Raw genomic sequence first — 437,678 nt, 5'->3', positions numbered from 1 at the left:
TCAGTAATACCCCTTATAACCTAAATATAATTCACTAAAAGAGTATCATTAAGCATTTAGTAAGATTAATCAGGCATCATAGAGGGAAACCTGTAATTTTAGTTTTACTTTTTTATAAAATGGGAAAGATTCTTTTAATGGACAGAGTTTTGGTAAACATACATACATATACACATACATTTTGGCTTCTTATTTTATTTTTGTGACATCTGTCATGAATACAAGTGTGAGTTCAGCAGTAGTTTTATATATATATATATATATATATATATATATATATATATATATATATATATATATATATACTTTTTAAATTTTCTCTACATATATTTGTTATGAAGACTCAAGACATAAAGTCAGCTCTCAAATGTCCTTATTTGTTTTAAAATTCTCACCAAATAACTGAGCTACAACAGGACCGTGATTTTACTGATAAGTGCATAAGTGCTGTGCTGACCCTATATCTTCACTGATTTTTGTGGCATCTTGAGAAAGTAGGACAATTGGTTATTTGCTTATTTGGAAGGCTTCAATGTCAGTCAAGTGTTTGTGCACTAATGCCAGATCTCAGATGGAAGCTAAAATATGTAAATTATTATTATTATTATTATTATTTGCACAGAGGTGTAATGAACATACTTGAAGTATAACAGAGCAACAGTGAAGTACACATGGAACTTGTGAAGTACACATGGCACTTGTCAACAAGATTATTATATTTTCCAATAATATTAGCAAGATTATACTTGAACACCACCCCAATGGCATTTTGATCCTATGATATTACCAGGCACATGTGTGGATTTTGTAATGCTAGCCACAAGGGGAGAAAGAGGATGTGTGTGTTTGGGGTGGGGGGGGGGGGGGTTGATTTGCAGCTCCACAATATATCCTCCAGCACTTATTTTCATTCATATTTCATATTTCTTTCATATTTCAAGTCCTTGTGAAGAAAACATGTGTTGCAGTTTTCTGTGGAACACCTTGAATATTGTGACATGTTGGACCAGGCATCAAGTAAATGAGAAGCAAGTGGTACAGAACAACTCAGGGAATGTCACGGTTGGTTCCTGTTAACCCCTCTTGGTTTCAGGTGCTTACATGATCTTTATGACATACAGTGATTCCTATACACTTACAACAAGCTTTAATATAAATGTCACATAGCTACAGTGTTCAGTATTGCCTGAACTAGTGCTTGTATGAATGAGAACAAATTGGACCATGTCACAGATCTGTAGTGCTTGTCACTGTCATTTTATGTGGGAATATAGAGGAACAGAGGGTCAGAAGAGCACAATATTACATTTATTGTATATTCACTGTTTATCCTGTTTCAGTGCCTCCCCATCTCAATGGTCATTCAAGCTGACTAGTCTTGCTTGTGTTAGAATCAGAGTAAGCACTAAATTACTCTTAACTTGAATCACTTGATCTAGTTCCTACTCACCTACTCAAAGAATCGTTGTTCATTAGCATAGAACCTATCCAATTCTTACTATTATGCTTATTAACTCTCTCGTCTAACTTGTCTCTTGGCCTGTGTTATATTTCCAAATCTTTAAAACTTGCTTTTAAACCATTTATTTTTAAAGTCATTAAACCACTAATTAAAAACCTAATCTTAATTTCCATGAGCTTTCCAATTACAGGCCCTTTCAAATCTGCCCTGTATTTCCAAAGTATTAGAAAAAGTAGTTTTATCACAATTATGCACCTATTTGCAGACAAATCATGTCCATAATTTTTTTTTGGATTTAGACCACATCAGAGCACTGAAACCTCACTAACAAAGGTAGTTAATCATATTTTGATATGCTCTGATAAAATATGCATCTCTTTTCTTGTACATTTAAATCAATACCATAGGCCACAACATTTTACTGCGTATGCTGGAAAAACTCATGGACATTTCATGGTTTAAATCCTATTTGACAGATCATTGTGAATTTGTCCTTATACATAATGAATGTGCTTATCATACAAAAGTAAAATATGGTGTCCCATAAGGGTCAGTCCTGGGTCCATTATTATTCTCATTATATAAGCAACCATTTGGCTCATTCATTCATAAGCATGGCATTATTATGCCTCCATTGTTATGTGAATGATATTTAATTGCCAAAATAAATCAGGATTGAGTACAGGAAATAAAAAAAAAATGGATGGTACCTATTTCCTTCTGAATTTCGATATGACTAAGGTGCTATTGTGTGGACCCAAGGATGTACAGAATGCGGTAGCCAGAATCCTTACAAGAGCTACAACGTTTGGCCATTGTTAGTCTTAGCAGTATTAGTCCTGTTGTTTCAGCTATGCGATCGCTCCCAGTATGGTATAACCTGTGAAAGATACTGCGTTCTGAAAATGCTGGGATTCCTTTGGTTCCTAGAATTAGTAAGATTACAACCAGAGGCACAACTTTCTCCTATAAAGCCCCTCAGTTATAGAGTAACCTTCCATATTTAATTTGGGACTAAGACACACTCCCATCTAGATTAAATTTAGGTTAAATAATTACTTATTTACTCAGGCTTTTAGTTAGCTTCTGGTATATAAAGGTGCAGAGTCTGAGGCCTAAGGATCATAGAGTTTTCTGGTATTCTGAGGTGCCTCAGAGAGCTCTCAGGACTGTGGTTACCATCTGACCCTAACCCTTTTATTTATGCTGCTACGGATAGACCTGTCGGATCTGCATACTGATCACTGGCACATGTTTACTGTATATGGACTGTTCGTGCATTGTTCATCTTTCCAGACCTAATGACATCTTTCTGTTTTATCTGCTTGTTACTGCAGAGTTGATGGCAACACTGAATTAGACCTGCTCATCAGTGATGAAAAATTTGAGATATTGCCAGAAAATGTCCCGGTGATGCTAGCAGATAAACTGATGTTGCCATAGTCATTCACCAACCCCATTTATTCCAATGGATCAGCTGCTGAAACAGCTCACTCACCCTTAATTCATGGGAGGAGCTGATACATATACTGAACTAACTACATGGGCTATATATTTCTAATGCAATATTGCATGAACTGTTTATAAACTGGGCCACCCAAGGAAGGGTTCTGTCTTGAATCTCAGTCCTCCCAAGGTTTCTTCCTTGGCAAAGACCCCAGTCTTCCATGAGTAAAATACAATTACACTCTGAGTTCCACATCAACCATTTTTCTTCCAAATATTGCTATATTAGTCTATACCAAAGATATTTCATCTCAGTACACTGAAAATAAATGTATCTGTCACCCTCTTTTTAAACAACAAACTGGGCTTTCAAATTTCAAAAGCTGAATAAATGTGTAAATTACCATTTCCCTGGGGTGTTTGGAAAACTATATCAGCATAACATTATTGTTTATTGCAGTTTACATAAAATTAGGAAAAGTCATGAAGTATCAAGCTGATTAAAAAAGGTAGAGGATATTTTGTAAGCTGTAAAAGATACTCTGATATTTCAGTGATCCCCAACATAACATAAAGATTAATTCTGCTCAGGGAATTTTTCCTTGCCACTGTTGAGACTGGCTTGATGATTAGGCATCTGGACCCAAAGATTTGTAAAGCTGCTTTGTGACAAGGAGTGTTATAAAAAGTGACACATGAATACATTTGAGTTTGAAGATAATACAGATAGTGGTTGTGAATGGGAGTCAACAGTCAGGTTCAACATAAGCTTTTTTACCAACAGCAACAGCCAAAAATAAATAAAGTTTTCAGAGATACAAGCAAAAAGATTTGCTCATAACGCCGCTCTTGTGCATTACAAGGACACAGAGAAGAAGTGAGTTAGAATATATTACTTCTTGCAGTGACAGACCACACCAAGGCAAGCCTGAGAGGGAGGAGTTTGAGCATGTGGATGGCACACACAGAGCATCAAACCAGAGGGTTGTCCCCTTGATGGGAGAAGCTCTGTTTGTTAGGGGCCCTTTATTCTATGAGCTTCAGTGGACAGATGTGTACAAAATGTAAGCTTGCAAAAATCTAATGGACAGTAGGGGACAGCAAGCTTTAAATCCACAGTTTTCCTTACTGTTCAGCAAGGCTGCAAATGAGACTTTAGCACCATGACATCATAATGTCTGATGACAGCTTCCTGTGGTCTCATAAAAGCAACTTCCAGAGTACCGAATTGATAACAGGCACAGGTGAGGACTCAAAAGCACATGCTGGAGTTTGAAGAGGCTACACCAGCACCTGCAAGTAGGGTGCACAGTCAAACTGAGTTATCGTAGGTAGGCTGGTGTGCTATTTAGAGTAGGAACGGTGGGTAGTTTTGCAGGGGCTTAGTTCGGCTCCACAGGTTTTTTTCCGAGAACATGGACAAAAACTAGCACTATGTCAATGTCAGATTCTTTTCAGGTGGTGAAATTGCTAAAGCTTTGTGAAACTACAGAAAATACAGATGCTACATTGTTTTACCACTTCAGGCAGGCAATCAGTGCTTGGTGACTAAGCAATTCCTTCTGCTTTTTGTGTAACCTTACAATGACTTATTAATGTCACTGAGGCTTGTGAATTATTGAAGTTATGTTTGAAGGATCTCCAAATCTACAGCAGAACTAATGAAATATTACCCTTTAAGCATTTTCCTAATACTGTAACTACAGAAGGTTAACTGGAAGCTGGCATCAAAGCATACAAAGGAAATAAAAAATTTAGAAAGCAATGACTCAAACACATAGCCAACATTGATCAAAGTTTTGTAGTATAAATGGATTCCAGGATTTATAAAATATTGTGTGTTGTGAGTTCTACAATAAACGTTTAGGATCATAGTTTAAGATCTTGATTTAATAGGGTATTTATTTAAAAGGGCTGATTAAAGCACAGTAACCATTTAAGAACTATACTCAGTTATGTCATCAAAAGGGAAACTAGAGAAAGACTTCTTAAAAATAATCATCCAAATTTTTGTTAATATGGTACCAACAGGACATTTTTTAAGTTTTTAAGATGTCAAAAAGCACAGCGCAGAAAAAGATTTGATCCTCAAAAAAAAAATTTTTTTTAATTGTAAAATCTCCTCATTCTTTCCAGATTGCTAGCTTTGAAAAATAATGTAGTTGTGTTTCCTGTAATACCTCCTGATTTTTTTCATCTGCTCTGCTAGATGTCACAGATGATTCAGGTAATTAAGATTAAATAATCACTAATGAATGAGGTCATCAATGTAACCTAGTAATTAGGAATGATCACTAAATGTTAAGTGCACAGTGGTATTTTCATCATATCAATATCTTATTCTTTTATTAATACACACACTATGAGTCATTTGTAATCAGCAGGGTCTCTGCAGTAGGCAAACTGGACAATAATTGCATCACACTCAGAACATTATAGACATCGTGCCACTGATCGATGAATTGAGCAACCCATAAAAGTATGCACATTGCAGATGTAATGCCGAATACCTGCTGGAAAATATATTGGGTAACGACAGCACCGAAACAAGACACCAAGGACTGTGGAGTATTGCACCATGCAGATTTTTTTAAATTACAGCAAGAGTGACAAGTCTAAAACATTACTGTTTCTCTTAGGTGGCTTTTCCAATTTATAAAAAGACACACTGTCGTCCATCACTGTAATATGTTTCCCCTGAGCAGAGCAATATTTTTGAGAGAAGCAAATATTCGTGTGTGAAAGCAGGCTTCCCATTTGGCACCAATATTTGAGTAATGAACAAAGAGGATTGAATGTACCCACTAATTATATAGGGAATGAAGAGCTAGCCAAATCCCCAGTCAGGGCCCCCTGATCACTGTGCACGAACACGAATTAGCAGCCACACTGCCACCTCAAATTAGCTGAAGCACAAAAGAGAAATGTAGGACAGCATTTGTTGCAATCAGGCGAGGGATCACAGCGATTTCTTGAGGATCTTTTTCTGATGCCATGACCCTGGGATTTATAGGTGATGTAAATTTCTTATAGTTGTCAGTCCACAATCCCTGGTGAGATGAAATCATAACTTTATGGTGTATGCTTATATAATTTAGGTAATAAAATTAGCATGAGTGAAAACAAGTTTTCTTTTCACTTTCCCCAAGTTTGATTTCTTATTCAGGTAGTCAGCTGAACAAGGTACAGTTAAATTTCCCAAAATATTAAGTGAACAATGTTGGCCTACCATAATGCTAGTTTAATTCAGCCTCAGGTTGTTGCACAATGATTCACTGACACCAGAACATTGTCCAGCCAGCGCTGCTCCAGTATTTTTCCCTGAGCTGATGAGTGCACGACGCTTGGAGCAGAGCCTTAATTAAATTGCTCCCTGAGGCATGATGGAGCTGCAATCGAGTTTCAGGGCCATGTAAACCACATCGGGTGCCTGCCTCCGCCTGCCCGAACTCCATGCCCCATCACTTGTACACATTCAACATTTTTTTCTCTCTCTGACACACAGGAACTAAAAGAGTTTATTTCTTCTTTTTAATATAGAAACACAATGTTCAAAGCCTGAGTCTGACGTCTGGGATGCGCTCTTGCTTCACTGAATGAGAAACAGGTGTTGCCATCCTCCTGAGACAACAGGGAGCCTTCATGCAAATGCGCCGTCTGGGGGAAGTTATTCATCTGCTTATCAAATTTTCGTTCATTAGCAGACAAAAATTTCTGTTTTTTTCCTCCTTGAAAAGTTCACATCAACCTTCTGCTTTAAACAATGCAATGATATAACCATGCTTCACTATAAAACATTTCTGCTTGAATTCTGCGCAGTGCCTTTCAGTCCCTAGAAAGACCATAATGATGGAATTGTACTAGTCAATCACTAGGTTCTGACCAGAGCACAGCAGAATGTCAGTGTGCTTTGCCTCATGGAAATAAAGTTACCCACTTGAGCTGTAATATCAAAACTTTCTCGCCACTTTGCAGTCTGTAGTGCTGAACTCAGTCAGTCTTTTCCAAAAATGGTCATCTGCTTTTAAAAAGGTTTGTGAAACATTTTACTTAAATAATGCTACTAACAGTTCTGACATATATTAGGACACTTTTTTGCCACTTTAATGATGAATGTTTTGCCTGAGGCACTGGTTCAAGATTTCAACTTTAACCGTCTTCATCCCAGTTATTTCATTAGCCTTTATTGTAAGATTGAGATAATGAACCTCAAACCTTTGTCAAAACAACAGGAGATGCTTCAAGACAACAAAGCATGGCATGTGGGTGTTTTAATTGTGGTCCCTGGTGATAACATTATTGACCAAAGGCCCCAACTCATCATGACCCATTAATAAAATTCTAATTTAAATTCTGTGGTTCCAGACTTCAGATGGAATTGTGCTGACAGAGATTATGAAAGAAAATTTTACTGAGATAAGAACTCCTTAAAGTCTCAGCTACTAAAAGCAGTGCCATTCAAGTAAAGATTGGCTGAAAACTGAAATCAATAAGTTGTGCATCATTCCTCTATAGGCATGAATCAACATGCATGAAAATGTTACATTGTATTGTTACATTATTTTATATGAAATTCTCATGCACGTATTTCTAATCCCTGTCTTAAACGAAACTTGTCAAACAAAACATTTGTGGTATTATAACAGTAATATTCAAAACAGACATCTGCTTGTTCTATGTGCTTGAAAATCTGCTTAATTTATGCAAACCAACACAAACATATCCTATTCAATCAGAATATATGGGTCTTGGTGACAAGATGTCTCATATGGATCAAAGGAAATGTGAAAAATAGTATGGATTATGGAGTACTCAACATCCTTTGTCATCACTGTCTCTAGCCAGCAGAAGCATTAGTTCTGGCCCAATTTCAGCTACTCTGGCCTGTCTTGATGCACTGAAACCATGTGGGTAGATACCAAATCAGAAACAGGAAAATAGCAGGCAGCAGTCTTAGTTTTTAACATCGTTATTGCTTATTACTGAGCTTTCAAACTGGAAAACAAAACGAACCTTTCATTTTATGCTGTAGTCCAAGAAATTCCAAAATCAACCCATTAGTTGGAACAATGCAGGGGAGAACGGGCTAACAGAGTGACGCGAGCATGGCTGTATCTTGGATGCAATCAGGCTTGGATAGAGGGTTAATTGGGTTTTGGTGGGAGAAATGCCGTCTTACATGGGTATGCAGTCCAAGAAACTTGATCAAAGTCGTAGAAACCTTTTAAAGTAACACTTTGTCCAAAAATGCTAATGCTGCTACAATTGCTAGTGGGGACCTCTTAACATAATCTCGTTTGCACAGACATTTCTTGTTACACCCATGAAAGCTGCACACTTATTCAATTTCACGCTTTTTCATTTCCATTTAAAATAAAGTGCCATAGTTTCCAAAATAGAATGGCATGTAAAAAGGGCTTTTGTAACAGAGATTTCATCAAGAGAATAAAAATCATAAGAACAAACATGTGGAGCACACAACAGACTAAAAAATAGTCACATCAAATACACATGATTAAGAAGTAAAAATAAAAAGTGTATGACAGGCCAAAGACCCATTTCTCAGAGTTTGCCAAAATATATTGTTCTTCAGAAAGAGGCTTTTCCCTTGTTTACATATGCCAAGCAGAAATGGGAATATAGATACTTCGCTAGGACAGTTTACACCACTTTGATTGCTCCAGAAAAGCAGCACTGTAATAATGTGTACATGCATATGGGAGTGCCATCTGTTCTGAGGAAGATTTTTGGATTTTCGTCATGAGAGCACATTCTGGGTGAAAACCATAGGCCAGGCATTTGACAGCAAACGCAATCAAATCTCACACTGGGCTAAACGGCTGAAGGGCAGGAACAGATGTCAACTCAAGGGCGCCACATTGAGACATCGGCCCTGCACTGCCTTACCTGGCTAAACCTAATCGTAAGTCATAGTTCTACTTCCAGAGCAGCAGAATGAGTAAAAAAGGAAGCTTGAAAGAAGGGGTGGGGGGCTATATAAGCTAACCAGGGTGAAGAGAGGTTTTAAAAAACTCGTTCCCTCACACCATTCATTTACACTTAAATGAGAGGCGAACAGAGCACGGCACTTCTCCATCGATCACGTCCACCCTTCTCTGAAGAGTCCATGTCAAAATAAACAACAGTCTGACATTCCGAGGCTTTTGGTAACAAATGTGCTAGCACTGAATTACAGGCCCACAGTGGGCTTACCCTCAGAGGATTGCTTCACTGAGGAATGGCCCTTCAGTTTAATCCCAACTTTTATGGTTCTAGATCAAGAGAATGCTCTTGTAGGCCACTTTAGTCTGCAAAATGTCTTTCATACCAATGAAGCAGCAAAGTCTTAATTGCTCATGCTGGCCACAAGGAGGTGTGTTCATGTCAGCCAACAAGCTACTGATAAGTAGACTGCAAATTCAGCTCGTTTCTCTGTGTGGGCTTTAAGTGCGTTTAATGCAATGTGCTCTTAGTACTTTCTACAACACCTTCACTTTCTCAGCCACAGAGAGTTTAAAATGCAAAATAAAAACCTCCCATTTTAGTAATCCAGATGATTTATTCATGAGCCAAGCTCTTAGTGGTTCAGATGCTGCAGACGTGTGAGAACTTGCCCCAGTGTGTGACTGGAGGTCACAATATTAGCCGCATACTACCAAAGGCTCTTCACAAGATAGTATAGAAAATATTTATTTGTAAATGTAAACTTAACACACCAGATGATTAAAACAAACAGAAGTGGAGGAAGAGGGTGAGCAGTATAAAATGTTAGGAGATTTTTTTTTATATGAGCACAATACACTAAAGGAGAAAAATTCCCAAACTATTAAAGTTGCTTTTTGACTTTCTCTCCATCAAAGACTCAGGGGATCACATTATTTTTTGCATGTACAAAAAAATGGTCAAAACACACACAATAAAACTGAAAATGTAAGCTTAATCACAACAGATTTACAAATCCAATATCTAAATTAATTTCAAGGCAATTTGCAAAATGTGTCAAAGACCACAATGCAGGATGATACACTTCATCCTTTGCAGGATTGCACAAACAACAAAACACTTGTTACAAATCATTACTTTCAAAAACGGTTATGTCTTAATACATTTATGCAAAGGTTGACACAAAGATGAAATATTCAAATCTTGTACAGACATACACATGAACTGCATGGTCAAAATTAGGTTAGAAAATGGACAATGATTAAAAGAAAAAATTTTTTAGTACTGTATGCTTAAAATATGCAGCCTTTAAGTATTTTTTAAAAAGCTCCTTTAGTCCTTCAATGAAAAAAACATAACTAAGAAACATCCCCTAACGTGCAGGCATGTTACGAGTGGCTACAAGCGTCTACAAATAAGAACACGGTCTCTGCCAAACACATTCACAGACTTTACGCTTGGCTTGTACATGACCTATAACGCTGACAGAACTGCAGGAAGGCATTGGCTGCATGAAGAGAGAGCTCCTGGATGGAGGTCGATTTACTGGGACCTCAAGGTCCATGTGAGCACACATACATAGGGGCTAAATTCACGAAAGCACTTTTGCTGGATCGGTCACATTATTATTATTTTTATACAACATAAACATTTGGACATTAAAAATGCCTTTCATGGTGTGAATGGCTGTAAATAACAGGGTTTGGTTTGGCCCCAAGGAGGAGAAAGTTCTGGCTTTGTCCATTGTGTCCTTTTGCTCAAGTGGCCTTGAGCTCAGTGCTTCCATTAGCACTGTTCCACCTTGTCATTGGTGCAACTCATCCTGCCATTGCTTGCTTATTTCCTGCAGTAGAGTGCTTAGGATGCAGTGACGGCATGAGGACACTGCTCAGCTGCTGAAAAGGACAAGCAATGACACTAAACTGTCAAGCCAAGAGAAGTTGCCAGAGCACAATCACAGGCCGATTTGAACAATACGCCACGAACGACTACACAAAATGTTTGACAGAAAGCAGCAATGGAAATGAGGAAGCATGCTGTGGTTGAGACCATCTGACAGCAAGAGCAACACGCTCCATGTGGGGCGGCTGAGGGTGGTACTGTAACTCCACAGGTGCTGCGCTGTCTGCTGGTGAACATGGTGCTACAGCACTTAGCTACAGTAGCCAAACAATTAGTTTGCTGCTCTGACAAGTGATAGCACCTCGTCCTAACAGGCTTGGAGGAATACTGTCAGATTCTGTACACAGTGGTTTTTTTTTCTTCTCACGTGCAGATAAGGCCTAAGAAGGTGGGGTAAAGGTGGATGTGGTGTGGTGGGGTGGGGTTTAAATGCATTGCACCGAGTCCATGATGGCTACAGTTTAAACAGGCACGAAATCTTTAAAAAAAAAGAAAGAAAATCTGCACAAGAGCTGTTTGCCTGTACACTACAAGTTGCATCGATCTAGTAAAGTGAATTCAGTCTACAGGCTTCAGCTACAGCTTAAATTCAATTGCAGTTTGCACTGTCACGCTTGATGTTCTTGCTTGCTAGCTGTTGGGAAAAAAAAGTCCAAATAACAAATTACAAAGCCAAATAAAATTCCAGCATGTGGTCTTTGTTCTCCTAGGTCATAGTGTTAATCGTAACTTAGAAATAATGAGAACAATTTACCAGTGCTACTGCAAGTGGTCAGTGGTAATGCTGTTGTTAGAATAGCTTTAAAGCTAGAGCTATTATGATTATAATAGCTCATAACCAGGGCTCCTCAAATTCAGATTCTTAGTACCGTGTACAACTTTGTATTTAAAATTATGGTTAAGTTTCCCTCTAAATTGGTACTCTGCTTTTTCTATACAATTTTGCATGATTTTTCTGGTCTTTTAATATGTTCCTACCATTCCCTCCTAATTATGTGACCCACTGAATTCAGACTGAAAGGGAACTTCAGGTTCATGCAAATGGTTGCCCTTCAACACAGCCGAGATAAACTTAAAAGCGGGATTGCAAACACATCTAAAATAATGCAGACCCAATGTAACATTCTTCTGTTGTTTGGAGGGTTAACCATCTGATTCAAAGCTGCTACTGATTGATGATGATATTCCTTTTGGTGTAGCTTGTCCTTTAACTGAAAGTTTTCCTGCTTTGTCCACAGCCACAGGTAGCGAACAATGAAAGATTCAATACCTCCAGACCATAGCCTAGTGCAGTCTACATACTACACACTGTAGGAACACTCATATTTGTGCTAATGAGCAAGGGATGTCCAATAAACATGCAATATCGCACCAGGAGAGGGCACTGGTTCCATCCTGAAGATACTAGCAACTCTCTTGTTAAAGACAGTGCACACGACCCACTGCACTTACATAAGCTGCATTGGTGATCAGTATGTAAAGGGATTGGGATGATTGTTCTGGCCTTGGCCTGGTTACTTGTTTGTGCAAAACGATAGGGAGTGGGTGGGCCAAAGTGGCCTAAGTGCTCGGATCTTTCCAGACAAAGCATTGGTGTTCCGCTGGTCATGACAGCTGCCATTCAGGGTAGAAAAACTTGATGAGGTGGGTCTTGGCCCACTTGGCGAAAACGGCCTTCTCCGTTATGAAACGATGACCGCCGTAGGGGGCACTCTCATGCAGGAGGTATTCGGCACATTCATCACGGCTCCCGGCTTCATAGTAGTGGTACGGCACCTTCCTGTAACCTTCCGACCTGGAGGTGGTGATTGTGGAGGGAGAGGGGATGATGCAAAGAGAAACAGAAAATATTTTGCATCAGTACATAATGATTCCTTCCTCATTTTAAGGTCAAACTCTGTGTTTTACTGTTAAATTATTCTGCATTAGACCCTGACTGCTTTGAACGGGCAGGGCGGATATGCTGTCCTGCCGAGTCGCAGCACCTCCAGATGCTTATTTGGCTCTCCCATACCTCGGCAGGCATGCCAAGTCCAGTCCTGCAGTGTAACAAATGAATTCAATTTCACCACCCCCCACTCCATCTCACGGCACCTGTTGAATTTCAATTATGGAGAAACCAGTGGGGTCAATTGCCACGATGGCTCAGCACATCATGTTAAAACGGATTCTTTCCTGCTGCACCGTCTTGCATCGAAATGATCGTGCTTTGGCTGACAGCTTGCCCACTGATTCAACCTATGCTGGTTGCTGAGATTTGCTATAAAATGTCTCATTGTTTTGGTGCAGCCATTAACAACAGAGAGGATAATGGCTATTTAAAGGAATGCAAAGCAAACCATCTCTTTCTTTGATTACCAGCACTGTTTACACCCCCCTGAATATAGAACCCAGGTAGAGATTTTCAGAGATTTTGATGTTGAACAGAATTCACAGGGCAGGTTATGGCAGGTTGTGGTAAATGAGTAAATGCAGTAGAGGGGAATGAGATCAGTAAAAATAACTCCCCAACATCAGCCAACAAGGGAAAACATTATGAGCACATTAAGGGCCAAAGAGATAGAAAATAAGCACATATCTTGCTTTATAAAGAATTATTGCCTCATTATTTTTCCAAATGAAGTCATCCGCTGCTGTGTGGAACTGTTTTGACATTCTAATTACACAGTAAGCCAGCAACTAAAAACACTTGGTACAGCAGCTTGGTTAAGTGTCTCTAACTTCACTAGCTCAAGGCTAGTGACTGTGTCCATGGTTTCTTTTTCAATACAATATATTCCCGGCCCTGTTCTGGGGTTTTCATGGTTAAGGTAAAGAGATGGATAAAGGAAACTTATGTTATATCAGTGTAAAAGCGTTTGTGAGTCACAGCGAAGAGAAGTAGGCTTTACCTGCAGTAAGTGTTGTTGATCATTCCATACACCCTGATCTCCTTGCATACGTCCATGGCCAGAATGAGTGTGAACCAGCCGGTGCTCAGGTATGACCCTGACTGGATCCTGTCAACAAAGAAATCCAAGTCAGCTACGTTTGGAAGGCCCTGATTCTTAGAGCCCACTCGTGGTGAGCCACACTCAGTGGAGCGAGAATGGTTCAGGACATGTCAGGACGGTTCAGGACATTTTAGGATAGCATGCATGAAGCTCAATGCCCAACCCGTCAAAGTGTCACTGGGTGTCAGTGGTGGCCGTGTGATTGCAAGTGCCCGGACTTTTATTGCAGAGGTTAACAGCAGCATAGAGGGCACTCTGAGACACACAACAACCTTAGTAAACATAGGTTGTAAGAAGCTGACAGAAACCGAGAGGCGTTCTGGTAAAATATAACTGATATAGACCCACACATGCTTTACATTTGCATGAAGAGTCACCAGTCCTTTTCTGCAATGTTTCAATGTGAACAGCTTGCCCATTTTTAGAAGTGATTGCATCTGAAAGTTTTCTTTCTTTCTTTACAAAGGCAGTGGTCACGAGCAACAGTCCTATGCAGCAGTTATAATGATGAGCTGATAACGATCTCTCTGAAACAAAACATGCTTCGTCTGACCAGCCTGAGAGCCCTTCAGCAAGTGAGAGCAACTGACACAGACACAAGCAGAACACCCTCCGCCTCTTTCCCAGGAAATAAACAGTATCTGAGAAATGAACTCTTGACAATTGGAGCAGCACACAAAGTAAACAGCGTACCACGCATGACGCTCGCCTCCACGGCTTCACCTGCCGGGCCCTTAGTGGCTGGGCATGCATCCCGTCGGAGCCTCTTGTACTCTTATTCCCCACGCAACCTTGAGCGTGTGCGCTCGCCACTCTGCATCCCCATGCCCAAGTTGCCAGTTATCCAGGCAGACTGGCGCTTGTGTGCCCGTTTTGTGGCAGCGACGGGGACCACGGCGAAATCCATTTTGCGCTGGCTTTGTGCAGAGTGGAGCAGACTGGCTTTAAAGCTCACACGTTAAATCCGTCCCTCCTCCCCTACTTGCAGCTGCAGCCACTCTGGCTCACTAAATTGCTGTCGGGGAGGAGTTGCGGAGGCATTGTTCAGTGTTAAAGTGCTGTGCGATTTGCCTGAGGGAACACAATACCGTTTTAATGACCGATCCTCCTGCAGCCGCGATGGTTTCAAAGCATTGATTTTAGAGCAAAGGGAAAAAGAGGCTGAACCTCGACCCGGCTGTATCTCAGGAAATGGCTCATTTTCTTCTGTTTCACCACAAAGCAGCTTTAGCTTAACCTGTGTGACATCTCGGTCATTTGATATATTTAAGTCTCAACATACTGGGCGGAGAGCACATTTTGCTTAATTTAATCATGTGACCACACAAACATCAGTGGATGAAATATTACATACTGGCAGGAAGTGGGAGATTCCTGTCAATGACCATGTGATTCAAATCTGCATCTCAGTGACAAGGTTTACTTAAGCACTTGCCAATTAGTATACTTTTAATGGGAACATCGTCTCACGGATGCCATTTGACGACTACAGTAGAAACGGAAATTCATCACTGCTAAGCTTAATAGGCATGACTAACAGAACTTTTACGATTTCTTGCTGAAGGCATAAAACAGCCCCCCTGTGGGACGGACATGCTATAGTGTTCGAGCCTGGGGAAATGGTTCTACTCGCTACCACTCTTAAGCGGGCCAAACCAATTTATTTTAATGATGCTGCAAAGTGTGGCCATTATTACCTGACACATTAGAGCGGGTGAAGTGCTCCTCCCAGCTACAGTTGTGTTTACTCCCATTCCGGTGAAATCTATTAATAACCCACAGGGCGATCGGCAGCCACCGGTCACTGGCGGGCCATTTATTACTGTAGCAACTCTGTTCTTCACTGGAGATCCAGCCAGGTCAGCAGAGTCCCATTCACTGAAGCCCATCGGCTAATTGCTAATGGCACTGTTTTTCTTTTCCCAAGTTTCCTGTCAGCTCGCTGTATAAGCGCAGTGGCTCAGGCCAGCTGAGAACAAGGCTCTCATAACTTGTCATAGTCTTCAACAGGAGAATTAGCACAACCATGCCACAAACTATCTTTTTTGCTGTATTTTTACATTGTTCTTGGGATTTGGTGCGTTTTGACCAAGTGAAATGTGTACAGTATTAATAACTTTAAAATGTGTCAGGTGCACTCTATTTACCAATTGGAAGAAGTAACTATGAAATACTGCAATGCTGACAGAAATATGTCCATCAAAAAGTTATAGAATTATATAACAATAATTATATAATACATTTATATAAAATTATCTAAATTATATAATAGTTATTATTCAAGTTATGCAATGGTAAAGGGTAAGGCTGAGTCTTAAGTCTTCTCTGCAGACTCCCTGAAATTCATATTAAAGCCAATGAAATTTTTCTCATTCTCTAGAATAAAAGAAAAACAATGTGATATTAGTTTGAAATCAATTCTATGACTGAAGCATTTCTGACTATCTTCCAGCCACAGTCAAAGGGCCTTTCTCCATCCAGAGGCCAGCATGTTCTTCTGACAAGCCTCACAGCATGGATGGAGTGCCAACCACAAGCTCAGCCCCTGTGCTGAAGAGGATGGGATGAAACGAAATGCCCAAGAAGGGGTAATCAAGAGAAGGTAGAGACATGTCAGTCTCCTGCTCGTTTGGATTCCTTGCAGCATGCTTCCTGGGCACAAATATTCATTAATCTGCAAAGAGCCAAAGCCTTATGTCATGATCTTTATCAACTCCGACTGACAGCGTGTCACGGATTTTACCTGTCTCCCTTTCATGGTAGGAAATAAACTTCCCAGCATTGGCATGGTCTTTGTTGTAACCAAGAGGCTTATACGCTTTGGCACCAGGAGATGGATTTGCAAAGAAGATATGTATCATACAGTGATCCGGATTTTGGCTGACATTTAGGTTTGATACTGAGTTTAACGGAGGTGAAAACTGAAAATACCATTGCTTAGTCTTAACTTCCCAGCCCCCCCATCACTTATGCCCACTGAGCTGCCAAGCTTTTGTGTCAGTTATTTCAGTGGACTAAAGCCTTGTAGAAAGAAGAATAATTAGGTCCAAACTATCAGAATCGGCATCACTCTTCCTCTTCATTTTGCTAATTGAGTTCATATTTTTGTATTTGACTGAATATCTGAACAAGAAAAATGGCACATGGAAAAAAGCTTTCACACAAAAAGTTTCCTTGGCCATATGCACAACTAATTTTCAAGGCCACAGAAATGTTCTCATTTGTTATTTTATTATTTTATCATCTTTTCATATACTGTTAAAATGCATGAAAAGGAATGTGGAGAGTTTGGCTCTGAAAACTAAAACAACTGGTGCACGGACTACATGAAAATAGTCAAGGTCAGGTCAGGGCTATGGGCTGTTTTAGCACTTCTAGGTTTTATTATAAAAGGAGACAAAAGACCTTTACTATTTCCACTCCTGATAAGGTGAAAGACATAGCTCCATTCACTGTCAAGCTAGGAGTGTTAGATGGTTTGCATGGTTTGAATTCAGAATATCTGCCTATTACTGACACTCAAAAAATACTGCCTTAATGAAAAAATACTGTGCAAACATTTGAATGAAATATCATTGAAAAAATAAGAAAAATATCAAATATTACCAAGAAATCAAATAAGGTTTTACAAAAAAAGGAAATCTTTTGGAAGTATTCACTTAGAAACAAAGATTCAAGTAGAAGAAATGGGAACATGAATCAGACCTCTTTAGTTGTGTAAAGCCAATAATTTATACCAAAGCAAAAAGCACATTGTTCCAACTAATATTTAATACCCAGTGGTTCAAGATCAGTAGCAGGTAAAAAATTGGATGTTGGATGTCATTGAGGACTGCCAAAGATTAAAAATAAATAAATAAAGAGGGGGAGGAAATCGCACAAAATCCAAAATCACTTCAACATCTGGGATTCTGTTCACACATCTCCTAAGTAGTGCCTCCCTAAAGGGTATCAACTTACCGCAAATACCAATAGCATACAAAAAATGGAACCATATGAGTGTCTCGTTGCCTGGCTACATGGGCTTCCCTCTTTTTCTCATTCCACTATTCTCTGCTCGTATGGCGCTCATGCACTGAAGGTCTTTCATCCTCTTGAGGTGTTGATTTACCAGAACTGCAGAAAGAATGCAAAACTGTCAAATAGCCTCCGAGGTTAATAAGAGGTCCCAGCTGCCAAAGACTGAACCAGGTTTACACTCATCCAGCTGTAATTATTGCACCAGCTAAAAATGAAACAATAGATTTTCTAAGAACACAAACATTGAATTATGCACCAGATAGGTACTTCAATGCAGCTGAGAATATATGTATAAAATCTCTTTTTTTAATGCGGAATGATCAGTGTGGCTCAAAGCCAGGACATAAACACACCTCACAACTCGTCTGAAACTGTTCAGACCGAAACCGTTAAAAAAAACTAAAACAAAGTTGCTGCAATCCTGAATCTAAATCCCAGTGCAACACTTGGCATGTAGTACATAATCAAAGGCAAAGTGAATGACAATCCTGTTTGCATGCCATGGTATTTTTAAAATATTTTTATCCATGGAAACTGAAAGGAATACTATTCTCTGCCTTGTGTTTGTATTTGAAATACCATACAAAGAAGAAAATGACAGGCTGTGCAGTGAGAATGAGCTCTGTGGTAAATATGAACTGGGATAAGAATATATTCAACTCAAACAAGATGATCCAGTCTGATACCAAAACATAGCACTTCCACCTTAAAAAAAGCACTTAAACCTTACATCTACAACAGACGTCACATCACTTTAGTGCAGGATTATAAAAGGAAAAAGGAGAGGAGTACCCTGTTATTGAGGTGTAATACAATTTAGAGCCTTAATTCATAAAATAAATGGCATGCATAAAAGATATGCTTAAGTAAGGACATTACACTGCAAACGAGCATGACCATTCGCAAAAGAAATGAAGCATAGCCAGGCAGTTACCCAAGTTTTTTACAATCTTGGCAAAAAAATTAATTTGATTTTAAATCAGTGTGCACTAGAAAAGGCATGTCCCATACACCATTACACTGACTTTTCACAACAGACAGGACAATCCACCTTTTACCTGTGCAATTCTCTGAGGCAGCTAATTACCTAGTTCAGCTGTTTCTGAATGGAGTTTGCAGGTGCGATGGATGCAAGGTAGTCAGTCATCTGCAGCCAAGCCCTGCCAAACCTCAAGGCTCCGATCAGTACTACCCCACAATGGATGTTTTTTAAAACCGAACTTTGTTTGTATTCTCTGATCAGAGGCTGGTACAGTTTACAGTTGAACATTTATATCTCCACATTTAATCATGGTGAAATCCTTATTTCTATCATAAATGCGTAATAATTACATTTTGAGCAATATACACTCACAAGCCTAATAAAGTGGCCAGTGAGTGCAGGTACAAGTTAGGTGTTTTGAATGAAGTATGTGGTAAGTGTAGCCTTTTCAGCTGATCTAAGGACAGCTTTCCCAGTTTCTGATATAACCATCAAGCCATTGGAAACCTTTGAAAACTGATCTAAAAGCTGTGCTTATTTCTGTTGCGATATCTAACTCTTCCTTTGCTCCAAACGGATATTAAATACTTTACAGTTCCATAGACATCAGCTGCCTTTTTATGTTAGCTCATTATAAACGCTTAGAATCTTCTCCAAAGAATGTATGTCTCGGATTGAAGAATGTTCTCAGAAGCGAAAGCAAGAGGTGAATTCATTACTCAAGCAGACGGCACCTGGGCTCCTTTCTGTGGGCAGCCGCATTAGTAGTCACAGTCAACGAAGGTACCTGTCTCTCTGGGCACCATTTTAACCAATGGGAACCATGGCAGGCGTCGCATTCGGGCCGCATTTCAGTGGTATTATATGTTCTAACTTCAAGTAAGCTGCATGATGTTTGTTTACTCACAGTGGCCCAGTAGCTTGTCAGGTAGCTTGACAGACTGCATCCTGAAATAGCAGCAGCTACCTTTCTGCTCTCGATCCTGCCGTGGTAACTGATCGAGACCGACTAACACGGCTAGCTAGCCGGCGAGTTACATGCTCTGCCTGTCAGGTTGCGTTTACATTAGTTAGCTAAATTGAACTGCAAAATTCTGCACGATAAATACACAAATAAAACATTTAATCAAAGCAATAAGGAAATTTTAGAAACAGAACAGGCACTTAGAGTAAGCATGTTTTTCAAATTTTCATGGTTTCTCATGCGGTGAACAGAATAAAGGCATTACCCTTGCCGAGAAAGATACACATGACGCTGCCTTCAAACTTTTGCCAAAATAAGGTACCTAAGAAGACAGTTGTTTCATGCTCCTTTTCGACGGCCTTTATCTCGGGAGCACGAAAACGCTGCCTAGAAAAGATGCCTGTGTAAGCGGCTGCTTTCTGAATCGAGCGCGTCGTGTGTGGCTCAGCGAGCAATCCTGTCTGTATTCACTCTTTCTGAGTTTGTTTTTTTTTATACTTGGCTCCTTATGGTGTTCGGCAGAGCTCCATTTGGAACCCTCCACGTCTGCGCACACTGTGTATTTAGGCAGATTAATTTCAGCCAAACAGTCAGTTGATCTAATTACACCTAATCACATTTGTCATATTATATTAAATGACATGCAGGTGCAATCCTCTCTGGTGTGGGCAGTGGGCCTGGTTAAATTAGTCATGAAGGAAGTCTTCTGAACAGGCCACCCTTTGGGCAAAAGCCACTGCTGTGCACTGAAAGCCTTAAGTGACTGTCTCAAGCATCTTTCACATAGCATCTTAAAAGACCTCTAGAATTAAGGCATTGTTTATTTTAATGTTCCAGTTTGTTTCAAAGTAAGGCATAGCATCAAGGCAAAAGTAAGTTTGTTTGAGGACTAACCTTAACCCCAACTCCACCCTCATGCCTGGCTGTTACGGAGCTTATGTCTTGTAAAACAGAAATGAGCAAGCCAACTGAAATATAATTTTGAGTTATATTCCCATTATGTAACATACACGTTTGACATCTAATTACTATGTAAAGTAATCAGTCTTTTTATGAGAACCCATATAATTAAAACACGCCATTGTTAAGTGGTAATTACAATGTTATACACATGCAGCTAACATGTAATAACTTGTAATAAAGTAACTAGTAGAGAAACCGTTACCTGACAGAGAGACAGAGCCCTGGCTATCAATAGCGATATCTACAGTGACTTAACACTTTCTTGGGATGTGGCAGCCGAGAGGGTCAGCTGGGCTGGTGGAACCGCATGGTAATGTGACAACATGATTTAAGACCGCTGTCCACTGCTATCTGCACACAGTTTACTGTGCTGCCCCCCCCCCCCCCCCCCCCCACACACACACGCACGCACATGCGGCTTAAGATGCTTTTCTTGGCCTGTCCTCAATGGTACAGGGGAAAAAGAGGATGTATAGCCTCAACAGGAGAAGGAGGGGAAAAAAGGAAAAGGGGCTCAGGGTGAGACAGATGAATGAAAGGAAAGAAAACAGACAGGTGGAGCACAGCAGAGGCAGTGATACAGAAGCAAAGGAAGCTGCTAAACTGACACAGAAGCAGGAGGCAGACAGAGGGTGACGGACTAAATTACTCGTGTAAACTGCTCACCATTTTACAAGGAACCCCACCATGTTCGCAGATTCCGATGTGTAAAACCAGCAACAGTCAGTTCATCAGGGACCCTTTCAGAAATCTGATTAGGCACAGCGCGCCCCGCATCGAGTCAGGCGCTGGTTAAATCGGCGCTACTGCCGTTCGCCTCGTTTGGCACACGGAGCAATGACGGTAATTAAAGTTGTCTGCAGTTTATCGCATCACCAGATGGGCACGCGGATTAGATCTCAGCCTCGGCTGCTCTCACAGAAACAGACTTGCAGGCAGACATGGGACGACATCATAACGAGGGAGTAACGTATGGCAACCATGCCCCCACATGGAGTTACACTCTCCACATTCACTGTGCCTGAGTTCCAATGTCAGGCCATGTTTCAGAAAATTTGAGCTGGCACAAAGATGACAAGGAGATGCTATGGATGACACAATGGCCTAACAATCGCATGATTGTAAATTCATATAGTAGTTATTTACACAAACCTATAAAGAAAGGAAACCTATAAAGCTGTTAGGGTTAAGGCTTGGTATAAATGTAGTCATCACAGATTCCATATGGTCCTTCAAGAGGATTGCTATAAACCGTGTGTTGTCTGGTAACCATTTCATAGACTATGCATCATGTATTTTTCAGGCACATCTCTTTCCTCTTAGATATTGAACCTAATAACTGAATTAATTAGATATTGACTAGCCATGGGTTTCTGTTTCATTTAACTGTTTCATTCACACTTACTCCACCTGTCTGCAAGGCTATTCTCTGTATTTCACATGGACCCATGTAGGTCTGTCAAGCTTTCCCCCTTCGGCTTAATGCCATGTGGTTTTGCTTGTTTTCCTTCTGTTCTAGTCTCCGATCTGATCTTTTGTTGTGTATATTTCTTATGAGGCTAGCTGCAGTTGGGGAAAAAAACTGAGCTTGTGGCAAGAGGTTTTGGTCAGAACAAACCTCATAATCTTACCAGAGAGAAGTGTTTTGAAGATGTCATATCCATGGTGTGTGGGGTCAGTCAATATAAATGCAAAGTCAATTTGACTTTGTACCTCTTTTGTACTGTATTTGTACCTCTTGTCATCCTGTTTTGTTTGTCAATTATTTTTCAAACCTCCTGTTAATTCTATGTTTGGCTTTCATGTTTCTGGATATAACTTAGTTCCATTTTGCTTTGGTTTTGTTATGTTCTTGGTGTGATTGTTATCTTCTGAATTTGTTTGTTTGACACCCAGCTGCCCAACCTTGGAATGAAATAAGTTTTATGTTTGTGCATTTGCCCCTGAAAAATGCCGTTGAGCTCAATGTTTGCATCCTGCCTCACCTCAAAGCATGCTACAATGTCACACCGCCAGCCTTTCAGAGGCGACCTTGGGCCAAGGTACATTCTCCATAAAGTCTAACCAGGCTAAACAAAGTGGGCCACAGGCTTCTCTTCCTAGTTTAACCCCTCGTCATACATATCCTAGCACCACCACATCCAGTCAGGTTACAATTGTCTGACGCAGAGAAAAACAGGCACTCTCTGTCCATTCTGCTGCAGATCCACAATGATGGGCCACACCAGGGCCCACCAGATGGAAACAGAGAACATGCCAAATGCTCAGTCAGCCTTCACAGCACTGACATGACTCCCAAACTTTGATCAGCTAACTGCCGGATTCAGGAGGAGAGCAGAAATACAATGTGATGAAGCAAAGCCAGTGTCTGGACTCACAGTCATTTTAAATACATTTCAAAGGTCAAGTAATTAAAGACCAAATGATGTGAGGATGACCAGTGATCTCTTTTTTGGGACTTTGACATTGCATGATTTTTCATGTTTCTCACATGGGACTGGTCAGGGATGTAACACCCATCTTGAATCTGTTCTAAGCCATCATCCAGGACTGGCTTTGATATCTGACATATTTTTCACTGTAAGCCCTTCATTAAAATAAAAAGCAGCAACAGCTATTATATTGTTTAAACCTTTATACTGGTTTTTAAATTTTCTATTACTTCAAGTTAGGTTTATGTGCAACTTATGCCACAGATTCAAGAGAAATGAGTTAGAGAAGGGTCACACCATTGCATCTAATTAGTAATTGGTAATCTGAGTCTGTTGTGGTTTGTATGGAGCCATATCATGGATGATGCCCCAAATTCAGAAGGGTGCTGCGATTAGACACTGATTACAATGATCTGAACGTGAATACTGCACTGTTCTAGCCTGAAATGCAATGATGTGCACTGTGCTTTGTTTTCACACATTTCACAGCAGCGCAGTGGAATGCTATATAGTTGTGAGCTGATTGCTCTTCAAAGTGGTTTGCATTCAGTTCTGACAGAAATTCAGCATTTTATTCATTAAACACAATACACTGGGCTTATGTATCGTTTTCTGTTAAGAGATTAAGCAATGTTAAATCAATGCAATGGATCTTTTGCTTTTAATTTTGGTTTTCCACATGTCACTTCTTAAATGCAGTCTCTTGTGTGCATTGTATTTCAATGTGGCATATATATTTGACATGGAAAGCAATACAGTTGTACCTCAGTTACATTTCAAGATGGATTGCATTCAATTCTCACATAAATTCAGCATTGTTTTTTATGCAATGCTTTCTAAATGCATTCTGTAACTTTTCATTCTGGTACTTTCTGCACATTGCTATTGAAATGTAATGTTGTAGGTGCATTGCATTTCATGTTTTTCCACTGTTGTGACTGCATTTCAATTCGGCACGATTTCTTCTCCATGGAAGACATGTCTGTCCTTAAGCAAAAATCACTGGAATGCCAGCAGTCAATCAATTCTAAACAGCCGTAAAACAGCCGTAAAACAGCGTTCAAATAATTACTAAAAATTAATTACTAAAACTGATTTCTAAATGGCTGATTTCTAGAGATTCTCACAATGAATTCCTCCAGAATTGTTGTAGAATGTGACATTTACCTTTTTTTCTAGAAATTAGCACGCAATTGTAGGTTGGCTCTGAGCCAAAAAAGCCCCTGCCTCATCCCATCACTTCCAGAACTGCTCCCAGCAAACACACAGCCTGGCCGACAGGTGCAATTTGGTGTGACTTCAACATGACAGGTGGAACGCGTCCTCTCTCACTCAGCTGGAGGAGGCTTAAATTCCTCCTCTGACTGCACCTCTTTCAAGCATTGCCGCGGAGAGCGCCTTTCGGAAGACAGAGCCTGGTGACAGAGCGACACCGATGAGTTATTCCATCCAGAGCACCACGAACAATGCACACAGAAGGAGCATACACGTTCCACCAGGTAACATATAAAACTAGATTTATACGTGTAGGACGAGTTGATCGCTTTATCTTTGCTGCCAAAAATGAGTCTCTCTTATACTTCCATAACCCTGCTCATGTTTAAGACATCTATCCATACAAACACACACCTCAAATATATTTACAACTAAAGCTGTATGCCGTCATTTCAGGTTATATCAAAGGCATTTGCTCTGCTGACAGCTCATCACTGCATGCTCCCGTCACGGACAGTGACTTTAAGTGCAGCAGAACCTAAAATGGGCTTCAAAGGAGAGGCTTTGCCGCCAACTGGTCGCCCACACACCAGCCTATTCTATTAAAGCTGATTTATCACCAACATTACACACACATCTGCTCTTGGGCAGGCGTGTGCACATACCCACCCACCCACACACACCCACACACACACACACCCATAAACTGTCTCGTCAAACTAGAGTAAATGCCAACGTCCCTGGCAGAATAAACTGCTACACACTGCGGCCAGTGCTGCTCTCTGCGTGTTTTATTTTCATGGGAGAAGCTGATGTTGGATAAGGATTAATCACTTCTGCTTCTTTAAGCATACCCGTTATCTGGGCTGTAGCGCAGCCAGGCCTATTATTTATTATCTTTTAAAGCAACACCTATTGTTCTCTTTGGAAATCAGTGAAGTAAGCCAGGCCTTGCTGAGAAATTGGACCATATTTTGACCAGTTTGACATGCTCGGAGGTGTCACGCCATGTCCTGATGTGCACTGGGGGGGGGGGGGGGGCACATGCGCTAATGTCTTTGCCATACATACACAAGGCTCATTAGCACACAGCTAGTGTGCCCCAGAGCTCAGATAACCTTGAGCCTTTATCGATTCTGAGCGACTATATGTGATGAGAGCACAGGAGAGCTTCTTGGGCCGCTATGCTGGAGATTTGAGGCGCTCGCCGCTACAAAGGCGGAGCAAGGGACTCGGAGTCCGAAACAGAGGGAAGACGAGTAGCTCTTCGGAATTAGTAATGATGACAAGCCCACTATGCTCAGATGGATGATAGCAGACACGATGTTTCTAACCTCCTCCATCAGAAATCCGACTTTCACGGTTAGAAGGACCGTGTCAAACGCAACGGCAATGCTCTAGCATGTCCAGTAGAGGGTGACAGAGGGCATGAACTGCATACTAATAAGGTACCAAAGTCAGTTCCATTTCATCTTTCAGATTCAAATGTTTTGCATGTGGAAAATACACATAACTAGTAAAATAGTGTGTGTTGTCATGTCATGTCCTCTGACAACCAACAAAGCCATGACCCAGGAGACAGTGGATTTCTCAGGGACAAATCTGTGAGAAAAGTATAACCTTTCTTCTTCTAATTTTCTCTCTCTCACCTGTCCTTGCCCGTCTCTTTCTTGAACATCGTGTCGCAGTAGTTCATGCGCTCCTCCGTGGTGATGTAGATGCGGGCGTGCGGGTAGTTCTCGGCCGCCTGCCGCAGCATGTTGTAGACGACGCCCTTGCCGTCGCCACGCATGTTGCGGAGAGGACCCCACACCACATACGCCGTCTCGTTGCCGCGGCGGCCGAAGAAGTGCTGCGGCTTCTGCACCAGCAGCGGCACGCTGGTGTGCGAGACCACGCGCAGGTCCGTGCGGCTGCCCACATCGCGCTCGAAGCCGCGTATCGGCGCATTATTCATGCGCCACACGCAGGAGGCGTGGTCGATCTCGGGTGCTGCCTCCCGGCCCAAAATCTGGCCTGAGCTGGACACCACACTGCACACGTCACACTGCAGCTTCAGAGGCTTAGGGGCAGAGGGACAGAGAGAGTTGGAAAGAAAGGCAGAAGAGAGAAAGAGACAGGTGGGAATACTAAGATCATTTTCATAAAATGGCTGAAAATTCATACAAATTACCCAACACACACACGTGTGTGTGTGTGTGTGTGTGTGTGTGTGTGTGTGAATTTTAAATAGACTTTGCCCTTATTATCAAGCAAGTACAGCATTACCATTTCTGTGAACATTTCAGTGGTTGTATTTAATCAAACATGAGCTATTAAGAAGCACTTTCAATCACGTGATACAATTACATATTTGACAGTAATACCTACCAGTGTGATACAGGATTCTTTAAAAACAAAAGATAATACACATTTTCTTTGCTACTTTAGTACAATTACTTTTCAGTATTACTTACATTTGTCATACATTAGTGCCCAAACTGTCTCTCTCTCTCACTCACACACACACACACACACACACACACACACACACACACACACACACACACACACACACACACATACACACATACATAGATACTTTATCAAAAGCCTTGGTGACAGCATTTTGTTTTGCAAGACCCAAAGACAGCTGTGTTATCAGCTTGGACATGACTTGCCGGATTTTGAAAGAATCTTAAACAATTAGCTTGCTAAGCTCCACTAAAGAAAAGAAAATCCCCCACAAAAGAAAAAAGGAAACCCCCAGAAGCCATCTCTTCCAAACAGACACTGAGGCTAATTGGCAGCAGTGAGATGCCTGAACGCCCACATTCTGTGTTAGCAACACAATGAGCTTATGCTAACTGAGCCTTAGTATCATACCTATAACACTGCTCTCTGGATTGAAGCAACCAATGTAGCAAACAGGCACTGAATGCCAGCAGAAAAGCCCTGCTTCCAAATGACTGTTTGTCAGTGCCGCTTGGCTAACCAGTATAACTTGGTTACACACTACCACCAATGAAGCATAATAGAGGCTATCAATATCACAGCCTGCAAATAGATAATAAGTCTTCTCTGTTACACCTCCCCTGTGTCACTTGCTTTAATGCAAATAGCCTTGAATTTGGATAGGTCATGTGAGATACAAAAACATTGCTAGTTGTACAATGAATACATTAATTGTTTTCTTTTTTACAACTTTACACAATCTACGGTGGTATTCGGCTTTACAGAACCGACTAACATGCTTTTTTGTTCCACTGCTCAATGTGACCATTGGAAGTCCACCTCTCAGTTTGTAAACTCTTGATGTCACTGACCCCATGGAGAATTTCTTAACATGATCTTCAGGGCAGGCAGCGAACGAGACAGCACTTGCTTTTAAGCTCCTCACAACAAGCTACTTGGACCTCCAGCCGTCCTGTGGAGAGAGGCGGGTCAGAGGAGAGAGGCGGGCCAGAGGATAGAGGTGAACCAGAGGACAGGCAGATATAGCACTGCAGCCTTGGGAAACCGTTAGCGCCTGCATTAACACATGCTGAGTCCCAGTCTAATCTTCACAGCTCTCTGCACATATTGATCAGCCAGGGCCTGCCTAGACCTCATCATGCCTCCTACATCATCTCGGAGACTGTATGTGTCTGAGTTTGACCTGCCACTAAAAACATCTACTGAATGACAGTAAAGCTCTGATATATTAGGAGATATAAAGGAATATACTGATGTTGTAGGAATATACAGCTGTTGTAAAAGTAGTGTTGTAAAAATAGTGTCGTGATGATAATTCTCTGATGGAACTACCCTGTGGCTGCAAAACAAGACAAGGGGAGAGAACGAAGAGACGGGTGGGAGAACAAAGAACAGCCCCAAGCCACAATCTGCTATTTATGAAAAGTAAAAAAAATCTCAAACAGATATAGAAGGACCTGGTGGAATGTTGTCAGAGTTGAGATATCAGATTTCATATTGAGATTTCAGAGCATGAAGAACAGATGCAAGGAAAAGAAAAGATCATTTTAGAGTTTTAAATGGATAATATTACATGTTTCTTTGCAAATGCTGTAATCAAAAACCCTCCTACAGTAACTTATGGTGGGGTATTTGCAAAACTGAGACTTATAAAAGACTTATAAAAATAGCAACACATGCATATGCTATTAAAAATATCTGATGCAAAACCACTTTACTATATTGTGCATTTAATGCATAGAATTCAAGGAAAGCTTTCAACTGTTTATGCCCAAAACCATCATCATAAAAATACAAACAAACTCCAAATCCGCTTAAAAGATTCTCATCAACAGAGACGTATAAGAATTCCCTTCTATCTGTGGAAGCTTGTCCATTGTCCCCTCCTTGAACAGAGCGTGAATGGATGCTCAGGGGAGAGTTCCAAGGATATGATGCCAGGGCAGTCCATCTCTTCTGTACGCCAGGCAGCTGAAGACCTGGCACATGGCACATGGCACAATGCTGCTCAAGCCTCAAATCTGGACTATTTTGATCTAAAGCTTCAGATACCCCACTTGCCACGCACAAAGAATTGAATTTAATGAGACAAAAGAATGGGATATCCATGCATGGCTAAATACATTGAGTCCTCTATCTGTCCTTTTATCTCGCCCCTGTACACACACACACACGCGCACACACACACAAACACACACACACACACACACACACACACACACACACACATACACAACAGGGAAGGGAAATGTATGAAAATAGTGGTCTAGCCTTGTGCTAGTCAGATGGGAACTGAAGGTTTTTACAGAGATGATGCTACTGAGTGAGATGGACTCTTTGAAGATAAGATTTGCCTGGGCATGTGGCATGCACATGCAGTTTCTGTTTTTCTGCCTCTCACAGGGTGTACACACACCACACACACCTCACACACAGCATCCTTTTGGAACTAAAATTTGTACCTCTGGTGTTTTATCTTTCTCTTTATCACTGCTCTATATTCAGTACACAAGCACACACACACACATACACACACAGTCTCTCACACACATTCACACACGTTCCCTCCCCTAGAAGACCACAGTAACGCTACATCATGAAATCATCTTCAATGCACCAGAGATGATCATCATTAATTTACAACCATTGGGGCTGCACTTCACCTTGAGAATCTTTATGCTAATAAAAACCATTATCCACGAACTGGGAGCGATTAGTACATTTGTTCTTAGTGAAGAGGTCTACTTAAGAGGACCTGCTTCACAGGTTTGCCCAGCCCAATGTTAACATCAGTTCATCTTTCATGCAGTAATAGACCATTCGCGAGTGCAAACCACACCTTTCTGTTATGTTCATAGTATTGCTAAGGACTGCACAAGAGAGATAGGGTTCCAGCTCTGAGAACTTGGTCTGGGGTTTTGGATGGATTCTGTGTGCAGTGGAAGCCTGGATCCCTTGCTTAAGGAACAACCATTTCACTAGAGAAGACATTAGGAGGGTGGGGTGCTTGAAAAAAAACTGGAAGACTAAGGACTGGAGGATGGTGTCTTGAAAGCCCTTTCATATACAAAATCTGGAATGCTGGAATCAGGTTATTCTGTCTAACACATTCAGATCAACATTTGTTTTGCAACTTATTGCAATTTGTGACTAATTTATTATGTCTATAAAGTTTGTAGGCTGATGTTATGATAAACCTGAATTCATGTTCAGGAAATCAGAAAAAAAAATTGGACAATAAACTGGAGGGATGCACAAAAGAACAAAAAGCATCTGGATTCAGAACATGGAGGTGCTATCAAAGGTTAGAAGTTGAAAATGTAAACACCATCCTCTTACCTTGCAATATAGTGGCTTTAGTTTACATTTATTTAGTGTACCCGTTACACTGCTGGAAAGTTTATTAAGTCTCGTCTTCGCAATCTGCCAAATCAGCATTTCAACTCTGGCTCCCGTTCACCCCAACCCCATCCCGGAAAACAGCCAGAAACACTTATGGGTTATATGACAGGTGCGAAAGGGGTTTAGAGCACAGTGGGAAATATCATTCTGTGCTGAAAGCATAAAGTAATGAGGTTTATTTTAATATTGTGGCACAGGACTGTCATTAAGAAATTATGACATATATTTTAGAGAGCAAAGAAGTCCATGACATAAAAGGCAAGACCTGTATGGAATATTTAAAAAATTAAAAAAATAAAAATTTTAAAAGATGGGATTTTGATGTAATAATAGACTGCAATAAAAATATTTATTACACCGACAGATATTTACTATTTAAAAAATATTTACTATACTGTCTATATTATAATAGTTATCTGTTCATATCGACCATAACATCACTTAGTTGACTTAATTAACTAATATCATCTAATTTTTATCTTGCCTTTAGACAGTGGTGCTTCAGTTCTCAATGCAGTTATGCATCATTTCTATGTCAATTCAACTTTGGATTCATTTTCAAAGAAATACTGTCAGTATAAACACACAAGGCACCAGAGAGAATCGCTTCACTCCAGACATTAAGAGTTGGCCAGTGCTCTACATCAAACATATCTACTGCTCGGCACCAGGCCTAACTGAACAAACCAAAGCACCCACTATAAATAATACATAAGACTGAAGTTCCTGGCATGTGAGTGGCGAATCAGAACCATGTTCAAAACCCTTCAACAGTTTCTCAAGCAAGTCTGGTGGCTTACGGCACAGTATATCACTCACATGCACGTAGCTGTGGCCAGCGACTGGCAGAAGACCAGAAGGCTTCCACAACGCTGACTGTTGCAGACTGCTACTCAGACGTGGTGTGAGCGATTACTCACTCCATGAATGCTCGCACCGTGAGTTCTGCGAATGACACCCCTCCTGTTACTTGCTTTAGGCTCCAGTACGTGGAAGGTTAGGTTACTTTTTGGACTTCAAGGCCAGAGATGTGTACTTACCTTGTTTGTCTATCATGTTTATAAAAACAAACCAATAATATAACCAGATGATAGTTCTGATGTTTCAGATACAACAATTTAGAAACATCTTAATAAACTGTACATTAGGGTTTTGTCATAATGTAAATATATTTAAAGCAAAATAAAAATAAAAGGTTTCCATTTTGCTAGCTTATTTATCCATGGCTTTAATACTTTAGTTTGTCTTCTTTTCAGTATCTAGCCCATAGGAATGTGAAGTCCTAAAAATTATATATGACACCAAAACCATAATTCCAGGCCTATCTCCATTTCTGTAATTTGTTCAACAAACATGCCAAACTGCATCAGAATTGCTAAGATCTAACCATTATAGTGCTGTTTCTCCATCTAGGTAGACATTAATTGCTGAAACAATATTCATGATATTTAACTTTAAAAAAGGTTAATCAGGGTACACTAATAGGGCCACTTTTAATTTTCATGTCTTACTCTAGATCCACAGCCAGAAACAAGTATGATGACACCTTATAGCTCTTCTCTTCTAGCAAGAACAATGTTTAATACAATTTAACCAAACATGAGGAATTTTACCACAACATAGGATCAAAACAGCCATACCTTTGGGGATTCTGCATAATGGAGCAAATATGTTTTATTATGAAAATGTGGGAGGTATTTAAGTCAATCTAGCAAAACACTTGGTTAGCACTGTGCTGTGTTTCATAACACGTTGGCTACAATGTGTAATCAAATACAAACTTCATGTCACTTAAGATTGGTTTCCCACACACACATTAAGCCTCTTCCTAAACTAGCAATGATTTCATGAAGAATTTCCATTGGCAATATTATTCAGTACAAGTACAGGACTCATGCGTGCCTGAAAAGAGATTCTTAATTATTACGATTAATTTTATAATCCCTTAGGCCACCTTTCACATAATTTCACATAATTTAAACAGAATTTAAAGTAGATCTGCTTTTCACATGTACAATGCGTTAGCTGTAGAAGCTAACACATGCTCTACAAGGTCTCATAAACTGATTTAACCCCTTTACTGCTTCTTTATATCCAGGTGCTCAGCTGTGTGATTTGGAATGAAGGCAGGTGTGCTCAAAATCAGGATAATTCTCAGTGGATCAGGTGCTGTTGTGATCAAACCTGGGAAAGACTACACAGCAGCACTTCAGAAAAACATGAACAGGGAACATAAGACAAGGCACTTTTGTATGAAATAATGCAAGATGCAGCAAATGATGTATCATTTACAGTAAATGAAAGATATGAAAGAAAAAAGGCCTGAAATATCTTGGTGAACAGTTATTCTGTACATATCTCTCTCTCACTCTCTCTCTCCTTCTCTCTCTCACACACACACATGCACACACACAAACTCTCATGATTTAAATAATTAAATTCCCAGACATCCAATACTCTTTAGATTGTTTTTTCATTTTGATACTGATCATATTCTTCCTATAGCTCTATAGCTGTGATACTGAAATCCAAATAAATGCTTTAGAAAGTTCAAAGGTAAAAAAAAAATGGACGTGAGTAAAAACTAACAATCCAGAGAAAACTGCAAATAACCTGCGAAATAACACCTTACATCCTTGTCAGGACATAGAATTGAATAGGAAATTTAAAGGTACACCAAGGATACATTCCAGTAAAACTGAAATCCTTAAATTGTCAGAAATATGAAAATGATGTAGAAGTGTGAAAATATGGAAAATGTATTTCTTTTCCACAAAAAATAAATAAATATTTGAAGCAACTTCTGATTACAATGTCATGCATACCGTGTGGGAAGATATGAATCTAATAACAAAGCAGTAATATGGAACTTATCAGCAAAATATGGCTGTGTATACACAGCAACAAATGAGAAAAAATAAAGAAATAAAACCAAAATTTCTTACAGTAAACTATCGTTGTACCTCAGACATTATTACAGTGGTGTGAAAAACTGTTTGCCCCTTTCCTGATAGCTTATTTCTTTGCATGTTTGTCACACTTAAATGTTTCAGATCATCAAACAAATGTTAATATTAGACAAAGATAACACAAGTAAACACAAAATGCAGTTTTTCAAGGAAGGTTTTTATTATTAAGGGAAAAGAAAATCCAAACCTACATGGCCCTTAATGAAAAATCGGATTCAATCGGATTCAGGTCAGGACTTTGACTAGGCCACCCCAAAGTCTTCATTTTGTTTTTCTTAAGCCATTCAGAGGTGGAGTTGCAGGTGTGTTTGGATCATTGTCCTGCTGCAGAACCCAAGTGCGCTTCAACTTGAGGTCACAAACAGATGGCCGGACATTCTCCTTCAGGATTTTTTGGTAGACAGCAGAATTCCTGGTTCCATTTACCACAGCAAGTCTTCCAGGTCCTGAAACGGCAAAACAGCCCCAGACCATCACACTACCACCACAATATTTTGCTGTTAGTATGATGTTCCTTTTCTGAAATGCTGTGTTACTTTTACACCAGATGTAATGGGACATACACCTTCCAAAAAATGCAACTTTTGTCTCATCAATCCACAGAGTATTTTCCCAAAAGTCTTGGGGATCATCAAAATGTTTTCTGGCAAAACTGAGACGAGCCTTTATGTTCTTTTTGCTCAGCAGTGGTTTTCGTCTCGGAACTCTTCCATGCAGGCCATTTTTGCCCAGTCTCTTTCTTATGGCGGAGTCATGAACACTGACCTTAACTGAGGCAAGTGAGGCCTGCAGTTCTTTGGATGTTGTTGTGGGGTGTTTTGTGACGTCTTGGATGAGTTGTCGCTGCGCTCTTGGGAGAATTTTGGTCAGCCAGCCACTCCTGGGAAGGTTCACCACTGTTCCATGTTTTTGCCATTTGTGGATAATGGCTCTCACTGTGGTTCACTGGAGTACCAAAGCTTTATAAATGGCTTTATAACCTTTTCCAGACTGATAGATCTCAATTACTTTGTATCTCATTTGTTCCTGAATTTCTTTGGATCGCAGCATGGTGTCTAGCTTTTGAGGATCTTTTGGTCTACTTCACTTTGTAAGGCAGGTCCTATTTAAGTGATTTCTTGATTGAGAACAGGTGTGGCAGTAATCAGGCCTGGGTGTGGCTAGAGAAATTGAATTCAGCTTTCCAAAGATGTGATAGACCACAGTTATTTTATGTTTTAACAGGGGGGGCAATCACTTTTTCACACAGGGCCATATAGGTTTGGATTTTTTTTCCCTTTAATAATAAAAACCTTCATTTAAAAACTACATTTTGTGTTTACTTGTGTTATATTTGTCTAATATTTACATTTGTTTGATGATCTGAAACATTTAAGTGTGACAAATATGCAAAAAAATAAGATATCAGGAAAGGGGCAAACACTTTTTCACACCACTGTATATCTGTCTAGACCAAATAGACAAACTAGAAAAAATCTCACCATTTGACCAAAATGAGTTAATAAGGTATATGCATGAAAGTAAGACTATTCATCCTATAGCTCTTAATTGGAGTTCATTTCTTTTTTTACATAGTTAATTTACTCACAGCAGCTGGTCTAAGTGTGAGTAACATAAATGTGAAAGTGCAGTTAAATAATCATCTAAGCACAAATTCTTCTGCTTTAAGTACAGTAATGGATATAAAGTATTTCCCAATGAAATCAACATCACTATCAATGTACAAATGCAAAAACGGTTTATTTACCAAATGTTTTTTCCCAAGCATGTTAAGGAGATGACATTTAGAGAAAACTTAAAATTTTTGCCTAGTCTGGAATTTCTCCTTAGCAATGACATCCTGTTCCTGGTGCACTATTCACCAGGCAAACCTGGAAATTTCTAGGGTTGGTCCGTCTGCAGCCAGTTAATCACAAATGACCAAGTACAACTAGACCACCACATCAGGAGAAAGCACAAACCACCATCAGCCTGATACTGAACCAAAACCTAGTTCTACCATGCACATCAACGGAAGGATTTGAGGCATTCATCCAGGATGGACTGTCAGGTACAGACTGGTGATCTGACAGCAACTACTGATGAAGCAAACACCTGTGCTCATAGAGCTCTTAGATGCTCTTAGAGCTCCATCATGTTTGAAAGGCAGGCGATGGCATTGTTACCACTGTTGACGTATGTCTGACCTCTTTTACTGGCACAAGGCCAAATGTCAATCATCTCCAAACCACCCCACCCCCCCACTCCCAAAACAAAGCTGTGATGAGCCGGAGCACACGCCAGTCTTATGGCAGAAGAACCTTCATGTCACGTGGCTCTTCCAAATTTGGCAGTCAGTGTTGTGGCTGTTGTTGACTGCTGGGCACCCGGAAGTGAGACACGGCATGGTCATGACCCCTGCCCGTCTCACTGGGATCAGTCAAGTCATACATAGTTACTCAAGATCTAGGCATTATATGCATGAATCAAATGATACTGCGTCATCTACTGTCATCTACCGCAGCAAAAAAAAAAGCAGTAACCTTGATTAAACTCAGTTTAGACTCATCATCATTATAATCATGACCATCAATATCCTCAAATCTGTTTCAAGCAGTTTGTCCCTTAATAAACCACTCAGTCAGTCTGCCTTAAGACAAGGCAATAAAGTGTTGATCTATTTTGTCCATGGGAAAAGTGCTACACTACTCCTGGCGATAATTTACAGGGAAGCAGTAACATTGCCAATGCTGCTATGAATCAAAGGTCTGTCTCAGACATCCACCCCAATGCCCTTAACCATGCAAGTCCCAGCCTTGGAAGCTATCCATACAACGACAGGGGTCTAACCTTTCCTCGAGGTTTGCCATTAATACTCTCTTGTGAGTAACATGATAGGTAAGGGGGTTCAAACAGTAATAAACTATAATGATGCATGTTAATATTGTGAGAGGTAGACCTCTAGGCAAAAGATCTAGCTATAGAGATTACTGAATTCCACCAGTTAAGCAAATAGCCCATTCTAGGGGTTATATCAGTACAGAAACATTCATTAGCATACAGACACATCCTACAGGTTCAACACTGTTGGCCTCACAGGCTACAGACTTCCAAGTGAAGCACAGAGGCCTTTCAGACAGAGACAAGTGTGAGGGAGCAGACGCACTGAGATTCCATAATTTAAACAGGGTAGAATATATTGGTGAAGTGAACAAGTGGAAATGAACTTGTGGCCACTGGCTATCAAACACAGCGCCGACTGCTCTTTACAGTGTCGGCCTAAGTCTTATGAGGGTGGGGTCTGGACATAGCTCTCACCTCCTGCTTGGGAACGCTGACATAGCCGGGGTGCCCGGCCTGGAAGGCTTCATGAGGCTGTTGGGAGAAGGACCACCAACCAGAGATGCCCTGGCCCAGCAAGGTCAGCAGCTGGAAACAAGGCTTCTCTGAGAATTTCACCACCACCACGAAGAGGAACACCGCCACAACTAGGCCGCTCGCGATCACTAACCGCTTCTGCACAAGAAGGAGAGAGAAAAGTGGAGGGGGTCAACTCTGATGCCCTCACAACTCATAGCTGCAGGAGCTGTAATGGGAAAACTGGAGGATAGGAAAACGTATGGTTGCAGATCAAAATACCACATTCAAATACGAACATATAACATATGCAAATAAGAAGTAAGTGAAATAAAGGAAATAGCAGAATAAACGGCAATGACAGTGTCAGTGACTTCTCCCTAAAGGTACAGGTTATTAACTCCTATGATACATATACAATGACTGCTCCCTAAAGGTACAGGTTATTAACTCCTATGATACATATACAATGACTGCTCCATAAGGGTACAGGTTATTAACTCCTATGATACATATACAATGACTGCTCCATAAAGGTACAGGTTATTAACTCCTATGATACATATACAATGACTGCTCCCTAAAGGTACAGGTTATTAACTCCTATGATACATATACAATGACTGCTCCCTAAAGGTACAGGTTATTAACTCCTATGATACATATACAATGACTGCTCCCTAAAGGTACAGGTTATTAACTCCTATGATACATATACAATGACTGCTCCCTAAAGGTACAGGTTATTAACTCCTATGATACATATACAATGACTGCTCCATAAAGGTACAGGTTATTAACTCCTATGATACATATACAGTGTAACACAGAATGCCTTTTACCCTATCGAAATGGGCTACAAACATGAGCCACTGGGGATGAAGTCAATTTGGCAGGCAGGCTGTTGCCTTGGCCGTAGCAGCCATGGGATGAGAAGCACAAGCCATTACATACTGAAGTCAAATAACGCGTTTGGGTCAAGGAGTGAGGAACTAAACAAGAACAAGGACAGCTTTCTAGACTGCCTCCTACAACGCCTGAAACACCACCGGGCCTGATGAATACAATCTCCTCATTATGGCTCTGGTTTACAGCCCTTCAGCCTCGTCTGATATGTCATTCACTGTTCCCACTTTCCAAAAAAAATTAAAAACATTTAAGCAGTTTCTTGCTAGAACTTTTAAAAAATTATTTTGTTTTCTTCTGTTTTCTTTACATGCTAGAAGGAAAAATGTGCTGCCTATGTTTAGATAATAGGACCGTGTGAATAAAAATACTGTTGCTACATATTGCAGTATGCCTATACTATATTAAAACATTGATGTGACAGATTATACAGATTAAAAATTGGTCTGCGTTACTCAAACCGATACTATTAACATTTGTGCGATAATGCTAACACTAATGCTAAATATATCATTAACCCCACAGAAGACTCATTTGCATATTGCTGCCCTCTGTGATGTCAGTAGTGCAAAGGTCAACAGTATGACATCTATTAAGAATACGCAAAGTCCTACTAAATAATAGTCTGGGGTATACTAGCCTAAAGCACAGTCAATGTACACACTTACACATTTTGCCTGGTATTGCATTGTTGAAGGCTGATGGCCCCCATTATTCAAACTCACCTGAGTTTGAACTATTTTGAACTGTGGTATTCTTTTTTTCAGGCAAGAAAGTATGTAGGCTTGTGAGCCACGAAACAGTATTACGATACTTCAAACATCTACTAAGTCTGTGTCTGTGTCAAGAAATTTACATTTAATTGGCATGATAAGAATGTGAGAAAAACACTTCAGAGACTTTGGAGATTACATTTTTAACTGATAACAGTAGTTGTGCTGTGGCCAGGATTTAGAAATGTCTCGTTTGGGGATCAGTATTAGCTGATCTTAAATTCCTCTTTCCACAGCAAACCCAAATCTTGCACAATAAATCTTACTTTTGGGGCCTTTTCATGGACCTTTTCATGCAAAACATTGCCAACACTACAAGATGAAACGCAACTGAAGGATAAGCTAATAATACACCACTATTATGATATTGCAATCACATTTCACAGTAATACAACAACAGTTAGTCACCCCTTTTTTAGTGTGGATGAACTCAGTTTCAAACGCTATTTTGTAGGCAACAGCAGCATCTGGACGTGTTGAATGGGAATCATGTTTTAAGGCCAGATATTCCCTTCAACCAACCCCACCCCTGCCCCCGCCCCCCTCAAAAAACCCAAAACAATCAGAGCCTACTGCCATAAATCCAACCATCTTCATTAATCTCACCAGGTAATTATTGTTCACACTGTCAACACTGAAGGACCTAAAGGGTAATGCTTCATTCCACTGAGAGACCACTGTTTCATTATAGACACCATTTTCTGCGGCACTGAAACAAAAGAAATGAGCCGAAAGCCTGGCCGTTGGTGCAACAGGGGCGGGGTCAGAGACGCATAGGGGCTTTGAAGTCGTTTGATGGCCTGTTATTTGCCATGGCGAATGGAGTGGCTCTCTGTGAAGCCATCCACACAAGAGGGGGCTCAGATCTCCCACATCAAACATCTCAGCGAAGGTTCGAGGAGCCCCTTCCCAGGAAGACATCAAACACCCCTTACTGACACCCAGAAGGAAAGAAAATGGCCATTTTGAGTTCACACTCAAATATTTTACATTGAGTTACATCACTCATTTGTAGATACTTTGAGGAAGAAAAACTTTTGCCCAAAATCTCAGGAAGGATGAAGATAGTTATCTTTCTGTTTAAAAGGTACTCATGTCTACAAGACACTGCTTTTTTAATTGCTAGGTTATATGGCATACAATGATGCTGTAAGCAATTGGCCCTTTAATGATGCAATGACTCACACTTCAGTGCAGTGCAAACAGTGGATTGTGGGCAACTCCCTTGAGATGTTGTTAAGCCTGTCAGGGTAGTTACTGTATGATACCATAAAAAGAGAGCAATGGAGAGAGAGGAAATGAGAAAAATAGAGTGATTAAGGAAGAATAAGAACAAGAGACAGAACAAGCGAGGCAGAGAACAGGGAGAGAGTGACAGAATGAGGGAGAGTGAGGGAGCGATGGAGGCAAAGAGGAGGAGAGGCAGAAGACATGAGGAAGAGAGAGAGAGGGAGGGAGAGAAACAGAGAGGAATAGAACAAGCAAGAGTGTGAACATCCATCTGACCCATGCTGTCACTCTGATTTCTTGTCATGGCATGGAGGCTGTGGTGGGGGCACGAGAGAAAAAAATCCTATGGCTTCGATTTCAATCTGAAGCCACAAATCATGGCAAAATGGAGTGTGAAATCTGGGGGTAATTCGAGGGCTTGCAGGGGGAGGGGAGTCCACAGGCGGATGACATACGACTTGCCTCATCATCCCACTATCAATCGGGATAATCATCGCGCAGGGCTCACGTTCCGCATAATTTCACCCATTACCGGCCTTTCAGACAGAGAGGGATTAGAATGAGGGAGAGCGGGCAAGGGAGGGGGAGTGAAGGAGAGAAAGTGAGGAAGAGAGGAAAACAGTGCCCCTGCAGGGCTTTAGCACGCCATGGCGTTAACACAGTAGTGTAGCAACGTAGTATTTAGCATTTAGCCTCCTCCCTTGTGTCCCCATTAATCCTCACTTTATACACCTCTCTCTCGAGGGCTCACTTGAAATCACTCCCTACTGACAAATTCAAAAACTGCTTAGAAATACCTGGATTTCAACGTCTGCCTGTTACTGTTCGGTTTGGAATCTGTAAGTCTGTAGTAGACTGTTTGCTGTGTATTTGGATATAGTCCTGTTGACCACACTCCTGCCTGCTGTCCATTTCATGCTGTTCATTGCATTGTAGTGTTAGGATCATCTTAATTGACAGAGAGTGTGTCAGGTGTGATATTCACACTACCATTTTCAAGATCTTTGCATTACCATGCTTTGGGGAAACTTAGCCCTGATCTGTTTCCACTGTTTGTTTTGATGAACAGCTCAACATTCACCTGCATCCTCTCTCTTCCAAGTCAGACACCAAGTTACACGAGTTGCTATTTATAAGTATCATTCAGATATTTTTTGAAATCATGTCCTTTCAGTAACATATTGTCCTTTCAGTAATTTGGGCTAGGACACTTTTAACAGAGTGAAACCGAGATTGCAGACTGAAACTAGCAAAACTGAATCCCCTCTGACAAAAAGGGCTTTCTACAGCCCTTAGTACAGAATGTAATGTGCACTTTCTGTGTGAAACTCATATACTTTCCTCTTCACTCCATGACTCTAAAGACTCTATAAAAAGGTTCCAAGGTTCCTCTCGAGGCAAGAGACAGCTCAATTGGATAGGTTCGGTGACTCTTCATGAAGTTTTTCTTTTTCATGACTAGGCCTGACAGGGAGTTTTATAGCAATGAGGAGCAAAGGCTCTCTGGCAGTGTAATGGCTAACAGAGCCCTCTCAAATAACACAACTCTGAGCTAAAGCTTTGGGATGTGATGGGGTGGAGAAGAGGACCAGGGAGGAGGATCAGGCTATTCCTAGACTTTCTTGTAACCTCATTTAAGCAGCTATTGATCTCAACTCAACGCCTGAACACCAGGCATCATTGACATCCTCTGCAGTGGGCTGGCAGCATGCTGGCAGCTGGTTCTCTCTCTCTCTCTCTCTCTCTCTCTCTCTCTCTCTCTCTCTCTCTCTCTCTCTCCCTGTGTGTGTGTGTGTGTGTGTGTGTGTGTGTGTGTGTGTGTGTGTGTGTGTGTGTATGTGTGTGTGCGTGCAACTGGATATATGGAAGGACAGACACATTTGTGAGAAAGGTAAGTCAGAGTTATAGGGTGAGGGCAGGCTAATGGCTTACCGGATGTCCAACCCGATTAATGAAATGACTTGGAATTGTCATGGTTGCATTACATCAGAGCTGATAATATATTCAGAAGCTTCAAGTAGCATTTCTTTTTTTTAAAAAGGAAAAAAGTTCCTGCTACGTTTTGACTGCGACCTTTCCTGGACATGAATTAGTCTTGGAATAGAGAGAGAAAGGCCTAAAACCTTGCATGTATATGTCTAAGCCTAAATGGCCCAAACACTGCCGGTGCAGCTACATTATAGAAACAATGAAATGCTGAATAAAGCGTCTAGCCTCATATCCTGTAAGCTTATTTCCATTTCTACTCCTTATCACTGGATGTTATCTTGACCTTGGGAGATTCCCCAAACACATTGTCATTTAGGAAAAAAAGATTAAGAGACAGATTTATGTTAAAATTGTGCGAGGAATGATTCAGACAGTTAATTCAAATGTTAAGCATAATGCCATCTTGTGAGAAAATGTTACCAGGTAGCTCTCTGATGCCCTGGCAACGGTGAAAATTACATTTGCAATGCAAAAGCGCTTGCACCTTGCCACTCACTTCTCCCACTCATGGTCGAATGAGCTGTTAAGATCCAATTTCAATTAATCAGGGATTCAAGAAATATTTACTGAGCTCTTCTGCTCTCCCCTTTCCCTGCTAATTTCTGACCGTGGAAACTTGTTAACCCCTGTAGGAATTGAGACAGGAGGAAAAACATAAACAAAAACTCATCTTTTGATGAAATGGATTTCATCATATTACTTCATTCCTAAGCTCATGGCTCACACAAACCTGACAGAACGTTGTTTTTTTTTGTTTGTTTGTTTGTCTGTTTGTTTTTTAAAGGTAACGCCATCAAGAGACAGAGCCAAACATTCTGGGACTGAACAACATGTCCAACGACAATTTAAGGAACCCCCTGGTGTGATTCCAGAATATTCTTTGTCTTTATTTGACAGACACAAAGAAGGTATTGATAATTCACCTGATGAATAACTGTTATGGAGAACACCGGGGAAGTAAATGTACATAGAGATAAAGAAACTGAGAACAAGTTATTAATAGCTTTCAAACATTCTCAATAATTAAAATGTCAAAATCAGCTTCATATCACAAGAGTCCTTTTAATGAAGGCAAGTGTCTAGAAGCAAAAGCAAGCATACAAGAAGTACATTTGCTGAGAAGCCACAATGATGTTTATTAATTGTAGGTACATACTGTGCAGTGCAGTGCTATCACCAGGGTCACTGCCCAGATTACTAAGGATTTTCTCAGGATTAAAATTTACATTTTCGGCATTTGCAAGCTCCTTTTAGGCAGAGTGATTTAAAGGAGTAAAAAGTAATTTTTTTCAGCGATTCTACTTCACATTATGAAACTGACGCCTACAAATACAAAGCAATTCGATTCTATATGTCGTGTGAGCTACACTTTATAGAAACAAATGTAAGAATAATAAATAATTACTTTCACAAATATTGTTTACTACTTATTGGTGGTAAAAATTATGTATTTCTCCTTTAACTATATTTATCAGTATGTGTGCTTCCTGGGCATGGAACCTTTGATCTTGGCGATGCCAGCACCTTGCTTCGTCTGCTCTAACAGGTGAGTCACAGGAATTACAGAAAAGGACAGGCCGAGAAACAGGCAGGCACAGCAGGACAAGAGAATCAAAGTGCTGGGCCAAGGTATCTTGGCATTGGCCTGTAAAATATGTAGAGAACACCACTGAGGTGTGCAGCCATTCTCCTAATGAACTCCTGCTGAAAATCTGATCCGCGTTCTTGAAATCTGAAATCTTGTAATCCATGCAGAGGCAACTTCAGAGAACCAGAGAAAGCACTGCAGCTAGGCTATGGAAACAAGCCAACTGAGCTGGATGCCTATCCATAACAAATCAGGGTAATTTACAGTTATTATTCATAATTTCATTGTCTGAATATTCATATAAACTGTATATTTCTAATTACTCAAATAGTATATTTTAAATTCCTAACCTATATATTTTGCTCACCTGAATCTGCAACAAAATAAAACTGATTACTGATGAACTGAAAACACTGACTAATCTTGGTACAATACCTTTTTAATAGCTGTTTAAGTATTTACTCTATATTAAAATTAATATATGTGATCCTATTGTAATGAATGCGTTTCCAGCCATTGTTGTTTTTTGAAAGATGTATAATGAAATAATGACGCCTTTAACCTGTGAGAGTGCTATACCAGAAATCTCCAGCAGAGGGCCAACCCGCTCTCTCCACACTCTACTCACATATGCGTAGAAAGTGGCAGTCACCAGAGAGCCCATTAAGCTCTCATCACGCCTCATGATGAATGAAGCTTCTCCCCCACCCTCCTGACTGAAAGCAAACAGTCTCGAAAAACTGTGAGACTTCAGATAGTGACACTCATGAGTTTAAGAGCTAACCAGCACCTGAACATGAGACCAAAGCATTGGTCACTGAGTAAACACCATCCAGTCAATTACCAATCAAATGGACAGAAAGAAAACAAAGAAGCAAGTAGCTGGTGGCACTTAGTAAGTATGCCATTTCATCTGTTTGATACTAGCTACACCTTCAAACCTATATTATGAAGCACAGACACTTTAAAGCTAGACTACTCTAACTGATTATACAGTTCTTGCTATCTCCTGACAGAACTTAGCTACCAAAGGTATCCACCCTCTCCCACGCACTCCATCCAGACCTTTCTCCAAAGTACAGGCAGGCAAGCCGATGTCTTGTAAAAAAAATTCTGGATTGGTTAACATAGCCAGAACAAAGTTTTAGTTACTGACAGAGTAATTATGTTTGCCCAACTATTTTATTGATAGCTATCGGGTCACTACCCAACTCATAAAATAAAATGCTTACAGCAGCTTTAAAATGTAGTACTTGAGATATGCTCATGTGTTTCTTTTTGGGCTTATGTATCTCAACATTCCTTGGTAGGCCTCAGGTCACTATAAATTAACTACTAGCCCATACCAAATCTATCCAAAGGCTAGTTAAAGGACCCCTTAGGGATTAGCATTCACAAAGCGATGGCATTACTAAAATAACTTTTAATGCACTTTAGAGTAAAATACAAATTGAAATGGTCACCTTGAGTCCGGTGAACACCTGTACATTGTGAATGATTTCTTAAAAACAAGACACTGAAAATGAAAACTTCTTTTTACAAGAACTGGCAGTGGAATGGGTCATGCTGTGGCTCACTTGTATCTCATATCAAGCACACATTAATCCATAAATACTGGAGCTGAAGATTTAAGATTTGTGTAGCAAAATGTCCGAGCCAGCATATGTGCCATTTAAACCACAAGTGGCTGTAGAGCCAGATGTAGGATAAGAGATACACCACTGAAACAGTCTCTTGTGGGTTGAAAATGAAAGTTCATGACATAAATCCTTTAGGCTTTAAAGAACAAGAAAAGCTGTGGGAGAAAAAATAGTTGTTTCTGCTGAATAGTGTATGCATTAAATAAGGCTATAACAAGGCTGGGGAAGCGCTAAGGCTAGCAACACACCAAATGACACACCAATGCCAACTGCGAGCGGCTGAGAATCACCTTCTGTCAGCTCACTGTCACCACTTGTCAGCCGTGTGTATTTACACTCAACAAACAGCTGATGAACAACACACATATATATTCTGAGCTTGCACAAAAGAAAATAACTCAAAAGAAAACTGCTGCTTCCGAAAGGTGCAGGCTGATTATAATGAATATACTGAGTTCTGAGTGACTCCCTCCTCTTCTTGAGCTCCTTCCTTCCATAAAATTGTATATGGCAAAGTCAAGGTCATGACAAATGTTCCACCTGTTCTCTCTACTTTTCATATTACAAAATATAATGTTAGCCTAGCACAATGTCTCTGTATATCAATGCACAATGTGACAAAAGAAATTAAGAAATTAAAGTGCTTTCTCCTAACTAATCAAATTCTCCTGTGTCAAATACATGTATTGTTTCACAGAGGATGCTAAAAATTGTGTCAATTAAGGATTGGAGAACGAATAAGCTCCATGGGTGACTAGCAAAACCACTTAGCTCCTCTGTCAGACTGAACCCTTAAAACAGCTAATCTTTTGTTATTTTTGGCAAAAATAACACATGCCACCCATAGTGATACATTACACCTGCTTGACTGTATATAATCATGGAGATCTGGGAATCTTCTACCATACACTAGCTCAGTCACAGCCCACTGCCATTATCCAAGCTTTTTTTTTCTATTGGTGGCAGATAACCAAACCTGGAGATATAGCACGTATGACTCTGAACTAGCTAATGTGAGATGTGACCAAGTAATGATGGGTGGGCCCATCCCCCAGGAATTGAGTGCAAGACCCTCTGTGCTGTTGTATACTCCACATTCTTACAAACTCACAATCCTGAATCCCACTGAATCCAATACTTGTACAATGAAATTAACAGTGCTAATATTCACATCTGAAAACTGTGATGAGGACCAGCACTGACAAGGACTAACTAGAGCCACTGGTGTCTTGCATTGTATGAGAATTTAATACAACAACTTCTGAATTTTTTTCTGGCTACATAAACTGATTAATGTGAACTCTCTTGGCATCTATTAATTTAAACTTTACAAACAGTACAAAATTAACATGAAACACAAGTTCCATTTTTCACAATACTCAAGCCTCTGTCATAAAGTGATCACTGGTTTCAAGTTACACCAGCTATCTGAGAAGGTTGCAAGAATCTACCAGTCCTTTTCCTCTGTTCCCACTCCTCACACCAGTATTCACACCCGTGCATCTAACTCTCTGCCTTGTTTTTCTCTTCTCTCCACAGACAAGATCCTTCAACCCCTGAAACCTAGCACTTTGTCTTCTTGCATGCTGGATCCCATTCCTTCCACTCTGTTCTGGTTTCAAGAGCTATGATTCCATTAATCTCTAACATCATCAACAACTATGCACCGCACATACCAGCACATTCCAAAGAAACTGTCCCTTACTTCTACTTCTACCCCTATTTTACACACTTTAGTATTTGACCATGCCTGATGGTCAGATTTATCATCTATCCTAATCTGGGGCGGGGGGTCCCTTCCCTCCCAGAACAGTGAGAAGGCTCAAGGCTGACCAGGCAGCTCTTCCTGTGCTAGATGGGTTTTAGACACACTTACACTAATCAAACCCTAGAAACCCAGAATAGACTTCCATTACTTACTTAATCTTATTACTTATTTTGTCCTTATTACTTATTTTGTTCCTGTTGTAGTGTCTGATGTCAAACAGAGGAGGATGGGCCTCCCCTTTGAGTCTTGGAGAAGCTTCATGCTCCGAGCCACTAAACTGTCATCTGTTCTAATTCTTCTGGATCTTTTGGCAGCCTTTTGACACAGTAATCCACAACATCCTCCTCTCAATTCTCTCCAAACCTCTGAATCATTGGCTCTGTATGGAAATTGTTCTAGACTTGGAGATGGTTTCTCCTACCATTGCTGTGCTGATGATACTCAACTAATCCAGTTATTTCTCAGTACCTTTGGCTGACATCACTTCATGGATTTGCTTGCCAATATAAGATCAACCCAAACCAGACTAAACTTCTGTACATTCCAGGAACTCCTGATCCTTGACATGACTCCACTGCTTCCTTTGAGAACTCCCTGGACACTCCATGCAAAGCTGCACACAGCCTTGGGATGACCAGTTATCATTCTTTACTCATATTTCAAAGTTGACCTGGTCATGCAGATTTCTCCTATATAACTTGTTAAGGAGTCGACCCTTTCTCTATCAGGAAGTTACATAGGTTCTTGTTCAGTCTCTTGTCATCTTAATCTAATGCAACTCGCTACTTGCTGGTCCTCCTCTACAGGTCATCATGCCTCTACAACTGATCCAGAATGCAGCAGCATGGCTGGTCTTCAACTGTCCAAATTTCATTACAATTACTCCACCACTGCCGTTCCCTTCACTGATTTTTCAGTAGATGCTCACATCAGATTTAAAACACCAATGCTTTCATACAAAGCCAAGAATGCTACTGATGCTTGCCTACAAAGCATGTCTACAACACCAAGAAAGTAACTCAAGTACTTCAAATCTCAAGTATAGCTAGGCTTGATACATCATGCTTCAGGACTCATAGAAGACAAGCATCAAGATTCTTTTCTGTCCTTACTCACAAATGGAACATACTTCTACTGTCTGTCTGAACAGCAGAGTCCCGTATTGCACTACAATTTACTGATTGAACCCTCTGAGGACTTACTGTGTTTGGTATTGCATAAGAGCATTGGATAAGAGCATCTGCTAAATGACGTAATGGAAAATGTAAGTATATCTATCTATATCAATGTGATTAGATGTGTAAAATCAGGTGACTTTATGGCAAATTAGTACAGAGCAACTCCATTACTTTTCTGATGCGAATGAGCATGGATATGGAACTGTTGCTGTGAGCAGTGACCATATGTTAAGAAACAAACTACAAACGTTCAACATTCTGGACTTGACAGCAAAACCTTCTTAAACATCTCTGAAATGACAAGCTTTGTTTCAAGACCTTTGCTGTGAAAAGCTGGATCCAGTATTTATAGCTATCTATACAAACCTTATACATAAGGTCTGACAGCAGCAACCACACATGATCTCAAACCAAGGTATTTCAGGTGACAAACGTTCCCTGACCACCAGGACAAGCACCACTTCTATAGACCAGCCAACAAACCTTGAACCCTTGACTCCTAACCACCTGTTTTTGCTGAAGAAGCAACCAATACTGCCACCATATATGCTTCAGAAGCATAATCTGTATGCAAGCCAGAGACTAAGCCATGGACTAAGATTAAGAAAAATCTGGTCATTGAAGATGTCAAACTCATAGATGACTCACATAACAAAGTTTGCACACACTCATCTATGATTGTTTGCTTCTGAAGTGCAGATCTAAGGATTTTTCTTACAGACTTTGTCTGTCTTTCCCATATACCTCCAACATGAGACATCCTCTGTTGAACAACCTTTGTATTTTTGCATGAGGCATTCTCAGTTTTCTCTTGATTTTACTGTTTAGCTTTATGTAGTTCGTGCTGAGCACCAACAAGATTAGTGCCATTGTCTGATTGCATAGTGGAGACCTGCCCTCTTCTACACACAAAACAGTACACTGCATTCAAATAAGACTCTACATGCAATAGGGCTGGGTACTGAAACCTTGTTCCACTTTGGAACGGGTTCCAAAATTCCAAGTACCTATTAAAAAAACATAAATTTTGGATTTCACTTATTGGTTCCTAGAAACACATTTTCATTCATACATGCTTCAAGTACACATCCATGTTTACTGCAAAAATATGTCTATAAGGACGCAGCTATCTGCCAGGACCTGTGAATGTAGTGTAACATATCATCATGTAGTTTGATAGGCTTCACTATAGCTTTCACAGAAACTGGACATCACCATGAAATTCATGGCTTGTAGGACGAATCATTCAAGTTATGTAAAACAAAAATGGTCTTATTTAATGCATCATGATAACGATAAACCAAGATAAACACAACTGAAAAACTTGTCACATTCTGCCTCATTTGTGAGATTGGTGTTAAAATACTGAGTCTTACTTTACTTTGGAAATGTTGGACTCTTCTTGGCAAAGGTAATAGTCAAATGAGCTACTTTACTTAGTTACTTTACTTTATTGTCATGTTGCCAACACAAGTGCCCAGAAATAATGAAATGTTTAGGCATCACTTCCTGTACATAACACTATCACATACAAAAACATCAATCCCTACGCAAAGCCAACATACATAAATCAACCAGCATTCATCCCTATTTACTTTTTATCTTTCTAATAACATGGGGATAAAAACTCTTTCTAAACCTTGTAGTTCTAAAATAGTGACCTCTTTCCTGATTGTACAAGAGAAAACCTAAAAGTTTGTCAGGATATTTTATGCTCTGATCAAAGAGTGTGTGGCCCGAGTGGTGGCCCGAGTGCTGCAGGGCGAGGGGCAGGACGTACAGACTCCAACGTCTGGCATGTACATTTATTAACATTTAACATATAACACTAACGACACTCACAAGAATCGCACACGATAAAAACAAACAAGAAACGATCAACATTAAATACGAACGATAAACACGTATACATGTTACACGAATGAACATAATGTTTAACATCACCATTGAACATTTACACACCACATTGAACATTGACATAGGCTAACATTGACACGTTACAGTAACAATGACCAACGACACTGCATTCCCTGACATGGGTTTACATACACACAAACAAACGAGGTGCAGGTGTGTGCAGGCGTGGCCACAAACAATGGTCCTCCTACTGCACGTAGCTGGCCAAACCATGTGCCTTGCGGGAGGTGAGCGTTCTGTGACAATAAATGCTGTCTAACTGTGAAAATTGTGAAGTAGTCCTTATTTCAGCTGTACGTATAGTTCTGTATTTCATAACTGTACATTAATAATCCATAGTAGTCATCTAATGTGTAATTATTGGCTCTATGCTTCATTTGTGTTTAAATAATTGCCAGTCTACCTGCCTGCCAATTAGGGGCTCAAAAATAAGAGCCAAATTCATTATAGATTTTTGGTTAATATAGTGCTGTTTCCTTTTACTAGAATTGTACCAATTACCCAAGTTTATGTATACTTGGCAATAGCTTATGTGTCTTTGTCTTGCCCCAGTTGTCAATCATCCAAAGAACCACCAGTCACACTTCACAACCACTCCTCCATTCCCAATCACCTTTTTATTAGTAATCACCTGTACCTGTTCCTCATTCCATGTACTTCTATTTAAGTCCCACAGGTGCCCATCTTTGCCTCTACAGACATCTTCTCAAGCTGTTACTTGTCTGTGGTTGATGCTGTTTATCCATGTGTTTGCTGTTGGTGCCTCTATTAATTCCTTTTGCCCTGCTTTTGGACTTTTCATTAAAATCTGCTCTTTGTTACACTGACTCACATCTCGCTCTGTGCATGCAACAATGCTTAAAGCATTTTGTTTAGGTATGAATGTACATGTGCTGTACAAAAAAAAAAAGTTTTTTTGTTTTTTTGTTTTGTTGGAAGAGCAGCAATGTGGACAGCAAGTTGAACAAACAATAAGCTTTTGACCATTAGCCAAATCCATGAATTGCTGCTTGAGCTGTCTAGTCCGGCTGAATCAAATGGTGCTACTGTGAGCATTATTCTTGATGTAGTAGAAGACTTTGAATGAAAAGAAAAACATGATTATTCCAGCCGTTTTTGTGAGTTCCTTCATTGCTGCTAGACTGTATTTGGAGTTTTGCTGCACTCGAAGAATAAAAGTTGCTTGATGGAACCTTAAGGACACTGATGACACATTGCTCTCAAAGATACAGAAAAGCAATCGGATTCTGAAATTTGTGGCACGCTAATGCTAATTATTAGCATGGAATGCTAATTAGAAGGATTCCATTTCCTGTGCATTCCCTTTCCTGTGGCAAAGACTCCAATTCGGAATTTATTTTTATCCCAGGGGACTCCAAAGCAAACAGCCATGACATGCACGTAACTGTCCATAGTTTACCATCCATCAGACTTTTAGCCCTTGGGCCAGTGGTTAAGACCACATGCATAACCCATGAGATTTTTGCTGAGAGTCTGAGATGCATTTTATTAATATGTCTGTGATCAAACCAAAAACATTACAGGGTGTGACTCATAAATTAAGAGAAAGATTGCAGACATACTCCCTGAATTGTGGCACAGTGAATTTGGAGGAAACTGATGAAGTGGGTTGCCTGGGCCTACCAGGGGAACAATTTATATTCTTCTCCCTAGAATCAGGCCTTCATACGTGGCCAGGGCATAGCTATACATTTGACTTGATATTCTGTTTATGTTTAGCAGTCTGGCTGTACATACCTCCCAAGCATAGTTTTACACAACTGTAATATAGCAGAACATGCCATATAATAATAATGTAATAGAATCGTGGCAAGGGTGTAGAGCACTATGTATATTTTCACTATGTGAAAAAATTACAAAAAATACTGAAACATTTCAATAGAAAGCTGTTAGAAATGAACAAGATAATCACAGAGGCCAGAATTCATGTGACTACACAAAAAGGCCTCCTTTTGGGAAAACGGCATTATGTTTATCACCAATTACCCATTTGCTCAAATAAGAGCCTTTATGAACATGGGTCATAGCTGACAATAGTTGCTGTAATTTGCAGACTTCACTGTCGGTTCAGCCCTTTTGTGGACAGTCTGTTAGGGCTAAGGCCATTCATCTCCCTCTTCCACGTTCAGTTACATCAGATTGCAAAGCACTCCAAATACGATGCAGGCTAAGAAGCAGCTGACAGGGAGAAAATTACAGACCGCACTGAGTAATGGTAGCATCTGCCTTCCTGCTCTGGGCACACACCGTTCTAACCCACTGATCTAAGACCAGTGTCAAGAGTGGAAATTCTGGCCTGCTGCTCCCCCTCAGCCTGATTTATAATTTACCTCCAGCCAGTCAGAATCTCTAACCCACTGTCCATTGTGCTCGCAGAAGTTCTGCAAATGCAAACTTTTCTGTTGGAAAATTTACCCAAGGCAAATGGCTTCAGTCAACAAAAACACATAGGTTATTCTTCAGTCCATCATATATCATTTTGACAGCTCTCAGGTAATTTATCTCTTAAGTGATAAATAGATTATCTCTGAAATGTATTTTAATAATATATACACTATGCACTACAATGAAAAGTTGCATGAAGTTCGAAAAGGACATCACATGTTTTATGGGTGGACCGACTTTTAATGATGAAACCCTGTAACCTGGAAACTGTGAAGAACACATTCTACACAGTACCAAAAAACACTGCCCTCATAAACACAAACTGACATGTCACTGGGCATCCCCACATAGGTCTAAACTCTAGTCAATATTACATCCTATCAGTGTTCATGTGCATGCAGTTTCAATTTTTTTTAATTAATTAATTAAAACTTTTTTAACAGACAGCAGAACTCTGACTGAAATTTTGAACCCACCTAGTCAAAAAATTGTCATAATCTCCCCTGCATGGTAGCTTTTCAGGTGGTCTGAAAGACTGCAGTTTCCAACAGTGATACCTTTCATGGTATTCACTGCAGTTACCTCTGCAGATTGCTCTCAATTTTCATCACCCCAGGCTTGGACAGGAAGCCATCATGGACATTTCTTCCTAATGACTCTCTGTAGTACCTTCCTAAACTGTACTTTGTCATTAGTTGTTTTTTTGGTTTTTTTTTAGCCAGAGCATGTTGGCCAAAAGCAACCTTCACCACACAGTATTAAAGTACCTAAATGTAAAACCTGACTTGTGTCTTTTAGGAAACAGTTGTCTGTGGTTGATACTGTTTATCCATTTGTTTGCTGTTGGTGCCTCTATTAATTCCTTTTGCCCTGCTTTTGGACTTTTCATTAAAATCTGCTCTTTGTTACACTGACTCACATCTCGCTCTGTGCAAGCAACATGTTAAAGCATTTTGTTTAGGTATGAATGTACATGTGCTGTACAAAAAAAGTTGTTTTTTTTTGTTGTTGTTGGAAGAGCAGCAATTTGGACAGCAAGTTGGACAAACAATAAGCTTTTGACCATTAGCCAAATCTGTGAACTGCTGCTTGAGCTGTCTAGTCCGGCTGAATCAAATGATGCTACAGTGAGCATTATTCTTGATGAAGTAGAAGACTTTGAATTAATGAAAAACATGATTATTCCAGTCGTTTTTGTGAGTACCTTCATTGCTGCTAGATTGTATTTGGAGTTTTCCTTCACACAAAGAATAAAAGTTGCTTGATGGAACCTTAAGGACACTGATGACACATTGCTGTCAAAGCTACAGAAAAGCAATATGATTCTGTAATTTTAGGAAACAATTCTTTGCCTTACAGACCAATTCATGTACTGTGAAATACATTTTTGTGATCTTGCTTCACCATCATCTAAATTATTAACAAAGGTTAACTTTTAACAGTCATCTCCAGCTCTAACTATTAACTAACTAATCCTTCCCCCATCACAAAACACCACCAAGGGTGAAAGCTAGCATGTGCTTCCTCCAACCCACAGGTAGCCAGTCAGCACATCTTTTCAAACTGCTACCAACACAACGTCACAGGACAACTCACTGGATGGACTGAAAGAGTGCACCAGCCCTGCCACTCCAACAAGCAGACTCCCAGATTGGATGGCACGGCACTGAGGGAGGAGCCATCCCTCCCACCTGGAATGCAAGGCCAATTATGGCCAGGAGATTGAGCCTATCAAGGCATCTGGCATCACCGAAGATCACCTTTTATTTTTTATCTGTCAAACCAATGCGAAAGCTGTGACAGGCCGCATTGAAAGTGAAAGGTGAAAGGTGAAAGAACACAACTTCTGGAATTAAGCATTCGGGAGACGAAGCATGAACGGACATGATTTCATTATCTAAGGGCCAGGTGTGAAAAGCCCAGGGGAGCTGCTGTGGCACTGTCTGCACAAGGTTAACACAATTACATGGATATGATTTCCAGTGCAGAGAGCAAGTTCAAGCAGAGGTCACAGCCAGACCACCAGGCTGAGCTTTTGTGCAGTGATTTTGTTTGCTTTATGACTGTTATTTCAGTCATATAGCACAATCAACTGTCAAGTTACAATGCATCAACATAAAACTATAGAATGGAAATTATGCATTAAAAATATTGAAATCACATCAGTGACTTATTTACATGAGAATATCTGCATTAGAGGTCTTAATTACGTCCTTTGCTGGATCAATGGCATGTATTAGCATGGAGATAATTCCACAATGGACTGACTGGTCATTTAAAAGGGATATATTAAGAGCAATTTTTTCACAATATGCACTGTGTGGTTATATTTGAAAGGTCCCACATAGGATTAGTACAGAAAAAGGCACATATTTGAACACACACACACACACACACAGTTGTCTGCAACCCTTCTCTCCCTAGCTTTCACACATTTCCCCTTAATCTACTTACCCACAGTCACACCGCTACCAACTCAAGTAAGATTACATGAAAAATTAAATGTCATTCTCATTCAAGCCATCTAATTTCTCCAACCAGCTCTCAAACAATGCAGGGTTATTAGAGGAACCAGTGTTCTTATTAGCATGCAGTACTAATACTATCCTAAAGCAGTCTGGACCACTGTGATGGACAATATGACGGGGTCTCTCACACTGACTCTGGATGCCTTTTAAACCTTTTTTGTAAGTGAACTGACAAAGAAAAGTTGTGATAGCTTGCCTTGTAAAGTAACACTTTTTTTTAAGTTAGGAACAGTGAAAAAAAGCTGACAAGTAAGATATCTTACTCAATTTTTCATTGTGTCACCAATTCCATAACAAATGTAGATTATAAATTCAGATTATTCTTCTGAAGTGGAAATTTGAACAAAAAGATCCTAGACAACTTAATTTACATATATTTACATAAATATGTGCCACAGTCTCATAAAAATCATAAGAATTCAAATTCACATGACCTATGTCATATGACAAAAGCCAGGGGTTTGTTTGACAGGTGTAACTTTTCTTATTCTGTTCATTCATAGAAAATGCAACACATTCACTGTTATTTCTTTGAATTCTGTATGAGATCAACCAAACATTTTGGACTGAGACCTGCTGAGTTTCCCCATGCCATCTTTAAATGCTTTTACTCTGATAGCAGATAAAGTTTCAAATATCACCATAGACCGAGAATTGTCTCCTGGAGAGACACTCTTCTCTGAAGTTTAGAATCAACCTTTGAGGACACTGAGGACACTGACTGCATGAATATGGTGTTAGATTTGCCTTGGGACCAAACTCTGCAAGAAAGTATGTCTCGATGAGGGATAGAGAACAATGACATATACATTAGCATTAAAATTTGCAGCAACTTGGTTTGAAGAAACTAACTTGGTTTGAAAACTCAGTTATACCACTATGAACCAAAGTCTTATAGTTCTTTCTCAGCTTTCCCCAACAGAAGTTGGTGTTTTGGTTCTGATTCCTGATATCTGATTGTTTAGATGCTTTTTAAGATACGTCATGTGAATAAATTCCCTGTACTGTTACAGTGTTGTTACAGAGATAAATCACATTACAGAAAGTTATGTTTAGCAGCTATTCTATTCATTTATAAGGATATAACTTACTACTTCTTGGTAGCAGTTTGTCATCAAATGTATTAGTCCTAAAGTCTTTACAATATTAAACAGTGTAACTCTGTAGTGATTTTGTACACATTAATAACACATTTTAATAACATCTATGAAGGTCATGGTTACAAAAACATTTGAGTTTTATCCTAGATAAAGGTAACAAAAATGGAATTATACAAATTTAACTATCAAAATGAGGTTTTAATAGAATTAAAATATACTGTGAGCATTCTGATGCAATAACTAAAAATGTTATGTTCTGAAAGTACAAAAGCTCAGTCTCCCACCCTAGACGGTACCCAGTCAGACCCCACAGATCACACACACCTTCACTTCCTCAGTCCCAATCATCTATTTATTGAATCGTCTCTATTATCTGTCCATTGTTTATCTCCACAGTTTCCTGACTCCAGTGCTTTGCACTGATGGTCCTTAGCCTTCCCATTAGATGTCACCAGGCCTGCTCCTATCATATCTGCTGGGAATTGCCTTTGCTTTGTGGTCTTTTTGTCTACAAATTATCTCTGAGCTTGCCACTCGTGCCTCACTCCTGACTTACAAATGTCGCACTCAGTTGTTTGTGAATAGCCTTATGAACTATGTCAAGTTCAGAAATAAATGCTTCCCTGTTACTTATGATTATTGATAAAATTATCAAAATAACCACAGTAAATGAATTTTAATAATTACAGCTACATACTGTAAGAGGAGCATGTAATAGATAGTTGCTAAACTCAAAATTCAAAATGAGAGAGCCGTCTATAACAGGTGTTTTCAGCTCTACTCCTTGGGAGCCACTGCCACTGATCCAACTCACTGAGTTACTGATCAAGACCTGGATCAGATTGATTAGGGTACTGAAGAACACCACACAACTGGAGCTGAAAGCCCCTGATCTGGAGATTCATCATCAATTCCAGACATCTGTGTGGTTTTGGCTGCTTTTAAGACAAGTCTCCAACTTCATCTGAAAACCCACGTCGGTAAGCCCTACATGCCAGTCTGATTAGAACAAAGCACGGCAAAACGCAAAGTGTTAGCGTGACAGAGATCTTATGATTGTGCTTGCTTTATTTCTTGGGCATTTCCTACTAAGTAAAAATATGTTTGAACCTTGAAAATACTTTTTACTTTTGATTTAGAATTAGATCAAAATAATTAACATTATGTTTATAGTTTTAAGCTTTCATGTTATTTTTAAATACATTTATGACTATATTAAGTAATATTGTATCAGTATTATATATTAATATATCATACATTTGAACATATTATTACCAGAATTATGGGCTTGACAAACCACCAGTTCAGGACAGGCAGAATCTTACTTTTTTTTTAAAAGGCAAAAATGTTCCACAAATAGAAGCATGTACAAAAATAAAATTCCAAACTACTTTGCCTGGGACTGTGTTAGAGAAGGTGGCCAAGAAGTCTCTCCCTGGGGTGTGTGTGAAAAAGGGCAGGCAAAAAGTTAGCCAAGAAATCTTTCACGATGAGGAGTGGTGGGGTGGGGTGGTGGATCTGTGGATTGTGGCAAACAGTCATGGACTGGAATCACTGGAAAAAAACTTGCTGAATCCTCCTAGAAAGTACCACCACTGTTACCATAGTCCAGCTACATGCAAACTTCACTATAAACTGCAGCAACAGCAATAATATCCAAAGGACCTGAAGGAGATACGAGATTGACCTAAGTTCAAAGAAATGTACTGGGTAAAGACCCAAGACTTGTGGGCTCAAGTCCAAAGAATGGCCTCGATGTGTAGGTCTGGTCCTGGAAAAACACAGGCACAATGCTATCATCTCACAGCTGTCGTCTTCTAAACTGATGCCATTAATTCCAAGTTCCAGGGCTGAAGTGATAGCCATGTAATTTGGCTGGGTGGATTTTCATGAGTAAAAACAAGAAACTATCACTGGGACAGAGGATTCTGAGCATCACATGAAGGTCACATTACCATCATAAGACCACCATGCTTTCTCCCAAGCAAAACAACATGGTTAAAACCTCAAGTCTAACATATCACAAGCAAAATGAAAAAGCATGTAAAATTAAAATGGAATGTATACTAATGTATACAGAGAATGAGATATTATTTACAGTAATATCAGTGGAAGAGCTACATTCACTGCCATTTTAGTTCTGATGAATGTTACAGAAACACTGTTTGATAAGCGATCTGCATCACTCTTCCCCTGACTTCTGTCTAACTGCTGCGTGCTAGACTACTGTGATGTCCCTGCCCTGAATTACCAGGGCAGATAGACAACAGAGTGTCCTTTCAGATCCAAGAACAGCTGTTAATCACACAGGCCTAACGACTACTCTATGCTATTTATAGATATGAACTGAGCAAGACAGATACACAAGGACATAGCGAACGGTGAGTCTTCTTTTGTGAAGCATGATACGCATGCCCTCTCCTCCGAAAACATCATGGTTCATAGGACATGAACAAACACAGGCCATATGTCATGTTAAACTAGAAGTAGAAAATTGCGCGTAACGAATAGGGCGACTTGTTCCTCTCTTTGTACTGGACCACAACAAGCACCAAACGAGTTAATAGGTAGATGTATTCAGGTTGGCATTTTCCTAAGGTTGTGGACACATCTGTCCACAACCTCAGGCACCACTAACCCCAGTAACTAAATGGGACAACACTGTCCAAATATAACCAAGAACAGTCTTAATGTACATATGTTTAGGTACAGGAAGTGAATCGTTTATTTTAATGCTAAGAATGGCTGTAAATGTTCTCACTAAAACAGAAAGTGAAATCGGGGCACACTCCATCTTTCCTTAGTAACCCATATTCAAATGTCGTCGGGGCTACCGGTATCTGTCTCCTGATAAAAATTTAATAAGACGGTAAATCAAGAAGACGCCATGACTTCCAAACAAAGGCTACATTCAGTGTGTATTTGTGTGTACTCCAACTACAGAGGAAAAACCACCCAAAGATCCTCGACGCTCATATTTCAAATTAAGCACAACTGCCAATAACAGTTGTTTGGTGAGGGTAAACTTACTTAGAACTTGGGGCGAATCTGTACCCGATTGTTCTCGTGAAGTTTCACGGATCAGTTGATCCTAATTAAATGAGATCTGTTTTCCACATTGTCAGAAGGAAACTGCTGAGCGCAACACCCCCCCCCCCCCCCTTCCCCAAATTCGAGTACAGATCTGCGGGAGATCTAGGCCATAGACAGGTATGTTTGCTATCAGAATCTATTTGAAACAGCAGAGTGTTATGCTCATTGCGCTCTAACAGGCACATAAAATGTTCAAAGTCAGCGCAAGACATCATGTCGTATTTGCACTGAGCGTATGCGGCAGCCGCTTTCTCAAAGATCTTATGATAGATTGTACTCAGCAAATCACAAGAAGGCTGAGCATATGGATACAAAGCCTCGGCGATCCGTGGGACATTGTGGAAGAAAGGCTCTTTCAAATATTTCAAAGAAGGTTTTGATTACTGAGTTATATAGTAGGATAACAGAAAACGATGGGACCGTTTAGCAAAGGACAAAAACCTCTGTTGATGGACTTACCTTACATATCCAGGCCATCGTAAACGTGAATGTATAGCTTACAGTACCCCAATGTCTGTCTACGGACGAAAACACAGACAGTCTGTGGTGTTTATTCGCTTATGCATGTGCGCTACGAAGGTCCGACGACACGGAGAAAGCGAGGCATTTTCCTCAATATTGTAGCGTCCCGTTATTCCTTCCCCTTTTCCAAAGAGCCTCGGTTGACGTTCACTCCTACTGGCTGATACCTTCGGCAGTACCGCCTCTCGCGTCACGTCACCGTATGAATCTTGATTCTAGAGCGATTCTAGAGTGTTGCATGGCCCATGCACAGATGGTATGACTGAACTTTGTAATAAATTTGTAAACTGCTGTAAATTCTAGGGTATGCTCCCAAATGAACCTACTCAGATATCTCGGCTTCTTTATATATTGTTTCAAACTTACATCCAGTTTTTTTATTAAACAGTAAGCAGACTCACTAAATGTATAGAAAGAATTATAGGAAATGTATAGAAAACTACGCAGACTAACTAAATTTATAGAAAGAATTATAGAAAAATTATAGAAAACGAGCTTATGGAAAATAAGTGTTGCTTTGATTAATGTTGCTTTGATTGCCTTTGTGCAGGCCTGATTTAATTGATCCCCATTTAATTTCACTGTGAATTTGTGTACCAATTCCCTATTTAGGTAAGTCCAGCTATCAAATAAACCTGGACCTTGCTTTGCAAAACTCTTCACAAATAATGGTAAGATGATCAATGCATCTGTTCTCTATTACCAGTATAGTGAACTATAGGTTAAATTGCAGTGGAGGGTCAGTGGAGGATCATTTTGGTTGTGTTTGAGATGACCTCACATGTGCAGAAATATGTAAAATTTCATGCAAGGTATGGTTTAGTAAATCTTAAGCGAAGAGTAACAATCTTTATATTGTTCAGCAAAAACATTTTGAATTATGTTGTTTTGTACCTCTATAAACACTAAAGTATGTACTGTATTGAACACTGAGGGCAGCAACCACACCCCTGTCTCAAACCCAGGTCAGGGAGCACATCTCAGCACTTACCACAATCCATGTGTCCCTCACATGTCCACTCTTCAACCAAGGTCACACCTTTGCCCTCACCAGGGGCTCACATTGGGCATCACACCAAGCATGCTGAGGAAAGGTGCAAAGAAGCAAGCATGGCAGCTCAACTCTGGCTCTTAGTGTAGGCAAATTTCACACTGTGTCATGTTTGTGCTGTAGGATCCATGTTTTGTGAGTCTGCAATACAAACACACCATAATGTGAAATGAAAACCAAACACAGTAATCCAACACATGAGGTTAGTACATTTTATTACAATAAATGCAATTCGTTCTTTCAAACATAAATCAAACTTCTAAAATTACATCTTTCTGGGAAAGGCCAATTTAGTTTTTGGTCTGCTCTAATGTCGTTGCTTCCACATGTCATATATATTTAAACAACAATTGTCTAATTTGATTGAATAGATAAAACACTAGTTTCATTCTAAACAGTTTTCTATATTTGTACAAAGAAATAAAAAATTGAGTGATCTTGAGATTATTGAAGGACTCCCAAACATTAGCCTTCAGCACAGCTGTTTCTGTAATGTTGGCGACCATATTAGAGCAATGTGGGAATGCTCAAATACTGTTCTGATATTAATGATGCTAACTTGAGGCCAGTGTAAAGGGAAGTCAATAATTTTCTCTTCAAAGACAGTAGGCCTCTGTAAAACCACACAGCATTAGCCATGTTCAAAGAGTTTGAAATGGATTAAAATATATATAGTTTTCTAATTTTTATATAGTTTATATATCATTTTTGTGCGTATAATTTGTGCTGAAGGATAATGTTTGGGAGTCTTCAATTCAAACACAGTGGAAAATGTAGTGGAAACTGAATGGTGAAAATGTTGTATTGAGAAAATACAGCTTTAATAATGTTGAATCCTACATAACAACATAGAGAATTCAAGACTCATTTGTAGGGAATAGGGTGTACTCCAGTTCAGAAAAGAAAGAGAAGACAAGAGCCAAGCATTAATCTTGAAGTAGGATAATACAAAGCATCAGACAGAGGGATCCTGTGGGAATAAACAGGAAACGGTGAAATGGGTTACAGGTGTGTGCAATGATTAGTAAGAGGGTGACTGGAACAAGGGAAGTGATTGGGAGCTGTGACTGGAGGAGAAGCATGCGTGTGCTTGTTTTGGTATCACCTGGGGCATGACAATGCGTTAACTTTAATGTATGCACTAAACCTTCATCCATACTGTCACGGTTAGTCCCTCCCAGCTTCCATGTTCCATGGTTTCCCAGTCTTGTGTGTTTTGGTTCCATCCCGCAGTTTCCTTTTCCACACTTGTTCCTTGTTTCTAGTCTTGATTAAGTTAATGTATTTAAAGCCTGTCTTGTTCCCATTGTCCTTGCTGTTCATTGGCTGTTTGAATGACTGATTGTCTGTTTGGATGTCTTTGAAAACCTGTGTCTGTCTGTATGGATGTAGGTTTGTACTCCATGTATTTTTGTTTATCCTAGCCTTCGTCTTTCTTAGCTTCTGAGTTTTTCCTAGTCTCTGTTATAGCCTGCTTCCCCTGTTTGCCTTTGTGTGATTTGGTTTGTTTATCATGTATCCCCGTACTCTACGCATTGGCTCGATGACCCTGGTCCGTTATAATGATTCTGAATCTGGATTTGCCCCAAATAAATCTCGCTCTTCTCCGTACTTGCGTCCGCCTACTTACCGCTTACCGTTACACATACATCCTTGGTCAAGGCAAGTGAAGCAATGGTAGATGAACACAACCACAGAAAACTCTTACAACCTGAATACAACATTTTGCATAACATTTCATTTTAAAGGTTGATTGAATAGGAAGACTCCTTAGTGAAATCTGTATAAACATCTGCTAATCAGAACACTCACAAATAAATTGCCTAAAATATAGTAATATGATAAGCTACCATACAAAATAAAAGACCTGTGTGAGTCTATTTATGTGAAGTAGAGGAGTCTCATTACTTCAGTAAAGGTAATCCCTATTAGAAGACTTTTCTGTCTCACTTTCTGACACTTCTAAAGTGTTGCATAAACTATTAGAGGTTCAACAGGAGGAAAACTATATGGGTGTAATAAAGTTCCACAAGTTCTCAAGAGGATTTGGCTCTGGTAACAAGACAATGAGAAAGTCCCAGTTGACCTCTGGCCCACTGACAGAAACCTGGGTTCAGGTAGTTTACAGACCACAATGCCAGTCTTCATGGGCTTAGAGCTCGATTCTGAATGACTGTGACCTTTTGAGGTTAGTAATTCCGACGTTCTAAAACCACTACAATGCCTTTCCAGACATGCATGCTCCCTAGGTATGCCTCCAAGTTACTTCTGAAAGTTTCGGCTTTGCTCGTGACCTTTACACCCTGCTGTCTTTTCAGGTGGATTTGGCAGAAAACCAATTTGCTTATACTCCTAGGATAGGGCAACACTCATTCTGAGAGTAATTCACCATTAATTGCATAGAACACAGGGTAATTCAGTTCAATTCATATGTTCGTATGTTTACGTACAGCTCAGAAGCTTCCTCTGAGCCCCGGAGAAGGAGGTGTTTATTTAGAGGGGTTCATAAGAATAACTGACAGTGTGACATAGATCAGGGTGTGTTTGCACATTGTAATGTCCTAGGATATGTCAAACAACATGGCTATGAGATGAGTACTTTCCTCAACCAAGTGAAGTAACACCTAGAAAGCATGCATCTGTAACTGAAACTTCAACAGAGCACTAGGAATACACAGCTTTTTCCTGATTTTACAAAGATGAAAAATGTGTGTGGCTGTTCCATTTTTTTGGTAGAAAGAAACAAATAAAGAGAAAAAAAGGTTATCCAACACTGACAGTCTAGAAATACTTAAGCTGTCAAAGTAAAGGATGTGTTTTACAGGAAATAAAACACATGGGGTAAAAACAGCAGTCAAGCCTTCTCTTATTTGTACCACATATTTCTGATGACCAGTATTTAATTCAGCTGTATGAAGCAGCTGTGAGAATGCACAATGTGGTTTGATAACTGAGCCTTTGATTCGCAGATGTGAATAAAACAGCACTGGATTCTGAATGCAGGGTCACTGCAGCATCTCTGATAGTAACCTCCTTAAAGCATCCAGCATCTGGAGCAATGATAAAGAGGGGAACATTTAATTGCATAAGGATTACGAGACTGTCCTCTTTTGAAGCATCAGCAGACTGACAAGCACTGGAGCATGGTTTAACAGAGAGGCAGCATTTCTTGGAAAACATGGAACAGTCCAGTGCTATCAGTTACATCATAAGAAAGTACTGAAGTACTAAAATATAGCAAAAGACTTAGCTCAAGCTTCTTTCAGGGGACCGCTTCCAGATACAAAGCATTGTTGTCTGTAAATAATTAGATTCTTCTATATGAAAAAAAACACAGAAATCAGAATTTCTAAATATCAGTATATCAAAACATGGAATGAATTGTGTCAAATCCTAGATAACTGTGGTTCCCAAAGATACACTATAAAACCTAAAATGACATTTTAATAAAAATATGGTAATACAACTGAAACAATCCTAAATACTTTGGAGTCACTTAAGCTAACACTAACACTAACAATGAATAAACTGTCGTATAATAATTAACATTCTTAGTAAAAGTATTTTTGTGCATATACTTGAGCAAAGGTGAATTTATTTGAACATATTATGTAAACTATTTTTTCTGAAAATCCTTTCTGGGCTATTACAAAACAAAACAAAAAACCATAGTAACAAGTAACGGGGTTGACTTATGTTATGCAAGATTTTGTGTTACTCAGATAGTTATCCCATGTTATTAAAACACAGCACACAACATTTAAGGAAGAGTGCCTTGAAAACTTGTGAGAAACTAATATTAAGCAAAATCTCTGCCTAGACATTTAAATTGAGGTCTAGGTATTGTAATCATTTAGTCATTAATTGAAATGCATGCATTTTGTTCTGACATTGCTGTGTGCAGTACATAACTATAGTGCTGAACGGTGATTTTCTGGAAGTGGTTTTTTTTTTTTAGGTACCCATTCATCTGTACTCTTTTGCAGTTTACTAAGTAAAACTATGTACCAAAATGACAATTTGATTTGCTTACATTAGACTACATTACATTACATTATATTAGATTAAATTAGAACAATGACTGCACTGAGCTCTGTATTGAAAAACAGGTCTTTTAGTCTCCATCATATGTTTGTATGACACATACTTGTTACCTCGCAGCTAATATGAAATTATAGAATTCCAGCTATGTGGCAGGGGTGGAAAAATACACTAGATACATTAAACAAATTGCCACCTACCTACTAGCTGGAAAATATCATATTTTAAAGAGAGGGCCTGTATCTTTAACTGTGCCGCCATACAGCTGTCCTGTTGGTGTCACTTATTTGTATATTGGAGCGGAGTTATCTCCTCCAGTCTAATCTAATCTGTCTTCCTCTAATTACCTTGCTTCAGGCATACCTGAACATATCATCACCAAATTAGTATGATGTAAAAGCTATCTACTACATGAATTACAAGGTGCTCTTTTTAGTTGTAACATTTCTGCAGGTAGATGTTTGGGCTCCATAAAGTAACTCCATAAAGTAATCTCTCTGCAGACTACAGATGGGATGGCCATGTATTTGAGTGTACCTGATGAGTGTGTTTTTGAGTCCACATATGAACTAACCCTAACTGTAATCCTAGCTGTAGAGTAAAATACATGTCTGTGTCTCCTCAGATGGTGATGCTAGCTCGACCCTGAAAGAGAATTCCTGCTTCTCTCCCCTTCGGATCAGCCTGACCACCATGGACCCTCCTGCTGTACCTGACTGGCTTATCTGCACATTACACCTTCTCTCCTAAAAAGATCTAAAACTGTTCTTGATTTCTGTAAAAGTGCTGTACAAATACATTTGAATTGAATTGAAGATGTCTGTTTATGAACTCAAAGAAACAGGCCCACGCATTTCATGCCCAGGACATGCTTACATTTCCATGTATGAACTCACAGACACATCAACTTATATTCTATACATGGACTCAAACACACGCTCACTGGTCTACAGTCTGCAGAGACACTTTGTAGAGTATTCTGGTGAGTGTAAATATAGCATTTTAGGCAGGCTAATATAATTCTCCTTAGGAACTACATTACTTAAATAATAGGCCTATTGCTCTGTAGTTTTAAGTAAAATGGACAATAAATGTAAGTGGACAATAAATGCAGTTAGTACAATTTATTTGATTTATTAAATTTACACAACAGTAAATGTGTTATTAATACTCAGTTGAGGAAAATATTGATGATCAAATGGTTTGAGTTACGTTGGTTTCCTCAAATCACTTGAGTTCACTTTCAATGTACAAACATACATTTTTAAGAATAATTTGTAAGAGCAGAGGATTCACCTGTAGAAGAGACTAGGATCTCCCTGTACATACAGGAGCCCAGAGGTCTTCCTCCTCTCCTTAGTAAGATGATTTGCCCAGGGCACCCCAAAATAAACAGGTCCAGTGAGGGGTGTTATTCCTCCCACTGCCCCATAAATCCAGTGCCCTCATTGTGCCTTTCCTGGCACCTCTGGTTCCTGCTGGTTTGTGTACTAAAGCCAGTCAGTGCACAGAAGCACAGTGACACTGCAAAACTATTCAGCTTCTAAGACAAGAACAGAAGAGTATTCAGTGGCTCCTTCGTGGTAGGCAGAGAGGAGACGAATGCAGACAGATAAAACTCTATGTTTCCACTGCAGTGGATACTTATTACCTCATCAGCAATGTTCAACCAATCGTGCCTAGACACACGACATCATAGAAATTGCATCAGCCGTGCCTGTTTGGGAAAGTATGAAAGTAGGGATCAGTCAGCAGTCTGTTCTGTTTAGTCAGATAACTGCTGAACCACGGGGCAGTGAGGTTGTCCCAGCGTTAGTTTTTCTGCCATAACGCATGCCGACGTGTATGTGTTCGAAGCACACTACTCTGCATTGATCTACCCATGGTTGTGAAACTAAGGGAACCAGCTAGGTTTGAGGAAAGCATGTGAGTGGAATTATGGAGTGGAGACATTTTTGAGATATCCTGCATTTTATTGGCCACCGCTTTTGTGTTGTTGCAACTCAGAACGTATGCTCTGTGCAGCCTTGAAGAAGACTAGACTACAGTACGAAACAGAACTACACAGTTTGCAGTTAGGCACATAAGCAAAGTCCTCTACTTTGTTGAGAGGGCTTACAGTAGAGCACTACCTTTTATTTTTAAACAGCATATTCCTTCTAAATGATTACTTAGAGGGTGATTAGCACACTGAAAATACTGGCAGGTGATTCTTAACTGGAAAAGGGAGCATTGCTGGATCTTAGAGCTTATACAGGTTATTGTTAAAGCTTCACTTGTCTTACAATGTCAGATTCAGCTGACTGACTACAACTGGGGTCTACAACAGCAGACTTTTAAAAGATATATGGCTGTATTTTACTGCCATCTAGTGTCAGTATACAGCACTGCAACGTTAAGAGAAAGATATAGGTTTACTTCTTCAGGCCCCACAGCCTTTGCTGTTGAATAATAAAGATGTAATTTTGTAAGCCTAGCTTAGATATATGAACATAACTACTTTTATTTAACAGCAGAACAGGAAAGTACCAACAGCACTGGGTCCTGTGTCGAACTCAAGGCCTGGAAGGACAGGACCAGTTTTACTTTGTTCTCTGATAGTATTTGACTCAGGTGTTACATCAGAACACTGAAAATGACAGCAAATAATAAGCTTTTCTTTGACATGACAGCTCCTTCCATGTTGAAGATGTTATTTTAGTGAAACCCATGGACATTGCAACAGAACAGACACAGGACACGTGGGAAGGAAAGACGACTAGCATGCTAATGACCAGTTGTGCAGGGTTCAAAAAGAATCTTGAAGCTGAGATGAATTCTCATAAAGCATGACTTTTCAAAATACTTAGCAAAGCAGACTTTCTCTTTAATCAAATATAGTGGCAACCAGTGAAATCAAATACCATTCCAAATCAAGCCTTGAAGACATAGACCTTTCCTTACAGAAATACAATGTTGAGAAATACAAATGTTACTACACTGATCAAATGTATCAATTCTATACAATTTTAATGCTTTTTTTTGTTTATAAATTATGTAAGAAAGATGAAGCCTGTTATAAATCCAGTGTTGATCATCGCATGCAGTCTGTAGACACTCATAATTAATAAGGAATAATTTGAGGATAGGATTCCTAAAAAAACAAATGCATATAATTTTTAAGCTTTAAAGCTCACAGAGACACTCACAGAATATCCTTGAGGGCTGCCCTGCAAAACAGTGCTATGAAGTAAAGTCTTGGCCTACTTATTAAGAATTAAAGCGGCTTAGTGAGTACCATACATTTGCATTAGCTATAATTATCAACCCACCGGAAAAGATGTTACACTACAATAAGAACTTATGCGTGCTGTTTTTGTTTATAACCCCAGCTTCACAAACACCACTCTCCAGTCATGTAATTACTGAACCCTGCCAGTGTCAATACAACATGATTTCTGGCAATATATTTTTTAGTTCTTCCACAGACATTTCAGAATTTGTTCTGTTATGGCCCTTTGAGGTTAAAAACAGCTTTGAACACTCAGAGGATAGAAGCTCTCAAACTGCAATTACTAATCAAGATTATAAAACCTTTGGAATTATCTGGGTTTATCACCAAATACAGGATCAGACTACCAAAATGATGTTTCTTGGGGTTTTTGCCAGGCACATCCAATCCACTTCTAAAATGGAATACCTGAGTGTAATTAATGCAACTGTGCAATTGTTATGTTGATTGGATACTCTAAAATGAATTTGAGCTGTGGGTGGTGCTGTCCTGGCCTTAACCGCCTCCCCTTCCCCTGCACCTGTTGCAGTCCCCCAGGGAGGCTGTGGTTTCCCATAGAGAATACACTGTGCACAAATTGGCTGCCACTTTTCATTGGTGTGTAAAACCTATATATATATATATATATATATATATATATATATATATATATATATATATATATATATATATATATATATATATATATATATATGAAAACCATATGAATGTAAATAATAATAATAATAATAATAATAAGTTGCTTAACTGAAACGACATGAGAGCTTAATAAGCAAATGTATTTCTTGCTCCCATGCACAATATTGCACACCACTGTCCTCAGCAAATATCAGATAATTACTGACCAAAAAAGTCCCATCAGCTCAAAACAGGGGTTGCTACTGTCTATAAATGAGTTGCTCAGCTTTCTCTTGAGGTTCAGCAGAGCAAGGGACCACAAAACACATTTTCATACTGAACATCTCCAAACACACTGAAGCACAATACATTTTCATAAAGTTCTAATTGAAACAAATACAGTGCAAAGGTAAATAACATGATATAAGGATTTATTGAACCAGAATAATGGAATGCTTGTACAAATAATGAGCGAGTCAAAACATATTCCAAACAAGGAAAATAAAGGGACAAATGTGTTTTGATGTCAGCATTCATAAGATACAGAACAGCTTGAAAAAAAGAATTGAAGAGGTGTCGGTCAGTGGGCTTCAAGCGCTGGGAGCATACTGCATTACAAGTCTGTCAAACTCATTCTCCTGTGAGGGGCGTAAGCAAGCGAATTATTAAAATGGCACATCAAGAACACGATAATTACCATTAAGTCAATGGTTATAATCCACTGGGAAAATGGTAATAACATGGAGTGTGCAGGATTACTATTTACCCAGTGGTTGTAATCATGGGCATTATTGAGGTACAACTAGATGCGATCCCTTCCCCTCCCAGCAATGATAACGAATAATTTTCTTCTTTGCAATAATTTCTTTTATGATTTTCAAATATTAAACAAATTTTATAGATTAAATTCTCTCACCTTAACAAGGTAATCCTTAATAAAAGGATGTGACTTGTGGGCATCTTTTAGCTGAGACAAATAACGATTTGTAACCTGTAGAGAGACAGAAGAAAAAGAAGGTGAGAGAGGCTGTTTGTTCACAACAAAAAATTATTCAGGAAAAAAAAAAAGTCCCACAGAGCCAAAAAAGCCTTTATCTATTTAAGATATACACAGCATTACTCACAGACTTCAGCAGACTATCACAAGTGATGTGAGCTCCATGGAGAAAAAACAAGTGCAAACTTACCTCGGGAGGCTTGCCCAGGTGCTGCGTCAACACAATTAAGTTAATGAGTGTTTCAGGGTGGCTGCTGTCCTGTGATGGATGCAAAAGAGCTTCATGAGTGGGATTTAAGAGAATATAAGCACATGTCAGCCTGTTGATGTCTGGCCTCTGTTTATCTGATGTGCAGTTCATCATCATACACAGTAGAATAGAGGTACAGAATACCACAGCTGACCGCCACACCATCAACAGGTGTGGACTAGGATACTGTCAGGCAGCCCAAACGTAGATATGAGCAACTGAGGGTTAAGGGCCTTGCGATTCCCCTGCCCAAACACTCCTGATTCAAATCTGAAGTTCATTACCAGGTTGAGTAGCTGCACAAGAGCAGGGAAATTGTGTGAGGGAAATCACTAAACTATGTCGGACTACGGCCGCCAACGGCCATTAGTGGGCGTCCCTGTGCTTTAAAGCCTCTCACTTTGTCCAGTGCGTCCTGCAGGACAGACTCGGCCTCATCCCATTTGTTCTGGGCCATGTGGCAGGCAGCCTGGCCGTTCAGAAGGATCAGAGTTGGCGAGTACTTGTCAGCCATTTCTTGGAAGATGTAGAAGGCATCCTGCAGTTTCTCTCCACCCTACACATAAAGAAGAACAGGAGAAACAAAAATAAAAGACATCTGAATCTCAAAAAACAATGGCTTTATACAAACTGGGATTGAACAAATTTATGGAGACTATGTGGAAAGCAAAAACAAGAGACTTTAGGTGTTGAGTGTTGAGTAAGTGTGCAAGTCTTGCAGTGTATTCTGTAGGCACAATGATGCTCACAGTGGCGAGGTTGACCCAGGCGGTGGCCAGCTGCGTCAGGGTAGCGTCCTCATCCTGTTCCTGCATCTTTTTCAGCTCTTTCCTATGTAGCCATTAACCCACCCAATACACAATAGCAACGTCAAGCCATATATACAAATGACCAGTTTTACATGACACAATCATAGGGCATAATAAGCTAAATATCAGACTGTTGACTCTAGAGGGTTGGCTCTGACATGCAATACATGCAATTTTACACTGGACTAGGAGGCCATGATTGCGTACCTTGCCATGTCCACTCTGTCCAGCTTGAGAAGAATCTGAACAGTCATTGCCATGCTGAATTACACAAAACGAAACAGCAAACATGTGAAAGACCACAAAACAATGGACGAGCTATGACATTAAATGTTAATGGTGCAAGAGCATGTCAGGTAGGTGTGCACTGACCACTCGAGGCTGTCCCCCTGATGCAGGGCACGCAATGCTGCATCCGTGTTCATCTCGTGTAGATAGATGGAGGCAGCCATCAGCAGGAACGTGGTGTTGGACGCATCCACACTCTTGCTCATCTTCTTGTCCAACTCTGCCACGATTGCATCCCTGCGGAGAGTGTGCCGCGTCACGACCGATCTAACCGCACAGCCGCCCATGAAGTGCATGCACACAGCCTGGCACTCCCCAGAAATCGCACCGAAATGTAATAACTGTGGGGTTAACATTAGCCTGTTTCACAAAGTCTGCCTTTTGTGTTTTGCTGATGTCAGTTGCAATTCCTGTGCACACGATTACAGCTGGATGTTGCTTTCATGTTTTAGTAAACCACAGGCAGTTGGGAAAGTTACTTTTAAAATGTTTTTGACTGCAGATTACACAATACATGCACTTAATTGTAATTTGTAACATATTCCATTAGTTTACTAAAAGTGAGTAAAGTATTGAATTACCTTGGATTAAGAGAAAACATTACGAAGTACATTTAAGGGCAAATATTCTGTAATCTATAGTCGAATACATTTTTAAAAGTAACCTTCCCAACACTGCCCACAGATAACAACAGGATCCTACTTTACCACTTTTCCCAATTAATAATAACAAAACAAAATAGTGAAAGAAAGGTGTCTGCCCAAACAACAGAAAAAGCTCAGTTCCTGATTTATGTCTCCTCCTTTAAAAACAACAACAACAACAAAAAAAAAAAAACAAGCCTAATTCACATCAGTCAGTCAGTTTTGCATGAGGCACAAGTGATGTCTGAAAGCATAAGCAATAAGCCAAGCAGAGTTTCCATCACTTCTGGCAAACAGCCTCGACCCTCTCACATTCACTCCTTTATTTATGGATTGTTCCTATTAAATTAAGCTTTCTATTTTTTAAAAAAACTGACCAAGTGCTCATCTGTTGATTTGGTTTGTTTGATTGATTGGCTGGTTGATTGCTGAGGTGTATAGGCACATGCAAACAGAATAGGGGAAAAAAATCAAGCAATACAATAATCTGTGTCACAGCATCAAGCCCCCAGATGGAACTCCCACGTCAGTCTAGCTAGCATTTAGAGTGCACAGCATTTATGAAAGGGTCACACTGGGTTAGATTTAGGGTGCTGACCTTCTTGCCTCATTGGACAGGTAGTCTGCAAACATCCTGACAGCCTTCAGCTCCTCAGAGGAGCTGGCCTTTATGTCATCCAGCACCACTCCGTATTTTCTCTACAGAGTGAGAACAACAAATGGAACTCTAGTCAGTCTTCCTCTTCCATACCCAAAGTAAGTCTGCCTGCTGAAATTTTCCTTATTTTCGGAACTTTTTCATTAGATCTTAATTAAAATAATGTTTTCCTCTTAACTGGGGACATCCGGTCTGTGGATTTTTTAAAAACACAACTGCAAATGAACTTACTTGAGCAATGTATGCCCTGTACAGGAAAAGGTCCTTCTCCAATTCTTTATCTAGTCCTGATGTCTGTAGTATAAAGTGTTATAGACAGTCGGTCATTAAGACAAAAATAAAATAAAATCACAGAACATTATCTTACAGTATGATCTACATTAACGTTACTTCTTCATGACACTGACAGGGCTAGGCTAGCTAGCGATATGTAAGTTAGCTAGCTATCTTAGCTAGCTGCAATTAGCTTATTACCACTACACAACTTATTCTAACAACGTAATGTAAATTATGTATGCAGTAATAAATTAGATACGGCATTTAGGGTAGCTATGTTAGCTAGGCTAGCAAGCCAATTAATCCAAACAATTGCTGTCCAGCTACAAAAAGGTTAGCAATCCTTCTAGTTAGCCAGCTATATAATCTAAATGAATAACAGCAACGCGTTTCCATAACGTTATCTTGTCATTTCAAAACGCTGCACACTTACCTTCACTTTCTGTGCTTCATTAATACAATGTTGATAACTACCAATGTAAAATGCATTTTTAACATCGAACAACTCATCAACCTCTCCCTGCTGTGACGCCATGTTGATTAAGCGTAAGCTTTTTACGCGTCACTCGGGCCACGTCGTCCAATGTTTCGAAGTGACTCATATTGTGAGCCCTCTAGCGGTAACTTGAAAAAGCGCCTCATATGAACATCCCAATCAAGGGCAAAATCTGAATCAAATCGCAAATCCAAGTACCTATGAATCCTATTCAACCTATGAATCCTACATTTACCTATGTATCTCAGAATTACAAAAACAGGCATGTGTTATTCTTTAGATTTACTTAACGGTCAAATAATTTTTGTAACAACACAGTGAGTCATGCTCATACTGAAAAAATCTTAAATGTCAGTACTTTTTTTTTTACCTAAGAGTAGAAATTTAACATCTAATATTATGTGATTATCCATAACAGTTTTTATTCCTAGCTAATACCAAGGGTTGCCTTCACTATACTAAAATATACTATTTGAATATATAGTACATAATATAATGTGAATGTGTCATCCTCAAATGTGAATACCTGAGAAGTAATAGGGAGAACACACTTTAGTGAACCATCACAGATTGGACAGTGGAATGTTCCAGTTTCTTAATTAGCTTCTTCAAACACAAGTTTAAATCAAAAACAACACAAAGGAAGAATACTGAAACAGATACAAATTCACAGGACATGTTTAGTGTACACATTTATTGGACATCACAGATATGTGGAGAGCCACATTTCCATTTTGGAGATGAGGGTGTAGTTGAGCAGGGCACAGGGCACAGCCCTGACGAAACTGGCACCCATGCCACTGTAAAAACCCAGGAGCCCATGCTTCTCATAGATCTGGACGAGCCCGCGAAGGACACCACTGCATGTCTGTGAGCCTGCCATGAAGGCTGAAAGACAGAGGTTGTTTTAATTGGCTCCTCGAGAGAGAGTTGAAATATAAATACATTTTGTAATTGACCAAGAGTCCTTTGTCTGAAGCACTGACTGTGTGTGTTAATCACTGGTCATGCCCATACCCTTGCTCCACAAGACATGATTTTGTGTCACAGAGTTTATTCATTACCATTCCATTCAATGTCTCTGAAACAACAGTTTCATTCTGAACAGTGTCTTATGTATACTGTATCACACCATGTCCAAAATGGCTTAGGATATTGGTTAGAGTTGTGAGTTGTTGCTAAGGCATACTGGTTAACACCAACAGATTCAGAGTACACAAAAGCTGCCCTCAGAGGGCTGCTTGCATGCTCTGTACCCACTCTAAATAATTGATAATCATTAATATTAAAATTTTTTTCAATGAATATATTATCATATTTTATGATGGCCATTTTATGGTGGCCATTTATTATATCACCCCAGTGTACTTGAACCAGCACCTTGCGCTTGCTGCTGGGTCCTGATGACGGCCAGTGGATAGCTGCTTGCCTGCCCGCACGCAAATGCTAGGAAGCTGAAGAGCAGCAGCTTGGTGTCATGGCAGTTGGCAGGGTCTCTTCTCGCCCAGCTCATTATTGACTGCCGAGAGAAGCGAGAGGGTGGCATGACTAAAAACAGCACTGACACAAGATTCCCGTCAGGAGCTTGAGCACACTTTCTCAATGCAAGTTACAATGTTTTGTAACTTGGACATTTTACATCTTGGAAAATGTAAGTACTATCAAATTGTTGAAAAAAATGTTTCTTTATGTTGGATTTTTTGAATAAGCCTTTTCTAGAGATTGCTTTTACCAATTTCAACCACAAAATATGCAATTCAGTTCCTGCACAGAATCACTCCGTTTGTGTTCACAGACATTAAACTGAGAATTCAAGAATTCAAAGAATTCAACATTTATGAATTTATCAAGAGGTCAGATCATGGAGTCAGACACATGAATGCAAAACAGTGCCCAGTGTTTCCTGAATATGATCCCAAAGGCTGTTCTTACCTGATGAACTGCACACTCCACTCCTGCATAAGGGATCATGCACATGATGCTTGGCTTGAAGCCTCTGTAGAAAGCCCATGGCGACTCACTGTGGCAAATGGAGAGAGCGCATCCCAGAAGACCATGGGGGGCACCGGCCTGCTGCAGGTTCAGCCTGACCTTCAACACCTGCGACCAAGTGGCATCCAAATCTGTCCGCCGAACAGTACGCCAGCAATACCCCCAAGCTCCTTCCCTCTCTAACTTACTCTAATACTGCCAAACTTTGGTCAAAAGTCATTTAAATCACTGAACCATGTAAATCTGTTTTTTTGTTTTTTTAGATCACAACATAGATATAAAGGAATTAAGTCACTGAATACATCAAAACATATACGCAAAACAAGTGACTGCAATGCTGTCAATGTTGCAAAAACACGCCCATGTGCCAAGACGGCTGTTTCCACTGGTATTCATGCAAAGCCATAGAATGCAACTACCAACACTGCCATGCATGGTCAGTCATTACTACCCAGGAAGAGAGGAACGCAAATATGAACATATGAATGTTTAGTGGACTTTTTCAATAAAGGCAGTGGAGTGATCCACTGCTGGGGTTCAGGTTTGAATCCTGCTTGTGACATCTGCCACCCACAATGGTCTGTGTTGGCCTGCACCTTTCCAGGCATCTCATGACAAGAGGAAAAGATCTACTGGCTATAAACTACTTGGGTGGTACCAAAATAAATGATGACACAAACACATTTTACACACACGTAAAAGGGGCAGTGGAGTATTCAGACCTTTCATGTCTCTGTGATACCTCTAGGGGGTAGAATGCAGCATGTGCTACAGCCCCAGAGACACAGCCTAGTCCAAACCGCTGTTCAATGGACAGATAATCCCGCTCACCCAGGACCTGCTTCCTCATCTGTATGATGACAAAGAACAGTGGATAAGGTTGGGGGGAGGGGTCATATGTTTGGGGGGAAGGTTGGGGGTGGGGTTTACACACCTTGGCATAAAGGAAACATTGAAGTGTTGACTGTGGAGTGCCTTTAAGCACATTGACTGCATTTCCTTGCCACATAGACCTGACTCCTCCTGGTTTTAGGTCTCGCAAACCCAAAGACACAGCCTTGGATCCATACACCTAAAGAAGGCAGAATTCCAGACTTGTCTTCAACAACAGAAAACCTTATATTCAACACTATATCTCTTGCCTGTTTAAAGGATTTATAGTGCATTCTACAACCTGACTACTGCCGAATATGCATGTATGTTCAGACAGCTGCTGTGTGAATCACAGCTCAAGGGAAAAAAATCTAACTGCCCTTGCAATACCTGCAGCTGAGTCTTTAAGCGGTCGATTGGTGCAGTCACAGTTCTAGAGATGGCATCAGCCATGCCTGCAGCCAGGAAAAAGTTTCTGCATGCTGACACATCTGTCTCATCATGTGCCATCACTATGGGCACACAGCGACTCTCGCCCACGTCAAACACCTATGCTCAAGAGAAATATGTACATGTGGTGGAATGCACTGAAATGACCTTTCTGAACCCCTATTCATGATGATGTCATGACTTGTAGTGCTGGGGTTCGTAGCTCCAGTCTTGGGAACCCACTGAGCTGTATTCCCTTCCTCCATCCATCAGCTAATTGCTGCATGTGAGAGTTTCGGTTCTTTCTGGCTCAATAATTATGATGGACACTGGGTCCCCAGGACTGAGAAACTGAGAACTTCAGTTGAACATCCTCTTTACATTTGGGTTATTACTATTTCCTTGGATGACCCAGTCTAAACAACTCTACAGATCAACATACGACTGGGTGGTCCAGACCAAAGACTGAGCATTGAACAATGAAAACTCAGTGATGGGCAGGACTGGTCAACAGTAGCATTCCAATCCAACAATTTCCAGAATGTGCAAGGATGCGAGAAGGCTCGTTTCTAAGCAACAACTGCACTGACCAGGTTGTGCTTCCACGAGCACACCAGCTCTCCAATGCTCTCAACTGGGTTGATCACGACATGGTGCAGGAACTCCTCCCAGTCGACCGTCATGGAACTGTCCTCATCCATCCTAACAGCAAGCGGACCCATGAGAAAAGTGAATATACCAGTATGAAATATGAAAGTGAACACAACAGCATGATCAATAACAGCACATCCAAGATCTATACATATATCATGCATGATTGTAACTAAATAGCCAGTAATAAAATTTGTGTTTTTTGTGTTATTTGTGGTTGGCATCTTATATCTCACTTATATTGGACTAAATGCCCAGTGTGTTTCAATGCAGACAATACCTGCCTTAGGGGTATTTTTCTAGCAGAAGTACAATAGGTTTGAAGCTACAGCTGTATCAGTATCAGGCTCTGGCACATGATGCATGCAGTGATAGTGAAATTGAGATTTTCCTTCTATCACTAAATCCAGATTTGACAGCGTCCTGTGAAAAAGGCGCAGCAAGACTTACATCTGGATTATCCTCTCTGCGTTAGATTTAGATATGGCCACACCTAATTCCTTGAACAAATGTATGATATCCTCCTGGTCAATGAATCCTAATCAAAGAGCATATTATTGTGAACAATGCAAAACATTTATGAAACATGCTGTTGCATTACATACATAAATAAATACACACATACACACTGCATACATACTTTAGATACATGGAAACATACTGTCACCTAAAAAGAATCAGGCTACTAAAATCAAATGTCTTATTTTGTTGCGTGTGTGCAAATGACCCCCTAGAACCGTTTCCAACAATTGTCTTTTGACACTGTAGGCCCTGTATGTAGCTGGACGGAATTAATGATTTCATTTAGCAGGACATTTCTGTGAATTGCCCATATAGATTTTGCTGTCTGATTTATTCAGTCAATAAAATAAGAGACTGGTGTTGTTTGATTCAGGTCATGCGGAAAGATTGCGACAGTAGCGTAAATGTTGTCTAAATATAGGCTATCAAATTGGACTCACCGCATTTATTCTTGTCAAGGGCATGGAAGTCTATTTTCCACTTCTTCTCCCTGTCCATCATGTAGCTGAGGAACTCCTGATAATCAAGCCGTCCGTCGTAATTGCGATCATAATTTGTCACGATGATCTGGTACGAAAAAAATATATAATTCTCGCAACAAATTACGTCATTTGATTCTGTTATTCTAATTACGTTGTTATAGCAAAGGAATTTACCTGAGCTTTTTCATCAACAGATACAACACCAACCCTTCTCATCTCATTATGTAATTCTTCAACTGATATAAAACCGTCGTTATTTTTGTCCAGTTTATCAAACAAACAACGAAATTGATCCATGCCGAGAAGCAAATACCAATAGGTTTATGTAAATGTATCACGTCTACAAGCAATAATGGGCAAATTCGTGGCGCTCTTGAAAGATTCTGACTGTATTTATTCCTCCGCGAGTATCGCTGAGTCATGTGAATCTCTCCTCTGCGTCCAGCACTCACGGATGCTCCTTTTTCCCCTACTTGGTACGCTGTCGTTCCACTTATGAACAGCAGGTGGTACAGTGACGTGAGAACGTGTGGCTTTTTTGGTGTGGCTTTTTTTTGCTTTTTTGAGCCGAAATCCAGATGACATGAGACCGTAATTCACAAAAGAAATGAGTAACTGTAAACACCTTCTCAGTACTTACTCAGATTTGATTCCTAAAGACAGCCCAAGATTTGGAAATAGCCTCGGATATCAGCATTTTCAACTTTAGGGTAAGACATGTTCAATTTAGGAAGAGGTCTCTATTAAACTCTATTAAAGAGGAGCTGGTGGTGGTGGTGTTGGGGGGGGGGGGGGGGGGGGGGGGGGGGCTAATTAGTTGGCTCTGTTTGTTCTTTAATATTAAAGAACAAACAGAGCCAACTAATTAGCCCCCCCCCCCCCCCCCCCCCCCCCCCCAACAGCTCCTCTTGCTATAGAACTTTAACTTGCTATAAAGACGATGGGCTCCCCTTCTGAGCCTGTTCCTCTACGGGTTTTTTGCTCTTGTTCTCTTGAGTTTTCCAGGCCACTGTCACATTGGCTTGCTCATTAGGGGCCTGCACCAGGATTCTCTGCATATATCACTTCTGTAAAGCTACTTTGTGAGAATATTTGTTGTAAAAAGCTCTATATGAATACATTTGAATTTGAATTTACTATTTAAAATACATTGTATAGGCATATTGTGCGTTAGATAACTAGTTTTTTTATTTACATGTCCTCCAAGATTGGGGGATGTAGGGTTCTGTCTTTTAATATCACAGATCCCACTAAGCTATTTATAGGAAATGACCTGCAGTAGTCTGCATCTGTGGCAGCTTTGATTCCTACACTCTGACGTAGCCAGCAAGCCATCCAACAGGGTAAACTGACAATGGTACAATTGTGTTTAGACGCACTGTTTTAGGCCAATGCTGGTGAGCAGAGACTACACAGCTACACGCCAAAGTGCTTAAAGATGTTGGCTACTGTGAAACTAAACTGTGTTACAGCCTTCTTACAGTCGTGGAGGCATACAGCACAGGAAACATGGCAGTGATTATGTCTAATTTCCTACATAAAATAATGGTTGTTGGTCTTTCAGGTGAAATAGATCCCAAGTCAGAATGAGCATTTATTGATAGTATGAGATGTTTGTCAGCTCAGCTGCAGGGCTACCAAAACTGTTGCTAAATGTAGGCCTAAACCAAACATTTCCAAATACTTCTTATTTGTTGGTATGGAAAACCTGAGTGTGGTACCATGACTCAGGAGATTCACAGACCAAGAAAAACAAACAAACAAACAAACAAACAAAAAACAGTTCTGTCTCTCTCAGAAAATGACAATTAGACCCCATAGGTTTTCCATCTAGATAACAGATAACATTTGTATCAATAGGTAACAAACACTTGCATCAAGTATAGTCTACAGCATAACAAGTGTGCATGAATGCAAGTCAGATCACATTTCATTTAAAAGATCCCCCGAGTTACATTTCAATAATATATTTCTGTCCATCAATTCTCATGACTTCTGTGGTTTAATTTGGCTTAACTGAATATAGGAAATGACGTGCCTCAACGTTTACTTTCTAGAACGAGCCCACAGATTCCAGTGCGAGGCACTGGTTCGAGGGAGGGCGGAATGGCTATTTAAAGAGTGTACAGGGAGGGAACACGGCACTGAGTAAACGCCGCCAAACAAATAACACCATCGCCATCACCATCGTACCATTATTATTTACAGTGGCAGACATTCGAACCTGGACGAAATACCAGGACTTCAGTCAGTGGTTTGTATACGCAGTATAGCCCGCGATCGAATCCACTGACAGCGACGTCGACATCAGCCACCATCCGGTACGGGACCGCATAAATTGAAATGGGGAAAGATTATTACAAAATCCTGGGGATTTCGAAAGGAGCGGCAGAAGAGGACATTAAAAAAGCATACAGAAAACAGGCTCTAAAATGGCACCCCGATAAAAACAAGGCGCCCAATGCAGGAGAAAAATTCAAGGAGGTCGCCGAGGCATATGAAGTTCTTAGTGATCCAAAGAAACGAGAAATATACGACCAATATGGAGAGGAAGGTATGATCTCACTAGTCATTTTGTGCAGATTGGAAGGAAAAAACTACGACTGAAAATTTGCCATTAATAATATCTAATATTTTTACTGACGCACTGATTTCAGGGATATATTGTGTAGCAGCATTCCGTACCCGCTTTTAATGTATCGTCTACGAATATCTCAAATAATTTAATCTAATGGATAATTAACCATATTCGAGTAAACCCGACGTAATAAGACTCGGCCATGGTTGTGTGGTTAGCCATCTGATCCAATGCTCATTTTACTGGACATTACAGGAGCGCTATAGTCCAATAGTTAGATTACTGCATTAGTGTAATGGGATTTTGCTGAGTAGCCGTGTTACTACAGGTTATTGAAACTGGGGTGTCTCAATTAAACATGTTGTGCGGTTCGATTATGATTCATTTCGGTTAGATTTCTAAGTTAATGCATAAAATGTTTTTAAGAACAGTCAATGCGCACTGTACATCCAATCATCGAGGCGTCTAAAATTGGGGTTGTCATACATGGCGTTCTCCAACCAGTTTTCATAAGGTTTGCTGCGCGTGTAACGGTACAGTAAGTTCTTAAAGAAATAGGCCTACGTGGAGTGCAACAAGCGAGTTTAGGTTGCCACGTTATAAAACGCATTAGACACCTGTGCGAAGCTGTAGGTTTTATTGAACGTATATTGTAGATGTAGACTGGTCTAGTAGGTGGTTCCAAACACAGGTCTAATGTGGTAAATCTTGTGTTGCTCAGGTTTGAAAGGAGGAGGAGGGCCCACAGACGGACAAGGCAGCAACTTCACCTATACCTTCCACGGAGATCCTCACGCGACGTTCGCCACCTTTTTCGGTGGCGCCAACCCTTTCGAAATGTTTTTCGGCCGGAAGGTCAACGGGAGAGATGATGATGACATGGAAGTGGACGGTAGTGATCCTTTTGGTTCTTTTACAAGTTTTAACATTAACGGGTTCCCTCGCGATCGCCACGTAGGTCTCGGAGGTCAATCCCGGAGAAAACAAGACCCAGCGATCCACCACGAGCTGCGCGTATCGTTAGAGGAGGTCTTTCATGGGTGTACCAAGCGCATGAAGATCTCTCGCAAGCGCTTGAATCCAGATGGACGGACCATGAGGACCGAGGACAAAATCCTTACTATTGAGATAAAGCGGGGATGGAAGGAGGGTACCAAAATCACATTTCCACGCGAGGGTGACGAATCACCTGGCACCATTCCAGCGGACATCGTGTTCGTAATCAAGGACAAGCCTCACGCCCACTTTCGACGAGAGGGCTCAGATATCGTGTATCCTGTGCGCGTCAGTTTACGTCAGGTATGGCTCTTAATTGTGCAAGAATTACTAACTGAATCCATTTTAATCATTTTGATTATTACAGCAGTAGACTGTGTATCCCAATGTCACGTCGTGGGCTAAAATGGGGCAGCGTTATAATGTTCTGCACAAAATGATTTCCATATTGATGTGCATTTGATTAAATAAATGAAAAACTGAAGTCCAGGCCTTCTAGTTAGTCTAGCCTTATACAGTAAGGCAGCACTGGCCCATCTCTATTTAGCCAGGGTATCTCTTATGTAATATCTAAAGCAAGGCAGCAAGAGACATGAGTTCAGCGCCAAAAGACAGGCGCACACCCACTTCAGCTGTTCTTGGCTTACGAGTAGCTCCTTGTATGTCAGAATCAATGTAAGGTAAAAGCCAACAAAAAGTGTTTTAAGGTGATTACTGCAGAAAGAAAAGATGAAATAAACTCCTGTTTGCAGATAAAGTAAACAATATCTCACCAGTATCCCACTAAGTAATATTTTGTATTACACAATAGGAAGTTATTAAACCTGTATCTAAGTGAGGTTGTGAATATGTTTATTATGTGAAAGCTCCACGAAGAATAATACAGAATAGCATCATCTAATGTATGCATGCAGTGAGAGGTGCTGGTAACTCAAACTGCAGATGTAATGCTTTGCCCACTTTTTTTGTCCTAGTCTTTGTGTGGCTGCTCAGTTACTGTGTCAACAATAGATGGAAAAACATGCAACATGAAGATCACTGACGTCATCAAACCTGGCATGAGGAAGATCATCGCCGGACAGGGACTGCCCTTCCCTAAGAACCCTGAGCAAAGGGGCGACCTCATAGTGGAATTTGATGTGACCTTTCCAGAGAGTCTGCCATCCACTGCTAAGGACGTCCTGAAACGGCACCTGCCAACTTCATAGAGGGAAGTGGGCTGACGGAAATGGCATTACCATCCAATCATTAGCCCCACCCTCCCTTAGTCACCACCATGGGACAATGCTGACAAATCACCACTATACCCCCATAAAGAATGTGCAATTTCTATTTTTGAACTGTTTAGCATTTTGTTCTATTTTGTTTTGCTTTGCTTTTTTAAATATGTTGCATGCTGTAATAAGGTCATAAAAGTGCAAGTGCAATATTCCTATCAATATTCGTATTGTCTGAAAGTAAATAACAAATTTGATTCCTTTTCAAAGTGGCTGAATTTTCCTTATTCTTCTCTTGAATTGTGTAATTTGGTTAGGAAAATTTGAGCATATGTTTCTCGAACGTCTTGAAAAAAAAAATGTATTAGGCTTCTTTCCTACATTTTAGGGTAGTATGTTTTTCAGCCTTTTTTATTGCAATCCTTTTCTTATTGAAATGAGCTCTCTAAAGAGTGCTTCAAATACTATAGTGAATAGAGTCATAGCTGAGATTCTTTATAATACTAAATCGTGAAACCTGTTGGTAGATTTTATGTCTCCCTGGAAAGAGTTTTAGACATCAGCAGCAATCTCCCGATTCTCATGAACCTAAGAATGAGTAGAATAGCCTTAAACTACGTACACTGTTGATAGTCTGTTTATATTCCTTTTAGATTTTTAAATATGCTTATTATTCCTTAGTGCCATTACAAAATATTGGGACTAAGTATATACGACATAAAGATGTTCTCATTACGAACAGAAAACCAGGAAGCACAGGTATCTATTTTGGATGTCATAAATAGATTTCTGTGTAGAGTCTTCTTTATGTACTATAGCCTTTAATTAGTGTATTGTAGTTAAATCGCGGGGGGATCGAAGCTTTTGCTAGGCGTGAGAAGTTGACGTTCAAAAACTTCAGATTTTAAATGTTAGTATTGCTAATCCACAAGGGGACGCCACATATTTAAGTGCACATTAGCGTGCAGCAATGGTGTTTCCATTTCCAGCGAAATGTCTAAATAATTATGAATAAAAAACCTTAGGTTTCTAATTTATAATTATTTGGATATGATGTGATCACTTAAGTAGAAAAAGGAATGCATAAAACAATAAGTCATACTTGTTATTAGTCTTGAACAACACAAGTTGTGTTTAGTTAATATAAGACAATACCAGAATTGTAAAGCCAAAGAACGCAATGAATTGACAACAGACGTGAAAGTTGGTGGTCATCTAGTTCCTACTAGATGATTAGAATAAAATGTCCTCGAGTTGTGGCTACACGCCTATTATGTAACCAGATTATTTTTACTCAGAATTATTATTTTATTTTATAGAATGTCGTACTCCATTACATGCCTCTCTAACTACCTAGCACATTCTTATTAGATTACGCCTTTTAAAAAACATGAATACCTGATCCAGGTAAATGAGTTTCTGCATGACGTGGATTGCTCATATCGCTCAGGATGCCTGTTTGCGCACTGCGCTTGCGTTCATACAGCTGTGAAACAGTGTTTCCATTGTTTGCGCACAGAGAGCTTGAGAGTTTATAAGTAGATTGGGGAACGAGAGGGTATCTCCTACGCGACTCCTGTTTACCTGTCGAATACAAAGGGTTCCAATTCCGCAATCAACTCTGGAACATTTTCGGAGAAGAAACGCTAAACGACTAAAGGGTAGAACAATCTTTGCAACAGGTCGTTCTCTCAAATGCTCTAGCTGCTCGACTCCCGTGTCTACGTGCCTCACGGATTTTCTGTAGGAGCAAGCATGCCTCTGGGACTGAGGAAAAAGAAAAGCAAGTCGAGAGAAAGCTCCAGTTTGGTGGAGAATGAGGAGGTTGGTGGACTAGCGGCTGGAAGTGCAGGCAAGTCTGCTGTAAACGGCGGCGGACTACCTCCTCCACCTGCTAACCTACGACCGAAACTCGTGTTTCATACACAGCTTGCACACGGTAGTCCCACGGGCAGGATCGAAGGATTCACAAATGTCAAGGAATTGTACATGAAAATAGCGGAAACGTTCAATTTAAATCCATCCGAGGTAAAAAAAAAAAATGTTTGTTTTTTAAAATAATGTTTCAAACACAGAAACAAGAAAGCAATGTGTCATTAAACAAAAACAGCAAATGGCAAGTAGTATTGCGCAAAGCATGAGTAAATGTAGGAAGTGCACTTACAAAGATATGCTTGTAGTATAAGATAAAGATCCCATAAAGGTGCCGACTCTGACAGCGTTATTTCTTGCGACTGAGGTTGTTTTTTTGTTTTTGTTTTTAAGATGCACAGAAAGTAGGCCTAGATTGCATATAATTTTAACTATCCACGGGAATTAAAATATCAAGGTTTTAATAGTCCCAGGAAGGAAATTGTGTTGTATTATTTTGATGACAGTATAAACGCAACAGGTTCCGTATAGGCTAGTTTATTTATGTGATTTTCCACTTGGAAAAACAAGTCACGAACGCACAATGCTTTTACGAAAAAACGAAAAGTTTGAGCTGCCCTTTAATTGTGACATACCGTATTAAGTTAAAGCTTAGAGGATAGGCTACTCTATGCTTTCAATGGTGCTTCCTGGAAACCGGTCTGACGAGTCACCAGACTGATATTCCTGGGTGTGAGGCGTCAAGCGTTTGCTGGTCACATAAAAGAATGACATAGTACCTGTTGGTTATTTATTAACAGGTGGACCGTCAAAGAGGACATACAGCGTATTTCTATTACATTTCAAATTTTATATCTGACATTAATACAGTGACTGAGGTCAGAAGAACTACTGAATCTGCGGAAAGTTTTTCTGTGCGCGATAGGCCCTTGATTTTGAATTGCTTCCGAGTCTCAGTTAGGCAATGTGCAGGAGGGCGGCTTTGCGGTATGATAAGTGGTGGGTTTTGGGTGGGCATGGTCCAAGCACAGGTCCTTGGAGGAAGTCCCTTACGTCCTGTGGAGTGGGAACTGACTAAATTCGTGCTGATAAGATGCTTAGGGTGAGCTGACTATGAGCTCGCCTCTGACAGATGTCAGGGACAAATGGGGGGCTGGGCTGGGCTGGGAGGCTGTCGTTTGGAGTTTCAGGGATCCACAACCCTGGGTGCTGAATCGGATTACTGGAAGAGGCTTTTGACATCACCTATTACAAAAATGTGGGTGAAGGTGAAGTCAGTGATGGTACTTCAGGCCTTTTTATGTGATGTGTCCTTTGGATGAAACAAATATGAATTTGTTGCAGCCTGGTTTTTCTAGTTTGTGCTTCTGCCAAGTCCTTGTACTATCATGATATGCTGATTTTAAACCAAGTCTACTAGTGTTGAAAGTATTGTATCATTGTGTCAGCATACCATATTATTTCCCTTTTACTAACATAGGCAATTTTTCCATATGGTTATCTATTTTCCTTAATCTGTCCCTCTGGTCCCACCATATGCTACGTGCCAGCTATAAGAGGTGTGATAGCTTCTGTTATTTCTGTTATGGAAATGGTGTTTCGTGTTATTATAATTTCATATACTGTTTAGCTGCTAAATGCTGATATTTTAGAGGCTTTATTCTGCTTATTCTGCTTTTAATTGTTGAAGCCTTCTTGACAAACACATACTTTGTAAAACTGTATGCAAAATTAATGTTACAAATAGACTTTTGTTCACTGCTTTGCTGATTGTTTTTCCACAACTACTACTAGAGCATACATGATTTTACTTTGTACTAATATATATATATATATATATATATATATATATATATATATATATATATATATATATATATATATATATAATGCCACGCATAATCTGGCTTTACAACATTGTACAAAGTCTGTTTATAATCACCACCACATGTTTGGTTGTGTGAACTCAGTTAGTGTGGTATCCATCATTAAACAAATGAGAGCCTTGGCTGAATGAGTCTGAATATGCTGGAACTGTGCTTCAGCCATTTCAACACAACATAGCGTGTTAATAATGAGGTATGTATGTATGTATGTATGTATGTATGTATATATATATACATACATACACATTATGCCTTATTATGCCTCATTACTTAGCTGTGTTGTGGATACCACAGTAGTCTTTGTTTTTTTAAATATCTTTTTCATTACCTTCTACCAAAGCCATCAGAGTTTGAAGGTGTGGTGCAGTATTTTTGCTGTTCTCAGGCTTACATTCTTTTGAACTGAGATTGATGTCATTCCTGGAATCTGTTGGACCTACTCCTCCATCTTAGGGGTCAGAGCTCCAAGTGGCCATATCGCCACAGTGATGACCTTGGTGTTAACCTTCTACATTCTTTTTTTTTTTTCTTTTTTTTTTCCTTTCAGTTTCTAAAGTAATTCATATTTTCATATTCATATTCATATGTTACCATCACTTGTGTCTGCAGCTTCTCTTACCACTGCTGTTTGCTATATGATGACTGCTTGGTTTGCCAGTATTTGTTTATCTGTTTGGATCTGGAGGACCCACATCTTGGCCTTGTTGTCCACTGCCACTTCCTGTGGTTCCTCCCATTTGGATTTGAAGGTGTCCTGCTCATATGCCTTGTGCATGTTCCTCTGCAACTTAGTTGTCTCTTAGTGTTTGTTTTACCTTCCAGCATCTTGCATCCTACTACTATGTGCTGGATTGTCTCAGAGGGCCCTTTGCACTGTCCGCATCTGCAGTCTTGTCTATTGTGATACGCCCTTGCTTCCACCACGTAAACCTAGTGATTGATTTTGTGCTGTACCTCAGTCCTGCCTTTTCCATCCATTGGTAGGATGGTCTTATTGCAGCCCCCTCTGCTATCTGTCTGTGGTACATTCCATGGAGGTGCTTATTCTGCCATGGCACCTCCTCTGCTTCCATGGTGATCATGTCCCTCATCTATCTGAAGCACTGCCTCATGAGCTCAACCTTTGGGGCCATTGCTCTGATGTATTCATGGATGTTTCATATCTTACCGCACTTTGTAAGACCCTCCCCCCCTCTTTCCAGCTGGCATACAGCCTTTGCATGTAAGATCTTGGGTGGAGTGCCCCATGCATCGTGTGATGTTTTCCGGTCTTGACACCGGCAGTATTCAGCTCTTCTCTTGGCCAGCTTATTGTGCCTGTTGGGTATCTGATGACTGGCAGAGCCCATGTATTTATGGCTTTGATCTTATTCTTTCCATTCAACTGGCTCTTGATAACCTGCCTTATTCTATGGAGGTACCTGTCATTCTTGTTTCTGGTTCCCATGTGATGGGGAAAAAAAAACTACATGTGGGATCTTTATGTTAAAATTAAAGTGATATTTAAGACCACATATTGGTTGTAAACAAATGAAATTGGCCCAGTGCTTTCTTCTTCTTCTTCTTCTTCTTCTTCTTCTTCTTCTTCTTCTTCTATGCAATTGTGATCTTAAGGAACGTTTTTCATTGTTCTCATTTACTTGCAGCAGAATTGACATCATATTGACAACAAAATAATTTGCACAAGAATGCTGGGGTCAGTGAATCCATTGTGGAGCTTTCAGGGTACACCAGTATGATTACCATGCAAACAAAATAAATCTTATTCATGTAAATATGCTTGCACCATAAGCATACATGTTCAGAACACTTTTATATGTTTGACAACAACAGTGATAAATCCTGGTCAGACAGCTGCATGACGCTGATGTAAGAATCTCAGAAGATTCTCAGTGTGCCTGATGAATTTGATGCTGGTCAGTGTTGTCCCATGTTCATTGTTGAATGGTTATATTACTGCTTATTTGATGCTCACAAATGGTCCTTCCTCTGCTAGTGCTGGACAGTACATTGTAAAGCTGAAGCTCATGCTAACCTGATTTGAAATGACACTTTGAATGTTCTAAATCCTTGATATACATTTGACTGAGCAGCAGCTTTCCTTTCAGATTCTTTCAGAAATACGGTGTATTTCATTATATGTAACTATTATAACACTTCATTATAGCATATCCAACTTCCTGACTGTGTCAACAAGGCTTCAGATCTAGTGAGAATTAATTAGCAAGTAACAACCAGTTATTGTTAAAAATATTGTAGTCATTGTGCCCACACAGTCTAAGCTTTAAATATAAAATGCATTAATATATATAAATATTCAACATCCTCCACGCTTGCCCAAATATTCCAGACAGTTTTAGAATATGCCTTGGCAGACTTTTTTTTTTTAATTATTGCTTATTAATTACAATGGCTTTTATGATTGGACACAGAAAAATATCACTTTAGCCCTCATCACACAGACAGTCCTTCTCAAGGTTAATATAGAAGAATTAATTTACCACACCACAAGTGTGTGCTTGTTCCTATGCACTAGCTGAGTGGAATGTGTTCAAACATGTACTTTTGCCCCACGTTCAACCACAACTGAAACAGGTTTTCAGGCCTAAGTTGGGACTTTGTAACTGCCTTCCAGTGCAAGCAATTTTAAACAGGTTGGCGCCATCAAGGACCCAATTTTTCTCTTTTGACGCAGGCTTTTTAATGCCTGCCTGAGAAGGTTATGTCATAAGCATGAAGGAATATTGCAGTGCGACATTAAAGCCTTCAGAGCTTTTGAATTATTTCACCTGTGGTTGTGCGTGTCTGCACATGGAAGCATTTCACACAAAATGCATCCATATATTGAAATGGCAGGCAAATGTGAACATCAGTACTAACAGTTAAGTAAATGAACAAGACAAAGTTTGCCTCCGAAACATTTTTAGTAGTTATGGGCTCAGCATGAGTTTGTTCACATCAGTAGGCTCATCTTTACCAGGCTAATGATTACTTATGAATTACTGCTGATAAGTGTTTCTGGCTGTTTTTACTCAACAATGACTTACACAAGTCATTTTATAAACTTCTTAGTCAGTCATTTTACAGAATGACCCATCTGCCCCCATCCCACACCCCTGTGTGCACTGCTTTGAAAATGTCAGCATCAGCATTTAACCTGCCTAACTAGGTTACGCTCTAAAGTTTCAAAGCTGCTGTGAACACCAGCCTTGTTCTTTTTTTTTTCTTTCCCTGTCTGCTATTATGCTGTGGTCACTCCTGAGCCTCTGCCTGGCTCATTCTTGCTTTGTTAGTTGTGCAGAATGCTGGAGTCATGTCCCAGAATAGTATCTGGTTCATTGCCAGACAAACAAGCCCAGTCTAATTAAAACCAAAACTGTTGTTATTAAAGCCTTTTTATTCTCTAACCTGTTCTATTTGTATAGAAAGACTGAATCACTTTTCCAGAAGTGATTCACCAAGGAATGGTACATAGTCATTCATTTCTAATATGGAAAGATTATTGTTGTTTTTGTTTGCTTCTATTGTAAATTTTCCATTTAAACTCATAGCTCAGATCTGTTCTGCCACATGCCTTATCTGATCCACTTGTTAGGAATACATATGTCTGGAGATACAGACTTTCTGAGCATTTGTCCATACCCGCTTGACCCCTTGGCCGGCCCGAAGGAGGTGATGGAGCTCTGGGCACATACAGGCTCCCATCACAGGTGGTGCATCAGCACTACAGAATGTAACTGCCATGGAACATCCTGTGTGCTTGATGACGTGCCTGTGAAAGGCGGCATGATGTCAGCCGCAGCCGTGGCAACTGCAATGTGGATGTCTGTGAATCCGCCCACAGGCCATAGTTGGTGTGTGTGTGTGTGTGTGTGTGTGTGTGTATGTATGTGTGTGTGTGTGTGTGTGTGTGTGTGTGTGTGTGTGTGTGTGGGGGTTTTTTTCCCCTTCAGATTTACTTAAAGCAGGCAAAACCGTCTACTCTTCAATCTACCTCCTTTCTAAAACCCTACCCTCTTAATCCAGGCCTTTTTATACTCCCTGGTAACCAGGGGTAACGTGTGTGTGTGTGTGTGTGTGTGTGTGTGTGTGTGTGTGTGTGTGCGAGAGCCAGCAGTACACAAAGGGACGGAAAACAGGCTAGGTTTGTTTGCTCCTGTGCTACTAAAGGTCACTATGGTTAACTTATACAGTCCAATACAGCATTTTTTTATGACCGCAAATTCCCTGTCTGTGTTCAAAGGTCAGACAGAGCAACCCTGGACAGTGTCATAAGGAGTGTTATCAACAAAGGAATGGAACATGGGATCGGTTGCTGAAAATGAGCCAAATTAGCATTGGAAACCTGGGATGCTTTGTTCTTGCTGGATGTGCTGTTTATATTAATAGACAACTGTGGTGCCAGCATGAGCAGAGCAGGAATAAATTACTCCCCCGCCAGAACATTCCCTTCACCGGCTACCTTTAAATCTGGCAACAATTCACTCAGGTTGCCAGGTATCATCTTAGAGCCCCCCGGACCAGGATGTCATGCTGAAAGAGTGAATGCCAAATTTGAGGGAAAATTGGCACCAGTGACAAGGTTATTTTATCAGGTCATTGTACATATGGTGTTCATGAGAAGTCATCTGCCAAACTAAATAAACCAATCACACTGTCCATGCGTATTACCTGTTGATGTTAAGGTGCGGTCATTTTGATCTATTCAAGTAAATAAGAAGTGTGTTGGGCAGCATTTCTATTTGATTCTGTTAGTTAGGCCTGGAACAAATCAGCAGTGTCTGATTAGCTCATAAGAGAGGCTCATCATAATGCTTAGGTGTGTGGATAAAGCTGAAAACCGCCATTTCGATATAAACAAATCACATACTTTCCCTACTGCTCATACCCTTTTCAGAACTCGAATAATACACCCATGTAATTTGGGTTTTTAAGACATTATCTGTACCATCTCTTCCATTGCAAGGTTGCAGTAATACATGATGAATCAAATGGAATAATTCAGATCAGTTCACAGAGATGATGCATAACTTTTTATAACTAATGAATAGTAGATAGTAAACAGCTACTTTTGTTCTGTGTATTGGTACTGTTGAACATTCCCCTGATGTTTCTGGCAGATCTTGTTTTGCACCCTGAACACCCATAAAATTGACATGGACAAACTCCTCGGAGGGCAGATAGGTCTGGAGGATTTCATCTTCGCTCACGTCAAAGGGATTAAAAAGGAGGTGGAGGTTTTTAAGGCTGAAGACGCCCTGGGCCTCACCATTACAGACAACGGGGCTGGTTATGCCTTCATAAAGGTAGGCACCTTTAGGGTATGAGGGGCTTTAGCAGAAATGGCATTCTTCCTAAGCTTCACCTGAAGGCATGGAAATGATCACACGAGCGACGTAACAGATACTGGCTGATGGATGAGAAAGCACCCCATTTCTATACTAATAGGCTGTGTTTAGCGGAAAACACTTCTTTAAATGTCCATCAGCTTCATAACACATGAAGAAAGCCTGTGTCATCATGCAGAAGTAATGAAGACGTGACCGTTCCTATTTAGTTGGGAGGAGCATTAATGGGTGATGGAATTTCACACTGACATGGCGTTGCACTTCTGGAGCAGATTTGGGTTTGTTCATTGACTTGGATCCAAGGTGTAATTGATCTTGTGTGTAAAATTGTGTGTGGAATAAACTGATAACATCTATAAGCAAGTTATCATTTAAAACAAAGTGCTTTTAAATAAATATATATATACATTTTGTTTTTTATGAGTTGCCAAAAGTAAGGGTACTTTCTTTGTTGTGAACCTTGCAAGTGATATGGTAGCAGGTTTGCTGAATACCTGTGTAAGATTTTTGTGCAACTAGGTTTCTCCTATAACTGTAAAGTAGTAGAAAACCTTCAGCATAAGCAGGCATATGGATGTTTTTCAGTGTATGTGCTTTTATATTCAGAGCTTTGAGACTGAGAGTTACTAAGTAAACAGATCAGAATAATGCCAAACACTCATTTTCAAAGTATTTTCATTTGTGCAACATTAATGTTTATGGAGTCTATCAAAATGTACCTCTTAATATATTTAATTTTGATTTGTACTGGTATTGTGTACAGAGCCTGAAATGCTGTGTACATGTTTTATCATGTTTCATTCATAACCTCATATTTACCTGTTTATGTGTGTGTAGCGTATAAAAGAGGGCAGTGTGGTGGACGGTGTCAAGGTGATCTGTGTGGGAGACCACATTGAATGCATTAATGGGACTAAAATAGTGGGGGCACGGCACTACGAAGTGGCTCGAATGCTGAAGGATTTGCCCAAAAATGAGACCTTTACACTCAAGCTGGTGGAGCCCATGAAGGCTTTTGGTGAGTCCTTCCCCACAACTGCACCATCAAACTTCCGCAGAGCTCAGTGGGGCTGAAAAAATAACACTTTGCAATTTATCAGTAGACCGTATAAGCAACAAGACAGCATTGAGGCATATTTTAGGCATATAAGTTTAAACATTTGTAATTAAATAATTTTTTTTCAATTTTAGAGCATGTTATGTCAGGGAGTGTCATAATTTGCATGCTGATCTCAGTAATGCTGTTAAGATTTTAAAACGGTATGAAATGAGATGTGCCTGTTCACCCCACCCACCCCCACAGAGATGCTAGAACCACGGTCAAAAGGAACCAAACCTGCAGGAGAGAGCAAGCTTGGTTATGGCCGAGGAACTCTTAGGCTACGCTCCAAAGGCCCAGCTACCGTGGAGGAAATGGTGAGAACATATGTCTTTTATTTTGCAGAGAACAGTCTGGCATGACCTATGATCAACATAAGGCAGTTTGGCAGTTTGGACTGATCATTTTCATGATTTAATTCTTTCTTCTGCAGCCCACAGCATTTGAGGAAAAAGCAGTGAAAAAGGTGGATGACCTGCTTGAGAGTTACATGGGGATTCGTGACATGGAATTAGGTGACTGACTGTAGCCTACATTAACATCACAGAGGTCGCTATAGGCAAATTTGGAAGCATAGCCAGTAACACTATCGCATGGATTTCCAGTATTTGAAAACTCCCTTTGTCCTCCACAGCGGCCACGATGGTGGAGGTCGGTCGAGACAAGCAGAACCCGGACGAATTTGCTATGGCTCTAGATGAGGCTCTCGGAGACTTCGCTTTCCCTGACGAATTTGTGTTCGATGTGTGGGGGGCCATTGGAGATGCCAAGCAGGGTCGTTTTTAATCCCACTCCTAGTTTCCTCACACCACACACACACACACACACACACACACACACACACACACACACACACACACAGTGAAATAACTTGGCTAGCTAATTGAATCTTGGGAAACTTTTTAGATAACAGCACACAGTGTATAATAAGGAATGTTGCTGTTTCCTATCACTGTGATCTAAAGAAAATACATATCTCATATCTAAGTGTACTTATTTTCCTTGTTCGCACTAGCTTAGGCCACCATCGCCCTGCCCTTTCATATTACACTTATGTGCTAAGGCACTCTTCTGTGGATCAGAGAAGCAAAGCCCAGTGATTCTAACACAGCCATCATATTATGGCATTTTGAAGGATCAAAAAAAAAAAAAAAAAAGTTTAAGTAATAGATAAAATTAAGAATCACTGTAGCTTTTGTGCTTTACTTCATTTTTTTTTTCATAATGTATCCTGAATGTAAGTTGATTTATTGTTTGTTGTAAAATCAGTAACAAGGTCAGACATTGATCAGTTTGTGTTTTGTGTACAAGTCATAGAAACTATAGAATTTATTTTTATTTTTTTGCGAGCCAAGGCCTACACATGGGCAAACTCTGAATATGGTGCAGGACCATGATTTACAAAGCATCAGTGAGTTGGTGTCCATTAATAGTCACTGTTGAATCTTAACAGATAAATGACTAAACTAAAACACTTAGTTAGCATATATGCATTGGGCATTTTTCTTCCTTATTACATTTAAGTCAACATTGTCAAGGGTTTTGTTTGTATGTTTGTTTGTTTTTGCTTGAGAATTTCATTTGTATTTTTGATGTCCTTAGAGTCAAAGCAAATTTCTTTGGAATTTTGTCCCACGAAGGTCTGTAAGAATTTTACCCTGGGGTCTAGATTACTATATCTGCGGTATTTGGAGTCCATACCAAAGTCTGGACTACCTCCATTAATATATCTTGCCTATTTTATACAATATTTATGGCTAAAATCTATATCTTGGCTTAGAAATGTGACGGTGAACTTTAGAAAATTTTACATGGATTTTTTTTTTGTATAGCATACAAAAATATACAGTAATTGTCATTTTATAGATTGACAGATTTATTTTCAATCTTCTAATTTATTTGTTCAATAAAATTCTACTTTTAAGCAGAATTCAAGACAGGACTAGGAATGTCTTTAGTGTCTGGTATGTTTTGTACTGACATTTTATCTTGCAAAGCCCTCATACATCTAAGAGTGGGCCAGCAGTTATCCATCAGGAAGGAAATGTCTGAAAGCAACATACTGGGTGGAAATAGTACCACTAGAAAGCATGTATCCAGCAGTCATGGATCACTGGTCAATTGTATGACCTCTTTGCCATCTTTTAGAACCTTTCAGTAGAAGTGAAGAATCTGCAAGACTAACTGGAGCTGGGGCTAGAGCACCATCTGCTGGACAAAAAGTCTGTTTGGTGGCCTTTTTATCATTAGCAGTGATATTTGTAATAGACATTTGCTATATGTTTATATGTACATACCCAAATAGTTACTGGAGCAGGCTGGACAAATTGTGTGCGAATGTTTGGGCACCCTTGGTCAAATTACTGCTTCTCAAAAGAAAATAAGTCAACATATAACATAATCAAACATAAAGGAATTCAGAAATATTCAGTAAATCCTCAAGCACTAACAAAAAACGCAGAAAGTCAAAATCTTCAGTTTGGATAGCAGTTTGAGAAAAATCACTGCTTGCAAATGCCTTCTGTAGCCAGCTAAGTCTTTCTATTCTCTTCCCCCAATATTCTTTATAGAACGCCTCTACCACTGAGATGTTCTTGGGTTGCCTTGCATGTACAGCTTGTTTAAGGTCTGTCAAGAAATGTTCTGTTCTTAGATAAGGAGAGTGTGGGGGTCATATCAAAAGCTTGTTTGTCTTTGTGGGTAGTCCATTGTGGATTTCGTGGCATTTGTTGGATCTTCATCTTCCTGTAAGAAGCCATCCTCTTTTCAGCTTTAGCCTTTAACAGAGGACTTGACATTTCATTGTAGGATTTGATGCTATTTTGTGGAATCTGATCTTTCCTCCTCCTGTGTGATATTGCCATGCCACTGGATAACACAAACCCAAAACATGATCCACCCACATGCTTTACAGTTGGCAAGTTGTCTTTTTCATGAAATGCTTTTTATCCCTTTTTTTTTCTTTGGTGATTGTCACTAAAGTTCTGTTTTGACTTCATCAGTCTACAGCACTTGTTTTAAATGCTCATCTGGCTTGTCTAATGTCCTGTAGCATACTTGATGCATTTAGTTTTGTGATTAGGTCACAGGTAAGGTTCTCATGACTTCCTCATGTTTGTACAAGCACCACTGCAGTGAAACTGTGACTCTGTTAAACAGTTTTGCAGGATCTTGGCAGACATGGGGGGGGGGGGGGGGAGGGTTCTTTGTCCAAGATTTCATCTTGACCACCTCATTTCTGCCCTTTCTTAATAACATTGCACTGTAAAAACTGCAAGTTGAAAATTCTTTAGCATCTTGCTATGGCCTTCCCCTGCCATAGTGGAGTCCATAGTTGCTGAGTGTTAGCACAAGGTTTTAAAAGTCAAAGAATTTATAAAGCTTCCTACTTGCAACTGGTGACACGCCTTTGAACGGCTTGGCTAATCAAGGCTTGAGAATTAAAAAAACAAAACCAAAAACCTTTTAACATTGGCTGTCCTAAATTTTGAACAAACCCCATTGATTTTTATTTATTTATATTATAGAGAGACAAAGTAACTGCACTAGGACTTAAAATACATTAGGCTGAAAATGTTTGATTAGCTACAGTGGCTGTGTTTACTACTTCTCAATTAAAAACAAACACCACACCCAAAGACAAAGGTGCCCAAACTTTGATGATTCAAACTCAACTTAGGCTGGATGTGAAATGCTACAGTACATATGTAAAGAATTTTAACAATGATCTACTAAAATGGGGTGGGTGGGAAGAAATCAGTTTTACCTGATAGTGTACTCTTTTTTTAACCTTCATTCAGGCTAGTAGAAGACAATTACAAATTTGTTGTTCACTACCTATAGCAGAATGCATTTATTTCCCCCTCAACAATAGATTGCATTCAACTCATGTATTCTGCTATAATGTACTTTTAGGTTTGAGCCACAGAGTAGATAACCTTTACCAAGTACCAACTTTAATTATACACTTGCTTAGTCATTCATTCTCATATATATGTAAAAATACAGTATGGCAAAGACATGTCCACACAGATAATTCCCTTTCTAAACACCAGTTTTTTCCAGTGAGCCTTCACATTTCAATTTATAGGCATCTTCTGTAGTAAAAATCTCAAGTCTTATAAAACCAAAGGTGAACCTATACAGCCTACTGCTGACTAGATTACACAAGTTGACAGGATATATGAAACACTCATTACAATAATCTCACTGTTTTAGGACAGTTAAAGTCAGAAATACAAAATGGCCAATTTCAGGTTTATTTTTAAACTAATCACAACTGGGGGTATATCCAGGATATATAAGGCCTTTTTATGTGACTGGCCAATCTATTGTCATTATGCAGCACAAAATGGAGTTTGGAAGCACGAGATAGCTGTTTTGCCATCTGAAGTGAACTCAGTACCATTTCTTTGTTTTAATGGAATGATGAGTACCTTAAAAAAATACAGTAGGAAGGCAGTGCAAACATGCTGCTCCATACCCAACATTGTAGATGAAGGTACAATAAAGAATACATCCCCAAAATACCAGATCCTATTTCATCATCTTAAAAACAACACGCAATAGCACCCTTAACGAATGGACAGCTGAGTAGTATGCTTTGGTTCATTTTATGTCATGTTACAGACAGCTGAGAGACTTTGCAATACTTTAAAACAGGGAAGTGGATCCAGTGTAAATTCATCCATTTTAGAGGTTACCGTTTTGCTATACTGGACAGGGTAAGCTGAAATGAGTTTATGGTTGGTCAGGCCCCAGTGCAAAGTTGTTTGAAAGTGTTGTAGTGTACTGGCTACAATACTGTCCAGGCTGCCACTGTGCCTCTCTAGAGCTCGTCAGCTGTGTGAGCCTTTCTAAAGGCATCTCCGGTCAGTTTTTCCTGAGCCTCCTTCATGCTGGCAACAACTACAGATGAGAGAGAGAGAGAGAGAGACAGAGACAGACACACACACACAGACAGGGGGGGGGGGGGTAATAGACAGAAAAATAAATAATCACTTTAGATTCCTGTCTACCACCTTGGCCTGACTAACAGTATTTAGGGCTTTGCCATCAGTACCTGGCTTAAACCCATGTGATCCAGGTAACAAGCCAAAAGATAAACAATACAGATGCTGCCTTCTCTGTTTGTCAATCAACATTCATAAACCGAAGAATACAAAATGTTGACAAATTAAGCAGATAAAAAGCTTGGCCAACTCTGAAGGACACCGACCCTCTGATATACTTGAGAAATAAAGTTACCATCATTGTCTTGTAACTATTATGATCCACCCCATCCATATTAAAAACACAATGTTTCTCTTTAAGGGTACTATCAGATATCCTAAAGCTTGGCTAAGAACAGCCAATGCAGACCTTGCACACACTTGTAGAATGTCATTTAACTAGTAGTCATGTGCTAAAAGCTAACACAGAGCCGGACAAATTCAATATCCCCAATCACAGAATATTGTCAAAAAGAAAAAGCCCCAGAATCTCATGAGGATTCCTTGATATTTCTCCAGGGACTGCATTTAGCCAGCAGAATCAAAACAAAACCAAAAGCTTGACAGATTCACAATGTTTACAAAGTACAAAGGAAACAGCACCCAAAGGGCAGCTGTGAAAGCAGAACTTCTAGTTTTAAATTACATATGCCACACACAATGACATTTCAGGAATATAACCCAACAGTGATACAAACAAGTTTGTTTAGACCCATACCATGATCTGCATTACTGTAGAAAAACTTGTAGTTAGGGTTTCCATTCTTGTTTGTAATCTCAGGATGGACTTTACCACTGGGATCTACAAGGGGGAAAACAAAAATCATGTTAGGTCCACACACACACACACACACACACACACACACACACACACACACACACACACACACACACACACACACACACACACACACACACACACACACACACACACACACACACACACACACACACTTCCAGCCTCCATGGATCTTTAGCCTGGAACACCTCAAACACATGACTACTGCTGGTAAACGATCACACCATAATTACATTAGTAAGAGCACAAGTGTGACAATTCCCCAAATTCAAACCTTTTGCTCTTGTGCAATGTGACTTCAAAGGTGTAGTTAGAATGCAAAGTGACTCATAGTACAACAGTGATTACTGATCTTAAGCAACACCTTGCTCCTGCATACTGAAATAATATAAAACAAATACTAAAAAAACCAAACACTGTATTAAATGTGTAATTTCTAGATTAAATAAGTGTGACATTTTATGTATACAAAAAGAAACATTTCTAAAGAAATAAAGTGAGATAGGGTCAGATGTCACTTTTTGATTCAAAAAGACCAATTCAACACACTAACAATAAATGCAATTTGTTGTGAAAATAATGCCATTAAAGAAGAAAAAACACTAAACCATTTCTTTACCAAGAAACAGTATTCGGGGAATATAGCCTCCATCAGGGTTGAAGTCCTCATCTTTTGGCTCCTCTTCATCCTTTAGATAAAATAATACATTTTGAACAAGGAAATGCTAATATGACAATGCACACATACATCACCTATATTTAATCCACCAACTTCATTAACAGAAGTCTGTCTAAGACATAGCTACTCCTTTCCCCACACTGAAACAGAAGCTACTTCTTTCCCCACACTGAAACAGATGCTGTCAGAAGTGTGTTCATAATCTGTTTTGAGATCACAAAGACTCTTTGCAAATCCCAACAGTTTCATTATAGAAATGTACTTTAATTGTGGGATGACACTGTATATGTGGAAAGTTTACTGAGTTCACAGTAAAGCTAATACAACTTGATGTAGTCCTTGACAGCAACAAGGACAGTGTGCTGCTTTTGCAAACTGGAATTTCCTGCACCCAAAAGGGGACAAAGAAAATCTGATAGCCTAGAGAGTACTGTGTGCTGAGATATCAGAAAGGTTTCACCTACTTGGCTCTCACAAAGGACTAGCTAACTGTACATTTCCCAGCCACATTACAGTACAGGTTATTAAAGAGGATTTTTCCATCACTTTCATCCATCAACCCATTTTGAACAACAGAATAATTGTTTATTTTTATATTACTATTATGATAACTTTTTTTTCCTGCATCAATCCAATAACAAAATCCTGCATTTGGATATTGCCGATATTGATACCATTAATTTTTCATTAAAATCTACTGTGGAGCTGTGGTTCAGTTATTTTCTTATTGGGGGTGAAACTTTTTTTTGGCTGTGTGTGAGATGTATTATATATGCTATATTTCACAGACATCATGCATGGATATGACAAATATTAAAGATATTAATATTAAAATAATATTTTAATATAAAAATTACAATACATTACTCAAATATTACAATTTCACACTTCTAAAACCAACACTACAGTTTGTCTGCATCTTTTCCTTATTAATGAATTTATAGGAATTCCACATCATCTTAATTCTGATCGCATAATTCTCCTTCTTGTGAATTTCAGTAGTAAATCACTGCCCTGCCCACAACACATACCACATACACCAGGCACAAGTGACCAGACAGACAGAGGATACCTGTATGGGTGTGTTCACTTGACCTCTGCTTAAAACCAACAGAAATGTAATATGATAACGATCACAAGATAGTTATTCTTTCTAGCCACAAATCTTTTTTTTTTTTAAATATCTATGGAGTGACTTAGCTGAAGCATCTTATTCAAATTTTCCAGCATAACTTAAAACTCAGCAAGCTGATGGATGCTTTTTCCACGTTGTCTGAATATACTAAAGACATAGAATAATTAACTTCATGAATTTAGAGGAGTGTGCTTTACTTGTTATTTTTTTTTATCCTATCCACCTCCATTTCTGAGGTTTCTGTTGCGCTTTCTCCTTTCCCCAACCCTGAACTTCCTTTACATCACAGCCAAACTGTAAACATGGTTTGTTATTTCAGAGGAGCAAGAAGTCATTATGATTCTTCACCATGTTAAGATATCCATCGTACTGACACCTAGTGGACTGGATGTTTCAGAGATTCTGTACCACATCAAATCAAATCAAATTTATATAGCACTTTTTACAACCGATGTCTCAAAGCAGCTTTACAAATGTCCAAGTCCAAGCCCCCAAGTGAGCAAGCCAAGGGTGACAGTGGCAAGGAAAAACTCCCTAGAGCATGAGGAAGAATCCTTGAGAGACCCAAGACTCAAAGGGGGGGTATCCTCCTCTGGCCGGAGTCGGCCTCCATGTTGGGGACCTGCTCTATGGAGCATAAACTGGTTAATTTAATAGCATTGCTGTGCTATTTTCAAGCAGGACTGAACACTGCTATCCAATCCGGCATTTTTTGCTGACATTGACCTGATTCCTATACATGGTCCCAGATTGGTGCCACCTCTATTTAGCATACTTTGTTAGCAGAGGATTCTCTAATGTAACATGAGAAGTAGACTGCATACAAATAGCCTTTAAGGTCCAGTATGGTCTCAGTGAATGAGAACTTTTACCAAAAAAGGCTTCATAGCCTATTAAAGAAAAACACTATAAATAAAGGAAACATTTTATAGTACTACTGATTGCAGTTGCTTTTGCTGTACTGCCATCATAACTTTAAAATCTTGATACATTTTATACAAATGGTCCTCCAGCAAAAGACATGGGATCTTTCTCTCACCATTCTAATTAGCCAATCGTTGACTTCCTGATGATTTCAAATCTCCATGTATATGAACTTTCCAATCAACACACCAGCCCATCTCTCAGATAATTCAAATCAAACTATTCTAATCTACACTATTCCAGCCTATTCTACACAAGTTCCAAGGTAAATCAAACAGTCAAGTGGACTCACTTTCATGATTTGAAGCACTTTTAGCTTGTATTTGTTAAGTGCCACAGAAACAAAGCGGCACATACCTAAATATGTAAATCCATATCTGTATTGGTACATAATCTAGACCAGATCAAATACATTCTGAAAAGGGAAAACTGATTTTACCATGTGTTCACATGCTTTATGTTTGGTTTTGACAATTTTAAAGGCTGCCGTGGCTTCACTTCAGTCTAAAACTGGTGTTGAATCCCCCACCCAACCCCCTAGTGACATTCTTCACAGCACAGTTCCAGCACAAACTTATTTTGTACTATATTCTGTTATCCTCTTTAAAATATTCATGTTGTTTAATATTCAGTAAGGAAAATGTCAACTGCTTTTTGCAGTTGTCAGAGCAATACTATAGGTTACTTTCTGTCCTACTGTGGATAGCCATGTAGGAACAGTAAGATTCGAACAATACTTCAAATTCTTACCTCCAAGTTAACCATGACAAAGTTGTGGGCCAACTCAGATATCTCCTTAGATTCAGCGAACTTGGGCTTAAGAGCTTAAGGGACACAAAGTTAGCAAAACATTCTGATTTTTAAGTTAAATTATGAATAAACATCCCATGCTACTAACACACTGGCATATAATAACAGGTAAAAGGCAGTGATATTTCTGACAAGCACACAATTAGAGGTAGTAACATACCTTTGCAGGCTCCACACCAGGTCTTGTGGATAATGACCATAACAGGTAGTCCACTGCACATGATGAGATATTACGTTACAAAGATCTATTTAAGATCTTTTCAAATCCATCTCTGTAACAAAAGAGCTTACAAAGTAGCTTATATTAATACTTTTTAGCAGGCTAGCTAACTACAGATAATTCGCACCTCGCTTCAGCCTCCTTTTTCCCGTCGTCCAGACTTCTCCAGTGTATATGGTCGCCAAATCCTACGAAAAGACAAGTTAGACAAGCTAGTTAGCTAGCTAACTGTATCAAGTAACTATATCTGCGCTCAATCAAACGTAACAATCAAAGGCGGGCTAACTAGCTAGCTTGCCAATGGAAAATTCTATGCACAAGTTAATAAATTAGCTGGTTAGATACATTTTGATAAACGGTCAAAACTAGCTACTTAGCTAACAAGTTAGATAGATAGCTAGCCACATTAAAATCATGTTGCTTCGCAAAAGTAGCTAGATACAGCATTTGTTCGTTAGCTAGGTATCTGACTTTACTTACTAGCTAGCGTTAGCTTGTTTCTTAGCTAGGTTTAAGTGCTCTTACTAGTAGCAGCAACAATTTAAGAAGGAACCAGTAGAAAAGACTAGCTAGCTATCTTAGCTAACCTAGCTAATCTGTCTAACTTGAAGACGTTATCGCTAGCTATCTTTAGTAGCCTGGTTAACGATATTGTATAAGTTACCCCTTCCATTTCCCTCAGCGGAAACTCCACCGAAATATGATGCGATGAAAACTGGTACAAATGACAGCAATGCGACGCTAAGAAAAGACGACTGCATTTTGATTCAGTCTTAGCATTGATGGGTTAATAACTAGCTTTATTGTCGGAGATGCACTGCGTCGGGTGCCCACACTAACCCAACCTCTGCGAATATACACTCACGCAGAATTACTGAGAATAGTGCGTGGGTAAGTCTGCCAGACGCGCCAATATTATCATCCTTTCACAAGATTTTGAAAAATGACAATCTTATCTAAAACGCTGAGGTGAATTATCTTTTATAAGATTGTTCTAAAAATGAAAAGATTCTAAAGCTATTCTATTTTTTGATGGTAAGAGATCTATAAAGGACCCCCAGATTTTCTTGTATACTTCCTACTAACACTACAGGATTTTCTCAGGAATGCTGTAGGATACAAGCTCATTTAGCCAGTGCCTAGTTCAGATTTCCAATTCACTAATATACATTTTTTGGAAGCTATACCAGCCAGAAATACAAAGAACTTCTTAAACTCAGAAAAACATTTAGGAAGTTCATGTCACCTAACACACCACTGGCATTCAGAAGAAATGTTTGTTATCGAATGTATGTATTCTATGTGCCATTAGATATGTTCAGTGTAGAATGTTAAACCGGATTTGCATGTTTTGTAGAAATCAGCACTGTCAGCATTCTTTCCAAAACTTTCTCCCAATCTGTAGGGTGATGGGTACGATTTAGACCCTTCTCCCATTTTTGTCTGAGTGCTGTTGTGTCATAGCTTGAAGAATTTGCCATAACTGTCATACATCGAAGAGATTATGGACATAGGGGAGGATATCTTCTGGAGTATAGACTCAAATTGGGAATTTTTTGGAAGCATCTGAAATAAAAACTAGAAGCTTTATCTTTCACCCAATGCCGAAGTTGTAAATATTTAACGATATTTTGGTTAGGTATGTAAAATATTTCTGAAATCTGCTTAAAACAAGTAAATTATTTGTTTACATAAAGATCCCCTATGGTCTTTATCCCTTTCTCCACCCAAGAGGTTAAAATACTATCTCTAATACCAACAGGTACAACGGGATTTTAAGAATGAGAAGGTGTCCTAAAAATAATAGATTTCTGTCCAATAAGTATATGAATTTTTTTCCCAGGCATAAAATGTGTTATGTATAAGAGGGTTTTTCAGTTGATCAGTTGGCCAGATGCAGCAGTCAAAATATGGTAGAGCTGAACACAATCCAAACAGTGGAGGTGACACTGGACTTCAGGCAGTGGAAAAATCAGTGGCAACTGTAGAATCCTTCAACTGTATGGATTCTATAATCGAAAAGGACTTGAAGTGACACACCAACATTAACTCCATTGTGATAAAGGTCTAGCATGTATTACCTTCAACAGTTCAGCCTACCCAAAGAGCTGTTGGTTCACTTCTTCCGGAAGTGGGCACAGAAAATCACTGACATGAAGGATCAGCACAGTCACTAAAACGGCATGCTTGATGGAAATACAACAAGTACAATGGGATCAGATTAAAAATTGTATGTTTTGAACAATGTAGAATGTATCTTCAATAGCTGAGGTTTGAGCTCCAGAACCTAAAGAGCAAATAGCTTTGTCATAAAACAATTAATTTATATTGAATTACACTTTCAGCCTGAAGTTTGTAGTTGAGTGTAAAGTTCATTCAATATACCTTACTTCAATTTTGCAGTATAATTGGCAGTACTAAAGCTAAGGTCTGATCTTCAGCCATGAGTTTGTCATTCTTAATTTAAAAATATTTACTTAATTGATTATATATTTATATTGATTGAATTCAAACAGATGTAACATTATTTGTTCTTGGCAACCTCTCTGTCTCTTTCTTTCTCTCTCTCTCTCTCATAAACATAGAAAGACAAATGTACAGTTTTATTTGTCTATATTTTAATAAAATAAAAGATCGTGATGACCTCGGTGAAGGTCTGAATGATGTCTTTGCCAAATGCAGGACTCTTGAAAGTTTCTGTTTAAATTAAAAAGTGCAGTTAACATTTTCAATTCACTTCTGTTTTATCTTGTTATATTGTCTTTGTATTACTCTCCGAAAGAACAAACACTTAGGATTTAGTTGTTGTAAATGCAGCCTATTTTAATTTTATGTGTACAATGCACTATTCAAAACACAGAATGGCTAATAAATATACAAATAAATATGGTTAAATACCAGTAAAATATCATTTAACTCTAATTCACAAAACCTAGAACATTCAGGCCTTTGTATTTGTGGTCAGAATGTGGTTTAGTACTCGATTAGTGGTCGACGCTGGAAGCCCTTGAGGGTTTTGCACAGTTTCAGTCTCCCCTCAAAGGAATTTTCCTGTTCCATGGAAGTCTGGGAAAAACACCAAAACATTCATCTGTGATGTGAGGTTGGGACAAATAAAAGAAAAGTCTACCAAAATGTTTACATCTTCGGTTATAAAGTTCACCTTACCATAGGGTGCGAGTCATCCAGCAATGTGTCATAAAAGCATTTCTATTCACACAAAACAATGTAAATAACTTATTAGGTGATTAGTGGGTTTGCTTCAAATCCATCAGATTGTTTTAATCTGTCAAATTATGCCCTTCAGCACCATATCAGGAAATATATAGCTGCATTACATCAGAAAGCAGTTAAAACCTTTTTCTAACATGTGTTTAAAATGGTGATTTTCAATTTATACCTGCATAAGGTCATCAATGCTCCTAATCACTGACAGGTCCAGGATGTGGTCTGGGTCACTGTAATCTTTAAATGTTGCCCGGTAGTACCTGAGCTCGCCCATAACTCTAAGTAGGCATTTGTCCTACAGAGAATAAATGAAATGAACAGGGTGTCAATACATTCAGAAAATAATAACAAGAAACCTGCTTTTCTTAATATACCATTCAGCATACCTGATCAAAAGTGAAGTCAATGGTGTCTGAGCATTCTGACAGCTGCTGAGAGAAGATAGGCTTTTGTTGAATGGCTTAGGTGCTGCATTAAAATGAACATGGGAAACAAGGCACCCATCTGGTTTTCAAAATAGAGGGCATATCCATAGGCCAATAGTTACATGTTGGGTTGCAGTATGCCACCATACCCACTTTTTGCTACAGCCCTGGCACCAGAGCAACTTTGTCTGTATGGGCTTTCTGCCCTGTCTGGAGTGCATGTTTGTGACCCTTTAAGAGCTATCAAACTGCAGTGCTTGGCATTTAAAATTTATTATTCAGTAAAAGTTATTTCAGTAATAGCACTGTATTAAGATGCGTCGACCGTTCTAAAAATCTTACATATCACAAACAAATACCAACCAATAGACAGACAGGCAACTGTGAATATTTAATAACCAAAGAATTTTCGTCATCATTTGCACAAAATATTCCAGTCATTCCCGTTTGCTGTACTACAGCGCGTGGGGATTAAGTTTAGTCTGTCCCTTAATCTCTTCGTATCTCACCTGTGGCACGCAGACGGATAACGTTCGCGTCTTGAAGTACAGCTCCGCGCTTTGCTCCGTGCAGTTTAGTCCTCTGAACAGGCTGTCCTGTATGCAACAACAGTATATTTCATTTTATTGGGTTATTTTTATGAGCCGTGCACTGGCGATCTGCGCGCAGCCGTGGGACTTGGCGGTACTGAGCTGACGCAGTGCAGAAGAGAGCGACAAAGCGAACAAACCTGAAAGTAACACCAAATAACTCTTCTTGCCTAATGGCTGCAAGTGCATGCATAAATGAGAAGATACAGGAATCTGCCTTATCATGCTCTTAAAAACATGGGAATTAACGTACGTTTCGATTTACGTGGTAGAACTTCAGACATTGTGGCGTTCGGTTTTGCAAGAGCAAGTTTTGTTTAGTTCCTATTTAAAATCTTTCATTCAACCTTTTCACCTTCCTATTTAAACTCAGTTTCATCACTTTTTTTTATACTCTTTTTGGTTACATTTTTAACGATCATATGCAGTCTAAATTATCCAAATTCTACATTGCAAATAGGCCTAATACCTGAACTGTACATCTTGTATTGTGCAAAACAACATAGGTGTATATTTTCGTAGTCTAAACGCAAGTATCGAAATATTTTTCAATATGTGTGTACATGTATCAAAAATGGCATTTCAAAAGTGTGCACAAGAAGTCTAAAAAATAATAAGTTATTGTTATTCATTATAAAATGTCTGAAACCACGTGCTATAAAATGAAGTCAATAGGTTAGTTAGTGTTTTTTATGGGGCATTTGTTAAAGCCAACACGTCATATGGCACTGTCACAAATACCAGTGTGGTCTCTCAGTAAGAAGCACACGCTCCAAGCTTAACCTTGGTAATCTAGGAATTTACAAAAGCGTAGCTTCCTCTTCTCTGTGGTAGTGTGTGACAATTTGTCTTTACATAACCTTTATGCATTAATTGATACTGTAAATATGTTGTCAGTATTTAACATACTGTATCAACTTTAGAAGTCAATACACATTTAGAACTACCATAATCAATATACACTACTGTAATAGTCCTTTAAAAACTTGGGTTGATTAGTTGTTTTCTATTTCTTCTGCAAAAACAATGATAAGCTTAGAGAAACAAAGTTTCTGCAAGTAAATAATTTATTAATCATTTTCTTTAATATTTCTGTACACCAAGATTCCAGTCATCTTGCAACACTTAAACCTGTGAAAAAGCACATATGTCTATTAAATGGGCAAAAAATAAAGCTGATGTTCTTAAAATACTGATTGACAAAATAGCTCACAAAAGTTCAACTCCCACCAAACCTGGCAGTCTCATACAAGGAAGTGTTTTGCTTTTTATTCTACAATACATTCATGTTTTCTTACATGGGGTCTGTCAGCATACCTCATCCTGTTCGATTCTAGTCAAAATCTTCTCTGTGTTATGGGTGGGACAGACAGCTACTTACATCTTACTTTAGCAGATATTCTCTTTATCCTTATTTGATATTGCAGTGTAAGCTTGCTCTAGTTGTTCAGTTAGGCAAAGGAGGTACAGAAGGACCCGCAAACAGGACCAGCTCACTGGCAAACAGATTGCTCTGAGCTGGTGTCTCAGAATTATTAAGCACTCTGCAAAATCAGTAGGTATTTTGGAGGGAATCCAAGACCTACTTTGATAATAATAATCTCATGGACATATCTACACCAGATGGGTCTGTGGTGTCAAAACTTTAGTTTTGCCTGCTGTCTATGGGCCTGCATTGACCTATATAATTCTCCACTTCAGTGTGTGCATGCACAAAAGCTTGTTGGCCTGTTTGTCTGACATACATCCACACAAAGCTTGTAACATGGGTAAACAAAATAAAGATGGGCATACGTCTAGTTAAAACTGACATGAAGAAAAGCTCTGTGCATATGCTACCACGACATATAGGGTTAAGCTCTGCCTCAAGCAGGCCATTGTTGCTGCAAAGGCCTCCAGAGGGTGCCAGGAATAGGAGTCACAGGGAGCATGCTCCTTTTCTTTTGGACTTCTCTGCCAGGTGCCTCTGCTGACTATGTGCATGCCTGGGAATCAAAGGTAAAGACAAAAACAAAATTGACTAAAGAGCTCCCAAAATTGAGCCTTATGTTCATAAACCTATGGTTTAGCCTTATGGTTCATAAACCATAAACCTGGTGAGGTCCTCCACGTCCACCAGCATGGCATCCTGCTCCACATGGAGTTCATCCCTGAGGACCAGCAGCTGCACAAGCTCCTCGTTTAGACCTGCAGCAGGACTGGGTGTCAGGGCCGCAGAGCACACGGACATCCACCAGGCCGACTTTTCCATTAGATTTGCTTTGAGCATTATTAGTTTGGGTCTAGTTTAAGAAGATGCATATGAGCATTTCTTATATATCAAAGATCAAATACAGAACTTAACATGTGCCCAACCCCCCCCCCCCCCCACACACACACACACACACACACGCACAAAAAAATCACAAATAAGAATGTTTGGTGTTTGGATGCATAAGGTCCATTGGCCGAGGCATGACCTCACCTTGTATCTGTGAATGGAGGTCATTAGTGATGACTTGGAGTTGACCCAGGCTCATCTCCCTCAGGTCTATGGGCCTCAGACTCCTCTTCATCAGACTCTCACTGATGTGAGGCAGATGCGGCAGCTGTAACAACAGAGCATTGATGAATTGCTACCGTGCTGGCCAGCTCAGGGGGATAAAATAACAAAAAGTGAGAAATAAACTTAAAATAGACAATAGTCTTTGGCAAACACAGCACTGTGAAGAAATTAATTACTTTGTTCCTTTTTCTCCACTGATAATATGACATCCAAAAGAAGAAGTGTATTTGATGGGTGCGTTGTGTCTTTTTAGTTGTACTGTTGATTTAGAAAGGTAGAGGAGGTGACTTATGGAAAAGCAAAGCAGCAAAGCAGCAAAGCAGCAACCAGAATTTCTCAAAGGTCTCTTGCATACAGAAAGTGCTCCTACTGAGTGACATTGGTAACTGCCAGTCATGTGATGACCTCTGTCTTTTCTGTAACGGCAATGACACAAGACGGGCATCCAAACTTGCCGGGGTTGCCCTTCACTTTCTCATATCTTTGCAGGGCAAGTCCTGGGTGTCATGAGTCGGCTCAGTGACAGCAGCGATAACAGGAGTATGGTACACTAACATAACATGAGGGAGAGTGGAATTTTTACCCTTTATTGAAGAGTTCCAGTGCAATGTGATTGAATGGATTGGCCGTCACTGCAAATTCTCAAGAACTTATATGATTCTGCTGTTTGCAAGGTTAGTGAGAAGGAAAGCTGAGGGGCTGAAGCATTTCTTACAGCTTAATTCAGGAAAAGGGCAGAAAAAGTTCCCCTGCTTGTCTTAATGGTCCCTTATAGAGATTTGCCTTACACAATGAGCCAAACTCCTTCGGGGCAAGAACTCGGTGGGCCTAATTATGTGCATCTAAATTCCTTCAGAGAATATGAAAGTGTTGTAAATATAGCTTGAATTGAACTATAATTGAATATATTATTATTGATCTTATTTATTTTGCAGGAAATATTGCATACTTGGCTAAATTCCTTTCATTAGCCATTAAACATGATGAAAAACTAGGCTGGGAACTTTGTCACAGAGAGAATAGTTAATGTCTATTGGCCTTAGCTCAAAAAGCAGCCCTTAAAAACATAAGGCTCCAAAACATGATATTGGTGTTTTTTTCATTACTGTGAAAAGCAAATCAATTGGAAATACATAGAGTTAATTAAAATTATATCTGAAGCTAAAGACATGCTATTAAAAGTATGAAGAAAGAAATTCTACTAGACACATAAAGGTTTGTATGTGTGTGGGGGAGAGAGCCGGAGAGAGACAGTGAGAAAGACACAGACCAGGTCAGCCACGGGGGACCTGCGGTGTAGCTGGACCTGCCTCTCCACCTCCACCTGCATGCGGGCCATGGGACGAGCGAGGGCAAGCGCCCCACGTGCTTCCTCCTGGAGGCGCCGCTGGAGCCTCCAGAACTCGCCATCTTCCGAGTCCAGGTCCTCTTCACCCGTGTCCCGGTCCGACAACGATGAGCTCTGCTTACTCTGCAGAGAAAAAGGGTTACAAAAAAACACACACACACACACAAAAAAAACCCACCTAGCATGCTCAGCCTGGAATTAAATTCCATACCAAAATTAAAATCCCACAATGCTCAGTAGAGACAGCATAGCTACAGCATAAGGTGTAATATTTAACATACAATGGCACAATGTGCCACAGATTCATGCAAAAAAGTGCAGTAATGCCTTTACCACAGGGGACAAGGGAGTGTCAAGGCTCGTTTCTGTTCTACTGTCTTCCGCATCACTGTCCTTATCACTGCTACTGTCATTCACGAAACACATCTGTAGGTTCACCCCATTCTGAAGCCTAAAACCCAATATGAAAAAAAAAACCCAATAAGAAAAAATAGAGACAAACATGGCCAACATGTTTCATTTAGCATTTAATGTTATGCTTATCCAGTATTCTCTCTGGCATAGTTTGGGTTATTAATGCAGCTTGACATTTATTGGGTTTTAGTGTAGTTCTACATTAATCTTTTAATTGTGAAAAATCAGACTACACATGAGCAGCTTTGACTCAATAATTGAAACAAGATGGTTAAATTGTGGATGAAAAGAGGATTATTCTAGATGTTTTCTTCACAAAGCCCATAACTCCTGCGACAACGGAATCAATGAAAAGTAACTCAAGTAACGTGCTCAAGCAACTTTTAGTCACATGTCCACATATTTGAGAATATGTTGATGTTTTTTAATCGTGGTATAGAAAATTACACCGCTAAATATTGGCAAAAAAAATGGTATTTCCTAGTCTGGTAAAACAAATAATAAAATATTCCAACAAGTAAGCCTCAGCAAAAAAACCCTCTGTTTTGCTCCATGAAATCAGTCTGGTATCACTACCTCACCAGATCCTGTCTGGTATCACTACCTCACCAGATCCAGTCTAGTATCACTACCTCACCAGATCCAGTCTGGTGTCACTACCTCAGTGGATCCATGGTGTTTTATTATACTTTTTATAAACAATTGTACAATCTGTTCATTAAACAATCTCAGAACCAGATCTTCCACAAACAGCATGCCCTCTTGTGGATAAAGTGACAAAGCTCCTGTAAATTCTAAAGCATTGGCTCAGAGATTTTCAAACCACAGACCTCATGGTCCAGGTGCTACAGATTTTCCAACCTCCCTTAATCTAAGAGTCAGATGTGATGACAAAGCAGCCAAGCAGTTACATGAATCATTTAATCATCTACAAGGGATTACAAATCCAGGACCGGATTTGGAATCAAGGTCTGGATTTGAACACCACTGCACTAGCTGATCATATATTCATATTCTCATTTTGACCAGCCTGAGCCTATTACTGCTTATTAATGCAACCAGACCATATAAGAGAGAATGCATAGTCATTCTTTCACACCCAAATTTTCATATGAACATACTGGTCAACAGTAGTGGCTACTGCTTAAGATTATGAATGCAGTAATTTATAATATATATCCCTGCACTTCCAACCAACCTGCGATAATAATGAAGTTCATACGGTAAAGTGAAAATATCAGTCATGTTAATGACATTCCATTAAATGTTACTAAGCATCTCTTCAAAGCATAAATATCTAATCATAACAGATATGCCAGATATGTAGCTCAACACACCATCAAGGAAACACACAGAAGTTCTGAGTAACAGTGCTGGTGAGCCACACACACACTCCCACCCACCGTGAGGGCACGCAGTTTTTACCCATCCTGCTGTAGCCAGTGAAGAGCACGGGCCCGTCGTCATAGAAACTGCCTAGGGCCAGCTTCTGTCTGATAGACTCCCTCTCGTTCCTCTGGGCCTGTGCGTACACGCAAGCATAAAATGCAGTTTATGCTAGCTCAGCCATGAGCCTCACATACCTGTTTAATACTCAATGGTGAAAAAAGAAAATTTTGAAGGTCAGGGGCAGGGGTTTCCACTATTCTCATTTACTAATCTGGGGCTGGGGGGGGGGGGGGGGTATAGCTCTGAGTCTATACAGATATGATGCCTAGGGTCTGTTCAGGGACCCCGCCCCTGTTGACACATCGGATAGCATGACTAATGCTCCATCAAGCTCCATACCATGCCATCCATCTATACAAACACAACTGTTCACCATTCTCAATGATTCATTACCATAGCAACACAAACAGCCTGCTTCAAGCGAGCTGGCAACTAATGGCGTCACTGCGGCCCTTGTCCGTCTCAGAGACGTATAACCCCCATGTCCTCTCCTCTCTCTTCCCCTCTCCTGGGACCACAGCGAAGGTGTGAATGTTTTCAGGTGGATACAGAGCACCCCTCCCGCAACTCCACACCCCCTTCGAAAAAGAAAAAACAGGAAAACAGAAAGGAAGAAAAACAGCTGCCCCCTGCTCTCCTCCACCCTCTGCCTCTGGAGCCACACCCCTCGGCTTTGCCAGTCAAAGGACACTCATATTTTATGTCAGTCCAAGTAAAGATTTTGCATTTTCTTCTGTTTAGGCTTGGATTTAATAAATAGGCATTCGAAAGCGCATGCTTCTGCCCACATCCTGCCATGACACATCATTAGAACAGTCTGTGATGTAACATCAGTTATTTGAGATGGCTTTCTGGAACATTCTGGGAGAGCTTGAACAGCTTGAAATCCTCCCACTCGCTTCTAAGGGCTGGGAGAGAACCAGGTGCTGTTTTACTGCAGGCTGACAAAGCCTTCTGAAGAAAACAATGACCCACAGATTCCGAACAGGACCCAGACAAGCAGAATTACAAGCAAGAATGGTTTCATCTCTTCTCCTTATTTCTTGTATTGCTACTACATTTCAAAAACACCCAGTTTGATCTAAAAAGAAGAAATTTGCCATGACTGTGTAAGCATATATATATATGTGCATTTAGGCATTTTATCAATGCAGATAACAGACCTAGCATAAATCTTTGACACCACTCACAACAAACCCTTTAAAGTTTAAATAAAACCAAGACAGCTAAATATAATAATTTATCCATACACATAAGCCAGTATATTTATGGTTGGGAAAGTGCTCACAGATCACATGCAAAGCTGGCAGACTACCAGAGCCCTCTCACCTGGTAGAGACATTTCTCCTGGTGCACCATCCTTTCAGCGCACGGCAGAGTGCGGCGATGGCAGCAGCACCGACCCCGCCTTCCACTGCAGTGTCTGAGAGGCACCCCAGAGAGGCAGTGCTCTGCATCTGAGCGCATGCACGCGCTCAAGCACACACACACACACAACACACACACACACACACACACACACACACACACACACACACACACACACACACACACACACACACACACACACAAACACCACTGAGGTGGAACAGAGGAGGGAGAGAGAAAGTGGCACAGAGAGAGACAGCGAGAATAATAGAGCGATCCTCGTCACAGGCGTCACATCACATGAGAGGCAGCGAAAGGTACCACAATTATGTGAGAAAAAGACACATGAGGAAGGGAGGGTTCACACATTTATGCAGATTATAGACACTTGCATCATCTTGGTCAGAGCAAATCTAATCCAGTTAAAAATGATTTGCGCATTATGTCTGGTATTATAAACACAACCAAAAGGAAAGTATAGACAGTAATTCAATCAAATACACTTTAGTCAGAGATGCAAGGCTTTGCTGAACACGCGAGCAGAGGCAGGAGTATTCCTATATAATATATAAGGTTTATATATATATATATATATATATATATATATATATATATATATATATATATATATAAAATGTTCACGTCTCTTCAGTTTTTCAGGCCTTTTACATATGGTTTCCTCAAATTGACACTTGTATCATTGATAGTAATATCAAATTAAGTAATAACCAGACAATTCAAACTGTCTTTGGCTCAAATAACACTTTTGTGCTGTTGCAGTGTACCAAGTACTAAACACCCCATTGCCATTTTGTTCTCCACACACCACCAACACTTCAGGACATGAGCAGAATCTGAGGACTGTGCTGCCCTCAAACTGTGCCTGCTCACTGATGTGTGTACAACCAATCACAGTAGCCTTGCTTGTCACCACCTTCACTGCACGACTGAATGATCTTAATTAGTCCTGCATGTACTGTAACTTCCATTGGCCCCCACAAGGAGCTATCATAATTAATATCATATTTAGTGAAGTACATCTGGCAGTCAAGTACATCTAAATGTTTCAAAATGATTCAAAAGTTGAGTGAATTCGGGATCAAAGTGAGCATTCTATTGGCCTGCAACAAGTCCAGAAAATGACGCTACCTTTTGTACTTTTGTCCTTTGATCTGGCTGGCTGCCATGACTCCCTGTGGGCGCTGGTATTACGAGTCCAACAGCTCCCCTGTCAGAGCTCTCGCATATCCATGGATACCATCAACACTGTTCAGGCCACAAAAACACCCGGACAACACTGCGGTGCACTGCCGCAAAAGTTGCTGAGGTCAGTGTGTGTTCAGATCGGCGCGATTGGAGTTCCCCACTTTTACACATGTCGAGTTCTGGACTGAAAAAAAGTCTGGGGGGATCTCGGGCTACTGTGGATTGAATGTCCTCTCATTAGAAAGTGAGTGGAGAGGCTTTAGCCAAAAGAATGTCTCAATTCAGGGATATGAAATAGTGAGGAGAAGCTCTCAGTAAGCAATATGGTTTAAGATGAAAGACAAGAGCAGGACAGTTTGAATTCAGGTAAGTGCTGGAATAGAATGCTAGATTATTTCTGGAGAAATTTTCACATTTGTGGATTTTATAAGAAAAAAATATTCTTCTCTGACACAGTAATTCTACACTGAGCCTTTTGCAGGTTTGCATTTTCTGTGTTCTTCTTGTAGAAAATGTGTTTCTGTTGCTTTAGCTCATGGAACAGGAGAATGTGCAGATGCCGGAGGTGTCTCCAGATCCTGGCCGTGGCCTCCACGGAGTGCTGAGATACAGGAGGGAACTGCAGGACAGAAGAATCCGCCTTCAGGTGGATCCCTCAGTCCCCCTGTACTGAGTAACAGCTCCTGGCAATAATGCTGCTTTTCAAAAGCATTAATGTCAGTTTTTTTCTGTGAGAAATATACAGTGTGAATAACATTAACATATATATCCTAGCCTCAGTCATATAGCGACCTATCAGCGACCTGTGAATTTTGTGGCACTACTGCGAAACCTCCACTTGAACCAGTGCACACAGACTCAGAGGTGGGTTTAAAGAACCCAGGTTAATCACTGGCTATCTTATCAGTGTTGAATAAAACAGGAGTTCTTACTACTGAACATCAAACACTTCTCTCCTGCTTGTAACATCTCAGCTCCATTTCCCTCCATTCTCCAGGACTTCTGCTGTCTACGGTACAGGGAGGTCTTTGAGGAGGTGGTCCAGGAGACAAGGATTGCTCTGAAGCTGTCTGAAGAACAGTCCGGGAGATGTGTGCAAGCAGGTGATGTCTCCAGCAGTGGGGAGGTGGAGCAGGAACTAGGAGCTGGGGAATCTGGGAGCATGGAACAGAGGTCAGTGAGATTCTAACAATTTGTGGGTGTACAATAAGGTCTGGTACATCTGACAGGGTTTTACAATGACCCATTTGCTCTTGGTCTCCCCATGTGTTTGAAAGAAAGATTGCAACAGAAAGAGTTGGAGAGGTACTACCTAGAGGCTGCAGAAAGATTGTCTTCAGAGATTAGTGAGTACATGGTCTTATTCTAGCATTCTGACTTATGCCAGAAACCTATTTAGGAGGCATTATGGAAAACAACCATAAATTACATAAACTCACAAATTACTAATCCTGACGATGTAATTGCATTGTTTCAAATATCAAACAGGGATCATCCTAAAATCGATCTCTTTATCTGAATCTTACTTTAATGTGCTTGACACAAAATATGTATTAACCCTATGGGTTCCTAAACACTTGTTAGTGCACCAATACAACACATTAAGAACAATACTGTATTAATAATCTGTATTTTATTTGATTTAGTTAGATACTTTAGTTTTTAAATGTTAAAAATATGGCAAATGACTATTTTCCACCTCTCTTCAGGCTTGTTCCACACCAACACCATCAGTTTCCGGCTTTCTGGCTCTGTACCCATGGAGGAGAGCCGGGCTACAAAGCAGGACTGCAGCGAAGAGAGGAAGCCAAACCTGTGGAACTGGCACAGCACTTCCGGATCCAGATCAGCTGAATTTGGTCTTTCCCATCATCAGGTGAGTACATGTATCAAATGTCATCACACATGGGGATGATGTTAAAAAAAACAAAACAAATACCAAATGTAATATTTCAACATAAACTAGGTAACTGAATGGTTATGGCCTTCCTTATTATAGAACAATGCAAGGTTCATCCAGAAGTTTTACACAAATGGGAATAAATTTCTCACTGGGCTTCCAGATGGTTCTGCCCAAGTTTTGTATCCTTTCAGAAATCACAGTTCATAAAATCTCAGTTATTTTTAATAGATCATGAGTGCTGAATGCTGAAGATATTCTGGTTAATACATTCTTATTAATAAAAATGATAATCAAATGATCTAAATTATGTCACAAACTTTTTTTTTTACATCAGGGATAGCATCATAGCTATGAGACTAGCATCATTAAATAAACATGATGACATAATTAATGGCATAGTTAATGTCCTCATTTAAATTAGACTGAATAAGCATTATGTACCTCTTCCAATCCAAACAATGTAAAACATTCCAAAAAATTAAGAGAGCATGTATTTTATATGTGAATATTTTCCTTATTCCTTGGTCATGTAGCTATCCCTCAGGAAATTTGGCCATCATCCTTCTCACAAATGAGAAGGATAGTGTCTGTGTTGTTCATGATGATGTCAGCACCTATTGCCCAATCAGAGCCTTGTTCCAGTCCAGTGGCAGAGCCACATGTTACCATGGCAATGGCAGTGTCTGGTAAGGTCAACCAATCAGCTTTATCTTAGCTTGCCAGTGGACTGATTATTGATTGACACTATGAAACAAGAGCACTTGGCAGAAGAGCTAAAGCCCATGCAGTGCTGAAACCATTATTTTTCTCCATGCAGATTGTAATATCCAACATATTACACAGAAATGTATACAAATACCTTTAAATATTACCAGTACGTGAAACAAAGTGAAACAAAGTTATTTGATAAATGTAGCATTTTTCCAATGTTAAAGGCAGATGGAACAGGCTTAACTAGATCACATTTATCAAATAACTTATTTGTTTCACTTACATACTGGTAATATTTTAAGGTTTTGTAATAAAAGGCAGGCATATCCATCTCATTCAGGCTGAGCATGGACACATGGGGGGGGCAGAGTCTGGATGAGGGAGGAACCAGGACTCGTAGGTGGAGCTGGACTGACCACACCCAAACACCCACACCCCTCAAACCTATCTTTCTGTCACTTAACCAAAACGTGGGGGTCAGAGTTCTGGGACGACAGCACATCTTTGTGTCCTTCCTGGCATCAGGACAGCAAACTCGGTTCACTGTTGGTAGCTGCATAAAGGTATGTCTTTAATTTGCGTCTATACCTATTTATGCCTGTAGACAATTCGAGAAGCTGCCTAATATTAAACTATGCCATCCAACTGATTTACCACTGAATATTTTTTTTCAAAATAAAAGGTGAGCTGCTACCTGTTTTAAAAGCAGCTCACCTTTTATTTTCAAAAGAATTTCAGTGGCAAATTAATTTTAATAGTAAAAATTTGTTCAGTCTGGAAATCCACCCTCTAGAAAAACAAGTGTGTTTCTTATTTGAGCGAATACCAGAATACAACACTTTAACATTAGGGCAGAAATAGAGCTGCGCTCATGGCCTGCCTTTCTCCGTAAGCAAACACAGCTGAAGGAGGGAGACTCCCCTTCCCGCAGACCTCCCCTGTGCAAAGAAGAGCTGTTCTTGCTGGCGTGCCGTGTGTACATAAGGCTGGCGCTCATACGGCCCAGCTGGTGCCATCATCGGCCTGCCGACTCCTGGCACCAGCTGGTCAGGCCCCCTCCTGGCCTCCTTGCAGTGGGCCGGAAGCTCCTGAGCCTGAGCCAGAGAGTGCACATGGCGGACGCAGACAGAGCCTTCATCCAGCACTGCCTGCAGGACTGCCAATGAGCTTGTTTTATAAAACTGACCTTTAACCTGTTTAAATGCACTGCTGTACAAGAACCAGATTTAATTAACATCTTATCCACTAATGCGAATATTGCTTGTCATTTATGTATATTGCCACATGCAAATGAGCACATGCTGAATAAGTCTGCTTAGTCTTTTGTTTACTGTAGACTTGTTAGCATTAACTTTCATTGGGACATCACAGACTTATGGTTTACAAACTATTGTTTAGAAGAATGAATTTAACCACTGGTAAATAGCCCTGATGAGATATGTACATGACACACATGAATTAAAACATTTATATACTATAAAGCCCAAATGCTTATTCTGGGTTATTCTTGAAGAGGCACAACAATCCCCAGATTCCTGTAGCTGACATAAATATCACTTTTACCTCTTATAAACAATAATGGTTAGAATATTAAAGGAATAGTTTCCCATATGGACCATTCACCTTAAACTTAGGTTTACACAAACAGCATCCAGTGGATCAGCCACATGGTCTGGATTATCATGCACATGTGATCTACTGCAAAAAGATAAAACTTCACCTGAGACAATCTTATTACAACCAGGCTAAGACTGGCACATTGATAACTTGTTCAGAGCTGTCCACAAACCTTAATAAAACTGATTGTAATTTGAAACAGCAAGAGTACACTACAAAGCTGCATTTGCCTTCATAAGAGAACATGAAGTTCCAGTTTTAGTTTCAGAACTGAAATGAAGAAACAGGACATTTTAAGTAATATTCTGCATTTTAACTACATTTATGGCTATAAAGACAATGTGCTGACACAGCACACACACCCCCCGCCCCTTTACAATAGTCTGCAGTCATGGCCAAGTTGAGAGACTGACTCAAATTTTGGTTTTCAATGTTTACTGCCTGTTTTTTGTCAGATATTTATATGGTATAGTGAAGTACAATTATAAGCATTTCATACATTTTAAAACTTATTGACAAATACATCCAGTTTAAGCAAAGACTAATATTTAATGTTGACCCTTCTTTTTTTAAGACTTCTGCAGTTTGCCTTGGCATGCTGGATATCAGCTTCTAGGCAAAATCATGACTAATGGTAACCCATTCTTTCCTAATCAGTGCTTGGAGTTGATCAGTTTTTGTTTGCCCACCCTCTTTCTGAGGATTGAGCACAGGTTCTCAATGGGATTCCGATCTTGGGAGTTTCCTGGCCATGGACCCAAAATTTCAATGTTTTGTTCACCTACCCACTTGGTTATCACTTTTGCCTTATGACCTTGTGCTCCGTCATGCTTGAAAAAGCATTGTCATCACCAAATTGCTCCTTGATCATTGGGAGAAGTTGCTCTTTGAGGTTTTACCATTCCTTATGCATGGCACTTTGACAAACCTTTGAGCAAACCTATTCCCAAAATTTGTGTCTCAAAACTTTTGGCCATGATTGTATGCACTACACTATTACAAAATTGGACCAAAGTACAAGATATCTCAGATACATCATTGATAGAATTACTTTATTTATTATTTCAGTTAACATGTTCAGATATAGAAAGAAATGTAATTGTTAGGGAGCTCAATAAAGTAACCAACACATTGTCTAATGTTAAATAACCATGATTTGGTCAGCTTAAGTTAAGAAAGGTACTGGATCTATTAATAAACAATGCAATGACAATTCAGCAGTAATTAGAAAAAAAAAAAAACTTTCCTAAACACTCTCAGCCCATTATCGCATATTCTCTCTTGATAAAACAAAGGAGCTGTAAAACCTTAAATGAACCATTATTCCACAGCATTTGGGCTTCAGTAGTAGCAAACGTCCACAGCTGTTGCCATGGACCCCAAGCTCTCATCTGTGGGTGGGGCATCCCCAGGTGGTGTGGCGAGGAGTAAGCAGGACATCTGGTCTACACTAGTAGATCTTCTACTTTCAGCACAAACCTTCATAAACGTCTCCTCACAACCGTAGGAGAGATCCACCTCAAGACTGGAGAAATTAGTAAACGGTTAGACTGAAGAGCATGCAAACAGAAATACACCAAATAATAATTACAACAATGATTCATTTTCATAATGGATGGCAGTTGGCAGGTCCTAAATTATATGCATGTAGATTGTCCAACAGCTGTTCATACATGGAGAGGCCCTAGGCTCCAGACGGTGGGGCAGAGGCAGGGTTAGGAGTGATGGCGCAGAGTTCTGTCCATGGGCACATTCATTTTTATCTCATTCTCCAGGATCTGCACCAGCTGCTGCATTGAGGGCAGGTGGCCTGACTCCAGCTTGGACCAGACTGGAACATCTATCCAGAGTCACAACGCCCAACCGTTAAAATCATATTATTGATGAAAGCTTATATACTTGGTAATGGCAACGATTTGAATCAGACTAGCATATCTGATCTGCCATTTACCTCACTTTATTTACTAGGCAATGGGGGGGGGGGGGGGTAGTCATGAGAGATAACAAAAGGACTAGTATATTACTATACAGAACTAGCTGCATTAAATGGTCTTTAAGAAGGTATGGTTAAAATGTATGCAACTGAGCATACTCCTGCTTTACATTATGCTGTTAGCAAAAATAATCACATTTTGGACAAGCAAAAAGGTCAAAGAAATGAACAAGATTAAGAACATCCCTCAGTAACAGATTTATTTTATAGCTAACTTGTGACATCCATAAATCCTGTTACCCAGACTAAATGTATATTATGTGCTGAATGCGTTTTCCCCATTACTGATTAATGAAAACTAATATTGGACAACGGTCCTTACCATTCAGGGAGATCTCAAAAGCACCCGTAGACATGCACTGGTTTTCAATCATGTTACTGAAGAAGAACACCATCATGCAGGCATATATCTTGAGAAAACAAGGGGCAAGACATGGCAGAATAATTAGAATCCATGACAAAGCTACCAGGCCAGATTCATAAAATTTGACGGTAACCAGGCTATGCTTTGCAAAAACAATGTGCAATACATTATTTCATTTGTATTCATTAAGTTACTATGGGAATAGTCAACTTACTGCTGTGCTAAATTCACCTGCACAATCAAAACCAGTTAAAATTGGCATGCAAATGAAGCAGACTGACCAAAGAGATGAATGACCAATCCCAGATGTGAGACCAGTGGTACGCTGATAACTGCCAGTTACATGAAAAACTAATGAATCTGTAACTTTCACCAAGACTGGAACTGCATGGTGACACAGATGATATCAGTATGTCTAAACCACACCAAAGCAGCAAAACTACATATCTCCTGAGTCTATATCTGTTTACAGTTTCTTTCTCTCCTACAACTACATTTGTATTTCACCTTTCTCTTCGTGTATTCCTACTATTGCAGTTGCAAATTTTTCTGTCATAACCCTCCAGACAGATCAAAAAATGTGTCTTTTAAATAAATGAGAGCGAAGGAGAGATCAGTGGATAGCTCCATACATCATGCCATTGGTAAATACCTAGTGATGCACATTCATGAAAGAAGTTTTTAGCCTCTAGACAAGCATTATCTTCGAGATCACTTATTAAAGCATTAATGACAGGGATAGGTTCAGGCTAGCACTACCACATCAAAGTGAACATTATTTGTCTTGCTTACAGTTAGCAAAACAATTGATTTTAAAGTTGCATTTTGTTTCTAGATAAATGTCTTAAAATCCAAACATCTGACCTGTGAGAAGAATACAAAACCAATAGGCCGCTTAGATCATCAAGATTTGGTCAAATGGCAATGGCACAAATTACACAACATTGAGAGGCAGCTACTGTTCAATCCTTGAAACAACTCCCAGAAAATCTCAGAGGTTCCTAATCCATTGCCACATTTAAATCTGGACTGAAAATATTTATGTCCTCCTGAGCCTTTGATTAAACATATTTTAGATTTTTTAATAATTGTGGATTTCCTTAAACAATGTATTATTTTTATTTTATACTAAAGAATTTCTCTCTTTTGAACTGTTTCATTTACCTTATGCTTTGTAAGTATGGCCTTATTCTTCTTTATTGAAAGCACTTTTAATTACTTCTGTGCATGAAATGTGCTAGCCCACTTAAATAAAACTGCCTTGCTTTAGAACAAGTCCAATAAAGAAACCATATGGAGTTGTCATTGGTTGTAATGTACTGATGCAAACAGACCCCGTGCTCACCTTGTTCTCTTGACTCCAAGCCCAAACACCTGGAGCCTGCATGCCAAAGAGGGCAAAAGGGTCCTTGCCCACAATGATCACACCAATCAGCAGTATTTTGAAAACAGAGAAAAAGAATGCAATGTACCTGGAAAAAAAGAGGCAGGAAGTAAAAAGGTGTAATAATTTAAATGCAAGATTCATCAAAGTGCCCTTCTCACCCTTGCCAGTATAATCACATAACCAACAAAATTACAATGAAATTGACAAAACTACACAAAACCTGTTACAAATCCAAAAAGTGTTATTTCTCTAATTTCTAATTTCTATTCTCATTTCTATCAATACCATTACTGAGTGATTTTAAAAGGAACAAAGGAAAAGGTTCCTTATAGATTTCAACCCAACATCAGGTTGTGAAGGAGACGGGCACTTAGGAAGGTTAAATGGGTGCTCTGGTCCCTATGCCAAGGAGCTGGTCTGGCCATTTACCTCCTATGAGACCCAGGTTCCAGTCCTGGGTAGGGTGGCTGCCTTTAGTCTTCATTACAAAGGTAAACGGGAAAACAAATTCTGGGTAGATCCACTACAAATTACAATAGCTCCTACTTCTGTAGCAATAAACCATTTAAAAAATTGTTTTTGTGCAAACCTATGAGAATTTCTTTTACACCTCACCTGTACACAGGCAAAGGAAGATAGTTCTCCCCCTCTATGCGGATGTCTGGGAATCGCTGGTACAGGGCCTGCGTGTACTCCTCAAACACCCGCTTGTATCCTCAGGATATACTGGAAATGTTGAACATCACACACTACACTTACAGTGACTAACAAGTGAACAGATAAGCAACACAAATGTGATGAGTAATTCATTGTCACATTGATACCAATAACGGGTTATCAATAGAGCTTTTCAGTCAGGACTGAATGGACTGACCTGTAGATTTGCTTTATCATTAGTGGTAATTAAGCAGAGGGCGGTTGCAAAAGGTTTGCCATCAACCAGATCTGCTTAATGCCATGCAAAATATCAGAAATGTAACCAAGCTTAACCAAGTCAGAACATAGGTATGCCTCAACTGTCCACGTTCTTATCTACAGCTTTTTAAATAAAGAAGATCTGGGTTCACAAAGGTTTATGATGAACTGAATATGGCGTAACGCTTGCAAATATCAAAATATACTTTTTTGTATATTCTCCTGGGGAGGATACCTTAGGACCTCGACTATACACAGTAGTTTTATGCTAAGAGCCAGGTGTTTTAAAATGCTAGAAACACTCCTGGTCAATAACATGTTTTTAAAACGCCAATAAAATGTTACTCAGTGCTATTCTTATAACGGTACTCAAAGTTGGGAAAAATACTGAGCACTGGATTTCCTTGAATGTGGAATATGCAACCTGATAAACTGGCTAATCTCGTTAATCGGTTAATATGCAAGGTAGTGGCCAAAACAGCTAGTTTATCTTGCTAACTGTTAACGCGCTATTTTGCACGGTTTCACGTTTTTGGAACTGTCAGATAGTTATATAACATTTAGCTGACTAGCTAGTAGTTATATTTAGCTATTACAAAGGTTCAAATATTAGCTACATAGTTTTCTTGGTTAGCTAACGCTAACTTACTTATTCTACAAACATTAACTTGCTAGCTTTAGGTGAGCTAACCTAGCTAACTAATGCTAGCAAACGTTAAGGGAATAGCCAACCTAAGTAACTTAAACGAAGAACAAATAAGGTATTTGACAGATTTATCTAAATAGTTGAGAACTAAAACACGAATTCAGACAGTTCTGCCAGTCTTTAGTTTTAAAGTTTTAAAGATTAGCTACCAGTGTAATCTATTTTAGTTAGCTAGGTAGCTAGCCTAGCTATGTTAACGACCCAAAGATAATTGAAGGTTGATTTGTCATTTCTTACCAAATCTGGAACTTTAGAAGTGGACCCGTGGCAAACTGCATCTTCATCTTTTTAACTCCGCTGTTATCGCCAGAAGCGCAATACAGAGAGCAAGCCCACAATATTAAAATCGAAATAAGTAACAAACGCATTCTCACGAAGCGTACGGCAAGTTAACCAGCTAGTAGAGGATACAGGAAGTTGAATGAATATTTAAAAGGATAGAATACGCGCGTTATAATTGGTTTTCGATTGGGTGACTGATTTTATGAAACTCACGCGGAGCTGTAACATTAAATAACTACGTATTTAAAATGAATGTATAATGTTCCATTTTTCCAAGAGCATGGAAACCCCTAGCCATGGCAGTAACATATCGTCATGATTGCAATAAAATGCAGATTCCATGTTGGCATGCTTTAAACATAGCATAAACGTAAATTATATTTACAGAGTTAAATCAAATGTCAGAGTCCATGTCCAGCTTGACCTTGCAACCCAAAAAAGCAAAAACAAATCTCAGCAAAAATCCGTTGACACCACACCGCAATCACTGTCTTTTGACTTTTATTTTGAAAAGACGTCACGGTGCAGTATGGCTTATCGACTAGCATGAACTCGTCGATACAGCAGTTAGCTAGCTACACATTTTGAAATGTTATCAAACTTCAAAGCCATTGTGTGGGGATAACTTAAGAATAAAAAAAAATGTAGCTGAGGTTTTAGCGTGTGCACTTTGTGTTTTCTTTAATTTTATTTAAAAAACAGGCGAATGCCGAACGCAGAGACATTACTATGGTTAGCGTTAAGAATACAAAAAGTCAATTTTGTAAACTGAGTTTGGTTGGAGAAAGAGGAGGCACCTACGATCTTCCGGTCGAGGCGGGGTTCAGTTTTGAGTACGTAGACATAAACCGAGATAACTTTCTTCTTCGCTCCCTTGAAAATCTTTCATCCACGATAGTCTAGTTAGCTAGCTAGCTACCTACCTGACGTCGTTTCAAATAAATCTTCTGTTTCGATTTGAACCTTACACATACCCGTAACGATGGTGGCAAAACAAAGGATTCGCATGGCCAACGAGAAGCACAGCAAAAACATCACCCAAAGAGGCAATGTCAAAACATCGGTAAGACTGCGACGACTGAGATTCTGGGTTAAATGAAACGTATTAGAGTTGGCTTTTCCCCCGATGTAAAGTCCAAATAATGTTTGACATAGTTTAGGAAGACAATATTTCGAGAAATTCCGGCGCAAGAAAGCTGATATACATGAAAATCGTAACCTGCTTTCATTTTTAATGTGGTAACGCTGAAACTGCTCTCGTCTTTTTCCTGTTTTCTCTTTCATAGTTTAGCCTATATGAAGACGAGCAGTAGCACGTTCATTAACACAGCAGAGTATTCATGTTGGAGTTTATTATTTCCACAGAAAAATAACAACGATGACAAAGTTTCAGTGGGACCATGGCTCCTGGCACTCTTCATCTTTGTTGTATGCGGTTCAGGTGAGTAAGATCGAGAAAGTAGCCGCCCTCCAAGGTTTGTTTTTTTTTTAATCCGCAGCCACTTGTCACTACATTTCTTTTCATTTCTTGGATGGTATTAACATTAGTCAGCTAAAATTATTTGTTGATATGTCACATCTTATTAAAATCTTAATGAATCTTTATTTTGTAATTTCATAATAATTACGTGCTTTTTTTATATGATGTGAAGTTTAGCTTGTTTTATTTTAAACTAAAATAGATACGTATACAAACGTACATGATATGTAGGTAATATGAGTAGCTAATTTCATTTCAGCACAAAAGGCTACCTAGGCAATATGAAGTATATTAAGTGGGTTATATGTTAAATCCATTAAACATTAGTTTAATAATAATTTTAAAATAGTGGAACCCATGCAAGCCTAATAATTACATTGACACTATAAAAGTATTCTAATTTTGCTGGTTTGTAATATTTACCATTCAAATTAGCCATTCACCTCTAAAGGTGCAGCTGTTAAAAGTATTTCATGATTAAGGGTCAGTTTTTTTTCATTGTGCATGATTTGTGAAGGTTAAGGGAAACTCACTGATATGCATTTAGGAAGCTGAACATTCAAATTTGTCACAGCAGAAACACTTATAAATCTGATGTTTAATGTTTTATTTGTGCAGTTATACAGCATATAAAAACAAATGCAGATGTTGGTGGTAAAACTGATGTTGCCATTTCCCTCTCAACAGATTTAATCCTTTATTTAATTTTTTTTTTTTTGTCAGAAAGTTGTAAATGTTGCAGTTTTATTTGCCTTCATGAACAGTACATTTATAAAAAGTTCTTTAGTAACTGTACACTATTTAAAGAGACCTTGCATTAAAGTGACAGCGAAGATGAGGGCATTTGGCCTGATGGAAAGGTTCACTTAATGGTATGCATACCCCCCCACCCCCCGTACAAACATTATAGTCCTGCAGGTGCATCTGATCTCACAACAGTGTTTTCAATAACAACAGGAATGCCAAGATAGTCATTGATCCCCCATTTCAATTGAGAATATTCAGAATATTTTTTATTTTATTTAGTATTACATTCATTTGTGCTTTTCTATAAGAATGAAGTTTTTTGTCTGTGTGTTCAGTCATGGCTGGTCACTTTGACACTTGCTGTGTGCAAACAATGATGTGGCAGGGCCTGAGTACCGGGATTGCTGCCAACACTGTCAGCAAATTTCTGTCCATTTAGTGTTCCAAAGAGTATTTGCATTGGACATTTGACATTTTGCCCTGTGCTTTCCTTTCTTCTTGTACTCCTGTTCTGTTTGCCCCTGCTTTTTGGCAGACATTTATCTGATCCTAGCAGAGCAGTGAAATAAACAGAAAAGCTACTCTGCTTCCCAAGCTTGGAAAAATGGCTTTTGTTGTGCTGAAGAAGGAGAGTTGGAAAGGAACATAAGCATGTGCTGGAGTAAAGTTCCCGTCCACAGGCCTCTGCTTAAGTGCTTTAACAAGAGGCATTAAATATAGTTGTCATCATTGGTCTTGCAGTGTTTTAGTGGAAGCCGAAAATCACAGTCTTCCAGAATTTTTCTGTCAAGTTGTTCAGAACTAAAATGAAATGATGTAACCAGCTGAATTTCTCCCCCCCCCCCCCATCCTCAGCAATATTCCAGATCATTCAGAGCATCCGAATGGGAATGTAACAAGAAGTGAGGTTCCACTGCCCAATGGTGATTCGGCATTCCAGTGTCCACTTGCTGTTCCTGACTTTGCAACAGAGGAAATCCTGTCGGTACCTTCAGTGGCTTCCATTTAATTTAAATAATTTCTGTTCCTTCTGTCAGAGGTTGACCAATATACAATTCCTCTTTTGTGGCTTATTGTAGTGAGGAAATTTTGAAAGCTGTTAATTGCAATCTGTGATCAGTTGCAATTATTGTGTTAATAGGCTAAATAAGCTAAACCTAGAAATATTGTAAGATATGTGAAGTTTTTTTTTATATTCCTCTGATATAATTTTGCTTTTGCTTTGTTTTTTGTTTTCCTCTAAAAGAAGGGGCTTATGGTATCCCCCAACCTTTTAATTTAATATTTAAACTGACCAAACAATGGACACTTTGCACAAGGTGGAACTTTCAAAAGAAGAAACATACCTGTAAAAACCAACATCATAAAAGATGTAACACCTCTGACTTTCTTGATCACAAATGTATTTTTCTTAATTCCTTCCTGATGCTGTGATGGTTACGGCGTTTCTTATAGCTGTTTCTGAAAAGTGGATTGTCACTGGTTCCAGTGTTTGGGACTCTGTTAAGGGCTTCATCTCATTTTTGCTGCTCAGGCACATATTGCTCTTTGGCGCCCCGCCCCCCCATGGGGGCATTGACATCTACATTCTCAAAATAGACTGATGATTCTTTTGGATCATAGGGACAGCCAAGTTGAAATAAAATGTCACTCAGAACATGTTTTGTTTTTCCTTTTTGCCTTGTAGTGTGTTGAAATGGGACAAGAATAGGCCCCATTGATGTTTCTTTGTGGTATTGGGTAGAGTTTGGGGAAACAAAAAAAAACTAAATATTTACCTAGTGTGCCAAAAGCTGCAACAGACTGAAAAACTGTTGCACTAAAATAATTTTTAACAGTAGTCAGCTTCTTTCAAGTGCCTTCATGAGAAGCCATGATTGCCAAATATCATCTTGACATAACCATGAGTCATGGCCCAAAGAATACAACAGACCTGAAATAAAGATTTCTGGTGTAATGAAATTAATTATATTAGCTCCCAGCTTCATAAAAGCTTTCAAAAATCCTTTGAGCTCCATATTTTGGTGGTGAGGGCTATAAGGGACCAGAGATTCAACAAGTGTAAACAAAGCAAGGGAGACCCGCTTGGAGAATGGAGGAAATGACAAAAGGGGCATCCTGTTTGGCTCTGCTCTGCTTTAGCCGCGGTGAGGTGCAAGTTTCAAAACCCAAAGAAAGACACATCAAGAACCACAGCAGACACTGTGGAAACAAAAGATACATTAAGTTCACCAGAATACTAAACTAAAATAGCTGGAGAGTTTTAAAAACTAAAATAAAAAAGGCAGGTCTGCAGGGAATCAACTGGCAAATGAACTGATCTGAATTGTTTGCTTTAATTCAGTCGTTAGATGAGGTCATTTGGATGTTTTTTAAAATTGTGCAACATCAGCCATTTGTCATGCAGTAAATTCCCTGTCGACCTTAAACCTTTGGTATTTCTTTTACATTTGCTCATATCCTGCATTGAATGGTGGCTTTCAAATGGATCACTACCTCACGTAGTTTCTAAAGCAGTCATTAATTTTTCAAGTTACTTTTAATCTCCATCCTCTATGTCCCATATATTGTTCAATATAGAGCAAATGGTGGCAGGATTTACCAACTGGCTGTTAAAACAGATCTATTTGTCATTAATGCACTCCTAAAACAATTTGCAAGATGTGTGTCATTAAGTGAGGGTTGGTTATATACAGAACTCCGAGAATTTGAGTCTCAACACGGAAAAATAAGTGTGATCGGTGTGCATTGCCAGAGAACCTTGAGTGATATGAAACTTGCAATATATAGCTGGAGTTGCTGAAAGTGGAACAGGCATCAACAGCAGCTCTTAAACAACACTGCATTATCTAGAGTTCATATCTCCCCTCCCCACTTAAGTTAAATACACAGGAACCACTTGGACCTGAAAATGGTGGCAAGAACAATTAAATATTTGTTTTGTTTTGTCAGGAGTAGAATTTTGTGAAGGAACAGTGATCAAACATACAGCTATTTTGTGATCTGGTAAGTACTATAGGATTATTGTATAAGATGTTTAGAAAGTTTCATTCAGTGTTTTTTCTGTGTTGGGTAGAGTTGATGAACAAGTTTACTGAGCCTCCAGCAGCCTGTGTTAAATAACTAGCTAGCTAAACCTGTACAACTGTAAGAGTATGCTAGCTAATTGTTTTGCTACATTCAATGTTTTAGTTAAATGACCACTACTAGTGCTCATTATATGCCATCAATGTCTTTTCATTCAAAATGCAACATTTTCCAGCTTGTAAAGTGTTCCTTTTTTAACTGTATTATGGATAGGCTTAACAATAGGTTAAAGTTCTCATATTCAGTATCAGTGGACCAAACCCGCTAGACCCAAAGGAAATCCACACACGTTGCTGTTTCCTGAAAAAGATTGTCAGGGACCTGTCCCATGCTATACACAGTGGGTTTGTTTCCTTTCCAGAACACTCCAGACTGTACACACCTGCACAGCAAGACTGAGGAAATGTTTATTTGCCATTACTGTCACTAGACATGCCCCATGATACACCAATGCTCCTACCCCCAATACCCTTCCTGCATTTTCATCACCTCCAGCCTGTCTTCCCGATGCACCTGCTATCTGCTCCTGAAAACAAGGACCTCTGTGCAATACACATTGGTCCCATGTTCATATGATGGCTCATATGAACCTTGCACCATGGATATTTACACTGGCACAGCCTTTGCACAATTCTGTATATGTATATCTTAAACACTGTATCCATCTTACTACAGTTGTGTAATACTGTGTTTGTACTCTAGCTACTATTGTCCTAACTGTATTTATATTTTTATAATTGGCTATTTGTACTTATTTATTGTGTATGATTGTACATATCTTACATTTTGTGTACATTCTATTAAATTGCATAGCACTGTATTTGTTTTTTAAGATAGTATTTGTATAGTAATTGTTTTTATTTCATACATTTACCGTGCTGCCATGTGTGCTAGTTTACTGCTAAATTGGTTGTTTGCATAATGGCAATAAAGAATCTTGTTAGTTTAAATCCAAACATCATTACCCATAGCCCCTCTGGCATGAGTCAGGAGGACTAGGATTTATTTAGACCTTCTAACCAGATAAGAGTGAATACCACAAAATGGATGTTTGTTACAAATGGCCAAGGCTGCAGCAATATAAATTGGACTTTGTACAGTCCCAGAGAACACAGAAGAGGAATGTGCCTCAGTTGTAGTCTGTAGCCATTTTCCTCCACATTATGACATGTTTCATGGATCCTTCAACTTACTTAGTGCCCCAATCCCAAGCAGCATTGTTACAGCAAATGAAGAAAGAAATGTACTGCCTGAAAGAGACTAGCATGCCTTGCAAGCCAAATGGAAGCCATGTTATATCAATCCAATAAATCCACATCTTCTCTCTTACAGTTCTTATTATGATTGAGTCTGACTACAGAAAATTAATATAAATGCAAAGAAAGGCCTCAAAGTTGTTTGGCCTTCCATGACCCATCTCAAGATCATAAGGCACAGACAAAAGTCAGCAGTTCATGCTCAGCACCAGCATGAACATTTACCTCAGCCTGTGTCCATGCTTGATCTGCACAGCCTCCTTCTGTGTTCCTGTCTTGTACACAAAAATAGGCCAAGTCTTCAGCCTGTTCCCCCACCAATGCAATATAGTTATGATTGCCAGATTAGGCAACATAATGTTCATCCTCAGGCTACTCTCTTCCCTGGCCTTTATGGTCCCCAGCCATAGTCTGTTTCTCAGTTTAGTTCCCACCAGTCTCAGCTCCAATACAATGCCTTGGCTATTATCCCTGTGCCTCAACCTACTCGTCTTGTGAAATTACTGGAGGTTATATAGCCCCTAACCCTAATGAGTCATAAACACTTCCCATGTAGGAAGTCCTCTCTAGATTTCAAAAATTATGATCCATTTGAGTTTATCATGCTGAAAATGGCTTGGGACAATCAGATCCTTCTGAATCAGAATCTGTAACATGTAACATTCAAATATTACATTCTGTTGGATCACAATTTACTGCCTACCGTCCACTTTATTGCTTTGTCCTATGCCCATGACCACTATCTATGTTGGATGTGAATAGCAGCCCTTAGCCAACAGTATGGTCAGCCCTACCAACTGGCCCTTAAGGAACCTCCATTGTACTCCTCCCTCACGTACACCTTGGAGACACCATGGGCTTTCATTCCTTTGATGGTTGCAAGGAGTTAATGCAGCAATCAACCCTGCATTGAAGGAACAACTGTGCAAACAATAAATCCAGTTTCATTTCAATCAGCCAAATGCTCCTCACTTTAGTGAAACCCAAGAAAGGGAAATTAAGTCCATCAAGGCAGCATTTTATGTTAAATGACCTTTACCATTCACCACCATCCCATCCATCTTGCATCCACGTTGTGCCTATGATGATAAAGAACTGTGTGGATCTTTACATTATATCCCTGAGTGTTTAATCAGACATGCCATGACATTTTTCATTGCCTTAGTCCAGACCCTTCACAGCAGCAACATATCTTATGCACTTAGCAGTCTAAAAATGTTTTTGTTAAATCATATGACATGCATTCTGCCAGATTTTCCGTACTTGGTGGTCAAATGTGGTTTCTACAACAACTAATACAATGGAATGTTTACTGGTTTAAATCCCAATATGGGGGGCATCTTAAAGGTGCATATATGTATACAGTATGCAATAAAACATGCAGAACACAATACATATAGTGATTTTATTGCATGAGCAGGAAATTATACATGAGCAGTGTTACATATTTCCAGGTTAAGACTTATTTGTAGTCTAGGACTACATTTATTATATGTTTGGAAAACTGCCTGATTTCTGCACTCCGATTTGATTTTCATATGATAAAGGCACGAAGCAGAACAATTAGTTGCCATTCAGTTCATTCACTAATAGTGTGTTTCAGGATGCATTTCAAGTAAAGCAGGCACCTTCCTCTGCATGGCAGACAGCAGGCACTGGTCAGACAGCAGCCACTGGTCAGAACAGGGTGGTCTTGTGAAGGTTCACGGCTGTTCCGGAGTCAGTCTTTAGTGGCATCAGCGAAAAGTAAGAATCCCGAGAAGGTGCTGTCATCTTCGCTGCTTGAATAGACGCCATTCCAGTCACGCACTGTCTCGAGCCACACTTGGTCGCCAGTAGACAGCCGGATCAGCGCCATGTTGGAGGCCTGGTCGATGTCCTGACCGTAGAGGGAGTCGCGGGTGCGCAGCTTGCGAATGCCGTTCACCAACAGGGCTGCCCTCAGCGGGCGGTTACGCACAGTGATGTAGTAGGAGAAGACGTAGACGCCTCCATAGGTGCAATTGAACTTGCTGATGTTGGAGTCCCAGTGGCCCTCCTCATTGTAGATAATCTTGTCAAATCTGACGGGTTGACCAGGGGGAGGAAACGATCTGCTGGGGAAGAGACCCACACTGAAGGCTGAGCGCTTCTGAATGAACGGCTCGCCCTTGGAGCCCTTCACCCCCCTTTGGCCCCGGAGGCCTTTCACACCACGGATGCCTTTCATACCGTGCATGCCTCTTTGGCCTGGTGGTCCAGGTTGTCCTTTTGTACCCTGCTGTCCATGTGGACCCTGTGGGCCAAGATCTCCCTTCTCACCCTTAGTGCCTGGAGGCCCGTCTGTGCCATTTATTCCTGGCATGCCTATGTCACCCTTTGGACCTGGTGGTCCGGGTTCACCTTTGTCACCTTTCTCTCCCTTGTCCACAGTAGAAGATTCTCCCATTTCCCCTTTTTCTCCCTTTTCCCCTTTCGTGCCATTGTATCCCCCAGGCCCCATTAAGCCAGGCATGCCTGGTTCACCAGCTTCTCCCTTGGTTCCATTCTGGCCAGGTTCCCCTGTGTCTCCTGGGTCACCTTTCAGTCCTGGAGGACCAATGTCCCCTTTGTCCCCTCTAAGTCCTTGTTCACCTACAGACATAAAAAGAGAATAGTGGCACTCCAAAAAAATGTCATTACTCAGGACAGTCATTCGAGTCAATTTATGAAGTTATGGACATTTAAACCTTTTTTAGCCTTATTACCCTTATTACAGAACCCACCCTTATCTCCTTTTGTCCCTGCAAGACCTGGTACTCCTGGCAACCCCTTCTCACCCATGTCCCCTGAAGAAAAAAAGTTGGCAGTTAAAACATTCATGACTAAATATGGGCTGGGTTGATTAATTATTTGATGAATGAATTATCTGAAGCATAAAGATTTCCTTTTATTGTTACATTATTTACAAACACTAATGACACCGGAGCCAGTATAAAGCCTCAGAGTGGGCAGTAGAGTTAAGATTCCTTTTATGACACGTCATCAAGCAATTTCTTGATATTGCCTTTACTAAGGAGCATAACTTTCTCTTGAGGATAACTTTAATAGTTTCACATGTTCTGCAAAGAAACATTGTTTATTTTGGTTGTTTGCTCATTTATTTGTCTGTCTTCATTAATAAGAGTGCATAACATAGGAAGAGCTTTTATTCTCATTAGCATTAAATATAAATTCATTTATTTTAAGAAATACAATAATCCTATATATTAACTGCACAACAAGACTGCTTCTTTTAGCAACTTTTTATTCACATTCCCTAAAAATATATTAATAATTCTGGAACTTTGTTTTCGAACATCTGTTGCATGGTTTCTCTGAAGATTAATAATATTAATTGAAGCAATTCTTCAGCTCCACATTGACAGATTTATAAAACTAACCTGGCCATATGTCAATTGAAAATTATCCATTGACTTTTTAATGCCATTAAAACAGCGCTGAAAGGTTCCTAGATCCTGATATTTTGTAGTAGGAATCTTGCTCAGGACTAATATTACATTCTAGAAACATGAAAAACCATGAAAAGTGGGAGGGAGTTTACTGACCTTTAGCTCCTGGCGACCCAGGAGCTCCAGGCAGACCTATTTCTCCCATTGGTCCCCGAGGTCCTGTCTCTCCTTTTTGTCCTGAAGCACCTGACATGAGACAATAGAAGAAAAAGGAAAATGAGCATGGGCTGTGCAAAACACAGCAGTTAAGTAGTTAATTATATTCAGAGCATCAACACTCAGACATTCATGCTCTCATCTGGACCAAAAAAGCCCAAAGATTCAATATATGACATAAAATATTTGCTCAGTATCTAATGCTTATATGAACAGTTTTGAGAGTACAGATCTCCTTGACGAATATTTTCCACCTTCATCTTTTATCTTTGCTTCTGTTTTATATCTTTAATTTTCACTGTCTGACCTGTTGACCCCTTCTCTCCGATGGGTCCTGGAGGGCCCCTCTCTGGTGGACAGCACTCACAGAAGTTAAAGAAGCACTCATTGTAGTCCAGTGTGTAGTTCCTTGGGCCCACTCCAGGGGGCAGCATAGCCTCGGTGTGGTAGTCCAAGGAGTATGCCTCGCTAGGGTAGGTGGTACTGTCAGTGGGAGACGAAGAATAAGCATCCATAGGAGACTCAGTTGTCTCCTTGGTGGAGGGGACTGCAGTGATGGTGGTGGTCTGGCGGGCACCCAGACGGGAAGGTAGCGTTTGGTGGGTGCCTTCTCCACCTTGAGGGGGCTTCTTAGTGGCCTTCAACCGAAGTCGATGCGGGTTCATGGAGGCTGACACCTCTGCCACTGCGGCTGCTACCGAGGCCGTCACAAGAATGACCAGTTGGAGAGAACTGGGCATTTTTTTGACAGCAGTGTAAATCAACAGCTTGTAAGCTACAATATGCAACAGGAGATAAAAATGAGAAAATGGACTGTGAAGGTCAATAAAGGTTAAAAACATTACATTTCTGTGACACAGTATACTGGGGTTCAAACACCATCCTTAATTAAAATCTACAAAAAGAATAAATCAGATGACATTCATCCAAACTATCTTAAAGGGATTAAAGACGATCAGAAAATAAATACTGATTTATTGCATCAATGACAAAGTAGAGCCTCACCAGTATATTGTATCGATACCCCCAAAAAATTTATATACACATTAAATATAGAAATGTGTATAGAAAGCCAACACCACATTACACTTTCTGAGGAGTCTGAGAAGAGCTTGGGTGGTCAGCTCAGACCTGATAACAATATATACTGATTACATCCATTGTGCAGTAGAGTATGCCTGCCCAACATGGCATGGAAATCTGAAACAATCTCTGTTAAACCTGTTTGAGAGTGTGCAGAAACGAGCAGAGCATATTCTATTTATCAAATTACCTACCTGACCAGAGAGAATATGGTCACTCTGAAAGGAGTTTACTTTCAGCCTTTTAATCTTTTAGAGAGTAGCTACCACCTTCTGTGGCCTAGACATCTGTCTAGGAACCAGGAACAAAAGCAAATTGAGAAGATTTTGTAAATACTCGCACAATTCAGTTTCACATTTGTGGGTGTTAGGGGCAAAGTTCCCCAACGAAAGTGGAAAAACTGAATATAGTTTTTCTATCCCCCAGCCCCAACTCTTAACTCTTAGTACTGTTGATCATGTTTAAGTATGTAACATCCCAGCAAGCATCTCTGTGTAATTTGTTCTTGTTGTGAAATTATTGTATGGCAACTGGTTATAGGGGAGCTGATAGACATCAAACATATGAAAATACTACTGAATGACAGTGAATTGAATATTTGCTAGTATATTTAATGGCATGTTTATTTCACATAAAACAGCATCAACAGCTGAAGACTGGTAGTAGATGGTGAATATACACATGTATAGTAAGTTTAAGAATAAGAGGTGTAAATTGTAGTCCCTATGGCAGACTCAGGATGTACTGCTACTGTAGCAAAGTCACACTAACATATTAGGTTAGTGGCTCATTTATTCAGATGTCTCCAATACATCGATAAAATAAGTAAAACCAGTAGACATTTGTATTAGTAGCTAACTGAATTAATAAAAGTAGTTTGCTGCTAATTATTACTCATGCAATGGTTGACATGCCAGTCATGAACTAGACGTTAGATGCCCATTTCTAGCACCACAATAGTACTGGGTGACGTTATCTGCTGTAGTTGGGAACATGTTTAGTGTTTATAACTATATCTGAAGCCTACAGTATGACTGTGCCTATGGACATAGAGGCTTTGATCACTACGACGTGGACAAGAAATAGTCATAAGGAGAAGTAAATAAAGTAAAATGTATGTTTATAGGACTGTAATGATACTGACTAAAACCAATATTTCTTTAACCAGTAAAATCTGCCCTTTGCAGATTTGTATATTTTCTCACTACTTTTTCAAACAGACAGTTTGAGTCTAATAGTGTTAATCTCTAAAAAGGAGATTCACTTAAAACTCATTAATAGTGTAAGCTGGAAATTGTGCTCTTACTTACCTTGTTGATGAGCTTGGCTTCTTCTCTCTCCTCCCTAACCTGAGGGAAAGCCACACCACATTTACCACCTTTTAACAGCCTGGGCCTCCTCGTCCCTGTGGGCCCAACCAATAGGAGGGTGCTCAGGTACAGGGCAGGTGGGGTGCACTTGGCATGGGTTTCAAGGTGGGATACCTGAGCAGAAGCTAATGTCACGTTTTTGAGGCAGTATCGAATCATTCTGCCTCATTCTCATGCATCTGCACACCTATTAAACTGTACCACATTAAAGGGAAAACAGTGTACTCATTTACACACACCCACACACACAGCTTACCAGCTATAATGCAGCATACACGCAACTCGCATTTGGCATACCTTTACTGGATTGATTAATATATGCTATGCTGGACTTACTTATTACAAAAATTATCAGTTGAAAAGAAATACAGCCACAAAGGTTTCAAAGAGAAAACTTTACAAAAAACTATTCAAAATGATAAGTCCAAGGTTGAACAAGTCATGGTTTTCCCAAGGATCAAAGGCAATCAGGAACATGGGGGATTTGAGCTCAGTCTCTATGGTATCAACATAAACCACACAAGAGTCAATGGCCACGTATCTTACACCCCTTCAAACACTCCCACCAAGTACTACCATTTCACCAAAACAGCTGTGCTTCAGACACACATTGTACTTTCCAGAAACAGTAAACATGCAAAATTTCCTAAATTAAACCCAGGGTCAAGACTTTGTCAATGTCTAGAGAGACTTGGCCTAAATTCAAAGCTCTCAGAATTCCCAGTGACCTCTCAATTTGGCAGAAGCTCAAAAGGAAGCTGAATAATCAAAGACCAAAGTCATGGCAACCTTCCCGAAGCCTACCTACAGGAAATTCAGCACTCATCACCTTTAGGTTCCTAGGGGGTTCCTGACTAAGAACTGTGGGCTAGGTGGTCATAACATAAACTGTTCTCATGGTTGTGATTAGATACCCCACCACCCTTTTGCTTTACATCTGCCTTCAAACCTAACAGTAAACTATAGGAGATGGTATATGATCAGAAATGCTTGTGTTCAAGACAGGATGCTAAAACTGACTGTGGCCTTGATGCTTGTACAAGGTACCAGTTGTAGGTGTCAGAATGTCATTTATTGCTATTACAAGCAGACTACTAATAATAATATGTACTGGCTGTCTTATTTGTACTGCCAGTATCTATTGACCAGGATGACATATCTTTAGCAGAATCCATACATTTGAATTCACACCGAGGAGACGCCCTATCCTTGTGTTTCAGTGGACACAAGGGCTCTATTTTTGAGATGAAGATGGGGGCTACTGGGGGTGGGGGGGGGGGGCAAAGACTTATGTACTGTTACATGAGCTTCTGATACCCAGCCCCTACAGAGGCCATACATTAACTTCAAGAGGCTCAAGCACCCTGGCTAAATGGCCCAGTCTGACTGCCAACTAAAGAACCTTTACCCAGCTTCACCAACTCTGGCTCCACCATGACAGGCTTCTTGCTTGTCCTGTCCATGTTTTGGCATCAGTGTTCAAATTAGCATATTTTTTTTCTTCGTAATTTTTACTGAATGTACAATGTGATTGACATTTGTTCATGTTAATGGTATATGACAAATAGAATGATTTTAATCCAATAAAATGCTTTATTTGAAGGATTTTTTTTCTTCCCACCTTTGTCATATTTTCAGCATGTGTTTCTTGTTGCATGACAGTACAGGGGGTGGGGAGAGGAGGGTTGTGGGGATGTTTAGAATAGGTCTAAATAATAAGATTAAACTGTCAAATTCAATCAAGTAAGCCTACAAAAAATAAAGTATTACACTGGATTATAGATATTCTCCAGTCTAAATGTAATGCAGTGACCCCCCCCACCCCCCCCCCCATGTTCTACAAAACTTGTGATGACCGCCATTAGGATCAGACAGACTTCATTACTTACTTCAGTCTAGTCAGACTGTACACTAGGCTATTACACTACGTAAAGAAATAGATTGTGCACTGTTGTCCTCATAACTGGAGCATTGCCAGATACAGCCTCTGAGTCCTGAAGTTATAGATGGAAACCGGCACAGCAGGGGTTCAAATGGAAAACTTTAGTACAATTTTATGTTGATAAACAGTGTTTTACCTGCGAAAGTGAACAACAAAATCCCACCATTTAATTAATGCTTAAAAGTCACGAGTCCAGCTGACCTTATCTAAACATTACAGCATTCAGCACTAGACATTTGTTCCACATAACCCACAATTATAATAAAGAATACCCATGTTGTGCAATGTCTTTATTGCATGTTTATTAATTACGTTTACTGGTCTGGCAGCCAGACCAGTAAACGTCCCAGTAATGTTCAAACTATTTACAAAATACACAAAGTGCTCGTTGTAACAAATGGTTATATGCAAAAATGGAAATATTTCACAAACAGACGTCAAGTATCCAAAGGGCAATCCAAATCAGAGACAAACGCAAAACCCTTAACTAAACAAACAAAACGAACGAACATACACAATAGCCAGCTAAGCAAGGTGGACAAACGTCGCTTTCGACACCCTCACCAGTCCCTCTTATGCACGAGCATCCGGGGGTAGTCAGGTGTCACCAATCGGAGCAGTCGGAAGGGTTGTAGGAATACCGGGACTGGAACAGACGGGCTGGCTAGCAAACCTGCTCAACAGAGCAGAACACACAAAAAGAGGCATCTTACAGGGGCCAAAGCAATATACTATTATATTATAGCCTAATACCAGAGACAAAGTAAAAGGCCTGTGTTATAAATCTATAGAACAACTAATACATTTGAATTTGGGTAAATTCTGGAATGCATTAATTAATCATTCTTCCACAATGTCATTGAATTGAACTTCTGCAGTGGCTCTCCTCTTCAAAGTGGAAAGGGATGAGCAGAAATGATGATTTATATATATATATATATATATATATATATATATATATATATATATATATATATATATATATATATATATATATATAAGTAGGCTATCTATCTAGGCTATCAATAAGAAATTTGCAGCTCTTTGTTTAAACCTGCTATGAATAAATGTGTTCTCGTCTTTCAGGTTTTCCCGCAAGCTTGCTGTCAATAAACACCGCATGCGACGGCGTCGCTGTTGGATGTTTTAGAGGGTTTTTGTTAGCTCTTCCGGACCCTGTGTAGACAGATGATCTCATTGTTGTGACCTACAATAGCAAGAGTGCGCTAGTCAGTGTACGTCGGCGAAACCTAAGACTGATGTTTATGGTTTTTCGGGGGAAAATGGATTTATCACTGTTGATGTGTAACGGGAAATCTGTCTTCAACCTATCTATAGGAGTCAAACGCTTGCTGCGGACTGAATAATAGTCTAGTCTGGGTTTCTCATTTTGCAGCTGTTCGCCGGGATGACAGCAGCAACCCTGCTCTGCAAGTCCAAGAAATCTGTAAAGCCAAACGTCCGGTAGTCTGGAGTGCAGAAAGCAGCCTGATTTTCGTCGTGTCATCGATGTGCTGACGTTTGTCTTAAGATAGCCTTAACACAGACCTGTCCGTTCTTCGCCTAATGGAGTAATTTGAAGCCTGTGTTATACTCAACAGCCACCGTCTCCCTTGCGTGTGATGATAGGAGACACAATGACGCTGTTGTCTCTTTTGGGTCGCATCATGCGTTATTTTTTACTCAGGCCAGAGACCTTGTTTCTGTTATGCATAAGCTTGGCACTGTGGAGTTATTTTTTTCACACGGACGAGGTGAAGACCATCGTCAAGTCCAGTCGGGATGCCGTAAAAATGGTTAAGGGTAAAGTGGCGGAGATGATGATGCACGACAGACTTGGGGGTCTGGACGTCCTGGACGCGGAATTCTCCAAGACGTGGGGCTTCAAAAACAGCAATGTAGCAGTATACTCTATCCAGGGCCGGCGCGACCACATGGAGGACCGCTTTGAGGTCCTGACGGATCTTGTTAATAGGAGTCACCCGTCAATATTTGCTATTTTTGACGGACATGGTGGTGAGGTAAGCATGCGTTTTAAACAAGCACAAAAAATATAAAAAAAATATTTTGACATGTTTTGAGACGCTCGAGTTAGCGTTTCTTTGACATTTTTACACAAATAACAAAATTCTATAAACTCAATAGGCACGGGGACATTTGTCTAACTATGATCAATAATATAAAGATGAATAATGTCAGGGGTTAGCCTGTATGCCTTGTTTTGTTTTTTGTTTTTTTGCTTTTTTTTTTTGGCGAATGATCACAGAGCCAGAGTGCACCCAAAGGCGCAAAGGCTTTGTTTAAAAGTGCTAATTTCAAGAGACAATAAATTCGATAGATGCATATCTGCTGTATTCAGTAAATTTCCCTCCCCCAGTCTGCCACTAGCACTTTATAGCCCAGTCCCTATGGGATTACAACAGATGCTCAGTTTTTCTAATTTCATTATGTAGACACCTATATTTTTCTGATGCTAGATAAGTATTGACTTTTGACTAAAAGTTCTAGTTCTAATAATATATGGAATTACGCACTATAATGACTAAAACGTAGACTCAAGCAAAGCAGTAAGTACTCTTCATAATGCTACATTTGGACCCATTAACCAATTTTAAATAAAATCCTTGGTGAATGGTCCTAGCAAGCAAAGATAAGTTTATGGGCTGATATTCATACTTGTTCACTCACACGATTATTGGCTCAATTCAGAGTGCTCAGAACAATTTAGAATGCACCAACATGTACTAGGCAACATGATTCATTGACGATTTGGAGTTTTCTTTAGGTTAGGTCTACTCTGTTTCACATGCTATGAAATACTTTCATCGCCATCACTCTAATTTGGGTAATGTTAGCCTGTATTCTGCAAGGGCTTTTGAAAATTACTGGGCTGTAAATGATGTAGGGCAGATGAGCAGCTGGAGAAGTGTATCTTCGTAAGTGATGGTTAGAGAAAGATGTTTATTGTTTTGCTTGCTCAGTTAGGAGTCTAGATTCACCGCAGGCATGATATTTATTTTCTAGACTTGATTGGTTCTAAAGGCCCAAGGCAAGCAGTAATGAGGCATGATGTGATACTGTGAAAGACACTTTAGAAAGATGATAGAAGGACAGGAGTGTGGATCACTACAAGTGTAAGCATATTTTCTGCCTTGACAAGCTAGAGTAGCTTGGCTCAATGTGTGTTTAACTGATGAATATTTGAGAAATTATTAAGCCTCTCAATGAGTCTTTTCAGGCACCTGCAGCTGGCCGCCGTTCAATCTGCTAGGCTTACACTTTCTCCCAAAGACAGAGAAAAAGCGCTCTGGTTTCCAGCATAAACCACGATCAACACAGGCTCCGAAGCATGCAAGATACTGCACTTTTCACTTTCAATTCAACTACTACAGCCATTTCTTTGTTTCTGCATTGAGCAGGGTGTTTGGCAAGTACCACGAAATGACATTGAGACACCTTGTCTCTTTATTACAGCTGCTTTGAGCAGAAGGATGGATGGTTGGAATGTTATTTAAATAAAAGAAAATGGCACATGGGAGTTTTTTTATTTAGCAATTTAAATGACCATAAATGTCAAACTACCCATTCAAAACCATTTTAGCCCAGTTATCCAGGAGTGTAATATGAAGCTTTTAGGAAAATTTTCCATAATCTTGAGTCTTGTATTTCTTGTGACACCATTTCCACAAATCCTCCTATTCTGTCTCTTAAGTGCTGGGAAAATGTGACTTTGATAAATGGCCTGTTCTTAGTAATGGCTATTACTGGAAATCACAGAACTCTTCCTCTGCAGTTTATCACAGACTTAATATCCAGAAATAGATTTGAGCTATGGCAGGTGGTAACTTGCATAAAGAAAGTCACTGTTTTCATATAAAACAAGTTTCCCTTTGGCTAACTTCAAGCCCATGGCCAGCTAATAATGTCAGCTAAATGTATAGGTTGTGGTAAGATAGAGCTACAGAAACTGTCCTCTCAGGTAAGTAGAAAGAAAAAAAAAAAAAAAAAAAAAAAATCTCAAACATTACATCCTGCAGGCCTGCAAGGGGTTTGGTGTAATTATGTGGGTGAAAACTCATGGGACAAGACCTCTGACTCTAATTACTAAATGTGTTTGTTTAATCAGCCATAGCATTGAGCTTCTGATGTGGTAATGACTTATAATCCCTGTCTGGTCACTCTTGACTTGAATTACGATCCATTAAACTGGAATGCTAAACAAGGAGAAGTGGGCTAGATAAAAATAATATGACTATGGAGTTGAAATGCAACAGATGCAGTGCTTTAGCAAACTGCATGGTACATTGAAGCCTGACAAGAGAGAGAGAGAGAGAGAGAGAGAGAGAGAGAGAGAGAGAGAGAGAGAACTCTGTATATATATATATATATATATATATATATATATATATATATAATGTGTGTGTGTGTGTGTTTTCAGGTCACCATTATGCCCCTCTGCGCTCATGGGTCTTCCAGTCACAGTGATGACCAGACCCTTTTCGTTATTCAGCTTGAAACTGGAAATAAAATGTCATTACATTATTTACATTTTGAAATATAAATGATCACATTTAGCTTATAATTATGTTCACTTGCTAAACAGCCATTCTTGCAAAAATAGTGACTGTGACTGGGAGGGACTTGCCCTTACTTGTATTACAGAGTAATGCATTATTTATGTCCTGCTGCTGTTGAGGGTGGGGTGGGGGGGGGGGGGAAATCACCTTTAAAAAATTCAAACAGTTTACCGGGAATAATCGGTAAATTTATGGAGAGTGTTTTCTCTCAGTGACCTCACTGTAGTGCTCTACCTTCTGTTTACTCAGCAGAAATGTGCAGTATCTTATTTTAAATAATGCACAGGGGAAAAAACACTCTTGCCCAAGCAGCAATTTAAAGCCATGCTATTGGATCCTTTGTTCTTAGGGTACCAATTATGTCCTGTGTTGTTAGAGTACCAATTATATTTGCCTCTCTGATTTCATTATTGTCAAGGCAGGGCTGAGGCATGGAATCAATCGTTGAAATGCACAGTAGAGAGAATAGATATGACAAGTAATGAGTGTGTGCCAAACTGAGTATTCAGTAGTGACTCATGCTGGAGTGTTCATCTCTTTCTCTCGTTCTTTCTTCTTTATTTTTTTCTTTACCTCTTTGCATTTTTTGGCAGCTTCCCTCTGACAAGGGCTTTGAAGTTGTGAGGAATTTAATTAATTATTCCATAAGTCCTAACCTGATGTGAAACTGCAGAGTACGTATTATGTATGGCGCAGATACTAGTGACAATCTCTGTGATGAGTTTTGAATATTGGCATTAGAAATCATCATTCTTGTTATTATTATTATTTGTAATATCAAGCTTGTATCCAACTGCTCTCACTGATTATTCAGAGATTAGGAAAGTCGGCAGCATTTACAGTTTAAAGTGCATTAAAAGTGCTTCCTTTGGGCACCAAGGTCTGTGTTTGTCCAAAAAGGTCTCGTACCTTGAAAAAGACTCTGCCATGCCCCTGGCCCACCCTAGTCCCACCCCGTGGGAGGAAAGATTGATGGCTGTTTCTTCGTGCAGGCAGCTGCTGACTATGCGAAGGCACACTTGCCCGAGAGCCTCAGACAGCAACTGCAATCCTACGAGCGTGAGAAGAAGGACGGCCTCTTCTCCTATGCCTCCATTCTGGAGCAGCGTATTCTGGCCGTGGACCGCGACATGGTGGAAAAGTTCTCTGCCTCACACGAGGAAGCAGGTGTTTTAAAGCATGCACCGGGCAAAAGACTACTTTCCATACACAATGAGTGGTCACTTTATTAGTTACACCTACTTCATGACTACACCTATAAGCTAGCAACCCTTTTGCATTCTATAGCTGTCCTTTATGAATGCATTTGAATACACATATACACACATATATACATCTCAGTGTATGCGCTATTAACAAGTGCATTTACAATATGTATGCATATTAAAATAATCCAGCTAACCCCTGACCTTGGGTCAAAATTAGATGGACAAAAGTTATAACATTTCTTTATATATGAATATTTATGGCCCTTCCCTCCTGGCCTCTGTTTCAAGGTACGACTTGTTTAGTGGCCCTGCTTTCTGATCGTGAGCTGACTGTGGCCAACGTGGGCGACTCTCGTGGTGTCCTGTGCGACAAGGATGGGAATGCTGTGGCTTTGTCTCACGACCACAAGCCCTACCAGCTGAAAGAGCGCAAGAGGATCAAGAGGGCAGGTGAGGGCCTCGGTGCTGCCCTCATCTGGGTGCCTCTGGTAGTACAGCATCCTTTCAGGTTCCCGTTACAAAGAGGTCAGAAATGGCAGTCTTCAATGGATCCATCTCACGCTTAGAGTGAGAAATCAATAGTTTGCAGGCAAATGATAGGATATAAGATGAAGCCATTTGTAATAGGTTAGTTTGTAATAGGTTAATTTGCTACTCCAGGGCACTTTTATAGCTCAGAATGTTGTTTGAAAAGTTGTGTGAAGGGACCCTTCTTCACCCACCAGGGGGCTTCATCAGTTTCAACGGCTCATGGCGTGTTCAGGGCATCCTGGCCATGTCTCGCTCACTTGGTGACTACCCGCTGAAGAACCTCAATGTGGTCATCCCGGACCCAGACATCCTGACCTTCGACCTGGACAAGCTGCAGCCCGAGTTCATGATCCTGGCTTCAGACGGCCTGTGGGATGCCTTCAGCAATGAGGAGGCAGTGCGATTCGTGCGTGAGCGCCTAGATGAGCCCCACTTCGGCGCCAAGAGCATCGTCCTGCAGTCTTTCTACCGTGGCTGCCCCGACAACATCACGGTCATGGTTGTAAAGTTCAAGGGTGCCGCCGGCACCAAGGCTGGACAGTAGGACATCTGGTTCAGAGTCCACTGCCTCACTCTTTCTGCTCAGAAGGAACACCTGGAACTTCAGAGGCCAACAGCACTTTTTTAAAATACACACTTCTTCATGTACGACATGCTGACTAATGTTGGTTTTTGCCAAATAGTGCCAAATGGATACCCAAATGGACACAAAAGCTTTTTTCCATAATGTAGCCCACTGGACTTTGACATGATACTTTACTTGAATGCTTACTTGGAAGAGCATAATTAAGTGCAAATTACTAAGGAATTAAAATGCTCTTATTCTTTAATGGGGAAAGTGTGAGGTATGAATATCAACTGTTGCCTAAATGTTCAATATGGATCTGTATTCATTTCCATTGATACTGCTCACAATCCCCCATGTAAGGGTTATTTAATCCATATTAATTAAAGGAAATAACAACAAAAAATGTTGCTCTGTATATCACACTTGTTGATGGTGGTCAAAGGAGTCTATAAACTGGCCTTGGCCATATTTAATGATAGTTCAATTAGTCCCATAATGAACACAGAGCCCTTTTTGGGGGGGAAGTTTGTGTGCGTGTGTGCGTGCGTGCATGCACACACATATGTGTGATAGTTAATGTTGCCTACATGGAAGTGCAGAAAATGAGATTACCTAAAAGTGTAACTACTGCAGAACACTGGACTCCAGCATTTTATAGCTTGCTTTAATTCTTTATCTAAAACTTTATTTTAGAATTGCACTTTATTAAGTTTATTACAGCAATATATACACTAAAAATGTAAACTCCAGCCTTATTGGCTATTAATCCCAAGAGATATTTCTTAATACCCACTGTAATTAAATTGAACCTAATACAAAAGGCATGAAGTAATGAGTGAGAACCATTTGTTCTTAGAGTGTAGGACCAATTGTGCAAAGTGCTGTAAATCTCCTGTTACAAACTAGTGAAAAACAAAACAAAACATAGGATTAGCTCTACTTATTATAAAAGGGAGAATTATAAATGCACATATAGTATATAATACTGTGCTCAGTCCTGTAGTGACACTGCTGGAAAGCTTCCTTTGTTGCAGTAAAATTGGCCTGTCATTCATAGTGACCACTGGATTTTTTGTTGCTTAATATTTTTCACTCTTGTGGCTACTGCATTGTACACAAAAGCACGTTCGGTGTCAAATCCATTGGTTTTGTTTAAATGCGTAATGTCGTGAGACGCAATAGTGTTGGTAATAGTAGATTATGACAAAAAGGTCTCAGCTGCCTCAGAGTTATTTGACATTTTGGTTCATGTGTTTAGAATGTTCTGTGGGTATGGAACATTGAGGCAACAACCCAAATAAAAATTCCTTTTATTTTCAGATAATAGACAGAGTACCGACATGTACCCTGAGTTTCCATATACATTTTATCTTTGTACACAGATACTTGTCTTGTCGCGTCATGCCTGCTCTAACACACCTGTTTTAAACACAAGGTCTTTGTGGTTAGCTCATGTGCTAGGGTCAATGTGTACTGGAAGCAGGGAAGCATACTAACTAGCATTATCTAAGTTTAGCGGCTGATCTCGTCTTCAGCCTGCTGGAAAGACCGTACAAAGAAGGAGACATTTGTGTGTGTTTGTCGATGGCAGCTGCCTAACCATACACCAGCGTGCTTGTCTGACTCACTCCCTTTGGTGTTGACGCACGTTCGGGTTCTTGGCAGCCAGCGAGTGATGCACATTCAATCATGGCCTGGGTGTCAGGTGGTAGTTCTTAAAATAGCAACAGTATTTTAAAACCAACCATCTGAGTGCGAACTCCTTTACTGCAACTCGCTTTACTCAACTACACCATTGCATCACTCCCGATCCACATTACTGGAAGTGACAGACTTTGACATCACCACCTTTGGTGATTGCTAACAGAGATGTGTATAAAGAGGGTCTCACAAAGGACAACACAGCTACTTAGTCCTGAGGCACGGCTTATAGTCTTGTGAAACCATTAAGGTTATCTTTTTCAGGAATAGAGGAATGGGTCAGTGTAATCCCAAAACATCTGCTGGTGCGCAAGCAGTTTGTACATACGATGGATCATCTAGCAAACCTCAAGAAAAATGCGAGAAATTAAGCCAGCCACTTACACCTCCTTGCAGCATTCAGTTCGCAGGAAACAGGATGCGTAGCATTTCACAGGGGAAGACACTTTCGGGCATCTCTGTGAACAAAAGAGAGCGCCGGATGCACATGAGCGGCAGGAGAAGGAGTGACGACGGTCATGGACTCATTTTTGTTGAAGACCTGATGGGTGGAGTTTGGGTGAAACCTGTGGTAAACACCGGGAAAACGTGAGAATGAACCATCTGCTCTTGGTATCGTGTTGTTCACAGTGGTGGTGCTACCGGCCTTCAGAGCAGCCAAACTACCGGCTCTCTACACAAGAAGACCATTTACGAGAGGAAACAAGAATTGATGGTTGAATGAGTTTTAAGGATGAACAAACTTCTGTGAGACAGTGGGAAAACATCTACATCATTTACTTGGATTTCAATTTGTTGTAATTATTTTTTGAGAAATGTGCCCAATTTGCATTTCTGTATAAGAAAATTCTACTGTCTAAATGCCAGGACAGTTTTTCTTTCTTTCTTCTTTTGAAATCATGAGAACAGAATATTTAAGAAAGTAGGGAATGTGTCCATTATTTAGTACAACCAAATCTGTGTCACACACAAAAATACTGTGATGACATCAGTGACAACAGATGAATGGTTCCTGAAATTTACAAATGCCAAAGATGCCACAATATCTAAAGGACATTTGAATAGTTGCTGACAGCTAAACAGGTGTAATTAGAAATGTGGCAGAAGGTTTTTGTTTTGTTTGTTTTTTTCTTGCTTGAGTACTCAAATATTGAGTGTTATAATACATGAAGAATGTTCAGTTTCATTTTTAAAATGATATATGGTTGAGTTTAATGCTTAGATATGTGATTAGATTATTTGATGCATTAGAACACTAAACGCAGTGGATAATTATGCACCATGTTTCATTTGGGAGTTGCTCTCATACTTTGACCCAAATACCTTATCAGAGAGTTCGTAGTGGGTGAGGACATAATAAATCAGCCAGTAACGACAGACATACTAGGTAAATACTGAACAGAAGAAAAGAGTTTAGATCTCAGTTAAATCACGCAGTGAGTATTTGGGGCATAGACAATGGGTCTGAAAGGGTCCAGAATGCCAGAGGCACGTGTTCTCCTGCTGGGTCTCGATGGTGCTGGTAAATCTACTGTCCTTTTCAAACTCAAATACAATGAAAGTTGCCAGACAGTTCCCACAATCGGCTTCAATGTAGAAATGATTGACGCAAAGCAGAACAAGAGGAAAATTGTGCTGACCATGTGGGACGTAGGCGGGCAGAAGAAAATGCGAGTCCACTGGAGGGACTTTTACCAAGACACGGCCGGGCTCTTGTTCGTTGTGGATTGTTCCGACAGGTGCCGTTTGGATGAGGCCAAACGTGAGCTTGAGCATGCCCTCAGGAATGAGCAGCTCAGGGGACTCCCACTTGTCATCTTCGCCAACAAACAAGATGTTGAGGGAGCTGTAACAGCCACTGAGATCACGGAGAGGTTCATCCTACGGAAGACCTGCAGTGACAGGGACTGGTTTGTTCAGCCATGTTCTGCTGTCAGTGGGGCAGGGCTCCTGGATGGGTTCATAAGAATGGTGCACCTGGTAAAGACGAGCTCCGATGACAACATTAAAGAAACAGTGAAGTATTTAAGATCAAAATCCATGAGGTCAGTGAGGAAATAACATGGTTATGATTACAGTAATGGAACAGATTGGCAAGGGATCTTATGTTTTACTGGAGCTCTTAAACCTAAAGTGTGCTCATTCATAAAGATGAATGACATTCAATTTTGTACACTTCTTATAATGTTTGTGATTAAATTGCAAGAATCTGAGATATTTCATTGCCAACTATTGTGCTGAGCAACATGTTCTATTCAGACCAAGTAGAGACTATTTAAAATATCCCTTTCTAGAATAATAACTTCCACCTAGAGTGAGTCATTTACATCATGTGAGCAATGAATGACCCATATTGCATACCCACAAAAAAGCAATGCACTGGGTACTTTGGAATGACTAATACCCTTTTTCCTGAGGCCCATACAGAACTGGCCTGTTGTGATATTATAAAGAACACCATGCTCCCATTCTCTGTATGGCAAAATAAATTTGTGTAGTGAGCTGAACTAACTGCAGATTTTGTACAAAGAGAAATGCATAACTTCATCTAAATTTGATAAATTCTCAGAAATAAGACAAAAAGAACAAATGAAAATGAGCAGCTTTTAATTTGCATTTCTGTTAAAGATAGCTGGGTAAATAAAAGAAACACCCTTCAAACATTCTCAGGCAACTGTGAATTAGAAGCCATGTCTAGACTTGGTCCCTCTTGGTCAAACAGTGGATTGTTTCAGGTCTCTGCCATCTTTTAGGGCTACTTGAACTGTTGGTGAAAATATTGGCTCCCCTCCAAGTATACATCACAATGGACTTAAAACAAAAGAGGATCCTGGTTATCTGACTGAATATCATATCCAGTGTTAGCTGGTTTTGATTACAACATTACCATAAGTGAGTGATATAAAGCACACAAGGAAATGAAAAAATGGTCTCATTTGAAGTGACCAATCTTGATCAATGACTTGTACCTACTAAATTAGTTACAGGGGCATTTATGAAGTGTACATTGCTTTTCCTCTCAAAATACACATACTACCTCTCAAGGTTAAGGTAACTGATTCTTTTGGATAATTCATATTATCACATGCATAAGAATGCAACTTGCTCTCCCAGACCAAGCCGATCAACTCGTTGACCTCAGTTAGCTTTAGAAAGAGAACACTTACAAAATTATTCCTTTAGGAAGATAAACCGACTCCACCTATTTGAGAGATACATAGCAGACAATAAATAGGATCTCCATTCTACTACATTGTGAACGTGGTGAGGTTCACAGAACTCCTTATTCAAGGCCACTGTCCTTTTGAAGGAGCACATCAATGAATTTTTGGAGAGCAGCTTCTCCTGGTAGACTCAAGTTTGAGATCATCTGAACAACTTTCAGATCTGACTGGACTCACTATGATGAGGTGTAGAACATCAGGGTGGTTAATGTTGGGCTTTATGCCAACTGGCTCAGCAGAGGTTGAAGAAACACCCATTGACTGAACAGCACTTTCCTTGTTTAGTATCTCAAAAAGGGGATCCAAAATGGAGTTTTCAGACCCTGAAATGAGAAATAAGCCTTCAGTTTTAGCTTGATGGTGGAGAGAATTTAATAATGTTAGGATATGCTGAAGCTAAATGGCAAGCTTACTCTCAGCCAAAGGTAGTGGCCAAGAGAAGAGTAAAGAATTATTTTAACTACAGGAAAGATGGCAGAATATTATTAATCATTCACATCAACTTTTTTCTGCAATTATTTCTTATTGGATATGTATGTGTGAATAAAGCTTTACAATTTCCCAGTAAACTTTTAAAACCTTTAAAATTTAAAATGGCAAATAAATACCCAAGGATGGGTCATTACACACAAGTATATTAGAACAAAATGTAATTACTGCTGTCCTTATTCTGCAAGTCACAAAACAAGCTGGTACAAGGATGATGACAGAATAGAATTGGCTTGGCCTGTTGAGGTTTTTTTTGCCATTTAATTAGTCATAATGTTACTTTAAAATAAACATGGTAGCGTTGCAGAAGTACCTTGTACAAGTTTAGATCTGTTGTAGAAGAGGTCTTTCAATATGATATTTAAATTCTGCTCAACAATTTTCCATTCCATCTTCTCAATCACTGGACTCACTGTTGTACCAAGTACTGGGAGTTGATCATGGACAGGTTGATTACCAAATTGTTTTATGTATACTGGTCCAGTGGATACAGCAAACGAGAAGCCTGTTGACCAAGAGGATCCAAAGTGATCTTTCCCCACCCTAAATATAAAAGTATGCTTTAGTTCCTTAGTATAACTTTTCATTTTACTAAAAACAGTAGGATTCTGAACAATCAAAGTCAAATTCAATGCAATTTTGATAAGAAATATACATGAATATACATGAATAGCTGTATACTCTTGCTGAATCTGGTAACTGGATACATATAGATATGACCACACGTTTTATATAGTAGTCTAGAGAATTAAAATCATCTTTTCGGACATTAATAATCTGCACTTTTCATGGAACTGGATACTAATAACTTAAGGGCACCAATTGTCAACAAAATCAAAATGCCATAAATGCCAGAGAGCATTCTGTTCAGTCATTCTACACCAGAACTGTGGACAACAATTATTCAATGGGCAAGAGTTCCATTATGTTAAAACTAACAAAACTACCCCACAATTTCATATTTCAAACATCACTAAAAGGTCTATTTACATACCAAATGACCAACACAAATTAGACTAGGAGGAAAAAAACAAGTAGTTTAGAATGACTGTGTAATTAGATGGTGTAATTAGAATGATGGTGTAATTACCCTACCCTTTTAGCAAGCAACAAAATAAGTTGTTCTAAATGAACTTCTATGTAGACGAAGCTGAGTTATGTTATAGAATTTGGCCCTTGGCAGACTGCTCAAACTCTGCTGAACTGAAGATAACTACCACTCATCAATAAAAGAGCATACTCGATTCTGAAAGTCAGATGCATATGTAACAGGTATGGCTTTTAGATGACAAACAATCTATATATCTGTCCAGGGATTGAACACAGCAGTATTACAAATGGCAAGAATGAAGGCGGTGATGATAAACCATCCCAACTGCTCCCTCACCCACATATGCATAAAAATATGAAGCAATTCAGAAGGGGCCCAAGAAACAAAAGGATGCAGAGCAAGTTGTGTGCATCTCCATGAAAGACGAAGGTTTTGAGGCACATTTGCAGTTTGTTCCCCTGCACCCTGGGCAGGAAACGGGATTTGGAAGCTGAATATACACCTGAAAATACATTTAATTTGGACATTATCATAATCATGCCAGGAGATGGTCACATGTTCAGTTAGATTCAAATAAATATACATGGTGAGGCAAGTAACATATACACATCCATGATGATCTACAAAGATGTGCTTGAGATCATCAACTGCAGATGGGGTCGCAACACAGCTACCCACAAACACTGTCAGTGCCACGTGATTGGCCAAATTGACAGATGCTTCTATGTGAATGGTATCTCCTAACAAGTAGATATAAGAGCTTCTTTTATACTGCCAGTCATCATAAAGCAAAGGACATCATGGTAAAGATATAGCTTTTCATAAGGCAGTTTGTTGAAATACCAGTAACATAGAGGCAAAATGAATGGTGTAATTAGATGAGTTTGACCCAGTTCAGGAGATTAACTGAAATTTAACTTTAAAATGGAGATAAACTGTCAAATGATAAGTATAAATTTGAATTTACATTTGTGAAGTGACTGTTTATAAAAGAAGTTAGCCTGAATGTTGCTATACATTTCACTTCTCATGGTTTATTTTACAAAGAAAATAAAAGGTTGAACCACAACACCAGTCATCAGTGTAAATCAAAGTCCATATCTGCTGCTGATGCAGTGGAGACAAAGGGAACCCAGGTAGGTACCACTGCAGAGATATTTACATTGTACTTCCTAAGGAGAAATAGAAGGGCTCATGCAAGTTAAATAAAACAAACCAATTTCCACTTGTCAAAGCCCAAGATTATATCTGGTTAATAAAATTACCTTATGTACTGGCAGTTAATGGGAATGGCTGCATTCTCCCAAATGACTATGCCATCAGAGGATGGGACAGGCGAGTAGAAGAGGACATTTGTATAATCTAGAGTTTGATCCGTTACCTGGTAGGAATGTAAGATAACATTAAGGTGTAAGGTCAAAGCCCCATCCGTACCTCGAGTACTTTGAACCATAAGTACAGCTTGGCTCAAAATACCGTGCTTCAGGTCTCATGGAAGACAAGTATCGAGACAATTTTCTGTCCTGGCTCCAAGATGGTGGAATGAACTTCCACTTGCTGTTTGGACAGCAGAGTCCCTTGCAGTCTTCAAATGCAGACTGAAGACCAATCTATTCATGGAATATTTAAAGGACAACTGACCCTGCTCCTATATTGACTAACTAAATTAGTACTTATTGTAGGATATTTCTTATTACACTGATGTTGTCTAACAAACTCTAGTACTTATTATTTATTACACTTAGCATTGTTTAAGAGACCTTGTGTATTTTGTACTTCTAGGCATCAGCAGTGATCCCTGTATTTCTACAGTATTCTTGATCAATGATATATTGGACTCTAACCTACTGCACTGGTTAGGATGTACTCTATGAGCAAATGACAAAGCACTTTTGTAAGTTGCTCTGGATAAGAGCATCTGCTAAATGCCATAAATGTAACTGAAATATGTAGTTGTATCCTCTTTCTTAGGAGTTAAAGATAACAAGAACACTAAAAAACTGAGGCAGATTGTAGTACAAAGTTACATAAACCCTGTAGCCAATGGGAAGTGCACTAACAGAGACCTTGGCTCCGCAATCCACCAACTTGCCAATTATCTTGTACCCATTTGCCCAGACACTACAGCCCTGCAACATGGTCCTGAGGCTTAATTACAATTTCTATTACGTCTTCATGGCAACTTACAAAAATTGTCAGGGTGTCTACATTATTTTCCTGATTCTGATAAACTGGATTTAAAGTTTAATTTTGACCATTGCTGAGATTTTAAAGAATTGTCATTTTCTTCTGTAATTTGGTGGAAAACATGCAAAAGGCCATAATGATTTCATAAGGGCAGCAATGCACCTTAATGACTTAACAGACTTCATCTTTATACAGCCTGTGATATCACAAACAATATACTCCTCCCTCCCTAAATGAGCAAAGTCCCACTGCAGTATTTAAAGCACATTTCACTTGGCTCCAACTACTAGATCTATTTGTGTGCCATTGCCTTTTATTGAAATGGTCATTCATTGCCTCACCTGCCACCAACTTGTCCTAGATTTACATTTACATGGTACATGCAGTTTAAAACCTGCTGAGGTGAGGAAGAGTTGGCATTTCTATATCCTTAAGACTATCTATTAAACATGATTGCACTCATGCATTTTGCTGGAAAAACAAGAAAGTTCACAATATACTAAATAGGAACATTTGTGGCAACATGTACTCCTTTTAAAATAAGGCTTTATATAATCTTGTTCAACTAAAAGGCCTTTTAAGCATTCATGAGACACTTGAACATAGTGAAGGAACACATCAGCTACTCCCCCTCCCATCAAGAATGCATTCTCCTCAGATACCCTTTCCATCACTTTAGGTATGCACATTTACACTTCGATGCAAAACGAGGGAACATTAGTGATAATTTAAAATTACATAAACTTTGGGTTTGTGTGAGATGAGAATCAGCACTTTCATTTTCTTGAATCTTCCATTGACTACTACATAACACGGCTATTCAATTACATACAGTAGACGTATATAGTACAGTTTGCTATATTAAAAAGATTACTCAAGTAAACTTGGGGGGGGGGGGGGGAAACAAAGCAGTAATGTATATAAATCAGTGGTTTATTTGTTACAAAAACGCTAGGGCTAACAGGATAGAAACAAGCATTATTTATAAAAAAAAAAAAAAAAAAAAAAAAATCCACACCAAGGCACAATAAATTATTGAGTTCCACTGTTGTGCCACATGAAATACAAAAGTGTTTTGCCCACCAAGCTAGAACAATACTAAACACTTAAGGCAGGCTTGTTAGAGGTCTTAATAAATCTATGAACACTGGACCGTCCAAACCAGATTTATGACAATATGCATAAAAACAAGGTTATTCTACTTTTGTTTATGCATATTTGACATCATATGCACCTGAACTGAGGAATCCAGTGGGAGGACTCCGTATTGGTTTTAACATCAGTGTTAATGAGGTAAGGTTACTGGTTTTCTAGTCAAACAGCTTTGTATTGTCGCTGGTTAATTTACAGGTTATGGCAGTGGTTCATTTTTCCCCCAGCAGAAAGGTCACAGGAACGGGCAAGGGACTGAAAAAGAAGACGTATTTAGCCAAGCTTTTTACTTAGTATAAATCAAATCAGTGATGCTTTCTTTTGGTGCAAGTCTTACCAATTGCGGGGATCCACTGTAGGGTTTCACACAAACGAGCAAAGCTTTTGTGTCCTGAATGGGTTTGTGCTCGAAGACACTCCAGTCAGCAAAGGGTCTTGAAGTGCGTTCTGCATGCAGAACTGCTGAAGTTCTGCTGCCGCTTGAGAGACCTGAAATATATGAAAACTTTTATAGTACAGTTCTAGCATCGGCAGCGGAAACTAGTTAGCTCCCCGTTCCTCATGCTTGTTGAATTAGTTAGCTAGCGCTAGCGACCCAAAAAGCACAAACTAGCTACTCCCTGCGATATAACATTAGGAATCCGTAGCTAGCTACATAAAGTATTACTTCTACATTTTAATGCGTTTGTACGATTTCAGTGGGCGGTTTGTCAGTAACGTTAACTATGTTCTTCTGAGAATGGTAATTTAACATAGCTTCCAAGCATTGCTAGCTACGTTTCTGGGTCGATTAAAATTGCTCAGGTCAGCTACTTTTACTAAATATAGCATCATTTATCCAAGCAAATTAATGTTATGCTCTGCCGCTCACAAGACTGCACAAAACTATTAGTTAGCTAGCTAACGTTAACAGATATGAACTAAACTCCTGCTGGCTAGGTAGCTGAACAACTGGCCCACGCCCTTATTCAAACAACTAGCTACATAAGATAGCTAATTTAGCATCAAACCACGTAACAAGAGGCTCACCTTAACTCTGTTGATATTTGCCTCAAAGCGCAGCTGCTGTACAATTTTCTTCATTGCAACGATGTTAGACGATCCTGACATTATGAAAAAGCCTAAACAGCACAAAAAGCTCAAATAAACGCCTAAGTAAAATGGTTTCCGTTCAATATAAAATTTCGCTTCGGCTGCTGCTACTACGGGAAGCGAGGGGTGGAGTCAAATGATCACGAGTGTTTACTCGACAGCTAATTAGCTGTGTCCCTTATGCCTGTTGGCGAACACCAAAGTTAACGAAATATGGGTACACATTTCTAAATTCCTATTTAGTTCCTAAATTAAATCCAAATTCCTATTTAGGATTACTTTTACATGGGGTGGGGTAACGAAATATTCCCACAAAACATTATTTCCTTATTGCATGAAATTAAGCATTATCTAGGCCTATATATGGTTATTATGAACCAGGAGATTTGGATTTGGTCTAAAAAAAACCTCATTAGCTTGTCTGTAATCTGTAATAGACGTCTTCTATGCAAAATATTGATAAAAAGCCTACAAAGCAGTTTCTTTGGTTTCAAAATGAGCAGGCTACAAACATTTAGTAGCCTAGAATTTACTTAACGCTACAACTGTTATTCCACTGAGAAGGTCATTGACAAGTAAATGATTCCTCGAAAACACATTTTTCAAATTATATGATGCAATGCTTACATTTACGGTATTTAGCAGACGCTTTTATCCTTACTTACTTATACTTACAGCTGTGACTAATTATAATTGAGGGTTAAGGGCCTTTCTCAGGGGCCAGTAGCGGTATCTTGGCAATGGTAGAGTTTAACGTCTTAACTGCTGAGTTGCCCTTGCTAATTTTGGTTCGGATGGGCACCGTAATGTAAAAATCCCCCCGCCTCCCCCCCAAACAACTAATCCCGTCCACATAGAATTTAAGTTTGGATATGTAACAACTGCAATCGTGCGGCACGTTTCACCGTGATATATATATATATATATATATATATATATATATATATATATATATATATATATATATATATGAGCCTATACTTTTTGGCCCATTCACCCAAGCAACTCAAGCTTCTGATTGCGTTAAGACAGTTTTAAAGAAATAGCCCATGTCTATAATAAACACTTACCTCAAGGTAGCTAAACGTACCCCCCCCCAAGACATTTGTTCTCTTGTTTGGGTTATTTCATTATTAATGTCAAAATTGGTTGCGTCGGCCAGCTACGGTATGTTTGCTATGTTTCACGTCATCTTTAGATGTTGATGTTAGACTATGTAAACTTTATGAAAATTGAAGTCTGCTCCAGACTCGGACTGCTATGGCAACACGATGATCCAATACCATTTTAACATAGTGGAAGTGACTGTGTTAAGATTGGGTGACACAACCCTGGTATAAGATTGGAGAACTTTTCCAAACAGTTCACATTAAAAAAACGCTGGCATTTAATTTAAAGTTTTAGCAGATTAAGCACTAAGATAAAAGTCGATTAATTCCTGTTGAAGGTTCGACATTCCCAGCCTGTTTTTATTAGAATCTTAATAGGCTTAATACGAAAAGATGTTTTACTATCCTAATGTACTTAATCACAGAACTGGATGTTTCGCTACAATATGGTAAGTTTTCTTTGAGCTCATTATCAAGAGTAATGTAAACCAAGAGTAAGAGTAAATCAGCTACTGGGTGGAACACAAAAAATGTTATAAATGTTATACATTTATTTTCAAAAACTATTTTCAAAAACTATTCAACTATGTATGCACGATTGCTTTGTAAAACAGCGTATCTATAGCCTTTTAGCATCCGTGTAGGCATAACAATTCTTTTTGAATCGCTGAAGAATGGTGCAGACAAATCAGGCTGCCCGGTGTTTTCTCAGCATCGTGAACAACGCAGATTACTGAGCAGAGTCCCCCGCTTCACATAGATTCTGTTACACAAGGTCAGAGAAAGCATCTTGGCCCAAATGATACATTCTCCCATAAGCGTAACCTATGTGGAGCCACTCTATCCGTCTAGCTAGATCGATACGCTTTAAAATAATATGATGCATTAAAACAGACTGGTAGAGGCAATGATGCTTTGTAGACAGACAGAGCGAATTAGTACACCTGAAAATAGCTGTATGGAGTTCACTATACTGGATGTATTCTGTATTTTATTCAGGCTTGCGGCTACAAAAGGCAGAAAGATTACCCGGAGAGATCTCCTTAGGGTTAACGTTCAGCGCACTTGGTAAGCGCGGATTCGTATTTTCCAGCGATGCGATTCAGTACAATTCAATAATCTACATATATATCAGTCAAATGTTTTGTGGGCCCTTAATATGAACAATGGTTTGCTAATGTTGTTGAAATATCAGTCACATGTTAGAATGTAATGCCTGCCAAAAAATAAATTTAAGTGTTTTTTTTAGTTTTAGTTTTTTAGTCATTTTAGTCTACTAATGAACTGTCTTCGCCAAATATAAAAAATGTCAATTCGAACAGACCAGAGTGATGCTGTATCCCGCTCTTACATTGTGTCGTGTCTTTTCGTCCCAGCCATGACATCGTGGACTATGTGTTGGTGCGAGTTGCGCCTCTCGCTCCGGGGTTGCCACGCCCTCGCTTTTCACTCTACCTATCCTCGCAGCTGCAGTACGGCGTCGTGCTCATCTTCCACAGGCAGTGCCAGCTTCTCTTGGGTGGGTAAGGCTGCGAAATGAATCCCGTAACGTGCACAGGGTGCTGAGGACGACAATAACTGGTTTTAATTTAAAAGTGCCTCTTTAGCACTGCCTGTTACCGTTACACGAAAAAAGAAAAAATGACTCATAAGTCTTTCTTATGTGTTTCACACAATTATCATTATTATAAAAATACTAATATATAATTATGAGTCACAATTATGAGATTAAAAACAAAAAGAAGTAGCATTTAATGAATCTTATTATTAGGATTTAAATATCTGATTTGTTTCCATATGGTGGAAACATGCTTCCATATTGAACTTAATTTGTTTAACCAGCTTGTTCACAGTTCTTCATTCCCAGCTGCAGAGGTCCATAGAACTGCAACATTCATTGTATTCCTTAATTCAAGACCAGCACTAGTCAAGAACAAAATTGAACTAGAATACTCTTTTAGCTTTAGCCCTTTAATAGCCTACTTTTTGTTCTGGGAAAATGTTTTATTATAAATGCAGTCTTAAATTATTTTTTGTTTCATACTTGACAAGTTCAGTTCTATGTATTCTACAATAAAACATCTTTGGCATTTAGTTGGACTTATATTGGACAAATATTGCTATTAATCATTGGCTTCTTTTTGTAATGTTTTGTTGTTGTTTTTTTTGTTTGTTTTTTTAATGAATGTATCCCAGAGGAGATCCAGGGGGCCATTGACAAAATGAACCGCTACCGCAAGCAGGTCCAGATCGACATGCTGCCAGATGAGATCAGGTCAGAGATTATATTGGCTGTGTTTCAGCCGAGTGTCTTTTGATCCTCAGAACGTCTTTTGAGGACACCCACTTATTTTCATGTCCAAAAATCTGGAATAATGACAATGGTATCAATATATAGGAGGCTGACCTCATTCTTCTTTCTTTTTGCTTCTTTCTTCTCTCTCTCTCTCTCTCTCTCTCCCCCTGTCCCTTCCTTCTTCCATTTCTGGAGAAATGACAGCAGGCTAAATTTGTAACTCTCAGTATGGGCATCATGGAATTAAATTCCATGCTTTGTGAAGCAGGGGGGAGAAAGAGTTCAAATACAGGAGAAATACCTTAAGAAATTATTCATTTGTCTCAGGCAAAGTCACCTGGTTCCAGAGGCCCTTGACATTCTGCATGAGTCAGAGAGAGCTAGTGATCCTTTCTTTGGAACAATGGAGTTTGTCCTTCCCAGTCCAACTGACCTGATTCGGGTAATTGTTAGTACACTGGCAACAATGGAGTGGCTTCAACAGCTACCACCTGCCTTCTGCTGGATAAACGTGGTGTTACATCTTAAATTTCTGCTGCTTGAAATTGAACATTCACAATCTTTGGGGAAGACAAAGGTAGTATGTGTGGTGATTGTAATATTTGCCCTCAATACTCTAAAGCTACAATTGACTTATATTCATGAAATCAAATTTATAATGCAATTAATTAGTTAATATTTTAAATATTGGTAGGTGCTATGAATTATTGGAACTTTGCACATGAACTTGTGTGAGATGCCTTTGTTTCAATACTGGTTGTTGATTGTGAATAAGTCATGTACCCACTGGTAGTGCTTCCTGTGTTCCCTTGATTGGCAGCTGGCTCAGAAAATGGAAGCATTTCCACCAGCGCGTCCACCTTCTGTAAGAGATGTGAGCCCACCTTCAGATGGTGAGCAAGGGCATGAAACTGCACCTGATACTAACACACACCTGTCTGCCATGTTAAAACTTGGTCAGGTTAATGACTGGGCATTGTAGCATTATTCAGTGTGAACACTTTCATATGAAAGCTCAGATGGGGCCAGAGGGTCAAAGAGTGGCAGAGAGATCAGAATAACTACAAACAGTAGTAAAGCAATAAAGCAGGGACAAGGATGTCCATTGTGGGCTTAAGCAGTTCTGCCTTCCTGCAGGTATCACTGCTAGTCAGGAATCCATCACTTTGACGGAAAGGGAACCCGTTGTTATGCCGGAGCCGGAGGTATCAATGTTGATCGTTACCCTTGTCACATGGGGGCAGGCCTTAGTTACGGCTCCAGCCAGCTTCGGCTGTCTCTCACTCTCTCCCACATTTTTATGGGCTGTTCTGGTCAGTTTGAAGGGGAGGAGCTGCAGGAGCTTGACATGATTGACATGCTACTGGAGCAACCAGATCACTTCCCTGAGGGTAAGGACAACTCCCCCATTTTGAGAGTGGTCTTCCAAAGTTTTATTGCCAGCTAGCGCTGGGGACGTAGAGTTGCCCACGATATGTTAGGTTTTTGTCCTTTTTACATCCTCGTCTGTAAAAAGAAAGCCTGTTTTACAGGTGATGAGGAACAAGAGCGCCAAGTGGAAGAAGAGCGGCAGCGAGCGAGAGAGCGTGAAAAAGAGAGGGAAATTGAAAAAGAAAGGGAGCGGGAGAAGGAGAGAGAAAGGGAAGTAGCCATTGAGCGAGAGCAGGAGAGAGCAGTGGCAGAAATCGAAGGAACAAGGGAGCTGACAGGATCTACCATCTCCATGGAGCTGTATGTCAGAAAGGGCCTTCCAGAGAGCGAAAGCTGCGATTTCAATTTTCTTTAGTTGTCTACCAAGAACCTGTCAGGTGTACTTTGGGTGCAAGGAACAATAACTCTTCCCTCTCCCAGGGCTCAAGTCACCGAAGTGTCCGGTAGAGATGCTTTGCTTGCGCCTGATGAGGACCTGGGGCTGCCTGTGGAGATGCCAGAGCTGGATGAGAGAGAGAGGACCCCGGGTCCTGAGCCCTTACCCCTTCCACCTATCCCACCCAGCCCAGAAGAAGAGAGGCAGAAGAGGCGGAGAGAGAGTCCCCTGCCAGAGGTTTGGAAACTAGAAGTTCTGTCCAACTTTAAAAGGTGGCAATGTGACAGTCTCTTGTCACTGAGCCTCTACACTGTTCTCTCTCTCTCTTAGCTTGTCCCATCCAGTCCTGAGGCTCCTCTAGAGCGTCGGAGGAGGAGGAGACGGCAACTGGTCTTCATTGATAAAGACACACAGATATCCCAGGAAGCACTGCAGGCACAGTTAAATGACACAAGAACTGAAACCAAGTCTTTGGTAGGATGTGCACTCTTTTCTCTCTCTCACCCTCTCTTGCTTTATCATGCTGTAGGAGAGTAGACACTCGGCAGAGTGACATATCTATATAGCCTCCAAAATAAGACCACTGCAATGAAATCGGAGTCTCTAAGAACATGTTAAATATTGGAGTGTCCAGTGCGCGCGCGCACACACACACACACACACACACACACACACCCCACACACACACAGAGTCATGCCGTTCCTGACTAATCACTACATTAATTATAGTTTTTGTTTTTGTTCTTGCCCCTAAGACACTTCATCAAACGCTACCCCTTTGCTATCTCTTTCACAGGAGGACATTTTGATCAAAGTGCCTTCTCAAGAGAGCAACATTGCTGCAACACTTCTCAGTACCTCATGCATGCGTGAGTGACTCTTTAGACCTCTGTCCTGTCAAGCAAAGTGAACTGTCAAACACAGCACAACTAATCCAAGTTGCTAGTTTCAATAAAGCTCCAATACTTCATGCTCTGGGCCCTCATTCCACCTGAGTTCATGTGCTATGTAAACCAACTTGCAGTCTTTTACAACATTTGGCAGATGTTGTTATCCAGACCAATTTAGCAAAGTATGTGTATTCCCATAGAAATGAAACCCAATCTGAACCCTTCTGGTGCATTGATTCTCCCGAATCTGCATCTCAGGACACATCAGTAAAGTTGCTTTCTCTGTCCTTCCCTCCTACCCCAGGCCTTCCTCCTGACATCCTGGAGCTGTGGAAGCAGAATGCCGTCATCCACCCTCTCCGCCCCCTTCGACCTCTGCCGGAGGCCATCCCGGAGAGGGAGAGGGAAAGAGAGAAGGTGGACGAGGGAGAACCTGAGGAAGAGCTCGTTTTCAAAGAGGTCAGAGGTCACGCCCGTGGCAGGCACTTTCAGGGTCAAATAATAATGATATAACAACAAATATAAGTCAATCAATTATAATAGGTCTTAAGATCTTTCAGTTTATAAATCTTTATAAGTCAGTTTATCACCCTATTCTTATGTCTCATTGATATGATAGTCATAAAAGTCATAATATTTTGATATTGTGAATCAGTGAAGTATATTCATTCATTCATTTATTTCATGGTTTGTTTGTTGGTTTGTTGGTTGGGATCTTGCTTGTACACTTATTGCTCCTTAACTGTGCAGACACCAAGAGAGATGGTGGAGTCAGGCATCTCCCAGTATGATACTCCAGGTCAGATATTAACAGTGCTCCTAATCTGTGAATAATCCCTCATATTGTAGGAGGTGACAGTATGTAGGCATTCAACTGAAGCAGAGACCACAAAAGATTTAAATTGACATTTTGTTCCTATTTATTCTATACAAAGTTTCGCGTTTAAATAGAAGAGCTTCTGCATTCCACTCCTATTCCAGTGTCATCTCTGGGGATATTGGAGACCACGGATCGAGACACGTTGCCCCTGGAGACTTCAGAGACCCAACGGTGAGAGTCAACCAAGAAACAAAGAACTGGAAAAAATATTCCGTTGTCCGTTTCCCCCTTTGCTGGCTGAGCATGGTGCAGCCCGACCACAGACGGGGTCGTCACACCTTTGCACTCATTGCCCATAGGAATTCTCAGCTCTGTGTGTATTTTTGCATGGGTAGATCTCCAGTTCCCATACCCACCTACGGATTGGAGGACATTCCAGAAGAGAGGGTTCCAGAATTGGGGGCTGTTACTGTGGATATTGAGGATACGCTGGGGTACCGTGAATTGAACACATACTAACATAAGAAATAATGTCAAAATCCTTTTGCATCTGAGCATGACCATGTTATGCACTGTGGGTCTAGTGCAGTCTTGGTCCTGCAGTATCCCTGTGCTGTACAGTTTAGTACTTGTCTCTTACATGTCATACAGTTTAGAAACTGTGGCTTAATGAATAACTTAACAGACAGATTAGAATATAACTTTACGTATGAGCACAGTATGTTCTAACAGAAGATGACCTGTCATTCTGAACAGCTCTCTAAAGTCACTCTTCTGTTGAAGGCGTCTGCTGCTCATGGGTGAGCAGGAGGTCACGTTCCACTCTCTGCTGCCCTCTGTGGTGAGCCGCAGGATTGTCGCCCAGGCCTTTTGGAACCTGTTGGGTAAAAAGATCCTCTGGAATGCACCAACACACACACTGTCAAATGGAAATTTGTAATGGCATTTAAGGTGTACAGAAACTTCATAAAATGCTGACAATGTTTGCTGTATTTTATTCAGCTATTTAAAAAGCTAAATATGGTTAATGGTCTTGTTACATTAACAGAGCAAATTGACAAGAACCAGGTGACTGTGCGCCAGGACAAGCCATATGGTGACATCTTTATCTCACAGATTCAGCATCCTCCACCAATTGAAAGACAGCTGGAATGACTTTTTTTCAGATATGTCAGATCCAATGCAATTATTGCTATTATTGTTGGTTCAAACCTTTGTTTGTTAGTGTCTATGAAGAATTGTATCAGCATTATATATGCTGTTAACTGGAGCTGTGTTTTTGACTGATAATAAAGTCTGGACTGAAGCTTCATATTCTGCATCACTTTTTAAATCAAGAAGGCATTTTATATTCATGAAAATGTGTTGGCCTAGAATATTTATTTATTAAAATCAAGCTCTGCTTAGTGTTACATTATCTTATCAAGTTCAAATGTTTGTTTGTTTTTTACATTTACTGAATCCACTAAATATTGTCATTGTTTTAATGATTTACTATGAGTATTTTGTTTGTCCCATGTTGTGATGATTGATGATTTGAACACTTTGCATTGTTTTTGATATTTTACAATTTTACAGTATAATTTTTGTATGAGTCATATATGGTGTTCCTGACATTTAACTTATTAGCTTTAGAATACTGGAGCTTTGTTGAATATTATTTGAATTGAACATCACACTTAGCTGTTATCTACTATTTGTTATTGACCTATTTGATGTGGGTTTTTTTGATAAAATTAATGAGTTACTCTTTCATATTGCAAGTTTTACTAAAGAGTTTGAAATAAATGAATCTGAAAATTTGATGTCAAATTAAGATTATTTTTGTTTTACGCGTTTATTCAGATTGTGATAAAAAATAGATGGTTGCCTTTTATTTAATTACATTTTAGAATTCTTTAAAAGAATTGGAATTCTTTAATCTTATGTACTATTTTGCTGAGGTTGATTGTGGGCTGAAATAAACCTTTTGATTATATTGTCAAAAAATTGCAAAGCACTCTGTAATTTGAACAATAGACTTCCCATGTAGAATTTTTATTTTTTAATTACTTAAAATTCTCACACATTTAAAAAAAGTCTGCCATTTACATAGCTGTGCAGTACAGTATACTGATATCCTCATGTACAATACAACATATTTGGCACAATATATACAATAGGCACTATTTTAACCACAAATTACAGGGTAGTAAGAATTTGTTGCACTACATTTAATATATGAATTTTATTAAATTGAACATAGTTTTATAATTAACATTTTATTTACTTTAAATTCTAAAATGTGAAAACATAGATCAAAAGAAAAATCTATTCATTACTGATATATATTAGTCCTAAAGGATAATAAATTCCTTTGAAAGATTACTTCCAAATAAACTAGAAAATACAGATCAGTCCTCTAGATACTTTAGAGGAAAGTAATTTCAGTTATGCATTCACCAACACCAAAAGGTACAAAAAAGATTTAACTTTAACATTCTCTACTAATGAAAATAACATATTCCTGACATCTCAGTGGCATCTGGTTGATATAGTAGCAATAAAACATCCCAGAGAAGGCAAGGAATTTCACCCACTCAAACTCAGTCTGTTCACTCCACTTCAAGGGACTTTCTAAGGCCCTGTGGCCACCTCGTATATCCCCACATCTCATGACTCTGAAATTATGTCTAGGAAATGTTCTGTTCATGTTTACTTTATGAATGAACCACCTGAGACCAAACAGCTTGTCGTACTTTATAAAACGTAAGACATGATGATGACGGGCCTTTTGGGAAAACCAACCAAAAAAAACCCTTCAGAAAGTGGCTTGTTCATGGCTCAAGGGTGAGTCTTGAACCACTGTTGCTGCAGGCTTCTGACCTGCAAATGTTCAATAACAAAATGGTGGTCCTGAGCATAGCTTCTTAGTATGTGTATCTTGACAATGGTGTATCCTCCAAGAGATCATCCTGTAGGAAAGAAAATCAAACCGTTTAAGACAATTCTGCTTCATAGTACATACATAAACAACACCAGGGGACAGTGGTAGCTCAGTGGTTAAGGTACTTGACTAGGTTGCCAGTTCAAGTCACACCACCAAGTTGCTGCTGTTGGGCCCCTGAGCAGGACCTTAACCCTCAGTTGTTCAAGTTGTATTCAGTCAATTGTAAGTCACTTTGGATAAAAGTAAATGTACTGAATTCTACATTAGTACCATGTTCGTTTACATACCTAGGACATTAAAATAACTAAATGAAATCTACATTGACAAAATCACTCAGTATCATTGCCTACTTAAACAATGCCCATCATTTTAATCTAGCTGTTTTGCAAGCAATCCGTTAGATGCATTTTCAAAATCAAAACTGTCCAAGGACTTCCCCTGGCCATCTGTGTTCTACCCCAGAAGAGCAAAGGAAAAGATCACTAGGCTCACCATGGGCAGGTCCTGAAGGCGATGGAACTCTGGATGCTGGCTTTGCTGGCGAAACCTGAGGAAGAGCATGATGGAGAGCAAAGCAGTGCTGAAGATGAAGATGGAGACCAGCCCAGTAAGGAGCAGGTCAAGCGGGGAAGCAGGAAGTCCCCTGCCCAAGGCTGAAGCATTCGAAAATAAACACAGCAGGGAGTATAGTGTCCAGTCTCAACAGTGAGGAAATAGCTAAGGACAATACTGGAATGAGGTACTAATCAACACTAAGTACTAACTACTAATCACTTTCAGGACTTAAGAAACATTAAACCAAGTCTACATGACCTACTTATTACTTACATACGTATATATTGTGGTGTCAGTTGACCACAATGGTACATCCATTGTAAAATAGTGACTATGTGCCTAAACTAAGGAATACAATCTAAGGTACCCTGCTCTCTCCAGTGTTTGATTAATACTCTGTTCACACATAAGACCAGATTTAAAGCAGATATATCATTAAAGACTACAAACTTCTGTTGTTGACCAAACTCAGGAATAAATACCAAGGCCAATCAACTTTAGTCATCAGCATATTTTTTGCATACCTTCATCCCCCACATCCAGTTCAGAGGGTGTGTCCTGCTTGAAGTTCTCCAAGGGAGCAAGTCCGGTGGTCTCGGGGTTGTCTGTGAGTACAGTCAGAGTAGAAACTAGGCCAGATGGAGTAAATGAAGGAACCAATGGGACCATCTCAGAGGTGGTAATAGTGGCTTGAGCAGAAGAGGTCTGATGTTCTGCACTGGGACTGGAGGATGATATAGTAGAAGCAGGAGTAGTGACAGATCTTCGTGTAACAGTAGTGTCCTTCACTGGGATGAAAGAAAGGCTGGTATCTGAGGAGGTTAGGCACAAACGAGGATGAGGATGGAACAGTTTTTGAAATACGGTATACTGAACAAGACTAAGAAATGAGAAAGAAGCTAGAAGGGGAAATGCAGAAAGGAAAGGTGGAAGAGAAAATGTGAGTAAATACCAAATGTAAACAATAATTATGAGTAACTATTTCGGAACTCCAGAATCTACCCTCATCACCCATTGTTATAAAACCCATACCTTACTCTTACACCAAGTGGCCATCTTACAGATTCATTTTTAAGATGTACAATTGATACAGCCATTGACTATAGAAGACTTTTTGTCAATTTCTAGATGAAACTATTTGTGGCCACTCTCAACACCACCCATTCCTAGTCATTTTATAACCACAGGATGACTGCTAACTGGATTTTACACTGGTGGGTGGACAATTATCACTGACATGGCTTGTGTAGCTTGTGGAGCAGGTAGTGCAATGTGCTAGCAACAATAAGGTCATAGGTTTGTTTCCCCAGAAAGCACACATATTCTTATACTAATATGTAAGAAGCTCTGCATAAGATTGTCTGCTAAATACTTAAAATTTAAATGGATATGCATTAGGACAGGCAGCTGCACGGAGTGAGTGCACAAGGTGTAAGAGTTTTGGTTGAGATTCTACACATATCAATATCTCAGAAAGAAGTAAGAAAGATTTGCCACCCACAAATATCCAGCAAACTGTGGTCCTTTGTTGAGAAAGTGATGGCTAAAGGATGGCAAACACAAACCATGCAGGGAAATGGATGGTTACAAGCTCTAATTGTAAATGTACTAATAATGTGGGTGGAGTATACATGTAATATGGAGTGCAGGTTAGCTTTAGGGAATCATGAACAGCTTGAGACACTTGACCCATAGTAAACTGAGAGAGAGAGAGAGTAATTTGGCCATGCTAAATATAGCCAGGTTCCCAGTCTGCTAATGATAAACACTTCAGTATTTACAAACTACAGCCAAAACACAGCCATGTGCCTGGCCATATAACAATTATTAATGACTAGTAGGTTGGGAAAGCCTCTTGGGTACTGAGTAGAATGTGCAAAACTCTGTTCTTGTGAGACAATATGTTCTTGTTCAGGGTATCATTGTCTTTTTTACAGTAGATCAGATTATTGTATAAAGCCAAATAAATATAGAATCATGCATGCAGTCAGTGCCCTGCGATTGTATAATAATAATAATAATAATAATAATAATAATAATAAATACAATTAGAATGCATTAAAAAACAGAATAAAAATAACTGCTCTGTTTCTCCAGATATGAGCACTAGAATTTTACTGTCAGCAATATTTTCCCCTTCATGAAATATGCTGCTTAGTGTTGAAAGACACTCGAGACCACGTTAAAAACAAGTCCTCTGCCATTCAGTGTTAAAGATTATTAAAACAATTCATTGCTGAGAATTACTTCCATTCTGTTACCTTGCGCTGTGTGTGACTCTGTATTAGGACTGGTAATGCGCCCTGTCAAGGCTGATGGTGTGCTGGCTTGGAGAGAAGCGGTCCAAGTCTCGAGGGTAGCATGTGGGGAGACAGGCTCCGACGGAGGGGAGAGACCTGTGGCTACTGTGTGTGAAGTGTCAGTGTGACGGGGAAAGATGTTCACAGTGGCCAGAGTGGGCTCGGCCTCCACAGCAATATTATTTTGGGTCATGGGGAGGTGATCAGAGATGACCTCATTTAGGGGTGAGCCAGAGGTGGCGTTGGACTCACCTAGATGGAGAAAGCAAATATAATATAATATAATATAATATAAGAGGTGAAATCTCAAAATTTGAGTTTTTGGAATTTCAGTGAACTAGATGAAATAATTGTTTTGTAGAAATGTGCTTTGTCAGCAGTATATATACAGCATTTCATCTTTGTGTACTTTCAGATCAGTGGTTGGTTCTGATTCTAAGCAGGCAGTACAAAGCGCCTGTGACCTTTAGCTGCTTCAGAAGTGCAAAGGGACAAACAAGCCAGAAAGGAAAAATCATCTACGCAACTCTTGTTATAGACACATAAAAAGATTAAATTAAAAAAAAGAACAAGGGCATAGATAGTACTGATAAATATTCAGTGCTAGGTTGTCTTCATTAACACAAACTGAAGTGCATGGCATGAATTGCAAATCAAATCCCAAACTGAAGTTCTCACTTCAAGAAGCTAATTAACAGATTCTGGGGAAGTCCTGAAAAAAGAACAAGACTTACAGAATTGGTATGATTATATAACAAAGGAATTTGGGATTGGGGCCTTAATTTTTAGTAAAAGTCAATGATATTGTGATATACATTGCTAAAAAAATATTTTGAATAGTATACACTGATATGAATTTTAACCGATTTGGAACCATTTATTTACACTTTGATTGCACATCTTTTACAGAATACTTTGAAATCCTTTTTAGTCAAGAAAATGATCGCAGGCATAATTAAGAAACATTCTCTTTCATTCAGGTTTTAATATTCTAATTGCTCCTATTTATGCCCTAAAGTGTGTTTGAATAAAGTCCCTAAAAGAATAAAGTCCACAGTTCCTAATCAGCAATGTGCACATTAATTTATATATATATATATATATATATATATATATATAACAATGCATATAGGCAACAATGCAACAATGCACCCTTTACTAGCCCAAAGCATGTCACTAACGGAGACTGAATGACTGAATCCTTTTTACAATAAATCTTATATGTTGCTGGAGAAAAATACTGATATACACAAACAAATTGTTTAACAAACGAAATAATGTTCCTACCTTTCAGGTTAGGTGCGCTGCTAAGAAACACGATAGTCCATATAACAATATCCATCCTAGTTCCCGTTTTTTGTTTAACAAGAGGACTTGTCACCCCACGTCTTTCTGGCCCTCGGTGATTATGATCTCTTTTCCGTTTCGTTGCTTAACGGTGAACATCATCTCTAAAAATATCCTTAGGGGCTGGGATGCAAAAAGGAGGGCGTGGTTTCCCGGTCGGCGCTACGCAGGCATACAAAGCCTGTTTGCATGTATACGCAAGCTTCTCTTAAGTTTCAGAGACACGACTTCAGAGTGTCGGTAGGCTAGGTAAGGCGACTTTGAATAAACAGTTGCCTTTCAAAATAAATACATGCAAGTAAGGAAGGACGTGATGTGTGATTAGTCTGGACACCATCGATGAACTGTCATGCAGCGCAACTCACGTGCGATGGAATGGGATGGGTTTATGCGTATGACACGTTCCATCTCCCACCCCCTTCTACATACTTTTCCACTCTCCCAACCACACTGCGCACAGATAAAGTCACGTTTAAATTAGTAAGGGAGAAATTATGTAGTCCATTCCGTTAAAAGATATAAAAGTTGTTTTTTTTTTATAACGGTTCAAAATAACAAAGCCGAAGAACATGTCCGCAGACCCGGTGCAGATTTCAGACTCGGCGGAGTTTACGGTGGATGCAGTGGAGAGGGTAGGGTCCGTAAAGTCCATCTGATTTCGAGAATTAAATTACTTACTAGTTTCTTCAGTGCTCGAATCAAAATAAACTGTTTGCTTGCAGAACCTGTCTACAGGTTATGAATAATTTGGTAATAGATTGTTCCAGTGCTTTGGTTCTGTCACTTTTTTTTTCCACTGAGTTTTGTATTTTTTCTTTTCTGTATAACTATTGTAAAAGTTAATGGGCAATTCGATAAGCAAATTTTAGACTATCGCTAAAGGTGAGGAACTTTGCCTTTGTCTGGCTGAAAAAAAAAAAAGAGTATAGGCCTACTTAAAAATGTCCTTTATCTTAAACCTTCAACACTTGTCTGATGCATCGTTGGGATATTTGTTGTCTAAAGCCTAGGTCAACATAGGACACTTAGGGGGTAGAAATGTAACTTGATATCCTCAGTGAGCTATACTCTACTAATAATAACTGGTAGCATGTGCAGAGTTTGGTTTGCATCCCCCCGACTTCCAATTGTATCCTTCACAACTGACATGAAGCATGTGTCTGTAGTGTAGACACAGCATGACTGAAATGTTGAAGTAGATGTCTGGTGTAATCTTGCCCAGGCTCTCCAGCAGCTGTACTACGATCCAGACATGACCCAAAAAAGCATGGCTCAAAAGTGGCTGACACAGGCTCAGGCATCCCGGCAGGCGTGGCACTTCAGCTGGGCACTGTTGAGCCCTGACAAGGTGGGTACTGGGTGTCTGGGCAGTGGGCCACCAGCTAAACCCACTGGGTATGAATCTCCAGCTGCTGACCTGAGCCTGTGTGGGTAGAAAGTTCGGTTCAGCTCCTGTTAGCTCCAGCCCTGCAGGACCACAGGATCATTCATTCCTCAAGATCAGTTTTCAGTGATAACACAGTCATAATATGTCATATTACTTTCCTGACTACTATTAGCTTTTATAACTTTAGCATTTACTTTCCATCATTATGCTGTCCCAGCATGAATATACAACTCCTCACATTTCCACTACACCTGCTTAGGTGCCAGAGATCCAGTTCTTTGGGGCCAGCACACTTCACACTAAGATCACCCTGCATTGGTCCAACCTTACCCCAGAGCAACGCGAGTCCCTCCGCTCCCAGCTCATTGCCCGGGTGATCCAGTTTGCCTGTGGACCCAAGATGGTTCTGACTCGGCTATCTGTGGCCCTGGCGTCTCTGATATTACATGCTCTCCTGGACAGCTGGCCAACTGCTGTCCCGGACCTCTTGCAGGCATTCCAGAGCGGGGACGGGGCGGCAGAGGGTGCTGCTCGGTACCTGGCATTGCTTGAGATAATAGCCGTCCTCCCAGAAGAGCTCCAGAGCAGGAGTCATCCAATGGAGCGGCGGGCCCAGCTTCAAGGTGCCCTGGCCCAGGAGTGGAGCTCTCTGTGCCCTATTCTCCACCAGCTGCTGTACCAGGATGGCTCGGAAGGCCGGGTGAAGGAACAGGTCTTGAGGTGTGTAGCGTCTTGGTTCGCCCTGGATGTGGACATGTGCAAAAGCGAGGACCTGCTGGAGGACTGCTTTGCACTTCTCAAGGAGCCTCAGCTTTTTGACACAGCTGTGGAGACCATTGTGAGTGCCCTGTCACAACCAGATTGCCAAAGGTGCGTACAAGTCAGTTTTTGGGAATGATCTGTTACTGGGGATTTGCTAGTTCAGGTATAATTCAGTGTAATTGCAGTGATGATACCAATTACCATTAGGTTCATTGGAATACTAGAACGTAATTATAAGTGTTATTATAAGTGTGTATGTTTAGGTATGCTGATACTTTGCTGAAGATGATACCCCTGGTGCTGGGTCTCCAAGAGCAACTAAAGAGGGCAGTAGAGGACAGAGACATGGAGACATCTCATGGAATTTGCCGCATTGCGGTGGCATTGGCGGAAACCCACTGCAAGTTAGACACAGAGCCATAGATACTATAACCTATACATAATTACTTAATTGTAGTTATGACATGGTAATAGACATAAAATGGTCATGTAGTATGGCGCTGCATGTATCTGTTTGGAATGTGGATGCTCTCACTCGGTCAGGACTCTGCTGGAGAAGGTGGCGCATTGGCAGGGCTTCCAGGCTCTGGTCAGTATGATTCTCTCTTGCACCAGCATCCCTGGGCACTACCCTGTGGATGAGACCTCCAGCTCTCTCACTCTTACATTCTGGTACACGCTACAGGTATGGAACAATAATTAATAGGGAAATTGTGCCTATACAAATGCCATACAATTTTTGTGTATAATATACTACTAATTACTACTAATTGCTATTTCACTCATACATCCATATGTAAAACAGAATATAAGCTCGAGTCTTGAACTGGTACTAGGTATTAGCTTTCAAAAATAATTGGTATGAATGATTTGGTCTCCTTCAACTTCAGACCTCTCAGACATCAGGCATAGCTATGAGTTCTAAACGTACTTCAAGACCAGTGAAAAGCAATAGGCTAATGTTCATTTCAGGCACAGAGAAAGGTGATCTCTGCATTGCAGGATGACATCTCGTCACTGGAGATGGAGAAGCAGACCCTCTACCTGCGGATTTACAGGCCAGTTTACTTCCAGCTTGTGGATGTCTTGCTGCTTAAGGCTCATTTCCCCAGTGAGCAGGACTACACTTCATGGTCCTCTGACGACAAGGAGCAGTTCAGGACTTACAGGTGAAAATACCACCTGGGTGGTTACCATGTTTGATGAATTCACCTTCTTTTAGAAAATCCTTTGAATTCAACAGTCTTTCAATTCAGGTTATATGGCCACTATTATATACCTTTTACCTTTAGTAGGCATGTTTAGATTTACTAATCCGTTATTGTAGTTGTAAATGATGTTTATTGGGTTACAGAGTTGACATTTCTGATACTCTGATGTACGTGTATGAGCTGCTGGGCCCTGAGCTGCTCCGTAATCTGTATGATAAACTTGGTGCACTGCTGACTGATAAGACGCTCTCCTCCTCATGGCAGGTCAGTGTCTCCCAGCATCTCTTTCTTCCCAGCAAAGAATTAACTCAATGCAGCTGGAGGATTACATATAGCCCAGTCATGCCATGCTGTGCGAGGCCATAGTTTTAGTTAAGATGGCTTTGCTCTGAATGGTCATCTATGGAAATATGTTTTTCAGGAGCAGGTCCCCATCTATGTGATGGTCACATTAATGTCATCTCTGTAACAGGGTCTGCATGCAGTGTAATTGTTGGAATCAAAAATCAACAAAGCTGAAGGCTGCAAATGGAAAAAAAAAAAACACCCTCTATTAATGCAAAATGGATATGCATCATGGAAATGTTGGAAATGTAACAGTAAAATGTTCTCCCCAAACCTATCTCTCTCTCGTGGAGGATATAGAGGCTATGCTGTTTGGCTTTCAATCTGTAGCTGAGACAGTGGACATCAGTTACTCAGATGTCATTCCTGGTCTGATTGGCCTAATCCCGCTAATCACCGCTAACAACGTTCAATTGGCAGAGACCATCATGCTTACCATAGGTACTGCACGTTGATTAAAATAACACAGTAAACATATTGCATATAAACTAAAAAGTTAAAACAAGATAATCAGTTAAGTGACTTAGTTGAGGGGTAGAGTAGAAAGTTGTTTTTCAGTCATAACTTAAATTCAGACTTCACTTTTAGCTAAAGTACTGAACAAGTAAAATATGATTAGCTTTAAAATGCTCTAGTTTTACCTGTGTGTTTTGTGCACACACACTTGTAGGTTCACTGGCGGAGTGGTTGGCGGACCACTCTCTCATGCTGCCTGGTATCCTGCGTGTAGTCCTGCAGGCTCTGTCCAGCGCCGATCTCTCTGTGGCCACTGTCTCCACCCTGAAGAGGCTCTGCCGAGAGTGTCGGCATGACCTCCGCCCCCACGCTGACAACATTCTTGCAGCCTCACAGGTATAAAGCACCATGATTGTCATTTGAGGAACAAGAGTTCACTTTCGACAGACTGACATGTCTACCTGCGGCCTTCTCTATTACAGGATTCTCTCATCAAACGGATCCATAAGGTGAGTTCAACAACCCTCTAAATCATGCTGTATGTCCACAGTGATCAGTAGTTGTTTGTATGACTTGCATTTACACGTGTCAGGGAATGACTTAGAGCTGTGGTTCCTAACTGGGTCTTCAGGAACTCTCGGCCAGTCTGCAGTTTTTTGATATGCAGATCACAGCATTACCCGACCCAACTGAACAACAATGCAGACTGGACAAGTGCAATGAATGACTTGGAACCACTGACTTAGACCTAATGAAATGTTAGTCAGTGCAGAGGTAATGGAAAGGGCTGTGCTGTATACTCCTGCAGAGTACCCAGAGTATGTGGCTCATGCAGGCACTGGGTTACCTGCTCTCTGCCCTGCCAGATGAAGAGGTCCCAGAGAAGCTCCTCCCCCTGCTCTCCCCCTACATCCAGCAGCTGGAGACTCTAACCAATCAGACGGTAACATAATGGACAGACTTTACGTGTTCGATATCAAAATACCTTATGACTGTTCTTATTGTTCCTTTGGATCCAGCCTGATCCTTCCAGTAAGCTGTCTGTTGTGCATGTGCTGGGCCTGCTCTCTGGCCTCTTCTCCACACTGGACCTGAATAAACGAGGCGAAGCGTCAGAGGTGGGTGGAGCCGGACGAACCCAGCCTCGACCCAGCAACCCGGTAGGCCACTCCGAATATCAACACGTACCTTTCACCGCTCATCTCCACAGAGTGATGGATCACTTGATCTAGACAAGCCTCCATTTCCTGAAGTTCTTCGCACACAAAAAGCATTTGGTTTTGTCATTGTACTCGTGGTAACAGATAAAACAGAAAACTGGAGTGGATCATTTTAAGTTAGCTTGTCTTTTCTGAAGTGCTATAACCTATATAAATTCATGTCATACAAGGTGCTCGGCATATACTTTGTTCAGGTCATACACAAGTTGGCAGCTAACCACAAGAAACAGACATAAAATAGCTTTCACTATTAAGGAGGGATTATTATATTGGCCTCAACAATTGCACAGGCAGGCATCTTGAAGAATGTACTGATCTGAGGAGCTAATCCATTATGGTTCCTTTGGTCTGTTCTGTTAGGTTGTAGTTGTGCTGCAGCAGGTTTTTCCCCTCATCCAGACGCTGCTGAGCAAGTGGCTGAAGGAGACTGAGGTGGTGGGGGTAAGTACACAGCTCAGAGTGCACAAGGACTTTTATTCTATTTTCTCTGCTACACAAGACTGCATAATGCATTCCAGTCTGTACATTTGCTACTGAAGTGTGCTATATGTCTCCCAGGCATTAGCCAGAGTCACTCTTCTTTACAGGCTGCGTGTGTCATGTTTGAAAAATCAATGAGGACCCTTGTCTGTGGCTTTGCCCCCCTTGTCACTCAGCTTTGTGAGCTAATTGGTCAGCTGTTCACTGTTTTCCCACAAGCCTCGGTTTTGGACCTCACACGACAGGTTGGATAAGAACATAGCAATTTGTCCTGTCAATTGTGCTACTGTAAATATGCGATAAACATTTAATATGGAATTATAGGCAGTGGTAATTTATTTCATTTTAATTCATTAATGAATTTAATATTGAAGTATTAAATGTTTTCAGTTATGGCAGAATTGAACACGTCATCTTTCTTGATCGTAGTTGGTTCATGTATTTGCTTGTGAGAAGGAACACTTCGCATCAATCACTGCCCTATTGGAACTCATTACAAATGTCACCATGTCTGTTTTTCAGCATGGTAAGGAATCACTGGGTCCTAACACAATCAAAATGTGTTATTTACTGATCTAGCGACAGGCATGTTGTTTTAGAGATTTACGGCCTTTATTTCAGTTGCATTTATATCGACAAGCTGTGTATGATAATGAATGTAAACGGTGTTCCAGGTGCCAGAGACTATCCTGATGTGGTTGATTCGTTTATGCAGCTTCATATACAGGTTTGTTTGTTTGTTTGTTTTTTACTCTAGTATGCACCTGAGACTTACCTCTGAAAAAAAGTAATAATCTAACTTGCATTTTTTAACTGAGATATTAAAAGTCATTAAAATGCATTCTTTCATAAGGAATTATTTGATTCAATTTTACTCTATGGTCCTTTCTTTGCTCTATAAAAAGGCTATTTTGTGTTGCAGGTTTTGAAAAGAAAACCAGACCTATATCTTTCAAAGGGTCTTGATATAAAAGTTGTTTTCTACTGTGGTGAGCATTTGAGTTAACCATTTCTCATTGACCAACACAGTTCAGTTGAATAAAACCGCACCAAATCAAATTTGGTGTCACTGTCTCGGTAGGAATCTTATCGTTCAAATTTCCAGAGGCTCCTACAGTGAAGTCAACATGCATATTATTTGTAAGTCATTTCCTGGGAGACCAGAAATTCCTTTACAATAATAGTCATAGCAATTTTGTTACTTCTTATTTGTGTCTAGTGATGATGTGTGTAATCGTTATCAAATGAGGGGTTGTTTCTGACTTTCTCTTATGTCTTCCATGTGGTTCTGCTCAGACCGAATTGATCTCCCACTGTGAGGACATCCCAGCAGTGAGGGAGGTGCTACAAGAGGATGGCACGCTGCTCCTCCAGACCCTGCTGGAGGTGATAGCATGTTCATTATAGCTATTTATCCTAATGTTCAATAAACGTGTTTTGCTGCATAAAAGGTTTAGGAAGACTCGAAGAGGTTGATCAGCCATTGAACTTGGGAGTTGTACTTGGTCGTTTTCAGTTAATCAATCAGTTTAATGCACTCATCCTAAAACAAAATAGACTACAAACTGGCATTGTCAACATGTTCTAGTTTTTCACATCCTCTGTTTTCACTATGCTTACATAAATGGCATATAGCAGAAAGTGACATAAGGGTATTCTAGAAACTCTGCATTCTTATATTATTGAACAGATAATTGGGCACAGACAGCAATGCAACTGTGATGTGTGTGCAGGCAATCAGTGGCCAGGCCCCGGGTGGCCTGCTGGAACACGTAGCCGAGGTGCTCTTCTCCCTGAGCCGCCGCTGCCCCAGCCTGCTGTTGGCCCAGTTGCGAGAGGCCCTGCTGCCTAATGGCTTCCCCAGCATCCTCCTCAGGCCACAGCAGAAAGATCGCTTCTGCCAGCAGGTCCTCAGGTGAAAGAGTCTCACATAGCACCAGCAGCTAATGTGGACTGCTCACACTAGTCCTAATCCCAGATTGAGTGCATCATGAATTAACGTCTGTGGTAGGGTTTTTTCCTGTGGTATTCAGTGGAGTCAAAATAATCACAAATTAAAAGGTCATTACGATTCTTCAAAACAAACTTGTATCTAATAAGCGTTTTTTAGTTGATAAGGTTAAAGGAATGGGTTTCCTCTGATCTGTGAAAATCTGAGATCTAAAATATCAGACAGCTCATCTCTTTCACATAAAAGATTCTGCTGCACAGAAATGTGTATGAAATAATCCTACAGAAGTAAACATCTTTATTTGTTTATGGTTTATGACTTTGATAATGAAAGTTACTTTAATGTGCTCTCCTGTTAGTTGTATCACGCTGTTTGAACTACTAGTACAGCGTTTCACCAGTGTTATTCTTGAAATTTTAAAAAGGCTTTGACATTTGAACTCCACTTATTCAGATATCATTTTGTTGTTACCAATATCTAAACAAATAAAACAAACTAACAAATGTGACATTTAAATTGTGGAACTGAAATGAATGCTAGAAGGCTATATCTTTATAAAAACAAGCAACGGAATTACTTATTAACAGATCAATCAAACAGATCAGTTAGATTTGCTCACCATTAACACTCCTAATTCCATCACCAGATGTTACTGTTAAATGAATCAAACAGGAGTATAGTCTGATTGCTACTGGCAACCTCACCCATTAGGAGTGACTAATGAAATTTAATGTTCAGTCCAATCTGAGTCACAGCTATATAGTTAATCAAGAAAACAACATACTTGTATTTAATGTAACTTATCCATGCGCTCTCCCAAAGTGGAGGGTTTAAGGTAGTATTAGCAGTGTTTAGCAGCAATCCTGCATATTAGACCACAGATGACTCACGGGTCAATTTATTCACCTCTCTAGGGAACAAGTAAGCAAATGGAGGATGAGGGACATCGTTAAAGAGTTTGCCCTAATGTGCCAAGGCCTACCAGGAACGGAGTTTGCTGCAAGTTATTAAACACATTGGTTGGTGTTCTGTATCTTCTAACATGAGATACTGAACGCACATGGGTGTTTCATTGGTCATTACATCTGTTAGGACAAAAAACCTGTGCAATTTTAAACTTGTTCAAAGAGGATGTGGATCTTTTAAACTAGAGTGGCATGATTTCAGAGTGTAGAGTGTAGCAATACTTTTTTTTAAATTTATGATTGAGTTGTAACAGGAAGCACTATTCTCGTGTGTCAGTAAATTGTAACTGTAATCCTAACAAAGAATAAAAAAAAGCAATAATCAGCATTGCTGTTCATTAAATTTGATCTTTCATATATTCATAAAAACCTTAGCAGGGATACTGCAGTAGTGTGTTTATTTCATATGGTTATCTGTCTGAGAACATGATCTCTTTCATATGCACTTACAAAATATTGAAAATATCAGAATGGGCCATTGCATAATAGCCTTATAATCAAGGACCATTATAACAGACATAGTTAAACCATAAAGCTTATAGTTAAACCATTTATCTTTACATATATAAACACAACGTCCTTTTGGACTTCCACATTATACAATAAGAAATATGGAACATTAATTTAACAGGAACCCATTTGTCGGGTGTGGTTTTTAAATGAAAGACAATGTTTTGGAAGGTGTGGAGAGAGACCAAATCCCCAGCATGAAAAAATGGGGTGAAGTCAGAAGTCAGAAATGTTGGGTCTTTCTATACTAAGTGTGTTCTTTCTGGTGCATGGACAAGTCAAACAGCCTTGTTCTCTGGTGTCCACCGTCATTACCGTATCCGAGTGAACAGGTTCAACACCGATTTGGATTCCTGGAGGGGGGTTGACAACAGCACATGGAAAAGCTAAAGTTAAACCAGCCTGTGTCGGTTTAACTGTGTCAATGAACAATGTAGAACTTTTACAGTCTCTGTATGCAGCTGTTACTCTTAGCTCAAACACTGGTCTTGCTACTTTGTAAGTTCTCTTGCAGATTTTGGCTAGAAAACAGGTTTTGAAATCAAGAAATCTTCAAGCAGGACAGTGACAATCATTTCAAAGCCCAAGTGAGCTAGTATTAGATAATTAGATGAGTGGTTTGTGTGTCGAGTGCGAGGTCATACCTTAGTGCAGCGTGTTTTGCTGAAGACGTTCCAGAACCTCAGCGTTTCGTCTCCTGCTCCTGTCACTATAGCCTCACCGTCGGGCGATACAGCCTGCAGGAGACACATATACGCAATCTTCATTCAGTTGCCTAAAGGTTACCTCGTTTACAGGCACAAATTCCCCAAGGATCTCAGCAGAAAATGGTATACACAAGATCCCATTTCCCATCCCCATTTACCAGTTTAGTTCACTTTACAATTCCACTGGTCCCAGTAAAATAAAGGCAAGTGATGTGGTGGGTTAAAGGATCTCAGAAAGGTTAATAATGAATGGGTTCCTTTAACTCTGATTATATGAGAGTTAAAATCAAGCTTATCCTATGCAAACCACTGAAAACAGGCAGACCAAATCAATATTTGCTTGTATAAAAATTCCAGCTGACATTTATGTTCAAATATGTGAACCAATTAATATTTGCTTTCATAACTTCAGCCAGATAGTGAATGAAGTCAGTCCTCACCAAGTACAGTACCCGATAGGAGTGCCCGGTCAGTTTGGCCACCTGCGTTAGCGAAGGGTATTTCCACACCAGGATCTGATTCTGTGAGTAGCCGTGCGTGCTGACCTGCAAGACACCCATGGAACACAGTGCACATTAGTAAAGCCTTTTGATCTCCACTGCCAAGTTTTTAAAAAGCTGACTGACTTATTTGAGTTTCACTCTCGCCACTTCACTTTTTTTGCAGCTCTGCTGACAAAAGCAAAATGAAATCCGGTAGCAAAATTAGGCCCAAAAGCTTACTTCTTCTGTGGTCGATGTTGTTAATTGATACCTATGTGCTGGCTTTATACTGTCATATTTAGGTAGAAAATAAACAAACGAGGGAAAAAAAAAATAGTGTGTGCATGTGCAAAAGACAGGCTCCCCTGCTCACCAGTTCATTTGCGTGTTTGGACCAGGCCAGGTTGCAGACCTGCGAGCCTGTGTCAGTGCTCTGGAGGGCTTGGCCCGTGAGCGTGTTCCAGAAGCGCAGACAGCGGTCAGCCGTACCCCCTCCAGATGCCAGCAGGCCGTGCTGGTGCGGTGACCAGGCGATGGCCTTCACTGCTGCCAGGTGCTCGCTGTATTGCTGCACAGGCAGCAGGCTGGAACTATTCCACACCAGCAGCTAGGGGGCAGCAGTGACACCAACCCAGTCACACAAGTGGCGGTGGTGGTGATTATACATAGCACAATAGTTACCAAAACCTTCTGGGAAGTAGAATAATACTAATAATAATAATAAAACAGCAAGTGAATGAGGTTCCATATTGGAGAAAAAGTGTGCCGGCATCCGAAGTGCTAATGTGATTCACTTTGCAACAAATTGGTCACAAGTTCTGCAACACTCACATGACCTCGTCCGGAAGCACGCCATTTCCCTTGCAGTGGCCTCACCTTGTTATCGTTCCCTCCAGAGGCAAGGTGCTGGTGGTCAGGTGACCACTTCAAGCCGCACACCTCCTGCCGGTGGCCCTGGAGCCTCCTCTCAGCAGGGGGCGCTGTACGCACATCCCGCTGCAGGATCACCCTGTCCCGGCTGCCTGAGGACAGCTGGTCCCCATTCCACGCAAGTGCCCCTGAGAGTGCAGGGAGGACATTCAGTACCTGTATCCAGTATTCAGTTCCAGCCAGTGTTTCCCCACAATGCCTGCCTAGACCTAACAATAATGCCACACTTTCGGCCTGATCCTAAATAAACCAGCCGAAATGAGAATTACCGCACAGAAAAAAATCAACTAAAATATAACATCAACAACATTCTTGTATAGAGGTCAACTTCATTAATGTTAAGGAGACTCTTTAAAAAGTTAATGTGAAGTCAATCTTGAGAGAAAAGCTCTTGAAGAGAACACCCATGGCTGTCTGGCACGCATACAAACCAACACGGGCCGAGTGGCCCTCCATGCTGGTCAACTTTCTCCCTCCAGCTGCATCCCAAATCTGCACAAAGCCTTTATGGGTTCCGACAGCAACCAAACTCCCCTATAAAGAGCAGGGCTGCAGTTAATACTGCCCTGGAACACAACAAGGTCACATCCTGCAGGACGGACAGTAAGGTCACCAAATGTATTGAGGAGAAACAGAATGGCAGTCTGCATTCACCCTCTCATTCCAGCAGACTGAGGTCACGGAGTCTCCATCTACTGATAAATCACAAAGCCTCGTCACCTGTGAAGAGTCCAGGAACAGAGTAATGAGTTAAGTCCACTGGCACATGGGTAAGAATACAAATAACTGTACATTTTCTCTTTTCTCTTTCCTTCACACACACTCACCCCCCCCCACACACCCACACACCTGGCTGGTACAGGCGCTCCACAGATAAACACAGGCCCCAAGACCAACACTCAGCAGGTTTCCAGCAGACCAATCTACCTATTCACACCACAGAACATGTACACTTCTCAGATTCACAGAATGAAATTATACCTAAAGCATCATTACACACAACAATAAAGACACTCAATGTTATTCTTTTTTTTTTTTCTTTTTTTTTTTTTTACAACTGCATCTATGGTCAATAAACTTTATAAAAATTACAAGAATGATTCAGTGGCATTTGCTTTTCTAAACAGCTGCTACATACTGGAGAAATACACATCATACAGGCAAGGGGAAAGAAAGTGAACAGCAATAGATCCACTTTGGCCATTGCTAACAGTTTGCATCATTCAAACATATGAAAACCCTGCCCACAAACAGCACACAGGCTGAAGCTGCAGGCATTATGCACAGCAGTTACTCTGCAGCACTGCTGCAATCACCTGTAACTGCTTTCCAGATTTACTACTGATGGCATGGATGACATTATTTAAGTCATAATAATATGGTAGACATTAATTTAATACCCCATAACTCTCAGGAATCGCAATTATAACAGAAATGACAATAATATATATGCAAGCCATACAGGACAAACTACTATTAATTATGATTCATGATTATTAAGCTAATATTGTGGGCAGCTTTAAAATATTCCAGAAATCAGAGCAGCACACCAGGTTAAGGTAGAAGTCATCCTGCAGCTCTGGTGCATCCAGCACCTTGAAAGGAATTTTGGAGATCTTTCGTGCTGGCTTTCGTGGTGATCGCAGCAGCTTGTGACTGCAGAGACAGGCAAACAGACACACACAGGCGCACACACACAGAGAAGACACCAGCTGAGACACATATGGTCGTGTGTGTGAGCATGAGCAAATGTGGGGAGAGGAGGGGGTAGCTTTGATGCTGATGACTAATTGCGTATATTGTAGCTTGTAGAATGACAAAAGAAATCCATTTACTGGGGAGAATCAAACAAACTGCAAGCCACCAGATTCCATGTGGAGCCTGACAATGGCGCTGTACCTTTTGTTGCTTAGAGGAGAGAGGGAATATGGGGAGACCTCATTGCCACTGTCGAAAGGCACTCTCTTTGTGTGAATGGTGTACTGAAAGATAGAAAAGAGGACGCAGGTTTATTCATGGTGACCTTCCACTCTGGTGTGGCTAATGTCATAAATAATTATAAGCATGTACGCTTAAAGGAATAGTTTGACCCAAAATGCTAACACGGCTAATAATAAATAGAAACTGGTACACACCAATAGCATACTTTTGACTGCATTAGCAAAATTGTGGCTATAGCTTTTTATTTACCATTAGCCTTTTTTATAAAAACAATACCTCAAATATACTAACTGCTAATTTTACAATAAAGCTAGTAGGGGTAGTTAGGATTATGCTAGAATGATCCTCACTGACTCTTGATGGATGAAGCAGTATTTAAACGTCTGAAGTCCACTAAACAGACAGATCAATTCAAATTTTGTTGAACAGGTGTTATGATCAATCATATAAATGCCAAAACACCTTGCTAAGTCAATACATATGGTGTGTGTGTGTGTGTGTGTGTGTGTGTGTGTGTGGTACCCACCCTGAATAGGCTGTGTGTGTCTTGGGTGAGGATGGCTTGCCTTCGGTCCTCTGTGTGAGGGTCGGGCACTGTCTCGATGCCCGCTCCCAGCAGTTCATTTCGCAGCAGAGCTGCATAGGCCACTGCGTCTGTAGGAACCATTCAAGAGTTAATGACGAGAGCGCAGCTCTACGATCGCGCCTGTCCTATCCAACTTGAAACAGTGTTTGGGAGTTAGAAAGCCAAACTGTTTTAACACTCATTTTGGCTGAGAAAGTTGTGAATTTGTATAAACTTCTAGTGTGTCAGAGCAGCACACAAGGAATTCAGTTCCACTGATGTCACACAGTTGCAAAGCAATGCATATACAAGACTTCAAAACTGATCTAGAGATAATGCTTCAAAAAACAAAAAAAAAAGTTACCCTTTCCAGTATCTGCACTTGCATCCTTTGACCGCTGATTCTGGTTGGGTGACCAGCAGTTTTCCTACACAATCAATCAATAAATAAACAGATAAATAAATAAACAGGGTAACTTTCTGGAGGAAACCCCTAGTTATACATCAATACTGGTGATCAGAGGTAGACATTTAAATTATGAAAGTAAAAGTTCTTAGCACAAGCTTCCTTGATTTTCTAATTAGTGCAAGCCAGCAGGTAAAATTAGTGAAATCAACTCAGTGATGGAAAACCATTTCACTGCGAGTTATACCATGTATGACCATGTACGTGACAAATAAACCAAACCTGAAACTTGAAACTTGAAAATTATCTTGCTCTGCCTGCTGGCTTACACTAAATAGAATGATCAAGAAAGTTTGAGCAAAATGCTGGTGAGAACTTTCTCTTTTGGAACTCGGAATGTCCACCTCTATAGTTGACACAAATAAAGGAAAGTGCCCTACATTGGCATAATGGAAGTTGATGCTCCAGTTGCTTCCAGCGCGAGTGGGTATGAATCTGTCCCCTGACTTAACAGTGACCGGACTGCAGGTAGCATATCCTGACTGGAGTGGTGAAATACAACAATTGTAACAGGTGGACAAGTATAACAATTTTCTTACTATCAGATAGCAAAGGTATGGATGGAATCTAGAACACACTACCTTATCCAGACCTTAGAGACCTTCTAATTCAGCAGAACATATAAGTGTGCTAAGATCTTGGACAGGGCCAAAACTTGGATGGGCTTTCACAAAGCTGACTAGTAAAAATCTAAATTAAACTGAAGATAGCCCCTAGCACTTCCAAGTGCTCTGTCTCCTCACCTTTGTCAGGTGGTCCTCGGGCACGTTCTGGTGATTGATCTGCCTAAGAAGGCGCCTTTCGTACTCCTGGTCCATTGTCCCACAAAGCCAATGCTCTGGCTGTCCCTGTCAGCCTCAGTCTCCACACGCACCTCCCCAAAAGTTGCCCATCCCTGGGCTACAATGAGGCTTAATGAATTCAGTAATGGTTCTCAATAGTCCCACAAATCACTAAAGAATCACGCAAAACAGAAATGAAAGATGTCATCCTATGTCAGTCCCTTGTCATTAAGAAAACAGTCAATATTATTATTTTAGTAAGTTTACAGACATACTACCTCAAAGTGCAAGACGCACTTCAGGCTATTTTTTAAGACGCTGCTGTTGTCTAATTGTACTGGTTTTGGTGTAACGTTTTGCTTCCGCTGATAGTTCCGGTGTACTTGTATACAGTCTACTGAACACACCACTTATCACTCTAGACATATTGAGCGTTAAGCATCATTCCAAAGATAAAAATAAAAGGTAGCATAAGTATGTCTATTGGTTGTATCGAAATCTACAAACGGTTTGGTCAGTTTCAATAATAATGAAGCAATTAACAGTAGCATATAGCTAGTCTAAACGTAGCCTACACTCTAGATATCTGCCTTGGGGAACAATAACGCTAGAGGGGTTAGATACAGCAAATCATTCACCTAACCACCGCTAGCTAGGTTGACGGCATGTCTAACGTTAACAATAGTTAGAAACCTATGTCAGCCTTTGGACTGTTTAGAGAGTTGAAAGAAAAAGTTAAAAGAAAAACTAAAGCAGTTCTGAACCCATGACAAAACTGGCAAGCTAGCTAGCTATCTGGTCAAATTCCAAATGACAGACCGAACACATTAACCAACTTGCTAACCTAACTACCTGGCTTGCTAATCTTAACCTATGATGCTGTACAAGTCAAACCATAGTTTGATCTACCCAGAAGGAATATATGGAGTTGCCATGGAAGCTAACTGGGAATCTTATCCATATCAGCAGCAAAACTAGCGTTAACAATCGCCAGCTAGTCTGCCGTCACCTTGCTAGCTAGTTAGCTATCCATCCATAACATCTCCGTGTAGTTGTCCGTTCACTGTCAGCTGTAAAACGTAACATTATGTGTTCAAGACAGGTAGCAACGATTGACAAAAACAGATAGCAAGTTAGGGTTAGCTGGCTAACGTTACCTGTTTTGCTGTTCATGAAACACACTTATATTACCGTTTATTTTGGGTAAAGTTACCCGATTTTAAAGTCATGCCAGTGTAAAAATCTTCAAGACACATGTGATGATAAGACCGGGAAACAATAGTCCTCCCTTTTAATGAATTCTTCTAGATATGTAGCTTTACTCGCCCAATAGTCGGAGCTAAAGTGATCCAATGTTTACGTTTATATCAAGATGGCGACGAAATCAGCTGCGATGAAAATAAAAATAATAAAACCTCATTTTCCATAGTGCCTGATGGGGGCACTAAATGCCTTAAACAATAAATTGGATATAACTTACAATTCTTAGCCAACAAATACTATCGCAGACAAATTTATGCAGTTTACGTGGGGTCTGTCCACCAGTAACATCATCAATAATTGCCAACAGAGTGTCTAGACAGCTGAAGACGCGGCTTCGGATTCAGTTACATTATGCAATTAGAGCAAATAAACAGTCTGGTAAGGCAATTCTGACTCAAAAAAAGAGAACCTGGAGAAAGTATGCCACAAAAATGGTTGGATGTGATTTCACACCAGTGCATTCTCTGTATATTACGCTCATCAGGAACAGGACTGATTTATCTTGAACTTATATCACCCAGTTCAGTTCATTTTTTCAGCCACTTCTGTCTGGTAGACAATACAGATGCTTACTCATCAAAACCAGCCACTTCTGATGATCTGTTTGCACTATTAAATCTCGCTGTATTACTTTATATGTACTACATGTACACTAAGCTACACAGTATAAATGTATTAGGCTTATTACAGTGACCCATGTTCAGTTATCAGTTACTGGCTTTCTACTGGTTTTCTCATTTGTTCTATTTTAAAAACTATTTGGTGTCAATTTGTGAAATATGCAGTTTTCAGACATATTAAATTGACACTACCTCCCCATAATGTGTTGCCTTCAGGAGGAGGATGCGGGGCTTTCGTGGGTGTCCAGATGGCTCCAGGTGGAACAAAAACTAGAAAGACACTGCATGGGCACACCTAAGGCTAAGGCCTTTCAGGCTATCTGGGACTGCTTCTGGATGTACGACAAGGTGCTGTCTCCTGGGGCACTTTGGTGTAGGCAAGATGCTGAAGCAGTTGCAGCAGAGGTTCTTCAGGCTGGGCTGCCGCACATATGTGGAGATGTATGTGCACCAGTGTGGACCACCCTGCAAAAAATGGACCTCTGCAGTGGATCTTGTGTTCAGCTGCCTGCCAGGGTCAGTGCATGATAGTGTGCCTGGAGCAGGGTATGTTGAGGAACCCTGTGTTCATGTTGTGCACCAGCTTGCCAGAAAGTATCAGAGTGATGTCAGTGCTAATCTTAAATGAGTATATGACTTGTGCAGCCAAGGATAACTAAGGACAGTGGGGCTGTACAACCTGCATCACAGAAAGAGCTGCTGCCTCAAATTTCCGTTGCAATGGGACAGTGTGAGCGGTATTTTGCTGGATTTTGTTGGGGTTATGAGGGTCACTGGGACGTCTGGCCTTTGGGGGGGGGGGGTGCTGTTTGGTGTCGGCTACCAGATTTAAGGAGTGGGCCAAACAGGATCATGGCAAGAACTCCCAGAATGCCATGCATCTTCCGAAAGGACTTTATTTAGTTTGATGTTGTAAATAATCAATTCCTGTATTTGTGCTTGGGTTAATTTAGTCATGTCTTATATAATTTACTTAGTACGCTTGGAGTGTGTTACCTTCACTGTGGAGTGTTTGTGTCTTACTGAACATTCACTCATTTTCCACATATAGTTATTTCCTGTTCTGGTTGTTTTGCTTTGTTTGAGTCTTGTTAAAGCCACAGTAATGAAGTTTTCTTGAACAGAAATGTTTTATCTTTACTCTGGTGGTGAGAGACTGCACCAAAAGCAGTCAGGGTCCTATCGCCACTCTTCGGTGAAAGGTGAAACTCCAAGCTAGGATAACGGACTGAAAAAATCATCAGAGTGGATCGAGGATAAGATGTATGCAACAGGTTTTCTCAAGGGATAATATGATTTTTTTAATTTTATGCAGACACTGAAACAAAATACAAAGCCTTTTCCACATGTGATTATTTTATTGAGACTAAAGCCTACCTTTCGGCAAGAAATTTGTCATACCGCCCAACCCTCTATCACACTACACTACCCAGTAGACTGTTCGTCACCCGGCCAACAGCTCAGCCAATCAGGGACGTTCAATCAGATTGTTGTCACCGGAATATTGAATTCACCTGTGTGTTCAGAGCCTTTTGTATATAAGCCTGTCTCAATCGATCATGCATTGTGAAGTATTGCCTCTAGTTTCTCTAAGCATATTGGACGTTAGTTTCTTTGATTACCTTCCTGCGTAACGTACCCTGATTTTGCAATTCTCGTTGCCGATTTTTGCTTGCCCCTTTTTTGGAATTGCTGCCTGGTTTTGGACGGCTCGTCTGGTTTTGACACGGACTGTTCTATCTCTAGGATTTGGATTCCCCTTACTTTGTTCTTTTGGTTTTGACTCTGGTTTATTCAGCTACCACTGAGTTGAACACTAACAAAGCTCCTGTTTTATATTCACGAGCGTCTGATTCTGCCTGGGCCATCACAAAATTCCACATACAAGTTGTAGCAAATCAAACAGTGAAACTTCCCTGACTATGGATAATATCTATTTATATAAAGCACTTGCTACAGTAACAAGTGCATAATGTTATGCAATTTAGCTAATTTAGTGATATAGTCCTTAAAACGTGTGTGTGCATATGGCATCAGCATGTGAAAAATAACTTATCTGATCTCTTTAATTACAGAGCAGCACCACAGCGCCTTTTCTAGAACACCAAGGCAGTGGGTATTGTAAACATGCTGTCATGTGAGCTATAAGCTTATAAGTCACTATTGTGAAAATCAGAGTTCTAATTCCACATTTTATATAGTTATTAAGTGATTGCAGTTTACTCTGGAAGGATGACATTTATTAATCAGTGAATTCTCACTCATATGATACATTAACTAATGAATGATTTCTTGATTATGATCAAATCAAAGTAGCATTATATCTTGTGTAACTACTATACACTGAAATCACCAGTATATATTGTATAGTCCATATTGTATCCTGTGTTAATATGTATATTCCATATAATTATTTATGTGATTAAGGCTCAATGCTTTCTGTTTATAGGGTATGTGTATAAACCTCTGTTTAGTTCATCACTGCTACAACTGAATTATTACTGGCCAGCTCCAAGGACATCCCTCTTCCTGCCCATGGTGTAATGTCCCTTTGTTACGTTAAACAAAACACCTGAGGACAAGTGTCTCCATCTTCTAAGAAACATATATAATAAGCAGATTTGGGGCTGGTGTTTCTTTCTGGCTGAGCATTAGTTTATATATGATTTGTCTTGAGGTCCATCCTATTTTAAATTCTTCTCACTTTTAATGTACATCAACTTTACTTTTGTTCAACAATAAATTTGTGATCCACTTCAACAATCACCATTTGTACATAGCGATTCAGTCCCGAGAGGGGACTTTCACAAACAACCAACAACAGCAGTCATTTGGGATTCTGCCTAATCATTCTAACACAAGCACCCTTCTCTTATTGTGCAAGATGTGTGTGGATGAGTTCAGGCCTGTCTAACAGAAGATCTAGCTGAGAGCTGAGGAGGTTATTAAGATCTCAGTGTGGATTTAAGGGAAAACAGCACAGCAGGTACTGACAGTGGCCTTTTCTCAAGACAGCAGCTATAAGATTGCTATCAGCTGTTAGGAACCAGGTTGACTGGTTTTTATTGTGAATACTGTCCTATGACCAGTTTAAAACCACATAAATGTAAAAACGAAAAAACACACTGGAACCATCATGCTGATTTCAGTTACCAGAGTCATACCACACTTAGTAGAGATGGCTATTCTTAACATTAAAGGGGGAAGAATATAAACATAAGATCATTTTACTTTGATATTCAGAACATAGTTTACATATCACAAATGTTAAAAAATGTAATTGTTCTATTTTTGATTTTTAATGACAGACATTGAAATTTATGAAGATGAAGAAGTGACTTTATTAGAAACACATGGTAAAATTGTAGCTAACCTCTAGCTTTCCTCAGTGGTCATTTTGTGACCACAAGTCTGCTGTTCAGGGACCACTTTTTTGGTGGTTTTATAACAGATTAAGTACATTTTCAATAAGGTTTATCTGTGGATTCTGTGGTTACACCACCATGTGTATGTCTTAAGAATTAAAGGGAGGAGCTAGAGAGATAACTAAGTGCTTACACCATGGTCTTGCTCATAAGAATGACATTCAAAGTAACAGAGCTCATTTTCACACACTTCATATTCATATGTTTTATGTTTTGAGAAAGAGTGCTTTATAAAACATTCTTTAAAAAAATCTTTCCTCAAACACATTTTTAAGACTTCACACAATATAATGTGTTTTGTTTGTCACACAAGAATGTGTGCGTTGAACCCCTTAGAGATAGCACAAAAGACAGAGCATGTGAAGCCTTGTTGCTAATGCTGAGGGTATTAATTATGCCCATGCGTATTGCTTTGAAGCGATTCACTCTCAAACACACTGGTTCAGGATTATTTGATCTGAAGCCCACAGGTGTGTTTTAATATATGCATTTTGGAACTAAACCCTCTTATCAGAGCCCTTAATGTTGTACCCATGGCAACAACATTGACAGGCTACTGAGAGAGAAAGGCAGGCGGGAGGACGAACAGTGGGGAAAGAAGCAGGGAGGAAGGGCTGAGGAAATTAAATGTATAAATGGCAGCCTTTCTTGTTCAGTGTCTACAGATGGGTGACATTACGATTAGACTTCCTATCAGGTTTGATCTAAACTTCTCATGCTGAAGCAAGGTAGCAAATAGATGGAGGAATTCAGTAAATAAACTGGCAGGGACTAATCAGTTAGAGGAAATGGATAAGAACAAATGGGCAAACACTTCAACAGTAGAGTAAGATTGAAAGTAAGAGTTTAATATCACTGATTTGGCAGGAGGAAGCACGAACAAAAAAAATTTCTTAAACACATGAGATGGGCTCCATTTACCAATAACCTTTTCTCAAAATCACCAATCTCCACCCAAAAAGATTTACACTTATATTTAAAAACAGCTAATATTTTTGTTGTAAACAACTCATGGTTAATTTCCTATTTTTGGGGAAGATGTTATAAGTACCCTAGGGAAAATGTTTAAAAGATAATAGAGCAAAAAAAGCTCTTAAATCATCTAGAGGTCTGCCCAGAGGTACTAGATTAAGGGTAGGCGTTATATTTTTGTTGCCTAATTAGCAAATAATTGGGTCAGAGAAAACACCATTATTTTTCTTTCATTGCTTCTGGTGACTGGAAAATAACAAATTGTGCAAAGTCATCCTAACACAGAATAGTTCGATTCAATCATTCATCTGTTCAGTTCATGTTGTCACACCAGTATCGCGAGATTTCAGTGCCTCTATATAAACTTATGCAACCCAGTCTTTTTGACGCCCTCATCGGTTTTCACCTTCCTGCAGACGACAAAGGAAAGGTATGTTAGTGGTATCCAGTTCTTATTAAACGTATTTAGATTTTAAATATTCGCTTTTTAAAAAGAAGCGCTTTATTTGGCAGTTCGTATTTTGGAAGGTTTTGACAACGTTTAACTTTATTCCAATGCCGCTCTGCTTTATGTAAATTTATTGAAAATTAAAGAAATATTACAACAATTCCATATATACATTTTCACCACTTGTTTTTTGTGTAAGCATATATGCAGAATGAACTTTGAAAGAGAACCAGTTGAAAGAAACGTAAACTTGGAAAGAACTGCAACGAGCTTTCTTCCGTCTGCGCACGCTTACGCTACAGCGTGCTTTATAGACTACTGTACATGATCAAAGACAAGCGGGATGCGAGTTTAAGATTTTCTCTTACTACGAACCTATAGTAGTATTTATTAAAAGTAGAGGTACCATATTGTAAACCTTTGTCTTTTGGTAACTAGAAAGGATGACACCTGTAGATTGTGGCACTTAACACAACAGAAAATTTTATGAAATAGAGGAAATGTTATCAGCACAGTCCGTAACTATAGTTTCATTCAGCAGAGATATTTCTCACCCAAAACTCTGTGGTGATTGAATAGGTTTAAGTCTGTTATTTGTGGATATCCCATTCTGTGCTTTTTATTCTCCATATCAAAACTATATACTGCTTCTTCTCTAAGTTAATACATCCTTTTGATTACGGTTATTTCACAATAAGCTATATATCACTTGTTTCCCCCTTTTAAATGGGACCTCTGTTCCTCTTTCCAGTCTGATCAAAAATGGCAGCTGGTAAAGCACAAATTGGAAAACTTGCCCCTGACTTTACAGCCAAAGCTGTCATGCCTGATGGCCAGTTCAAAGACCTCAAGTTGTCTGACTACAGAGGTATGAGCTCTATAAATGTCCATCTCCACAAGATATCATCTCCAGGATGTTTAAACTCTCCCTCCACCAACTTACTCTGACATAATTTTATGATACATTAACAGTTCAAGAACCCAGAAACCAAACTGCCTTGGATAATAGGCTTACTGATGGCCTGCTTTTGTCTTTAGGAAAGTATGTGGTGCTCTTCTTTTACCCTCTGGATTTCACCTTTGTGTGTCCCACTGAGATCATCGCCTTTAGTGATGCTGCCGAGGAATTCAGGAAGATCGACTGTGAGGTAATTGGTGCCTCTGTTGACTCACACTTCTGCCACCTGGCCTGGTGAGTATTTTAGGTCAGATCATTTGCCCCTTCCTGAGGAGCCAAAACTAAAAAACACCACTATGGAGGCTAGTGATAATTTTACTCTCTCTGTCTGTGTTTCCTAGGATAAACACCCCTCGGAAGCAAGGGGGTTTGGGTCATATGAAGGTCCCTCTAGTGGCGGACACATTGCGTTCCATCTCCACAGACTATGGTGTGCTGAAACAGGATGAGGGCATTGCCTACAGGTATGTAAAGAGGGGTTTTTTCAGAAAAAACAAAACAAAACTGAATTTTTGCTACCTCATACCATTGCCTCATACCAAGAACACTTTGGTGGTATTTTTTGAGTGTTTGTATGTGTTACGCTAACAAAACTTTCAACCTTTCTCAGAGGCCTTTTCATCATTGACGACAAAGGCACGCTGAGGCAAATAACCATCAACGATCTGCCGGTAGGCCGCTCTGTAGATGAGACACTCCGCCTGGTCCAGGCCTTTCAATTCACTGACAAACATGGAGAAGGTATTACAGCAGAGCAGACAATATGAACAGTTTCAAACTTGAGTTAAAGTTTTTTATGTAGTCATCATTACAATAAATTTGACATTTGTCCTGGGTGCAGTGAGGAGTGAGTTGACTTCTTTTTTATTGGTCATGAGGATGTAGTCAGGAGCTGAGAACTTGAGCGTGAGCCATGTGATTACTCAGTCAGAATCCACATTTCTACTGTAATTGTAATAACTTTCAAGTAGTCTGTCTTACTAATGACGAAACTAGAGCTTTCATACTGTTCAAAGGATTGATGTTCTTTTGCTGTCATAATAACATGATGACATCCTCCTGTACTGTTTTCTAGTTTGTCCAGCAGGATGGAAGCCTGGAAAGGACACAATCAAACCTGATGTCCAGAAGAGCAAAGACTTCTTCTCCAAACAGAACTAAACAGACAAGACTGTGGAAAGCAGGTTCAACGCTGGCATTTTGCTCTAGGACATCAGTAACCTGATTAGCACTGTTTGCTAAGCCTGAAACGTGTATAAGTCTTGTAAACTTTGTCGTATGACGCTGTGAGCAGTAGGATGAGGAGGAAATTACAAAACCAAAAATGTGATGTAATGGTCCTCAGAAGATGATCACATTCTTTTGATTTGGTAGCCTACTTTTTAAAATACTTATGTGACAAAACGTTATATGCTTAAAATTGTGTGTTAGTATGTGTGGGTATTTGATTTCACAACAGTAAATATTGTTTGAGCACTTTAATTTACATATTGAAGATTGAAATCTAATCTCAGTCTCTTCACGCATTTTGTAATAAATTCATGTTGAGAATTCATTTGCCTTCTGATGCGCAATTTGTCAATTTTAGAATGTATCGTTCATAATGATCTTTAAATAGCTGAACACAACTAGTAGACCTGTCCTCTATAGTGAAATGTTTTTGCAGTCTTGGAGGGCACTAGCAGGAAAATAACGGTTTCGATAAGTTTTTAAATAACTAACATCAAAACGATATATTTCTATTTAACCAACGAGTTAATACAAGTCTCTTCATGCTGGCATGCGACGGAACACATATCTCCAACCGACTCAATGTTATTTAGGTGTTAACTAGTTAGCTAGCAATCTCAGCAGTTTGTGATAGTTTTAGTATTACAGATAAGTTATCTCATGTGCCAAAGTACTTGATCAAACCGAAGGTTTACGGTTTGACAGAACAATGAGAAATTAAGTTAATGAACATTAATGACGTATTTCATAGGTTATTATCCAGTTAGCTATCTTATAAGTTAGCTACAAGGTTTAACGCAGGTAGGTAACAAGCTAGCTAATGCTGTCTGACTGATTAAAAAAGAGCAAAAATTAAAAAGAACAAAAGTAACATCGGGTACATGGCAACCACACTGAAAAAGCGAGGAAAAGCAAAGCAGGAAACTGCTGAGGTAAGAGAAGTAAATTCAAAACCTGTAGGTTAGCTTTGCTAGTTACCAGACATATGCTAGCTAGCTCGCTAGTTGGCGATCTATCGGCATTCTACTGGCTAATGTAACGTTATCTAACTAGCGGATGAAATGAATGGAAATTATTCGTAGCAAGGACACAACACGTCCGTCATTAATGCAAAATACCAAAGTTGTTTAAGTAACTAATAACAGCGTCTTCTTGTGGTTAATTATGCTGTTGAGGGAATGAGTATGTGAGTGAGTTACAAGCTAGGTCCGTGAGGTGCTTTGCGTCAAAAAAGGGATCGAATCTTTTACGTGACTGCATAGTCTTGAAGCAGTTATCTCTAATAATAATAATACCATTAAAGCTAAGTTTCCCTAAAGCGAACGGAAATGAGCTAACATTGGCTACTGATATTCTAAAACAATTATCTTTGCATCTGGCTAATTTGAATACAAGATAGATAGGTTAATTTGGCAATAAACTGAACAAATTACGCTAAATACCTATCTTAGAACAAAGGTTGCATGATTAATTTCCACAAAAATATTATGATAGGACTTCCTGTAGACCTAAGAAAACAAGTAAATGAAAACTAGGTTTAATCGTGACAAAAAGCCTTATCTACTTAGGAAAAATTCCCAATTTTCCAGAACCTGTCCTCCCTCTGGTCCCAACGTCAATCACCGCTGATCTGTTTGTTCTCTCTCAAGGCCTTAGGGCACTCGTCTCAGAATAAGAAACACAAAGTCAAAGATACTGAGAAGCATGAGCAGTTTTCCTCTTTTCCATAAGAGTGTGTGTGTATAAAGCAGAACCATTAGCATATTTATAAGAGCATTCGCTTATCATTATTTTACATTTTTATCCAAAGCAAATTACAATTACAACTCAAGGCCTTGCTCAGGGGCTCAACAGCAGCAATTTAGCTGCAGTAGGGCTTGAACCTTCTGTTTACTAGTCAAGTACCTTAACCACTGAGCTACCACTAAACATACATGTTAGCAGAACATAAAAGAGCTTAATAATTGATTATTGATATTAATTTCACTTAAAGAGTTGACCCTACAATTTCTTGTCAATTATTATTAGAACTCTGAAGTGTGCCATAATGTTGTTATATTATTTATGACAAAAAGGGATTGGGAAACATTAAGCACATTCATGTTTTAAATGTAACCTTATATGTGATGTTTTCAGTGGGACATCTTATTCCACCAAGAACTGAGAACACAGGAGCAGTCTTTAGTGTTTGTGAAGCGAATGTTGGTCCTTGCCGTGTCCTCTATAACTTACCTTCGAGGAATATTTCCAGAAGATGCATATCGTTCTCGCTACTTAGAAGGTAATAAGTGTGCCTGTGGCTTTTCCTATTAAACATGAAGGGCTGGCTCTTATGCAGTACTTTTTAATTTTTTTTACAATTTTAGATGGTCCTCATATTCTTTGAGGAGTCAGCTTTTTGATCCTGAAAATGTACTGTTATGTCATCTGATCACAGAAGCTACAAATATGAACATTGTGAATTTTTTAATAAAACAATATTTAGATTATTAGCTAACTAAATAAATAATATATTACAAAGTTTACTATCTTGATGTTGCAGATTTATGTATCAAAGTTCTAAGAGAGGATTGTTCAGCTCCAGGAGCCTGCAAAATTGTCAAGTGGTATCTGATTCATTAGTAAATGGCTTAATCATAGCATTCTGAATTAAGGATAAGTTGTTGTTTGGCCTAAGATGATATTGTGTTCTTGCTTTCAAGGATGATGGGTTGTTTTGATGCTTTGGAGAAAAGATATGTAAGTCATGAACCTCATACTTGTTAAATCTTCACTAATAGCATCATTATTAAGTTCACCAATCCTCTGCTGTCTGTTACAGCTGCAAATTGTGCTTATTGGGGTAAGTGTGCAAGAATTCTTTGAAAAAGATGAGTGACTTATGACCGTTTGTTGTGCTGTATATAATTTGTAATCTTTCATAAAATTACACAGGTGCACAGAGACCCAGATGACAGTAATGTAAGTGTTGTGTTCATAAATGTAGTAAAATACTAACAAAAAGTAGATCTAGTCATTCTTAACGTACAGAAGGATTCTATACAATGTACTAAAAGCTGTATACACCACCTGTAGCAAAACATGCAGCACAGCACAAAGTAGCCTTTCTAAATTGTATTTCGTATTCCAGCATGTCATAGAGTCTTATCAGTTTAAGTTCAGATACTCAGAACATGGGCCGCAGATGGACATCCTTCGGTAAGAACTGGCATACAAACAACCTCCTATCACCGAATCATATTGCGAGTCATATTTTTCTTATCCTATTTTCTGACTGACAAAAAATCCCAAAAGAAAATTCTGTTTTACTATTTTGAATAATAACTAAGGTATTCATGTGAATGGCAGGTTTTCAGTGCAATTCATAGTTGTAGTATGTCACCAACCGGGCTGAAACATGCTAGGAGCAGCTGCAGAAGTAGCTTAAAACATTTTAATGGACATTTTCTGCATTCGAATGTGCAGTTTGTTTCTGAATTTGATGAATATTCAAAATTTGCCTGTAGAGACTCTCCAAGTGTCCACTTCTTATTTTCTAGGTAATAAAACCTGTTTGACCAAACCACATTATTCCTTATATATTAATCTTTGGTACATGATAATGTTTAATTTTCACATTAAAATAATAAAAATTCCGACTGATGAAGATGCTTTTGCACTCACAGTGGTTTGTGTTTACTGAACTTACCTTCACTCCTCTCAAGTTTTCATGTCTGAAAAAAATTCAAATAAAATCTAAATTGTGCACATTGTTAATTGTAGGCAACATTACTGATGATAAATTATACTAAATTTATATTGGCAAATACTGTTTAAATATTTAGGCAAAACATTTAAATATTTCCAATAAAGATTTTGAATAAAGCCCAGTGCCTATACATATTGGTCTTTAAGAAATGAGAGTATGGAGATAAGCGTGACCATGGAGGATACAAAGAAGGCCTCAGTTCTGCTGATCAGGAAGCTGTTTCTCCTTATGCAGAATCTAGACACTCTGCCTAACGAGGTCTCCCTCAGCATGAAGCTCTACTACTATGATGATGGTAAAACAAACATCCGCAACATAAACACAGCTGCTGAAAGCGAGATTTATTGTGCAATAAGGCCAAGGTCAGGGTAAACTTTATTATCTTTAGCATCAGGGTTCTCATAAGTCAAGTCAGCACTAAAGCTGCTGAGGTTTCTGATTGAAGTACATGTGCTGGTGGGCCTTTGCACTTACAGCATCAATATTTATCAATTATCAATATCAGTTATGGTCCCCAAATACTTGTACTCTCTGACAACTTCAACAGGTACTAGAACGCTGAGTGTTGAGTGTTTTCAGATCTAGGACAATAGTTTTTATCTCCTGTCATAGAATCAAGCCTGGGACCTAGTCAATATTATCTTATGGTTGAGTAGTTGTAGGATAGTTTCTGAGGCCTACTAAAAGATTTTAATAGATAGATTGATTGATAGATTTTAATAATAGAATTGACAATGATTTCCTCTTTAATCCAGATTTAATCTGAAAGAGTACATACTTCAATCTTGACTTTCAGTGACTGAAATAAATGAACTTTTAACTGACCTTGGATGTGCACTTTGTGACCAATTCCTCTGCCATTTGAAATGCTGCAGTCACCCCACCTCACTACGAGCCCCCTGGCTTTAAGGAGGGAGTGTGTGACAGCCTCTGGTTTGAGGGCACAGCAGTGCACTTCAGAGTGGGAGACCTGCACACGCCCTTCCACGTCCTGAAGATTGGCGTAGCGGTCGAACAGGGCCGCGTGAGCAAGCTTCGGGAGGGCAACCACCTGAGAGAGTCTGTCCAGGACTCATCCCCTCAGAGCTGCAGGCCCACAGCCCTGCACGAGGTGAGGACCCCTGAGCTTGAGAAACAGACATGTTTGATCTGAGAGGTCCAAGGTGAGAGAGTAAGTTTAGCCTTAAGCCTTAAAGTTTAAGGCTGTCAGAATCCACTCCTGGAGGACCAAAGAATTGTAAGAGTTTAGAGTTTACCTTAATTTAACAAACCTACGTCAAACACTTTAGCCAAATAAGCAATTTTAAAGGAAGGAAAGTACCGTGACTCTAGACTGCCATTCCTGTTTTCAGATTGGACCAAAATTTTATTTTTGAAACAGGTGGTGGGACATTGCATGGAGGAGGACCTGCCATCTGAGGATGGTATGTATTTGTTTACTGAATATTTTATTGTTGTTAATGATTTGTAAACATTTGTCTAATCTCTGGTATGACCTTTTGCAGAATCAGCTGCACAGTTCAAGCAGCCCAAGAAAGCCTTGGTTAAGGTAAAAATGATTAAAATAATGTATTTATAAAAAAAATACTTTATATAGTTTTTTAAAATTTTATTTTCAGAGAGAAGGCAACAGACTGTCAAAGAGAAAGAAGAAAGAAATGTAAAACCACCTAATATCAGTTTTTTGTTGTTTGTGTTCATAGTGGATGCACATTTGAGGCATTAGTGTAGTGTTTCTACATTCACATTAAATATTTCAGTAAAATATATTCTTTTATAAATAAGTTTAATACAGAAATTGGTCATACAAAAATGGATTCTATTCTGAATTAAATAGGTTGTTCGGTGACACTTACCTGACCAAAATACTGGCAACAGTGAGAACAGCAGTATTGTAATGTCAAGATCTGAAATGTAAAATTCAGTCTCTTAAATCTGTATATTTTAGTTATATTATTTTATTAAACATACTGTCTGTACATACAACATGCCTTAATAAAATACTTATTTAATCATTTCAACCTCTTTTCTGTCTCTAGCATAACCTTTCATTTTCACTTCTGCAACTAACATTCTAAAATCAGTGTTTGCTTCTGAGGTGAAATGTAAAATATGTTTATTAGACAGTAAGGCACAGCCGAACATTCATATGTGTGAGCAAAGCTTAATACCAAGTTGTGCCAGGAAAATTGTTATTGCCATCCTTGACAATGGCATTTGTCCTGTAACAAAAGTAACACCAAAATGTTACACAGCATATTTAGTTACATGCTTATTATAGATGGGAGAAAATGTTTTGCTTGTGTGTCCTACATTTTTGTCTTTCAAATCTAAAAATTAAAAAACAAATGTACGTTTTTTTTGGCTAATTCCATTAAACCTAGTATGTTTTAAAGATAAATCTCCTAAAATGTAACAAATTTCAACCCACAGTGATTTTAGATATCAAGTCAAGAGTACAAAAAGCACATTAAAATTCCATGCGTCACTGCTAATCCAGTGGTCAATGTTTTAAGTAATTGTGCAACAGCCTGAGGATCGAGAGGAAGTCCACTGCAAAATCAGTTGTCAATGTTGGAATCTCCAAGTCACCTAAGCAACCAGAAGAATGCACTGACCCTGGCATCAACAAACAAATTAATATTGGCTGATTCTCTGGGATAGTCTTAAGACCATACTGGAGAATCCTCAGGTATACATCTACAAACATCAAAGATTTGGACGTTAGAGGAAAGTTTTTGCATGGAATAATGCTTCATGTTTGTCCCTAATGCATTTCCCTGCCTTACACACCAGGAAGAGGAAACTGTTTGTACTTCTCATTTTTCACAACGCAGACATGAGGTTTTTTCCATTTATTTTTTGGTGGTGATTTACTTGATTAAGTATAATTATTCAAGAAAAAAAAAAGTATTTATTCCATATGTTGACCAAAACATGGATGTTTGTGTATACGTGAATATTATTACTACTACTACTACTACTACTACCACCACCACCACCTAATGAGTTACATGGAGACATTTTGTATTTCTTGTGTTGTAATCGGGTCAAAATTAAGGCCTTTCAAAATAAGGCACTGATATTCTCTTGTTCATGTAGGGTCAACTGTACCAAATTCTGAGTTCGCAGGATAGGCTTTGTGCCGAAGCCTGTTAACCTCAAAGAAGATGGCAAACATCTCCAAGCTGGATGTTTCTATGCAGGGGTTAAACTCCTTTTATCTGTGTAGGTCTCTAGTGATGATTCAGAAAAAATTAAGCTGGTTGTGTATGTCTTTTTGCCACAAATTTAAAAGAGACTGTCCACATCTCCCATCTCAACCACTACAGTCTTCAGCTGAGAGTAGAACTCAATTGTCACCTGGCCATTTTCTCTTCCTATACCTGAATAACACCACAAAGAAAAATTGGAAAATTAATAATTTTTCAGTCGTGTCTGAATTCCAATGACATTAACATGTCATTTACAGTTATATTAAAATAAATACACTATGACCACACAAGGCTTTTCAGTTTTACCTCAAATGATCACTGAACAAAGTACACATCACCTCACAGCTATCTGCACATATGCATTTTAAAAAGGGATCATCTGGCATGGAACCTATTCATTACCTATGATGTAGACTAAACTAATCTTAATGATATGTGCATGTTGGTGATGTGCTTAATTGTACTAACAAAAATGTTGGCTGTGATGTGTCTTTGAAAGTGAACCCCAAAACGTTAAGTCAGTAATGTTGAGGTAGTTATATTACCTGAAGCTTTGTACCCTCCAAATGGCACCTCCACAGGGGTGATGTTGTAATTGTTGATGAAACAGGATCCTGCCTGTAGGTTCTCTATAATGCGATGGGCTCTCTGAATGTCTCTAAACAAAGGACAGAGATAGACGGGACACACATGCAGTTTCATTATATCTCATATGTCTATAAACAATCCTCTTGTGCACGATGTCCTCTAATTTTATACAAGACTTTGTGTTTGTGAGCTCTTAAGGCATCATGCCAATTCCCCTAGACCTACCAGTTCATGACATGGATTTTCTTGGAAAAAAAAAGAAGTGAAAACGATTATTAAATTCATGAGACCTTGAAAATCCTATAGCTCTATTCTAAATACTTTTAAAGTTAGACATTTTTTAAGTTTGGCTCTAAATTTAAATACTTTTGCAGTTCTTTGTTTGCATATTGTAAGCCTCACCAATTGCCTATTTTTCCACTGGATTTGGTTGAAATTTATACTTAACATCCAGAAAACTGTAAAGATAATTTGCCACATGTATTCATGTAAATACTGGTTGCTGAATTCTTTACAGTAATCAAATTAATAAACGTAAATAATTTTTACCAAGAGTCTTTAATGTTCTAAAATTTCTCTCTGCTAGTTTTCATTTTCTTGCAACCAAATTTTGTTTCTGTGTAGTATTAATATAGTTCTGTCACATCTAGAAGTTACTTGGTGCTGCATAAAAAACAGATCTTGATAATATCGCTTCAGAGCTGAAAAACCCCATCTTTATTTTGACTGTATATTTTACCAAGAATGACTATTCCAATTTCCTTGAAACATTGTGGGAAAGTGTTTTCACCCAGGAAAATCCATAACATGCACCAGGAGGTCTAGGCAACTTGGCATGGACTGTCCCTTACATTACTCAACCTATAATTAATGAAACTAAATGATTAATGAACAAGCCAATAACAACAAGATGATTATTGCTGTCTGCTGCTGTAGCTGTACACTGAACTAAACGATAAAGATCTTTTAGATGCTGTATCCATCTGCCACCAAACCAAAAAAAAAATTACTGTTTGCACTGTAAACAGTGCAGTGTGCACTGTTAACCTAGCTGTTTAAGATTACATTTTTATATTTGAGACAAACTGTTTTTTTAATCAAATAATTAATCAATCGATGCCTTCATCTTTTCACTACTCATGCAAAAAATAAGTAGTAAAAAACAAAAACAAAAACAAAAAAAACACTTTACTTGGTGAAAACTCCAGCAGCCAGTCCAAAGGTGGTGTCGTTGGACCTCTGAAGCACCTCCTCTTCAGTGTCAAAAGTCAGCACAGACATCACAGGCCCAAAGATTTCCTCTCTGACACATGTCATGTCATCTTTGCAGTTGTCTGGAACCACACCATCAGGGAGATTGACCCAAAAATACTGATGCTTTGCCTTAGTGCTCACAAATACATTAGTTCATACAGCATGATTTTAAACTATAATGAAGTGAGTTTATGAATGAGCCTGCAAAATATTAACCTTTTTTTTCCTGCACATCGGAATTATTCATAACACACACAACTGACAGCATTTTGATTCATCATTTTATAGACTTATTATTATTATTATTAATAATAATAATAATAATTCTTTTACAATATTACTATATCCCTATTTGGTTTACATTTTTGTTCTAATCAAATACATTAGTGTGCAGCCTTGGTCCCAGATCAAATGGGGCCTCATTTATAAACACTACATGACAACATATGCTTGGAAACTGGGCTGTAATTGGCAGTAAATTGGGTGTATATTATGGAAACTTTGACCCATGCATAGATCTAGCTACAACATTTATAGAGAGCAGGAAATTGACACCCTGAGGTAAAGTAGGAAATTACAGTTCTCACACTTAAGTCCTTATTAAATTATGCAGCTCCAAATTTTTTACATAGATTCTACTTATTCACAAAAATGCATTCAAGCCTAAACAGTGTTTTGTCTGATATGTTTCTTGATTTATTTGTTTAGACCAGTTATTCATATTTATTGCTCCAGATAACCATTTGCAGCCTTCAGTTTGTTAATCCCCTCTCTGAATGAAACTGTAACTCTATGAATTGGTAATGGTTGTGGATAATTACAGGCTACAAACAACTGTAAAGCCAGAAAAAAAGTTTGATGGAGTGCAAGCGCTCCCCCCACCCCCGGTTGCAGGTATGCTCTGCCTTTACAAAGAGAGCGGCTTCCTTGCATCAGCTTTTAAATGTGACTACTTTGCCTCCTCCCAAATGTCTACAAGAGTGCACTTTGAGGAACTAAGATCATTGACTACTGCAGCTACATGCCACTCAACATGCATTTACTGGTGATGTTGCTGAGGTCACCAAACAAGTCTGACGCAAGGAAAAAAGAACGTCACAAGAACTTCCACCTCACATGCTGCTTGCTCCACTGCTGTCACCAATCAGCACATTGTGTTAGCACTGTTGGGTGTCACCCAACAATAACTGTGTTCAATCCTCCTCCCAGTGTTGTTTAATGTTAAATGCCATTTAGGTCATGCATTCCTTCTACATGGTAAAATGATGATGATTATATGACTGGGCGACAGGGAGAATAAAGGGATGTGAACCTGTGGCAAATGCTTCTCTGCAGGCCAAGTAGCCAACCAACCAATGTTCCCACACTATTGGAAACAGCAAAGATGTTGGAATTCAGGCCAGGAAATAAAATGCCCTGCCACTGGCATGTCTAATATTGTCTTGAGAGATAAAATACAAGATGGCACTTGCAGTTGAAAAGGTGGAGGTTGTTCTCAATACAGGAACCTCTCATATATGGCAGAGAAAAGGCATATTAGTGCAAACTGTTTAGATATTACTACCAAGCCATGCAGTCACATAACTCCATGCTTAGGTGACAGCCTTTGAGAGATGAAAAAAGATCAGAAAATTCTCCAAACACAATACATATCTTTTTCATGTCACAGACAACATGCATAGTTTTAAAAATGCCTTTCAGTAATCGCTAATCATTTCTAAAATATCCCACTCATTTATGTTCGAAGTGGCATATCATAACGGCTGAAACAAAGCCTTACGTGAACTCACCAAGCACGCAGGGAGTCATGTAATATCCGTGTTTGAGTATGGAGTCCGCTGGCGTGAACAGCTCCCCTCCGCAAAGTACCCTGGCCCCCTGGCGAGGAAAGAAATACAACACTACACACTAACTGATCAGGCTGTTAACTGTGTCCCAACAAATTCAAAACTTTGTAGTACATCGTGTACAGACAAATTTCACTTGCGAGTGTGATCTCTACCTCTTTCTTGGCCTGCTCCACGTAGCCCAGGACTTTGTCCAGGTGCAGCCGGCTGACCAGGGCTCCCATGCGGGTGTCGTCCAACAGAGGGTCTCCGATGCGGATGTCTCTGGTTCTTCTCACCACCTTTTTTAGAAACTGGGGAAGAATCGGCCTGTGGACAAACACCCTGGTTCCGTTACTGCACACCTGCAAATGATTGGGGGGTGGGGGGTGGCACCAAGGCACACGTAACTGACCAAAATATCAGAATAAGAATGGTCAGTAGACATGAGCCAACCTGTTAAAAAAAGTAACCCTAAATGCATTTGGTGTGGGACAGTCTGCATTACAAAGTTACAAAATGCACAAGTGGTGAAAGCATGTTGGACCTCCGACATGAACCCAGCGATAAGTGTTGGGTACGGATGTACACCATCCTAAGCTCAAAGAACCCAAGTACCTGTCCCTGAGACAAGAAGTTGGCCATAAGTGCTCCACGAACTGCATTCTCCAGATCGCAGTCCTCAAAGATGATGAGAGGAGATTTCCCACCGAGCTCCAGCGTCACTGGTTTCACCCCCCTGGCCGCCATCTCCATTATCTGTCGGCATAGGCGGTGCCACTCAACATCCAAAGCCCACATACATAATGCATCCAAGGCCCTATTACGCACAGTATAGTATCATGCACAGTGCTTGGATGAAATCAAATGCTGTCACAGTGCTGCCCCACTGGACCTCTGTATTGATTCACTATAGTTCCTATAGGAGCTCTGAGATCTACCAACAGAAATAGGCTGGTCATATCCACCACCCTAAACAGTCAAATCGCCATGGAGCAAGTCTGATTCCAAGACAAGATCCAATTAACAAAGCTATGAGAATTTTAGGAAAAAGTACTGCATTATAAAATACAAATGTGACTGAATTTTTACCCTGCAAGTTCAAATCAAAACCTATGTAATATGATTCACAGAAAATTCAGAGTAATGAGCCTGTGTACTATAACATTGCAAAACACCATACTGCATTGCAGGTACCACATTTTGTGATTTCATTAATGTCTTTCACAATTAAATATATATATTGAATTTTGGACAAGAAGTGCCGACATTTCACATTGCATAGAAACAAACGGGTAGAAACCTGGAAAGCTCAAATGACAATGCCCTCCCAGAAGTACTGGCACTCACAGATTCCCAACTGGTATGACAGGAAGTGCTGCCATTCTTTGTGTCCCTGTACCTTCTTGCCTGTGGGCACACTCCCCGTGAAGGACACCTTGGCCACTGAGGGGTGGTGACAAAGCAACGTGCCAGTCTCCTCAGCCCCCTGCACCAGGTTTAACAGGCCCTCAGGGGCCCCTGCCTGCCTGTAGGTCTCAGCCAGAAGCACTGCGCTCACCGGGGTCACAGGGGATGGCTTGAACACCATTGAGTTCCCTGGGAAGGAGGTAGGGGGCAGCGCAGATCAGACAAGCTGACTTGCACGGTACTGGAAAAGCATATACGGAGACGGTGACCAGGGCCATGTTTGTCAAAGGATCTTCTAGGATTAGGTCCAACCTTTCTATGCATTGGTATTAAGATTTTGTAAAGAAAACAAACTAAACAAATACAGCTCCTAGATCAGCATTCTTATTAGACTGAAGAATATAAGCCTTTGGTTTAATTACCTCAACCCTAGCTAGCCTAAGCAATTGCTTGCTGTTGTGAAGCTCTTTTCATGGCCAAGCATATAAAAACGTGCAAGGTCGGCTCATCAGCATACCGCAGGCGATAGCCGGTGCAGACTTCCAGGCGGCGATCTGAAATGGGTAGTTCCAGGCTCCGATTCCCACGCACACCCCCAAGGGCTCCCTGCGTGTGTAAGCAAAGGATCCTCCTGATAACTGCACATGCTGCCCTAAAATGGCATAAAACGTTGTAAATATGACAAACGTTTACTACACATGACGATTTCCAGGTTAAGAGCAGACATTGCCCTTTGGCAGCTTAGAACTGGTCTCTGTGACAGATTGTGTACTCCTACTAAGGAGCATGGAGCATGCACACACTCAGATCGAACTTCATTTTGGTTTCAATTTATTAAAGAGTTTTACCTGCCAGGGTAGTAGCCAGTCCTGCAAAATACTCTATGCAGAGCCTGGCTGAGTCCACATCCAGCCGAGCCTCCGTAATAGACTTGCCGTTGTTGATCACCTCCACCTCAGCAATCTCCTCTCTTCTTTTCTGTCCCCGAGGGAATTATTTAGTCAGGCAAATTAGTATGTGATGCAGTGCCCCTCTCATTGTGACACTGATTTGATCTGAACTAACCTACTTCGCATTTCATGCAAAGTAGCTAAACTGGATCAGTTAGCTGTTTGACCACTGCAGTAAGCTTTGGAGAGTTTAAGGAAAGAGACGTTTTGCTGAAAAAAAAAAAACTGCTTCAGGAAGAAAACTTTCAGCAAGACCCTAAAGGGTATTTACTGTTGACAATCACGCCTGTTTAATCACCTCACCAACTCAGTGCCACAGTTATACTCTTCAAGAGATTTCTGAAACGGAAGGCATAACAACATGTGGACTGCCCTTATCGAGACATCCTGAATTTACCTCAATGAGACGTGCTGCCTCGAGCATTATCCTGGCTCGCTCCATGCCTGCCATCTTACTCCACGCTGCGAAAGCGGAGCAGGCACTACGTACCGCCTCGTCAACATGCGCTGCCCCGCAATGCTGCAGCTGGCATAGCACGCGCCCTAGCACGCGCAGACAGACAAAAGCGAAGTCATAGTGCAGCTACGGTGCTTTTTCGCCAAATAGCATTCTGTTGAGACCGAGACAATTGTGGATACACAAGTAAATAAACCAAAGCACGTGATGGTGCAAGAATCAAAGTCCAACTGTGCGATGAGACTAAGATAATTTTACCTGTTGCAGGCTCATAAACTGGCTCCACTTTTTTGGCGTCACTGAGACTGACTCTACTGCCGCACCAGAAGTTGAGAGGATCTTTTATTTGCATGGTCCCTGACGATGCTCTCCTCGTCGGGGGTAGAAAGCACATGCCTCGAAGACATGGAGTTACGAGGGAAGTAAGTGGACCCATCGCTAGTATGGAAACGTGTACTTTGGATACCTAGACACATAAAGAGGATGTATAAAAGGGCCTTTAAACATTTCCTTTAAAACAGTTAAAAATGCCTGAACCATTTGAAATCAGTTTGGAAACTGCAATGAAAGTGTCATTTTGCAAAGGAATAAAACTCGAATGGCTTCATAGCTAACTTTAGCCCATACTGTCATTAGCTTAAGTCAACACATTTCTTAGCTACCTAGCCGTTAGCTATCTTATACGCTATCCGTGAATTTTAAGAGAAATTTGACATAAACGATGCAAAGCAACCCGCAGTATATTCATTTACTTACTCTCCTTTGCAATGAGTAGCCGAACCGGAGTAATATCCCAGAGTACGAAACAACTTTTTACGTTAGCTAATGCAATTCTGTTTTTCCAAAATAAAAGTCTGCATCCATGTCGCTGAGTAATGCTGCCTTCAAGTCGTGTCGGATATATCGTATTTAGGAGATGCACACACACGCCACCACAGCCTCGTATTTACTAGTGAGAAACTCGTTTTTCAATAAGACCCGACTTTCCGAGTTGGGGGGCGTGTCAGTAACAAAACGTCATGGCAGCTACCGGTATGGATGTTGCTCCTACAATAGACAGTAGTAGGTAAAAGTTTCAAGCTTAGGAGCGGTAGTTTTGTATGTTAACTGTACAGTTCAAGCGTGCGTACATTTTGTGCACAAAATAAAACAAAAGTACAAACAAAAACTCAGGGCGTCCATTTTCTCCCGACCGAAAACCACTTGAACGCATACCGTGTCGTAATTACGACCTCCGAACTACTAAGTAGGAATTTCCGAAGCAGAATTGAAGGCGGCATAAGGGCGGAGCAGCTCAAGTCACTGCTTATTGGTCATCATTAAATACGTCATTCAGATTTACTCCGTAAACATATTTTTAAAAAATAGTTTATAGTTTTGTGGTCCACTTTTAAGCAATATAATTAGAGAGCGTTGCATAATCTAATATAAACTTCCATATCTATTGCACATGCGTTCTGATAAACATGAAATTTGAATTTGCAAAACGGTGGAAGATGACTGGAGGAGAGGGGGGCTGTATCCGTTAACGTTACCGGCGCGCCACTGATGTTCAGATTAGTGTGCAAGCATGGCCGGCTACAGTGAAACACGGCTCTGGAACCAAGCGGAGAATGACTCCACGATCAGACAACCTTTTCTTATCGGTGTTTCTGGGGGCACTGCCAGCGGAAAGGTGCGTGCTTCATCGTGTCCGATTGAATGTTTGCGCCCTGGCTACTTTCGCTGATGGCCGTTGTTTCGTGTTTTGAATCGCACATATAGGGTCAAGTCCGACCTCGTGGCTTTTGTGTAAGTTAAACTTTATTTCAGAATATGGGACTAAATTGAGACGTCTATCTAGCTTTAAAGTTGAAACGTATAATTCATTTGTCTTTTCCAACCCACTCTGAGGTTTTTGCTAACTGTACAAATATACAAGGTTGGCTGCTTTACTTGAAACGTATCGGAATTTCCAGCCAAGTAACGGGTAGCTTGCATAGCTAACTAAACTAGCACAGCTATTTAGTTAGCTAAAATAACAGGAAATCTCGCAAATAACAGGACAAGGCAGGCATCATCCTGCACTATCTACCCATCATCTCTCTTGGTCTGGGTAGAACGTCCACGTGGCAAGAATTATTCTCGGGTTTTGCGATTATTTAGCTCGTTAACTAACATTAACCAAATTATTTTTGTTTACGTTGAATCAGACGCTGATATTGTCGTTTTACTTTATTTATGACCTCAACTGCGGTAAGCTGCATCCCTTTAGGTCTTTGAATTGGACCCACGTGTGGATCAGCTAGCTCGTCTGGATCACTTGGCGTGGGTGCGGAATAAGAACCAGAGAAAGCCATATCTGTTGAAGGATCGGCTGTTTTTGCTATGTGAAGTATTTAAAAAGGCTCACACTGTACACAAAGCAGAAAAGGAAACTTGTAGACCTAGAGGGGGACGGGTCACTAAAAGACAAGCGAAACACGAAGACAGTAGAACATTAACACGTTGGAATTGTAAAAGTCGAAAAAACTCAACCAAGACATGCACACAAACCAATTATTCAGCATTGCATTTAAACTAAGTCTGCAGAGAGTCACACGGTGTTCTGGGAGTGCTCCACACTCTCCTTTCGCCTGGTGACCCACTCGCCTAGTCCAGTGGCGGATGCCACAAACTCAATCCCATTCTTTACGTCAAGCTGCCAGGCCAGACAAAATCGTGGGCGAGGGCCCAACGAGGTAAGGTTAAAATCACGGTACTTTTCCGCTATTGTTTGTGCTTTTACATACACTCCGAGACGTGAAACCAGACCCAGTAGCCTACAAAGACGGGTGGTCTTTGCTGGTTTTAAAGTTTTGTTTCCCCTGTCATGTTGTTAAAACTGATGCATCTTACTTCTTGAGAATTTCATTAAGTTTTTGGTTTGCCCCTAATGATCCGAGCTTATTTTGAATTTCATATGCAGGTCTGAAAACAAATAGAGAGAATAAAGGATAAGTAATTTTAATAAACTAGAGGAGTATAAGGATGTATGCTAGACAGTCACAGAATGGATCAACAGATTAGAAATCACAGATATTTGATTTATAGAATTACAAGCAACACTAAAGATGTCATTTCCTTTCCAAATGAGTCTCCAGTTTTGATATCCTTAGTTCCTCTTATATGCTGTTGAAGATGCAGAAGAATTGTAGCCCCTGCAGCCTGCTGCTCCATGTGTTCAAATCCTGCTTTAATCTTGTAAATAGCACACCACATTCCTTTACTTGTTGGTCAGTGACAGTTTTGCCTAAATACCATGACTAATCACTGAATGTTTATCCTTTGCTGTACTTCTACAGTCTTCAGTATGTGCAAAGATTATGGAACTCCTGGGCCAGAATAAGATTGACCATCGCCAGCGTCAAGTAGCTATCCTCAGCCAGGACAGCTTCTACAAAGAGCTCACTCCCGAACAGAAGGCCAAGGCAATTAAGGGACAGTTCAACTTTGATCACCCCGGTAATACAGTAACTGTGTTTGGACGGACTAGTGTAATATTGCAGTATAACCTTATATCATCTTGAAAAACCGATTGGGTTCCTGCAAATTCAGTCCATTAAGCACATGAATCACTGTCATGCTAATAGATTAATTTGATTTCTCAGTACTTTTTTCTTACGTTTGATTTCCCAACACCACCCATCCCCAAGACGCTTTTGACAATGAGCTCATCATGAAGACCCTCTGTGACATTATGCAGGGAGAAAAGGTTCAGATCCCAGTGTATGACTTTGTTACTCATTCCAGGTTGGCCCTGTTGTCATGCTTAATTTGCTTTTAAATTAACATTATGTTGAATTTTGATTTATTGTAGACTTCTGCAGGTTCATACAAATATAGCTAGTACCATGGTTGATCAGATGGGAGAGCTGATGCAAAAGTTGATTTATTTGTTCTTATCCATTGGATAGTTATTTGATACCGTCAAGAAAGACTTGATGATCTTTCCAAAGTAAAAGTCTGACTAGCTTTCTTTCACAGAGCTTTGTGTATCAAACTAATGAGCATAAATTCTCATGACCCTCTGCAGGAAAGACGAATTTGTGACTCTGTACCCAGCAGATGTAGTTCTCTTTGAGGGTATTCTCATATTCTACACGCAGGAGATCCGGGATCTATTCCAGATGAAACTGTTTGTGGACACTGATCCAGACACGCGTCTCTCCCGCAGAGGTAGGAGCATTGTACGTTTATGTTGGGTGGCGGTATCCATTTGACCTCTCCAGCTCCTGTAATCCCTTTCGGTAACATGCCCTGCAGGCTGCATTTTCAAGTGACTGCTAAAAGTTCCCCATTTGCTTGTGTGTTAGTTCTTCGGGACATCAATGAGAGGGGTAGGGAACTGGAGCAAGTTTTGACTCAGTACATCACTTTTGTCAAGCCAGCCTTTGAAGAATTCTGCCTTCCAGTGAGTATCTGACTTTGTTTACCTTTGAACTGGTATGCTAAGCTATTTCTTTGTTTTGCTATCTAAAACTGAGGTAGGTAAAGTGTTTTATATGAACAAGTGCACCATTACATAGTCAAAGCACTCCTATTCAAGTACTGGCAACCCATTGCTTGTGTTCTTCTCAACCAAACTCAAGACATTAGAATTGGGAACAGTATCGGTAGCGACAAGGGGGAAATTGAGTGAGTCACACATTTCTTTATGTTGAGCCTTTCGTTCATAAAATGTGGAAGTTTTAATAGACATAGTTTCTTTTTCACTCATGTAATTTCCATGTGGGCCTGAAAGTAAAGTAAAGCCTTGCCTTTTTCCAGACAAAGAAATATGCTGACGTCATCATCCCACGTGGAGAAGACAATCTTGGTGAGTCTGAGATGAGGGCAAAGGCAACCAGTTTGCCTCGATCTTGGTATGGACACACCGAATAAAGTATATTTGCTTGCTTTGAAAGACTTTAAAATTACACTGCCTCCTGTGGTTTTGGTTAGTTTTTACATCAAAATATTGGACATGAAGTATACTTTGAAAATCCTAAAGGTTGTAAACTTGCCAGTTTTTACTTTGTGTTGCTCATATTTGATACTTGGTGAGAATTACAAAGACCTTTTCCTTGCCTGTTTTTGCAGTGGCAATAAACCTCATTGTGCAGCACATCCAGGACATTCTAAATGGTGGATTCAACAAACGATATAATGACTTTATGAATGAACATGGATCACCCAGACAACAAAGGACATCTGAGTCCAGCAGGCCTCACTGACCCTGCTGGGAACCCTTTCTTGTGGGGAGGGCAGGGCTGGACTGTGTAATGAAACTGAGTGTCCTTTCCTCAAATAGAAGAAAGTATATATGCTAGAGATGAACAGATTTTGTCGTGCTTGTGATTCTGAAGTATGTTGACATTGCTGTTGCTCTTGTGAAAATGATCGTCAGCTTTTACTTGTTTTATTTACCTAGATCAAGGTTTAAAATGCTTTCTGTTTTTTGAAAGTTGTATGATGTGCATAAGTAGTGTTATTGTCCACTCCTTCTGTAACTACTTGTAGAAAATAAATGATTGTTGTTGTATGGCTAAGAATTAAAACACTACCAGTGGTTTAAATTGGGATAACAATTGTTAAAGGGTGTGTGTATGGAAGCATCTTGAAGTTAGAGCTCAGGAAAAATGCATAAATCTTTGGATGGGACTGAGGATTTGGCTGTGCCTTTGTTGTTCTGACAGTCACATTTTAGAGGTACTTTTGTTTTGTAGATTTAGAACTTCGTCTGGGGTCAAAAGCCTACGAAACCTGCAATTTAAGATACCTTTATCTTGCTTTTGATGCCACTAGAGATTTTGGTTTTGACTGTTAAGCCTGAAGCCTTACATTGTGCCAGTGTTTTGCAACCATTTTCCTGATGTGAGCATGAATTTGGGAGTATTTATAAGATGCTGCATTTATTACAGCCTACAAACAGTTTTGTGATGTTGACGCTTCATTGGTCGTGTACCCTAAAGTTAACAATCAAATTAATACTTGGTTAAATGTAAACTGGTATCTGATGTGTATAATGTGTAGTAGGAGACAAATACCTCACAATAACTGTCAGGGTGTTATATTAACATCTTATACATACTGGCTATATGTTATTTCCAGTATATGGTAAAAAGATCATTCTGCAGTATGATTACTTGAATTTTGATTAGTACGTTCAATCTCTGAACTATGTTTTATTCAGAGATTAGATTAAATGTAGATTAAATCTTTTGCCAAAGAATGTAGGTGTGATTTTTAAAATGACTAAAGTACTAAGAAGAAATAAATGGTTTGAAAACTAAATGAATTAAATGTTCCTCCCCTTTTTGTCCCATGCGCAGTGGAACTAGTTTGATGCGTACGAGATCACGGCACACATGGTGTTATACCTTAAGATGAGCATTAGATGGCGTGCTAAAGCGCACACTTATTACGCATATCTATTTCTTGAATAGCATATTTACGCACATGCTCTACGTACCAAAATGGGGGTAGGTTTGCTGTTGTGGCTCTTACATGTGTCTGCTTGCAATGGAGGCCTACAGAATTAATGTACAAGTTACCTTTGTTCCTGTAGAAATTTGGGTTGCAATTTAAAGCAACTTTGGAGAATGTTACCAATGTCAGACCTGACGGGGATGATTTTCGCTGGTATTTAAAGGTAAGTTCAGGCATATTGTTCAACTTGGCTAGCTAGCTAACTAACAAGTTAATGTGTAAATCAAATGTGACTATAGATATCGATGCAACACATTAGTCGTTTTTCTTTGGCGAGTATTCATAATTAGTAGTAGACATTCAATGTTCAGTAAAACATTGTTGTTTTGAGTTACATATGGTAATGTTTAGTTAGTACGATAGCTAACTATCTAGCAATTAGTTAGCTAACCTAGCTACTTGAGTGTGGAGTTGCTGATGCGATTGCATTGTATCAGTGTTGTATCGTATGGAAGTTGTATGCCTCTCAATAAATGGCAAGATGCCCGTTGTTCTAAGTCAGTCATCACTTCATATTCGTGTACTTTACTTTTTTTGTGCAGCTCAAGTGTGGGAATTGCGGTGAAGTCACTGATAAATGGCAATATATCACCTTAATGGTATGATGTAATATTCATTACTATGTAAAATATGTAATATTTTAACATTTCTTTTACATTTTATCTAAAAAAAAACCGAATGCTGAAAAGTGTAACATTTAGGAACGAAGAAATAAGTTTTTTGTTTGGCGGTGTCATGAGTGATTTATTGTATGCCTGTATGCATTACTGATGTAAAGATTTCCTCAGGACAGTATGCCACTCAAAGGAGGTAGAGGCAGTGCTAGCATGGTTCAGAGATGTAAGCTGTGTTCCCGGGAAAACTCAATAGGTAAGCAAATGCTTTTGACTTTGCATTCTTTTAATAAATGCAGAAACGTGGTATAGACTTTGCATAGGTGGATCATGATTAATGCCTGATCCAGGGTTCAAGAATCAAATAGATTTATAGTTTTGGTGATCTCTCACTTTTAATTGGAACTGTAGCAGTTTGCCATAAGCTTGGGGGAAATTGAGCCTCATCACAAAGAGTACATAAACCTTCCTTTCTCAGCTCTGAAATGTCTTTTAAAATCCGTGTAACGTTCTATTTCAAGATCTTAAACTGGATAGATAACTTTTATTCTATAGCAATAAGAATTGATATCATACTAAAATTTAGAGCCACTTTATAGCAGTGATATTACAGTGATGTTATGAATTTTATGCATGAATGAGTCCCTGTGCTGTGCTGCAGTCCAGTCTAGTCAGGGCCTGTGTGTGTGTTTTTCTTTTTGCTGTTTTTAAAAATAAAAATGGACATAAATTAATAAGAATCACTCAGACTATTGAGAGAAATCTTTCCCCATCCATTCCTCCTTGCTCAGCCCCTATGATCCACAATTTTGCTCTGCCATAGCTTCTAGCTACCCCAGTCAAGCAATCAAGAGTACCTGGTACAGTGGTGTTGGGATCTGTGATAGTGGAAATGTGGATTGTTAGGGTTCCTTAGGATTGGATTGTTCTAGAGCTTCTGTGGAAATGTCAAAATTAAGATTAGATATGAAACCCTTTTTTAGAGTTGCATTGTAGATTTTGCACAATAAAAGTGTAGCACAGAATTTCTCCTACAGATATCCTGAGGGACACCATTACACCATATAATGTAAGTCAAACAAAAAAAAATTGTATTTGATACCAAATGAAGTTTCTTGACTACGTCTTTGACTTTATTTTCATTGTACCTGAAGTTGGAGAATAGTGAAAGGTTTAAGACTATGGTCCAGTTTGAGTGTCGAGGTCTAGAGCCAGTGGATTTTCAACCTCAGGTGAGAGATTTTTGAATTTTAAATCAGTAATGAATAAAGGATAAAAGCTCTTGAGACCAGTTGACCTACTGCATGTATTTAGAGGTGTAACCTTTTTCTTACATTTACAGCATTTGGCAGACACTCAACTTACAAAAGTGTGTTGTCATTTTTCATAAATTAGCTTTCGGGGTATATGTATCTGAGTTATCCCTTTGACCTCATCCAATCACAATCCAATCCAAGATCTAGCAGTCCAAGATGTCTTGTGCTATACACTTACACTCCATTTCATCACAGGCTGGATTTGCTGCCAGTGGGGCTGAGACGACCACTCAGTTCTCTGAAATTAATCTTCAAGAGAAGGTAGGAGTTTGCTTTCATTAAAAATGATTCCATGACATTCCATGAGATCATGTAATTATGTAATAATAGCTTTCTTTTCATGTTTCAGGATTGGACTGATTATGATGAAAAGGCCAGTGAGTCCGTAGGGATCTATGAGGTGACACATCAGTTCATCAAGTGTTGAGATATTTGGTGAAGATGACTAGAGGTGAATCAGGAAGAACCCTAAAGGAAGACCATTTATAAATATTTGCTTTTGATATTCTTGCTGATAACCTGGTTGATTAAATGGATGCTTTATGTACCTAGGGCTAGCAACATTCTTTGTGTAGAACTAAAGAGCAGTACCTGATGATTTGCAGAAACAATAAAGCTTGGTAGTAATTTTATTAGTAGTAGTAGTAGTAGCAGTAGTCTTAGTTGTGTGTGTGTGTGTGTGTGTGTGTGTGTGTGTGTGTGTGTGTGTGTGTGAGAGAGAGAGTGAGAACAAAAAATTGTAAACCATTTATAAAATGAATTGCTTCTGGTTTGCGTAAATACTAATGTATTCATCGTTGAACAGGTTTCACTTCCATAAATAAGTCATGTACACTCAGTTATCTTTAAGTCTTTATTATTGCATGAAAATGTGTTTCAAGGACTCACTGAGGTCGGAGAAAGAGCACAGGAACTACGAAATGGGATTTAATTTTGCAGAGGAAAAAAGCCAGTCTTGTGCACGTGCAGACGTCGCCACACACGTCACCTCGCTGTTTAAAGTTTAAAGTGGGCCAAGCGAAGGGTCACCTGTAGTTCGCGTCTGTCGTGCAGGACACGCTGAAGTATGGTATATCACAACATTTTAAAAATGAGTCCCGCAAAGAACAGAGTATTTGTTGTCGGAGTGGGGATGACAAAGGTAAAAAAAAAAAAAAAAAAAAAATGTTATTACTCAGTTTATTAGTAATTGTTAGCTAGCTATTTAACTACTTTGCTGGCTCGTGTAGCTAGCGTTATCTTAGCTAACCTAAATATCTTAGGTTAGCTGAAGAAGCAAATTAAGCCCTTTTATGAGGATGCTGTGTAGCTACAATGTGTATTGGCCATAAAATAACATGGAAAATTAAAAATTAAGATGACCTCCATTGGCTAATGTATGTGTCTTAGCTAAGCTAGCTAGTTAGCTTAGCTGTCAAATAATCGAGTCGTTGCACAGATCTGTCTATAGTTGTTTCACTACAGAAAATAGCTACGATAGCTAGCGTTAACTATCCTCGGTGTCCAGAACAGCATAATATACCAACTAGCTAACTAGCTACCTACTGCGAGGAACAGGCGGATATTTAAGAATAAGGATGAGATTATGTGGAGTTCACTTATACTTTCTTAGGATGTTAGCTAGCCAACTATGGAAAATTATAGTGATCGTACAGCAGTATAAAAAAGTAGAAATTGTTTCGTGGACCTCATCAAGATTAGCATTAATATAATGTTAATAAAATATTGCTCCTGTTATTCATGTAACTTCAACTGAGTACAGAGTTCAAGGCTGTTGTTGCATGATGGTGGGTTATCGATCATAGAGATCTAGATTACACGTGCCATTAATGTCTCAGAAATCAGAGCGACCTCTCGTGTCAAGTTTAGGTGTAGTCTCTGAACTGTTTGAATAAACTGCAATATCTTTCTGTATATTACCAGTTTGATAAGCCAGGGGCAAGAGATGGTGATTATCCAGACATGGCCAAAGAAGCAGGTATACCTTTTCTTTTCTTTATTAGGAATGTTGAAACTGTGGAGGAATAGAAACCTGTACCTTTTCTGACTTGACTTCTCTTGGCATCTCTTTTAGGAGAAAAGGCTTTGGCAGACGCAGGAGTTCCATACTCTGCTGTACAGCAAGCCTGTGTGGGCTATGTATATGGTACCCCATCTCCGTAGCTACCATGCTTCCATCTCTTAATTTTGACACCATTGCTTATTTCTGTTATGCTGTACCACACCACCGAATAGGTTATGTTTCTTTTGCCTGCTTTTCTGAAGGTGACTCCACATGTGGCCAGAGGGCTATTTACCACAGCCTGGGTTTGTCGGGCATTCCTATAATCAACGTCAACAACAACTGTTCCACTGGCTCCACGGCCCTCTTCATGGCCCGCCAGCTCATCCAGGGAGGTATGCTGGCCCACATATTGTCACAAAGATGAGCTTCAGAGAACCTCTTAGAAGTAACATTAAATGTTCCCTTATTGCTTCAAATGCATGCTTCACATGCAGGGGCATTGCTTTGCAGGATTGGCTGAATGCGTGCTTGCCTTGGGCTTTGAGAAGATGGAGAGAGGTTCGTTGTCCTCTAAGGTAGGTCGCACAGCTCCCAACCTCATCAGGAAAGAAGCACAGCAGCATTTCTCTTCCACCATCTCAACACGGCTGTGATCGTGCAGTACATGGACAGGACCAATCCCATGGACAGGCACATGGAAGTGATGCTCAACCGATACGGGATGGTGGCAGCCCCAGCCGCACCTCAGATGTTTGGGAACGCCGGCAGGGAGCACATGGAGAAGTATGGTAAGACATTACAAACTTTCAAGGCAAGGCTTGAATAAAATCTGTTTTGAAGTTACAGCTGCATGAAATTATTTTCTCCAACAGATGGTGCTAAACACTGCTCAACCAATTTCAGTAGTTCTGCTGAATTTAAAATGAGCTATTCCTGACCTAAGAATATTACCTAAGGATTCTTAATTCTTGTGCTTTTTTTCTCAAATAGCCAAAAGCTCTAGAAATACCATTACATGTCACATGGCTACCTGTAGGCATTTGGTAGCAAACTGACATTGTGCATATTGTTTGTTCTAGGCACCAAGCCAGAACACTTTGCCAAAATTGCCTGGAAGAACCATAAGCATTCCACGAACAACCCGTAAGTTCTGTCAGCAAACCGAGGACTGCGTGTGTTGTTCGGAATGTCTGTTATAAACAACTTTGCCTGCTGCTTTATTCCCCCACAAACTTTGCTTTTAGAATCGAATAGATAGAATTATGCTCTAAATCCACATTAAGCCTGTGGTAGATTTGACCTCAAGGCAGTTTGAACAAATTAATCAGCATTTACCATCTGTCTATTAACGGCAAGTGAGCTGGTACTATGCTAGCAGCTGTTGGTAGTTTTGGTTACGGGACTGAGTGTCCTCAAAAGGCAGTAAAGATTAAACTCTTAGATGTTTAGGAACAAATGGCTAATAAGGTACAAAGGAAAGGTAGAAATACCTTGTATCCAATGAGCTATAGTGTGTATGTTGCAGATTTTGTGAAAGCCACAATGTAAACGGATAAATCGCTGCTGCTTAGGTTCCCATGGTTAAACAAAAGGATCTGCCTTTTCTCCGTTGTGTGAGAGCTGGTGATTTAAAAAAAATAAAAAAAATTTAACACTCTTGCCCTGTGCTACCTTTTGACAATAAGCAGAGAGCAGAAGTGGCTTGTTTGATGATCCCCAGTGTTTGTTCCCCCTCTCGCTGTCCCCTTCAGCTATTCTCAGTTTCAGGATGAGTACACTCTGGACCAAGTCATCAAGTCCCGTAAAGTGTTTGAGTTCCTCACAGTTTTACAATGCTGGTAGGTGGCTCGCTTTGTTTGCTCTATGGATTCTGCCTATCTTAGTAAGGATCAACATACATTGGGAACAATAGACTAATAATATTGACATGTTAACAAACCTGTATTAAATATGGTAATAATCCATAGATATAATTGTAAATCTAAAATTGGTGGGGTAGTTCAGAAAGTTTTAACAGGAAAACAAAGATAATGTATGACAGGCGGTAGCATGCCGTGCGTTCAGACAGAAATGCATGCTGATTACTTGAGACTTTTTATTTGTACAAGGAGAGGCCTTTGTGTGTCCGTGCAGGGTGTGTTTGTGCGCTCTAAACTGAACATAGTGTAAAGAACATTCAAGAGTTTTGTGGCCTTGATCTAAAAGCATGTCTCTAGATTGCATCCCTGCATACCTTGCCTTCACGTTTAGAGTGACAACAGCAGTTTCACATAAAATAAAGTGATTTTATTATACTTGATGAACATGAATATCTATTGTCTATGTTGGGAAATGTTTATTAAGCTTTAGTTTTCTAAGTATGCAAGATCGGTACACACACCAGTTGAGACTTGCACCGTAATCACACCATAGAGTGCTAGCTTGGTCTGTGTGTGTGTCGCAGCCCCACGTCAGATGGGGCCGGGGCTGCCGTGCTGGCCAGTGAGGCCTTTGTGAGGAGGAATGGGCTGCAGGCCAAAGCGGTGGAGATCATCGCCCAGGAGATGGTCACTGACCTCGCCAGCACCTTTGACGAGAACAGCTGCATCAAGATGGTGAGCAGGCAAGGGTGGGGCACTCCGATCAGAACCTTCTAAAGCCTGCAGTGTTGAGGGATGTTTGTTGCGTTAGGTCATTGCTGCCATTTATTTCTTTATTGTAAATTTTTTTTTTAATATTGTGGGGTTTGTTTTGATTGTTTTTAGTTTGTAGGTATTTGACTGACTGCAGAGGTGTAACCTGTCTTTGGGAGGATAGGCAGTACCTAAGCTTACAATAGCTAACGAAACAGGCATCCGAGTTAGCCTGAGGAAGCTTTTGAATGTATCTATGAAAACTTTGTATATAAAAGGGTGCATAATCTTGCCAACATTGCGATTAAAACACCAAAGTGTAATAGTTGGTGATAGTTGGTAGTAATAGTGCCTCTTAAAGTACAAGGCAGGAGAAGCAGTGTGTTTGATGAATGACTGTCACTGCAGTACCCATGGAAAGAGAGAGAAAAAAAAAAAACAGGTACTGAGAACTTTGTGTGGATGCTATGTGAAATGCCCTAACCCGTAAGATGAACGTCACATTTTAAAGTTAACTTACTAATACTGAAATGATCCACTACTTCTGTCTTCAACAAAAAAAATTAAGTTACTTAAACAGGAACACACACAGTGTGAAAACTACATGTAAAAGCCTTGCTTTGCTTCACAGGTTGGCTATGACATGAGTTGCGTCGCGGCCAAAAAGTGCTATGAAGCAGCGGGTCTGATGCCCACCGACGTTGATGTCATTGAGCTCCATGATTGCTTCTCTGCCAATGAACTTATCACCTACGAGGCCCTTGGACTGTGCCCTGAGGGTATTTCCGATCGGTTCATCGTTGGATGGCTGTTTCTCCTCTGCCCAGCTGTGTGCCGTTGCAGTATAGGGCTCAGCTTTGAGCTAACTGTTTTGAACCAGTCTGCAGGCATTGTCCAGTGGACCCTTGGGCAAGGCTAATAAAGTACAGCTCAAGGCTTCTGTGTTTAGCCAAAGCACATACTGACATCCTGATCTGTTTTCAGGAAAGGCTGGGGAGCTCATAGACAGGGGAGACAACACGTATGGGGGCAAGTGGGTCATTAACCCTAGTGGAGGGCTCATCTCGAAGGGACACCCCCTCGGAGCTACAGGTACAACTCCCCTAACCCCCCCCCCCCAAACAGGCTTTAAAATTCTCACCCATTCTCAGAATCCAGAAATGCTACCAGCATGGGGAGCCATCCATGTCTCACTGTAACCTTAAATTCAGACTGGGGGCTTTTCACCCTGAGCCCCATATGTTGTGGTGACTGGGAGAATATTAAACTCGCTCTTGTAGTAATAGTAATACACCAGTTATCACTTGGACACTCCTGATCTCCTCTTTCTGGGAGCTGAGATTGGGAAGTCCAAATGTGACTTTTGCCAATCCAATGAGGTTTGTGCCATATGTTTATGCCCATATATTAGTGTTTATTTACATTTCTCTTTTAGCAGTAGTCTTTTCTCATACAATGTATTTTTGAATTTTATAGTTTTATTTAAAGGCTTAAATCATCTCTGCTTGCTGTCTGTTTAGCAATGCATGAAACAGCTTAGGATGTGCCTCCAATGGGCAGTTAGTAATGCATGGAGGCTATTATATTCATTAAAGTGGATAAGATAGTAATGGCTAGGCTGAAGTGACCCCATGCACACTACTGGAGTATGAAAGAGCCTAACCTAAGCCAGTTAGTGTCCTCCTTTCTGTGTTTTATGATTAAATGTAAATAAATGTACATCTTGGCAGCCTATTTCAAAAGAAAACGTTTGTCATGTAAGAGAGAGAAGATGGCATCACTATGGGCTAAGGCATTAAAGTAATAATCCTCATCAATGAGGGTGTTTTTGTTTTTTAGTTTTTTTTGCTGATATTGGTTTATTAGACTGATTCAGTAGAACTCTCTTGCTGAACACTCTGCTTAGAACTTGCCCAGTGACTCCCATTTAAGCTTTCATTTTATGATTAGTTAAATAAGTAGGAGTAAATGCTGTTCTTTTGTACATCATAAATCAGGCCTTGTCTGAGTTGTGAACATTTTCATTTAGAATAAGTGATCAAGCCATAGGGGTATCAAAAATCAAACCAGACTTTACCCAAATGTGACGCACACTGTGATCTGTATTAGACTATATTTACCCATTTGACATGCTGCTTTGCAGTGTAAATCCAGTTTAAGATATTTATCAATAAGGATAATCCCACATGCCTCTAGTCTGATTAAAGATGGCTTTGTTCATTTATTCTGGTCTGCTTAATCATGCTTAGGTATGAGCTGTCCTCTTCACCCAGAGTACTTTGGTCTGGCTTTGATTATCCCTCTTATTTGATTACTTCTGTACTTTAACCTACTTTTGTGGTCCTCTGAACTTTCCCTCTGCAGTTTTTGAACTTGGGGGAATGAACTCTTTCGTGAGTCTTTGAACCTTACTGCATGCTCTGTTTTGATTGGTCAGGCCTGGCACAGTGTGCAGAGCTATGCTGGCAGTTAAGGGGGGAGGCTGGTAAGAGACAGGTCCCTGGGGCAAAGGTTGCCCTGCAACACAATATTGGCCTTGGTGGTGCTGTGGTTGTCACTCTTTACAAGATGGGATTCCCTCAGGAGCCAAGGTGAGCGGTGACTCTCTACTAATAATCTATACTTAAGGAGCATACGACTTCACTGCATTGGCTCACGTAGCTCTATAAACAACTACAGAGAAGAGGTTCAGCATAGTTGCACAGTGTGTGAAATAAAATACTACTTTGTATTTGTACGACCTGAAACATTGGTGTTCTAGATAACTTTTTGAAAGTGTAGTACAGAGCCCTTGGCTGTTTCTAATTCTAATTCATGCTTTGAGGTGAGCAGGTCCTATCTGTTAGAATATCATGTTTCTCAACCAGCTACCACCTGTATCCCTTTCTCAGTATTTTAAGTTATTACAGTGTGTCAGTGCTGCTCCAGGACCTTAGACTACTCTCATAACACACACAGACACGCACGCGTGTATGCATGTCATGTAAACTCTGGGAATGCTACTTTGTGTGTTTCTCAGGTCATGGATAGCTGCTGTACCCACCAGCGCCTCCAGTGGTTTGGAGGGGTTCAAAGTTCATGCAGTTTTCAAGGAGATTGAGAAGAAACTTAAGGAGGTAAAAATGACCAGTCCATGTTCATGCTAGACTAATAGAAAAAGGTTTTCTAACAGAATTCTATTCAGAATTGCTTTTTCAGGTTTTTAGGAAGCTAAGTCTAGGAAGTCTGAGCTGTAATGAAATTAAAATAAGTTTTGTCTAAAATATTCAGTAGTCATGTTGAAAAGCAGAATTTTGTTTTTGCCATGTCATTATTGTCTTCGAGGCATAGTTGCTGGCCATTAACCAGTCCATAGACAAGTAGCGTGTTTGTCACCTGTAAATGACACACTGCACGAACACTTCACCTGCATCAAGTCTTGTCCTGCAAGGTACTAACTGTTTCAGCAGAGCTCAGTGTCTTGCTGTTCCTTCACACAGGAGGGAGAGGTGTATGTAAAGAAAATGGGTGGCGTGTTTGCCTTTAAAGTGAACGCTGGGCCAGGCGGCAGAGAAGGGCTGTGGGTTGTGGACGTAAAGAACGGCAAGGGCTCTGTGGACAACGACGCAGGTGTGTGTGTGCGCGCTTGTTTCCTTCACCCTCCTGTGGGGTGTGCTGGGGGCAGGCAAACAGGATCTGCCCCTTGATTTGTTCGCTGTGCAGGTTTTTCCCATAAGGTTGCATGGGTAAAGAATAGCACAGCATGCATGTGCAAACAGGCAGATTCAACTGATAAAAAGCCCGATCTGCATGCTTAGACAAGTTTGGTGTACATGGATTTAAATGTGAGAGAAAAAAAATTATCCAAAAGAATAAAAAAAAAAAACAATCCAAAAGGATTGGTCCCAACCAGCTGAAGCTACTTGGCATTTGCAGGATGAGTGTAACGAGCAGCAATCAGGAGGTGGATGCACACACTGAGAATACTTACATTTATGGCATTTAGCTGATGCTTTTTTAACCAAAATTGACTTAGTACAAGTTGAGGGTTAAGGGTCTTGCTCAGGGGCCCAACACTGGCAACTTGGCAGTGGTGGGGCTTGAACCAGCAATATTCCAATTACAAGTCAAGTACCTTAACCACTGAGCTACCACTGCCCGGAAGAGTGAGATTGATTAAGGGTAAATCCATAATCGGAGTCGTAGTCACAGTCTATGGTCAATTTAACAACGTGGAGAGTCTGGGAATATATCTTAAACAAACTAAAGCACACAATGACGAACAGGGGTTGCAGGCTATAACAAAGAGGCTATGAATCACACAGAGGATAGGACAAAAGAAGGCTAGATTTAACAATAACCAGCAAAAACACAGGCAACTCCCCTATCTGAACTTCAGTCATCTTGTAAGTGATGTGTATGAAAATCAAATAAATTCCTCTTCCGTCATAACTGAATTTATGGCTTTTTGTGGCTCGTGCTCCACTGGTGTTTCGTGAAGATGTTTGATTGCATCTCATATACATAAAAATGTACTAGTTCAGGGTGCTGTACATAAATCATTCCAAATTATGATGTTTCTCTTGGTTTTTTGGAATGGGGGGGAAATAACACAGCACCTTAACAATCTGGCAGTTTAAAGTCTGCATATGTAAACTTACAGTGTTTGGCAGACCGTCTTGTACATAATTATCAGGATGAGGGTATGTGTGGGATGTGAACCCGTCTAATTGGTGTTGCCAGCATCTTGCTCTACAGGAGCTACATATGTGAAGGCACTCAGCAAGAACTTTCCAAAATGAATAAAGCTTACAAGAGAATTTGAAAGTCTGTAAAATCTGTAGTTTCCTTTTTGCAGTGTTTTATAGCATTGTTAACCCAAGAGGTTCATGTGCTGGAATCAAATCATGGTCTGCCATTTCTCACTTCAGAGAAAAAAGCTGACTGCACAATATCCATGGGAGATGCTGACCTCCTTGACTTGATGACCGGGAAACTGAATCCACAAACGGTGAGTTCTTTAAAACAGATTAACACTTTGATTTGAATTGAATGAATCACAGCCTGAAATTTGTTTGTGTTTCTAACCAGTGTGTGTAAGGCATGTCTCTCATAATCCATGCCACAACAACCCGGCCACAGCCGTAAACACCCCTGTAAATGTGACTTCACGGCAGCTAATGATGCCGTTCACAAATTTAAAGTATAGAGTGTTTGTTAGTGCATGTCTAATATACCCTCTAGCCATCATCAATGAACCTTTGATTCAGGGTTTAACCATAACCAGGGCTGAAAACATTTTGAAACCACAGATAAACCAATAGGTGCACGAATTGGAACAAAAGTGTTTAAGCACTACCCATGACTCGTTTATGACAATGAGAGATGTATACATGCCCTTTTGTCACAAGGGTATTTTTTAATACCTCTTCCTCCTTCTCTACCACACACTTTCTGTCTCCCTGCCCCCTTGTCCAAAGGCCTTTTTCCAAGGCAAGCTAAAGATCAATGGGAATATGGGCATGGCCTTGAAACTGCAGAACCTCCAGCTGACCCCGGGGAAAGCCAAAATGTGAAGAAACAGTGGTGCAGGAGACAATGTCCATAAGACGTTTCAAAAACATCTGCACCAATTAGCAAGCCAACGGTGACAACATTCAGAATTGGCCATATGGAATACATTTTTTGGACTTGATTGTCATTAACCTTGAAACTTCATGGAACTGTAAAAAGAGAGAATTGTAAATGCAAAACAAATGTATTCGTAATATGACAGCACATAATATGACAACACAATTAGTGAAATTATGTTTTGGTTCTTAAATTAATGTTGACTAATGTAAAGACTGCCTATTCTGTATGTTTCAAACATCTTAAATAAAACACTCTTTGTATATGGAAAAATGTTTCTAAAATTCTGAAAAACTAATGCTAGTAAATAAGTCTTAGATATACCAAACCTGGACCAAATACCAGACTCATTAAGGATACATTAAGAAAGACAATGTACAAGTCAATAGCAGCTACCTAAAACATACTCAACATGTACTGCCATAACAGTAAACATTAATAACAGAATGTTAAAATTATGACTTACTGTGTCAAAAAACAACCAGGACATTTCATGTTTCATTTCATTTTTTTCCACCATATAATTGTTTTAGTGTCTCATAGTAATGAGAAATCTTCTCTTAATTATGAATTCTTAGAGATATGGACACACATCAAGTCCTGTTTTCCCACTGGTTGATTCATAATGTGGGTGCACTTTTACAGCATTTAGCAGACACTCTTGTCCAGAGTGACTTATAATGGTGCTTAGATGGAAGAAATGTTTGATACTATTTTAGGCTTGAGTCTAAGGATACCATTAAGCTAGAGATAGAGAGAGGATGTTTCGGACAGGGGCCCTTCATCAGCTGCGTGAGCAAAGTGCTTCTTGAGTGGCTTCTCTGGAAAAAAATGGCCAAACTCTTCTGATGTTACATATAAGAGAAACGTTCATGTCTGGGTCGTATTAATAACATGGGCAGAGAATGATGGCTTGTTTTCCAGGACCACGTCTAGAAGGAACGATAAGGGAGTTGTCAAAGGACAGATCTTGGTGCAGGGAGGAATCAGCAGGAATATGCAATCGTTTCTACATTTGTACGATGCAGTACTGATTCTGAAAGAGAACTTGGCAATTCCATGTGCCCAGTATCAATGTTAGACAATCCACAGTAACCTTTGTACATTGTTTTTTTTTTTTTTGTTAGTAGAAGAAGTTAATGTGAATGCCCAGAATTGCAACTTTTGATGTACTGGTTTTTAAATAACTGCTTGCGCTCTAGTTTGCAGTGAACTTCCTGAATGGTGTAAAGGCATCAAGGCCATCAAGGCTTGCTATTGTTATAGTTTTTGTCCAAGTAAACCCCTCCCCCTTCCTAACATGCTACTAATCATTCCTCCTACTGCTCATCACCATGGCAGCCTGCCAGCTGAGCTGGAGGCAGCTGGCAGACCGGGTGTCCACTAGCTCGGCAACCAGACTGGGTTTCTGAGAAATGGCTGTGTGGAGGAGTAAAAGGATTCTGTGTGGGACTGAATAGCACAGTTGTATTCCACTAGGCGGGTGGTAGTCCATTGTTTTAGGTTCCTGGCAGTTTTAGGTTCATTTCCCCCCCCCCCCAGAAATTAGCTGCACTTTGTGTTTTTGTCATTTGAGTTCCACTTATAAAAAGTCATTTCTACTTACTGTAGTAATGTGTCAATGCTACATGTATGCTTGTTTACAGTAGCTATCAGCACCTTGGTGTGTTTGTATGCATCTGGTTTATTTATCTCTCTGTCAGTCTGTTAGGAGCTTGCCTCCAACACCCTTCCCATCTGCTGTTGTTTATTGGCACTTTTTGTGAGGTGTCATTTCAAATCCAAACAACATTGCATTTCAAGTGTTTACATAAACCAGTGAGAGAACGGTAGTTCATTTTCATATTACATAACAAATTTGACACTCCATATGGCATATCACAAACAAATTATAAGGTGCATTATGTAGTAGGTTTGTTATTAATTTAGCTGCAAAAACATAACTGTCTTAAAAATTCAAATGAAAGGAGTCAGGAATAATTTCTAAATTCTAAAGCTTTTAATGCTGAGAAGTAAAAACCCATAACTGAAAATTTGCAACATATAAAAAGGAAAAAACACACACACACAACCTAGGAAGCCCCTTGTAGAGACCACTGCAAATACATACATAGGAAATTAATCTTATCCAAATTAAAACCAACAAGACATTATTTTACTTTGGTATATACTAAGAATAGTTCAATTGTTTCAAATCATTAAAAAACTAGTGGGTCAGCGTTCTGTTATAGTTACACGAAATGTGACCTGAGGTCAGAGTTAATTAAAGATACTGAAACATAGCGCATTTGTACATGCTAGTCTGAAGGTGGATCATGAGAAGTGTTCCTTCAGGATTACATTTGTAGGACTTATCTGAACCTTTTCCAGATAGGACAAGAGGTCAAATATTTTGCTGAAGTGGCTCAATAACTTGCTCCCAAAAAAAATGTATTTTTATTATTTCAATTTTGCGATACATTTAAATAATACATTTAAATGAGAATATTCTCCATTTACAGCATTTGTCAAGAACTGTTATCCGGTGCAACTTGTATATTTATCAGTATGTTTGCTCCCTAGAACTCAATTACAGAAGATACTTATTACAGAAGAACAGCTTTGCCTGAGTATGTGGCAATGGTACAAGCACACACTGTTCCCTTGTGAATTGATGCATTATTGTGTGTCACTGTGCCCTTTCATTCATATGGTTTTAAGGTTATGCCACTGGCCTGGAGCTTTTCACAGATAGGGCTGAAAAGGGCTTTATCACATCAAAAAGCAATTATCCGGTTATACTGTCCTGTTAAGAGGACAAGCTGTTCTTGTGCAAATTTGCAAATCAGAGGAGCTAACAAAGGAAAGGTTTATAAAAATGCAAAAACAAACAAGCAAACAAAAAAAATCACGTATGAAATGTCCCATTCAACATATTGAAGTTAAACCAAAAACAAATACTGGAGTATGTACACTTTCACCCACAGGAGGCAAGTCATGTATGAGTGGGCTCACAAATGAGGGTTGCAGGTGGGATCTCGGGCTCTTTCCTTTGCTCTCATAGATCCCAAAATCACCATAATGCTCCTGAGAGGTCAGCTGTAGGAACCTGTGATAATCAAACTGATAGCTGAAGATACCAGAGTTCCACTATACTCTGTTCATTCAACAGTCGTCCATCAAGTTCTCTTCGAATCTGTGATGCTCGCACTTATGCTTTTACATACGTATATGCACAGCCATACCCATACAGTACCAGAGCCAATGGTAACACATGCACTGCAGAAGAATTCCCAACACTGACAAACGAACAATAGACAGCTAAACTCTGGCCGACCTGCATTTGCGTTGCAAACGGGCAGGCTGCATGCCAAGCAGAGTCTTCTCAGTGCACTCAGGTCTGTCGGCGTCTAGACATTGGTCTCAAGGCCAGTCATGTCAATGACACAGTGATCATGATCTGTGCGCGCCCTCTTGTGGTGGCGCAGTGGTGGGTGGGAGATTCCCTCCTCCAGCTGTTTGACACGGGCCATGTCTGGGAAGAGACGATCTGGCTTCCTGGAACCTGGTGCAGGAGGCTCAGGGTAGCCGTTGTCCTGGAAGGACCTCGTGTGCTGTATGCTGATCATGGGCTTGGTCTCACAGATGAGGGGAATCTATATGCAATGTCATCATCAGCGGATAATGTGCATTTAAAGAAACAGTGCAGCAAATAAAAAAATTCCTAATTTCCGCTGTTTTCCACTTGTAGTCAGCCATATGCAGTTGATTAGTCCAGGCATGTTTGGTGTCCAGCAGTGTAGGACAGAAAAGTGTTTGCCCTGTCATTGGGAGATTGTGAGTTTGGTGCCTGTGAATGCCACAGCCAAATGTGGCCAAGAGCCTGAGAGAGTAGATTGGCTGTGCACTCAAGGAGGGAGGCGTGAATTACAGTGATACTGGCCAATTGCATGTGTTAGTCCTCAGAATGGGGTGGATAGTGCTACCCTCTATGAGTGTTACTTTTCCCCCTGATGTAGCAAAGAGGCGGTGATTGGATGACTGTTCCTTGGAGGAAGCATGTGACAGCCCTTTCCCTCCCTGCTTGTTAGCTGCTGTGTGACAGATGGGTGTGAGTTGTATATTCCCAACCATGTAATGAGATATTCCCATTCCCACTGGGGAAAAATTCCAGAAACAGAATATGTCCAAAAATATTGTAATCCATTTTAAATAAAACAACTTTGTAAAGTAGCTTTGGTGTCAAGTTCAAAGTGGACCTATTTTGTCATTTTTATAATTTCCAGCTAACCTGTGCAAGTTCACAAAAAGGAACGCTATTCCAGTTGTCCAAGATGGTTGCCCCATAAACTGTTTGCCTATATGGTGTAGTTTTAATCATTTTAATAGATTACAATATGCTGTGTCATAATCCACATCCTCAAGCCATTGTGACATCAATTAAGAACAGAATGCAGGCATGTACTTACAGACAGCTTCCTATACTTAAATGAAACTTTGGACACCAAACTTGTCTTGGCCGAGAGACTACATTGGCTACATCTGAAATGGTAGCTAAAATACCAAACATAATTAACTGTTTTTAGGCAGTGTTGTTTTTTTCTTCTTTCATGGTATTTACATGGGACTCACCTCTTCTCCCTCTTTCACAAAGTCGTTCCTGCATATGTGTGCCATGATGCCAGTGGCCAGGGCATCACCCATAACGTTCACCATTGTCCTGAACCTGTCCCTGGAACACAGTGAGACATATTGTCTGATGGATGCCATATCATGGTCTATTTACCTAATGTCCAGAAACGTTTAGGTTTTTTAATTAATTTTTAGTTTTCTTGTATTTGATTTACCATTTTATTGCATAATGGCCTGGAAACCTTAGTGTCAGACATTGCATGCTATTGCTAGAATGGCAAAGAAAAATTACTGCAATTTCGGGAATGCTTACAAGGCCCAGTCCACTGCGATTATGAGCGTAATGTCATCAGTGGGTAGCCCTACCGAGGTCAATACAATCACCATGGTTACCAGGCCTGCCTGAGGAATGCCTGCCGCACCGATACTGGCTGCTGTGGCTGTGATGCTGGAAAAGAGAGCTTTTAAATTCTATGCAACTCAATATACAAATGATTACAGCTAAACGCTACAGATAGCCAATATTTGTTTGTTTCATTAATCACTACAGAAACTGTGTCATAAACACCAACAAAGCACAGGCTATTAAGATGAATAAATGAGTAATTGAGCTCTCAGACGGCTCTTAGATTAGAGGCTGACTAGGCAAACAAAATGTCCAAAAGTATTTGTCAGCAAAATAAATAAATCCCATTTTATCAAACCACTCCATGATGGTTTTGGTTCATCCTCTTAAAAATCATACGTTTAAGAATCATGCGTCTTTCGGGTTTTAGCCATTCCCCTGATGTCAATACATGGACGGAAAGCTTTCCACCTTACAAATCTAAGTTTCTTCTGCAGACTGATGGCCCACCTATCTAAAGCAGGCCCCACTATCTGACACACCTGATGGTGACAATCTGGCCGAAGTCCAGATCGTAGTTGTTGACCTGGGCAATGAAGATGGCCGCCACGGCCTCGTACAGCGCTGTGCCATCCATGTTAATGGTGGCACCCACGGGCAACACAAAGCGGATGATGCGCCTGTCGATGTGGTTGTTCTCCAACAGGCACTTAAAGGTGATGGGCAGCGTTGCAGAGCTGCAGGAGAATAAAGACAGTGCAGACTGTTTACCCAGGCAAATATTAAATGAGCTATACTAGTTTAGTGCTTCTTTTGGTTCTCTGTATTCTCTTTTAGAAATTAAAGCTACTGTAAGCATTTTTGAAGTTCTTGCTAACTTCACTACCCAAGAAGGCAACATGCTCCTTTCAGCCCCATGCCCTGCATCCAAACCTTTCTACAGTGTGCCTTCTCCAAAATACATGAAAGCTAAGCACTTAGCCTAATCTTCTATGTGGTTTGTTTACACACAAAATAATTGACAGACAGGGCTGCCTCACTGTTGAGAGATTTTCTGACAGCCACAACTTTCTTTTTTCCCCAGAATTACAGAGCCCAGGACACATATTTTTGGTGAGGTAAGAACAGTTTAGGCTAAGTGTTAGAAATAGTGCTTGTGTGTGTGTGTTACCTGGACGAGGTGGCCAGTGAGATGAGCAGGGCCTGCAGAATGCCCCTGATGTAGACGACGGGACTCTTCTTGGTGATGAAGAAGTACATGGTTGGCAGGATGAAGAGGCCATGAAGAATGAGGCCCATCACCACGGTAATGACATAGAAGCCCAGTTTTTTCCCCATCGATGATAAATCATCCATTTCCAAGATCTTCCCGGCCACCAGGAAAACGATCCCAAATGGGAAATACCTGCATATTGGACCAGAAAACACTACCGTTACTGTGCTCATGTATAGCAGGGGTGTGTGATTTTTCCCTACAGCAACACTGCATGACAGTATTCACCTGGTCATCATCAGTAAGACCCACAAAAGTATGAATGTCTTGGAGAACATATGAATTTTAGACATTTCTAAAAAAGTTATTAAATAGATTAGGTATAAAATTCCATTCATTATGGATTAGATTACTTATTTTGAACAGCATGTTACTTACAGAGAGACACGTACCAGATAACAATGGCTACAATTTTCAGCACTGCTTCATTCAGACTCTGGCAGAAGTTGACGAGGGCAGTACCACTGGGTCCCATCCTTCCCAACATGATACCTGTAAGACAGATGAATGGAGCTCCATTAATGGGATTATAGCACCTACATGTTGTCACCTATTCTTTATGTACAAATCCACAATTTACTTTTAGATCAGAACGCACTTCAAAGGCAAATTTCAAGTTGCTTTAAATCTAGGAAAGGAGTGATAAAAGAAGAACGATCTTTCATCACACTACAAAGCAACGTGTAATTTAGCTCAAGACACCACCTGCTTTCCTATGAGATTTTAGCCAGTTTTATTTTAGCATATTCGAGCACATTTGAGTGCTTTTTTCAGGGTTGTGATTCGTGCAGTGCTTGTTTTGATGGATGCTGTCAGGACTACGATCACGGTTCAGGATCCTTTCAGATTTTGGGTCAGTTTAGGTGCTTTATCTTCAAGCTTCCATCATGGTAATCACATTGCAAAATCAGATAGCATCATTCCTACAGAGAGAAACAAAGCAGGGAGCCTTTGGCCCTTGATGCAGAATTCTTATCCATATCCCACATCTGCTGTTGGTTTGCATTGTTTTGTATGTTAAGTGTTTGATTCCCAAGTAACCTTAATCTTGGCAACATGCATACATCTCTAGACCACATTGACAAATTACACTAATGTGGAAGAATACCTATCACAGGGCATAATAAGGAAGTACTCACATAGAGCATGTTCTCTCTGAGAAGCAATTGCTGCTGAAACACCATTTATGACATTTCAGATATATGGATCACGTTTCCCACTACTCAGGCAACCAGGTGTCACACTACATTGCGCAAGTAGCCATGGTTCTTCTTCTGTGAATGACTTCAATTCTTCCCCTTTCTTTTCTTTTTGCTTTTGTGCAATGCTGAACTGCAGACGCATTTCTTGGCTATGCAGATTGCTATCTGTTCTCATAGAAGGAGGTTATAGATTGTTGCCCCAGTATGCTGTGGCTTTCAGTCATATTTGCCTTTCAACATTGAATTTGTTCTCTTTTCAAAGGTTTTTTGTTTGTTTGCACTGACAGCAAGGACCAATACAGATGGAAGCTTGCTGAAGTAAGCTATATGAATCCAGTATTATGCTGTTTTGCTGTATTTTAATTTGCCCCAGTGTTCCTCTTAGACTGAAGGAGCCACACTAGCTCACTTGCTAAAGAGCCAAACAAACTGATCACAGGGTAGCATGATATAGAATTCTGGAGTTATGGAGTTATTTCTTCATTGAGTTAAGTTTTACGTCTTTACATATGTTCTGCTTTTATGTTTACTTTAATGTTACAGCCAACTTTGACACCTTTACATCATGTTATGCTGTTCATTTTAATAAAGGAGTCCAGGAAGTTTTAGTGTTTCAGACAGATTAGCACTCCTCCATAGTACCTCACCTGTTGAAAAGTAGCTTGGACCAGGTTAGCAGGAAACATGTTGCTAATTGAGAAAAAAAGAAAGCAATCTTTCAGTTAAACAAAGCACTTTATGAAGCATACTTCAGATTCACTTTGTGTATATAGAACAATATATTCAGTATTTTCAGCTTGCTGTAAAGTGCCAGTTTCTCTATTGAATCAGCCCATGTTTCACAGCCACCCAAAGACATAATGAAAAAGAATAAGGGGAGATATTGAATTAATTCACATCTAGACTTCTATTTCATCTCAGGAATCATAAAGTGGTTCTTTAAAAGACCAAGGTGAAAATCAGATTCAGTTTCATCTTTGCGATTTATAAGTTAAGACTTGGATTTCAAAATAGTTCTGTAGTTTTAAGCTTTGGAACTAGCATGTCTGGCTGACTGGCTGAATGAATGAAACAGTCAATGAAATCAATAAACCAGTAATGTTTTGTGACACAAATTAGTGGTCCATCTCACACAAGAATATGAGGTACTCTGGTATTTTTTCTGGTCTGTAACTGTAACTGTTTCATAGCTGTTACATAAAACAGAGGGCCCCATTTTTAAAGGGAAATTTAAAGGGGGTTGCTGTTGCTGTATTTGATATTGCTTTTAATGTACACAGAAATCATGTCTTGTTATATACTTCTAGTCAAGTTGTAGTCAAGTGGCTGGTTATAGTCATACATCCGTGTCACTGTTGACAGGTAGTTAGAGGACCATAAGTGTACCCACTGAGTGGAATGTGACAAAGCAGCACAAAGTAAAAGTGCCTGGATTTTATTCTACCATTTTAGAATATTCTGGCCTTATGCATAATACTTTTCCTAATGGAAGGCAGAGTAAATCTCCAGGCCATACATAGCAGTGAGTTGATCGACATCATTCCTGTAAGGCCATATGGCTCAGCTGAGCATTAATTAGGCCCCGGCTTGCATTCCGAGCGCACGCTCCCGCAAGGCGGAGCGAGGCCATTCTTCTCTGCTGTCCCGAGACAAAGATGCATGACTAAGCCACTGCTTCAGATACACACTTTTCACATGACTGACCCCGTGCTCCTTAACCTCTAACTTAGTATCCCCCAGCCAGAAGCTGAATAATCCACTAACATTCAGTACGCAAATGATGAAAGGGGCATATTGTTGCATTTGTCCATGCTGCCTTATTAAAGTGCTGTGCATATTTATGCACCCTAATTGAGGGGCTCTGGATGCTTGATTGTTGCATTCAGTGTGATGGAGGATATTGATTTTTGTGAAATACATTATTTTTTGCACTTAGAGTAGGGGGCGCTCAATGATGCACCATCAACATCCAAACCCTTTGCAACATGCCTTATTCTGATTGTTAATTTGGCTAAATCCGTTTTTTGGGGGGGGGGTTTTGCTTTGTATCTTTATTAAAAGGTGTATTTTTGTTCTAAATGTTTTTTTTTTAATAAAGACAAATTCTGTGCAGTGCGCTTAGGTGACTGCTCAGGGGCCCAGTCTATTAGTGAGTCCCTCTGAAACAGTGATACTGGGACTGGGCCAGCTCTAGGACAAACTCATCCCCTCGGAATGTTCCAGCTGGATCTAATTAGCTGAGTGCGAGTGCAAAGCTCCACTAGGTGTTCAAAACTGTTTTTTTTCCCCTCTACTTCGCACATATGGCTCCAGCATACTCTTCCCTATGAGATCCACAGTAAACTAGCAAAAGCATGCAAAAACACCATTCATGTTAATCCACACTAAGCAGTGTCATGCACACACAACAACAATGAGTGAACTCAGTACTAAGATCTTCTAGACTCAGCTATGTTTTTTCATTTGTCATCTAGGGCAGAATAACAAACCGAATCTGGAAATTCATGGTGGTGTTGAACCCATCTTCCTGCTACTGAAAATGTTTTGTCTTTTAGAAAAGATCTTATAATACTGACAAAACTATAATAATCCTTAAGCATGTCTTTGAGCCATAAAATTATATTGTCATGTGCATTATACTGCAGTGACCTAATAAATAATATGATGCAAAGCATAGCACATGCGACAACGTATGTAAACGTCTCCGACAATGCAATTTGTGTGGTCCATATTCACGTTGGACAGCCAGTTGGATGTTGAGCACCCATTCAGTGTTTCTGCTGTCATAACCAAACAAAGTAAGCCAGCCCAGCAACTAACTTGTAAAACGTCCACTGTTAGCAAAAGCATCCACAGTCACAAAGCACCTTAACCTTTTCTGATGTTTTACCCACAAATGCAAACCAACCAAGCTCATAAAGAAATGCAAAATTATAAATACATTCTATATTGTTTCTGTTTATTTTCTGGGGAAGAGCATTGGTAGGTGGGAGGAGATGAGGAGGGGGCCCTCTACTGGGCCCAAAAATTGGTTCTATACCCCTTTGTCCATATCAGCATAACATAGCACTTCCTGGTCCATACACAGCTGACTAAGCATTTTAAAGTGGAGGGTATCATATGTTACTCTTCCATGTACCTTATGGATGTAATGAACAAATTACATATTTTTAATGTTTTGGTGCATATTCATGGGACTATGCATAAATGGGAGGGGATGTGCTAGCCTTCTTATGCTTGTTATTATGTTATTATGATCCTATGACACATATTATTGATGGGACTATGAGATGTGCTTGCCTTTGCATGCATTAAATTCATTGTCAGAACACTTGCTCATGTCACAGAAAACCGAAAGCAACGTCCCCAGTTCACAAAGCCTTAGTCTCCTCTATTTCATGCATCAACAACATCCTACCCATTTTAAGTGATTTTCACATCCTAAATGGCTATATTATTAATGGTGGCAGACATCACCCTTTTCTGTTGTTACAAAATCCCATGTAAGATATTGGTTAAGGGAGCATTCCTTACCGTATAAGATCCAACAGTGCATCGGCTGAGCTCATGATTGGCTTGCCGCTGTCCTCGGAGTCCTCCTTCTGTGCCGCCCCACCTGGATGGATGGTGATCACCAAGATGATGCCCACCACCACAGCCATGAAGGTGGTCCACAGGTAGTAGGAGATGGTCATGATTCCCAGGCGGCTGGAGCACTTGGAATCCAGTGCTGCCAGGCCGGACATCAAACTAGGGGCACACAGAGAAGAATTACTCTGAATGTTCTCAGAAATTGACTCAGATCTGGTTGGGTTTTTTTCAAACCTTTGCTACAGGGAATGATCTTTTCTTACTGGTTGCATTAACAATTTTACTTGGTAATTATTTTGTAAAATATATATTTATTTATTTATTTACAGGATGGATTTTGAAATCCTAATAAAAGGAACTGAGTACAGTAATGTGACTTCTAAAGAAAGTTCTAATCATCATAATGAGTTATTATCAGAATTTACAAAGGACAGTTTAAGCAAAGGATTTTGAAACTTTCAGTTCTTGTTCTTGTTCTTGGATACTAGCAAACCTTCAGTGTTATACTGAGTTATAGTCATTATACAAACATTGTACAAACTAACAAGACATTTACACAGGCTTTTCAACTCAGTTAACTTCTGCTGTTTTCATACTCTGGACACCCACCTTCATCACCAAGAGGAGTTGTCAATGGACAAGCAAACATTCTGAAATGTTAGGTGTTTTTTAGCACTGTTCTGAATCATTCAGACAGCCATAACAGTTGAGTTCTCTCTCCAAACATCCTCACAGCCATTCAAATAATTTACACAATTATTAAAATTGGTATTCAAACACTCTTAAAATAGAGTAAAATTCTTATTCATTCACCATAACCGAAATCCTGCTGTTTGTCTTAAATGTCAGCTTGTTGTTGACAAGTTCTCACAGAGAAGAGAAATGCATCAAGCCACACAAATATCTTCTTTTCTAGTTTAAGAAGTCAAAAGCTTTCAACTGTATTCAGTTTGTGTGTGAATCCTGTTCCCACGTTTTGCAGAAACCTTGTGGTTTGTGTGCTAAACACTTATCATGTGTAAGGAAATTGGTGACCAAGAAGACATGGACAAACTGCTTCTCAGCTCATCAAAGGAGACAGAGAGAGCATGCTATTCCCCATTTCATAGGAACATAGTCAGTTTCTTTCTTGAGGTCCCCCAGAAGGCATATGGCACAGCTGGCATGCATACATATGAATCTAAATTGGTGTTTACTTTCCATAAAGTAGGATTTAAAAGCAAATTTGACAGTTTCTTTGGCTCTTGTAACCTGAAGCAACCTCTTACTCTTCTAAGCAGCCAAGTTTCTGCAGGTAATGGCTGTGTGAGGCCCTCAGATATTTATTATTAAGTAATTACAGAAGTTGGTAGTTAGAAAACCCACAGCTCTTTTTTCATTCATCACCATCTTATGCATCAGATTAGGATTCATTGAATCAGTAATGTGGAGTGATATAAGGGTTGGATCCAGCAAGGCCACCAACCAAGTTCTGATGCACCTAAACAGCTTGTGTATGTGTAAGAAGTAAATTTTGATAATATACATACTCATCTGCAACAGTCATCTGCTTGAGATGCAAACAGGTTTCTGCTGTTTGCACATTCATCTTTTTGACACAAAGAGTGCATATTCTGTCTAAGACTAGCTGCTGTCATCTAAATCTGGAAGTACATCATGGCTTAACATGCATTTGGAAAAATTACATCTGATCTCTACCAAGACTCTTAACAAAGGTAGATATCCCATGACAGCAAGTGTTGTGAGCTTTACTTTCCAGCCTCAGCAGGAGAAATGAGATGACTGGAGATGACAATTAAGAGTAGCCCAGCCTCTCTCTCTCTCTCTCTCTCTCTCTCTCTCTCTCTCTCTCTCTCTCTCTCTCTCTCTCTCTCTCTCTCTCTCTCTCTCTCTCTCTCTCTCTCTATATATATATATATGTTTTATTGGCAAGATACACTCTACTGCATTTTACTGTAGTTGAAACACCTTTCAACAACCAAGGTGTTACAGTTCAAGATGAACTGTGCACTAGAGTTCAAAGGCATGTAACTCCCAGGTTAAGAACCTAATGAGCACTAAAATTGTGAACTGGCTTTTAACATAATTTTCTCATATTTACAACAGTTTTACCATCTTACAAATAACTGATTAAAATGCGACAAAGAGATATGAGAACATGTTGATCTCCTTTCGTCAGAAAACCAGTACAGACATCTATAATCTGGTCCTGTCTTGCCAGTGAGCAGATGGTGTAGGCAAGGTCACTAATCCCTAAGTATACAGCTTGATTAATACATCCATATTCACCATGAGAAAACTGACCTAGACAAGAGCCAATCCTAGCCTGTGCTGTGTTGTATCTGGGAGTTAGATCACGTTGCTACCCCTGACCCAAATAAAGTCACAAGTGTTCTACAAGTTAGCATGGTATGTTAATGTTTGGATGTTAATGCTTTCCTATCAGTGGCTGTTCCTCATTTGTGTTGGGTGAGCCTTGGTAGGGAGCATGTGCAGTGGGTTGTAGACATTGACCTAGCACATCTGTTTAGCATCTCTCTGTCTGTGTGTGTGTGTGTGTGTAGGGGAGGCTGTTACTGTCTAAGGAAGTGTAAGTAGCTTATTCTGACTGTGTCCAGCAAGGAATAATTTGGCATTCATGGTTTCATTACCACCATCTCACATCAAGCTCAACTGTCTTTAAGGCTAGTGGATGGAGACGGGTTTATTGAATCAGTAGGCAGTCCCTGCCTAAGCCATGCCATCCAGCATCCTCACACATATGAAATGCATAACTTGAATGGACCAAGAGAGCCTGACCCTATTGCTCAATGACCTGTAACCTAGCTACATTATCCACACAGACCTCACCAATCTTCTTTTTTACATCAGTTTACACAAGTCATGTTCACAAAATTCACAAAACTGCATTTAGTATTTTTTTTGAATGACTTCATATATCTTGAGAATAGATTTTAGAGTTATTTATACATTAATTTATCTCTGTTTCTTGTGTGATGCAACTATAGATTCTATATAAATTAAATTACAGATTCAATTTACACCACAAACTGAACATTGCATTAAATAGAGTGAATTGAATTTATATATAGCTTTTCCAAGAAATAGTTTTACTTTAGTAGTTATGTTTTTGGCAGCTTCACAGTCCTATGTAATCAGAATGTTCAAGAATTTTGCTTGCGGAATTTTACATCGATGTGAACTGTATCAATATTGTGGCTTGACAAGTTTGCTACTTGTTTGTAAAATGTATTATACAGTCTTAAACTAAACTCATCTTTTATAGACAAATTTACCTTTGATTTTTTGAAACACATCAATACTTCCAAATACTTTCACATTAGACTAAATATCAATAATAATAATCTATGCATTCCTTTTCATCCTCAAGACCACTTTACAGGGGAGGAGAAACATTTTTTTAACTGAGCATTTCTCCAGGAGATAGCTGTCTGAAAGAGTAGCAGATTTATCCAGAAGTCCAGAAGATGCTCTTACCTAGAGACAACCAGAGGCAGGATGAGCATCTTCAGCATCCTCATGAGGAGCTCTCCGGGGAACTGGAAGTACTTTACCTCCTTCAGGAATGAGGAGAAACACGGAGAGAGCAGAGAATAAAGTTGTTACATGACTGCTGAAGGAGAAGGAAAGTAATAATCCAGCAGCATTTACATTTATGCCATTTAGCCAACATTTTTATCCAAAGAGATTTATAATTATGACTGAGTATAATTTGAGCAACTGAGTATAACTCTTCAATTGCTCAAATTGTTTGTTAAAGGAGGTCAGCAAATATACAAAAATAAATATACAGTGCTCTGAAGGTTGGCACACTCAACATTTCAACATCTCAAGTCATAATTGTAAGTCGCTTTGATCTTGCACCAGCAACAAACCAATTAAAAGTCACATACCTTAACCACCTTAACCACTGAGCTATCACTGCGTACCAGTGAAGTTCAAAAAGTAACAGGAAGCTTCCAGAATCTGTATTTTAAGCTGCTTAACTTGTGCTCAGAATGCATGTAAACTGAATGCATACTCAGTTTAAGTGTTGGCCTTGAGGTATGTGATGATGATTTAATGATGAACTAACAACACGAGAAGTGCCTGACACTTCAGCTTCATCTTGGCCCCATCACATTGTGGCAACATCAGCTATAAACATGGAGACTGAGTGAATTTATGAGATCTTTGACACATCAGTGTTTTCAGCAGCTACTTTGTCAAGAAACTGCAGCACAATTACCCTTTGTAGGAAGAAAGCTCACTACTATGCATTCTCTCGAATATAAGAAGTTTCTCAGACTCGTATGCTGGTCATGGAGGGATCAACATTTTGACCTTTTGATGTAGGGATAACACAATTCAATTATGTGCAGTACGCAGGGGCTCCATGAAAACTGGCACTGATACCTGCTGTTACACTTTAACTTCTATACTTCTGTTTGCTTTTTCTGGCCAGAGATTTTGCAACATCGTTGACCTGAAACTACAGGAATGATGAGACAGCTATTTGTTGTGAGCAGAGCCTTGCGGCAATGGTTTTTCCAAATGACAGTTATATAGTGCCGGGATATAGAGCACTGGTGATAAAACGCTTTCAGAGCCACATTCAGGGGAACGGGCCAGCAAAGCTTAAGGCAACAGCTTTCAGGTTACGTTCAGTGCTGACAAATGACCACAAGCCTGATGGTATAGTTACATCTAAATATATACAGCTGAACTGGGAGTATGGGCAATTGCCATTGAGACACATGGCGTTAGCCAGGGCATGGTATGAATCGACCCGCCATGTGGCATGCGCCAAAGGAGCAACACTGGTCAACAGAAAAAAAAACTCTCCCTTGGATGAGGATACTGAGCACATACTGGTTGTGCCATATGCACTTTCCCCAAATTGGTCAAGTGGGAGTTTAATTTGTTCTAACTACATTATAGAGGAAAAATGTACGTTGATTGACAATTAAGGATCACTTGTCCTTCCAACAGACTGTTATACATTAGTATGTGTGGGGTCTATATGATAAACACAAATTTGCAAAAAAGCTTTTCCCAAATGCATATTTGGAATTCTTGCACTGATGGACATATAAATGAAAACTATACTATATTTCAATACAAATATATCACCCTAACTTTGAGTAAAAGTGCCAAGGTGGCACTGGGAAACCATCTTAACCAAATTACTATATGTTTGGGAAGAACCACCACTTAGAATCTTAGTTTACAGTAAGTCACGGTAAGCGATTTGCCTGACATATAGTTCACTAATGTTCTCATCAAAGTACAACTTATTAAATGTCTTTAGGTGTCTGAAGTGATTCTATCATGTTGCTGGACCTTGATCGCTACAATGAGGATGTATGGCATTCAAGAGCATCCACATGACGTGATCAATTAAAAGATCCTACACTTTAAGATATCTGTGGCAGGAGATCACCAGTAAGAGCATTGATGCCAGTCATATTTAATGTTTTGTTCTTGGCTCTATTCAGTTGCGATTTCTATTTTCACTGCTTTCTGGCTACTGAGAAAAGTTGTCATAGCAAATCATTTAGTACACAGAAGATAGTTTGCTTTCAAATTAATTGCTTTTCAAATGAACTCTGGCACATTTTAACAGTATATACTGGAGAATTTATTTAAATGTTACACACATCCAGTCGAAGAATTTGATAACTGACTTTCCTGTCTCCTTAGATGTTTATCAGCATGATCAGATTGAAAGAGAATCAATTGTTTGTTGCCGCCTGCGGATGAGACTGACTGGGAACTTTGTTCGACTGCTGTCACTATGGATTTTTGTATTATCCTCCTTCAGTGGACGTCTGAGAATGAAATCAGAACCCTGCCTTGAAGAGTACAACTATACAAACCCTAAGGATTTACTCAGTACCTCACAGCTGATATGCTTATATGCTTCTAATCTATTTTTATCTCTTATACTGCCACTTCTCACTGGTATGTGTGTTGATTGGATGTGAAAGCAGACTGTTAATTGTAAAGCATCCTTGGATATAAGAAAGGTACTATAATAATAATAATAATAATAATAATAATAACAACAGGGGAGGAGAGGTGACTATTCTTGAGGGTAGAGGGGATGGGCACACAGGTGGGCTCACCTGTTCAGAGAGGTGCTTAGAGCGCAGGAAAAATCCCAGCAGGCAGCCGACCACCACCGCCAGCACAGACATGATGAGGAGGCCATTCTGCTGGCACACGTTCTTCGCCCGCCCCCAAGCTGCACCCAGGACCATGGCGATGTGTCTTCGTCCCGCCTCAAGGCCAGTCAGCCATGTATACAGTCTGTCCCAACGGGACCGAAACAGCAGATACAGGAGTGCAAAACACACGAGCCAAGTGTAAGATCAAGAACAGGCCAAGTAAGAGGAAGCTTGTTTCTACGTTCCTTTTGCAGGCCAAAGCACTTGCTGCAGATCCACTGTCATCTACTCCTTACTAGACAAAGGAGATGTCAAAGACTAAAGCTCATCACATTGTCCAAGTATGTTCATGTGCTCTCCTTTCTTTCTTTTTGTCTCTACCATACCGTAACCTCTCTTCTAACCCTTCAGGCCAGCCAATGGGGGAGCTCTTTGACAGCTGGTGGTATTATCCTGGGATTAATGGCAGTGATCCTATTAGGGCTGGGCTGCATGAAGTGGATCTGGTGCTGCATTAAGAATCTTTGAACACTTGGAAATGGGATTGCCTGAGATTACAGATGAAAAAAAAAGAAAAAGGGTACAAAATATGAGATAAAAAATGGTGCTTTATGTAACACCTGTAAACTCTGGTTTTAAGCAAAGACAGGTAGCAAACAAACATAGAAATACAATGCTGGCTCTATAATTGGGTGATGGCAGGTTTGATCCTTAGTGATGCCTGAGCTACCTCTGGCCAGCAGTCCAAGAGAGCACAATTGGCCCTGCTCTCCAAGTGGGTTGAGTGGCTCCTCCTGACCATCCCCATGAGTGCCAGCTAATCTGGACATCTGCTTGGTAAGATTGGTTGAAAATGGGGGAAAAAAACAAACACATAAAGGTACATGAGATAGAGGTCTTTTTTCAGCGGCATCATTATTGTCAGTGTGCCAACATTCTCCTCTCCCTGCCAGTGATCACTTGGTATTCCAGTATACCACCACAGACATGCCAAAGCTCTACCCCACGATGAGTGTAGCAGCCAATACAGAGGGAGACCATGACACACTAGATATTATTGAACTCTTGAGAAACCAAAGGTTAAAGTCAAACCAGTTTCCTGGCTATTCAACATTATTATTATTAGTAGTAGTAGTATTGGGCTGTATTTTTATCAAAATGTGCAATTGACTTCTAAATTGATAATATTATTTAGTGAACCAGACTATATCGAGTTTTAAACAGAAAATGTAATAAAAAGTAATAAAATTAATTTAAAAATAATACTTGGTGATAAAACCAGTGTAGAAAACCAAGTAGATCAAAGCGATTTTATCAAAATAGAAAGCTTTGGATATATGGGGTGAAATATAGGTCATATATAAATGGTGTAAGCCAAATATCAACTGACCTTAAAAAAACATTCTGAACCACTACTGCAGATCTCAATACTAATTATACAACAATAAATACACTCTAAAAGTGCAATCTGGGAGAACAAATGTGTCATACCTATGTGTACGTTGGTGTATGTGAAGACGGTGCTTAAAAAACCAAATTCACAATAACAAGCAGCTGGTTCAATTTCTGTGATGTGCCAGTGTGTGTGGTTTTCCAAATAACTCTCCATATGTCATCTCATATGTCATCTCTGCGCACCTGCCAATCATATTTGCTGAACCTCAGAAACATACATTTAACCTCATTCTTCAGGACTGTGATCTCCCAAAGAGACTGAGTGTCATGCTACTCTTCTTTCTCCTCTTAATGGCTCTTGTTTCATCGATCCAGCAGTGAAGAAATGAACAGTTCCTCACAGTACCTCATAAATATCTGTGGCTATAAACTTGAAGCTGAAACATTTAACTCAGTATGTGTGGTGATTATTCATTTTTAATCAAACAGAGCCACCACTAAGAGTTTCAATTCACTTGAATAATTTGCTTTACTCAGTATAAATGCTAATACGCTCATATTAAACCTGAAATCTGGACTGGCTAATTAAATCTTCAGGGAAAAGAGGTTGTTTGGCAAACAAATCCATGTAGAGCCCCACATAATGTCTTGGACATTGTTTATACATGTGTTATTTTTTTGTTTCAAAAACAAAATTAGCCTTGCATCTGCTGAAAGTACATGAGGATAATTCTGCAAACTATGTAGTGAATGAAACAAACTCAAGAGTCATAAAGTTTGCTTTAAAACTGAAAGTATGTAGTTAAACCAGAAAATTGCCTAATACAAGACTGTCAAGGTTCAGTCCTTGGATCATTTTCATATCAAATAACATATTCTTTAAGTAGAACATTTGTGTTATCTTTCATAAACAAGAACTTCAAAGAGTCTTCTGTCCATTAGCCTTGTTAACTACTATAGTTTCCTTTATTATATAAAAAAGAACATGTTTTGATTATTTTTCACTTCTCAGGCAATCAGTTCACAATACAGACGTGTCTTCCTCAGTGTATTATAATACCAGCAATCTAGAAGCACAAACAAAAAACAAACAAACACACACACCTCATCCAATATGCAAAGCCCAGAAATAATGCTGACAGCAAACAAGACAGCATATTGAAATAAAGTCTGGAAATAAAGTGGTGTCTACAGTCCACATTTCCAAAGGCTCCAAGATAAATATTGTCCTACAAAAAGAGCAGAGCATCAGGTGACAATCAGCTTTCTGTAAAACTATTTGTTGCAACCTACCAATCTATGGTCTAGTGTTGTTCAGTGATGTCCTCTGTGTTCTGCTTTAGGTCAGCTGAAAAATCCTTTTAATTTCAGCCTTCAACAGCCTTCAGGCCCCTGATGACACAAAATTGAAATGTTGAGTGTGCCAACCTTCAGAGCACTGTATATTTATTTTTGTATATTTGCTGACCTCCTTTAACAAACAAAACCAGCTGAATATTCCAAGGCTCTTACAAATATGAATGTTTTCATTCATAAATGCACAATTGACATGTATTTGTTTGTGTGTGTGTGTGTGTGTGTGTGTGTGTGTGTGTGTGTGTGTGTGTGTGTGTGTGTGTGTGTGTGTGTGTGTATCCGTCCAATACACCTTCTTATGTGAATCCTAGCCAGCCAAACATAAGGGAGGGTTGTTGAATTTGTTGTTGTTGTTGTTGTTTGATTGGTTGGTTGTTTTTTTAAGTTCTATGCAGCAGGAGTGGATGGAAAGAACATTAGAGGGATTACAGTCAAAGCAGCAAAGAGCTTTCTGTCTCACTCACAGTTAAAGAGAGTACCTTATGATTGATGAATGAGCCCCACAGCACGCCTTGAATGATATTGACAGAACATGATAAACCTCTCAGAGGTAGCCCTTTGGATGACTATTTCTGCCTTCTTTTTCATCTTAGCAAATAATGTAGTTTGTCCTTGGCTACGACGCCAGGCAGCTTGATCAAATGTAAATGAGGCTGACACTGTGAGGGAATACTGTGCACAAAGATCTACAGGAATGGACACAAGGCCTGGTTGTTTGTGTGCACCCATACTGTCTTTGTGGAAGACGCCCTCATTAGCATAACATTTCAAAGGCATTATTGCTTGAAATGACTGGGGAATTTATCAGACCTGCATACTCTTACTTATAAAAGTTTGAATATTTACCTGTCTCACTCAGTGAGGTGGTTCCTGGCCTGCTTTTTAATTTGTCATCAGTAACACCCACTTTTATATATTCTGACACTTCAGCTTTGCCTAATTACTGAAAGCACCATTGCTTCGCTTTCTTCTCAGATCATTTCCGTGTCATATTTGCATGTCCACTAGTGGGTCATGGATAGAAATAGTGTCTTCCACATCAACATTATTATTATTGTTATTGGTTACATTTATATAGTGCCTTTCTCAAACTCAAGACAGACAGGAATCAGCTTTTACAATCACTCACACTGATGAGAGGCAGCAGCCAATTTGCACACATCTCAATCAGAATCAACAGCTCCCTGGGGGACTGCACTGGGTGCAGGGGAAGGGGAGGAGACTAAAACCAGGACCAACCATCCATCTATCCACCAACCCTAGCACTGAGACGCAAATATGCTAACCACCAAACTGCCCATTACACTCCATAATTTGTAATCCCATATAATGGTGACTCTCTCCAGTAATTGCACAATATAGTTTCATCGAACATTGTCTCAGCAGGGATTTTGCCTGTGTTCACTATGAGCTTTCATCAAATCTAATGGGCTGCATTATTTGTTTTCCAGAGTTGATCATGTGTATGCTCATAGATATAGTAAAGCATATTGTAATGTGTGGAGAGATGAGAGTGAGGCAGGAGGCAAATGTGAATCAGTTTTATTGGGATCCATGAGTAATAAAGGTATAAAACAGTATAGGCAGGAATGGAAAAAAGAACTTGGAATGAAACTACCAAAGCAAAACACAACACTTTACCAGAGGGAAGCATGAAGGGAACAAAATCCAAACATAAGAAAATACAAAGCAGAGCATAGCCAATGAACATATGGTGCACGAGTAAACAAACAATATAAATACATACATACAAGACAAGAGACTGTGGCAAACCCAATGGTATATATACACAGAACACTAACTGGAGATACCTCAGGTATTAAACATGGGAGGAGTAACATTTACATTAATGGCATTTAGCTGACACTTTTATCCAAAACAGCTTACAGTTATGACTGAATACAACTTGAGGGTTAAGGGCCTTGCTTAGGGGCCCAACAGTAGCAACTTGGCAGCAGAAGGTGAACTGGCAACCTTCTGATTACTAGTTAAGTACCTTAACCTCTGAGCTACCACTGCACAGAGCTGACACAGGTGTTAGGTTTGGCTAAGAGCAGAGCGAGAGAGGGACATGGAACCAAAACATAAATCAAAAGCACATGGCAGAGAAAAACAAAGGAGAATATGTCTAATATGCCTTCTTAAGTGAATCCTAGCCATCCAAACCTAAGGTAGGGCTGTTTTATTTGTTTGTTTGTTTAATTGGATGGTTGTTTTTTATATTCTATGGAGCAGGTTTGGATGATAAGAGCTTTACAGTGATTACTGTAAAAGCAGCAAAGAGCTGTTTGTTTCACGAAGATAAAGGAGGGATAAAAACAGCTGTAAACAAAAACAAGGCAAAATGTAACAGAACCGGCAGTTATAAAACCACCCCCGAGGCATGTAAGAAAGCCCTCCATGGGAGCTGACGAAGTGGAGAGGCTGAACAAAAAACAAACAGGACAACAGAAGGACTCAGGGAACAGAATGAGATGGGGGACTGAACAGAGGGACAGGGAGCTGAACACAATACTGTATAACTGGGTGGAAACCAGACATTATGTTAAATAGTACTGGAAACTGAACAAGGGGACTAGACAGGACATGAAACAGGTGGCTGAACAGGAATGACACTGGCATGGGATCAGGCATGACTCACAGGGGTTTGGACATGACCAGACCTGATTGGAATGGACAGGACAGGGGAGTGCAAAGGAAGGACCACTGACACAACAGGAATGGACTGGACAAGAACAACCAGTGACTGAACAGGCACGGACTTGACAGGGACTGAATGGACTGAGGAGTGGGTGAAAGACCAAACATGGGCCTGGACATTGGGTAGGGAAAGGAACAATAACATCTTCTGTGACATGAACAAAGACAGAGACTGGATTGGGGACACATCATTGCGGAGACAGAGACAGGGACAAACGCAATATCAGGGAAGTGTACAGACATAATAACGGGGGTGGAAATAAATACAGCGGACCCTGGCAGCACAAACATGGAGGATGGAGCAGTGGAGCTGGCAGAGAATCAGGTCTTAGCATCTGTGGAGGAACAGTTTGTGGTGTCGATGAAGGTCCATGGGGTAGAAACTGTGACAAACCTACAGGGAACTGTTGATGGCCGTCCAGAACTGCAGCCTGAGCCGGAGCTGGTCAGGGCCAATCATGGAGCCGAATGTGACAGATATAAAAATATATATATAAATATTTTATACTACTCTACACTGTGCAAGGACATGCACTATACACTATGCCCACTGAACTACACTCTATGTGCAGTACATGCTTATATAAAAAAAGGTCTTGGATGAACTATCTAGTGTATTTTCTACTTCCTAACTTTAAAGTCAGTTAATTATTCAGTTGTTTTTTTTTACATTTCAAATCCAATTCTCCCCCAAGAACAGTAGGCTATACATAAATAATATTTTAAATAAATAAAATTTAATAATGGAGTTTTAATTACCATCTTATCAGACTTGAAGGATTTAATAATGTTTCACTAATCAACATATATGGGTGTCTGGGCATTTATTTGATGGTCATTGTCTCTCCATGCTATGCTGACTGTCTGGCTGAAGCTGAAGGTCTGGAAAGGTTTCGGTTAAGCCGCCTATGTGCCATACTCAGGTAGGGTAAATGTGGATATTTCAATAAGCGAGCCTCCTTCTCGAAACCTCTCCACGACGTGTGAGACTTTTTTACGGATTAGTTAATTTCTCCAATTTCTAAAAGCCTGGGGTCCGTTCAAATGTAGTTGTGATTTTTCAAAACATTAACCTACTATATAGTAGGGATGTGCCGTGGATGGCTATTGCAATACTGCCAGCAATCTCTGGTGTGTACATAAATAGATTGTTTTCCTCCGATTTTTTCTTACAGTCAGTTAATGCACAGAGTAGAATTATATCCAGATGCAGAGTTTTAGCGAATGTCACTGCATTTCCCAACGTGAACAAGCGGCAGCAAAAATGCTGTGAAACGACCTTGTTATTAGGGATTGGTTACACGATAACGTTAGTGTGCCGTGGCATTGAGCTTCGCTGTCGCATTCTCTCGCGCAGTCTACAACGAGGAGAGCGCGCGGATGTGAGATGCTGATCATCTGTTGCAACCTGTGCGCGTGAGCTAGGCTGTAAAGTTTCTCTGCAACTTCACGTTACTGAAATATTTTAACTTTAAACAAAGGTATTTGAATAATATTTGCCTGAATTAAAAACAACATAAACAAAGCAAGCTTTAAAGTCTTTTAAAGTAACGGGTAAGGTCTGTTTACGAGTATGAGTGCGGCATGTTCAAGTTACTACAATGCGGAGAATGTGTTGGTCAATGCTTTCACCTGTCCGAAACCGGGAAGTGATGAGCGTGCTGTGTTCTGCTGTGGATTTAACGACATCAAATATTGCTGTGACGACCCGAACAGCTTTTTTCCATATGAGTATGGATATATGTGGTGGTTAAGGTAAGGAACTCTCGTGTTGTCTGTGGAATTCAACTACACCATTCTTCAGCAGGTTCATTGTCATTGTTTTATAGATCCTGGTTTTTGGTCTTATTTTGAAAAAACAAAACAAACATGGAAATCTTAAGCAAAATGTCAAAGTACGTGAGGTTATGATTTAAGATCCATAATGTATTTTATTATGCAATTAAAATAGTCTGAGGTCTTTTCATTAGGCAAGTAATAAAATCTTCTGATTCATTTGCAGCAGTCAGCTTTTACTTCTGTCATTCTAATAAGGTTGAGAAAATGAGAAGGTTACTGTAAAGTAGACTACAGTAGAATAAGTAACTTTGTCATTAAACGAAGCACCATTAACATACATCCTTTCTGTTCTGAATCTAATGTAACCTTACTGCATGTGATTATCAGATTCATTTGTATTTGTTATACAATTTTCCTCCACCTATTTATTTACCATATTTAATCCTATTTATTTACCATATTGACCATATTTAAATGACAAAGGCAATCAATCAATTTATAAGTGTCCCTAGGGAGCTATAACTGGTTCCAGGGAGTCATTATATTGTCAACTCTGATATCCTTCCTTCCCCTTTTCTCTCACTCCCTCTCCCTCTCTATCCTTCTCCTCTTCTTCACATGTTCTACCTCTCAATCTTTCCTGCTAACCCTCCACTTACCACCTCTCTCTCTCTCTCTCTCTCTCTCTCTCTCTCTCTCTCTCTCTCTCTCTCTCTCTCTCTCTCTCTCTCTCTCTCTCTCAGTGTTGGGGCTCTGGTGGGTCTGTCTATAGCTGCTGTTGTCCTGCTGGCCTTCCTTGTCACTCTCTGTGTCCTCTGTTACCTCTTCATCGCTACTAAGCCCAATCGGCTGGAGAGTGGCCTTCCACTCAGTGCGCCTGGTCAGTTAAACGGTGCCACGCACCTCTGTGAATACAGACTTCTCATGCAAATCTAATGTGCCAGGAAGCCTGCAAAAATTAGAAGGAGACAAGCACTGAAGGGTTTATTTATTAAAGAAACAGGTGGTTTAGTTTAGGCTATAAGAAAAGAATAGTATTTACCAAGGTCAAGATAGATGGGTGTTGAATTGGTTAAATTGTTTTGCAGATATAGGTAGCAGACAAAATAAAGCTGTTACCAAATAACAAGTAAGCTCCTTAAAAGTTACTAAATCTTAATTTTAAAAGAACCACGGAGAATTAGACTGTTTTTATAGAGCTTTCTTTTCATAACTGGCACTACTAGGCCTATGTTAAAACAAATAGAGTTCTATTTAGACATTTTTCCATGTATCTTAGTTTTATATGTGTCTTGTGTCATGTATCAAGGCCACAAATAATAACCAGAAAAAAAATCTATGTTTAATTTTGGTAAAGTAGCAAAGCATTGAGGAAAGCAGATGCTTTTACTGTAAAATGCCTGTAGTATCAGTGGCTGGGTTTTTCCATTCAAATGTTTGGGACATTTACAAAATTCTGGCTATGGTATGTTTTGAAAAGCCCATACCCATAGCGCAAATGGAGCAAACTGCTTACTGAATGTGAATGCAAAAGGCTTTGAAAATGATTTTTTGGAATTAACATCTCTGGTGTTTACTTGGTCACCTCTAATGACTGCACAATAAAGAACATGGATCCTAATAGATGCATAAATGAGTTGCACAGAAGAACAGACAATTAGTGGTATTTTTAGAAATCTAATTAGCCTGTTACTACCTGATCAGAGCCTTATTGTGTTCTGGAAGGCTGAATCATTCTGAGGGTAATTAAAGGAAGGTCATGTGATGTTTTTCTAGCTTATCCTTTTGTATACGACTACATAGAGTCATTTCTTTAGATCCATTGATTTTATACCCTAGACTCCTTCACTGTAATTCAAATAATGATATAATGGTATAGTCAAGATATCTTGCAAGTTTTTTCCACTTTGATCCCAAGCTCAAGCCCTAATAAAGAAACTTTTTTTTTGTCAATTGAGGAACAACAAGACTGGGTTAAGGTTATTTTGGGTCATCCCCAAATGGCTATTACACTTTCTTGTCTAAACTAAAGAAACTAAAATGTAACTCTGCGTTCCTCATTTTTCTCTTTTCCCCTTACTCCCTTCTAGCCTTCCTGCCACGTCACCTTAGCTAGTATACCTCGTTACGGTGGACAGCTCCCCGATATGGCTTTGTTTTTGTTGCCAACTAACCCATTGTTTTTAAGGTATCCATCATTCATTTTTTCTATTTTATTGAAAGCTGTAAGTAAGGACAGTTTGGTCAGTGTTGTGGAAATAAATCTCTTACATCCGCTTTAATGAAATGCTATGAGGAAAAAGGTTCGGAGCAGAGAAACATATTACCTTACTTTTGACCTTTTTGGCCTTGGAAACACTATTTCAATGCTTTGTGTTCTTCTCTTGTAATGCAATGTTAGAACCAAGCCCCGATCCCGGCCATTCTGCTGGACCTCGGGGTTTCTGGAAACATTTCCCAAGCAGTAAACTGGACTGTGCCAACCAGCCGGCTGAGCCCGAGCGCCTCTTTCAACGCTGCTTCGTGGGTACTGGCACCAGAGTGAACGTGGAAAGACCCTCGTAGGAGACCAGTCTAACTCTCTTTACTAATTCTCAGATTGCTAATGAAGCCCTCTTGATCCTTTAGACTGAGGAATCACGGGCTATAGGAATGTATGATCACGAAACACAGGACACGTCTGAACTACCGTCCAAGTGATAACAAGGGTGTTCAGCACCCATAACCAATAACATTTTTTTTTGTTTGAGCTGACAATAGAAAGCATTCTGACATTGGATGAGTTTTTCCAAAAGCACATTAAACTAGGGTGACCATATTTTTTGTTGTTTTTTAAAGGTGGGGGGCAGGACAAATAACTGACTTCAGTTCTAAGTTATGTTATAAGGCCAGATAAATGCTTTCCATTCAGTTCTTCCTTATGAATGAATTAATATTATACATGTGCCTGGGCACATTTTCCTGAAGATCACATCTGTTTTTAGATACAAAAATGCTGTCTTGACAAGCCAGATTTCCACACAAACTTTGACTACATCTATAATTCTGTCAAATTTCTGTTTTATTAGACTTACCAGCCTAGAAAATAAGTTAAGTGACATGTAGGTGGTTGTTTGTGAGTGTGAGGAACTCAAATATATTTGTCTCATGCATTTTTCGCAAAAAATTGGGCTCAACCCTCAGAATGCCAGTATCAGCGCTGGGATTGGGCATTTTTATGACTATTCAAATCACTTTCAGGACTGTGATTGGGCATTTTTAGGCCTATTCAAATCTCTATCAGCACTGTGATTGGGCATTTTAGTCCTAATCAAGTCACTATCAGCGCTGTGATTGGGCATTTTAGGCCTATTTGAACACATACCCTTATCATGCTTGCGCTTTTTTTTTTTTTTTTTTGAGTATTGTGTTATTAGAGTAGGCTAGCTTTTAAGCAAAAGCTAAAGTTAGCTCTGTCTGTATAAGCACTTTGAAGTTTAACCAAATTAAAATGCTGCCAGTATTTACATTAGATATCAGAATCAGCATCAGACAGTGTATACAAAAAGCCTACTTGTAAATTTTTACTGTTGAATGTCAGTCATATATGATCATGTATGATCACAAAAGAGCAGTTGTTCTAAAATATGCAGACCAAACTCCAGAGTGTTGACAGTGGTGACCAAGGCATGTTCTGGCCTAAATGTATGCCACATTTAAAAACTCATCCAAAGCCAAAGGATGCAAAGAAAAAATACAATGTTTTTCAAAATGTTGTATTTCATTCATTATTTACAGTGAAAATAAATGTATAAAAATAAATGTATTCCACATTTTAAATGAGTGGATGAGCATTGTCACTTTCTATTTATGAAAACACTCACCTTCATAGGTATTCCAAAGTGTTATAAATGTATCATTGAGATTTTATTTTCAGTCAAAATATAAATAAATCCATCAATCATACTGTCTGGTTACTGATAATTTGTGGACATTTTCCTGTTATTAGCCACAGTTGTTTCCTCCTGCTACCTTGCTAAGTAGAAGCCAAGTGTTTTTTATCCTCTTCTAGATGTTGAAAACATAACTTTGCTATGCTATATGAAAATCAACCTTTTGATATCAAATAGGCCTTTATATTACATGTGTACTCAATTTATGGATTGGAGTTTTAAAATGTATTAAGATAAAACCTAATGGCATTTAAAACATTTAAGAACGATTTTGGTCTGATTGCGCTAAAATGGATGGTCATATTTTTAATTTAAATTTTTTTTTTGTAGCTACTAACAAGTCTACTACTATTTAGTATTAATGGAAAGTAAACTAATTCCAAAGGGAGAGTTTTAAAAGAATTCTTAAAGCAAGATAGAAATCACAAGCAAGAGAGAAAAGCCATCTGCTGGACAGGAACAGAACCACAGCCTAAACATTTTTCAACGTGTTTCAACAGTTACTCCCCCACAGTTACTCCTCAACTGTTACAGCAGCGTTGATGGACATACTGTACTGTGCAAAAGTCTTAGGTCACCATTAGATTATTTGTTTTGGCAATGGTATAATGACCATATATATTTATTTCTCTGTCTCTTTAGAATACAATTAGAATACAAAAAAAAAAACCCCCACAGGAAATTGGTATACACTATAAAAAAAAAAAAAGAAGAAAAGACAGCTTCTATAGGCTACAGTGGAGAGTATTTAGTGTGGCCTCCCCTTACACTTGAGCAATACCAGGAACCTGGGTCTCTTAAACCTAAATGGAATGGAACCTGAATGGAATGGTATCAGGAGATTACTTCAGAAAACATCAGGACACTAAAGTCACACTAAATACCGACCTTTGCCTGTAGCCATTTTGTGTTTCTTTAAATTGTGTTTTTAAAATTTGGGGTACATATTCCCTGTATTGGTACATATTCCCTGTATCTTAATAAAGAGAATGCAACATAATTATATATGGTCATTATACATTTGCTAAAATAAAAAAAAGTTATATAAATAAAATTGAATTTTATTTAATTGAACTATGGTCCTTGAATCAAAACATGTATCTAGCATGAATCAAGTACAATTTTGTGTTTACTGCTTTGTTAATAAATTTTAAATATGCTTAATGAAAGGCTTTCTTACCACATTCTAGTCATTTTTTAATATTGCCCAGTGTATTGTACAGCTGATGCTAGTGAATGGGCTGCCAGATGACCAACGTAATGTTACAGTGTCATTCTAAAATGTAAAATAGCACACATTGCATGTCACAATGTTCCATGCAACATGGGCCCATTGAGTGTTTGAATATCTATTTAGTATGTTCTGATTCACTATATATTGAACTAGTGAGTGAATCAAGACGTAGCCATGGCTTCACTGGTGTTTGAGAGATGTGAAACTCGAGAACAACAAAGATGTGATCAGAACACAATATCAGGCAGTTGTAAAAGCTGCAGCCTATAAACTAGAGTTCAGATACTCAGTCCTTGTTCCACAGAGGACAGTGCTTACAGATTTTACAGCATACATTTACCTAGAAGTCAGGTGTGATGACAGGGGCTAATCAGCTGAATAAACTTCCCAGTGATGACAAAAACCTGGACTGGATTTGGATTCAAGAGCAAGGATTGAACATGAGGGGTTTGGACAATATTAAACAGTTATAAAAGTTATTGAGCAACTTGGCTATACTGGAATGTAACTCCTCTCTTAACCTTTGCTCATGACGTTTCTATAGCAGCAAAATGCCATAAGACTACCTTAATAAATTAGATTCCAACATACATCTTTGGAATATGATTCTGAAAGCAGATTTAACAAAGGATTTAGTCAGCAGTATTTTGGTACGTAGAATAGTTTTAATATTTTATAAAATGTGTGTATTGTGCAAACGTTATGTACTCTTTGTGCTATTCACATGATAGTCATATAACTGTGAAGAATGCTTGTATGTTTTTCAATCAGGTGCAATGTTTGGTTTCAGTGTGACTTAAGAGATCTTCAAATAGATAGATAGATAGATAGATAGATAGATAGATAGATAGATAGATAGATAGATAGATAGATAGATAGATAGATAGATAGATAGATAGATAGATAATGCATACATAGATTCAAAGAGAATTGCAGATTTGCGCTCATGGCTTTGCTTATAATTATACATATGTTTTGTGTATAATATATTAATCACAGCAGTGTTCAGATAATTACCAACTGAGGCTACAAGATAGCGACTGAGTCTTTTATGTTTTACATGATTTTTCATTAATCTCTAGGATAACATATATACCAATAATAATGGTTTGTGACTTTACAGAAAATAGTTGTGTTTGTTTATTTACATGAGTTTTATAAGATCACAGTTCCAGTTTTCCTTCCATGACAACAGGGCATTTTTGGAAATATGGGCATCAGGACCTCTATGCTCCAGCTCCTGTATCTTTGGGTAGTGATCAGTGTATGTGGGTGCATACCTTTCATACAAGGACAGAACGAGATCAACGAGCTAGAACAGCACTTCCAACACACTGGTTAGTGTACCCATTTACACCTTTAAAAACGACCCAATCATATAACCAAATCGGATAACACCCACGGGCATATCAATTTCTCAATTCATATCAATTTTCTCAAGTGACTGTTGAACAACAGTAACTCAAACCACATGACTTGCAAAGGAATGTTTTAAATGAATGCTTTAGACTGTGCGTGCGTGCGTGCGTGTGTGCGTGCGTGTGTGTGTGTGTGTGTGTGTGTGTGTGTGTGTGTGTGTGTGTGTGTGTGTGCGTTCTTTACTCCTGCCTCTAACAGAACAAGTACAAAGTACAAACGAGCAGGAAAGATTACAAAGGAAGCTGCTCTTAAAGGATGACGTACAGTCAAAAATCCTAAACGGTAAATAATAAAATCATAACACTGTAGTCTAGAACAGTGAGGCTTTGAATGAAGGAACGTGTACTATAGAAAAACCTCTAATTTTACCATGACATTTTTATATTGTTTACCCTGTTTAAACGCAGCTACGAACCCCAAGGTTGCAGTCGATTCAAACTCGGGTAACTGGACTATACTTGTCGGCGTATTGCTCTCGGTACTTTCCGTCGCCTTCCTGATAGTCTTGCTCGTCAAGTTCCGTGTCTTTCATCGCTACCTGGGCGGCTACAGGGATGCTCTTCTCCCGGAGGAAGACGCCGTCAGCCAGTTCAGTCATATTGGAACCATCGCGGAAAACTTTCCCGATTGCAGTTTGAGTGACCGTGAGGCTTATTCTCGTGGTCGTGACGACGACGACGATGGCTTTATCGAGGACAATTACATCGATTCCAGTAAAAGGTACACGGCTGAGGAGCAGGTAGAGAAGGAGAGTGACGATGAGCTGGATATTCAGTTCTCAATTGAATGATTTGGCTTTTTTTATGACTGCAAACTTCATTATCATTTGATTACGTGCCTCAAATCACAATAATCACAAACAGGCTTGTTTAAATTCTGACACTGTTACATGATATCTATAAAAATGCACAAAACTACTTTTATATATCCATTTTTTATCATTACGCCATAGTCATTCATCCTCAGATACCACAACATTTAGACAGCAGACATGTGGCTGATCGACTACATTTAGAATAAAAAGATTTGTACCCATTTTTTAATGAAAAAAAGTGAATTCGATTTTTCATGTTCACATTGTATCAGTTATTGGATCATGGATGTTTTAGTAACTCATGTACTTTTCTAGCAATTTATCCGTTTATATATGTGCTAACTTGGTGTTTCTGCACAGAGAATATGGCACACAGGCATCAAAACTAATAATAAATAATAAATATTTCATGGAACAAGAACTTAACGTTTAGTACATGCATGCATAAGGGGTCATAGACTTTTGATTATCAAAATTAAATCAAAAGAGGAGTGTTGTTTATATGAACTCTGTTTTGGCAATGTGTTTGGTTTTTTTTGTTGTTTTTTTTTTCCCTACAAAAGCTGTAGCTCCACAATGATGAAATCAACCCCCCCCCCCAAAAAAAGTATTGTGAAAGGATCCTTGCTGTCAGCCTCTTAAGGGCTCTATGTACATTTCCATGTAAAGATACATAACAAAGCACATCACAAACATATTCTAAGAGACATTACAGGACTATATTTAGATATTTGAAGAAGAACAAAAAATATATATAATGTGATAAGTCTCATAGTCTAGATAGATAGATAGATAGATAGATAGATAGATAGATAGATAGATAGATAGATAGATAGATAGATAGATAGATAGATAGATAGATAGATAGATAGATAGATATTTGTTCATACACATGTCTGGGAAACAATAGGAATCAAGACAGAGTATGTCATAAATGGGTTGAATGAAAGGATTAGAGTGGAATGAACTTGATGTGTGGGGATTACAGACAGAGACAAAGAAATATGTAGGACAAAATAAACAGAGAGACATGGTAGAGAAAGAGAGAGCATGAGACAGGGAGAGAATGATTGGAGAAGCTGGAAGTTGCCATGGCTTCAGAGTACGAGCTATATCAGAGCGAGAGAGAGAGAGAGAGAGAGAGAGAGAGAGAGAGAGAGAGCATTGTACTGACTCTGGAGATCAAGAGAAAAATGAAATTGAGACTGAGAAATGAGAGATCGATTGTTCACTGGGAAAGCACTCAAGCACATGGTCAGAGAAGCTCCTGGAGAATGACGTCACACTGGAAATGATGAGAGAAGAGAGAGGAAATAGAAGAAAGATGTGAGAACTAGAGACAGAAAAGGAGGCAGACAGGAAATCATACAGGTGGAGGCAGATTAGCACAAGTTATGGGAGAAGCACCTAAGAGCTGTCAAAGAGGACAAAGGAAGTGCCCATCTTATGAAGTGCAGTGAAGAAGGGCCGAGAGCACCGGTAATGGGTTGAATGAGCTGGCGGGGGCGAGTCTGAGAGACAGCGAGAGAAAAAAGACCCTCACACTCCAGCAGCAAGAGAGAGAGGCCAGAGAAGCCAGAAAATGAGCGATATGGCAGCCAGAGTTATCAGAATAGTGAGGAGCAGTGTCTCAAACCTTCAGAGTAGCTGCTGAGGTGAGGGAGAGAGGAGGCGACAGAGGGCAAAACAAAGAGGGGAGTTTAATACAGCCGGAGAAAAAGGTAACGGAGCAGCGAGAGAAAAAAGCGAGACAACAGGAGGGGAAGGAAAAAGACAAGGACGAACAGTCGCAGAGGAAGGCGACTGGCACAAAGGCTGACAACCGAACGAACAGGACTCGGATGGAAGAGGGTGGAGGAGTGAGGAAGAGGCCAGCGAACACTGGAAGGCACAGGAAAAGAATCGGAGAAAAGTGAAGCTGAGATAAAGGTTTGATAGATGGGGTCACATGAGTGTGACGTGTGCGGAGGCAGTGGTGAATTTTCATCTCTAGGAATGATTTGTTCTTTTAATTCTTGCAATCAAAATCTAAAAATTGAATATACAATTAACCCTTAATGTTTTTGCCTTTATTATTGAATGAGATTATAGAATGAGTATGTACTAGGTGTATCCACCTGTTCTTCACATGTGAAAAAGCAAAAGTAAAGCATTAAATAAATTTACTTACAGAAAGTATATTTCTAGCCCATACAATGTATAAGAAATGTTCTATGTATGTTTCTAATCAGATAATAGTTAACAAAATGCGGTTTTATAAAGTCTAACCTTAAATGGACTCATGCTTGCTTATGTCACACCAAACGGAATTAAATGAAACATTCTGATAAAATTATTATTTCTTGATCAGTTATGTTGCCTTATTGAATTTCCCAATTTTGTTCACTAGAGGGTGCTGTACCCTACGTAAATAGAGTAACAGCTTGTCATTTTGAAAACACTTAAAGCCTGCTAGTGAAAAAAGTACCTTAATAAAAACCTCATAATCATCTTCTTCACTTGAAGGCAAGTATGAAGATACTCCTGGGGGTCTTTAAAACGGCTGAAGGGGCCCATCCTGGAGCCACAAACTTTGTTGCAGTGTGGCTGTTGGTATAATGTACTGAATGTGGTATGCAGAAGGCTTTTTTTGCAGGGGACTCTCCATTTTTTGGTGCCGCTTGACTCGGGCAGAATGTCAAGGATAGTCTTCGTGGGCTGTGGCTTCTTCACGTGAACTGTTTCTTCGCGTGGTTCTGTTTTGAGCAAGGTCATCCCAGTTAGAGCTGTTTGTGTTTTTTTTTATGTTGACCATGACATCCTTGAAACACTTTTTTCTGACCTCCAGGAGCTCATTTGTCATCATTTAGTTCATGAGTAGAGGATGTGTTTTGGGAGGCAAGTGTCAGGCATACATATTATATTCCCTGTCCATCTCAGCTGGTCCTTAGGAACACCGACGTTAGAGCGCTTCTCTTTCCAGCTGATACACAAGGTTTTTCACAGACATCTCTGGTGGTAGGACGCCAGGACTCTTATATGCCTACTTTAGGTAGTCCAGTTCCTTGCACTATATAAAAGCGTGGGCAAGATCAATGCCTTGTAGACCACTAGCTTGGTCTTTGCGAGCAAATGAGTTTTCAAAGAGTTTTCTTCTGTGGAGCAGCTGATTTCCATAGTGGGGAAACTGATCCACAAGGCTTACACCATCAATTGTTATTGTCGATAAATTGAGAAGCCCGCACACACACACACACACACACACACACACACACACACACACACACACACACACACACACACACATTAAACATCACTCAAAATTTACAGTTCACTTTATTTTGCATGACTCATCTCATGTTGACACCACCTCCTCCCCTTCCCCTTATATGAGACCTGATTGACTGGAGGCTGAGTCTCTCCATGGCTGAGCCCTCTGCCCCGTCACGGTATACACCCTCACCCTCCTCCGCCTTCTTCTTCCTGTCCTCTGCCCCCGTACGTACACCACTGCTCTGTATGCGGCCACGCTCAGCACCACAGCGGCTCCAGTGGACAGGAGCGCAGCGCCGCAAGGCGTCGCGTCGCTGCGGCCAAGGCCGAGCAGCGCAGCCCCGCCTGCAACCAGCGCCAGCCCTGCGGCGAGCAGGAGCAAGGGGTCAGCGCTTCCCCCACTGCGCAGGGCCAGGATTCGTCTGCGGTCGCGTACACAGCCCATGTCCTGCACGGCCGAGCTGAGCAGCTGCTTGAGCAGCACAACCAGGGCCAGGAGGCACAGTGTGGAGCCCACGGCCAGTCGCCACGCCGCCGAAACCCCAGTCGCCGAGCCTGCCCACCACAGGAGTGCCACGCCGGCCAAGCCCAGGGCCAGCACCAGAGCCACCGAGGAGCTGTAGCACAGCAGCGAGACGCATGGCTCGCCGAACCACCACAGCTCCACCTGCTGGTCCACGTCCTGCCGCAGCAGAAGTGCGGGATCCACTCGCGGGTGGAGGTCCGGCCGGTGGACCCGCGGTGGGAGGGTCTCCAGCTCGGACATGTCACGCCGGCTCATGCAGCTCGTGCTGGGAAATAATGCGTAGATTTAGGATTTCATTGCTCGCTAGAGTAATCTTAAAAGTGCTCAGATTAAAGTAATGTATGTGGTGGGTGCTGGCTGTATGGTTATGTGACCAGTTCAAGGTTTAATAAGATAGTCTTGGAATTACTCTACGACTTTAGAACTGTAAAACTTTGGCCAGACAGTCAGTGTAAATTGTTTTTTGGTTTTAGCTAGAGGCTCCTGTGTACTTAAACTCTCAGTACACCATCAACCTCCATGTATTGTAATGTAATAAAGCATAATCAATGATATTGATTCAAAAGTGTAATCATTTACTAGCATTCAGCCACGTACTTATTTAAAAGATGTCTTTATGGAAACAAGTTAGAATACAGAAATATAAGTTATATTATAGCACATACTATTAAAGAATAACTAGAAATTATGAATGGATCAGATGTATAGATGAAATAGTTTTGCTGTTAATTATTTCTTGATTTCTTGTTAGTTTCCTCACCTTATGCCATTCCTTATTCCGACTTAACTCTCTGTTTAGTAGAGCCCTCAAATTAATTTGCTTTGCCTTAGCAGCTATTAGAATGCAAACAACTCAAATTTCAATCAAATTTCTACATGCTTGTAATAAAATACCAGTACATGGGAAAGGTGTCACTGAAACAAAAGATTCTCTTACTTGCTTTAGATATTCCAGGATATGAAGCTGCATCCTTGCAGGTGAAGTTTGGGTCTTGAGTTAGCAGCACATACCATTCTTTCCTTCTGGGTCATGTATTTCTCTAGTGGTGTTTCTGTCACTGCCTGTCATGTTTCATCATTTCTGACATTCTCGGTGGAGCATCATGGGAAGAGCGGACAGGCCAGTGCCTGTGACGCACTCCGTCGATCCTCCTCACCTCTCCAGCTGCTCTGCAGTCACAGAGGACGTATTCCTCTGTGATACACCCGTTAGCAGTGGACTTAGACACTCACACACACCCTCTCACACACAGATGGGTCTCAGGACATCGGGAAGGCAGCGGGCTGTAGGCGTATGGTTGTGGAGAAGTAGTGGGATCTTTCAGGGCATTGTGGGATACACAATAGGCTGAGTGGAGGGGGCTCACAGTGGAACACCCGCCCTCCAGATCAGCCCTGATGTCACACTGGGCACATAAAGGCTGTTTTGTCACTTCGGGGATGGTGTCATTCACGTGATCGAAGCTCGGTTCTCCTCTCAGCAACAACACAGCCACTGCTGAGATCCTGAACTGCAGCATTACTCATTCGAACATGAGCTGTGAAACAGCACTTCAGCAACAACCCTGATCTGATCTTCTCATGAAGGAGCAGATTATACTGCATTATTACATATGCGTGTTCTACATCTTGGCTAGAGGAACAAATGGATTTCTGATGCATTCTGCCCTGAACAACACATAGGACATGGATGCTGACTGATATTAGACTTTATTGAAAAATTCAGTATATTTACAAATATCAGTATAAGAATATCTATAAATCCACCTTTTGCAATCTGGAAAGTTACTCTAAATAAATTGTACCAAAATCATATCATTGTAATTGTTTTTGTTATACTCATAAATAAAAAACAACATTGATAAAATGTTGACAGAAATAAAATATGAGAGAATACTGCCTTCCACATCTGAAGTTGTAGGTTGACGTGGGCAGAGCTCACATGGTCAGGGTGGGCAGTTTGGTGCCTGGCGATGGTGCCGTCAGGGGCGGAGCTTGACCCTGGCTGTGGAGCATGTGCTGCAGACTGCGGATCTCGGCACGCTGCAACTGGATGATCCGCTCTGCCTCCAAGTTCAGCCGCGTTGCTGCCCCTTCCGCCGTTGCTACAGTTACAGGGTCAAAACAAGTGAAAAAGTAAGGTCCTGGAAAGGGGAGGTTTTATATAAACAGCCTTTGACTGCTTTGCTGGTTGTAATGCTGTCATACAAACAGCACTTTGTTGAAAAGAACACTGAGGTATGTCCTTGAGGTATGCCACTATTACTAAGTATAGGAAAGTATTAGTACTAATACGCATAGTATGAGAGCAGTAGTATTAGCTCTTATAAGTATGTTTGCCATAAAAAGCAGCCTCTTTATTTTGACTTTATGTCTCTACACAATGAAGCATTCTCCCAAGTGGTCTGCCCTGGAAACGTTAAGAACACCGACTGGCCCGCCTTGCATCTCTTACACTTGAGGTGGGTGGAGCTCTCGGACTTGCTCCTCCTACCGATGCCTGCTTGTGTCTCGATGTTGTGGGCGTGTGCTCGGGCCAGATGCAGCTCCTTGCGTAGCTCGTTGATCTCTTTAATCAGCCAGACGTTCTCCTGCGCAGCAAACAAAAGCAGGCCAGTTCATTCCCACTCATACCTGCTGTTTAAAGGGCCCACGCACAGCAAATCTGATTGTGTAATCTGCGAGATTACGATACAAGCAGGCTTCAACATCCGGATTCAAATACTAATCGGAAAAGTGACAGAGGTCGTCCCATTAAATAAACAGGAATGGGGAGTTGTAGGTGTACGGCCAGTGGGCTCTACCTTCATGATCTTGACGTGGCGTCCTCTGTGCACTTCCGCGTCCTTGACCAGTTTGCGCTTCAGAGAGGCCACGGTCCTATCCAGGTGCTCTCTCTGCCTGCTGAACTCTTGCTGGATGTCTGCGTCCAACCCGACAATCTCCACCTGTCGCAGTAATCACATTCTGTCAGGTATGAATTTGCTGAGCTGTGTGTGTGTGTGTGTGTGTGTGTGTGTGTGTGTCTGTTTGTCTCACCACATCAGACTGTTGGACGTAGCGTTCGTATAGCTCGCGGATGCTGTCCTTTAGCTTTTTGGGTTCTTGGATGAAGCCCACGCAGTTGTGGAGGTCCGTCTTAAACCTGCAGACCAGGGCCTCTATGTCCGTAACCTATGAAATCAAACCCATTAGAGGCAGGGATTGGTGTGTGTGTGTGAGCATGCGTGCGATGTGGGGGCGGGGCATTGTGCATTTTTGCATAAATTACATATCACATCATTTAAAAATAACTGAGGGCAAATATCTAAAACCAAGTTTGAATTAGGACAGCAATGACTACGTATGACTACTCAAACATGTGCGCACACACACATACACACCTGTGTTGTCCTGATTTAGCCTGTTAAACACGTTTGAGCGTGTGAAACGGCCCAAGCAAGATCGATGAGACGCATCGTGCCTGACACCTGGGTTTGATTATGGAGTGACATGTCAGAACTCACCCTCTGCATCTTTTTGTGCATTTCTTTGTCTGAGGCTTTCAGTTTCAGCTTCAATTCAGTGATAGTCAGCTCCAGCTTGGTGTTCTTCTTGTTGAACTGCTCCAGTTCACCCTCCATCTAACAAAAAACAACAAAAACAGCTTCCCCTTGTCAAGTCACTAGTCATAAATACACGTCTGTGGCCTACAAGTGTTAGTTGCTGCAGAAATCTATATTCATTATTTATGCTCTGGTTCTGTAGAAGTCATATAATATCACTATAAAGTTGTCTGATGTAAGGTTTCTCCCAAACAGAAAATATTGCAATTATTCGCACAGACCTCGATAAGATCAAGGTTATAATTAGCCACAGTATCCCTTGAGAACAGTATCCATCGATCCCACCTCTTGGATCTGCTCCTTCATCTCTTTGATCTCATTCTCTCTCGGCTCAATCTGGGTCTTCAGGTCTTTGATTTTATAGTCTAGCACAAATTTGAACTTCTCCAGCTCCTGGTTCTTATTTTTCAGATCATAGATGCGTTTTTCCTGCAGGGACAGGAGAGAAACTTGCTCTCATCTACTGCCCAATACAATTTGCAGTTTACTGTTGAACTGCTTGTGGTTATCTTAATAAAGGACACTACATCAGGAAACTATGACCCTCATTAATTCATCACTGTCAAATGATGTCAGAGCTGTACAATATAAAATTTGGTAATCGTTAACTCAGTACTGATCCTTTAAATATTAATATTGCAGGAGGCTGCAATAAGCGGTCTGACTTTTGCCAGTGTGCTATGAGGGTCCTGACAAATTTCAGATATCCTAGATAAGTGTTTGCTTTCCTCTGGTTGTTTTAATGAATCACAGCATTCACCTGATCCAGCAAATGTAATTAGATTTCACTGAAACAATGCCAGATTCATTGGTGTGTTTTAACCTAACGTATTATAATCGATACATGAAGCTACATTTCTGTAAACACACCCTATCCACTATTTAATGAAATGGTAGAATGAAAACAAGCTGTATTTGGGAAAGGTCTGGGTAAATGTTTGACTTGTTTTGTTTTTTCTAACATCACAATATTTATTGTACAATCTAAAAATATGGCAATGTGAATCTTTTCCAATATCATGCTGCTCTATTATCTGACACCACACCTGCATTGTGGCTGATACATTTTTTATATTGCATGTACAATATATGCCTGTCTCTTATCCTCAAAATAAATAAGGCATTGATTTACAGCAGTCAGAGGACAAACAAAACAACAGCCAGAATACAAATCAGGTCCTTAACAAAAATGTCAAACATTTTTGACACTTAATAAAATGTCAATCGCTTTGCTGGACTAATGGCTCGTGTATGAGGCCCCACCTTGTCCTGGATGGTCTCGTCCCTTTCCTGGATCTCCCTTTTCAGGGCCATGATGTCCTTCTCCAGAGACTTGATCACTGCCTGCAGCTTCTGTTGATCCACCTTCAGCTTCTTGATCTCCTGGTTCCTCTTGCTCATCTCCTCCTGCAGACTACTTAACTACATCATTCAGTCCAATGGTGAAGAGACAAAGGCCAGGAATTTGTGACATGCTTAAAAAGGGGTAAGCAAAGAGGGGTAGGGGATAGCCCCTTAAAAAGGGGTAGGGGTAGCTCAGCAGTTACAGTACTAGACTAATGATCAGAAGTTTCAAGCCCCACCAGTGCCAAGTTGCCACTGCTGGGCCCCTAAGTAAGAGCTAATCCCTCAAACACCCACAAACCTTGTTCTCCATGAGCCCCTTCTCCCCCTTGAGCCTGAGATTAGCCTCCTTCTTTTCATGCAGCTCGCGCTCATAGTGGATGCTGATGTCCTGCAGCTCAAGGTCACCATCCTCCTCCATCTGCTTCTTCATCTCTTCAAACTCTCGCACCTGCTGCCATGACTTGTCCTGACACTGGAGAGAGGCGAGAAGCTTGTGCTGCTACCAGAACGCATACTAAACAGTCAACAGTCGAGTACCCCTCCAAATCTTACTCGTTTCCCTAAGGATATGTTCTTCTTGGAGATCTTGGAATGCTGTGGTTTCTAAGCAAGTGCACAGAACTCAGCATTTGGTTAGGGAGCACATTACAGCTCTGAACTTACCTATGTCAAGGTTGACTAAGCAAAGGCTCCATATTCCCTACAAACACTGAACACACTTTCAGAAAAAAAGCACAAACAGGTATTGCAATGATACCCCCAGACACATAATCTTGTGAGATGTTCCAAATGAAACAACACAAAAACAACAAAACATGTTGCTACACTTGTAAGCCTTTGAAGGCAGATCTCACATCAGCTGTACTTAGTAAACAGACAGACTCTTACTGTACCACAGCATCTGATAGTTGGATTTGTAGCCCACTGAGTGCACTATATGCCAAAGCAAACTCAACTAAAGTGTATATTGTTAATAATTGCTCTACAAACGACTCAGGAGAACACTTGGAGCAAATTGGCAACACATTCATTAACAACACAAACCTGAAAGCACGTCAGCACAGTACTGTATATTTCCCAGAATGCTCCATTCTTCTAAGACCATTTAGAATGACAGATGTTAATTTCCAACACGGATACAATGTGGCACACATCCCCAAAAGAATGATTACAGTGTAGCATCACTTTAATCTGATATCTTAGTCCTGGATGTCACATATCTAATCACTAATACTCATGCAGAGCTGGAGGCTAAGCAGGCTATGGAGGCCAGAGCTTTTCACAAGGTAAGAGATCAACGGTTCATCAAACTTAAGGTGAGAGACGTGGGTCGTGTGTGTGGCAGAGCCGTCTGCATAGCGGCACCCTCACCTGGCCCAGCACCTGCTCCTTCTCCTGCAGCTTGGCCTCATACAGCTGCTGCATGTCCTCCAGGGCACGGTGCCTGGCCACCTCCAGCTCTTGCAGCTTCTCCTCGTAGCTCTCCTGCATGCGCTGTGACTTCAGCTGCAGCTCCTGGTGTTTCTCGTACTCCAGCATCAGCTTCTGGTTGTTCGTGGACTCTGCGAATGCCAAGTTGCGCCGCTGCTAATGGCTAAATTCAAACCAGTTAACTGGCTAAAGGCCAGCCTGTGTGCCAGCTTGAAAAGGAAGCGCTGCATGCGTGGCTACATGAGCGACAGCGATGAATTGACTTAGTGCCAACGTGTGCAAGATAGATAAAAGCTTACTTAAATTGAAGGCGCTGCAGATTCAGCCAGATGATTAATTAATTAGGCCATTGAGCTAATTAGATGACAGGTTGAGACATAATTAATTTCAGACCAAAAATGACAGTAAAGCTGGGGATCGGTGATTTACTAAACCTCTAAACACAGAATTGTATGTGAACATTCCATTTGAATAGGTACACTGTGTGACAGACAAGCAAGATAGCAGCACTGTTGAACTCTGGTGAGTGTAATAATTCTTTTTTACCCAGGTCCTGCAGCTCTTTGCTGTGTTTCTCCATGACCTCATTCAGGGCTTCCTGGTGAGACACCTCCTGTTTCTCCTTCTCGGTCTTCAGCATCTGCAGTGAGATATATAGCTACATTCACCTTAGAGGAAAGTAATCTCCTCCAAGCTGAGTAACAAGCCCTAAAATTCACTTTGAGGTTATCTGCTTGGAAATGGCTCTGTGGAGGTCACTGCTTTTGTTACCTTTTGCTAATGTGGCATGTGTGGTCGAATGATCGACACGTGTTTGAGTCCTGACCTGGTTCTTGGTTTTTAGAGACTCTATCTGCTGTATGAACTTCTCTGAGAGCTCCTTGATCTTCTCATTGTAGTTCATGTCCTTAACACGCAGCTGGTACTCGTTCTCCACCTTCAGCTCCTTCACCCTGGTCTTTAGCTCCAGCATGAAGTGGTTCTGCATGGTGACAAGATTCCACCCCAAAAGACTTATGAGGATGAAGAGTAGTAAAGGCCTTCATGAGCCAAAGAATTTGAATTACTAGTGGTCCCTCCTACTTTTAAATGAGTTATTCATTCTACTTGGTTCATGACACATGGATAATTGATCATGAAACTTAATTGATAAGAGGACTATTTGTATGTACTGGGCAAAGAAAAATCAGCACCTATATAGCTTAATAATGTACATAAATGTTCTCAGTATAGCACTATGATTTGAATGATAGATTCTGCAGAATATCATATATATATTTTTTATAATAATTTTTCGTTACCTTTTCCTCCAGATCACTCTTGGTAATGAGGATCTCCTCTGCATAGATAATTTCTTTGTCTCTCTTCAACCCACGCCCTTCCTTGTCGATGATCTTCCAGATGAGCAGGCACCCATCCTCTGAAGCGGACAGTAGGTACTGGTCATCAAACGTGATGGCCATCTGTTGGCAAATAAGTACATCAGAGCACAAACCACAGTGGGTGATGGATGATTTCAACCAGATGCACATACTTTCGTGATGGGAGCAGAATGGCCCTGGTACTCTATCCAGTCCTTTTTCAAGGGCAAAGGGTATTTGATGGCTCTCACGGTGCCAATGGCGGTGCCCGTGAAGAGTGCCCGGCCTGAGTGGGTCATGGCCACTGCTGTGTAGGGAGCGTCATTTGAAGCCATTTCTCTCAAGATCTGTGGTAAGGAAACAACAGAAGGGTGATGCGCTTCATTCCTTTCCTTGAGAGTTGGCCTCGACACTTACACCCTCCAGTTTGAGCATATCAGTGTAAAACAGCATGCAGCACAGTCTGCCTGTGCACTAAAAAAAAAAAAAACTTGTCCAGTACATGGTCAGTGCACATGACTACAGCCAGATCTGTCTTGTGACACAGCCTGCCAAGAAACTGTTTTTGTTGCTGTTATTGTTCTTGTTTTGCCTCTACTCACCTGCCAGTCCTGGATCTCCTTCAGCGTGCAGTCATTCCCCACAACGAATGCCGTCTTGGAGTCGGGGGAGAGGGCCACAGCGATGTAGCCACAAGACTTGAGCACGCTCTCGGACTCGCGCTTGCCACTGAGCGCGTTCCATTCGTACACGGCGCCATCCAGCCCACACGACACCACTCGGCTGTCGTCTGCGTTCCATGCGATCGACCGCACCTGTGGGGTCAAAGTGGTGCACATGTCCTTGGATAATGGATATGAGGGTAGAATTTAAATTAAGAGTCATAAATAATATATTTTGTTTTGAAAGGGAGGCTGTCTTGTCGCTTTTGTTAAACAGCAACATTACACATGGCATTATTTCAGCTGCCTTTTGGCTTTCACAATGATTTAATATAAGTGCATTAAGGACATTAAGATATTGCCACATAAAGAAATAGATTAATTAAATGTATTGAGTTTAACCTAAAATCCAAGTATCATTGCTAAAGGTAACTGTAATGCATGAGGCCTACTTTAGTACACCTCCATGTGTCAGTCATAGAATGACCCCTCTTGGACAAATGTTTGAACTTTAGACGTTACTGATCTTGAGCAGTGGCAGCTCAGACCAGATCAGATCAGATGGCAAAATCTGCTCTGCTGATCTTTGCGCTATTTTGGGGTCGGCCATATGGCACAGATGACTTTCTCAAAAACAGCTGAGCTTTATTAAACTCATAGCTCGTAGCTGCCTGGAACGCTGGCCAGCCAATCCAGAATAGCACTAAACTGCTCCATCCACTCCACTCCAAACAAATTCATTCATGAAATTGGACAGTTGTTCCCGTAGAGATGTGACAGAAAATATTTGAGTGGGATTCCTGGAATGGAAATAGACTTGCAGAAACTGCGGGACAACGCTGCATCGTTACTGACCTTTCTGTTATGGCCCTTCAGATTCAGGATGTTGTCGAAGGTTGTGGCGGAGTAGATGTGAATCACATTGCCGTTGACAGCGGCAAACATGTGGCCCCCCTGGCTGAAGGCACACTGAAGACAGAAGGACACGCCCTATTTCAGTCAACACCTTAAAAGTCCCAAGCTGCTATGAGGACAAGACGTTTGAAGACGGTATAAAAGCAGTCACAACATTCAACCATTAAAATTCAAACCAGTAAATTTAACATTTAAATAATACAAGTCCTGAATGCATGGCTATTTAAAACTGGAATTATCCAAAATGAAACTGAACATAAGCACTTATAGTCAACCTCATGAACACAGTGGAATAAATACATACATACATACATACATACATACATACAGACATACAGACATACATACAGACATAAACACACACACATACACTCTCGCCTGGAAAGCCCAGCAGAACCCCACCTCGCGGCAACCGCGCACGGTGAACTCCTTGACTGTGCGGATGTCATCGATGAGCAGGTTCATGAGACGCATCTTGTCAGAGAAGCCAACCAGGAGGAAGAGTCCGGAAGGGTGCAGGGCCACACTGTACGACTCCTCCTGGAACTCCTTATACAGCTCCAGAGCACTGCCCAACACGAACAACACCTCCACTTAATCTGGGCTCACTATGCCCCAAAGCCATCAGCAAAGGGTGGATCATCATTGAAACCGACTGCTTGAAATAACTCTTTCAGTGTTCATTTGTATCTGGATGGACTTATTTTGTTTTCTTTACCTATTGAAGGGGTATGGCCGGATGAATTGCGATAGACATGCTCAGTATTGCTTGGTCTTGTCTAGCAGCGTGCTAATGGCTTGCCCTCAGGATCTCCCATTTGACTTGAGTGGAAAACTAAGAGTACTTAACTGTAGGGGCTCCCTATGTGTCCCCTTAATTTAGTGGTTTGTTTTTAATGTTTATCCCCTGTGAAGAAAGGCTACATTTTACCATGCTCTTTGTCCCAGATGAGCTGAGAGATGACTGTAAAAGAAACTGCTCATATCTAAATGAGTAGATTCTCAATAGGTGAATTTCAGGATTGACAGGACTAAGTATTGTCCCATGAAATGGAATGCTACCAGGAAAAAGATACAAGTTTCTAGCTAAAAATACATTTTTAGTTTCTAGTTAAAAATGCCCCCCGCTCCCCACCCAAAAAAAATAATAAAAAAATCTGTAAACAATGGAGGATCTGACTGTGAGAGCAAACCGGTATCCCTGCTTTTAAGATGCCACTTGCAGCAACTGTTCTTACTTGGTCTCGAAGTTCCAGATGCGCACTGAGTTGTCTAGCGAGCAGGTGGCGATGAGGGGTTTCCGTATGCAGACAGACAGGCCGGTAATGACCCCAGAGTGGAATGAATGGGAGAGGAACTCGAATTGGGCCTGCTCACCCTGACAAAAAGAAGCACGGGCATTCAGCGCAAATTGATGTGTCGTCACTTTGTCTGTAGCCCTGCATGCAGATGAGATACAACCGAGAAAGTCCCTGCAAAAAACTGCGTCCCTATTATTGTTTCTTTAACTCGGATGGTTGTGATTTAAAACCATTTCCCGGCTGGCACCTTGCTCATCTCGGCCGTGAAGAGGGAGATGTGGTAGAGCTGGCCACGGTTGGTGCTGGCAGCCAGGGTCTCCTCCGAGGGATTGAGGCACAGCGTGGAGACCTCCTGCTGCTCTGCCTGGCCCGGCTCATTGGTGCACAGGTCGGCCGGGATCTGGGGAGGAGGGTTTCAGTGGTGGACACTACTCCTGCTACAGGCAGAGCTAAAGCTTTGTTTCTCATCCCCTCCCAAAAGTTACAAACAATGCATTTCCTCACTGAGATATTATCTTGGGATAAAGCAGTCAATTATAATAGTTCACCATTTTCCTCTCCTTATTCTTACTAACAGTAAAAATATTACATTAAACAAAACACTCTGGTCCAAAGAGTTCAGGCCATGCCTAACTTAAATGATGACCACTATTTTGGATGGAGCACTCATTCACTGGCAGTACAATAATCATTCCCTCAGTACAGTGCTAGAAGCCTAGACTAGTCTTTAATGTAAATGCTGACTGCATGTCCGGAGGGATGCAGTCACCCTTATTTCCCGGGTCTTCCTGTAGCTGTCCTTCTCCTCCGTCTTCTCAAAGAGGCACACAGTGCCTGGGCCGGCTGAGCAGGCGAAACCCTTAGAGTAGGCTACGATGGCCGTTATCCGCGGCAACAGAGCGGGTTCTGGGGGCGTTTCCTCGGACCTGCTCTTCTTAGCTTGTCTGCCAGATGAGAGAATGGGAAACGGCTGAGTGGGAAGGGGAGCAGATAATTACAAGGCAGTGTGCTGCAGCATGACAAACTCTTTGTTAAAGGGGACTGTCATATTGGGCAGCAGATGGATAGCTTCACACAGGACTGAGAAGTTAAAATAGTGGGAGCATCACTATTTGGGAGCAATCAGTGCCAAATAACACTTTCAAAACCTCCCTGACCTATAATGAATGTACATTATAACCGGTGGTTAATACTGACCTAACCCGTGTTCCTTCCTGTTCCCTCCGCTCACTCTCTACTTACTTCTCAGCCTCCTGCGTGGACGCCTTGCTTGTCACACTCGTCTCCCAGCGTAGGTCATCTGACTCAAAAACCAGCAGGCGTCCCGCTGCCGTGCCGGCGATGAGCCGCTCCTCAGACATCCAGGCGTGAGACAGGACATTTTGTGTGTCGAGTTTTATGAGACTGGACTGCTTCAAGGCTCCTTCAGCGTAGTGAAAGAGCTTAAACACCCCATTACCGCTCACACAGATCTGGGTGTTGTCCTGGGGATTGAAACTGACCTGTAAACAGGAAAAAATATGGTCAGTGAAGAATGGTCAGGTTTTGTTTAAAATGCATATGCTGATATTGATACTAAACTCGTTATTTTCCATTAATATCTGGGGTTTTTTTGTAATGCATTTAGAAGGTTTTGTAAAAATCTGTTAATGACCTATTTTTTTCATGCCCACCTGACTGATGGGGCCGGTGTTTGTGGTCTTTACTGTGGCCATCACCTTATGCTTCTCCCACACCCAGTAAAACAAGGTCCATTCTGGGCCTCCAGCCTGGCCTATGAGGTATTTGGAGTCGGGTGAGAAGGCCATGCAGACGAACTCATGCACTGGAACTTCTCCCCCGGTCAGAACCTTTCTTTTCCGGCTCTGCTCGTACTGTAGGTCGTACACGGTGATGGTAGCCTTGTCGCCACGCTCTGACACGGCAAGGTATCGCCGGTTGGCGCTGATGGCCAACGCCTGCATGGCCCGGCTCCGTTCTGTGCCTATGCGGCATTTTAAGGACGTAAGAAAAACGGCATGATTGATTGTATTATCTCGTCAATTCAATCAAACTGATCCAAATGTGATTTAAATATGACCGAAACTGAGAATAAACATATAATGATGGAAAAAAAATGAAATCAGTAATATTAATACCACGAATATAACAAGCAGTAGGGTCCTATACATGTCTGAAAACAACTAGCATATAGCGTTACGTGTGTAATGTGTAGGCAGGTATGACAATTATTTATAATTTAATTATTGTGATTGACCTCGGACAAATAAAACGTGTTTAAGCAGTTTTACCTGGAATGAACTTCTGACATCCCTGGTCAATGTTGTAGCGCACGCAGTTGTTTCCACATGGGAATATAACTGTTTGCTCATCGAAAAATAGCAAATTATTTGTTACTCCTGTACGCACACCAAATATGAAGTGGGACTGTACCGCAACTGCTGCCATTGCTCAAAGGACCTAGCAACTTAGCTAGCTAGTTAGCTAGAGGACTAGCTGGTTAGCCTAGCAGTCTGCAAGGAAACGATAAAAAGAAAGATTTCACAACAAATAATACATGTATTGGTTCTTAATAGCTATAAATAAAGTGGAGTTATTTCCTACGACAAAAAAGAAGAAATAATTTGGTCGGCTTCCTTGGTTAGCTTTCTAAAGTTAGTAATTAGCTGGATCGTTAGCTAGCTAACTAGTTACTTATTTAACTAGCGACAGCTAAATTGACAAATAACTATCAAAATATATGAAAAGATTCACATAATTTACGTTGGTGTTTACAGATTAGTATTTGTTACCTTGTTTGTTTTGAATGACAGTTAATTTATCCTTAGATACGTTTTAGTGCATATAAGATGTAACTAGCTAGCTAGAGTATCTAGGTAAATTAGGCTACATCAGAAAGTTAGCTAGTAAGCATCTAGTCACAGTTTACGGTAACCAAGGTTACACCACACCGCTGTGTTACCCCAGCAATGACTTCAAGGTCAAGATGCAATATTCTAGTGAAACCACTAGAGGACGCCACAATGTGTGCCGAATATGACTGCCCAAATGTGCGTTTAAAATAGAAAAATAAGTTTAGGTAGAAGTAAATGTTCACAAAACCAAAAAAAAAAAAAGATTTTGTTGTAATTAAAACTGCTCTTGGCCTCAAAAAATTCTAGTTGTAGCCAGCTGTTTGAGGATAATAGTGGTTTAAAAGATTATATATCTGTAAATTACTGTTTTTGCTGCTATTTGCAAGCTTCGGATGTACTTTATTTGAAGTGCTTTCAAAAATAACTCGAAGACGCTTACGTAGGGGTACTCGGAACTATCCTTGGATGACTCTTTATGCTACCCGGACAGTGGATGCCCACGCAACATTTATGCATGCCACGACTGGGTCTCGCACGTGAAAATCAGCGGAGCTGATTTTGCTTACAATTGTTGTTTTAAAAATACTTTAGTTTACTGTCAAATATGGTGGATATGGATGAGGACTGCCAACTGGGACTAGAATCAGAGGAGGAGGAGGATAGCGAATTATCAGATGGGGAGGTGAGAACACTATTGTTGTTAAGTGGATTAACGAGTTAATTCCTGGCTTCTGTAACGAATATAGCGAATATAAAACATCTTTAGCCGTGTAACTTCACTGTGTTCTAGTTGCGGAATGCCCTAACGTAACGCTAGCTAGCTAGTTAAACTGAGGGTGAGTTACAGACAATTTAGGCAGAAATGTTTGATAGCTAGTTAGCCAACTAATTATTTTTATGGAAAAAACTGTTTTACTTGTAGATTGGTTTTACCAAATGTGCCGCTTTACTGCTTCCTGTTAAAGTAACTTAATTGCATTTTCGAATATAGGTTAGCTATGTACGTTTACCGTAGCTGTGTAAATTTACCTTAGCTATGTTACCTGAATGTTTGACTTTCTTTTATTCAGCTTCAAGAGGCTTTTGCCAAGGGGCTGCTCAAACCGGGTTTGAACATTCATGTGCAAGAGTCGCGAAAGGCTGTCAGTAATGTAGTGAGTTCATGAGGATAACGATCTTTCCATTTGATTATACATGTTCACTTGTTTGCTGAGTTTTATCCCCCAACGCTAAAGTAGTTAATTGCTCTCATAATGATCAAATCTGCACGATGCAGTTAGATGACATGCTGTAACAGGTCTCAGGTCATCTTGTGTTGTAATATGTACATATGTTTTTACAAGGAAGGGCTCAAGAAATGCCTAGCTGAATTTAAGAGGAGTCTTCCGTGGGTTGAGAGGCTGGACCTCACGAACTACCCAGCTATTGACATTGTGGCAAAAGCAGAAGGGAGACTAGAACAAAGTCAAAACAATGAAGAAATCAATACAGAGGATGACTTTCAGAGAGAAATGTACTTGTAAGTTCATTTTCCTTGTTTATTTTCTTCAAATAAACGTTTTCTTGGCCTATAATTGAACAAGCTAATAACGTATCAATCGTGTTTTGAAATTTTTAACAGTAGTAGTGGTATTTGCAACTGTCCTACATTAGGATTGTTAGTTACCTTAATGTGCTATCTACATGTGTAACTAACCTTTGGTGTTGCACTGCCAGCTATCGTCAGGCTCAAGCGACTGTTCTAGAGGCCCTGCCAAAGCTACAGAAGTGTGATATTCCTACCAAACGGCCAGACGATTACTTTGCAGAGATGGCTAAAACAGATCAGCACATGCAGAAGGTATGTTCTCTACTTACTGCTGCTTCTGTGAGCCATCAACACCTTTCTCCATAATAGTGATGTCTCACTGGATACTCATCTGTTTTCATTTGATGTGTAACATTAGTCAAAAATAAAGAAAAGAGAACACACTTATTATGGTTCATGATAATATAGAGAATCTGTGTCATTTAATATTTCTCATTAAATATTGCCAGCCTGGCAGATATAGAGGATTGGAAATGTCACTGTCATAATTGTCCTCTTGTAAAAGTTATATTTCTGTGTCATTTTGCAGATCAGAAAGAAGCTGATTCAAAAGGAAATGGCGATGGAGAAATCTGAGAAGGCCAAGAAACTGAGAGAACAGAGAAAGTTTGGCAAAAAGGTTCTCATTTAATTTAACCCTTCCTGCACGAGACCCATAGCTGGTGGTTTTACTGCCGTAGTTTTGCTATTTGAATTGTCGTCGTGTTTTTGCTCTTTGAAGGTTCAAGTGGAAGTACTCCAGAAGAGACAGAAAGAGAAGAAGGCCATGTTGTCAGCAGTGAAGAAATATCAGAAAGGTTTGTGCTTTTTTTTTTTTTTTTTTGTGGTATAGTCACATGTTTCCCAAGAGTAACCCCGCAGGAGTCATTTGGAGGAAATGCAATGTGCTCATAAATAATGGTGGACCTCAGGTATGGCTGACAAACTGGACTTCCTGGAAGGCAATCAAGAGGGGAAAAAAGGAGTAGCCACATCCAAGCCACAGATGAGCAAGCAAGGGTTAGTATGAGCTCTCCTTTTTTAGGTCTGTGTCACATTCTTTGTGCTGTTAGCGGGTACTGCTCATGCAGTATTGTAGCTGTTTTAGGAGTCTGCAGAGCTAACCTGTCCAGCGAGGTAGTTTGAAATCCTCTATAAGGGCAGTGGTAGCTCAGTGGTACTTGACTAGTAATTAGAAGGTTACTAGTTCAAGCCCTGCTATGTTGTCACTGTTGGGGCCCCTGACCAAGGCCCTTAACCCTCAGTTGCTCAAGTTGTACTCGGTCATAAATTGTAAGTCGCTTTGGATAAAAGCGTCAGCTAAATGCAATAAAAAATGTAAAAAAAATAAAATAAAATAAGTAAAAGGCTATGCACACATATTGCTTAAAGTAACACCAGTTGGCATTGTTTTTCCTAAGCCCCAACGCCAAACGCAGGTATAAGGAACAAAAGTTTGGCTTTGGGGGCAAGAAAAAAGGCTCCAAATGGAACACGAAGGACAGTCACAATGACGTATCCAGCTTCCGGGCCAAAACTGCACATGGGAAAATGGACAATAAATTCAGAAAAGCAGGGAAGAAAAATGTAAGGCTGTCTACCCCCTCCGTTCCATCACCTCAGCTTTTGGTTTTGTTTGCATATTTTGTCTTTTGGTTTTGTTTGCTCATTTCAATTTTCTTGCAGAAGCGACCCGGGAAGGAGGCACGGCGGAAGATGAAGGCTCGGAAGTGAGGCACGTGGGCCATAAGTGCCCTTAACGTTAAAGTGGACTTGCGTTGAGTCCTTTGCTGGGCCACCACGTCACTGCCATCCTACTCTTCACTTGCAGCCTCAGTACACTTCACTACATGGCATGGTCTCCAGCTTTTCCTGTTGTCCTTGGACTCGTGAAGTAACTCTCTTACTTTGTTACTCTGCTTTGCAGGGTGGCAATCAAGGCTTCCTTTTGGGTTTGTCTTTTATGTCAGTTTTATTCTCAATTGTGTGCTGTTCTTGTTTCCTGACCTCCTATTATTGTGCAGCATATTCTGATTGCATCTAAGAGAAATTTTATAACCCATTACTGTATCTTAAATGGCTGTTTTTTTTTTTTTGGGGGGGGGGGGGGGGGGGTTGGTTGGTTTTTGCAGTGGTAAGTTTAGTAATAGACAGAGAAGTAAATTGGTGAATGTTCTTTTCATGCTCTGCCCCTAACAGACTGTCCTGTATCTTACTATTTTTATTTTGTAAAGCGTGGAAAAGGTACCAGTCACCATAAAATTCATAATTAGGAAAATCTGAAATCCTGTCATTCTTACTGTCATATTTGCATTCTGTGAACCAAACACATTTTCCAGTTAAACTGGTTATAATTTAACACCATTTTCGGAATGATTCAAATTCATTTAGCATTTGGACCTTGAGCAAGCAAAAATACTAATCTCCATAGATTTTATATGCTCATTTAAATCTAATGTGCTTTGGGTATGTTTTAAATGCTGTGCTCTTCATTGCCAGCGGGATATATAAATATTCATGAGGACATAATAGACGGCTGTGCTAATTGGCTTATTTGCCTACTTGTCCCCATTTGAAGTCTGTCAACAGTATGTTTTAGATGGTGGCTGAGCTTAGCTGCATACACAAGCTCAGGGGCCCATTTGGGAACCCCTTAGGTTTCTCACAGAGACCCAGAACAAGTTAAATGTATATACAATAAGTTGCTATTGCAGGCACATCATAGCTATAAGGGAAGACAAAGCCTGGTACCACATCTAAATTAAAGCCAGGAGTGCTGAAATTAAAAGCGTTTTAGGGACTAAAGTGAAATATGTCCGGTTACCATAGCCACCACTTGAACCAGTAAGCTCTCCCAATGTGCCAGCCGTCACTGCATTCAGCCAAAGATTAGTGAAATTGGAGCTCTGAGCGGAGTGTTCTGTCGGAGCTCTCAAGGTCTAGGACCCGGAGAAAACATAAAAATCTAGTTGTTTTACATGCTCTACAATACCTAATCCAACTTGTCAGGCTAGTTCATGAGTTGAAATTTTATAGATTAAAATAATGGGACAGTACAACAATGTCAGGACAGAACGTTTATTCAAACATTAAATTAGCAGAAATATCCAAAAACAGCTACCGATTCACTTATTCATTCAGTAAGCAAGATACAAATTACAGGCCCTAAATGGGTTTTTATTGTGAAGCTGTATTCACAACTTGGTTAGCAGACCTCAGGTTCTACTTAAGGTATACCAAAGTTAAGCTAAATAAACTGATGAGTTTGCTTGTAAGAACACACGGATAGTCATGTTAACATCTGTTCTATGCCTTCTGCAGTCATGACTGAATTTGCAGTAGAAACCATTTGATATTAAGTAACATGTTGCTAAATATCAAAACCATTATAGCAGAGCAGTCAAATATCCTCTTAAGCTAAATATGCAGACAGGGCCTCTACTTCAAAATGTAACCGCAAAAACAACAAAACCAAGAACACTGAACATACTGGACCCAAACTCTAGTCCTTCATAGGCAACATCTACAATCTTGTACTTTTAATAGCATTAAAAGATCTTCAATGCAGGATGGCCACTAACAGAGTAGTCAGGTCTTAAGGCTTAAAAAAAAAAGCAATGGTTACAATGAATAATGTTAGACACTACACCAGATTGAAAACGCCACCTTTACAAATCAGATTTAATGAGTTTAACAATTGTTTTAATCGTTTTTACTATTTAAAATGCAAAATGCCAATAAAGAATTCGAATCAACACATGAATGCATTGTTAATGGATTGTAATTTTACCTAAAGGTATGCTGAAGTTTATGGAAGATAACATTAAATGCATTATTAATATTCAGTAAGACTGGCAGACAAGTATTTCTTGACATAACAGCTGCATCTGGTTTTTAGTGCACTTTTATGGATCAATGCACCCTGTGATTCAAATCTTAACTAGTCATAGATGTGCATTGAAAGCACCTTTTAAGGGTTCTCTAGGAGCGCATGTATTTCCATGTTTCTTTTATTCATCTTCTGCACCTGTTGTCCACAAGCACAATATCTCTTCCTTGTATGTGATTCCTGCACTGGGAAAAATGGACAGCAACTGTTTTAACAAATTCTGTAAAAACTTCTATAAAACCTATGGGTGCCATAACTTTGCAAGACACAAGCCCTGCCTTTATTTAACTTTAGTAGCTGCACTTTTATCTTAGCTACTTTACATAGAGCTCTGTTCATACCAGGTTGTAGAGATTCCTCAGATCCTTGAAACACCATCCCAGTTGGACAGGTGGTAATCATGAAGTAACAGGTCACCCTCTCCACAACCAAAGGGGTGTGTGGCATATGATGCAAAGAAGGCCATGGGGCCATCCTACGAGCAGACATATTATCAAAAAAACCACCTACTGATTCTCAAAGATAACTATAAAACATTAAGAAGTGCAAGTTGTACTGTGCTGTTCAGTTTATTCATATTGTTAAAAATGCTTTGTGTTATGGTAGAAAGAAAACAAATGGATGTTGTTTGGGGTAGCAATGGTGGGGTGTTAATTAAGATTGAGAAACTGATAAATTAGTGCACTCTAAAAATTAATATGTACTGCCTAGAGGATCATTAAAATGTAGTTATAAAGTATGTCAGTCAATGGGTAAGATAGTTATGACTCAGCAGGAACAGGTTTATTCATTTATCCACACATGGAACTACATATACTGTAGCTACAGTATAAAATTATATTATCAGTTATACTAATAATCTAACCAAAATTCATGATTAATTTATAACATCCATTTAAACTTTCTCATCAGTATTTAAAACCACACGACCAGGAGGAATGCACTATGGATAGGATAATATCACTACAGTGAATTGGTTGAAGTGAATTTTCTCATTTGTGGCAGCAGGCGTTCGGGGAATATATTCTAAATAAAGATTTAGTACTTTCAATTTCAGTTCAGCAACCGCCTAGAATTACACTCGAAATCCACATCAGAAACTTACCTGTGGTGCCCAGCTCTTTGGAGGACATACTATTGTACCAGGTGGTAGGTGAGGAAAGCCAACGGCTCCTTGGAAAGCGCCTGGTGTGGGCGGACACAGGCTAACCAGGAAAGGCGGGCATGCATAACTGTTGGGATGGCGGGGATGCAGGTGAAAGGGCAGCGGCACTAATATTTCGCTTGAGCAAATGTTCTTCGGAGCCGCTTCCGTTACAATGTACTCCCAAGGAACCTGGGTTGGGTCTAAAAATAATATTAAATTGTAAATATCAAGGTTTCGTAAAAGACTGTTAGATAATTGTGAAAATACAACATGGGCTGCGCAGCTAGCCAAGTTGGCTAATTAGCTAATTTGCTTAGTCAGCTACATTTATAACGGACCTGCGCCTAAGAGGCACCCTGAATATTATAACCATTATAACTAATATAACGGTTTTTAATTCCTACCTCTGCAAACGGCATCTTCCGTTCCTCCTTTCGAGTCATTATAACGGGTACTTTGCCGTGCGAGGTCCTCGATCTGCTCTGGCCGCCTTTCAGGATCGTTTGCACGCCACGAACTGGTCGTTGGGACCTCAAGATCGGTATACGTTTTGCCGTCCACTTCGCTACGAGGAACTGGGGTGTTGATTTCACTCACTGTCTCATCTTTATTGTCATTTAATACGTCGCCATTCACACTTGAACACCCACCGATGATTTTTACAGGCAAGGACCTTAAGTCGGCTTTCGAGCCACAAGGCCCGTCTTCATCGGATCGAGAAACCGTTACCTCCGTTCTCGTATTCACGGCGGTCAGTGTCTGCTCCCGTTGAATCTTCTTTAGTCGTCGCTGAGTTGCCATAATTTTTGTTCGCTCCGAGATAAGAGAGCATTTCCAGCATTTACATGACATGAATTGGCATTTACCTGAATGTCCTTTCAGTTGAACGATGAAGCCATGATTGCGACATCTCGCACACTTCGGGCTCCGCGCCACGTTTCTTTTCGAGGTGTTGTGATCTTTCGTTGTAGAGATGTTTGCCATAATAAGTGACGGTCTCAGGTATGCATAAACATTTCAAATGTAAAATAAATGTGTACTGAAAAACATTTTTGAACAGCACTATTGAAAACTAAAGCGATAATCTGTCAAAGACTCCTAGTTTGCGACGAAGGGTACAGACGCGACGTGACGTGACACTATACAATGTATCGTTTTCTTCGTGGGAAAGTCCAACGACAAATTTCCCAAGTCAGTTTTTACCAAGTAGACGTCAGACGTTTAACATACTTGTCTAGGTTTGTCTGAGTTTCCAAGATAGCGGGTCATAGCTTAGCGCTGTGCCCAACATCTCTAGCTATTATAAATTTGGATAAGTTGGACCATTACGAGGAAGAAACATTTAATACAGTTAAAGTACGAAGAATCAGTGGCATTTTCATTTGGATGGGACCTATACTTTATGGGACTTATTAACCCCAACCCCCTACCCGCACCAGACATCACAGTCCTATACATGGGGCCTACAAATCCATTTACAACTAAAGACTGCAGAAAAATTACTAGATAATGTGCACTAGACAGATTTCAGAATACAGTTAAACAAATTTATCAGTATTTCTTAAAGTGGCAAGCGAGAGAATTATTTTATGCAGTAAACATACTCAGTTTTTAACAACACTGCTCATTAATGTCTGTTTTCCCACTGGATCTGATTACTTTTTTGTAGGTCAGAATCAGTACATTTTATTCTGCTTAGCACTACCATATATTTTTTTCCTCAGACTCCTCTGTATCTCTACCTTCATGTAGCTACAAGATATTATTTTACATGATTAAAGCAACAACTAAATTGCAAAATCCTGATAAAAGCAAGCAAGCAAGCAAAAAAAAGCAACCAAAAAACAAACACCCCCCCCCAAAAAAAACCCAAAAAACAAATAAATACACAATCACCTCCAACTTTATTAGACATTAATTTATCAGATACACCCCGTAGGCATAGCTACAGTAAGAAATTATTATATCATTAGAAATTATCTGTTGTCATTCACAATTTGTGCTGGGAATTTCCTAAATGTTCATGCTCAGTTTTTGACCAAAGTGCTGTTGGCTGGGTACTACATTATTGACATGGCAGCCCACAATCTGCAGCAGTCACACTGCTGTGTCTGATAACCTCATAGCCATGCAACATGTCACTTTCATGTGAGTGTTGCTGTGGTCAGCAGTAGTCCTGTGATCAGTAACTGACTGGTGATGGACAGGGCAAATGGTGACTGACAAAGTGCACACTGGCAGCAGGTGCTACAGTCTGTAACTGTACACCTATAGCTATTGCTGTACATATAGGAGTTTGTAGGTAGATGTTTCCAGTAAAGTGGTGAGAGTGAAGAAAAATACAAATAAAAGTCAGGAATCTTCAACTGTCCAATTCTAACAGACAACTTGATTTATCTAAGCCAAAATCTTGCTTTATGACACCACCCTCCAACCCTTAGCTATACTTGGCGTTTCGTGATTTGGGAAAATATGAAGGTAGATAATTCATGTAGAACCTAAAGATAGTGTGGGGGCTAGGGGTGGGAATGCAGTTTACCGTTGTTAAAGTAACCGTTGTTAAAATCCCGTTAGCGCCAGTCGTGACCTAGTTTTGACTGACAGAATATCTGTCATTGTAATATGCAGTGGATTGGAGATAGTTGAGATGTGAATGTTGCCTTATGAAAGACCCCATAATACGAACAAAATGAATGCTGAGTCATCTTTCGTACAGTAGGCTATTGGGGTTTTACAGACTATTGATTGTCTGCAGTACGGGGCTTTCTTTTTTGATAGTGATGGCAAAGGGGTGTACGTCTTTATAAACACAGGCTAGATACGAAAGCGCGTTTTCTTTTATCATCAGTAGGTTAGTCGGTGAGAACACTGGAATGTTCTCTGTAAATGATCAATTCTTACTCCGTTCTTACTCCGTTTCACCGTTCGCCTCTGAATTCTACATTCCCATTTCAGTCCGCGACCAACGTGGCTCATAATTCATATTAGCACAAACCACGCCCACGTTTGGTGTCGTCATTGATTCAAATCGCGGGAGAAGCGATTGGAGACTCAGTGAAGTAGAGCTGTCGCGTCACTGGAGGAACGCCGCCGGGACCTGCTTTGTTTGTGGATGAACACCATTATCCATCTCCGAAATGTGGACTGTAATAGGAAAATTACTATTTTTGCATTTTGTAATGATGGAGGTTTATTCGGGAAAAGGTTAGTTATTTTCAAACTATGCAAAGGCAACATGAATATTTAATGAATTAATAATGCTGGGTCCTGCGAAATCTGTCATGGTTGGTTGTTTTAGTACAAGACGCGCATAGTGGGCTACTTTTGCGTCTTGCATCTCGTGTTAATGAAAATGTATATGACTAAAACATGTACTCATTCATAACCACTTAAGAAATTTGTATCCATTGAGTAAAGTACGCACAGAATATCTGGTATAAGCCTATAAAACATAAAATAGAGGTTTGTCCACCTGACGTGATTGACAGTTATTGTTCCCGGAGTATGATCTTCTCTACTGAAATTGTTAATATCGATCTGTGGACATAATTGACCTGAGGACATGCTTATGTAAAACAACTAAGAATATTTTGTGCACTTATTGCTTTTCTCTTTTTTTTGTGTGTATGATTGGTTGGCTAAATGGTGCGTGCTGAGATCTTAAACTGCACAAAGCCAAAGCCAGATGAATTTATACTCAGTAAAATTATCCCTAATATACCAAGATTGGGCGATTTGTGCTTCGAAGCTTCCTCTCTGTTCATAGTTTATTGTCGTACGCATAAACCAATCTGAAATATACTAGAACGATATCTTCGGTGTTTTTAAACACAGCGGACGAAACGGAGTGTGAGGATGGACAGTTTCAGTGCAATAACAAGAGATGTATTCCGACTATATGGAGATGCGACGATGATGACGACTGCTCCGACAACAGCGACGAGGAAAACTGTCGTAAGTAATATCCCGTGTTGTGAGGTGGAATGACAAATGTGTAAATGTGAAAACGAGGGAGATAAGCTAGTTCTTTTAAGAACCAGGGTCCACTACACTAGTCTTAATATCTCATTGTATGAAATCTTTTAAATTAATAAAGCAACGTTTTTTCTTCATCACGTTTTATTTAATACTAGTATTTAAATTTGGTACTGAGGTGTTTTATCTTCTTAAATATCTTTTGTGACGTCTGCCTCACAGACCTATAGACTCAGCAGGTGAAAAATCACCAATATTTAAATTATCTCTACAATGTTTGAACACTAAGCTGCAAAATTTAAAGGTGACAGAAAAACCAACCCCCTTTGGGGGCCACATGATAGACAGCACCGGACACTTAGACATAAAGGTATTACTTTCAAGAAAGATTCTAGGGAGCGTGCCTGGTACAAAGATATTTAACCACCTAGAAATCGGTTGCTTTCTTGTCGTAAATCCAACAAGCTTAAAGCTATGCAGAGGCTGTAAGTCAAATGCTCCCTCAGCGTTCATGATTGCCACCAATCAGATTCTGTCCACTCAGCCCCATGGTGAAATCACACGATGTCGGGCCACACTCATAGAGCTCTTGCATATGTCAAAACTCACTTAAAAAAAGCCAATCAGTTCTTTAATATTATATAAAGTGCTATTTCCAGTTCAGCCATTTTGTAATAATATGTTCATCATCTTCTCTTGGTAAAAAGCAGTTGTATTGTTTTGAAGCATTGGAAGGAAACGGTATCATCACATGTTTCACCTTCATGTTGTACTCATTTAGCTCCTCCACTGTGTAGCAATTTGATGTTATTAGTTTTTCTCTTTTTTCTTACTTTTGACATTTCGATTGTCATTCCATGTTGTGAGAGACCACAAAGGGTTTATTTCAGTCTAGAATGACAGCTGTTTACTGAGTAGTGAGTGAGTTCTGAGTACTTGACTCTAGTACCTGTGTGGAGTGTCCTGTGCTGAGCAAATTCTATTATTTGTATTGCCCATTGTTACAATTACAATCTTGCCCTTGGGTTGAAAAGCTTCATTATTTAATGATAAATGATAATGATTTCTAACTATAGCAGGTACAAATATACGATTTGACCTTCTCATAACTTTATCTATTCATCTCTCTCTCTTTCTCTCTTTCTCTCTTTCTTCCCCCTTCCCCCTTTCTTTGTCTCTCTCTCTCTCTGTGTCCCTTTTGCTCTGTGATTCTCTCTCTCTCTCTCTCTCTCTCTCTCTGTCTCTCTTTCTCACCTCCTCCCTCTGAGCATGTGGCCTACATTTATTTGGAGCAAAAACAAGACAAGCAGAAACAATAGCTTGGAGAATCCTTTCTGCAAAAGCCATCAAGCCATCCCACTTGCAGCACTTGTTTTTCTTTTTTTTCCCTGCCCGGGTTAAACGCAGTGCCAGGAGAGCTTGTGCCCGCATGTTGCACATCGGCGCACGAACATAGTCCAACATAGCCGAGTGCACCATGGCCGGCTGCTGAGATAGAACAAGTCCCAAGGCTTTGGGGTGTGTGTGTGTGTGTTTGTCTTTCTGCATAATTCATGTTGCTGTTGCATTTGCAGTCTTGCCCACTTGTTCAGGTTTTGCACTGTAAAGGGCAGCAGGGTTACTCCACCTGTTAGAGCAGGACAACTGTCCAAATCCTTCACCTCGTGGGAATTTCTTTCTCCATTTACAACTGTACTGATTTCTTAAAGGTCCAGTCAGGAAGAGTCAAAGCTCTGGCCCAGCCACTTCACTGTAGCAGCGAAGGAAAAAGAACATATTGCACATTCAAGTGACATCCAAAGATAAAGTAAAGGGTGGCTGTGTGGTAGCACTGCGGTGGCATGGCCAAAGCAACGGATCAGCTTTTAGTGCCACATGCAGTGTTGTCTGAGCTTGCTGGATTTTGCTGTCGCGGTAATGAAAATGCACCTAGCTGTTCCTGTGACACCAGGCCAGGCCAGCAACTGCATACTAAGTGTAGATTTGTGTAGTTGCGTTATCTTTGGGTATGCAGGCACAGACAGTGGTTTTGCTTTAAGACCCTAATGCATTTGCGCTTGATGACTGAAAAACTGTGGATTACATCCGTCCTATGCCAGTCAAAACAATTCTGCAAATGGGGTTTTTTTTTTTTTTGTCTCACAGACTGCTCACAGATCAATGGATTTATTGATCTCACTCATTAGTGTATTACACCATCCTGCATTGAGTTCGGGTTGGTTGCTGGTACACCATCAGCTGACCTTTCCGTGTGATGTATTCACCTGACCCCATCCCCCCGTGGATGCTCTACATCCCCCTGATCAATGCTGCCCCCATCTCCAGGACACAACCAGAGCAATGGCTGCATGGGTCTGTGGGGGCATGGGGTAGATGATGCTGCTAATCTCCGGATCTGTACTAATAATGCATCTCTTTTAACCTGCTGAAATGGAATGGCTCCACAGAGCTCAACATTTTCTTATACAGTTTTAGCTTGGGGTACCGGATAATCCAGGACTGGTTCGCTGGCATTTACCATGTAAGAAGAAAAATGCCAAAATCATGCAAAAAAAAAAAAAAAATCTCCACAGATCAAAAGTTGTAATTATGCATAATAGGTCTCGATATTCACTTGTATTCTTGAAATAATCACAACCATTAGCAAAAGCACCATTACACAGATTGACATACCTTATTCTTTATAGACTGTGATGTCCCTGCTTTCTCTGTCTTTATGTAATTTTTCCTCCTGGTTGTTATCAGCGCAGGGCTTAGATGAAGTGGTCTGGCAGTTTTTATAAATAGAAGGGGATTGACGCCCCCTGGAAGAGCCCTCATGTGATGTGATTTCAGAAGAGTTTCAGGGCTTTTGTTGGGCCATGCTGCTGAAGGCTTGTTTACCCTGCTAGCAAAGCCATGTCGGTTATTCGGCAGACGTGCTTAAGTAGGACATTTGTGGCAGGGGTGTGCCGTACCTCTGTTTCCCGACCAAGCAGGGACACTCTGTGAAGCTGTTTGAGTGTCTGCCTTAGTCTGGGTTAGTCTGGGTACTGTGCACATTTTTTTTTTTCTTCTTCTAATATCAGAAAACAATGCACTTTGGCAGCCAGAGAGAATTATAAAAGCCTCTTCATCCTGGTGAGAGGTTTGATTGGATCTTCCAAGGTCTGTGTAACTCTGATATCAATTGTTAATCAGAAGGTCCATCTTTAAAGCCTCCCACCAGCAAACAGCACTTTGTATAAAACCAAATGGGACTTAGTGTTATTTTGTCTTTCACATGTGCACTACTACAGTGGAATTCCACCCATGTTTACTGCACATCTATGGCAGATATGCCAGAAATAAATATTTCCAAGTTGTTTTTAAATTAATACATTTCTGACATTTAGGCATGACATTTCCTCCCCCCCCCACACACACACCAAGGAACACCTTAAAAGTATTTTACTACTTTTACTACTTGTTAACCCGGTTATCTGCTCAATAGCACAAGCTATATACATTATACAGTACTGTACAGTACAGTAATTAAGTCAATATGAGTAAGTATTACACCAGGTGCTTAGCAGGTGCTAGTAGTGTGTTTATTTGGACCTTCTGTAACTCTGTGGGAGTTAATACTTGCCTTTTACTGTGTAAGTCATTAAGCACTGTTACTGTTATTTAGCTACTGTACCTATGTTCACAGACTAGCTATTGGGTGAGGGGGTGCTGGCTTTAAGATGGAAATAATGAAGCTTATGTGCTTCGTTCTGATTGGATGACAATCTTTTGGTGATAATTGGTTATTTCTTTTTGATCAACTTGCTTTCTGGGTGAACACTCAGACTAAGTACTTCACAACTGATTTCAAATCATGATGTTATCCCCTGTAGTCAGTAAATCACAACAGGCCACAGTAAATGGATGTACAGAGAATCGCAATTATACACTTTGAGATGCAAACAGCACTACCTTCCAAGTCAACAGGTCATACCAGTTGTGTTGGAGTGTGACATATGGGTTCACGATATAGATGGAAACAGTATATTGTACTTGCATTCCTACATACTGAGATTGCAATGCGCCTTGCAATGTATTACAATACACTGGGGAAGTCTTAATGTGACATGGTTCTGGCTTGCATTATTTTGATCAAAACTGTCTACTTTGTTTGGATCATGTCCAGTCTATGATTCCTCAGGACACCTCCCAGAACACTCAGCTGAAACATCTGAAATGGGTTCAGATGCTCCCGGCAGGCTGATCTGCATTTTGCAGCTTTATGCAATACCAGTATTGCAAAGGCAAATATTGATTAACAGATGATATATTGTGCAGGCTTTATGTGAGTCCATATTTCACTTACTAATGGAACTAAATGATGGACAAAATACAGGGTCCCCACACTGTACTTCCCAGAATAATGTACGGTCTCACACAGCAGGCTGATCTCCTATCTCCTGTACTAAACCCTCTGCCAGACAGCTGCACCTGAGGGCTTCACTATGCTGACAGGAGTAAGCCTCTTTGTACAGCAGATGGATAGAGGACTCCTCCATTATGTAAGAATACAATCTGACAATGAACTGGACACAGAAAATACCTCACCAAAGAGTCCTGGTAAATCCAGAGATGTAGAGAGAGTGCAGGAGAAGGGCTCCGCAATATTGACAAAAAATGATTATTGCAAATATTTTCAATGGTATAGGGACTGCAATCATTAATCACAATAAACATTGATTGCTACACTGCAGTCTACAGACACAGTGCACTCCAGGATGTGCATGTTTTGGCAGGAGACATGAGCACCTGCAATTTGTCAGAACACTCTTTGGAAACATCTGGCACCACAATGATTTATTAGAGGATTCAGTTGATGTGTGGTGTAGTGTATTGCTGGAAATGTTTGATTATGATGCAGCAGACATACAAGTACACAGGAAAAGCTAATTGCATCCTTTTATGATCATATAATTACTGAGGCCAAAATTGCAATTTTGATTAATATGTGATTAATTTAATATGTGATTAGCCATAGGAAGGAGTGATATAGAGAGAAAAACAGTACGAAACAGATCACTCAGAGTCAAAAGTCTGTTGCAGATTGAGAAACAAATACTGAGAAAGAAATAACTGCAGCGACGTCAAAGGAACTTTGAGAATTTGGAGTTGTAGTATTTGTTTTTGTGAAAAAAAGGTTGATGTAGATGTTTGCATTTGTGATAAATAGTAATAGTGACTTCTGATATTGGGAAGTGGTAAATCAAATTATTGAAGGACTTGTGACATTCTTGTTATTTAGCATTCTGCACGATTATTTATTTGCCACATAAGGGATTCCTTAATCTTGTAACATCTTGACACAGTTTAAGTAGCTGAGCATAGCACCGGTGCTACTTTATAACAGTACCTACACACAAATCTCATCATTGCTTTTAATGAATTCTTCTAATTGTGCCATTCTCATCTCTTACGCTCTTCCCTAATATTGCAGAACAATGCAATTCCCTTCTGATAAAGGATTCTTTGAAGAGTTTTTTAAATGCTGCCCTTGTGCTCTGGTTTAGAAAATCGTCTTTAATGTGTGGTTTAAATTTCCACTTCAGAGCATTTTTTAATGCAGTGCATCTTCTTTTAAGACAATCATCCAGCCATGACTATGTTCTCTGTCACCTGATGCTCAGTATGCAATCGCAACCATAATTGCTTTAGTCCTTGAACCCCTGTGGCGTAAGTATTTTAAACTAACCTCCTATCCATGCCATAGATTAGCATCCTGAAAGGTGTCTGCTTGCGCTCTCTCTCTCTCTCTCTCTCTCTCTCTCTCTCTCTCTCTCTCTCTCTCTCTGCTTTTTTTCTGTTGTCTACCTCTTTGAACCAGCCCCCAACGTGACTCTTATGGACCCTGCAGTCTAAATCTGGGCATTATCTGCAATTAGTGAGAAGAACGCTGAGAAAAGATTAGCAAATGCTGGGTCAGAGCATTTCTATTGATGCAAAGGCAAGACTCTTAACGACCTCTTCATGTCTCCAGCATTTGCGGGGGTTTTTTAAATGATATTTTGTAGCATATTACCTTGTTTGATGTCAGGGTAATAATGTGATGGAAACCACGCTAATGTGATGGATGTGTCATGTGTGAAGAGAGCACACAACCCGGCATTGAGAAGTATTTTCCCATGGAAATACTTAATTGGCCCATGACGTAAACTCATAAAGCATTCATAAATGGACACAAAGATGACATGCACTGACCTAACTAACTGAAAAGCTTTGTGAGTAAGCCTGTATTGGGTTGATTGTAACCTTTTTAGTTGATGTATGTTTCTAATTCCCTCAGTTAGGTTATTATGTACAGAAGTACAGTCTGAGATATTATTACCACTTGCATCATTTCGATCCTAAAATTTGGCCTGACAATTTCATATTCTACCTCATAGTTTATAAATACAGTGTCTGTGTTCACTTCTACTGTAATTTCAGGGCACTTGGAATGATGACACTCCATATTATGAGTGCGGCTTGTTGTACCAGATCAATAAAACGCATATCAGATAGCACTGTAATCAGGCAATCATTGAGAGCCCTGAGGTTTCATTCCCATATGCTGCCTGTGTTTTTTGTTATCTCTCAGAAAGAGCTTCTTATGAAGCAGTGAAGAGCTGAATAGATGTGATGACAGACTCTGCCTTGTTCTTTGATCTTTTACCTAGCTCAGAATGATATGCTCAACAGAATTTATCATGAAATGATGAAAAGGTTTAGAGATACCAAGAATAATGTTGTGGTGGACAGACCTCTTTTGGAGTGTAGAGTTTATAAATTAGGCTCAATGATCCTTGGCATCATCTGGGCCACTCTTTTGTAGCATGGTATATAATCAAAAGATTTAATGACTTTCATTAAAAAAAAAATTGTGGCTGTGAAACAGTGTATATTATTTCATTTGCTTTAATGCTGTCGTGTATTTATGTGAATAATAAAAAATATATATGGTGAAAACACTTGTAAATAAAGTTAAGAACAATGAAATAGACTCAACCAGCTGAAAAGGTTCAGTGAAAGTTATTTTTAAAAATTAGCTGTAGAAACAGTAATCTCACTTACTGAAACTTTGTAATGCTCTGAATTATATTAGGAGCATACTACATTATCCACAGAGCATTCGAAGAGATTCATATTTAGTGTGTGGATGTGATATCATCCACAGGCAGGATTTCTACATTATACATGTATGATGTGTCCAACTGAAAATTAATAGCTTTGTCCCTTTTTTTGTGGTAGTGAAGTCCTTAAGCACTCTTTATATGATACTATAGCAAAAATTAAGATTAAGCCAAAGTGTTGTTTTACCTCATATGTGGCATATTGCTTTATAACGAGCATGTGTGTAACTGATTGAAGACATGTTGACCATCCCCAGCAGGCTGCTCCACTGAGAGACTACATTAATAGTTTATGTGGTATTAATGACGCGTCTGTCACTTTGGAAAAATGTTTCTAAGGAACCAAGTCATTTGAGAGTGGACTTTTCCTTGGTATTCACAGAGTTCAGGAAGAAAGCACATGTTCTCTGACACTGAGAGAACCTTGCTGCGGGTGGCTGGCATTTATGTCTTGAGTCAGTTTTGCATTTTCTCTGCTAAGGAGGTTGAGATGCTAAGCTAGTGGATAATGGTGACACACACATACACACATTCTCTCTCTTACTCTCTCTCTCTCTCTCTCTCTCTCTCTCTCTCTCTTGCTCGCTCTCTCCCTCTCTCTCTCTCTCGCTCACACCCACCCACCCACACACACACACTCACACGGACACACAAACGCACATGTACACATGCACATATAGAGCTGTGAAATCTGTCCACATGTCTGCCAAGAAGAAAAATGGCACTAATGTCATTTCTTGTCAGTCTAGATATGGATGTACATGGTCCACTAAATTGCAGCGTACAGCTCACAGCTTGTCTTCAACTGTCAACAATCCGACCTTCTTCTTCTCCGACTCACTCTTCCCTAGACTATCCATGACACCTGCTCTAGCTCATGAGAGTGGCCTACTGCTCAGTACAGGCTCTTGCTACTGAGAACACTAGCTGCTAAAAGACAGTCTAGCTGCTGCCTAGAGCAACTCTACCTACTGAGAGATGCTCTAGTAGCTCAGATCGGCTGCAGCCGCTGACAGACCTTCTGCCCTCTGATCTAGGCAGCGCTCTAATGCAGGAGCAAAGACAGCAGATGGCCCCTCACTCTCCACACCCCCCCGGCATCAAGTCCCTGGGGATCAAAGCTAGTGAACTCAGAGGAGAATCCATCAAAATGCATCACCGTCACCCAAACCAAGCCAGAAAAAAACAACCCTGTATGGTACAGCACTGAGCTGGATGGAGCAACGATCTTACTGGGAATTTGTAATGGCCTAAGCTATAGTCTAATCAGCCAGAGGAGGGCCAGTCATCGACTCGAAGCTTGTCAAGAGGTCGAAAAGGCCAACGAGAAGATCAGAAAGCCATCCTCTCCGATGGCAGCTAATGCCAGTGGCCTCGTTAATTGAGATGAGAATTATTTGAGTGGTACTTGCTGGGGCATATCTGGTCCATGTGCGCATTTGAAGCATTTGTCTGGGCTCCATCTAAAAAAATGAACATTAGTGTGTGACTAATATGGCGTGCTGCAGTCACAACCTTCAGTGGCTGCATTTCCAAGTCTGACTGTCAGCATCTTTTATTTGGATTTCACTTCAGTAGCCATAGCATGTTCTTAAATATTACAGGGAGTAAAGTTGTGTCTCTGTGGTGATATTACTCAAAGACATGTTTTTGTAAAATGAAAAAGGAGAACTCGGCAAGGAGTAGAGTGAATTATAGGGCACTGAGATTACTTTTTGTAGCACAAGTTAATTCTAAATGTCTATCTTAATATTTAGGCTTCAATATTTAGCTACCATGTCTAAAAATTCAGAACAAAATTCAGTTTGTTGTGCATTTAGCAAATATGTGTTTCTCACCTGAAAATAAACATATAGAACACTCAGGCAGCATCTTGGTAGACATGGCAACTGCTTACCTCTTTTGGAAGTGACTGAACCTTCCCTGCATCGATCTGAGCTGGACCTGCGCCTGAAGATCTTGTGGGGGCGATTTTTCAGCCTGTTAGACATTAGCGCTGACTTACATGTGGAGATCATCTCTTAGGTCAGGTGCATGCCACAGATGCAGGCTACTGTCTCAGTGATTTTTTTGGTACCAACACAATGTATGCATTTGGGAAAAGATTCACATCAAAGACCAGATGAAGCAGTGAGTGTAGACACACAAATACACACATATCAACATACACACATATGAATAGTCACAAATGATCAAAATATATCTAAAATCATCTAATTGTTATTTTTGCTGCAATGCAAATATGACCTAATTCATTTAAATAAAGGACAACAAATCAGGGTTTGCTATTTGTTGTCTGGGAGAAACAATTTGTTGTACATCGTCCTATAGGTGTCGCAGGTATTTAGCATATCATTAGCATATTCTTCATTGTAGTTACACTGTAAACATCAACAGGCAAACAGCATTTTAAATTCAATTTTTGACTGAAATGAAAAGGTTTCGAGATATAATGCAATGTGCATAGCGATGTAATCTAGACATTCGTTGATGTGTTATTTTCCTCAGGGATTGAATGAAGTCATTTGTTGCACTGGAAGTATTATATTTTCAAATCTATTATTGATTATTTAGTGAAACATAATGGACTGGGCACCATGCCAAAATGGTTACAGTAGCATTTTTCTTTTATCCTTCTGGTACAATAGCTTCAAATTCTGAGATTAGAGTCAGAATGACAGTATATTTCCCATGCATTAAACTTGATTGTTCCCCTCATCAATGTGAGATAAGCTTTCTTTTTACTAGCCAGTGGATAAATGTTAAATTTGATGAAGAGCAGACATTTGTGTGCACCAGATGAACATTATGGCCTGTAACAATGTCTGTCTCACACATAGTCCCACATGAGACAATTAGAAGTAGGACTGCAGACAAAACTACCTGCAGAGACTAACAAAAGACACATTTTATCTAGCCCAAATGGTACAAGAATAAAAGACACTCTCTATATTGGTTTTATTTAATGCTTCACTGTAAAAACAAAGAAAAAAACATACTAGAATAAAATGGAGCAAGAAAGCAAGTGTAATAATCGAGTCAATGTAATTTTATTCATCAGAAACTTAAATAATAGACCGCAGGTCTTGATTCTGACAGTAGATTTTCCGGCAGTTTGGAGGAAGGACAGATTTGTCTGGCTGATAGAATCTCCAGGCTCGTAACTCCTTTCATGTACAAGGCAGGCCTTTGATTTTCAGACTTCGGTACACAGTGTGATTATTGCCTGTCCTCTGAGACTTTGGTTAAGGCCAGTTTCTGGGACCAAGCATTACCAGCTAATCTTTACCATTGGCCACTGGAAGAGAAATGTCTAATGAAGCATCTACTTGAAGTAAAACAACATTGTAGGTTTCACACAGAAGCCTGACATATTGGACATTGCTTAATGTGCATTTCACCCAAGGTCTAGCAATGCTCACCATTATTATTGCAACATGCAACATTTTCTTTAAACTTTGGCAGTAACCTACAGGGCTTTATTAGCTGACATAGTTTTTTAATTTTTCTCTAGGTATTAAACCACAAAGAAGCAGATGACTGTGTATGGAAATGGAACCCATTTCATACTGGTTAAAAACCATTTACAGCTTGGTGCCAACAATATGTCAGTATGTACCATGTACTATAGAGGATTTCTAAAACATTGTGAACCACATGGAAAAAAAACTATCGAATCCAATAGTTTTAACAATATTAACACTACAACTGTAACTGTATGCTTAGCGTAGAAACTCACCTAAAAATAACAACAAACAAAAATAATAATCTCTGCATTCTTGGCTGTGTGACGTAGCTCTAGAACCTTTGCTGCATCTTCTGGGGTCTGTCCTTCTAGTCTGACACAGACTAGAACATCAGCCGAGTGTCTTATTTGGTCCTTATCATGACGTCTGTCTTGTCGTACGACTGTCATGCCCAGATATCAATTTGTCCACTGCTTTGCTCCACTACTGTGACCACCCCTGCTGCCACATAGCAGATCTAACCCCAGCCAGTCAAAAGAGCTCAGATGAACGTAGTGAAAGTAGTGAAAGGGAGATTTGAGAGCGTTGGCCAACAATGTCAGTAGTGGAGTATTGGGAGAGCAGTGATGGGGATTTCTGCATGGGGCCCTTTCTTCTCATTCTCTGGATGCAGACACAGCAACGCAGTCCACTGTAAATGGGATTTTCGTACACGGAATGAGGGCTATTTAATTTTTGAGGTTGGAAACGCAAATTAAATGCTTATCTTCTATTCATCATTGAACTCAGCTTTGAAGATGCATGTAAAAGGTATAGGCTTGACTATTGTATTTGTGTGTTTGCGAGAGATGGAAAGTGTGTGTTTTTTTGTTGGAGTAATCACATTTATTGCCATGTTGTATACTTGTGTTGTCCTTTTTTTCCCTAAATGTTCACTAATGAGGTCTTGAAATTTCACTGGGCTTGTTAGTACCTAATCGCTCATCTGTTTTATCGGGTTAAAGACCTGAGCTTAGAGCTTGGCGTCAAAGATTCAAGAAAACCACTGATCTTAATCGCAGAGCTCTCGGAGGGGGAGATTCTCTTAAGCCAGAGGATGAGATGGGAGGAAGGAAAGAGAAAACCACACTCACATACACTTCTAACAAAACAGGAGCGTCTACCCAGCTGCCAAGGAGTCAGCAGGTGTTCACGGCTAGAAGGTAGACCTGTTCGAGAGGTGCGTTGTTCTGTACCACGCTCATGGTGGGTGTGGGTGTGGGGGTCGCGAAGCAGCCATGGCTACGTGTTTTGTTGCTGGCATATTCTTTTTATTTGACTCACCTATAGCTGTGTGGGGGCGTACTTGCCTTATGTATGCTTTTTATTCTTGAAGTGATTTTGAAGACCACCACTCTGTCTTGCCTGAGGTGACTCAGAATGAGTTTGCAGTGAGAAGCTGATGAGAATTTGTCATTTCTGTGGGCTGAGTTCTCACATTATGGGATTTGTTCATTTGTTTGTTGAAGCATCCTTTGTTTCAATAATAATAAAAAAATATTTTTAAGAAGTTTCCTTATAGACTTGAAATGTTTTGGATTCTGTTGTTTCTATAGTGTCTTTTATTATCAGTAATGCTTGATATTGTAGCAAAGGATGTGGCCTCCATATGTGTATTTGACAGGCCTGTCAGGTTTGAATACTCATTTTCACTGTGCACAGCTCAGTAAGGCTCTGAATGCTCCATAATGCACTAAGCTTTTCATGTGTAAAAGCATGTGCAAATTTAACACCCAAAATTTATCTACTAAAAGGATTGCATTTTTCAAATTAATAAAATAACATGCAAGGGTTTGCCTTCTCTAATATACAATTCGGGTATTTTCTACTTAAGGGTACAAAATAAAGGATGTTGTTAATGCAAATAGATTAATTCGGCACTTCCAGTGTTTTACTAAGCCTCAAAGAGTGGCAATTGCATGTGTGAATTAATCCAACTGAGGGGCATGTACTAATCTGTCACACGTTTCATGGCTTCTGTTGTCTTGACAAGAAAGGAACTATAAGAAACAAAACTACATTGAGAACAGATGTCAGCACTTTTTAAATGTGAAAGGCCAAAATAATGAGAGATGTCTAGCAATGCCATTTTGGTTTTATCTTATTATTTTTGTGGTTGTTATTGTTCTCGTGTTTTACCATCTTCTCATCTTCTTTCAGTGTTTTTTTTTCTTCAAAAGCAATGGCATTTTATATTTATCTATTTACTTATTCCCCCATAGCTCTTTAATATACTTATTTGTCTGTTCATTTAACGCCTCTAATTCTGGCATCTCAAACTGGCATTCAGTTCAGTTTCATATTATCTTTCTGCTTGCTTTCTTTTAGGTCCGAGCAACATTGCTATCAAGGTCATTTAGCACACACAAATCTCTAGGGTGTGAGGGGACATAAACATTAAGCAGGTATTGAAAGGGTATGAAAAGAGAGTTTGATTGATAACACGAGCCCTAATTCCATAGACCACCATGTGTATTATACAAAAATCACCCAAACTGAACCCAAGAACCAAGTAAAGTCTCAAGTCAGTATTCACTACTTACCTTATACTCTGTATAAAAGAAAGCTAGATGCCCTGGAGAAATGGCTGTGGGCAGCGGCAAAGAAAAGAAACCAACAAAACCAAAACTCCCATTACCTGCGCCAAAACCATAAAAGCAAACATCGGTCCTACCTAACTAAGAACAGCATAAATACATGGACAGAACCCGCTTACCTAATGTGGGCCAACCACGTATAATGTATAGGTTCGCCTCTGGTAACCTACACGTGCCCATAAGTCTTAAGAGTATCCATTAGCAACACTCTTATAACGTTGGCTTAAAAAGAGAGAGTGAAGCACAAAAATACACACATATGTGTCAAGGTGCTGTGTGCTGCTTTTGATAGCCGACTATGGAGCTGTGTTCACCATGACTAGGACCATGCTCTAGGTTTATACTTGACATGTTGCATTGGCGTGAGGATCTGCACGCCAAAAATTACAGTTGCGACGCTTGCGCTCATGTGTGATGTGCTTGTACAATTCATGAATTTTCTGACTTAGCGCTATGTGCGCAGGGCACCTCAGGAAAACAGATAAATTTGAAGGGAGACTGGCTGAGAAGGTACGACTCCACAGAAATTTCTATGATTATTCCATGAAGGATCCCAGTGGTTCAAAATTCATGGAAGAAGATTGCTGCTGTGATGGGAAGAGGCAGTTCTCTCTTTCTCCCTGCATGTAACGGGCGAACACACCATATTCTTTTGTCATTTTTGTTTGCTTAACAGTCATAAACTCAGCAGTTCTTTCTCAGTACTGACAAGCTGTTTGGTACTATGGGCAACTAAAACTCATTTGCAATTATGCTTCTGGTGTTGTCTACCAGACGCTGTACTGTATTAACTTTGGCTAAATGTCCGCAGGCCACCTAAAACTAACAGCTGAAATCCTGAATGCTGAACGGGAAACCCTAACATTAACCACATCCAGCGGCGGTTTTACCACTACGCAAAATTCTGGCAACAAGCGGCTGGCTGAAATAACGAGAAAACCGACTAAACGCATTCTTTCTTTCATTTGCGCGACACCAGAGAGATACCGTAACACACTAGCTAATCGTAACTCTTGAACGCATTCACGAAACGCTCGTATCCCGGCGACTCCCAAATAATAAAGAAATTGAAGGGAAAATAAACCAGAATGTTCAATTCTGGCTGCAGTATTAAGAAAGGAATATATTCTACAGGGTGGGTAAATTCTGCATTTTGCAGTAAAAAATAAAAATGTCTTTGATAAGCGCCCCAAACATAACTTTGACTGAGACCCGAGAAACGCCAACCCTGCCGCATCAAAATTGAAACACATGGTTCAACACAAAATTGACGGGATTACGTGACATATCGAAGACGCTGGTGTTATTTTTCAAGTGTCTTCACTGATCTTTTAACCTCTTGTTTTAGCGCTCCCGTTTTCTTTAACTTCTCTCTCCTCCAAGAGGGTGTCTCCTCCTGCTCCTTCTCAGATGCTCCCCGTCCTGCTCGCTCCATCTACACACGTTTCTAATCTAATTAAAAGAACCCGAGCCTCCCTGCCAGATGGCACAAGTCGGCGATATGAATTGTTGGGCGAATCACAACTCTTCCATATCAATATCTCAGCAAACGCGACCTTCTCGGGAGCAAAGATTTGCGGTCTTGTTCCAGTGGCCACAAACACGAGTTGCGTTGAAAACTCAATAACCGACGACAACGAAGAAGGTCGGACACGTCAGTGCTCATTCCTCCTTATTAAACTCATCTGCAGCCCGCTGAGTTGTTGCCCAGCACACGTGACAAACAACTTCACGCCCGCGCCTTCGGACGGGAAGGAAAAAATTCTGCACAGCGTCTGATATAATTACAGCCCGAACAGAGAGCGATCCGTTCCATGTAAAAAATGTTTACGGCTGCGAGACAAACCTATAGATGAATGGCCGATGTAATATGTCTGGGGGCAACACCGTTTATTTCGCAGAATGGTGCTGTGGAGAGAATGCCATTCCTTTCCTGCTTAGGCGCATACATGGCCGTTAGGAGACCGAAGGAAAAAAACAGCCGTCCACACAGTGCTGAAGAGGAAAAAAAAAACAAACCCAGTAGATTTAAGTTTCCTTTATATTAGCTGTCAGGCTGCGGGATTTATGAAAGATTTTATGACTGCCTGCTTTGATTCACATACACCCGAGTACAGCATGTAGAAAATACTGGTAATTTGTGTTTTTATCTGATATTTATAATATTTCCATGAAGTTCTACACCTTGTGCCACTTTCAGTTTATATCAATTAAAGATTTATCTTTCTTTTTTTTTTTTTTTACACAGTGTGGCTTTTCCCTCACACTTTAAAATGCATTAAATGTGTATTCTACACATACCCCAACTCTGTTAGAAACATCTACCTTACACTTAAAGCCTAACTATCCACTTTAATAGGTACACCTGTCTTAAAGGGGCATTTTATAGTTGCACAGTTACAGACTGTAACATGCAGTCACAGATGATGCACTTTCTTCTCATCTTTCCCTCATCCAAACATATAATTCATCGTTTTGTTTGAAAAAAATCACATTTCATATGTGTTGAATAAATATGTTAAAAATGCTATTGTTGACTTGAAATGCATGATTCTGATGATTATGATTAGTTGCACTGGCACTGTATCACAGTGCATATAGAATTTTTTTGTTTCAGACTCATCTTAAAATGGATAAGATAGGTAATTTTCTCTTCAATCTACACACAATACTCCACAATAACAAAGCAAGAACAGTTTTATGGAGTCTTTTGTATATGCATTTTTCCTTTTCCTGACTATTTTCCTTGTCCCTACATCATCCGCATGGCATGACACTGCCATTGCTGCATTTGACTGCAGGGATGGTATTAATGAGGCAATGCTCAGTGCCTGATTTCCTCCATCCATGCCGCTGGGTATTTGTAGCCAAATACTTGGCTTGTTCAGACCAGAGGATCTTACTTTTAATAGACTGAGATTTGTTCCGGTTCCTCATCGCAGACCCCAATCAAGCTCTAACAAGACTTTTTGTGAGGAATGACCTTTGTCTGGCCACACTACCATAAAAGCCTGATGGAGTGGAAGTGGTTGGAGTGCTACACTGATGGATGTCCTTCTTTATAGTTTTCCCATCTTTCCAAAGGAATTCTGGATCTCATTCAAAGTAACCATTGCCTTCTTGGTTACCTGTCTGATCTGGGAAGACTTTTGGTGGTTCTGAACTTCTTCCATTTATGAATGATGGAGGCTACTGTGCTCTGGGGCACTTTCGATGCTGCAGACATTTTCTTAAACCCTTCCCCAGAGTTGTGCCTTGACACAACCCTGTCTCACAGATCTACAGACAAATCTTTCAATTTAATTTCTTGGTTTTCACTCTGATATGCACCCTCAACTGTGAGAACTTGTAGACATGTCTGCCTTTCCTAATTATGTCCAAGTAAATCAGACTCCAGTTAAGTTGTAGAAGTAGGACACACCAGCGCTCAATTATGAGTGTCACAAGAAAGGGTCTGAATACTTATGTAAATGCAGTAGATCGATGGGGGGGAAAATAAGTTGAATCGATTTTCAGTTGAGTCTAAAACCAAAATGTGGGACTGAAAATGCAAAGCACCAACTGAGCTTACTTATGATTTGTGACATCTGCACCACCACTGGAAGAACTGCGAATCAGATGAACACTTCATGCTTCCTAACTGAACTTTCTACATTTCAGTAGAACGCTTATTATCCCAGCAGTGCTAGGAATGTTGCATTCGGAAGATGAAAACATACTACTAAAAGGAACTGCAGCCTTTAAAAATTGAACTAATTATGGAGGCCAAAGTTGTTCCTATAAATATGTGAGTAATTGGTAATGCACCGTGAGTATACAGTAATGCACGTAGTGAGAAAAAATACCAACGAAAATGACTAGACACAAACCATTTCTCGTTAATTTTTAACCCTCCCATCTGTCTCTCTGCAGTGAAGAAGACCTGTGCACCGTCGGACTTTGCATGTGAGAATGGGCAGTGTGTGCCAGGACGGTGGCGCTGCGATGGGGAACCTGAGTGTCCGGATGGGTCAGACGAGGCTGAGGCTACCTGTAGTAAGCAATCTCCAGACCTCACTGCTCTGGCTCCAAGACATTTCGACCGCAAATTTAGCCAGTTTTCTAGAACTCTCCTTTTCCTATATTGCATTATTTCTCCATATAGAAACCAATTTCCAATTCATTGCAATTCATTTTAAATGCTTTTTCATCACCCCTGAAATACATTTCACTGAAATTCCTCATAAAAGTAGCAATGTCAACAGTATAACAATGTATGAACTAAAAAAACAGAGCTGGCAAAAAGTATACATTTTTAGTTTATTTAATATAAAAAGTATTTATTTGCAAATGTATTCAACTGATAATACACTGTGTGGGTTTTAACATCTTTGTATTTAAGTAGGAAAAATAAAATGTGAATTAGAATGGAATAAGAATGAAAAACAGACTAAAATACAAGTGAAAACTTGCCTAGGAAAAAGGCTCAAAACAAATCTTTGATTTTTCTTATACTCTAAAAGCAAGTGCTGTTAACTCCACCCATTAACTCCATTGCTATTAGCTCTTTGGATGTTTTGTATGCACTTGATTTGCCTCTTGTTTTTGTTTTAGCTTGTTTTGTTTTACTTATGCCGGGATCCTTGGGGAGGAGGATCTGTGAATAGAGACATTCAATAAAATTGGCCAAACTGAGCAAAATACAACAGATTTAGATTCGCTGTCATTGCTTTCAGGTCCTTTATTGATTTAGCAAAGACCATCATTTTGCCTTTCAGCTGACAAGAGTAGGTTAGCATTGCTATAGCGAAAGATCTAGCTTTAAAGTGTTTTACAGTGGGTTGTGAAACCGTGCCTGTGACATTGCATGGTCTGTTTTCTGTTTTCAGTGGTTTCTGTGACCTGGCCTGCATACAAATAGAGTATTAAATGTAACTAATACTGAATATTTAAAGTCTCCACTATTTAAAGATTGGGATGTGAGCAGAATGCATATTGTTAACTCGGTTGTGGAAGAAATAAAAAGCAGGAAAGAGCAAGATCATTACAAGAGATTCGGATCTGCTTTCATCGATTTAGGTCTTTTATTGATTTTCTAAAGACTATCTTTCTGACTCTTGGCTGAATTTGCATATTAACTTGCCATCAGCAGATTATCTTTGAGGTGACATTGCCATAGCTGGAGATGTAGTGAAAATGTAAGTGTTTTACATTAGGCTGTGACAGTAAATGTGATATTATGTGGTCCACCATGGTTTTTCAGTGGTTTCTACTGATAACAATCTGGTCTGCATACCTAATAAATGTTACATGTAACTAGCACTAAGTCTGCTATTTGAAACTTGGGGTGTGAGTTGAATGCATATTATTAAACTCAGCAGAAGGCAAAGTTAATTCAGTAAGAGGTATTCAGCAAGTCTCATATTGCTGCACCAGCTCCTGGGACCCTTGCGTATGGCCTCTTCTCATGAATGATTCAACAGCCATCTTGTGTGAGTTAAGAAAATGTCATCCCATGGAGGTTCAGCATTATACAGACATCGGGAGATGTCTACAGAATGGGCTGTTTATGCTAGGAACCCAATTAAAGATGAATGGGACTGAAATTTTGCAGAACCATTTCGATACACTCGGTCAAACTTCTATAAACAGCACTAGAGGGATATAGAGACAGTTTTCACACTAATGACTTGATGTGTATTGTGGGCGCGTCATTGTGGTTGATAGTTCTGAACTCATATGTGGCAGGAGATTGGATAGAGCGGACTTAACTTTTGTATATTATCCTCAAATTTTATTCACTCTGAAAAAATTACAAAATTATTTCAGTCATTACTAAGATAACTATGTGCTTTGTGTCTAACAATACAAGAGTTTACAATGGTACATTATACTCTTATCTACTGTACAATACAGAGCAATAAAAGCAATCTGAAATGTAATCCTGGTTTCATATTTGCTGACAGATCAAGTTTCATATTTGATGGCTTTTGGCCAGTAGACTCAGTTAGACATAGGAATTCAAATTCAAGGCTGGTTGTACCCTGTAACCTCCGCAGCACATAACAGTTAAATACCCTAAGTATCTTTTTGTTTTTCTTTTTGTGGGAGCTTCCTGTTTCTGATCATATGACCAATTTGGTATTAATCACATGGATTGACATGATGCAGGAACAGGAAATGGATATGATTGTTATTCCAGACATTAAAGAACTTCAGAAAACAAAAGGGAAAGAGACTTTTTTGTACTCTCCAGGATCTAGAACAAGGTAGTGTGATGGAAAACATTGAATTAGATCAATGTACTTTAGCAGTGTGTGTGTGTGTGTGTGTGTGGTGTTTGTTTGTTTGTGGGGTTTTTTTGGGGGGGGTGGGGGGTGGAAAAAGAAGCTCCATGTCCAGCTGACATATCATAACCATGGCAACAAAGGCACATTTGCGAATAGGTATATTACTTTTTTTCCTCTGCAATCAGTTGATGCATTTTACACTTTATTAGTCTTTATGTGGAATAATTTAAAATATTCAGACATGAAAATAACATAGAAGGTGTGAAAGCAACTGGGGTGTAGGGCAGACATTAAGCAGCATAAGGGCATGTGCATGTCCACATCCTCCTGCTGTGTCTACCACAACTGGGCCATTAAATAGAAAGATAAAGTCAGAAGTATTGGACACTTATGATAGTGCACAGGCTCAAATAGTAGATCTCTTCTTTAATGTCCCGGGTAACAGTCGTATCTATTTCCACTTGCTGTGCTATGCCAGTTCATTTGCTTATTACCCATGTGGTCATGTGAGCAGAAACAGGAAGCTCACACAAAAACAACTTAGTGTACCTTTAACTGTCATGTACCACAGAGGTGACAGGATACAGCTGAGCTTGGCCTTGAATCCCTATGTCTATCTGAGTCCATTGGCCAAAAGTAAGAATCCTGTCATTTGTCTGAAAATTCTAAAACCAAGATTATTAAAAAGCTCAAACTATACCTGCTTGAAGATGCATTTGAATAGGATTGATGAGTCAGTGTTTTCTTTAGCACATTAAACACTATATGCTTCCATCGGCCTGTAATGTATGCTTTGTAGGCGTTGTGCTCGTTAGCATGCTAATAAGATTTTCCTAATCTTAAAGAAGCATCTTCAGTGGAAACATCAGACAGAAAAATATCCAGATGCATTAAAATGGAAATGAGTCCTACAAGGTCACTGATGTGTGCCATGCGGCAACAGCGCGTCTAAATCTGGGTGAGGGTGAGCCCTCGCTGTGCTACTGGCCCTGCAGCTAATGGGTCCCGAGCTGAGTAATGAAGATGTTAGTGTGCCTGATTGAGTTTCAGTGAAGTTGAAGAACCAGAAGGAGGATGAACCAGGAGAAGGACCTGTCACCATTTGAACATAAGGCACTACAAGCTTAAAGTTTATATTTTTGTAAACTTATTTTATTTGCTGATTTGAGAGATGTGCCTGTGTTGGTTATATTAAGCTTTGCTGATATACTTAAAGATGGTTGTTGTGTGGATATTGTCACGCCCTCCATTCCGGACGTGCCAGAGACTAGGTTTCCCAGAATCCTGCAGATCGCTCATAATTGCTGCAGTTGAGAAATGTCCAGTCTGAGAAATAGACTGGTTAAAATTTATCTTGGGTTATGGAGAAGGTTATCGATCAAAGCATCATGTTTAAGACTGCCTGCAGTGTTGGAGACATGTAGTCTATAGTTACCCAGGTGTTCATGTATGATCTATCTTGTTTTGACATTAGACTTTCATTGAATTTTTAGTGCTTCTCTGTTTGCTGTTAGAACTCTGTCTTCTTTCAGGAGGAATGGGTAATGTGTATTTTGGAGTAGTGCAACTGTCTGCGGCATTGCGGTGCTGGAAGCTTTGATCTTCCTCTAGCAAATGTGCCTCTTAAAGGATGCTTCAGATTCTTTAGAGCAATAGAGACACACACCACACACTCATTGAAGGCACTTGGAACTGGAACCTCCCATGGAGCTCTGACATGAGGTATATGCGTACACATACTAACGCATACAAATGTAGCTCATTAGGAAACACATACAGAACTGCACAACCCCCAAAGACACACACAAACTCTGGCTTCACTGAGCAGTGTCATGCATGCTTTGGCCATTTCACAGTCGAGGAGCTTTTTCCTCACACATGTCTGGAAGCGCTCACACAAGCTTGACTGGGTTTATTCCCACTACTTAAACCTGAACGACACTCACCATTATGCTCTGTACGCTCTTCCGGTGGACTGTGCCAAGTCCAGAAACCACATTGAGAATATTTGCTAAGGTTTTAGTTAATTCTTTGAATTTTTGGTTGACTTTAAAGATAAACTAGTTAACAACAGAAAGCTGAAAACTGAGAAAATGGGTGACATCCTTCAGGCTGAATATGGCAAACCTAGGGAACATCATTCCTCATTTGGCTCCCATACATTGCCTAATATATTGTTTAAGCTGTTGTATGAATAGTTTGTGACACTAGTATTTTTTTATCCTTCAGAAACCATTATCCATTATACATCCCATAAGATGATTACTTGTGCCTAAAAACAATATTTGACTAAGTTAAAAAGAATTGTAGAAGGGTTCCAGTGCTTATTTTCCTGAATAGGTATGTTGAACTGAAAATGTAGACAACTGAGAGTTCCTCTACTGCTTGCATTCCTGAGAGTGTAACCTTGCATGCACAGATTTTTGGTTTGTGCTGGTGGCTCTTAGAGCATGCTTCAATTCCTTAGGTGCAGTGACACACACACACATGTGCGCGTATACATACACACATTGAAGACTCTTGCAGCTGGAGGCTTTCATGGACCTGTGACATGAGTCATATACATGCACATGCATACTAACACATGAAGTCAGAATTTGGGGGGGGGGTTGCCTTTTCCAAGAAGCTAGGTTATTTCTCCCTGACAGAGGATGTTACGGATGACAGCATGAAACCTTTCATGGTTGCAGGGAAATGAGCCAGTGAAGAAGAGCCGTCATAGTCGGCGTTTGGAAAGGGGCACAAGCATTTGGGTGTGGGGTACTTTCACTGCCTAATGAGCTCCATGACTGGGAAAAGATGCAGTTAAATTTCTTTATACATTTAACATAAATACAAACACAAATTTAAAAAATACAAACACATACTTACAGCCTGGAATAAGCACAAACTTTGGCTACATCATTCTAATAGCCAACAGCACACCAAAGAACCCACAAGTGAAAAATACTGTGCTTTGAGCTGAATGAAGTACCGGTGTGCTACTGTCTGGCTGACTTCAGTTTGACCCTGCCATTGTCAAAAGTGGATGAGATTTAACTGAGCTTAATCTATTGTTTGTCAGGGAGTTGTTGTACCTGAAATCAGTTTCTAAACTATTTATGGCAGTGCAGTGATATATTATGTTTTTTTCTATGTGGTAGTGGTCGATTGACACCTGTACAGTAAATAGCATATCTGGCCATTTATATCCATTGGATTTGTCTGTCATAGTGTTTCAGGCATAATTCATGGATGAATAGTTTATGGAACTCTTGGAAAGCTGACAGAGAAATGATTTGCTGCAGATGAGCATGACTGATTAATCCTTAAGATCCAAAATGGATGGACAGATTGACCTATATGAGATGGCTGACAGCATTAAAGGAGTTTACACCTTTTTCAGCCAAGGCTGCAATCAAACGGCAGCCAGTTTTATTGCTGCCCAAAAATAAATAAATCAACTGTAAGAAAAAAAGACAGTATACCATTACAGGCCTATTATTATGTCTTCATTTATGCCTGGGTCACTGGACTACTGAATTAATTAAATAAAGCAAGTGAATCAGTTTCTAATTTGTTTTCAGGGGCACGTTGGCCCTGGCCACTCCTGGTTTGCAAGGTAGGATTAAGTTGCCTCATTATCAAATAGCCATCAGCACTGGGTTGTTTCCCCAAAGCTCAGTGTGATCTCGCACCTCACAAAGTACACTGTCTACACAGTCTCAGAGTCTACACCATGGGGAGTGGAGCATGGGAGGTTGGGGTGGGGGGGTATCCAGGGAAAGGTTGTTTGGCACAGTCTTGTGCTTTCATGCCTGTATAGCCATCCGCCCACTGTTTTTCTCCCCCTGAATCACACACACACACACACATACTCACTCTCTCTCTCTCTCTCTCTCTCTCCCTCTCTCTCACACACACACACACACACACACACACACACACACACACACACACACACACACACACACACACACACACACACACAAAATACACACCCTCTTTCTATCTTACCCACACTGAATGATATGTGATGGCAGCTTCTCTTCATTTCTTTTCTTTGCTTCTCATCCATCTCTCTCTCTCTCTGTTTGTCTTTAGGCTTGGCAATAATAGACTTGGTAGCACATTTCAGCTGGCTCTATGGTATCTGATGGGTCTGTCAGATTCTCAGTGAGACGTTGGCTTTGTGTCATGGCCTAATGCCAGCATTGCAATGAGGAACAGCTGAACGGAAGAGCAGGAAAGTTCTGATGCATTTATGTAGATAACAGCAAAATATCCAGACAAAAATTGTATTATACTTGTATTATATTTTTATAATAAATGAAACAAAGGATATTTGCTCCTAACATCTTTTTCACCTTACCCTATCACATTGTATCGTGTAAATACAACATTCCCAAATACACTGAACTTACTACATAAAAGCTCACATAACCTAGCACGTACACGTGTTTTTTCCCTTAATTTGAAAGAAGCGTGATAATTTGTCCAAGAACGGTGGCAAAGGCCTCATCAAACTATGACTGCGTAGATGCTTTCTGGAAAACCGTAGCAGTGTGTTACAATTCACAACACACGATACTGCACACCCCGAAAGCTAGAAGCGGCCTCCAGCTCACCAAACGGAACAGATTGCAGAGGGAGGGTGGGGGATGTTTCCACTGTAGGGAGGGGGCCGCCTGCCTTCCCATCTTTCCCCTTGCCTGTGGAGAGCAGCAAGTCTCCGCCCAGACAGGCCTCCGGGGTCTCCAGGGGCTTCAGGCCTTCCATAATGTGTGAAGAAGCTGGTCACCAAGGCCAGCGTGGTAATGATGGTCTTTTTGAAATTCTGTCCATTCATGGAAGGACCTGAGCATGTTTGGAAAGATGAGATTGAGCTCAGGGCTTTTTAAAAATATCCTTCAGCTGTGACGGCTAAGAGCTAACGGCAAATGTTAATTAGCAACTCCCACCTGTCCGCTGTTTAACATAAATACACTACATCATCTATGCTAGATTGCGGGTCTGTGTGTAATCGTCTCGGAGAAGTGTAGTGCTTCCATGTCCTTTGGGGCAGATGTGTCGGCGGTTTCAGTTTTAAGCATCGCCATCTGTCCCTTTGTCTCCACAGCAGCTAGGCAGACGTGCCCGCCAGACAAGTTCGACTGCGGGGGGAAGTGCGTGGCGTTGTCGTGGCGATGCGATGGCGAGAGGGACTGCGAAAACGGCACCGATGAGGAAGACTGTGCAGCAGGTGAGCTAGCTACTCCTCTTTTGCTGCCTCTGGCGTGCAAAGAGCTGTCGTTCCCGTGGATCTTCTCTCTCAGGCACTGCACGCTAAAATTAGCAGGTAGAAATTGGAAGGTATATTGCATGGCATGAACTGCTTTAACCTGCCGAGGCTAAATCCTGCAAATTTAAGCCTAATCAGGAGTGATGTACGTGGAGAGAAAGTTCTACTAATTCTAAGAGCCTGTGACTGACAGGAGCCCTAAAAATTATTAGGCTGTTAGACCCAAAGTGATATCTTTTTCATGCACCCCAAAATCCCTGGCCGCACACCTGGGCCTAATCATGTATGCAGATGAGGGCAGGTACGTTGAATGACTTTGTAATGCTCATTAAAGCAAACCTATGCAGACTGTCTAATCCACAGCAACCGGCAGATTTGTGGAAGAGGTGCCGTCAACTAATTAATATCAGCTAATTAATCAAAGACATGGCAAGATTTTTGAAAGCTCAATGTCCTTGGTTCTTCAGTCGAAGGTTACAGCCAGTTTTTGTAAGGCATTAATGTAGAGGTGGTGCTTGAGCTTTTGTCTGCCAAAAATGGCAGGACTACCCTGACCAATCAGGTGAATGTGTGGAAGTCCCGCCTACTACGATCACTCCTGCCCTACTTTAAAGAAGCACTGTAACGTCCCTCCCTGTCTCACCTTGTTTCACTTCAGCTTTCTTACATTTCCATTTTTCTCACCCTCTCTCTCAGTTTCTTTGTCTCTGCTTTTCACTTTCCCTCCTTAACCTTCTTGCTCTCTCTCCCACCTCCTCTATTCTATGAAAATTGATGGAGGGTGTCTTTGAAGATGCCTCAGAGGTCAATGTTAAAAAATGTCTCCTATTTCTGTGCAGAATTCAAGAACATATAAAAGCAAAACCTAAATAAGCAAAATCATAATTTAGTAATTAATCATGAATTAAGGGTCTTCACACTGTAATATAACACTAACATAACAATGCTCTTCTGTTTGGCTTCTGAAATAACATAAAAATGAATTTTCGTGAAATCTGCCCTGTTAATAAGCAAAGGAAAAAAAACACTCTACTTTCACCCCCAATTCCTTTTAATACCAACACCACATTCTGCAGCAGAAAACAAAGAATAGAAACGTTGATCCAATACACTAGCATTTAGCTTTTATGCAATACATCAGGCTCCACTCATTTTTCCCTTTATAAAATTTTCTTCAGGAGCTCCTATAGAATGATCTGCATTTATTTGCTGTCAGTTGCCACCAGCCCTACTGTTCAGCCGTTCACGCCGCATTCGTCTCACTGACTTTGACCTGGCAGCCGCTGCTAACCTGACAGCGGTGGCGCACCGCATCCTCCCACTTTTAATCAACGCCATCGTAGTCATTTTCATGAGCGCTCGGCGTTCCCGTTTGTCAGTAACCACTCACGTCCTGCCTCGCTAATTATCCGCGGGGTTTAATCCGTCCTTAATGACACCTGAACGGGGAGGGAAAACAGTTCTGCACCTCGGTAAATGTCGGGTATAAATCCGCGGTACGGAAATGCAGGCCTGCAAGTAATATTGTACTTTATTACTCCTGATTTGTGAGTTGAACTCAAAATTTCACTTTGGATCATATTTTTGAAAGCGCATAATCCACTCAGAGCAAAACAAATGTGCAATGTCCAAAAAACCTTTTTATTTATTTTTTGGCTATCTGGTTGTTAAATTCTTAGGAAGTTTTCTTAGAAAGAGCTCAATATGTGAAAACATATTAATAATTTGATTACTTGATGCAGCTCTGTTTCCATTTTCATGTAAAATAATTTCTGTGAGGAGAATAATAACTCAAACATCGATGCATATAACTTCAAAATATTGACCATCTTCGGGTTTTGAAGCAGTCTCAGAAATAGATATAAAATATTTTACAATAGTTTTGTCTGTCACTAACTCACTGGTAACTCACGTGTGCTTGAAAGATGAAAAATGTCTGGCTTTTACTTTGACATTCTCTTTCACATGCTTTAGAGATTAACTGATTTGCTAAAACATTCACAAATAGAGTTGGCATGTTTGATTACTTAGTACAGCTCTACTTGCACAACCATGTGAAGTTTTGATGAAGTGACCAAGCACTAAAACATCAATCCATATGACAAATCAGTTACAAATCATTTTAAGCCTAAAGCAAGTAAAACTTCATGATTATAGTCATTTTCTACATTTGAAAGAGCACTCGAAGTCTAAAACTGCTGTAATATTGCAGGCTCACCAACGAATGCATGACAAACAAAAACATGATTGTGAAAAAATTCATATCAGGCTGGTTGATTAAAGCCTGCTTTACCTGTAGATGGTACTGAAGTTCTCAGTCTGAAGTGTTCAGTTCCCTTATGTCATATAGCAGTGGGAGTAGAATTGTACAATCAAATATGACAAACACTGTGAAATATTCAACAAATCATTTATGCTGAATGGTTACTAGCAGGTTTTGTATTTGAATCCAAAGTCAAAAACTGCAGTCAAATATGCCAAACTCTATTTGTGACAGTTTTGACAAACCAGTTAATACCCAAAGCAAAAGAAACTACAGGTTATTGGTAATTTTGTAGTTGAAACAGAACTTCAAAGTATTTTTCATCTTGCAGGCATATGTGCTTACCAAAGTATTTGTGATGGACAAAAACATGTTGGTGTTTTTGTCCATCAAAACAATGAAGATGGTTAATTTAAGCCTAATTACACAATTTTACGTGGCCAAAATTTGGAAGTTTTAAGTATCAGAATGCACCAATCAGGACTAGCGAAATGCATTCTTATTTACAGGTGTACATGACTAAATCATGAATCACTAACCGCAAACTATTTTTAGTGTTTGATGCTTCTATCTCAGTGCAAAGAGTTTACTTTAAAAGTTGTTGATTATGTGTAGCCTATGACGAAACTATAAACATGAAAACACAAGAATATTCTTTCCACATATTGTCTTTACTATACAGTCAGGTGAGCTGGATATTTCTATAGTGAAAATTACATGGGTTATAATATATAAATGCAGCCATGAATTTGTGGTAAACAATGCAATGTAACATTAATCATGACGGTACGTGAGCAACTTCCTCGGCCCATATTTTCAGTACTCAATGCACCATGCCAAAAAAACCCCCAAAAGACAACCCCACCTCACTTGAAAAATGCTCTTGTAAAACAGCACACCCTGCATACCTGAGTGCTAAAATAGTTTTCACAGCAAACTACCTCCGAACTTTGCTTTCTCTCTAGGCTTTTCTTAAACCATAAATCATCTCCCCTTTCTGTCTCTATTCATCATACACCACCATGTGGGTGTTTTTATAAATTACTCCCATGTTTATAAATTTCACCCATGTGAACAGTAATAGGGGCTTGTCTAGTTATTCATCAGAAAGGTTGCCTGCCCCAGCGGAACCCCTCCATTCTCTCACTCCACTCCCTTCCAGCAGTATTGTCTAATCGGAAGCGAACTGATGCAACATGTGGTTTAATAAAGTCGATAACTGTTTGGCGTTGGGCTAATCAAGTTGTTGCCATGTTGAATTATGCATGACTCTCTTCAGAGCAGAGTTTGATTAGCATTAAATCGCCCCTGTAGAAGCTGGAACTTGTTCCTCTTGGATGCGATCATTCCCTGAGGTCCTCTGTATCCTATGTATATGTGCATCAAATCTACTATTAATCCATATGCTATGGTATCTACACTTTAGTGTAAGCTTTTCACAGCTCACTGCTTGTGTACAGACCTCATTGATCAATAAAGTACCTCTGTCCGTTTATCTGTCACTCCATCCACCGTCCATCTACAACGGGTCTGTCCATCTGTTGTCTGAGGCAAAGAAAAAGGCTGACCGGCCTTATATTAGCGGTTGTGTCATTTCTCTGAGCAGCGTACATGTTTTTCATTACACCTGTGATTAGATGGCATGCAGTGCTGTGCAATGTATGGGAAATGAAAAAAATGGTACTCCATTCTGTTCTGAATGTTTCTGTTTTATGTTATTACAATTGATGAAATTGTGCTTTTTTTTGAGTAAAAAGGTCAAGTATAGGTTCGTTTAAGCGAAGGTCATTTCTGTTAATCTGCTGTCACAATGAGCTCGTTCCTGAATGAATGTTTGTGCGTGTGCATGCAAGTTTCAATTGCTTGTTGGAAGGAACATGTGCTACTTGTGGCGAAGGCAGAGGGCAGCAACCCCAGCTGGGTCTCGACCCCAGATCCAACAGGCAATAAACATATGCCCAGACCACCGTACCAAAAAGCTAGCCCACTGGCACCCATTTCACATAGCTGAAGTTACAATCCCCATCAAATCATCCTCTCTCCTTCAGGAGGTGATGGTCTCTGTCACTACACAGCTGATCTATGTTTTCATTCCTCTGAACGCTTAAGCCTATGGAAACACCTCCCCTTCAGTACAGTCTCTCCACATGTCAAGCCCCTGTCCCTCTTTGAAGAGCTGATGTGAAGGCTCATGCCGTCCCACTTACCAGGCATGATGTATCCCACAACTCCTCTGTAGCCTAGCTCAGATCCCAGGACTCTGAAACCAAACTCCGGAAGCCAGGAAAAGAACTAATGAATCAAACACCTCCAGATTTTGCTAATTGCTCTTGGCTGTTATATACACACAGTAATTCATTAGCACTATAGTGCAGTAATTCAGAGTTTGTTTTAAAAGGCAGAAAGTAAGTTTAGTAGCCACAGGCTGTATGAACTGTTCCATTATCTCTTTTGTTTATAGTGCTGGCGGGAAGTGGAGCTCTGTGATAAATTAAAAAGAGGCAGCTCATCTAAACTGAGGGAGATTAGGGGTTTGGGTAAAACACCAATTACTGCCATATGCGTTAATAGGCTTAATCTAGGCTAATCTTGCACTGTGGGTGTTTTTTATGCTAATGAAGCCTTTCATGTGACGTACATGGCTCTGGCAGCCGGGTCGAGAGCAGGCGGAGGTCTTGTTGACGTTGTAGACAGCATTTCTTAAACAACAAGTATATCCAGTTCCTCGCATCAGCTTATCCAGGAGCAATGATGGGTCAACTAAAATTCTATTTCAAAACACTTCCTAAAAAGAAGGTTTCCAGAAGCTTTCGTCTCTGATCGCTTATTGATCTCTCTTGGTGGTCCCTGGCCACATGTGATTCATTTCTGTTCTCTGCTGCCTTGTCTGTTCCAGTCAGTAATGGTGGGCAGAACCGTTGTCTGCTTTCCTGGGCACCCGTCCTGACTCAAGCCCCTGATGCCTGGTAGAGGGCGACCAGGCTAGAATCTTGCAAATGGCTGCAGTAGCCCCTAGAGTGCATTAATTGCAGTGAGAGCTAGTGGTACGGCAGAGTTATGGCTCAGATCTATACGGCCTTGCAAAGGGTGGAGGGAGTGGGGGGGAAAGGAGCTGATTTATCGCTCATATAAAATGAATATCCCTGGGCTACTGTCTCAGTGGAGTCTGTGCAAGACTTCAAGGCCTAAAATACCCAGACACAACAGTTCTTATGGTCCCTTTACACTCAGTGATCATATAGGTTGATAGAGATTAGACCATGTTGTGGTTATACTGTAATATGATAAGATTCAGTATGTATTGTGGTAAAGAATTATGTACTGTAGAAATAATATTGTTTGGAATATCATTATATTGACTAGCAATGAAACGAGTACTACAAGTTATTATTATTTTGTAATAAAATGTAACTGTACAAACTCCTGGATGAAGAGCTAAGAATTTGAGGGTTCTGTTTAGAAATAGGCTTGTGAGATTTCTGCTGTCCATAAAGGACAAATCATCTGTACAGCTATTCAGGTGTCACTGAATTGTAGCTTGACAACAAACAAATATTCCCTGTTATCCTCTTATTACCCATAGCTACATGGCAGATGCATGCTAAAATGGCAGTGTGTGAAATGTCTTGTTGTAATGACGTACTCACCTGGATTAACAGTCCGGGGCACTATAAGTCTCTGTCAGTAGACGCAAAGTCAGTGAAGTACACTGGCCCAATTGAAATATATTGTACAGCATGGGGTTAGCAAGTGTGCTTCTCTTGTTTTTTTTTTAATGACCAGTCAATAAGCAGTAGGACCAGAGATTTTTCCTGCACACTCATTTGTGTTTTCTCATTTGTGCATTTTTTGGGGGGGGCATCTAATTCTAACTACACCTTCTCCTGCTCCTCCTCCTCCTCCTTTATTCTTTTTATTTGGCATTGTCTTCTTTTTAATTGATTTGTATCAAAAGTTCCGGTACTTCTCTTGATGTGAGAATTGGTCGAGACAAAGCTGTAAAACGCCTTCCTCTTTGCCTTAGGGGTTCTCCCCGTCTCACTGCTCTTATTCCTGCCTTCATGCCATATGACACGGGTCATGAGGCTGAACCAGCTCTGAGGGCTGTCTAGTTCCCTCGAGTAGGGTCTCCATTTTGCTGTAAATGAGTGAAATCTGTCCTTTCTCACTGCACTATGCATCTATATTATGCTAGTCTGCACAGCATTCTGCCCACAGCTGATGTTTAAAATTAGCAAGGGTCCAAACCCAAGTCAGATGGCCTAAATGGGTTTTAAGCTAATTAAGAGAAGTGGAAAGGTAGGCTTGCTTCCACGAACATAGCCATTGATTTATAGGATTGTTAAAGTCGGGCTCCCTCCATGCACTCGCATTGTTGTGTTTTTCGCAGACGCCCGGGCCTGCCCGTCTGCTGAGTTCCAGTGCCGGAACCGCAAGTGCCTGGCGCCGGCCTACGTGTGCGACGGCGACGACGACTGCGGCGACGCCAGCGACGAGGAGAAGTGCTCGCCGCCCACGTGCGGGCCGCACGAGTTCCGCTGCAACAGCTCAGAGTGTGTGCCCCAGCCCTGGACTTGCGACGGCGACCCCGATTGCTCTGATGGCTCAGACGAGTGGGTGGGGCGGTGTGGGGGCAGAGCAAGCCGGCCGGCCCCACCCCCTGGCCGCAGGCCGGAGTGCGGCGCAGGAGCATTCCATTGTGGCAGTGGGGAGTGCATCAGGCAAGCATGGAGGTGCGACAGAGATCCAGACTGCAAGGACAAGTCAGACGAACTCGACTGCCGTAAGTCCAGAGCGTAGTTCAGTGTATTACAGTGCTGAATTTATCAGATTTAACAGATCAAGGGAAATCTTCAGTGCAGCCTGTTAAGCTATTTCTGATGTAACTACTGTCTCTGAGATGACAAACAAGGAAAGCATTACACACACCCACCTCCATTAACACCATTACTGAATCCATTCATTTAAGTGAGTACTTGTTATCAGTGAGTGTGTGGGCATGGTTGTTGGTGGGGGAGTGGATGTGAAGTTGTGAGTGAGAGACAAAAGCTTATCCCAGCACACTCCTCAGTCTGTGTGTGAGTGCGTGCATGCATGCATGTGTGCATGCGTACCTACCTATCTGAGGCTTGGCTTTGTGGATGTAGTGAGTGAGAGTGAATGGGTCTATGGATCCACCAGAGCGGTTTTCAAGGAAATCGCTGATGGCCCAGAACCCCCCAGAGGAGTGCATGTTCTGAAATGCATTTTTATATAGATACTTTTAGATTAGCTTCATCAAAGTTTATTGAAGTGTTATAGTATAGGTACATTTTATTTGACAGCTTGTCATTTACTGTCTGTTCTGATTGCTGACATTAGCTGACTCAGTGTGACAGAGAAGGTTAAGTAGATTGACATCACCTCTGTTTTTAGCAGGTTTGGTATAAAAATATAATCGGAAAACTGCACTGCATTGAACATGTTTATAAACGGGCTTAAGGCTGCACCGGGACACATCTGAGGAAATTCCAGGCCCAAAAGCCATGCCTGTTGGGCAGTGCATTGTGGGTCGTTTGCATGTGTGTGTGCCTTTGCTACGGCAACGCAGCCTTCAGAAATCTTTGCCGTGGCTTTCGTTTTCCCAAAGACACACTAGGCAGTGTACCCCTTGATCAAACGCAACCGTGCCGAAGAGCTAATGTGGGTGATTGTGCCTATCTCAAGCACTCGCGCACAGTCTGTAGCTGCGTCGGGATCCAGTGAATTATCTGAAGGACACGTCACTTATATGGCCATGGGAACGAAACAAAACCATGATGCTTATTCTGACTGTTCTGCTGCAGTTTGCAGATAACAGTTAAATGTAAGAAATCATTTTTGAATATCGGGACATTTTTTCCCTTAACCAAAAACTTGAGTTTTCTTTTATTTCATTTTAGTTCTCAAAGCTGTATAATTCTTTGGGTTTAAACAGAAATTAAACTTTGTGTTATGAATACAAATGAAAAACCAGTATAAGACAATATAAATAATTGTAAAAGCAGACATATATCTGTTTGAGTACCTCTGACTTCAACCGTTGACCTTTACAAAGCACCAGAATCTCATTGGGAAAACAGGTGACCTTGTTTACCAAACCTCTTATGCTTGACCTCAAAAAGAAGTCTAATCGAAGCCAAGCACTGCCATGTTCTCTTGACGTCCGTGGGGCAACCTCCGTCCCTCTCCCACTGGTCCTGAGAGTGCAGGATTTCTGCTAGATACTACTCACCGTTTTGATAAGTGCATGCCATAACGAACAGCAAGAGCCCAAACAACCCCCACGCTCACCTCAACACTCCCCCAAAAGCAGGAAGCTACAGGGTGTTTTTTTTGTTGTTTTTTTCAACTGGGGTGTTTTATATGTCCCTGGTCGAGCAGCGGGGACCTGGCGTCTGAAAGAGGCGGGCTAAACGCTGAAAACAGGCTGCTCTGTCTCTGTCTCCATAAGGGAACACCCACAGCACTCGTGCCCCAATTCAAAACTGCTAAAAAAAACATTTGCATAATTATAATGGATCTTATGTAACCAAACAGAAAATTGATTGTGGACTCAAGGGCCAAGTGTGACGTACACACTAGTCCATGCGCAATTCGGGATGTTGTTTAATGACATCACAAATGAGGGGCAATCTGAGCACAGCTGATGAATTGGTTCCATCCTCATAGAAACTAGCCCACAGCTGAAATTTATTTACATATTATATGCACAAAACATGTAGCCCTCATCTACATATCATTTGCATGAAATGTTCTACTTTTATGTGGTTATTGCAATATTGAGCCAGTAGAATTAAAACATTCAGACTGTGATGGTATGAAGCTGGGGAGGAAATCAGGGAAATAAAACTGTGAAAAGAAAATTGAAAAACTGAAGAATACGGTCGCGTGAGATGTGGCAGAATGAGTCCTGTAAATAGGAAGCAATAGTGAGAAATGGGTGTCATTGCTCGATTGACAGTGTGGGGCGGAGCTACAACACATGCAGCGACTGAGGGCGTGACAGTTCACATCATTAACGCGTACTCTAAGCAAGGCTAGCACTACTCACCAAAGATTAATATCCGTCTGGAACATTTTCTGTCAATACAACTGACGATGCATATAATAAAATGAGCACGTGTCACATTTTTCCTCATGTCCTCACATACAGCATGGGAGTGTTTGCAGATGCATCACCTTTACTTTTCCGGGTGCGGTGGGCTCCTGTGACACTCAGCAGCCCAGAAGCAATCTGATGTGAGCGAATCAGGCTTGTTTTCTATGGCGTGGTCCCGAGAATGGGGAAAGTGGGATCAACAATAGAAAAACAACTATACTCAGTAGGGGAAAGTGGGATCAACAATAGAAAAACAACTATACTCAGTAGACCTACACAAGATTTTGCAAATGCACAGTAACACAACATCTGTGTGTGTGTGTGTGTGTGTGTGTGTGTGTATACAGATGGTGACATTACACGTGAGACACAGGTGAGGGCGTTGTTTGGGGTTGGTGGATAGTTGCAGCCAGAGCAGGAAGGATCCAGACTGGCATAGAATGTTTGTGACTCTCTGATCTCATGACATACAGGGATTAATGCTGTTTTTCTCCTAAGTGAGAGATATAGAGAGAAAGAGATCTAGGAAGTGTGTGTGTGTGTGTGTTATATATTGGATCACCAGCTAATGAAGTGGGTTTACTTAGCTTGATCACTGGGACATAAAAAGACCATTAAAATGCCAGTTGGATTTTCTCCTCATTTGTTTTGTCTCTGATCATCAGACAACACGCTGGACTGAGGTAAGCTCACAGTGTGCATGTATCCTTCTGTGTGCGTGTGTGTGTTTGTTCTGCTGCAGCTCTCCTAACGTGCCGTCCGGATGAGTTCCAGTGTGGTGACGGCTCCTGCATCCATGGCATGAAGCAATGCAACAAAGCCTTCGACTGTCTCGACAGGAGCGATGAGGCTGGCTGTGTCAATGGTGTGTGTGCGTGCATGCATATGTTTGACCACCTGCATTGACTGAGTTCTATCGACCCATGCAGTGTTTACTCAGCTTGCTGTTGGGGTGAAATTAAGTATGACAGAGCATTGCACCTACCCACAGTACAGCTCCACGTGGGCCAGCATGGAACGTGGCCATGGAGGTTGCTAGCCACATCTGGGATGCTTCCCCCAAACAAATCGCCAAACCTTTCATGTCTAGCCCTTAATTCAGAAATAAAAAAGCGAAAAACCAAAACTGGCCACCATCGCCTAGCTCAGGGTGGCAAGTGACTCCTGCCCGCCTTCCTCATGTCTGCCCCACAGCCACTAAGTGCGACGGTCCCCTGAAGTTCCTGTGCAGAAACGGCGAGTGCATCGACAGCGCCAAGGTGTGTGACGACGTCAAGGACTGCAAGGACCGATCCGACGAGCCCAAGAAGGAGTGCGGTAAGGAGGCCGGCCAGCACCTGCCGCTCGCTGGGGGGAGGAGGGTGGGTGGGTGGTGAGGGTGGAGGTTATGCCCCAGCCTCCTGTATCTAAAGCCCTTCCACAACATACCCTGCTGTTCCAAGAGAAAAGTGCTCATCTTCAGAGGCAGCGAGAGGCAGAGGGCAGAGGTTCTTTGGTGCTTTCGCTCATTCGTCTCAGCTGTCGCTACGGTGGGTCCACACGGTCCTGCCTGTCCTCTGGCATTCGTCATACATACGTACACTAGCAATGATCCTGGGCTCCCTCCAATATTAATTGCTTCCTCCCTTCTTCTCACACCCTCTCCCCTCCCTCCCTTATGCCAAGGGGCCCTGCTGCTGGCGTGAAGTACAGCTGGCTACAAGTCTGCCCCCCCCTGCCGGACATTGTTCATTTTCACGGTTTTTGTCAGGATGCCAGCACCTCCTAATAAACATGGTGCTGTTGACAGAACACCTGCCCCACAGACCCTGGGGTGAGGGTGAGAGGAGGGAGGGTGGCTGGGTAGGTGGGGAGCACTGAATGAAGAATTTGCACCAAGACGAAGACCTGGGGAATTCTCTCCTCCTGTCTCACCAGATCCCAGAGTCCATTTTGCCTCATTAAAATCATATCTGCGCAGCCCTTTTTGCACATCGTGCCGTGCTTCTAATCCCAACCCACTAGACGTCCTACCCTCAGACGACCGAGCTCCTCCAGGAACAGGCACCCACAGCGGTGAAAAGCACGATAAAGCTCCCGTAGTGGTCTCTCCGAGCTCTGCACTAATGCTGCTCACATTTCAAAGAGAGCGCGTGCTTTCGGAGCACAGGCGTTAAGAAGGGAGCGGCAGATTAGCCGAAAGTCAGACCTTTGGGAATGCAAATTGTTTAAAAGGAACTTGGAATGACACATGGAAACCTGGCATGAGTAAAAAAAAAAAACATTTGCAAACTCTGCCCCAACAGTCGTGAAGTAACACACACCCAGTTGATTGCGCTGCTGCGCCCTGATCCAGCCACAGGGGGTGCTCAGTCCTGTTTGCAGAGAGCTGACGTCTTGCGGGGTTTAGCTGCAGCATTAATCTGCCACACCTGCTCCAGTGCTTCTGCAGCCCTGGATTACACAGATCACACTATTTACATTTACATTTTACATGCTCAGCATTTGGTGCTAATGCTCACATCCAGAGGGACTTTCATATATTTGTCGCTATGACAGTATGTGTCCTCCATGGGAATGAGCTTAGAGTTAGAACTTGACTCTGCTTCAAAGGGTTCAATCCACCTTTTGATTTTCAATCCACCTTTTGAACAACAAAGCGGTGAGGTGTGTTGATTCCCTCTCAGTCATGAACAGAGCTACACGTTTCTGAAGAAATGTGGAGTAGCGAAGTTGCTTTGGAATTTGAAAGCATTTAAGAAGCTGTTTGACCTGAAAATGCAGATACAGAGTGTGTTAAGTTCATGTTAATGTGACTTTAAAAAAATAGTGTTCAGTGCTTTAACCTAAAACTATGTGATGTTTGTGTGCTGGTAGCAATAACAGTCTACTGCCTATAGATTTTTTAAATTTATTTATTCATTTATTTTAATTTAAAACTGTGTTCACAAAGGCTGAAGTTCATACAGCTCTGGAAAAAGATTAAAAAGATTAAAAAATAATCTCTTTATGTACAGCTTCCATTCCAGTGTTGAATTCCAACATGGGCAGTGAGGTTCTATTGAGATATTAATGAGGTGATTGCTTGAACCAAATCTTATTTAATGATCAATGTGAACAACTAGAGGAGAGCATGCTAAGATGCATACATGAATGAAAATTGGGTTTATTCCATGAAATTCCAATTTTTTAACTCTTCCTAAATCAATACATTAGTATTGTGCTATGTAAAAATAAATATGATCGTGTATTATTTGCATTATTTGAAGTCTAAAAACACGGCATCTTTATTTATCATTTTCTGCAAATACCTTCTTTAAATGACAATTATTTTAATTTGGAATTTGGAAAAAAATGTTAATACCTTGTGGAGTGAAACAAATGTTCATTTTACTATACACGCATCATGTGAATAGCAAAAACAGAGAACCAGTAATTTTGCAGTGGTCTCTAAATTTTTCCTTTTTCCAGAACTGTATATAATTTTATCAATAGGACAAATCTTCTAGATCTAAGGAAGATCTTTCAGACCTAAGACACAGAAACATTTGAGTAAATAATATGGAACTGCTGGCACTAGGAAGACTTTCCAGCTTTGTGATCATGATTTCAGGAGTATGCTGACTTTTCACAGCGAGGAAAGAATGTCCATGGCTCTCTGTGAAGGGTCTGACACTATAGAGCTTTGGCCAGAAACTTTAAGAAATAAGGTGGAGAAAATCCATCGTGATCAGAGATCTTAGTATTTCAATGACATACATACCCCCTCTTTTTCTCATAGGTTTGAATGAATGCATACTAAACAATGGAGGCTGTTCCCATATTTGCGTGGACCGGCCCATCAGTTTTGAGTGCAAATGTCCTGCTGGATACAAACTCCTGGATAAAAGAACATGTGGTGGTGAGAGCAGAATTAACCCTGATTAAAGCACTGCCCCTGCAGTTCTGCTTATATAAGATTATATATGATGTGTTGTTGCTCCTGGTCACAAATCTGCCATAAAATCACTTGTTGGGACTCTGAGAATTGGGTTCAGTGATTAAAAAAAATCTCTATAAACGGCACCCTGCCAAGTTTAACAAATTGCTGTTAAAATAACATCAAAATACCTTTGAATGATCGATAGCATATAATGAGTCCTGAGCATATGATTTCTACTGAGATTCTTTAATGCAGTGCTTCTGAGCACCTGTGATTTTGTTAGTAAAATTCGCTGTTCCTGATTGATCTTTAGCCTTATCGGCCTGAGTCTCTCTCAACAGACATCGATGAATGTGAGAACCCAGATGCCTGCAGTCAGATCTGTGTCAACCTCAAAGGGGACTTCAAGTGCGAATGCCACCGGGGCTACGACATGGACCCAGTGAGCAAGACCTGTAAGGCAGAAGGTAGGAGACTCTGGCCAGACGTCACTGAGCAGTGGAACCAGCTCAGAACCCCTGGAGCTCTGTTTCCTGGCCGGAGCAAGATCTGTCCTTTCAGAGCAGCTCTCACGTTCTTGGGCTGAGACCGATTGGAGTTGGTATTTGTGGAAGTGTTGCAGATCTCTGCACTACGAGCCAAACAATTCAGGTTTTTGGACAGGCCGAGTGTACAGGTTGCGCTGAAGCAGCCTTTAGAGATATTCCCCAGGGTGCTCCAAGGAAGCCTGTGTCTTGCACAACTAGAACTTTTTCCAAACAGTGGAAGAGGTAGTGAGTAAGCCACACCTCTACTGTGTAGTATTATAGTGTGAAGAACCATTTCCTTTCACCTAAACTTGTCTACATGGGCAGAATGTGGAAGTAGGGAACACACATAAGCCATTGTAATTTGATGGATCTCAAGTTACAATAAACAATAAATTTAGCAGGAAGTATGGTGTGTGTGTGTGTGCGTGCGTGCATAAAAAGCTCACACTTTCCTGCACACTCTCTCTCTCTCACACACACACACACACACACACACACACACACACATATATGTGCTAGAGAAAGAAATGTTTTTGGTTCACATGACTTTCATGAGTTTTTCAAAGGGAGGTTTTTGGAGCAAGTGAGCCTTCATGTGGGAGGGATTGGCGCTGTGTCTTTATTCCCATGGACTTTGTGGAGCGAAGCTCATCACTGAAATTTGGGCTGTGCCTGCGGCAAAGGGCTCTTACTGTATCAGCCTGTCAGAATCCATAACTTGAACAGTCGGAGGAGTCACAGGTGCTGAGGTCCAGTGGGCGGAGTAACGGAGTCTGAGTGGAGAGCCGCGCTATGCCAGCACGGTGGAGGTGTGGCTATGTCCCCTCTGTTTCTTCTTGGCCTGTTAACTGGGGTTTCATGGACAGATGGCACACTCGGCCTTCGCCTGTGTCGCTCCGCTTCGCAGTCGCTCAGAGAAGGTGGCGCGTGGCTTGGGGCCGAATTCTCAACCCAGCATCCCTCTGGCATGTGTCCAGGTGCTTTACCACTGTTGCATCATTTAACAAGCTGTGTTCAGAATGCGCAGCCATAATCAAATAAATAAACATGGAGGAAGTCAGGACAGGCTAGGCAAGCCGTTTCCAGTAACCATCATAAACCACAATGAAATGTTCTTCTTTTGCCCTTGGTAGTTGCAGCACCTCCCCCGCCTCCGTGTCATGCCTCCTGATGACACAGGATGAAGGCTGACACAAAGTGGGCACACAGCTACACGCAGCTAGCTATCTTTTCAAACTGATAACTACACAACACAGGCAGATCCACCTGGCTCAGGTGCCCAGCATTGTCAAGCAGACCTCCAAGTTTGGACAGGACATTGAGTTGTAAGAGAGCATTAAAATCAAAATCAAATAATTGATGGTGGCTGAAATCATTAATGGTGCTAGTGGTGTTAGTGGTGGTGAGCTCTGGGCCCTGGATATATAAATGGATTGATGAATTTTTCAATGTTCTGATCAAAATATTTATTAGCATAATATTTGCATATTTTTTAATATTGAGGGAGGCTGTGCCCCTCCATACTGAAGTGAGATTAGTAGCATCTTGATTGGTTTAGCTCTTTTTTTTTGGGACTGTGGTGGAGGGCAAGTCAACCACGCAAATCTCAAGTCAGTACTGCCTAAATTCCATCAACATGTGAACTTTGCAACGAGAGGAGCGAACGCGCTGGATCTCGTTTACACAAACATTTCCTGCGCGTACCAGGCAGAGCCCCACCCCCACCTCGGATACTCTGATCACATGTCTGTAATGTTGATTCCTGCATATAGACCGATCGTCAGATGCTCGAAATCGCTCTGAAGCAGGTGAGAACCTGGCCAGCAGGAGCCATCTCTGCTCTTCAGGACTGTTTTGAGCAGGCAACTTGGATCACGTTCAAGGAGGCTGCTACTGACGGTGGCACTGTTAACCTGGAAGAGTATACAGCATCAGTGACTGGCTACATCAGAAAGTGCATTGATGATGTTACTGTCTCCAAGACCATCACCACACGCCCAAACCAGAAGCCATGGATGACTGCTGAGGTGCGCATGCTACTGAGGACCCGTGACTCAGCCTTCAGAACAGGTGCCAGAGAGGCTCTCAGGAAAACAAGAGCCAAACTGTCACGTGCGATCAGGGAAGCAAAGCGTACACACACACAGAGGATCCATGGACACTTCAAAGACACTGGTGACACACGGCGCATGTGGGAGGGCATTCAGGCCATTACTAACTACAGGAAAACATCACCTTACTGTGACAGTGATGCCACCCTCCCAGATGCACTGAATGACTTCTATGCACAGTTTAAAGCGCAGAACAACGTTGCAGCAGAAAAGTCCATCCCTCTGCAAAATGACCAGGTGCTGTGCCTGATGGCGGCTGATGTGAGGCGTACTCTGCGTGGAGTTAACCCACGGAAAGCTGCTGGACCAGAAAACATCCCGGGTCGTGTGCTCAGAGAATGTGCTGACCAGCTTGCAGATGTCCTGACAGACATCTTCAATATCTCTCTGAGCTGCGACGTGGTCCCAACATGCTTCAAGACCACCAACATCGTCCCCGTGCCTAAGAAGCCCACGGTGTCGTGTCTCAACGGCTACCATCCCATCGCACTCACATCCATCATCATGAAGTGCTTCGAGAAACTCGTCATGAGACACATCAAGATCCAGCTTCCCCCTTCTCTGGACCCCTTGCAGTTCGCATACCGCTCCAACCGCTCTACAGATGATGCCATCTCTACCACACTTCATCTGGCACTCACACATCTGGATAAAAAGGACACCTACGTAAGAATGCTGTTCATAGACTTCAGTTCAGCATTCAACACCATTGTTCCTCAGCATCTGATTGAAAAGTTGAGCTTACTGGGCTTGAACACCTCCCTCTGCACCTGGATCCTGGATTTCTTGACTGGTAGACCTCAGTCAGTCCAGATTGGGAGCAGCACTTCCAACACCACCACACTGAGTACTGGTGCTCCCCAGGGCAGCGTACTCAGCCCTCTGCTGTTCACACTGCTGACTCATGACTGTGCAGCGATGCACAGTTCGAATCACATCAACAAGTTCGCTGATGACATGACCGTGGTGGGTTTCATCAACAAAGACAACGAGTCAGCATACAGAGAGGAGGTGCGGGAACTGGTGAGATGGTGTAAGATCAACAACCTGTATCTGAATGTTGACAAGACAAAAGAAATGGTTGTTGACTTCAGGAAAACAAGGCGAGATCACTCCCCGCTTGCCATCAACGGCTCCTCAGTGGAGATTGTCAAGAACATCAAGTTCCTTGGTGTTCACATAGCGGAGAACCTCACCTGGACCCTGAACACCAGTTCCATCACCAAGCGAGCCCAGCAACATCTTTACTTCCTTCGGAAGCTGAGGGAAGCCCATCTCCCATCACCCATCCTCACTACCTTCTACAGAGGTACTGTAGAAAGCATCCTGAGCAGCTGCATCATTACCTGGTTTGGGAACTGCACCGTCTTTGACCGCAAGACCCTCCAGAGAATAGTGAGTACAGCTGAGAAGATCATTGGGGTCTCTCTTCCCTCTATCACGAACATCTACATAACACGCTGCATCCGGAAAGCCACCAACGTTGTGAAAGACCCCACACACCCCTCACATGAACTGTTCACCCTTTTGCCATCTGGAAGAAGGTACTGCAGCATCCAGTCCCGCACCTCCAGACTGTGCAACAGCTTCTTCCCAGAAGCCATTAGACTCCTGAACTCTGGTTAACTCCAATTCCAATTCAGATTCCAAAATCGGCACTTTTATACATGCTTATACACAGTCACATACACACACACATATATACACACACACATACACACATACATGCATATCTATACACACACTCACACATTGTTTTGCATCGGACTAGTGCTGAAGTCAAACCTCACACAAATAAACTATGCACTTCTGTTGCAGTCTTGCACATTATCCTACTTGCTGCTAGAGTACTGTACTAAACCAGCACTGTACTCTGAACTGTTCTGGCTGCTACTGGTGACTGCTATGTTCAGTGAAGCATGTCACTGACTCCTATGCACAACACACTTTACATATTCCCAGTACTGTGTACTGCACTAAATACTCATTGTCTACTCATTTTGTATTTGTCCTGTTCTGTATTTATTATTGTTTATTTAATGTTTATTTAATGACATTTTTGCACTATATTGGACTGTTTGCACTTGTGTAGCATGTTGTCTGTTGCACTGTTGTTTTGTGTTGCACCATGGTCCTGGAGGAACATTATCTCGTTTTTGTTGTGTACTTGTATATAGCTGAAATGACAATAAAACCTCTTTGAACTTTGAACTTGAAGTCCGATCTCTTCTGGCTTTCTCATACTGGAAAACGACATCCTTGTTTCTCTGAGAACCAAAATGGAGTGAATGTTGGTAAAAAGAATAGCATTTGGCCAATGACTGTTTTGTCGTATTCCGTGTAGGCAAGAGCCCCTACCTGATGTTCACCAACCGACACGAGATCCGCCGTATCGACCTAGTGAAGCGGGACTACACGCAGGTTGTGCCCACCCAGAAGAACGCCGTGGCTATCGACGTAGACGTGGCCGCCAACCGCATGTTCTGGTGCGACCGCTTTCACCGCAGGATCTACAGGTGGTCCCCTTCACTTCTTTCTGACAGTTTTTTTGGATTTAAGTGGTTTGCTTGGAAGTAGCTGGTAGAGGGCTGGAATGATTGTACCAATGAGGTATTTGCGACTACGAACCATATTTGAGTTTTAATGGCTGCTGTGTGTACTCATCACAGTGGTATTTAGAAGAAGCCTCCTTCTTCATAAGGAAGTTCTCTCTGAAACAAAGAGGCAGAGATTGGTTTTCTTAACGAATAATTACCATAACGAATAATCACAAGACTCTTAAAGAAAAATGCCTGTTTTAACAAAATGATCTAGTTCTTCAGCTAAAGTTATTGTGGGACACTGAGATTGTCATCTAATCCTGAATCTTGCATCTTGAAAATATCATTCATCAACTCAGAAGCTCTAAGGGCCCAGTTCTACTCTAATAAGATACTGCATTTAGAAGCTCCATAAATGAGGTCAAGCCCTTATCCTGATTCCAGAACTCTGCCAACCTAACTTCAACCCCCTCCCCACCAACGCATGCGCGCACACATGCACACTAACAAATCCCCAACACTCTCCATTCCCAAAATACCAGCGATGACCTTAAAAGTCCAAGAAAGCACAGGAACTTATGTCACCCCATACCTTTCTTTCTCATTTCTTTTACTTTCTTGTAGTGTGGGTTTTATTATAGCTCACGCACTTTTGAAGCACTATCTACTGGATAAACATAGAGGTGTGAATTCTGGGCCCAAATAATTAACATAATTTACAATTTACAGCTAATTTACAAATCTCCACTCCGTTGGCCCTCCCACACTGGAAGCACTATTTACAAACAGCTTTCGCTCATACAAGCAACTTAAAGTGACTTCCCACATTCACCAATTTTCTCATATTTAAAAATAGTTTCTTGGGCATTAACAAACTTTGAGTGGTGTGGACCTGTTGTAAAGCTGTCCCCCACACCCCCCTATGTCCAGACCAATGGCTGTTGTGGCTCTCCATTTCATTAACATGAATACATTTGTTTGAATAAATCATGAATAATTATGAATGATTAATTATGTCATGATTATTCTATTTGACACTAGTATTTAACTTCTCCCAGTGCAATCAAAACAATAGTCATTCATTGCTAAGGTCTGACATGATATAGCCCATGGCCAAACTGCATATTAGCTTTCAATTAAAATTCATTTACATTATTCTATTTTCCTGTGTCTATTCCCGTGATCTTCTCCCGTATTAGTCATGTAACACTTTGGCAAGACCTTTTTGTTGTTTTTTAAAATTTGATTTCATGTAAAATAATATTTTATTTCTGTAAGCTCTGTGAAGGTACGGGCCATAAGTGACCACATGAATAACCTGAGGACCATTTGTATTTCATGAATAATTTCGTGAACCAACATGCACGTTTGCTGAATCTGACATCCGAACTTTATGGCAAAACTTTGGCATATTAAATATAAGAATATGGGGGGGAAAAGCACCCAAGTGGGTGTCTTTATCTGTAACACTAGCTGTGGCACAGAGGAGTGAGTCCCAGCTTTGGGACTATACAGAGTACATAGACCTCAGACACTATCCAGTACTCCATGTTTGAAGGAAACTCCTCCAATGCATCACTTTTTTGAGGTGAGCAGAAAACATGAGTGAGAACTGGTGAGAAACAGGCCTTTGCTGTGTGTGTGTGTGTGTGTGTGTGTGTGTGTGTGTGTGTGTGTGTTCCCCTGCTACTCCCCTAGTGCTTACATCCATGAGGCCAGTGACCCGTCACGCCACCTGACCCTGATTGGCGCCGGGCTGCACTCTCCAGAAGGCCTGGCCCTTGACTGGGTCCAGCACAACCTCTACTGGACTGACTCTGGCAGCAGGAGCATCTCTGTGGCATCAGCTGATGGAAGCAGGAGGCGGATCCTTATTGACAGCGACCTGAGCGAGCCGCGCGCCATCGCTGTGGACCCGGAGCAGGGGTGAGCTTATGTCTGCTCAGGACGAAGCCTCTCTCTCTGTGTGTCTCTCTCTCTCTCTCTCTGTCTCACGTAGAGATATTATTAACCCTTGACTTTCTAGATACATTAAAGTAACATTAAGTTACATACATTTAATATCTACATCTATAGATGTATGTATTATTCAAGTGTTGAGCCTGCAAGCCAGATAGATATGTGTTATAGATGGAGTGCAACACCAGGTCCATCAAAAAATGCATTTTAATAAGTCAGAAATAAAGCAAGAAAGATTCATGGATGCAACCAGATGATTTTACTTTCAGCATAATTAATTCCTGCTATAAAAATCGATGGACACTGTTTTATACAGCTGACACAATGGTTCCCCCAGCTGACTTGGATGTTCTGGTGAAGAGAAGGACCATTTGAAATTTGGCTGTACTCATTCACTCATGTCTATGTATGAAATTATAATATAATTGGAATTTCAAGATATGTCAAACTCATGCCCCGTTTGTTGCATTGCGTGGAGAGACAGCAAAACTGTATCAAGCATGGGGAATTTATGGTCTATGTAAGGGCTTTGTGTTCAGTGCTGATCTGAGGTTTCTAATAGGTTCATGTACTGGTCAGACTGGGGAATGAGGCCTAAGATCGAGAAGGCAGGAATGAACGGAGTAGATCGGCAGGTATTGGTGTCCGAGGGCATTGAGTGGCCCAATGGAATCACACTTGGTAAGACATTCGGGGTGGCTGTGAAGGAGACCAGTGAGTTCTATTAGTCTGTATTTCTGCTCTAGGCTATAGTGTAGTGTATTGTGTGTGCCTTTGTGTGTGTGTGTGTATGTAGACGTGGTGGGTAAGCGCTTGTACTGGGTAGACTCGAAGCTCCACCTCATCTCCAGTATTGATGTCAATGGAGCACAACGCAGGGTGGTCCTGTCCTCCACTGAGAGACTCGGGCATCCCTATGCCCTTGCAGTGTTCGAGGTAAGAGTGTGTGTTTGTGTGTTTGTGTGTGTGTGTGTGAGTGTGCGCGTGCCAAGAAGAACCATGTTGCTAAATATTAGCTGGTCCTCCTTCAATTAGGAGCCAGGAGTGCGGCTCTTTTTATAGCAAATCATTTGGCAGCCATAAGTCGGTGACGGGAAGCATGCTCTGAGCTGGTTTCTCACTTTGCGTTATCCCTCTCCATGTTAGATGCCAGTGTTTCACTCCTGTCTTCTGCTAAGTGCAGATGAGCGGGGGTCACCCTCTACATCAGCCCTTGAGTGCAGGTTTAAATGGTTTCGGGCCCTCATTTCTGCCCTGCTTTACACCCACACTCTCTCTCTGATTAAGCCTTGGCAACACCGCTTCCACACAGGCCATTTGGAGTGTCAGAGAGTCAGGTTGTGTGTGTGTGTGTGTGTGTGTGTGTGTGTGTGTGTGTGTGTGTGTGTGTGTGTGTGTGTGTGTGTGTGTGTGTGTGTGTGTGTGTGTGTGTGTGTGTGTGTGTGTGTGTGTGTGTGTGTGTGTGTGTGTCTTGTGTGCATGCTTACCCGTGAATGTGTGCACACTTGCCATAACTGATTAAATGCAAGCACCAACCCCGTCAGTGTGCGGGCTTATTTTCTCATTATTTTCACGTTTTTTGAGGAGGTAGGGGTTTTGGAGCTGGGTGAACTCACCATGGTTTCAGTGGACTGAACCAGCTGCATTGATCTCTAATAGGCTTCAAAGAGCATCATAAACTGATTCTCAATCAGGTATTCATCGAGGCCCTGTATTGGGATGCATTATGCATTATTCCCTCGCTTGTAATTCAGAGTGACCAGAAATCTTTAGTTGCATCTTGTCAAACCGAATCATGTCCACGAATCGGATCATTTGATATCTCATTTCGGCAACAATTGCATTCTGCATTACTATTATAACAGCCATATTGACCTCGGATATTTCTTTTCCATGTAATCTCTGGTCTCCATGGCAACATCGCAGCCTGGCCAGTGTGCTAATAAAGAGAAATAGATAAATAAGGCACTTTCCTATAATCATGCCTCTCGAGTTATTGTTGGTGTAGTCATCTTGACATGAGCTTTTACAGCTTCACCCACTCGACTGCGTGCCTCCTATCACACAGGGATAGCTCTGACCACAGCACCTCGCCAGACAAAGCACAGGTAGAGGAGGTGTGAACGTGAACCAAAAGAGCCTGTAATCAGTGTTTTCTGTGAAAGAAAGTATAGCTTCAAAATAAATACATTCTGACAGGGCTGCTTTCCATGCTTTTATTTTGACAACGGGCCAGGGCAAGCACATTGGAGTTATCTAGCTTCATATGAGCCTACTTACGAGCCTACATTCAGGACAAACCCCATGGCTCGGTGCGCCTCCCGCTCCTCCTTCTGCCATGCTTCGGCCGCCTTTTGTTTCTCACGCCCACCGTTCCATCTGCCGGGCAGGACCGGGTGTACTGGACAGACCGAACGAAGGAGGCCGTGTACAGCGCCAACAGACTCACGGGTCAGGATGTGACCAGCCTGGCCGAACACCTCAACGACCCGCACGACATAGTGGTCTTTCACGAGCTGAATCAGCCCCAGGGTTTGTGGGAGTTGTTGTTCTTCTTTTCTTTATTTATTTTTTCCTCAGTGCGTGTCTGTGTTAGTGGGTTTGAATGCCTATAAATAGGAGAAATAAAAGGTGACTATAACATAATCCAAGCCCCGGGTATTATAATCCATTCTCTTGCAGTCGAAAAGCTTGAATATGCTATTTATACTGAACGCATTGTTTCTGCTAACACTTTATTTGAAGGTGAATACTTTGGAAAACCTAATAACGGATTTCAAAGTACTGTAACGTTCTGTCTAATAATTTGATAACATTTCTGTGTTGGCATTGTAATTATCTACTCCCACATGCCTTGGTAGCTCACAGAGATGTTACTTATGGGTCCAGGCATGACATGGAATTGTGGAAATCTCAGAGTGCATTAGACGTGACATTATTCATGCTTTTGTATAGAGTGGTTTCCATCAATTATGAAAGATAGATACTTTTACGGATACCCTAATGAACTAGTAAGAAGCTCCTTGTGTAGTCGGATATAGTGGTGTTTTAGGATTAACTCGCACCTAGTTACCTCCATAAGCAACATGTGACAATATGTGAATATGCTGTATGTTATAAAGGCGTAACAAATAAATGTTACCTAATTTTCTTATTGCAACACCTGAGTACAGAAGCCTGGGTTAGGGTTCTGCCCCATAATCACTCTATGAAAAAACAGATAAGTGCACTATACAAACCTGTTCAATATTGTTACCTCATGTAATGAAGCTGGCTGACAGTTCAAACTCCTATGGACATTTACCCGGGCATTGCGGAGGTGCCATGACCCGGATCAACTTTTGTTCCCACACCTGTCAGCCCTGTGGGTGGCAACAAGTGTATCAGAACAAGTCGCGAAAAATTCAGTGAGGCTAGTCAAACTGAACGCAGTGTATAGACTCGTGCAATGGAAAACTTGCAACTGCATACCTCAAAACACAGCATGTGGAAGTAAAAGCTGCATTTCAGGTGGAGACGAGCTGTCGGTACACATAACTAACCACTGCGATCCAGTAGTAATGGTTTAAATTGATCACTTCTATGTTTAAGTGCAGCTTTGAATCCCCCAATAAGAGATGGTGTCAGTCTGTCAGCACCATTCATGCTCATTGTTCCACTAGTGATACACGTGGTCTAACTGCATTGTCATGCTCTGCTGTGCTTGCAGCTCCCGACAGCTGCAACTTGGCTGGCGTGAGCAACGGCGGCTGCGACTTCCTGTGTCTCCGTGCACCTCAGATCAGTGAACACTCACCAAAGTACACCTGCGCATGCCCCGACGGCGAGGAACTCAGCCCAGAAACTCGCCTCTGTGTGCCTGGTGAGTCTGCACCCATAGGCAGGTGCCTGAATAGGACTTAGAATTAGTGCAGCAGTATATATGCAAAATATTGAAACAAAGAAATGAAGGTGTAAGTGATTTGACAAATGCACTAAAAATCTGCTAATTTTTTGTTTTTTTTTAATAATCTTTTGAGTTGTTTTTATTCATTACTTTTTATTTTGCATTTTATTATTTGACACCCTGCTGCAAGTTGATGATAATCAAACTTAAACTCAGTGCTAGTGGTTAAATATCTGCTATAGCTTGAAAGGATTTAGACAATAAAACAACTTGAATATTGAATAACTGCAGGAACATCGGAATCTAAGAGAAATATTGACTATAGTTTATATGAACATGCTGTTTTATTGAGAACCAGTTTCAGCGCAGCTATATTTACATTTAGGGAGCAGCTCTGTATAATTGGGTTATTCCCCCCCCCCCCCCCCCCCATCCTTTTTGGAGGACTATTTAGACTATTGGCAGTGAGGGTGTGCTAGGTAGAGGGAGGACATATATCACTATGGGGTGAAAGAACCGAAAACTACACACAAAACAAGTAGTATCGTCAATACCAGGTAAACCTCTTTTAAAAAAATTCTCTTTTAAAATCTGCACCTCTCCTGCTTTTTCACCAGTCCAGAACATCACAGCACCGCCTTCCAGCCTTCCTGGCAAGGGCACCATGGAGATGGACATTGGTGCGGAGGTGGCTGTGACATCTCAGGCAGATGGCGCCATAGAGACCAGTCACCCAGCGGGCCTCTCGCCCAGACCTCACCACCAGGACGCGGCGGGCACAGCAACAGCAGCCACCTGGAGACCAGCGCTAGTGCTGAACCCTGCTTCAGGAGATGCAGGCAATCTTTCCCAACACTGTGAGTGGCCTGTCATTCACATATCCCTGTGCGGGCGTGTCTGTGTGTGTTTGATTTGTGTGTTGGATGCTGAGGGTCTGTCAGCATGGTGAACTAGGTAGGTATGGTGAGTTGTGCATTTGTGTTGGGTGAGGTCCATTTGTGAGGCCATGCTACTTTATCACTGTGATTTTAGTGAGACTGAATGTAAACATGAAGCTGTATTTTGTTTTCTTGTTTCATTTGCTAGGTCTGTAACTTTTTATTATTCCAGTGAAGTTCTTCCATCAGAGTCAGGCATAGAATAATATTTTTGCTTTTCTCCTTTTGTAAAGTTTCATTGTATTTTCAGCACAAATCCGTTTCCCCCACTGTTTAAATCTAATTATGATTCAAATCATGAGTCAGATTCAGTTCTCTATAAAAAAATAATTTATTCACTGCAGTCACTGTTCATCTGTTATCAAAAGCTTCCCCAACAAACTATACAGAGTCTATGAATCAGTAATGTACATCTTTCCAGAGTAATTCCAGTTCTTTCTCTTTGTCCTATCATTCTCCCCCTTGTCTTTTTTTGTGTCCTCTTCTAGCTGGTAACGAGGTGTTCCTCCTCGGCCACAGTCTGACCGTGGCGGTGCTTGGAGTTGTCGTCCCTGTAGGTACGCCCCTCCTCCTGCTCTTTGCCTCCCAGGTGCAGCGCGGGTGTCTATTTTAAGTGCAACTGTCTAACTTCTGTGATCTCCTGTGGGCGGCAGACTCAGCTCTATGGAAATTCACTCTGTGTTTGTGTTGGTGTGTGTGTGTGTGTGTGTGTGTGTGTGTGTTGGTGTGTCCCTCCCTGTGTCTGTGTCGAAGTTTGTGTGTCTGTATGTATGTATCTGTGTGTGTGTGTGTGTGTGTGTGTTGGTGTGTCCCCGTGTTTGTGTGTGTGTGTGTGTGTGTGTGTGTGTTTGTTGGTGTGTCCCCGTGTGTGTGTGTGTGTGTGTGTGTGTGTGTGTGTGTGTCTGACACTGATTTATTGCACACACATTCTCTTGGCACTATCATAGGACAGTTAACAAAGATCAAGTAAGATTCTGCATACTGCAATGCAGAGGCTCTATATAAAGCAATGCATTTCTAACCGTTCTTAAACAGTAATTGCTACAGAGTTTGCAAAAGTATGATTTTGTGTTACCTGTATAATTTGAAATAAGTCTTGTTGGTGAACATTCCTTTTTAACACTTTAAATAAGCATATAATACCTTTATGTAAAAGGCTGTTCCAGTTCTGCCAAAATTTTCATTGCTTCTTTTTTGAATTGCATAAGAAAAAAAATGTTTCTTATGCAACGGCTTCTCTCCTGCCCACTTCTGCTCTCGCGCGCTCTATCTCTCACTACATCTCTTTCTCACCTTTCTCATTTATTCCACTCATCTGTCATTCTCACTCTTCACTGTCTCATTTCTCCGTCCACAAGTCTCTTGCTTTCTCTTTCATCTCACATCCTGTCACGTTGCTTCATCACTCTTGGCGTCTTTTTTCCCTGCATCTACCCTTGACTTCCACTCTCGATCCCTCTGTCTCCTCCTCCTGCCCTTTCTCTCGCTGCTGTGGCTGCCTTATCAGTCATTCCACCACTAGTTCAAGCACGTGTTAACATCTCCCCACCCCCTCCCCCTCGGCTGTGTGTTAAACGCATGCAGTTCCTGTCGTTGCCACAGTGGTGTTCGGCCTGGCGTGCGGCGCTGCCTACCTCATCTACCGCACCTGGAGGAGCAGGAGCACCAAAAGCATGAACTTCGACAACCCTGTCTACCGCAAGACCACCGGCGATGCCGACGATGACGAGATCCACATCGGACGGGCGGAGGGGCTGGCTGGACACTGCCACCCCTACCCGGTCCCGGTGGCAGGCGTGGGCAGCGTGGGCACTGGCACGTGTCCACCCTTCATCGCTCTCCCTCTCGGGAGCGGCGTGCCCGACCCTGCCACGCACTGGTACACGGAGCAGCCTACCATATCCAGTTCCAAGTGACGAGGGGAGGAGGCCCACGGACCCTGTCAAGGGACTGGTATAGGGCCTGGCACAGAGGAGGACTACGAAACTATGGCCGCCCACAACACAGAGATGCAGAGTGATATTCAGATTGGGTCAGTGTGGCCACTGCAGCCCTGAGTGAAGTGTTTCACAGTGAATCATATGCAGTGTATCAGCTCGTCTAATTCTTAGCGAAAGTCAACAGTGATAATTTTTTAAATTTATTTATTTTCTGTGTGTGTGTTTGGTTTTTTTTTGAAATCTGAAATACAACAGAAGTGAGATTCACTCCAGGCTAATCTGAACCCAGATTGAGAAGATCCGCTGATTTGGTGCTGAGTGCCAGGTTAAACCCCAAGACCAGCATCCTCAATGCGCCTTCATTGCACTGATACAAATCACTGTTGGAGTTCCCCATCAGGATACAACAGTATTGTTAACATCTTGCTTTGTTTATATAGAGAGCAGCCTGTTTTTACCCAGTTTCCTCTCTGATGTCCTCGCCGTGTTGTTCTTTTTCCTTTCGGCTGCTTGCAAGTTCCCCCTGCGGCATTACCTTCGCACGCAGCTGCTGTCTGGCAGGGATGGGAATGTGGAGCAGCTCCTTAGAGAACCGTGCTCAAGGTTACTCAGAGTTGGACGACACAGGTGCAGACAAAGGGCGTTGGTCGTTGTCAGCAAGTGTTTCTTCAGGAAACTGGCTGTCCGGGTCAGCTTTTCGCAGTTGTAAGTGATGAGTCTCGCTCTCGCACTCTCTCTCTCTCTCTCCCTTTCTCTGCACTAAAAAGCACTGTGTCAATTGTAACATTAGCATCCTGCTAAAATTAAGCTTATATGACCTAAAATGCAGTTTTAGGTAAAAGGCAGTGTGGTCATGTTTAGTTGCTATGGGAATGGAACATTCCAGGTGGTTTTACTCTGTTCACAGAGAACGGTAAGAATGCAGAACATGCATACCTCATGTGTAAACTGAAGGGTGCAAGTCTGGTCTCAGGGAGGTGGAACACTGTGTGTGTGTGTGTGTGTGTGTGTGTGTGTGTGTGTGTGTGCGTACAGTATGGCATTACTCTGTTTTAATAATGAAATTAGGCTGTGTATTACCTAAAGAGATCAAGCCATAGGTAATAAGACATTGGCAATAAATGAATTACCATGCATTCAATAGACAGCTTATCTGTCTTGAACCCAGCTGAGCAGACTCCTGTCTGGATCGTCAGGTGATGCAGGATTTCTCCTACTGTGAAACCTTGTGTTGGTGATGGGAAGGAAAAGGGGTTTTTATTTCTTTGACTATTTATGCTGTCCACTCTTTTAGCTAAAACTTTGAATCCAAATTCTGAAAACCTGAAAATCCAAATTCTTTATTCTTCGAATAAAATGACAACCCCAAAATGGGCTTCCCAAGTCTCTCCTCCATCACATCCTCACCGCTTAACCTGCTGACATTACCTCACTGATGTGGATTAAAATAGCTCAGATTTGAAACTTGGGATAGGTTATGTGCAAGTAAGAGTGTGTGTGTGTGTGTGTGTGTGTGTGTGTGTGTGTGTGTGTGTGTGTGTGTGTGTGTGTGTGTGTGTGTGTGTGTGTGTGTGTGTGTGTGTGTGTGTGTGTGTGTGACAAAGCCATCCAATAAAAGTGTTGTGTGTCTAAGTTGCGATATGTAGATATGTTTTCATACAAATACTTTTGATACAGTAATGTAACATATGTACATAAGATTTTAGATTAAACTGTTGACCATGGATTCATTTATTTGTATAAAATAAGGGTTTCTTTAATATAAATGTAACTTCCATTATGCCAAAGTGTGTTATTTTTGGTGGTTTTCTTTTTTTTTGTTTGCTTTTATTCTTTAGACTGTGTACATCACTCACAGATGGTACATTTTAAAAGACTGTGTTAATGCATATGACATTTTGTACTGAATTTTTTTTGTGCCTTAATTCAGTTTACATTTGCACTCATTTTTATTTTGATCCACTTTACTCTGTAACAGAGAACTTCATTTGTGGTAACAAGGTCTCCCTTGTTTTTCTATCAAATGTTGTTAATATGTCTGCTTATAAAAATGCATACAAAACCATTTCTCATTGCCTTTCACTCAAGCACCTCATAAAAATATTTTTCATCACAAAAAAACAAGCAGGCTCTGTTTGAGCTCAAGAGGATTTTTAGATTTAATAGGGTCACCCTGAGCACACTGCTGCGATGACAGACCTGAAGTTGGTTTTTCTTGACGAATGATGGAGCGTGTCCGTGCGAACTAGTGTCTCTTGCAGAATTGAATTAATTGATTAACAGTCCAAGACAGTTGTGGGGGTCCAGAAATTGTTGTGCCAGCGGGCAGTTCAAAAGCACCCAGAAAGAAATGGAACACTGTGATATATCCTACAGAGAGATGATTTAATATCTCCATTAATCTAATTCCCTCACCTTTAACAGAAGGTTCAAGCAAGGTAAGGTATTTGCTGGAAAGGGCCTTTTGATGGTCTTGCTCGTGTGTTTTATTGATGCGGGTCGTTAGGGAGCGGGCGATGTGTCGGCATGGTAATGCTCATGGAGGAGATGTGCTCTCTGCACATGATGAGCTGAAGGTCAGTTCAGTAACCACAGGCACAAAATGAGCAGGAGAGGATGCCACCAGAGTGAAATTAGAGCTACAATCAGGCATAAATCAACAGAGTTCATCTATTGTGCAATAAGTTCATATTGTGCAAAATGTTTTACATTATACAACACATTGGGAGCATAACAAAATTTAAATTAGCATTGGTTATTCGTCACTCCAACTGATTTGAGAATACATTAGGCTGGACACAAAATATATTTATGTATTATACAGTATATGTGGTGTCATTCCCAGCAAAAGCAAAAAAAAATTTTTTTTAATAAGTGCCTTATACAACAGTAAACAAAATTAATGAGATATTGCAGAATCTGAGTTGTATGACCTGGAATGTTGTATGACAAACTTGATGTGAAAATCAGCTAAAGGAAAGGCTGTCTTGGGTATAAATGGTTTCTGCATGCATGGCCAAATACAAGAGAGTTAATAAAATAAATAACCAGATGGCAGCGTCTCTCTCTAAGACATCTTGCATTTGTCCTGGCCTCTGGTGTGGGTGCGGGCTTTGAGCAGATCGGCTATCTCTGTGTGGGAGGCCTGCGTGGCCAGCGACAACGCACTGCGGCCACCCTGCACACAAAAGCAAAGGAAATGGACACTGGAGGACAGAGGAGAGGCTGTGCCATAGCGGGTAACGTTTCAGTGAGCCAGAATTCCACAAGCATAAGTTTGCTCATCTTGTCTCTCGCTGGCATAATATAGTGAGCATGACATTATAGGTAACAAACCCCCAGCCTTACAGGACATCTACCAGTCAGGCTACTGAGCCAGCTATAGGTCATTCCCTAATCTCTGTCATCAGTGAGTTACTTTGTGTTGAGAAGCAGAGAAGCCTATGTTTTTAAAATTATTATTACCTGTGCCTCACAAGAATTTCATTGTATGAATGTACTGGACATTTGTGCATGTGACAAATAAACTTGAACTGTAAAGGACGTAGGCTTGGCCAAGAACTAAGATAAGGATTAATAACACCAGAGTATTATCAGACCATGTCTGGGGTCAAACATTATCAGGCCATGTCTGGGGTTGAACATTTTACAGGATTTCATAGTTCACAGAAATCTCACTTAAAAAATAAATCATTATGCTATAAATGCAAATTTGTATAATAATGAACGAACACCATTTAACATGACCTCAATTGCATAATGCAAATGTGTTTCCTTCATTGTTAGTGACATTAGCATTATGGGGGAAGTAATCCTTTAATCATTGACTTCAAATCAATTATTAAAACTACACCCCATCATAGATGTAATTAGGAGGAAGAAAAGGCCTAGAATCTCTACAGGAAGTGGGCTTATCCAGTGGTGGCTTCTCCAGATGTGGAGAATGGATTGCACATCATACCAGCTCTCTAAGACTAATGTAAGGAAAACGTGATTTGACTCAAAGGCCAGATTCAGCTGTGGAGGAGCAGGCCTGACAGATTTCATTGTCACATATGCATCCAAATAACCTCTCTCTCACTTTCTCTCTCTGGTTCTTTTTCATTCTCTTTCTTACTCACTTTCTCTCTTCTACTCTCCCTCTCTCATTCCTTTCCCCTGTCCCTCCCATTTGCCTAGAAAGGGTTTCCACAACAAAGGGTGATTAGATCGTTGTCTTGTTCTAGAGCTTTTATTCTCGTGCACTTTGTTAAAGGTATTTTATGTGCTGAGAGTCTAATCCACACTGTTGTCCAGTCTTCTTGTTCTAAGTTTTTTTGAACCAGGGAAATGTACTGCAGTTCAAATGTATTTCATAGCCAGTTCTGAGTATTTTAAAATGTCTGTAGAGAATGAATATCAGAAAAACATATTTACAGCACATTACAGCAAATAAATATGCGACTAACACACAAGCCATCGCTACAGACTAGAACTGTAATTGTGTCCACTAGATGGCACTTAGACTGGTTTCATAACAATGCAAAGAACCTGTTCCCACAGAGTTGAGGTCAGTCCAGTCAGTGCGGTCAAGCTGCAAGCCTCAATTAACATGGCAGTCTCTGAAGGTAATATATATGCATTACTTCTGTTGAACTTGGACTGCTTTAAAGTACCCATCACAGCTTAGTTTAGCTACCGCAAGGATTCGGCAGAGTTCCCAGGCCAACTCTGACTTGAACAAAGGATAAATCTGCAGTGTTTTATTATTAGTTATGATGGATTATTATTTATTATTAACAATCACAGTAGGTTCTCATTATTTTGCCAGAAATGCAGCCTGAGGTTTGAGGTTTTGAAAGTTCAATAAATAACATCAAAGTAGATAAAATTGTGTGGAAAACAAAACAGTCATCCTCTATCCTGGGTTCAGGTCATCTTTTTCAACTCTCTATTCTTTATACTGTACTTTTTTCTCTGGCCATGAGTAACTAGTGTTCCCTGCCAATCACAAGCTGCTGGCTTCTTTACCATGGTTAGGAACAGTGAATAATTTTCATTTAGCAATCACTTTGAGGGCCTTTTAATGACTGTCCACCATTCTGAGCAGGACTTACCTTATCTGTTAGGTTGACATCACAGTCAGGGTCCATGAGCAGTATTCGCACGATGTCAGTGTGCCCGCGGTCGCAGGCACTAATTAGGGCAGTGGTGCCCGCTCGATCTTGGGCATTAATGTTTGCTCCGTGTGCCAGCAGAAGGCGAACAGTGGATGCCCGGCCATGCCTGACTGCCAGGTGCAGAGCTGTCTGCCCCACCTTCAGAGGAAAATGCACCAAGGACTGTGTATGCAAATAGAGGCTGGGACATTTTTTCACATGTATTGCACATAATATTCTAAATCATGGGTGCCCAAGTCTGTTAAAGGAGATCGGCCACCCTGCAGAGTTTAGCCCTAAGCTTATACTAAAACACCTTATCATGTAAAATCAAGGTCAGGAATTGAAAGTCAGGTGAGATTGTGATTAGAACTAAATTCAACAGGACCAGACTTGGGCACCTTCATCCTAAATCAATGACTAGGAGGATGTGTGAAAGAACAAAGAAACAGCAGGTATAGCAACAAAAAACAAAAAACAAAAAAAGTGCATGCATGGGTACTCCATGGAATGTCTGAAACAACTTTCTGTCCTCCATGTTAAAGTTCCTACCCTCTATGTTAACTGGACCAGATCAGTGTGGAAGCATCCCTACATGCCAAGACAATTGCGCCTCAACTGAGACAGCATTGTTACTCACCTGACCGACGCGGGCATTAACATCGCCAAACTCCATCAGTTGCTGGATGACCTTGATGTCCTCTGGAGAATCCACAGGTAAAAGAGAGGCCAGCATTATGGCTGTGTATCCAATTTTGTTTCTCAGGTCCACGTCACACATGCCTGTAGACAAAATAAAACAGTTCAATAGGTTTTGGGAAAATTATTTCAGCAAAGTATTTTGGTGGTGCAGTCAAGCTTTCTGGATTGATCAAAAACATATCCAGGAAAGAAGGTGCAAAACCTTTGGTGTACTTAATGATAAACCAAAATTGGCAAAGAAAAAAACCCAAAAACAAATTCAGAAGTCATGTGATCATTTTTGAGAACTGATTGACCATTATGTAACTTCCAGTCAATTATTTTGTTATGTAAGATTCCATGTTCCCATATTGTTACTTACCCATGTCTAAGAGGAGTTTGACAATGTTGAAGTTGGAATGGGACAAGCTGTAATGCAGGGCTGTATTGCCATTGTCATCCACCATGTTGATCAGAAACTGAAGGACTGTTGGCGTTTGTGTGGCCACTTCACTGATATAGAGAGCAACAGTGTTGGCACACGAGTCCTCCTCAGCAGCTATATGGAACCACTTCTGGAAGACGACCATCAGAGCCTGTCTCTGAATGAGTAAAAGTAATGTGAGATATTTTCTTTTACAATGATTAATAAAGATTTCTTTTGCATCAGTGTTTAACTTGTCTCAAATAAGTGTCAAAGTAATGAGTGAGACTTATTCTTTCAGATGTTCGGAGAGTTTGTGTAAATCACTGTAGGAATTACCATTTCATCATTTGGTTCAGCCACTTCATCCATATGTTCCTTCAGGAAGTAACATGCATTAATAAAGTCTTTGTCAACCATTGTCTCCCTGGAAAAACAGAATTTTTGATTGTTGATGCTGCCTTACTACAGATAATTTACTCAAAACATGCACACATGACTATAGCTTACCTGCCTCCTTCACCTTCTGATGACTCATGTGACTCAGCTCTGGAACATGTGCTGTCCTGCTTGGCATTTTCTTTAACTGGCTGGTCATCTGGACTTTGAGCTTCACTTGTCGACTCTAGTAAATCTATATCTGTCATGGTCTCTTTTAAGTCACCTCCACCTTTACTTGTCTCTGGAGGGTTGTTTCTTTTTGCAGCCTGCTCTGTAGTGGTCAATGTAGTACTCCACAGCTGTGGTTGAGTAGCGTCAATTTGGAGAATCTCTTGGTCAAAACCTTGAGCACAAAAGTTTGGCATTACAGTACTGTCCTCTACATCTTGTCCTCCACTAGACCTGCAGAGATATAACAAGATAAAGGCAGTATGTCAGCATTTGGATAATTAAATTTCGTTTGTTAAATGATTTCATTCTAATGTTTACTGTACCTTATTCTAATAAACAGTAACACACAGTAAAAGTAAACTACTATTACTAAACATAGAAACCTCATACAACTGTGCTATGCCTGTAAGTATAAATGAGGTAACAGTCCTTACCTCTCTCTACAACTGACTGGTAAAGTGCTTTCCCCTTCTTTGGACTTATCAACTACAGATATTTGATCCTCTGTCCTGGACTCTTGGGCTTAAATATACAGGAATGCAGCAGATATACAAAAGGTACAAGATTATAAATATGAATGTAGACATTCATTGCACATTTATTGTTTGGTAGATAGCTGGCTGTTGTAACTAAGAACTGCAGGGTTGAATTAATACCTGCAGTGTTGAATCAGCTCATCAGCTCTTACTGACTTTAAATAAATGCTGTAGGTGTTAACTCAACACAAGCGTTTTTGGTCAGGGGTTAGAAGAAAGCAGCAACCAGAATGAAGCAGATTTCTCCAGATCTCTTCCACACTGGAAGGTCTCCAGCTACTTATCCCAACTAATTGACAGTATTTAGCTGATGCTTCTATCCAAAGCAACTTACAATTATGACTGAGTACAACTTGAGCAATTGAGGGTTAAGGGTCTTGCTCAGGGACCCAAGAGTGGCAGCTTGGCAGTGATGGGGCTTGAACCAGCAACCTTCAGATTACAAGTCAAGTGCCTCCACTACTGAGCAACTAATGTTGCTGCCATGACCAAGGAATAAGTCCTAAGACTCCTTCAGAATAGCAGCCCCTGTTACAGGGGGTATGCTTGTAAACGTCCTTCACTGCTTAAATAAAGGATTCTTTACTCCTTTGAAGTTTTAAGGTTTCAGTATCAGTAAACAGTTGCATTTATAAATTTACCTGGTGGTGGCACCGCTTCTGCAGAGGACACATAAACTGAGAGTAGGCTGACAAGACTAACCAGCTCCTTTTGGATTGAGCAGACACGTGGAGGCAGGTGCTCAGAGGGCAGGACTCTTCCTGATGACTCATCTCTGCAGAGACATTCCCACTCCTCATGCAGGAGCTCTTGTACTCTTTTCACATGGTGTTCCATGTCTGCACGTGATCCTGCAGGTTTCCCTGATGTATGTGTTTTAAGGTTCCCCTCTAAACACACTTGGCTACAGTTACTTGGCTCCTGTGAATAAGCTACAACAGATTGTTCTGACTTTAATGTTTTTACCGACGTGTCTTTGGATGAAGGCTCAATCTCCAATGCATTGTTCACACAGTGTAGGTGCACCACTCCCCTCTCGGCCCTGACCCAGACATTTTCAGTGTTTTTGGTCAGCTCCCTTATTCTCTCATCTTTTGTACAGCTCTCCTGCATCTGCTCCTTCAGCAAATCTCTTGTTTTATACAATTCTGACTCTAGCTCATGGAGTTTCTGTTCCAGCATGACAACTTTCCTCTGGAGAGTCTCAGGAAGGGACTTGGTTTTCTCTCCATGATCCAAAGGATCTTTGACATCTCTGACTATCTTAGTCACTTGCACATCACCACCAATTTCCATGAATGCCTTCTCTGTTCTTAAGGGTATCACCATTGCATCCACTTGCTCAGATGATGCCTTGACATTCTCTTCCAGCTGCTCATATTCCCGATTCATCCAATCATCATTTGACTTTATTTTACTCTGTGCAGCTTTGGAAAGCTGTGTCACAGAGTCTGAAGTAACTGTGCTTTGTGGTTGACCTGCAAATAAATCCAGGAGCCCTGCAGAATTATTTTGGGATTGGACTTTGAGGAGGAGTCTGTCTCGCTCCTCCTGCAGGATGCACAGCTGGGCTTTGAGTTCTGGTATGTTCTTGACCTCTTCCTCAAGTTCTGCCACCCGTTGTAAAGCTGCAATGAGCTGCTGAAGAGTCCCATTCACCCCTCCAATCTTTCTTTCTGGTCTGTGGAAGACATCTTCAGAGGACCCATTTTCTTCTACAAGATAATCCCTTGAACCATTGGGGCTGGTTGGGTCCTCGGTAGACTCTGAGTGTTTCCTTAGTAACACTGTCAGGGGTAAACTGGAGGCACGCAGTAAATTTGGTCTTACATGAAGTCCCAAGGGCTGCTCATCAAAAGCTTGAATAGTGGCATGCATCTCAGCAGATCTGAAGGAACTGTAGACAGTCTCTGATTGCCTGATAAGACCAGATGACTCACTAGTCTTCTCAGAGTCTGCAAGTGGAGGCTTGGTAAATAAGGTGCCAATGGAGTTCCACTGAGAGGTTCTGCAGCCATAACCAGGCAAACTTAGGTTGCGTGACAGGGAGCCAGCATACTGGCTGCGCTGTTTGCGTTGAAACTGCACTCTCCTGATGGTGTTGCCTTTTTCAATATCATCCACATACTTAAGGAAATCAAGGTCTAAATGAAATCCATAGGGTGTCTCAACAGAGTAAGAGGATGGTCTTCTGCAACTTCCATTCTCTTTTGGAGAAAAACCATTCACTGAGGAAAGACATGCAAAAGAATTATGTTTCTGAAACAGCATATACTGTATTAAAATAAATTTTAAAAAGACAATTTGGCTGCTCAGAAGTCTGCCATCTGAACAAAATAGACAGCCTGAAGGTTTTAATAAATCGATACCTTTCTGTGCATCCATTGTTTGTGTACTTCTGACATCTGTTCTATCAACTTGATGGAGTTTTCCTTGTTTGCCTAACTGTATATAAAAAGTTTAAATGGTGATTAGACTGTGTTGATTTGAAAGTGACAAAACAGATATGCATGCTATTGTCTTGCACTGTTGCTTTTCAAAGCTTCCCTGCACAGAAGACTTTGTGTGACTTTTTCTTCATACTCACTACCCCCACCCAACTGTCTCCCTCACTCTCTCTGACCACACAAGCACTGAGGGCGCACCACAAAGGCAGCCACAGCCCAAACAATGTAAGTTATGCAGTAAACACATAAACAGCTGAGACCAAACACTTAGACTCACTTGCATGGAATATGTAACCCATACAGGCTTCTACAAACCTCATTCTATGCCAAGCAAAAACCATCTTATCAAAAATCTCCTATCCCAGTAATCCTAATGAGCCAAAAAGGCATTAGCTGGGCTTTTTCAGATACTGTGATATGTAGGTTGTCCCAAAACTAGCCACAAGGAGTTTAAAGGATAAGCCAGTCTGCCTTTGAATATTTTCATTTCATCATGAGAAATTTTCCATTTATTTGGCTAAGGAACAAGCCACGTTAGAACAAGAGCATAATTTAAAAAATGTTAAGGATTAGCTGTGGACAAATTGGAATATGTTAAAAGGTTATAATAACAATTTCATTACTATTGCTTCCATAGTCTCCTTTTATTCTGTTGAATGATTCATGGTAAATGTGTCTTAACTGAGGTATGTTTGTTTTTTTAATATGTAAAAGAGAATCTCCTCTCATTCTTAGTTATTGCTCACTATATTTGCAATAAAGCAACCACCCCACACCTCCACAAAAACATTCCTCTGCTTATTTAATGCATTTCTTTCCACAGCATTCCTTCTTGAACCACAAATTGGATTTGAAACCAATACAACTCGAAAACTGCTACTGCCTTCAAAAAACAATTTTTAAACGATGTACCCTGTGAGAGCATTTTTCAGCTTTCAGGTCAGGCAATATGGAGGGAGAATGCACACTACGGAAATATGAGAGCAGCAAACATCATTTTACTCTGCGGACAGAGTTTCAACCTAGCATGGCTATATGCGGCAGAATGGGAATACACTCTATTCAGATTTGCCCTCAGTGATTCAGAGAAATTTATAGTGAGACCTACATTTCTGCCTGTTGGTATATAGCTACTAACAACTTGTGAATTTTTTTAAATGATAGGCCCTATAAAATATGAATCTTTCATCGCTCTCTCTCTCTCTCTCTCTCTCTCTTTCTCTCTCTCTCTCTCTCTCTCTCTCTCTCTCTCTCTCTCTCACACACACACACACACACACACACATACACACAATTGAGCAGGCCGGTAAAATAAGTTTTGTTCTTCCTATTTGGCCCTGTTCATGGTGTGGTTTCCTTGGCACAGAATCTCATTCCTTCTCCTCTATTTGGACTGTGGGTTTAGGATGAGGGCCAAGCCTGAGGCCTCCAGTCCTTCACTTTATGTGTTGAGGGTGTGGCAGGCCCTAGTGCATCTTCTGCTGGCCTGTAACATTGACCGTTTGGGACCGTAAGAAGGGGAGGGAGTCATTCCAGCTCCAGTAGTCTCCACTCTGATGTCCAGGCTCTGCGGTCTGTAACAGTGAAGACTCTATCCCGGAGTTTTCCAGAGTGTATGACTGCACAGTTGGCACTTTCTTTTTCTGATTTTCTCTTTCTTTCACTCATACACACACATACACACACACGTTCGTCCCCCCCCCCCCCAAGTTTGTTTTTCTTTAAAATGACTTTGAATCTTCTTGAATCTCTTTTTTTCTTCTTAATTTCCCTGAAACCTTCACATTGTCTTTTATCCTTTCTGTCTTGCTTCGTCTTTCCTGTTGTTGTTTTGTTTTTTTTCCATGTCCACAGTATTTGGACCATCTGGGCTTTATGCCAAAAACAACATGGGCATATGCACAGCAGTTACATGACTCACGGTGTGTAAAATTGCCTCAAAGCAGAAGCAGACCATGTGGAATACCATATAAAATACCAAAGTAACAACTTAAATCCTCCAACTTGAAATGACATTAAAGGCTGTTTATATATAATGTCACCCTGTTCTGTCTCGGAACAGACCAACCCATTAGAAAACAATCACTTCATCTCAAGGAGCTTAAATCCCCTTTTTGTAATCAGCATAGCGTACCACAGGTACTCAGAAAACTTTTGTGCGGAAAGCTTTGCAAGATTTCACAAATAATACCTTGACAAGTTTGTATCTAAAATAAAATGCAAAAATGAAATATAATACCACAAATACTATAGGCTTGGCATTACCTCCTCCTCGTTCTGTTGGTATGTGCCAGTCTGGTGTCCTGCTCCAAGGGAGCACTTCACTTCTCTCACCCACCAAGAGACAGAAGAGCAAGTGGGAGACAAACGCTTCTCAAGAAACACAGACATGAAATTCTTTGAAAACGTAAGCAGGGTTATTGTGTGTTGACAACGCAGAGGCTGTGGATGTAAGTGCCACACCTCTCTCTGCACTGTCTGACCAATCAGAGTTGGTGGGTGTGGAGAAACCCTGACTAAACATCCAATTGGAGCAGGAGGGTTGGTCATAGTGCAGTGCAGAACTAGAGAGACATTTATCAAAACAAGGCCCTTGTGTTGGGAGGGGAGGGTCAAAGTTTCTTGAGGTCTTATAACAGTGAGGGTGGCTGAAGAGCCACAGTATACATGTGTACATGCTTGTGCACTTATATAAATGCACATATGGTAAACATGTAATTCAATACAGTATGGCTCATGATTGTAATGAAACAATACCAAGCGGGTTTTGAGAGGGGCCCACATAACTCTATTACTGGGCATAAAATACTCCTTCTCTTTCCTCTTTTGAAAATAAACAAAGTGTGGCTGTCCAACTCAATAAAACACATTTTAAACATATTCAAGTAATTCAGAATATTTCATAATTCCTAAAAGAGTACACAAAACACTGGGTAAAACATTCTAACACACTACTGAACATTTGTATTGTCTCTAAAAGTTTCACTAACTGATAGGTGTGTGTACTTTAGTTCAACAGAATGACACTGTCAGCTTTCTAATGTATATATAGGTTAGAATCCAAAACAAGAAGACAAGAAACCAGACCTGTACTGCCTTCATATTATACTTGCACAATGTTAAATCTACATTCAGACATCAATTTTAGCAATAAATATGGAAATTGGATTTAAATATAAGGCAAAGTAGAATTATGTTTCCTTTTTTATGTTACGATGCATGCAGTTAGAATGATATGGTCATCTGAAAACAACAGCACACAAAGATTGGCATTAGATTTAGGATCACCATTAGGATCCTAACAACTGCCATTCTTTTCACTGGTCCAGCCCAATCCCAATCTGATTTTTAAAGCCTGAAGATGAATAAAATCTTTCTTGAACTGGTCATATTCCCTTCCCCCAGCCATGGCGTGGTGCAAGGGACAAAATGGATCAACAAAACTGCACCCCTTTTAACCTTGAACTTTCCTCCCACTCCTCTGAAGTTCACCTTCAAGTGTACAGACAGATACAGAACACAAACACTCTCATCACATTTGCCTGACACAAGAGGGTTTCTGGGTTAATTAAAAACTAGTCACCTTGAAATATTATCCAAACATAAGAGCTCATTTATTCATGGGCTTCAGTATACACTAATCTGTTTTGATAGGGCTACTTTAGATGTTTGTGGTTGCAAATTAAAATCAATGACGGGCCTACAATGCTAAAGTCCCCTTAATAAATGCACCATGGCATTTCTTGCAACATCTTTAGCACTGAAAACTTTAGTCACTGCTACAGTAAAATCTACTCCAGTTGTAGGCCTCTAGTTGTAACCACCCAGTTCACAAATTATTTTTCAGACCTTTTTTTCTCTTTGATTTCAGCACAAGAAGCCATCCTAAAACTAAGTGAAAATGTAACTTGTTCACCAAGTTATTTTATTTTTACAATAATATTTGATGTTAGGAATTCTGAAATTATAGATTAAAAATGCAGTCCAATTACTGCCGCTACCTAACTGGTGAGTAGTTGTGTGATAACAAATTGCTATAACACACAGCTTCTTACCAGAAGACTCTTAGCTCCTTGCTAGTTTTATTACAAAGTTATACTTGATCCAAAAAAGCAGCAAGGTTTTTCAGAGGAACATCAACCTCTCTAATGGCATTACACAGAACAACAGAATGTCAGAGTATGCACTAGCCTGCAGAAAGGTCCGTGATTAAATTTACTAGCCCTAGTCATTCAAATCATTAAATTATCCTAAAATAAGCAGAAACTGCATCTTACTATTTGGAAACTTCGAAATCATTCCAGTGGAAAAGAAAAACACGTGAAAAAGTCCTACACATCTATTAACAGTTTTTCTAAGCATTTAGAGAATACTTGAAGAATTTGGAGACAGGTGTCATTCTCAAGAGCTGTACAAATAAACAAGCTAGTCAGTTTTAGAAAATGCTTTGTCCAGGATTTTTTTTTGTTCATTGTTTTGTTCTTATTAGCTGAGTTCAAAGCATATGGTGGAAATTGTTAGGGTACCAATACATGACCGGTACATTTGATCTTAATTGTAGCATATAAATGCCAAATTTGACAGAAACTAATGTTATAAAAATGTATCAGTTGGCTGATAGGCAATATGTAGACTATCATAATTCTATTTTAAGATGACTATGATGTGAGTGTTTTCCTGACTTTTCAGGCTTCCACCATGATGGAAATTGATGTAAGTTGTTAGGTCTGTGATCTTTAAGAGTTGAAAGTGTTGAACAACTTTGTTTTTATTATTAAAGGAAGTGGGAAAATATGATCATTTTTCACACCCAAATGAAAGCCATGTGTTAGCTGTAACGGTATTGTTTTAACAACTTCAGTGATTAAAATGGTGCAAATGAGTCCGCATGAAAGCTCTTTTTCAAATTCTTCTTGAATTTCTCATTCTATCCACCTATGGTTGTTAATGTACTCTCATTAGTCTCATTAAAAACATTAAAAATTTCTGATGAACTGAAAACTACATTCAAACCCCATGCATGTGGCCTCATTAATTTATGAGCACTGCTGGCTGCATTCTCTTTGGCCGTGAAAAATAAAATGATTCCTTTCCTCCACTGCTAATCAATGTACCAACCAATCAGGTGTCTGCAGAGGTATGTCACAAGTAGAGCTTGGCACATTCTCTTTTCCTTTGAGCATAATGACAGAGGAGCTGCTGATGCTGAAGGCTATGCTTTTTTGTGTGGCAGCTCTATAAGATTTGCTGGCAGGCTTCACATCTGTTGGGCACAGCTTGTGGATTTGTCATCCCCTTCTTGAACTTGTACTGACATACTGGAAAGTGTATGTAGCACTGCATATTAGAAATACTACCTCTTAAAGTAAGTATTTATGGTTGTCTATGCCTCTAGAAAGCTAAAAAGATTTTTTAGAGCATGTGGTAATTACTGGATTAATCAGGCCTGGCAAGGTTACATTTACATTTGGCTGACACTTTTATCCAAAAAAACCCCACAGTTCTGACAGACCACATCTTGAGAAATTGAGGGTCTTGCTTAGGGACCCAACAGTGGGAGGGCTTGAACTAGCAACCTACTGATCATTAGTCAAGTACTTTAACCACTGACCTACCACTGCTGAGTAGCTCAGCATGTGTGGAGGACAGTGCTAACCGTGAGGCTGCACTAATCACTCAACTGCACCACCACGAGGACGATCAACTGAATCAGGACTCATTACGAAATGAAATGAAATATGCTACCCAGCTACGCAACTCCTCCCTAATGGGACTAAAACCAAGTGTTTCCCAATGATTCCACAGCCTTGAACATTGTATATTCCATCCCAGACATAGGACACGATATCCTATATCCTGAAAGAGTGATCTCTGCTGCATTTCTTCAAAGATTATTATAAGCCCTTATTTGTTTCTGTGTCAAATTGCAAAGTATTAACAGCAGTAGGTGCAAGTACTACAAGCTGTTACATTTACATTTACTGTGCAGCTCCAGTAAGCTAAGGTATAAATCGTCCAAAGTGAATACACAGACACATACACACACTAAAATTTTTAATGTTCTCCATTTGTGGCTTTGTGTCAAAAACACAAATCAGACATAAGTTTAGGTTGCTGTATGCACACGGATTCATCCTCATATGGGTTAATATTTAACTGAGGCCTCTTCTTAACTCATTTCAGTCAGGTATGTAGTTGTGGTCCGAACTGTATTGTCTTTACTACAGAATTGAAAGTATTTTAGCATTTGGATAAGACTGAAGGTTGTAAATAATGGGTTTGACCTAAAAATTGACAAAACAACTCCTAGAGCTAGTTACATGTAAGTTGCTAATGGCTTAGTCTTGTCGTAACTATTATAATATATGTAACGTCAGGAAATGGGAAAAGTTTACTAAAAGTTTTTGAGCAAATAAAGGGTCATTCATGAAACAATACTGAATATAGTATTATTAAATCAATTCCCCTCAGGGATTAATAAAGTCATCAATCTATCTATTTAAAACTGAATAGATAGTATTAAACTTCTTCAAGCACAAGGAGGGCCAGGAGAAATATGTTTTCCACAAAAAAACTTGATAAGGTTTGGCCCTAGGTGCTTCCTGTTTTTGTTAAAATATGAAAGTGGTCATCTTTGGCAAACAGAGGGTTACAGTATCAGGATGACCACATTGGAGGGAGGACATGCTACCCCTCAATTTAGAGAGGCACACTGCCATAAACAGCCATGGTAGGAAAAAAATCATATGATGTGTTGCATCATCTCATGGAAAAAAACCTCTCATTGAAGAGGAGGGGGTAGTTTCTAAATGCTGAATTATGACTGTGGCTTCAAAAGCTTTTTAACGCATTGTATTACCTCTCAGGCACACTATAAATTTTAACTATTCTGCACATGATTCTATGTTGAAGTAAAAACTCAGCTGGTGGTATAGAATTATGGCTATTACTATCTACTGACATGCATGAAATCGATGGTGTGCCTTTTTGCAGATGCTTTAAACAAGAATAGTTTCTAGTTTGCTTTAACAAGAATAGTTTCTTGAGCTCTATGCTCACTGTCAGAACACTACCAAGAAATGTACAGTTATTGTTCTATATCACACACACACACACACACACACACACACACACACACACACACACACACACACACACACACGGGTTTGACCTAAAAATGGACAAAACAACTCCTAGAGCTAGTTACATGCAAGTTGCTAATGGCTTAGTCTTCACAAAGACCATTCTAGTCCAGTTAGGCATGGACTTACAAACTTCAAAACACAAACCTTTAAGAACTTCAGTATATACTTTTTAGGAGTTGTCAACAAAACCTGTAATATATGGAAACATGGAAATGAGTGGTTTCCTTGAACATCTGAGGCAGTGCAGAGATTAACAGTGCCACACTGGTTCACCTTGTGCAGGCTTAATGATCAACCCTCTTACAGCAGAAAGTGTATAAAGGTCCTGTGGGCATCTTTCTAACACAGGGAGCTGAAAAGACTAGTAATACTGAAGCTTGGTGGTCAAGGGGGAGCCAGGACAGGTAACCATGAATTTTGCTTTGCTGATGATTCTTGTGGTGGAGACCTATGTATTCTCAATAACAGTGGACATGAGCACTGAAGAACCAATCCTGGCTCAAGTACAAACTCAGTCATCTTTTGCCGCTCTGGATGACGTTCAGCTGATCGCCAATGGCTTACTGCAGCTCGGAAAGAACCTACGGGACTTTGTGCAAAAGACAAAAGACCAGATTAATGACCTCATCCAAAAGCTGAACATATTTGACAGCTCCTTCTACCAGCTCTCTATCCTGGCGAGTGAGATCAAAGAGGAAGAAGACGAGCTCAAGAAGACCACAGTGATGCTCAAGGCGAATAATGAGGAGATCAAGAACCTGTCACTGGAGATCAACTCCAAAGCAGAAGACATTGTAAGGGAAAGAGTTCAGCTCCGAAACCAAGTGGAACGACTGGAACTGAAGCTAACTGGCTTGTCCCAGGGCCTGCTCTCAGCAGACCAGGTTGCAGAAATTTCTGCACTCAAAGTAAGATCAATGTCATAATTTTTTGGAAGTCTGAAACCATACCTTTCTGTTCTTTGTATCATGTAAAAATATTTTTAATCTTTTTTCTAATTTAGTCATACCAAGTTCCTAGTACAATAAATATTCTGTGACTGTACAGTAGTACTAGTCCACAAGGGTACACGCACCTCCTCCGATATGTTCTCCAGTGACACAACAGTGTCAAGCACATCAGCAAGTTACATACTCGCTTTGTCATGCACCTTTGGTTGTCTGTCATGTAGAATTGGAAAGAGGTAGGCAATGTATTTCTTTTCCAAGTGTGTCCTCGGGAAACCAGAGATGGCACGTGTCAGAGTTAGAATTTGAACCTGAATTAAGCAATAATAAAAGGAGGAAAATGGTTGGTTTCAGTACATCTGTACTAGTACATTTTTAAGAAACAAAATTAAAACTGTTCAGTTCTTTGTGGAGGCTATCACTAATCTCACTAATCTCTCTGAATCAGTTTTAACAAGGTGACCAAACACCCGCTATGTCTCAATCAGGAAGTGATCCAAGCCCAGGAGAGGAGCATAGCGGAGCTGTTGAAGGCAATGAAGGAGCAAAGGGAGCATCTCAACTACCAGAAAAACAAAATCAAAAGCTTGGAGAATAAAGTACATTGTTATAGTCTACATTGCATATACAATTTATAAAATAAGAGCAACACAACTAAACCCAGATCAATCCAAATAGAAACCTAACAATTATCTACAAAAACACCAACTCACTTTGTGTGCATGTGTGTGAAGTGTGAAGTGTAAATGTAAAAACTATGAAATGTAAAACTGTGTTGTCACTTCTAGCTGAACTCTGGCAGTCTTCAGGATACACCTTCTATATTTCGTTGGGATGCCCATACCCACCTCATGTCGGATTATCTATTCAACTATTCCACAGATGGTAGCTTCTCAAGTGGTGAGGATACTAGTAATGTTCTTCCTTGAACCACCATTTTTCACTGCAGATCACTGAGAATGGTTGTATTGTAGATTTTCCAAAGCACTGTGGTGAGATATTTGGCAAGGGAGAGGAAACAAATGGCCTGTATGCTATCAAGCCAAATCAATCAGAACCTTTCCTAGTCTACTGTGAATTCACAGAGGGTATGAGTGCAAACAACACTTGCAGCATTTCTACTCCAAATACTGGATACTTGAGTACAGGGGACTAGAGACTGGGTTTAACCAAATATCCTAACTTCACCACGTCTCTCTACAGTGGGAGCGTTTACAGTCATTCAACGCAGGCAAGATGGCTCTGTCAATTTTGACCGGTCCTGGCAAAGCTATGAGGATGGATTTGGGGACTTCAAGAGTGAGTTGTGCATTTGGAATTTTGGTGCTCCACAAACTAAGAACACAGGAATGAAGCTTCCTTCTCACTTCATCATGAGAGCAGTAGTGGCCTGGAGCACAATGGAGTGCTTTGTCTTGATGTCAATAGTTCGAAGTGCTTACCTCTTTTTGACAATATGGCTTTCAGCAGTTTTTAGCCAATCTTTGCTGGCACTGCCTTTTCCTCCCAGAGAACATCAAACTATTCATCAGCCCCTAGTGGATTCCAAATCACACACACTGCATGATATATGGATTAGACTGAATTGTTTATAGTTGTTCAATGCTCTTTATACACAGTAGTGCAATGCTGTTACAGAGGCACAAAAAGCTGAATGTATTTTATTGATCAAGACATACGATTTCTGGTTTGTAGGTGACTTCTGGCTTGGCCTGAAGAAGATCTCCTCCATTGCCAGCCAGGGAGATTCTGTCCTACATGTTCAGATGGAAGACTGGAAACGAGAGAAATATTTAATGGAATTCGAGTGCAGTCTGGAGGGTCCTGCCTCCAACTACACAATCCATTTCAAGTCAGGAGGCCTGACTTCTGAAAGCCAGACAAGAATAAGATTTTCTACCAAGGACCACTACGATGGGAACAATAACCAAAACTGTGCCCATGACTACACAGGTGCTGAACTTACATTAAGCGTATTACTAACTCTCATGTGTCCTGAGACATTTAGTGAAACAAACTACAGATAGCATATACAATATTAAAACAAGGGTCATTTAAAAATCGCTTATTTTCATATCCCAATATTAATATACCGGTAATATTGGCAAGAGTATAACAGCCATCATGTGATGCATGAGAAATCTTTTAATAATCTCAACCTAGATTTTTCATTATTTCTGTTGCATTGATTTTTATGATAATATCATATTAAATTTTCTAGCATTTACTCTGTGTCCTCTGGCTTTTTCTAAGGGGGCTGGTGGTTTAGTGGTTGTGGAGACATCAATCTCAATGGCAAAAGCGTCCAGTGCAAACCTCGCAGGAAGAGGATCCAATGGAAGCACAACAAAGGACAAAGCCACTTAAAATCCTCACAAATCTCCTTTTATCATCTCAAGGCAACATGGAGTCACACAGGCTGAGATGGCTTCTCAATCATGGAATGAGAGGTGTGGTGGACATATGGGAACTTCAGCTCCCATCTCTCTGATCGCAATATTCTGACACAGGCTTTGTATAGATTACATAGATTGTATAGATAGCTAGATAGTACATTGAATGTCTACTTAACCCTGTAAAATTTAAGCATCTGTTTTCAAAATTTTTATCCCTTATTTATTCAGTTATTTCCATTATTCTGGATTATTAATAGAGTCTTAGGATTCCACATTATGCACTTTGCATTGTATTATACATTGTTGTTGTAGTTATCATTGTTATACAATCACCAATAAATGCTTTCTCGTTGAAATTCTGTGCATTTGTTGTTTTTAAATTACTTATTCAGAGGCAAGTAAGTGCAGATAATCAAAGATCACAAGACAGTCATGCAAGGTTGTCTTCTGCTAATAAGTAACAATTACTTATTTGTTTTGTAATATGTAATATGTTTTGTAATATGTTTTGTCATGTGTCTGGCATAAACCATGTAGAGGGTTTGAGGTGTTGGGTCAATGGGTTTGATAATATTTTTAGATAAAGTTGCTTTTGCTTTTTTATATAAAGTTGCTCATTCATATTGCAGGCCAATAAAAGTGTTAGAAAATGCCATATAAAATTGGCAAATTTGAACTTGCAGTAAACAAACAAGGCATAAAGCAGGTTCTTATAATGTAAGTCAGTTTTGTACAAGGTCCAAAAGAATTACCTTTAACCCCCCAAAAAACACAGGCAGACATCTAATAACCAATACTGAATTTTACTCTTGTGTATGTGCTCACATGCCAATGACCTTTAATGTGCTGGTAATGCTTCAATACTAAAGGTTAACAAATAGTTTTGGCCAACACTAATGAAACAGCAGGAAATCAGGAACTTTGGATATGAGCAACTATTAACTATTTCTTCTCCTATTATTATTGCTCCGGCCCACTGTTACCCTGAATTGGATTAAATGGGTTTACAAGATGAATTTTATTATTATTATTATTATTATTATTTGTTTGCCAGAATGTCACCTATCATTAGTTGTAGTTCATTCTTAGCCTTTCTAGGTCTCCTTTGCTGCATGATAGCTACCAACTGGTGCTGGTGAGTTTCATGTGGAGAGCATGGAGTCTGACCTAAAATGAGTAGAATACTGCAGAATAACAGCAGAATAACAGAAAAGAATCCATGCTCTACTCCGGACCAAAACTGAACTGAAAAACATCCATACTTGTGGCTTGTTTTTAGCAGCTCCCTTTGCTTTGCTAAAAAACCCCAATTTGCTGACACCTTGTGGGCAAAAAAGAAATTTAACTGCTTCTTGTCATCACTTATGAGATGTCAGGTGGAGATCATATTATTTATAGCTGACATGTAAACAGTTGTGCTGTTTTCTTGAAGTTGATTTTAGGATGTGTAAATAAGTAAACTTTACTTTAAAGTAAATATACTTTTTTTTTTTAAATCAAAGCTTCGAGGTGCTTCATATTTAAAGATTAAAATAAAACGGAAAAAAAAAATTGGCCATAGAGTCAGGATCTTGTATTAGTCCTCGGAGCCTATCAAAAGAGTCTGCCCAAATCTAAAGTAGATTAATAAAACATCATAAAAAATAAACACTGCAAAACACACATTAAATATGCCACATACCATGATCATGTCCAATAAGAGCTATAGCATAAAAACAAATTTTAAGCTATCTCTTAAATGTGATCATAGAATCACAGAGTCTAACGACAAAGTTTGGGGGCATGAGTACCAAAAGCAAAGACCCCCTTTACTTCAGCTTTGTCCTTGTAACAACCAAAAGCGCTTGACTGGAAGATCTCAGAGACCTCACACTTGCATGGGGCACTGAAAATTCACAAATATATTCAGGAGATTTGCCATGTATAATAATAATTTTAAGTAATTCTAAATTTCACTGGCAGCTAGGGGAAAGAGGCAAACATTGGACTAATCTGATTCTTGCATCTAGTCTTTGTAAGCCGTCGGCCAGCTGCATTTCAGAGTAACTGAAGTTGAGCCAAAGCTCTCTCTTTTAAGTAGTTAAAAAAAGTAATTACAATACTTTAAGATGAACTTCTCTACATCCTGAAAGGACAAAGCAGGACTAATTTTAGCAATAATTCTTAACTGGAAAGTTTCTTGATATACATTAAAAAGCATAACTGAAACTGAAAAATAATGCCCATGTTTCTAGGAAAAGCGATCAGTTTTAATGTGAGCAGATCAAACGCTAACTGCAAATCTCTAGAAAAACCATTAGGGCCAACAATCAAAACCTCTATTTGTTCATCATTTAATTTACAAGATAGCCAGCCAAATGGGAGGAGGCCTCGGGGTAGACTCAGGACCTGCTGGAAGGGTTACATCTCCCTGCTGGAGGGGTTACATCTCCCTGGTGGCCAGGGTACACCTGGGGATTCCCTATGAGGAGCTGGAGGAAGTGGCTGTGAACAGAGACACCTAGGCTTCGCTGCTCACCCTGTTGCCATGGTGACCCTGAAATTGACTAAGCGAAGAAGACAATGAGATGAGATGAAAAATACAGCCAAGAGTCATCTGTATAAATGTGAAAAGCAATATTGAAACATGACGGTGTGTAGGAAGAGTAGGAAATGATGGTTGTCCAGTATAGATATTTGATACAGATCATTTTGAATAAGGTTTACTACTGCTGCAGTGATGTCTAATCATGAAAGGCAATGGTTTTACACCACTGGCCAGTGTAGGGCATCTAAATGACTTTTTCACATCAGTTCATTAAACCTTTTGACAATGAAATGGCCAGTAAAAAACCCACTAGATTATTTGATTGTACTGGTGGAACAAAGGTTTAACACTTTTGTTCATGCTTCACAGCTGTGACAATCAGCTTGACATATCAAGTGCCTTGGCCCCAATGCAGTACAACCAGAGGTGGGTAGTAATTTACATTTACATTTAAGTTACTTTTTGAACAAATTGTGCTTTAAGAGTGGTTTTAAAAGAGCATACTTTATACTCTTACTCAAGTACATTTGCGAAATCGAAACTCCCGTTATATTCATAACCGTTCTTTCCGTATTAAAAAAAATAATAATTGTGTACGTTTGTGTGGGAGGGATAGTGAAATCCCTAAAGATGATCACTGAGTGTCAGCTCTTTACTTCAGTAAGTTAATGTGACAGCATTGTTCCAGCCCACTAGCCTTTTCCTGGCCAGACTCAGCTCCCACTCACCTGAGTAATGATAAGATACACCTGTCTCTCATTCCAGTCACCCATATAATACCCCAGTTTCCCACCTCCAGCTTGCTTAGTATTGTATCCTTATGTGCATACCGAGCGTTTCTCTGTTTCTCTTGATTCCCCGGCTTTTGACCTCTGCTTTCTCCTCAGACTACACCTCGGATTATTCGTACCTATGGACTTGCAGTGGGAATGGTAACCACGACACTCCTCGTTCGGACTCCCCCTGCGTTGACGAGAGCTGCTGAGATCTGCCACAGACCCATTCCTGTCAGTGTCAATAAACTCGTGCTATTGGATCCCGGGAGTTTTGTTACAGTTACACAACTGTACAGCAATAAACAGACATGACGTAATAAACAGCGAACAGGCACATTTTCCAGCGTGTGACACAAATTACATTTATGAAAAGTAGCTCGTTATATATCCTTTTCTCTAAGGCGCACATATCTGTGTGTGAAATCTGGGCTCTAACATGCATTATTAATATGAAAGTAACGTGTGATCAATGATATTCTGAAAAAACAATGGCCAGCTACCTACGTAGCTATAAACTACAAGCAGAAGGAAAATGTATGCAGGGTCTGAACTGAGATCATGACGATTATGAATGCATGCCCCATACTGAGGCATATTTCAAGATTCTAAATATTATAATTGCTTCAAGGTTATAAAAATGAAGGTTTGCAATTGATTTTATATATAGATTTTTTTTCCGACCACATACATTCTGCAGTTGTAACGAAGGATATCTAGCTAGCCAGCTGGTCTGACTGATCGATACGTTAGATATACATTAGATTGATCAATACGTTAGATAAACTCAGAATATTAAAAGAAACTGTACTTATCACAAAATGATTAAAACATCCAGTGTGATGTTTGTTATATGCACAATAGTAGCCAATATGAAAAACCTCATGTACCTTAAACTAAGTAGGACAAAAACCCAGAGTAAAGAAAAACGGCTGTGAAGTGCTTTTGTACACCGATTCCAAATGTTTTCAGAATTTCTCTATCAACCATTAGTTTGTTTTTTTTTTCCATTATATTTATATCTACATTATATTTATATCTACATTATATCTATATCTTACATTTAGCAAACGCGATCTACCAAATTGCTTTTAGCTGTCTACTTAGGACAAATAGTTTACAACCAAATCATACTCACTTGTCACTCAAATTTGTTGAATGAGAGCGGCGGAGTGTTGATGTTCCAGGGTACCCTCACGCCTGTTTACTTCTGGTTCTTTCCTTTTAGCTGTGCTGCCATAGCTAGATCTGCTGGAGTCCATCATTGCACATTATAGTTCCCTAATTTACACACCCTTGTACCTGGACATGCATAATCTAGTCTCTCTTTCTGCTGATGCACACCTACCCCTGATGTCGTGATGTTACTGAGCCTCATCCCATCTCAGCTGCAGTGGCTACTCCAACCACCCCATGTTGTCCCTGCTGTAGCCCACCACACCTCCACCCCAGCCAACTACTTATCCATTGCCCTTAATGGACGTTCTCTTAAGGGATGGGTCTTGGACACATGCACACCTCAGGACAAGAGTAGGACCTTTAGAAAGTTGGACAAGACATTAATTAGTTATTTTTAATTCATTTTTCTCTTAAAATTATTATTGTGGTGACCATTGTCAGCCAAAGGAGGACGGGCCCCCTCTTTGAGTCTTGGTTCCTCTGAAGGTTTCTTTCTCATGCTCTAGGAAGTTTTTTCTTGCCACTGTTGCCCTTGACTTGCTCACTGGGAGCTTGGACATTTGTAAAGCTGATTTGTGACAACATGTGTTGTTAAACAGCGCTATAAAAATAAATTTTTATTGATTGACAAACATCATTATGCATAGAAGGCCTATGGAAAATGGCGAAGGAAATTGGAGCTCCTCTATGTTGGCAAGCTATTACTGGACACTGAAGAAGGATATTCAATATTGTACATATCTGAAGTGTAATAACAGCCTTATTTATGTATAAGTAATATATACTTATTGTAAAATTCACTTAAAATCCATGCCTTGGATTGGAATTCAGAGTAAAAATTTGTTGTCTGGTGTTAAGTGAGATATGAGGAATTCACTTGCTACTTGATTTGTCTTTTTAACAGATACTTTCTTACTTTTACTTAAGTACTAATTTAAATTACAACTTTTTGCAGCAGCCCGAGTGCCGCAGGGCAAGGAGCAGGACGTACAGACTCCCTCGACGAAAACAACAGTGGCACTCACACATAACATAAACAGCTAACATGAACAACGTGACTATGAACAAAGGCAATGACCAACAATGACGCACACTTCCACAGCAGTTTAAATACACAAAGACATTACACGATAAACCATGTGCAGGTGTCCGCAAACTTTTACCGTGACACTTTTACCTCTACTTGAGTAATTGTTATTTTAAAGTAACAGTAATTTTACTTGAGTACAGATTTTTTTTCATTACTCTACCCACCTCTGAGTACAACATACCATAAGCCTCAACAAATCCCATGTTTTCATAGAGTAATAGTTATTGGATAACACTGATTGCTTACTTCTATATAATACTCAGCTGCTGAGATCTTTGACTACCACTGAGGATCCCTCAAACATGCAACAACAGTTCAAGATGTGTCTCAATTTGCTACTGTTACCCATTACTCCCTCAGCCTTTGGTTTATTCACTTAAAACGGTCTCAGTTTAGCCTGTGGCTGAGCTAATGTGATATCTCATTGGCTCTCATCATGTAGATCATCTAAGCCATCTGGCTCAACAGCATTGTAGCGAGCAGGAAGTCTGACAGTGATGCCCCTGCACATGTGCAAGGAGCAACCCATTTTCAGTTACTGTCCTACACAGCCTCTTTATTTTTGGATCCTTGATGACCCCTCTGCCAGTCTGTGGAATGCCCTGGGGCTGCCAGAAGGCTTCCCTCTCCTCCTCTTTCCTCCCAGTTCCCGGAGCTCTCAAAAAGGGACCACGCGGCAACAGATCTCCTCTTCGTGTCTCTTCTCGCCTTCCGCAATGGAAGAAGGTCCCCTGCGGGTGCTGACTTTCCCCACTACCCCATTTCCTGACCAGAGGCCCGGCACCAGTGGGCTGAGGAAGAAGGTCTATGTTTTCCAGTCTAAAAGGAACTATCTGCACAACTTCATTCAGAGTGTCTTCTCCTCCATTGACCTGCGAGATCGCCAAGGCTCCACAGTGGTGGTTGGAGGAGATGGACGATATTTCAACACAACTGCCATCCAGGTCATAGTGCAAATGGCCGCAGCCAATGGGGTCAGTTGCTCTACTTCAATGTTTTGTTTTTAAGACATTAGTACTGTGTATGATTGAAACTTATCATTTTTGCTAGAACTCAGCATCCATTAATCTATTAGCAAAGCCTGATATCTGTGTTCACAGCTCTTCCAAATTTTAACATGTTTCTCAGAGAATAATCAAAAAATCATCTTGAATGACTTCATATGTCGATTGCAAAGAACAACATTGTGAAATTAATTATGGCAACAATTGCACTGATACAGCATGTTATTTTAAATGATTAGTCAGAGGCAGGTGCAAGTGAACTACAAAATGATCCCTTTAAATAGAAGTAATTAGACCTGCTTTGTCACTGACACTTAAACAATCCTAAAGGTCACAAAGATATTTATTCTTGACACCACTGGTAGAGTTGTGCATATATATATATATATAAATATATTATACACAACACGACACCAACTATAAATGTTTTCCTAATTTTGTCAGTTACATTCCAGCACAGATGGAGAAGCCAAGCATAACTGCCACAGTCAGTCTGATGACACAGAGAATTATTGCTCACTATATTTAAACCTTTTAATAGTGTATAATGGAATGATGCTTATGTTTTTATATTCCAAAGGTCATTGCTTAAAATATAGCAATTTCTTAAGATATTTATACAATGCTCTGTTATGTTTTTAAAAGAAAATGTTAAACTAAGTAAAGTGATTCGTGAAAGGCCACTAAAACCCTCTAAGACTCACCCATGTTCCCACATTAACCTCTCTCAGGTAGGCCGCCTAGTTATTGGTCAGAATGGCATCATGTCCACGCCAGCTGTTTCATGTGTGATCCGGAAGTATAAAGCTATTGGTGGAATTTTGCTGACTGCCAGTCACAATCCTGGAGGACCAGATGGAGATTTTGGAATTAAGTTCAATATCGCCAATGGAGGTAACAAAACATAACAAACAAAACAATAACTACAACAAAAAACAGCTGTAATCAACAGAATATATGTTGAATATCTGACAAGAATTTGGCCTTTCACGGTGTAAGCGGATGCAAAAACATTATAATATAATATAAGTAATTTTAGTGCTTACATGGGACACTGAAGGCTTAAATATACACATTCATACACCTAAACAGAACATGCATCATCATGGTAGTTCGACAGTCTTTCTCTATTATATCCTGACATAGTCTGTTTAAAACACAGGGCCTGCACCAGAAACTGTCACAGAGCAAATCTTCCAGATAAGCAGAACCCTTGAAGAGTATGCCATCTGCCCTGAACTCACAGTGGATCTGGTAACCCTTGGCAAGCAGACCTTTGACTTGGAGAACAAATTCAAACCATTTACAGGTGAAGGCATAGTTAATATTACATTAATATCATGATGATAAAGTTAATAAACATAATAAAGATAATTATGCATCTTATTGTATGCAACACTTGCAGTGGAGATTGTGGACTCAGTGGAATCCTACGCAAATATGCTGAGGAACATCTTTGACTTTGCAGCACTTAAGGAGCTGCTATCTGGAGAGAACCACATACGCATTCGTTTAGATGCTATGCATGGAGGTAAGAAACTGCTATGTTGACTGACAACTGTATACTCATACAAGCACAGTCAAAGAAATTTACAAAAAGTAGAAGCCTCGCCAATTTCTTGCCAGTTGTACTTTAACTTATTAGCAAAGCAAAATAGTTGGAAGAAAATCCTGGGGAGAGCATTTCCTTTCTGAGCTTAAAAAGTGCTAAATTTGCTAAGGTTTTTGATTTTATACTATACACTGATGACATTTTCTGTGCAGTCAGAGGTTAGCATTAAGGACCCTATGTAACCCTTGTAACCCTTGATGTTGGGCTGTCATTTGAGTCAAATAAGTGCGAATTTGTAGTACTTGCTTTAATGATTTCTAGGGTAGACTGCCAGGTTACCCTGTTGACTAAGTCATCTTCATTTAGTTCAGAATGTGGCAGCCATTACATCCTGCATTAATTACAAAGTCTTACTTATGATGTTTAAAGCCCTTAATGGTCTAGCTCTCTTGAAGCATTAGCCCATCTGGATTACTTTGATCATATGAGGCAGGCTTACTGCAAATCTCTAGGTTTGCTTACAGCTCAGCTGGTGGAAGATCTTTTCCTTATATAGCTCATAAACTCTGGAATCAATGTTCCAGAAAACATTAGGAATACATTTCATTTTCTTTTATATTTTGCTTTCACTTTTTTACTTCATACTTTTATTTTATTTATTTAATAATACTTCTAATACTACTAACAATAATAATAACTCACTTGCCTTTTTCAGTTTAGTTTCACAATATCAAAGCCATGTTTGTTATTACTAGGTGTAGGCCTATAGCTACAGGATATCTATCATAGAAAAAGCCACAGCTGTGAACTTCCCAAAGGCCGGGTCATCTAGGTTTGGGTCAGATAGAGTTTCTACACTTCTGTTAGCTAAATGCTCAAGCAGAGATGCCTGACATAACACTGATACCAAAGGCAGAGTTTCCCTTTCAAAAAGGAAGCCCTGCAATGTGGAGTACACTCTTGAAATGTATGGCATTTTAACAAGGTGTGGCATGCACACAGCTCACTTAGCTTAGCCTGAGTGGTCAGCATTTTAATATAAGGGGCATTCTTTGGTCATTCATTTCAAACTAGTGATAAGATGAAATATATTTAAACATGTTAACATGTTTCATTGTATTTCTCATCCAAGGTTGAAAATCAATAAGGAGCAGTGGATTTTATTGTACTGCACCTGATTTGCTATTGGCGAAATTAGAAATTAGAGTAACTTCTACTGCATATCTGTCTTTTGAGCATTGTAACAAAAATCTTTAGATATGCTTCACATGGACTGCCTTATCTGAACTCTGTAACAATATTTTTTTCTAATAATATAAATTTTAACAGAAAATCCACTTGCTACTACTTTACATCTTTATGTATTTCTGTGTGATACTGTATCTATCACTTTTTCCAGACTCTGACTAAATTTGCGCGTATGTTCATTTTAAAGTGGTTGGTCCATATGTGAAAAAGATCCTGTGTGAGGAGCTGGGCTCCCCTGCAAACTCAGCCATTAACTGCATTCCTCTGGAAGACTTTGGTGGTCAGCATCCAGACCCTAACCTGACTCACGCCGCAGATCTGGTTGAGACCATGAAGGGTGGCCAGTATGACTTTGGAGCTGCCTTTGATGGTGATGGTGTGGGTGTTCATAACATCCTGCTACATGATGAGTTCAACCTTTATTGTTCATTGAGACATTTTAATCTCCAGGATGACACAGATTTGTTACTATAAAAATCCACTCTCATGTCACCTCAAGATTAGATGAGATTACTATTTTAAAATATTCCTTTTGTCCTCAGCCCACATTTATGTTTAAAGGTACTACATGATCTCAAGGACTATTCTTAGACTCAACTCATTTCACCCTACCTGACCCTGTTTCTTTCTTTTTAGGACCGTAATATGATCCTGGGGAAGCATGGGTTTTTCGTTAACCCCTCAGATTCGGTTGCTGTCATTGCAGCCAACATGTTCTGCATCCCCTATTTTCAGCACATGGGAGTGAGAGGCTTTGCCAGAAGTATGCCCACCAGTGGAGCACTTGACAAGTGAATATAACTTTTAGTTTTATATGATGTTGCTAATTGTGAAACCTTTCAGACAAAAATGTGAAACCTCTCACTTCATACCAAATAATTACAGATTTACCACAGTACTGCTGTTCTCTGCGAGGACACATAAAAAGTTTGCGAGTGTGCTACAGCTTTACATTCACAAAGCCCCTCTTAATCTGGGCTTGATCTGGGTTTAAGGCTGATGAACTTTGGGGTCAATGAGGTAACACCATGCTCATTCATTACATAGTGTGGCTAAAGCAACCAAAATACAACTGTACGAAACTCCAACTGGGTGGAAGTTCTTTGGGAGCCTGATGGACGCTGGTCATCTGTCTCTCTGTGGAGAAGAGAGCTTTGGCACTGGTATCTAAAGTCCAAATTGCATTTGAATTATATTGTTCATAGACTTTTAACATTGAATCTTTTTCAATTTTTTTTTCAAATGCGTACATTGTTATGATTAATTTTTAGAATGGATTATAATTCTACTATTATGCAACATCTTATGGTATGGACCTTCTTCTCAGGTGCAGACCATATCCGGGAAAAGGATGGTCTCTGGGCTGTGCTTGCATGGCTTTCCATTCTTGCTGCCAGAAAACAGAGTATTGAGGAGGTTATGACTGAACACTGGAAAACCTATGGCAGGAACTACTACACCAGGTAAAGATACACCTAACTCTATCAGAACATGGGAAAATTCAACACACCTTTTTTTCACATATGAATTAAAGATATATGTTTGCAACTGCAGACTACCATGCCAGCCAAATGGTACAGAACAGACTGATTACTTTGAATCTCCTGACAGGTATGACTATGACAATGTGGACATAGATGCAGCTGTGGAGTTGATGTTAAACCTTGAGGTGATCATTTCTGATAAAGAGTTCATTGGGCAGAAGTTCACTGAAGGAGAAAAAACCTACCAGGTAGAGAGAGCTGACAACTTTGAATACAGTGACCCAGTAGATGGAAGCATTTCAAGAAACCAGGTATAATCTAATTTTATATTATATATATATATATATATATATATATATATATATATATATATATATATATATATATATATATATATATGAAACATATAGTAAGATAAAAAACCTTCACATAATAAGAAAAAAACCTCTCCACAGGGATTACGGATCATATTTAAAGATGGTTCTCGCATAATCTTTCGCCTGAGTGGAACAGGTAGTTCTGGGGCTACAATACGCCTATATATTGACAGCTATGAGAAAGATGTGAACAAGATTTTCCAGGACCCACAGGTACATTTATAGCCTTTGGTTTAAGCCATCTGTTTTATTGTTGTTGATTTCCCCAGTAGTCTAGAAATCTTAACAAACCTGAATAGGATACCTAAAAAGTAGTTAATTTAAATTATTTTGGTGAAAGTGAGTGATTTAAACTCTTAAAGGAAGTGAACACTAGTTGTAATAGTGACTATTATTAGGCTACACGTAGAAAAGACAATGTGTCTGGCTTAATTTTTCTTATAATTTACCACAGGTGAAGCTGGCTGAGCTTGTGACCATTGCTGTCCAATTATCGCAACTGCAAGAGAGGACGGGAAGGAGTAGTCCTACTGTCATTACATGATTTTTTTTTTTATTATTTGGCTAATCTTTTTAATAAAACTCGTTTCTAGAGTAGTTTTATGGAGTTTACTCTTTTCTTACTCACCTACGCAAGCACACGTCTCTAACACGCTAGCTTCTGTCTACTGTTGCTTAACAACGCCAAATGCGCGCTCAGCAGCACTGCGTTTTACTCGTCAATACTGTGGAATGAAAACACGCACTCTACATAACGTCTACTATCGTAAGGGACATTATTTTTCCTCACAATTTTACTTCAAATCTAACTTCACATGAGACGTCGCTGAAAAAAAAACAAAAACCATCAGGTTCATAGACCTTGATTATGATAGCCTAGCTTTAGAATTACAGCTAAACAATTTCCTACTTGGTTAATCATTGACAGAGGTTCAATTCTGGCAAGCAATTTTTGTTGTTTAGCTGTTTGTTTTCCTCTCTATAACGTCACTGCGAGCTACCTAATCAGCTTCTCAAGATATATTTGACGTTCGTTAAATATAGCATTCATGTTTGTAGCTAAACTCAGCAAACTAACCCGGTTTCTCCGAGTAACAACAGCTTCTTTTGTTTTGCATCACAGGTGCCCAAATCTAACTTAACACCCTGCAGAGTTTAGGTCCAACACACCTGACGTTAGTATTCAGATTTTACTGAAGACCTGGATCAGGGATGTTTGAATGGAACTCTGCATTGCAGCAGATTTCCAGGACCTTAGTTAGGAACTAGTGCCTTGGGTTTTATGTTATTTACAACTCTAGAGAACCACTGCTCTAATATGGATGCTTCTGAGACACTCTCAACTGAATCATACAAGTCAAGTCACATTTCCTGTGCAGTGAACAACCCAGAGGTGGAGTGTAAGAATGCATATCTTTAGATAACATCTACATTTTAAAATGTTATTAGAAACATGTAGTTGAAATTTTATTACTACTATGCAGTCATAAGTCACAATCAGTAAAGTTTTCTGTACCATTTCTACACTAGGAATACAATTTCATTTATTCATTCAAAACCTCCATTATGGAAGCTGTGCCTGATGCTGGGCTGGAATCACGGAGCAGGTAAAGTGCAGTTTTATCTGGCCCTTCATGTTGCTCTATACATTCTTGCTTTTAATTTATCACATTTCATGCCAGTATCATATTTAATTTCAGTATATTCCAGTATGAAGATTCATTTTATCCCACCCAATTTACTTACATATAATACAAGGGTTGTATGCAGTATCGCCTTTGAGGAATATCTCAGAGCATGGGTTAAGATTGCCACCACTAAAGCTGTGCATCTAATGAGAAAAGAATGTAAGAACCACACTGTAAACAGCAGGCATTCACAGTATGTTATCATAGTACCTACTTATTTACCTACATGAATATTACCTAGTAAACATCATATGAAATATAAAACTTAGGAAACACTACAATGTGCTTAACCTTTTCATATAGGTGAAGAATTGCAGGATGGAGGAATGTTAATCGTTCCATGTATTTTTGCTCTCTGTAGCCCTGGATGAGTTGATCCAGTGCCCTGAAAGGTTTGCAGCACATTACGGCATATCAGGCAGCGGGTCATATGATCTGACTCTTCAACAGCGCAAAGTGTGAGTGGCAAATAAGAATAAGAAGAATAAGAAGAAGAAGAAGAAGAAGAAGAAGAAGAAGAAGAATTGTTGACATGGTTATAAGCAGGAGTCTCCCTAATTCTCAGCAAAAAATGTCATGATCATTTACTTTACTGAATTATAGTAGTTTGTGCATGGTGTCTAATACCCAAAGCTGTTCTGTAGCCTGGTTGTTAATTATTGTCATATGTTGTCACAGGTTCAAGATTGCATATGGTCCAGGGCTGAAAAAATGTACCAAGAGGAACCTGGCTCGAGTCAACCAAATGAGAAGAATCTACTTGCTCTGTAGCTCTCCAGGTGACTTTTGTGATTAACAGGCCTTCCAATGGTCTGCCAAAACCATGTTTGTATATATTTAGGGGACAAATTAGCGCAGCATCATTTTTTTAGCCTTCATTGGTTACCACAGCCATTGAAAATACAAAATGTGTTCTTTGTATTTACATTTATGGCATTTAGCTGACACTTATCCAAATTGACTTACAATTATGACTGAATACAATTTGAGCAATTGAGGGTTAAGGGTCTTGCTCAGGGAGCCAACAGTGGCAACTTGGCAGTGGTGGGGCTTGAATTGGCAACATTCTGTCAAGCACCTTAACCATGGCTTTCCTATGTTTGAACATAAATACTGTTCAGATTTAAGGAAATACTCTAAGTTCTCTGTACAATTTGGATGTCCCTGTAGACCTGCAGACTCCACAGATTTCTGAACGAAGGAATTTGGTCAGAGACCTGGAGAACCAGGAATGCTGGGAGGGTGAAGTGGACAAGCTGCTAGCATGGACACACTCTCTCTCCTTTGAGGAGCTAGACAGACAGTAATTTGGAGTCAAGTGGGAATGACAGCCAGGCGGAGATGACTTACTGAATTTCACAGTACTACATATGTAGCCACAATAAAGACTGCAGATTTTTTTTTTGGTTTATTTCAGCAGCTATGGAGACATGATGTCTATTTGTCCTTTGAGTTATGCATTGCTAAGGCCTGTAGCACACAGTTCACAAATGTGCGTTACACTGTGTTATATATGAGTTAGCAGTAGCATGCTTTTTCAGTAAAACAAGCATTCCCAAAAAGGTTAAATTTAGTTAAATTAGATAAAGAGGTCAATAACAAAATACATTTAAATGCCACCTGTGATGTCAAGAGGTTTAATTTTTCTATATTCACATACTATGTGTGTGTCTGCCATTTTCACTGGAACTTTTAACTAGAAGATAAAACTGTACGAGTTGTTTATCTGGATGGTACATTTTTTTGCATGTAAAACACTTAACATTACTACACTAAACCTAATGAAAAAAAGCATTAAACAAAAAAAATGTGAAGAGTAGCAATTATTTTCTATGTGTTCTTCCCCCATCGGACATACTTTTGACTCGCAAGTCTTTCATTATGATGACTTAAAGCACAGTGAAACACAGTTAAGATTCACATCTGTCTACTTACAGAATGTGCAGAACAGAGCTTCAACCGCAACATAACTAAAGTTGTGTGAGAAAGTAAAAACAAAAGGCAGTAAGTCAAAAGAAGGTTGTAAAATTGATCATCATGACACTTTATGCAAATAAACACTTCCCAGATAAATGGTTCACAATTTTTTTTGCACAGTACCATATTTAACATTAAAAACAAAACTAAAAACAAATTGCTGAAAAAAGTTTAAAAAAATAGCTGATTATGTGATAAATGCATGATAAATCTTTTGTAAGGGTAGCAGAATACCACAGTTCCAGATGAATTCTTATCGGTTTTTCTCCTTCTTTAAGTGGTTGTCTGTATATTTAAGATTTATAAAAAATACTTAGCAGTCACATTGTAGCAAGGACAAGTATGGGAAATGACAGCACCTCTGTTCATTGCCAATAAACATAAACCATAAGTGAGATCATTCTAGAAGTGATACAGAATAGGTGACTATCCAGATGAATCAGAACCATCATGTCTGAGGGCAGCTCAATCTGAAACACTTAACAGCTGCGAACTGAGCTGAGCTCCTCTTCGGACAAGAGTCGTTCAAAGACTGTGATCAGGTGTGTGAAGTCCACCCTGTCCTCTGGGGCATGGGCCCAGCACTTGCGCATCTGGGTGTATACCTGCTCCAGGGAAAGAAGATAGACCATGTTGGTGAGTTGATGAATGTACATGGGTCTGTGTAAGTGTGAGCTGAGATGAAACATTAACTTGGATACTGATACATGTTTTAGCATGGTAAAGAACTTGTTTCATCAGGCTGGATGTGTGCCATGTGTAATAGTTAAAAAGCCTTTCTCTGTCATGGTGACAATGTATCATACCATATCTGGGCAAGATGGTGGGCATGACAATCTCCACCCACCCTCCAGAGCTTTCACTAATCGCGCCATAGTCATCTGCCCTTGTGATGGACCAACCATGTTCAGGAACATCTTGGTGATAAGAAGCAAAAATATGACAACAAATGAATTTCTGGCTCAATCAGTGCCATCATTTAGGACAAAACAAAGTCAGTAGACAACCAAACATCCACCAAACCTTGAGATCTATTTCACACTGTGCACACTAAAGTGTGCAAGGGCAAGGCACACAGGAAATGCAGGAAAACAGCTGCACAACTTACCTCAGGGGGGCTACATTTGCGGTCACAGTAGGTCATGAGTTCATACAGTGTGACTCCAAAAGACCAGACATCAGAGGCTTTGTAAAACTTACGGTGGATCAGACACTCAGGGGCATACCTAAATGAATAACAGATGACCAGTTCGGCATAGCAGATGAATAATTACAGGAGAAATTTGCTCTTGTGTGAAGCCTTTTAAATCAGTCGCTTCACTTTGAATACTTTATCATATACCATCAATATATAATTACATTTACAGCAATTGTCAGAAGTTTTTTCCACGGAGTGGTTTTGATTCCTCACCAGTACACGGGACTGTCCTGTTCTTCCTTTACTGTGTAGTAGTTTTCGTTATTTTTGATGCTCTTGGTCAGACCAAAGTCTCCAATCTTCACATGAGTCTCACTCTTTACCAGAACATTGCGGGCTGCCAGGTCCCTGTGGATGTAGTTCTGAGACCCTAGATAGTCCATTCCCTGTAAGGTACATCATTAGATCAATATTATAACAGAGATTTAATATATTTAAACCCATTATGCTCCCATTTATTAAAACTGCGTTAGTACACAAAATGTACATTATAGCAATAAACACCACTGGCCTGCATTTTGGAGATGTTTTTTCAAGACTATAAACTCCTACATACTAAATGTCTGAGTCACTTTCTCATTTGCATAATTTAAAAGTCACGATCACAATGATGGGAACATGTCTCAGTCAGCAAGCTGTGACATGCTTTTGTACCTGGCATATCTGCATGGCATATAGCAGAAGCCTATGCTGGCTGATCTGGGCCTTTTTCTTGGGTAGATAGTCCTTCAGGCTGCCAGCAGGTAGATACTCCATAATAAGCTTGATAGTCCTCCCTCCTGTGAGAGATGTTCAGAGAATATGCATCGGTACAGTCCACTCTTCACTTGTCTTCCATGTCAAAGCCCTGCCATGCTAAAATGTGCTGATGTTTCCATCCACATGCATTGGTGTGCTATCGCTCTAATGCTGGTTTCACGCCTGTGTTCCTTACCCTCCTCGGTGCAGATGCCTTTGTATTTGACGATGTTCTGGTGGTAGAGCTCGCGCATGGTGCTGATCTCACGCCTCAGGTTGCAGCTCTCCGGGCCATCGCTCTCCGACTTCAGGGACTTCACAGCCACCATCTGTCCGGTGTGGTCCCCATAGGGATCGTATATGCAAAGCTCGACCTTCCCGAAGTGACCCTGTGACACGTTGTTACACATCACAATTTTACACAGAATAAAATTTCTTCCAGTTAGTTCTAGAACTGTGATTTCAATTAATTGCACATCATGTTCAAGGAAACCCTTGGATTCACACTGCAATAAGAAGTGCTAACGGAACTATGAGTATGAATAACAAGTATCTATGTTTTCCAAAGCATTTGTCAAATTAAGTTATGAATGTCATGAAGAAGTCTTTAGTGTTATTAAAAGTACATTTGTCAGCATTTCATTAAATTTTATCTGTGCAGCTTATTAAAAAAGTAGTTGAACCATATACTCTTTACGCATGTCAAACATAGAATATTCTGCTCCAATACCTCTCCTAGATCATCTATTTTCTTGAGAAATCTGCTATCAAAAAGACTGGGATCAACATCCAGCGTAGGAATGGCATTCGACCCCATAGAGGGCTCTGTGGAGGCAATATAAGAAAGATGTGGTGGGTTAGAAAATAGTTCATGGAGTTAAGCAGTAGATGGGCTTGGGGAGAAGGAGACTCTTCTCTACTAGCCAATATACTCATCTACTCTGCCAGATCTGAGCTTTCTCACCCCTCCCTGTCTTCTTAAGAGTTTCCTAGGGTTCTAGCACTCCACTCTCATAACTTCAGTCAGGAGGTCCTAGCACCAAGAAGAAGTTGGCCAGACCTTTGTCCCAAGTTCTTGTCATTCTTTCCTCCATTCTGTATTAATTTTCTGTGTTTTGCATTCACTCCTCAAGCCAGATTTCATTAACTGAAGATGTAGTCTGCACTCACAAACTATTTAATGTAGTGCAATAGCAGTCGGTTTTGACTAAATATCAATAGATTCACATTTTCAGTTTCACATTTTATTTATATAGCACTTTTTACAACAACTGTTGTCACAAAGCAGCTTTATACATGTCAGAGACCAAGCCCCAAGTGAGCAAGTCAAGGGCGGCAGTGGCAAGGCAAAACTCCCTAGAGCATGGGAAGAAACCTTGAGAGGAACCAAGACTCAGAAGGGGGGGGGGGGCATCCTCCTCTGGCCAACAACAGACACTAATGTGGCAAAAACAGTAATATCAGTAAGGAAAGAGGGTGAAATGGCTGAGTCTTACTCTGCTCCTTGATTCGGTCCAGTTCTCGGACTATGGCCCGGAAGAAAGGTCTCTTTCTGGGGTCGTAGTTCATGCACTGAGTGATCAGGTTGGCCAGCTCGCTGCTGTTGGGAATCACTAGTGTGCCCTCAGCTTCGTAGAACCGCTCTTTCTGCTCACACAAATACACGCATACACACACACAGACGTTGATTAGGTATGGTAAACTTGGCTGAGATGTTGTGAGATAAGCTAGAAAGAGGTCCAGCTCTTCATTATGAGCAGTAACAAGGGAAAATGATTTTTGTTTTCTTGGCCCTAAAAAAATCCCTCAATTTACATATCGGTTCCAGAAACAAACAAAAACAAACAAACAAATAAACAAACAAAACAAAACATAAACCTAGTCAAACAAGCTAAGCACCTCTGTGAGTTTCTTGTCCCTGAGCGGTGCCTCTCCGTTGTAGCAGATCTCCCACAGTGTTGTACCAAAGGCCCACTTGTCCACTGCCACACCGAGCGCTTTGGGGTTCTTCACACACTCTGGAGCAATCCAGGGGATCCTGCTAATACATTCTGCCCAGAGACACAATGCAGGGAAGTGGCAGAATATGGTTAAGAGATGCATTCTGTTTTACTCATTATCAAAAGAGATTATATTTGCTGATATTCTCATCACACCATCCCAATAAATAATTTCTTCACCATGGACTGGCAAATAAAACCAACTTGTCCATCTTAGTGAAATGACTAGGAGTAATGAAGTAACACCATTGTTGAGTTCAACTGATTCTACATACACACTCTGTTCTGAACTAAACAGCTCTGTGTTCACCTTCTCTGTTGAGTGCAGTGATAGGTACACCAGGCTCACTGAGCTTTATGAAAGGAACTCCTTGTCCATTTAGACCATGTTTGGCCAACAGAATGTTCTTTGTGCACACGTAGCCATGGACAAGTTTCTTGTCTTCCTGTAGGAGAAGAAAAGGAGAAGAAAACCCTACCTTGAAGACCCACTCTAATATTTGCAGTAGTTTCAACATGTCAAATGATAATATCTGTATTGTGTGATTCCTTGTAGTGTGTGTCCACTTTGTAATATTTTACCAGGTAACTGAGGACGCTCGCAAGCTGGTCAGCAACCTGGAACTTCCAGGAGGGCGTTAGCTCAGAGTGATGGGCACGCATGAACATGTCCAGAGGGCCGTGCAGCACAAACTCCTCCACCATAATAACTGATGAGAGAGGTGCCATTGCTGGCTAGTTAACTGTATATGCTGAATATGCTCATCTGCAGAACGTGTACAGGTGTTATCCTGGCGGACAGGAGACACTTACTGTCCATGCTGTGCATGCAGATGCCATGAAGGATGGCCATGTGCTTGTGAGAGATCTGACGCATCAGGCTCACAGTTTCCAGGAAGGCCTAAGTAAGGAACACAGGCGTTTGAGCATGCTGGAGTCGTTGCTTTGTAGAAAAAGCCCCAGTGTGGAATGTGACCTTGCTTACCGAAATGTCCTTGTTTCCCGCTCCCAGCACCTTCAGGACCACCCTGACCTCCTCAGGGCTCTGGGTGCCCACTAGACCTGTATCCGCAGTGTTATGCATCTTGAGCCAGCCTGAGTAGATGTTGGTACGAGTTCCTTTGCCCAAATGCTCACCCTATGTAGCAGACACAAGGTTTCATACATATTACTGGCCTTATACCTGTATACCATCGGATGCTATTCACAATGTTTCAGACACTCTCCATGTAATTAATCAATGGTCATTTTTCTGGCCATAGGACCATATATTGACAGCAAATTATTTTCAACAGAGCAAAGGTATTTCTATTGAAGTGGTTGGTGAGTGCAAATGGGTTTAAAAGGTTTGATGTCTTGATTAAATAATGATCATGGCACATTTACATGCATGCAAGAGGAATCAACAAGAGGAAGTTCAGCGTAACAATTCCTTAGCATGATTTAACAAAAAATCTGATTACAGATTACAGCCTCCAATGGTACAAGGCCAGTAGCTCAGAGTCAGGACGAAGGCCAGAGATGGTGCAACTGTCTGACCTGAACAATGTCTTCTTTGTTAATCCTGTGGAATACAAGCTGACTGGTCAACGAGGGTGGTGCAACCAAATCAGGCCTTGTCACCATTAAGAGATTGGACAGCTCTGGAACACAACCCAGCACAGAGAAACAAAACATTACACCAGTATAACTAGTACATAATAGCTAAATCTTGTAGAGGGAGAAGGGAGCACTGGGGGTGGGGTTCTTAGTAGAAGAAGACAGCAGGCTTGAGGATGAAGAGAGAAAGTGATAGGTGCGTGTCCAGCAGTCAGAGTGGATTAGCAACACCACTCATTTTTTCAGGTTTTTTTAAACACTACCTCTGGAAAACCCAACTCTCATTTTGAAATCAGACTGCGATGGATAGATGGAAGATGGCAGGTCTTTCCTTTCGAATCCATACTAGTTTTGCCAATGTGTTACTTGATTCAGAGCATTTTGAGCTCTACCTCTTGGTTGCGGTGGGCAGCCTCGGGTCAGCTTCAGGGTGGTGCTGTCTGTACTCAGACAGTGGCCCGACAGCTGGTCTGTCAGCTCCCTGAGAGTGGGCTTTTCGATATTAGTTCCACACAGGTGATAGCCACTCTCTGTCTTCTCAATCTGGAAGTTCTTGAATGTCTTGACTGTCCCACCAGAGACATCCCGCTGGAAATCATCACACAAGACAGGAAAAAGTGGAAAGAGTTCACTGACTGTCTTGTTTGTAACCATGTCCCAATTGTTTGCACACACCTGCACCTTGTTTATCATTATGTGTGTGTATGTAAACCTTTGTATGTGAGTAGCACTTTGTCGGTCTTTGATTCTTGTTGTACTTGTAGTCGTATTGTGTCGATGTTAGACATCACATGTATTCATGCTGAAGGTTACATGTGTGTGTGCCATTGTGTTCTTCGATCATGTGTGTCAATAAATGTCTGTCTACGTTGAAGGAGTCTGTGCATACTGCTCCTTGCCCTGCGGCACTAGGGCCGTCACAAATAGTAACCCTTTAGCAGTTATTTGATTCTAAATGCTTAATAAGGCAGCATACAGAATAATCACACAAATATACTTAGAGAAATAACTACTCAATCATAAGCTTTAACAGTAGAGAAAATACCCACTATAGCCAGTTTTACTGGTAATAATACAACATATCAAAATGATTTGTGGGAGCACAAAACTGACCTCAGTACAAATGACTGTGAGCAGAACGTGTTCATGATCAGCAGAGCTCCAACGGAGAAGGTACATGCCATCCTCATAGCCCTCCTGCTTCAGCTTATGAATGGCATATTCAGTGCTGGAGACAAGCAGAAAAGGTCAGGCCCATCTGCTCCATCATGAGTGTGATTCTGCCTGGCTTATATTTATATATTGTTGCACGCGCTCACCTGATTGGACCATGACATCCTTCATGCAGGTTAGTCTCCACTGACATGGGTGCCACCTCTGTGCACAGGAAGTGATGTGCATCCACAGTGAGCCTGAAGTATCCGTCTATTATACTGACAAAGGACAAGGCCTCTCCATGGTTACCCAGTTGCAGTTCCTGTTGCAGGCAGTAAAAACATAAAATGTTTGTTTTCACATGCTAAACTCATAGGCCTTCCTCCCTACTACTATCTGTCTGGCAACAGCAGTAGAGTTGTTAGGAGCCTGGAGACAGCTGGGACTCAAACCTAAATCCAAATTATAGAGAGGCTCTCTTTTTTTTTTGCCAAGTATGCATTCAAGGAAGCTAAACAAGTTTAACATGGTTTATCCTGACTTTAAACTTATTCTTTTTTAACTTACCATCCTTTTGTTGTCTTGTCTGTAAACTGTCACCAAACACTTCCTGATGACAACATGCGTGAGCTCATGAAAATCTGAGAAGGTCATCCAGCCACTGTCTTTGGTTGCAACAAGTGAGTCATTATTCTGTTGATTCTGAGGCCTTCTGCCCCTGCTTGATTTCCTCTTCTGAAGGTTGCTCCATGGGTTTGGCAAGTTCTTTAGAATAAATATTTACAAACCTTAGAGGGCAGTACTCTCATTTCTATACTTGTGGCATTCTGCCAAGACATGTAAACCTACTACATTTTGAATTGGAAAACCAAATCGAGGGTGTTGGCCATGCACATTAGGAAACATACCACTGGGCTGAATTTGTATGAAGAAAGAAAGATGTCAGATCTTATCATCATTTATCATCAACAGAAGAACTCATTCCTGTCCTAACTGCAATTACACTTAGATTCCACTTTATTCAAACAATAGCAGAACTTGAGACAGCTGAAATATAAGTCTGAAATATAACATAATTTATAACATTATTTAAATTACAGTCTAATTTGAGACAGCCTGAAAGACAACACAGAAATACCGCACCACTCTATCAATCTGTCACGAATAGGGCTAGCCCCAGTCAAGTTACCATGTCCAGATGAGCCCCCTCCCATAAGACCAATAGCCAAAACAGATCCAACTCACCTGAGTTCTAATTATTCACACCTAATCTTTATCCACCCTGGACCCACCCTGCACGCTCTCTCTCCCTGCATCAGTGCAAAAAATATTGCCTTTCTCGTGATGCATACCAAGTGTACTCAATTTCTGTTCTCCTGGCTATCAATCTCTGCTCTGTTTCTAGACTAGGCCTGCCTCCTGACCCTTCTGTGCTGCCCGGACTCTGCCTGCCCGTGTTGAACCTGGACTGGACCGGCAGCTGGATAAGGTTCTCTCCTGGACTGGGAAATGCTGGCTTGAGGATTAATGAATAACCTGCTTCATGTTGTTAATAAACCCTCTCACAATTGGATCCTCTGCTGTCTGAGTGTTGCATTGTTTCACAAAGCAAATATTTTATTCAGATGTGAAAACCCATTGAAGCCTTTCTATATATTTGGGCTCACTCTTCAAATATAGTGGTCAAAACAATTCTTTCCTGTTACTGAATTCACACTTTAATATCCCCTGCACATATATTGCTTGAGCTAAATCAAGGCAAGTATCTCCTCTTACCTCAGCTGGAACCTTTCGCCATTTAATGCCACATACTCCGGATACGAGCACGAGATACCGGGCTCGGTCCTCTCCGCCGGAGCACAGGGAGGGCTCGTCGTCTTCGTGGATGTTGAGGGACGAGGAATCAAACACCTCACAGCCAAAGTGCTCTGTGAGGGTTTCCAGAGTGGAAATATACTTGACCTTCAGGTCGTGCTTGCTGATGCTGGTGCTCTTGATGGTTTGTTCGCTGAACTCTTCCAGGAATGCCTTAAACACGTTGGCAATGCGCAGGCGAGTGAGGAAGTTCCTCTGGGAGATGGCCTGGTTCAGAGTAATGGGGATGTAGTTTTTGTACCTAGCAACAGCAAAGATGAGGAAGCAAGGGCATTGCATTGACTAAAGTGATATGATTATTGTGTATTATCAAACAGAGACAGAATTATAAACACTGAATAGCAATGTCACTACTGTTGATCACTACTGTTTGTTTTTATAAACTATTCATTAAAACATAAATAAACACTATAGGATTATCAAAGGTGGTTATTAAAAGTAGATAAAAACTGTAAGAGTTTTGGTTTTTCAACAATTATGAACTAAACATTTTACTTGAATTTCTTGACTAGTTCCACTTTGGATAGTTTTTTGTCCATGGCTTCATGGGAAATTGCCATTACAGCCATGCCCAAACATTCATTCTCTATCTGTTGGGCATCTTCCTGGGTCTTAGGGCCTCGCAGTGGGGCCAGGCCACTCTGGAAGTCATGCTGGCTCTAGAAAATATATACATATACAGTACATATACAGTACTTGAATAGGATTTCCAAACTTTAAACACTGCTAAACCCACAACAATTTCCTTTACATTTTCACTGGTGATTTGGGAAGCAAATTTACTGTTAAGGCAGTTGAGTCATGTTCTTGTTCAAGAGGAGTTCTATTTTAATATAAATTTTCTATTTGATTTGACTATATTCCAGAGCACCAGCATGGGTCTGTAGGACATTGTACCTGTGCATAGAGGTAATCCAGAGAGGCTGCATCCAGAAGAGCTGTTCCTTGAGCGTTTGTTCGTTTGTGAGTATGTCGCAGTATAGGTGGAGTGTCTGGATTAGTCCCATGCCAGTTAACAAAGTAGTACCTGCGTCAGAGCATACAACACTAATTTAATATCTATAATATTTATTTATTTAATTTTAAAAAACTTTAGATATTTACTTAAGTACGTATGCATAGCTGATTGTAATGTTTGTATAAGAGGATCACCAATATATGTAATGTCTGTGCAAGTGGACAAGTGTCTTCCTCTGTTAACAAGGATAATCCAGCGCCTAAACTTTTAATTTGCTTCTATATCCATATCAGGATGGTTGTACATGTGTTCTCTGATTCTCCCTCCATATACGTTCAGCTCTGCTTCAGTAGCATAGCAGGCTGCAAGTATCTGACAGTGGTCTCACCATCAAGCATGCTTATTAGAATATTAGGACCATGCACAGAGCATTTTCAGATAGGAATTATGAGCCAGTATGGTTGGTTTTTAAATGGTGTTTTAGGATTTTTTTTTTGAAAATATTTGCTTAATGTTTAATATATAATGCTCTAGTTTAGTATCATACAAAATTTTTAATACTTTTATAATACATTTACTGGGATAAAATATACTGCAACTGGACAGTGTCATCTAAAATAACGACAACCTTGCTTGTCCCACAAGCTCTCATTAAGGAATATCACATCAGAAATGTGTTTTACTAACCACAATTACTAACTCTACTTGTGCTGTAACTAATCCTTTACATGAAGGTGCAATAATTTGTATAAATAGACACATATTTGTGAATAGAACCAATCAGATGTCCAATAAAAATACAATAACCAGCATTCTTTGGGGACTCTTGCTAATAGACAGCACATGGCACATCCGAGGCTCAAACTCCAGGACCAGGAAGTTACTTTGAAATGCTTTTACCTTGTGCTTATATCAGTATGTTTTTTTTCTGTCAGTTCTTTCCATCTGTCAAAATATTTTGGCAGTGACACATTGTTTGTCTATTTGTCTTTTTTTTTTCTGTACACTACAACACATTAAACATTAAATGAAACAACAATTACGAAAAGGGTTGCCTGATATATTAGAGATTCTTTCACTGTAGATTTGCTTTGAGGTTTTGGCCTACAATAATTTTGTGTTTTTGTTTGGTTTTGTATAAACATGTACATGCAAAGCAACAACCCCAAAAAACCAACAATAATCCCCCAAACCCCAACAATGCTTATAAAAATTCTTAATAGGACAAGTCAGTTGCCTATCCTAAGTCCAATTCAGTGTGTCTTGCATTTAGTAAAGGTAAAACGGAGGCAGAAAGACCACATAAACTGAAAAGACCTGTATCACTTATAACTCAAAGACAGCCAGCATTTGGTGATGTCCATATGTTCAATATAATTCACCATAAACAGATCCTTTGAAGAAAATCAGACATTCTGCACTTTAACCATGTCTTTATGTTTTATTTAAAATTGAATACACTCAGTCAAAACAACTATGTCTTTAACCAATTACTCACTGAACTTAATGTTAACCTACTTAAGAGTTTTTAGACTTCCATCCCAAACAGACTGGTTTTAGGTGTACGGTCACGGAATACCTCATACGATAGTGCAGCTTTAATCTCGTCCTGTCATCTATGGTGAAGGTGTAATTAGGAGAATACCAGATATTTCCAGTTTCATTGTAGAGGGCAAACAGACAAGTGCACAGAGGAGACAGACCTGTAAAAAGAGATCCGTTTAAACGCTATTCCAGTAACGCTCGCACACACACTTCTTATTAAGGCTAGTGTTAAGGCACCTTCACATCTTTTTTAAAATTTAATTTGATATGTTAATTTAGCTCTTTTTAAAATACACACATTTTATTGTCTGCATGTTTCTTTAGTGATCATTACTTTACGGCATTATGCGTACTTAATCTACATAATCTGTCGGTATGGCTATGCTCACCTAACTTCTTGGCAGCCTCGATACACAACTCCTCCGCTGAAAGATGACCTTTGTGGTAAATTAACTGGTGTGTATCCGGCAGGTAAAAGTGTACTTCAAGACCTTGTAAAGTCACTGGCGACGTGATCTGCGACTTATTTATTTTTTGTAACTTTGCGATGATTTGTCGGCCTAAATCCATCTTGACAACATATAGGTTACTAAAGATTCTGGAGAAAATAAAAATTCACAGACTTAAGTACAGTAAGAAGTTGTGACAGAATAAGGGAATAAAGGTCAAATCAACCGCTATTTCTTATACAGGATAAACAACAACAGGAGGAACACGAAAAGACTATGTTACACATAGACTACTCAAAAACGAAACTCCATTACTGTGATCCCAATATATCAGAGCAAGCTTACCAATGGCACTGTTTTCCTCAGCAACTTAACAGAACGCCTCCCTGAGAAAACCTTATAATGTAACGATCCATTTCTGTATTTTATTATTTCTTATAACATATCCGATACATAACAAGGCACGTAAACTGGCTTCCTTGTAAAATAGCAGCAGAAGTTCTCGTAAACGACACAAAAGACGTGACCAGATTGGATCATGGTGATTTCCGCTTAGACAATTATATTTAACGCTTTAATGGCTAAAGAAGACTAGTTCGTCGTTCGGTGTCACCACTCAAGCCTCACAGGTCCTTTAAGGCAAACATGTTTTGTATGAAACCTCATTAACAGGAAAAACTGACTCACGGCCCTGTGAAACAGAGCAAGATAGACACTTTTGTTTTTATCAAGTAAAGGGGTTTGCGTATTTTACGACGGTAATATCCAGGAATAAGCAAATAGTCTTGCGTGTAATATCTATGATTGTCCGTGTTCAATGTGGGAAGGTCCCCACATTTCATAAAAACAAATTAAAAAATTCGACCAAAAATGTATCTAGGCTGGTTTACAAGCAGATGTACGATAATGAAATGTACCCACTTTTTATTCCACAATGTCCGCCTTCTCCTCTCACCAAACAATGAGGTAATACTCCTTTAAGAAACTTAGACGCGTTTGGGGAGGAAATAGGAAGTCTGTGGCATGAACATTTAACACAAAGAAACAAAAACGAAAGAAATTTGTGAACGATGGCCGGGATAAAAGGTGACTTTGATCCTTTTTAGTACAAATTATAAACAGAATTTTGTTATAATAAAAACAAACAAGCTACGTGCTAGTTTATATATAATTAGCTACAACTAACGTACTCTCTTGAAGACGAATAAAGCAAAATCCAGATGTTTATTTCTATGTTTATGCAAATTGCTAAATTTTAGGGTTAATTAGCTAGCTAGTATGCCTAAAGCTATTTGATGGTGTAACATAGTAAAGACTAACTATTCCAACAAGTGTCATGATGTAATTCAGCGGAAATGTGTAGTTGAGTGTACACCGACATTATAAGCGAGTTTCATAACATTTAAAAGGAAACAAAACAAATACAGAGAAATAAACTTTGCCTTCATTCGAAGTGTTTGTGTAATATTCCAGTTCTCGAAAGTGTTTGTTGAATACACCATGTCCAGTTGGTGGCAGCAAAAACCTGACGCTTCACATGACCCTCATTGTCAGCCATTTAATAAAAACTGTTGACGTTCTATTATAGCTCTTGTCGGCTTGTCCTTCAGTGGTGCCCTTGGACTGACATTTCTGCTCCTGGGTTGTGCATTGGAACAATTTGGGTATGTTTTGTTGCCTGCTTATCTGGCATCCTGCAATGTCTCTCAGAGGACTGAGCATTCTGACAATACCTCATGTGTGTCATTCCCACAGAGTTTACTGGCCACTGTTTGTCCTGATTTTTTACGTGCTGTCACCGCTCCCACACTTCATAGCCTCCAGATGCAGCGATAATACAGATTCTTCAAGCAATGCATGTAGGGAGCTGGCCCATTTCCTCACCACTGGCATCGTGGTATCTGCATTTGGGCTGCCCATCATACTGGCACGGAAGGAAGTGGTAAAATTATCCCTCTTTTTTATTGTTTTTTTTTGTTGTTGTTGTTGTTGTAATATTTATAACTGATTTATGGTGATGTTTAAATAGTAAAACTTTTTCAATGAACACCTTGAGCATCTTTAGGATATATTTGATAGAACATGAAGCAAATTAAAGTGACTGTTCATTCTCACCCAAACAGGTCAAATGGGGGGCATGTGGTTTGGTGATGGCAGGCAATGGTGTTATCTTCCTCACCATTCTTGGTTTCTTCCTGATATTCGGTGGCGGGGATGACTTCAGCTGGGAGCAGTGGTGAAGGTCCAGGAACAGCATGTTGCTCAGTGGGGAGTAAACACGTCCTGGTTTGAAGTTAGGGAGGGAGTGCAATATAAGAACACTAGGGCAGTACTTCACTACTAAGGTTAATGTGCTCCCATGACAATACTGATGAGGTTAAGAGATCTAGGGGTTTGGAGTATGGACATAAATTGAGATGAGTGGTTGTACAGTAAGGTTATACTTTTGTTTACCTCACAGTGTTTTAGTGAACCACAGATTCACTTTAAATCAGTAGTCATCCAACTCTGTCATGACTTCTTTAGATCTAACTCTTTAGATCTAACTCTAACCCTTGTCTTTCTTGCACTTGGTGTGTTAGATTAGTTATCACAAATATATTTTGAAACCAAGTTGCAAAAATGTTTATATTCTGGTTACAGGTATATAATTTAGATTCTTAAACAGTTTTCTAATAATTCAGAAAAAGATATCTTTCTGCCCGTTAAATTGTATATCATAGCCTAAGCAAGTTCTTCTAAATCAAAGCTTATTATTAATTTTTCCTTCATACCTGATTCTTTCTTCTGTACTCTGTGCCCCCATGCCATGTGTACAATTCCAAACTATTCTTAATTGCAGATCATCTTTATTATACACTCTAATCAAAATGATTATACTAACCAAATTACTATTGCTTTTGTACTAACCAAAGCTAGGCTATATCTCTGTGGTTCTGTAGGCTAACACTGTTGAAACCTTTAGGCAAATTTAGCTACGGTAGATGTACTCATTTCCCTGTCCATGTCCACTTCCTCTTCCCTTTTTGGCCAGTTTTATTTTTAATTGAATTATGGTAGCTGTCTGCTGTTTATCATTATCAATGTACTGGTATTTTAATTAACATCCTATTTAGCCCTTAATATTCTTAGATCTATGTTTACATAAGCATTACCAAAGCACACCCCTTTCTGTCCTTCCTCTTTCTTGATGATGAAAGTGGACTTAATATATAGTTATAATATCTAAAACTAAATATATAGGGCAAATAGGGTTGGGGAAAAGCCATAGCAAATGAGATGTGCCTTTATTAAATGTGTACGTGGTGTTGGTTTCCATCTTTAAAAATCTTTTCCATATTGTTTTATGGAGCATAGTTTAATTTCTCCTTAAATCACAGTTCTCCATACTTGACATATTCTGCTCATGTTTCCTCTAAACTGACATTATTTATCTTAATGTAGGATGGCACTTTCTGTGGGAAGGTTATGTATAGGCTACAATATCTATGCACCTCAAAATGCACATATTTTAGTAGCTTTAATGTCATGTGAAACTTGGCTAGCTCAGTGCGTTTATCATTTCAGGTTTCCTAGAAGTATTGATGGGACATGTGGATGGTAATAGAAGTTGTCTTTTTTTTCTGCTGTGTAATTTTTCCCCCCATTCTCCTGAATATGACACATTAGTTTGCAAACTATTCATATAAACATTGTGTCTACTTTCTGTATTCACATCATCTTTCATTTGATTGTGTATATACCATTAAAAAATAAAGTACTTGTATTCAGAAATTTTGATTTTCCTCTTCCTGAAATGTTAATCAAATTTATCCTAACATGTAGAGCCACACTACCTTAGTAGCAACTAGTATTAATTCCGACTAACTAGTAGCATTTAAAGTCCAGCTTTGACCAAAGATCACAGCAGATTCTTGGGCGTATGGGGGAACTTTGTTAGAGTTTATCTTGGGTTATTTTGAGGACCTGCTTGTACATCTACATCCTCTTAGGTGCTGATCTTAATTTCCTTTGAGCACTTCTGTACTTGTTTTAATGGCCTATATTAAATGTCTTCTGTTTGGAGCTAAAATGCTGGCATAAAACACAAGACTTCTGTCCCACCCACAAGCTTTCTCTGCTGCAGGTTGGCATTGTCCAGCATTTACAGACACATACACAGACACACTCATTAATGGCACTAGCAGTGATTCCAAGCTTTTATGAAACCAAGCCATGTTTTTTTTTTCTATTATACAGCAACTTTCATCTTCATGAGGAGTGCTATTTCAGACCATTTCCACTTGCTTGGGCACGTGTGTAAATAATGTAGTCACTATTAATTTACTGCTCTGCATGACATTGAACACTGAAATGGTATACCTGTAAATCTGGTGTATTATAAACCATGTCCATAAAGGAACACCTCTTGGTGAGTGGATAGGAATAAACTATGATTTACCCATTAAGTATAATTTATTCATTTGAGGTTTATTTTTTAAAATTATTTGGGTCCTTTGACTTATTATGCTTACTGTGGCCAGCCAGAAATTCATTTAATTTCTGTAGTTCTGTGTTGCATTTTTCCATTTTACACTGTAATATTGAAAGTGTCTCTTTACTATTGGAAGATCATAACTCTGGAATAATGGATGTCTTATCTCATGTGTCGAAGACCTGTCACCACATTCTTTTAAACTGCTGGTCAAATGTCTGTATTTTCAAGTGTCCCCTTGCACACTGAAATAAAACGCCATGGACTGGGGCCTGAATTGAAGCAGAAGGACACACATCACTATCGTTAGACAGTGGCCTCGAATGGCCATTCCTCTGGGGAAACCTCCCAGCATGGCTCTAATGGCATGGGCCTAGGATCAAGACAGCATTTTCACAGCAGTCGCCACACAGTGTTCAGGCTTGGAGCGTTTGAATTAACCCAGTGCTGTCGTTTGATCAAACATTTTTCAAGCCATCCCTCTGGGGGCAGATCAAAGTGTGGATACATCTGAAGTTTGGAAATATTTTCTAGGCCTATGGTGGAAGGGCAGAGTGATGGAGGAAATTAGAGAACAGAGGATATAGACAGCATTTTGTCCAGATGCAGCTGGCTTGCTGTATTCTGGCTTTCTCCTGTCCTTTGCTTTGGTCCCTAGGAGTTACACAAAGTAAGTGGTCTGCAGACAATGCCCACAGTACTAACAGTAATGACCATCACCCCTACACCTTGCCCCAGGGAACCGCTCTGTTTTTAAGTGGACTCATAACAGCAGTGTTTAAAAGATGGGCTTGGTCTAACCTAACACAGACCAACAGTTTGACTATATATTCAGATGAAAAGAGCATTTGGCTTTAATTTTGGTCCATGAGTGAGATTGTGAGTATGATTTCCTCATTGATTCCAATTAAATATTTGGACTACACTATTTTTATGGAAACCCACACTATCAATAATTAGCCATTCAACTAGTGCATGAACATGTGATCAAAATATTCTAATTGGCATCGTTAGGACAAGAGAACAAGTGAATCTGCCTTTATTGAGATACTGAGATAATTCTGAATTTTAAACGATCCATAGAGTTCTGTAAGTCTGGATTTATAATTTATGATTTAACTTCATGCCCAGTGAATTTATAATTCCTAACTTATGTTGAGTTATGCAGGTTTTGAAATCAACTAATATACAGATGCCAATCAATGCCTATTCACATCAGAAAGTGAATGAGTCCTTGGATGGAAGAGTAGTAGTGCTTGAGAGAGCTGGCCAAAGTTGATGGTTAGAAGAAGGGCCCTCCAGTGGCCATGGATATCTGCACCAGGACAACCGTTGCCTGGAAACAGCCTTACAATTTATTTATTTATTTATTTTTGATAGGTAAGGTTGGCCTTGAACATGGGCTGCAGAGACATATGCTGCACAGTGCTTTTGTGTTGTTTGACTGGTGCATGTGGCTACCCAAGACTTGATGAATGAGCCTGTTCAGACTAATGGAAGCCTGATGTAAGTACAAAGGGCTGGATAAAGGATTAATAACGGTGCTTACGATTCCTGTGTTGATCACTCTTGCTGCACTATTTTACACTTGGTAATTTGCCACTGCACTAAGTCAGGTATGTTAGAGCAGGGAGAACACTAAAATGCAATGCAAGGAGCCCCAGGACCCATAATAACATCACTACTGTATCATTGTCCTTTTTAATCCACCTACACGTGTTACATAATAACAGTTCACAATAATCTGTTCTATATGTGTCCTAGCTATTTTGGAATGCTAAGGGTATGTATGAATACATTTTGGAATTTTCTTTCATTTGTGAGCACAGCAGAACATATTTTAGAAAAGTCAGTGAGGAACAGGTTTAACTGAATACAAAACTGAAAACCCTTGATTTAATGTGAAGTTTTGAACCTAAGCTTAATTGAGGTGGACAGGAAAGGTATTTTAAAGGTATGATGTTTGCTGTTGTTTATTGTTTGAGGTATATTGTTTGCTACTGTAGGCTACGTTCAGTTATTTGGTAAAAGAGAGTGAGAGAATGAGGGAGAGCAAGAGGGAAAGGAAAAACTGACACCATTCCTGACAATATGGGGAGCTTATTGCTAGTTGAGAGGGACTATTTTTCATCTGCCAACCCTTGGAGAGGCTATGATTTCCAGATTCCCACCAGTGATTTTGGGTTTCTGTCATTGTTGTAGAATTCATAGAGGTCAACTGCTAGTTTCAGTGACTCAGAATTGTTATTATAAATCACATGGTTGCAGAGTAATGAAATACATGCAATGCTTTTATGTAATCAGAAAACAAAAAAATGGTTACTGTATTCCTGTCTCGCCCTGGTCAACACCTTGCCAACCACACACACCTGCACACACCATTCGCCAGCCCCAATCAATCCCATATACCAATGAACATCTTATTAGTTCACTGAGTGCACCTGTTTCTTGTTTGCTTTTGGGTAGCTATTCCCTCAGCTTCCATCCAGCCTAACTTCGCATTAACAGGAGACAGCCACGCCATTCTGAATACTTCTTTCTCACTTCCAAGCCTGCATCCTGCTGCTTACCTCCACACTTGCCCAGTAACCTGCTTGATTGTTTCTCCTACTCCTACTCATGCACTTCTTTTTTTTTTGCCACTCACAAACCCCAGTGCCATGTCACAGAACGCAAAGCTGACAGAACAGAGTGCAGTGAGTCAGACCTGTCCGAGGCAGACCTGCCTGACTGAGACACTTAGTCTGCAAGGCACCAGTATCATATACCAACTGCAAGAGCCGGGGGAATAATCTGTCATCTCCGAGCTTGCCTGATTCACTTGACCAGCTGTGTGGAAGCTCTCTCAGTGGGTCCTGCCCCCTGACAAGTAGCCCTGTAAGTCACATGTCCTCCAGATTTCGCTACTATCACATTGCTACTCTGGAGGACTACAATGGCAATCCCAGAAGGGAGAGAGGACTTTCTGGTCCAGTGCGAATCATACTATGCTTACCAGCCAGTGATGCCAGGTCACACTAAAGTGACATTTTGGATCAGCCTTCTCACCAGGGCTAAAACCTGGGGCACCATGCTGGTGATCACTGATTCCCCACTGAGGCATGTTTATCCAGACTTTGTGAACAAGCTAATGGCAGTGCTTCACCACTCAAAGTGGGGTAGAGCCTGTGATCAAGCCTTGCTACAACTCAAGCAGAGCTCCCACACAACAGCGGAGTATGCCCTAGCATTATGCATGGTGGCAGCCACTATTGGCTATGAGGAAGCCTTCATTGATTTGTTTTTTGTAGAGACAGAGGAGAAAGCCTGCAACAAGAAGGCAAGGTGTCTGGATGAGATTGTGGACCAAGCCATCAGTTGCCAAGACCATTCACTTGCTACTGCAAAGGAGCATGGACTGTGCTATAAAGCTTGTGGAGAATGCCAATACGCCCCATTGTCAGCTATATCCCTTCTGCCAAGAAGATAATCAGGTTATAGAGCAGTACACTCAGGAAGCCTTAGCTCAGGATTATATCGACCCTTCCATGTCTCCTGCCCATGAAATTATCTTTCAAGGAGTGGAAACACACAGGATAGATTGTGCCCAAACCCAGTCAGCATCTTCTTTATGGTCTCTGCCCCTATAAAGACTATAGGACCTCATACAACACACTGGTGAAGTAACTCACCCCCTGCCCCTAGGTCAAGCTAGATCTATGCAGTTCATGCAATTTAATATTTATTAAGGAAGGGGATGAATGGAAAACCACCTTTAGCAAGGTCTCAGAACATTATGAGTATCTGGTTCTTCTGTATGGCCTAACTACCACCCATTCCATGTTTCAGACATTTATTAACAAGGTCTTTGGGGAGTCACTGGGTATATCCATTGTTGCTTACATCAACATCCAGATCTGCCTATTCTCCCAGGACCAACTTATCCATAATGTGCACCAGGTGCTCCACACTCTTCTGTGCAATAACGTATATTGCAAGCTGGAGAAGTAAGAGTTCCATTTGTGCCAGGTCAATATCCTGAGCTATGTCATCAATGAGACCTCTGCCACTTGTGCTTTAACAAGGTCAAGACAGTAACAGAATGGTCCCAACCTCAGATGTGCCATAAACTTCAGCGCTTCTGCTCTTTCAGTTCTATGGCCCAGCCCCTTTCCAACCTCCTCCAAGGCCAACATACACATTTAACATAGTCACCAGTGGTGGAGAATGCACTCACTGCTCTCAAAAAGGCATTCACCACCACCTTCCAAACCCCAGTGACCCCAGTATACTATTCATCATTGAGGTGGATGACTCTGATGTGGGTCTGATAGGTCCAATTCTTCACCCCATCTAAGAGAAATTACAGCATCAGTGGCAGAGAGCTGCTGGCTATGAAATTGGCCTTCGATGAGTGGAGGCACAGGCTAGATGGTGCCCAAAACTCCTGCTCATCACCAGCCACAAAAATCTCCAGTACCTACAGACCATCAAGAGGCTTAATCCCTGGTGCTCTGTGTTCTCTTGTTTCAGTTTCACCATCACATACTGACTCTGTTCCAAAAATACCAAGGAAGACACCCTCTCATTCCAGTTTAGTCCCACAGCAAGGCCAACATGCCAGGAACCCATTTGGCCCTCCTCTTGCTTCCTGGTGGCTCGTGAGTAAGCTCTGGACTAGTTTCTAAACTCCATTACCCGAGCAAACTTGCATCCACTCTGCCCCAACAACAAGCTCTATGTACTGCCACAATGCTGTGCCCCTCTACTCACTTGGACACACATCTCATCTGGACCTACTGGGAACAGGTCAACTGGGATCCACACAGACCAGCCAACTCCTTTTCACACGTTACTGGTGGTTGTCTATGTAGTGGTTCATCAACTCATTTGTGGTGTGCATTCTCCTGAACGACATTGGTCACACATCACTGTTGAATATGCATGTGATGGATCTCCTGGAATTGGACAGTCACACCGCCATCCTCAATGTCTTTGACAACTTCTCTAAAATGGTCAGTTTTATGTCCCTCCCTGCCCTCCTCACAGCACTAACCGACTAACCAGATATTGTACCTAAAGCTCGTCAGGTCCTTACACCGCACTCACCTCTAGGCCTACCCCATCATCCAGGTCAACCCCGTTTCCAGTCTTTGGCAGGCCCTTGGTTGAGGGAAATACTGTCACATCCTCTTCAGCACCCAGCCGACCACCCACACCTGCACACATTGACCACAAATGCTGACCACAAAAGCTCCCATTACCAAAGAGTTTTTTATGTTCCAACAAAGCACCTTAGGTATGAAATAGTTTTGTTCTCAACTATGCCAAAACATTCTATACCTATCTGGAATGTTTACAGTGATTGAGCCAACCAGTTTGAGAGTAGGGCACTCCGCAGCAAAGAGCCTTCTGAGTGATGCTGCAGAAGTTTGGTCGTGGCCATACTGGCTGGCACTGAAGGGCACCAGTGCTCCTAAACTCTTTAGCAGTTATTGAATGTAAAGGTAGTCCAGAAGTAATTTAAATTAACTGAATTATAGTAAATATAATAATCCTTTGGTTGATGTTACAAATACATTTTAAAATAGGTAATGAGTAATCTGAAACAGAATACATTTTTAAAGTATCCCTCACATCCCTGGCTACAAAACATTTGTTCTTGTACATAATAGGGTTTCATTAGAAGCCAGAAAACTCCTTGTGTGTGAGATTTAGTGAGGTTCAATAAATCTTTGTTTGTGATCAAAATTTTGTATTGGTTCAAACAGTTTTGGAAATAAAATGCAGCAGAATAAGTTTCTTATTGTTTTTTTTTTAAGTTTAAAAATCAGCAGACCAAATCTGAATTTAATGCCATGTACATTAGAATGTCCTAGCTAAAGTAAACTTGCTCTTTACTTTAGTGCATGAATGTCTTCTCTTGTTATGAAAGTATATATAATGTCATGTGGTGCACTCATGATGATTGTGTGTGTGTGTGTGTGTGTGTGTGTGTGTGTAGAAGACATCTTGTGCTCCTCTATATTGTATGCGATCTGTCATTTTTTGAAACGCTCTGTAAGAAGCATTGAGTCTTCCCTCCAGTCCTGGTCATGCACCACCTTAGTTTTTCATACTCTAGCCCCCCTGATCCAAGACAATGAGCAATGATGTGTAATCTTAAAGGAGCAATAAGTAAACTTTCCAATGAGTCTTCACATTATAAAACAAATGAAGCCATTATACTGTCACCTAATGGCCTGGAGGTCTCTGTACTAAATCTATTGTAAACATGTGGAGGACCCGCTCTATAGAGCATAAAACAGTTCAAGTTTCAAGTTTGGTTTATTTGTCACATACATAGTCATACACAGTATAACTCGCAGTGAAATGATTTGAGGACTACAAAGCTATTTGATTCTTTGGTTCATTTGAGTTGAACTTTATAGAAAAATGTACATCTACTTTCATAAACGTTGCTACTTTTGGTGGTAAAAATGACTTATTGCTCCTTTTAAACTTTACTGTGTGTGTTTATAATATGCCATGTAAATCCCTTTGTCATATCTACTGTATTTAAATTTTTGCAATGAAAATTTAAGATGTGTGCTAATGTAAGATCAGTTTATTTGATCTTACATTATCGATACTAAGTCTGTTGTGTTTATTTCTTGTTCTGCTGTCAAACCTATGAACATGTTTCTTAAAGACTATATGATTAAAAGCCTGTCTAAATGATCAATTATGATGGATGTTTTATTTGTGTGTGTGTGTGTGGGGGGGGGGGGGGGGGGGGGAACCAGACCACATTAAATATGGTTATCTTAATATATGGATCATAAAATTGTTACATTAATTAGTTGGGAGTGGGTAAGAGGATTAAACATGGTGTTTTAGGGCTAATTTGCTGCAAATTCTGTTCTTTAAGATCGGTGGATTGGAATATAAAGATATCCCTGTTTGACTTTTAATTTAAAAGATTTTAATTACACCAGCTTTCTACATTCACACGAAACGGATGTTTTTAACACATGACTGTAATAGTGTATACTAGGTAAAGCACATAACACACCACAGTGTTTATCGATTTTTTCTTAAATGGAGAATGTTAAAGAGACAGAAAGAAAATAGTTTTTCTTTTTTTTTAATTGTGAGTTGTACAAAAAGAACTGCCATACGGACACCTAGTTTTTATATAGCCCACAGTGCTGGTAGGAACAGAATTAGCAGCAGGTCAGAAATGTGTACAGAACATCAATACTTACTTTAAACCGAGAAAAAAAATAAGATAACACGAAAAGAAAATCGTCTTTTTGATGTAACATAGATGCAACATCAATGACATGCGTTTGTGGCCTCCAAATGGGTTCCCAGTCATTAAGAAACCAAAGCCAATGAGAAAAGGGGGGCGTTCCTGTTTACAAGAACTTCCTAAAAACAGTACCGCCCCCGGCTGCAGTGTGGCAGGCGGTTGACGGATGCCCACTTCGAATGGGATAGGAGGGGTTTGCAAAGGAGACTCTTTCATTCGGTTGCCCCATTGTTGTTCTCTGCACGTTGTCTTCGACTTACAAGTGAATAAGCTAAGGTAAGCGGTCTGAATTTGTAAAGAAATATATGCCTGGAAAATATGTCTGGAAATAGCCTAAATCAAGACATTGTTCCTCTTTTGTCGAGGCTTAATTGTTTAATCTTTTCTGACTATGGTGTAAAAAATAAGAAACAGATGATTTCTTGCATCTTAGTTATTAACTTTTTGTGGTGTCATGCGTGTTGTGTAACGAGATGTCGGTTAGTCAGCGAGAAATGATATGTGATCGCGCTAACACACTTCAAGCACTGGAGTTCAGTGTAGTTAGGTTGCAATATAGGGAATAGATGGAGAGTGCCTAACGACACGATTAGACAGAAACGACACCAACAGAAGTTGAACATGTTGGCCAGATACATGCATGCTAGAAAGAGTTCACTGTTCAAACCAGTGTTCGGTTTTTACAGTATTTCGCGTCCAGATGGGCTTAAACGAACACTGCAGATATTAATTCAGCAATCATTATGATATTTTGTACGTGTGTGTGTGTACCTCGCCAAAACGTCAACATCAGCGTGTAAATCCTGGTATTTGAACACGTGCGAGCCAAGATAAAAGCATGCTTGCTATTAAGTTAATATGATCACTTATAACTGCTTAATGTCTACAAGTATGGTAAGCTATTTGAAAATGGTCTGGAAACCTTTTGTTCGTCGTAATATGTTTGTACAATTAAGTATGATTTTACAACATGAATGTGATTAACCTATTGTATCTGCAGTGTCGCTAGCTTATACATTAACGAAAGCACAACCAAAATAGAGCAATTGCCAGGTCTGTTAGAGGATGACTGTATTTACACCAGTGTATGATTAACGTTTATGGTGATGTTTTTATCTCTTAAGAACCCTGCGGTGTTCAGGTTTTATGTTGATGTCTTTTTGCTCTTTATGTAGATGCGAGGATAATTAATTAGCGATATGCAGTAACACATACTGTAAACATAAAGTGAACATAGTTATGCGCTTTATCTGCACACCAGATTGCTCATTGAAAACTAGCCACACCTTATGTAGTAGAATTATATTCAGAACTACTGGGGTTGTTAATGATAATTATTTCGCTATTCACATTTTAGTTAAGGTGTTTTTGTATAGCAGGATACTTAGTGGAGACTTCAATATACGGTATCACTCAGAAGTTCAATAGACTGAATGAAATACATCCCACACCGAATTCCATTATGTCAGTATCGCTCCCTCTCTCTCTCACTCTCTCCTACACAATCTCCACATACATGCAGAAGACCTCTGCTGAAAAGCAACCATCCATCCCTCAGTCTATCTATTGAGGGCATACACCATGCAATAGTGCTGAGAAAGAAGGATTAGCTCAGATGCCCTTATGACTCAGTTAGTATGCACGCACACCTTACATCGAAGGTGTGCAAGCTTTGTCATCCATCATGTTTATCGTGTTTTTCATTATAGTGCATCATGATTGTTGCGTTTAAAATGAGTTAGAAGCAGGCACTGTGTAACTCAAGTGAATTGTCCACTAAGCCTTGTCTAAAATGGTTTAACCTATGTGGGAACTATAATGAGTCACAGTATAGTTCTTTAAGTTTGCTTGTTTTTTGTTTCTTTTGCATAAAATCAGTGCATAACATCAGTTCCATTGCATTAAACAATAAACAAAAGGTACAATAGTGTGTAACTGCATAAGCAGAAATTTTAATTGCCCAGTGGGTTCAGTTTCTAATAAGCTTTGCAGCATCACTATATGGTTCACATGCTTAGCTGTGTAGAATCTCTGCATTATGTGTAAATGTTAATAATATCCTGCATGATTCAATATGTACAAGTTGTGGCTACGCTGTATCAGGTTTGCATTGCGTAACAGAGCAATAGACCACTTATTTTCCGCAAAGTGAATAGTATTTCTATCAACAAATTTATCTCTAATATTTATGCAAGGTTTTCATGCTTATAACAAATGCACCGTTTTCAAGTCATTCTTGGTCCTTCTTTCTCCCTCTGTTTTTCTCAAGAAGTCCTTCATGTTGAAAGTTGCTGAAAGTGTTGAGTGTATAGGCACAGTTCATTGTGCATTAATGACTTGTTTATTCATAATCTTTTATGAATCTCAGATATCCAACTGGTCTTGAGTTTCTCCCAAGATGTGTATTTATTAAAAATGCAGTAACCAACAAACACTGATATGTTCATTGCTCTGTAAGTAGACTTTTTCCAGCTTTAAAGTTTTGAATATTGCTTCAAATTTTGATAATTTATACTAAAATTAATTCGTTAAATTGGTGGGGTGAGATTATCACAAATTATTTGATAATACAGATTCTTATATAATAATACACATGCATTGTCATCAACCACAGCAAAGAAATAATACATTTGTGTTGGATTTTACTAAATAGTTGTGCATTTTCAAACACACTCTGTGTTTTCCTGGTTAATGTGTCTGAATGAAAAAAACTGTTGCAAAGATGGGTCCTGGAGCTGTGCTGAGCCATTTGTATTTTCTGCTTCACAAACACTGGAAAGCTTTTTCTTCATGCAGAAGAGCCCAAGCAGTCGAAATGTAATCAGTATGATGCACTGAAGGTTAAAAGCAAAGATAAATTTTCTGGGATGGTGTTGTAGGTTTAAAACTCATATCACTGTCAATGCTAGCATTATCTGTTAGGTCAAAGTAAAAAAAAGACTGTCACTCTGGAAGGTAAAATGTGTGTTCTGGCAGCTGTAATAGAAAGCTTGCACTTTGGTCACTTTCTTCTGGCGGTCAGAGCACATGTTTGTCACATGGAAGACATGGTTAGGCATGGTTAGGCAAGCCAAGGTATGCCTTGGTTTATAGGCCAAAATTGGGACCAACACTGCCTGAACTTTCAGTTTTACTCTCACAAAACAATGACAGCAGTTGCTGCAAGTTCTATTATAGCCAAAAAATGCTGCTTTTGTAGCCATGTCATAGTGGAAGTGTCATTGACTGGTTCTTTCGGGCTGGTGTCAGAGTAGCCCATACTTCCTCCCAGAAGTTATACATTTGAAACCAATGAATAAAAATCTTGTATTAACATATGAGTCACCTAACCCTAACCATAGCCTAGTACTGTATTGCAATAACCTTGTTTTATTTATCTAAGCTGCCACCCACATTGTCTTCCAAAAGTACATGGCCAATGAAATTAATGTTGACACTGCTAATCAAATTGATTTCAGCAGTCTCACAGTGTATTTCACTAACTATGCTGAGGCTGGACAAGTTGTTGTGCTCTGAAAGTAAAACGATAGTTTATTTAACAGAGTTAACAATTCCATTTGAGGATGCAGTAGATGAAAGTTTTGAGAGGGAGAATCTTAAGTCTGCAGACTTGGTGGCTGAGCTGAGAGAATGCAGGTGACATAGCATAAGACTGGTAGAGATAGGTGTTGGGGGATTTGTAGCTAAGTCTTCTGCATCCTTGCCTGGGCAGTTCAGCTTTAGAGGCTGTAAACTAAGCGTAGCTGTGAAGGAGTTATCAGAAGTAGCTGAAAAGGCTAGTCAGTGATTGTGGATAAGGACAGCCCAGACAAGTTGGGGAAATACACTATAAAGGTGGAATGGCAGAGGTATTTTATATGGTGATGTATTAGGTACAATCTATGTGGAACTGGCTGCACTGAGTATGCATTAGCGGTGCTATTGGGTCTGGGTACGGCCTTAGTCACCCAGGAAGCCAACACAGATTTTTATGGAAGTGAGTGGCAGCATGAGGGCAGCACAGTTATGTGTACTATTGGCATAGAGTATAAAGCCCATATGGAACTGGGGGCCGAATTGTGCAGTTTCAGTGGAGCGGCTTGGATTAAAAGTGATCTTGTAGGGGGGGTGTGGCTGGGAAGCCAGACTTTACTGAAGAGCCTTCTGGAGGTGTTGTGGGCTTAATTCAGCAAATCACAGACAAAGGGAGGTGCCTTCCTGATAACCCCTGAGAAGAGCTTGTGATGTTGTGGTTTCTGGTATGGAGTGAGAGGGCTGGGTGCTATGTGAAGCACCCATGGATTGGCATAATACATTTTATATCTTATCCTGTGTATAATTACAATATACATTTAGACAAACATGAATACTGGGTAGACCTCTCCAGAATGGACTTGGAGCTGGTTTAAATCATATCTAGAATTGCAACTGATATTAACATGTGAGGTCCCCCAAGACTCAATTGCTGCACCCCTTCTATTAAATGTATACATGCTACCATTAGCCAAATCCTGCAAGAAAACAAAACAGTCTAGTGATTTATGGTCCCATAGACTCACTGTGTAAATGTATAGAGCACTTTGACAGCTGGATGTACCAGTTTTCTGAAACTTAATAAGGGCAAAACAATTCTATTTACAGAAAAAAGGCTTAATGTGAGTGCCTTCAGTCCAAGGCACTACATACCAAAAACCAAGTTAGAAAAATAAACTTTTCCATGCTGTAATTTCTAACAGGTTAGACTTCTGCACTAAACTCCCTAGTGGCCTTCCAAAAATACTGTTAGACAGCATTAGCTAATTCAAAATGCTGTCGCTTCAAACGCTACCTTGGCCGAAGAGAAGTGAACATATTACTCCAATTCTAAGGCCCTTACCCTGGCTTCCATTTAGCTACAGGATTGATTTCAGAGTGTTACTGCTTGTTTATAAATCATTAAATTGTTTGGGACCTAAATATATCTCTGCCATGCTATAAGAATACAACCCAAATAGGCCTCAGAGATCAATACAGTCTGGTCAATTATTAGTGCCTGGAATTAGAATAAAACATGGTGAGGCAGCTTTCAGCTTTGCTTGATCCAATTTCCTTTTAGATTTTTCCTTTTATCTTTTTATTTTCTTATTATCCTTTTAAGTTCTGTCTTGTTAATTTATCTTATCATTTAAAGCTCTGTTCTCTATTCTTTATGAAAAGCATAATGTAAAATGTAGTATACTTGTCTTGTCTTATTTTATTGTACTCAAGTTGAAGAAAGCAACTACCCATTAGAAATACTTATAGTCTATAAATTGTGGATAAATCTGGTACAGTAATTAAAATGATCATTGTCTCTCCAGCACTGCTATAAGAGGACTGAATCAGCTACACTGGCTGGAGTTGATTGAATTGTTCCAATTTATTACAACTCTAATACCCATAGGCTGGAATTACTTTGTATTGTTACGGTAATTTGTGTTCCTTTTGAGTTTTGACAGCTCTCAAACAATATTTACTTAGTATTAATGATATTAAAGGATTAAATAGCTAGAATTTAAAATATATCTATGAAGCATGGTAATGAGCAAATCCATCTACATTTATGCATATAGATAACAACAAAACACAAATAGCCGATAACAAAAGACATCTCTGAACAGTGTTTTAAAGGGTCTTTTTGTTGTGTAATAGTTCTCTATCACACTGGTCTGAAAAGTGGAAGACCACATTCCATATTGACCTATGTCACCTCCATAATGGTTTTGTTTAAGTCATTTCTCTGGTCACCCATAACTTTGTTTTTAGATTTTTATCTCTCAACACTCAGAAAGTCAACACTCTCTCAACACTCAGAAAGTCACTTTGAAGACCGTCGTGTCCACTCTTATCACTTATTTGCTTGCTTGCATTGGTCTGCATTCATACAGTGGCATCATTACTGACAACCATGGAACAGACCATTACAGGGATCAGGGGTGGTGCTGCAGTAGCACATACAATTTTCAAAAATATAGTCATATATATTATTTAACATCAATACATATACCTCATTTGTATTGGTCACTTGGCTCTGAGGACTAGGGGGTCCTCAGTGGACAAGGGGGTCCTCAGTGGCTGCAAATCTTTGTCTAGTGCAAAGACCACCCCTGTGAAGATGATCCCAGTTGGCAACACTGTGAATCACTTAGCAGCATAGGAAGAAGCACATAGATTGTGTTAAACTTTTAACTAAAAACCTTTCCACCTTTATCCATGTGGTTCTACTATATTAAGTACACTCACAGCTAAATATTTGAAAAACTGAAATGGATTACTGCTTAATTGACCCTTTGCTTCATGTTTTGAAATCTATTTTACAACCGTTACCACCGCCATCTATAATGTGGTGCCAAACGAAAAGAAAAATGCACATATCTGCCCACCCTCTAAAAACAAAGAAAAGAAAAGGGAAAGAAAAAACATAAGTTGGTTGTACTCAAAGATCTCATGTCATTGTTTTTCAAACTGTTTACAGAATTGAAGTCTTCAGTGAGGTAGCGGGCTCTATGGCTGTTCATTGTATCCCCAGACAGTTGTTTTCTAATAAATAAATCATTTTCTAATTACAAGTATCCGGTGTCATCCAAAGAAGGATGGGCCACCCCTTTGAGTCAGGGTTTCCTCTCAAGGTTTCTTCCTCATGCTCTATGGAGTTTTTCCTTGCCACTGTCATCCTTGGTTTGCTCACTTTGGGCTTGGACTCAGCCATTTGTAAAGCTGCTTTGTGACAACAGCTGTTGTAAAAAGCGTTATATAAATACATTTGACTTTGAATTTAATTAAAACTATATTAAATAACAAATAATAAACAGGCTGTGCAAATGCAGTGTGTATATTGGAGGGCTTGCAGGAAACTGGTCCAAACCAGAAGCACCCTAAAGCGTCCTCCTGTACTTTTAGCTTCAGAAGATCAGCACCATTTAAAAAAGGACAAAGAGTCCAGACAGTGTCAATAGAAGCCGGGACGGTTTCACTGTGGTATGGCTCTTTTGCCAAAGGTCAATCTGACCTTTTCTCTCAGGAAACAGTCTCTGATGGAATATTTCTGGCTTGACAGTAATTCTATATTTCTGTTTTTAAAGAAATGGGTATCGCAGGCATGATGGAGAAAAAAGCTGGCACTATGCATTCAGTCAGTGGTGAGACCGTTTTTATAAGCTTGAGGCAGTCTTTAGAATGTAGCATTTGTTCTCATCTTTTGGCATTGTAAAAAAATTTTCAAGACTGTGCTAACCTCCTGAATTCTGAAGATGAGCCTGCTTATGCCCACAAAGATGTGCTCTCTCTCTCCTGAAACAGCTGCCTCTTTGAAAAGGTCCGTCTGCATTCAGCACGTGTGTCCTCAGGAGAGGTGGGAGACCTTGCGGACATCTGAATGTAGGGAGCATGAGGAAGAGCTGCAGTGTGTTGACAGTGATGTCCAAAGACGTGAGTTCAGTTGACACTGTCCACCCTTGTTCATATCTGAACATTAGCATATTGGTGCTATTGTTTCCACCAGTGGTTTATGCTACCTTTTCAAGCTATCTTTCATGCACATTTCCCAGTGTGGAAATTTGGCTTTAGTGCACCACACACAACAATACACACTTAAACATTAACGTCACCATCACTCATCTGTTATTTCATTAATTGTTGTTGCTAACAGGCTTTCTTATTACACACATGCACAATCACTCTAACCAGTGTTTCCTTTAGTGCAACAAAATCAAGGCAAATCACAGGATGTCTTTCATACAGTACTCTGTGGTTTATAACAGCAGCATGAGAAATATGTCTCAATGTGAAAAGATGAAAAATGAGAACTGGGAAGCAGATTGGTATGGAGTGTAGCTCGTTTATGCTAGTGAGTGAAAACCCACGCCAGTGTGGCAGCCCGGCTTCCCACTGGCCTGACTGTGGTGAGGGGTGGGGCCAGACAGGCCACACCTCCCATCTGTTTCTTTTGCCATAGTCAGAGTCTGTTCATGCCACCCGTTCATGCTCTCTGGGGGCCTTATTGATTTGCAGGCTGTAAATAAGGAGACCCCTGCCCCCAGCACAGAGCCTCTTGCTTATTAAAGCCCTATAATCTTTTTTTTTTTTTTTTTTGCCATTGAGTGGCACAAGATCAACATTTAGCAAGACTTGATGTGTCCTGAAATCTATATTATTATGTCTGTTCATGTTAAATAAGATATTTTCATTGATTAGTTAAATTGTTCCATTTGTGTTTATTGATATTGCACAGACAGCATATATTGTCTCTATTTGCAGTGTCACTCTTTAGTTTGTAACTGTGATGCTTCTTTTTAGCCTTAACCCTAATAATGAAAGAAGAATAGATTTTAGTAGTGGAAAAACATTTAAGACATTAATCTAAGGAGAATCCTTAAAGTTAAGAAATAATTGAATTTCTTGCAAATTAAAACATCCCCTGAAACATTCATGGTGATAACATGGGGTTAGTGGAATTTCTTGAATATTGTCAGTAATTAATTACTGAGTAATAAGCTTTACTGTGAAGCCATCTTTTTATTAGTGCACACAGGTAATGTAGATGTAGGTGATTTGCTAAGTAAAATACTAGCTACTTAACGTCTTATAATCCCCACTAAGATAGTGAACATGAATCGTTGTGTTTTTCCACAGTTCTCTTGTATACAACATCAGTTCTCAGTTCCCAAAGGTCTTGTGAATCTGGACAAATGTGCACTGACTAAACCTATAATTTGATTTGATGAACTAGATCAATAGTTTCCAGTGCATCACCCTAGCACTCCTGGAGTGCTGAGACAGTACTGTCTAGTTTCACACAGACCTTAAGGGTTTGCAAGTTTTGTTGAAAAACGGTGTTATTCAACCAATATAATGGTAAAAAGGAAGCAAAGTGGTTGACATAGTAACAAGGCTTCCTCTCGATTACCTAATGCCTGACCTTGTATTGTTCTTTGTGCCTCTTCTTCAACCTGTGCAGCCATTTTGGTGTATCATTAATGCAGTTTAGCCTTGCTAATGGCAGTGTTGCAATGACATTTGTCAAGATTTAATTTCAACACTTCCAAGGCCATTCATGGTGCTTGGAAACAGCTTTACCATTAAGACACACATTCAGTTTACAGCTGTGGTGCTGAAAAGAGGAACAGGTTTTTTTTAGCTTAATTTGTATACTGAAAGCTAAATTTGTAGACTGAATGATGAACTTCCCAATGTTAGCTTTATTTAATGCAATGAAAATAACTTATCAGTGTTAGCTTGATTTATTAATTTAATAATAATTATAATCATTGCTTAATAACTATTGGGCAGAGGAATAATACTAACTGCACCACAACCTTTTTCACAGCCTAGAATCATTGATCACTGAACTCTCATATTTATATTAGTTTAAAGTCACCAGGATGTTGATAAAAGCTTTGAGGTTGTAGTGTATTAACCAGTGGAACAAATATTTTGTGTCATTTATTATTAGTTTAGCTGAAATATAGTAGAATGGTATCAGTCTATGGCTAGATGAAAAAGTGCCATAGAGATTTTGGGGAAAAAAACCCATATTGTACTGGCAGCACTGGTAAGGCTGCTATACTCAATTAAACAGGTTTATAGCCTGGTCTGTGTAAAACTGTTTATACTTAAAAAAACAACAACTGTGGGACACTGAATGTCTGTTCTCTCTCAGAAACAGAATAGGATATCTGTTCTTAATCACTCTCACCGCTTCCTTTCTGTTTTTCTTACCATATATTTTTCTTTATCTGTCACACACACTCACACACAAACACACACACACACACACACACACACACACACACGCACAAACACACACTCCCCGTTCCCTCACTCCTTCAGGGAGTACTCGGGAAACTCCAGCTAAGACTCTGCCTCCCATTTTCTGAAAAATCCTGACATGGATATGAACTCCATTCACACTGATATATCCATGATGTGGTCACATATTGAAAACAGTACATTATTCATGAGCCTTGCTGACAGGCTGCGGTTGCTTCCAAACCTTCACGGAAACACAGCAGACCATTAAATGTATAATATCTATAAAACACTCTCAGCTGACAGGAACAGGCTGTTCTGGAAGTGGCAGTGTTCAAAATGGCTCCTGATCAATCAGCTAAAATGCACTTTGTCACCCTTCCATATAAATGTAGTCTATGTGCTTGTCCAACTAGATTGCAATTAATTGGTTAGATATTTTACATCTTCAGTGAAGGCATACATGATAATTATAAGGAAACATTTTAGATGGAAAAAATAATACGGAGTCATGTTAAAACATGTCTTAAAACACTTTTGGAGAGTAATTAGGAGAAGCACTGTTCAGCTCAGCTTATAGTAAAAGTGTGCCCTCTTCTGTACAAATGTACTTACTACAATCAGGCTGTGGTTTTACCTTGTCTTTAAGCGAACTGTTGGGCAAGGACTCACCTAATGCCTCTCTCCCTCTGTTCTGTCCTGTAGTCTTTGTAATTTTCTGTTCAGCATAATACTTTAAGGCAACTTTCAGGTTTATTGTTCTGTAATTATACAGAATTATAATTGTAATTGTAATTATATCTTTGCTGGCAGGACAGCAAGGAGGTACCAGCCTTCCTTGGGGCCACTCTGGGCGCAGACCTGCACAGACGCTGCCGCCGCCACTCAGGCACGTTGGTGCTGCCGCCATTGTCATGGCGACAGGCGGAGAGGGCACGGTCTCCCGAGGAGGACCTCATGAGCCGTCCCACCTCACTTACCATCACCACGACTCCACGAATAGACATCACTCCAGTGCCACCTGACAGGTGAGGCCATTTCATCATTTCAGGGTTCACATGAGGTAAAACTATAACATAAGAGGGTGAATTATTATGCAGATTTTTCTGAGATTTGTATTGTTTTAATAGCCTTTGAAATTTGCCCACATGATACATTTACATACTTGGCAGACACTCTTATCCAGAGCAGATTACATTTCCAAGCAGAGGTAGGCGAGATTAGTGTTAGGACTCTTATTGGTGTGGAATAGAGTACTTGTCTGTATGGGGTTTTAAACCCCATTCCACCACAGGAGAGGCTGCATTGTTACCCACTACACTATACCAACCACAAGTGAGTTTTTACCCACCTTTTTCGTACATACCTCTTATAAAACCTTAACATCCTCAGTAATAAGGTTTTCTGAGATTTCAGTGTACGTGATTCCCCCTGAATTTTTAAACCTTGTAAGCCTGCATTCACACACCACAGTCTATTGATATTCCTTGATCCTTCTTATCCATGATGGTTTTCTCTGCACCTGCCTTAATGTCTCAGATACACACAGACTCTGAACAGTTCCGGGCTTGCCCACTGCTCACCGAGGACCCTGGGAATTAGGCAAAGTGGGTGTGGCCTGTAAATGGGTGTGGCCTGAAGTTGAATGTTTAGCAAGCCCACAGGAGGGTGGGGGTGGAAAGCAAGGGCCCCTGGGGTGAGGGTGAGAGAGAGAGCAAAGGGGAGGAGGGTGAGAAAAAAAGAGAGGGTAAGGACATTCTGCTTGCAGTCTTCTGCACTCTCACTGCTGCTGGAAGTCTAAGGCCAGGCCAGTGGTGAAGCATTTAGGAGGCATGGATCTGAGCCAGGAATCGGACATGAGCTGCGGGGAACTGAAGGTGCCACTCCAGGGGGAGGCACAGGGCCAGCCTGGGGTCAAGGAGTGGGAGCCAGCCGCAGCGGGGTTACTGTGCACCTCGCCGCACGTGTTCCGGAAGTTACTGGTCAAAAAGAGTGTGCGCCAGCAACGGAGGTTCACTGTAGCGGTGTCTCATACGTGGTAAGAGGAAAAGGGTTTCATAAAGAGGGATCCGTGTGTTTGTGTGTGTGTGTGTGAGTGAGAGTGAGAGTTTGAGTGTGTCAAGAGAATTGTTAAGGGAGAACACGGTTCAAAATGACTTCCATGCTGTTGTGACTTTGTGAAAATATTCTGGGAATGTGCTTCACTACCATGTGTTTAACTGAGGAGCTTCAGCATGCAATCATTAATCATATGCCAGATGAACCACTTAGATTTGCTTGATCTGTCCTGATATATTCATATGACAGGTGTAAGGTTTAGAGGGCTATTAGTATGTTGCGAATATGAATTAAAGTGTGTTAGGAGAGGGGAAGCTCTGTGTTATTCAGGGACAGTCTGGGTACTGGTGTCTTCTGGTTACCCGCTCTTGAGATGGTTTTAACATCTTTAGCTTGCCAGTTATGATGACTGCGCATTTTAAGAGGTAACTAGAGCCTATGCTCCACATGCACACACTCGCACACACACACGCATGCACACACACACACACACACACACACACACACACACACACACACACACACACACACACACACACACTGAGCTAGTTTTACAAGATTCAAGGGTATGGAAATAGGTGGTCTTGCTCAACCCTTCCACTGTGTCTTAAGTTGTCCCATGAGCGTACCCTTCTGCACTTGCTTGGGTCATAGCTTAATATCATTTGACCCAGTGCCTCCGTATACCAAACATAACAACAAGTTCCTTCAACAGTGCGTTTCTTCTCTGTTTCTCATAAATGCAACCAACATAATTCGTGCACAGGTGATATTTTTTTAATTTATTGGGGTTTTTTTAAGGAATTGATTACACGGTACCTCTAAAAAATTAATCTATGTTCAGTTTAGACTTGTAAATAATTTTAAGTCACTGTAGCCCTTATAATTTCAAATAAAACAACTGTTTTAAAAAGAAAGACTTTTAATTACACAGATACTACACAATATTTAAAAAAAACACTTAAGAAAAGAGAGGAAGAGTGTGTTTATCCATAGAGCCAGGTGAATTATTATCTTAACCTTCTTAAGACCCAGATCATGTTGGAAGCCAATTTCTGAGATGTCCTCACATGTTGGCACGGTGTCTCAAAGCATTTTATTACAACACTTTTCTCCACTAATTATCACACGTACTGGATGCCAGGTTTCTACATTACTTTATAAGAAAACCACAAGAAAATACCAAAACATATTCATTAATCCAAAACAGAGAGAGAGACAGCCATAGCTAACATGTCCTTCAGCCCCGTTTCACTCTCAGCTGTGTACGTCAAGTCTCTGCAATCAAATGAGGCAGCTAGAACCTGGAGTTTATTCTCTTCTCATCATTTCCAGCATACTCTCACCATGCATCTAGATCTCCCATTTCTCTCTCTCTCTCTCTCTCTCTCTCTCTCTCTCTCTTTCAGTACATTTTTCTCTTCTGCTCCCTAGCCAGTATGCCATTCTGTCTCTCTCTCTCTCTCTCTCTCTCTCTCTCTTGCTGCTACTCGCTTTGATAAGTGCATCTCCGTCCTCGGCTCTCTCCATTTCCATGAGCCTTTTCTGTTTCTCAAACCCATTCTATATCTTTGCCTGCTTTGTATACATCGGCCTCGGTCTGCATACGGTCTTCCAGGTCTTTTATCTTCTTCATCTAGACATTCCTCTCCTTGTCTCGGAGACATTCCCTAGTTTCTCATCTTGTTTCTCAGATGCTCCTCCATCTCTATTGGCAGTATCTTCTGGCACTCTTTTCTCTGTGTCTGTCTTTGTTGGAGTCTATATATGAGATGCCCGCAGAACAAGATTCATGCAATGATAGAATGATCCAAGTAGGGAGGACTTTTCCTCAGGGAACAACTCCAGAAAGTTAACTACCCTTTTCATAAATATACCATTTGTCTCATTTTCAGTGGCTTATTGCTCTTCTACAACTATTTCTGAAACAAAATAATCTATGGTACATTTACACTGTTCAGGGGCTGCAGTATTAGATTCTACCGATTACTCTATTGATTAATGGAGTAATCAGAGAGCAAATTATTTTTGATTTATTAAAGAGCAATAGTAAGTATACAAAGATAGAAAAGAGTATAAATGTTTAAGTGCAAAAACAAACAAATAAATTAAAAAGGGTCTTCCTGTTTTTGGTGACCTTTTTATTTTTCTCGTTTTTCAATATATGTGTAGAACATATATTATTTTGCTAGTAATGCTAAGTAATTGTTGATATGAATGGCAAACATAAAATTGTTTGGTTTACACCTGTGTAATAAATATTAGTAGTAGTAGTAGTAGTAGTAGTAGTTACACTTATATAGTGCCTTTGTCATACCCAAGAATGCTTTTACAGTCAATATTCTGCTTTAATCAATACATACTGGTGAGAAGCAGAAGGCTCATACGGCGTGCTTTCATGCATATAATATGATATATATAAAATGTACATTTCCAAGGTTACCATGCATGCTATACACTCCAGTCCCGCAAGGGACACCTTGATCATTTCTGCTGTTTGGGATAAACCAAAATACTGTGGGAACAGAAAACTGTGCTTCTATGCTTTATCTTAGCCAAAACATTTCATGATTCAAATATTTCAAAGTGTACATCAAGCAGAACCACACCTGATGTAAATTGTTCAATCAGTTGATCTCAGTCTGTAATAAGTTGAGAGGTGTGCTCCTGCTGAAAAATCTGTAGACACACTGGTGCTTTATGGAAAGGATTGGTGACACCAGGCACAAAGGGAGGTGCTTTAAGTGTGATCCATGTTATATAATATGCAAATTCAATGTATATTCAATATAATCTTAACAAAATGCTGGTGACAACTCACAAATGCTACGGATATTACAAAAACACAAACGATACGAGCATATACATTTTATAAGTTTTATAACGCCTTTATTTTTTCAGTGGTGCAGTTACCCAAAAGTTTACCACTTTTACAGACCGAATATTCACCTTCTGTGTTTCTTTCAATGTGCTGAACACAGTTGTATTTGAAGATCATGAAAATAATTGTGGTCAGCTTTGTGATTTGATGTTTTCCAAAGAGTTAGGGACTAATATAACCCAAGCGGCCAGATCACATCCAGCAAAGTCCCAGGTCCAAACAAACTGTACAGTGTCAACTAGTGGACAATGACGAACAAGTATGAGTGGTCAGCTGTGCTGTTTAACACTGTTGTTTTACAGTGTTAATCAAATATACATTTATTTTATCAAAATGGCCATGTGGATGTTGTGGCACTATTGCATTAAATTATGAACTATTTTGCATCACTCCCATAACATGGAGAAAGGACCTATACAATTTACATGTCATAACTTGTCATTGTTCCGCAAAGAGATTTTTTACGGCCACTAGGCAAATCCTCTTATAGGTGTCCTACTTTTAGCTAACCTACTGGATGTTTGATCCAACAGTCCAAAGAGATTTTTTTTAAAAGGGGCATTTCTTTAGCCTTTATAAATTTTAGCTTTGTTAGTTTAGCAAATGGAAAAAAACTGTTGTCTTAATTTTATACAAAACATGTAAGTAGATAATGCTGTTCAGTCTTAACATTATTTTTGTTACTGTAACATAACATGGGGATGTGACGGGCAACAGAGAGGAAGTGAGAAGCGAAGTTCCATTTACAAGTTCTTTATTCTTCATACTTTCCACGTTACGTCACCGAGTCTAGTGGGTAGGTCGGAGCGGAGTAGCTTCTGTCTAGTAGGCTCTCGTGGTTCGGCTACTAATGTGCAGCCCTGTCCTTCCGAACCTGTGGGTGTATAAATACGTGTGCAGGTCAATGAGGTGCAGGTGTCACCTGTCAGAAGACAGGCGATTGTGAACGAGGAAAGTGCGTGACACGGTCCTGGTCCTGCAGGGGCATGTCCCCCCCTTTTGGGTATCGGTCTTCCGTGACAGGGCATAGCTCTGACACAGCGATTTGTACGTTAGTTTGACATAAGCAAAAAATCATGATTCTGTCACATAATATAATAAACACATATGACTATGTCATGAAATACAGTCTACCATTAACATGACTATATGACAAACAGCAGTGAGATTGGGATGGATGAGAAATTACCCTAGCCGACTTTAACTTTAGGCAAATAAATCAGTCAAACCCTAACCCAATCAGAAAAGAGATTGTATTAACAAAATCTTCTACAACACTGTATAAGAAACACTTACCAAAAGAGGAATACGGAAGTGTCGAGAAGAAAAGATAATGTTAGAAGTATCCAATTTCCTTCTTTGCAATTTCTCTTTATTCATATATAGTGAACAGGTTCTGCATAGAGAACAGTTACATTTCCAGTAACTTTCTATGTTTTTTACACAAGTAGCCTGTAGTGTTGTATATAATAATACATCATAAATTATTATTTGTAATGGATATTATGGAAGAAAAAAACAAACATTGTTGATATTTTCTATCACCAGTTCTGATATTTCTTATTGTTAGTACATCAGCCTGGAAGCAGCACACATATGTGAGTGCTATGTGATGAAGGTTAGGAAGATGCATCCAACTTCTTTAAACATTGCATCCTTAATTTGCTTTAAGAGTACAATATACACACTTTTAATGTTGTATCTTGAAGTAGCTGCAGTGTAGATACATTGGTAGGTAAATGTAGCACTTTTTCTCTGTAGCTTGTGGTGTACCTAACAACTAATATTAGCTACATTTTAAAGAGAGTAGCTTGGCTGTGGATCAGTTAGCTTGTACCTAGAAAAAGCTGCTGTTTCAAGGTAGATTCCCCAACACTGGATATATATGCTATTTTATTAATAAAACAGGCATAGGTCTACCTCTCTCATTGTAGTATTATGCCATAATTATAATGATTCTATATTCTTGTATTTATACTAAACTCCTGTACCCCCAAAAGCAAAATCATAGACTGAAGGAAGGGGTTGCAAAGTGTCAGCAGGTGCTATGTTCCTTTATATGATCTGTGGTTGTGTCTCTCAGCATATCTCACTGCCTGAGTCCTGCTACCTGCTACTAGGTACTGGATTGTCTCAGGAGCTCCTTTGCACAGTCTGCACCTTGAGTCTTTTTCCCTTTTTTTTAAGTCATTATTGCCCCCTTCATCAGGAGAGTGGGAGCCTACACAACTTGTGTAGTATGCATTATAAGAACTGTAATTTATTATAAGAACTGATCATTTAACCCTTATGCCACCCTGCACCATTTAACATGGAGTGGCATGGAGTTCAGTTCCTTGCTTAAATACCACCGGTTGGTCATCTGATTACTGTGTTTAGCATTTGTGTTAAGCTGAGGAGTTGTCACATGTCACATGACTCCCCACCTTCACGTCTCGCCTGATCTTGACCCTCTTCTCCTCCTCTAGTTTGGAGGTGGAGAACGGCCTGTCCACAGATGGCAGTCCTCTTCAGCCGTCACCCAGCTCAGGCCTGGTGCTGCACCCCAGCACGGCGGGCCACGGACAACGTCGTGAGTCCTTCCTGTACCGCTCAGACAGTGACTACGACCTGTCGCCCAAGTCTACCTCCCGCAACTCCTCCATCACCGGCGATCTGTGAGTGGCTTTCACACACACTGCCGGTTGTTAGATGAAGATGTGTTTATGGCAATGTTCTTCTCAGTAACCTGCGGAAAAATGGAGATTTTGGAAAAACAAAAACAAATAATTTATAAATAAATAAATAAATAAACAACCCTTTCAAAACAGTATATCTAAATTTACAACCTGATCACTTATTCATTCTCCAGTCCCTTCTGAGAGTCTCTATTTTGATTTGTATGGTTTCTTGAGAGGCAGTTCAGGCTTTTGTATTATTTATAGCTCAACTGTTCTTTTTATCACTTCTTTGCACAAAGTCTTGTAACTTTTGAGTCTATTATTAACTGAAATGTATTTTTCTTAGCCAAACCTACTAGCCAAACTAGACTAGCATACCATACAGCTTTGTTATACAAGTATTTAATGTCTACATACAATATAAACAATATCTACATAAAAATCAAATCTTGATCTCAAAAGTGAAAAGTCACATCAAACCTGTAAATATCTGTATTGTATTACTAGTACTTATGCATATATAAGTAGTGTGTGTGTGTGTGTGTGTGTGTGTGTGTGTGTGTGTGTGTGTATATATATATATATATATATATATATATATATATATATATATATATATATATATATATATATATATATACACACACAATATAAGTAGTAAAAAGGTTTAGCATTTCAAGTATTACAACAGGAATTGTGGATAACGTATTGCATTTTATAAAATGTCCTTAAACTGATTTCGAATGTTACTTATATTTATATAAAATTCCTTTATATGTGTTCATTCATAGTTTAAAGATTTTACGCTCTATGCTGCTTCATTGCTTGTCAACTTGTTATTCCTTGTTTTTTGCCTGTTCACTCGGATAAAGCTCTTCTTTGGTGGATTATCATTGGAGTGTCTGCATTGGGACATTGTCTGGTTTTGTTTAAATGTCTCTTGTTTTGTCCTCCAGTCACGGTGAAGACCTAATAGTCACTCCCTTTGCTCAGGTAAAAGCCTTGCTTACTGCCTACTTCAGCTAGTCCAAACCGCACTCCTTGGTTTTGCTCACGGGATTCTCTGTTTGACTCTGCCTTCCTTCCTTTTATTCTGAACTCCAGGTGCTTGCCAGTCTGCGAACCATCAGGAGTAACTTCAGCATTCTGACCAATGTGCCATGTTCCACCAGCAAGTTAGTAATTCCTCAAAAATACACTGTGAAGAGAGGCCAGTAGAGGGCACACTTGCTTTAGTCTGGTCAGCTGTCTTTTCTGGGCTTGTTGGTTTAATAATTCTAAAGTCCAGTGTTTTATGAATGGAGTTTTTCTCAGCACTTCGCACATGCTGCTATGGGCTGAGATTGAGCCAACGTCTTCTGTATGTGCAATGAGCAGAATGTAAACGTCAGCTAAATTAGTGCATATTTTTTTATTGTTTGCAATGCTTTTGCACTGTGTTACGTTTTCTTCTGTTTTACTGCAGGAGGTCTCCAGTCACCATCCAGGCTCCCTTAAGCAGAGCGTCTCTAACAGGTAAAATTGTCCAGTCACTCGCACAGTTACTGAGTGCGTCTCTTTCATCTAGTTTCAAGTAGTGTTGGCAGCTAATACTGTGTCAGCCCTTTACATGCTATGGTGCTGGGTGATGCAGTAGAGTGTGAACTGCAGTTTTCTGGAGTGTATAGCATATGGCAACACCTGCTTGGTCCCAACCCCCCCAACCCCAACCCCCGGACTTGAATTTTGCATGAAAGGGAAATAACGACTGAATCTTTCAAGAAGAGAGAAATGAGATTGTGTTTGTGTGTGCATGAGAGAGACGGAGGGTGTTTGAGAGAGGGAGAGAGAGAGTTGGGTGGGATGTGAAAGTGTGTAAAGCACATTATGATGCTTTTGAAGATGGAACTTAAAGTATGGTAAACCACACAATAGCAGTGTGTTTGAAAGTGTGTGGGAACGTGGAATTAGATGTGTGTGTGTGTGTGTGTGCGCGCGCGTGTGTTTGATATATGTGTTATGAAAATCGTAGTAAATGTTTGTCCTGAGGTAAAAATCCTTGTCTCATGACCTTCAATCCTCTACAAAAGTTTGATACAGTTTGACATTAGTTTAATGACACACTGTCCTAAACTCATGTCATAAGTGTATGTGTGTGTGTGTGTGTGTGTGTGTGTGTGTGTGCTTTGTTTGGATGTGTGATTCCATGCGTGTGTGTGTATGTATGCGTGTAAAGTGTTTGCATCTCGCACAGCTGCACAGGCCAGGTTAAGGTGGCTCTTTAATCAGCTAGGGGGGTTGGAGATGGTGGGTTGTTTTGGTTCCTGTTTCGTGGGTCTCTGATGCCACATTGACGTCAGCCCTCACCCACCTACCAGCTTTCTCACTTCCTGTCTGCATGAATGGGCACTCCTCCCAGCTCCAGAAAGAAAACACACACACGCACACATGCACACACGCACACACGCACACACGCACATTAAAGACAGCACGGAAGTGTGTTGGCTTCTCTCAGGTGAGCTGAGTACAAGTAGTAGGAAAAATTCTTATGTTTCTCCTCACATGCTGAACCATGCCAAGTGGACAAAAGGATGTGGGACCCTGTGCTTTGAAGATGATTTGGCTGTGGTTGTACTTGAGCTGTACTTGAGTGTACTTTTGTTGTACTTTTCTTTTGCCTTCATAACATTTATGCAAGTTCTCCACCAACCACAAAGATGCACACCTGCGCACACACACGCGCGCGCGCACACACACACACACATTTTAGACATGAGTCAAACCAATGAAACTCTCTTTTACAGTGTTTCAGAAACTGTATGTTTATACAAGATTTAGCAAGTTACCGTCATTATATCTACAAAGTCACTTTATATTTGTTTGGCAAACACATTTTGTGAGTCAGAAAGTTCTGATAAATGTAAAATACCTATTGTAGTTGTATTTTACCTCAGCGGTATGACACAAAGATTTAAAAAAGACATACAAAATGGCCTGAACTTTATGACACATGTCTGATGATTTACTTAATGTTTGTGACCAAATAATGAGCACTGTTTTAAAAGTAACTAAATGTTTGTCTTTGTAAAAAAACAACAACTATGTAGTAGCCTCAATCATCTGAACACAGTGCATAGTGCACGTGTGTGTCACTGCTGTTAGGTAGGTTTGGAGTGGCTGTCTCTTGGGCCAGGTTGTTTGAATTAGGGCCTTTGAAACAACAGAAGCGGTGCGCCGAGGAAAAAAGATTCAGTTTCACACTTGCCGCATTTTATTGCCTCACTGTCATCAATGGGCCTCTCTGCCAGTGTCCTGGCCCTGACCCAGAACTCTTTGCAACACTTCTAGAGAGAGAGAAACACACAAAGAGTGTGGGAAGGGAGACAGAGTAAGACCAACAAGGGAAGAGAAACTGAGAGAAACTGGTGGGGACAAGGAGGTGTGGCATGGACAGTGTAACCCATCGAGAGAAATCTTTAAAGACAAGCCAGACTCTCTCTTTTTGTTCTGATTTTTCTTTGTGGAGTACACACAAACACACACTTTAGCCAAAGGCCTGTCAAATGAAAAAGGAGGTGGCTATACTGGAGACAGACAGGCCAAGCGCAAGCTCAGAGCTGTCCCTGCTGGGCGTGCAGATGGATGGGCATTGGTGGGTCAGGTCAGCCCGGACACCATCAGTCCACCCTGGCGTAGCAGCAAGCCAGGCCTGGACTGGGAAGGCCCAGTGGCCCAGCGGTCACACTCCACCAACAGATCTACACACAAAGCCGATTGACCAGCCCCGCTTTAAGCAATTAGGCGGCCAGGGTATGAGATATGCCGTCTGCCCGGACAGCCGTGATGAGTTGTTTGCTGGTAAAAGATGAGCGAGGCTTATTGGGTGTAAGCGTTTTTGATGGAAATGCATGTGTAATTAGAGCGATAACGTCACTGAGTGATTAAATGATGAACAGCGCAGGAATGCTTATGTAATAAGACTCTTGTTTCAGAAGGATTTACATAGTAGCTACACAGATGACTGCAGCGGAAGACTCTAGCTATGTAGTATAAAACAGGGTGGCACAGGATGTGTAAACAGCGTGTGTCTGTGTGTGTGAATCCTGATTGTATAACCGCAGAGTTGTGGTGAGGGGCTGGTTTGGGGATTTTGTTTTTTGTATTTTTGCTTCTGCGAGTGATTGTTTGCATGTATTAGCACTTCATTGAGCAGTTCTGTTCATGTGCCCAGCTTTCTTGTGGACGTGTATGTGTCTGCGTGTGTGTTTACGCATGTGTGAGAACGGGTCTCGGTGACTGAGTTTGCATGCGTGTACGTGTTCTTGTGCATTTGTGTGCGTGCACCTGTTTGCGTCTGCCCGTGTGTTTTGTGCATTTCTATGTGCATGAGTGCACTTATAGGCCTTGCTTGCTTACTGTGGAATGTTGCACCTCGGTGGTGAATATGTGCGGTCAGCATGAGCTGATCACAGCAGGGAACATCAGGTCATCTTTGGAAGGTTCCCGTTCCAAACACACCGGGCTCTTTGAGTCAAATCGCTGGCCATTGCATGTCTAACACCAGTTGCTCACGGCGTTTCCCCTCATGCTCCTCAGGCCTTCCTGCCTGGATGTGAAGATGATTATGCATCGCATTTCGTGAGAAACTCCTCCCACAAAAGATGAACCATGGCACAGGCTTTTGTTTCTTCCTTTTGTTTGCGTCTTACTTTTTGTTTCTTCTTTTTCTTTTTAACCAACAAACCCACCAGAGGTTTTAAATCCGGTCTTTTCAACCCACAGCCAGTCTAGAATCTTGTTCTGTTGTTTCTGCTTTTAGTGCAGCTCAACTGACTGCAGAGCTCTTGACCGCATTGCACAGGTGGCACTGATGCAGGGGAAGCACAGTACAGTGCTTGTTAACCGCTATTGTGATGTTGGCATTTGGAATACTGTTATTGTAGTAGGCTGTGATATGCAAAATTGCCCCTTTTAACAGGTCCTTTTTTATTGTGTGCTGCACACATCTTGAACAACATCTAACATTCCTGATTAGTGTTCTGGAGATTTGAGGAATCGTAGCATTTTTCATATTCAACAAACTTAATGATCAGATCTGACTAAAAGTTCATGCAGTAGCATGAAAGATATTTGGTCACATATCCCTGGCAAAGACCCACTAACACCAAAGAGTTTCCTCTCTTAAGCTGCTTATCTTTTTGGTAGACTCAGAGGTCAGTTTTGGGTCATTACCTTGGCTCATAGTGAAATACTGCTTGCATCCAAAACCATATCGTAGTAAAGAGTAACTGGTTTATTGAATTTATCAGACTTCAACTATATCAGCTCTGTAAGAAAAATAGCCTTTTGTCACCCTTGCACTGCCTCTGGATTTACATGGAATCAAAGCCTCTCAGTTAAATACATTCAGTTATGACCATGGCAAAATGCTTTTTGACAAACACCAGTGTTGCAGGTAAATCAGAAACCTGCCTAACTCTTGCTGTCTGCACAACCTGTTTCCAATGTTGAGAAAGCACCAAATTGCCACGCGTGAGCTGGGTGATCGTTTCACACACTTGACCTTGCAAAACAGCAGCCTTGAAACTTACAGAAGATGCCGAGAACACACGCCTGCTTTCGGATGATACATTTAACGTACGTGAACGAGCTGGCTTGTCCTCCCCTCAGGAATGTTTTAAGAAATCTCATGGGCAGCCTTTCTTCAGTCTGACCTTGGGCGAGAACTTCTTGCCGTAGGGAAGTGAAACAGCTAATATCGTTTTCCGCATTGTCTTGATGAATTAGAACAGGTTTTATTGACTCCTTGCTCCAACACTACATGCTCCAGTGCAATACTAATGTGTTATATATTTTATTTACTTATTTGTTTATTTGTTGAACAGCATTTATATAGTGGACTAAATGACACTCAGTTAATATGGTATTTTCATGCCAAATATGTTCTGTTAAAAAAATAGCCTTAATTTCATTCGACACAAAGCAAAGTGCTATTCTCACAAAGCTCCATTCCACCCAATGGTGGTGGATCCAGTCCGGGTTTCTGCAGGCCCCCAGGCTGTAAAGCGGTAGTGCTGGTCTCAAAGCATGCACCCTGGTTAGTATTTGAATTATGCCATTGACGTCAGCAGAGCTGTAAAGCTGCCCCGCGGCCCTCCCCAAAAGTAATCCCTGGCCAAGAGAGCTCTATGGTGCATTGTGTATGCTGTCAGACAGACACAAGATGAGGGGAGAATGGGGTGGTGGCAGAGGGGAAGGAGAGAAAAAAAGTGTAAAGGAATGTACAAAACAAAAATGGAGGGTGTGGATACTGCCATTTGACAGACTGGCTTTATTTGATGTGGCCAGAGGATTTTTTTTTTTTTAAATCCCTCGTTAAAAATGTCCTGAGGGAAGAAAAAAAAAAACCTCAAGCATGAAATGCCGTAGTTACGACAACAAATGTGAGCGACCGAGGTATCGGCGCCCCCGGGCTGCAGGTTGCAGAGGGTAAAGGAAGCAGTTGGTTTCAAGTCTGTACAGAGGCTTTGCAAGGAATTCTGGTCATAACCTTCCAGGAAAGTGTGGCGAGTTACAAAGGCCACACGTAACACGTTCATTCTGGCACTTGTGTTACTGCCTTTCATGAATGCTTCCTGATACATACATCACACAAGCATGCCATGCATACCACCAAGCACTGTGCGAGCAAAGGCGAGCCAACGCAGGTTTGTAGCGTTGTTTTGAGGAGTTTTTGACCGAACAAAAGCTTTTTAGACTGCTCCGCACAATACAGTTAGGCAGTGAAACTTTCTCTCGCCCTCAGTGGAGAAACACACCAGATGTTTCGGTTCGCCCCAGCCACGGTGGCTGTCGAAAACAGGTGACTTGGAGGTGCGGAGTTCATGCATGGAGCTCGGTCACGGGGGGCAGGTTTGGCTCATGCAGGTCACGTGCTAGGCCCATCCAGGCGGTACTGGGCGGGGAGTGGTGGTGGGGGTGTGGTGGAGGAAGATGAGGGTTGGCACTCAAACGGCTGTCCTATCTATTATTCCACACATACTCCAGCCCAATTACCTCCTGTTCTCCACCCATGTGTTGTTAGTCAGATGAAACATCTGCTTCAAAGCCCCAAAGAGGCAGCGTGTCCTATGGGACCGAATCTTTTTTGACATTATTCATGATTATCTTAACAAGACGTGGCATATCAACAATTTAAACAACACAATCTTTAAAATAACAAAATGGACATTAACAGTAACACACTGATATTCACACTGTCATTACCTTTAGCTTTAAAAAATGAAAAGATCTTTGATCTCTTTACCATTATATAGGGACTTTTGGTGTGATGTCAACCATTTTTGGCAGGTACATGTCTTCTAATGGGGAAACAGGTGCTGAAAGGACAAGCCTATGACAAGCACCAATGAACACTTTCCACAGTGATGTTATGGGGGTATCACTTACAATCACTGATGTGCCAGGTGTACCAGAACATTCTTACTTCACCATGATTCTTCTCTATATTAGACACATACCCCTATTGTCCAGGTCTGAGAGTTGTGTCTTTGATGACACGTTTCAAAAGCAACAGCTTGCTGAGTCTGTTCTAACATGACTCGCAATTGGCAGCCGGCATCATACAGTGAGACACGCAGCTGTGCCACGTTTATAGTTTTGTGACTCATATATGCAGCTGAAGCTGTAGGTGCTTTGGTCCTTTATGAGCAGGTCTGGGAAAAGCCTGGCCCATATATCACCACCATCCGGGTAGGGGGGCAGGCGGCACAAACAACAGACACTGGAGTAGTGTGAGACTGGCCGGCGAGGAGGGGGGCTGTTAGAAGAGCCAGGCCCTCGCACAGAGCTGGTTTTGTGGACCTCAGAGGGGATGCTGGGTAGGTCCACACTATGGGCCTTTGTGGAGGGAGCCCATACGGTGGACCCATCAGACCTGGACTCTGAGAGCTCGGTGTGGAAGAAATTTGTTTCGGTACATGGCGAGGAGTTTGTTTACCGCTGTCCAGTGTCATAGGAAAGGAGTGGGATGCAGTGTTGTGAAACCTCTTGTTACATGTTAACCGTAACATTAGTCATCAGCATCACAAACTCAAATGTTTGAATTTAGGCTTTTCAAAACATCCTAAGATTTTTTTGAATATTTGAAGAACAGTCAGCAGAGTTTGGTGTTCCCGGATTTTTGTAATCTCAGATATGTTTCACACACACACACACACACACACACACACACACACACACACATATATTCAGTACGAATATAAACGTGAATTCCTTTTGCTGTTTTCCAAGTAGATAGACATAAGTGTAATTGCCTAAGTAGAGAAATATCCCATTGGAAGTCTTAACCTTTGTTTTTTGATCAAAGACCAATATTCTCTTGGCTCCGATCTCCTATGATTCTGATGACTGCTAATCTTGCTCTCTAATCATGAATGCGCCCCCAAAGCTGTAATTTTGGGTGTCAGTAATTGGATGGCATACTTTCAGTTTGCGTGACACCTCCGGGTGATCTAGACCGCACTTAGTGCCCCCCCGCTCCTCCCAAGTGCCCATGGTGGTGACATATTGACTGCAGTATTCGTGTGTATCCGCGCCAGGCTTCAGATCGAGACTCATGGCTTAAATGGGCCCCATATGTGGCACATATTGAGCACAGGAGGCTTCTCAAGAGCAACCTTATTCGACTGCAAAGCCCAGTATATCCCGCACGCATCTCACCTAGATCTTATAGGCACCCATCCATTTTGCACTGAACAACTTTGGATGTATTAGGCCTGAGGCAGGTACCATGCTTTTCTTTATAGCTTATTTATATAAGATTATGTTGATTTAAAGGCATTAGTTAAATTAGATATCATCCACTTCCAAGATGGATATACTTTAATATTGCCTAGGTTGGGGTTAGAGATTTTGTACTAGAGTTTTGTTCTGTAATATATAAGTTCTGTTGTAGTATATAATGTGATTACTGTTATTTGCACCTGGCTTCGTGCCACTGAGGTAGCTGATGCTTGGAATGAGGTTTTAATCAGAGCAAAAGAGAGGCAGCATGTGTGGATCCAAGCAACCTGACAGCGCAACATTACACCAAGGTCACTGAAGCACAGCATGCCCTCGAGGGAGTGAGCCATCTCACGCCCTTTGCCGGCAAGTGTTGTTTTGGCACATCAGACAAATCATAAATCTGCATGAGTATCAGAAGCACATATCATTCCTTATTTCGTCTATTGAGCAGTGGTCCACAGCCAGGACTCTGTGGAAGTCGCTCAGGCGCACTATCGCGTGAAAATCTGCTCCATGCTTTCACTATGTCTGGCCTTTTGGGTGGGTGGGGAGTAGGGGATTTGATTTGCTTGGCTCCAAATCTGCAGGTCCTGGACGCCAGCCAGAGGAGGGAGTAAAGTTTGCTTCTTGAGTTGCTCTTGCAAACACAGCATGGGCTTTGATTTTGCTTCCCCACCTCATTATTTCTTTCAGGGCGGATCAAAGGCAGTCGAAGGGGGTGGGGGGGAGGGGCTTATGAACTGTGGTGTGGACCGAAAGTAACGGGAAAATCTGGCACGGTGGTGGCAGCGCTTTTCGAGACGATATATAGACATGTCTTACTCTCCCTCTTTCTTTGTTTTTTTGTTTCTTTCTTTTTTCTTCATTCCACAACTTTGCATTCTACTTGGGTTCATAAGGTCGATAAGATCCTTCTGGAGTATCATTAAGGTCCTTTCAGTTATGTGGACTGGCCAACTGCACTTCGCAATTGCTTATCTTGAGAATGAACCATTCCCGCTATTTCAGTTGCCCTCTGTCTCACGCTCTCATTTTATCAAGAAAGCCCTAATAAACATCCCCTGGGTGTAATGCTGTTTATAGTCAGAGTCTCTGTGAGTGAGAGTGGAGGAAAATGCAAAGAAGAATGAAGGAGTTTCAGACTCCCTCCCTCCAGAAGTCCCCCTGTGCCTGTGGATCATTCACACATTAGTGCCAGAGGCATTCAGAATGAGTGAAAGAAAGAGAGAGAGAGAGAGTGTGTAAAACGGAGAAAGAGAGAGACAACAAGGTCAGGTTAAAGGTCAAAGATTATACCAATTGTCCAGTGGAATCCTAACCCAACCTCAGGTCCAGTTGTCCCCAGCATGTAGCCACAACCACCCCGCCTTGACTGCCCGCCCTCCGGCCTAACGGCGGCAACGGCTGTCCCCTGACCACGTGCCTGCGTGTCTTTGCCCCAGACGAGTCCTACCAGAAGCTGGCCGTGGACACCATGGAGGAGCTGGACTGGTGCCTGGACCAGCTGGAGACCATCCAGACGTACCGGTCCGTCAGCGACATGGCCTCCAACAAGGTAGGTCTGCCTACTGCATGTGTCTGTCCTCACCTTATAAGAAAGGCCTGCTCAACTCTACAGCCTGTAGCATCACGTGTTCGCGTGAATGTAGTACCAGTGGTGCGACTGTTTGCAGTGCAGGATTACACTCAAAGCATAAACCAAAGTCATTATCTCTGGTGTCCTGTAATAGCTTGGTTTCCATAATGTAGTGGGGACAGATTCTTTCTTGTACACCATGGTAGTAGCAATGTTATTAAGTGACAGTTGTTTGTATTTCTGTGTTTACTCACAAAGAGTATGGCGTGCATTTCTGTTGTACACAGAGCAGTTTTTTTCACTTGCTTAACAGCCTAACTGTATATTCAGTCCTTTATCTAATGAACAAATGGTCTGTGCTGACTTTTGAGAACACGTACTTGCGTGCGTTCACTTGCGTCGTGCCTGCATGTGTGTATGGGAGCACGGGAGCTCTGCTGCTGGATGCTATCAGTTATCCGACTGCCTATTTCAGAGGTATGTTTGGTCAGAATGACGAGTTAGATTATGGTGAAAGGACTCACACTATGGCACTCCACCATGCAATTCACAAAATGTGAAACCACAATGGCCCACACACCCACACACACCCATAACCAGAAGTTACATTAACACACGTACATTGTAATGGTGGAGGCTGTCTAATTAATGACGTAGATTTTGAGAATGTAATTGTTGCTGGTTCATCAATGTCAGAGGAAAGTCTCAGCTGAGCAAAAAGGAAATAAGAAAGCTGGGGATTTACAGAAATGCATGTCGCTACTGGTCAAAGTGCATCTTTTAAAAATATATTTATTTGTTTGTTTTCTGAAATACCCTCGCATTTTACTTACTTGTTGAGTTACTTGTTTTAGATGAAAACCTTTCAACAAACAGCTAAAGATTTCCATGGAGATATATATATATATATATACACACACACACACACACACACACACACACACACACATACTTGTAAGTATATAAAATGCATAGTATACCATAGGTTTATTTTATTACTAGAAGACTGCAGATCACTAATTGTTCCATCTTCTTCTTGTTTCTAAATTGTATCTCATATGGGGCCCATATAGCCCTATATGGTATGGACTTGAGTTGTTGGAGGCGGTGTTTAGGCATGGGATGACTGCTTTTTCGTACCTGACCTCATTCTCCTGTTTACACTGATAAGAAATCAAATCTGGACCCACATTACCCCCCAGCCCTGGAGAAGCGTGATCAGGGTCGCCCATTTATTCCGTCTGAAATATTTTACCTTTATTACATACATTTTAAACAAATGACAAGTGGAGAAAGTTAAGTGCAAAATTTGTCGGGAGCCGAGGAAATAGTGCAACAACCTCACAGGGTTGATTTCAGTCAGACGCTGACAAGCGTTTACTGAAAGCCGCACTGATGATGACGGCTTAAAAACGTAAAATGATGCCGGGGGAGAAATGGGGGGGGCGTGTTGGGTTGGAGGAGCGCACACATTTGTAATCAGGAAATGAGTGCACGTCTCAGACTCAAATGACTGTGTAGCATACCTGGGGCCATGGAGAGAGGAAGGGAGGGAGGGGCCTGGGGTGGGGGCGGGGCCACTCTTAGCGAGGTGAATCAGCCAGGCCTTTGTCTAACACACTTCCTGGCATCCGTCAAAGCAAGGGCAAGCGGTGCTGGGTCGACACACGCTCGGCACTGACACTAGGCATCGTGCCTGCAACCATGGGAGTATGCTGCTCTGAGAAAAGGAGAAAGTCTGGAGTTCTGAAAGAGTGGGCAGAGGTGAGCTGGGGCCGGTGCATGTATCTGTTCTGAGCTGACGGCTCAGGACGATGGGTGAAAAATTTTACTTCAAAGCAGTTTTTTCCATGCAGCTTGAAGGCTTTAATCTGAGATCATGAAATTAGAGATTTGTTGATTCATAAACAAATTATAACAAGTTGTTTTTATGAGAATGTGAGAAATTAAGATTTCAGCCTGCCTACTTTTTTAGGGGTGAACTGTGTCTGGATTTATCAGATTGTTATAGACATTCATATCAACCTTATTGTTTTAATTTAAAAAATGGTTGTGATTAGTTAAATATGTAATGCTGTTTGTAGCTCAGCATTGATTTCAGGGTCAGTTCATCAGAAATTTATCAGCTCATAAACCATCGTTAGAGTTTTGCGCTGCGAGATTGTTTGAAGCAAAAATGATATAGCTTTGCATTCCCATGTGCACCCTATATCCCTGCAGTCAGACATTTTTACTTGTGCACAGTGCCACAGAGGAGGTGTGAGATTGTGTTGGTGTGTGCATGCTGTGTTTATGCTCTCTGTCTGAGCTGTGTTAGACTAAGACTGGATGTGCATATGAATCACATCACTACTTCCTTTGGTGTTTGACAAAGGAAGAATGATTTGGACTGAGTAAAGGGTTATTCATATGTTGAGAGAGCGTGAGAGTGTTCGTGCGTGTGTGTGTGTGTGTGTGTGTGTGTGTGTGTGTGTGTGTGAGTGCGTGCGTGCGTGTGTGTGCGCGTGTGTGTCCTCAAGTGGCTTTCTCCATACTACCTTTGTCTAGAAACATTAGCTTGGTGGTAATAGTCTAGAAACACACACACACACACACACACACACACACACACACACACACATGCCCCAGTTGCTATGGCATTTGGCTCACCATGAAATTGTCTCCTATGGTTAAAGTCTTGCAGTGGTAGGAGACATTGGCTGGTGAAGTTTTAAAAATATATATATATTATTACTGCAATGAAAATTATTTGGTTCAGGGTGCATAGCAGTTTATCAGCTGACATATGTGTGTGTGGGTGTGTTTGTGTGTGCAGTGGTTGTGAGGGATTTGCCCTGTCTTGAGAATGTTGCGGTAGAAAGATCTAGGTCTTAGAGATGGAAGAGAGAGAGCGAGAGTGCACAAGAGCAGAAGAGAGAGAATGTGTGCACAAGAGAGAGAGAATGAGATAGAAAAAGCAAAGTGGGGGGCGGGGGGGGGGGGGGGACTGGGTAAGAGGCCGAGGCAGACAGAGAGGAGAGAGGTGGAAAGAGCCAGGCTGAGGCAGGAGACAGACAGAGGCAGGAGCGAGTCAGCACGCCTTAAATCCTGGACGCAGAGAACAGATCTCAACAGCGGCAGCCACATCTTCCCTTCAGCCTCTGTGGCATGGAATTCTGCCCGGATATATTTCCTGCTCCTGTTTCCCCATGCTGGGTTGGGATTTCTGATGGGATGCAGACGTCCAAGACGGCTTGGATGAAGCGAAGCAGAGCGTTGTGTTGGCGGTGCGGGGAGCGTGTTATTTAAGGGGAGCAGGGTGGGCCAGTACCCCAACGGAGAAGAGAGCAAATTGGGTTTGGGGTGCCTACTTCTGGGGGCGTCCAACATGCCTGAACCCAACTACCTGCTCTCAGTCTCTTGGGGTTACATGAAGGTGTGTGTGTGTGAGTTGTGGGGAGACACTGAGATCATGGAAAACAGTTTTTCTTCCATGGAAACTTTTTTCAGTTAATATTTTAAAATCTTAAAGAGATGAGCTTACATTATGGTTAGGCAAGGCAATTCATTCTCCACTGCCTTTCCTCTTGGTCAAATCATCCCGGATTGGAATATAGTGTGAATTTCAAACAACTGCTCTGGACGTATTGCATGAAAGTCTTTGTAATGACAGGTCTGTGATGTTTCTGTGTTTCAGTTCAAGAGGATGTTGAACCGCGAGCTGACCCACCTGTCGGAGATGAGCCGCTCCGGAAACCAGGTGTCCGAGTTCATCTCCAACACATTCTTAGGTTAGTGCATTCCTTCTCTACACATTCCATGCTGGATCATCCAGGCTCTGTTGGTGCATGTGGACATTTACAACAAGCCAGATTCCTCTAAAGAAAGAAATCTAAGCATTCAGCTTGAGTGCAACTTATTATCAGTTTTTTACATGGTAGGACCCCACTAACAAACAGATTGGAGAAGTATTATATTTATGATGTATTATAAGTATTATAACATATTTATGATGTATCAAATTTGTCAGTAAGGTGGTATTTGTGAAAAAGCATTAGTCGGCAAGGTTAAAGACACAAAGCAAAGAGTATGAAGAGATAGCAAGCTGTGATATAAAGAGGGAGAGTCACAGAGAGAGAGAGAGAGAGGAAAGCTCTAGAAAAAAAAGAAGGAGTAGGGAATGCTGGGTGACTTGTGGTTTGCCTGCACCGCCGTTTTCAAACCAGTCCAATCTGGTCTGTGTCTGTGCTGTTGTCAGCTCTGCAGCGAGGGAGCTAGTGCATGAGAATGAGACACAGGGGAGGGAGAGAGAGAGAAAGAGGGAGATGAGACGGTGAGGGAGTGCACTGTCAGTGTGTGATTCAACCCTGGGGTCAGCATACTCCCCTCAGCTTGGAGTTTCAAACCCTGTGGCCTACATTCTGACTCAGCCAATATCTAACAGGGAGATTCCCTGCTCCCACTTCAGTGGAGTACACAGAGCCTGCTGGCAGATGGGAGAAACAGCATTCCCTTTTATTGGCACATAGGCTGGCAAGTAGAGAGAAAGGGAAAGTGTGTTAACCAGGGATGAGCCATAAAGTCAGAAATGGAGAAACACTATCAGCATGTAACACACACATGTGCACACACACACACACACACACACACACACACACACATTAGTAGCAGCAATATACACAGTTCACCTCTATGCCTCCAGCTGAGTAATATGCATGAAACAATTCCTAGAACTTCCTCTAAAAAATTATATAGGCACTATTCTCTGTTCTGTTTTGGGTTTGACAGCCATTTGTTTTGTGAACAATGTAATGGAGTTATTTTCACTATGGAACATGCATTGTCAGTGACTTCTTTGGGAGATCAGTTCTTTTATTTGTAACAGCATTTCTTTAGTACTGCAAAGACTGATGCTTAATTTCCATTCCACCTTAATCACAAGCCCTAAACTAACCCTGAGACCTTAAAGGTCACAGCAGAAATTTGGACTCCATTATATGAGGGATGGCTATGGGACATTAGCATAAGCTGCAGAATAAAACCTCCTCCTCCTCACCATGCAGACAAACAGAATGAGCTGGAGATACCATCGCCCACTCCTAGGTCTCGGGAGAGAAAGAGGAGGCCGCAACAACAGCAGCAGCTCATGACTCAGATCAGCGGGGTGAGGAAGGTCACGCACGGCCCCGGTATCACCAGCAGTTGCAGTATGGCCCGTTTTGGCGTGAAAACAGACCTAGAGGACGTGCTCGCAAAGGTAGGACTGAAAACACGAAAGGAAAATGCTCACAGGAATTCATGTAGTAAAGCAGTCTACTTTGGACATCATAATGGCACTGGAATAAATGTCCTCTCTTTTGCTCTGTAGGACCTGGAGAACATTAACAAGTGGGGCATGAATGTCTTCAGAGTTTCCGAACATTCCCAACAACGTCCGCTCACCTGTGTCATGTATGCCATCTTCCAGGTCAGTGTTCTGGATTTTGCTTTTAAGAAAACCTTAGCATCAGTATAAGCATCAGTAAAGCAGACAAGGAAGTACACTATGTTTGAAACTGACCTAGACTGCATGTGTTATCTGCAGGAAAGAGACTTGATGAAGACATTCAAGATCCCCATGGACACTTTTGTAACATACATGATGACCCTTGAGGACCACTACCACTCGGACCTGACCTATCACAACAGCTTGCACGCCGCTGACGTGGCTCAGTCCACACACTTCCTGCTCTCCAGTCCAGCTCTGGATGTAAGTGAATGTCCAAGCACTCTAGAATGCAAGTCTAGCAGTGGTCAGCTCCATCACAGATCAGTAATGTTGTATGAGCGCCTAATATAATCCTCAAGCAAAAGAACCTAACCTACCTCTACCCACTTTCAACAATGCATGCACAGAAAGTTTCGATTCTTGTTTTTAATGTTTTTTTTCCATCTCTGAAACTATAAGGCTTCACCTGAGTAGTTTGCTTGTACATTGTGCAACATTTTGTCTGGAGCTCATTGTCAGTGTACGTGTTTTCACTTGGCCATAAACAGTCATGTCCAAAGATGAAGCTGGATTGAATACATTTTGCTTTTAGCATGCGATCACAGATTTGAGTGGAATTCACTAATTCTCATGCTCCTACCCTGCTCCTGTCTTTTCTAATTCACAGGCAGTTTTCACAGATCTGGAGATTCTGGCAGCCATCTTCGCGGCAGCTATCCATGATGTGGACCACCCGGGGGTCTCCAACCAGTTCCTAATTAATACCAGTGAGTACTTGCACTGCTTCTACCCTCCCTCTGCATTTAGAGTAACTAGAACCAGATGGAGAACCACCCAAGAGTGTAGCTTCAGCACTTAGTGTCTGTTCCATCTGTGCTTCTGTTCTGCCGTGCACAGCAAGCGTTTTGCATAATCATGAACGACCCTGTCTGTATTGCAGACTCAGAACTGGCTCTCATGTACAATGATGAGTCAGTCCTCGAGAACCACCACTTGGCCGTAGGCTTCAAGCTCCTGCAAGGGGAGAACTGTGACATATTCAAGAACCTCTCAAAGAAGCAGCGGCAGACCCTCCGGAGAATGGTCATTGACATGGTGAGACCTCAATCTTTTGACACAGTTCATTTTTGTCTCTTTTGTGGAGTCTTCTGGATTACATTTCTTGACCTTTTTCATTAGGTGCTAGCCACAGATATGTCAAAGCACATGAGCTTGCTGGCAGACCTCAAGACAATGGTAGAGACCAAGAAAGTGACCAGTTCAGGTGTCTTGCTGCTGGACAACTATACAGACAGAATACAGGTGAGGCTTTGCTACAGTGACCAGCAAATGGGGTTACATTGATAAGTCTTCTAGTACCAATAGCAGCCATCTAGGTCAGAAGTGAGTATCTAAGTCTTAAGGCTTTACCCAGAGTGCATTAATCAATATATGCTCATTTTGATCTCCACAGGTCCTGCGTAACATGGTCCATTGTGCTGACCTCAGCAATCCCACCAAACCCTTAGATCTGTACCGACAATGGACGGACCGAATCATGGACGAGTTCTTCCACCAGGGTGACCGCGAGAGAGATCGAGGCATGGAGATAAGCCCTATGTGTGACAAGCACACGGCCTCCGTGGAGAAGTCCCAGGTGGGCATCAGGCACACTGCACGGCTTCAGTCAGCAACGGTGTTTGTGGGAATGGGGCCACTAGGCTTAGGGTTACTAGGGTGAACTTTCTTTTGTAAGTTCAAGGGCAGTGACAGTCAAACTGCAGCTGCTGCAATGATCCACCCCCTTTTTCATCCCTATCCATTTACCGACTTTATTCTCATTCCCCAGGTGGGATTCATTGACTACATTGTGCATCCACTCTGGGAGACGTGGGCTGACCTTGTCCATCCTGATGCCCAGGACATTCTTGACAATTTGGAGGAGAACAGGAACTGGTACCACAGCATGATCCCCCAGAGCCCCTCTCCTCCATTCTATGAGGCCCGGGACAACGTCGGGGACAAGTTCCAGTTTGAATTGACTTTGGAGGGCGAGGAGAGTGAGGATGGATCACAGCAAGACACTGTTCACCATCACCATTCACCTTCAGAGACAGCTTGTGTGGAAATGGTCAACCAAACCGCTTCACAATCATCCGCTGAGACGTAGCAGGCCATGAAGTTTGTATTGGGTTGACGATGCTTATTTATATGATGAGATGGAGAGCCTCTAAACTCCTAACTCTGAAGTTGTTTTGGAGATGAACTCATCAAGAAAACCGGGGCGAAGGGCTTCTGCTGTTTTCCCAGCGTCCAAGCGGAAGTTAACGGTCGTCAGAAAGGGTGTTGGAGTTTGCAGAACTCGCCTAGAAAGGAGGACATTTTCTGCAGTTCCAGCCACTCATGGTTCGTTCCAAAGTGCTGTTCAAGTGCTCCCTGGACTGAATCAGGGATGAAACACAGCCAAGCAGAATTTCTGATTCTGATGCTTCAGTTTGGTGCTGGTGTGGGATGCTATGAAGGAGAACTACTGACTCATATACCAGACAGATTTTTACCCTTTTTTTTACTTCTGTGTCAAAGACACTTTTTTCTACTAGTGTGCATTTTGTGACTATTGTTTCTCATGAACACAGTAACACATGCATACACATGTAACATGTGAAGGAATTGTTATATGCTAAAAGCAAAACCAGGGAAAACAAATGTTTCTCAGACATTTCTGGATCAGTCTTCCTTTATTCTGGGCAATAGAATGAGCAAATATCCACAGGTGTGTACATTGACACAATCCAAATATCACGTCTAATTTACAACAGACAGTATTTCACTCTGTTATATATATTTTTATTCTATGATATATGGTACTTTGTATCTATTGTAAACAGGATTCAAAACACCAATGATAAAAGCACTTTAATGGTGACACTGAAACCACTTTAATATTGGCAACCCTGCTGCCCTAGTGTTGACTAAATCTCTTCATCTAGATTAAATTCTTCTGAATTCTGAAATTGAGGAATCAATGCTTCTAGAAAAGCTTTTGTAATCTTTGGAAAGGGTGAAAATCTAAAGGTTTTAGATTTATCAAGGAAATCAGTTAAAAAGGGGAAATCCTTCCAAGGTCACAAAAAGGAATGGTTTAAAAATAATAACATATTTTCAAGTCATGCCAACATTGGGCCTCCATGTAACAATCACTGACGTCAATGGCTTTTGTTTCCCCGTGTTAGTGTAGGTTTTCTCTACACAGGATGTGGTTCATAGCCTACACTTCACTTGGTTTCATATCGCCAAGTTTTAATCTCTTAGGGCATGTATACAGTTTCTCTTTTCTGTACCTGGTTCCTATAAAGCGATGTGCCCTGGTATGTTTGTGGTAGCCCTCAAGATAGCGATACAGCCATATACCAGTCACTTATATAGGTAAAGCTGGAAAAGTATTCTTTGATTTCTTCTGAGAGTGTGTGAATGTGTGTAGATGTATATAATGTTTTTCTTTTTTTTAAATAGCAAGTTTAAAACAACTGTTTCTGAAGCTCAATTTTGTCTCTGAATTTCTTTACTGTTTTGTCGTGGTGTTAAAAAAACAAGGCCATACACTCAGCTGACAGAGTAATTAGGCTACTTTATTGTTCTATTACTAGTCAGAACATGTTACAAGGAGCTACTTAAAAAACTTCAAACTTTCTTTTTTATTTTATTTTAAAATTGCATAATTGCAATGAATGTTCTTGCTCATGTGTATTGGTGATTTCCCTGGTGGAACTAACATCATTATTCATTATTACTATTGTTGTTAAAATTATTTTAATTTGTACTGCACAAAAACCAAGCAATTTGACTAAATGTCATACTCAGTGATACCATGATGTACAGGTGTCACTTTCCAAAGAATCTATTAAACTGGTAAATGTTTGAAGGATTTGGCCTTTTGTCAACTTTTCAGATGATTTTCTTGTGATAGAAGTAGTCAAGTGTAAACGTTTTCTACTTTCTGCCATTGAAGATATATATTAAAAAAAAGACATGGACATGTAAAACAACAAAAGACAAAAAGCACTTTATCCTTCACTCCAACAAATACAAGAAAGTAAATAACATGCAAATAAGCTTCATCAGCATAACTACCAAGCACAATCTAATAATATGAGGCGCAGATGACGGGTGTTCTCCAAGACACATGGTACACATATAAATGTCCCTACCAATCTATCTCTCTCCCCTCCCATAGCTAGCCATCACAAAAGATAGAGATCAGGTAGACGTGACACCAACCACCACCCAGAGGCAAGGAACCAGCGAAGCATGTTGTATACAATAAGACTGGCTTTAACCGGATTTGGACCAGAGCTAGTTGGGAATGGCTGAACACAATCACAGTTCTGCATCAGATAAAAATGGGTGTTCTCACTTATGTCACGGTGTGATGCAAGTATTGTACATGAAGCACAAGAAGACGTCAGTAGTCCTTGGCTAAACAGTGGATGGAGTGTCTACCAGGACACCAAACACATAGGAGAACTTGGTCAGACTGCATAAGAAAGGACGACAGTGTACTGCTGCATGTTAAAAGTTACATAATGTTCATTGGTTTTTGAAAACCATCCAAATATACTTTACTTGATATGATACCCTCTGAGTAAACAAATGAAAACCGGTAACTTGGTGATGTTGGATGAAACTTGTAATTATCCAGAAGATTCTGTCTCTCTCTGGGATTTTAAAGCCACTCTGTCTACATAAGCCTTCATTTCATATGCATTTTCAACACATGTTTTTTCTGGTGACGTCAGAGAAACTCATAAAATGACGGTATTACGTTGATGCCATTATTTACAGTAATGGAGAAAATAAAGCTTCAAAGAGTTTTCGTTTCCAGGCCACCGCCACGTGTCGTGCTCTTTCTATGAAGAGCAGGCCTACAAGGTAAGACAAAACATTTATTACTAATCAGTGTGAAGGTCCCAATTTTGTTATTGCACAACCTTTAAAGAACTATTTTCTGTGGAAAAACGTGCCGCTAAAGAAAGTACAGAAAGTGCACATAAACAACTATTGATTTTTATTTTAAAAAGAGAGAGAACGAGTGTATCTGAAAACTCTCGAGTTCCCTCGTATGCCGACTCCCAAGAAGCAAAGACAACTGTTGACCAAACATCCAGTGACACCGGGGCCAAGTTTTTCCGTTGGTGTTCTGCCTCAGCCAAGAAATCTGGGGTGATTATTTTTCGAAAAAGCGCTGCGAGGCCCGAGGTGTACGGAGTCGGCTGACGTCAAAGAAACGGCAATCCCGGGAAACAGCACGAGGACGTGCCAAGCGCGAGGTGCTGGGCTACATCCTCGCCAGGCTCGGAGCCCACGGGGTGGAAACGCGAGCGGGATCTTACCGAAACGAACAAGCCACTCCTCACTTTCCGCAGAAAGAGTTGGCACAGAGAGGAAAGCTCATATCGTATGGAGGTTTCATAGAATGCCTTCAAGATAAATAAGACAATGAGCTTGTTGATAAGAAAACGATTATCCCTGAAAGCAACAGGGGGAGAAATCAGAGTAACCGGAGGTTATACACTTGGCAGTGCGGGAAAATGACATCTGTATGTTTGGTTACACAATGCAACTCGAAAAATATTAAGCATCCAAAAAGTGGCGTTTGGCACAAATGAAGGGCATTTGAGCCAGTTGATTTGATCTGTTTCATTTATCTCTTAAAACAGTTCAGCCTTTTGCTAATCCAGTCTTAAAATGACATTGCCGTGACTCACTAAATATTAACGTTAGCAGAGCCATATCTAATAGCCTCAGACAACTGCAAATACACCTTTTGACGCAATTGTTTTTGCGAAATGAAAAGCTGCAGAAACTAACAAACAACATCACTGTCCTGGCTACGACAAGCTTTAACCGTGAACTGCACTCTAAGAAATTATGTCCATTTTCCCATACGATGGCAATTTATCCCTAACCCAAATTATTTCAAAACGACCGTACACAGCTGTTTTGGACCGCTGTAGGGCTAAAGTCTAACCGGGGCTGATACAAATATGTTCGGTCTACAGGTGTTATCGATTTCCACAAACGTCAGAGTTGTATTGCCCATTTTATGTGCATTTCCAAGAAACCGAGGAATAAAAACGGATTCAGAAATTTGTCTGTCTTTCCTTAGCTTTGTAGTTTGTGATTTATATGCTTTGGGATTTTCTAACCCTGTTCTCAGATGTTTCTCAGATGTCACCCATTGAGACACTGATGCAAAAACACAGGCTATTCCCTCTATGCGTGTATAATAAACATCCAACGCCAACCTCTAAGCATTACAATGACGTCTTTTCCTTTAGAAAAACGTTACCCAGAAGTGTTATTATTGATGTGCAATCACATTCTATCAAACCGCCATGTTTTGTTGTAGTTGTTATTGTAGTTGTTGTCACTTTAACACGTTCTGCAGGTTACCGTGCAGAAGGAGCAGTGAGGACAATTGTTTTCCATGCAGCCATCTCTGCACCTTTAACATGCTCATGACTGTAACCTTTTCAAGACTCAGTCAGAATGCATCACCATGAAACCAGCCTTGTGAAACTGAGCAGCCTGTGACTGGCTTGCATGCACAAGGGAAAAGTTAGTCAATTCCACCTTCTTGCGTTGTGTGACAATCCAGCTGGCTGATGTGTTGGGAGGGGGGGGGGGGGAGTACAGACAGCAGAGTAACCAATAAATGTGTCCAGTGAATTTGTATATATTAGTCAAGAAATGAACAGAGAGAGAGTTATACAGTTATATGACGATAATTTGATTTGAATGGCTGTCCTATCCCAGCACACACCTGGACACCTGGTGCATAAAGGCAACAACTCAACTGCTAGGAGCCTGAATCTCTGCCATCGGAATCAGCCTTATACAGTAAAACCACAGTATCAGCCCACATACCTTCCATACACATACACAATACAGTACAGAGAAGTGTGTCAAATGTCTGTTGATTAACCTTGGCTTTGTTAACCCTCCAAAAGTGTTATTGAAATGTCTGACAGGTTAGGTTAAGCTTACTTACTTCCTTAGTAGAATTTATTGACCTCCACCCAGAATACACTGATGTAACCTATGCTTTAATTCTCAAAAACTATGCAATGAAGGCAGGTTTAAGTAATTTCTGAGAAATGACCAAGGCAGAGAACATACAGAGCTGTGTAACTCCAGAATGATGGGAAATGTAGTTTTTGCTTCACATGTGCCTTTTGACTGAGATCAGAGCTGTGGACAGTTGAGCGGGAGAGAGAAAACAAAAGATTTGAGTGGCAGGTGGTGGCCTACGTGTAGTGCAGAGGGTAGGCATACCTGACAGCCTACACATCCCCTTAATCAGTTAATCTCTTTGGCTATCT

At 40.4% G+C, this 437,678-nt stretch overlaps 38 protein-coding genes and 1 long non-coding RNA gene across 59 annotated transcripts; 21 read left to right on the top strand and 18 right to left on the bottom strand.

Moving 5' to 3' along the window:
- Positions 1–9,825: 9,825 nt before the first annotated feature.
- st6galnac3 (ST6 (alpha-N-acetyl-neuraminyl-2,3-beta-galactosyl-1,3)-N-acetylgalactosaminide alpha-2,6-sialyltransferase 3) lies at positions 9,826–59,224 on the bottom strand. 2 transcript variants are annotated; one of them, XM_026998366.2, is made up of 5 exons: positions 59,059–59,224; positions 36,445–36,642; positions 25,972–26,384; positions 13,645–13,752; positions 9,826–12,548 (listed from the first exon to the last, which is right to left on the bottom strand). In XM_026998366.2, exons 1-5 carry the CDS (start codon positions 59,074–59,076, stop codon positions 12,359–12,361), a joined length of 927 nt encoding a protein of 308 aa, XP_026854167.2. In that variant the 5' UTR covers positions 59,077–59,224; the 3' UTR covers positions 9,826–12,358. The 2 variants fall into 2 exon arrangements, with proteins under 2 accessions (XP_026854167.2, XP_026854168.1); XM_026998367.2 differs by lacking the exon at positions 36,445–36,642.
- Positions 59,225–68,516: 9,292 nt separating this feature from the next.
- On the bottom strand, positions 68,517–72,596 carry cope (COPI coat complex subunit epsilon). The gene is made up of 10 exons (XM_026998264.2): positions 72,458–72,596; positions 71,980–72,042; positions 71,689–71,789; positions 70,531–70,683; positions 70,366–70,419; positions 70,099–70,180; positions 69,750–69,905; positions 69,290–69,358; positions 69,019–69,093; positions 68,517–68,740 (listed from the first exon to the last, which is right to left on the bottom strand). Exons 1-10 carry the CDS (start codon positions 72,557–72,559, stop codon positions 68,693–68,695), a joined length of 903 nt encoding a protein of 300 aa, XP_026854065.1. The 5' UTR covers positions 72,560–72,596; the 3' UTR covers positions 68,517–68,692.
- A 586-nt stretch (positions 72,597–73,182) lies between these two features.
- slc25a24l (solute carrier family 25 member 24, like) lies at positions 73,183–78,241 on the bottom strand. 3 transcript variants are annotated; one of them, XM_026998319.2, is made up of 10 exons: positions 78,110–78,241; positions 77,428–77,554; positions 76,916–77,003; positions 76,405–76,516; positions 75,776–75,934; positions 75,447–75,584; positions 75,255–75,362; positions 74,453–74,620; positions 73,901–74,039; positions 73,183–73,408 (listed from the first exon to the last, which is right to left on the bottom strand). In XM_026998319.2, the coding sequence occupies exons 2-10, from the start codon at positions 77,486–77,488 to the stop codon at positions 73,224–73,226; spliced, it is 1,158 nt and encodes a 385-aa protein (XP_026854120.2). In that variant the 5' UTR covers positions 77,489–77,554; positions 78,110–78,241; the 3' UTR covers positions 73,183–73,223. The 3 variants fall into 3 exon arrangements, with proteins under 3 accessions (XP_026854120.2, XP_026854118.2, XP_026854119.2); XM_026998317.2 differs by lacking the exon at positions 78,110–78,241 and adding an exon at positions 77,644–77,921; XM_026998318.2 differs by lacking the exons at positions 75,776–75,934; positions 78,110–78,241 and adding an exon at positions 77,644–77,921.
- Positions 78,242–79,542: 1,301 nt separating this feature from the next.
- dnajb4 (DnaJ heat shock protein family (Hsp40) member B4) lies at positions 79,543–82,529 on the top strand. The gene is made up of 3 exons (XM_026998320.2): positions 79,543–80,023; positions 80,769–81,346; positions 82,018–82,529. Exons 1-3 carry the CDS (start codon positions 79,813–79,815, stop codon positions 82,249–82,251), a joined length of 1,023 nt encoding a protein of 340 aa, XP_026854121.1. The 5' UTR covers positions 79,543–79,812; the 3' UTR covers positions 82,252–82,529.
- Positions 82,530–82,624: 95 nt separating this feature from the next.
- gipc2 (GIPC PDZ domain containing family, member 2) lies at positions 82,625–93,324 on the top strand. Of its 2 annotated transcripts, none has more exons than XM_026998323.2 (6): positions 82,625–84,084; positions 91,139–91,324; positions 92,204–92,384; positions 92,670–92,782; positions 92,899–92,980; positions 93,100–93,324. In XM_026998323.2, the coding sequence occupies exons 1-6, from the start codon at positions 84,016–84,018 to the stop codon at positions 93,249–93,251; spliced, it is 783 nt and encodes a 260-aa protein (XP_026854124.1). In that variant the 5' UTR covers positions 82,625–84,015; the 3' UTR covers positions 93,252–93,324. The 2 variants fall into 2 exon arrangements, with proteins under 2 accessions (XP_026854124.1, XP_026854123.1); XM_026998322.2 differs by having other exon boundaries at positions 82,625–84,288.
- A 3,075-nt stretch (positions 93,325–96,399) lies between these two features.
- txndc12 (thioredoxin domain containing 12 (endoplasmic reticulum)) lies at positions 96,400–102,881 on the bottom strand. Its single transcript, XM_026998385.2, has 7 exons — positions 102,688–102,881; positions 102,151–102,211; positions 101,964–102,016; positions 101,744–101,817; positions 98,875–98,944; positions 98,175–98,258; positions 96,400–97,373 (listed from the first exon to the last, which is right to left on the bottom strand). Exons 1-7 carry the CDS (start codon positions 102,782–102,784, stop codon positions 97,294–97,296), a joined length of 519 nt encoding a protein of 172 aa, XP_026854186.1. The 5' UTR covers positions 102,785–102,881; the 3' UTR covers positions 96,400–97,293.
- A 1,760-nt stretch (positions 102,882–104,641) lies between these two features.
- Positions 104,642–106,299, bottom strand: LOC118242979 (the record flags this gene model as incomplete). The annotated part of the gene is made up of 6 exons (XM_035536473.1): positions 104,642–104,720; positions 105,004–105,089; positions 105,192–105,233; positions 105,424–105,546; positions 105,638–105,682; positions 106,186–106,299. Coding segments are annotated over 6 exons (489 nt in total), but the record flags the coding sequence as incomplete, so codon positions are not given.
- Positions 106,300–107,315: 1,016 nt separating this feature from the next.
- zgc:153615 (uncharacterized protein LOC777747 homolog) lies at positions 107,316–113,509 on the bottom strand. The gene is made up of 7 exons (XM_026998263.2): positions 113,352–113,509; positions 111,977–112,095; positions 110,493–110,610; positions 110,082–110,282; positions 108,731–108,854; positions 108,360–108,453; positions 107,316–108,251 (listed from the first exon to the last, which is right to left on the bottom strand). Exons 1-7 carry the CDS (start codon positions 113,487–113,489, stop codon positions 108,185–108,187), a joined length of 861 nt encoding a protein of 286 aa, XP_026854064.2. The 5' UTR covers positions 113,490–113,509; the 3' UTR covers positions 107,316–108,184.
- Positions 113,510–114,659: 1,150 nt separating this feature from the next.
- On the top strand, positions 114,660–118,698 carry LOC113570122 (glutamate-rich protein 6). 3 transcript variants are annotated; one of them, XM_035536305.1, is made up of 10 exons: positions 114,660–114,962; positions 115,129–115,242; positions 115,371–115,460; positions 115,594–115,769; positions 115,878–115,942; positions 116,306–116,472; positions 116,596–116,678; positions 117,033–117,185; positions 117,551–117,773; positions 118,104–118,698. In XM_035536305.1, the coding sequence occupies exons 2-10, from the start codon at positions 115,132–115,134 to the stop codon at positions 118,374–118,376; spliced, it is 1,341 nt and encodes a 446-aa protein (XP_035392198.1). In that variant the 5' UTR covers positions 114,660–114,962; positions 115,129–115,131; the 3' UTR covers positions 118,377–118,698. The 3 variants fall into 3 exon arrangements, with proteins under 3 accessions (XP_035392198.1, XP_035392199.1, XP_035392200.1); XM_035536306.1 differs by lacking the exon at positions 115,371–115,460; XM_035536307.1 differs by lacking the exon at positions 117,033–117,185 and having other exon boundaries at positions 117,692–117,773.
- Positions 118,699–119,853: 1,155 nt separating this feature from the next.
- On the bottom strand, positions 119,854–125,359 carry selenot1a (selenoprotein T, 1a). 3 transcript variants are annotated; one of them, XM_026998306.2, is made up of 7 exons: positions 125,276–125,359; positions 124,430–124,489; positions 123,187–123,297; positions 122,530–122,656; positions 121,143–121,230; positions 120,501–120,667; positions 119,854–120,352 (listed from the first exon to the last, which is right to left on the bottom strand). In XM_026998306.2, exons 1-6 carry the CDS (start codon positions 125,317–125,319, stop codon positions 120,543–120,545), a joined length of 555 nt encoding a protein of 184 aa, XP_026854107.1. In that variant the 5' UTR covers positions 125,320–125,359; the 3' UTR covers positions 119,854–120,352; positions 120,501–120,542. The 3 variants fall into 3 exon arrangements, with proteins under 3 accessions (XP_026854107.1, XP_026854108.1, XP_026854106.2); XM_026998307.2 differs by lacking the exon at positions 125,276–125,359 and adding an exon at positions 124,860–124,977; XM_026998305.2 differs by lacking the exon at positions 125,276–125,359 and having other exon boundaries at positions 124,430–124,784.
- Positions 125,360–125,434: 75 nt separating this feature from the next.
- Positions 125,435–128,358, top strand: zgc:92744 (uncharacterized protein LOC436846 homolog). Its single transcript, XM_026998308.2, has 3 exons — positions 125,435–125,537; positions 125,840–125,915; positions 127,557–128,358. The coding sequence occupies exons 1-3, from the start codon at positions 125,457–125,459 to the stop codon at positions 127,595–127,597; spliced, it is 198 nt and encodes a 65-aa protein (XP_026854109.1). The 5' UTR covers positions 125,435–125,456; the 3' UTR covers positions 127,598–128,358.
- A 4,406-nt stretch (positions 128,359–132,764) lies between these two features.
- On the bottom strand, positions 132,765–135,431 carry otol1a (otolin 1a). Its single transcript, XM_035536424.1, has 4 exons — positions 134,978–135,431; positions 134,611–134,700; positions 133,789–133,851; positions 132,765–133,657 (listed from the first exon to the last, which is right to left on the bottom strand). The coding sequence occupies exons 1-4, from the start codon at positions 135,408–135,410 to the stop codon at positions 132,765–132,767; spliced, it is 1,479 nt and encodes a 492-aa protein (XP_035392317.1). The 5' UTR covers positions 135,411–135,431.
- A 4,796-nt stretch (positions 135,432–140,227) lies between these two features.
- ppm1la (protein phosphatase, Mg2+/Mn2+ dependent, 1La) lies at positions 140,228–147,060 on the top strand. Of its 2 annotated transcripts, none has more exons than XM_026998332.2 (4): positions 140,228–141,086; positions 144,635–144,809; positions 145,139–145,375; positions 145,576–147,060. In XM_026998332.2, the coding sequence occupies exons 1-4, from the start codon at positions 140,688–140,690 to the stop codon at positions 145,923–145,925; spliced, it is 1,161 nt and encodes a 386-aa protein (XP_026854133.2). In that variant the 5' UTR covers positions 140,228–140,687; the 3' UTR covers positions 145,926–147,060. The 2 variants fall into 2 exon arrangements, with proteins under 2 accessions (XP_026854133.2, XP_026854135.2); XM_026998334.2 differs by having other exon boundaries at positions 140,230–141,086; positions 145,139–145,300.
- Positions 147,061–147,357: 297 nt separating this feature from the next.
- On the top strand, positions 147,358–151,193 carry arl14 (ADP-ribosylation factor-like 14). Its single transcript, XM_026998335.2, has one exon. It carries the CDS (start codon positions 149,109–149,111, stop codon positions 149,709–149,711), a length of 603 nt encoding a protein of 200 aa, XP_026854136.1. The 5' UTR covers positions 147,358–149,108; the 3' UTR covers positions 149,712–151,193.
- A 3,699-nt stretch (positions 151,194–154,892) lies between these two features.
- Positions 154,893–156,982, bottom strand: gng5 (guanine nucleotide binding protein (G protein), gamma 5). Its single transcript, XM_026998329.2, has 3 exons — positions 156,783–156,982; positions 156,091–156,242; positions 154,893–156,008 (listed from the first exon to the last, which is right to left on the bottom strand). Exons 1-2 carry the CDS (start codon positions 156,861–156,863, stop codon positions 156,117–156,119), a joined length of 207 nt encoding a protein of 68 aa, XP_026854130.1. The 5' UTR covers positions 156,864–156,982; the 3' UTR covers positions 154,893–156,008; positions 156,091–156,116.
- A 1,532-nt stretch (positions 156,983–158,514) lies between these two features.
- LOC113570073 (meiotic recombination protein REC8 homolog) lies at positions 158,515–165,630 on the top strand. Its single transcript, XM_026998271.2, has 18 exons — positions 158,515–159,022; positions 159,331–159,473; positions 160,151–160,229; positions 160,578–160,910; positions 161,026–161,029; positions 161,071–161,143; positions 161,388–161,455; positions 161,569–161,641; positions 161,783–161,981; positions 162,102–162,294; positions 162,388–162,531; positions 162,854–162,926; positions 163,252–163,406; positions 163,698–163,746; positions 163,929–163,998; positions 164,163–164,261; positions 164,551–164,651; positions 164,816–165,630. The coding sequence occupies exons 1-18, from the start codon at positions 158,862–158,864 to the stop codon at positions 164,920–164,922; spliced, it is 2,124 nt and encodes a 707-aa protein (XP_026854072.2). The 5' UTR covers positions 158,515–158,861; the 3' UTR covers positions 164,923–165,630.
- Positions 165,631–165,774: 144 nt separating this feature from the next.
- si:ch73-344o19.1 (mucin-3A) lies at positions 165,775–171,215 on the bottom strand. 2 transcript variants are annotated; one of them, XM_026998291.2, is made up of 5 exons: positions 170,839–171,215; positions 169,513–169,803; positions 167,776–168,039; positions 167,189–167,349; positions 165,775–166,721 (listed from the first exon to the last, which is right to left on the bottom strand). In XM_026998291.2, the coding sequence occupies exons 1-5, from the start codon at positions 170,891–170,893 to the stop codon at positions 166,677–166,679; spliced, it is 816 nt and encodes a 271-aa protein (XP_026854092.2). In that variant the 5' UTR covers positions 170,894–171,215; the 3' UTR covers positions 165,775–166,676. The 2 variants fall into 2 exon arrangements, with proteins under 2 accessions (XP_026854092.2, XP_026854091.2); XM_026998290.2 differs by having other exon boundaries at positions 167,776–168,063; positions 170,839–171,157.
- Positions 171,216–171,319: 104 nt separating this feature from the next.
- On the top strand, positions 171,320–179,769 carry si:ch73-182a11.2 (importin-13). 2 transcript variants are annotated; one of them, XM_026998285.2, is made up of 21 exons: positions 171,320–171,530; positions 172,121–172,246; positions 172,779–173,155; positions 173,311–173,451; positions 173,591–173,732; positions 174,050–174,216; positions 174,402–174,522; positions 174,897–175,044; positions 175,274–175,455; positions 175,542–175,568; positions 175,868–176,002; positions 176,079–176,219; positions 176,640–176,720; positions 176,867–177,004; positions 177,189–177,285; positions 177,434–177,486; positions 177,682–177,748; positions 177,841–177,899; positions 178,056–178,145; positions 178,493–178,674; positions 179,625–179,769. In XM_026998285.2, exons 1-21 carry the CDS (start codon positions 171,468–171,470, stop codon positions 179,719–179,721), a joined length of 2,634 nt encoding a protein of 877 aa, XP_026854086.2. In that variant the 5' UTR covers positions 171,320–171,467; the 3' UTR covers positions 179,722–179,769. The 2 variants fall into 2 exon arrangements, with proteins under 2 accessions (XP_026854086.2, XP_026854085.2); XM_026998284.2 differs by having other exon boundaries at positions 172,545–173,155.
- A 277-nt stretch (positions 179,770–180,046) lies between these two features.
- On the bottom strand, positions 180,047–187,467 carry fzr1b (fizzy/cell division cycle 20 related 1b). 2 transcript variants are annotated; one of them, XM_026998289.2, is made up of 15 exons: positions 186,337–187,467; positions 186,020–186,229; positions 185,657–185,758; positions 185,175–185,238; positions 184,772–184,899; positions 184,204–184,286; positions 183,855–183,960; positions 183,154–183,231; positions 182,959–183,024; positions 182,736–182,838; positions 182,251–182,432; positions 181,748–181,981; positions 181,333–181,437; positions 180,830–180,922; positions 180,047–180,538 (listed from the first exon to the last, which is right to left on the bottom strand). In XM_026998289.2, exons 2-15 carry the CDS (start codon positions 186,092–186,094, stop codon positions 180,497–180,499), a joined length of 1,461 nt encoding a protein of 486 aa, XP_026854090.2. In that variant the 5' UTR covers positions 186,095–186,229; positions 186,337–187,467; the 3' UTR covers positions 180,047–180,496. The 2 variants fall into 2 exon arrangements, with proteins under 2 accessions (XP_026854090.2, XP_026854089.2); XM_026998288.2 differs by having other exon boundaries at positions 187,216–187,467.
- Positions 187,468–192,689: 5,222 nt separating this feature from the next.
- prdx1 (peroxiredoxin 1) lies at positions 192,690–195,299 on the top strand. Its single transcript, XM_026998394.2, has 6 exons — positions 192,690–192,768; positions 193,538–193,654; positions 193,825–193,978; positions 194,086–194,208; positions 194,355–194,485; positions 194,820–195,299. Exons 2-6 carry the CDS (start codon positions 193,549–193,551, stop codon positions 194,903–194,905), a joined length of 600 nt encoding a protein of 199 aa, XP_026854195.1. The 5' UTR covers positions 192,690–192,768; positions 193,538–193,548; the 3' UTR covers positions 194,906–195,299.
- Positions 195,300–195,855: 556 nt separating this feature from the next.
- Positions 195,856–200,386, top strand: zte38 (zebrafish testis-expressed 38). Its single transcript, XM_026998316.2, has 12 exons — positions 195,856–195,906; positions 197,111–197,255; positions 197,517–197,580; positions 197,677–197,713; positions 197,796–197,816; positions 197,909–197,935; positions 198,105–198,172; positions 198,869–199,017; positions 199,598–199,833; positions 200,125–200,146; positions 200,228–200,271; positions 200,342–200,386. The coding sequence occupies exons 1-12, from the start codon at positions 195,856–195,858 to the stop codon at positions 200,384–200,386; spliced, it is 909 nt and encodes a 302-aa protein (XP_026854117.2).
- On the bottom strand, positions 197,946–199,683 carry LOC113570100. The gene is made up of 3 exons (XR_003409864.2): positions 199,548–199,683; positions 198,663–198,687; positions 197,946–198,523 (listed from the first exon to the last, which is right to left on the bottom strand). It is a non-coding gene; the product is annotated as an uncharacterized LOC113570100 (long non-coding RNA).
- Positions 200,387–201,562: 1,176 nt separating the features above from the next.
- aldh9a1b (aldehyde dehydrogenase 9 family, member A1b) lies at positions 201,563–209,412 on the bottom strand. Its single transcript, XM_026998312.2, has 12 exons — positions 209,179–209,412; positions 208,681–208,888; positions 208,363–208,508; positions 207,864–207,993; positions 207,533–207,667; positions 207,008–207,204; positions 206,224–206,364; positions 205,782–205,970; positions 205,570–205,657; positions 203,718–203,859; positions 202,483–202,595; positions 201,563–202,108 (listed from the first exon to the last, which is right to left on the bottom strand). Exons 2-12 carry the CDS (start codon positions 208,856–208,858, stop codon positions 202,014–202,016), a joined length of 1,554 nt encoding a protein of 517 aa, XP_026854113.2. The 5' UTR covers positions 208,859–208,888; positions 209,179–209,412; the 3' UTR covers positions 201,563–202,013.
- A 488-nt stretch (positions 209,413–209,900) lies between these two features.
- On the top strand, positions 209,901–214,586 carry uck2b (uridine-cytidine kinase 2b). 3 transcript variants are annotated; one of them, XM_026998314.2, is made up of 7 exons: positions 209,901–210,097; positions 211,746–211,905; positions 212,097–212,169; positions 212,477–212,619; positions 212,757–212,854; positions 213,211–213,259; positions 213,523–214,586. In XM_026998314.2, exons 1-7 carry the CDS (start codon positions 209,993–209,995, stop codon positions 213,654–213,656), a joined length of 762 nt encoding a protein of 253 aa, XP_026854115.2. In that variant the 5' UTR covers positions 209,901–209,992; the 3' UTR covers positions 213,657–214,586. The 3 variants fall into 3 exon arrangements, with proteins under 3 accessions (XP_026854115.2, XP_026854114.2, XP_026854116.1); XM_026998313.2 differs by having other exon boundaries at positions 212,097–212,193; XM_026998315.2 differs by having other exon boundaries at positions 210,004–211,644; positions 212,097–212,193.
- A 273-nt stretch (positions 214,587–214,859) lies between these two features.
- Positions 214,860–217,479, top strand: czib (CXXC motif containing zinc binding protein). The gene is made up of 8 exons (XM_035536375.1): positions 214,860–214,904; positions 214,991–215,074; positions 215,454–215,510; positions 215,700–215,781; positions 216,563–216,594; positions 216,680–216,757; positions 217,037–217,102; positions 217,191–217,479. Exons 1-8 carry the CDS (start codon positions 214,899–214,901, stop codon positions 217,266–217,268), a joined length of 483 nt encoding a protein of 160 aa, XP_035392268.1. The 5' UTR covers positions 214,860–214,898; the 3' UTR covers positions 217,269–217,479.
- Positions 217,480–217,776: 297 nt separating this feature from the next.
- On the top strand, positions 217,777–227,357 carry scp2a (sterol carrier protein 2a). Its single transcript, XM_026998360.2, has 16 exons — positions 217,777–217,982; positions 218,765–218,819; positions 218,916–218,987; positions 219,107–219,238; positions 219,357–219,421; positions 219,508–219,634; positions 219,926–219,989; positions 220,598–220,684; positions 221,290–221,440; positions 222,090–222,237; positions 222,443–222,550; positions 223,896–224,049; positions 224,478–224,574; positions 224,938–225,067; positions 226,369–226,448; positions 226,918–227,357. The coding sequence occupies exons 1-16, from the start codon at positions 217,908–217,910 to the stop codon at positions 227,011–227,013; spliced, it is 1,641 nt and encodes a 546-aa protein (XP_026854161.2). The 5' UTR covers positions 217,777–217,907; the 3' UTR covers positions 227,014–227,357.
- Positions 227,358–229,289: 1,932 nt separating this feature from the next.
- On the bottom strand, positions 229,290–244,354 carry slc1a7a (solute carrier family 1 member 7a). Its single transcript, XM_035536472.1, has 10 exons — positions 244,220–244,354; positions 241,590–241,669; positions 238,035–238,250; positions 235,130–235,190; positions 233,691–233,848; positions 233,197–233,430; positions 232,568–232,762; positions 231,993–232,127; positions 231,680–231,779; positions 229,290–230,703 (listed from the first exon to the last, which is right to left on the bottom strand). Exons 1-10 carry the CDS (start codon positions 244,352–244,354, stop codon positions 230,458–230,460), a joined length of 1,560 nt encoding a protein of 519 aa, XP_035392365.1. The 3' UTR covers positions 229,290–230,457.
- Positions 244,355–251,140: 6,786 nt separating this feature from the next.
- Positions 251,141–255,282, top strand: LOC113570141 (protein shisa-like-2A). Its single transcript, XM_035536385.1, has 3 exons — positions 251,141–251,467; positions 252,235–252,371; positions 253,893–255,282. Exons 1-3 carry the CDS (start codon positions 251,286–251,288, stop codon positions 254,054–254,056), a joined length of 483 nt encoding a protein of 160 aa, XP_035392278.1. The 5' UTR covers positions 251,141–251,285; the 3' UTR covers positions 254,057–255,282.
- A 1,896-nt stretch (positions 255,283–257,178) lies between these two features.
- LOC118242934 lies at positions 257,179–259,682 on the top strand. Its single transcript, XM_035536017.1, has 4 exons — positions 257,179–257,307; positions 257,853–257,994; positions 258,275–258,358; positions 258,484–259,682. Exons 1-4 carry the CDS (start codon positions 257,260–257,262, stop codon positions 258,864–258,866), a joined length of 657 nt encoding a protein of 218 aa, XP_035391910.1. The 5' UTR covers positions 257,179–257,259; the 3' UTR covers positions 258,867–259,682.
- A 2,471-nt stretch (positions 259,683–262,153) lies between these two features.
- tmem125b (transmembrane protein 125b) lies at positions 262,154–263,981 on the bottom strand. Its single transcript, XM_035536016.1, has 2 exons — positions 263,606–263,981; positions 262,154–262,933 (listed from the first exon to the last, which is right to left on the bottom strand). Exon 2 carries the CDS (start codon positions 262,921–262,923, stop codon positions 262,255–262,257), a length of 669 nt encoding a protein of 222 aa, XP_035391909.1. The 5' UTR covers positions 262,924–262,933; positions 263,606–263,981; the 3' UTR covers positions 262,154–262,254.
- Positions 263,982–264,208: 227 nt separating this feature from the next.
- On the bottom strand, positions 264,209–276,214 carry cfap57 (cilia and flagella associated protein 57). Of its 2 annotated transcripts, XM_026998280.2 has the most exons (23): positions 276,083–276,214; positions 275,582–275,803; positions 274,964–275,274; positions 274,533–274,792; positions 274,060–274,234; positions 273,538–273,690; positions 273,228–273,367; positions 272,392–272,557; positions 271,930–272,043; positions 271,015–271,227; positions 270,586–270,759; positions 270,353–270,514; positions 269,878–270,033; positions 269,598–269,691; positions 268,992–269,182; positions 267,919–268,092; positions 267,537–267,695; positions 266,559–266,702; positions 266,175–266,291; positions 265,708–265,842; positions 265,473–265,616; positions 265,124–265,259; positions 264,209–264,773 (listed from the first exon to the last, which is right to left on the bottom strand). In XM_026998280.2, exons 2-23 carry the CDS (start codon positions 275,736–275,738, stop codon positions 264,607–264,609), a joined length of 3,642 nt encoding a protein of 1,213 aa, XP_026854081.2. In that variant the 5' UTR covers positions 275,739–275,803; positions 276,083–276,214; the 3' UTR covers positions 264,209–264,606. The 2 variants fall into 2 exon arrangements, with proteins under 2 accessions (XP_026854081.2, XP_026854080.2); XM_026998279.2 differs by having other exon boundaries at positions 275,582–276,214.
- Positions 276,215–276,649: 435 nt separating this feature from the next.
- ebna1bp2 (EBNA1 binding protein 2) lies at positions 276,650–279,990 on the top strand. Its single transcript, XM_035536023.1, has 9 exons — positions 276,650–276,827; positions 277,216–277,299; positions 277,489–277,664; positions 277,862–277,985; positions 278,263–278,352; positions 278,455–278,530; positions 278,645–278,732; positions 279,134–279,299; positions 279,399–279,990. The coding sequence occupies exons 1-9, from the start codon at positions 276,750–276,752 to the stop codon at positions 279,444–279,446; spliced, it is 930 nt and encodes a 309-aa protein (XP_035391916.1). The 5' UTR covers positions 276,650–276,749; the 3' UTR covers positions 279,447–279,990.
- A 5,835-nt stretch (positions 279,991–285,825) lies between these two features.
- LOC113570092 (low-density lipoprotein receptor-related protein 8) lies at positions 285,826–340,200 on the top strand. 4 transcript variants are annotated; one of them, XR_004777143.1, is made up of 19 exons: positions 285,826–285,952; positions 286,583–286,702; positions 303,872–303,994; positions 311,327–311,449; positions 318,142–318,534; positions 321,614–321,736; positions 322,066–322,188; positions 324,632–324,751; positions 325,114–325,239; positions 329,758–329,929; positions 331,652–331,879; positions 332,475–332,593; positions 332,709–332,848; positions 334,303–334,444; positions 335,622–335,774; positions 336,416–336,655; positions 337,225–337,293; positions 338,321–338,768; positions 338,932–340,200. XR_004777143.1 is itself a non-coding variant. In XM_035536487.1 (18 exons), the coding sequence occupies exons 1-18, from the start codon at positions 285,886–285,888 to the stop codon at positions 338,650–338,652; spliced, it is 2,895 nt and encodes a 964-aa protein (XP_035392380.1). In that variant the 5' UTR covers positions 285,826–285,885; the 3' UTR covers positions 338,653–340,200. The 4 variants fall into 4 exon arrangements, 3 of the variants coding, with proteins under 3 accessions (XP_035392380.1, XP_035392379.1, XP_035392381.1); XM_035536487.1 differs by having other exon boundaries at positions 338,339–340,200; XM_035536486.1 differs by having other exon boundaries at positions 338,321–340,200.
- Positions 340,201–341,332: 1,132 nt separating this feature from the next.
- Positions 341,333–350,939, bottom strand: LOC113570091 (KN motif and ankyrin repeat domain-containing protein 4-like). The gene is made up of 10 exons (XM_026998297.2): positions 350,780–350,939; positions 348,437–348,512; positions 346,709–348,295; positions 345,966–346,053; positions 345,430–345,762; positions 345,259–345,346; positions 344,878–345,097; positions 344,455–344,597; positions 343,773–343,973; positions 341,333–341,854 (listed from the first exon to the last, which is right to left on the bottom strand). Exons 1-10 carry the CDS (start codon positions 350,903–350,905, stop codon positions 341,744–341,746), a joined length of 2,973 nt encoding a protein of 990 aa, XP_026854098.2. The 5' UTR covers positions 350,906–350,939; the 3' UTR covers positions 341,333–341,743.
- Positions 350,940–356,053: 5,114 nt separating this feature from the next.
- Positions 356,054–359,115, top strand: LOC113570151 (angiopoietin-related protein 3-like). Its single transcript, XM_026998387.2, has 7 exons — positions 356,054–356,567; positions 357,095–357,205; positions 357,395–357,506; positions 357,581–357,694; positions 357,810–357,905; positions 358,302–358,559; positions 358,860–359,115. Exons 1-7 carry the CDS (start codon positions 356,070–356,072, stop codon positions 359,027–359,029), a joined length of 1,359 nt encoding a protein of 452 aa, XP_026854188.2. The 5' UTR covers positions 356,054–356,069; the 3' UTR covers positions 359,030–359,115.
- Positions 359,116–364,821: 5,706 nt separating this feature from the next.
- Positions 364,822–370,833, top strand: LOC113570153 (phosphoglucomutase-1-like). The gene is made up of 11 exons (XM_035536072.1): positions 364,822–365,545; positions 366,307–366,469; positions 366,738–366,884; positions 366,981–367,106; positions 368,563–368,753; positions 369,012–369,166; positions 369,423–369,538; positions 369,703–369,838; positions 369,987–370,170; positions 370,315–370,449; positions 370,691–370,833. Exons 1-11 carry the CDS (start codon positions 365,069–365,071, stop codon positions 370,778–370,780), a joined length of 1,920 nt encoding a protein of 639 aa, XP_035391965.1. The 5' UTR covers positions 364,822–365,068; the 3' UTR covers positions 370,781–370,833.
- A 2,714-nt stretch (positions 370,834–373,547) lies between these two features.
- LOC113570150 (tyrosine-protein kinase JAK1-like) lies at positions 373,548–385,956 on the bottom strand. Its single transcript, XM_035536071.1, has 24 exons — positions 385,764–385,956; positions 385,359–385,567; positions 385,004–385,127; positions 383,364–383,493; positions 382,962–383,125; positions 382,368–382,707; positions 381,159–381,356; positions 380,756–380,913; positions 380,550–380,664; positions 379,829–380,024; positions 379,377–379,480; positions 378,823–378,975; positions 378,651–378,738; positions 378,420–378,547; positions 378,148–378,283; positions 377,737–377,888; positions 377,334–377,484; positions 376,568–376,662; positions 376,034–376,226; positions 375,754–375,878; positions 375,313–375,485; positions 375,010–375,127; positions 374,708–374,818; positions 373,548–374,506 (listed from the first exon to the last, which is right to left on the bottom strand). The coding sequence occupies exons 2-24, from the start codon at positions 385,537–385,539 to the stop codon at positions 374,381–374,383; spliced, it is 3,459 nt and encodes a 1,152-aa protein (XP_035391964.1). The 5' UTR covers positions 385,540–385,567; positions 385,764–385,956; the 3' UTR covers positions 373,548–374,380.
- Positions 385,957–386,400: 444 nt separating this feature from the next.
- Positions 386,401–389,192, top strand: LOC113570152 (leptin receptor gene-related protein). Its single transcript, XM_026998388.2, has 4 exons — positions 386,401–386,504; positions 387,007–387,082; positions 387,174–387,360; positions 387,542–389,192. The coding sequence occupies exons 1-4, from the start codon at positions 386,489–386,491 to the stop codon at positions 387,656–387,658; spliced, it is 396 nt and encodes a 131-aa protein (XP_026854189.2). The 5' UTR covers positions 386,401–386,488; the 3' UTR covers positions 387,659–389,192.
- Positions 389,193–397,328: 8,136 nt separating this feature from the next.
- pde4bb (phosphodiesterase 4B, cAMP-specific b) lies at positions 397,329–434,221 on the top strand. Of its 3 annotated transcripts, XM_026998301.2 has the most exons (17): positions 397,329–397,441; positions 404,462–404,590; positions 407,723–407,937; positions 414,317–414,505; positions 415,465–415,501; positions 415,613–415,683; positions 415,974–416,023; positions 424,717–424,829; positions 428,527–428,620; positions 429,893–430,086; positions 430,198–430,296; positions 430,414–430,578; positions 430,985–431,084; positions 431,258–431,412; positions 431,497–431,619; positions 431,771–431,953; positions 432,146–434,221. In XM_026998301.2, the coding sequence occupies exons 2-17, from the start codon at positions 404,549–404,551 to the stop codon at positions 432,464–432,466; spliced, it is 2,151 nt and encodes a 716-aa protein (XP_026854102.2). In that variant the 5' UTR covers positions 397,329–397,441; positions 404,462–404,548; the 3' UTR covers positions 432,467–434,221. The 3 variants fall into 3 exon arrangements, with proteins under 3 accessions (XP_026854102.2, XP_026854104.2, XP_026854105.2); XM_026998303.2 differs by lacking the exons at positions 397,329–397,441; positions 404,462–404,590; positions 407,723–407,937 and adding an exon at positions 408,679–408,947; XM_026998304.2 differs by lacking the exons at positions 397,329–397,441; positions 404,462–404,590; positions 407,723–407,937; ... (3 more) ...; positions 415,974–416,023; positions 424,717–424,829 and adding an exon at positions 427,936–428,265.
- Positions 434,222–437,678: the final 3,457 nt, after the last annotated feature.

Source organism: Electrophorus electricus, chromosome 18 (assembly GCF_013358815.1).
Source record: "Electrophorus electricus isolate fEleEle1 chromosome 18, fEleEle1.pri, whole genome shotgun sequence".
Classification (NCBI taxonomy): domain Eukaryota; kingdom Metazoa; phylum Chordata; class Actinopteri; order Gymnotiformes; family Gymnotidae; genus Electrophorus; species Electrophorus electricus.
Note: the sequence above shows the minus strand (reverse complement) of the source record. Positions and strands in the feature narration are given on the sequence as shown.

Coding starts and splice junctions, on each gene's coding strand:
- tmem125b (XM_035536016.1), bottom strand. CDS start 262,923: ATGAGCCGGCGTGACATGTCCGAGCTGGAGACCCTCCCACCGCGGGTC.
- czib (XM_035536375.1), top strand. Junction 215,782..216,562: donor TTCCCGGGAAAACTCAATAG/GTAAGCAAATGC, acceptor TTTCTCCTACAG/ATATCCTGAGGGACACCATT. Junction 216,595..216,679: donor ACACCATTACACCATATAAT/GTAAGTCAAACA, acceptor TTGTACCTGAAG/TTGGAGAATAGTGAAAGGTT.
- ppm1la (XM_026998332.2), top strand. CDS start 140,688: ATGATAGGAGACACAATGACGCTGTTGTCTCTTTTGGGTCGCATCATG. Junction 144,810..145,138: donor TGCCTCACACGAGGAAGCAG/GTGTTTTAAAGC, acceptor CTCTGTTTCAAG/GTACGACTTGTTTAGTGGCC. Junction 145,376..145,575: donor CAGGTTCCCGTTACAAAGAG/GTCAGAAATGGC, acceptor TTCACCCACCAG/GGGGCTTCATCAGTTTCAAC.
- LOC113570150 (XM_035536071.1), bottom strand. CDS start 385,539: ATGGATTTAGGCCGACAAATCATCGCAAAGTTACAAAAAATAAATAAG. Junction 378,739..378,822: donor CGGGAAACAAGGACATTTCG/GTAAGCAAGGTC, acceptor TTCCTTACTTAG/GCCTTCCTGGAAACTGTGAG. Junction 376,663..377,333: donor GGACCGAATCAAGGAGCAGA/GTAAGACTCAGC, acceptor TTGCCTCCACAG/AGCCCTCTATGGGGTCGAAT.
- LOC113570091 (XM_026998297.2), bottom strand. CDS start 350,905: ATGTCTGTGTTTCTTGAGAAGCGTTTGTCTCCCACTTGCTCTTCTGTC. Junction 345,763..345,965: donor CCAGTCAGTTGTAGAGAGAG/GTAAGGACTGTT, acceptor ATATCTCTGCAG/GTCTAGTGGAGGACAAGATG. Junction 345,098..345,258: donor CTGAACCAAATGATGAAATG/GTAATTCCTACA, acceptor TTACTCATTCAG/AGACAGGCTCTGATGGTCGT.
- slc1a7a (XM_035536472.1), bottom strand. CDS start 244,354: ATGGTCCTGGGTGCAGCTTGGGGGCGGGCGAAGAACGTGTGCCAGCAG. Junction 241,670..244,219: donor CTAAGCACCTCTCTGAACAG/GTGAGCCCACCT, acceptor TCATTCCTGAAG/GAGGTAAAGTACTTCCAGTT. Junction 233,431..233,690: donor ATTGTAGCCATTGTTATCTG/GTACGTGTCTCT, acceptor TCCAATATGCAG/GTATTTCCCATTTGGGATCG.
- aldh9a1b (XM_026998312.2), bottom strand. CDS start 208,858: ATGGGTCCACTTACTTCCCTCGTAACTCCATGTCTTCGAGGCATGTGC. Junction 208,509..208,680: donor AGTTTATGAGCCTGCAACAG/GTAAAATTATCT, acceptor TGCGCGTGCTAG/GGCGCGTGCTATGCCAGCTG. Junction 205,971..206,223: donor ACTTCTTGTCTCAGGGACAG/GTACTTGGGTTC, acceptor AATCATTTGCAG/GTGTGCAGTAACGGAACCAG.
- otol1a (XM_035536424.1), bottom strand. CDS start 135,410: ATGCCCAGTTCTCTCCAACTGGTCATTCTTGTGACGGCCTCGGTAGCA. Junction 133,852..134,610: donor TGGGTCGCCAGGAGCTAAAG/GTCAGTAAACTC, acceptor TTTTTTCTTCAG/GGGACATGGGTGAGAAGGGG. Junction 133,658..133,788: donor AGGGACAAAAGGAGATAAGG/GTGGGTTCTGTA, acceptor TTATGTCTGTAG/GTGAACAAGGACTTAGAGGG.
- si:ch73-182a11.2 (XM_026998284.2), top strand. CDS start 171,468: ATGTCCGCAGACCCGGTGCAGATTTCAGACTCGGCGGAGTTTACGGTG. Junction 173,156..173,310: donor TCACAACCAGATTGCCAAAG/GTGCGTACAAGT, acceptor GTGTATGTTTAG/GTATGCTGATACTTTGCTGA. Junction 174,523..174,896: donor CGCTCTCCTCCTCATGGCAG/GTCAGTGTCTCC, acceptor TCTCTCGTGGAG/GATATAGAGGCTATGCTGTT.
- ebna1bp2 (XM_035536023.1), top strand. CDS start 276,750: ATGGTGGATATGGATGAGGACTGCCAACTGGGACTAGAATCAGAGGAG. Junction 277,300..277,488: donor GAAAGGCTGTCAGTAATGTA/GTGAGTTCATGA, acceptor TGTTTTTACAAG/GAAGGGCTCAAGAAATGCCT. Junction 277,986..278,262: donor CAGATCAGCACATGCAGAAG/GTATGTTCTCTA, acceptor GTCATTTTGCAG/ATCAGAAAGAAGCTGATTCA.
- si:ch73-344o19.1 (XM_026998290.2), bottom strand. CDS start 170,893: ATGGATATTGTTATATGGACTATCGTGTTTCTTAGCAGCGCACCTAAC. Junction 168,064..169,512: donor AGAGTCACACACAGCGCAAG/GTAACAGAATGG, acceptor TAACCTCCTCAG/ATACCAGCCTTTCTTTCATC. Junction 167,350..167,775: donor ACTGGATGTGGGGGATGAAG/GTATGCAAAAAA, acceptor CGAATGCTTCAG/CCTTGGGCAGGGGACTTCCT.
- scp2a (XM_026998360.2), top strand. CDS start 217,908: ATGGTATATCACAACATTTTAAAAATGAGTCCCGCAAAGAACAGAGTA. Junction 217,983..218,764: donor TCGGAGTGGGGATGACAAAG/GTAAAAAAAAAA, acceptor GTATATTACCAG/TTTGATAAGCCAGGGGCAAG. Junction 218,988..219,106: donor CTGTGTGGGCTATGTATATG/GTACCCCATCTC, acceptor GCTTTTCTGAAG/GTGACTCCACATGTGGCCAG.
- LOC113570073 (XM_026998271.2), top strand. CDS start 158,862: ATGATGCTTTGTAGACAGACAGAGCGAATTAGTACACCTGAAAATAGC. Junction 162,532..162,853: donor GAACTGAAACCAAGTCTTTG/GTAGGATGTGCA, acceptor TCTCTTTCACAG/GAGGACATTTTGATCAAAGT. Junction 162,927..163,251: donor TCTCAGTACCTCATGCATGC/GTGAGTGACTCT, acceptor CTCCTACCCCAG/GCCTTCCTCCTGACATCCTG.
- zte38 (XM_026998316.2), top strand. CDS start 195,856: ATGGCAACCACACTGAAAAAGCGAGGAAAAGCAAAGCAGGAAACTGCT. Junction 198,173..198,868: donor CCGCAGATGGACATCCTTCG/GTAAGAACTGGC, acceptor TTGGTCTTTAAG/AAATGAGAGTATGGAGATAA. Junction 200,272..200,341: donor CCAAGAAAGCCTTGGTTAAG/GTAAAAATGATT, acceptor TTTTATTTTCAG/AGAGAAGGCAACAGACTGTC.
- st6galnac3 (XM_026998366.2), bottom strand. Junction 13,753..25,971: donor AAAGAGACGGGCAAGGACAG/GTGAGAGAGAGA, acceptor CTTTGTTGACAG/GATCCAGTCAGGGTCATACC. Junction 12,549..13,644: donor ATCAACAACACTTACTGCAG/GTAAAGCCTACT, acceptor CACCACCTCCAG/GTCGGAAGGTTACAGGAAGG.
- LOC113570152 (XM_026998388.2), top strand. Junction 387,083..387,173: donor TGTGCATTGGAACAATTTGG/GTATGTTTTGTT, acceptor TCATTCCCACAG/AGTTTACTGGCCACTGTTTG. Junction 387,361..387,541: donor TACTGGCACGGAAGGAAGTG/GTAAAATTATCC, acceptor TCACCCAAACAG/GTCAAATGGGGGGCATGTGG.
- cfap57 (XM_026998279.2), bottom strand. CDS start 275,738: ATGGCAGCAGTTGCGGTACAGTCCCACTTCATATTTGGTGTGCGTACA. Junction 275,275..275,581: donor ATGTCAGAAGTTCATTCCAG/GTAAAACTGCTT, acceptor AATGCCGCATAG/GCACAGAACGGAGCCGGGCC. Junction 266,292..266,558: donor TGAAGGAGCAGATCCAAGAG/GTGGGATCGATG, acceptor GTTTTTTGTTAG/ATGGAGGGTGAACTGGAGCA.
- uck2b (XM_026998313.2), top strand. CDS start 209,993: ATGGCCGGCTACAGTGAAACACGGCTCTGGAACCAAGCGGAGAATGAC. Junction 211,906..212,096: donor GTTCAACTTTGATCACCCCG/GTAATACAGTAA, acceptor CCCATCCCCAAG/ACGCTTTTGACAATGAGCTC. Junction 212,855..213,210: donor TTGAAGAATTCTGCCTTCCA/GTGAGTATCTGA, acceptor GCCTTTTTCCAG/ACAAAGAAATATGCTGACGT.
- LOC113570151 (XM_026998387.2), top strand. CDS start 356,070: ATGAATTTTGCTTTGCTGATGATTCTTGTGGTGGAGACCTATGTATTC. Junction 357,695..357,809: donor CTACTGTGAATTCACAGAGG/GTATGAGTGCAA, acceptor GTCTCTCTACAG/TGGGAGCGTTTACAGTCATT. Junction 357,906..358,301: donor TGGATTTGGGGACTTCAAGA/GTGAGTTGTGCA, acceptor TCTGGTTTGTAG/GTGACTTCTGGCTTGGCCTG.
- dnajb4 (XM_026998320.2), top strand. CDS start 79,813: ATGGGGAAAGATTATTACAAAATCCTGGGGATTTCGAAAGGAGCGGCA. Junction 80,024..80,768: donor CGACCAATATGGAGAGGAAG/GTATGATCTCAC, acceptor TGTGTTGCTCAG/GTTTGAAAGGAGGAGGAGGG. Junction 81,347..82,017: donor TGCGCGTCAGTTTACGTCAG/GTATGGCTCTTA, acceptor TTTTTGTCCTAG/TCTTTGTGTGGCTGCTCAGT.
- zgc:153615 (XM_026998263.2), bottom strand. CDS start 113,489: ATGCGCTCAGATGCAGAGCACTGCCTCTCTGGGGTGCCTCTCAGACAC. Junction 110,611..111,976: donor AAAAACTGCGTGCCCTCACG/GTGGGTGGGAGT, acceptor ATTGGGTTTTAG/GCTTCAGAATGGGGTGAACC. Junction 108,252..108,359: donor GACGTGGAGGACCTCACCAG/GTTTATGGTTTA, acceptor TTTGATTCCCAG/GCATGCACATAGTCAGCAGA.
- arl14 (XM_026998335.2), top strand. CDS start 149,109: ATGGGTCTGAAAGGGTCCAGAATGCCAGAGGCACGTGTTCTCCTGCTG.
- LOC113570092 (XM_035536486.1), top strand. CDS start 285,886: ATGTGGACTGTAATAGGAAAATTACTATTTTTGCATTTTGTAATGATG. Junction 286,703..303,871: donor CAGCGACGAGGAAAACTGTC/GTAAGTAATATC, acceptor GTCTCTCTGCAG/TGAAGAAGACCTGTGCACCG. Junction 321,737..322,065: donor TGAGGCTGGCTGTGTCAATG/GTGTGTGTGCGT, acceptor TCTGCCCCACAG/CCACTAAGTGCGACGGTCCC.
- pde4bb (XM_026998301.2), top strand. CDS start 404,549: ATGAGGAAGAGCTGCAGTGTGTTGACAGTGATGTCCAAAGAC. Junction 424,830..428,526: donor GCGACATGGCCTCCAACAAG/GTAGGTCTGCCT, acceptor TCTGTGTTTCAG/TTCAAGAGGATGTTGAACCG. Junction 431,085..431,257: donor CCAGTTCCTAATTAATACCA/GTGAGTACTTGC, acceptor TCTGTATTGCAG/ACTCAGAACTGGCTCTCATG.
- cope (XM_026998264.2), bottom strand. CDS start 72,559: ATGGCGTCACAGCAGGGAGAGGTTGATGAGTTGTTCGATGTTAAAAAT. Junction 72,043..72,457: donor ATGAAGCACAGAAAGTGAAG/GTAAGTGTGCAG, acceptor TTTATACTACAG/ACATCAGGACTAGATAAAGA. Junction 69,359..69,749: donor TGCAGGACGCACTGGACAAA/GTGAGAGGCTTT, acceptor CATCCATCACAG/GACAGCAGCCACCCTGAAAC.
- fzr1b (XM_026998289.2), bottom strand. CDS start 186,094: ATGGACCAGGAGTACGAAAGGCGCCTTCTTAGGCAGATCAATCACCAG. Junction 183,232..183,854: donor ATGACTTCTACCTTAACCTG/GTGTGCTGCTCT, acceptor TGGTGTGAATAG/GTAGATTGGTCTGCTGGAAA. Junction 180,923..181,332: donor CCTATCGGGTACTGTACTTG/GTGAGGACTGAC, acceptor TGTCTCCTGCAG/GCTGTATCGCCCGACGGTGA.
- txndc12 (XM_026998385.2), bottom strand. CDS start 102,784: ATGCAGTCGTCTTTTCTTAGCGTCGCATTGCTGTCATTTGTACCAGTT. Junction 102,212..102,687: donor CGCTGAGGGAAATGGAAGGG/GTAACTTATACA, acceptor GTCTTTTCGTAG/GATTTGGCGACCATATACAC. Junction 98,259..98,874: donor TCCCCGAATACTGTTTCTTG/GTAAAGAAATGG, acceptor TCCCCCTTGTAG/ATCCCAGTGGTAAAGTCCAT.
- zgc:92744 (XM_026998308.2), top strand. CDS start 125,457: ATGGTGGCAAAACAAAGGATTCGCATGGCCAACGAGAAGCACAGCAAA. Junction 125,538..125,839: donor GAGGCAATGTCAAAACATCG/GTAAGACTGCGA, acceptor TTATTTCCACAG/AAAAATAACAACGATGACAA. Junction 125,916..127,556: donor CTTTGTTGTATGCGGTTCAG/GTGAGTAAGATC, acceptor CCCCATCCTCAG/CAATATTCCAGATCATTCAG.
- gng5 (XM_026998329.2), bottom strand. CDS start 156,863: ATGTCAGGATCGTCTAACATCGTTGCAATGAAGAAAATTGTACAGCAG. Junction 156,243..156,782: donor CAAATATCAACAGAGTTAAG/GTGAGCCTCTTG, acceptor CATATATTTCAG/GTCTCTCAAGCGGCAGCAGA.
- LOC113570141 (XM_035536385.1), top strand. CDS start 251,286: ATGAGTGCGGCATGTTCAAGTTACTACAATGCGGAGAATGTGTTGGTC. Junction 251,468..252,234: donor GGATATATGTGGTGGTTAAG/GTAAGGAACTCT, acceptor TCTCTCTCTCAG/TGTTGGGGCTCTGGTGGGTC. Junction 252,372..253,892: donor CCTTCCACTCAGTGCGCCTG/GTCAGTTAAACG, acceptor ATGCAATGTTAG/AACCAAGCCCCGATCCCGGC.
- gipc2 (XM_026998322.2), top strand. CDS start 84,016: ATGCCTCTGGGACTGAGGAAAAAGAAAAGCAAGTCGAGAGAAAGCTCC. Junction 91,325..92,203: donor CTGGTTATGCCTTCATAAAG/GTAGGCACCTTT, acceptor ATGTGTGTGTAG/CGTATAAAAGAGGGCAGTGT. Junction 92,783..92,898: donor CAGCTACCGTGGAGGAAATG/GTGAGAACATAT, acceptor TTTCTTCTGCAG/CCCACAGCATTTGAGGAAAA.
- LOC113570153 (XM_035536072.1), top strand. CDS start 365,069: ATGCCCCTGCACATGTGCAAGGAGCAACCCATTTTCAGTTACTGTCCT. Junction 366,885..366,980: donor CAAATTCAAACCATTTACAG/GTGAAGGCATAG, acceptor CAACACTTGCAG/TGGAGATTGTGGACTCAGTG. Junction 368,754..369,011: donor CTGCCTTTGATGGTGATGGT/GTGGGTGTTCAT, acceptor CTTTCTTTTTAG/GACCGTAATATGATCCTGGG.
- LOC113570122 (XM_035536305.1), top strand. CDS start 115,132: ATGGAACAGGAGAATGTGCAGATGCCGGAGGTGTCTCCAGATCCTGGC. Junction 115,943..116,305: donor AAGATTGTCTTCAGAGATTA/GTGAGTACATGG, acceptor ACCTCTCTTCAG/GCTTGTTCCACACCAACACC. Junction 116,473..116,595: donor TTGGTCTTTCCCATCATCAG/GTGAGTACATGT, acceptor TCCTTATTATAG/AACAATGCAAGGTTCATCCA.
- prdx1 (XM_026998394.2), top strand. CDS start 193,549: ATGGCAGCTGGTAAAGCACAAATTGGAAAACTTGCCCCTGACTTTACA. Junction 194,209..194,354: donor GATGAGGGCATTGCCTACAG/GTATGTAAAGAG, acceptor AACCTTTCTCAG/AGGCCTTTTCATCATTGACG. Junction 194,486..194,819: donor CACTGACAAACATGGAGAAG/GTATTACAGCAG, acceptor ACTGTTTTCTAG/TTTGTCCAGCAGGATGGAAG.
- LOC118242934 (XM_035536017.1), top strand. CDS start 257,260: ATGATTCTGAAAGCAGATTTAACAAAGGATTTAGTCAGCAGTATTTTG. Junction 257,995..258,274: donor ACAGCACTTCCAACACACTG/GTTAGTGTACCC, acceptor TGCCTCTAACAG/AACAAGTACAAAGTACAAAC. Junction 258,359..258,483: donor ACAGTCAAAAATCCTAAACG/GTAAATAATAAA, acceptor GTTTAAACGCAG/CTACGAACCCCAAGGTTGCA.
- slc25a24l (XM_026998317.2), bottom strand. CDS start 77,766: ATGGATCAATTTCGTTGTTTGTTTGATAAACTGGACAAAAATAACGAC. Junction 76,517..76,915: donor GCAGAGAGGATAATCCAGAT/GTAAGTCTTGCT, acceptor GCTTGCTGTTAG/GATGGATGAGGACAGTTCCA. Junction 75,363..75,446: donor AATGTTTCCTTTATGCCAAG/GTGTGTAAACCC, acceptor GTCATCATACAG/ATGAGGAAGCAGGTCCTGGG.